The sequence below is a fragment of the Neofelis nebulosa genome, chromosome 2 (genome assembly GCF_028018385.1).
Source record: "Neofelis nebulosa isolate mNeoNeb1 chromosome 2, mNeoNeb1.pri, whole genome shotgun sequence".
Lineage (NCBI taxonomy): Eukaryota > Metazoa > Chordata > Mammalia > Carnivora > Felidae > Neofelis > Neofelis nebulosa.
In genome coordinates, this window is record NC_080783.1 from 104250667 (window position 1) to 104821004 (window position 570338).

Sequence of the window (570338 nt, forward strand, 5' to 3'; positions counted from 1 at the left end):
GCCTGGTGGAAGAAAGCCCTCAGTAAATGCTAGCTCTTATCATCGCTACTTTATATCAGGTTGAAGCCTATGAAAGTGCCATTTTTGCAATCAGAAGTCACTTATCAGCAATTTCATATGGTTTGACACAACTTTCCTCCAAATTGACTTACCTGGTGTATTACAACGTTTTTTCATGTTTATTTATTTTCGAGAGAGAGAGAGAGAGACAGAGACAGAGCGTAAGCAGGGGAGGGGCAGAGAGAGAGGGAGACACAGAATCCGAAGCAGGTTCCAGGCTCCGAGCTGTCCACAGGGCTTGACGCCGGGTTTGAACTCGTGACCTGAGCCGAAGTCGGACACTTTACTGACAGAGCCACCCAGGCGCCCCGCCCACTTCTTCCTTCAAGAAATCAGAGGAGTTCAAAGAGAACAGTGAGGGATGGTGTCTATTGGATGATCAATGCTCCCTGGGAGCATCTTGGCTCCTGGGATCTGTCACCTGAGGGAAACTTGGATGTGTGGAGGTATTCTGAAAGGCTACTCTGAAACATGGCCCCGGTGAGCCCAAACTTATCACTGCCCAGCTTCAGCCCCAGGCCCAAGGTGGAGAGCCCTTCTCCCTGCAGCATCTAAGGCTGGAAGGAAGTTTAAGGTCACCCAGGACCTTCTCTTCTTTTTCCAAGTGCAGGAACCAAGACCCAGAGGAAGTACTTACTTGTGGTCACTGAGCAAATCAGAGCAGGGGCCTCCTAAAACCTAGGACTCGGAACCCAGCCCACCCACTCTACCCTAACACCACCGCACAAGACCCCTTCACTTCTGCATGACCACCTGCTCCCCAGGCAAGACCGAGGATGCCAAGGCTTTCTGAGGGCATGATTCCCTAGGCTGCCATTGTTCTCGATGAATCTTCCTGCCCCCAAGACAAAAAGGGTCCGGTCTTATTTACCTCTATCCCTTGCATGGTGCCTGGTGCTAAAAAATACTTGCTGCACAAATAATTAAGCATTGATTGAGCACCGTTTGAGGTAGATGCCATTACCCCCTTTTTAAAAAAAGTTTATTTATTGAGAGAGACAGAGAGAGAGAGAGAGAGAGCACGAGCAGGGGGAGGGGCAGAGAGAGAGGGAGAGAGAATCCCAAGCAGAGTCTGAGCAGTCAGCACAGAGCCTGACGTGGGGCTTGATCTCACAAACCATGAGATCATGACCTGAGCCGAAACCAGAGTTGGCTGCTTAACTGATTGAGCTACGCAGGCACCTTGCTGTTAGCCCATTTAAATATTTTTTAATGTTTATTTATTTTTTGAGAGAGAGGGAGAGCATGAACAGAGGAGGGGCAGAGAGAGGGGGACAGAGGACCCCAAGTAGGCTCTGCTGACAGCAGAAAGCCCGATGTGGGGCTTGAACCCACACACCATGAGATCATGACCTGAACCTAAGGCAAACGCTTAACCGACTGAGCCACCCAAGCACCCCTGGTTAGCCTATTTAAAAAAAATTTTTTTACATTTATTTATTTTTGAGAGACAGAGAGAGACAGAGCACAAGTCGGGGAGGAGCAGAGAGAGAAGGAGACACAGAATCCAAGCAGGCTCCAGGCTCCGAGCCATCAGAAAGAGCCCGACGCGGGGCTCAAACTCACAAACTGTGAGATCATGACCTGAGCCGAAGTCGGACACTTAACCGACTGAGCCACCCAGGTGCCCCCGGTTAGCCTATTTGAAAGAAGAGAAAAATTGAGACCCAGGGAGGTTGAATAGCTTGCCCAAGGTAGCACAGCTAATAAATGGTGCAGTCAGGCTTAGATCCCAGTTCGGCCAGGCTCCAAACCTGTGGTCCTCCTACCTCAAAGGGCTCCTGCCTCTCCTCCTAGTGTTCTGGAGGGTGGACAGGACAAAGAGGAGTGTGGCTGGCAGATCAGAAACTGAAGGCCTGACAGGGGATGTGCTCTTTAAACACCAAGCCTGGAGTTCAGCTCTGGGACCCACACTTTGGCCTCCTGACCCCAAGCCCCACCCAGGCTAGATTCCCCCTCAGGCCCACTTCTCCACCGACAGCTGCAGGTGGGGCCTTCTGGGGACAGGACAGAACTCCTCTCCCGGGGTCTCTTGATTGCTCGCTAACGCCAGGCCCCTGCATTCACTTGTCCACAAAGCAGCTACAGTGGAAATTAGACCAAGTCACCCCAAAATGGAAACTCTGCACTCGGTTTCCCATTTCCCTTAGATAAACTCTGAGATCCTGGCCATGGCCCCCCCAGACCCTGCAAGGGGGCTGTGTCTGAGACCTCCCTCCTACCTCCCGCTGGCCTCCTTGCTCCAGGCAGACAGAAAGACCCTGTGGCCTTCCTGCAACTCCTTAGAAATACAAGACACATTCCATCTTCGGGACTTTGTGTTTTGCCAGGCTGCCTCCTGAAATGCTCTTTCCCCAGATAACTGCATGCTGGACCCATTTCTGCATTGGTTTATGGCCTGTTCCCACTAGAATAAGAGCTCAGGGAGGAGGGACCTGACGTGTCCCCAGCCACACTTGCAGTCCCTGCCATGCGCTCGGCCTCTCATCCCGTCCCTTGTTGACACAGGGCTGAGCCTCAGAGCCAACTGTGCCCTCTTCACCCCACCTGGAGCCCCGCGAACAGGACAAATGACGGGCATGTCTTTTCGGGTCCGCGGACCGGCCCTGGAGTGTCCACATTGTTCCTGGAAATTAGCAGCGGTCGCTGCCCTCAGGGGAAGCACTCCACCCCACGGGCTACCACATTGAGGGGAGGAAGGAGAAAGAAAAACAAGATCCCCAGGCAGGCCAATGCCGGTGCCTTTTCCCTGCCTGAGACGCACACTTCATTTAATTTTCATAGTGGAGGGAGATGTGGGGTCTTTTGAGCGTCGATATCCTCATGGGCCAGTCTAAGTGGAGGAGCCAGCGCCGAGCGCCCGGGCCCCACTGTCAGTCTTGCCAGATTAACAACTTCATCCGAGCCTTTGTTGATATTGACACTCGGTTGCTAAGTAACATGTTTACCGCCCAGTGAATAGGGACTTGAGGGCCAGGGGGCACAGTCAACAGATTGGCAAATAAGGCGGACGTGCTGTGACTTGATGCGCCCGCCGTGGTGCCCAGGAGCAGGACAGGCACGCCAGTCTGCCCCTGCTCCCCAAACTCAGCGAACGACTCGGGGTCAGAGTGGCCTGGTGCCCAGGGGGGCAGATCCAGGAGAGCAGCTCTGTTGTCACCCAAGGTCCATCCTCATGGTTACGTCAATGTGCCCGCTCCCTTGGCGGGAGTGTTCCCGTTCAGCAGTACCGTATTACAGCCTCCCTGCAGTGCCCTCGGGCCCTGAAGAGGCCTGGTCAGTGCACCCTTGGGAGCTCCCACCCCTATGTTACCCCTGAAAAGAACCCATCGCTGGGAGCCTGGAGGCCATGTGTGTGCGCTTTAACCCCCGGGCCTGTAACCTGAGAATACAGCGCTGGCCTGCCTACATCATCAGGGTGTTCAAAGGAAGGGGAAGGACTGCCACCCAGGAAGTACCAGCTGTGGGCCAGGCACCATGCTAGGCACAGCTAGGCGTCCCCGTAATGCCTTACACCCGCCCCATGAGGTGGCTCCTGTTGGGATCTCCTTTTGCATAGAGACAGGGGCCGTGTCTGGGTTAAGCGACGGTCCTCAGTTAGGATTCTGTCTTCATGCATGCAATGCAACTTTGGGATCGCCCCCTTCCACTGCACTGCTAATGGGACACAGGGACCGGGGCCTCCACTCAGACCCCTATCAGGGAGTGACACCCCCACCCCCACCCGCGCTGGCCTCACTTTGAACTACCTATCATCTCAAGGGCTCTGCAATAAGAGCTCAATCTGTCGAGCAGACGGCCAAGCCACCACGGGTGCAGGGCTAAGCGGCAGGCATTGTACAAGTGAGCCGGGGAAGCAAAGTTACTCAAGAAAAACGGTTGATAAAAACCCAATGAAGGGGACACCTGGGTGGCTCAGTCGGTTGAGCATCTGACTTCGGTTCAGGTCATGATCTCACATGATCTCACAGATCCCACGTGGGGCTCTGTGCTGACAGCTCAGAGCCTGGAGGTTGCTTTGGATTCTGTGTCTCCCTCTCTCTCCACCCCTCCCCCGCTCATGCTCTGTCTTTTTCTCTCTGTCAAAAATAAACAAACATTAAAAAAAAAAAAAAAACCAACAAAGGGAAATGAGAGCGATCTCAGCGACAGGGACTCTGCAAGCGGTGATCTTGGCTCCAACACAAGGTGTGACCTTCCAGGCCACAAGGCGAAGGGAGAGCAGAAGCTGATCGGTGGACAAGGGAAGGCAATGAGGAAGGAAGTCTGGACCAGTACAGAGCCTGGAGGCTGAGGGTTCTCTCACTGTCCTCGAACGAGAAGAATCCGGGCACATCTACACCAGACTGATTTTTCACGGCAAGCAGCCAGGCTGGAGCCGGCTGTAGAGTTCAACCGCTCTCTCTCTCTCTCTCTCTCTCTCTCTCTGTGGGGGCTGCCTGAATATTGGGGCCAGAGCTGTGAAGGAGGTGAGCCTGGTCCCCACGTTCATGGAGACTTCAGTTCGGCAGAGGAGATGGGAGTTAGACACGTGATCACACAGTGCATGGCTGATCACGCTTGTGCTAAATGCTGTGAAGAAGCGGACCATGCAGGATGTGTATTCATGGGGGAGGGGCCCACTGGGACCAGTGGTCACAGCCTGCCTCCTTGGGGAAGCCACAGTGAAGCTGAGGCGTGGCGGGGGGCACTTGAACTGGAGACGTGCAGGTGATGGGGAAGTGTGGAGATGTCTCTGGAACGTGAGAGGGACTGGGAAAAACCTGGGTTGAGCGAGCTGAGATTGCCACAGCAATCGGATGGGAAATGAGACGGTAGGTAGGGGCTAGAGTCCTCAGACCTTGTTGGCTTGAATTTCATTCCAGTAATAAAGTAGTAGTAGAGATCTGTTGAAGGTCATTAGCAGGGGGAGTGACATGATCAGGTTCCAGGTGCTTTTACAGACGCGGAACTGATGATCCATTTCAGCCGGGATACCAGTACTGGCCTGGGCTGACCAGATGAGAAGCCCCCTGCCACAAGCCTATTTTGGGGAGCTCCTTCAGGTCAGAAAACCCCCACCCCAGCCTTGGTTATGTTTCTGTTTATTCCCAGTGTTGGGCCCAGAACCTGGAACAGGGGAGAAGTTCAATCCATGATTGTTGAGTTAAAGGGAAGTGTCTAGGGCATCCCTGCCCTTTAAAGATGTCTGGTGATACCCCCCCTTTTCTCCTGGCTGCTAACTCATGCTCCTGGCCACTGTCAAACCTCCTAGATACCCTACCCGTGGGCCCTTCCATGATGCTTCTAACTTCTCTGCTCATTGAGCTAAAACACCCCGATCTTCCAGTCTGCTTTGAGGAAGAAGCGTTCTGTGTAACTGACATTCGTGTACAATGAATGGATCACTTACCCTCTGAGGCCAGAGGTGTCCTTGTATCTTTTTGCATCAAATCCTTTCTAAAACACACAGTTTCCTGACCTAAAGATAGCTGCACCAGATCTATCAACCCATGCATCATTTTAGTATCATTTCTTGAACCCAACAAGACTTCATTGCTGACAGTCAGGAAGGCTGTTTGCTCTGAACTCAATAAACCCCTTATGGTTACAGGGTTCCTGTTCTAACTCAGCAAAAATATGGCATATACACCACCCTCCTCCATTGCCTCCCCGGGGGTGCATTGCTGCTCTGTGCCTGTGTACTTTCCTGCAGAGTCTGGGGTCAGCTTCAGGCTCTAGGCAGCTACAGCGGATGGGTTTAACTGGCTCATAGTTCGAGTTGCCCTTTTTGACGCTCTTCTTTGCAGAGGTCTCCCTCCTCCAAAATTACTGTCCCCTCTCTACTCGCCTCTGCTTCAGTTTGGTCTTTTTTTTTTTTTTTTTAATTTTTTTCCCAACGTTTTTTATTTATTTTTGGGACAGAGAGAGAGACAGAGCATGAACGGGGGAGGGGCAGAGAGAGAGGGAGACACAGAATCGGAAACAGGCTCCAGGCTCCGAGCCATCAGCCCAGAGCCCGACGCGGGGCTCGAACTCACGGACCGCGAGATCGTGACCTGGCTGAAGTCGGACGCTCAACCGACTGCACCACCCAGGCGCCCCTTCAGTTTGGTCTTAACACTGCTGCTAACCTCTGTTCTACTCTCCTCCACACCTCCTTCTTCCTCCGGCCCCCTTCCTTTGCACACTCTTCAATCTTGGCTTCTAGAACCATTGGCACCCCAGGGGCGATGGTGAATCTCCCCGTGTGTCCCTTAACCATCTAGGTTCAGAGCTTCAGGCTGGATCACGGCTTCTTGTAGGAGGGTATCAAGCAGCAGGGAGCTACATCAGAGGCTCACTTTCCCAGTGTGTCCTTTTGGTAATTCCCAGACACCTCCCGCCACTCCGTCACGGCAAAGAGGCTCAGCTCCAGTGGCCGCCGTTTGACTCTTGGGGATTTTCCAAAAAGCAGAGATTTTAAATTTTGGTGAAATCCAATTATCAGGTTTTTTTTTCCTTGTATGGATTGTGATTTGTGAGAGGTCTAAGAAATCTCTGCTGAACACAAAGGTCACAAAGATTTTCTCGAATGCTTTCCTCTACAAGTTTTATAGGTTTGGATTTTACATTTAGGTCTGTTATCTGTTTTAAGTTAGTTTTTGTATAAGATGAATAAGGGTCCAGATTTGTTTCTTTGAATATGGAGGTCCAATTGCTGAAAAGATTAAATCGTCTAGATCCTTGTCAAAAATCAATTGACCATATCTCTGTGTTCCTATTTCAGAACTATCTGTTCTCTTCCATTGATCTGTGTCTTTTTGTCAATAACACATTGTCTTGATTATTGTAGGTTTAGACTAATTCTTCAGATCCTTCAGCTTTGCTCTCCTTCACACCTGTTTTGGTTCTTCCAGGGCCTCGCTTCTCCATAAAAATTTTAGAACTAACTTTTCAATTTCCGTTTTTCAAGAAACCTGCAAGGGCTCTGATGGGGATTGTGTTGAATGTACGGGTCAGTTGGAGGAGAACTGATATCTTAAAGCCTTCGGGATTTCATTCAATGTTTCATTTCTGGCTCTTGCCCCCAGATCACAGCCCTTGGAAGGCTTGGTTAAAACACACACACACACACACACACACACACAATCATTAGAGCTGTAGTGGAGAAAGACAGGAAGAAGGCTAACCTTCACAAGTCCATTGCATGTGTTGTTGAGATACAGGTAGAGACAGAAATTGTGTTAACATCAGACGGTAATGGTGTGAAAAATCCCACCATCAAGCCCACTTTGAGGTGAGCTCTGAGGTCTCTGGCTAAATAAAATACCAATGTCAAAGGGAAAAAGCCACCCAGGAAATTCCTTCCTGGCCCTTAGCAACTCAGCTGACTCCATGCCTCTAAGCAGCCCCATTGGCAAGACTCAGAGTGGGTGCTGTTGGGTGCGGGAGCATGAGCCTTGGGTCCTACAGACTTGGGCTCAGATTCCAGCTCTGCCTCTCCCAGCTGTGTGACCCCAGGGAAGCCACTAGTATCTCTGAGCCTCAGTGTCTCTATTGTCAACTGAGCTGCAGGGTTGCTTCAGGAATATATAGCTGTATCCTTAATGCACAATAAGCAGAAAGTATTGCTCTGATGATGAGCCAGGGCTCGGACAACTAAAAGAAGAGAGGGGTGGACCATCTTAGGCTGGCCCTGCAGCACTGGGGTGTAGGAATGGGGTGTGGCCACAGAGCAGCAGGAAGGCCCTGATGAATCATAGCTCCTTGGACAAAGGTTTCAAATGATGGACTGAGAGGGAGGAAAGTGGGTTGGGGGTTAAGGGGATCCAGATGCTGGCTTTGACCTCTTAGCCTTCATTCAACTCACATCTACCAGCACCTACTACATGCCCAGCCCTGGGCTTATCCTAGGCCCCCAGTGTGATGGCAAAGCAGGCCCTGCCCCACAAGGCCCCTAATGCCCTGGTGGGCAGTGCTCTGATGGAGATGGGCCGGCGTGGTTGCAAGACCAAAGCAGAGGGATGCAGCCTGCCTTTTGGGGGACAGCTTGGAGCAGGCGTCATGTGGAGGGGAACGTTTGACAAGCAGAGGAGGCCCCGCAGGTGGCAGGAGTGACATGAGCAGAGCTTGGCATCCAGTAGGAGTGGTCGAGGGTCGGAGCTCCCACCTGGGCGATGCCGGAGCCTGGGCTGGGCATGGTTAGAGGGAAGCAATGGAAGAGGCTGCAGAGGAGGGGGACCGGGGTGCCAGCTGAGGTGATTGGTCATCCAGAAGATGGGAGGTCATGGAAGGGGCTGACGCAGGGATTGACAGGGTTAGATCCTTGTGATGAGGGCTTCATCATGACCACCATGGCAGTAAGGAGAGGTGGGAGTAGACAGCTCAGGGGAGAAATAGAAGGATCCAGAGGGTGGATGCCCCAGCTCCCAGCCCAGCAAGGCCTCCACCAGGCTACACTTCCTGGCCTAGGTTTCTTCATCTGCAGAAAGCCATCCCTGGTCTGAGATGCCCCTCCACGGCTTTGTCTTCCAGCCAGGCCTGCGGCAGCCGGAGGAAACAATACCGAGATGATGTTCTCAGAGGGTTTCAGAAGGAAGAGTTCCTTCACGTCCTTGCCAACCCCTGGCACGGCTGGAATGGCTAAAAGCGAGGTGCCGTAGAATCCGGGCTTCTGTGAGCTGCCCCATTAATATTCCCTCCAGAAAGCCTTGCCAGACAGGGAGGAGGCAGGGGGCAGATGGGGCACTGAGAGGCCAAGTAATCTGCTTAAGGTCACCCAGCAAAGCAGCAGCAAGCTGGACCAAGCCCCAAGCCTCCAGATGTCCAGTCTGATGCCCTGCCCACTGGACCATGAGGCCTTTAATGAGGCCACCTCCGCAGGGACTGTGGGCTGGCCCACCGCCCAGGGCTGGTGATTGCCAGGCATCCCAATCAGCCATTCCAAGAGGCTCTGCCCTCAGCAGCCAGGCACACAGAGGCTGGGAGTGAGCGTGTCAGCTGAGCCTGGTGGTTCTGAGGGGTGGCCCCGGGGTCTGAGCATGCCTAGCCCTTCTGGCCAGGATCCCCAAGGAAAAAGGCTCTGTGTTCAGAAAGGGGCTGGGCGTGTCTCAGGGGGGTGAGCTAGGCCTCAGCACCTGGCCTGGCCTCCCCAGCCTTCCTAGGCTACAGAATCTACAGTCAGTGTCAAAAGCATCTCTGGCCAGCACAGCCTGCCTCTCTTCTCTGTGCTGGAGCCCATAGCCGGGCGGGGGAGGGGGGAGGGCGCTGCATGGAAACCCTTGGGCCCAGTTTTTTATGTACAGAGGAGGGCACGGAGGTTCAGAGGGGGACAGGACTGGGCCTGGTTCAAACAAGGAGATGACAACAGAGGCAAGATTCTTCTTGGGGTCTGCTGACTCCCAGGCCAGCCCGCCGCCTTGTCCCAGTCGGTCTTAGCTTTGTCCCAACCCAGTGACCTCTGGAAGAGCCACCCTCTGCTGAGCCATAGCTAGAACCCATGATATCCAGGCAGAGCTCTTGGGGACAGGCTCCCTGTTTCCCTCTGGGCCTTGCTCTCTTTGTGAGAGAAGACCTGCCTGGGGCTCCTGAGGAGAGGCCTATGGCAAAAGCCCACAGAGTGGCCTCAACCCTCACCCTGGGGTTCCTGGGTGGGCTTTGGTGGGAAGAGAGAGAAGGCTGCCCCTGGTCCTGAGGGGGCAAGAGGCTGGGCCAACCACACCATCCGGGGCAAGGGTCTGAGTCTCAGCCTTGCAGCCTCTTCAGCCCTTGGAGTCTTAGGTTGCCATTTGCTTTTAGGAATAGAAGGTGACACATGGCAGGAGTGCCCTGCACACCTCTCCCTCTGGCGCTGAGTCTCCTGAGGTGTGAGGGCAGCCAGGAGCATGGCCGGCGGCATGGTGGGGCCGTGCCTCTCTCGGCCTGCCACCCGCCCCTGTGTAGCTGGCAGTTGGGCTCGGCCTGGGCCAAGGGGTGCCATTTTTTTCCCAGGGCTTAACCTCCCCCTCCCCTCCCCTTTCCTCTTTTTAGTTTCCACACCCTCCCCCAACACACACACCTCAAAGAGACTCAATTCATTTAATCCCCTCCCCCCACCTTATCCGAAGCCCTTCCAAGAACCTTCCCCGCTGCCCCCCACTTCCCCTTGCCCCAGCCTTTTGGGGGGCGGTGGAGGTGGGTCACAGAAAGAAGGAGCTGGGAGAAGTAAAGTAAAAAAGCCCGTGCCCAACAACAACAAAGCCCCCCAGCACCCCACATTATGTTCCATAAAGCTGGAAATACACAGCAAGCCGGCATCTGTGTGGAATAATAAAACCGGGTGTGGACGTGTAGTTCTCACAGGGCATTTGGCTAAGCCCGGGCAACGCGAAAGCATGCATAGTTAACGCTCCTGACTGTGTGAAACCCTTTGTCGCCGGCACCGGCTCTGCGAGGGACCCAGGGCCCGCGGCTTGGCAAGGGCCCGAGACATTTCTTGGAATGGTTTCTTGTTCATCACTGACACTCGTAATGAGAAATTTATACACCATCCTAAGCGGATAAATTAATTTCAAACACTTTAGACTTTGGAAGACAATGGATCCTGGCAGGACCCTTTATCACCCGTTTTATTAAAAAAAAAAAAAAAAAAAGAAAGAAAGAAAGAAAGAAAAGAAAGAAAGAAAAAAGAAAGGAAGAAAGAAAGAAAGGAAGGAAGAAAGGAGAAAAAAAAAAACCAGCCCTCGAGACGGTCCAAACACAACCTGTGTTCCTGGCTCTGGCGTCGGCTGTCCCCGGCTTGAGGGGGCGGGGGGGCGGGGGGGGGGAGAACACGCTTGGCCCCATGTGGGTCAGGGGCCCGTGGGTCACTTTTTAAACTTCATTAAAGTGTGTGGAGCTCCTCAGGGGCTCTCCCCTCGCCCCCGGGGGAGCACAACTTCCGCTCACCCCTGGCTGCATTCGAGGTTGGCATTGTGGTCAAGGAGTGGGGTTTCTCAGGCTGCATTTGTGAAAGGTAATTAAATTGTGATAATGTTTCCATTCAGACCCCGGCCCGGGTGAGGACCGGGAACTCGTCAGACAGGCATGTTCTCGGCGTCCACGGAACATGTAGGCCAGCCTGGCAAGAGGGCCTGCCAGGGGCCACGGGGTGTCCCCAGCCTTCCCAACCAGCCGGGGACGGCCTGCTCCAGGCCCCGTGCACAGAAGAGCCAGCAGCAGGAGCAGGCAGTGCCCTCGAGGTCCCTGGCATCGCCTCAGGATGACATTGTGTTTTCAGCGGGGGCTATGGCAGCCGGCTAGTGTGGGTACATAGAGGAAAAGGTGGGGTGCTGGCCTCCGTGCTGCCCCAGGTCCTCAGCTTCCTCCCTGCAAAGCTGGGAAGGAGACCAGAGTGCAAGGCGAATTCTTCCAGGGCAGAAAGGCCATTCTTTCCAAGCCATTCCTTTTTTGGCACCCTATCGGTCCAAATCATATCGAATAGCTCCTCTAACCTGCAGGCCACCTCCTGGCTGCAAATCTCTCTTCCCTGCAGCCCCTGACTACTCTGACCCTAGCTCAGCCCTCCCTTCCCCTTCTCACCATGACCCTGATGCCACCCACCTTTCACTTCCGGGGCCCCCACCCACCCAGCCTCTACAGGCTGCCCCACGGAACCCCTGTTGGGAGCCCCTCGTGACTGACTCCCTGGCGAACTCAGGGGTCTCACCTCCTGGACCCCGGACAACAGTATCCTCCTTCTCCATGTTGGAGCATACATAGAAAGTTAGCAATTCACAGGCACTTTGGAGACACTACAGATACCAGAGGACAAAAAAACAAAAACAAAAACAAAAACAAAAAAAACAAAAAAACAAAACACTAAAAGAAAACCTAAAAAAATAAATAACATTTTTTTCTACGTTTTATAAAAGTACTCTAGGAAAATAAAACGAATAAGAGAGCATACTATAAATAAATAGCAAATGTAAATAAGCTTCCAAAAGCATTCTTTCGAAAATTAATTAAATGAGAAAAACAGCTGCTTCCATAACAAAACTTGTTTTTACGTCAGGTTTAACACTTAATGTGTCTGTACGTGATTCCGGAGCAAGAGTTTGGTGGGGTTTTTTTTTTAATCTTTTATTTGAAAATAATTATAGACTTACCAAAAAATTGCAAAAATTGTAGAGAGAGGTCGTGTCTCCTCATCACCCGGCCTCACACCGCGGTGGCCTCACTTCTGCAACTGTAATGCTTTACCCAAACCAAACCCACCAGAAAAGCCTTTAATGACTCTAAAAGTCATAGCCCCCGGGGGCGAGCAACGTTATTCGCACAACTAGGCGCCGAAAATTTCAAACTGTCTTACAACAGTGGAAACGGCATTTTAAAAATCTAAAAACTGCTCTTTTCCTTTCCTTGACAAATGGGATGTTGAAATGGCTTATGAGAATACAAGGGGATTTCATACCCCCATTGACTTTGTTCACAGAAAGTGTTTTTCGAGAATGCTGAAGCAGCTCTGAGTTTGTGGTGGACTCAGTCACCTGCAGCTGCTGTGGACTCGCCAAAGACCCTGCCGCTAGATGCGTGGAGACCCAGGGCCACAGCGGGGCTGTGCCTCCAGGAGCCACTGCTCTGCCTGCCGCCACCTGGCCTGCATTCCTAGGGTCACACCTAGTGGGGGGAGGGCCCTAGTCTGGAGCAGAGGGAGCACGGGCCCCTCTGGCCAGGCCTTCTGCAGCAGCCAGGCAGCGCCCATGGCCGCTTGAGGGCTCACATTGTCAGCACTGCCTTCAGGAAACCCTGTCTGATTGGTCCCATCTTTTGCCTCCACAGATCAGGCTCCTGGCGGGTTTGCTTCCCTGGTCTATGTCTGCCAGAGAAGTGTAGCTTCCTGAGGGCTGGCCTGGCTCTGTCCGATTCTTTTGGCCCAAAGCCCGGCACACAGTAGGCGCTCAGTGTTTGTGGAACGCAGAAGCCTCCCTCCTGGGTTCTCTGTGATCTCTCGTTGTCTACCTGAACATCCTCCATGACACAAGCCAGCCCATTTCAATGCGTGCCAGATTGTTTGAACATTCTTCCTGTAAAGTACTGAAATAGCTCTCCTTCTGCCCTCTGGAGTTATTCCTGTACAGGCTTCCCTGCGGCAGATGTCCTGACCCCCAACCGCTCTCAGCTGCTGCTCCCATCCCAGTGCCCGCCCTCAGGAGCCCCGGGCCCCTGTGGAAGCTCCTCTGGGCAGAGATGCCCCACCAGTGCTGAGCCGCCCTGGCCGGAACTTACTTCCGTGGGACGTCCCCCCACCCCCCACAGGCTTCCCTCCTGCAACACCCACTTGTCTGTGCCCACCCTGTGTCTGCACTTCTCTAGGTCATGGCAGTGAAGGGGCCAGACAGCACCTGTTCTCCAGGAGCCCCTATCTAGTGGGGGACAAGTGGGAGCAAGTAAGCAGGAGCCTGGCCAAGCCACCGTGTCACCGCTCACTTGGTTCATTCTAAGGGTGCATTGCCCATCTAATTCCTGAGTTCCTTTCCTGCAGCTGCCTCTGTTGAACCAGCTCCCCTCCTGTCTGTTTCCCCTTCTTCCCTGGCCCCCCCTCCTCCCTGACTCTCCCTTTTTCTTGGTTCATCCTTCTCCTGGACTTTCCCTCCTCCCTGGCTCCCCCTCCTCCCCAACCCCCCACCGCCTCCTCCTTACCTGCCCCCTCCTGCCTCTCTGCTCTTCAACTCCTGTCCCTCCCTCTGTCTGCCCCCCTATCTTCCTCTTCCCTGGCTCTGTGACCTCCCTGGCTTGTCCTTCTCCCAGCTCACCACCTTCCTACTCTCCTCCTCCCTGGATCCCCACCTCCCCAGCTCACACTACCCCCCCACCCACCTCAACTCTTCTGATTGATCTTCTGAAACTGAGGGCAGGCCTCACACCTCTTGCAGCAAAGTCCCCTTTTGGTGGGTTCAGTTGCTGGTGCCAGTGGGTCAAGCAAGCCCCTGAGTGTGTAAGCTGGGACTTCCGTGTGTCCTCCAGCCCCTCACTCAGCATAGGGGCAATCCACAGGATAATTTTTATCTCCTACTGCGTAGTTTTTTTCTGTCACCTGAAGTTGATAAGCACATTTTCTTTTTTTTTTTTTTTAAGTTTATTTATTTAAGAGAGACTGAGACAGTGCCAGTGAGGGAGGGGCAGAGAGAGAGGAGACAGAGAATCCCAAGCAGGCTCCGTACTGACAGTGCAGAGCCCAATCGGGGTCTTGAACTCACGAAACCGTGAGATCATGACCTGAGCCAAAACCACCTGTCGGACGCTTAACCGACTGAGCCACCCAGGTGCCCTGATAAGCACATTTTCTAATTCTTTATTGAAGGTATTGATAATACTGTCCCAAGACAGGAGCAGATCACAGGGCTCTGTGTCACTCTGCTGGAGACCTCTGCCAGGCTGATCCGAGGCCAGCGGTCATTACCCTTTGAATACAACCATTTAACCAGTTGAAAGTCCAATGACCGGTTCCAACGTCCCCCACAGCACTTCCGACTCGCTCCAGGAGCCCAGGGGAGTCTATGAGCCATCCAGGTGGGTACTGTCCCTGATTCCAGGGCCTCTGACACAAGAGACTCTTGCAAATACTTGTTTAAAATGAACCTATTTTCTATTGGCCACTTCCTCTGACCTCGGAAGCTCTTATGTCCACAAGAGAGAAAGAGATGAATTTGATATGAAGTTCTCTCAGGAGAAGCACATTCCTTCCAGATTCTTTACAAACCCTTCTCCATGTTTCAGCAGAGAATGTAACCGGCTTATAGAGGAAGGAGAAGGAAAGTAACAGAGTGGACCCTTGAAGAACATGGGTGTGAATTACCCGGGTCCACTTACATGCAGATTTCTTTTTTATAAATACAGCACAGTACCGCCAATGTATTTTCTCTTCCTTAGGATTTTCTTTTTTTCTTTTTCTTTTTTTCATGTTTATTTATTTTTGAGAGAGAAAGAGTGGGGGGAGGGACAGAGAGAGAAGGGGACAGAGGATCCGAAGAAGGCTCCATGCTGTCAGAGCAGAGCCCGATGCGAGGCTCGAACTCACAAATGCGAGATCACGACCTGAGTGGAAACCAAGAGTCAGGGGCTCAACCGACTGGGCCACCCAGGCGCCCCACTTCCTTAGGACTTCCTTATAACATTTTCTTTTCTCTAGCTTACTTTCCTGTAGGAATTGAGTATATGATACATAGAACTTACAAAATACGTGTTGATAGACTGTTTACGTTATTGGTAAGCTTCTGGCCAACAGTAGGCTATTAGTAGTTAAGTTTTGGGGGAGTCAAGAGCTATATGCAGATTGGTAACTGTACAAGGGGTCAGTGCCCTGAACTCCCGCAGTGGTCAAGAGTCAGCTGTATTGTATCTGGGCCTCCTGGAAAGTCTCACGCATCATCTTATGCAACTCTCAATATCAGCCTGTAGGGTGTGTGTCATTATCCCCATTTCACAGGTAAAGAAAGCGAGGCCTAAGGACTTACTCAGGGTCACACAAACCAGGAGAGCTATCCCAGCTCTTTCTAGTTCCAAACCCTGCTCTCTTTCCCCAACACCACACTGCCTCCCACCAGCTGTACTTGCTAAAAATACACTCGCTTCCCATTTGGGAGATGACAAATTTGGTTATGCATCCTGCCTCCAGCTCTCCACGATTTCTCCAAGATTCCTGAAGGAGAGTCGGCGTTCACATCTGCAAATTCCCCGGGTATCCTGGGAGATCATTTGTCTGGGCCAAGAAGCTGGGGCTCCATTCGAGGCCACCAGGTGCTCTCTGACCATCCCCTCTCCTGTCTCATGGATACACTGCCCCGTCTGTGATGTGGGCCAGCCCCCTGCGGTGTGGCCCTTCTCCTGGCTGCCACAGGGAGCCTCAGCCCTCTCTGCTTCGTTCCCCAGCATACGAAAATTATTAAGCCGTCCACATGCTCTTACTCATAGCTGTGATGCCCAGTAAATGAGAAAGGCCTCCTTTCAAATAAATAATGACCACCGTTGACAATGGAAGTATAAACATGACCTTAATACATGAATCGCTAATCATCGTCCCTGTTAATAGACACTCCGTCTTTGCTGTGCACACATGTGGTTCAAGACTAATGCTCACAAGAGGACAATGAGCAGCATTAGCCTGGAGGGGCCAGCCAGCCTCTGGGTCAACTACAATGCAAATCAAAGGAGGGGGCCTGCATTCCCGCAGCCCACTCCCTGCCCTACACAGTAGCTGAGTTAACTTCTTGAGTGGCTCAGGAAGCTGCACTTAGGAAATCCGGATTGTACTCACACCCTGGGAGAGAGCTTTCTGTTTAGTTCAGAATATTTGGGCACTCGAGAGACCACCACCACACACATACACACACACACACACACACACACACACACACACACAGGTTGCATACCTGTGTGATGCCCATTTGGATTTTTCAAGGGACCCCATCCAGTTGTGTGAGGCAATTAGAGGGCTACAAGCCACTTGCATACAAGCAAGGCTCTGGGTGCCTCCCGTTTGCACACGTCATGTGCTTTATGTACAGATTATGCACGCTTTCGCCCGGTGATTTTTAAGTTTTGGCTGCAAGTAACAGAGACCAAAATAACGGTGCCTAAGCGAGATAAAATCTGACTTCTGTGCCATAAAAGAGTCCAGAGGGACACCATCCGGGCTGCCTTGGTGGCTTTCTCCATGAAGCCCTCAGAGGCCCAGGCTCCTTCCAGTCTGCTTCTTTGCTCTGTGTGGCCTCCATTTCCAAGGACCTCATGCCCAAATGGCCATTCCAATCATCTCCACGTTGGAGCCTTCTGGAAAAAGGAAGGGATGAAAGAGAAGGGGTAAGAGCACACAGCTGTCTCTTAAGATCAATTCCCAGAAGCTGCCACATGGCACTTCCGTTAGCCAGAAGTTAATGACACATCCCATTCTACTGCGAGCGAAGCTGGGACACGAAGTCTTCAATCCAGGTGACCTGCTGCAGTGGGAGGAGGAAGAATGGATGTGTTTGGACAAATAAGGGTCTCGTCCTGTGGCATAGGTCTCTTCAATGGCCTGGTGGAAGGCTGCGTGCCCCAGGACCCACAACCAGGGTTTACCTCAGGAACCAGCCAACTCCACCCGCTTCCTCTATTTCACAGGTGTTAAAACAAGGCCGATGAAGGGAGGGTGAGCCTCACAGGTGGCCAGGGGATGAGAACGTTGAACGGCCCGTCTTCAATCCCCACAGTCTCAGCTCTAGCCCCTCTTATGCCCTCAGGTGCAATTGCGTCCTGGCCCCCGAAGGCAGCCTGTTTGTGACAGAGAAGGGAGGTCAGCAGAAGAAGGAAAAGTGGTGGCAAGGAATGGGAGAAGAAATCCCTGAGAACCTGCTAGACGCCAGACACCAGGCCAGACATTTGATCTCCATTGTCTTATTCTAAAACTCCAGTGTCCCCCTAAGGGCGTAAGCGCCATTAATTCACCGAGGGGGAAACTGAGTCTTGGAGAGGCTAAGGTCTTTGCCCACGGTTATAGATGTCAAGTAACAGAAGTGGGTGAAGGGCGCACTTGAGTCTGTTTCAACTTTCTGCGGTCCCTGGAGGCCACTGTGTCACCCCAAAGCCCTCCTGGTTCTTGAGTCCAAGGGGCCCCCACGCTGCCCCTGGCACGGCACGCAGGAAGAAATAATCGTGTCTGGTGTCAGTCATGTGTCTTCTGGGCCCCGGGCTTCTCCTCTCTAAGTCCTTTCTGCCCCACCCCACACGTAGCCACGCTGACTCCTGCCCTTGTTCCTGGCCAGGCAGGAGCGTGTTCAAATCCCAGCTCCCCCTTCGTTTAGTTTGGCCAGCCGACAGACAGGTACTGAGCTTAGAAACATTTCAGGCGCTTTGGACGAGCAACCCCTCACTTACAAATTGGACACAGCTGCCTTGCAGGACATGGGGAAGAAGCCACGTCAGCTAAGTGGAGCTCTCCGCTAGAAACATCGGACCCTCTCCTGCCACGTCTGCCTAGGCCCATCTCTTTAGTTGGCCTTTGGGGCCTTGTTTCCATCCCCTGTCTCTAGAGACAGACCCAGGAGCATCCTCAAAACCCTGCCTTTCCTTCCCTGGCTTCCTCCCTGCATTCAGCACCCCCTTTTCCCGGTGCCTGACACAGGCCATTCTGAAGGGATCCATCCTGTCAAACCTCGAGAAGCTTCTGGGCTGGCAGAGGCTGCTTCGAGGTGTGGATTGTCTGGAAGGGTCAGCCGAGGGCCCAGTGACACCCCTCAAAGGCCTGACTCCAAATAGCGCTCCCCGGCTACATGGGAACCTGGTAAACAGTGTGTCTTGTGAAGACAGCCTGAAAGCCGTGATATCATATGAATGTTACCAGAGTGGGCTGGGACAGGAGGAGTCATGGCCACTGCCCCAGGCTGGAGGGGTGGGGGTATGTGTCAGAAGAGGGCCTGCTGCCTGCCAGGACCCTGCTGGGGACTCTCATGTGGGCTCAGGGACTCCCGGAGCACTGAGGTGCGCAGGCCCCGGGCAGATCACATAGGTACTCTTTCCGGCCTTGCTTTGGCCCACTCCTTTCCCTCTGCCTGGAGAGCCCCTGTGACTGCTCTCGTCCAGCTAAGCCCCACTTGTCCTCAAGGTTTAGAACAAGTGGCTCTTCGCTCAGGGAGTCCCTGGCTGCTGCAGGATTAGGCAGCCTCCATGGGGCTCTCCCAGCCCCATCAGAGGAGTGCTGGTCACCTGAGCAGTCACTGTCTGGGTCTCCCCCACCTCCGTGAGCCCCTTGCGAGCAGGAAGCAGGCTTACTTAACCGCTGGGGGCTCTGGAAATATCTGCCAAATGCGAGCATGGAGCTCTCGGGCGTGGAACAAGGTGAACCCTTAGCAAATGTTGCCTGGAAGGATGAACAACGAAGAGCATGAATGAGTCAAGTTTCCAGGAAATGGGAACAGGAAACATGCGGAAGAGGTAAAGACGCCGAGCTCACCTCAGTTCCAGTTATCCGGACCGTTTCATGGTCTACACCACATGATAATAACAATGGATGCTTGCATGTTGCCATTCTGTGCCAGAGCCTCTGCAAGTACTTTGTATGTAAGCCATTCAATCCTTACAACACCGCCGTGAGAAAGGTACTTGTCTTAGTCTGCACGGGTTGGTGTAGTAAACCATAGACTGGGTGGCTCAAACAGCACAGATCTGTTTTCTCCGCGATTAGGGTGCCAGCACGGCCAGGTTCTGATAAGAACTCTCCTCTGGGCATCAAGACTGCCGCCATCTTGCCGTGTGCCACATGACCACTTTGTGTCCACACAGAAGGAGAGGGAGAGCGAGCTCTCCTGTGTCTCTGCTTCTAAGGGCACCAGTCCCATCACGAGGCCCCACTCTTGGGGCCTCATCTGACCCCAATCACCTCCCCAAATCCTCACTCACCTCCAAATACGATCACACTGGGGGTTAGGGCTTCACCATATGAGTACGGAGGGGACGGAATTCAGTCCACCGTAGTGCTAGATGTACCTGTCCGTTTAGGCTGGGTTATGTCATGGCAACAAACAATCCCGCTATCTCAGTAGCTGAGAACAACAAAGGTTTATTTCTTGCCGATGCTACATGTCCAACTCAGTCGGCAGGGGCCCCTGTGTTTCATGATCATTTCGTGGTCACCATGGAAGTGGTGGTTCCGCAAATGTGGCAAATCACTCACGTTTTATTGGCTAAAGAAAGTCACAAAGCTATGCCTAAATTCAAAGTAGGGAGGGAAACAAAGTTACTTCTGTGAATATTCCAATTATGTTTAAAAGAATATGTTGTCTAAAAAATAAAAAAGTAGGGGCGCCTGGGTGGCGCAGTCGGTTAAGCGTCCGACTTCAGCCAGGTCACGATCTCGCGGTCCGGTCCGTGAGTTCGAGCCCCGCGTCAGGCTCTGGGCTGATGGCTCGGAGCCTGGAGCCTGTTTCCGATTCTGTGTCTCCCTCTCTCTCTGGCCCTCCCCCGTTCATGCTCTGTCTCTCTCTGTCCCAAAAATAAAAATAAAAAACGTTGAAAAAAAAAAATTAAAAAAATAAAAAAGTAGGTAAAGTACAATCCTCCCATGTGTCCCAAAGAAGGGACTAGACTATTTGTGAACAGCCCAAATGACCCAAATCTTCTTATCCTCATTTTTTTAGAATATTTTTCTTTCTCTCTTTTTTAAGTTTATTTATTTATTTTGGGAGGGGGGGGGCAGGGGAGGGGCAGAGAGGGAAGATGAGAAGGAGAATCCCAAGCAGGCTCCACACTGTCAGCCTAGAGCCCCACCCAGGGCTCAAACTCACAAAACCATGAGATCATGACCTGAGCTGAAATCGAGAGTTGGACGCTTAACACCAACAGAGTCACCCAGGCGCCCCATCCCCATTTTACAGATAGACAAACGGAGGCAAGAAAAGTTAAGAAAACGTGCCCAAGGTCACTCAGTAAGTGGTGGAGCCAGGATTTGCACCCGGAAGCCCAGCGGCAGAGTTTGTGACCCTAACCGCTATTCCACGGTGATACTGACAAGGCAGTCCTCCAACATTGCCTAATGCTATCATGGGGAACGCCAGGCCATTTTCCACGGTCCCTAAGGGAGCACCTGGAGAATGGCATTCAGATACCAGTTACTTCCCTCAGTCTCTTGCCCAGAGCAACACAGAAAGCGTGTGATTTATTGGATTCGATTAAACTGGATTGAAGGCAAGGCACTGACTTCATAGTTTTGCTGCAGGCAAATATACACACTGGATAGTCACTGATATATACAGCACTTATGCATCTGGAGTTTTCCCAGATGGTCTCAAATTCAAATGCAACCCCATCTGTTCCTAGCCATACCCCACAGTCCTCAGAGCCTGTGTCTCACTCCCTGACACAGAACACTCCGTGACTGTGCTCCGTGGTCCTTGAGATGCCTTACTGCAGCCTTTTACCCATCCGTACCATGAACGAACCACCTGGCAAATCCAAATGAGCACTGAAGGGCTGGGCCTGGGTGGCCGAGCATCTCTCACCCCTCCACCTGCCCCTTGCAGCTTGTCACAGCTGCCCTCCACATTCTGCTGGGCTTCTTGGTGGCTTCTTCTTTTGGATGGGTACCTCGTGGGCAAGGTCAACCTGGCCACTTCGTTCTGGCATCTTCAGGGGCCCAAGCTGTTTCTTGATGTGGGTGAATTTAATTAAAGCCTTGTGTGGCGTGTAAGTGAAAAGGACCAGAGGCACCTGGGTGGCTCAGTCAGTTGAGCGTCCGACTTCAGCTCAGGTCATGATCTCACGGTTTGTGAGTTCGAGCCCCGCATCGGGCTCTATGCTGCCGGCTAGGAGCCTAGAGCCTGCTTAGGATTCTGTGTCTCCTTCTCTCTCTGCCTGTCCCCTGCTTGTGCTCTGTCTCTCTCTCTCTCTCTCTCTCTCAAAAATAAATAAAAACATTAAAGAAAGCTGTAAGTAAAGAGGACTGAATGGAGAAGAGCTCCTGGTCAGGAGTCCCTTTCATCCCCAGTTAACGCTCAACAGAGTCTGTGTAGGACGTGGGCAAGGCTTGCTGTCTTTTCTGTTTACACTGGTGCCTGGGAGCCTAGGGTGAAAAGGATGGACAGACGGATGACGGACAGATGGATGGACAGCAGAGGTGTAATCCCTAAGCTGTTACGTACCAACTCTTTTCAGGACCAGGACCCCGTCTGATCCGTTCAGATTAGTAAAAGCTTGTTGAATGAATGAATGAATGAATGCGGCCAAAGACCAGCACAAGGCCTGGGTGACATCACCGAGTGCCCAAATGCCCTCAGGTTCCTGACCCGCCCCGGTCACAGCCCCACCAAGTGCATGAGACACGCTGACTAACGGCAATGTGCTGTACCTGTGACTGCAACCCTGCACGTGAGGCGCAGGGGAAATGCACGGGAGCCTCCGAGAGCGCCTTTTGGACAGCTTACGTCTTGGCAAGATTAAGCCGGCTCTCCACAGAGGGGCCCGTATTGCAGGCCTGCAGGGAGGGCCCAGCCCGCCAAGTTTGCGCCTTTTTACCCGGCATCTGTCCCTGGGATCAGGAGAGCCGGGAGGCTGGATTAGATGGGTCAGCGCCCTGATTGACAGTGACACTTCCTCCCGCGCCCCCGCCTGCCCCCCAGCCTCTCCCGCTGTTCCTCTCCTGCCTCACCCGGGCCCCATCCTGTTCCCGAAAGCGGGCGATGCCTTCTAATCTCCTTACCAGGAAATTATTTTCCTGGGTGTGAAATCCCTGTCCGAGGGGAGGGTAGCAGATCAGCCCTGCCCTGGCCTGGAAGCTGACCACAGGGCTGTCTCCCGAAGACATCTGGCATGGCAGTGGGGGCAGTCACAGCTAGACGTGGGCAAAGCTCGGGCAATTCTACCCCCGAATGTGGCCCTGACCTCCGGGGTGGGCTGTCCCCAAACCGCCTCCTCCTGTCTCCGTTCGACAGACTTCTCAAAAATGATGCATGTCTGCAGTTGGGGACTGTCCTCTCCAGAAGCAGGTAGCAGGGGTGGTGCAGAGAGTTGTACTGGGAAGAGCCTGCCCTGGGGGGAGTGAGACCTGGGACCAAGCCCTGGCCCTGGGCCGACTCACTCTGTGACTCTGGACACATCCCAACTCTGTGACCTCAGTTTCCCTCTGACTTAACCATAAACAGACTCTGAGGTCAGGCATGGGGTCTATGCCTCTCACCCCCACATCCACTGTATAAAATGTCAGAAGCACAGAAGACGGAGCAGGGTGACAGCAGCCCTCCCCACCAGGTACTTTCCTCAGAGGGGCTCAGGTCCACCTGACAGATCTTGAGGTGACACATCACTCTGATAGCGATTGAGACGATGAAGAAAAAACCCAGAGGAAGCAGGACAAACGCCAGAGCCAGCCTGTGTAATTCATAAAACCGGAAACCCGGAGGGGGTGCCTGGGGGGTTTGGTGGGTTAAGGGTCTGACTCTTGATTTCGGCTCAGGTCATGATCTCACGGTTCGTGGGTTCAAGCCCCACATCAGGCTCCCCGCTGACAGCATGGAGCCTGCTTGGGATTCTCTCTCCCTGTCTCTCCGCCCCTCCCCTCTTCTCAAAAATAAATAGATAAACTTAAACAAACAAACAAACAAACAAACAAAAACAACACCAAAAACTTATGGCCAGACCATAAGATGAACAGATGAGGGTAAAGGTTAGGCTGGTCCAACTACCCGACTTGGCTCTGTGACTCGGGGCCGTGGATCAATTTCCTGTGCCTCAGTTTCCCCAACTGTAAAGTGGAGAGAATAACAATACTCACTCGTAGGCTTGTTGTGAGGGTTTCGGCTAATTAACACTTGTAAAATTCTTAGAACGGCCCCTGGCACAAATATAAGGACCTTATAATGATTGTCATGTTGCTATTGTTGTCAACACTTGGTTTATTGTGGGTTCAGTTGTGCCCTCTGAAATGATATGCCCAAGATCTAACCCCTGGGACCTATGAATGGGACCCATTTGGGGGAAGTAGTCTCTTCGTAGATGTCGTGGAGATGACTGGAGTGGGGCCTTAATCCAGTGAGACTGGTGTATGAAAAGGGGAGAGGGACAAAGAGACGGGCCCCCAGGGAGAAGGCCACGTGAGGATTTGGCAGCCCTGAGTCAAGGAACGCCAGGGGTCACTGGCCACTCTAGAAGCTGGAAGAAGCAAGGAAGCGCTTTGCCCGGAGCCTCCCGGGGGAGCAGGGCCCCTTCCACACCTTGCTTTTGGACTTCTGGCCTCCAGCACTGCGAGAACACTTCCTTAGAGTCCTTTGTGAGAGCAGCCCCTGGAGGCTAACACAATGACACAATGAACGACTCTAGGCTAGGAGGGAAGCCTCCAGAAGCCTCCAGTAGAGGGAGGGGCCAGCCTATCCACGTGTGGGACACGTGAAGATGTGGAAGATCCAGGTCTCAGGACGGGCCAGCGATCTGGTCTCCTCTTCCAGGCTTGGCCGTGGGCTCGGATGTGGCTGACAGGGGAGCTCAGGGCCGGCTCACCTGGGGGAAGCAAGAAAGCAAGGCTTTTTGATGTGCATGTTTGACCTCCTGGCCACAGGTCAACCATCAAAGGTGAAGAGGGCGCAGAAGCGGGGTCTTGATGACAGAGTCAAGGGTCCCAGACTCACTGACACCTTTGAGGGCATGTAGCCACCTTTGAACCAGGCCCTCTGGATAGGCAGACAGGAACCAGGTCCCGGGGTCCCTTCTCTCCCTCCAGCCTCCCTCCTCCTCACTCAGGTTGACCTTCAGGAGACCCAGCACCCCATGACACCGACTTGGTCCAAACACCTCGCATCCTTTTTTTTTAAATTTTTTTTTTACATTTATTTATTTTTGAGAAACAGAGAGAGAGAGAGAGAGAGAGAGAGAGAGAGAGCACAAGTGGGGGAGGGGCAGAGAGAGAAGGAGACACAGAATCCTATTTAAAAAATTTTTTTTGTTAACGTTTATTTATTTCTGAGACAGAGAGAGACAGAGCATGAACGGGGGAGGGTCAGAGAGAGAGGGAGACACAGAATCGGAAACAGGCTCCAGGCTCTGAGCTGTCAGCACAAAGCCCGACGCGGGGCTTGAACTCACGAGCCGCGAGATCATGACCTGAGCCGAAGTCGGACACTTAACCGGCTGAGCCACCCAGGCGCCCCCTAGGAGACACAGAATCCTAAGCAGGCTCCAGGCTCTGAGCTGTCAGCACAGAGCCCAGTGTGGGGCTCGAACTCAGAAACCGCGAGATCATGGCCTGAGCGGAAGTCGGTCGCTCAACCGACTGAGCCACCCGGGCGCCCCTAAACACCTCGCATCTTTGCAAGCCACCAGGAGAACTGGCCACTGCACGCCCGTTCCAAAAACCCCACAAGGGAGGTGCTCAGATCCCAGGAGAGAAGGAGGATTTCCTGCATGCTCCCCAGGCTTGGAGTGGGGCATGATGTCTCTGTTGGCAAGGCACAGCTACACCTATGTTACAGATGTGGACACTGAGGCTCCCTAGATGAAGCAACTTGCCTGAAGGAGCACACTAAGGAAAGAGCAGTTAGGCTTTGACCCCTTCCCTCTGAGCCCACAGCCCGAGCCCTCTGCATGCTGTGTCCCTTTTTTAGGGGGAGAATTTCCCTCTGGCTCTTTTGAACCTTCCACCTACCTTATAAGCCCTCCCCCCTTTCCAGCATTCTGGAATACCGATATCAGTAACTATGCCTTACAGGTGCCATTCTGAGGCCCTTGCCAAACCCACACTGTCCTCCCGGGCGCGTGGAATTTCAAGCTGTACAGAATGACAGACGCAGGGACTAGGGAAGGCAAGAAGAATCCTGGGTGCTCAAGTCCTACGCTTGACTCAGCCACTAAGTTCTCTGTAACTCTGGGCAGAATACGGGAACATCTGTGCCTCAGATGCCCTGCGTATCTGTTGCTATTGCCAACCAACAAACTGCCCCAAACTTGGTGACTTTAAGAACACTAGTTTTCTCATGATTCTGCAGCTGGGGCAGGTCTCCCTGGGCTCATTCTTGCAGCTTCAGTCATCTGGAGCTGATGGCCCTCGATGGCCTCTCTCACCCGTCTGGCATCTGCCTAAAGCTGTGGGCTGGAGCGCCTGGTCCTGCTCTCCACGGCCCCTCCACCAGGAGAACCCCACTTTCGCACACAGCCAGGCTTTCTTTCCACGAGGGTGAGCCCCAACGTACGAGTGCTTAGCAGCTTGCTGCATCATGTTGGAGGATGTCTCGTTACCAGATGAGTCACATGGCCAAGTCCGGGGTTGAGTTTGGGGGGGGGGGGGGGGGGCGGGGCACAAAGCCTTGTATGCCATGAGGTGGGATTGATAGGGGCCATTTATATAATAATCTGCCATATCCTGTGTGTCCCCAAATACAATTTTTAGGAGGCAGGAAATTATATCTGGAAGGTTAGGTGGTTCTGGTCTCCTTATTTCTGCCATCACATAGCATTTATGGAGGAATTTACAGCACAGGAAGAAATCACTTTCAACATAACGATGCTGTTAATCTCTGCACCAACTCTCTGACACCAGTGTCATTAGGCAAGTAGGATTCAGAACAGGTCAAATGACACGCTAAGAAGTGGTGAAGGAGGCATGACCCAGGCCAGACAGCACCCTAAGCCCATTTGGCCATATCTGTCCCTCCGAGCTGTCATTCTTGGGTCCCTCCCAGTGAGCAGGGCTCAGCACTGGCTGAGGGTCTCTCGCTGGACAGTGCAGCTGGAGAAACTGCCTTCGGAAGAACTGAGGGCTGTGGTCAGTTTTTCCAACAGTCCTGAAATCTGGGCGAGAGGTGTGACGGCCATCCGTCTCCAGAGAAGCTGCCGTTGCCGCCTCAGGGGGCCATTCCCAGGCACGGGCACGCCAGTCCCACATTCCTGCTGTCTGATGAGTGTCTGTGGGGAACAAGTCATGTTGCTACTGAATGAAAGAGCCCTGGAGGTCAGGTCGGGAGCCATGGAGCGGGGAGTCCCCAGCTTCGGCAGCCAAGGCTTGTGGCCCCGTGACCTTGTTTCCCTGCTGGGTGTGATACTGGAGCACCCAAGCAAGCGGGAGCTGTGCCGTCACCAGCCTCAGAAAGTCCCTTTCTGGATCAAGTGCTGCTTCCTACTATAGACGTGGGCTTCCGTCTCCTCCAGGGTCCCATCTGGGACACATTGTTCCTTCTGGCCTTGACTCCATCACCTGCTTCTAGAAGGGGACCTGCATGCTCGTGCCAGCAGCTGCCGAAGAGGGAAGAGTCATTGTTTAGAAGAGTTCGCATAAATGACGCGTGCTCCTGGCGGGAGGAAGGGGAGAGGACCCTCCTGCGATACTTCTCAGGGAACAGGGTAGATTCCGGTTCATCTTCCTTCCTGGATTGATTTGACGTCACAGAGAAATGGCGACCCATATGGCACAGTGGAGTGGCTTCGCATACACACGCCTGATACGTACGGGTACTATTTGTGGGGTATACCTACAGCACAGAGTGACACTGTGTGATGTGTATGTCACGTGGGTACCTCACTGTGAAGTCCGCACACTCGTGTTGGGTGGGCGTGGCTACACACATACACGCTCACGGTGGCTATATGCCATGTACATGTCTGGACATGCATTCTTGAGATACGCGTGCTCAAACGTACTTCACACGCACTAATACATACATAGCATGTGTTCATAGGTTCATAAGTATTTATGAATTTGTCTATAAATATATATTTGAGAGCCACGTATGCGTGTACATGTGTTGTGTGTGTGTGTGTGTGTGTGTGTGTCCTCGTAAATAGGCAGTATGTCTACTCTAAGTTCTTCTATAAGCAAAGACCGTGCATGAGCGTGGGCATATAACGCTGTGGATATGTGGGGGTGTATGGGTGCCGACGTGCCCGTCTTTGTCTCTGTGATCAGCTGTCACCTCCCGGCAGCCCTCCTGGCACCCTGCTTCTGCGCCCTCCACCACCCCCCCCCCGCCACCCCACGGTGTCTGTGCACAGCCCGAGAGCCGTCCCTTTGTCCCAGCTTAGGGATGAGCCTTCAGCTTTTCTAGCCTGCCCATGATTCAATCCCCTAATCACGAAGCCTGATCTCTCTGGAATATCTGCTTGGAAAGGAGAAGGGATGTGACTGGTCCCGAGGGCAGGGAGGGGACTCATTCCCAAACATGGCTAGGCCTTCTCCCTCTGCAACCCCTGGACGCCTCAGGGACCCTCCGGGTGGTGACCAAGAATGGGACCAGGGTGCACTGAGCCTTGCTTTTGGCCCTGGGGGAGGGCCCAGGGTCAGAATCTGCGTCTCTGTGCCAAGGTCACATTGGCCACCTCTCCCCAGCTGTGCTGCTTTCCTCTGGATGCACCTGGTGCCTCCTCCAGGAAGTCCCCCTGGCGTCCCTCATGCTTCCCTGAATCAATCTACCTCTCCATTTGCTAATGTCTTCCTTTTGCTGGACTCAAGTCTCCTCTGTCTTCCTGTATTTTATCCAGCATCTATTTCTTTAAAAAAAATTTTTTTAATGTGTTATTTTTTTTTTTTTTTGAGAGAGAGAGAGAGAGAGACAGAAAGCATGAGCAGGGGAGGGGTGGAGAGAGAGGGAGACACAGAATCCGAAGCAGGCTCCAGGCTCTGAGCTGTCAACACAGAGCCTGCTGGGGCGCCTGGGTGGCGCAGTCAGTTAAGCGTCTGACTTCAGCCAGGTCACGATCTCACGGTCCTTGAGTTCGAGCCCCGCGTCAGGCTCTGGGCTGATGGCTCAGAGCCTGGAGCCTGTTTCCGATTCTGTGTCTCCCTCTCTCTCTGCCCCTCCCCCGTTCATGCTCTGTCTCTCTCTGTCCCAAAAATAAAAAACGTTGGAAAAAAAAAATTAAAAAAAAAAAAATAGGGGCGCCTGGGTGGCGCAGTCGGTTAAGCATCCGACTTTGGCTCAGGTCGTGATCTCGCAGTCCGTGAGTTCAAGCCCCGCGTCAGGCTCTGTGCTGACAGCTTGGAGCCTGGAGCCTGTTTCCGATTCTGTGTCTCCCTCTCTCTCTGCCCCTCCCCCGTTCATGCTCTGTCTCTCTCTGTCCCAAAAATAAATAAAAAACGTTGAAAAAAAAATTTAAAAAACAAAACAAAACAAAAAAAAATCACAGAGCCTGCTGCAGGGCTCAAACTCACAAACTGTGAGATTAAGTCCTGAGCCAAAGTCGGACGCTTAACCGACTGAGCCACCCAGGCGCCCCTCCAGCATCTGTGTCTTATGTATCTGGAAGGTAGAAGGCATCTTCCCCACTGCTCAGGGGCCATGAGGAGAGATTCCCCCCGAGCACTCTTGGCCTCTTGTCCTACCCCTTGTTTCTCGCCCCAGAGTAGGGGTGGGCCCTCTGCCTGGTGAGTTTGGCCCAGGAGGGAGGCGGCCCACAGGAAACACACACTCAGCCTGGAGCTGAGCTTTTCAGAGCTGCCCACGATGTGCAGGGTACAGCACAGTGATTCCAAGGTTCCACCCATCACCCGGCTCATCACGGTGAAGTGTAGCCGCCATCTGTCCCGTTAAAACGTTATCACAACATCATTCACAGCAGTCCCCAGGCTGCACTTTTCACCTCCTGACTTCCTGATTTTATAACTGGAAGTTAATCCCCATCACCTATTTCACCCATGCCCCCTCTCTCCTCCCCTCTGGCAGCCACCAGTTTGTTCTCTGGAGTTTTGAGTCTGTTTCCGTTGTTTTGTTCATTTGTTCATTCTTTTTCGTTTTTGTTTTTTTTTGAGATTCTACATATAAGTGAAACCATGTGGTACTTGTCTTTCTCTGACTTCCTTCACTGTGCGTGATACCCTCTAGATCCACCCACGTTGTTGCAAATGGCAAGATCTCATTCTTTTTTATGACTTAGTAATATTCCCTCGTACGTGTATCACTTCTTTATTCATCTATCGATGGACACCTGGGTTGCTTCCATATCCTGGCTGTTGTAAATAATGCTGCAATAAACATAGGGGTGCAGGTGTCTTTTCAAACTGATGTTTTCGTTTTCTTTGGGTAAATACCCAGTAGTAGAATTACCGGCTCATACGATATTGCGATCTTTAAGTTTTTGAGGAACGTCCATACTGGTTTCCACGGTGGCTACACCAGTTTGCATTCCCACAAACACTGCATGAGTATTCCTTTCTCTCCCCATCCTTGCCAACACTTGGTACTTTTTGTCTTTTTAAAAAATGTTTATTTATTTATTTTTGGGGCAGGGGACAGAGAGAGAGGAAGAACAAGCATCCCAAGAAGGCTCCATGCTGTCAGTGCAAAGCCCAATGCCGGGCTTGATCTCACAAACCATGAGATCATGACATGAGCCAAAGCCAAGAGTCGGATGCTTAGCCAGTCAACTGAGCCATCCAGGCAGCCCGTGTCCTTTTGATAATAGCCGTTCTGACAGGTGTGAGGCGATATCTCAGAATAGTTTATTTTTGCTTTTGTTTCTCTTGCCTGAGGAGACATATTCATAAATATGTTGGTAAGGCTGATGTCCAAGAGATTACTACCTGTGTTTTCTTTTAGAAGTTTTATGGCTTCGGGTCTCATACTTAGGTCTGTCATCCATTTTGAGTTTATTTTTGTGTTTGGTGTAGGAAGGTGGTCTAGGTTCATTCTTCTGCATGTCGCGGTCCAGTTTTCCCAACACCATTTGTTGAAAAGACTGTCTTCTCCCCGTTGTATACTCTTCTTTCCTTTGTCTTAGATTAATTGACCATATAAGCATGGGTTTATTCTGTGCCCTCTATTCTGTTCCATTGATCTATGTATCTATTTTTGTGCCAGGACCGTACTGTTTTGAGTACTATAGCTTTGTCGTATAACTTGACATCTGGGAGCATAATGCCTCCAGCTTTGTTCTTCTTTTTCAAGATTACTTTGGTTACTTGGTCTTTTGTGGTTCCGTACAAGTTTTTGGATTGTTTGTTCTTGTTCTGTGAAAATGTTATTGGCATTTTGATAGACATTGCATTCGATCTGTAGATTGATTTGAGTAGGGTGGACATTTTGACATTATTGATTCTTCCAATTCATGAGCATGGAATATCTTTCTGTTTATGTCCATCTTTAATTTCTCTCATCGAGATTTTGTAATCTTCCGAGTAGAGGTCTTTAGCCTCCTTGGTTATATTTATTCCTGGGCGTTTTATTCTTTTTGGTACATTGGTAAATGGGATGGTTTTCTTAACTTATCTTTCTGCTGCTTTGTTATTAGTGTATGAAAATGCACCCAATTTTTGTATAGTAATTTTTATTTTGCAGCTTTACTGAATTCATTTGAGAGCTCTGATTGGTTTTTGGTGATGTCGCTATGGTTTTCTGTACATGGTATCGTGCCATCTGCACATTGTGAGGGTTTTACTCACATTGTAAGGGTTTTACTTCTTCCTTTCCAATTCGGATACCTTTTGTTTCTTTTTCTTGGCTGATGGCTGTGGGTAGGACGTCAATACTACGTCAACTAAAAGCGGAGAGTAGACATCTTTGTCTTGTTCCTGCTCTTAGAGGAAAAGTTTTCAGTTTTTCACCTTGGAGGATGACGTTAAATTGGTTTCTCACCATCTGCCAGAAGTTTCAATCTCCCAATTATTTCCAGACTTGAACCGGCACAATATGTTGTTCTGTTTTTAATTCAGTCTCGTCTGACCTCAGGTTGTCGATTCCCATTTTGTGTCAGGAGCTGCATGAAGTGCTGGAGATACCTTGACCACACAGCAGATACGGTCTCTCCCCTGACAGAATGCACGGTCCCGTGGGGGAGAAGGACGGCAAGCCCACGAGCTGACAATGGATAGCGACACTGTGGCCAGGGCTTTACAGGAAAGGAACAGGCTACTGAGTCACGTAATACAGGCTGGATGGGGACGGGTTTAGACAGAGTGGTCAACGAAGACCTTTTCAGGGAGAAAGCAGGAAGATAAGGGTCAAGGGTGCAACAGTTGTGTTGAGAAACAGCGTGTGGCAAGGCCCTGAGGTTGAGCATGGCTGTTGTAAGGACAGAGAAGCAAGAGTTGGAGACAGAGGCCGCTTCATCCCTTGTAGGCCATGGGGAGTAGATTGGATTCTATTCAAAGTGGGTTGAGAAGCCTTTGAAGGTTTGGGGTGGGGAAAGGGCAGTGACATGATTCATGGGTTTCAACAGTGCTCTGGCAGCCAGGAGGTCCAAGAGAAGAGAACGGCAGGAAGGGGGCTAGCGTCCCGTGAGAAATGCCTGTGCCACCGCTGAGTGGATACAGTGCAACGTCGTCTCGGATCCTGGGCCCAGCCCCGCAGAGAGGTGGGGATGGCCGGCGCCCTCCCCCAGCTAGCAGCCAAACACAGTGCTGGAGATGAGGGCGGCCGTGCCGATGTTAACACAACAAGAACACCAACCAGGCAGCGTCTAGTTTCACACCAGTGTATTACAGGCCTTATCGCATTTAATCCTCACCCCCGGGAAGTGGGTACGACATTGCGTCTCCGTTTGTCAGTAACTCACCCAAGGTCACACGGGCATTCGAGCACCACGCACGAGGGGGCACCTGACTGCCACCCATGATGTCACAAAGGTTGCAGTGCCTGGCCACGCTCTTCTGGGAGGGACGCATTTCGTTCGCGGTGAAAATGCTCTCCTCTGATGTGTTACAAAGCTTGTTCTCAAGCACTTTGAAAAGACACAGTAACTTTGCTATATTGTTTGCTGAGTTCAGAAAAAAAATAAAAGTGGGAAGTTTTTTCTTTTGGGGGATGGCCCAGGGTGGGGGTCAAAGCACAAGTGGGGAGACAGGGAGCACAATGGCCACCTCTCCCTTCGCGGGCTCCCCGAGTCCCTTTTCCGTGGTTGTTAAATGATGAAGGAAACATGAAAAAGGAGAGGGCGGAGTACAGGGAAAGCAATCAGAGCCAGGAGCCACAGGGGTGCCTTTCTGATGTGTTCCCTTTTCGCTCAGCCAGCAGTGCCCCTGAGCCCAGGCTCCCTCCTCAGATGTGCAAACACGGGCAAGCCATCAACGGGGTCCCTGCCTGCCCCCAGTGTCCCAGGGTGGGGTCCTGACATCCCAGAAGGGGGGCAGTGTAATTGCTGGAGACTTGATAGAATTGTCAAAAATACAGGAAGTTGGTCACCTAAATCATAAAACGTGCTGAAAAACGTTCTACCAGAGAAGACATAATCTAAATGCGGGGACGTGACGGCCATGTCTGATCAGACCCCCACCACCACGCCTGTGTTATCTGTGCCCCCAGGCACACAGGCACACACACACACACACACACACACACACACACGTGCTCCTCCTCAACACGTGCAGAAACACACACTTACATGCCTACCTCCTCCCCCCAACACACACACTCAGACGCACACAAAGAGCCACATTTTTCTTGCTTAGCATGTAATTTAGAGACATACGGGTTCCCTGCATCCGATCAGGGTTCCGTGCAATAAAACGATTTCCACCTATGACACTTTTTTCCTTCCAGTTCGCCAATTTTTTCAGCCGTGGTCGTTTGACGGTTTTTCATTTCACTGGCTGTACGTTTCATCCGCAGAACTTTTGTGCATTTACCTTTTTAAATAGCGTCTAGGTGTTGATGAATTTTTCTTGTCCTTTTATCTGCAATTATTTGAAGCACGCTCCCTCTCTTATGCCGCTCTCTTGTCCCTCTTCTAGGGGTGCACGCTTTTCCCTTCGCAGCGTCTGCAGACTCACCTTTCCGGGGTTTGCCTCCCTGGAGGCTTACGCTTGTTTATTGCAAGCTCATCTTCTGCAGGGGCTGTTTCTTCCGAGGGAGCCTCGATGCTCCAGGTGGCACGATGGCTCTGCACAGGGGTTTGGCTTCCCATTCTAGGGCCCCAGGGGGTTCCCTGGTTCGGTTGATAGACTTTATGTTAATTTCTTATCTTGGGTTCCTGCTGAAGGCTGCCTACTGGTGTGCCTTTAAGCTCTACCCCTCCACCTGGCACAAACTTGAACGTCTGAATTCTCACAGAAGGCTTTTCTAATCTCACTCGGTGCCCTGAGCAGAGGGGACCCACTTCCTTTACTGAGCTAGCGGACGGAGCTCTCTAGTCCCATTTTCAGAGACTGGGGCTGCCTTTCAAGTGATACAGCTTTTTGCAAGGATTCCCCTTCCCACCTCCACGGGCCCCAGGCCATATCTCCTACCCCCACCCGGACATTCTCCAACTGGGCTGGAAATGGTTGTGGGCAGCTGTGACACCAGCCCCAGCTGACCAAAGTTCCTGGCTTGTGTCCTTTCTTTGTTACTGGCCCTGGGAGTTCCTGTCCCCTTAAGGTCCGCTCTGTATTTAAGGTATTTTTTTAAGATATTAGCTTGTATGCAACCTTTCTCCGTGTTTGTATTCGAAGGGGAGTTTCACGTTAATTCAGTCTGCCATGTTGCCAAAAATTCAAGTTCTCTACATGCCCTTACTAGATTTCCAAGAATTTATCAACGTGAATTTTTGTGGCTACTTCATGGTCTTAATTACAGTAAGAAGAATCACAAAGTTGGGGTGGGTTTGAGCCACAGCAAGTTAGGGGATATTGTAATCCCACTCTGCAGGTGCAGAAACAGAGAGTCAGCAAGCTGATGTGACTTGTCCAAGACTGTGGATCTGATAAGCAGTGGCACCACCCACCAGATGCCTCCTTTTCCTTGAGGTGAGAGGACTCACCTAATGGTGGGTGAAAAAACACATCCATGAACAGTGGGGGTGGGCCTCCATTCAGGAAGGCTTCCTGGAAGAAATGAACTTGGCAAAGTCCTTAAACAGCCAGAGGCCTGCTTTAGGGGGTCCTTCTCTTTCCGGTGACGGACTCCCAGCCTTCTCCCTGCCCTGCCCCAAAGGAAGACACATCCCTGTCAGCCGAGCGGATTGTGAAGCCTCCTCCAGAGTCTGCCCCTGACAGAACATTCTGTCCACCTGGGCTGAAGAAGTCCTGCCCAGGCAACCAGACGAGCGTCTGGTATTTGTAGGTACGTGAGTCTGGGCAGCCGCCCTGGACTGTGAACAGCTGAGACCACTCCTTGACCTTTTGTGTCTACAGGGGGCCCGCCTCTCCCTCAAAGCCCTGCAGACCAGAAAATCCCAGGGGAGGACCGATTGGGAAACTCGCTGCTGGCTGGGTCAGAGTTCCTGGAAGCAAGCGTGCAGCCACCCAGGGACAGATTGGTTCCCTGAGACAATGCGGACAGGGGAAGGCCACTGGCTTATAGGTAGGCAGATCTGAGTTCAAATTCCGGCTTTGCTTCAACCTCTCTGTGTATCAGTTCTTCGTCTGTGAGATGGGTTCACGGTGCCGGCCTCATAAAGATGTTTAGAGGATCACAAAATAATGTTTGTGAGGTGCGTGACCGTGTGTCAGATGCTTCACACCCTATGAGCACCCTATGACATCACAAAGTTCCCAGGGCGCAGGAGGAGACTCCGATAAGCCATTGTTGACTTCAGCCATGGGGCTGGGAAGGAAATAGATCGGGGACAGAGAGGGACAGGAAGCAGGGAGAAGAACAGGGTTCCTCAAACGCTAACGTGCTCAGAACTGCAATGGGGGGGGTGACTGGGTGTGGGGTACATAGGAACGCCGTGTACCCTGTTCACGGCCTCTCGGGAAATCTAAAGCCGCTCTGATATAACAAGTTTATTTAATGTGCACAGATCCTGCGAAATGCGGCTTCTGATTCAGCTGCTCTGGGTGGGGCCTGAACATGCACATTTCCCAGATGTTCCCAGGTGGTGCTCATACTGTGACTGGATCTCATTGGGCCTCACTCTGGGGAGCAAGGGAGTAGGGGTCCACGTGAGGGATAAGGGATGCCAATCCTTTGGAGTTCCCACTGGGCCCCACGGGAGCAGGGGGGCTTGGGGTGGATTCACAGAGGCTGTTGGCTCTGCAGCGTTTTCAGTAGCTGAGTTCATTCTCCAGCTGCTGCTGGTGATGAAGATCGTTACAAGATCAGGCCTCGTGGGGGCTGGGGGAGGGGCACGGCTCGTCCGTCCTAATGGGGCCCTGCAGAAATCATGTGGTAGCTGGCCATGCCTCCTGTCTGGCTCACAAGTCAGCCCCCCTCGCCCCCGCTTCTCGCAAGGAGGGCAGTGATGGGCATCTGGCTGTGTCATTGGCTGGAGGAATCATCCCGAAGCCCGAAGTGCCCCAAATGACCCTGGGATTTTCCAAAGTTGGAGACACTTCCCCATCATAGGGAAGGCTGGGGAGCTGTGCCTGATATCCTATAACCACCCCCCCCGCCCCCGGACCCAACTGCATGGTCCAAGGACGGGGGCTACGATATGGCTTCTGCCCTTAGAAGTTCAGGGTGACACCATAGGGCACCTGGATGGCTCAGTCAGTTAAGCATCTGAGTTTGGCCCGGGTCATGATCTTGCATAAGTTCAAGCCCCGCGTCGGGCTCTGTGCTGACAGCTCAGAGCTTGGAGCCTGCTTCAGATTCTGTGTCTCCCTCTCTCTGCCCCTACCCACCCCCCCCAACCCCCGTACTCTGTCTCTCTCTCTCAAAAATAAATAAACATTAAAAAAAAAAAACCTGCTCACAAGAGGGGCACCTTGGTGGCTCAGCCGGTGAAGCGTCTGACTCTTGATTTTGACTCAGGATCTGATCTCATGGTCGTGAGATCGAGCCCCGCAAAAGGCTCTGTGCTAGGCATGGAGCCTGCTTGAGATTTTCTCTTTCCCTCTCCCTCTGCTCCTTCCCTGCTCATGTGTGCACTCTCTCTCTTTTTCTCGAAAGAAAGAAAGAAAGAAAGAAAGAAAGAAAGAAAAGAAAGAAAAAGAAAGAAAGAAAGAAAGAAAAGAAAGAAAGAAACAAAGAAAGAAAAGAAAGAAAGAAAGAAAGAAAGAAAGAAAGAGAGAGAGAAAGAAAGAAAAAGAAAGAAAGAAAGAAAGAAAGAAAGAAAGAAAGAAAGAAAGAAAGAAAAGAAAGAAAAGAAAGAAAAAAAGAAAAAGAAAGAAAGAAAGAAAGGATTATAAGACCTGCTCACGGGTCTCCATTACAGTGTGGCCATTCTAAATCTGAGGCCCCTGAGCTGTGTGCTTCTATCCATGCCACAGAGACTGCACATAGTGAAAGCCTGGGACACACTGCTAGGAGTTATTTGTGCTGGACACGTCTCTTCCAGGCCCGATAGGTCATGAGTCTGGCCCTGAGGTACTATACTGACTGGGGATGAACTTGGCCATAGAGCTGTGAGCAGGACCCTACAGAAGGAAGACAAACATGGGGCATATACGTGGCCATTCCCCTTTCTATGCCCACAGCATCATCACTAATCATGAAGGGCTTTGCCGAGGACAGAGACATGGTGTCGGAATCTTTCTTTGCACAGGGCAGTCCTGTGGTCAGCGGGAGCTGGCAGAAAGACGCAGCTGTCTCCACCCCTGTCTCTGGCCTGGGACCCAGTGCGACCTTGGAGAAATGGGGGTGGGATAAAGGTGAGGAGCAGTGTGGATTCACATGGGAGAAGAAAGACAGCACAGAAGGAGAGAAAGGTGGGCCAGCCCTCACTTGGGGACCAGCATCTAATAGGAACCAAGATTCCTCCCTACCGGGTCTTCAAGAAACAACAATGACAGGAGGTAGCAAACCCAACAACAATCAAGAAGGGAAAAGACCAGGGCGTCTGGGTGGCTCATCGGTTAAGCGTCCGACTTCCACTCAGGTCATGATCTTGCAGTTTGTGGGTTCGAGCCCAGTGTCGGGCTCTATGCTGACGGCTCGGAGCCTGGAGCCTGCTTCGGATTCTGTTTCCCTCTCTCTCTAGCCCTCCCCCACTCATGCTCTGTCTCCCTCTCAAAAATAAGGAAACATTATAAAAAAAGGATTAAATGTTTTTTGCACAAAAATGGCACAGATAGCATGACCTTTCACTGACTTAACCTGGACTCCTCGGGAGCAGGGTGAAAGGTTGGCAGGTAGATGGTTTACTGGGGAGCTCTCGCCAGGGGCTACAGTGGGGGGTCCAGAGGGAGCCCCAGGGAAGGGGGGGAAGCCAATTCAAGAGCACTTCCTAAGCTGATCACTGCTGTGGGCTACTGTGCTCCACCCATCAGAACCTTATAAAATGTGTCTCAGAGCTGTCCACCCAGGGAGCACGACGGGACATTTGCCCACGGCTCTCCCATCCCTGCTGGTCAAGGATGGCCCGAGCGGGGAATACACTGCAGTTCTGGGCTGCACAGGTGCCAAGGCAGAGCCTGAGAAACAACGTGGTCGAACGCGAAGCTGCCGCGAGCCTGGTCAGGACTGTAGTCGGCTGTGGTGGCCACAGACACCTGACACGGTGCCCAGGAAATGACTGAAACTATGTGCAAAATAACAAACAAACAAACAAACAAACCACCCAGAGCTATGAGGGCACAGATTTCACCTTCACTCTTCAGCAGCCTCCTAGAGAAACTCTCGATAAATACGTGCTGAAAAACCAATGAAAGGTTTATACAGACGAAAGCACAAGCAGGTTGTTGGTTATACTTGGGCGGTAGGTAAGGGACGCCCCCCTTCACTATCTGTCTGTATTTCCTACATTTGCTCTAATAGGGGCCCACCATTTTCATGATGAAAACATCAGGATTTTACTGTTTTAAAGCCTCCAAAAATTTCAGAAGGAAGAGTGAGCCTGTCCCGCCCCCCCCCCCCCCAGAACAGATAAACGCTCTCTTCTCCGGAGAGACCTGGTGACAAAGTGATCCTTAAGAGACTGGCTTCTCTCATTGGTCATTTTGATCTTGGCCAGCCACTTATCATAAATAAAAGTGCCATCCTGGAGCGCCTGGGTGGCTCAGTCGGTTGAGCATAGGACTGTGGATTTTGGCTCAGGTCATGATCTCACGGTTCTCGACATCGAGCCCTGAGTCAGGCTCTGCGCTAACAGCATGGAGCCTGTTTAGGATTCTCTCTCTCCCTCTCTTTCTGCCTCTCTCTGTCTCTCTCTCTCTCTCTCTCAAAAGGAATAAACTTTAAAAATAAACAAATCTTAGGGCGCCTGGGTGGCGCAGTCGGTTAAGCGTCCGACTTCAGCCAGGTCACGATCTCGCGGTCCGTGAGTTCGAGCCCCGCGTCGGGCTCTGGGCTGATGGCTCGGAGCCTGGAGCCTGCTTCCGATTCTGTGTCTCCCTCTCTCTCTGCCCCTCCCCCGTTCATGCTCTGTCTCTCTCTGTCCCAAAAATAAATAAAAAAAAAAAAAAAAAAAAAAAAAAAACGTTGAAAAAAAAAATAAACAAATCTTAAAAAGTGCCATCCTTTGCAACCCAGAGGACAGGTCTTGTGTTGAATTCTTCTGTCCTTTTTCTGGGAGTGAGGGATGCGTTAGACTGAGCCACACATGTGGGCTGGAGAGGAGAGAATGCTGGCCTCAACGTCAGCCAGGCTTGCTTCCTGGCACCTACACCCGCCGGCAGGGTGAACAGGGGCAGGCACAGAGACACTCTGATTCATCCCCGGGTTCTTCTCCAAATCGGGACCCAGACAGAACTGGTGACTGGGGATGAGGGCCCTTCCTCAGCTGATGGGGCTCAGCAAAGATCAGCTCAAATGCAGCCGTCTATTTGCGACCAAACTGCCGGGGAGGCTGACCTGGAAGCTGCCTGAACCAGCTGTCAGAGCATGGCTGGTGGGTGGGGGTAGCAGGCACGGGGGTCAGGACCCCTGACGCCCGGGCCCTGGCTGGCCCCTGTCCTGCCTGATGCACAGGGCAAATGCCCCACAATGACCAGTGATGATGCAGCCGAAGCAAGCCAGAGATTCAGTGCTACTTTTCCACTGGGAGTTGGGAATAGTAACCCTCGCTAACTCAGCAAACTGAGTGGGAACATTGAGATGATGTGCGTGTGTGGCACCAGACCGAGGAACGATGGTGCTATCGGTGGAGTGTCCTCCCCACAGACCTGAGAGGCAGATGGGATCCCTACCCTCCTTTTGTACTGAGAAGTCTGAAGTGGACAGGAGAGGGAGTACGTTGCCCAAGTCCAGACAGGCAAGAAGCAGCCAGAATGTGAGTGGAGAGAAATGGAGGAAAAAGCCTAGGCCCTGATCCCCTAACCCATGCCCTGGTCCCTCCGTGTGGGGTTGCTGGCGGTTTCTTTCTGCTCTCACTAACACGCCTCTGCCCATGTAAGGCTAGGCCCACTCTCGTCGCATTCACTGGCCCAAGGACCTCCCCGGCTGGGACAGGGGAGTCCGTGAGCTGGCCCTTTAAGCCTCCCAGTATGGGGAGACTGCCCTATGGTGCAATCCTCTGGAGCAGGCAGCATTACTGTGCAGTAAGGAATGTCTTCTGGGGAGATTTAGTGCCTGGTGATAGACATGTGGGCTTGATTTACCCGCACTGCTCCATTAGGCCCAAGGCAGGCAATGCATGTGGGCAGAGCAGGTGAAAACTAGAGAAAACCAGAGGTGCACACAGGAAGCTGGGTGAGGGGGCAGGAAACTTATGTCCGAAGAGGACTGATCTGTGCCAGGCCCATGATCTCAGTGGATACCCAAAGCAACCCTAGCAGGTTGCATACCCATTGTACAGAAGAAGAAACTGAGGCTCAGGGAGGTTAGGTAAGTTAACCAAGGGACTAGTCAAAAGATACAAGGAAACCTTCGCTTACTGTAGGGAAAGGCCTCCTGGGACCATAGCAACTGCCTTGAGCCTCCAGGACCAAGCCTCGGGGGCTCCATGCCCTGCCTTTGGCCCTGCCAGCCAGCCTGTTATCAAAACCCAGACCCTCTTCAGGGCTACCAGCTCTGCAAGCCCCTGTCTCTGGTTAGGGAGAGACCCCCTTTATCAGCCTCACCGGCGCCTTCCACCTGCCAAACCAGCCCCCGGAGCCCCGCAGCGTCTCCCGCAGGAACGTCTTTCCTCCCTGGCACCTGCCCAAAGCACCCAGCATGGAAAGGTGACTGCAGGACCCTAGGTTCCCGATCCTCAACACGTGAAGGAAGTTTTTGGACGTGGGGACCCAGTGGCCTGGAGGGGAGCAGGGTTGCTGCCACCAAGGGTCTGTATCTTGTGCCTGGGGAGCCTCGGGCCCACCACTGCCTCGTATGCCCTAAGGTAAGATGAGTGGCCGACCTGGTCCTTTAAGCCTTAGGAGACTAAGGGCCATGCTCCCCACTGCACTGTGCCCACAGGGCAGGAACGAGAGAGCTGGTGGCGGCCAGCCATGCATGACCCGTCACCGGGAGTTCATGGAGTGCAGACTGTCCTGAGCTAACCACAGCACACTGCCACCTGTGTTCCCTCCCGGTGGCCTCGTGAAGTCTCAAGGTCCACTCCCAGTGGTGTTATTGTCCTCAGATGCTCTGCCTGGGTGAATGCGACCTGCTCTCACAATTCTAGGTGGGAATCAGTGCGGTACCACAGGGAAGACTCAGACCCGCCTGCTCCGGCCCTGACCGCCGGGGCATTACGGCAGGGTTACCGCAGTGGTTACTGGGTGGGGAGTCAGGGGCCTTGGGCTCTAGGCCTGTCTCTGTGTGTCTCTTAAATCATTCTCTTCACTTTTCTGTTGCTGGTACCATCTCTGTTGCAAAGGACAGAAATCCCCAATCAAACTGGCTTCAGTAATAACCCATTTGAAGACAGAAACTTGTTGGTTCATGTAAATGAAAACTCCCGTAGCCATGTAAGCTTCAGGTACAGGTTGATCCAGTGATTCGCAGTGGCTTCAAGCTCTGAGGCCTCTCTTTGTCATTCCCTTCACCCTTTCCTCCTACGGTGTATCAGCTTGCTCCCTAGGCTTGGGCTGGCAGAATATCTGAAATGGCTTGGGCAACCCATGCCACATTGCCTCACAGCCCCGATCCACAGGAAGCGAGGGTCTGCCTCCCCTCATTCCCAGTAAAATCCCAACATTCATACAGACTGCCTAGCTAGTTAGATCGCTTAACTAATGGAGACCAGAGCAAGAGCTACAGCTTACCTTGTGCTATCCACAGAGAAGGTGTTTCCTGAGCAAAATGCTGAAAGCAGATCTTTATCCAAAAGCAAACATTCAGCGTGTCTTGTTCTGTGCAAGCACTGTAAAAAAAAAAAAAAAATGCGGGGCTCCTGGGTGGCTCAGTCGGTTGGGCAACTGACTTCGGCTCAGGTCACTATCTCGCAGTTTGTGAGCTCGAGCCCCGCGTCAGGCTCTGTGCTGACAGCTCAGAGCCTGGAGCCTACTTCGGATTCTGTGTCTCCCCTCTCTCTCTAACCCTCCCCTGCTCATGCTCTGTGTCTCTCTGTCTCTCAATAATAAATAAACAGGGGCGCCTGGGTGGCTCAGTTGGTTGGGCGGCTGACTTCGGCTCACGTCGTGATCTCACAGTTCCGTGGGTTCGAGCCCTGCGTCGGGCTCTGTGCTGACAGCTCAGAGCCTGGAGCCTGTTTCAGATTCTGTGTCTCCCTCTCTCTGACCTTCCCCCATTCATGCTCTGTCTCTCTCTGTCTCAAAAATAAATAAACGTTAAAAAAAAATTAAAAAAATAAAATAAAATAAACATAAAATTTTTTTTTAAACGCTCAGAGGTGTAAGACCTGGTCCCCAGACTCAGGGACCTTACAGTTCAATCAATGGCCTGCCACAAGCATTTATTGAGTGCCTACTGTGTACAGTGCAAATTAAATACAACAAAGATCTTCCAGAGCTTTCCAGTCACAGAATCCCCTTGTGCCTTCTGACAGTCCTGTGAGGTAGAGCACTGTCATTAGAAAAAGACGAAGGAGGGGAGGTCAAGGACGTCTCACTGAATGAATGGGTGGCAGTGGCCATTGCAGGAAAGTTCTCAGTGTTTGGGGGCGGGGCAGTGGCTGCAGGCTGGAGAGGTTCCGGAGGGGATCACCTGGATGTGCTCTGAAGGCAAGCCGGGCTGCACAGGTACAGGGCCCAATGCAAAGTGAAAATGGGGGTCCCCTGCTTAAAAAGGCAGGAAATCGTGTCACTAAAAACCCCAAAATGCAAACTTTTTCCCTCCTGTGGTTTCTGTCTGTTTCAACTTGCCATAGTGATTGCTTGCTATTTAATGTCACTCTAAGTAAATAAAATAAAACTTTTAAATTATTTGCATACATTATGCTGTTTATCTTTATGCTGTGCAATGCCAGTTTTCATGTAAATATAAGAACATTAACTCATATAAAGAATCGCTGAATTACACAGATTGTATTTCATAGCCAGTATATGCATGTGTATTTCGTTCTTGCCAGGACAGCGGAAACTGTTTTTACTTCGCTTCTTGTTATGCACATATCCCATCAACATGCTCTACCTTCAGTTTCCTGCTGAGAAAAGCGAGCCCTGAAGGAAAAGAAACCGTGGGCTGCCTCATCTTTCCCTTTTCTTTGGGCCTCATTGCCAGCGTCAGTGGTTGGCTGGTACAGGACAGTAACATGTAAGACGGCATGTGGCAGGGAGGGCCCCTCACTTGTTCCTGGTTCCTACAGGAACCAGGGCCTTCTTTCTGCATTGGAAGCGAGTTCTGGTTCAAATGGAAAGCGTGACCTTTCAGGGCTGTCCGCGCCTGTAATACACTTATCTTGTGCTCGTGCTGAGAAACACTGAGCTCCCACGAATTGTGGGCCCACGGAATCCCGTGCTCATAGGGCATCGCAAACACATGCAGCCGGATTGTGCTTGTCTCCTCCGCTCACAACCATGCTCCATCATCCCATTGGACCTCACCTGCAATGCACAAGAGCAAAGATAAAATTATTAAGAATTTCAAGATGGCGGCACCAGAGCATCAAACCAAGAACGGGGCCCTTCTGGAAGGGGACATTCGTGTGACCACACCGCAGATACGCCTTGAGGCAGGACCTGCACGAAAGACAGGCAGTGTTTATGCAGGTGGGTAGATGGACAGAGGGCATCTTGGTAGCGGCAGGCAAGGGGTGGGGGAGAGGGGGGGCTTCACCAAGGATGCAAACTGGGAATTCTCCTGGCAGAGTTCGGAGAAAGCAGAGAAGGACTGATTGGGGATGGGGCTTCATGTTGGCTAGTGAGCAGTGAGAAACCAGCCGGACTGGTCAGGAGGGAGGCTGACATCTTGAAACCCTCAGTATCACCAGCACTGGGACTCTTGAACAGGAATGGCATTATTCACAAACCATTCCTCTGTCTCAGGTCTGGATCGGCTCCCCCAGTGTCTTCCTGCCCTTTTATCTCCTTGGGCTTTTCACGCTTGGATGTGATGATCTGTTAAACGGGGGCCAATCCCACTTGATCCCAAGTTCTTTAGGGGAGAGTTAAGTGTTATACTGTATTCTAGAAGCTACTTTTAGTGTCTGACATTAGAACTTAAGTAAAAAAAAAAATTGTGGAAGGAAGAAAGAAGATGTCACTTGCTGGGAATTATGTCTTTTAAAGTATTGAATCCAAGTAACTAATTCCTGAAGATATTAAAATTTCATCTTTACAATGGTCGAATCCTTCAGTTTTCCATTAATTTTGATTGGTTTTCCCTTTAGCAGACAAAAGGGAGTGGCAACTTGGCAGAAGAGTGACCGCCAACTAATTATGGAGTGGGTGGGTCTTTTTGCTTTATGGTTGACGTCATCTTGAAAAGCTTTAGGAGATTCACAAACTCATGGCCCTTATATGGTGGTGATCACATATGAAGAGACCGGAGAGGGCAAGGGCAGACAACCTTTATCAGATTACATCTTGGCTTAGGTCTATACACCGCCAAGCAGTTGGCTAAAGATGTGAAGTTTCCCTGATTTGGTTTTTGAAATTACAGTACAGAATAAACATTTAAATTCCTGGGTTTTCCCCGAGTTTCCCTCCAGATGTTTGGTGGGGTGTAGATACCGCACCAAATAAATGTGTTCAGAAGTCCAGCACAGCAAATTATAGGCAAGTGGGGGGGGGAGGGGGTGTGTGTGCCATTTTGCAAGGCCTCACTGGGACAAAGATGCAGCCACCACGAGGTTCCTCGCACCTTCAGCAGGAGAGATGGGGGTGGGGAGCTCTGCAGGAAGGCTCCGGAACAGCGAGGTGCTTTAGGCAGCGTGGTGTAGCGAGGAATGTACCAGTGAGGCCGACACCCGCCCGAGCTGTCAGAATTCACACTGCCGGAAACGCAGGCTGGAGCTCAGAGGGGGGCGAGGAGGGTGTGCGTACGTGGGAATGTGTAGAAAGACACTGTGTGTCCTTGTTGGCGGCAGCGGCCGTGCTGGGCTGGAGCGGGTGGGAGGCAGGGCTGGGCTCTGGAATCCACTTGTCAGTCTCTGCTCCAGATGTCCGCTCTGGGGGATCAGGGCTGCTGCGCTGGGGAGACTGACAAGTGGTGGTTACATCACTGTCCAAAGGCTTCATGGAAATTGACTCATGCGCTCTCCAAATGCCTTTGATGCTTTCCGGCCCTGGGGCCAAACGAATTTGCACGGTGCTGTTACCCGCCTAGCAGTCACAGGAGGAAAGAAACAGTTGCTTTTGGTGGTTTTAGCTCTGAGATTAAACCGTCTTCGGGACGGACAGCAGAAAAAACAGGCTGGAGATTAGATGAAACAAGCCAGGTATGCTGGGGGTGGGAGAAATCTTCCCTCCCTGTCCCCTCCTCGCAGAACACAGACCAGGTGGGGCCCAAGGCGTCCCCTCTTCGAAGATCCCTCGCTGTGAGGGTGGCAGAAGCTACTAAAAATGACATACGGCCATTCAAGGATACCCTCAAAGGCAAGTGGGATCTGGGGGATGTGCCCGCCCAGGAGATACTCTCATGCAAGTCCGCTGTCAGGAGCCGTTTCTAGGATCGTTTGCCGGCTTTGATATCCCAGAGGTAGTTATTCGGGTTATTCACCTGTGAGACCAGGAGCTTGAGAGCTGGTGGCTCATTTATGACTGCCAAGCCCCAAGATGAGACGCCCCCAGATCAGGGTCACTTCCTTGTTCACCAGGGGGCCTGAGGCTGAGCATAAATGTTTCAAACGGCTGCAGGGTACTCTCTGCCTGCAAACCTGGGCTGCCCAGCTCAAAGGAGGTGCAGACCCGCAGGCCTGGGCTTTGCTGCGTTCAGTCTGCCTGCTGAGAAGCGGGATCTGCTGCCTTGTAGGTTGGGAAACGGAGGCCCAGAGACAGTCGGGCCCTACTTTAAGGACCACCACAGAACGGAGTCAAAAGCGGGGACTTCGATCCTGGAACTCAAACCAGCGTCCCACGACTCACGAGCCGCACGACGGTTAACTAGTCCTTCTGAGTCCATTTCCCCATTTCTAAATGGGGGTGACTATGGTCAACATCACCTTTTCAGGGCATTGCTGGGAGCTTACATGAGGATTCCTATGCAATGGATGATTTTCTGAGAAATTTTGTTGCTGTCTTAGCATAGTCACCGTTAGGGAATTCATTGCTTTCTGGGGCAACCAGGCCCCGGACCTTCAGGTTCTGGCTTCTGTCGCCCTATGAGTTCAAGGGCTTTGGGAGTTTGGGACCCAACAAGGTGAATTAAATTATAGAGTCCTACAGAGAGAAGGAGTAGAAGTTTTGGTACACCAAGTGAGTGAGAGGGATTGGTCCAGGTCCAGATGGCCATTGAGGAAGGAGGAGAGGGACAAAGACAGAGCAGGCGAGAGGACCCGAGGCTCGAAAATGTGGAAACATGCAGGTGTTCCTGCCTGTTGAGAAAATGGCGGCCCTCACACCTGGGACTTCCAGGCACAAACATGGAAGCCCAACGGCCTTCATGAGGTCCCCCCGATCGGCTAGCTCAGAGGATGGCCACCAGAAGGAGCTGCTCTCCACTGGAGGGGCGATGCTGACCTGGACGGGAAGCCAGACCGGCAGACTTACCCCAAAGGTGCCTGCCACAGCCACCCAGCATGCAGCAAAGAGGCACCACCAACTGTGGCTTCTTGGGGGGCCTCCAAATCCCCCCGATAGGCCGATAGGGCATAGGGAGGGACTAATGACTGACTATCAAAACTCTCAGTTTTGAGTGGGGAGTCTTGAAACAGATTTAACTGTGCTTAGAGAAACGAACGTGGCATGTCTTGTGCCCAGCTGTCATGAAGGTTCACATCTGCCACCTACAAACAGAGTAAGCAGGGGCGGCTGGGTGGCTCAGTCAGCTAAGCATCTGACTCTTGATTTCGGCCCAGGTCATGATCCCAGGGTGGTGGGATCGAGCCCTGCGTCAGGCTCTGCGCTGAGCGTAAAGGAGCCTGCTTGAGATTCTCTCTCTCCCTCTCTCTCTCTCTCTCTCTCTCTCTTTCTGCCCCTCCCCTGCATGTTTGCACATGCAAGTTTTCTCTCTCTCTCTCAAATAAAAAACAAAACAAAAAGCAAAAAAATAAGCAGAGTCTACGCTAGGCTAGCCTACAGTAAATGCCCTGCAAATGATAGGTAAGAGAAGGCCCTGTTGAAAACGGACTGACCTATGACCCCGGTCACGCGCCATGCTTAGGCTGTTTGGGGGTAGATGAGGGTAGCCCTTGTGAAGTCGGGGTCAGTGCTGGCTAGCTCCCTCCCCACAGCCTCATGACCAGGCTGCCATGGAAGCAAGTCCCAGTCCCAATCCTGCCACACAGGCATTTAGAAAACCAGCTTTCGTTCCCAAGGAACCCCGGTGGTCCGTGCAGGCTCTTGAGTACCATCGAGAATCTCAGCTCTCTGCCTTTTGAGGGGCTCCCCCCACCACCTGCATGAGTTCACCTGCAATAATCACCAATTCCTGGGCAGGATCCCATTGTCCTCAGAATCCTTTGTCCTTGGGCCCCTGAAAATCCTCCCAACAGGTAGCAAACTGCCCCGAGCCAAGCCCCCAGACCTCCCCGGATCCTCATCCTGTTCATACTGCCTGGGTGGGACGAGTCTCTAAATGACGCAGCCGGTCTGCCAGTCTTGAACACCTTGACTTTAAACCAATGAAAGCTTATTTCTTATATCATCATGCTGGTGAATGGGTGACCATTTCCACCAAAAACCACACAACACATTATTTCTGATGTTCTCTACGCCTGTTGGCAAAGGGTGGGGCGTGGATCAAGATGACGAAGCACTCAGGGTTTCTGGGGTGGTGGAGTTTCCATGTCAGGCTCCCAGCGCCCTCCTGGCCTGGGTGTTGTGATGAACGGCTTAGAGGACCCGTATTCAGTGCAGGTCCTGTCCTTGTTCAGTGAAGGGACCTTAGAGCCCCCTTAACTGCAGGGGCATCCCCCAAATGTCACACTGGAGCAGGCCCTCGGAACGCTTAGGGCAGCATCAGGACCAGAACTTGGGATCCGCTCCGGTCCCTTGATTAACATGTAAAATAAATGGCTACTTCCTCTCTTTCTGCCCTCTTAAGTCTTGTTCCCAATTAGCTTATGAGCTTCTAGGGAACAGGGCCAAGAGTTCTAGCCACACGATGCTAGATTCATCGTATTCGCTCTTTCTTTAAATATTTATTAAGTGGTTTTCGGAGAACAGAAAAGTTGGCTGAAAAGGCATTTTGGGAAACGAGGGTCTCAGTGGCCAGGCTGAAGAATCTGGATTACAGTCAGGCAAGCCAGGAAGCCACTGACCACCTTTGAGGAGGGATGTGGTTTGACCAAAGCAACGCCCCACAACGACCAAGGGCACCTGGGTACACGCACCACGCCATCTTTCTCCTTGGCCATCCTTCAGATCAGCAGTGTCTCAAGAAGAGGGACCAGAGTGTCTATCATGTACCAGGCGCTGTTAGGAGGCACGAGCCCTGAGCCACCTGCATGAAGCCCTGACGCTCCCCATCTTCCAGAAGAGGAGGCCGAGGCTAAGAGTGGTTGAGCAGCTCGCTCAGAGGCACACAACAGGAAGGGGGGGGGGCGGATTTCTGCCTCCCCACATTCTCCCCTTACTTGCCCCCAAGCCAAGGCATTGGATTCTGAGTTGCTCTGGAGGTATTTGGAATAAGAGACAGATGCAAAGCAGGCTAGTTCCAGCACTTTCTTGGGAACGGTGGCACAGAAAACAAAATGCTCTCTGGCAACAAAACCCACTACCTGTGTATTGGCCTGTCTGTGCTAAGCAGAGTTCCACAGGGATTATTGTCCCTGAGAGACGGGAGGCGCCATCTGGAGAGCTGAGGAGTCAGGACAAGACCTTCACTGATTACAAGTCACATTAGACAATTACCTTCTCAGCTCCTGGGAGGAAGGCTTGCTGGGTTTGGTCTTTTTCTTTGTGTTGCAAAAAGATAATGCCTGCTGAGGACATTCCAGCCTCCTGCCCAATAAACCTGGGCACTGGATCGAGCTTACAATATTTACCACATTAAAAATTACTCTTCAGGGGCGCCTGGGTGGCTCAGTCGGTTGAGCGTCCGACTTCAACTCAGGTCATGATCTCACAGCTCGTGAGTTCAAGCCCCACGTCAGGCTCTGTGCTGACAACTCAGACCCTGGAGCCTGCTTCGGATTCTGTGCCTCCCTCTCTCTCTGCCCCAACCCATTTGCATTCTGTCTCTGTCTCTCTCAAAAAATAAATAAAACATTAAAAAAAAATTTTTTTAATTACTCTTCAGTTGAGATTAAGAAAGAAAAGCAGTCTCCTCCCCACACTCTTCTTCAACCCGGAGACCCTGACGTTTTCCTCTGTGGAGACAGATTATTCATCCCAATGTGGACGAGCTCTGGGGCGAGGAATTAGGATTTTAAATTTTGCTAATACCCACCACGTCATGAGGGGTATCTTATGGCTCAAGAGACCTACTTGTACTCCTTTTATCTTAGGCCCCGTGTAGCTCACACAGTACAAAGGGGCCAACACAGACCCTAGGACAGACAGACCTGGATTCTGGCCCAAACCCTGCCACTTCCTAGCTGTGTGGCCTTGGGCGGGTTACTCAACCCCTCTGAGAGTTGATTTTCTCCTACAGAGGACAATTAACTGAATTCTTGAGGGAGTAGATGAGGTAACAAATACAGAGGCACCCCACCCACTGGCTACTCTGGGAATGCTAACTGGTAGCTGGTAGCTGATCCTGCTTGGCTCTCCAGGAGTCCCCTGTCCCCAGCTGTGGAGACCAGATTCATAGTCCCCAGCTGTCGCAAGGAAGAGTGGAGTTGGGGGAAAACATGGGCTTTGGGGACACTCAGGCCTAACTCATGCCCTGCTAATCCCTAGCTTTGTGTCTTGGGCAGTGAGCGCTCAGGGCCTCTGTGTTCTCATCTGTGAAATGGGTTTATCTTACTACATGTTTGGCACGGTGTGGTAAGGAAGCTCACGCCCGAGGGGAGGTTTATATTAATACTTCATTTGTTTATATTAATTTATGTTTATGAATATTTATATTTATATTAATTTATATTAATCTTTTATATTAATAAAGGTTTATATTCATACTTCATTTGTTGAGACCCGACTGGTCCCCAGCCTGGAGGCACCCGGGTAGGGGTTCTGCCGGAGAATCCATCAGGGAACCATCCATTGTCAGCAGACTAAATAGATCTGTCTCACCCATACACGTCTGAATACTTTTCAAATGTCCACAGATGCCGATGTCATGAATGGAATATAGATTCTAAGGCGCTGCTGAAGTTGTTTGCTCTCAGACGGCGGAAGCTGAGAAAGCACAAAAGAGGAACATTTTGTTTAGCACGAAATAGGGTCTCTCTCCTTGCAGCCAAAAAGGTTAGAAATTCTGGTCCACAACCAGAGTCGTGTGTGATGCTGGATCTAGAGCCTGGTGGCGGCTTCCTACAGAGGAGGCAGTCCTTGGGCCAGCCCTCCGCCCCCCCCAGCTCCCTCCTTCCCTCCCCGGGATCCCAGGGAGAGAGGTGCCATCACCCCCTGAACCGAGAACTTTGGGGACTCCTCTATGGGACCTCTACCCTGTGCCCTTCGCAGGTCCTCTCTGATTTCATCTGCATCACGACCTTAAGAGCAAAATGTTACTACACGGGCCCATTTTACAGGTGGGGACACTGAGGCACGGAACGGATAACGAACTCATCCCAGGTAGCGCAGATAGGATTTGAACCTAGGCAGTCTAGCTGCCCGAGGCTGGCTCCTGTCCAAGGCTTGAAAGAAGGATTTATGGACGCAGCCGCACCAGCAAGAGCAGTGACATAAAAGCAAACCCCTGAGAGGCCGTGAGTCGGGCAGAGGCCAGTGTGGCCTGGCAGGTCCTTTCTAGCACACCCACCACTGCAAACTCCACAGGTACATCCAGGAAGCTCAAAGCGGCTGGGGGTGGAAAAACTCTGTGGCTGACCGCAGGTCTTTTTCCTTTTCTTTATCCTCAGGTCAGGAAAGCAGGAGAGTGGTATGAATTGCTCCTGCTATAAACATTGGCATAAAGACTCACAGACCCACACCGCTTGACCACCCCCACTGAAGCCGCTGGGTGACTGCGGAGGCCTACACCCCATAGCACAAGTGCTCTTGTGAACACAGAGCAGGGCGGCACAAAATTTCCCATGAAGGATGCACGCGGAAGGGATCCTTTGTTTTGTTTTGTTTTTTAATGTTTATTTTATTTTTGAGAGAGACAGAGACAGAGCATGAGTGGGGAGGGACAGAGAGAGCGAAGGAGACACAGAATCCGAAGCAGGCTCCAGGCTCCGAGCTGTCAGCACAGAGCCCGACGCAGGGCTCGAACTCATGCACCGTGAGATTGTGACCTGAACTGAAATCGGACGCCCAACCGACTGAGCCACCCAGGAGCCCGGGGGACCCTCTGTTTAGGGGCGATCTCGCTGAGTGTGGGATCAGGCCGTGAGGCCCAGATGGTGTCCAGAAGTTTCAGGCAGTGACCGTGGAGGGAGATGGCAGACCAGGCCATCATAGGACTCAGAGGAGGCTTTCTGGAAAAGTCCAGACAGGAGGCCTTGAGCTTTTGTGAGCATCTAGGGAGACGGCCTTGGGAAGGAAGGAAAGGGGGGGATGTTGGGAGCCCCCATGTGGTGGTGGGAAGGCGAGGCCATGTCTGCTGAGGCACCAGTCCTGGTTCGCATCAGTGCACGGGCATTCCCTGAGGCCATGTCATGGTCACCTGTGGCTTCTGTGTGCCAGGTCTGGGGAGCCACTGAGACATAGTACCTGTAAGTAGGGAGCTCACAGCCCAGATGCAGAGACAGGCCATCTGATGCCACTTGAGTGCATCAGAACTCCCTGGACGGCTTGTGATTTCTGGGCCCCACCCCCAGAGTTTCTGCTTTAATACGTCTGGGGTGGGACCCGAGAATCTGCGTTTCTAACAAGTACCCGGCTGCTGCCTCATGACCACACGTGGAGAACTGTGGGGTTCTAAGATGCAGAGGACAAGCCACTCGGCCGTGAAGCAACCAGACCAGAGAAGGTGTCGTGGATGAGGAGAGCACTGGGACGAGCAGAGGACAGGGAGGAACCCCCAGCAGAAAGAAGTACAGACGCAGAAGGGAGGAGAGGAACAAGGGGCAGAACCCCGCCGGACCAGAGCCAGCGGGAGGTACACGTGCGAGCTGGTCGCCAGCCGGCCGTCAGCCTGGACTCAGCCACGGAGGGGGACTTTTTCCTGGAAGCAGCGAGGACTTGTGAGCTGAGAGGGGTCAGCTTGAGGTACCACACTGCTGGAAGCCATCTAAGCTCCCATGGTACTTTCCAGCCTGCAAAACAACTTCCCCCCATAATTGTCCTCACTTTCCCCACCAGCAGCTCTGTGAGTTCCGATGCAGCATTTTTCACCACGCGCCGAAAAGGAAACTGAGGCTGCCCCCAGGCGTGAAGTGACTTGCTCCAACTGATGGCACGGGCAGGTAGTGCCAGCACTAGGATCCCAGCCCTCCCACCGGACTTAATTCCCTGCTCTACTGCCCTCCTCAAAGTCCAGAGTCAAGCAAACACCTTCCCTTGTTCCTGTTAAATAAATGGCTTCGTCACGTTCTTACCGTTAATAATGGCAGGAAGTCAATCTGGCCACGTAACGTGAGAAAGGTAATAGTCCCACGTCAGGAAATCCTGTTGCTTAGAGTGCCTTGGGAATGTTAACTTTCCCACTCTGACCCCGTCGGCATCCTGACCTTCTGCACAGTTGGCTTCCCCAGGCGAAACCGGGCCAGAAATGCTGGGCCCTTGGCCAGGGTCTGATCTGACCTTCGTCCTCCAGTAGCAAAGAGTCTTTTCCACATAGTACCTACTTGGGGGGGGGGGTACGGGACAAAAGGGGGGCCACCAGGAGGCTCCTCTGACTCCTGGGCCCTATGTGGTGGATGATGGGCTGGGGAAAAGAGGAAAGCACCTCGATGCTCAGACACACCCACCCTGGGACAGGTGACCCGTCCCCTCTGGGCTCCTGTTCCCCTGCCTGTAAGTCAAGAAAAGCAAAGCGAGGGTTAAATACACAAGTTGGCACATCGTTGATGCCAGTGGGTTTGCAAGGGAAGCTCTGCTCTCTTCTGCGAGGGTGGGGCTGGAAGAACAGGAAAGGACCTCACGAGCAGATCAGACCCTAAAGATGTAAACCCCTTGCAACTGCTCCCACGCAGGTGGCTGATGCCATTGACTTATCGCTTCACTCCCTGGCTTATTCTTCCATGCGGTGATCTTATTTTGTAACATACACACCACTCATTTATTTTCACACGTCATTACCTCCCTTCTTCCATTACCTCACCCTGCGTGTTAGGTTGTAACATTATTTATCCAATTATCCACTCCTTCAACAAATAGAAATAGCGCGCTCTGGAAGTGCCGGGCATGGTGAGGTCCTGGGGACACAGGCAGTCTTGCCCTTGAGAAATTCTCCCATCTGTCTGGGAGGCTGACTCTGCTACACAAATCATACAAGACATGTGCTAATTACAATAATAGTAAGCACTTCGAGGGAGAAGTGCTAGGAGCTAAGAGAGCCCCTAACAGGGTGACCGGCCTGATCCAGCCTGGGTCCACGAACACCTTCTTGAGGAAGGTGACCTTTGAGCTGGGAGCTGGCAGGGGCTCATCTCTCCTGTTTGTCATTGTCCCCACCTGCCCCCTCGCCTGACACCGGTAACTATGCTGTCCTGCTGGCCCCTCTGGGCGCTGACTTTGCAGCTCCTGCTTTATCACCCTGCTGTAGCTGTCCTTTCTTTCGTGGTGCCAAACTGACCCTGAAATCTGGGTGGCGTCCGTGGTGTCTGTCCTTGGAGGCAAATGTCTCCCTCCCAGACCATAATCTCTACCTCGGAAAAGTTCAGCGGCTGGTTCTGACTCCCCACCAGGCCTGGGAATCTCTACTGCAGAGGCCTCAACCACCTCTTGTCATGGTTCCCCAACAAGCACCCCCCGCCCCCTCGCTCACCGTCCTGTGGTCGGTATTGGATGAGAAGACACGGTTCCCACCTTCCCGGAACTTGCCATCACGCAGGACAGCAGCATCACGGAACCCTAACATAAGAAGATTGCATGGGGTGCTTGGGAGGCCCACAGAAGGATGCCCAAGTTAGCCAGGGGGTCAGAGAAGGCTCCCTGGAGGAGGTGACATCTGGTCTGTCTGAAAGAATAAACAAACAGGGGCAATATTCCAGCCATGGAGAGCAGAGAGTATGGAAATGGGGGCAGAGTAGGTGGGGGGAGACAAAGGCCTTTCTAAGACTGACGGAGATCACTGCAACTGGAGAGTAGAGTGTAAGGGGTGCTTAACCCAGCTGGAGGCATTCAGGAAGGCTTCTCGGAAGCGGCGACACAGGAAGTGAGACATTCTGAAGGACCAGTCAAGGCCAGCAGGGGAGAGGGAGAAGGATGCCATGGACACTGAGGTAGGGAACCGTACTAGTCAATAATGCTGTGTAACACCTCACTCCAAAACTTAACAGCTTAGAGCAACAATATCCATGTATTAGCTCTCAAGGTTTCTGTGGATCAGGAATTCGGTGGCAACTTGCTGATGGTTCCAGTGTGGCGTCTGTCATCAACGTGTTGGCGGGGCTTACCTGGGGCTGTTGGATCTGCGTCCAAGGTGGCCCCTCACAGGCCTGGTGCACCGGTGCCGGCTGTTGGCGGGAGGCCTCGGTCCCCACCTTGCCCATCCCTCCACAGGGCTGCTAGGGTCCTCGCTGAATGGCAGCTGGCTTCCGCCAGAATGAGTGACCCAAGAGACCAGGTGAAAGCCCAAATGTCTTTCATGACCTGGCTTCATGCTTCTGACTTATTCCACCCATCACATAAGTCGGCACTGTTGCAGCATGGGAGGGGCAGGGCCAAGGCCAGGGCCAGGCAAGTGAAGCACTCCCTTCATGAGCAAAGCGTGAGGGATGCCAGAACACTCGGCACTGCAGGTAAGTGTGATATTGTGTGAAAAGAAAATTAATATAAGACATCCATGGTGAACAAAAGATCAGCATGTAAAACAAAGACAGGACCCAGTGGGGCTGGGATCAGGATGAGGCAAGTGAAGTGAGTGGGCCAGGTGCAGGGGTGGGCCCTTGGCAAGGGTAGGACTCCCCAGAGGCCAAGTTCATTGAGGCCATTCTGGAGACTGGCTACCATAGGGCCGGCCCCACGAGGCCCAGACCGTTCCCCAAGCTTCTCGTTCAGGAACCCGGGAGTCTGAGAAGCAGGTGTGTAGCCCAGATCCAAGGACAGGGAGGGGAGAGTGGGAGAACCTGTTTCTCCATGAGAGTCACTGAACCAGAGAGAAAAATATCCACATGCAACTCAGATATAAAGAGCAGCCTCATTTCCAGGGAATCGGGGTTGGGGATTGTATCCGTTTCCCAGGGCTACCGTAACAAATTACTACAAACCGGGGGGTTTGGAACAACCGGGGGCTTCTTCTGGGGCCCAGGACGCCTCTCTCCTGGAGTCTGCTGGTTACTGACACTCGCTGACTGTCCTTGGCTTGTGGACACATCACTCCAACCTCTGTCTTCATCATCGCTGGTGTTCTCCACCTGTGTCTGCACCCCAAACTCCCCCTTCATAGGACACCAGTGATTGGATTAGGGCCCACACTAATCCAGTGTAACCTCATCTCAATTTGACTACATCTACAAAGATCTTGTTTCCAAATAAATCACACTCATCCATTGAGCGGCGGGGGGGAGGGGGGGCGGGGGAGGAGGAGGGGTTAGGACTTGACCAGATCTTCCAAGGGCACAATTCTACCAACAGCAGCACTGTAGGGTTATTCTAATGGTGGTTAGCTACATCATTAGAATTGGAAGGAAGACAAATATTTAAAAATTCACATTTTGTGCATCTGCTTTTTAAAGTACCAGCAGAAAGCATAAAGTGCTTTTGAATAAAAGTTAAAAAATACAATAAAACATCTACTTTCATGTTGTGTGTTCTAATCTGGTGGGGGAGGGGTAGTCACAGAGCACATGAATGAGATGAAGGGGGATGTGGGACACATGGAGACTGAGACAGGCAGACCATCTCAGAGGCACAGTAAGCAGGAAAGGAAGACAGTGACAAAAGCTCTGAGAGACAGGGTCACCCCCAGGGCCTGCCGGGAGCCTGCCACTGGAGACTTCCAAAGCCTTGTTGCATTTTCGCAACAAAGGGCATAAATGGGGAACTCCCGTTTTGTTGGTTTACCCTTGGGGTAACTAACATAGTAAGATCAGTATTTGGCCTAAAGTCTGAGAGTCCCCGCTTCTGCTCAGACACCGTAGCTCAGAATGTCTCAAGCATACGTTGGTTCTTGCCGAGAAGGTGTCAACATTGGGCAAATTGGAAGGGACTGAAACGAGTTTCAAGTTCAGGAATGGCAAACAGGTCTTCTCTCTCGTGCCACGCCTCCGCTTGTTTTCCGGAGCACCGTGTGACGGAGCGTCCAGGCTCAGAGAACCACAATTGATTAGTTATGTCTGCCTCCGGTGCAGGAAGGACAAGTAGCAACTTGACATGTTTGCTGTTCCAGACCTAGCAGAAAACACCACGCTTTGAGAGTGGGAAAACTGAGACCAAGTACGAGAAGATAATATGCCTGAGGTCTCATTGCTCGTTCACAGGAGAGCCCAGTTGTGCCCCGGTCCCCATGTCCACTATACATTGGACTCCTTTTCCTCCAGGTCAGTGAGCAGTAACATCCATCGCATTGCCTGGGAGTCATCCTCAGTACCCTCCTCTCTCATACCCTGCATGCTCAGTTGCCACATCCTAACTGTTCACCTGCACCTCAACTTGCCCTCAAGCCTTCCATTTCTCTCCATTTCTCCATCATCCCCCTAGTCCAAAGGTGTTGTTCCTTGAAGAATTTTGGCAAATTCTGGAGACCTTTTTTGTTGCCGTGACTTGTGGTGGGTGCTACAGGCATCTTGTGGGTAGAGGCCAGGGATGTGCTAACCATCCTACAATGTCCAGGACAGTCCCCACGATAGTGGGCTCCACACCCAAGCTGGAACGCCAATAGTGCCGAGGTCAAGATCCTTCCCTAGTCTGAGCCGCCATCATCTCTTGCCTAGACCAGCTCAAGAGCTGCTCAGCCAGCCTACCTGACTCCCCCTTATCCCTATAGTCCATTCTCTACCAGGATACCCAAGTCATCTTAAAATTTAAATCCTAATATCGTACTTCTGTACAGATTCAATCTCTTCACCGTACCCAGCAGACCCCGTGTGATCCGGCCCTACCTTTCTCCCCAACCACACCTCTTTCCACCCTCTGGCTCCACCTCTGTGCTATAATCTCACTGGCCTTCCTTCAGATCTGGGGGAGCCATGCTTCCTCCTCTCTCAGGGCCTTTGCAGAAATGTTTCCCTGTGTTGGAAACACCAACTCTCAATCCCAACTTGCCTAGTTAACTCCCCCTCATCCTGTTGGAGTTTTATGAGGAAGGCTTTCTTCACCTCCTGACGTCTTCATAGTAGTTATTGTTGACTGTAACTATGTATTTGTCCGTGAGATTGTGTTGTGACTGTCTTCCTCCTCCCAGTGCACTGGGAGTCCCCAGGAGACAAGGAGCAGTATCTGTTTTGATCACTCCCATGTTTTCAGTGTCCATATTTTGTCTATAACCTGGTCGGCTCTCAAGAAATATTTGTTGAGTGAACAAACGAATGAACGAACAACCTCAGGTCTCTGGACACCTTGGCTCTTCGTTAGCCCTATTGCAACCACGGTCTCTCTCTGTTCCTCTTTTCTATTTCTCTGCCCTTCATACTTTTCCTTCTACCCCCTCTCTCTCTCCATTAACTGTCATCTTACTCAGCCAACGGCTATATGTAAGGATTTATTGTGCTGATTAAATGTCATTCTTTGTGAAACAAATTCAGTTGATTTTCTTATTTGCATATCCTTCAACGGATGTTGCCAGGAATGGAAAATAGTCGAATATAATGAGCTGGATGGACGCCTGGCACTGCCTGAAGGCAGGCAGTGCACCAGGTGTCCTTGGGCTGGGAGTCAAAGTCAGTGACCAATAGTTCCCCAGCCCCAGCCGCAAGGGGGACATGGTTGCTGGCTTCAGGACAATGAAAGCTGGTCCTCCTTGAGCTCTGCCCGGGGCTGGCATCTTCTCAACCTGCAAGATTTGGTCAAGCGTCATCTCCTCGGAGAGGCCCTCCCAAGACCACCTATCTAAAGTAGCTCAATGAACAAAAGCCCAACTTGGGAGACAGAGTGTATACTTGGGAAGAGGCAGAGCTTTGAAACATTGTGGAATCATCTCCCTGACGCTTCCCTGCTGTATGAAATTTAAATCTCTCTATGGATTAAGCCAATCTCAGGTATCTTCTTCCTTGCAGCTGAAAACACTCCGATTGATGCATTTTTACCACGTGTATTCATCACCTCGGGCGGCCATAACAAAACACCACAGATTGGGTGGCTTACACAACAGAAAGGTATCATCCCACACCTCTGGAGGCTGGAAGTCTGAGATCAAGGTGTCAGGTGAGTTGATTCCTTTTGAGAGCCTCGTGAGGGAAGGATTTGTCCCAAGCCTCTCTCCTTGGCTTACAGATGTCGGCATTTCCCCTGAGCGAGCGATCACACCATCTTCTCTCTGTACGTGTCTGTGTCCAAATTTCCTCTTCTTGGAAGATACCAGTCATGTTGGGTTAGGGCCACCCTAATGACTTGTTTTAATTTAATTACCTTTTTAAAAAGATCCTCTCCCTAAAGACAGCTGTATTCTGAGGTAGTGGACGTTAGGAGGTCACCATAGGAATGGGGGGTGGGCGGGGGGTGGGGGGCGTGTCTCCTAACACCACAGATCTAGAGCCATTTTCCATCACACGAGGCTGACTCCCGAGGCCGGAGACAGAGACCAGGTGTGGAAACTGCTGCTTCCCTTACAGTAGGGATTGCTGACGGGAGCCCCGTTGGGTCCAGCCACTGGTCCAGAGTGAGAGAAGGCAGTAGTGAAAGCTTCTCTCCAGGACTGAGGTCTCAACAGTCTGGAGAGAAATCACAGCCAATCTAGATTAAAAAAACCAAAACCAAAACCCAAACCATGGCTATAACAGCAGTCACCACGACCCATCACCTCCACGTAGCAGGCACCGCACTGCCGTCTTGTAAACGGGGTCTCCATCAACGCTACCAGGGACTCACAGTTGGGCCACAAGAGGGCTGAGCTCAGAGGTGTTAAGCGCATGCCCAGGGTCTCGCGGCTGGTGCGACAGGCAGGGAGACGCTTCTTTCCTCTCCTTTCCAGAAGGAACCCGCCCTTCACTGGTGGGAGCGCAGGAGCCTCCAGCCTACCGGCAACGCCTTCTGGATTCCCCTCCACTTCCAGGTCAAGTCCGTGCACTTCCGGGACACCCGAACCAGGGACCGCATGGGGCCGGGGAGGGGCTAGGGCCTGGCTATTCCAGCCCGGCACAGGATACCTCTGGGGGCCGTCTTCACTCCGCATCTCCCTGTAGAGTCCCAACTGCGTGTGGGTCTGAGTCTGTGGCGCCCCATCTTGCTCCCCCGCCTTTTGTCTTTCACAGGCCTGACCCCTCATAAGCCCCTTGCATTGCTAACTCTGTCTCAGTGTCTGTTGCCCAGAGGACCCAAACTGGCTCTGCTGAGGAGGGCCCACCGGGAGTAGAACTATGATCGCCCTCTGGAGGGTCTCAGAATAAGAAACGGAGCTGGGCTGTATGAGCCCTGAATGCAAAGCTGGTGGTCATTTTCCCCTAGGCTGATGGGTGTGTAGCCAAGGAGCCCAGGGCCCCAGGGAGTGGTGAAGGCATTGCCCAAGGTCACCAGCTGCTTGGTGACAGAGCCGAGGCCAAATTCCAAGGTCCCCGAGCCCCATCTGAGCCTCTTGCATGGGTGTGGACTTCCTGCTCAGCCAAAGTGACTCAGATCTGCAGCCCTGAGGTATGTCCGAGGAGGGAGGAGGCTGGGGGTGGCTAGAGGAGCCAAAAGTCCATCACTGAGCTGCAGGACAGCAAGGACTCTTTGAGGTGCTCCCCAAGGACCTCCTGATGATGCAGAACCGTGTCTCCCAGCAGCAGAACACAGAGGCAGCAAGAGGAGGGGGAATGAGGCCCCTTAAGTCCCTCCGCCAGCTTTGCGTTACCTTTGCCAAGGGAGGCACCATTCCACACCTCAAGTGGGCAGAAAGCCCCCTTTTTCCCGGGGAATTAGGAGTAGTGGGGAAGGTGGTGTGCCAAGAGCCCCTGCCTGGAGCCTGGGACTCCTGCGGTAGCCCATTACGATCCTGTGGAACCAGGGCCTGAGTGCCGGCCTCGTCACGCACTGATTTATGGCTGGGATGACCGGAGACCTCTCCGAAGGGGCTCCTGCAGGCAGCTTGCAGCCCCCACCATCTCCAGGGCTGATATATTTTATGGTCAACAAGAGAGAAAGATGGTTTAGCAGCTTGACAAGTCTCTGCGGTTCAACAGGCACAAAGCACAGCTGTTTATTTTCTAAGGGGCTTCCCGGTGGAGGGCCTCCCTCTCTCCCTCCCTTCCTGAGGCTGCTTTAGTCTGGGTAACAGGGGAATGACAGGACACAACAGGGTCTCTCCAAGGCTGGCAGAGAGCAGGCAAGGGCAAGGGGAGCCTTCCCATCTGGCTCCTACGTGGGGCCGTTCTCTTGCCCAGGGTTCAGCGTTAGATTGGGGGTCCTCAAAGCAGAGGCCCAGCCTGTCCTGTGGGTAAAGGGACACAGTCTGCCCATTCTCATCGGGGAGCCTCTGAAGGCTGCTGCCCCAGGACCCTAGAGTCCGGCTGCCCGCCTACCCTTTTGGGCAGGTTGTCTGAGTTGAGCATTTACACTCAAGGCCAGTCCTTCAATGACCTCCCCAGCAAAAACTACACTCCAGATGTCTTCGCAGACCATAAAAGCAACCCGCTGGCACTGCGTTTGAGCTATTAAAATGTGCTGTGTGTGTGTGTGTGTGTGTGTGTGTGTGTGTGTTTCCCATCATTGTAGGCAGACAACACGGACTAACAAAAGGCAAAGACTTTAGAACCAGTCAGATCCGGTTCTGCCACTTCACATTACTACTCCTTGAGCCTTGGACTCCTCATCTGTAAAAGACAAGAATGATGCCTCCTCAAGTTGTCACGATTAGATGCGATAAGGCAGCGAAGCGGAGTCTCGTGTCTGGTCTTTGGCAGCCAGTATTTCTGAAACGTGATTGGACAGCTGTGGTTCCTCACCTGGCAACACTGAAGAATTTGTTTAAGCAGAACCTTGCACACATACCCTTGCATATATCCAGACGCACCAGCTTACGTATTTGGGCACCTGCCTGCATGCACACTGGAAATCAGTAGGGTCTTTGTGCCTGTGTACTTGCTGCCCATTGAGATACATGCATTTTGTGTCCTGGGACACCCGTGCACGTACACACACGCACACACTCCTGCATGTGGGCTGCATGCACATACACAGTCCTGCAGAAATACGCGCTCGAGGCGCACATACAGGTATGGAAGAACAGGCTGACAAATCCGAGAGCCAGACCGGTGAGCACGGTCAACTCAGAGATCAGGTCCCAAGACGAGGAGGGAGGAACAGACTGTCTTAGCTGCTGAAGGACATCTTGAAATAAAAATAGCCCAGCTCAGGCCTGCCAGAAGGGGTGCTGGGCAGCACAGTGGCCCTGATGCCCCGACACCCCCTCCCATCTCTTCTGCCTCAAGGTCCCCAGAGAACTGTCCTGTGCAGTCCAGATGCCACATGAAGGAGCCACAGTGAAAGGGCAGGACATGTCAGGCTTACCTCAGGGTAAGGGCACGATGGCTGGAGAGCTGGAGGTGGAGAGAGGTGCACCCCTGTTCCTGTAACCCATTGAGTCCCTGAGAGCCATCTCAGGACCACAGACAGGGTGTGGGTATAGCCATCTGCTCAGGCCTGGTGACCCACAGTCCTCACACTGTGCCTGGCCAGCTGCTGTGATCCTACCAGCATAGGGAGGAGGCAGCAAGCCAGGGTACCTATAAGACACATGGCTAGGAGAAGGAGAAGCCAGGATCACACCTGCTTCTGTGTTAAGAAGAGTGTTCAAACCTTGGCACACAGGAGCCTAGCTCCTGTGGCCCCCAGCTAGGACAATCAGGGTAGAAGGAAAAGGAAATTAGTACCAATACTATTAGACTAATAAAACCGCAGGTCATAAAATATGTTGCAATCGTTGAATCGTACATTTCAAACAGGTGAATTTTATCGGATGTGAATCACCCTTCAATAAAGATGTTTATATATCTCTCCTCCCTTACTCCTACACTGTGTTCTTGTGCGGGGCGTTCTGCAAGTTTTTTTTAAGTGGAGTATCTCATTAAACCTTCCCCCAAACCCATTCCATATGCGAAGGAAGATGTAGGCACTGGGTCAAGGTGGTCGAGTTGGCTCCAGAGGCCACTGAGGAAGCCTGTCAGTCTGGGTCATTCCTTCTTGCATTTATTTACATTCATCCACTGAACTGGATGTCCAATCGGAACTGGGCCAGCGGTTCCTGAACTCTGTTATCCAACAGAAACGTCATCAGGAGTGCTCCTTAAATCGCTAGTTTGTCAACCCACTCCTGCGGTTCTGCCTCAGCGGGCCAGGGGACCTGAGACCTGCTTGGACCTCCCTCCAGTACCCCCTTCCTCCCCACCCCCCACCCCTTGGGGACCCCTGGAGCCAGGTCCCGAGCTGCGGGAGGGAGGGAGCCGGCCCCTGGACACCGGGTCAGGACGAAGCTGAGTCACAATGCGTTTGTGCTCAGGTATTAATAGAAACATAAAACCCGGATCAGCCATTTCTTCCCCCACTGGACAAGCCCGGACAGCACGGGCTTCAGCGACTGTGACCTCTGCCGCATATTAAACAGAGGCGGGCGGGTCACATGGACACCTCATTAATTCACCCTCACCATGGGGGGAGGACGGGGGGGGGGGGCACAAAGGGCAGATACTCTGCTCCCAGCATTATCAAGGTTAACTAGAGGTACTGCCAGAGGACGCTGGGGAGGGGCAAGGGTCCGGGGGGGCGGGGCCTCGGTGAAAGGAGAAATTAGCGCATCCTTTGTTTGCCCGTCAATAGGTGCGGGAGCCCCCGGGGCTGGGGAACTTTGTTTGCCCAAAGCCCTTAAACAATCCTCCTGCACTCCTGTTTACATTCTTCATTTGCTCTGCAAACCTGCCCCTCAGAGACAGCTTTGGGGTGGACGCGGGGCCCGCTGCTATTGCCACACTTCCTGCCGGGGAGACCCAGCCCCGCAGGGCTGCTCTTGGCCGCCACAAGCTGGGGCAGGGGCTCCAAATGTACACAGTGTCCGACTGGAGGCACACACACACACACACACACACACACACACAAATAACACCCCACCTGACCTCATCTTGCTGGGCAAATGAGAGTTAAACTTCCTAGTTCAAGTGCATTTCATCCTTTAGCTAAGTACCTGACTTTTCAAAGGTCAGAGACGCTGCAGGGCTGTCTCTGCTCTCCAGAGGCCACTCCTCCTCCCTCTCCCTCTTTGCCAGGCTGCGGTGGTGGTGGGGCGGGGGAGGGGGGGGTGTTGGTGGCTGTACCTTCAAGGACTGCTGGTTCGAGGGGTGCAGGGGCTGGGCCATCTTGCCTGCAACAAGCCCTCTGGTCTTGTGGCTGGCAGTCCCATCTCCGTTCACTGCACCTAAGCCATGCAAGGCGGGGCCGCTCTGGGTCCTGCTGTTAGCTCTCACTTCCAGGCTGCTGCCTGGAGGTCTATCTGCCATGACCCCCACCCCCACCCCCCGCCACTGGCCCCCGGCATGGCTGGCTGTGGGGCTGCCCCTTGGCAAGTTCACCAGCCACCCTCAGCTCCCTTCTGGTTCCCTTCCACACAGCTGTGAGTCTAGGAGCCTGGGGTGCTAGTTCAGGCCCGTCTAGTGCTTCCTGAGCCTGTGTCACTGCCATTTCTACTCCGGGGGGGCAGCCAATGCTGAGGAGGCTGGTGCACAGGTGGCAGGGAAGGGGGCAGCATCAGTCAGCACCTCCTCTGACCCAAGGAGTTTCTTTCTTCTCCCACTCTTGGGGTCCAGCCTGGGCTGCCAATGGCACCAGGTCCTGTGGAACCCGACAGCACTCTCAGCCAGCCAGACCCCCACCCCCCCACCTCCATGACCCTCTTGTCTGGCTCAAGCTCACCTTCTTGTCACATTCTGTGTCCTCTCTACCCTACACCAGCTTAGAGTAAACCTCACAGCTGGGACCTCCAGGCTTTCTACTTGATACATAAAGAACAACGTGCGGAACTTAGAAAACCTTTTCTTCTGCAGTGAAGCCTGGCTTTCAAAACTCCTGTGCTGTAGGCTCAGGGATCCTAGTCCGGCTTCGTGCTCACTTTCCCTTTGTGCCTTGTTTCAACTCTAATCCTCCCCGAGGCACTGGGTGCCTCTGGCAGGCTACCGGGAAGGTCACGTATGAGGAAAAGAAGAAAAAACATGTACTGTCCCACTTTTCTAAATGTATTCTTTCGTTATACAGCCACCCCCCACCCCTTATTCGAGGGAGCTGTGTTCCAAGCCTTCAGGTGTCTGCCTGAAACCCCAGAGTACTGAACAGAGTACTGTAAATACTATGGTTTTTTCCCCTATGAATACATGCCTAGGATACAGTTTGATTTATACATTAGGCAAAGTCAAAGGTTGACAACCATAATTAATAATAAAAGAACAACGATAACAATATACTGCAATAAAAGTTACGTGACTGTGATCTCTCTCAAAACATCTTACTGTGCGGTACCGACCCTCCTTCGTGTGATGCTGTGAGATTGCCTACATGATGAGGTAAGTTGGTGAATAACGCAGGAAGAGTAGCGTTAGGCTACTATTGACCGTCGGATGTACCGTCAGAACGAGGATCATCAGGCCCTACGACGGTTGACCGTGGAAGACTGAAACCGTGGCTAAGGGGGGAGTACTGTGTATGGAAATCTGCTGGTGGGGAGGTCCTAGTAAGGGCATGGGCAAAACGCAGGAATGAATGGAGGTGTCCCCGCTGAGCCCAAGGATCTCCTGGCACCTGGAGGAGAGAGCAAAATAACCCTGCCTCCTGCCCTGCTCCTTCTTGGCAGGTCTTAATACCCAGCTAGACCATACGGGCCCTGAAAGCAGGAGCCTGTACTGCCTGCCTTTTCTTTCCCAGCTTCGGTGGGTGTGGCAATGCCAGGGCTGGTGGACACAGTCCTGGTGTGCAGAGCAGAAAGGAATCCTCTCCCGAGCAGAGGTTTTAACAGAAGACCACGAGAACCTGGATATGACAACGAGGAAAGGGCGGGGCTGCTGAGCTACCCCCACTCGCCCCAAGGGATGTTGAGGGAGGACAGCGGGAGTGAGAAAGTCATCTCCCACCCAGACCACTCTACAAAGACTTGCGCGGCCCCTCCTGCCTCAGTTTCCCCACTGTGCTGTGGCCATCAAGCTGGAGCCAAAGGATGTGGGAGCGGTGGGTCTGAAGTGCACCACAGTTAGGAAATCAAAAGCAATCTTTTCCTTGCTGCCAGAGAGGGTGGTGTGCGGGAAGGTCAAGATAAAACCCGCGGTGGGGCCGGGGGGGGGGCGGGGGGGGGGGGAGGTGAAGAGCAGCGGAGTGTTTTGTTTGGCGCAGCCGGCTGGCCGTTGCCTCGGTAGCTGAGAACGGCTCTGGTCACGCTTGCCTCCGCTCCAATCCTGTTACTCCGTGCGGTTGGGCTCCGAAAATAGCCCCTGTCAGCCCCATCAGCGCGGTTCAGCGTTTCCACCGTTGGCCACTTATTGTTCCGCGGACACAGGCGTCGTTAACCCCTCCCATGCCAGCCGGCCAGGGGCACCTGGGCTGCAAGCCCACCTTTGGGGAAATCGTGTTCTTTTTCGTCCCCTTGGCCACGGCAGGAAGAGCCCAAGGGCGCTGCGGGGACTCCGAACCAGGCCCTGCGAACCTTGTTCCATTTCACTGCCGCCACGAGCTGCCTGCAGGGTTGGCGCTTCTATCCGCCTTTGATGGAGGACGAAAGCGAGGCTGCGGGAGGGGAAGTGACTTGTCCAAGGTCATCCAGCCAGCGCACGGCTCAGGTTCAGACCAGGGCTGCGTGATTCCAAGGCTGGGCTTTGTCACTGCGCCCTCCAAACACTGCTCTCTCTAGATCCTCCAAAGCCCTCCCCAAAGCCTGGAGGCATAGGGGCCAGCTGGTGGCTTCGAGGTCACCAGAGGCGTTGAAACACAATGCAGGGCCCCACCCCAACCTGACTCCACACGTGAGTGTGATGACAAAGCAGGCTAGGGAACCGCAGCTGTCTGGAGATTCTGCGGGTCTCCCAGGGAACCAAAGACAATTGACCTCATGGTGCCCAGTGTGCTCTTTGCTATATGAAAATACACGAAGGTATTTCTTTTCATAGCAAGTAAAATTTTCAGATGAGAAAATGGAGAGTCCTTCCGCTGCACCAGATTGTCTCTCAAGAGAAAACAGCCAACAATTTTAGAGCAAAGACCAGCCTGGAAAATGGATGAATGTGTCACACAGCCCTGAGTGTGCAGTGGGCTCCCACGAAGAAGGTAGCTGGGACAGTGGCTTTGAGCACAGGCTTTGGAACCAGGAAGAGCTTAAGAAGTGGTGTGGGTCACAGGGTTAGTACGGGGCCTGTCGTTAATATCTGAAATAGAGTTAAGTCTCAATATGTACAAGACTGTCCTGAAGGCCGTCTACTCATTAGTTCATTTAGATGTGTAAGGCAGATTTTGCTATTAGCCCCGTTTTACAGGCAAGAAGACAGAGACACGGAAAAGAGGCATCTGGCTTCCAAACTTTTGTCCAGTTTTCATTAGATGTGGTCTCTGGATGACAGAGGGGGTCCCGGTGTGATTACTAGAAAGCCCTGGCCTGCCACTCAGTCACCCTCATGTCTCTGTCTCTGTCTGCACCTGCCAGGACCGGACCACGTGCTCCTGGTGCCCCTCTGGCCCTGACTCACTGGAGGAGGCACCTGGATGAGGCCTCCTTGTGGCAGTCGTGGGACCAACCACCCCTGGCTCCCGCAGGCCAAGGCCAAATCCAAGTCCGCGGTGCTCTGAGCTCCCAGGCCGTGTCAGCTTCAGTCTCCTTCGGCCAGGCTGAGCTGCTGTAGGCCCGTTCCTGAAAGCACCAGTGTAAGGGCCACGTGCCTTGGTCGGACCCCAGAAACTTTTTCAGGGGAATCTCTACTTTGTCTCTGAGTTTTCTGCTCACTCCACCCCATTTTTGGGTCTGTCCTGTCTTTCCCTTCTGCTAATGATCAGCGGGCTGGCCGAGGGCCCAGGAGGCCCTGCACTCCTTCTCTCTCTCACCCATGTGCAGATACAATAAAGCTCCCTACCCTGAAATTAACCCCCAATATCCCCTCAACTACTACTGATCCCTGCTGGAAATTTACCACAAACTACACGGCATGGCCTATGACTCTGATTGTCCTGGCCACTCCAGTGGGGTGTGTTGAAAATGAGTTCATCAGAGCTCTACCCGAGCAAAGATCTTGATAAAGTCACAGCTCTCAATTCAATCTTGCTTAAGTCTCGAAGGGCATTTATGAACTCACTGAGCCGAGAAGCCCCGGGCGACCTACTCTTAAGCATACAGCATCCTGGGAATCAGTCTCTCCATTTCTTGGTTCTGTTTTCCTCCCCGCTGTCTCCTGTCCCCAGGGGGTGAGAGGGATGACCACCCCTGGCTCCAGGCTTCCTTCCCACCTTCGGAGAAGCTACAGCCTTTTGCTGTAGCTCCTGCAGCCCCTGACTGTCGCTGGCCTGCTCGCCCACACCACCCGCTCTGTGGCCTCAGACGCAACTCTCCTTTTCCAATGAAATCAGCTTCCCCTCAAACAACAGGCACTGAGAGTGACGGTGGCACAGCCCCCCAAAGAGGATCAGGGTGGTGATGTCTGCCCAGGGAAGGGAGAGAGTAGGGAAGAGCGAGAGGAGACCTTTAGGAAGCAAGGGGGAGAAAGAGAGGCAAAATGCCTCTCCGTTCTCCCTCTGCCCGTGCCCCCTTCGCTGACCTTCCCTCCCTGTCTCCAGGCCCCTGCAGCCTCCTTGCCTCTCTGTTTCAGTACTCCTGCCCCGCACAGGAATGTTTATGGTCTGCTCCTCTGCCACTAGATGGAAAGCTCCCCCAGGCCAAAAGATGTATATTCGTTAAATAAATAACAAACACCCCCGGCTCATCTGAACTCGGTAAAAGTTGATTACTCGCGCCCATCGTTCAACGTAGCTATCTCTCGTTGGTGGGTAGCCTTGCGCACGATCATTCCCAGGATCACAGGACCCTGGGGGCTTGGACCAGCACCGTCCACCGGGGCCTTCTGAGATGTCTGTGCACATTTGGCTAGTGAGCCTTGGAAATGTGGCTGGTACAACTGAGAAACTGAATTTGTAATTGTACTTCATTTGCATCCATTTAAATCTAAATAGCCACAAGCCATGTCCTGGCTGCCATCTTGGCTGGCACAGCCTTGGGGCACTCGGGTGGATCTTCTGATTCCAACAGGAAGGCAGAGAAGAGACGGAGTGTGGGAGAGGACTTTGAGACAGGCCTGGGAGGCGGTGTTCATCTCTTCGGCTGACGTTCTGTCGGCCCAGATTCACCACCTGACCACATCTAACTGCAGTGGACACGGGGCGCTGTTGTCTTGCAAGGGGCCCCGGAGACAGAGGAGTGAGTTGTGGCAAGAGTTTGCCACACGCTGTGCTGACGCACCTCTAGGCTTTTCAGCCTAGAGGTGCCTTGCAGGAGGCTGGCAATCAGGAATGGTTTTTAATGAATAGATGTGACCATGAGTAAGAGCGTGTGTCTAAATATCAATATGGATGAAGTGGTGAAAAGAAGAACGGTAGGGAGAGTCCTAAGCCCTAGGCCACTCCGTGGTCCCAGTGGCTGCTGGGAGCGCCAGACTGCCTCTGTGACCCCAGATTCTCCCTTCCAGGGCCCCAGATATGGGGCAAAATGCAAAGCCTCGAACACAGTCAAATGACATTCATTTAAATAGCAAATATTGACCCTGCGAGGAGATAAGCAGAATACAAAGTACAGAAGCACCGTGGCAAACTCCCAGGCAGGCCGAGCGTGGGAGGCAGGTCTCAAAAGCTGGGACCCTGGGGTCAGGGACAGAGTGGGGGGTGACGCCTTTATCTGAACCCATGTACGAACCAGCCATCAGCAAGGGATTTGCAGGCTACATTCTAGGAACCAGGGTCTCTGTTGGAGGTAGGCATGCCCACTGAAGGGATCACATGGGGCAATGAAAGGGTAAGCAGGGAGCCCCTGGCTACAGGTCAGGGGTCCTGGAGCCATCTCTAAGTTGTTAGAGGTCTGCAGGCAAGTTTCCTCCCTACCCTGGGCTTCTGCGGCCAGGACACAGAGAGGTCTGGACATGGAATTTGCAAGCCTCCTTCAGCCCAGTAGACCTCAGATTGACTGTTGTCTCTGCCCCCCAACAAGCTGCACAGACTTCAGCAAGCCCTTTGACCTTCAGAAGCCTCAGTGGGCCCAACTATGAAGTGAGAGCTATGCTGTTGACCTGGGAATGTGTGAAAAGCAGTACGGATCCTGGACTTACATTAATGGTCAGAGCAGCAAGAGACAGACGGACCACCTTCTTGGTAAACCTGGTCCACGCCAGCCCCAGCGCTGAGGCCTGGGGATCTGTGCAGGTGATGGGGTCACACAGGTCTGTGTCCCTCAGGGAGACTGGGAGCTTCCTGAGGCAAGAGGCCATGCCAGTGGCGAACCAATTCTGGGCAGGGGCAGGGGTAAGGCTGACTTCACTGCCCGCTCACGTACGATGTGGAAACCCACACCATGGCTGATTTCAAGCAACCGGGACATCACCCAACACAGAGCTGAAAAGAGACGCCCACAGTTGCAGCAGGCTGGGGACTGTCTCGGAGGGATCTCCAAAGCACCCCCAGGTGGAGCCTCCCCTCACCTCAGGTCAGACCCTGTGTGAGTGCGTTAGAGCACCCAGAGCAGGCCGAGGGATCTCCTGCGCCTACCTAGCAGCCAACCTCAGCTGACCCCTTGCCAGGCTCGTTGCTGCAGAGACAGTAAGCCCCTCCTGGCTTAAAGGAGGCCGCTGGTGGGGAGTTGGGGCATGGACTATGGGTAAGCCAGTCTGGAGGGTGCAACACGACCTCACTAGCACCCTGGCAGGTTGGACACCTGCTCAGGGGCCTCCTCCAGGGTGAGCGGTGCCTGGACTTCTTCTGGGGCAACTGGTTTCCCCAGAGGAAGCATCCCAAGAGAAGCGGGGGAAGCTGTGTGGTCTTTCCTGCCAGAGGCTCAGAACTCCCAGGTGGTGTCACTTCTGGCTGCAGAGTCAGGGAGCAGGAGAAGCCAACTTTACCTCTTGGTGGGGGAATGCAAGGGCCCAGTGCAGGAGCATGTGGGGTGAAGTTTACTGCTGTGGCCACTGATGCCTATCAAAGGGGGCCCCTGCAGCCACACTTTGCCCCGGTTCCCTGCCTTTGGGGCAGCCTAGGGAAGGGTAGGGTTGGAGGGTCTGATTCAGAAAGCACTGCTAAGGGAACACTGGGCTATGGCTTTCCCACAATATGATAGTTCGTTTAATTTGAGCAATGACCGTGTGCCAGGCAGGGACTGTCCTCATTGTTCACACTGGCTCTCACTTCTTTCCCACGATAACCCTGCAAGGGAGGGACTGTTACTCTTTCTACTTTACAGATAAGGAAAACGAGGCATGTAGCAGGATTCAGGGCCATTGGCCTCTGGGTTTCCTTCCCAGGAAAACTGGAAGGAGTAGCGAGCTGGACTCCAGCATCACCAGGCTAACCATTGACTAGCTGCGTCACTGTATCCTGAGCCAGCCCCACGGAGCCTCAGTTTCCTTGCCCATGAAATGGGATCATAGTGCCCATGCCCTGGGCTTGCCAGGAGATGGTCTGGCCGTATGAGTGCCCTGTGCCAGGCAGGGGGTGTATTGAACACGCATTAAGTTCCTTTCCTTTCCTCCCTCAGGAAGGAAACTTGAAGACAATGCACAAAACAAAACACGATTGTTCCTTGAGAGGGTGGAGACATTGGAATTCTGGAGATGCCCGGATTAAAACCAATCGCGAAACTCTGGTACTTCTTACCAAGTACCTATGAGGGCCTACTGTGAGCCAGGCTACCTACTAGGTGTCTTTTACACCTTTAGCCCTCCCACAAAGCTGGAGGGCGCGATAAAGGAGTCTGCGATTCGAAGAGTTTAAGCTTCGGACCCAAGTCCCAAAGCAGTACCCACAGAATAGAGATGTGAACCCACTGCTCTCTCAGTTCCTGTGTTCCCTGCATCTTGCCGTAGCTCCTGAGAGGCTGCTGAAATACAGAAGCTCAGTACACCAGGTTAAGTTTGGGAGTCACCTCTGAAAAGGGAAATGACAGCCTGCTGTCAATTGCACTTAATGAGTTCTTGCCCTCCGGCCAGTTGGTATCAGATCCAAATTCCTCCTGGAGCCTACAAGCCCCTGCCTGCTCTGAGTCCCCGTGACCTCTCTGATCTCATCTCCTCCCACACTACCCACATCTGTCCCCTTCATGCTCTTGCCAGTCACATTCCTGCCTCAGGGCCTTTGCACTTGTTATGCCAAAATTCAGAACACCCTGCCCCCAGACCTGGGTGTGGCTTGCCCTTCCCCTCATTCAGGTCTCTGCTCAAAGGCACCTCATCCGGGAGGACTTCCCTCACCCCTCTATCTACCATTACACGCACTACACTTTCTATCCATTTTAACCTGACCTTTGTTGTTGTTTTACCAGATAGCCCTCAGCACTGTAGTATAGTGTGCGTTTGTGTACATCTGTGCCACTATTTATATTTATTGTCTGTTTTCTCCACTACAATGGTAGCTCTGGGAGAGCAGGAGTTTCGTGGACCTGGCCACTGCTACCCCCCTCAGGCCTAGAGCAGTGCCTGCACACATTGAGTGCTCAATAAATAACCTCAGAACAGAAGAAAGGCCTGATTAGCAGGACAATGGGCAGGGCAGGGGCCTGACCAAGCTCCGTGAGTCACCCTGAAAGAGAATCTCCTTAGGGTCTTGTTTTTGTTTTTAATCAGAGTTTCATCAGCCTGTCTGGAAGAATGGCCACATCCTCGCCCACTGATTTGAGGTTTTTCAGAAGCTCTTTCCTTACAAGGGAAATGTTGTACTTTGGCTGAGCGTGACCACATTACAGGCATCGCCCCAGAAAGGGGGCCGGGGTGGGGCGGTGGGAATATTTTAATAGGAGACACTCAAGGCATCTAACCTCCAAGACCCAGAGGAGGGTGTGGGACCTATGCACTAGCCGGGGCCCTGCGCTTAGAAGGTTTCTGTGCTTCGTTTAATGCTTTGTTGTGGCCATCTTGAAACTCTTAACTTTTTAACAAAGGGCCCACATTGTCATCTGCAGTGGGTTCTGCAAATGATGTAGCCAGTCCTGGCCAAAGAACTGACCAATGTTAGAACTTCAGGCTGTACGAATGTTGGTTATTTGTGCAAAGAGGTTCTTATGGGTGCTTCTCCCCCGTCCCATCCAGGCTGCCACTCCCACTGCCAGTTCAATTCACTGGGCATGGACTGTGTGCCGGGCACTTATGGTGGGTGCTGGAGAAGCAGAATGAAGGAGGCTTGGTATCTGCTCCAGGAGCTCAGAGAGAAGTGAGCTAGAGGTGGCAAGTTGGGGACAGCATGAATGACAACGTAAGCCTGCAAGGGGCCAGGTGCCATTGGGCCATCAAGTTCAGATCAGCTCCAAACAATCTGGCCTCTCAAGAACTCGCCCTCACCCCCTTCACTAAAACCCCTGGAGCTGGGAGGGTAGGTGGGTAAAACAACGTGGCTGGTCCCAGAACCACCACATCTGGACCTGGCTGGGGCGCAGGTGCCCAAAAGCTGAAGTCAAGGATGCTGATGTTTTTGTGGGTGAAGGCAACTCTGGAGGGGGGGTGGGCAGAGCATGCCATATGAAGCCCCCTTGTTGGGGACCCCTCCTGCAGCCTCTGCAGCCTGTGGAGGGAGGAACAAAGACAAATTCTGAGGCAAGACAAGGAGAAATTCCTTTTAAGACATCGTTTCAGCTCTCTACCCCTCAAATCTCTCATGTACTGAGTTCCCCGGATAGCCAGTAATATACAAGCATCACCTTCAGGAATGTTTGTTATTAACCCTCTTTTTCAGAGATGGAAGCACAGAAGCACTGAGAGGGGGAGGGATTTGCTCGAGGTCACATGCTCATAGGGACACGGGGACAGGGCGTTTGGGGGACCAGGGGCTGCGGACCCCGCGAAGAACAAGGATGCCCCAGCATGGGGGGAGGCCCAGGGGTATGTCTGCCACAGCGGGTCCCCGCCCTGAGGCCTCGGAGGGGGTGGCTTGCGCCCGGTCCCGAGAGGGCCGCGGGGCCGGGCAGGAAAAGAGCCTCCAGCCCGAGGCGGCTCAGCATCTGCGCCGCGGGGCGCTGGGCGACCCGACGGTGCAGCGGGCGCTTCCGCCTCCTCGGGCCTGTGCCGAGCGGATGCGCTGCCTGCGTGTGAACAGGGCTTGTTTTCCCTTCACGCCCTCGGGCTCCGTTCTTATGAAGAACTTCCTTCTGTTGGCGCTTTGGGAATATGCATTCCTGGCTTGCACAGCGCTGGTGACAGTTGGGCTGGGAAATGTCCCCGCAGCTTAATTAGGGCATCACCAGACCGCGCCAGGGACCCGCCCCCGCCCTTCCCTGCCGCCTGGACCCCAGGGACCCTGGAACCTGCACGCGCGCGCGCGCGCGCGCGCGCGCACACACACACACACACACACACACGCGCGCGCGCGCCATGGGAGGGAGCATAGCTGCTCCTGCTGCTGTAAGCACCATTATTCCTCCTGATGCCAGGCCAGGGACCCTGGTGTCCCCAGCCTACCCTCCGCCCTCTCATCCCTCATAGGAACCTGTCCTCCCGGGTCAAGGCCATCCTCTTGCACGCTTTTGTTCTTAGCATTGCCCCTGTCGGGAATGCCCTCCCCTCTCCTCCTGGCATGGCTGGCTCCTGCTCCAGACAACCCCCACCCCCCCACCCCCCCCCCACCCCCCACCCCCGCCAAATTCCTTCTACTCCCCTCCCCCAGCCTTCATTCACCCACCCAGCTGAAGAGTCCTTTGCCGCCAGTGGAATTCCTAAGGCCTCCTGCTGTTCTGCCTCCATGGACAGATGGACCCTGATGGGCCACCTGCTCTCCCCTTCCTGCACCCTACCAGGGCACTCTCAGGAGGAGCGGCGCACATGTACGGTACACCCCGGTTTTGAGGAAGCTGGAGGTAACTTTCACAGGAAGGTTGGCAAACCCCAGTGCGGACAATATCCATCCGCCTATGGGGCTGAGGGCAGGGGAAGGGGAACCTCCACATGCTAAAAGCCCAAAAGAATACTGCAGAAGGAGGCCTAGTTGATTGACAGTAAATGTCAACTCAAAAAACAAATATTGAAAATTCAACTGCAGAGTATATTGAAATCCCACTCCAAAAAAAAAAAAAAAACCTTGAAAAAAAAAAAAAAGATTTGCCAACACACATGGCAAAGGGTGAGTTTCCTTAAACGCTCCTGCAGTGAGAGAAAAATCAACCACCCAAGGGAAAACGGACCAACAACAGGCCTTTGCAGAAAGGAACCGCAAATGGCTTCTGAAGAAATGAGATGTGCAGCCTTCTTCATCGTGACAGAAATGTAGAGGAGAAAAATGACATCTTCGTTTAAACTGATTGAGAAACATCTTCAAGATGTGCGCCCCAGTGGGAGGAAAAGACTGCAGGGAGGTAGGTGTTGGCCTCCCGGTGGGGTGGAAGCCAGGGCCCACGTGATTTCCGGGAATGGTCAGACCTGGTGAGTTCATCTGGCTGCGCCAGGGGCAAATGCCTGGGGTGGGCCTCCAGCTAGTTTCGATGCAAGTCGGGTCCATCACTTCCCAGCCGCCTGACTGCAGGCACCTAATATTCTCTGAGCCTCAGTTTTCTCATCTGTAAACTGGGGTCATGATGCACTGCCAGGGAAGATTCAGACTTGGGAGGGGTGGGGAAGGCTCTGGGAGTGACATAGAGGCCGAGAGAGAGAAAGCAGAACTCAGGGGAAGGGGGGGAGGGGCCACTGTGGGGAAGGGGAGGGCCATGAGAGGGTGCCTGTCCCTGCAGAGTGGTTGAGACAGTTCAGTGGGAAGCAGACACAGCGGGGCCGGGCTGGGCTGCTGCGGGAGTGGGGTGATGATGGAGTTGCCCTTGGAGACCACACTCTCAGGGTTGTTTGGTGGTGAAGGGAAGGAGGGAGACGGTAAGGGTGGGAAGGTGGTGAGGATCCCACCTTCGGGAGACTACAGTGTCTCTAGGCTGTGAAAATGCCCTCAGGGCCCCAGGACACCGCTCTCCCAAGTGACATCTCGAAGCCAGGCCCACGCTAGCCAACTCACTCTCCTGAATAACATATATTCTCGGACCCAATCTCGCAGCAGTCGGTCGGGGTTATGTTTGTAAGGCGGGGACATACTCAAAGCTCAGCAGAAAGAAAGAAGGACAAAACCCAGCTTTACAGGAATTAGATGGAGATCGTGGCCTTTAAACCAGAGCTGCAAGGACAGCAAAGCCAGAGGAGGGTCCAAAGCTCAGGTCAAGAAGGAAGTGAAATTTCTGGTCTGAGAAGCCCCAGCTCGTGCCCAAGCAGCAAGGCTAACAGGAAAACACATCCCGGACTCAGAAAGTGAGAGTGAACCTAAAATGTGTGCTCGGGAAAGCATGCCTGACACACAACAGACCCTCCACACATATTTCTTAAAGGCATAACTGGGAAGGAAGTTTGTGAGACTTGTCCAAACGAGTAGTTCAAGGCCGGGCTTGTTGAGTACAAGCGAGAATACAAGCACGAGGTGGCTGCGAGGCCAGGTGATGGGCAGGCAGCACAAGTGTGGTAGAAATGCCAGCCCTCCACACACTGGGATGGGGCCCAGTGGTCCTGCCCTTGCAACTCCAGAGAGTGGGTGCAGTAGGCATGCACCTACTGTCCCCCAGAAAGGTGTCGTCCCAAAGGGAAGAAAATGCCTTGCTGGGGCGGGAGCAGCTGAACTCAGTCTTCCCGGATTCTGCAGGATGGTTTTCCCTGGTGCTTTGGGCGCCAGGACTTCTGGGGCGCAGGGAAATGGACTAACCTGGGGTAGAGATCGGGAAAGGTCATTTAGTGCACCAGGGATCACAGATTCCAAGGCAGGTGTGAAGGGGTGTGGAGGGGGCAGCCAGGGAGAAATGGGAGCGGCTTTGATGATCTCAGAAACAGGTACATGCAGACTTCAAGCTAACGTCCTCCAACGTAGGCCTCAGTCCCCCAGCTCCCTGGGCCTCCCTGGAATCTACAGAGGCATCTGATTGGCTGCTGGCCCGCCAATGGTTGGCTCCCTCTAACCCCACTCCTGGTCCAATCAGCTGCAGGCTGGGCTGGAGGGCGGGGGACGTGGGGGCAGGTCACTTCGCAACAAGAAGTGGGACAGGGCAAGCTGGTTAGCTAATATCTGGGTTGTCCTGAGCAACTGGTGAGAGAAAAAAGTGCCTGGAACGGGGTCAGCCTACCGGGGCTCCAACCTATGGATAAGAGCCCTGTGAATGCAGTATGTTCTTCCTCTGAGCCTCAGTTTCCTAAATTGCAAAATGGCACAAAATGTGTTTGTCACCGGGTGGTTGTGAGGAGAAAATGAGAAAATAAACAGGAGAGTGTTTTGTAAACCGTAAAGCCAGAGGCGGGTCGTTTTATTTCACACCCAAGGGAGTGAATGTTCTTGAGTTTTACTTTCCCTTGAACCTTGGTGGAGCCCCCAGCCGAAGCTGGACACGACACGGGTCAGATCTTACATCTACACCCACAGCCTATGAAAGAAGATGCATACAGGTCTTCCTGCAGAATGCATCTGGCCAGATGATCTTTTTTTTTTTTTTTAATTTTTTAACGTTTATTAATTTTTGAGAGACAGAGTGTGAGCAGGGGAGGGGCAGAGAGAGGCAGACACAGAATCCGAAGCAGGCTCCAGGCTCTGAGCTGTCAGCACAGAGCCGGATGTGGGGCTCGAACTCACCAATAGCGAGATCATGACCTGAGATGAAGTCCCACGCTTAACCGACTGAGCCACCCAGGCGCCCCCAAGCTGGATGATCTTAGCTCCAGTTTCAGCTCTGCCCCCAGAGGAGACTGATTAGCCCTCTAAGTCTCAGTTTCCCTACCTGCAAAATGGATCCATGCGACTGCCTTACCCTATTCACACACTGCTGGGGAATTAAATACTCCCCCTCCTTCCCGCGGCTTCCCTTCTCTGCTCCCTGTTTGCTTTTCCCTCTGCACTTCTCTGGGGCTTCCTGCGAGGGTAGTACCTGAGCAGGAAGGAGTCCTTCGGAACATTTCTGTGCCCTCGTCGACATGACCCTGGCCATCGCCCTCACCGCCCAACACCAGAGAAGAGTGCAGTTTGCGTTTCTCTTTAAATGTTTGAAGTGTGCCCGTGACATTTTCACGACCGGATTGTAATTCTTCGACCTTGTTTATCACCTCTGTTGTGAAAATCACAACTGCTCTCTGCATGACCAGAAAGGGCACCCAGCGAAAGGTTGTTGGAACAAAGGGGACTGAGCAGCCGTCTGCAGAGTGGGGCCTCGTGAGTCCAGGGACCCTTCCCTTCCTGCTGTCAGCCCCTTGACCTCCACAACGCTCCTCGCCATCCCACAGCTGCCGCTTCCCCCGCACCCTGCATGCCTGGGATAACGACTCTCCCCTGCAGTGGGCCCGCCAAGCTCTCTTCCTCCTGGACCCCTTCCCACCGGCCCCGGGATCCTGGGACCCAAGCGAGGAGGGGCTGCCGCTCCTGCGCTCTCACCCACCCCTGCAGGCCCCGGGTGTCATCTCTTGCAACAGCTGACGGTGACGCCTCCACCACTCTGGTGTCACTTTTAACACTGCGCGTTCACACCACCGGCTGACTGTCTGCGCAAGGAGGCCCCAGCGGAGCCGCGCGCAGCCGCACCCCACATGTGGAGTTGTTAATCCGGCAGTTGTTCAGCAAGTTCTCTTGGCCTCACCTCCAAACGTGTTACTTCTGGAGGGAACGACACCACGGAACTGCACCAGCTTTCCCAAGAAGGAATGCCAGGACCCGCCTGTCCTGCGTCGGCCAGGAGCGGAAGGGGGGGATCATTTCAGAGTGGTGGCTGCAAAGATCCGGGGTCTGGACCCCCGCCACCTACACATGGTTCCGCAAATCACAAGAGGTGGACGGGGAGAAAAAGGGTAAGGGAAATTGTGTCACCACACCACTTAAAATGTTTTATTAAGTCTGCACGTTTACTACGTTTTCAAGGAGGAGTTCACGACGTGACAGTAGGAGACAAAAGCAGCGGACACAACCTATGCACCACGTGATCTCAGTTCTGTAATGTGTGGGGCAGACATCACCGTGGTTCACCCGCATCCATTTCCAGGCACTGCTGAAGCTTTTCATTTCCGCACCCTTGGGAGCGAGCATGGCCATGTGACTTGCTTTGGCCAATGAAATGTGAGGGAAGTAATTCGTCACTTCCGGGTGAAATTGCGGTGTTGATTTGCTGGCGTTCCATTCCGCAGACGCGCTCCTGCTGGTTCCGCAGCCGGGGGACAGCATGGTTGATGTGGAAGGCCCGGGAGATCCCAGGGGCCACCACACCGGGGACAGCACCCCCACAAGTCACCCGGACCACTGTGCTCTGGGTAGGAGCAGAAATAAACTTTCATACTGTTAAACCGCTGAGGTTTTTCTATGGGTTTTCCTACAGCATGATCTATCCTGTGTTGAACAATGTGATAATATGAATAGATGCAAAAAATATCATCAGGAAACATTGCAGTTACTGGTGACGTTTGCTTTTAAACTTTTGTAAGTTTTCCGAACTTGGTAAAGTCCGCGTCTATTACTTTTGTGATTTTTCTCTTTTAGCTTTATTGAAATACAATGGACACACAACGCTGTAGAAGTCTGAGGTGTACTCGTTTTTATGATTTACAGAAGTTGCTCCTCTTAAGTTTAGCTAGCTTTTTAAATAAACTGTAGCTAGAGTCATTTCCTTTCTTTCTTACAAAATCCTAAAAGGATTTTCCCATTTTAAAAAGGGTAAATCTGGGGGTGCCTGGGTGGCTTAGTCGATTGAGTGTCCAACTTCGGCTCAGGTCATGATCTCACACTCCTGGGCTTGGGCCCCGTATCCTGCTCTGGGCTGATAGCTCAGAGCCTGGAGCCTGCTTCGGATTCTGTTTCCTTCTCTCTCTGTCCTTCACCCACTCATACTCTGTCTCTCTCTCAAAATAAATAAACATAATTAAAAAACTTTTTTAAAAAGGGTAAATCTGAGGCTTAGAGAGATAAGGTGCCAGGTAGTCCATCCTCATTATCCTATTTACCTCTTCAGAGGCTTGTATTTTATTCCCATTTTGAAGATGAGGCTCGGAGAAGTTATGCAAGCTGCCCACTGTTAATCATTTAAGAATTGAGGACGTAACACTTAAACAATAACCACAAAAGCAGGCACTTTTTATTGGATGATTCTGTATGCCAGGCCCAGAAATGGTCTCATTTTATCCTCTCAGTAACTGTATGATATAGGTACTAAATGATCTCAACTTTCTAGAAGAAAAAAAAATGGAGGCTCAGAGAGACTGAGCTATTTGCCCAGGGTCACACAGCTAGCAATCTGCAGAGATGGGACTGGCATCTTGGCCTGCCCAAATTTTGGACAGCTTATTTTACTGAGAGCAGAGGTGTTACCAAAGGTGCCCGTAGGTAATACACACATGAACGTTTGAAAGTTAAATTCCTATTTTTATCAAAATATTTACACAGAAAATTTTAAAAGTCAAATGGTACCATGCAGCTGATAATCAGAAGCAGCAGTCCTGCCCCTTCACTCACCAACTAGCCCCCTCCTCTGAGGCAACTACTTTCAGCATTTTAGGTATTCCTTCTGACATTTACTTTCATATTTCTAAATATCATTCCTGACCCTTTTATTAAAGTTTATTTATTTATTTTTTGAGAGAGAGTGCACATGGGGGAGCAACAGAGGTAGAGGGAGAATCCCAAGCAGGCTCTTCACTGGCGGCACAGAGCCCAGTGCGGGGCTTGAACCCATGAACCGTGAGATCATGACCTGAGCCGAAATCAAGAGTCAGATGCTTGACCAACTGAGCCCCCCAGGCACCCTGACCTTTATTTTTAAAGATATTACTTATTGGCTTCCTCCTGTGGAAGACTGCCTATGCTCCAACAGACATTACATACACACACACACACACACACACACACACACACACACACACCCCATTTTACCTTTCTAGATAGTTCTATCACAGTTGCTAAACCAATACTCAGTTTTTACAGTCATATCTACATATATGTTATCACAGCTAAACAACATACTATTTAATGGTTAAGTTGCTGCCTTCTACAGGTTTTTTGTTTTCCCTGGAGTTAGTAATTACCTCAGTTTTCATTCGTAACATCACTAACATCATTAAATTAGTAACATCACTAATTCTTCCCACAAACATGTCTAAATTTCTGGCAATACATGCAAACACATTTGGTAACCTATCAATTCTACTTTTCTATTGAAGCTCTCTGTCCTCCTGTTCCTACCTGGACCAGTAGCTCTTCTGGCAGTGTAGTAGTCCTGACATGTCATCATTATCCTGGAAATTCCCTTCACCTCCTGTGTGGTTCCTTGTTTCTTAGCTCTTAAGCCATCTTCTTTCTTGGTTTTCTCCCGTCATTTTGTTGTAATACGTTTGCCAATAGCTTCCTTGGAAACTGCATATGGAAGTTCAGTTTTTGGATAATTGATTGACAGTTTGGCTGGATGCATAAATCTGGGTTGGAAATAATCTTCTCCCAGAATTCTGAAGTTCTCTATTGGCATGTGGTGTTCTGGGTTGAAGATAACAAGTCTAGTGTCATTCTGGTTCTTGATCATCATTATGTGATGATCTAAAAATTTCTTTCATAAAATTCAATATTTATTTTAATTTTTAAAAAAGCTTTTAAGAAGTTAGACTCGGATAATAAGTTGACACTTTTATATTTTAACCTGAAGCCAAGGGGAGATAATTAGAAATACTGCCATATGGTTACCACCCTTCTGGAGACCAGTGAATAGAACAGGAAAGACGTATGAAATTGGAGAGGTGATTTGACCATTTGCCTGGAAAACCCATAAGAATCAACTGAAAAAATATCAACAATGAGCAAATAATGTGAGCAAAGTAGCAATTGAGTAAATTCATATTCTCTTACCAATAGCCTTCAAATAGAAAGACAACCCGTCCTAAAGCAGATTAACAGACTCAATTTGCAAAAGCAGCCTAGAGATGAGAGCTTTTTTTAAAACGTGCAAAATCTACGTGAAGGACACTTTTTGAATGCTCCCGAAGGGCACACATGTGAATTTATACCACATTCTTGGATAAAAAGATTCAACATTATAAGGACGTCGGTTCCCCATAAGGTAATTGACACATCAACACAATCACAGCAAAAACACCAACAGGGTTTCCCATGGAGCTAGACAAGTTGATTCTAAAGTTGAGGGGCGCCTGGGTGGCTCCGATGGTTCAGCATTGGACTTTGGCTCAGGTCATGATCTCGTGATTTGTGGGTCCAAGTCCCATGTCAGGCTGTGTGCTGACAGCTCAGAGCCTGGAGCCTGTTTCGGATTCTGTGTCTCCCTCTCTCTGCCCCTCCCTCACTCATAGTCTCTCTGTCTCTCTCAAAAATAAATAAACATTAAAAAAATTTTTTTTTAGTTGATATGGAAAAATATACAAGCGTGATTATCCAGGAAAAATCTGAAAAAGAAATGTAAACAGCAGAGATAACCCTACCAGACATTTTATATGTATTTTTTTATTAAAAAAAACCTTTTTACTGTTTATTTTTGAGACAGAGAGAGAGACAGAGCATGAAAGGGGGAGGGGAAGAGAGAGAGGGAGATGCAGAATCCGAAGCAGGCTCCAGGCTCCAAGCTGTCAGCACAGAGCCCAACGCGGGGCTCGAACTCACGAACCTCAAGATCATGACCTGAGCCTAAGTCGGACGCTCAACCGGCTGAGCCACCGAGGCACCCCCACATTTATATGTATTTTAAATCTATTCCACAGCTAAAATAATTAAACTATGGTACAAATCCATGAATAGACATGTAAGTCAGTAATTACAGGAAGTCACCTAATACATATAGTAAGTTACTATGTGATCAAGTTGGCATTTTAAAAACAGGATTTATCCACATTACAGAGACAATTGGCTACCCATCTGTAAAAGAAATTTAGGTCTTCACTTCATGTTACACCAAAACAAATTCCACATGAATCAAACAAAGATTTAAATGAATTCACGAAATCCTTGAAGTACCAGAAGAAAACAGGCGATCTGGGAACAATCCTCAAACTTCTCCTCTAGCTCAAAGCCAGGTGACAGGGAGCAGTCCCAACACTGCCATAGCAGCGGCTGCCAGTGGAAAGGCCTGGACGAGACCTGCTACCCATAATTTGTTTGGTTCTACCAGTGTTAAAACATTTTTAGTTGTGATCTATTATTTTTCAACTGGGAGACTTCACCAAAATATCTGGATTTCACACTTCCCCTAAAATGCCTAAGTGTCTGGCAGCCCTGGGCCCTCATTCCTACATGGAACGGTCAACTGAGCCACTGTCCTTTGCTCTGAGGATGGGGCACACGGGCTCCGATAGTACCAGTGACCAGAGCAAGTGCAAGGGAGTACTGGCTGGTGAGCCAGGACCCCAGGGGTGGGGGTGAGGGCATGAGGCTGCCGCAGGTGGCCTGGGGGCAGGGGGGTGGGGGATGGTGGCAGGGGCAGTTTCTAGGCTGTTGTGGTCCCTCAGGTAATAAGTCATGGCAGGGGCAACAGACAGGAGAGGCTTGCCCAGAAGGAATTTGGGGCTTGAATCCACAGGACTTGGGGACAAATTAGAGGTGTAGCTGTGTGTGTGTGTGTGTGTGTGTGTGTGTGTGTGTGTGTGTGTAAGAAAGAGAGAGAGACAGATATGGCAGGAACTATTGGAGGAGGAACCAAGAAAGTACCCGAAGCTTCTCACTTAAGTGGGCAAATGCTCATGAACGTGTAAACCAGACCAGGCCACACTCCTGCTGAAAATCCCAACTCTTTACCTGAGAGATTTGGCCAGTGCCCATCTCATTGTGCTGGCTTACACCCAGAGCCATAGAGGCCTTGGGCCATCCCTGAAGTGGCCAAGGCCTTCTTTGCCTCAGGGCCCCACACTTACTATTTCCTCTGCCTGAGACACTGTTCCCCTGGCTCTTTAGCTGTCAGATGAATCTCTATATAAATATTCTCTCTCAAAAGAGGTTTGGAATATGCTTGTAGAGGCTGGGGGACAGTAAGGAGGCTGATTCCCACACGGGAATGAAAAGGCATGTCGATTTCTGAGAGCAAAGGGAAGGCTTCCAAGGACTGCGGGTAGGGGATGGGAGAGGCGCAGTAACTCGGTCTGATTTACCTCTCGAAAGGCTGCCCCTAACACCCATGTGGGAAGGAGACCGTAGGGCCACAGTGGCAGCAAACAAGAAAGTTCCAGGTACCTGTCCGGATGGTGCACGGCGGGGGGAAGTGGGACTAGAGAGACGTCAGGGTGTTTTGTGAATGTGTGGGTAGGGATGAGGTGAGAGCCATCGTGTCGGGAAAGAGAGTCAAGGGGGACTACTCGGTTTCCACCCCAGCAGAGGGGTGAGCAGCACTGGGGAAGGTATGTGTTCTAAGGAACATGAGTTCTGAGGCTTGCCCACTTCCTCTGAGCTCCCTTCCACTACCGGCCTGGAGACGTCCGATGGCGCAGAGCTGCAAGGTGGCATGTCAGCACCATAAGTCCCAGCTCAATGGCTCAGACCAAGGGGTGTGGAAAGGTCTGGAAAAAGTAATGGTGGGGCTGCTGAGCCCCTGCCTGGGCTGCAGCACAACCAGGAAAAAGGGCATGGGCCAGTCACCCAGGCAGGAGGCAGATTCCACCTGTTAGCCCCTGAGTCGGCCAATCCCGTTGGAAAAGCGAGGGTCTTATGGATAACGCATTGGCAGGGGTAAGCATAAAGGCCCTACGTCTGTGAAGGCGCAGGTGCCGCGCCCGGGTCCTTCCACCTGGCTCTGGGCAGCCTCGGGGCGTCTTTACGGCACGGTGGGAGAGTAGGACGCGCAAGGGAGCTTTCTCGAACTGTCCGGCGCCCTCACGAAGGCCACTCTGTGCCGGAGCGCATCGTCGGTGCGGGCCCACGGCCCCCGCGCCCCATCCCGCCGCCCCCCGAACCCCCTCGTCTCGAGCTCCCCCAACCCCCGCCAAGGACCTCCTGCCCCGCCCGCTCCCCCGCCTGGTCCGCTGCCCCGCGGCTCCTGCGCCCCCTCCCCGGCCCCCGCGCCCCCCGCGGCCCCGAGGGGGCGCCCGCCACTTCGCCGCCGCTGCGGCCCCGGGCGCCAGAGGGCCTCTTTAATTGTTCCCAGAACGGGTGGCGTTTAGATCAATTAATATGCAAACTAGGAGTAAATCAGCTCATTCGCGGGCCCCACGCGGGGCGGGGAGCCGAGGCATTTGCTATGCAGCGAGGTCGCGGCCCCCGCCGCGTGTTTATCTGGGGAAATGGAAATCAGGCCGCGCACAAAGCCGCCCCGCGGGCCTGGTCTTGCCCTCGGCCGCCCTCGGGCGGGGTCGCCGGCGCCCGTCGCTTTGACCCGAGGCGGACCCGCGCGGGGGTGGCGGGGTGGGGGGGAGGGCTGGGGTAGGCCGGGCCCTGGAGCCCGGTGGCTGTGCACCTTCGGGCCACGCACCGCGCCACTCTGGCCGCCATCCTAGTTGGTAATATTAAGAGTTCACTGTTAACCTAAATCAGGTAATCGGAGAATAGTTAACTCTTTAAGCGCTTCGGCTTGGAGTTTACAAGCTCCTGGCCCGTAATTATGCTATTGAGCCTTGAATGGGGCCCAAAGTTTCATTTCTATTGCTGCCTTTACTCTTCAAAATCACTCTAAGAAGGAAGTCCAATTATTCTCACTGTACAGCTAAAGAAACTGAGGCAGCGAGATGAAGACTTTTCCACAGGGAAGCAGATAAGGTCCTGACCAAGCACTTAACCACTGCGGTTTAGGTACTAGCCCTTTGTTATTTAATTAGACAGCTCCTGGGCGCCTGGGTGGCTCAGCCCGTTAAGCGGGGAAGCAGAACCCTCTGACTCTTAGTTTTGGCTCAGGTCATGAGCTCTCGGTTGATGAGTTTGAGCCCCGCATCGGACTCCACTCTGATGCGTGGAGCCTGCTTGGGATTCTCTCTGTCTCTCTCTCTCTCTCTCTCTCTGTCTCTCTCTGCCCCTCCCCTGCTTGCTCTCTTTCTCTCTCTCAAAATAAATAAACATAAATATATATATATATATATATATATATATATATTTTTAATTTGACAGCTCCCTTCTTCTACTAGGGAAAATTGCCTCCATGGAAAATTCTGTTAGTCTGGGTAGAGTGACAATCCTCACTCATTCTTCCTGCCCTCAAGAAACCGAATTTAAGTGTCTACCAAGTGCCTGCACCCTGCTAGACTTCCGGCTCTGGAACAAAACAGGAGCCGCTCAGCCCTCTGTGGTGAGAGCACCTTTTGGGAAAAGGATCAGGATGAAAAAGGTGATGGGCTGGCCCCTGTGAGGGGGTAGTGTTTGCGCAGAGACCTGAGTGAAGGAAGTGAGGGAGCTGTCCAGGCAGAGGCAATGGCCTTGCGGCAGAGCGTAAAGAGGTGGGGAAGGCTGGTGTGTGGGAGCAAAGGGAAAATGGAAGACACAGAGTGGCAGAGGGGCCGGGGCGCAGGTGCTTGCTGGCTCCAGACTTGGCTGCACCCCGGAGTCACTGAGTCTGGTGGACAGCCTGGGCATCAGGAGTAGTAGGGCTCCCAGGTGATTCTAAAAGCAGCCAGGATGGAGAAGGGCCTCACAGGTCAGGGTTCAAAGTTTAAAGTTGGCTCTGCGGAGTTATTAAGCCTGCAGAGCATTTTGAGCAGACGAGTGACCCCTGATGTTAGGTTTTCTCAACAATTACTCTGATTGTGTGGGGAGACCAGGTTGTAGAGGGACAGAGATAGAATGTGGGAGCCCAGGTAGGGGACCATGGCCATCACCATGGCAGTAGATGCGTCTGATCCATCTATCTGATCCCATGGGAGAAGTGTCAGATGCTGGATTGACCCAGAAAGACAGGAGTGAAGGATGATGCTTAAGTTTCCAACCTCGGCAGTTTGGTGAATGAGAGGACCTTCCGCTGAGGAAGGGAACTCTCCAAGGGCCCTGTGTGCCCATCCCTCCCTCTAGGGCAGCGGGTCTCAAAGGGGGGAAAGAAGGAGGGTTCTCAGGCTACACGTGCTGCTCAATTCCACTACGCCCCATATACACATACTCCATGTTTCAGAGCCTCCTGCTCTGCTCGTTGGCAAGGAGCAGAGTAACCTTGGCCTCTCTGGCCTCACGCAAGACAAGCATAGGGTTACCCCATGTCTTCCACAGAAATCCCAGACAGCTTTGATTCCATGTGTAGCCCAGACATGAATCATACTCACACAATAGGGAGAGCTATTTGACGACATCACCGCTTTGGGTCTGCCCGGGATTATGCAACACTCATCAAACGTTTCCATTTTGAAAATCTCATCTTTTGCCTCCAAACATGTTCTGGAAACATCAAAAAATATAAAGCTCGGCTCTTTCAGCCTCTGCCATAAGGATTGATTCCCTGCAATGCTGTTGGCCCCCGGGGATCTGACCTGGGATTTGCCACTCTGATGAACTACCGGAAGCCCACATAGAGCGGCAGGTTCCTTGCTCTGTTAAGGCGCGTTTTCTTGCGGGGTGACATGCCACGTATCTGAGGTGTCTGCTTGCCCTTTGAGAGACTTTGGGGTGAGCTCTTTCTTCCATGGTGGCAGCCTCCACATCGAAACTGCTTCGTCACAAAACAAGCAGCTCACCACTGGACAAACTCAGGAGGACAAAATAGTGGCCTTTCGAAAATAAATCATTTCTCAGGGCTCCTGGGTGGCTCAGTCGGTTGAACATCCAACTTTGGCTCAGGTCATGATCTCACGGTCGTGGGTTCGAGCCCTGCATCGGGCTCTGTGCTGACAGCTCGGAGCCTGGGGCCTGCTTCCAATTCTGTCTCCCTCCCTCTCTGCCTCTCCCCCACTCATGTGCTCGCTCTCTCTCTCTCAAAAATAAACAAACATTAAAAAATTTAAAATAAAACAAAATAAATCATTTCTCCAAATGTCTGTGGGCTCGTGTCGCGTGTGTGAAGGTCCAGAGGCAAAGGCATGGACCATGAAAACCAGCAAACTGTCCTCCTGATATTCAAATATAGCTCTCTTGTTGGAAATCAAACCGACACAGAAACAGATCCATTTTTATTCTCAAGGGGTTTCCGCGATCATTTTAAACCCATTTAGTTAAGTAGTCAGCCTTTCTTTTTTTCCTTTTCTTTTAATAAAGGTGCCAGACTTTATGCTGCCTACTTAAGTGTGTGCTGCACAGGTCATGCCTGCTCAAGGACATCTGGCCTCGGGACAAGTGAGGGTGAAGCTAGTCCACACTCTGCTTGCCAAGCTGCACAGGCACCGGGCCCTTATGCCTAGAGGAAGGGCTGTCTTTTCCTAATTCACACAAAGGCACTGTATGGGCTGCTGGTTGACCTCTAATATCCATTCTCTCCTTTTATCTTACCATTAGAGGTGTTACCCAGATCCAAGGGTACTTGGAACAAAGACTACACTTCCCAACTTCCCTTGCAGCTGGATATGACCATGTGACTAAGTTCAGGCCAATAGGATAAAAGCAGACGTGTCATGTGGCAGCTTCTGGGAAGCTTCTTAAAGGACAGCGGGTATGTGACCTCTGCCACTTATGTTTTTTCCCAACATTGTATCATGAAAATGATCACGTGTACAGAAAAATTGGAAGAGTTATTCTGTGAACACCTGCATACCCACCTCCTACATTCTGTGTGATCCATCCACCCTTCTATTTAACCATTAACAATCCTATTTTTGAGTCATGTCCAGAGTAAATTGTAGACACTCGTATCCTTCCCTCCAGATACCTAAGTGTGTATTGGTTTATGATACATTGATGTGCAATTCACATATAACGAAATGAACAAACGTTAAGTGCAATCCTTGACCCTCTCCCCGTTGGTAGGCAGCGATCGTTCTGATATTTGTCTCTTAGCTTTTTCTGTTGTAGAATTTCATTTAAATGGGTCATACGGTATGTACTCTTTTGTGTCTGATGTGTTTGGGTGAGCATGTTTTTGAGGATCATCCTTGCTATTGCAACTATCAATAGTTTCTTTTTATTGGTGAGCAGTGGTCTACTCTGTGAATATATCCATTTCCCTGTTGGTTGACCCTGGGCTGTTTCCAGTTTGGGGCTATCATAAATAAATGCCATGTATTGGCAGACAATTTCCCCACGGGTTGTTCACATTTCCCACCTCTTGAGAATGAGGCTCCGACTGCTCTCTGTTTGGGACTATCTTTTCAAGTGTATTTACTGAGGATGGTCTTGAAAGGTGAAGTGTCTGCAGCAGAGCAAAGGGCGGGTGTGGGCTTACTGCCCGTTATAAAAGATCTGGGTTCCCTAAGCTCAGGGTTCCCTTCCTGAAATGCATCGCACATGCATGTGCTTATCCACATTGTCCCCCTGCGACCTGGGGACAAAAGGAGCTGATGCAAATATGCTGATGCTCATGCTGCTTGTTCTGCAGGGAGTAATAAAATCTTTTGTCTCTGATCCAGTGTTCCTGCATCTCCTGCCAGCCTGCATAAAACAGTGGCAGGCTCACTTGATAGCTTTCTAATTGGGTAAAATCTCAACCCTTCCTTGTTCTTAACAGTGAACATTCTTGTTACAAGCATTTTTGTGAACATATGTTGGCCTCCTTCTTCTTTGCCCTTCTGTCCTGCTGCCTGGAGTGCAGATGTGGTGGCTGGAGCTCTAGTCACCATCATGGCCTATGAGGACCAGGACATTTCTCTAGGGATAGTGATGCAGTGAGTGCAAGGAGGCTGAGCCCCCAAGATCTTTACAGATCAAAATCACCACACTAGCCAAGGAATTTTACAGGAGAGAGAGTGCCTTGTTTATGCTATTGTTACTGTGGGGTTTTCCGACCCTATCTAATGCAATCCACATGATGGCTTATCCCTTCTGAGTTATGGTCTCTGCCCCTCCCTTTTCCTGTGCACTCATGTACCTTGTACTAACCTCAGTGAATGGCTCTCTTCATGCTCCTAGACCTTTCCACATGACTGCTTCCTGTATCCCAGTACCTAGCACAGTGTCTGGCACTCAGCAGGGGCTTAGGAGGTGGTAGTTGATGAGGTGAACAAATCCGTGAAAGAGAGACTCAGATTAGTAATGATGGTGGAAAAGGAACATTCTCAGTGTGGTGGAACAGGAAAAACATTAGATTGACAGGGGAGTTAGAGCTCCAGCCTTGTGCTGTATGACCTTGGGCATAGCTCCTACTTCTCTGAACTCAGTTCTCTGACTATGCAATGTGAGCTTTGGCTCAGATGATGAATACCCATGAACCCCACTGATTCTCTCTTTTTTTTTTTTAATTTTTAATGTTTATTTTTGAGAGAGAAAGAGAGAGAGGAGAGAGAGAGCAGGGTAGGTGCAGAGAGAGAGGGAGACACAGAATCCGAAGCAGGCTCCAGGCTCTGAGCTGTCAGCACAGAGCCTGACACGGGGCTCAAACTCATGGACGGTGAGATCATGACCTAAGCTGAAGTCGGAGACTCAACTCACTGAGCCACCCAGGCGCCCCGAGCCCCACTGAGTCTTAAGTCCTTATGCTAACCTGAACTTGTGAGCATGGCCTTCTCCATGCTTCCTTGCTTCCCCTCCTGTGTCTTGTGTTGGGCCAGTCGCATCACTTGGTTGCTAAGTGAAGACTTAGCCCTTGCTGGGCCCAGGACTGTTCTATACCCCAAGGTTGGGGAAACACCCCAATGTGGGTGCCTAGGCAGTTTAGCAGCTTGGGGAGACTGACAGCATTAGTGAGCCCAGCTGGTGGCCTCAAGTTGCTGGGTGCCCGGACACCACGTGGGTCTGCTGTTGGTGCCACTCCTACCAATCGTGAGCAGACAGCCAGGATCAGACAGGCCAGCTGTCAGGCCACTGTGGGCAGCTCAGTGTGTGGTTTGATTTTATGGCTCAGGGCTGAATGAGAAATCAATTAGCACGTTTAAATTTCTGATGCTGCTTCAGACAGGTAGCTCCCAGGAGCTAGGTGACATCCGTTTGACCCAGTGACCCCAGCCCAACCAGCCTTCCCCGGTCCTGCACCACCTAGGACGTCAGAAGGAGTCAGTTCTGGCTCTAGCTTTGACACCCCCCTGCTGGGTGACCTGGCTGGGCCTCTTTCCCTCTCTGGGCTAGGCCTCCTTTGCCTGTCCCACAAAGAAGCTGGGCTAATGTTCTGTCCATTTTCTCAAATCCAACGTCTGTGGTTCTGATTTGGCACAAGATGCCTGGCACATAGTAGAGCCTGGCAACCCTCTCTGTCCACTCCCTCTCTCCACCGCCCCTGGGACGGACATCCCCCTGCACCCCTGTAACCTTTGCTGGGTTCCAAGATCCCCGTTTTCAGAGACACCAGGCGATCGAATAGAATGACCAGAAACTGCAGTGCAGGGGCTCACCCCTCCACCAAACATTCCAGAAGCTTCCCACCACCCTGGAAGAAAGTCGCCAAACACCCCACCTCAGTTATAAGGCCCTGCCTGTCCATACCACTCCTCTCACCCCCCACCCTGTCCCCACTGCTTACTGGGATCCAACCCCAGCGGCCTTCTTGCTAGTCCTCCTAAATGCCACCTCCCTGCCTGCCACGGGATTCCTGGCAGGCTCTCCTTACTGCTTCCCACCTTCTCCCTCTTTCCTCTAACCTGTCATCCTTCAGCTCTGTGCTCTGATGTCCCTTCCTGAGAGAAGCCTGCCCTGAGCCCCTGTTAGGGCTCCCTGTGCGTTCCTTAATACCCCTCTGCAGAGTGGGCACCGTTAACTCTTGGGATCGTTTGTCATTTAATATCCATTTGCGCGTCAAGTTATGAGTTCCCTTGGGGCAGAAGCATGTCTGTTTTATCACCCAGCTTTGTCAGAGCCTACTAGTTGTCCCCTGAGCTTTATTTTCTCCTTCTCTCTCCAAGTGACAGACGACCTGATGTTTGGCTGGCCTATGTTCCCAGCCTCCCTTGCAGCTGGGTGTGGCCCTGAGCCCAAGTTCTGGCAAACAGGTTGTGAGTGGCCATGATGTGCACAACTCCTGGCTGTGCCCTTACTCCTTCACCTCCTCCCCCCGCCCCTCTGCAATACAGTTGTAAGGTGGGCTGCCTTTTGGGACCATGCAAACAATGGTGTCACTCCAGAAATGCCCAGCGTCAAGGTGGAGGGTCCCAAGCAACGTAACACGTGGGCCTTTGGCAAGGGAGAATGTACGTGTCCGGGTCCTCCGGAGAAACAAAACCAATTGAATATAAAAATATAAGAGGAAATTGATTATAGGGATTGGCTCGCGTGATTCTGGAGGCCAAGAAGCACCACAATCGGCTGGCCGCAAGCTGGAGATCAAGGTCGTTGGTGGTGCAGTTCCTGTCCAAGCCCAAACGTTCATGTCCAAGGACAGGAGAAGACGGGTGTCCCAGTTCACAAGGAGGATCTTGTGAACTGCCCGCCTATTCTATCCTGGCCCTCAGTGGATTGGATGATGCCTGCTCACATTGGTGAGGGCAATCTTCTTTACTCAGTCTACTGAATCCAATACTAACCTCTTCTGGAAACACCCTCCCAGACGCTAATGTTTTATCCAGAACTAATTACCCAGAACTAGTTACCCAGAACTAATGTTTTACCAGCTCTCTGGGCATCCCTTAGCCCAGTCAAGTCGACACATACAATTAACAATGACAGAGAGCTAATCCTCTGTCTTGTTTGGGCCATTGTCACTCTGGGTCTGTGTCATACTAACGGTACCCCAAACCTAATTAGCATACGGCCATACATGGTAGGCATTTAGTAAGTATTGGGTTATGTGCGTGAGGGGGTGAAGGAGCCAAGTATTGGTGAGCTGATGCTTTGGAATTCAAAGAGCTCTTATGGTCTGACCTGGGACTCGTCAACATTGCACTCCTGAAACAAAATGTCAGACTCAAGGGGTAGCTAACTGCGCCCCACGAACTATGGGGCGTCCCTTTTACCCAGAGTTCTGCTGATCGGAAGCCCTATTAATCATGGTTAGGACACGCCACCTGCCCCAGTAATGAAAGCAAGACAGTTGAACTTCATCCGAAGTTGTTTTTAGGGTAGGTTATTTTGTAAATGGGTGATATCTGAAGAAGGATAATATTTTGAGAAGGGGGGGCTTCCAGGGCAGACACTACAAGAAAACTGGGGGTAGAGCTTGACAGTGTCCCAGGGGATCTCCAAAATTCTCAGTTGCTGATGGCTGAGACATCACCCTTTTGGGTAAAATGACCATAGCATTGTTTGCAATGCAGATGACTCTGGGAAGAGCAGCCTGTAAGCCATTCTCAGTGATTTGTACCTCAGTGGGTGTGAGTTAGGGGGATCCTGGCAGCTGATCCAGAGAGGTTTGAAAGGAGAAGGGGAGAGGGAAAGGGGGCTGGAGGAAGAGGTTAGGGAAGCCTAAACTGCAGAGGACCTTCTCCACAAGTTGGGACCCGGATGCCTCTTTACAAGAGGGGAAAGGCACATGGCAGTCCTTCCACCCCAGCAGGGACTTCAAGGTCGGTCCCTTTCTGGGGTGGCAGAGCAGTGACTCCGAGCCTTCCCAGTCACGATGGTCTCCATCGGGAAGGGTTACCTGAGGCCAGCGAGGCTAGCTCTCTGCTTCAAGACAGAGATCTTCCCCAGGCCACACTGGGCAGATGTGCACTGTCCTAAATTTAGGCTGCATGTGTCATTAGTCATCTGCAGAAGCCCTGAGCTCAGGGAGATTCCCGTGGTGTCCTTCACATCCTGCCAGAAGTGCAATGCAGGTGGGCCCGGCTTCGGAAACTGGGTGGACCAAAGTTCAGGCTTAGCAAGAAGGTAAGTTAGCAGGTGATTATGTGCTTCATGAAAGTCTCGCTGTACCGGGCAGTGGGGGGTGGGGGTGGGTGGGGGGATGAGGCCCTGCGGGGGGTGGGGGGGAGGGTCAAGCCTCCAACCGCAATCACGGTTGTGCAAGGAGCCCTGGGGGCTGAGCCGGCGAGAGCACCCAGTGAAAGGAAATGAACGTAGACAGCCTGGAGCCTGGTCCCCACCGCCGCCTCTCTCTTGGGCAACTTGAGGCAAATCACTGTCTTGCTCTGAGCTCCATTTCCCTCCCTGAAGAGGGGGTCTGGTCCCCATCACACTTAAGGCTCAGCACAGCCTCGCAGGGCTGCTTGTGAGCTGTGTGACCTTGCACAGTGACCACACCTCTCTGAGCACAGCCTTTTTGGATGTGGGAAGGGGTGTCACCACAGCCACCCCAGCGGCTTCTTGTGTGAGTTAGTGAAGAACGACGACAGGCATCTGGAACAGAGAAGCTGGCACATTCAGTACGGTGACTAGGCCTTTCGGTCACCAGTCAGGCTCCCGAATCTTCCAGTCACCGGGGTCAGAGCCTTCTGAATCCTGTCACTTGGTCCCTGGGTGTATCTCTATTGCAAAGGGTGCCAGGGTGGCCCCAGGACTCAATCTTGCCTGCAGCCAAGCTTCCTCAGCCTTCGGTCGGTGGCTAAGGACTCAACCTCTCTCTCCCCCTCTCTCTGTTTCTCTGCACACACACACACTCGCTCACATACATGCACACACACAGACACAGACACACGCCCTGCATTTCTGGCTTCTCTAGACAAATCAGAAGACTGGGCCACACTGGGTGCCAATTCCTGCCAGGTGCCAAGCAGCTGTTGCTAAGTGGCAGGTGGTCCCTTTAGATAGGAGTGTCGACTCTCCATCCCTCCACAGCACCCTGCCCCCCAGGCCCCCTAGGAGACCTCTCACCTGGGCCCCTGACCTCTCCTTTTGGACCTCTGTGATCCCAGCATCCTCCTTGCTGCTCTATGTCTGCTAGGCTCATATTTCTGGAATCTTCTCTCTGCACCAGACTCCCTGAGCCCCACCCAGCGTGGAGCCTGGAGTTGGACATTTATCCACTGTGATCCTTTGCGTTTTCCCCACAGCGCCCCCTGTGACCACCCCACAGGGCTGGCCCAGGCTTCGGGACACAGCAGGTGCTCCGTGTGGATGAAATCTTTGAGCCAAATGAAATCAGACCTGTGCCCATTTAAGGAAGATCAGAACAACATTTCTGTGCTTCTGGGGCCGGTGGGAAGGGGGGGGGTGCCGTTCAGCTAATGGAAGAGCTGACCTGGCAGGGGAGGGGCATGGGGCTGGCCAGCCTTGCTGACGTGGCAGGGGAGAGGCATGGGGCAGAGAGGCTGGAGCCCTGCCTATTTTCCCCACGGCAATGTATTTGGTGGAGGCCTGGGGCTTCCCCTACCTCACTCCCTCACCCTGGCCCCCCACCGCAGGGACAGGGGAATAGACCCTACGTCTCTGTACCCCTCCCCTGTATGCACCTGCCCTCCCCTTCATCACAAGGCTACCTACCAGGCTCTGTATCCCAGCCCCCTTGCAGTTAGATGTGGCCATGTGTCCGAGTTCTAGGCAAAGGAAGGCAAACAGACATGAGCTGCACCAGTTCCGGTCTCGGCCCCTGGACACTCCCTGGACACACCCCTCCATGCTCTTCCTTCCTCCCACTGACCAGAGTGGATGCCCAGGTTGGCCTTTGGGTACCCAGCTGAGGATCACAAAGCTGCAGTCAGCCAGGATCCCTGAAGGACCCCATGGAGCCAAGCCCCCACCAGCCTAGAACCTCCATCCTTGACCGTTTGATGGGAGAGTGATACATTTCTTTTGGGTTTAAGCTGTAACTTTCCGGGGTCTATGTGTTACAGCAGTTCAGCCTACCCTAACTCACACCATCGCCAAGAGTAGACTTTTAGTCCTGGGATGTACAGGTGCCCCGGGCAATCAGAATCTGGATGTGCGTGTAGGCAGGGCACATGGGGTGGGGTGCTGGCCAGTCACATGCTGTCATCAACCCAAGGTCCTCACCAGGCAGTGGGAGGCTTGGCGTGAGGTGTGGCTAAGCCATGGCCCCATGACAGGATCCTTCTCTCCAACCCCGTCACTCCCTGGCTCTGGTCCTGCCACCTCCCACCTCGTGGATGCCTGGGGCCTTGGCCTGTGGCCTGCTGCATCCTGGTCACTCTCCCTATCTTTCTCCCCCGCATAGAACCTGACAGCACCTTATCTGCTCTCTAGAGTGGGCACTTACTCACTCGGGTACCCCCAGATCTCCTGTCAATGACGGGTAGTGACACTGGGTTCCCAGGAATCCGAACGGCCAGAACCCCAGAATTCAGAAAGCTTTATGTTTCAAAGTCACTGGTGGCGTTGTAGTCTTCGACAGCTGAGCTTTCTCACTCCGTCTTTCCTGCCATGAAAGTCTTGCCCCGAAAGCTGTGCATATGGACAGTTGTGGCTGGAATCATGATTAAGGATATGCAGATGGGCCTAGGGATGAGACATGCCAGGGCCAGCTCCTTATGGCTGCAGGGCTTCCAAGTGACCCCCACACTTGCCGCTGGGGCTTTGCAATCACTTTTCATTTCCAGTTTTTATTCCTTTCCCCCAAATTAAGAAGACGAAAATTTTAAAGGATGCGGAGGCTGAGGGCCTGACTTGGAGGAGATGTATTGGGGGAACTGGCGAGTCCCTTTGGCCAGATGGTGCTTGAGCGGATTAGTCCACAGGGCCACTGGCTCCTCCTGAGCCAGGTGAGGGGGGTTCTTGGCCCCAGGTGTCCACTAGCCCCACCTCTGTGTCCTACCTGAGGCCATTTCCAGAACGGGGCTGAGGGCTGAGTGGAAAGAGCCTCCCCTTGGGCACCTGAGATGCCCGATCCAAATCTCTGCCTACACACTTACCCATGTCTAAGCTTCAGCAAGATTAGTGCTTCCTCTGGGCCTCAGTTTCCTCATTTGAAAGGGAGAATAGGAACCCTCTCCAAATGGGCTTGCTGAGAGAATTAGTAACTACAAATTTTTGAGCATCTACTACGGACCATACATGTGACTATTAAAAAATAGCAAAGCCTCGGGGCGCCTGGGTGGTTCAGTCAGTTAAGCGTCCGACTTCAGCTCAGGTCACGATCTCGCGGTCCGTGAGTTCGAGCCCCGCGTCGGGCTCTGGGCTGATGGCTCAGAGCCTGGAACCTGCTTCCGATTCTGTGTCTCCCTCTCTCTCTGCCCCTCCCCCGTTCATGCTGTGTCTCTCTCTGTCTCAAAAATAAAAAACGTTAAAAAAACTAAAAAAAAAAAAAAAAAGCAAAGCCTGCGTTTCTGATCTGTCCTGTCCCTGGCTGTTAGTTCCAGTGACTTCCTTTGTGGCGCCTGGGGCCAGCCCTCACCACTCCTCCTTACTTGAGACAGAGCAATGGCTTCTACTTTTGCAGGCAAGGCAAGTCTCCCGCCCACCCTGGAGTTGGCCCCTCCTGGGGTGCCCACCAAGCCCCTCCACCAGTGTCTGCAGGGCTCCTTCTCCGGCCCAGCCCCCCACACTTCATTCTGCCCCCGTCCAGGTCCCCGAAGATCAGCCTGCTCCCCTTGATGTCCCATCTCTGTCTTCTGCCCAAGAAACCTCATCTTCTCCATGCCGGGCCTCGTGCTGGCTGCTGGGGACGCGGAGATACGGGACTTAGCCTTGCTGGCCTCCTGGAGCTCACAGTCTCCAAGGGAGCTGGACGGGTGCACCGGAATGTGGAACAAAGCAGGGTGGGCAGAGAAGGCTGGGGCTGGGCTGGGCTGGGGGCTTGTGGCTTCTCTCCACCTCCCCTTTGCCTGAGGAAAGCAAGCCCCAGGGCTTTTTTTTTTTTTTTTTTTTTTTTTTTTTTACGACTGTTCTAGCTAATGGCCAAGGGGTAGATAGCACCAACCAAGTGAGAAAAGCTCCCCACCTTTCCAAGCGGGTCCAGCCTTGAGCCCTGGCCTGTGCATCTGGCTCTCTCTGAAATGCCAACAGACTCACCAGCTGGGCTCGGCCACCTGTCTCCTGTCCTAAGGCCAGGGCCAATGCCACTCCCCTGGTTCTGCCAAGGGCAAAGGTGTCTGTCCTAGGAGGCCACTAGGTCTGGTGTTCCCTGTCTGGGGGCACAGGTGGGGCTGCCTGCAGATACGACTCCATCATGGGGTATGCAGGTGAAGCCTCCAGGCCACCTGCCAATACATCCTGGCATCCTCAGCCACACTCCAGGACTCAAGCCCAGTGCCGCAGGGATTTAGGGATACCCAGAGCAGTCCCTGTCTTTGGATAGCTTGTGGCCAAGGTGGGAAATGGAACATGGAGGGGCTAGGCTCTAACAGGACTCTAGGAACCCTCAGGGACAAGTTCTGTGGGCTGAGGACTATGGGTGAAGAGGTAGTCAGGGAGGGCTTCCTGGAAGAGGTGGGGAATTGACTACAACTCTGGAAAAAAAAAAGAGCTATCCTTTGTGTACATGCCTGCTGCTCCCAAGTCCGGAAAACGTCCCCTGAAATGTATATGAATGTTACACCTGAGCAGGTATCACAGTGCATGCGGGGTCCAGCGTATCCCAGGACGTAGCTGTTCTCTGTAGAGTGCCATTTCTGGCCGCCTGGCAGCAGCTTGGAGGCCCGGCCGTGGTTCTGGATGTCCCCGGACCCTGGCCTCAGCGGCTGTGCCTCAGTTCTTGCTCCTTCTCACCTGCCATCTGCACCCCCTCCACTCCCTGTCCTCAGGCTCGCTGCTGACCCTCCGATGACTTGTGCTGCTTGGTGGCCTCTGCTTCACAGCCTCCACACACTGCCTGCTCTCCGCGCATCTCTCCCTGCTCTCTGGATCCTCCTCTGTGTGTTTTCACATCCAAAAGCCCCAAGTGAGAGCATCTGTTTGGCGGGACAGACACTGGGCTCTGGGCCAGGCTCTCAAGCCAGGCTACTGACAGCCGCCCTGGGTCAAGGTTCCAAGTCTGGTCTCCCCAGCTGTGGCCAGAGCCTGGGGCTGCGTGGAGGTGCCGGCCCCCAGCAGGGCAGCACTGGGGCAGCAAGAACCCTGCGCGCGTGGGGGGTGGGGCGGCGCATCACAGGCAGGGTCATCCCGGTGATGCCAGGCCCCCGGGGCGCCCTCAGGTAGTGTGACAGCTGGGCCGGAGCACAGGCTGGCCAGCGCTGCGAGATGTCTGTCTGGATGCTTTGCACGGTGGCCTCCCGGGGACCCAGGTGGCAACTTCGCCGCTCTCGACAAGCCGCGAGCCCAGTCCTCTGACTCAAGCCAGGAAGCCAGGCGCCGCGAGCAGCTTGGCGCTCCCCGACCTCGAGGGGTTTGGGGCAAAGGAGTTTGTTCTTTTCTGCCCCACCAAACACTTGTCCCCTTTGATTTTGCCATTGTTCTTTCCAGGGAAATCTAATTTTAAAACAAAAAACATGTTTTCTAACCAACGGGACACATGTGCCAACAAATATTTGATTTGAAAGCAATTCTTTGCTCTGTTTCAGCTTTGTTTTCAAGGGATGGGACAAAACATCATACCCAGCTGTCCAGAGTATGTGTTTGGCCCTGGTGCAGCTCTATGTTCCTTTCAGCTTGGAAATCTGGCCCGAGGTGTCCAACTGAAACCCCATCATGAGGGTCACATAGTTTCCTATCTGGAGAGCGAGGCAGAGCCGGGTGGCAGCAAGATCTTCCCTTTAAAGAAGGAAGAACCAAAACATCCTGGTCTGCAGCATTATCAACCCCGCATGTGTCTGCACACACAAAGCAGCTTGCAAAATAAAGCCACTCTTGAGCACTGGCCAAGGGTGATGTTGAAAACAATGGAGGTAATAAGTAACCGGTTGCTGGAAGAGATCAGACCGTTTTGTTTTGGGGGCTCCTCTGCTTTGGGAGCAGTCCTGCCACCCCTAAGGGAGACCCCATCGTCACCCCACTCTCCTCCTGCCCTCCAGAGACACTGTCCTCACAGGCCTGGGCTCGCAGGGTGAACCTCGGTGTCCCATCGCTGGACTTGGCCACCGTAGGTGGGCCAAATCACACCCCACCCCCAGCCCTGAAGAAGAAGAAGAAGAAGAAGAAGAAGAAGAAGAAGAAGAAGAGAAGGAGGAGGAAGAGGAGGAGGAGGAAGGGGAAGGGGAAGGAGAAATGCCATCCAGTGGCAAGAAACTTGAAGGTAGACAGTGACTGGGCATCCGGCCCTCTCTGAGATCAGTTCCGTGTTAAGAGAGCTGGGACAGCCAAGCACAGAGGCACGAAGCAGCGGGACGCGCGGGCTCCAAGTGGGAACTGGATGCTTGGCCACTCACAGGCTGAGGCCTGGCCCACGTACGTGGAACCTCTGTGCGCTAGGGTTTCCCCTCTGAGCCAATATTCATGCCACATGAGGCATAGATGAACTAAGCGCGTAAGATCCCGTGGTAGAGGCTTCTGGCAGCCCACCCGTTCTCCTGCCTGTCTTGGTAACACAAACCTGGTGTTCGGCCGGACACGGGGCCAGCCAGCGTAAGTGCTGTGTGGAGTTTCCGGAAATTTCCTTAGAAGACAGGAAGCACAGAATTTACCCACTTCTTTGTCTTCATGCTGCGTGCTCGGCATGTGGGAGAGCGTTCCTGGGGCCCCAGGGCCCATCTTGGACCACGAAGACCTGGGCTCATCCAGAGGATGGTAGACTTTTCCATGACTTTGAAGCGCCGGCCGTGGGCTGTCTCCCTCTGGACTTCTTCCCAGGAGAGAGAAGTTTCTGTCTCTGGCTAAGGGTTCTCTGCCCTAGCTGCTGACCTTCATCCTGGGACAGGGTCTGGCACAGCGTCCGTAGGAATGAGCCACGGCCACCATGAGCCGAACGTTTCTCCTCCAGGGATGCGTGTACCCAGCTAGGCCTCCGGGGACACCGTGTGGGGGCTCTCAGTGGCGTGGATGTCACCCCCTCTGTTTCTACACGGACAGGCAGGGCGAGTGAATGAGGGAAGCGGGCCTGGCAGGAAGTGGTAGGGAGCTGGTGAGCCAGAACTCATGGCCACCGCCCAGGGCCTGCCAAGCGTTATCTCAAAGAGTCAGATCAGCCTGGCCTGAGCTCTGATATTTCAGGGAAAACTGGAAAACGTGTCATTTTGGACACGCTGGTGGTTCACTTAGACCTGCTGGCAAGGACCCGTGTGGCTCCCATGGTGGTGCTTACCTGACGCACATCGGCTGTCCCTGGCCCCCTGTCCATGCCCTCTGTGTGCGTACGTGGGCTAGAACACGACCACGCAGGGCAGACCGCAGGCTGGCTGTCACCGCCTCTTTGTCCAACTCTTGTGCTTCTCGGAGGCTCTCGGGCTGTCTACTCTACCCCTAACAGGTCCCACACATTCCTCTGAACCCCTCAGCAGCATCCACCTCTGCCTCCCCTAAGACCGTCCTTGGCCAGATTCACACTCCAAGCCCCCTGCCCCACCACACATGACCGATGAACAGGCCGTTCTATCTTTTCAAAATGAGGCGGGGCAGAGCCAACGAAGTTTCCCCTCCTCTTCTTGTTTTAGTGAATGACCCTCCAGGTTTAAGCTCAGCAACGACCTCCCAGCTAAAGACCACCTCCCCAGCTTGTTCTGCAGCCAGGTTTGGCCCTGGGACTAAGTTCTGGCCGGTCAGATGTGAGAGGAGCAACTTCTGGGCCATGCCCTTAAAGGAAAATGAGTTCCTTCCACTTCCCCTTCCTACTCTCTGCTGGCAGAAATGTGGGTGTGATGGCAGGAGCTCGAGCAGCCGCTTGAGACCTCAAGATGAAAGCTGTTTCTTAGGATCAGCATAGCCTGGGGCCCTGACACCATGGGGATGCATAACAGCGCTTATGATCATAACATGCTTATAATCAGCCCATCACGCAAGGAGCAGTAAACACGGATCTTGTTACTTTGGCATCTTTCCTGCAAACCTGCGTTTTACAGCAATACCCAGTCTATATTTTAACTAGTGCTCATGGTTCACCACCATCGTCTTGTGTGGTATTTGTTCATACCGGGTACCCCCAGTCAGTTTCATTCTTTCATGCAATGACCGCTCCCTGGAGGAGCCCCTGTTGAGTGCCACAGACACACCTGCTGGTGCTGGTCGCTGAGGATGAGAACAGGGCAGATTCCGTCATGCCCAGGGCGAGGGAGAAGCCCCTGTGTCCAGCTGCAGGACAACGGTGGCACTTGTCCTTGCACTGAGGATGGGTCTACACTGAGCCATTCATGCTTTTCCCCCTATCTTGTTGTGATCAAGAGCTGGGATTTGGGCTCTACATGAGGCCAGTGCACAAAAAAAATCACGACAACCCAGTGTTACTCCTCAGAAGTATTCCCAGCCATTCCCATCAGTCAGTCCCTGGCCGTATGTCCATCTCATTCGTGTTCCCAGTAACTGTTATGGAGATGTCTTGTCCCCCTTTTATAGATGAGAAAACTCAGACCCTCGGTGAGGCTCAGAGAAGTCCAGATTCATGATTCAAACCTGTGTTGTCCAGACCCCAAAGCAGGTGCAGTTTTCATTCAGGCAGCAAACACCGATTGAATGCCTGCGGCATGCTGGGCTCTGGGCCGGGTCCCAGGAGCAGAGCAGTGAACCCCGGCCGTGGAGGGCTGTGGGTACCAGCTCAGCAGAGGTGCAGCATCCGGGCTCCCAGGCTTCGACCTCCTCTCTGCTTTGGCTCAGAGTCAAATAGTGCTGGTCATCAGCCCTACAGACTTTCAGACCCGCCATCCGACTCTCCCGCTTTGCGCCTGTGGGCACCCAGGTGGACGAGAGGGCATCTTTCCCCACCTCTTTCCGGAACCAAGAACACCTGGGGGGGGGGGCACGTTTGCACATTGGCCACGTGGCTTCCTGGGTCTCCTGTCATACAGGAGGACTGGGGGAGCTGTCAGCGCGCACAGCCCTCCGTGAGGTATAAATGGGGACGCTCTCCAACGGGGAGCCCCGGAACTGCTTGACGTTTGGAATCCAACTCTTCAGGGTCTCTTAGGGCTCCAGAGCTGTTGACATTGGGGTTTTCTGTCTGGTCTTGTCCTCTGCACCATCTAAAGCAGGGCAGTTCAGCACCCGTTCTTTTTTTTTTTAATTTTTTTTTAACGTTTATTTATTTTTGAGACAGAGAGAGACAGAGCACGAATGGGGGAGGGGCAGAGAGAGAGGGAGACACAGAATCGGAAACAGGCTCCAGGCTCTGAGCTGTCAGCACAGAGCCCGACGCGGGGCTGGAACTCACGGACCGTGAGATCATGACCCGAGCCGAAGTCGGACGCTCAACCGACCGAGCCACCCAGGGGCCCCAGCACCCGTCCTTAAGACTTCTCCACTACCGGCTCCAGGATTTTCTCCTGAACCCTCTGCATGTTTTGAGGTGCATGCCTGGAAAAGTCATAACAAAGTCACAGCAGCCACCTGGCCTGACAAAGATTATAAGATGGACCCAGAGTGCAAAGGTGCCAAAATGTTTTGTTGTTTTTTTTTTAATGTCATTGAAGAGCTCATCAAATATTGTAAAACAAGGAGAGAGGGTGGGTGCTATCTTAAGGGGACACCTGCCAGGCAATGCTTGGTTCCCATGCTCCTCCCCGGGGCCGGGGAGGCAGGGGGAGGGGTTGCTGGCGGGCTGTGCCAAGAGAGGCAGCAGTCTGAGTGAGGAGTGATGGGTCAGAGTGCAGGATCTGGACCCTACCATCCGGGTGACCTTAATTGATCTTCCTGGGCCTCTGTTTCCTTGTCCGTGAAATGGAGCCAATGAGGCCCAACTCATAGGGCGAGGCCTAAGTGAAAACGTGTAGAAAAATGTGAAGTGTAGACACTTTACCAGATATGGGAAGCTTCAAACTGCCTGGTGGTCATCCGGTGGAGACACGACATCAGACAGACCTGCCCCAAAGCCTGGCTCTCCTCTTCCTGGCGGTCTGTGCCCTTGATCCCTCCGCCACTAACGGGAGAGCTGTGGTGCCCACCTAGTGGGGCTCTGTGGGGTAAAATGAGGGAACTGACGCAGAGGAACAGAAACTTCTGGTTGCAAATGATGCGTCTGCAGCTCAGGGGCTCACACCCGCTTTCCCTGTACCAGGGCCTCCTCCTCGGCTGGGTGAGTGGGCACAGCCGCCCCGGGCTCCAATGCCCAACTCAGCACCCCTGCAGGCGTGGACCACCAAGCGTGTCTGCCGTGGTCCCCAGCTGGGCCTCCTCAGCCTCTGACTTCCCACAGTTGTTCCCCGGTCCTTCCAACCTTTCGCACCTCCAGCTGGCCAGCTCCATGAGCTCAAGGACCAAGGTCAGAGGCAGAAATAAAGACAAAACAGCTTAGCTATCTTAAATCACTGCGTTTGCTGTCACAGCGGAGGGCAGTCATACAAGGATGAGATATGAGGTCTGACAGAGAAACACTGGGTAGAGTGACCAGCGGGGAGGTGGCAGTCTTTGAGCCAGGCAGACCTGGGTGCTATCTGGTCGCCTGGGGTCTGGAGAGCTCCTGGAGTCCTGCCGCCACGGGCTCAGCGTGGCAGTGACCTGTGATGATCGCTGTTAGTACTCTTGCAGTCCCTTATGTGTAGGAGCCCGGAGCTCCAACCCGGGCCCGCTGTGCTGCTCTATACCCACCTCCGTGCCTTCACCAGCTCACGGCTCTACGTCCCATGGGGAGGTCTGCCTGCAGCTGGGTTTCTCCCCTCAACTGCAGACATACATCTCCACCTGTTGGCTGGACATCTGTCATGAGGTCTCGTACCCATCTCTATGGGTCATATGCATAGGGGTCAGGTGTGGGGAGGCTTCCGTCAGAAGAAGGGTGCCTGGCCTCGCAGGAAGAGGAGCCTGAAGTCACTGGGGAAAGGAGGAGCCCGCACAGGAACTGCTCGCCTCGCCCCGTTAACGCTGAGCTGAAGCGGAGGTTCTGCCACGTCACTGACACGGGGACCCCCCCCCAGCTCCTAATTGGGCCTAGAGAGGAGTCACTGCTTTGCTGGTGGGGTCAGCCTGGTTCTGTGCCTCCTATCAGACTCTGGATGTCATCTCTCTGCACAACAGAAGAGCGGGAGAGACGGAACGTGTCACCCAGCGTTCTGGGAGAGGCCGGCCCCCGTGGCCCTCCCTGGCTTCTGCTGCTGGGCCCGGAGTCTCCCAAGGGCTCCAGCTGGCCGCGGTCCTCGGCCTCCCCATCTCGAACCCCCCCAGCTGCACCCCTCTTTAATGATGTGATTTGTTCTTTATCTAAAAATGGATTTAGTTGCCCAAAGTCTACAATAAAGAGGGGCGCCTGGGGGGCTCAGTCAGTTAAGCGTCCGACTCTTGATTTCAGCTCAGATTGTGATCTCACAGTTTGTGAGATTGAGCCCCGCATTGGGGTCCACACGGATGGTGCAGAGGCCGCTTAGGATTCTCTCTCTCTGCCTCTCCCCTGCTTATGTGTGCACACGCTGTCTCTCAAAATAAGTAAATAAACTTTTAAAAAATATGTAAGTCTACAATATCGAAACAAACAAGAAAAATGGAAAGTCACTCCTCAAGTGCCGGCCCCCTCCCCAGAGCTACTTTCTGGTGACAGCTGTATGCTGCACTCACAGTTCTCCATGCAGGGGTGCGTCCACATCTGTGAGAACACACATAAAGACCCTTAAAGACACACTCAAAGGGGACCCGCCACCCCCATGGGTCTGCATCTTGCTTTTGTTTTCACTTAACAAGCTGAGAACACTTCTCAATGCCAAAGCAGAGTCTTTTGCTTTTGGCTGAGTAGTTCCCCACCCATCACCACCTCCCTGCCATGGGACACTCCGGTGGCTCCCTACTTCCACAGGCCATGATGGCATCGGACAGCTTTGGCATTCTGCAAGGAGAGGTTCCTAAATGCAGGATTTCTGGCTCACAAGGAGCGTGCATTTGGAATGTCGCTAAGTCTGCCCAGATGCCCTCCCACTGCCTTCAGAAACCACATCCGTCCCACGCATGAGGCGCCGGGAGCCATGTACCCTCACATGGCGTTGCCCCCACCTTTCAGTTGTGTCCCCAGTGGGTTCTTATTGGTGACTGGCGAGCCTAAGCATTTATTCAGCTGATCACTGGCCACGAGTATCTCCTCTTCTGTGAATACCCGTTTCTCTCCTCTGCCCATTTATTTATTCGTTTATTTTATGCTGGGCTGTATGGGTCTGTATGTGTCTTACTTGTTGGCTCACGGAATCTCATTATATGTTATGATAGTAATTTTAAATATTTTAGATATTTTCTCCCCATCAAATATCTCTTAACTCTGTTTATTGTGTATTTTTTAAACTTTTTAAAAAATGTTTATTTATTATTGAGAGACAAAGCATGAGCATGGGAGGGGCAGAGAGAGGGGGGACACAGAATCCAAAGCAGGCTCAAGGCTCTGAGCTGTCAGCACAGAGCCCGATGCGGGGCTCAAACCCACAAACCACGAGATCATGACCTGAGCCTAAGTCGGACATTTAACCGACTGAGCCACCCAGGCACCCCAAGTTTATTGTATATTTTGACGTGCATAACCTTTTTATTTTTATGGAGTCAAATCCATCAGGCTTTTCTTTTATAGCTCCTGGAGTTTGTGCCTTGCTTGGGAAGCCCTTCCCTCCTCCCAGATCATGAAAATATCCTCCTCTCCTTTTCATCCAGCAGTTTTAGAGTTTTGTTTTTCCCTTTTATAGCCCTGATGCCTCTGAAATGGATTTCACAGTGTGATACTCCTTCTCTTGTGGTCCTGCCTTGGTGTCCACGAGGGGTCCAACTGGTCCTGTCTTCCCATTCACTCCTTCCTTTGTTCGCTCCGCAAATATGCTTTGAGCCTTACTACGTGCCAAATGCTGGTGAGACAGCAGAGAAGACCACAAGCCTGTCCTCAGAGAGATGACGTCTGGCGGGGAAGACAGACCCCAAAGGAAAAATGCGCAGCTAGGTGGTGAGATTTCAGCTCATACGGTGGGGGGAAATGGGATAAGGGGATGGAGGTTAATGCAGGGGTGATATTTTAAATAATGTGGTCAGGAGGGTCCTCTCTCAGAAGACAACCAGGGCCAGAGATGTTAATGAAATGAGCGACCCAGCCCTTGGCTGCCTGTTGCAGACTGCTCCAGACGGAGGAAACAGCTAGTGCAAAGCCCCGGGGGTGGAGAGCGCTTTACCAGATCAAAGGAACAGCGAGAGGGCCACGTGGCTCTATGAGGGGGCTGGCGGAGCAGTGGGTGGGCCGGATCGTGGGGGCCTCCGGGAAGACACAGCTTTCATCCTGTGTGTGATTGGAAGTCTTTGATGATGATGACCTTGGTGCATGGGGAGGAGGCGGGTGGGTGGGTGTGGGTGTGTGTCCTTCCTTGTCTGCTGGTCTTTCCGTGCGGGTGGAGCGGGGCACGTGCTGAGCCTTGCTTCTCACCCTTCATTTTCATTCCTGCGCTCTTGGTCACCACCAGTGTGCAGTGTGAACCCTGCTCTGGGCCTGGCACGTGCTGGGCCCTCCATGAACGTCTGAGAGCCACCCATGTTAATTCTAGCCCAAGCCCCGTCCTGGTCTCCAGCCCTGCGCCTTCAAGGACCCCTGACCTCTCTTTTCCAGGTCCCCCAATGGAACCTCACTCCCAACATGCCCCAATGTGAACTCAGTCCCTCCCTTCCCGGCCCCTAGAAAAGGCAGTAGAAATGGATTCTGGTCGCTGGCCGGCCCTGTAGGCCACGCAGAGGGACAGCAAGATGTCATTGCCTGCGCCAGGGGACACTGAGCCATTGCAAGCAGATTCCTTCCGTGTTTCAACATTGTTCTTCCTCAAAGTTAGCTTTGTCTTCAGACTAGCTCCCCTCATGGTCTTAAGATTGCTACCAACGGTCCAGGCATCACACACTGACATGACATCAGCGAGAGAGACAGAAGCCACCTCTTCTCAGGTGTCTCTTTTATTTAAAAAAAATTTTTTTTATAACGTTTATTTATTTTTGAGACAGAGACAGAGCATGAATGGGGGAGGGGCAGAGAGAGAGGGAGACACAGAACCAGAAGCAGGCTCCAGGCTCTGAGCCATCAGCCCAGAGCCCGACGCGGGGCTCGAACCCACGGACCGCGAGATCGTGACCTGAGCCGAAGTCGGACGCTTAACCGACTGAACCACCCAGGCGCCCCTCAGGTGTCTCTTTTAGTCAGTGGGAAACCTTTTCCAGAATCTCCTCCCTCAGCTTATTTTCCTTTACATCTTATTGGCCAGAACTGTGCCACATACCTCGAAACCAGTCACTGCCAAGGAGCATGGAGTGACCACGTTTGGCTCGGAACAGTTAGGATTTACCCTTGAACCACGGTTGGAAGGGGCATGAATGCGAGCAAATCCAAGTCTTACCAGTGAGGAACAGGGCTGTTGGGGAAGGGACTGACCCCCACGGCGAAAGGCACGATGAGGGGCCTTCTGAACCACGGTGTCCCAGGGCCTGCAGGCCCCAAGCACATTGAGTTCAAGGACGACTAGAAATGCAGCTCTTGTCTGGCTAGGCCCTTGGGTTCCATGGCAACACACACCTGTGACAATACGAGGCTACTGAATGCTGCTGAGCGGGGACACCTGCCGGGGCCAGTGCTGTAAAAAGATGGCCAAAGGAACTTGTGAGTCTGGAGCCAGACAGACTGGATGCCTCATCCTCCAGGCTGATGCTGACTGACGTGGAGCACAAGGCCCCCTCTCAGTTCGGGCGCCATAATCATTTGTCAAAGGAGCGCCCGCAGGAAGGAATAAAAATCAGTTGGCTTCGGCTCAGAAGCCAGGGCCTCTGCCTCTCTAGAAGGGCCCAGCCCCGGCAGCTGTGGGCCTCTCCCATCCCTGTAAAGACAGGAACTTTTCTGGAGAGTCAGTGAGGGGAAAGCCCCACCCTCTGGGATGGCATCCATTTCCCGCCAAGGAATCATCTCGGTGTTTTACAGGCCAGCAGCCTCCCTGAGACTCCTGAGACCCTCACCCTTGCCTTGAGGAATGGCTGCATGGGAAGAGGCAGGAATGGGTTCCCCTCAGGGTCGTATCTCCCCACGTCATTAGCCACTATCGATGGAAAGTCACATGCCCCTTAAGTGGGAGGAGGAGCTTATATGTTTTTCAGAGCCAGTTTTCCCCATCTTGTCTGCTCCTGGCTCAGGACTGAAGTAGGGCTGGTCTTTCTGATGCCTGGCTACAAAGTCCTTTGATTTTTAAGAGCAGCCCAGGAAGTCAGTAGAACAGCGCACTAGACGGGCAGTGAATGTCCCAGTCTTCCGAGATTGCAGGGCCAACTCAGGCTGAAGAGTTGAAGGAAGCTGGGGGAAGCCGAAACTTGCTTCAGTTTTCACATCAGTGTTTCATCTATGAGCTCACTTGATCCACCGTAAGATAGCCGACCCAGGGATTTGCAAGCCCATTTGACAGAGGAGATGAGAAAACCGGGTGACTTGCCCCAGGTCCCCCTCTGGGGTGAGGGGTAGAGCAGCTCAGAATCCTCCAAGGACTGGGCTGTTCAACTGCACCATTCACGATGCTTCTGTGAGCGAGCCGACCCTGTGCTGGGAGCGGCCCGAGGTTGCCTCCGTTACTCAGGCTCCCCAAACAAATGCTCCACCATAATGAGACTGTCCCAAGACACCAAGCCATCCCCTCTGTTGGCTGAAGCTGGCTGATGCGTTGTTGGATGTGATGCAACCCTGTGAATTTTGCTGCCAATGCCATGCTTGAAATATAAGATCGTGCCTGGTTTTTAGCAATCTAGGTATAGAGAAGCAGTGGACGCGGGAGAGTCATTTGTGCCTGGCGGAGGTGCCCAAACCATCTCTTGTCAAAAGTGAGGCTGGACAGGGGCGCCTGCGTGGCTCAGTTGGTTAAGCGTTCGACTCTTGATTTCGGCTCAGGCCGTGATCTCACGGTCATGAGATCGAGCCCTGAGTCAGGCTCTGCACTGGGCATGAAGCCTGCTTATGATTCTCTCTCTCCCCCTGCCCCTGCCCCACTACTTTGCTCGTGCCCACTCTGTCTCTCTCTCAAGTGAATAAACATTTAAAAAAGAAAGTGAAGCAGGACGAGGCCCAGTTAGCTACAAAGTCTCTCTCTCTGGGGCTCCCCGAGCCCACAGAACACCCAGCCTGCCCGTGTGGCACATGTTGGGGTGCTGAGGCCCCCAAAGGACACGTGTTTCCCGTGGCCAGGTAAGGCAAGACCCAGTTCCAGGCATCCTCGGTTCCTGATTCTAGCAGCCGCCCCAGTTCTTACTGGGGCCTGAGCCAGCAGAATACCCCCGGCCTCGGTATCTGCCATTGGCCCACCTGTCTGGACCAGTGAGGAGGACTGGTCCCTGGCTCCTCTCTTTTCCAGGAGCCCGTGCCTTCCCCACCCAGGCCAAGGGCTGCGGTCCGCAGGGCTGGGGAGCGGTCCTAAAGCCAACTGGAGTTTTTCTCCCTTCCTTAAGCCCTCGACTCTGGGCAAACGCTCCCCATTCCCAAGGGGAATGTTCCCGCTCCGAACTAGAAATTGAGTCTTCAGTTGGCTGTAATGGTGCCAGCCGCTGGGTGTCTCTCTGTCTCACCTCCCTCGTTCCCCAAGACATCAGGCAGCCCGGAAGGTACTCAGCAAATACAGGGTGTGGCTGCCAGGCCTGGAGACCTCCAGACAACCTGCCAGGGAGAGCGATGCAGGATACAGCTCGCCTTACCGGGAAGGACCGATGTGCCGGGAGTTAGTCTCCCCATCTCCCTCTCTCCCTGTCCCTCCCCCTCTCTTAGTTTCAGGAGATGTTCACTCCACTGTTCAGGTGTCATGGGAAGCCTTTCCTGGCCTGGGCCATAAGACCATGACCCTGGGTGCCTCCCCAACCAGTTTCTCCGTCTGGGAGTCATCCAGACCCTCACCCTCCATCCCCACCCATACCCACCACATCCTGTGTCTTCTCTGTCCCCACTGCCACCCTCACCTCTGGTCGGGGGCCAAGAGTGTTATTCCAGCAGCCTCCTCACTGGCCTCCCACCTCGGCCTTTCCCCCTCCCCGTCTGCTTTTCCCCAGGAGGAAAGACTGTTCTAGATGCAAACCTTGCCATGTTGAAACAAGTCTGCTTTGTCTCCAAGACAAAGTCCAGACCTAGCAGACAGGAGGCTCCCCTTCCCCGGGAAGAAGGTATCCTGTCTCCCCAGCTTCCTGGTTCACTCCTCCTGCCCTTGTACTTCACCTTTATTGCACCAACCTGCTCATACCTGCAATCTCCCATGCGGTGCTCTTTCCACCTCCCGCCTCAGCTCTGCTGTTTCCTCTGTCTCCTCTCTCCGTTGTTCCCTTCAGCCCAGCGGCTCCTCCTGCAGGAAGCATTCCCAGACTACCCTCCTCCATGCTTTCTGCCCAGCCTGGGTTCAGAGCCCCTGCAGTGTGCTCACCTCTCCCTGTGCACCCCTGTGCACCTGTTATCTGTGTCTGTTCCCGGGTCTGTCCACAGGAGCCATCGGACTCATCATCATATTGCTGAGTGTCCTGCTGAGTGCCTGTGCTCTGTGTGCGGATTTGCCCCCACGGAGCAGCCCTGAAACAGAGCCAACCCTCACCCTGGGGAGATAACGAGGAGGCCCATCCAGGAGCCCTGGCACAGGCGGTTTGGTTTGAGCCCCAATTCTGCCTCTAGCTCACCGTGTGACCTTCAGCAAGTCACATGATGTCTCTGAACCTCCATTTCTTTTTTCTTTTTAATGTTTATTTTTGAGAGAGAGAAACAGAGCACGAGCAGGGGAAGGACAGAGAGAGAGGGAGACACAGCATCCGAAGCAGGCACCCGGCCCTGAGCCGTCAGCACTGAGCCCGACGCGGGGCCTGAACTTGTGGACCGTGAGATCATGACCTGAGCCGAAGTCAAGACGCTTAACCGACTGAGCCACCCAGGCGCCCCTGAACCTCTCTTTCTTTATCTCTCATATAAGACAAATGATGAGCAGCACTTCCAGCCCCCTGTCCCTATCTCCAGGCAAGTTTGTGATAACATGAAATGGCGGGGACATGTGCAGTCCCAGGACTGCTAACATTCCCAAGCGTTCTGAACCAGATGTATCCACAAGACACAGAGCAAGGTGTCTTTGCCACTGGAAAATGCAAACCAGGTGGGAATGAGGTTAGCCACTTCAAACCTCCCTCTTCTCCTGCATGACAGGTGTAATCTCCCACAGTGTCACCAGGGGCACAGTTAGCAGAAGCAAAGGACACTTTCTCTACCACAAAAGCACCCCCCCCCCCCAGTACCCATTGCTCATCTCTGGTCTTCTCTCCCCGCTTCCTTGTCCTTCACCCTCGTATCCCAAGAGAATCCTTATGCCTCCTCCGTGTTTTGAACCCAATCTCTCCCTTCTCTGGGAAAACTGCTCCCCGTTCAAGCTTGACCTCCGCCCTCCTGGTCCATCGGGTTCCTGCGTTTAATATCTACCCCTCCCCAGGGTCAAAGGGCCAGGCAGCTACGAAAAGCAACTTCAGCCCATGCCCACAGCTCAGGAAACTGCCCTGTGCCCCCAACTCACGTGCACGCGCATGTGCTCGCACGCACGCATGATCTTGGAGACTTGCTTTTTCTTCTGAACACGGTCCCTCTAGTTTGGAGTCTCCATCTGCCTGCTGCCTGAGTCAGCCGGCACCCCCGCTGTGCTCCGCAAATCCCATCCAGACCCCTAGGGAAGGAGAGCAAGCCCGGAGTCCCCGGGAGCTGGCTTTTAGTCTCTGGCACTCTCTTACCCACCTGGGACTCCTCTCCTGGCATGAGGGCATGCCATCCTGTGTCCCACTGCCTGAGAGAGCCTCCCAGCTGAAAAGTGACCTCCCAGTAGTGTGCTGATGACTGCTCAGATCATGAATACTCGTAATGCTGCTAGATTTGGAGAGAAAATGCCTTAGCCCAATGGAACGAGCAAATGGGTGATGTGGCTTCTGGCGGAGGCCCTGGGGTGGAGGAGGAGGCCAGGCCGGTCCTCCTGTCACCCCCCACACTCTCTGCCTCTGCCCAGAGACAGCCTCTGACCTGGGCATCGGGAGCAAGGACTACAGCCCTGCCTTCCTGGTGCACCCAGTTCTGACCCACCCCGGCCTGGGATCCGGACCTGCAAACCAGGCTTCCTGAATTGTGCTGCAAGGGCCCCAGCTGGAGGTGAAGAGGTTGCCAAGCCTGGAGCCCAAGGGAACCCCGCGAGCTTAGAATTTAGAACTTAAACCTTTCAAAGTCTGAGTGCATTTAGACTCCAAAAAACACAACTTCCGTTCCTTCGACATAAACGGGGAGTAGTGGGTGGGGAGAGAGCATAAAACATCTCATAAAAAGGCTCCCAGTCCTGCTGGACATCAAAGGGCTCTTAGGAGCCGTCTGCAGATGAGTTCAGGGTAAAGGAATCATCAGCATATGGATTAAATTCCCCATTCATTATGCATCCGCCAGAGCTCAGGAGAAAACCTCACACAGCAGGGCCCCCGTTCAGCGAGCTGGAAAATGCTCTGAGTCACGGAGGGACCCCAAAGGCAGTCAGGCGCTCTCCACCATCCCCGAATCTTCTTTCCACTGTTGAAAAACCTGCGCTAGAGGAAACCGGCAGCGCTCATTCAGACGACTGGCCCCAAATCACCGAGGCCGTCGCTGGGTCTGCTCCCTCCCTGGCGCCCTCCCTCTGCCATCCTCTCGGATCCCTGCAGGGGCACAGCGGGTCCTCCCTCAGGGGACATTGAAGCTGGAGGCGTCCCGACCCTGCTTCCAGCAGGATGTGGCTTCCTGGTTCCCAGACACTCCTCTTGAACCAGGCCTGTCCTGTACCTGTCCCTCCCTCCCCAGGCAGGGGTCCCCACTATGGAAGGACCCCATGAGCCCCCTCACTGAGTCTCTGCCCATCCCCCCCCCCCCGCCCCCGTCATGTCTGAGGTCCTCAGCAGAGATGTACAAAGAAGCACAATAGCAAGGTGGACTTATTCCGTAGTCTCTGGGATGGTTCCTTAGTCAGCTCTCCCTGTTCCGCCCCTCCCCACACAGCCAAGGGCACCCCCCTCTTCCTCAGGGCCGCCTGTCAATGACTGATGGATGACACAGGATACAAAGACTGGGCCACATCTTCAGAGTTGCCTTCAGGGTGAGCGGAGGCCCCTACTACCTGGCAGCTGGACCCTTCCTCTGCCCACTCTGTGTCTTTTCCTTCCCTTCAATAGGCGTGTCTCCCCAGAGCACCCCTATTAAGATCCCCACGGGCAGATGTCGATCTCTGTCTGCTTCCCCGGGACCCCCACCCGCAGCACAGGCCAAACAGGAAACTAAGAAAGAACCACTTTGTTAAAAACTGGTCTCAGGGCACCTGGGTGGTTCAGTGGGTTAAGCATCTGACTTCGGCTCAGGTCATGATCTCGTAGTTTGTGAGTTTGAGCCCCGCATCGGACTCACTGCCGTCAGCCCACTTCGGATCCTCTGTCGCCGCCTCTCTCTGGCCCTCTCGAGGAGGGCTGGCTACAGAGCCAGCCTGGACACAGGTATTCGCCAAACTGGCCAGATAAGTGAATTAAGGATCGCCAGAATCAGGGAGCACCCTTCCCATTTCTCCCAAAAGCCCAAAGGCACACAGACGGGAGGGTCAGCGTGACACAGAGGTCAGCCCCGCTGCTAGGAGATTTTGCGTGGCATCCCTCTCTCTGATCACTTCATCCCTTTTGTCCTCACCCCCACATCTTGCAAGCTGGTTTTCTGTGCTGTTTGTGGCCGGGCTGAGACTCGAGAAGGAGAAGGCAGCTGCACACGGGGGCTCTGTGGACCTCGCTTCACTGCTGGTGGCCAGCACCTAGGGCCACCTCAACACGCAGACTGTGCCCTTCACCAAAGCCTCTAGCTTAGGCCGGGGCGGGGGGGTGGGGGCGCTCAGGTCCAGCCTGCAGCCCACTCACCAAGCCCTGTGCCCAGACAGCTCTTTTTTTCTCATTCATACAAAGACGCTTTCTGGGTTGGCAGGGTCCAGATGTTTCGCCCCTCTGAGGGATGGTGCCACTTCACAGAGGGAGAAACTGAGGCTCAGAGGGGTTAAGTAACTTGCTCAAGGTCACACAATTTCAGGTCTGTCTGACCGAGCCCCTTTCCAAGTGCTGGTGGCACCGACAGGCTGTTATGAGACCGCAACTGTGTCCTCAGAAAATAGTCTGGAGAGAGGCTTTCTCCACAGGCTGGTTTATGCCTGACCCAGCCTTATAATTTGGGCATGCAGATAATCCCTTACATGATGTGGTAGTTAGGGTTCTCTTCATTTCAAGTAACAGAAAACAGACCAGCCAAAGGGGAAAAAAAAAGTCATTAAAAGGGTACTGAGAGGCCTGGTGGAATCTGAGGAAAGAACTGGAAATCCCAGCAGGAAGACGAGGACAGCGTTGTCAGGCACAAATCTAAAGACCCCAGAGGTTGGAGACCCAAGCGAGGCCGCCATACTTCAGAGGGACCCACATCTTATAAACTCACACACACACACACACACACACTCCCAGACTTACTAATTAGACAACACACAGAATCCAGAGCTAAGTGCTGGCGTATCACCGCCCATCACCCTAAACACCCATCCCCATGGGCAACATCGCTCAGGCCCCGGGGAAATATCTCTCTACATCTCGTCCCACATCCTCCGAAATGAAAGGGATCTGAATGTGTGAGGAGTTGCCTCTGCACACGTCAGAGACAGACACCGCTTCCAAACGTGAGGAAGGTCTGAGCAGTGGAAACTCGTATCTAAGAGAAAATAAAGTTATTGAACTTGTTGGATGCTCTCAGCATGAATGCAATTTATTTCAGTAGGCATATTCATTCTCAGTAATTGAATATTGTTCCCTACTATTGTTGAGCACCCATTTTCTTTCTTCTCTTCCTGTTTCTTCCTTTTTTTTTTTTTCTAATTTTTATTTTAATTCCAGTTACTTAACATGCAGTGCATCAGCTTCTGGCATATTCTACTCTTCCCGTCTCAAATCATGATTCGGAAGGTACGTGACAATGAGCATGTTTCTCACAACAGCAGAGCTGATATTTTGCATGAGTGACTGAGAAATATTTTACCATATTAAACAATTCATTTTGAGGGACGCCTGGGTGATTCAGTTGGTTAAGCGCCCGATTTCAGCTCAGGTCATGATCTCGCGGTTCGTGAGTTCAAGCCCTGCATCGGGGCTTAAAGATTTTTTTAAACAATTCATTTGCCCTTCAATTTTGTATATATGTACATCTATATTAGAAATTACATGATGAATTATAACACCAATTTTTAAATGTTTATTTATTTTTTAGAGAGAGAGAGCAAATAGGGGAGGGGCACAGAGAGAGGGAGACACAGAATCCAAAGCAGGCTCTAGGCTCTGAGCTATCAGCACAGACCCCAACGCAGGGCTGGAACCCACAAACTGTGAGATCATGACCTGAGCAGAAGTCGGAGGCTTAACCAGCTGAACCACCCAAGTGCCCCAACATTAATTCTTTATATTGACAACAAGATAATTATAGAATGCCAGAATTGTGGCTAATTTTCATTTTATAAAACCACTTAATATGACTGACTTGAATTTTCCAAAAACTAAACTAAATTAAAAATTTCATCTTTACTTGAATAATTTTGATTTGTGATTTTAAGAGTCATTGATTATCATTTACCTTGACCCTCATGCAAGCAAGGGGGTCTGCCACAACTCAACTGTGCTGTTGCATCATGAAAGTAGCTATAAACAAATTGTAAATAAATATGTGTGGCTATGTTCCAACAAAACTTTATTTACAAAAACGATTTGTTTGTTGCTTCACGTGTAAGACATTTTTTCGAACAATGATTAACAAAACATGGTCTTTGATTGGCCCTCAGCAACGATCGATTGTCAAATCGGACTATCCTCTCCCCTGAATATTAATATTCGAAGAAGATCAATTCTGATGAAGTCATCAACAAACTGCAGAAGGATCAGAATTAGAGACTCATGTTTTTCGTCGCTGTGCTAGAACAACGGATAAAAGACGGATAAAAGCATTTTCCCTTTTTCATAAAAAAAAACCCAGTAAATTAAAAGTATTAATTTATTACTTTTCTTCTTTTTACCATCCTCCTCTTTTCCATTATCCTGCTTTAAGGATAATGGGTTCTTTTCATGGGTTCTAGGTCTATGAATTGAATCAGGTCTCAGAAGTGGTTAAGAAGCTACAATTCTCGATCATGATAACTCAAGCCAGATCTGAGAGGATCTTGGTAGACTACCTCTGATAAAATCCTAGAAGTTTCCGCTCTGTTGAAAGTGTCTCCTGAGAGCAGGTCTTGTTAAGAAGAACAAAACCTTCTAGCCTCTTTTTTTTTTTTTTTTTTTTTAGTGTTTTATTTATTTTTGAGAGAGAGAGAGAGAGAGAGAGAGGCAAGGGGAGGGGCAGAGAGAGAGGAGAACAGAGGATCTGAAGTGGGTTTTTGCTGACAGCAGCAAGCTGGATGTGGGGCTCGAGCTCACAAACCGTGAGATCATGACCTGAGCCAAAGTCGGACGCTCAACCGACTGAGCCACCCAGGCGCCCCTGTTCTGGCCTCATTTTCCCTTCTCCTTGTTGGAAGCACCAGGGGATTTTTCTCTCAGATTCATTCTGAGGACCTGGTAGAACTCCTGAAGGTAAACACCCATGACTGGGTCTTCCTGGAGTTTTTATCTCCACACTGAGCTTCCAGAAATTCTCCAGTTACTTTGGTTGCCCTGTGCTGACCCTGGTTCGCACAGAGATTTCAGCTCATGGTTTCTTCGCAGATGAGATGTGATGCCCTGGGTCTGCCTGTCAGTCTTTCCCGTTCTGGGGCTAGCAATTGGTCCTGTGATCTCACTTCTCTGACAAATTTAAGAAGAGTTGTTGATTTTTCAGTTGGTCTAGCTTTTTACTAGTGAAGATAAAGTGGGGCTTCTAATCTCCTTAAACGCCTGCCCAGAAACCATATGTCCGGTCCCTTTCTCCTTTTCTTTTGCCGTATATTAATTTTATTTTTTATTGAAAAAACCTTGACCGGCCTGATTACAATCAAAGAAAATTTTCACTGTCTGTGCTTCTTTGCTGGCTTTTATTATTCCTTTCATTTCATGAAGATTTCCTGAAAATAATCTTATCGCATAGAGGAAGGGGATTTGAAACACAAAATTATCCACTCTGGGCAGTGGTGTCCCGGAGCCAGCTTGCGCTGGCTCATAAAAGGCCGTGGTGAAGTTTCTTTCCACTTCTGTGTTCAGTGACGTCATGTGGATAGCTCGGAATCAGCCGCAGTGGTTGTGTTTACAACATGGAAACCTGCAAGCATGACATATCAGGGCTCCCCCATCCCCTGCCTGAGAGGGTTGGTTGTTAAATATTTACCAGGACACCTCTGACTCTGGGTGTCAAATATGCTAGGTACACCCCTGATCTTCAGGACATGCGTAGGCCCAGGGGTCTCGATACCCCTTTTACGTCGTGATGGAATGTTGCAAGCCATGCTCAATTTCATGGTCTGGTGAAGCAGAGAACACCCAGCTAATAGAAGGAAACACGGGATGTGTGATCATCTGGCATCTTCTGGTCGGGGATACCATTTCTCTACCAGCACCCCCCCCCCACCCCCTACAAAAAAAGAATACTTGTTTGCTGAACAAATCATAACTTTATTTCCAAATCTTAGGGCTTCTGCTGATTCTCTAATCAATGGTCTACTAAAGAAACTTAGCACCATGGGATCTACTGGATTATAAAACCCAAAGAGCACAGCTGCTTACATCATAGCCTGGACCAGCTTAAGAGCCTTCTCTTGCTCTGAGCCCCGCTCCAAAGTGGAAGTCTTCTGGTTTACTCAGTAAATGAATCAGAAAAGCTCCACCAACCATCGTGTTCGGTTATTTCATGCTCCTTCCAAAGCCCAAATGAGTTCACAGAGTGTCATACCTCCTTCTTTGCAGAGGGGATAGAGTGAGTCAGTTTCTCTTTCACTTTGAAGCAAATACCCCAATATGTCCCAGACACCAGAGCCCCAGAAACTTCAGCAAGGGCCAAGTCCTTGCATTTTTATGGGATATATTGCCTGTCTTGTAGCACACATGTATCTTCCAAAAGCACGTCAACACCTGTTACTTTCTACCTTTCCACTTTCCATGACCCGCTAGCCGCTAGCTTGACATCAGCAATGTCGCAGGCTAGCATTACACCGTGTGGGGTGATGAGACAATCAGAGCAATTGTGCCACAGAGACAGAAGACAGATATAATCCAGAGAGCAGATCATGAAGATATATTGCTGTCCTTTTCAGGTGGATCCTAACTACGTCCTTTCTTCAATGCAGAATTACCTGCTAAGGGGCCCAGGTCACTGGCATAAGCTAGAAGGAAGATCCACATTACTGTAAGGTCCTGCTTTAAGGTAAATGGGTTCTTTTCAAGGGTTGTGGGTCTGCCCATGGGGCAGAAGTGATTAAGGAAGTTAAGTGCCTCACTTAAGATCACACAGCTACTAAGTGACAGAGGGGGTCCTGAGTCCATGCGGCCTGATTCCAGAGCCCATGCTCTACCACCTTGCCTCCCTTCCTGCTCTCCTGCTCCTTTCTTCCTCCACCTATTCAGGTCTGTCTGGCCCTGGGTGGGGTGGGTGGTGCCTCCACGGTGAGTTTGGAAGATTCCGTGCTGAGCGCTTTGCCTACCTTTTAAAAGTTAATTCTCTCAACACTCCTGTGAGGCAGCTTCCATTATCCCTGATGTTCCAGATGGGGGCTCTGAAGCTCCGACAAGCTAATTAGCTGCGTGTGCATGGCATAAGCCTACAGAAGGACCCACTATAGTGCTTACACTCGATCTCGCCAGCCGGTTAAGAAGATCAAAAAGGAAAGTGTCTGTGGTAGTTCTTTGAAAAGCTAGCCTCCCCTGGTATTTAGGAAAAACCCACTCCCGGGGGGCACCTGGGAGGCACAGTCAGTTGAGCGCTCTTGATTTCAGCTCAGCTCATGATCCCAGGGTTGTGGGATCGAGCCCCGCATCGAGCTCCACGCCGAGTGTGACGTTTGCTTGAGATTCTCTTTCTCTCCCTCTGCTCCTCCCCAACTCCCATGCACACGATCTAATTGAAACAAATAAGTTAAATACATACATACATGCATACATAAAATGCATACGTAAGTATTAAAAAAAAAAAGTTTTGTTCTTCCTGTGTAGGGAGAAACTCAGCTCTTCCCTACTATGTCTCTCTTCCCTGCCTCTGCTTCAGCACTCACACAGCACGCTTCACTTGACGTTTCTGGTCACCCAATGTGAGGGGGTTATTCCCACAACGAGCAATTCTTTGAGACACCTGCTGGGTGTCTTACGATTGACCCACCAGCTGTAGATTGGGGGTCCCAATGACCCCTCCTCGGGTTTGAATAATGGGCGAGGGGGGCTCACAGAACTCAGAAACGCTGACTTACTTTTACCGCTTTATTGTAAAAGGATATGAGAAGGGACACAGATGAACATCCAGATGGGACATCCAGACCCAAGAGGGCAGGGTAGGTGGGAAGGGGCGCGGAGCTTCTCTGCCCCCTTTGGCCCCACCACCTTCCCAGCAACTCCACGAATTCGCCAGCCGGGAAGCTCTCCGAACCTTCTACTTTGGGGATTTTATAGAGGCTTCATCATGTGTCTGCATGATCAGTCGTGAGCTCCATTTTCTGCCCTTCTCCCTCATCAACAGAATGCAGGGGAAGGGGAAGTTTCAACTGCTAAGCTCCTAACCAGGGCTTCTTCTTTCTGGTGACCAGCCCTGATCTAAGAGCCCACACCAAGTCTCCTTATTAGAACACAGACACTTGCTAACACCCAGGAAATTGCAAGGATCTCAGGAGCTCGGCACCAGGCACCGGGGGCAGAGGCCCATCCATGTTTTCTATGATCTCGTACTGTTGCAGGATTTTTTTTACCTCAAAACCCGAGCTCCTTTGTCTCACCACTTCGAAGAACGAAGAGGTGGACACCAAACGGTAGCAGGCCAAAGTTCATTAGAGTAGAAGATCAGAAAGGGAGAATGGTAGGAAAGCTCTCTTTACAGAGAGGGGACATTCGAAAGGGAACGCCCCTGACTATAGGCAAGCGTCCTTGTTTTCTGAGGTTCTGGTCAGCCCTCCCTCCCTTCGCCTGTTCCTTCTTGGGTTCTACACTTATTGGCTGGATCGCTCTACGTGCTGGGTTGTCCGTTCCTGATCGGCTGGTTTCCATCGTATGAGGGGTGATCTCTGGCCATACCATTCCTTGTGGTTCGGACATTTTATGGGCTACTACTTATTTTTAGCTAGGCCTTTCGTCAAATTTCTGAGGGAAACCTGAGGACAAGTTGGGGGGGAGGTATCTGTTACATTCTGCAGAGGAACCTTATGCCTGAGGGGTTTGCTGTGGTCAGAAGCTCTCAGCATTGTTCCAAAATATGTGTTTTGCCCCACCCAGGGCCCTCAGGTCCTAACCTTTCCCTCTCAGCCTACTGAATCTTATCATAATACAATATAAAATTAACTGTCTATGGTATTGTCCATTGCAGCTTTTGGCTTGGTGGTTTAGCAAACCTTGGTGAATACTCTGTCGGAGGGGTCTTTCCCTATCACTCGGGAATGGGTGACCAGACTCCCCATATGGTAGGTGCCTCACAACTTAAAGAGAGCAGCCAAAAACTGAGGCCAGAGTCTTGCTGTCAAGGTTGACCCACTAACGGAAGCTCTGGGCCTACGACCCTCACACGCCACCCTCTGCTCACCCCAGTCATATGAGGAGAAGGCCAGGCAAGGGGGGAGGGGACAGGATCCAGGGCTGTGGAGTTGGTGGGAGGAAGGGTTTGTGGTAGAATGTTTTTCCTTCCCCTCCCCATAGAGAAGGAGGTTGCCCCTTGTGAGGGTTGATTTTACACGGGTTGCCCAGAGAGCTGTTAAAACATTATTTCTGGGTGTGTCTGCGAGGGCGTTTCCAGAAAAGATTAACATTTGAATCGGTGGACTGAGTAAAAAGATCACCCTCCCCAACAAGTGTGCATCATCCAGTGTGCTGAGGGCCTGAATAGGACAAAATGGCGGGTTCAGAACAAAATGTGCTCTTTCTTTTTAAAAAAAATTTTTTTTTTAATTTTTGACACAGAGAGAGAGACAGAGCATGAGCAGGGGAGGGGCAGAGAGAGAGGAAGACAACAGAATCCAAAGCAGGCTCCAGGCTCAGCGCTGTCAGCACAGAGCCCGATGTGGGGCTCGAACTCACGGACCGTGAGATCATGACCTGAGCTGAAGCCGGACGCTCAACCGACTGAGCCACCCAGGTGCCCCCAAAATGTGCTCTTTCTGAGTGAGCTGAGACCTCGGAGCTCCTGGCTCTCGGGCCTTCGGACTGGAACTGACTACACCACCAGCTTTCCCAGGTCTCCAGCTTACAGCTGGCAGATCATGGGGCATCTTGGCTTCCATAATCATGGGACCCAATTCCTGTAGTAAGGGAGGGATGTGAGGGAAAAGGAATTGTCCTCTGGAAAACACCATGCATTGGGCTGACGGCCACCACCTCAGCTTACTGCCAGGACAGACCGAACTGGGGAGGCCTCCAGAACCTAGGTTCAGGTTCTTGGGGCAACTCCTCCCCTCTGTCCTTCTCTTCTGTCCCATCCTTAGGGTAGCCATGTCCTAGAGCCAGGGTGGGTGAGGCAGGAGGGAGAATGTGTCTCTCCCAACTTAAGATCCTCCCAGCTCCAAGGTCAAATCTCAGATGCATGGAAGGTTTAAATGATTTTTTAAATGTTTATTTATTTCTGAGAGAGAGAAAGAGGGAGAAAGAGAGGGAGAGTGTGAGTGGAGGAGGGGCAGAGAGAGAAAGGGAGACACAGAATGTGAAGCAGGATCCAGGCTCTGAGCTGTCAGGACAGAGCCCGACGCAGGGCTTAAACTCACGAACCTCGAGATCCCAACCTGAGTCAAAGTTGGACACTTAACCGACTGAGCCACCCGGATGCCCCTTAAATATCTTTCAACAACCAACAGTAATTTGATCTGCTTGCCGTGTTGTTCAGGATTCAACAAAACTGGCTTGCACTCAGCAGTGGATTACAGAGGCTAATGTCTCCGAATGCACGTACCCTCCTCCACTAAACTCCCCCTCAGATAATCTAGAAGGCAACCATCCCAGGTGGACACTGCTTCCCATGGTCCTTGAGGGGACCCAACAAGGAGGGAGTACCAGGGTCCCGGCTCCCCACCCCACTGCACCACTGCCTGTGATCCGGGTCCTGCAGTCAGTGCTGAGAGGAAATGAGCGATGCTGACTCACAGCCCGATGACAGCTCTCCCCCTCCCCGGTGACAGCGACCAGATGGTGAAGCCCTGTCCTGAGACCACCAGGCGCTCGCAGCCTGAACGTGCCTGTCCATCACAGACAAGCAAATTAGCCGTGCGACGCTGCTGTTTTCGGGGCCGGTTAGTTAAGTCAGGGCTCTGGTCCTCCTTGCCGGCTATCAGTCCCTCAGAGACAGGTTTGGAAAACAGAACGAACCACCTTCCCCAGGAAGCACAGGCCCGGGTCAGAGGTTGGCGGGTTGGGAGGAATCTGCAGGCTCCTGCTGGTGTTTGCTGAGGCCGCGTGGCCCAATGCCCCGGACGTCACTGCCAGCACTGTGGCCAAAGCCACCTGTGGTCCGTGGCTGAGGATGGAAACAAGGCCTCCCGCATTTAAACCCAGTGACGTCAGTCGGCCTGTTGATCTGCCGGGCAAGTCAGACGTGGTCCTCAGCAGTTTCTATCACTTCTGTCTCTAAGCTCTGTGCAGGGTGGGATGCAGGGGAGTACCCAGACAGGCTTTTCCCCAGCTCTGCCTCATTCCCAGATCCAGCCCTCCACTCCCTGCGGGACGCACACAAGGAGGGGCTCCAGGCCAGCCTAGGCCAAGCCCAGGATCGGAGTGGGTGTAGTGCAGGAGGTCAGAGACGGCCTGGAGCTGTCTTGGGAAGCTTCATACAAGGGACCGCGGAGTCCCAAAGAATGCTAAGACTCAGGGCTACTCGAGTCAGCAGGCCACGGCAGGCACGGGGAGGAACTTGCCAGCACCAAGAGTGAGAGTCACTGATTTGGTTGACAGAACTTCATGGAGTCTCCTGCGGAAAGGTTCTGTGCTGCAGCTGAGGACCAGACCATGGAGGGTCAGCAAGGTTGTGCCCTCTGGAGCTTTCGGTCTAAGAAAGCACAGGGAACAGAACAGCTCAGACCATCGGGGTGGTTCCAAACGAGCACCAGTGCGGGGTGAAGGTGGCCAGACGGCTACAGGCTGGACCTGCGTGTCTGGAAGTTTCCAGATGTGGCCCCACCTTCTTCTCTAGCATTTTCTGCTCTCCTTCCAGCCAGGGATGAATTCTTCCCGCTCCAAAGCGCAATTCTTTGGTGCCTTGGCCAGTAACCCGTCCTCTGGGCCAGAATGCTCTTCCTTATCTCCGCCTGGCAAAGTCCTGCTTATCCTCAGCCTCTCTGTGAACCATCACCTTCCCTGGGCTCCTTGCCAGACTGCATGGAGGGCCCCTCCTCTGGTTTCTCCAGGACGGCCTGAGTGTAGCCAGGACATCAGACATTAATTCATGTTATCGTCACAATAACTCTATTAGGACACATTATCATCTTTGTCTTACAGAGGAGGACATTGAGGCACAGAGAGGTTAAGTCAGTGGCCCAAAGTCACACAGCTCCTTGCTCTATGGCAGAAAACTACCATAACTGTTTACAAGTCTGACTCCCTTCCTGCCCAGAAGGGTCTCCAGACGCAGGCAGGCCTTCCCTGCCTTCACGGTGCTTTTCTGGGCCACAGTCCAAGGGATGTTTGTCCACCAAAAGAGTGTGCACTGGCCCATGAAACAAACAGCCATCCCAGAACCCCCTGCCCCCCAGGTCGGTGACCATGCCGGTCATGCAGGTCACGTGACATTGCTTCTCCGTCCCTGGCTGCTACCCTCCCTTCCTAGAGAGAGGGGGAGGTGACAGCAGGGCATAGCCTCCAGCAGCACGAAAACAAACAGCATCAATCTCACCACCTCCCACAGTTCTCGGAACTGGATGCCCTTCTGGCTATCAAGCGTGAAGGAATTCTTTCAAGGCGGACCAGGGAGAGGCAAGAGATGTAGGCACCACGGAGTGACAATGGAAACATTCAGCAGTCCTCATAAACCATGCTCTGGATCTTTGCCCGGCTGTCAGCCACCTTCACCCAGATGTCACCATGCATGGTCCGGACAGGCAGGTGGCCAGCCCCGTACCCAGGAACAAGGGAGGTGTGGACACCAGCGCCCTCAGCCCACATGGCTTCCATTCTCAGAATAAGCCAGCTTCTCCTTCTCTTTCTTAGGTCCCAAGGTCTGTTTCTCACTATGGCACCTTCCCAGATGCCTGACTTCACAGAATTCTTGCAATTAGGCACATATCTCAGAGCCAATGTGATTTTAATCATATTTCTCCATAGGCTGGATGCCTCCCACTCCTGTCTTCCTCTGTTTTCCTTACAAATGCATCAACAACTGGTGAATGGACACACTCCACTGGCTCCTCAGTCTCTCTGCAAACACATGCAGGCACACACGGCTCACACACAAGTACACACACACGTATGCACAGATATGCACACACAGGCTTAAGAGTTCTGACTCTCCCAGCACTTTTTTTTTTTAGAGAGAGAGAGAGAGAGAGAGAGAGAGAGAGAGAGAGAGAGAAAGTGCATGCAAGCGGGGGTGGGGGTGGGGGGGGAAGGGCAGAGAGAGAGAGAGAATCCTAAGTAGGCTCCATGCTTAGCTTGGAGCCTGACTTGGGGCTCCCTCTCACCACCCTGGGACCATGACCCAAGCTGAAATCAAGAGTCAGACACTCACCCGACAAACCACCCAGGCGCCCCCTTCCTAATACTTTTGGTGGGTCCATTCTTGACACAGAGCTCTTCACAGGAAGACGGGCATGAGGACATTTTGGAGAACGGCTCTCCATTGGTCATGGATGTCTTCCCCAGAAGCCATTGCTTCCCTATTCTGCAAACGAGGAGTTCAAGTTGCCAGCAACAGGAAGGCCATCACGGCTATGACTGATCAGAATTAGGTTCAGCCAATAAATGCAGCTTCAACCGGTGTTTCTCAAACTTTCACAGGCACACAAATCACGTGGGGATCTTCTTAAGCTGAGGTTGTTGATTCAGTAGGTCTGGGTGGGACACACATTTTCTTTTTCTTTTTTTTTTTTAAGATTTTATTTTTAAGTCATCTCCAACCCAACCCCAAGGTCAAGAGTTGCATGCTCCACCAACAGACCCCAGGCTGATGCCCCCAGAATATACATTTCTTTTTTTTTTTTTTTTTTAATTTTTTTTTTTTCAATGTTTTTTTATTTATTTTTGGGACAGACAGAGACAGAGCATGAACGGGGGAGGGGCAGAGAGAGAGGGAGACACAGAATCGGAAACAGGCTCCAGGCTCCGAGCCATCAGCCCAGAGCCTGACGCGGGGCTCGAACTCACGGACCGCGAGATCGTGACCTGGCTGAAGTCGGACGCTTAACCGACTGCGCCACCCAGGCGCCCCCAGAATATACATTTCTAACAAGGTCGTAGGAGATACCAATGATTACTGGAGCTCCAGCTATGATACTGCGTTTCATCCAGCTTCTTTCTCAGAGGCAAGAACTGACAGAAAAAGCTTGGCCCCTCCCTATAAGAATGCATCGGATTTTCTGTTAACTTCCCACCAGCCACAAGGGAGCCACATGGCCTCACCTTTGCCCATCTGTAAAGGAGGCTGGAAAATGATCTTGTGTGTCAGTTACCATGTGCCCTGCTGAACATTGGGAGTTCTGTTACTGAGGAATTAGGTAAGGGGCACTGAGAGTCAGCAATCTCCGACAGACAGCAAGCTGAGGCGGAAACATAGACATTTCTGAGCCCTTGTCGGCAGGGAGCAGACGTCTGGCCTCTTGGGCTTCTGCCCACAACCTCTGAGTCCCCCTTAAGACAAGTCTGATGATATGCCAAGCACTGCCTGGGCAATCTCAGACACCGGTCAAGCCTCAGGCACTGGAGGCAAGTAACCAGGTTCAAATCTTGGTTCTGCTACTTACTGGCCAAATAATCTTGGGCAAGTGACTTCAACGTTCTGTGCCTCAGTTTCCCCATACATAAAACGCGCATAATGCTAATCTCTCTCTCCAAGTGTTGGTGTGCAGAAAATGAGCAGAGCTTGTATAGAGTGAGCATTCAACAAACACCAGCTTCAGTGAGGAAAGGAGGCCATGCTACCTCTCTGTGTCAGCCCGTCTGGGATCACGCCCTGTGCGGTGCTGCATGCCCAGAAGAGAAGGGGGGGAGACTCGAGGCCATCCTGGAGGAGCTGACAACCCTTAAGCTGAATTAATGACCGTGAAGCGATGCATTGGAAGACCAGGCATGTATTTGCAGATGATCTCAGTTTCCTAAGAAAGCCTCCGGACGATTTTCTTCCAAATTGTCTTTTAATGGGTTTTTGACTGAATCACTGAATTCTAATCATACCACGGTAGCTGTGTAATGGATCACCTCAGCCGGGTTGAACTCCATACCCCAGGGGTCCTTTTCTTGTGTGTTTCTGCTGGAGGTGGCCACAGGGGGGTTGTCCCAGGAGAGCGCAGGTGGGGAAAGGAAGGAGGCGGAGGTCATTCCATGGCAGACGCAGTAAAAGTATGCAGTGCTGATCTGCTGACTTCCCTCCCCCGCAGCTGGGGCCTGAGGGCCACTTTGGAGGAGGGCTCCCGGCTCCTGCTGGATTCCCTTGTCTCCCAAGGTCAGAGGCAGCGAGAACCGGGCTCGGGTTTTGGTCTCATCCTGAGGGGATTCCAGTGCCTACGCCCTTGGGGTCCCAGCCTGCTCTCACTGCTGCCCCGTAGGCTCCAAGCTCCAACATCAGACCTGGAGATGGTTACCCAGCTCCGAGCGTTGGTGCAAGCCAATTTTCCTGAATAAATTATCTATCTGTGTATCTATCATTTGTCTAACATCTCACACTCTTCCACTAGTTTCGCTGCAGTGGTTCTGTGGTCGAACCCCCGACTGACACGCATACGGTCAGAAATGCAGAGGAACTTTCCTGTCGCTCAGTCCCCTATTTCACAGCTGGGAGAAGTGAGGCCCAGAAAAGTGAAATGCTTTACGTGAGGCCACCCTTCAAGCCAGCGACCAAGGAAGGGCCAGAACCTGCTCTCCTGACCCCCGCTCCTGTGCCCTTTGCGCAGACGTCTCCAACCACGTTCACGTGGTCACACGGCAGAACATTCTGGGCCCCTCCTGCCTTCCAGCTGCCAGGCCTGGGGGTGGTGTAGGACCAATTCCTATGTGGGGCTGCTCTCAAGCTGCCCACAGTCGGGTGGGAGGCAGGGAAGCCTGCAGACAACGCTGACAGGGGGTGACAAGTGCCCCAGGGCGGGCTGATCTTCTCTGAGGACACTCTGGGAAGAGCTCTCCACTATCTTGGCCCAAGAATGAAGCTGCACACTGACAGCTCCTGGCAAGTGCCAGCCCTGAACTGTCCTGGGGGGTGGGGGACACTCCTCTCTGCCTCTCCCTGCTGCCCTCCCCTCCTCTGCGGGGCCTGGCGTCCTCCGGCCCTCCCTGTCCTGTGCTACCTGCTCCCCCCCTCCCCCCACCAGACCCCTGCCTCCTGAACATCCCTTTGGTGCTAAAGGCTCTGTGTCCTACCAAGTGAGTAGAGTGAGGAGCCAGGGAGGGGTTTCTGGAGCCCCCCACCCTCTCCTCTTCTGCCAGAGGCAGTGCTTAGCAGGAGGCATACTTCAAGGTACTTTCTTCAACAAACCCTTCTGGAGGCTGCCTTGGGCTCGCCAGTGTCCTCCTCCCTGGGGATCCAGAAGCTCACTAAGCCCCAGGCCTGGCCTGCCCCCACCCACTGTGGCCCGCAGAGCCTGGCCTCAAGTGTGAGAAACACCATGACTGGCATTTCTGAATACGGAGGTGCTTCCTGGCCTGAGGACTCCCGGAAACACAGCGACCCCAGGAAGCCGGCCTGGCTGCCCTCACCAAACCTCAGGTCACACCAAAGCACTCTGGAGAACAAACAATGTGCTGGTTCTGTGACTGATGTGGGGAAGGCAGAAGGGGGTGGCCGTGGGGAGGAACAGGACCGAAGTTACTTGTCCCTGTTTACTCCCTGCCGAGCCAGAAACTCTCTGAACTTACTGGAAAGCTCCTGTGACTTTGTTTTCCTGCAACGATACAAAAACAGGTTGGACTTCTCCAGTATTTACTCGAAGACTTAATTACCTAATTATGAGCTGGGTTGCCTGGCAGGCTCGCAAGGGTAAAGGTGGGGCAAATGCATCCGCTTCTCACCTGGGCCCCTGAGAAGTCCTGGGATGGGGGCTCCTCCACCCAAGACAGGAGCAACCCGGGGGAGAGGGCCGAGTTGAAACCGGCAGAGTCCTGGCTACGGAATAGGACAGAGTTGGCAGAATGCTGTGTGGCCTTGAGCAGCTTGCCTAACCTCTCTGAACCACTGTCTTCATCTGTTAAGTAGAAATAGCAATGCTTCTCTTGTTGAGTATTGGAGGGGTAATAGTGGTTTCCTGGAACCCAGTACGTAAAGGGGCTACTGTCAGTAACAAAGTCCTCATTGTGTCAGGCTGCTGGGGACTCAGATGTTCTGACCCAGCTTCCACCCTCAGTCCCCTTCAGAAACTGATTCTACCCAAGCACGTGTCCCCCCTGCCCACCCAGTGTCCCCTCCCAGCCTCACTGCTCCCAGACACGGATAGCACTACCTCAAGACAGCAGATGCAGATAATGAGTTGGCAGATACGAAGTTGCCACTGACGATGTTAGACACCCTCCTAGCTGCTGGGAGGAGGTTCTGTCCTCCCAGTTCAGCTCTGTCATGTCAGTTTCCCTCTGTTCTGGTCTCCTGAACCTCTGAGGAGCCATGTTCATGCCCTGTGCCCTGATAAGCATCTGGCTGCCTCTTCCGTCCATCTCCGGTGACCATCAAAATTTTGCTGCTTGGATCCCCTGCACCATGGATTTAAAAAAATATATACACCCGAGTTGAAATTCCCAATGGGAAGGGGCAGCTATGCAGACACATCTAGATGTGTTTTTAGATTAACATCAAAATGAAATAAAAAAAAAAAATTCTCAAGGAGCTGCTGACCCCAGTGTGAGAAAGCCTGGATTGGGGTCAGCAGAACCTGGGGCAATCCCACCTGACCCTCTTCCTCTAACACTTCCTTTTTCCCACCTCCAGGGCACGCAGGAGGAACAGTGGGTGTTGGCCCAGAGCCCTCCGTGGTGTCCGAGGTAGATTGCAAACAGCAGCAGAAACATTTACTCCTCCCCCTCCAAGCCCTTGCAGTGACTTTGCAGCTCCTTCCTCAAGGGGGGGGGGGGGGGGGGGAGGGGGCGGGGGGGGGTCAGTTCCCCTGTCCTTGAATCCAGGCTCTCCTGTTGCTTGCTCCAGAGAACAGAGCAGAAGTGAAGGTGATACTGAGCCAGACCCCTAAGGCGGTGGGTTCCCTCTTTAAGTCACCCCTGGTAAGGTAACTCGGAAATCAGAGCTCCCTCCTTTGTGGGGGACAACACCTTGGTACCACTTCTAGTGGAGAGAGGGTGCAGCGTGGGTAGGAAGTAATGCAGAAAGTTTTCAGGTCTCCCATTCAGACCTGGGGAAAAGGGAAACACAGTAGCTCGCTGTTCCTCCTTCTTCATTGGAAAGGAAGCTCTGGCAACCTAGAAGGTGAGTACTAACCTCTTGGCTGCAGTAAAGCCCAAGACAAGGACAGGGTGCCTTGTCCCCCTGCATTACGGCCATGTGGGGAAGGGAACTGATCCTCCACCCCCGGCTCAGGAGCCCAAGCTTTCCTGGTGGCAGCTGCTATTAAACTGTGTCATTCTGCAGAAGAGGCATGCCAAGCCCAGAGATGCTGTGTCCTTTTCCCAAACCACAGAGCAAGCAAAGGGTAGGCCGAGATGGTCTCCTGGCGTACGTGTTCTCAGCCTCTCCCTGGGAAATGCAGGACCCTGCTGCTGGCCTTGCCTCCTTGCTCCTTCCCACAAACCCAGCTGACATCAGAGATTCTCTCTTAAAGATGAGCGTTCCTTGAGGGCTCGAGGCCCGGCTGCTTCTTTTCTCCAGTCTTCCTGGTTGTGAGGGCTAAATCTGGCCAGAGGGGGAGCCAGGACAGGGTTGCTGAAGGAGCTTTTCTGACTCCCCATCAGTGGGTGCAAGTTCAAAGTCTGGTGGCACAGCACACACACCTCTCTCCAGCAGTATCTGAAGCATGCTTATAAGTGGTTATTTACGTATGTATATTCACATTCGTGTGTGTGCGCGCGCACGCGCGTGCATACCTATCTTTGTCCACTGGATTGTGAGCTCTGATGACATGGGCTCTGAGGTAGATAGATAGATAGATATATAGACAGATAGATACTGGGCAGGTGGATGGATAGGTGGGTGAGTGGGTGGATAGATGGATAGATTTGCTCGTAATGGAGTCATAATACAGAAGGAAGGCAGAATTCAGGGCAGGGTTTGATCCTAGAAAAACAGAACAGCCAATATGTAGACACTGCAGCAACCAAGCCTCTGGGTTTGAAACTAGAGGGCCCAAATGCAGTCTTAGTCATTCAATTTCGCTAGTCTTTAGTTTCTTCTGTAAAAAGGGAATGGTAACAACGGGGTCTCCGGCTCAGAAACAAATGAGAAGACAAGCCTTAAAAGAACGTGCTTCCGAGGTTCACAGGGCAGACGGGCTCCGGGCCGCGAACTCAGGCGGGTACGGGGTCCAGTTCCGGCTCTACCACATATGGACTGCTGGACGGGGGGGGGGGAGATCGCTTGACGCCCCCCCACCCCCCGCCCCGCCACCACCGCCAAGCCTCAGCTGCAAAACCAGAAGAGGAAGTTGCTCCTTGGCAGGGGTTTGTGAATATGAAACAAGGTTTTGTGTTGGAAGCAGGTGCTCAGCGATGATCACGTGGTGGCTGCTGTCAATTTCTCTTCTCAGGAGGCCTGGCTCCGCCCCCTCGCAGTTTGGAAGATCAGAGAGACGCAGGTGGAGGCAGGGCCACAGCCAGGCGGGGACTGCTGCACTGCGGGAGGGGGGTGGGGGCGCGGGCTGCAGAGCAGGGCAAAGGGTGACGGTTCCCACAGCGCATGGGGGGCAAGGAGAGCCGCTTGGAGGTGGTGGGCAGGATTTATAAGGAAAACCCTTTGCTCCTCAGCTGATTCCCAGGGAAGGGGGGAGGGCGTGGGAGGGGAGATGCTGGCAAGGTGAGGACAAGAGAAATATTTTAGAAACAAAATAATGACAGTTCTTGGGGAGATGCCAACATTAGCTTATCTGCGGACATGCTCCCTCAGGAAGGGCCAGGGGCCTGGCCGCTGGAGACAGCTGCCAACACAAACAAGGAGAGGGACCTGGCTTCCTCTGCGGAGGAGGCCGGGAATAGGAGCCAGCTCTACATGATGGCAGGGAAAAGACAGGGTCTGGGGACCCCGAAGCAGCCCAAAGCAGCCGCGTACAGCCAGGGGCAGCTGGCATCCTGGGTTCTTCTGGTCCAGTTCTGGGTGCTTCTCATTCCTACTGGGGCCTGAGATAATTAATTCACTTCCCGCTGCCACCTCTCCCTCCATCTGTGAGCCCCGCCCCACACCATCCTCTCCTTGCGTTGGAGGGACTGCCCTGTCCCCTCCCTGAGAAACAAGCCCCCCTCAGCCACTCCACCAAAGCCACCAGGGCTTGAGCAGAGATTGCCCTTCCTCACCCGCTTCTCCCCAGCCGGTCCTCAGCTGGAACACAGCAGTGGTCAATGGGATGCTCTTTTCCTTGGATCTGAATTTAGAGAGCATTTTCTAGCTCTTGGAAGGGATGAAAGGCTGGGAGCAGAGGACTTGCCCATGCTAAGCAAAGGGGTAAGGATGGGGGCTTTTTGTGGTAGAGAAAGGAAAGTACAAGAGGGAGAGGTACTGAAGGAGGGAGGAAGGAGGGGGACAAGGAGGAGAAAGAGAGAAAGTCCAACTCCCCTAAATACCCTCCATAGGACCTCAGACTTAGTCCCCACAAACCCTAACATTAAGTCCTATCCTGGGTGGCTCAGTTGGTTAAGCATCTGACTTTGGTTCAGGTCGTGATCTCACAGTTCGTGAGTTCGAGCCGCGCGTCAGGCTCACTGTGGTCAGCGCACGGCCCGCTTTGGATCCTCTGTCCCCCTCTCTCTCTGCCCCTCTCCCACTTGCACTCTCGCTCTCAAAAATAAATAAATAAATAAATAAATAAATAAATAAATAAATAAATCCTATCCTGGTTTTCAATTTATGGACTTAATTTTTTTGGCCATTTTATTTTATTTTATTTTACTTGATATTCTAATTTATTTCTGATAAGTTTTGATTTAAATTTCAGTTAGCCAACATACTGTGTAAAATTAGTTTCATGCATACCATGTAGTGATCAGCCTTTTGTATTTTAAAATATGATACCTAGAGAAATAGGTGTTACAAAATAACCATACAGCTTAACAAACTATTAGTGACTAAATCGTAGGCCAGTTCGAGACTCGGGATCGCGGGTCCCCGAAGCCCTTCCCACTCACGACCTCCCTTCCCCTCAGAGTTGGCCAGTATGAGAACTTGTGTCTTTTCTTTATAATTTTACACAGCCAACTAAGCGTGTGACCTGAAACACGATAGTTCAATTTTGCCAGCTTTTAAGCTTTATGTAAAAGGAATCCTATCTCTGTGTTCTTTTGAGTTCAGCTTCTTTCATTTACTGTAACGGTTTTTGAGAGTAAATCACACTTTGCCTATTATTTGGGTCATTGGTTCTGGGTGCTGTGGATTACTCCACTGCGTGACCAAACTTCAATGTATGCATCCCTTCTACGGTCATGGACATGAGGGTTGGTTCCAGCTGGACGCTATTACACAAAACCCTTCCCGTCCTAATTTTCTTTAGGTGTCCACCCAATTTTCTTTAGGTGTCCTAAGATTTTTACCAATGAGCGACCTGAACGTGGGGACACAGCACCCAACCTGAAAATGGGAAAATCCGGAGAAATTTGAGCCCTTATTAGGGCTGCATCCTGGACCTCTCAGAGAATGCAGGTTCAGAGTCATTTCACTTTCCAGGTCGATAAACGAACAAAGATTTTTTTGAGCGTGTGGAGTCTAAAAGGAAGGGAGGACAGGCCCCAATGCATGCGCGGGAGACCACAAAAAGATACCACCGCAGGCTTGAGGTCGAGGCCAGCTTCCATGAGGAATCAGTCTTGGAGAGGCCGGGAGGAAGGATTCAGGTAGCGTAACCTGGACATTATTTAGTTCAACCCTTTGTACAGACGTGACTCCAAATGTCTGAGACTCCTGGCTTCCTTGTCTCCCCAGACCAAGTGGGAACAGGGACCTTCTCCATCGCAGTCCAAAGGAGCGCCTGGATCACGCTTGTCTGGACGTTGAAGCCCGCTGGAGCACTAGGAGAGCCATGGTGAGCCAGCAGGAGGGGACTGTGCAAGGTAGGAGCTCGTCACAGAGCAGCCTCTCGGGGAAGGTGGTGGACAAAACAAACAAGCTGACTTCGTAGAACAACGCTTTCCAACGTGAGCCCTTGTAAACGAGCATTTGGGTTCCAGAGATGGGAATCAGACTGTGTTCCCAGCCTGTAAGGCTGGACTCTGCTGCTGTTGTGTGTGAATGAATGGATGCGGTCTGTATCTCTGTAGGACAACGACCTAGAAAACTTACATTCCAAGGGCAGCATTCCAGCAGGGCCAGAGGAACGAATTCAAGAGATTCCCTGGATTTGGATCCCACCACTGCCACTGGCTTGCTGAATGATCATTCTTTCTCTGGGCCTCAGCTCCTCTATCTGTAAAATGCGGGGCCAGACAAGGAGACCTTTAGAAAGGCCACTCATCCCCCAACATCCTACAGTTCTACACATGTCCAGGGGAGGACAGAGCCTCATAAATGAGATGTACCACATTAAAAGACTGTTATGACCAGGGACAGGTGTTATAAACCAGAGCCTTCAAGGGAGATCCACTGGTAGCAAGGGTTTGGTTAGGAGAACCCAAATCGACTCAAGGCTCGCCTCTGTGGCCTGTGCACAGATTGCATTCAAGCATCGCAGAGGCTTTTGCTGCCTTGAGAAGACACACACACACACACACACACACACACACACACAGGGGCACCTGGGTGGCTCAGTCCGTTAAGCGTCCGACTTCGGCTCAGGTCACGATCTCACGGTTCGTGGGTTCAAGCCCCGCGTCGGGCTCTGCACTGACAGCTCAGAGCCTGGAGCCTGCTTCGGATTCTGTGTCTCTTTCTCTCTCTGCCCCTCTCCCGCGCACACTCTGTCTCCTTCTCTCTCAAAAATACATAAAAATTAAAAAAAAAAAAAAAAAAAGAAACCTGTTTTAAAAAAAGGAGACACACACACCCATACTGGGACGCCTGCTTGGCTCAGTCACAAGAGCATGTGACTCTTGATCTCAGGGTTGGGAGTTCAAGCTCCATGGTGGGTGTAGAGATTACTGAAAAAAAAAATTAAATTAAAACCAAACTTAAAGAAGACACACAGAGATATTAGACACCTTGCTTTTTTACTTCGTATATCAAGAACATCTTTGCAGGTGGATATGGATAGCTCGAACTCCGAAGCCACAGAATGAACATAGCATAGGTCATTCACCCAGTCCCCTGAATACACAGGGAATTTCCAGTGTTTTGGGAACAGTCGTGTGATACACACCCTCGTACATACATCACATGCCGCAGTCTTTGACAAACAGCTCAGATTGTGTCACTCTCCTCCTCCAAGACAAAATGCAGACTCCTTTCCCTGAGCTTCAAGGTCTATACCATCTGGCCCTGCGCCTTCTCTGAGCTCCCCCCGGAACACCCTCCGTGCCCACTAGTGCCTGCTCTGCTGACCTGATTGCAGGGCCTTGAACTGGCCAAGCCCGATCCTGCCTCGAGGCCGTTGGGCCAGCCGTTTCCTCCCCTAGAACATTCTTCCTTGATCTTCATTGACTTCTTCCTTGCCACTCAGAGCTCAGGTTCAATGCCCCCTCCTCTGAGAAGCCTTCCTGCTCATCCAAGTTCAAGCAGCCACCCTCACTCTCTCATTATTGTCTTCTGTCAATTCTCTGGAGAGCCTGTCGAGGCTTGACTTGTGTCCGCTAAAAAGATGTATTGAAGTAACTCCTAGTAGCTGTGAATGTGCCCTTATTTGGGAGTCATCTTCGCAGGTGCAGTCAAGTTGAGATGAGGTCATCCTAGGAAAGGATGAACCCTAACCCAATGACTCGTGTCCACATAAAAAGAGGGAGATTTGGGCAAAAAGACAAACAGAGAGAAGAGAACGCCATGGGATGCAGACTGCAGTGATGTGCCTATGAGCCAAGGGACACGGGGGTTTGCTGAGAGCCACCAGAAGCCAGGAGAGAAGCAAGGAACAGATTCTCCAAGCTCAGAGCCTCCAGAAGGAACCACGCCTGCCAACACCTTGATTTTGAACTTCTGGCTTCCAGGACTATGGGGGAATATTTGATTCTGTTACTTTAAGCCACTAAGTTTGTGGCCATTTGTTACGGCAGCCCTGGGAAAGGAATACACGGCCCTCGTCCCAACCCAGTACGTGTCTGGCTTCTCTCTTTCTTGGTTTCTTTGTGGTCTGCCTTTCCCATAAGAACATCAGCCCCATGAGAGCAGGGGCCTGGGCTACACCCCCAGTGTCTGACACATGGGCATTTTTTAATTCAGGGGCAAGGTGTTATTTCTAAAGGGAATGAATTCCTGTACATGGGCTTGCAACATTTGAATGTCAGTGTATTCTGAGTTTGATGGACCGTCAGATTATGTTCCCCCAAATGTGGTAGCTACAGTCCTCCCCCAGCAGGCCACAGAAATGCCCATCTCCCATGTTCTATTCAGCCCTAGAGGGTGTTAACCTTTTCCGCACTTGCCATCTGGAGGCTGAGCACGGGATCTCCTTGCTGGGCTAACTTTTACTTTCTTGGCTTTTGGGAAAAGTGACTGTCTTTTCATAGATTCAGGTGCTGTTTGCACTTCTCTTATGAATTGCTTTCTTTTCTGTTGGTATGTGTGTTGGGAGAATAATGGCCCCCCCTAAATTTTCCGTGTCCTAATCCCCACATCTGTGAATATATTAGGTCACATGGCAAAGGGGAATTACGGTTGTGGGTGGAATTAAGTTGTCAGTCAGCTGACCTTGAGAATGGAAAATCACCCCAGATTATCTGGGGGACCCCAATATAATCACAAGGGTCCTCTGAAATGGAAAAGGGAGGCAGGCGAGAGTCAGAGAGGGGCAGCATGGGAAGGACTCGGCCTGATACTGCTGGCTTTGAAGGTAGAGGAAGGGACCAAAAGCCAAGGCATACAGGCAGCCTCTAGAAGCTGGAAGAGTCTGGGAAATGGATTTTCCCAAGAGCCTCTAGAAGGAATGAAGACCTACCAACACTTTGATTTGAGTCCAGTGAGACTCATTTTGGACTCCTGACCTTCAGAACTAAAGGAGTTGTTTTCAAGCCACCAGTTTGGTGGTAATTTGTTAGAGCAAGCAGCAATATGAAATTAGTACTCTATGTTTGAATTTTCTTATCAATTCTGAGACGTCTGTTGTATGTTAGGGCTATGAACCCTTTAATTTTTTTTTTTTTTTTTTTTTTACATCCATGCTACCCTCATGTTCTGGGACTGGAATTACTGGTTAATCAGCTACCTCCTTCCTCCCTGAGCCCTCAAGGACAGGATCCATATTTTATCCCAGTGTTTCTAGCAAGCCTGGAAGGTGCACCAAAAATGCAGAATGAATGAAAGAACAGCTGAACTCCAGGAATATCTTTACATTCTATTATCCCTGCATCCCCACATCCCTGTGCCCTAGAAACACCAAGGTTTCAGATAATGGGGAGACCCAAGTATTTGTTTCTTGGTCCTGTCCCTCCCTAAATGATTGGGTCCCTGTGCCTCACTTCCGAGTGGGGTCCAGGTAGAGAGCAGGACTGGAAGGAGCCTCGGCATGCAGCGAAACGCAGAGGCTGCAGGGCTTTGGGAGGTGGCCACGATTAAAATGAAGAGGCTTCCGGAATCCTCGAGTACTCCAGCACGTCACAGGCTGCAGCAGGACACTCTCCCACGAGGACCAGAATGTGACTCTACTGTGTGGCTTGGCAGAACTGGAGCGTTCTGAAGTCTGGGACACGGCAGAAGTGAGGGAGCATCACTCCCCGGATAAAAGTTGATGACACACTGTCTCGGGGTCTCCAGATCTGTTGGATCACTCACTGGGGCAGGGCGCACAGAGCGGTCTCTGCAGCAGGGACCTGCAGCCTTGTGCCAACAACCACATGTATGAGCCTAGAAACAAATTCCTTTGCTCCAGCTGAACCTTCATCCAACTGCAATGCCATTACCCAGCCGGTCGCAGCCTTAAGAGACACCCTGAGCCAGAGGCACCCAGCGAAGCCGCTCCTGACTTCCTGACCCTCAGAAACTGTGAAATAATAATGTGCATTGTTCTAAGCCAGCAAGTTTTGTTATGTAGCGACAGTAACAAATGCTGTTGGAAATCCTGGTCCTTCACAGTTTTGAGAGCTACGCTCTAAGGCTAAGGCTCTAGCTTTCCAGCGTCCCCATGGGGAGATCCCAAACAGCTCTGATTCCTGATTCTGTGCACCTGACCCGCTTCCCCTGGACACCGTGACGACTTCTCCTTATCCCACCGGTTCTGAAATCGCACAGCCGTTTGCCTTGCTGGGTCCGCAGGTGTCTGGCAGGCCGTGTGGCTCTGCAGATTCCTTCCTTTCATTGCAGGGGAATTCTCTTGAATCCTTCGATTGACAATTTTCTCTATTCTCAATTGCTGAAATTCCTTTGGTTCATATTTTGGGCCTCCGGGGACTAGTCTTTATTTTCTTCTTCACTCTCCTCTCTTCCTCTGTGATCCATTTCTGTGTTTTTCCCATGCTTTCTGGGTGATTTCACAGTTTCATACTCTCCTCTTTTAGTGATGTTTTTTATTTTATTTTTTCTTACGCATTCTCTTTTTTTGTAAGTGTTTTTACTGTGTGCTCCTTTTTGATTTATTTTTATGTTTATTTATTTATTTTGAGAGAGAGAAAGAGATCATTTGTGCATGCACGTGGGTGGGGAAGAGGCAGGGAGAGAGGGAGAGAGGGAGAGAGAGAATCCCAAGCAGGCTCTACACTGTCAGTGCAGAGCCTGATACGGGGCTCGATCTCACTAACTGTGAAGTCATGACCTGAGTTGAAGTCAAGAGTCAGACGCTTAACTGACTGAGCCACCCAGGTGCACCAAGTGCTCCCTTTTTCTTTTCTTTTTTTATTTAAAATTTTTTTTTTAATGTTTATTTATTTTTTTTGAGAGAGAGACAGAGAGAGAGAGCACACAAGCAGGGAAGAGGCGAGAGAGGGAGACACAGAATCTGAAGCAGGCTCCAGGCTCTGAGCTGTCAGCACAGAGCCTGACGTGGGGCTTGAACTCACGAAACCGTGAGTTCACGACCTCAGCTGAAGTTGGACGCTTAACCGACTAAGCCCCCCAGGCACCCCCCAAGTGCTCCCTTTTTAGAGCATCTTGTTCTTATATCATGGATGCAAATATCTTCTCTAATCACTGGAAAAGTATGCACACTAGAGCTTTGGGAGAATTTTTGTATTTGTTTCTTTAAAAGTTTTCTTCCCTGTGCACAGGCTTTCTCTGTTCTTCCAGGTTGCTCTATTCTATTCTATTCTATTCTATTCTATTCTATTCTATTCTATTCATCTCTTCCCTTCAGGGTTGAGTGTTCTTCAGATGTCTGGCAATCCTAATTTTCCTGTTGCTATTTGGAAGTAGCCACTGAAGAACTGACTGGAAGGTCTAAACCTTTGGTGTGTTGGAATTTGTTCCCTGAGCCTCACCTAGGGAGATAGGATCAAAGTCAAGTCCCACCTGTATTTTAAGTTCACCTCCACACAGGCACTTGTCGTGATGAACACCAGGTGTCATACGTAAGTGATGAATCACTAAATTCTATACCCCAAACTAATATTACACTATATGTTAACTAGTGGGAATTTAAATAAAAACTTGGAAAGAAAAAATAAAAATAAAAATAAATTCACTTCCGTGAATGGGCTCCTGGTGGACAGGTAGAGCGGTGACAGTATAAGGGGACCCGATGGAGGGCAGCAGGACAGGTGAGAGCCTCTCAGGAGGGGCCTCCCAGCTGGCCCCCATCATGTAATCTCTCTTGTCTATGATGAGAAGTTTCGAACTACAGAAAAGTGTAGAGAGCAAAATAGCATACATCCATTTACCATCTAATCAGTAGTGATAAGTTGAAAAAAAAATTTACTTCCCATTTTATTTATTTACGTATTTATTTATCGCTTTCAGAGGGAGAGAGAGAGAGAGAGCGAGAGAAAGCTTGAGCAGGGGAGAGGGGCGGAGGGAGAGGGAGAGAAAATCTTGAGCAAGCTCCGTGCTCAGTGCGGAGCCGAACGCGGGGCTCGATCCCACAACTGTGAGATCACGACCTGAGCTGAAATCAAGAGGTGGCCACTTAACCGACTGAGCCACCCAGGCGCCCCATTTCCCGTTATCTTTTAAAGACATAAAACACTCCAGGTATAACTGAACTTCCATGTGTATCCCCTTCCAGTCTCTTTTGTCTTTCTAGGCTTAACGCTTCTACCCCTGGAGGAAACCGGTATCTCAACTTCGGGATGTCCAAGCTATTCCTTCCACTTATGCGTGCATCCATAAATAATAGATAATACTATTCTGTGTCAAAGATTACACACATGAGCCAAAGCTATTTATAAATTCACTGCAATCCCTATCAAAATATCGGCAGTCTTTTTCATAAAAAAACGGAAAAGCCGAACCTCAGATTCATATCCATATGAATTCCAAGGGACCTCAGACAGTCAAAATACCGTTGAAAAAGAAGGTTAGATGTCTCACACTTCTGGGTTTCAAAACTTGCTACAAAGCTATAGTAACTGAAGCAGTACGGTACTGGTTTAAGTACAATTATATCCACCAACAGAATAGAACAGAGATCCCAGACATAAACCCTCCCATACATGGTCAATTGATTTAAAAAAATTTTTTTTTAACGTTAATTTATTTTTGAGAAAGAGAGAGACAGAGCACAAGCAGGGCAAGGGCAGAGAAAGAGGGAGACACAGAATCAGAAGCAGGCTCCAGGCTCCGAGCTGTCAGCACAGAGCCCGACGCGGGGCTCAAACCCACGGACCACAAGATCATGACCTGAGCTGAAGTCAGATGCCCAACCGACTGAGCCACCCAGGTGCCCCTTGGTCAACTGATTTTTGACAAGGTTGACCAGATCATGCGATGGAGAAAAAAGTCCTTTCAACAACTGGTGCTAGAAAACTGGATATCTTCATGTAAAAGAAATCAGACCCTTAACTAACATCAGGCTCAAAAATTAACTAAATATAGATCAAAGCCTACATTTAAGAGCTAAAACTTTTTTTTTTAATTTTTTTTTAATGTTTATTTATTTTTGAGACAGAGAGAGACACAGCATGAACGGGGGAGGGGCAGAGGGAGAGGGAGACACAGAATCGGAAGCAAGCTCCAGGCTCTGAGCCATCAGCCCAGAGCCCGACGCAGGGCTCCAGCTCGTGGACCGCGAGATTGTGACCTGAGCTGAAGTCGGACGCTTAACCGACTGAGCCACCCAGGCGCCCCTAAGAGCTAAAACTTTAAATCGTCTAAGAAAACAGAGGGGGCAACAATTTCATAGACTGGCAACAATTTCATAGATTTGACATCAAAAATGCAGACAACAAAAGAAAAACACAGATGAATTGGACTTCATCAAAATTTAGTCTAAGTTTTTAAACTTGCTGTCATAAAGGTTTTTATAATAAACCTTTTCTTATCTTTTAATATCTGTAGGATCTTTTTCCTTGCTGATATTGACAACTTTTGTTATCTCTCTTTTTATCTTGGTGTTTATCATATTCATTACCTTTGAAAAAAATCTCTACTTGTTTTTAAGTTTATTTATTTATTTATATATAGACAGAGAATAGGAGCCGACGAGAGGGAGAGTGAGGGAGAGACAGAATCCCAAGGAGGCTCCTCGACACCAGTGCAGAACCTGACATGGGGCTTGAACTCACCAACTGTGAGATCATGACCTGAGCCAAAATCAAGAGTCGGTGGCCTAAGTGACTGAGACTCCCAGGAGCCCCAGATTCATTACCTTTTTAATAACCCAGCTTTTTGTTTTGCTAACCTTCTCTTTTGTACATCTGCTTTATGTATTTTTAAGTAATCTCTGCCCTCACTGTGGGGCTCAAACTCACAACCCCAAGATCAAGAGTCCTGTGGTCCACCGACAGAGCCACCCAGGCACGCCATATCTGCTTTATTTTTAAATTGACTTTGGTTTGTATTTTGATTTTCCCTTCTGTCTTCTTTCTTTGGATTTAAAGTTACTGTTCTTTTTCTAACTTGAGATGGAAATTTAGGTAAGTAGTTTTAAACTATTTTCTCTTATCATACATGCATTTAAATCTTAAAATTTCTTGGGGGGGCCTCAGTGGCTTAGTCAGTTAAGCGTCTGACTCTTGATTTCAGCTCAGGTCATGATCTCACGGTTCGTGGGTTCCAGCCCCGTGTCAGGCTCCACACCACCACGGAGACAGCTTGGAATTCTCTCTCTCCCTCTCTCTACTCCTCCCTCATTGTCTCTCTCTCTCTCTCTCTCTCTCTCTCTCTCTCTCTCTCTCAAAATAAATAAATAAACAAAACAAAATAAAATGAAACCTAAAATTTCTTTCTAATCACTGCATTGGCTTTTATCTCAGTGTTTGTATGCAATATTTTGATTTTCATTCAGTTCAAAATATTTTGACCCTCAGGTTATTTAAAAGTTCTGCTTAACATGCAAACATTTGAGGTCTAACAATCTTTCTTTTGTTCATTTCCAGTTTCATTCCACTTTGGTCGGAGATCATACCCAGCATTAGTTCATCTTTTGAAATTTGTTATAACTTGCTTTACGGTTCAATACACGTTCTATTTTGGTACAAATGCACTTGGAGAGAAGAACATGTATTCTCCAGCTGTTGGGTGTAGCGTTCTATAGCTGTCTATTAAAGTCAAGGTGATTAACTCTGTCATTCATATTTTCTATATACTTATTGATTTTTTTATCTGCTTTTTCTATCAGTTGCTGAAAGAGATTCGTTAAAACCTCCACCATGGTTACAAATTTGCCCACTTGTCTCTTTTGTTCTGTCAACTTTCTGCTTCATGCAGCCCTGTTATTAGGTGAGTACAAATTTATGATTGTTACGTCTTCCTGTTGAATTAGTCCTTTTATCATTATGAAACATCGCTCTTTACCACCATTCCTACTTCTGACTCTAAAGTCTACTTTGTCTGATATTAATCAAGCCACACCTTTCATTTGGTAAGTGCTTGCATGACATAATTTTTACCATCAGTTTACTGAGTGGAGCTTCGATCTACAATCTTGTTTCTTTTTAAAAATTTATGACACCGCTCCTTTAAACCTTCATTTCTCCTTTTGTGCATGTTTATTGTATTTTGCCTCTTCTGTTAAACTTTTAGTTTTATTTCTATTAATTTTTAGCGGTTAACTCAGAGGCATCATCGACTTTTGGAGTCTACCTTATAAATTGGAAGCTTTCCCATTTCACAAATAATAGAGGAAACCTACACTCATGTGTACCCACCCTACCTTTTGTAATACTGTTGTTAAATGTTCTACTTTTAGGGGGATATGGGTGGCTCAGTCGGTTAAACGTCTGACTCTAGACCTCATCTCAAGTCTTGATCTCAGGGTTGTGAGTTCAAGCCCTGCATCGGGCTGAGTGTGAAACCTACTTAAAAAAAAAAAAAAGTTTCACCTCTACATACGCTATAAATCCCACAAGCCATAGTTATTCTTGTGGCTTCAAACAGTCAACCCTCTTATATCTTGGCACATATTTGCTTCTTGGAATTCTCTGTTCCACTCTGCAGTTCTGTTTCCACTCGGAATTGTCATTCTTGTATTTCTTGTAGCAGGAGTCTGCTGGTGGTGAGTCCTCTGACTTCATTAGCGTGAAAATGTCTTTGCCTTCATTTTTAAAATTAAATTAAATTAATTTTAGAGAGTTCACAAGCAAGGGAAAGGGGCAGAGAGAGAAACAGAGAGAGAGAGAGAGAGAGAGACAGAGAGGAGAGAGAAGAGAGAGAGACAGAGACAGAGAGACAGAGAGAAGCTTAAACAGGCTCCACACTCAATGCAGAGCCTGACACAGGGCTCAATCCTACAACCCTAGGATCACAACCCGCGCCGAAATCAAGAGCGGAACGCTCAACTGACTGAATCACCCAGGCGCCCCGCCTTCTTCTTTTAATCGTTACCTTTGAAAGCTTTGAAACTGTCACACAGTTATGGAAAAGTACAATGTCCAATACAGAGAAATGTTTGTTCGTGACCCATTTGAGAGTATTTTGCCAACCCAGTACCCCTGAATACTGTAGTATATGTTTCCTATAGTGTTTTCTGGCATAACCACAGTACGGACTTCAAAATCAGGCAGTTATTAATGATGCGTTCCCATCCTATCCAAGCCCCCAGTTAAGATTTGTCAATTGTCCCGATAACTCCTTTAGAAAAGGAATCATGCGTTATATCAGAAATTTCAGTTGTCATGGGTTATCATGCCTTCTTAGTCTCCTTCAGTCTGGACCAGCGTCTCAACCTTTCCTCACCTTGATGCATTTATGGATTACAGGCTAGCCATTTTACAGAATGCTCCCCCCCCAACCCCCGCCCCACTGCCATGTGTATTTGTCTGATAGTCTGATTTGCAAGCATTATAGTCAGATTCTTCACGTTTGGCAGGCATGTCACAGAAATGGTGCTAAATTCTCATTGCATCCCATCAGGTGCTGTATATCAATTTGGGCCATCGCTGATGATGCATACTTTGGTTGTTTGATTATGGTGGGGTCTGACAGCTTTCCGAACACTGCACGTTATTCTTTTCTCCTTTGTAACTAACAAGCATTTCGTGGGCAAGGACCTTAAAACTATACAAACAGTCCTGGTCCCCATTGTGCTTTACTATTTAACTATTTATATACACTTGTGGCTCCTTATTTTATTCAAAGGATTATAATCCAATTTACTATTTATTTTGATTTTCAGATGTCCCCGATTCGATCGGTGGAAGCCACTTCAGGACAGCTTCTGACATGTCCCCATTATTCTTTGAGCGCTTCCGTGCGTTTTGGCCCAGGATGCTCCAGACTTGCCTTGTACTTTCCCTGCCCAGTCCTGGAATCAGTCATTCCCTGGGGATCTCTGCCTTCTTTCTCTGAAACCATTGTTTAGAAAACAAAATCTAGGTCTTGCTAATGAGATGTATCCACTCCTGGCTCTGTGTGAACACAGCTTGAGAATATGTATGCATATGTATACATACATATAGTATCTATTATCATCTGTTATATATGCATATATTATTATAATGTATTAATATATGTGTATATATAGATGAATCCACTCAGATATATTCTTTTCCAAATAAATATCACAGGGTTCATTCCAGTTTTCTCCTTTTCTATATTTATAACTCCCTCTCTCACTAAACCCAAACCTCCTCCCCCCTCCTCACCCTGCTCAGGATCTGACATCCCACATCTGGCGTCCCTCCCATGGGAATGCCCTTCTCATCCTGTCTGGGCTCTGACATCCTGCTCTGGGCCACCATGGCTTCCTCCGCTCTCCACACCGTGCTCACAAACGCATCCACACCACGCCTTGCTCTGCCCCACCTGATGGCTTTAAATTGCTCACACATGGAAGAGAAGAAAAGGGAAAGGAAAGAGGACCATGAATTGCCTTTATTTTTGAAAAAAAAATTCACAGGATATAGAACTTTTTTTTGTACAGTTAAAAATGCCTTTCCATTGTCGTCTAGATTTCATAGTTGCGATCAACATGTCAGCCATAACTCATTGTTGCTCCTTGGAATATGATGTGTTTTCATTTTTCTTGGCTGCTTTTAGCATTTTCTCATTGTCTTTGGTTTGCACCTCTGTGTAGTTTTCTTTGTTTTTCTTTAACTTGGGATTCACTGAGTTTTGTGCATCTATGAGTTGATGTCTTTCTCTGATTCTGACAACTCTTGCCCTTTATCTCTTCGAATATGCTTTTCTTATTCTCTCTCCCTCCCTTTTTCTGAGAATCCAATTAGATGCATGATCGATACTATGACTGTGTCCCAATATGTGTCTTATACTCTGATCTATTATCTTCATTATTTTCTGTCTGTACTTCAGTTTGAGTACATCTATACACATGTCTTTGAGCTCACTAATCCTGTCATCTGCAGCTAAATCCATTCAATGAAGCCTTAATTTCAAATACTAGGGTTTTTTAGTTCTTGAATGCCTATTTGAATTTTTATACATTCCAATTCTCTGCATCAGTCCTGCATCATTCAAATGCCCATCTTTTTTTTTCTAAATATTCTCTTTATATTCCATTTATCATAGTTATTTTTAAATTCTTGTCTCATAACTCCAAGAGAAAAATTATCCTAGTTGTGATGGTGGAATGAATACCTCCAACCAAAATTTGGTTCAAATGTCAAGACTGATGACATAAAGCACATACCAAGAAGATATGAGATTTATTATACACATATGAGGATTTCTAGAGACAGCCTGGAAACTTCCCAAGCAGGTCTAAAAATGGCTTAAGAGAGCAGAAAAAGGGGACTGGCTGGGATATCATTGGAGAGTGGGACTAGGGATAAGTGTTCCCATGCATGGACCAAGGCTTGCATGGTTTGAACTTCGTGCTGAGACGAATGGATGGGGCACTTAGGCCTTCTTATGAGCTGGCCCAAGTCTAAAGTAAGGAAAGAGGGAGGGTGGGGCTTAAAAGCTGTCAGCATTCAGGGACACCTGGGTGGCTCAGTGGTTAAGCATTCCATCTCTTGATTTTAGCTCGGATCATGATCTCACTATTCATGAGAGGAGCCCCATGTCGGGCTCTGTACTGGCAGTGCAGAGCCTGCTTGGGATTCTCTCTCTCTCTGCCTCTCCCCTGCTCATGCTCTCTCTCTCTCTCTCTCTCTCTCTCTCTCTCTCTCAAAATAAATATATAACCTTCTTTTTAAAAAGCTGTCAGCATTCAAAAGTTAAAAAAGGAGTCAGACTCTTTACTGTGCTATAGACCTAATGTTTGTGCCCCCCACACCAATTACATGCTGCAGCCTTAACCCTCGTTGTCATGGTATTTGGAAGCGGGGTCTTTGGGAGGCGATTCGGTTCAGATGAAGTCCTGAGGATGTAGCCCTCATGATGGGATTAATAAGCTTATAAAGAAGAAGAAATACCAGAGCTCCCTCTCTCCACCATGCGAGGACACAGCAAGAAGGTGGCCATGTGCAAGCTAAAGAGACTTTCAACTAGGAACTGAATCGCCAGTGCCTTGATCTTGGATTTCCCAGTCTCTGGAAGCATGAGAAATAAATGTCTGTTGTTTAATCCACCCAGTCTGCAGTATTTTGTTATGGCAGCCTGAGCTGACTAAACCACCCTATAAGTGTGCTTCTATTAGAGTTTTTTCTCATGCTTATTGGTCATGATTTCTTATTTATTCACATGTCTTGTAATTTTTTAAATTGATTCCAGATAGTATATATAGAGGAATCCCAGGCCTTAAAAATCATTTTTGTTCCTCTCCAGAAAGGATTGTCCTATCTTCTCTTTGACAGATACCAGGGGCAAATCACCTCAATCCAGTCAGAAATTGAGTTGGGCTGGAACTGGATTCCAGGGTTAGTCTACCTCCGGTCTCAAATATCTCAAGGTTGAGAGGCACCTGGGTGGCTCAGTCAGTTGAGTATCCGACTTCAGCTCAGGTCATGATCTCACGGTTCATGGGTTTGAGCCCCGCATTGGGCTCTGTGCTGACAGCTCGGAGCCTGGAGCCTGCTTCGGATTCTGTGTCTCCCTCTCTCTCTGCCCCTCCCCTGCTCGCACTCTGTCTCTCTTTCTCAAAAATAAGTAAACATTAAAAAAAAAAGAAATTCAGATATCTCAAGAGTGAGACATGGCAGGTGTTTCTTGCAGCTTCCTCTTTTTAGCAGCTTTCTCCTTCTAGAAGCTTCCTTCTCATGCATGGTCCTCCTGAGTTTCTCATACTATGAGACTGACAGGTCTTTGTCTCCTTGGCCTTGAAAGTTCTGCTCTTCTGACGTGTTAAGCTTAACTCTTACCTCCCTTCACATGCAAACAAAATGTGTAGCAAATGTCTTGAGGAGGATACTTACCATGTGTTTCCTGAAAGCTTTTTTCTCTAGCTGTATTTTCCTTTTCACGAACTAAAAAATTGTGCCTTGATAGCCCAGACCACCGACCTCCTATACTACCCCAGCAATCAGTATCCCACAGGGAAACTTCAGAGCTTTACTATTCTCTAGTCACTCAGGCTAGTCTACATGGCTGTCAAAATCCCGGCCGGTTTCTTCTTCCCCTAGTAGCCCTTTTTGCCCAGTGCTCAGTCTGGACACTGACTCAGCAAATGGACTCATAGAAGAAAAAGCCTAGTAATTCCAACTCACCTAGGGAGCCTTTGTCCTTCCTAATAGGTTCAGTGCTACCTACTACACGTTACCCAAAAGGAGAACCTCTCTGGATGCTTCATTTTCATTGCTACCTATCACAAAACTATCCTCATGAAGAAGGTGGAGACATGTGAAAAGGTGATCACGACAATAATACACTCACGTAGATAGTTTAACCTATTGAATAGCTCCAGTGGAATATCCAAATGTTTCTCTTTCTCAGTCATGCTAAGGAATTAACGCCTTCCTTCCATACAGGGAGATTTGAATTTGAAGAGTATCATGGCTCATGCCACCTTTCAAATCTTTCTTGCTCAGCAACTACTGCTTCCATCTGTTTTTCAAGTTGGCTCAGGATCTGAAGGAACAGTAGAGTAACTGGAAAAGAGTGAGTTTGTTTTTTTTTTTAATTTAATGTTTATTTATTTTTGAGAGAGAGCGAGCGAGAGAGAGAGAGCAGGAGAGGGGCAGAGAGAGAGGGAGACACAGAATCCAAAGCAGGCTCCAGGGTCTGAGCTGTCAGCACAGAGCCCGACGCGGGGCTCGAACCCACGGACCGCGAGATCATGACCTGAGCCGAAGTCGGACACTTAACCGACTGAGCCACCCAGGTGCCCCGAGACTGAGTTTGGATCAGGGAGAGCCTTCCTCTTAAATTTCTGTGTTACTTTCGGGGAAGTTACTTAACCTCTCGTAAGTTCTGGTTTCCTCTTTTGTAAAATAAAACAACCAATGCCTACCTCCTAGGGCTGTTGTAAGAATTATGTTAGATATCAAGTACCCCAAACACAAGAAACAGTCTACACGTTGTCCTCATTGGTCATCACTGGTCCTCAGTTTACCCTGATGCACGATTAGGACGGTGGCAACCTTACAGAGTTGTTTTCATTCTGCAGTTACATGAGACCATGGAGGAGAAGGGATTTGTGAAAGCACAATGCTATGCAAGAAGATCTGGTGCCCGTGTTAGAGGTGACTCTTTTGGTTTCTGAGTCACCAAGTGACTGGTCTCATAGCAAAGTCCAAGGGTCGTTCTGGTTAACTTTTGTTTCTAGGGCCTCTGCACTGTGGGTGTATCCTCAATGCCACCCGTCTTCAAAGGATGGCAGGGTGCCATCTGCAGGGGGAAGCCTGCTGGGAGCTGACCAAGCTAGGGCTTAGTGTATCTCAGCACACCCTCAAGGACCCAGGGAGCCGCCACCATCCTCCTCATCGCTAGGATACGCCCACCCAGCCCCATTAGGTTGCCGCTTGGTGCCGTACTTGGGATTGTACAAGGCATCGACCAAATCCCACCTCTGCATGACTAGCTGTGTACTTTCGGCCATCAGTTTCCTCATCCGTGAACCCGGGATACAATAATACCTACGGCAGGACTGTTGTAAGGAATGAGTGAAAATAACAACAGGAAAGCCGGTGTACGTGGGGGATGCCTATACATGGAAACTGTCACTCTGACCGGGTCCCTGACACCTCCTGAACCCGTGGTGTCGGGCTCTGTGCTGGGTCAGCACCAACATTCCACCCTCCCGGCGGCCCAATCCTTAAAGATGGCGCCTTCCCGCTTCCCCATTTCCCAGGCAACAGAGGGCGCCGCTCGCAGGGGCCCTGGAAGGGACCAGGGGAGCCAATGGGAATGCGGGAAGGCCACGGAGGAGCCAATGGGCGCAGCGGCGGGGCCGGGGGCGGGCCCAGCGGGCCTCTCTGAATGCCTGGAGCATCAGGGCTCCTGGCCCAGCCTGCACTTTCCCGGCCTGGCTTGGGCAGGGCGCCAGGCCCCCCATCGGCCTCCACCCCACTTCCCAGCCCGGAGACCGTGCATAAATTAGGCTATTCTTAGTAGGGCCTGAAAAGGAGCCCTTTCTGTCTAATAAGAAAGACAAAGTTTTGTCAGTATCTATTTCTCAAACCCAAACAGTACAGTTCTATGGGTCTCCGAGTTCTGGTGTGGAGGAGCCCGAGCAGCCGGGGGTGCTGGGTGGTGCCCCAAGTTGCTGCTCGGGCAGGAGCCAGGTGGCCCAGGTCTGCTCGGCTTCGGCGAAGAGAACAGATCATCTACGGGGTGAGGGCAAACTGGTGTGCTGGCATCGGGAGTCTGCTTACGGAGGCCGGGCTCAGGCCACCAGGGGCCCCCGCGGACTTCGAGACCTCTGCCCTCACCCTGCCTGGGGCCCCAGCAGGCCACCTCTGTGGACCACCTCTGTGTCCTCCTAGCCCACCTCCTCCGGTTCTGGCCTCCTCTCTGCTCCTCACACACACCAGCCCCCACTTGCCATGCTTCCTGCCCCACCCCCCTCCCCGGCTGCTCTTTCTCTTCCTTCAGGCCTCGGCTTCCCTGAGCATCCATCTGCGGAAGAGCTCTCCCTCCCCATCACTCTCCATCACATCGTCCTGCATTTCCTTTACAGTGCTTATCCCAACATGGAACCATTAATTCATCTGGTCATTGTCTTCTCCCCAACTAGAGTGTCAGCTCCACCAGGGCAGGGACCGTGCTGTCTCGTTCACTTGTGTACCCGTAGCACAGAGTAGACACTCAACAAATTAATGGTGAATGAATGAATCCAAAAGATGGTATTTAAATGCCCAAGACCCTTCTGGAACCATTCTTATTGCAGATTGATGAGTCCAACCGCTAGCCTTGTTCTCCATGGCCACCTGAAGAAATGCCCGTCGTTGGTGGCGGAGGTGTGGGGGGATCCTCTACTAAACACCAGCTTGAGAGAAGCTGGGGCCCAAACATGTCTGTATGGCTCTCTCTGGTAGAACTAAAACAAGGGGGAGCTCTGGCCAACATCTCAGAACTTGGGGATTTTCTACAGCTGTTGTGAGCTAGATGCTCTGAAATCCCTGAATATCTCATTGACATTTTGTTGAGTTGAGAGTGTCTCCACTTGTCAAAATAATAACGAAAATGACCATGATATACCGAATTCCTGCCGCAAGCACGTTCCCTGTCTTAGCTCAGGCTGCCGAAATGAAATACCACGGGCTGGCTGGCTTAAATAAGACACATTTGTTTCTCACAGTTCTGGAGACAGGGAAGTCCAAGATCAAGGTGCTAGGGGATTCAGTTCCTGGTGAGACCCACTTCTTGGCTGGCAAATGGCCACTTTCTCTCTGTGTCCTCACATGGCAGAGGGCAGGGAGAAGAAAGGTCTCTGGCATCTTCTCTTTTCTTTTTTTTAATGTTTATTTATTTTTGAGAGAGAGAGAGAGAGAGAGAGCACAAGGTGGGGAGGGGTGGAGAGAGGAGACACAGAATCCCAAGCAGGATCTAGGCTCCAAGCTGTCAGCATGGAGCCCGACATGGAACTCGAACCCACGAACTATGAGATCATGACCTGAACCTCAGTCAGATGCTCAACTGACTGAGCCACCCAGGCACCCCACTGGTGTCTTTTCTTATAAAGGCACTAATTCCATCGTGGTGGCCCCACCCTCATGACTTCATTTAAACCTAATTATGTCCCACAGGCCCCACCTCCAAGTACCATCACATAGAGGGTTAGGGATTCAACGTACGAATTTGAGGGGGTGGGGAGACACAAACATGTTGCCCATAACACTCCCTACATCAACTAATCTCTATAAATATACCACGAAGTGAGTGGTTAATCTCATTTAGTAAGACTCTGAGGGGCAGGGAGGCTATGGAGGAGACTTAAGGTCACACAGAGAAACCAAAGGTCAACATCCTCCTTCCCTAGTAAGCTCCCCCTCAAATCTGTTAGCTAGCCCCTATCACACAGAGATCATACGACAGGCCCTGGGGTCTGGTCAGCCTGGCCACTAAATAACAGAGTTTGTTGCTGAAAAAACTCAGAAAAATGATATCCCGGATCAAATGGAACCCTTTGCCCTAACCATCACATTATGGATTTGCTCACTTAGTTTTCTTGGTCCCACAAAGATTTGTTGAGTATGTACTCTGTGCCCCAGAATACGGCAGTGAACGAGACAGCATGGCCGCCCCCCCCGGGGGGGCTGACACCCAGTAGGGGGTAGACAATGAAACACCAAGAAAAGAGTCCCATATGGGACTCCGTATCATAACGGAAATACACAGAGTAAGGGGTGTAGAGCAAGGAGGAATGGGGGCTCCCCTCCATGTGGGTGGTCAGGAGGCCCCCTCAGAACAGGTGACAGGACAGAGGCTCCTAGAGGGACAGAGCTTGGTGACACTCAACATGACCACTCCTGAATTTCGGAATCACACCTGTGGAGCCCAAGACTCTGCTCAGAAGGGAACTCCGGTTGGGCCCCACAGCACAAGGCCCAACGGGACCCCAGTGTGTGCCCTTTCTGTGCCCACAACACCCCTATTTCCACCTTTCCTGCATCTGCCCCCGCAGCCCCACACCTCCCCTTTGTTTCTTTATTTATTTTACCACTTCCGAGGAGTTTTTAGTGGGAGAAAAGGCCTAGAATGGGGTTGTTTGAGGACAAGGAAACGAGCCACTTGCTGTGATGAATGTTCTTGAAAAGCAATTTCTTTTTTCACAGGTAGCTCACTGGGCTTGGGAACAAAAGCGCTTTGGCTCCCTATCAAGTACTAACAGAGGCTAACTGTTTTCTGGGCACTTCTCTTTCCCCGCACACGCTCACTTGTGCCTCTCCCTATGCATGACAGAAATGACATCCAGTTCAAGGGCTCCCGGGGGTCTCCTCCCAGGATAAAGTGGCAGCTGTTTTCATGGCGCTGGAGGACCCTCTCCCTGCCCCCCACCCTCTCCCCCTCCTCCGCTCATTTGTGCCCAAGCATCGACCTTGCACTGCCAGGACGTTTTCTCTGGCCTGGTGGGAGGGGAAGGAGGGGGTCCCCAGGAAATCAGAGACCAGGTGGAAATCCTGGAAAGGCCCATGCCGCCCACGGCAACCAGGAGCTCACCTGTGCTCTTCCCACCGTGTAGCAAGAGGGGAAATAACCCTGCACATTTGCTCCTTGGCTCTAACCACACCCCCCCACCAAAGTGCCATATTCACACTGGGAGGTGGCCTTTCTCGGGTGTTCTCAGTTTACCCATGCAGCATCTTTGCCCCCTGAGGATGGACTCTCAGGCACTGTCGTACATCTGCAGGGAGCACTACGCTCAGATGATGGTGACAGAGAGGCCACTGATACTCCTAACGCACGGGAACCCTGCTCTTGCCACATGAGGGCTGATCCTGGCTCTCTGGGAGAGCACAGCACGTTAAATCGCTGGGAAGTGTGACAGCTAACGCAAAACAGGGGATTAGGTTTCCAGCTGGGCCCGCGCAGCACGGGTGAAAAATTACAGTCTGAAACGTACTGTTACGAGAGTCTGCGTTTTAGCAATAATTCCAGGAAACCAGAAGTCTCCCGTTAGTGTATATCCTGAAAGGAAGTCCGGACCAAACCCTGCCTCTCTCTCCTGCTCCTCTTGGAGCTGGCTCCTGCTTTTAGGTTTGCCAAAGGGACAGTTGTCAGAAACAAGAGGCCGGCTGGGGGTGACTCAGCCCGGACAGGCAAGTGGACGTCACCATCTGATCATATTACAGATGTGTCCGGGAACATGACTTCACTTCCACAGCAGAATGCTGGAATTAGGGATTTGGGTTTGTTCTCCTAAAGCGGATGTGACTTTTCTCATGTCCATCATTAAGGAAGAGAGGCCTTTGTCCCTTGTAAAAAGAACTTGAGACAAGTAGAAGGGGGTAGGCTTCCTTTTGCCCACTTTGCCAGCCCTGATTCTGGAGCTTAGACAGGACTGTAGACTGAGGCCCCCAACTCCAGCTTCTGACAGTGGCTGCAGAGGCAGGGCATGGAAGGGTCAGGCCTGTGTAGTCCTCCTTCCTTTTGGGACTGTGGTAGCCAGCCTCCAAAGATGGCCTCCAAATGGTTCCGCCTCCTGGTGTTTACTGACTTGCAGAGTCCTTCCCTATCAAGGTGGGCTGGCCTTGTGACTAGCTTTTGACGAGTCGAATATGACAGAAGTGATACTTGTATTTCTGAGGCCAAGTCACAAAAAGCCTTGCAATTCTGCCAGGGTCTCTTGGGTCATGCATCTGGAAGGAGCCAGGCTCCATGCAAGAAGTCGGACTATCCCAAGACCACCATACTGGGGAAGAAGTCTACAGAGCAAGACCATGTGGAAAGACAGCTGCCCAGCTGGGGCACAGACGTGCCATGTTGGACCCTCTGCCCAACTGAGCCTCTGCCTTCCAGCTCTGGCCACTACCTTACTGCAACCACAAGAGACATCCCAATCAAAAATCGCCTACCTGAGCCCAGTCAACTCATGAAAGAAAACCAAAAATTGCTATTGTGAGCCACTAAGTTTTGGAGTGCTTTGAAACATAGCGAGAGAAAGCCGGAACAGAGATCCCGGCTTGGAGAAGGAAGAGGTTAGCAAAGAATTCCCCAGTCTAGCTGACCAGTGGTTTCAGGCACTGGTTTTTCACCCCGCTCAGCTAAGGAATCTTTTGTCGGTTGTAAATCATAATCAGAACTGTGATATGTTGCAGAAAGAAAAGCACAGGGGCTCTCTTTTTGAAAAGGTGGGAGGCCCTGTCCAAGCTCTCCTTTCTTCCACATGCCCCTGCACCTGCTCCTGGGAAATGAATGAGATCTCCATTTAGTCCCCCAGGACTCTCTCTCTTGTTCTCCCTTCTCTCTTTCCTAAAAAGCAAAGAAAAAAAAAATCAAAAACAAAGAACAAAAACCAACCCACCAAGGACTTTCTTCATCCACACCCCCCTGGTCCAGAGGGCATCCTGGCCACCCCCTGGGTTCATACCCACAGCGCAGAGGCCCTGATGGGCGTCCTGTACATCTGAAGGTTACACACTCTGAAGGCCTTCCCTTCTTCAGTTGGTGGGAGATGCCCCAGGTGGCTCGAGCACCCGTGTCCTCGTGTACCACCCTGCCTTCCTTCACCAAAAAGACGCCGGGGTGGCGGTCCGGCTGGTCCTGCTGAGATACTGGATCACCTCTTCTGCCAAAAGACATTGTTCTCAAGAGACATTGTCCTCAACCTCTGCTTCCAGCCCGCCATTTTGAGAGAAAAGAAGCAAGCTTGTAGAACCTCTGTTGTCCTCCTGGAGACACTGAGGCCCAAAGAGGCTCAGGCTCTGAGTAAAGCAAGAGTAGAGATCCCTCCAGCCCGAGTCCAAGCTTCTCTTCCCAGCAGCCCTAGCTGCTCTGTCACCATTATGTGCCTGAAGGCGGTGGCCAGAGGCCTGAGGGGAAGGGAAACTTCTCTTCCAAAGCCAAGCCAAGCTGCACCCCTGCTCTCCCTGCAGACCTCGCCCGGCACAGTGACCAGCATGGCCTCCTCCCCCACCTGGGTCATCCTGGCTGACGCTAGAGCCTGTGAGTCCCTCAAGAACCAGGCAATCACCCCATAGCCACGGCCCTCCCTAAGGAGACAGTACGTACTGCATAGATCTTGCTCCCTTTCCATCCTTGTTGCCAAATCCCCCCAGACTCTGTCTGCTCCTCTTCTTCTCCAGGAGAGCGAGGACTTGCCTAATAAGCACTTGACTAGTCTCCAAAGCCAAGGTTCGTTCCAATGGCTTTGACTTTCAACCTCCCCACGTCTCCCTGAAAAGATGAACCGCGCTTTTGTGCCACAGCGCATGCCAGGAATAGCTCACATAGACTGCTTGCGGGAGGGGGTTTCATGAGGAAGAGGCCACAGATAAGCCAGACGTCTGAGAAGGGCCATTAAGATGATGGACGCCTTTTCCCATGGTGCCTTGGGCAAGCCTTGAGCCTTATTACTCATCTCTTCGGCGGGGAGGTCACGATGTGAGCGTGTCCTGTGCTCCTCTGGCCAGGACGCGTGCCCTGGGACCACACTCACATCCTTGGAAATGAAGACTGTGGAGCGGGACCTTGGAATGTTCTGTCTCTGGAGGGCTCAGTGCGTCCCTGCCTGAAAGCAAGGCTTGGGCAAAACGGACAGGGGTTCCTTCCAGGCCACTGCGGCCACGCCACAGCCACCATCCCCGCCTCGCCACCGTCACATTTCCCCCCAAACCAGCCAGAATCTCGTGCTCGCTTCGGCATCCGTGTATGCTAAAATTGGAACGATACAGAGAAGATTAGCACGGCCCCTGCACAGGGATGATGTGCAAACCCGCAGATGGTCCCAACAGCCTGCAACCTCCCATCAGCGGAAACATCCCAACAGCAAAGCCGGATTTCTGACCAACTCAGAACTGTCTGAACACACTACACAAACAACAGTAACTGCCACGTACCCAGTGGCTGTAATGACCGAGGGCTGTGTCAGGTGCTCGACATCACCGGCAAAGCAGCGTTGGAGCCCAGGGGCTCAGAGAAGTTAGGAGACTTGCTCCTTTGTAAGTGATGGCAGAGCTGGGATTGAAAACCGTGTCTGTCTGGTTCCAAAGCTCACCACGGTCTCTCACCGCCCGTGTGATTGAGAGGGTGAGACTTTGCCGTGACAGAAACAAGAGACTGGATTCAAGGTCTGGGAGGACCTGGGTCAGTCTGAACCAAATAATAGGGGGCGGCAACCTCTGAATGCCCAACCGGCATTCTCCGGCCTGCCTTCAGGCTAGGGCAGGGCCCAGGCGGATGTGCAGGACGCCGAGCCTGGACGGTCCTCAGGGAGCCTCCAGCGGCCCCTTCAGGGACCAGTGCGGCAGAGGGAATTAGGAGCTCAGGCCCTACTAGGTCATAGGACCGTCACCACAGAACTTGGCCATCCTTAGAGAAAGCGCACGAGATGGGTATTGTCTCACCCATTTCACAGATGGGGAAATACGGGCTCAGCAAGGTCCAAGAACCCAAGAGACATGCAGATTCCATGCCAGAACTGTTAACTCCAAGGACATTGTGTCCCCACTGCTACCCCATGCTGCCTCTGCGTGCAAAGAGGCTGACTTTGACCCCAGAGTGACCCCACTTGCTGTTCACCATTGCTGAGTATCAACCTCTCGAGGCGCTGACCAAACGAAACCATGTGATCTCTGCCTTGTACCTGAATCACCTTCAGGATAGTATGGGATCCCGTGGGTGCAATTAGATTATTCAAAAGAACAATTTTTAATTTTTCCCCGTGTCCAGAAATGGGTTCTGCTGCTGTGCTGAAATATTCTTTTTTTCCCTCTTTTGGTGCGTTAAGCCTCTCCTGATATATGATAATTATCCATGTTTACACTATCGACTAGCTTTTTAAGGTCTTTCTGTGTAAATACAGGAAAGATAAATTTCAGTTGAACTCCCGTCTGAATTATTCCAAGCCTGAAATGCTGCGGGGTCCATGTGAATGGGCTTTGACTGTGCCTTGAGTCTCAAGAGGAGGAATACATTACCCTTGACCTTTCCAAGAGGAGCTCAGCGGCAAGCCCTGTCCACTGGGAAACTGCCTGATTAGACGAAGTTTTCCACATCCCCCACTGGGCTCTGTGACCCGAGGTTCGCGCCCAGAGCCTGGAGGTAAGCTCGTGCCCCGTAAAGGGCAGGCGTTTGAATCTATGCTGGATGTCTTACGTCTGCAGCCTGGGGCCACCCTTCGCCCACCCTGCTCTCTTCCCGGGAACACAGCCCTGTTTGGTTGGGACCCACGGGCTCCCTGGCCCCCTGCCTTCCTGTTGGATTTGGCCATGGGAAGCCCCAGGAGGAGATGGGAGGGAGGACACTGAGATGAGGGTGTTTCTTTCTCCGGGTCCCCCAGGCCAGCAATGCTCTCCGCACAGTCTCGTTGACTCCCTTCCCTCCTCCCCGGCGTCTGGGTGGTCAAGGCCCCTCCGACCAGCCTCAGGCTACAGCGCTAATCCTTGCGGTTTCCCTACTCCTTGCCCGGGCCTCTCTGGTGGCTCTGTTAGACTCTCCTTACCTTGCATTGGCCATCTGTTTCCTGACCCAGGCCAGTTGTTTGCCAAGGAGCACTGGTAACAGTAACAGCGACCGCCCCTGTTGTCAACCGTCCTTGTCCCAGCCCTAAAGTGACACTCCTCCAAGCACTCCTACTTCAACTCAAGACCCCTGACCACCTGGGTCTTCCCCCAAGACCAGGGCCACCTTTGTCCCCCATCAGGGCCACAGCTGGGGCTCATCACTTGACCAAAGGTCTTGCCATCCAACTGGGAAGCATCACATTTTGAGCCCAACCATCTCAGCCTCTTCCTCACCGGTGCTTCTGGGCCTCCCTCTCATTTGACCTTCTCAACTTTTCCTTCCTCACGAACCTCATACTTCTCTCTCTTCCCCCTATTTCTCCATTTCACAAAATTGTTCACGAATTTCTGATAGAAGAGCAAAGAAAGAAATAGAACTACCTACTTTTTAGAGAATTAATAAAGAATATCAACAGAAATAAAAATAATCCGCCCAGGGGCACCTAGGTGGTTCAGTCAAGTGTCTGACTTCAGCTCAGGTCATGATCTCATGGGCTCGTGAGAATTCAAGCCCTGTGTCGGGTTCTGTGCTGACACCTTGGAGCCTGCTTCGGATTCTGTGTCTCCCCTGCCTCCCGTCCCTCCCCCACTCACACTCTGTCTCTCTCTCTCTCTCAAAAATAAATAAACTTTAAAAAAAAATTTAAAAAAGAGTGCCTGGGTGGCTCAGTCAGTTGGACGTCCGACTTCAGCTCAGGTCATGATCTCATAGCTCGTGAGTTTGAACCCCGCATCAGGCTCTGTGCTGACAACTCAGAGCCTGGAGCCTGCTTCGGATTCGCTGTCTCCCTCTCTCTCTGACCCTCCTTGTGCATGCTCTGTCTCTCTTTCTCTCAAAAATAAATAAATTTAAAAAATATTTTTTAATTAAAAAAATAATCCGCACAAAGTATATCAACATAATCAGCACTTAAGGAAAAAAGTATGTAATTGACGAACAACCAATGAAACAATTAAATGTTCCGTATGATGTTTGGGTCTGCATCATTTCCAAAAGAAATCAGATCTGGTAGAAATAATGGCTAAACACACACACACACACACACACACACACACACACCAGCAGAAGTAAAATTATAAACGGACAAAAAACTGATCTATGAATTAGTTGTAAAATTTTGTTATAAAAACCAAACAGAAAATAACTTATTTGATGAATATAATCTCGGGGCTCCTGGGTGGCTCAGTCAGTTAACTGTCCAACTCTTGATTTCAGTTCAGGTCATGATCCCAGGGCTGTGGAATCAAGCCCCATGTTGGGCTCTGTGCTGAGAATGGAAACTGCTCAAGATTCTCTCTCTCTCCCTCTGCCCTCCCCACCACTCTCTCTCTCTCTCTCTCTCTCTCTCTCTCCAAAAATAAATAAATAACAATAAAAATAATCTCAATAAAATAACAAAGAAAAAATAACAGAAATGGAAATTACACTATATGAAAACTTAGAATTCAATTGACTTGCTATTTGGGCTGAAAAATACTTTCACAATGAGCTTTCATCCGTGTTTTGCATAATCCTATTAAAATGTAAATAGTAAAACGGTTTATGGGTCAAAATAGCCTCAGTTTTGAAGGGGCAGAGTCAAAACATCAGAGCCAAAAGGCTGAGGACATAACACCGATGTCTCCCCCAAAAAGGCCCATGCACCCTGTCCCACCTCAACTTCTGCATGAATCTACCCCACCCCATTTCTGCATCCCAGCCTGTTCCCCACCCACACCCCACCCAGTGTTTGATCTCCAGACTCATTTCCCCTTCACAGCCTCCTCTCACCCTCTGGCTCCCCATATCTCACTCGTCCTCTCTGATCATGACTGGAGCACTCTCTCAGCCTCTTACTACCACCTGCCCAGGTCCAGGCATCCCCCAGTGACCTCTAAGAGATGTTAGTCCAGAAAGCACAGTTCCTGCCAACTTTACCCCAGCCTGGCCATGTGTCACTGCCCCCAGAAGCCTCCTGGATGTCATGCAAACAAAATTCCCGGAGACCCATCCCGGGTACTGGAGCTGCGATGAGAGGGCCACGAAGACTCTTTGAGAACATCAACAAAAACAAAGCTCTTTGTCTTGAGTACCTACCATAGGTTACGTTAGACATTCTTTTTTTTTTTTTAATTTTTTTTTTTAACGTTTATTTATTTTCAAGACAGAGAGAGACAGAGCGTGAACAGGGGAGGGGCAGAGAGAGAGGGAGACACAGAATCTGAAACAGGCTCCAGGCTCTGAGCTGTCAGCACAGAGCCCGACGCGGGGCTCAAACTCACAGACCGTGAGATCATGACCTGAGCCGAAGTCGGACGCTTAACCGACTGAGCCACCCAGGCGCCCCTAGACATTCTTAAATACATTACGTGTTATTTCATTTTTTAAAAATTTCTTAACATTTATTTTTTGAGACAGAGAGACAGAGCAAGGGAGGAGCAGAGAGAGAGGGAGACACCGAATCCGAAGCGGGCTCCAGGCTCCGAGCTGTCAGCACAGAACCCAACACGAGGCTCGATTCCACAACCCTGGGATCATGACCTGAGCTGCAGTCGGACGCTCAACCGACTGAGCCACCCAGGCGCCCCACATGTGTTACTTCTAAGCCTCAAATAAATCCTGCAGGGCAGGTATTAACCCCTTTTTTCAGAGAGATGTTTGGGGCTCAGAAAGATTGGGCAGCTTGCCTGAGACCACCCAGTTACGAAAAGGTAGAGGTGAAATTTGAACCCTTACCTAGCTGGCTTCTGAAGTCTATCACGATCTCCAGTATGGTGATGGCAGACTCCTGCCGGGAACAACGAGCAATGTGGAGAGACAGAAAGGAAACATCTGTCAGAAGTCTTCAGAGAGTTTCCAGGCAGTGAGGGGCTGTGTGCTAAGACTGAGAGCCCAGAGTGGCGACCCCACTGTGGGTTCACTCTCCTCTAGGAGCTCCTGAAGACACTAAGATCATGTGTGAGAGGCAGGGCTGGCTTCGCAGGGGTCTGGGACAAATATCGGAATTCCGGGCCCACTAAGGATGTCCTGGTAAACATCCCAGGCTGTCATTTGGGACCCAATGAGCTACACCATAAGGGTAAGAGTAACCAGATGTATTTCCTACTCTCACTGAGTCTGAAGCTCAGCCTTTGATTGGATCAAGGTGATCTGGGATCGAGGGCCCCTAGCCCCCAGCTTCCACACCAAATATAAATCTTTTCCAAAATATTATAACATCATCCAAGATGAATAAGCTCTAAAGATCTGCTCTACAACACTGTACTTGTAGTCAACAATGATGTATTGTACACCTAAAAATTTGTTAAAAGGGTAGATCTGATGTTGTATGTTCTAATCTCAATATAATAATTTTTTTTTTATTGTAACATCATCCAGAGTCTCAAATTAACTCTATTTAAAATACGATGCCTGCCATGGGGCGCCTGGGTGGCGCAGTCGGTTGAGCGTCCGACTTCAGCCAGGTCACGATCTCGCGGTCCGTGAGTTCGAGCCCTGCGTCAGGCTCTGGGCTGATGGCTCGGAGCCTGGAGCCTGTTTCTGATTCTGTGTCTCCCTCTCTCTCTGCCCCTCCCCCGTTCATGCTCTGTCTCTCTCTGTCCCAAAAATAAATAAAAATAAAAAAAAATTAAAAAAAAATAAAATAAAATACGATGCCTGGCATGGAATAAAAAATGAAAAAATCGGATGACATGATCAAAGACGAGGAGAAAAAATAAAGACAACAGACCGACAGTAGATTCAGATTCAGATGGTGTGCTTAGGCATAAACCTTAAGTTTCTGTTTCATGCACTCAAGGAAATGAGAGATAAGATTCAGTTTCCGTCACAGAATACAAGCTGTTAAAATTGACATCCTAAAACTGAAAGAAAGGAGATTAAGAGCAAGCTGGATGGATTGCAGAGATAATTAGGCATAGCTGCAGAGGGAATTCGTGAACTGGAAAACACAACAGAAGAAAATATCCAGAGGAGGTGCGCCTGGGTGGCTCAGTCGGTTAAGCGTCTGACTTTGGCTCAGGTCATGATCTCACGGTTCATGGGTTCGAGCCCCGCGTCGGGCTCTGTGCTGACAGCTCAGGTTCTACATCTCCCTCTCTCTCTGCCCTTCTCCTGCTTGCACTCCGTCTCTGTCTTTCTCTCTCAAAAATAAATAAACATTAAAAAAAGTTTTTTAGTAGAAAAAGAAAATATTCAGAGGAAAGCTCAATGAAACAAAAAGATGGAAATGAGAAAATGGAAAAGAGCGTAAGAGATGGGTTGGATATGGTAACGAAATGAAGCCTATAGCTGGAATCTAAGGAGAGAAGAGGGAGAATGGAGAAGAGACCTAGCTGAAGACAGAAGATCTGACAGTTTTCCCAGGTGTGTACTCTTCCCATTTAATCCATTCGGAATAATTCAAGTTTCAGTTTTCTTTTATCTTTGCTCTCCCCATGTTACTTCTCTTACGCTCCCAATTGGTACTTGTTCCATTGGGTATTTGTTCAGTCATGGTTCAGAGATTGGCCATAGGCAACATTAATAAATCAGGAGGCAACATTTTCTGGGAGCTTCTGGGAACTACCAGAATGAATGATCTCTTTTCTTGGACAGCAGAGTGTGAGAGCCAGAGCAACGGCAGCTATTTTATAAACATAAAAGAGTAGTCTTGGCAGAAAGGTGACACCACAGACACAGAGGAAGATCACACAATTAAGGTATGCCTAAGACCAGCACGCACACACACACAGACAACACACACCTCCCATCTGATTATTTGGGACAATAAATTCCCTTTTAAACCAGTTAAATCAGTTTGTAAGCACTTGCAACTAAAGCACCTTTGATTGATAAGATTTTGGAAGTAAAAATACTTTCCAGAAAGTGTGAAACCATATCTAGCCTGATGTATATGCAAGGGCCTCTGTGCCTACCCCAACATTTGCTGCTGTCATTTTGACATCCGCTTCTGATAAGGCAAAACACTCAAACTTTATCGTTAGTTTTCATTCACCTGTCTCTGATGTCCAGGACAGTTGAATATGTTTCTTAGCATTTTAATTTCTCCTCTTATGTATTGTTTCTTTATGGCTATGACTTATTAAGACCTTAGATTTCCATTTTCTCCCTTACTTCCATTGGTCAATTGGATTCAAATAAACAAATGCTTTTTACAAACCTTACCAGATGGAGGGCCAAATATTGGGCTGTGTTGGGCAGGAGCCATGGAATCAAGTGGGACAGGCTTCCATCCTGGGGAGCTGATCCTCTATAGTAGTGGTGGGAAGACATAGATGCAAACATCTGGACCAATGGCTGATGGCAGGCATGCAGGAAGATGTACAAGGTTGCATTCATTGGAACTCTCCTATGTTTGGGGCACCTGGGTGGCTCAGTCGGTTAAGCGTCCAACTTCGGCTCGGGTCACGATCTTGCGGTCTGTGAGTTTGAGCCCCGTGTCGGGCTCTGAGCTGACATCTCAGAGCCTGGAACATGCTTCTGATTCTGTGTCTCCCTCTCTCTCTGGCCCTCCCCCGTTCATGCTCTGTCTCTCTCTGTCTCAAAATTAAATAAACGTTAAAAAAATTTTTTTTTAAAAAAGAACTCTCTTATGTTTTATTTCAACTGAGTTACTTGCAATTATTTCCATGGGGGTGCGGGGGATTTGGGGCTTTCTCCTCCCCCTCCTTCTCCTCCTCCTTCTTCTTCCTCTTCTTCTTCTTCTTCTCTTTCTCCTCTTCCTCTTCTTTCTTCTTCTCCTTCTCCTCCTCCTCCTCCTTCTCTTTCTCCTCTTTCTTCTTCTCCTCCTCCTCTTCTTCCTTCTTCTTCTTCTTCTTCTTCTTCTTCTTCTTCTTCTTCTTCTTCTTCTACTTCTTCTTCTTCTCCTTCTTCTTCTCCTCCCTCTTCTTCTCTTTCTCCTCTTTCTCCTCCTCCTCCTCCTCCTTGTCCTCCTCCTCCTTCTTCTTTCTTCTTCTTTCTTCCTCTTCTCCCTCCTCTTCTCCCCCCACTTCTCTCCTTCTTCTCCCCTGCCTTATACTACCTCTTCTCCTCCTCCTTCTCCTTCTTTCCTTATTTTTTCTCTCTTTCCCTATACTCATTGCATTGATTGAGTTCTCTTTGTTCCTCTCTGTTCTCCCATTTCACTGGTTTGAAAGCTATACATTCTACTTCTCATCTTTCCATGACAACCCACTCTGGTTAACATGGTATCTGAGGCTGGTCAGGGCCTCTATCTTTCAGCCAAATGATGCATGGAATTCACTACCAACTAACTTCAATCAACCATTTAACATGTATCACCATAATGCTGTATAGTATTTCACTTCTACCTGATTTTTAAACCCTTCCCACCAATTAGTGTCTTTTTAATTATACATGCTTTTTTTTTTTTTTGACTTATCAACACGCTTCCTAATTTCTTTGCTTACTTTGTTACTCCTTATTCTGGATTCCATTTCCTTGTTACTCAAAACAATCCTTTATTAATTCTCAAATTAGAGGCTGTGAATAATAAACTCATTCAATTTTTATTTGAAAACTGTCTCTCCCTTCTTTATTCATGAATGATTGTTTAGCTGGACATTAATGATCGGGTTGACAGAATTTATTTTTCTCCAGTTCTGTGAGGATTTTATCCCATCGTCTCCTGGCATCAGTTGTGGTTGCTGAGAAGTCTGCTGTCAGCCTAATTATCATTCTGTTTTCGTTACTCTGTCTCTTTACTCTGTTGTCTTTGCTATTTTACAATGACGTACCTAGGTGTTAATTTGTTTCTATTTCACCTGTTTGGAACTTAATGTGGTTCTTCAACCTTTCATAACCACCCCCTCTTTCCAAAGAGAATATGTATATGGACCCCTTCATTCTGTCCATCAGCCTCTTAACATCACTATCACATTTTCCTTCTACTTATCTCTTTTGTTGAAATGTTCTCAAGCCTACCTACCAATTCCCCACTTTTTTCTATTTAAATATTCCATTGAGTTGTTAATGCTAATGACTACATTTATTATTTCTTTTTAAGACAATTTTTTAAATGTTTATTTTTGAGCGAGAGAGACAGACAGACAGAGTGCAAGCAGGCGAGGGACAGAGAGAGGGAGACACAGAATTGGAAGCAGGCTCCAGGCTCTGGGCTTCCAGCATCGATACTAATGTGAGGCTCAAACTCACAAACCGTGAGATCATGACCTGAGTTGAAGTCAGATGCTTAACCAACTGAGCCACCCAGGTGCCCCTACATTTATTATTTCTAGAGATGTATTTGGTTATTGTTCAAATCTGTTATGACTGTTTTCCTCATTTTATCATTGTAAATGTTTTAATCATATTTATTTTATAGTCTCTTGTTCAATTCTAGATTATTTTATTGTTTCTAATTCTTGGAATGGATATCTTCTCTTCATTGATTCTGTTCAAGACTATTTAAATTGTAAGGACAGAAAATCCCACATAAAACAAACCAAAGCCAAAGTAAGTTCATTGGCTCACACAACTGAAAATCTAAGGTTGCATTGGCTTCAGTCACAATTTGGTTCAGGTCTAAAACCCAGGGCCTAATCTCTCTCTCTCTCTCTCTCTCTCTTTTTTCTATACTTTGGATCCACTTCACCCATGTTGGTTCTTTTCTCAGACATATGACTCCTCGTGGTGTCAAGAGAATTTAAGAAACAGAAGCTCTGCTATCTGAATTTGCCATTTGGATTTGCCATGATTCAAACTGAGCCATCAAGAGAGAACCTTTCTTGCCCCAGTTTCTACAAAAATCCTGAGGTTGCCTCTGGTTGGTCTAGCTTAGATCATGTGCCCACCTCTGCACCAATGACTGTGGCTGGTTGGCTTGGCCTGGGGTGAGGCCCCAGCAGCTGACCTCCTATGGAGGAAGTGAGATCACCAAATGGGCCATGGAAGGAAGAAAGGACCATGACGGGAGGCATAGTGTGTGGATGATAGTAAGTTTCATTAAATGTTGAGGGACCAGATGAATGTAATCTGACTTTTATCTAACTCATGATCCCCCTTTTACATGTGCCCCCCCACATACACCATGAACACACAAGCACCAAAATGACGCCCCCCCCCCACGCACACACAGCTCCATCTTGTCTGCTAGATGAGCAAGCCCTGCTCAGAAAGATCCTTTCCCAAGGCCCCCCCCCCGCCCCCACAGTGCAGGGAAGGAGTCTTTGGCTGAATTAAATGCCTTTCCTTGGACTCAACATGGACATTCTGCCGGGCCACACCTGAGTCATGTCCCTCCCCTACAGCCAGAGTGGGGGCAACCCCACAGAGCCACGCAGTCTGAGAGTGCAGGAGGGGATGGTCCCTACGGAAGGTGGGGTGCTTACACCAGAAAAGGGGGACAGATATGTCGGGCAGAAATAGCAGCTGCACTCTTCAAAGAACATACCGGTTCCCCAGGCCTGTGGGTTCCCATGGGACAGCTCAGGCTGCCAAGCCCAGATCAATTTCCCTGTGCTTCCCGCCCACAGTATCACCATGCCGGGGGCACTCATGGCTTCTCTGGTATCTCCTACCCATAAATTTATTTTAAAACTTTTCTCCGGGCGCCTGGGTGGGTCAGTTGGTTAAGCGTCCAACTCTTGGTTTCGGCTCAGGTCAGGATCTCACGGTTTTGTGGGTTTGAGCCTCACATCGGGCTCCGTGCTGATAGTGCAGAGCCTGCTTGGGATTCTCTCTCTCCCTCTCTTGGTGCCCTTCCTCCACTCATGCTGTCTCTTTCTCAAAATAAATGCACTTAAGAAATGAAAGAAAAAAAACCTTTCTCTAATTTTGGCCTATAACATCTTTTTTTTTTAATGTTTATTTAGTTTTGAGAGAGAGGGAGACAAAGCACGAGTTGGGGAGGGGTTGAGAGAAAGAGGAAGACACAGAATCCAAAGCAGGCTCCAGGCTCTCAGCTGTCAGCACAGAGCCCGATGAGGGACTCAAGCCCACAAACCGTGAGATGGTGACCTGAGCCGAACACCTGTAACATCTTTTAATGTGAGCAAACATGCGACCAAAATGTGTCACCCACTCTGTAAAGTAAGACTTTGTTAGTTACTGGTGTCATTATTTCTCATCGGGGCCTCTTTGGAAATCCCTGATCTAAAATATGGTGGATTCCGTATTCCTCTGAGCTAACGCCTTAGTGAATCTGGACCTCAGACATGACCCTCCTTTCCCGGGGTGAGCCATCAGTGTTTGAGTGCGTCCTCAGAATACAGACCACCCTTTCTTCTGTGACCTGGCCCTTCACTGTGCTGTCAGTGCCACTTCTGATGCCAACCCTGCCTCTCCGGAGCGGTGAGACTTGTGGTGATTTACTCAACTTCTCTGGGCCTCAGTTCCTCACCTGCAAGATCAATGTAACGTTGCTCACCTCCCAAGGTGAGGGGACGACCCACCGGGCAGGGCGGCCCAGGCACTCGGCCTTACTCTGCGTTAGCCCCCTGGAGGGGAGTTCTGCCTTCGTTCTTCTGGCCATGGCTCCTTTCTCAAGGCCTTTACTGTTCCTCCACCACTGGCCTGCCCCAGACGTATGCTAACCGGCCGGTCCTTGACCTCTAGATATTAACAGCCACACGTCTTTGCCTTGAGATAACTGCCCATCTGACCTTTGATCCCTGACCCATGACACCTGCTCCCCCCGCCAAGAGGTCACCATTGGCCCATCTCTTCCTGTGACCCGTGACCCATGGACCCCAGGTGTGGGTGCGGCCCCATGGGAATGGGGTGGCGGGGGTGGCAGGTGACGTGGAGGAGATGCTAGAGGTCACAACAAGAGATGTCCTTGGGAGTTCTTCTCTTTCAGCTCGAGAGAACATCTGTGGCTTCCACATTGTCACAAAACAAACAGAAGTGAGTCTTATGTTTCACAATCCATGCAGCTAGTTTCATGGATCTTTGACAGTTCTTTCATGTCCCTGACAGTGGCAAAGCTTTTTCCCCTGGGAAGTTAGGGGGCATGTACCACAACCCCCCCGCCGGCCCCCCTCGCCCCGATGACGTTATGCTGGCACGCCCAGGCTGCCGACACTCTGCAGCCACCTTTCATGTGCGAGCAGATGTCACTGCATGGGCTTCCAGGTGGCCATGTGGCGTCCCTGCCGCCTCCCCTTCTGCCTCTGGAGGACCCTTCTGACTCACGGGGCCTCCGCCCATGCCCACGGAGGGCTTCCCGCTCTGCCTCTCTTGGGCAATCTTCCCAGTTTTGAACTAAGGCCTTTCCGCTCACAGCCCTCCCTGGGGCCATGGTGGAAGCAGAGCTGCAGGCGGTGGGACTGTCCCCCTCTTGCTCTGGTCTGAACCGCAGCTCACACGTTCCCAGGTCCACCGGCGACGTCCTCGGACTGCCCCCTGACTTGGGGTTTGTTTGCGTGTCCGATGCCCGCTTCGGGCTCCCCCCCCCCGCCCCATCCCTTCCCACGCACCCTCCCCTTCAAGGGACTGCTTCTGGTGACAGTCCCTCTGACAAAGCCGTGATCAGCGACACGAAGCGGGGAGCTGTGATGGGGGCTGGGCTCACACCCGCCTCCGCTGTCCCCTCACCTGCTTCAGATGCCCTTCCGGCCCTCCTGCCCGCAAAGTGCAGCCGAAGCAGTGATACCTGGAAGCCAGAAAGAGCCCTTGCTACGAGGGCTGCAGATGTGAGCTGTGAAGCCCTGGGCAGTTATGCCCTTCTCTGAGCCTCAGTTTCCTCACCCGGAGAGTGAGGACGCTGAGACCCTCCGCACAGAGCGGCAGTGAGGGAGGGTTAAATGAGAAAAGCGGTACGAAGCGATGGTTTATCATACACCCTTACTGTGCTGCAAGATAATGCCGCTCACGTTTATGATGCGCCCGCGATGTGCCAGGTGCGTGATACGCAACGAACATAATCTTCACTGCGAGCCGCAAGGAAGGTGCCATGATATGCCCATCCTGCACGTGAGGAAATCGCTGCACAGAGAGATCGAGTACCTTTCTCAAGGTCACCCAGCTGGGAAGCGGTAGAGGAGGCTGCGGACCCAAGCACTACCCACCCCCCCCTTTCCCTCCAGGAAGAGTCATCCTCATTTCTCTGAGAATGTTCCTTTTCCATCTTGAGGGAACGCGAGGGTGTCCCGGTCTCCAGAGGCTCATTGTCTGCTCACGGCCAGTCTCCCCGGTCCCCTTCACCTTCCTGGTTCTGATGGTCATGCTGAGTGAGAGTTGGCCTGGGACGGGCCCTCACCCCCCATTGGCAAGGTGGGTGGCTCAGGTCCTGAGGACTCCGCTGAACAGATAAGGGACTGAGTCTCGGAGGAGGAGGTGTCCCAGTCAGAACTGGGACAGGAGCCAAACAGTGGCTCTTGGCCTCTGCCTCCCCCAGACAGGTGGCTTTGGGCTTGGGCACTGCCCGGGAGCCAGTGGGAGGATGCTGTGACGGCCCCTGGGCTGGCCCCCGGCCCACAGGTGCTCTTGGGGGACACGTGGGAAGGAGGGGCAGGGAGCCGCGAGAGGGGCGCCCGCAGGCAGGGCCCGCAAAGAAGGTGTCTGTTGTTTCCTCCTTCGTCTCGGGGAACAATTCCCCTTTGAGCTTCTTGGCTGAGACAGTTGAGAGATTCTTTCTCCAAGGCTTCTTCTTGACAGATTGATTTATCTGTTTCGGTAACTTGGCCTTCCTGCGAAAGGGAGGCTCCGTGCCAGGGCTGGCGTGGGGACCAACCTGGGGGTGAATGAGGGGCCCCACTTCCCCCATCCCTGCAGACAGCTGAAGTGCAGATCCTGGGGCCATGTTCCTCCCCGCCCCCGACCCCCGTTGCTGACCACAGGCGTGAGGACTGCTCTCAGGGAGGACACGAAACCCACTGACGGACCATTTGTCCTGCTACCCTCCCAGCCTTGGCTCCCCATCATAGGTCTTCTTGGACCCATTTTATGGCTGGACAGATAGAGTAACTTGTACCCAACTGCCCAAGTGTGCAGTGAGCAAGGGACCAAGACCAGACGTGAGGCCAGAACTTTGCCTCCTCCATACCGGCCTCTTGCACCTGAAGAAAGGGCCCTGAGCCTTGAACCACTGGGGTGCTGGGGGCTTGAATGGATGCGGCCTCCCCAGACTCAGCGAAGCATCAGGTTGATAGCCCTTCCAGGTGCACCCTCGCTGGTTCCTGCTTCTGCTGGGCTGTCCTCCGTTGGGGCGCACAGTCCCCCACTTTGAGCTCTGCCCTACCACAAACCCCCCTTTCACTTGCTTGTCTCCCCATCAGACTGCCCCTTCCTCCAGGCAGAGACCCCTGGGCCGGGCACTGAGGGCGGGCTCCATAAATGTTTGAAGAAGCAAGGCAGGGAGGAAGGAGGGAGGGCAGGAAAGATGTTAGGATGGGAGGGAGGGAAGAAGGACCTCCCCGTGGTGATGCTCAGGGGCCCTCGGGCCATCGTGAAATCCATACAGCAGGCCGTGCCTTAAGAACCCAATGGAAATACAGTGCAAAATCAGGCCCCACTAAGTTTCTTCCCTGGGCAAGGACACTGGAGCCAGGAAGCTGATCCTCAGCCAAATGGCACAAGACTGGTCCCAGACCTATAGGCGGAGGGAGGACAGGCCCACGAGGCCGAGGCCACCAGCTGGAGACCCACAGCCTGAGCCACCCAGACTCCGCCCAGCTGTGTGTCCTTGGGCACGTCACTTCTCCCCACCGAGCCCCGTTTCCCATCTGTGTGGCGGGGGTCAGAGTGATACGGGGGCAACCAAAGCATTGCCTGGGATTACACCTTTGTTAATCATTGCAAATCACTTAAGGTCCTTTGGGGAGAAAGTCAGGAATTCATGGGGAGAAATAAAATACTGTTGGACCCGTGGCACCTTCTGGTCCCCATCGGGGTTTCCTTTAGTTACTTTACAGTTGCTACCTCAGGAACCCACGGCTTTCTTTCCTGAAGAGGCTTTCAGCATCCCTCACGGGTGAGGATGCTCCACCAGCAACTGGTGATTCCAGGGTTCCGAGCTGCTGTGTCCCTGGGAGAAGGGTCTCCCGGGCCTCTCGCGGTCCACCTCGGGGACAGTCCTCACTTGGGCCACTGCATGGTCTGACAGCCTTACAGCAGCCTCATGAGGGAGGCTTGCGGGTTGTGTGGAGCCATTTCACAGAGGGGAAGGCGGACGTCCACAGAGGTGGAGGACGTGGCCATGGCCACAGACCTAGAACCAGCCCCTCCGGGGCCCCGCGGATCTTTCCACTTGGCCCCTTGCCCTCTGCCTTTGGGACTTTCTGTCTACACCTCTGTGGGTTCCTTCCACCCTCCACGTTTTGTTTTGTTGTTGTTGTTGTTGTTCAAGCATATTTTCAACTTCTTTTTTAAATCGTGGTAAAACACACTACACAAAATTTACCACTTAGCCAGGTCTCAGGGTATCGTGGCATTGAGCCCATTCGCACGGTTATGCAGCCATCGCCACCGTCCACCTCCAGAACTTTCCGCAGCTTCCCAAACTGAAAGCCTGGCCCCGCTCAACAGTAGCTCACAAGTTCTCCCTTCTCCGGCCGCTGGCAACCACCACCCTCTGCTTGTGTGAATTTGACTGCTTACGAGTGGAATCCCACAGTATTGGTCTTTGTGTGACTGGCCCGTTTCACTTAAAATAATGTCCTCAAGCTTCACCCATGTTTAGCATATGTCTGAATTCAATTTCTTCTTCTTTTTTAGAAAAAAAAATTTTTTTTTTTTAAGTTTACTTACATATTTTGAGAGAGAGAGAGCAAGCAGAGAAGGGGCAGAGAGAGACAATCCCAAGCAGGCTCCGCACTGTCAGCACAGAGCCCGATGGGCTCGAACTTAGGAACTTAGGAACCGTGAGATCACCTGAGCCGAAATCCAGAGACAGACGCTCAACCGACCGAGCCACCCAGGCGCCCTTCAATTCCTTTTTAAGAATGAACGATATTGCATCTTATGGATAGACCACATTATGTTTTATCCACTCATCCCTCGGCGACCGTCTGGGCTTTAGCGCCAGGTTGCGAGCTGGACCCTGCCCCCTGAGCTGAGCCCTCCCAGGGGCCAGCCTGCCCAGCCCTGCCCTCCTGTCACTCTCCACCTGCCAGGCCACCTGCCACTCTTCTACCCTTGACGTTCCCAGCAATGGGAGACTGCTAGGGCGAGACCCCTCCTGGGCCGTTGGCCGTCGGGACATTGCTTCTGGGGGCTATCGACAAGCCTTCCTCTGCCTGTTTCCTCTTCCCCATGAGGCCCCAGCCCAACCGGGTTCCTCCGGCTACTTTCTCCTCCAAGAACCCCGAGTAGGACGTTCGTGCTCTGACAATTTGTCTTCTTAGTGAAACACGTGTGGAAGAGGTCACAAGGAAAGGGCCACGCAACCCCCGAGGAATTCTAGAAGCGGACAGGGTAGCCGGCAGGGCCCCACACCCCGGAGGCCTGGACCAGCGTGGCGGCCTCCCATTGAGCCTTCCCCCAGTGCCGCCCCAGTGGCTAGAGGCCCAGGGCAGTGTGCTGGGACACCCTGACCTTGAGTCCAGCAGAGTCCCGGCCTTCCACGCACCGACTGCCGGGCCTTGGTCAGCTCCCCCTCTCAGAACCTCACTTTCTCATCCGTTGCTCACGGAGTGGATGTGCAATGAGCCAGCGGGGGGCCAGGCCTGGCCAGTGCTCAGCAAACATGTATCTACTGTAGCCACGGCCCTGGGCTGATCCAGGACGAGCCAAGGTGGCCGGGTCTTTGGGCCTCAGCAGAAAAGAGTGAGAAGGAAGAGCGGAACCTGCACACCCCACCCCTGCGGAAGCTCCCAAAAGCCAGGAACGGAGACCAGTAGGGTGGTCCAACCACCTACCCACTCAGCCGAAGAGGGTTGTGTGCCCGCAGGGATCCCTGGCCACGTGTGCAGAGGGTCAACCCCACTGGTGGTGTGCCGAGAAACGTCCAACAGCCAGCTTACCGGGGGAAAGGCCCTGATTTGTGGCGTCTGTCATTTCAAGCCACTTCCGTGGCTTCACTGAACGCACAGACGCGGTTGCAAGGCCTCATACGGTATTTCCGGAACAGTAAATCGCCGCTAGAACGTAGATGATAGCAGCGTATAGTACAGCGACCAGGAAGCCCTGAGCCTTGAGTATTTATTGCCTTTGTTTTTAATATTTATTCAATCTGTTTGGACAATTTAATTTGTAAGGACGACTCCCAGCACTCCTGAATATTTAGCAACCCTTCGGCACTAGCCACGCCCAGCACGCCACTGCCCACCCCCAGGCTTCCGGCCTGGCCTGGCCTCACCTGTGGGCGCAGGGGGACGCTGCTGTCCCGAGCGGTCCCCAACTCCTGAGGTGGGTGGTGAGCCTGGCGGGGGACCTCGATCGTTTCGGACTTGCTCTCACTTCAGCCTCAGGCAGCCACTCTCCCCGTTGCCCAGACGGGACCCTGAGAATAATCACTCGGCTTCATACACACATTCATTGTGCTCTGGGAGGACAATGGTCATGGTCCCCGGATTTGGGTGGTGTCCAAGGCAGGTCCTGCTGAAGTCCCCCCCTTAAGAGGGATCGAGGGGCAGGCAGTGAGGTCAGTCTGAGGCAGCGCCCAGCCCAGCTTTGGTTGACAGAGGGCAGCCCAGGCCCCAGAGCCTCACACCCGTGGGATGGGGGTGTGGGGACCGTGAACTTTGACCCTTCCACCTGCAGAGGCCTGGCTCACCAAAGAGCCTTGGAGTGTCACTTTCTCACATCGATTTCCTTACAGGGAGAGCCTGGGCCAGTCCCGTTGGAACCCAGGGGCTTTGCAGAAGCCGTTACTAAGTTACTAAGGTGGTAACTTACTAAGTTACTAAGGTGGTAAGTTGCTAAGGTGGTGTGGGGTGGGGAGGTCAAACCAGCAGGTCACAGTGGCCTCCAGCTCCCCCTTCTAGAAACCCAGCGGGGGAAATGAGCGCCCCCCTCTGGGGTGCCCTGGACACTCTCACTTTGGCTGGTATGTTCCACTTGGGACCTTTCTTGACCATATGGAGCTTCCACTCCGAAGGGGAAAAAAAGATAAGGCTAGAAATGGGGTCCGGAGGCTGGGGACCTGCTTGTTGGATGGTATGTGATCAAAGAAAACACACGTATCCACTTCAAAGGGGACGCTGACTCTCATGAAACTTAAGGCCATTGAGAAAGTTTCGTTCTTGTTTCATAAACACGTTCGGCCTTTTCTATAAAAACCATTGTCTCACAGAGGCGTCCGCAAAATAAACAATTCTGTTCGGGTTTTTCAAATGCAAGACAACCCACTCATTCTTTGTTAGAAGCAGTTAAGTTTATGTTCAGGACATACAGCCAATGCCTTCACGGGCCACCCTCGGTCTGCATCAGCCCAGACACATGGAAAACAGGAGAGCACATGGGGGTGAAAAGAAACATTGGCCCAGGAGAACCAGGGTCAGGCTGGCCACCTGCATCATTGTCCTCTCCCTCCCCGGGCCTGTGTGTGCACCACCAGCCATGGGTGAGATGCAGGCCCCGCTGACGTGGGTGCAGGCATGTCCTTGGAGAGCAAGGAGGAAACCCGGTTGCCAGGCCCAGATAAACAGACAAGCACGGGCAGAGGGGAGGGTGGCGGGCGGCCAGGCCAAGAGCGAGTTTCCTTGATGTAACATCCCCCTCTACTGGTCGTCTGTGATATCGCAGGCAGGAATTGCTAAACTCGTTGCGTTTTCACAACAATAACTGATTGGTAAAAACCCTGTGCCCGCCTTAGCCCTACAGGTTGGGAAGGATAAAAACGAGCAATCAAACTTGCATCTGACCAAATCAGTGGACATACTTATCAATCGAAGAAAAGACAGGGACAGAGGAGCTTGCTTAAAGGACACCATGGGGATGCAACCAGCAACATCCAGACTGGGTAACGACAGGACAAACAGCCAGCTTCTCCAACACATAAGTTGTGTTGGAAAAATAAAATGGTGCAGAGGACACTGGATTAAAAAGGGCTTGGGAAAGAAGCACTTTCCAGGTGATAGTGTTGTGTGAAAAGAGCAGAGTGTGAGGGTCTGTAGCTCACCTTCCATGTACAAGAAAATAAACATATACCTGCTCATTTGTGCGAAGGAAACGCAGGAAGGATAAACGTGACCCTGATGAGATTGGTTATGGAGGGGAGGGGGGAGGACCAGGGTGAAAAGGATGGGGGATGGGGACAGGGTAGAGAGAGAGAGGGCGTGGTGCCTGAGTGTACCTATTTGAATAATTCTGACTTTCAGAATCACGTTAGCATTGGGTGCAGTCAAAGCATTTTTGAAATCAGCAAGGCTGGGAGAAAACCCGAAATGAAATGCAACCAGAAATAAGTGAAACTAATCGTTTTACAAATGAACTACACCCCTACCCTGAATGGGAGCGAGAAGGAAGCTAATCCATGAAGATCGGGGAACGGTATTCTTACCATATCCTGTGAGGCTAAAGGCAGAAAGACACGTACACATCTAGTACACCCTAGTGGGTAGATGCATCGTTCACAGGGACGTGGGCGGGCAATTCTGAAACTATTTTACGTGCAAACGAGAACTGAACAGATGAGTAAATGAGCACCACCAGCACCCGGAGCCTGATTTCTACAAACTGTTCTCAGTAAGAGAAACCAGGGTCCTTAGAGACACAGCTCTCTCCAAGGCTGGGTCAGCACAAGTACAAGATGAGCTTGGAGTGTGGTGTGATGGCACAGAGCAAGGAAATGCTCAAAAGTTAATAAGGACATGTCAAAAGGACATTGAGGCCGACTGATTATTTGAATAACAAAATAATGATAGTAATGGTCCATAAGCCATAGATCAATAAGAATCGATGAGTTACACAGACATAGATAAATGAATAAATATATAAGTGGGGGAGAAAGGAAAGCCCATCCTCACAAAAGAAATTTCCAGTGTTAAATGTTGAAGGAATAACAGGGGGAAAAAATCACGATTTAAATTTATTTTTAATTTTTTTAATTAAAAAAAATTTTTTAATGTTTATTTATTTTAGAGAGAGAGACCGTGAGCAGGGAAGGGGCAGAGAGAGAGAGGGAGGGAAACACAGAATCTGAAGCAGGCTCCAGGCTCCGAGCTGTCAGCACAGAGCCCAACACGGGGCTCGAACCCACAAACCGTGAGATCATGACCTGAGCCGAAGTCGGACGCTTAACCGACTGAGCCACCCAGGTGCCCCATTTTTTAAATGTTATTCTTTTATTTTTGTTAATGTTTATTTCATTTGAGAGAGAGAGAGAGAGCGTGAGCAAGGAAGGGGCAGATAGAGAGAGGGAGAGAGAGGGTATTTAGTAAATACCTCAGTAATAATTGTTTCAAACAAAAACCAACAATGAATGCTAAAACCAGGAGGCAAAAAATATGATGAAAATAAGACATTTACATAGTCTCAGATTATCTCCCCACGGGCACTTAATTACAAAGGGGACAAAATTGTAACTTCATAGTAGAGACATCAGACATCGTGAGCCCCCAAAACGATGCGCTCAAAGGATACGTCATCCCTCTGTGGTCCCCCTGCCAAAAAAATGCCTAACACAGATTTAGTCATGAGGGAACATCCCACAAACCCAAATTCTGCAAAATAACTAGCCGATAATCTTCCAAAAGAAGATAAAGCAAGACTGAGGAATGCTTCCAGATTAAAGGAGACAACTGAATTGGCAAAATTTTGTAGATTAGATAATAGCGTTGTAAGCCGTTAATTTCCTGATTTTGATCATTGGTCTGTGGTTACGTAACTCGCTCGGTGACTCTTGAGAATGGGAATTCTTTGTAGCATTTTTGCAACTTTCTGGAAGTCTGAAATTCTTTCAGAATGAAAAGTTAAAAAAGAAAAAAGGGAGAGGCCCCGAAGCTCCTCACTCGGGTCCCCGCACCCCATCCCAGGGGGACCTTGTCTGGGTCCGGAAAGGACATTCTGCCCCCTCTCAGGTAACCGGAGGGCTGAAGCTGGGCTTTTGCGGGAGCTGGTGTGGCCCTGCCATCTGTCAGGCATGTGCACTGAAATACTTTCGGATGACAGGATATGATGCCTGAGATGTGCTTCAAGAGGGAGGCGGGGAGTGGGTGCCTTGTGGCTGGGGCAGGCTGGCTAGGGGGCAACGGTCAATGAGGCTGCAGGATGGCTCCTGGGGGTTCATTATACTCCTCGGGCCACTTGGTGTATGTTTGAAATTCTCCAAAATAAAATGCGTTTTAAAACACTGCCCAGAGACAGTTCTCAGCCAGGACAGGGGAAAGGAGGGAACATGTTGGGGTCTCTGGCATTTCTCCCTGCTGAGCTGTGTGGGGAAGGCCAGGCCATACGGGGACTGTTCAGACACCAGGCTGACCCCGCTGAGGTCTGCCCAGCTTCCCGCAACCTGATTTCAGAGGCTTTCAGTGGGAAGTCCCTGCTCCCAGCAGCCTGACCACACCCTGCATGAGAGCCAAGTTCAGACCTGGGACCACCTGCCACATCTCCCCAAAGCAGCCCCTTACCCACCCTCTGATCCCCTCCCCCCACTTGTCATTTGGAAGCACAGCACATTTTAATGATAGTTCACCTTCGTCCTTTCTTTTTGTCCTTCCTTTTACTCGAGCTGGGCTGGGATACTGCAGAGTGGAGAGCAAGTGTCCTGTGGTCCAGCGGTCCCCCAGTGGGGGGCACTATGGCCCATCTCCCTGTGTATGGGACCATTGTCTGTACTGGGGGATCCACACTCGAAAAGCCACTCGCACCCCCAAATCTGGGGCAACCACAGTATGCCCACGCCACTGAGAGCCATTATGCTAGTCCTTCAGGTCTCTGTCTGCCAAAAGTCTCCTCTTATGGGAGAGTACATTTGTCGTCGGTAAGATGCTGGAGAAAAGAGGAGAATATTATCCCTCTGTCTCTCACCAAGAGCAGGAAATGGTTGCCCAGGCTGAGGAGAGGATGAAGACAGACAGAAGGGCAGACGTGAGGTCCTCATTTGGGAAGCCCAAGGTAGCCATTCAGGACTCAGGGACACAGGGGCCCTGAGCCCGCCCCTCGGAGAGCTGTTGGGAGGGACTGGCTGCATCCCGCGTGTCTGCAATCCCTGTGCCCCCCAAAAAGCTGCCTTGTGATTTCCCTGTCTACCCCCAAGGGTGCCATAGAGCCCACAGGGAGGGCTTGGGACCCTAACAGGTCTGGGCACAGCGTCAGGGGGACATCACTTAGTGGGGCACATACGGTATCCAAGACCAGATCCTCACACACACACACACACACACACACACACCCCGCACTCATACATTCACCCTCACACCTTATCTAAACTTAGAGTCAATGCAGAGACCAGTGGTGAATCAGGACACGGTCAGGTCGAGCACAGATGCATGAACTAGAAGCCAAGCTGAATTACGGGAAATAAAGCCGGTGACCCATTCTGCATATCTGTATTTGTACTTTATAAACGATTAAAAAGTGGGAGAAGGTGGCATGTCGTGAAATGCCTGCCACGCAGGGAGCGCTACCTGTGGGGTCAGCGCAGAGCCTGGAAAACCGGACAAGCAGTCAGCAGGGAAATAGGGGCCGCCCACGGGGTCCCCGTCCCGCTCTCTGGCACACGTCATGCTATAAGCCATGGGACCGTGCAGGTGGTTTTTGTGACTTGATGTGCATCTACTTTGAGAGAAGGTAAAAGTGTGCAATTACGTTGCTTACTATTTTCTCGTGGATCATATTGAGTGTCGTTTAATGTGTTTGGGGCAGTGAGGAGGGATAAGAAGTGTTGAATGGTGGGGTCTGGGAATATACTGAACTTTTAAAATTAATTATCACTAAAACAATCCCCCCATTTTAAAGCCTCCCTGCTGCAGACTTCCTGGCAGGTAACTGGGACACAGACCGCTGCAGGTGGGCCCTCTGTACTGAATATCTGGTGCTGTTCTGGACTCATCCTGGCCCAAGTGTCAAACACACGTAAGTCTTTGGACAAGGGATAGAGTTAGGTCGTCTTCCCTGGGCCTCCTTTCTCCGTGCCTTCCAGGCGGTTCTTGGTTTTCTTCCGAACTGAGGAGCTTCCATGGTGTCCCAACTGTGGCATCCTGGCGCCACCTGGTGGTCAGTACACATACTACTATTTCCCCCAAACCATCTGCTCTGAGTGTGTGTGTGTGTGTGTGTGTGAGAGAGAGAGAGAGAGAGAGAAAGAGAGAGAGAGACAGAGACAGAGACAGAGAGACAGAGAGAGAGACAGAGAGACCGAGACACCACAAGGGGTGGATGGTGGTCAAGAGCAGCTTGAGAAGGGGCAGCCTTTATTGTCTGTAAAACCTAGTTTCCGGGGCGACTGGGTGGCTCAGTCAGTTGAGCGTCTGACTTCAGCTCAAGTCATGATCTCACAGTTTGTGAGTTCAAGGCCCTCATCAGGCTCACTGCTGTCAATGCAGAGCCCGCTTTGGGTCTTCTGTCTCTCTCTCTCTCTCTCTCTGCCCCTCCCCTGCTCATGCTCCTTGGCTCTCAAAACTAAGAGAAAGAAGGAAGGAAGGAAAGAAGGAAGGAAGGAAGGGAGGGAGGAAGTCAGCACTGATGCTTTCTCATGAGATCAGCACTTCCACTTGCTGCCCAGCCAAGCGGGCTGCCTTCCCACACCCTACTCCACCACCCACAGCAGTGCACAGCAGGGGTTCAATGAATGTGTCTGTGGGTGCCTGTCTTCAGCCCAGCGCCAGTTATGGCTCTTGAGCAAGGCCTAATGATTTATTTATTTATACTTTAACTGAGGGCTGCTGTCTCCACTTGGAGCTGGTTCCATGTCAAACAGCATCAAAGGAGACTCACCAAGATTGAGGGCAGAGTCAGCCCAGAGTGAGCACGCCCTGAAGGGTTGTCTGAATCTTGTCCATGCACAGGGCTAGGAGAGAAATAGGAAAGAAGCAAGCAGGAGGAAAACCTAGAGGAGCCAGTGGGGCTGGCCAGATGAGTCACCTGCATTTACTGGGGGCTGGACTGGGGGTTACTGCAAAGGGATAATCAGTAAAAGTGGGCCCTGACTGCAAGCTGGGGGTGGAGTGTCCTTTCCTGGTAAGCCCCACGGCCCCTTTTCTCCTCCACAATTAAGTCTCATTAAAACTGGAGAAGAGGGGCGCCTGGGACTCCGTCAGTTAAGTGTACAACTTCAGCTCAGGTCGCGATCTCACAGTTCATGGGTTCGAGCCCCGCGTCGGGCTCTGTGCTGACAGCTCAGAGCCTGGAGCCCACTTTGGATTCTGTGTCTCCTGCTCTCTCTGCCCCTCCCTCACTCTCTCTTTCTCTGTCTCAAAAATAGATAAATATTTTTTTAAAAAAATTTTTTAATAAAATAAAATAGTGGCACCTGGGCATCTCAGCTGGTTAAGAGTCCGACTTTGGTTCAAGTCATGATCTCGTGGTTCGCAAGTTTGAGCCCTGCATCGGGCTCTCTGCGGACAGCTCAGAGCCTGGAACCTGCCTCGGATTCTCTGTCTCCTTCTCTGTCTCTGCCCCTCCTCCACTTGTGCACTCTCTCTCTCAAAAATAAATAAATAAAAACTTGAAAAAAAAAAGAAAAGCATAAGGCAGAGAAAATATATTTACAGCATGTACTGTATGTATTGGAATGTGGACCCACACAGTTAAAAGCCATGTTGTTCAACGGTCAACTGTACTTCTCACCTCTTTCCAAATTATTGCATTGTAGAACATTCTAATTTCTAGTTACGTATTTATACAACTTTTCTCAAGTTTTTGGTCACTGTCAGTTAGACCATGTTTCTTTAGGTTAAAGCTTTGAGGTCAGTCTTTGGCCTAAAACAGCTCAGAAGGGTCCTCCCTTTCTGTCTCCTTGACCAACCCAGGCTGGACCATCGGCTCATCATGGCAAAAGGACCCCGGCCACTTCCCAGCATCCTCTCTGCCCTCCCCCAGGAGCCCCAGCCTGTCCTGTGTCCTGGGTCTTCTGGTCCTCTCTGTGGGCCTATAGAGCCCTCCCTCCCCAGGTCAAGGTTCTTAGATATTGAAATGATAAGGCTTCAAGGAAAATCAATGATACACAAAAACAGTTGTCAAAATCTGTAAAAACCGTGGGATAGGACTGTATGTGCAAAGTGGTGGCAACTGCAAATGGTGTGTGAGGTGTTCATAACAAGATGGAGACATTTGTGATTGAGGACAGAGCCACCGGTTCTGCTAATGAGACTTCCTCCCCCTCCCCGTCTTCCTCCCCCCCTTCCTTTTTCTTCTTCTTCTTCTTCTTCTTCTTCTTCTTCTTCTTCTTCTTCTTCTTCTCCTTCTCCTTCTCCTCCTCCTTCTCCTCCTCTTCCTCTCCCTCACCCTCCTCCTCCTTTTTCTTCTTCTCCTCCTCCTCCTTCTCCTCCCCCTCCTCTCCCTCCCCCTCCTCCTCCCCCTCCTCCTCCTTCTCCTTCCTCCTCTCCCTCTCCCTCTTCCTTCTTCTCCTCCTCCCCCTCCTCCTCTCCTCCCCCTCCTCCTCCTTCTCCTCCTCCCTCTTCTCCCTCCCCCCTCCTCCTCTTCCCCCTCCTCCTCCTTCTCCTCCGCCTCCTCTCCCTCCCCCTCCTCCTCATCTTCCCCCTCTTCCTCCTTCTCCTCCCTCCTCTCCCTCCCCCTCCTCCTCCTCCCCCTCCTCCTCCTTTTTCTTCTTCTCTTCCTCCACCTTCTCTTCCTCTTTCTCCTCCTCCCTCCTCTCCCTCCCCCTCCTCCTCTCCTCCCTCTCCTCCTCCTCCTCTCCCTCCTCCTCCTTCTCCTCTTCCCTCCTCTCCCTCCCCCTCCTCCCTCTCCCCCTCCTCCTCTTTTTTCTTCTTCTTCTCCTCCTCCTTCTCTTCCCCCTCCTCTCCCTCCCCCCCTTCCTCCCCCTCCTCCTCCTTTTTCTTCTTCTCCTCCTCCTCCTTCTCCTCCCCCTCCTCTTCTTCCCCCTCTTCCTCCTCCCCCTCCTCCTCCTCTCCCTCTTTCTCCTTCTCCTTCTCCCTCTACTCCCTCATCTCCTCCCCCTCCCCCTCCCCTCTTCTTCTTCCTCTTCATCTTAGGCCCCCTCCTCCCCTTCCTACTCTTCCTCATCTTTTTCTCCATCCTCTCTTTCCCTCTCCTCCTTCTTCTTCCTCTTCCTCTACCCCTTCCCCCTTCCCTCCTTCTCTTACTTCTTCTTCCCCACATACTGAAAGGAACTGTTACATCTCAGTTACAGGTTGATGCAAATAAAGGTATAAAAGTATAGTTCTTTCCCATCCAAGCGGCAACCCCCTGGATTCTCTCCGCAGACCCTCGAGGTCCAAGGGCCCAGATAAAGACCCCCCCGCTGCTGAGCCTGTGGTTGCTGTGCCTGTGGGGGAGATCCTTGCAAACAGGTCTCTGCTGAGCACCTGCAAGGCCCTCAGAGCTGCTGCCACGTGCAGCCCGGGGGCCTGGTGTGGAGGGACCTCCAGTGCTCTCATGGGGCTGAGGGGAGACCCATGCCCTGGACAGACTCCCAAGGGCCTTCTGGATCCCTCTGGTGCTGCTCCCTGGTCTGAGTGCAGCAATCTTGGTGTACTATAAAAACTTTACTTGGAGAAGACAGGGAAGGGGACGGACGCTGACCAGCAGTGTCACACATAGCCAGGGAGGCCGGCACCTAAGGCCGAAGCCAAGCACTGGTGCCAACCACTCAGGACTTTGGGGAGGCGGTGGGGACAGAGGGGACACTGCCCAGGGCTGGAGGGGGAGAGAGAAGCAGCAATTCTCTCCCAACAAGCTCAGCGGCCGAGGGGAAAGCAGAGAGGATGGGAGCCAGAAGGGGACCCACAGCTGAGCAAGGTCTCTGGGGGAGAGATGAGTCCTGAGCATGATGTCCAAGGAGAAAGGGGCATGTCTGGAGGTGCCTTTAGAGGAGACGACAGGGGGAGCTCCCTGGGGATGGACTGCAGGGGAGGGAGTGACCAGGGCAGGTAGGGCAACAGCAGAGAGCCCAAGATGTGGAGACAAGAGCTGTGTCCCACCCTGGGCGGGACAGGCAAGCAGGGAGGCAGGACCTGCCAGCTCTGAGCTGGGTAGAGGGGCCCGGCCCCGTGTTTGCTTTGTTCCCACTCTGCACCACGTGCTGCGGCAGGGGTTGGGGTACAACGTGACCAAGGCAGACACAGTCGGCGCCCTTCGGGGGCCACCGGGCCCAGTCAGGAGAGCCAAGTGAGCACGCAGGGCTCTGACTCAGCCTGGGGGCTCACGGAGGAGGACACAAGGCTGAGACCCAGGGATAAAACAGGAGTGGCCAAGAAGACAGCTGTCTGGGGGGCTCGGCCAGTTAAGCGAGAGACTCTCGATTTCGGCTCAGGTCACGATCTCACGGTTCGTGAGTTTGAGCCCCGCGTCAGGCTCCGTGCTGACTCTTGCTGGAGATTCTCTCTCTCTCCCTCTCTCTGTGCCCTTCCCCTACTCACCCTCTCTCAATATAAATAAATAAACTTAGTGAAAAGAAGTGGCCAAGGAAAGAGACAAGCGTGGCCAAGGCCGTCTGGTAGGAAGGCTGAGCAATCCTTGGACATCACTTCACGTTACAGGTTAGCGACTGTACTTTACCTTGGATTCGCTTATATGACCAAGTGCTGTTTCCCATCTCGGGCAGTCTGCACATCAGAATGGTAATGGCTAAGCCAAAAAGGGCCATAATTTTACCGCAGAAGGCAGTAACCAGAACGTCACCGAATTCTGTTGATGTCACATCCCTTAACACTTTCCCACACGGTCAGCTCCCCACCTCATCCAGGCCTCGCTGTTGACCAAGTCAGCCGGAATCAGCATCTTTCTGTTACCTGGAGAGCAGTGTGTTTTACTGCACACCGGTTGACAGAGAGAGAGAGAGAGAGAGAGAGACAGAGCGTGAGTGGGGGAGGGGCAGAGAGCGAGGGAGACACAGAATCCGAAGCGGGCTCCAGGCTCCGAGCTGTCAGCACAGAGCCCGACGCGGGGCTCGAACCCACGGACCGCGAGATCGTGACCTGAGCTGAAATCGGATGCTCAACTGACTGAGCCACCCAGGCACCCCTATATGACTTTCTGGAAAAACAGAAGCATGACATAAAGGAACTGGGCTGAATTAGCCAGCATTACCAGGGCTGTGAGCCCTTGCACAAAGCAGCAAGAGGGAAAGAACATTCACTTTGTACAAATTATTTCTCTACCTTAATATTTACGGCTAAGGAACCAAACACGGCCCCACCATACATTTATTTGGCTTCCTATTTCTTCCACACTCGATGTGTTTCAGTCACGTTGAGCTATAAGTAAAGTGTCATCCTTCCAGAAAAAAAGAAAATCACTTTATAAATGTTTTGTTGAATGGAAAACAGGCAACATTCTTAGAGTGAAAATGTTTACTTTAAATTTTTTTACGTACTTATTTATTTTTGGAGAGAGAGAGAGAGAGTGAGCACAAGAAGGGGCAGAGAGGAAGGGAGACACAGAATTCGAAGCAGGCTCCAGGCCCTGAGCTGTCGGCACAGAGCCCAGCGCGGGGCTCAAACTCATGAACTGTGAGATCGTGACCTGAGCTGAAGTCAGATGCTTAACCGACTGAGCCACCCAGGCGCCCTGAAAATGTTTACTTTATAAATGGTGATTTATGACTCCTTGGGTTGTTAGCTCGTGAGAAGTTCCAGAACTTTCCCCCTGAAAGAAGTCACCTTTCCACACACGGACTGACCTGGCAGCAGCATGTGGGGAGGACTTTCTGGGCTTTGTGTCAGGAGAGCAGAGCAGAAGCCAGGCCACATCGGGATCTATGCCCGGGCAGAGACAAGGCTGTGTGAGCCCCGGCACGGCCGCACACCTTCCTCGTCCCCTCCCCACTCGAGGCCCTGGCACTAAGACGACACACAGACTCACGGCTGGGGAGAGGCTCCAGGGGCTTGGGACTGAATTCACGTCACCGCCCACGACCAAGATGGGCACCAGTCTAGCTGTCGGCTTTGAAGGTCCCAGGCCAGCACATTTTATAAGGGGGGGGAAGGGAGGGCTGGGTGATAGTGGAGGTGACAGCAGGGGTCCCACCTGAGGGCCAGAGAAAGGCCCAGGCCCCAGCACACAGAAGCGTTGCACATCCGCTCACCAGCCGAACGAATAAACAAATACCATTCGCTCCGTTGTCCCTTTCATCCAAGTTGATGGCAGCGTCCAGGGAGGGCCTGTCGCGGGGGAGCGCCCAACAGGCATTGTCAAGTGGATGCGTGCCATGGCCGGACCTTGGTGGCTCCTCCCCACTGAGGAGACACCAGCGGAACCCCAGCGGGGAGGGGAGAAGGCAGAGCTGAGAGCCCCCCCCCCCCCACCCCTCCTCTGATGAACTTCAGCTCCTGCAGCCTCTGCTTCTCAGACCTCAACTCAAATCCACTCAACAGAGAGTAAGGTAATGTCCTGGCTTGTTTAGCAGTATGGCTGGTGACGCCCCCGCGGTCCCTTCTCTGCCCGTGCAGAGGCGGGTGGCAGGGTGTGAGCTTAGAGCAAGAGCTCCTGACCTGGGCTTAGTCTCCGACCCCACTGTGTGACTCCGAGGGAACCCCTCACCTCCCAGGTGGGCCACCCTAGCTGCCGGTGATGGCGACGTCTAGAATCATCTATGGAGCCTGGAGCACAGGACCAGCCGGAGGTCGGTGGGCCAGTGGGGGGTGGCAGTGGACAGCATGGAGTCCTCACCGGTGACTCCCTTGGCTCCCGTGCACCCAGAAAGCAGCCCCCCCTCCATCATATCGTCGTATCATCTCTGTCCCTTCAAGCCCATCTCAGTGTCCCCAGGTCCAAGGTGGGCTTCAACCCCATGCTTTGCCCGGCTCTCAGCTGCTGACACACCTTGTCAGCCCCACCACAGCCCCACGAGGTGACACTGTTATGCCTCCCAGCTCACATCTGAGGGCACTGAGGCACAGAGCGGTTCCTGCCCCCCCGCCCAGAGCTTGTCAGTTCAGAGCAGGATTCGCACACACAAGGTAGTCCTACCTTGACCGCACTGCTCCGGGCAGGCTCCTCAAGGCCTGTCCCCCCCACAACGTAGCACTGCTTGATGACCAGCTCCTTGGATTCTCCACCTCGTCTCCCAACTACCCATTGTCGCTGCTTGAAAAGAACCATGACTTCGAGGTGCCGGGGTGGTTCAGTGGGTTGAGCGACTTTGGCTCAGGTCACCGTCTCACAGTCCGTGAGCTCGTGCCCCGCGTCGGGCTCTGCGCTGATGGCTCAGAGCCTGGAGCCTGCTTCGGATTCGGTGTCCCACTGTCTCTCTGTTCCTCCCCCCACTCACGCTCTGTCTCTCTCTGTCTCAAATAAATAAACATTTTAAAAAATTTAAAAGAAAAGAAAAGAACCATTATATTTGCCCTTTTTTTTTCCTGACAACAAAAGCAATATGGGATCCTCTTGGGAAAATGTCACACAATACGTAAAAAGCGAAGAAGAAAACAAAATTCACCCACCATTCCATTCCACGTCTCGTTCCATGCTTTGCCAGATGCTCCAGACAGGGGGTGGAGGAGGCTGCCAAAGGTTTGCCCTCCGGGAAGATGGCAGCGTTGCCCAGACAGACGTGCCGCCTTCCTGCCAGAGCAGCAGGGCTGGGGAGCCCAGCCAAAGCAAGGAGATCCCCTCACCCCACTTGCCAACCCCACGCCCTTCCTCCCCCTTCCAAAGCACTCTTGATCTTCTGATTCCTCTCAGCTTGAAACAGACCCAGATCCCCCCAGATCCCCCCATTTGGGGGCTGTCTTTCTTTCTTTCTTTTTTTTTTTTTTAAACGTTTATTTATTTTTGAGACAGAGAGAGAGCATGAACGGGGGAGGGGCAGAGAGAGAGGGAGACACAGAATCGGAAGCAGGCTCCAGGCTCTGAGCCATCAGCCCAGAGCCCGACACGGGGCTCGAACCCGCGGACAGTGAGATCGTGACCTGAGCTGAAGTCGGACGCTTAACCGACTGAGCCACCCAGGCGCCCCTGGGGGCTGTCTTTCTTAACAACACCTGTAATCCCCATTTGTTTCTCCCCTCCTCCTGCTGCCAACCCCGAACCACTGTAACAACTCTGTGTCGGTCTGTTTAGATCTGTGCGTAAATGGAATGTTGTGAGGATGACCCCATCCCTCACACCCCCTTCTCCCCTTTTCTCCTGGCCACAGGCTGCTCAGGGAAGCAGAACCAGTAAGGGACCGTCGATACAAAACATACACAACGACCACTTTTTTCAAAAGGCTGGCTCAGAGAGGGAGATTTTACAAGATTTTGTCAGTCTTTCGTGGCAGGCAGCCCCTCCCCCACGCCACCCCCCACACAGGGTGAGAAGGTGACACTCCTGAGGTCGGTCCCACCCTCAGCGTCGTCTTAGCCGGACCCAGTCTACACAACCACCAAAATGTCCCCTTGACAGCAAATTCGGAGTTTGTGGTTGAAGGATCCCAGAATATCTCAACTGTACGTCATCAATCGGCACAGGCTGCCATGTGAATACCCAGTTTTGCAAGATTATAGCAGGAATAATTTGGGCCCCATGAAATTGCTGTGTTTATGGATCAAAACGCTTCAGTGCTGGCAGTTCCGTGCGGCTCACCTAATAGCTGCTAAACAAACAGCTGGCCATCCAAGCCCTTCTGCCCTCTGGGGACGTCCAGCCCAGAGAGGGTGGGCAAGGGGCTCGCGCATGGCTTCTCTTGTTACATCACTTCAATTCTGTATCATTCCCTTCACACCTCTCCAGCTGGACCTCCAATTCAGCGCTCACGTTTAAATTGTGTGGTGTTTGCATTGTCCCGGGACAATGCTTCATTGTTTACATAGCTGATTTCACGAGCTTTCCACAGTTCAGTCACATGAGCTGACGCTAGGCGCATCACTGTGGGAGTGTTGGTCTATGGCCGGTAGGAGACTGGTTTTTCTCATCGCCAGACCTCAGCCAGCCAGTGACCCCCCTCTGTTGTCCTTTCCTCCATCTTTTCCCCAGCCTGGGGTGGGGGTACGAAGGGACAATACAACAAAGAGTGAAATCAATTTGAAAGCAGAGTGGAGGAATCTTTGCAGGAATTACACAGGCTCTAAGTCCACTGTTTAAAAAAAATTTTTTTTAATGTTTATTTATTTTTGAGACAGAGAGAGACAGAGCATGAACGGGGGAGGGTCAGAGAGAGAGGGAGACACAGAATCCGAAACAGGCTCCAGGCCCTGAGCTGTCAGCACAGAGCCTGATGCGGGGCTCGAACCCACGAACCGTGAGATCATGACCTGAGCCGAAGTCGGACGCCCAACCGACTGAGCCACCCAGGCGCCCCTAAGTCCACTGTTTTAAATTGAGCATTTAGGGACACCTGGCTGGCTCAGGCAGTAAAACATGCAACTCTGAACCTCAGAGTTGTGAGTTCAAGCCCCATATTTAAATAAACAAACAACAAACAAACAAATAAATAAATAAAACTGAGCATGTAGAATCCGGGTAGAATCAGGGAGAAAACCTGCTACTAATCAGATTTGGAGCTCCCTGTGGGCACGAACCATGACTGATTCATTGTGGAGCCTGGTGTCCAGTGTAAGGGCTGACATAGAACAGTCCAGGTTGGTCAACATCTACTTCACAAATATCGAATGTCTCCGCCAACGCTAAATTCTATGATTGTATCAAGAAAGAGAGGTAAAAGGACAAGTCTGAACTTTCAGGGCTCTTTGGGTTTGTACTGCGACTCTCATCAATGAAAAGTTCTGGGTAGAGCCATCAGCCTCAGGCATAGCTTGATCCAGGTACGTTAATGGTGCCAGATTCGATTCACTCCATCTCTCGCCTCTGCTCTTCCCTGAGTTGCCTTTGGTCTCAGATACCCTTCTCATGAGAAGATGAAAATGTCCCACAGCACCTTTGGGGTGACATCCCAGCACCTTACCAACCCCAGTGGAAAGAAAGTTGCTTTCCCCTCTAGTTCCAAAGGCAGAAGGTGTGCCAGGAAGTTGAAAATAATTAAGGTCCAAGTGGCACATTAAAGAAAGCAGAAACACAGGTCAACTTCTGTGTGAAGCTGGACGTGTAGACAGTCAAGAAAATCTGTCAACAGGGGGCTCCTGGATGGCTCAGTCAGTTGAGCGTCCGACTTCCGCTCAGGTCACGATCCCGCGGTTTCGGAGTTCAAGCCCCACATGGGCTCTGTGCTGACAGCTCAGAGCTGCCTTTGGATTCTCCCTATCCCCCTCCCTCTCTGCCCCTCCCCTGCTCTCTCTCTCTCTCTCTCTCTCTCTCTTTCTCTCAAAAATAAATAAAACATTTTAAAAGATGTTAGAAAAGAAAATCTGTCAACAAATGCATCTTGCATTTATTTTCTGGTCTTTTTCAGATGACTTTGCATCCCAAGAGTTTGGGAGCCACAGCACTGGCTGCCAACAAGAACTGCTCACTTAGCTGCTCTTGCTGCACAGTACCATGACAGGAGTGACACCAAAGAACTTGTTTTCTCGTCATTTAAAATTCTATTCCCCTTCAGAAATCGCAAACCATTGTGGGTCTGCCACATGGTGCAAAATACATCCAGAGCCCACACGTAAGGGGGATGGTGTGTCTGCTCGTGCTGGACTCGGAGGGAATTCCAAGCTGGTATCATGGGGATCAGGAAGTGAGGCTTCCTTCCCCATTGCCAACACCCCCACCCCCACCCCGGGGGGAGCCACGCCACCCCCCTCCTTCCCCTTACCCCCTTCTCCCCTGTCGGCCCAGGCAGCTCCAGAGAAGGCACTTGGTTCAGGCTTGGCCAAGGAGAGCCCTACACATCCGATTGGTTCAGTGAAGGACACGTGAAACGACACCAGCCAATCAGAGGCCTCCAGACCAAGAAGTCAGGCACAGTGTTTGGGGAAAGACAAGCAGGCTGCTCAGAGGGCGGCAGGGGTGCTGGTGGCACCGGACGGCCACAGGGCTCCGGGGCTTTCCCGAGAACACAGCTTCCCCCATCCCTTCTCTCCTGGCCCAGGTCCCTTCTCCACCTGCCACAGTTTATGCGGCCTTCATTTCCCTCCACAGGAAGGGCTTCACAGCTGCCTCCACAGGCTGGCGCGGACAGAACGGCCTCCAGCCCGCACAGGAGGAGGGCAAAACCCGGCCTGAAGCAGCGAGAAGGTTGTTGAAGAGGAACCACCTTGGGGGCGCCTGTGTGGCTCAGTCGGTTTAGCGTCCGACTTTGGTTCAGGGCATGATCTCACAGTTCATGAGTTCGAGCCCCACATCAGGCTCTCTACCGTCAGCACAAAGCCCCCTTTGGATCCTCTGTCTCCCTCTCTCTCTGCCCCTTCCCCCAAATAAATAAACATTAAAAAAAAGAATCGGGGCGCCTGGGTGACTCAGTCGGTTAAGCGTCCAACTTCAGGTCAGATCATGATCTTACCATTCGTGAGTTCCAGTCCCATATCGGGCTCTGTGCTGATGGCTCAGAGCCTGGAACCCACTTCAGATTCTGCGTCTCCCTCTCTCTCTGCCTCTCCCCTGCTTATACTCTGTGTGTGTGTGTGTGTGTGTGTGTGTGTGTGTCTCAAAAATAAAAGTAAACGTAAAAAAAAGAATTTTTAAAATGGAAATGATGGTAATGGATTAGAACACATTGATCTGGCAGTCACCGTCCTAACCGAGTGATTATACTCAAGGCACTAGCCCTGAGCATCCCAGACCCCAAGATGCACCAGATGGGCTGTTTGCCTGCTGGTCCCTCTCAGAGTCTGTCTGTCTCTATCAAGGGGGAAGAGATTCCCACGTCTCTACAAGGTATCCGAACCCCTCAACTTCTCTTCTGGGGCTGAAAGAGCTCAGGGTACCATTGGGAGGGTGAACAGAACTTCTGTGCCACGAAGGAGAAGGCCCCCACCAGCTGGTCCCCTCCCAAAGGCGGGACAAGATGGCTCCCTCTCAGGAAGGAATCAGCCCCCAGGTCAAGCTTGTCCCTCCTCCTCCAGACCTACGGGCCCCTTCCCTTCTCCCCTTCTCTCTCTCTTCCCTCTTCCTCCTAGGCTCTGAAAGCCCACTGAGGAAGCACCGTCCCATGTGTTTTGGTATAGCCACAGTCTCACAGTGCTGTGTATTCTGCTGGAGCACATTCTTAGGACTTGAGGGGAGGGAAAAGGCGTTGGAGGAACAATTGAAATAATAATTAAGTGGGTGGTGAGGGCCTGGAGGCAAAGAGGGATGCTTTGAATCCCACTTTATGTATGTATGCATGTAATCTCTACACCCAAAGCGGGGCTTGAACTCATGACCCGGAGATCAAGAGTTTCATGCTTCTCCGACTGAGCCAGCCCCAAGCCCCTAACTCCCACTTTTCAACTGTTCCTAGAGGACCTTGAACTTGGGGTCCACCTCCCAGAATGCAGCTCAAAAATGCACCAGGAGGTGGCAGGGCAGAATCAAGAATGGATTGGTTCCACAGGACCTCCCAGGCGGGATCCCACCCCAGGGGGAGCAGTGCGATCCCTCCCAGCTTTGCTTCCCGCTAAGCACCTGGGACTTCAGACCACGCTGCCCTTCCGTGTACAGGGGAAATAAACCGGCACTTACAGGACGTCTTCAGTGTTCAGACGCTGTGCCCACCCTGGGCAAGTGTGAGGCGTTAACATGCAGCAGCCCCGTGAAATGACATTTTGAACCCCGTTTTGTAGCCAAGAAAACTGAGGGTTCATGGAGGCAGTGTCACGGCTGTTCAGCTGCACAGCCAGAATGGAATGCCAGCTGTGGGCATACAAAGTACACAGTCTTTCTATATATATTGTGCTGTGTCCAAAAAGCACAGAATGACAGAGGCCAGTGCTCTCCCCTTCCTAAGCCACAGGGGACGGAGCTGGAGCCCAGCGACAGAAACCTGCCGGAAGTGCAGGGGAGATCAGAAGCCCTTATGAGGAACGCACCCCCAAAGCAGCAACCAAGACTAACAATACCATAAGGTTTATGGTGTGTCTTACTTGGACACTTCATTTTATCTCCTCCTGATCTCACTTTGTATCCTCCCATTTTATGGAAGAGCAAACTGAGTCCCTGGGTTGAGGCCCTGGGCAAATGCACAAAGCCTCCGACCACCAGCCCTGATTCATAGCCTTGGTGCTTTTGTACTACACATTATATTGCTTCCCTTGGTTGGTAAAGTTGGGGTGGGCATCACTGGGTCTGATTAGTACCTCAGTTCCGTGTCCTCAGCCAGTGAGTTCAGACTGCAGGATTGGTGCCAGGTGCCGGGAGATGGGAAGAGAGACAAGGAAGGAGAGGGGGGTTCCCAGGAGAACTGAAGAACTTTGAGGGACTCTAAACTGCAACCAGTCCCACTGAAGGGGACTGGGGATTGGCAGGCCTGGATTTGTATTCTGGCACCCCACCTCCCAGCTTCTCTACTCCTTAGCTTTCTTTTTTGTAAGACTGAGGATGAGAACCATAGTTTGTATCTCAGGAGGTTTTCTCAGGATTAAATATAAATAAAATGTATTACATCACTCATGCCCATTGAGGTGGCTTCTATCAAAAAAACAGAAAATAACAATGTTGGCAAGGATGTGACGAAACTGGCATGAATCTAAACTGGTGTAGGGTTTATGGAAAAGAGTATGGAGATTTCTCAAAAAATTGAAAATAGGATTTCTATATGATCCACCAATTCCACTTCTGGGTATATGCCCCCCACATTAAAAGCAGGTGCTCAAAGAGGTATTTGTGTACCCATATTCATAGCAGTATTGTTCACAGAAGCCAAAACATGGAAGCAACCCAGCTGTTCACCAACAAATGAATGCATAAACAATATACAACGTATACTTACAATAAAATGTTATTCAGCCTTCAAAAGGAAGGAAATTCTGGCGCATAAAATGTTATTCAGCCTTCGAAAGGAAGGAAATTCTGGCGAACGTGGGTGGCTCAGTCGGTTAAGCGTCCGACTCTTGATTTTGGCTCAGGTCATGATCTCACGGTGGTAAAATCGAGACCCTTGTCGGGTTCCAAGCTGAGTGTGGACCCTGCTTAAGATTCATTCTCTCCCTCTCCCTCTGCCCCTCCCGCACTCCCACACACACATGCTTGCACGCACACTCTCTCTCTCTCTAAAAATAATAAATAAATATATAAACAAATAAATTTCAAATCGACATTATGAATAAACAATAAAAGAATAAAGACAATTAATCTAAAATATATATCTATTTAATCAGCCCGTTGGTGACTTGATTCAGAACTCTTTGTTCTCTTTCGTGGCTACAGATTCTTTGACAGTTGGGGTCTATAGCCCTGCCCTTGAGCTTGACCCTGAGTGGACTTGTAACTAGCCTGTCACCAAAACAACGTGACAGAAGTGACCCAAAGTAACTTCCAAACCTAGGTCAGGAAAGTCCATTTGGCTTCCGCCTTGTTTGCTGGGCCACCTGTGTTTGGATGGCTGAGCTTCTGAGTAAGAAGTCTGAGCAGCCCCCGTGGCCGCCATGATGTGAGGAAGCTTCTGGGTCACAGACGATCCCTGTGCAGAAGCTCTGGTCTGCAGCACCTGCTCAAGTCCTGGCCATGAGTGAGGCCCAGATAGCATGGGGCAGAGACAGGCCATCCTCTGCAGAGCCCTGTCTGAATTCCTGACCCACAGTGTCCATGAGCGTGATAAACCAGTTGTCTCAAGCTGCTAAGTTCCCACGTTTCTGTGGTTCTATAGCAATAGTTCACTGGGACAGTTGTGCTTAGAACACATTGGGAATGGACGTTTCTTTGAAATAGCTGAGCAGATAGCATACTCTTCCCTCTTCCCACCCATTTCTGCTGGACTCCCCCTCCCACCTCCCTTTCTGCAGAAATACATAAGAAGCAAATTTTTCTGAGGGTGACACCAGATTGGATTATCGAACAACATTCTAGAATTCTTTTCTGGAAATGCTGTCAGAGTTAGTGTTTGAAAACAAAGTTAGACTCAACCCAACTTCACAGAAAAAGATTTCTCGGGGAGGCTATTAGTAAATTCAGAGTTCTGTAATCAGAATCTTTTTTTCCCCTTGATGCCTGTTCTTGTTGCAGAGGTGTGATCTGTTCATTTGGCTCTTTCAGGATAAGTTCCACTGGGCAATGGCTTCCAGAAGTTTAGCTTTAAGCATCTCTCATCTTGGCCTCTCTGCCAAGTTAGGGAAGGGAGCTCAGGCCTTCCCAGGAGGTTTGAAATCAATCTCTCCTGGAAGGCATGGGGCTGCCAGAACCACAGTGCAGCCATGGGTCATAGTGACAGTTCTGTCCCCATAGGGTGCAGCTGGGAAGTAGTATGGTGGGGGGGCAGACATAGGGATTTCACTCCCTGCCCTGCCACAGACTAACCTGCTCATCCCTGGCAGGTCACTGAAGCCCTGGGCCTCCCTCCCTTTGCTCATCCTCCTGCTGTGACAAAAGTAATGGGGTGATGAACATCAGCCCACTTATAGTGCCTGACAGTGCCTGACCGTGTCATCCACTGGACAGATAGGACTGTTTATCGCTTGGGCTGCTGAAGGAGACAAAATAGGCCCGTACGCTGCCCTCTTGAAGCCTCCATGCTCAGGCTATGTTAAAAACAAACAAACAAACAAAACCCACATTACTATTATGAACAGTAATAGAAACAGACTGAGTTGACCCCCTATCTCTTCTGTCAGAATCCAACTTCTGCCCAGGGATTTAACCCTCACCCCGTGATCAGCATTAATATTGTATGGCAAAGCTCATATATTATGGTAAGAATAAAGCCATCTCTAAATGAAATAAATCTAGAAATCTACGCTGTGGATGGAGCCTGAGAGGGCCTCTCACCACCATCAACGTGTCTGTGCTTTTGGTCTGCCTTCCTCCGCTCAGTGAGGCCGGAAGTTCACCTCTGGGCCCTTCCGGGCTTGGGGGAGTTGTGCTGCCCTCTCCCGGCGGGGGGGGGGGTGTGTGTGTGACAGAAACAGTGGAGCCTGCATGAGCCTCCTGACAGGGCTCCAGTTTGGGGAACCTTGTAGACTTCAGCTCTTTCTGCATCTGGCCAGACATGACCCCTCCTCTGCCCCAGTAGGTTACTCTTCCGTGCCCGGCCCAGGAGTGAGGTCTCCTAAAAGCTCGTGAGGCCTCCTGGGGACAGAGTCAAGTGCAAACTCTGCACACAGAGCTGTTGGCTTCCAGGTTTGCGTGGGCTCGGGCTGCCTCCCTCGGTGTGGCCCAGTGGCGCCTCTCCACACAGATACAAGGGCACAGGGCCACATCCCTGCTGCAAGGGCAGTAGTCCTCGGTTTGAGCCCCGTCACTCAGGAGGACTGGGCTTCTCCCCCTGTGCCACTAACACCTCATTATCAAGGTGGCATCCCCCCAGCGGGCGTGACACCCAGAGAGCATTTTCGAGGGCTTTAACACTGCACTTTTCGTTAGGGTAGATGCTAGCCACCTGTGGACTATTTAATTGTAATTGAAAATAGATAAAATAAAAAATTCAGCCCTCATAGGCACATTTCAAGCACCCAACAGCTGCATGTGGCTAGCGGCTATCGGACCACAAGTGTGGAACATTCCCATCACCACAGAAAGTTCTTTGGGGCAGCACTGCTCCCAAAGGAGTCCCTGATCATCCTGCAAACCAAGAACGGGATGGAAGGATGCAAAGTTCTTCTTCTCCTGCCCCGCCTTCCAGGTCCTTCTCCCGAGCTCACCCCTCTCTGAAGGGACAGAAGGCAGCTTTTTTTTTTTTTTTTTAGCCAGGCTGGAATCCATCTTTTTCTAACTCGGGATTTCTGAACCTGGGTACAGTTGGCATTTGGGACCATATGATTCTTTGCTGGGGGAGGCCTGTGCATTACAAGATGTGTGGCATCGCCCCCGGCTTCTACCCTCTAGATGCCAATGAACCCCCTCCACACTCTTGTGACAATCAAAAATGTCTCCAGGGGCGCCTGGGTGGCTCAGTCTGTTGAGCGTCCGACTTCGGCTCAGGTCATGGTCTGGTGGCTTGTGAGCTCGAGCCCCGCGTTGGGCTCTGTGCTGACGGCTCGGAGCCTGGAGCCCGCTTGGGATTCTGTCTCCCTCTCTCTCTGCCCCTCCCCTGCTCACGCTCCATCTCTCTCTTCTCTCAAAAATAAATAAACGTAAAAAAAAAATTTTTTTTAAATGTCTCCAGTCGTTGCCAAATGCGCTTGGGAGGTGGGGGTGGCGGGACCAAAATGGCTCTGATTGAGAACCACTGGTTTAACTACGCAGACCTGTGCTAATCCTCAAGATGGACACATCCTTGGTAGGAAAAGGCACAAGTATGTGTGTTTCAGGCATCGGCATCTCTCTGGAATTAAGCATCGTGCCCGCTGTCCCTCATCAGGCCTTGAGGCAAGAGGACCTTGGTCAGGGGAGCTCCGATGGGGAAGAGTGTCCACCGGGGAGGGGCTGCTCAGGGAGGGGGAGGAAATGACCCCATCAGAAATAACCCAAGTTTGCTGACCTGCTTTGGGGGGGGTCTATGTCCAGCCTTGACACTGACCCGTCCCGGTGGCTTGAGACCCCGCTGCCTATGTCAGAAGAGGAAAGAATGCAAAAACAGCACCAGGTCCCCATTTATTTCCCCCTCCAGGGGTCGTGGGCAGAGACACTCAAAGTTTCTGATACACTCTGAACGGCCACCTCCTTCTGTTTCCTTTCCTCTGCTGGCTGGCTCGGTTGGCAGGGGAGAAATGGTTAAATGTGCACCCACAGATAATTCCCGAGTGTCCACTTTCTGCCATCATTGGCTGCCACCGCAACAGATGGCCATCACAGGAGTGCCTGCAACGACCCGGCTGCCGAGCCACCGGTGCTGAGTGGCGGATGAGTGAGGAATGGTTCCTTTACGGCCTAACAATTCACAGAGTAATGACCTAACATTGCTCCTCTGGGAACTGGGCCCAAGAAATATATTTTTGCAGGTAACGGCAAATAAAAGCCAAAGGCAGCAAAGACTGAATAAATCTCTCTGCCCCCGGGGGAATTCGCACATTTTGACAAAAGCAATCTATAAGCACTCTGCTGAATCTGAAGTGCCTGAGGTTAGGACTCAGTGGTGTCCGTGGCCAGCCTTGTAAAGTCCAGTGGAGCCCAAGGGAGCCAGAAACCTGTCCCTCCCCACAGACAACTGGAAAAGGCAGAAGCGGTACCATTTTTCTGCTCCAAGTGGGTGGGGGCCTAGTCCTGCTGGAATTCGGGGGTCTCTCAGAGGCCAGCGTGAATTTCCCAGGTGGTGGGTGATGGGTGGAAAGCAGGGCGAGCCGTACGAATAGCTCCGCTCACCTGCTTCCCTGTTGAACTCCTCTTCATCCTTCAAAACTCTGCTTACGAGTCCCCTCCTCGGTGCAGCCCTCCCTGAGCCCTGACCTTCCTCACTCCGCAGCCGAGTCACTCCTGATTCCACAGGTTCTCCAGCCCGAAAGGTCACCCCTCCCTTTGGTGCTCAAGGAACAGTGAGCTGAGGCCTCAGGAAGGCCAGCTAGGCCCGATTTGTCTCCCTGGAGTGATTCTGAGGCGGTCTTTGTCTTCAGGTTCCACACATCCAGTCAGCTGCTGTCGTCACTGCAGCTGGCTGCAGCACACATTCCTGGGGCCACCTCTCACTGCTTCGTTGTTCCATTGCCACCAGCCTCAGGCACAGGATCCTCCGTGATTCCTCCAAATATGGCTGGGACGAGAAAAACAAGCTTTTCCAGAAAGGTTTGGGAATGGCAGGCAGGAATTACATTACAGAAGAGAAAATCTTTGTACTGGCCAGGAGTCCCCCTGCTCTGTGGACTGCCCACTGGACCCCCTGCCAGCCCACGGGGCACTCTCTGGTCTGGTCTGTTGCCCTCCTCCTTGGACCAGCCAACCATCTTGTGCCCATCTCCTTGTGACCAGGACTCTCCACAAGGACCCAGCCCCAGCCTTCTGTGGGCCCCAGGAGGGCAATAAACTGTCTCTCCCTCCTGCTGATTATTGGGTCTCTTCCCTTATCACCAGAATCACCTTCTCAGAGGCAACTCTGCTCCCAGGAAGGACAGCCATTTGTGGTTATGAATAGGACGATTAGGCTCACAGACAAAAACTCAGCTCAGAAATGAATTGCGGACGGGGAGGGGGTGGTGGCGGAGACGGGGGGGGGGGGGGGGGGGGGGGGGGGGGGGGGGGGAGGGGTTGTTGCCTGGGTGGCTCAGTCAGTTAAGCATCCAACTCTTGATTTCAGCTCAGGTCACGATCTCGCAGTTGGTGGGATCAAGGCCCAGGGTGAGCTCTGTGCTGAGAGTGTAGAACCTGCTTGGGATTCTCTCCACCCCCCCACCCCCCGCCCCTTTCTGCCCCTCCCCTGCTTGTGCTGGCTCTCTCTCTCTCTCTCTCTCTCTTTCTCAAAATAAATAAATGAATATTAAAAAAAAAAAAGAAAGGAATTTCTGGTTTTAACTTTGAAGTGGATTTCCCCCAATAGAGAGCAGTCCTTTCCCAAGAATCAGAAAGTGTCAGAAGCTTAAAATGGGAACATCCCTGGAGCGTCCACAGCTTCACAAAAGTGGGGTCCAAGTCTGTGCAGAGTAGTTGGTCCCCTCTTTGGGAGTGTATTCTATGCTATTACAATTGCACATCAGTCCCTCTGCCAAACTCTGAGTCTCTGAAGGGCAAAGCAAGAAAAACAAATGTTTCTGTTGTTACAAAACAAGGCCCTGGGGTGCCTGGCTGGCTCAGCCCATACAGCATGCACTCTTGATCCTGGCCTTTGGAGTTCAAGCCCATGTTGGGTGTACAGATTACCTAAAAAAAAAAAAAAAAAAAAAAAAAAAAATTAAATTGAATCTTAAAAAAACAAAAACAACCACAAACAAACAAAAACAAGGGCCAAAATGGAGTCACTTATGCTAAGATGCACCAAACCAAGACTAAACTTAATTACAGTGTTGGCTCTCCCAGAAACGGCATCTTCAGCCAGTCAGTCAGGAATCCCTTGAGCAGCGCTAGTGACGTAATCTGTCCAACAGACTCCTGCCTTCCCCTCAGGGAGAGTGACTTTGCAATAACCAACTTGGGTTTTTGTTTTTTTGTTTTTTGTTGAGCATAACTCCCTTGTTCCTCCCCTCTTCTGCCTATAAAAGTCTTCTGCACAACTCCTCAGAGCTTTTTCTATCTGCTACGTTGGAGGCTGCCTGCTTCCAATCCATTTTTGCTCAAATAAACTCATAAAACTTTCGCTATGCCTCAGTTTATCTTTCAACAACGTATTTGTCAGCCATTATTCTCAGCGTGCTATACATGTAAACTCATCTCATCTTTACCATGACACTATAAGATAGGTGCTAACACATCTCCAGTTACTGATGGGGAAACTGAGGCAAAGAGAAGGTGAGCTGGGGTGCCTGCAGAGCTCAGCCAGTTGAGCGCCAAGCTCTTGATTTCAGTTGGGGCCATGATCTGCCCGTTTGTGAGTTTGAGCCCCACATCGGGCTCCACGCTTGTAGTATCGAGGCTGCTTGGGGTTCTCTCTCTCCCTCTCTCCCTGCCCCTTCCCTGTTCATGCTCTCTCTCAAAATAAATACATAAACATTAAAGAGAGAGAGAGAGAGAGAGAAGGTGAGCAATTTGTCCAAGTTCTCAGAGTTAGCTTGTAGCCAAGATGTGGGCCCAGACAGAGGCCATGCATTGAACTACTATATCCTCTGCCCTCCAGGTAAGCTCGTTCCTGCCTGTATCTCTGCACTCCTAGAATATAGGACAGCCTGGCTGTGGTGCAGAAATGGACAGCTCACTTATCACTGGGTCACTCTGAAAAACACCAGGTCACCAGAGTCCCTGCCAAGGGTCTCTCCACGAGCCCTGCAAATGTTACAGTGTCCCCTGTATGGCAGGCCAATCTCCAGGGTGGTGGGGGAGCCAGGACAGGGGAATCAGAGCAGAGGGTGGCCTTCCAGCAGCGTGTGGTCCAGTGAGGGGACCGGTGACCTCGCGTCCTGCAGGGTGACAAGGCACCGGCTTCTCCTGCGTTCTGAGGGGTCTAGTGTGCTGACCACCAGGGCAGTGAGTACGGGTGGCCCGGCCGAGGAGGAGGTGAAGGGCTTGGGGGACCCACAGGTATTCCCAGGTCAGACATCTGCAAAGGTTTTTAATGCCAAGCCTCTGAGAGGCCAGAGAAGGGGGAAGAGATCCCCGGTGAGACCCTGGCCCCACCCTCACAGGTACAGGGCTTGGGCAACTCAGCTGCTCAGAGAGGCAGCTTCCTCTGCTGTATGACGAGCGCATCCCCCTCTGGCAAGGCCCCTTTGAGCATTGAGGGAGGTAATGTTCTTGGGGAAGGAGCTCAGGTCGTGGTATCCGATGGGTTCTGCAATCGGGTTCTGGAAAGCTTCAGCCTAGAGAATTTAGAAAGCCTTGCCGTCGTCTTTCTCTGTGGGAGGGTGGGCAGCGAGGAGCGGTGTGGAGGGAGCCCCGGTGCCTCAGGCCTGTTCTCCTGCCTGTCTCGTAGCTCCGGGCTCTTTTCCTTCTGCAAGGACTACCAGAGCGCCCATCCTTGGCCCTGCATCCCTGGGGGCCGGCTGCCGGAACCGGGACCTCCTGCCCCCACTCTTCCCCAGCCCTTGCCCGGTTTCAAGGCCACAGTCATTTCATCCTAGCCCCAACCTAGGAGGAATTCAGACTATCCAGAGGAACAGAAACCCAGGGATTCTGTGTCCCCAGGGTTGATGCCAGACTCCTTCCTCCAAGCTGGAGGTCAACTGGGTCCTCACATCCCAGTGCAAATGGAAGGAACCTTTAATATCACAAATCAAACTCTGTGACTCTCTCCACCGCTGCTTAAAATTCTTCAGTCATTTTCCAATGCCCTTGGAGTACATTTCAAAGCCTAGAGGATCCAGCCCCCGCCTACCCTTGAACATCCTCTCTCCACGCTCTGTGTTCCTTCCTACTTTGGGGTCTTTGCTAGGACACCCCTCTCTGTGCTGCCCTCCCAAACCTGGATCTGTGTCATGACTCTGGATCCCAAAGCCGAGTACGGCGCCCAACCTATGGAAAGCACTCAGTAATTATCTTATGAATGAATGGCTTGATTAATGGATGGATATGTGAATGTAGGGAAAGGAGACTTTGGGCTAAAGCCATTGTTACTGCCAGCCACCGGCAGGGGCCTCACCTGCTACATTCTTTTACCACCAGCAGATTCACAAGCTCATTCTCTGGGCACCTGCCACTTCCAAAGCCACAGAAATGACACAACAAAACAAAAAGCATGTCAAAACCCCAGCGGGTCAATCAGCAAAACAAAGGGGTCTTTCACTAACTACTAAAGGCCTCCGGTTCCTGTTCCCCTCCGCATCTCAGATGTAGCCCCTCCCCCCACCCAAGCCATTCTGGCTCCCGGGAGACCTGAGCCTCTGACCGGAGGGGGAAAGTGCCGGCCCCCAAGCTGCTGGGAGACACTGCACAACAGGTCCCTAAAACAACGTGCCGGGGCTCCAATCCACCAGCCTTAAGCACCAGTGAGGGCCCTTTCACAGTTGGTAGAAGCGTAAACAGGTACTTAGGTTCTGGAAAGCACTTTGGGATGTCTTTTCAAGGTGTAAACTGTGTATGTACCATGTGACCCAGCAAATCTACCTTGGGATTTCTATCCTAGACTAGTCTTCCCCATCTGTGGGGCGATGTGTGCACAAGAACGTTCTTTGCAACACTCTGTCATGGTGAAAGTGGGAACGACCTAGTGTCTATCAACAGGGGACCCACCCCATCCCTCACGGTACACCCTGACCTTGGGATAGGAGGGAGCTCTCAGGACATTGGGCAAGATAAATGTTGAAGGGGAAAAAGCAAGTTTCAGAAGAATACTTATAATTTCACCCGGTTTGTGTCTAAACATATTACGAAAGGATGGGCGATTCTAGAAAGTGAGGGACAAGTTGATGGGCTGGGGAGCCACATAGGAGGCTCCCAGGAGTGACAGGCATCTCAGCTGACACAGAAGGAGGGAACAGGGAGAATGGACAAGAGGTACCAGAGAACAGAGGTGTGAGGGCTCAGAGGTGGGAGCCTTGCGGGGTGTGGGGGGGCGGGGGGGCAGGGAGCCAAGGCCAGAGAGGAGGCTGGGCAGGCACACTGGGGTCACATGGGACCTGTGTCTCCTGAGAGCATGAGCGAGCCCTCGCAGACATTGTCAATAGAGGGAGAACAGGGTAAAAATTGCAGAAGGGCGTTCCCTCCGGCTGGCTGGACAGGTGAGCACCAGTTGTCGGGTCACAGGGCAACTCCCAGTGAGTTCCAACAGCCTCGCTCCGCAATGGGCACCTGTTCCTGTTGCCAGGACAAGGTCTGGGACCTGTGGGCCAGCGGTCAGGGGCTGCACTGCAGGCATCTGTGAGTGAAGAGGTGCGGGAATTGAGACGTGCAAGTCAAGGGCTCCAGAGAAGGTTTGTCACTGAAATGAATCAGATGGTTCTTTTCTGCCAGGAGGCATTTTGCTAGAGAAGTCCTCTCCTCAGGGGGCCCAGACTACACTTCCCCCATCACCTCTGGCCAGAACCGGCAGGAATAGAAGAGACTTCTCCAGGCCAGCTCAGTATCAGGACATCCCATTCTCAGGGCAAGGGTGAGGAGAGCTTTCATTGTCGCAAAAGTCACCCAGACCAGTTCATGTCCCTTAGACTACCTCTCCAAGGACCAAAGCAGGAAGTCTTGGATCAGTTCTGAAGCTGAACTTATTCCTAGGCAGTGGAGAAGGACATGGGACACGCTGTTTGCCACTGGTTGCCGACAGCCATCCAGGACGGAGAGGCCTTTAACGTATTGGGTTTTTTTTTTACAAGGAGCACGAATTACTTTTACAAGCCAAACTATAGTAAAATTTGACCTGAGCAACTGTTTCGGCACCACTTTTTAAATTCTTTGTCCGTCTCTGGGCCCCCAGGCCACGGGCCACGCGGGTGTGGCTGAGGGCATGTAGACCCAACCCCACTGGGCTAAAAACAGCTGTCTCCCCACTCCTGGGCTCAGCACAGAACGCAGTTCATTCCTCAGCTTTCCTGTAAGTCTTCATGATCTGGGATTCACAGGACGACTTATGGCACCAATTTCCTGGTCCGACACAAATATGAGACCATAATCATAATAGGTAATTTCCAGAAAGGATGGAACAGTGTGCCAGGTGCTGGGCTAGGTGTTTTTGGTAGATTCCCTCATAACAATTGGGGGGGCGGCTGGGGGGTAAGTATCATGATCTGCCCATTTTACAGATGAGGAAGCTAAGGGACAATGAGATATTGCCACTAAGAGCTTCTGGACTTAAAAAAAAAACCAAATATATATATATATATTTTATATATATTTATTTTATATAAAATATATATATTTATATAATTTTTATATAATATATAAATATATTATATATATTTATATATTTATATATTATATATATTTATATTTATATATTTATATTATTTATATATATTATATATAATTATATATATAATTATTTAATATTTATTTAACATTTATATAATATTTATTTAATATTTATATAACATATATTTATATAATTATTTTATATAATATATAAAAAATATATATATATATTTTAAGCCCTCAAAGAGTAGGCTCTCAACCAATATGATCCTGACCTAAATGCTGAACACACAGTGTCTGCTGTGCTGATATCCATCAGTCAGGCAAGCATTTATGTTGGAAACTTCTCAGGGCAATGGTTCTCAAAATGTGGGTCCCCAACAAGCATTACATGGTTATCATCACTAGGAACCTTGTTGGAATCGCAGATTCTCAGGCCCCACTCCAGACTCACTGAATTAGAGACTCTGGGGTGGAGCCCAGCCAGCTGTGTTTGAAAGAAACCCTCCAGAAGAGTCCAGGGCAGCTAAACCTGAGAACCGCTGGTTTCGGCTTGAATTAAAAAGAAAGTAAGCCATGAGTTGTCCCTGTCTGAATTCACATGGAATCTCCCAGAACTAGCTGATTCCTCTGAATGCTGAGAGCTACAAGTTAGTTCAGTGCTTGTCAAACGTGAAGACGCACAGAACTACCTGCAGGGTTTGTTGAAACAGACTGCAGGCCTGGGCCAGATGCTCTGAGTCAGCAGGTCTGGGGCGGGGCCTGAGAATTTGCATTTCTCACAAGTTCCCAGGCACAGCAGATGCTGCTGGTCCCCGCTGGTCCCCGCTGGTCCAGGGAGCACACTTGGAGAATGGGCGAAATAGTACATGCCCAGGGGAACCTAGTCAGATTCAGAATGCCTCTTTCACACAAATCTGTTTTATTTTTTATTATTATTAAAGTTATTTTTAATGTTTATGTATTTTTGAGAGAGAGAGAGAGAGAGAGACAGAGTGTGAGTGGGGGAGGTGCAGAGAGCGAGGGAGACAGAATCCGAAGCAGGTTCCAGGCTCTGAGCTGTCAGCACAGAACCTGATGTGGGGTTCGAACCCATGAACTGCAAGATCATGACCTGAGTTGAAGTCAGATGCTTAACCACTTAACCGACTGAGCCCCCCAGGCAGCCCTGTTTTATGTTTTTAAGAAACTGAAGGGCACCTGGGCGGCTCAATCAAGCAACCTGCTCTTGGCTTCAGCTCAGGTCACGATCTCACAGTTCATGAGCTCGAGCCCCACACTGGCCTCTATGCTGATAGTGCGGAGCCTGATTGGGATTCTCCTTCTCTCCCTCTCTCTCTGCCCCTCCTCACACTCTCTGTCTCTCACAATAAATAAACTTAAAATAAAAAGAACGAAACCGTAGGGGCACCTGGCTGGCTCAGTTGGTAGAGCACTCAGCTCTTGATCTTGGGGTTGTGAGTTCAAGCCCCACGCTGGGTGCAGAGACTACTCAAAAATAAGATCTTTTGGGGCGCCTGGGTGGCTCAGTCAGTTAAGCGTCTCGTCTGACTTGAGCTCAAGATCACGATCTCAAGGTCTGTGATTTCGAGCCCAGCTAGCATGAGGCTCTGAGCTGTCAGCACAGAGCCTGGAACCTGCTTCGGATTCTGTTTCCCTCTCTCCACCCGTTCCTTGCGCTCTCTCTCTCTCAAAAATAAACAAACAAACAAACAAACAAACAAACTGAAACTGGGAGGCAATTGCAAAATAGGGTTTGATATACACATGCCCAGTAAGAGGAAATACATTGGGGGCCCAAAGTGAAGGGTGGGGAGAAACTCTCTGCAGGCTCCTTTGTCTCTTTGAGGTTCTATTCCCTGCCCACCTGAGGCTCCCTCTGGGGGAAGGCACAGCATACCTGAGAGGCTGGTCTCCTGTACAAAGGACCAGGGGAAGATGGCTTAGGGGAGTACTACAGGCACCCGCAAACAGCCTGGAAATGATGGGTCCGCCCTGGCTATTCTCATCACTCCCGCACACAGATGGCAGCAGTAAAATGGATAAAAAGTGCCTCTAATGTGTCAGCCCCAGAAGGGCCACTCGCCAGCGTGATTCATGAGCATGCCAAGGACAGAGCCTAAGTGACTTACTAAAATCACAGGCCCTGTGCTGAGTAGGCCTACAAGTTAAGAGAAGAGCCACAGGAAAGAGACCAAACATGGGCTGAAGACCTACTAGGTATTAGGTGCGAGGGCCTTGGTCCTGTGTTGGAGAATCCAACCGTACAGCCTGGATCCCTACAGCAGGGGACTGGCAGGCGGGGCTCTGGGGGACAATACAACAGATTCTTGAGCTGAGCCCCCGGTGAGGCGAAGAGGGCAGGCAAGGGGATTGTAAATGGGGCCGGTGCCCTCTAAGGAGCCCTGGTCCGGTCCTTCGAGAGGGCCGTGAACATTTCCCAAGGCAGGAAAGGAGTGTGATTACGGAGTAACCAACTTTTGCACTGATGCCATGGGCCAGGGGCTGCACGGGGCGGGGGACCCTGAGGGGGCTGACGCGGGAGCCGAGCTTGGGAGGAAAAGGCTGAAGGACTTGGGAATCAATTACATGTAGTGCAAGAAGAAAAGAAAAACACACGATTGCAAGGACATGGCTGGAGCTAGAGTGCACAGTGCTAAGTGAAATGAGTCAGTCAGAGAAAGACAAATACCATATGATTTCACTCATATGTGGAATTTAAGAAACAAACGGAAAAAAAAAAAAAACAATGAAAGGAAAAAAATGGAGAGAGAAACAAACCAAGAAACAAATTGTTAGCTATAAAGAACAGATTGATGGGGCTCCCGGGTGGCTCAGTCGGTTAAGCGTCTGACTCTTGCTTTTGTCTCGTGGTTCCTGAGATCAAGAGCCCCCTGTCAGGCTCCCAGCTGGCAGTGCAGAGCCTGTTTGGGATTCTCTCTCTCTGCCCCTCCCCCGCTTGCACACATTTTCTCTCTCTCCTCTCTCTCTTTCTCAAAATAAATAAATGAACTTAAGGGGCGCCTGGGTGGCTCAGTGGATTGAGCGTCCGACTTCAGCTCAGGTCATGATCTCATGGTTCGTGGGTTCGAGCCCCACGTAGGGCTCTGGGCTGACGGCTCAGAGCCTGGAGCCTGCTTCGGATTCTGTGTCTCCCTCTCTCTCTGCCCCTCCCTCGCTTGTGCTCACCCTCGCTCTCAAAAACAGATACACGTTAAGCAAGGTTTCAAATAAATTATCTGTTTATTTGGGGCGGGAGGGAGTGTGCATGATGGAGATAACAGAGATCTAGACTCTCACAGACTATAGCAAGCAGGTCCTACATTCCGTCTTGGGGTTTCTACGAGGATTAAGATGTCCCTGCCCTCAAGGGCCTCACCATTTAGTGAGAGAGATACACCAAGAGATGAGTAAAACATTAAGTATGTCAAAGAGACACGCACATGACGGCATGGAAATCTGTTGGAGGGATATCTAACCCACAAGGAGATGAAAGTGATCAAAGAAGACTTCCTGGAGGAAGTGACACTCGAATTCAGTTTACAGCTTTCTGCCTTAGGCATCCAGGTGTGGGGTTTGGCTGGTGGCGAGCCACTCACTGAGGTTGGAGAATGCTGACGGAGGAGAAGGGTGGGGAAGAAAGGTGTCGAGTTCAGTTTTCGGCAGCGTGGATCTGAGATTCGTCTACATCCCCAAGGAGTGACGTCTAGTAGATATTGGATACGTGGGTCGGCACTGGTATCGTTCCCATTTTATAGATGGGAAAGTTGAACTCAGACTGTCAAGCACAGTGACACAGGTGGTTAATAGCAGGGCAGGGCTTCAAATCCAAGCCGAGTGGTGCCCCAGGCTGAGCAGCTGTTCTGTGGCCCCTGCAGGGACAGCGCTTGACGTGTACTTACTGGCCTAATTAGCTCTGTGCCATTCAGCCCAGAAAGGCCTTTCAGAGAGTCTCTGAAGGTGATCAACAGAAAAGAGGATTTAATTGATAGGAACCAGAGGGCAAAAAATTACTTCTATTAGAATGAGCTCACACTCTCTCGTCTGATTTCCTTCTGATGATGAGATAAGATGGAAAATGGCAGAATTTCAAGTTACACCCAAACTACCAGGAATCCTTCCTAGTCTGCAGCACCCACAGCCTGCCCATTTAGCCCCAAGCCTGCCCTGGCCCCCCACAGCGCCCCTGCACCCCGCCCTCCCACGAGCACTCCACCCTCAGGGACCTCCCCAGCCTCACCTTCCAAGACTCAAGCCAGCAGGATCGCAGAGAAAAGTCCCTCCCAACAGCTGCACCCAGAGCTTTGCAATGTCCTGTCCCTACCAGTGACATGCCCGTTTGGAGGAGATGGAAACTGAGGCCTGCATTAAGGGGACGTAGGTTTGGCACAGATAAGCCTCCACGCCCCAACACCGACCTTGTTCTTTCTCGGGTCATCAGCCCTCGATACCCAACCTGGACAGTCACACCACATATGCCAATAAACGGAGCCACAGGATCCGGCCAGGAGAAGGGAGGAGGGTCCAGGATGCAGGGAGCAGGATGAGCTAGGACCATGGCCAAGTCAGGAGGATGAACTCTTGTCAACTTAATTATTCCCCTCTTGATGAACACTTAGTGCCCCCAAATTAACACTGAATTTTTAACAAAACACACGGGGCCTCGGTGGCACCGTCGGTTAATCGTCCAACTTCAGCTCAGGTCGTGATTTCACGACTGGTGGGTTTGAGCCCTGCATGGGGCTCTGTACTGGCAGAGCCTGTTTGGGATTCTCTCTCTCTCTCTCTCTCTCTCTCTCTCTCTCTCTCTCCTTGCCCTTCCCCAACTTGGGCTATCTCTCTCTCTCTCAAAACAAATAAAATTAACAAAAAGCATTTTTTTTCCTCATGAATCTACATAAGATTTTTCTCTCCATTTTTGTCAAGAGTCTTGGGCTTTTGGGGCGCCTGGGTGGCTCAGTCGGTTGAGCATCCGACTTCGGCTCAGGTCATCATCTTGCACTTGGTGAGTTCGAGCCCCTTGTCAGGCTCTGTGCTGACAGCTTGTGGAGCCTGGAGCCTGCTTCAGATTCTGTGTCTCCCTCTCTCTGCCCCTTCCCCGCTCATCCTCTGTCTCTCTCTGTCTCTCAAAAATGAATGAACATTAAAAAAAAAAATTAAAGAGTCACGGGCTTTATTAAACAGTAATACTTCTAGGGATGCTGTTTGGGGCTGGCATGCTGTCCACTCACCCCTTCTCTTGAGCAAGAAGGGAGCTCTCTTTGCAGGAAGTTTGTGTGAGCTCCTGCGTCACACGTGCAAACCACCAGAACCTACTCCCTCCCCCGTGAGGGTGTGGGGGCCACCCAGCGCTCTCACCATCAGCCAGGGGCAGAGAGTAGGTAAAGGAGGGTTTCCAAGGGACAATGGCTTTGCCGGCTACGGCCGATTTCCCATCCTGATGTCCCGTATCTGACAACACACAGAATCTGCCTGTGCATTCCGAGATCCTGGTTTGGAGAGTGGGCTGGGGCCTTCAATCTGCCCCTGCCCCCCAAGTTCCTGCGGTCGTTTTATTTAAAAAAAAAATTTTTTTTAACGTTTATTTATTTTTGAGACAGAGAGAGACAGAGCATGAACGGGGGAGGGTCAGAGAGAGAGGGAGACACAGAATCTGAAACAGGCTCCAGGCTCTGAGCCGTCAGCACAGAGCCCGACGCGGGGCTCGAACTCATGGACTGTGAGATCACGACTTGAGCTGAAGTCAGAAGCCCAACCGACCAAGCCACCCAGGCGCCCCTCCTGCGGTCGTTTGAATGTGCTCTGTCTTGAGACCAGCCTGCCCTCCTCTCCCCTGTCAGGCTTGGGTCCCTGACGTTGGACAAAGACTGAAGCACAAATACTTCATTTGGCAATTCTAGAAAATACCACCCTGGGGAAGAATCTGTTGTCAGGGGTGCCATAAGAGTAGCACAGACTGGGGGGCTTAACCAATGGAAATGTCTCATGGTTCTGGAGGCCAGAAGTCCAAGATGAAAGTGTGGGCAAGGCTGGTTCCTTCTGAGGGCCAGCTTCTGGCACTTTGCTGGCCATATGCGGCATTCTTGGGCTTGCAGAAGCATCACTTTGATCTCTGCCTTCATCTTCAACCAGGGTCCTCCTTGTGTGCTTGTGTCTGTGTCCAAATTCCCCCCTTTTTATAAAGTCACAGTCATCCTGGAGTAGAGCCCACCCTACTGGCCTTGCCTTAACAAATTACATCTGCAGCGACCCTATTTCCGAATAAGGTCCCATTCTGACGTACTAGGGGTTAAGACTTCAATATCTGACATTTGGGGGGACACAGTTCAGCTCATAACAGAGGCGGAGAAGTGAGACAGGGCGGAAAGGAAGCCAGTACAGGGTGTAATGTCTAGGCAGGCCTCCATGGTGGACCATTGGAATCCCACGGGGAGCTTGGAGAGGAACCCAAGGGGTGTGGGCATTGGGGAACTTGTGCACCATAATTCCCTGGGAGTCCCAGTGTCCAGACAGACCCTGAGGCCAAGAGACAGAGGCGCTGGCAGCTGGCAGTCAGGCTCAGGCTGCAGTGCACAAACAGAAAGGGTGCAGGCAAAGCCTTCCTGGTCACTTACGTCTGTGAACACGAGTTGGCAGTCTGGGCCATCACACTGGACTTCAGTGATGATGGGTCTTCTTGGTCCTCGCCAGCCCCGTCCAGATCTGATAAGAACTCACTCTACTACGGTCAGAACTGGTGCTCAAGTTTCTTGAGGGGTCCTACATGCCCAGGGCACCCCGTGGTACAGGACAGGGTGGTGGAGTCCAGCTGCTGGAGTGTTGGAACTTTGCAGAAGATGAACGCAGCTGCATCAGGCCCCGATCTGCACGTTAGCATGACCATGGCTCCCCTGACTTCCCCATTCCTCCCATCCTGGCCAAGCCTGCAGGGTGCCTTGAGCAGACAGGCGGGGGCAGGCATGGGAGGGGCTAAAATTCTGCCAGTCCCAACTTCCAGACAAGGCCCCCCAGGCGGCAGGCAGTGGACCAGGTCCCCTGGGTGCTGCCTCCTCAGCAAGGCTCTGTCTCGGCATCAGCCTGTGCTTGACATATGCCCCCCAGGCTAGGCAGAGGTGGGGAAACTGAGGCAACTCAAGGTCTCAGAGAAGGCAGCACTCCAGACATCGTCCAGTCCAACCTATCCGTCCCAGATGTGGAACAGGGGCCCTGGGAGAGAAGTGAATTGCTCTAGTCCTTACAATGATCTCATAATGATTTTATTAATGCGGTAATTAAAAACAAACAGTTAAGACTTATCGAACACTCGCTTATGACATGCCAGGCACTGACAGACATCAAGGGCTCATTAGAAAAGTTCTGATTTTATCATCATAACCACCCTCTGACATAAGTACTGTTTACTCTCTCTGTTTGACAGATGGGGAAACTGAGGCTCAGAGAGGCGCTTTCCCAAGTAGGGCTCTGAGCTTTTGAGGGGACTCTGCTCCGGGGAAGGGGCTCAAGCTCCCTCACGAGCCACCCCAGGATGAGCTGCTCGGCTTGGGCAGGGTGGGGAGCCCCAAACGCACAGGCCTCCCACATTCCACCTTGGCCCAGACCCAGCGACAGGAACAGACAGGGAGCACCCCAGGGCCTGTCTGCGCTCCATCAAAGCGCCGGGGTGGGAGGCCGCCAGCCTTGGTGCTGCAGAAGAGAACAGTGCAGAGCAGCAGCGGCCTGGCCAGGGAGGCCCTGAAGGTGCCCCCCGCAGGAAGCCACTGCGCCTCCCCAGACCCACTCCAGGCCCACCCTTGCACTGGGTCTCCCGGCAGAGAGACTGAGAAGAGGGCACGATGGGGGCAGGAGGGATTCAGGATTTCTCTTTGCTCTTCCCAAGCTTCTACTTGTCCCTCCCCTTCCCCCCTCCACGTTCAAGGCTGCCAGCAAATTGTGGGGCAGTCTGGGAGCATCTGGGAGCAAAGGCTGACCTCTAGGGCAGGTGCAGCAAACTTAAAGCTCCGACAGGCAGCTGTGTGACAGCAAGACCTTGGGCTCATCCCCCTGAATACGCCCTGGCCCTCACCTCCACCTCCACCTCCAGCAGCCCCTCTGGTGAGGGAGGAGAGGGGCCCTGTGCTCCTTAATTATTTATTTAGCATAGTTTTATTTTTCCAGTTTTATGGAGGTATATTAGGTATATTTGATATATAGCATCGTATTAGTTTAAGGAACACAACACAGTGATAATTGTACACATGTGAAATGATCCCCACAGTGAGTGTAGTTAACATGCATCACCTCACTTAGTTACAGTGATCAGAGCTTTTCGGACTCACTCTTTTACCAACTTTCAAATCCCTAATGCAGAATTGTTAACTCCCATCACCATGCTGTAGTTACATCCTCGGGACCCAGAACTGCCAAGTTTTATCTTTGGACCACCGTCACCCACGTCACCCAGCCCCCAACCCCTCACCTCTGAAAGCCACCAACCTGCTCTCTTTCTATGAGTTTGATTTTTATTTAAAAAAAAAAAATTTTTTTTTTAACATTTATTTTATTTTTGAGACAGAGAGAGACAGAGCATGAACGGGGGAGGGCCAGAGAGAGAGGGAGACACAGAATCGGAAACAGGCTCTGGGCTCTGAGCCATCAGCCCAGAGCCCGACGCGGGGCTCGAACTCACGGACCGCGAGATCGTGACCCGAGCTGAAGTCGGACGCTTAACCGACTGAGCCACCCAGGCGCCCCGAGTTTGATTTTTAGATTCCACACTTAGGTTGAGCTCTTAGAGTATTTGTCTTTTTATGTCTGACTTCTTTCACTTAGTATAATACCTTCAAGGTCCAACCGTGTTGTTGCTAATGTCAGGATTTCCTTCTTTTTTAAGGCTGAATGATATTCCATTATTTATCTGTCTATATCTATATATCTATGGCTATATATTATCTATATCTATATCTACCTATCTCTCTCTTTATATATATGTATCTCACATGGGCTTACTCCATCATCCATCAATGTATACTTAGGCTGTTTCTGTGTTTTGGCTATCATAAATAATGCTGCTGTGAACACAGGAGGGAAGGTATTTTTTTCCAGGTAGTGATTTTCTTTCCTTCAGACATATACCCAGAAGTGGGATTGTTGGATCACGTGGCAGCTCTGGTTTCAATCTTTTGAGGAATTTCCATGGGATCCTGTACTTTGCAGTGGGGGAGAAAGCCCTTCCCTCTCCAAAATTCAGGGCCGGTAAAGTACACACGCTGAGCAGAGGTTCAGAGCTGGAAGGGGTTAGAGATCGCCACTGTCCCCTATGGAAGAAGGAACCCAAGAACCAAGCGCTCACCAAGGACACAGGGACACCTCACTGGAGGGCTGGGCCTGGCCACCATGTCCCCACCGCAGCCAACGCTCTGCTCTTGCCTGAGTGTGTTTTCTACTGCTGCCATAACAAATCATCACAACTTTAAAGACTTAAAAATGACACAAATGTACTATCTTACCACTGTGTAGGTCAGAAGTCTAGCGCGGGTGTCGCCAGGCTAAAATCAAGATGTCAACAAGGCTGTGTCCTGTTCCGGAGGCTCTGGGAGAGGATCTGCTCTCTCCTCACTTAGGCTCTTGGAAGAATTGAGTTCCATGTGATTTCAGGACCAAAGTGCCCGTTTTCCTGCTGGCTGCAGACTGAGAGCAGTTTCTAGCTTCTAGAGGCCATCACCCTCCTCACGGCCCCTTCCTCTGTCTTCATAGCCACCAGTGGCCCGCGGCATCCTCCCCAGGCACATCTCTTTGACCCACTCAGCTTCGTCTTCCACTTTTAAGGACTCATGTGATTAGGTTGGGCCCGCTCGGATAATCCAGGATAATCTCCCCATCTCAAGGTCCTTGACTTAATCACATCTGCAAAGTCTCTTTTGCCGTGTGAGGTGACATAATCACAGGTTCAAAGGATTAAGGCGGGGCCATCGTTGGGGGCCATTATTCGGCCTATTGCTCCGCCCTGCTCAGTTTCTTTCTTTTTTCTTTTTCTTTGTGTAGTTTTTTAAATTTCAGTATAGGTGGTGCACGATGTGACATTCGTTTCAGGTATACGGCATGCGACTCGACTTCTCTATACATTCGGCTGCGTTCACCGTAGGGCAGCCGCCATCTGTCCCCATACAACCTTACTACAGTATCATGGGCTGTATTCCCTATGCTGTGCCTTTTATTCGTGACTTCTTCGTTCCGTAGCTGGAAGCCTGTATCTGCCCCTCTCCTTCGTGCCCTGCTCGCTTTCAAGAGGACCAGAACAGAGACGATCGCCAGCTTTGCCAAGCAGCTCCGTGCGGCCACAGGGGAGACATCACAGAACTCAGCACAGGACAGCCTCCACTCTGCTGCACCCAGGCTCTGCCCACAGGAGGCTCCCTGCCCTTGGCCAGACTGCCTGTTGCAATCCAGCAAATGGTTATTTTCCCATTAGGAAAGAGCTACATGAACATTTAAGAAAGTTTTGGAAAATACAAGAAAGATACAAGAAGAAAAAGCCGCAGCCACCCCCCCCCACCCCCAAAAAGTCACTGGTAACATGTTTTTTTTTTTGTTTTTTGTTTTTTAAAGGTTTATTTATTTTTGAGACAGAGAAGGAGAGAAAGAGACAGAGCATGAGTGAGGGAGGGGCAGAGAGAGAGAGGGAGACACAGAATCCGAAGCAGGTTCCAGGCTCCGAGCTGTCAGCACAGAGCCCGACACCGGGCTCAAACTCACGGACCGTGAGATCACGACCTGAGCTGAAGCTGGATGCTTAACCGACTGAGCCACTGAGCCACCCAGGCGCCCCTGCATCGGTTGAGTTTAAAGACTAGCATTATAATCATACTACACAAATAAAGTTACATTTTGCTTTTTTCTTACAGCATTATATTAGATATATCTTTGCCACATTGAAATAAATTATTTGAATTGAATTGAAATAAATAAACCCATCTTGATGGACATCTTTTGCATAAAGCATTCCCCAGATTCCAGTTACATTCCCTAGAGGTACTGTTGCATCTAAGAGCATGAACGCACTCTGAACTTCTTATGCCCCACATGGAGGGCGACAGCATGTCTCAGTTCTTCTGTGACAGTTCCTATTCCCACCCGTTGTCCTGCCGTCATTACAGAAAGTGCTCCCTTTCACTCCGGTCCCCGTTTGGGGGACAAATCGTATGATCACCCCATCCACAGGCTGTCAGGGCAGTGACAGGGGCAGCTGGGGACGGTGGCCTCTTCTAAAGGGTGCATGCCTCTTTGTGTCAGTTCAGTGTCATGTGAAAGAGGCAGGCGTAGAGTTGCTAAAACTTCTAGATTTTTCAGGGGAATGCAGGAATCTCCTTACACATATTGCACAATATATCATATCATATCATATCATATCATATCATATCATATCATATCATATTGAATACCCTCATTTTTAAGTGTTGCCCAGACATTAAAAGTAGAAAACACCTGTTTAAAGTGTCCAGGCCAAGCAAACCCCATCTGTGGCCCAGGTTCAGCCAGTGACCTGTGAACCAGCCCAATCCATTCATGGTGTTACAGATGACAAAACTGAGGCCTGGAAGAGTGGGGGCTTCTCTGATCACGGAGGGAATTGGCAGCAGAATTCAGTTGACCCCCCACCCAGTGTTCTCCCCTCAACACCACCTCGTCTCTCTATCAAAGCCACCCAGAGGAGGAGAGGTGGAGAGCTGGAGCCTGAATGTGCCCACAAAGAGGTACAGGGGCAGGGAGAACAGGTTGCCCATTTAGCTCTGCACAAGGGCAGTCCAATTTCCCCGGTTCTCCTAATGAAGAGTGTTAGCTCTGGAAGGGTGAAGGGACTGACTTCTGTTAGCCAAATGATCTGCTCGAGAGCACAGACCTACCTGGAAGGTGGCTGAGAGCCTCCCCAATGGAGGGAAAGCTCACCCCCACACGCTCACCGTCAGCCCTGCCCTCTGGGACCACACTGAACGTGTGACAGCAGCCCATCAGATACTTAGACGCATTCTTGATGTCCCATGAGTCTTTCTATTCCAGGCCAAACGTCTCTAGTTCCTTCAACTATTGGCCACGGGTCAGGGGTTGGGGCCTTTCGCTTCCAGGTCAGTCTTGGGACACTTTCTAGTTTGTTGCTTTATTCTTGGGATGCAGCCCCTTGCTGAGTGCAAGGCCCCTGGTGACTTGGGGGATGAGGCAGAGATGTGCACAGGCAGAGATGTTTTATAGTCGGCGGTTCCGCATTTATGTTTGCATGCCCTGTGTTTATTACAAGCATACTGGGCTTATTTACGCAGACTTTCCGTTGTGAGGAATTGAGTTGACCTAAGGGTGACCAAGAGCATAGGTGATCTGCAATCATGGCGAACACCATGGTGGGGCCATGGTAACAAAGGTTCGGGGCCACAGCTCTGGACCCCCGCCATCAACTTTTGCAGCATTCAAAAGTCCGGGCTGAGGGGCACCTGGGTGGCTCAGCCGGTCAAGCATCCGACTTCAGCTCAGGTCATGATCTCGCATTCGTGGGTTCAAGCCCCGCGTCGGGCTCTGTGCTGACAGCTCAGAGCCTGGAGCCCTCTTCGGATTCTGTGTCTCCCTCTCTGTGCCCCACCCCCCCGCCCCCACTCATACTCTGTCTCTCTCTCAAAAATAAATAAATATTTAAAAAAATTTTTTTTAATTAAAAAAAAAATAAAAGTCCGGGCTGAATTGAGCACCCTCAGACTTTTCTTTTGTTTCGCCCTCTTCCACAAACATTGCTGCTAAGCTAGAGATTACCAAGACCAATAAATAAACTTTAGAAAAAATAAACTTAACAAAATAGATGGGTTTCGGAAGCTCAAGATCTTAGATATATTTTGCCAATTTTTCTCTCATTCTTCGGGGCGATCTCTTCTCTTTCCAGCTCTTGATTCTGTGTCTCCAGTATTAGGTGCCTCTGTGTCACTCCCAGGTGTGAGGTGTGATCACCAGGCTTGCTCTGTCTTTGTGTCACTAGACACGCTTTGTGCCTAGTTACTAGAAACTTTGTGCGGCTAACAACGCTGCAGAGTCAGGCAGGGCTGAGGACAGTGGGCGGCACTCCCCCGGGCTCCTGGGGTGGCGACTCCTGCCCAGCTCTCCCCACCTACCGTCGTTGAAGCACTCCCAGCCCCAAACCCACCAGCCGTCTCTCTGTTCCTGTCCTCCACCAGGCACGAGAACTCTGTCACCATCTCTCCATCCTGTCCGTGCGCCAGACTTTCCACCAGGTCGGTTAGCGTCAGCATCCACCCTTTCCTTGCTTGCAGAAGCTGACAGCATTGCCCCAGATGTGTGTTCTGTCTTCTGGTCCCATCTCCCCAGCTTTGCCCCTCCTAGAGAGTTGTAGGGTGCAATTCTGCATATGCATTCCTGCAGGTTCTTACAATACTCTGTGCTGTAACTTTTTTTTTTTAATGTTTTTATTTATTTTGAAAGAGACAGAGAGAGAGCAGGTGAGGACCAGAGAGAGAGAGAGAATTCCAAGCAGGCTCCACACTTATCACGGAGCCTGATTGGGGGGGGGGGGGGGGGGGCTCGATCTCACAACCGCGAGATCATGACCTGAGCCGAAATCAAGAGCCAGACGCTTAACTGACTGAGCCACCCAGGCACCCCTGTGCTGTAACTTTTTAAAATGTTTGTTTACTTATTTTGAGAGAAGGTGTTACATTTTCATCCACAATGCTTGACCTGGGATTGGATTTTACAACATTTATAGTGGAAAGTGTCGACTCACATACCTAAGTTGTTCCAAACACACTTAAAAAAGTTTTCCTAGGGGCGCCCGGGTGGCTCAGTCGGTTGAGCGTCCGACTTCGGCCCAGGTCATGATCTCACAGTTCGTGAATTCCAGCCCCGCGTCGGGCTCTGTGCTGACAGCTCAGACCCTGGAGCCTGCTTCAGATTCTGTGTCTCCCTCTCTCTCTGCCCCATCCCCACTCATGCTCTGTCTCTCTCTGTCTTAAAAACAACAACAAAAAAAAACATTAAAAAAAATTAAAAAAAAAAGTTTTCCTATAGCTGAATTGAGTATCAGATTTTAAACTTAAAACTAAATAAAGCTTAGACGTTAGTTCCTCGGTTGGACTGACCACATTTGAAGTGTTCAGTGCCCTGGACGGCTAGTGGCCACTATCATGGACAGCACAGGTTCAAGGAAACCAAAGAGGTGGGCTTTCTTTCAAGTGTATTTACATGTGCACGGATTTAGACTTATTTGATGTGTTTTAACCCATTGTTGTTGTTGTTCTTTTTTCAAGTTTATGTTTATTTATTTTGAGGGAGAGAGAGAGAGAGTAAACGGGGGAAGGGCTGAGAGAGAGAAGGAGACAGAATCCCAAGCAGGCTTTGAGCTATCAGCTGTCAGCACAGAGCCCGATGGGGGGGCTCCAACTCACAAACCGTGCGATCATGACCTGAGCCAACATTAAGAGTCAGAAGCTTGGGGCGCCTGGGTGGCTCCGTCGGTTAAGCGTCTGACTTCGGCTCAGGTCATGACCTCACGGTTTGTGAGTTCAAGCCCCACGTCGGGCTCTGCGCTGACAGCTTGGAGCCTGCTTGTGATTCTCTCTCTCCCTCTGCTGCCCCTCCCCGACTTGCACTTTCTCTTGCTTTCAAAATAAATAAATAAACTTAAAAAAAAGAAGAGGAAGAAGAAGAGTCAGACACTTAACCTACTGAGCCACCCAGGTGTCCCATGTTGTTATTGTTATTGAAACTTGAAGGTCACCTATTTGGACAGGAAGCTTCTTTATTTGGTTCTGAGTGCTTTGACACAACCTTAAGCGGCTTCGACAGCTGCCTTGCTTTCTGGTATAACAATATGTTTCCTCTTATTATGGTGCCTCACAGACACTTTCTTCCCAACACCTGGAATCCACCGTTCCTCCGTTTCTCTGGTTCTTTTATGGTGGGAAATGGTATTTAGAAATCGAATTCTGGTCCTTTGGGCTGCTCATTGCTATTGGATCGGTCACTGCTTTTAGGACTTTCCAATGGACATAGCTAGAACACATGATTTAAAAAAAAAGAAGAAAGAATTTACATTATAAACCAAATTCTCATATGAACTCATAACGATAGTTCATGAATTCATAATATTTCCAACTCATATTCACAACCACAGATTTTACTTAACCATTTTATTTTATTTTATTTTATTATTTTATTTTATTTTTTAAGTAGGCTTCACGGTCAGCACTGAACCCAGCGTGGGGCTTGAACTCACGATCTTGAGTTCAAGACCTGAGCTGAGATCAAGAGTCAGATGCTTAACTGAATGAACCACCCAGGTGCCCCAGATTTTACTTAACCTTATTAATATTACATCTGTATCTCCTCTCTCCCATACTGAACATTGTCACTTGTCAACAACGCTAACAGGATTACTCATTTGCATTATTTCTTGCTATATATGCAGTATCTCAGACCAATATCAACACTCTACCCACAATATAATTACTGAAAACTATGTGTTTTTCCCCCTCAGCTCTTTTTGTCCTATACGTATCCCTAAAGGTATATCCCGGGTTGTGCAAATTATTGCTTTCAGGTTATGTGGAATATTCCGTCTCTTTGTATCTACTAATTGGACACACATTTATCTTCGTTTGTTTCATCTTTTAGTTATGGGGATTACTTTTTGAAAAGGAATTCTTGTTCTGTTATAATGTAATATATTTTCATGGCTCCAATGTCAAGTCTAAAAACCCAAGGCGTGTTAAAGGAAGTCTAGCTTTCATCTTTCTCCCCTCTGTCTTATTCCCTCTTTCTCCTGCTCGGTAATTTTAAAACATTGTTATGGTTTAACAACTTAACAATATAAACAATTCTTATGTATGTATCTGGCCACACATACAGTGTCTCACTCTTTTTAAGATCAATAATATTAGACCATATACAGTTTGTCTCACAAAATTTCCTTCCCGTAAAAATGTATAGAATAGCTTAAGAAATATGCCTCATTCCTTCATTTTATGTATGTATGTGTGTGAGAGAGTGAGTGGGGAGGGGCAGAGAGAGAGGTGGGCACAGGATCCGAAGTGGGTTCTACACTGGCAGTAGTGAGCCTAATTCGCCTAATTCAAGGCTGGAACTCCTGGAGCCGTGAGATCATGACCTGAGCCAAATTTGGACGCTCCACCGATGGAACCACCAGGCACCCCTGCCTCATTCCTTCTGTTTTAAATGTTTACTTATTTATTTCGAGAGGGAGATAGAAAATATGCGCCTGCACACAAGTGGGGGAAAGGCAGAGAGAGGGATAGAGAATCCCAAGCAGGTTCTGCACTGTCAGTGCAAAACTCCATGCGGGTTTTGATCTCACCAACCGTGAGATCATGACCTGAGCCAAAATCAAGAGTCGGACGCTTAACTGACTGAGCCACCCAGGCGCCCTTCCCTGTTCCTTCTTATAGTTTCTATTTTTTTAGGACTATGTGCTTTAGTTCGTTCAATCTCACCTGACATGAAGATATTTGGGTAGTTTCCGGTCTTTTTTTTTTTTTTTTTTTAATAAATAGTGCTGTTGTTATTAGTCTCCTGCACAAGCCTTTTTTTTTTTAAATTTTTTTTTTCAACATTTTTAATTTATTTTGGGACAGAGAGAGACAGAGCATGAACGGGGGAGGGGCAGAGAGAGAGGGAGACACAGAATCGGAAACAGGCTCCAGGCTCCGAGCCATCGGCCCAGAGCCTGACGCGGGGCTCGAACTCACGGACCGCGAGATCGTGACCTGGCTGAAGTCGGACGCTTAACCGACTGCGCCACCCAGGCGCCCCTGCACAAGCCTTTCTGACTTGTGTCTGGGATAGATACCCGGAAGTGAGATGGGCAGGTCAAAGGGGTCAATGTATATGCGATTTTGCTAGGTATTCCAAATCTCCCTCCACTGGGGCTGTCCATTTTGCGCTCCCGCCAGGAATGTATGAGAGTGACTGCTTTCCATACAGTCAGAGCGTGCTGTCCAGTTTTGGGGTCCTGCACCTGTGAGTGCGGCAGGTGAAAACTGGTACCTTGCTCCAGTGTTAATTTCTAGTTAGCCCACTGCAACTTATTACCAAGTGTATCTCTCCCCCCTCACTCACCATGTCACCTTTTATCAAAATTGAAATTTCCATGCCCAGCGAGATCTAGTTCTGGATTTTGTATTCCATTCCACTGGTCCATCTTTTTATTCATTCATCAATACCAAATCGTCTTAGAGAGGCTTTATGTTTTAATATCTGATGGGGCAGATATTAAAGCAATATTTTGCTTTTCTTTTTCGGGGCTTTCCCCTGGCCCTTCTTTGTTCTTTCTCCATCCAAATGAACTCTATAATTGCTAACTTTGCTAGCCCGGTTTTTTCCCTCTGCCCCAAGAAAAGACAGTACTTTTATGTGGATTGCAATATTTTATACATTCACTTCGGAAGAAGTATCTTCTTCAAGGGTTGAATCTTCCTAACCAAGAACACACATCTCTCTATATGTTCACATCTAATTGTCTGCTGGTAGTGTTTTATGCTTTTTTTCCCCCCTCATACAGGTTTAGGGCATTTCTTGTAATATTTAAACTTCATAGCTTGTACTTTCTTCTTCTTCGCTATCATAACTGGGGGGCTTCTGTTCCGTTTTATTTTCCAACTGATTTTGCTGGTTTCTATGAAAATCTTGGACTCGTATGTTAATTTGAGCGGGAAAGTCTTGTTGTCCAAAACACCCATGCGGACTATCTTCAGTTACTGACCAACTCCAGCCTTCGTGAAGCTGTTTCCTGCAACCACTATGGTGACACCTATACCATACAGCCTAACAAGGGACGGTCCCCAAGCCATCTCTTGCCACCTTCACTTTATTCAAAGGCAGTGGGAACTTGCCTCCCCAAATGACTTCTAGCCAGATGAGGCTCATCAAGTAACCTAGTGTCAAACTTCTGACACTGAACCTGTAGAAAGACAAGTTGAGGGACGCCTGGCTGGCTCAGTGGGTAGAGCATAAAACTCTTGATCATGGGATTGTAAGTTTGAGCCCCGTGTTGGGTGTAGAGATTACTTGAAAATAAAGATATTAAGAAAAAAAGAAAGACACGTTGAAACATGAATAAAATAATGGATAACAGAGGAGGTGTCGAAAGAGAGAAATGATCGATACGCATGTGGGTAAGATCCAAGTTTTTTTTTTTTTAATTTTTAAAAAATTATTTATTTATTTTGAGAGAGAGAGGGAGTGCGAACAAGTGAGGGTCAGAGAGAGATGGAGAGAGAGAGAGAGAACCCCAGTGCAGGGCTCGATCCCATGGGCCATGAGATCAGGACCTGAGCCAAAATCCAGAGTGGGATGTTTAACCAACCGAGCCACCTGGAGGCCCCAAGATCCAAGTCTGAATGCTTCTTTAATGAAGTCCACAAGTGGCTTCCACATTATCTTCTTTCTGGTGGAGACAATCAATGGAATGGGGGGAGCCCGAGGAAGTGGATGAAGTAGAAGGTGGTCATCTCCCCCATGGTCTCTGCACTGTTTCCCAGTGACTCCCGAGAGAGGAGACAGAGTCAACTACGATACATTATGGGCACGGAGAGGCTCTCCTTGAGATCATTATGTAAGTCAGTCCGATATCTTACAATAATTTCATCACATTTCAGTTATGTGTCTTCGAGAATTTTGAGAAATTGTCTTGAAATAATGGCTTTCATTATTACGTGAATAGTTGGACTAATCAGAGGACTGTTGATATCTTAAGAGTCGCTAGTGGCTGGAAGACAAAGCCGTCTTTATCAGTTTGGCCAAGACACCCATAAGCACCTTGAGAAAAGTTCTTGAGAGGGCTGGCCCTAAGGGAGAAAAAACTCCTGACAAACGTCCCCTGGATCTCTAGGCCCTGCTGATTTTGCGGCCTCCTCTCCCCTTGTCAGGATGGCCTCACCATCCTTCCTTCTCCAATCTACCCTGCACATGGCAATCTCCTTCGTAGCCCTCACCACTCTGAGCGGCCACAGGGGCTGGTGGGAGTACCACCCAGCCAGGAACTAGCCGGTGGAAGAAGGCTCTGAAGTATGTGGTAGTAGTAGGAGTTCAACAAGGAGGCATGAATGAACATGTGTATGAATGAACGAATCAATGAATGACTGTATGAATGAGTGAATGAATGAATGCATACTTTCATATGTGCATGCATGAAGGAATCCATTAGTTAGAGAGTTTTGGGGGACGCCCCGCTGGCTCAGTCGGTCAAGCGTCCGACTTCGGCTCTGGTCATGATCTCGTGGTTCGTGAGTTCGAGCCCCGCGTCGGGCTCTGTGCTGACTGCCCAGAGCCTGGAGCCTGCTTTGGATTCCGCGTCTCCTTCCCTCTCTGTCCCTCCCCCACTTGCACTCTGCCTCTCTCTCAAAAATAAATAAACATTAAAGAAATGTTTTTTTTTCTAGTTTTGGTCCATCTGCACTTGAATCTCTCCCAGCTGTGTCCTCCAGGGCTGCTCTGAAAGAGAAAAGGGTTTTCACCGGTTGCTTCTGTGGGGAGGGGTTGCTAACATCTCCCAACCTTGCACAAATCCCCACTATGTCGTTTCCCCCACAATGTTGTCTGGGAGAGGGTTGAAGATTTGCACTGAAAGTTAGAAATATGTGTTCATCTTTGGCTTGCCCGGCCCCTCCCTCTGTGCACCTGCTCCTTCTATATGAGCGTGTTCTGTGGAAGACCTCTGATAAACTCACTCACAGTGGTAGGAGTGTCCCGTAGAAACGTGTTAAGCCTCCCAAGCGTATTTGCACTGTAACCTTAAGTAATAGAAGTCACTGACTCTAGACTTCCCGGTGTTACTGATCCCAGAGCCTGCGTGAGGGATGCTGGGATAGAGGGACAGGGGGACCGAGGGCCAAGTCGGGACCCCTGAAAGAAGAAAACATTATCAGCCCACTTTGGGGATTGGCCCTTATTGCTGATCTGACACCCTCCCTGCCTCTCCTGTTTGGCCACCGACTGGCTCTTTGTTCTACCACCTGGCCTCCTCTCTCTCAGCCAGAGCTCCACCGCTCGCTCCCCACCTCGTACCCTGTTTTGCATCCTTCCTTTCTTAATTTTTAGAAGATTTTATTTGTAAGTAATCTCCACACCCAGCGTGGGGCTCGAACTTACAACCCTGAGATCAAGGATCGCACACTCCACCCACTGAGCCAGCCAAGCGCCCCACATTTTGCATCCTTCCGTTGTGGCCAGATTTGTGTCTGTCTTGATGAGAGTGGAGACTCCTCGGGGGGTAGGGATCGGGTCTGTCACTTCTTTCTAGTGTACCAGAGTGCTTGCTCCTGGGCTTGGTAGCCAAGTCACCAAATAATACACCTGGTGGGCCACCTCAGGGCCTTTTTCCAGTCTTCCTTGTCTCCACTTGAGTGTTGTGTGGGGAGACTTTATCCCCCAAAATAGCCACAGCGCCATTTCTGACCGCTCATGCTCTTCAGAGTCCTGCCATCCCCCCATCACGAAGTACAGTCTATTTTCCCTTCCCTTGAATCTCGGCAGGTGGCTTCCAAAGTTTTGTAAAAGGTTCCTGTTTGGCCTGCTTGACATCCTTCCTTTGTGTGCCTGTCGCCCAGTATTGCCCCCTCAGGTGCCATCGTTCCGTTTCTTACTTCTTCTATAGACGTGTGTTTTTTGGAAGGCTTTCACCTGGCTATCTCCTCTTACGCTCAGTCCGGAACCTAGTTACCGCCATGCTGTGAGGAGGCCCAAGCTGGTCTGAGAGACCACATGGAGAGGTCAGACAGAAAGGAGCCAAGGTCCCCCCGAGCCCATAGCCAGCACTGAGTGCCAGGCGTGTGAGTGGGCCAGTCTATCGATGGTGCCAGTGCCAGGCTTGAGGTCTTCTAGCTGAGGCCCCAGCACTGCGGAGTAGAGACGCGTTGTCGAAATTCCTGACCCACAGCATCTTTGTGCGTAGTCTATGGTTGTTTTATCCCACTGAGTTTGGGTTGGGAGTTGGGAGTTTGGGTTGATTTGTTTCACACCCCTAGTAACAACCACACTGTGCAACGATCGACTCTGGAACTTATTCTTCCTGTATAACTGGAACTTCATACTCACTGGACAACTTCCGTTTCCCCATCTTCATTGGCCGGTGAGCCGCCATTTTTTTGTCTACTTCTATACCTTTGACAATTTTAGCCTCTTGGTAGAGGAATCATGCAGTATTTGTCCTTCTCTGGCTGACTTACTTTACTTTACATAATTGCCTCCAGGTAGGTCTACGGTCACGAATGACAGGATTTCCTTCTTTTTAAAAAAATTTTTAAAAATGTTTTTATTTATTTTTGAGAGAGATAGAATCCAAAGCAGGTGCTGCGCTGTTAGGGCAAACCCACAATCGGTGAGATCATGACCTAAGCCTAAATCAGACGCTCAACCAACTGAGCCACCCAAGCACCCCAAGATGTCCTTCTTTTTTAAGGCTAATATTTCATTGCATGTATATGCCACATTTTCTTTTTCCCTTCATCTGATAATGTACTTTTGGGTTGTTTCTAGATCTTAGTTACCATGAATAATGCTGCAATGAACGTGAGAATGCAGATATCTTTTCGAGATCACAATTCCAGTATTTTTGGATATATATGCAGAAGTGGGATTGGGGATCGTGTCCTAATCTGGAATTTTTTTGAGGAACCTCCATACTGTTTTCCATAACAGTTACACCATTTCGCATTCCCATATACACCAACAATGCACAAGGGTTCTAATTTCACTGCAACCTCACTGACACTTGTTACCGCCTGTCATCTTGACCCTAATCACTCTAACAGGTGCGAGGTGATAGCTCATCGTGGCTTTGATTTCCATTTCCCTGGTGATGAGTGAAATTGAGCACCTTTTCAGGTACCTGTTGGCCATCTGGATATCTTCTTTGAAGAAATGTCTGTTTAGGTCCTCTGCCCATGTTGACTTGGGTCATTTGTGGTTTTGCTATTGGGTTTCAGGAGTTCCTTATATATTTTGGAAATTAACTCCTTGTCAGATATATCATTGGCAAATATTTTTCTCCCATTCCACAGGATGCCTTTTTCACTCTGTTGTTTCCATCGCTGTGCAGAAGCTTTTCAGTGTAACGTGGTTCCACTTCTTATTTTTGCCTTGGTTGTCCATTCCCTCTTCATGCCAGTGCAACCTCATTTTCTCAGGAATGTCTTCCCTGAGCCCTGCACCGCCCCCCATGCTGGCTCAGGTCACCAGGCACAAGCATGGAGCACGTTGCATTTTTTTTCTTTACCCAGTTTCCGATTATATATTTGTTTGTGGTTATTTTTTTAATGTCTATCTATCTTAGAGAGTGCGAGTGGGGGAAAGGGCAGAGAGAGAGGGACTCAGAGGATCCAAAGCAGGCTCCCACGCCGTCAGTGCAAAGGTTGATGCGGGGTCCCAACCCACGATCCGATCCGTGGGGATCATGACCTGAGCTGCAGTCAGATGCTCCACTGACCAAGCCACCCAGGCGCCGCTATTTGTGGTTATTAATGAAACGTTAGGTTCACGCAGGAAAGGTGCTCACCAGTCTTGCTCACTGTGATGTGGGGTCACTTGGCATATCACCTGGCTCACAGAAAGTTGCCGACTGAATGAACCAGGACTTACCCAAGGCCATACGTTTAGTATTAGATCTGAAACCAGAACTCAGTGTCCCAACGCTCAGATGAAGGCTTTCTCTGCTGTGAACCTTGTTGCTTTTTCCAGCATCCAAACTTCTGTCTACAGATTAAGGCATGGTGTCTAGAGCCTCTCCTCAAACCGAAAACATTCCACCCTCATCTTTACAGCCACCTCCTTGCCGAAATAAGCCAGGAAAGGTTATGGGAGTGCCTGGATTCCAGCAGGAGTTGAGCTGGTTTGAGAGGAAAAAACAGAGAAAAAGGAAATCTCTCAAAATGTTGACTTGTTTAAACTCCTTCACAAACCTAACAACACAGGGAAACCAACAGAGACAAACTTATAATGAAGTAATCAGCCGACGAAGCTAATATTCCAGTAACATGAAATGATTCCCCGCATTTCATGGGGGTAGATATGAAAAGGATCATTAAAATACGGCCAAGGCAGGGAGGGAGAGTTTACTTTTTCTGTCTCCTTGGAGTCTGTGTTCCAAAAGCCCAGCAGGAATTTAAACAAATAGCACAGAGGAATGGTGAATCCGATCATATTTAAAGAAAAAGCCCCTTTCAAACTTTGCTTCCCTTTAATAAATACATTGGCTTCTACAAGTTTTGCTTTTTAAAAACTCTGTGGATTTTCTTTCCCATCGGGGAGCCCATTTGCGGAAAAACAAAATCAGAATCGTTCTGCATATTTTCTCCTCTAGGTCAAGAAGAAAGATAAGGGGGAGAGAAGGAAGGTAGGTGGTAGGGAACGGGGACCATACTGTTCCTTCCCTCTTTGATTAAAAGGTGAAAAATAAAGTCAGGGAATGGTCAATGGTATATGGAGAGAGCTACTGATCCAAAGGGAGTGTATCAGTAAAATGGGCTTGTGAAGGTCACACCCCCACAGGGGGTGTGGAATTGCCCCTGCGAGCCTTTGTTTCCCCCTGCATTCCAGACAAGAAGCAACTGCAGGGAAGGAGGCTGAGGGAGAGAGATGCTTCCACCCGTCTCAATTGGGCCAATTTAGTTGAACTAATGGTACAACCCACTGAAATTCACAGATGGTGGCTCTGTGCTCTGACCTCAGACAGGTTACCTAACTCCTCTGTAAGCTCAGTCTTCTCAGCTGTAAAATGGGGAAGTGAACCAATCTCCCACTTCTGCAGGTTAAATAATATAAAGGAGTTGTTACTGGTCAGGAACGATTAATCGTCACCTAGCACATGGTGTTTCACAAACGTTGGGAAGAAACATTAAAAAAAAAAACAAACAGTCCCCCAGTGAGGCACTCTTTGGGGGAGAACCGTCAGCAAAGACAGGTTGGTGGCCCCAGAGGACTTAGGGGACGCTTTAGCCAGCGGCTCCCAAGCTCCTCCAAGCGAGGCCGCTCAGTTCTGGGCGATGGTGTGGCTTGAGGGCCTGAGCGAGTCACCCAGTTTGCTTAAGCGAGTTCTTTCACACACACCCCCATATACACTTTGGCCCAAAATTCAGTGAGGTTTTTTTTTCTTCCTTCTTCCTCTGTTGTTGTTGGGTTCTGATTACTTCCATCTGGCTGTGGCAGCTAGAGTGGAGTCTCTAAAAAAAAAAAAAAAAAAAAAACCAAAAACAAACAAAACAAACAAAACCCTCCCTGCAAAACACACATGTACCAAACCTAGAAGGCTTCTCGCCTCTCGCCTGCAGGCGCTCGGAAGGCGACTCGTGCGAGCCGCAGCGGGGGGCGCGGGCAGGACCCCAGGCACCTGCACGCCCTGCCGGCTGGAAGAGGGTCCGCTCGGAGCCGGCCGCCCTCCCCCCTTTGCCTCCAGTCCCCGGCTTCCGCCCCGGCGCCCGGAGGAGCGGGCGCACTGGGAACTGCGACCCGGGCATCTCCCGGCGGAGGGGAAGAGGGCGGTGGGGAGGGCGGGTGATTTCAGAGATTGAAAACAGAGCAGTCCTTGCGCCTCAGCCCCGGAGCTCATCTGACTTGAGTTAGCGACCCCCACCCCCCCCCCCCCAACCCTGGCGCCTTAAAAAAAGAAAAAAAAAGTGTTGGAAACTGGCGCGTTCTTTCGTTCCCTGCTCGAACTTTGTTCGTAGGTGTGCTTTCTCTCGAGACTCGGTGCTGGGGAAGAGGATCCTCGGCCGCCCCTCCCCCCACCCCCAGGTTCCCCTGGCCCCGGGTCCCCCGGGTGCCCCCGGAGGCGGGGGCGCGCGGCGCGGGCGGGGGCGCGGCGCCCGGGTGTGCTGCAGCCGTGCGCGCGGGGGCGCTGCGCCGTCCGGGCGGCGCTGATGGATTGCAGGAGTGCCGGAGCTCGCCAGCCGAGGCAGCACGGCTCCGCGGACTTTTTTTCAAACTCCCATCAATGAGACTTCGAGGAGGAGCGGGAGGCGGCGGCGGCGGCGGCGGACGCGCAGGAAGGCGAGGAGGCGCCGGGGGAGCCAGAGGAGCCGGAGGAGCTGAAGCAAGGAACGTGGGCCGCGCGGCGCGCGGGAGCCTAGGGGAGCTCCCGGCTCGCGGGCGGTAGGGGCTGCTGGGCCCCTGCCCGCCTCTCGGTCCCCTCCCCTGCCTGGCCCGCCCCGCTCCGCCCCGGCCGGACTGAGCCCCGGTACACGGCAGCCCGCGGCGGGTCGCCGCGCCAGCCAAGTTGGGATGGGGGCCCGAAGCCACCGCCCGGCGCCCCAGAGGCCACCTGCGTGCTAGAGGCAAACTTTTGTCTCCCTCGGTAAAGTTGCATTGGCCTTCTTTTGCTTGCTTTTCGTTGCGAAGTGCCCCCTACGCCGTCCGAGCCCGGGGCGACTGGGATGCTGCGCCGTCTCGGAAGGTCCCTCGGCCGTGTATCCTCGCCACGGCATAGGGATCGGGGCACTGGGCTTGGGGGGCCGGGGGCTGGCGAGGCGGCGCCGTTTCGGGCTCTGGCCAAGCCGGGCGGGGACGAAAAGGGGGCGGGGGGTCCAGGGCAAGGAACTTGTGGCCGGTGGGCGATTTTGCATCCCCTTTTCTACCTGGGGGAAGAGCCCGTCCTCTCCCGTTGCACAGCCTGGCCGGCCCGCAACCCGTCTTCACCGCGTCTAAGACGCGGGCTGTTTGTGCGGGAGGTGGTGGGTAGCACCGGAGGCTGGGATGCTGCGAAGCTCCCGGAGGTGGACGGTGGGAGCGTGACTTAAGGGAGTGTGCGGTGTGTGGAGGGGCTGCGGCCAGCCACTTGGGAACTTCCGACTGCACTTCTCCGCGCTACCCGTCGCGGAGCCCTGCCTTTCTTTCTTCCTCGCTCTTTCCTCCCGGTCTTCGGGCCCTGTCGCCCCCCTCCCCCTCGGTCAGGCTCTCCTCTCCGGCCTCCCTCCTTGCTTCTCTCCGCCAACTCCTCCTCCTCCCCTGCCCTCCGCCCCTAGAGCCGCTTGACTTCTCGAAGGGATCCGCACGTAATCCCTGGCCCGGTCCTCGGGTCCCCCCACCCCTCACTTTCATCCCCGCCCCCACTCATCGTCTTCCCCCCCCACCCCCGAAGGGCCAATCTCTCAACAAGTATATTTGCTGAGGAATTTGAAAAATCCACTACTGCAACTTGATCTGTGTGTGATGGATGGGGAGAGGCGCGTAGAGAGTTGGGCGCCAATCCTATTAAGGGTTTAGCGAGGGGAGCGTTTTTCCCGGACGGGGGCGGAGGGTGGGTAGGGAGGGGAGGAGGAAGGGAGCGTGTGCGTGTGCGAGTGTGAGCGCGCCCGCCGCGTCGGGGAGCTGAAAGTCCACCCTACTCGGCGCCTTTTCAGCCCGGCAGTAATTGCTGTCATTTCCTAGGAAACCCGACTTTTACAGCGCGAGGAGCTCTGGATGGAGCCCGCGCGCTTCACCCTGGGTGACCGACTGCGGACTCGCTTGCGGGCCTCGCTCCCCTCTCCCCCGCCCCCCAAACCCCGCCTGGGTGCCTCCCTTAACTCCCCTCCCTTTTGTATAATTTTCATGTGGCTCTCTGGGTAGATCCCTGCTGGAAAAGCGCACCCTTCCCAAGTCCAGTGCCGGGCCCTGGGGGGGGGGGGGAGTGTTTCCTGCGCCGCTCTGCCCTCCCACCCGGGCATCCCGCTGGGTGCACGGCCTCTGGCGCGGGCTTTGCAGCCCGGTGGCCGCGGCGGAGTCCTGGGCCCCCGCCCCGCCGCCCTCGCCGGGCGTGTGAAGGTTTAATCCCGACAGCTTCAGATAAAGGGAGCAGTTGTAAAACGCTCATATGCTGTTTGCAGACGAGGCTCTGGGGGATGTTGGAGAATTTGAAAGTAAACGTTTCCCTCGCAAGCGGCATAAAATAGTGTTTAAACAAATATTGTATTGGCATGCTCAGGGGGCCCAGTGCCAAAAAGTAAAGTAAATAAACTGTGAAATCCAAAATATACAGCGGTGGAAAGCGGAGGAGTGAGCAGGCTAGTCGCAAGTCCCCCTGATGAGATCTGTTCTGGCCACTTCACCTCCGGGCCCCCTCCCCGCCCATTTCCTTACCTTGGCTGGGAGTTTCCTTCCCTCCACTTCCTAGTGTCTGAGGGCAGGCCTCCCTGGGCTTGGGAGCGACTTTGCAGTTGCACCCACCCGAGGGAATTCTTTGTGTGGCTACTTGGGCTGGTCTTCCCCAGGGGAGGGGAGGGCACCCTGGCCACGCTTGGCTGCTTTTAATTTTGACTTTCTTCGTTTGGGCTTTTCCCAGCTTCTGGTCTGCCCTGGGGCTGTTCTAGAATGTGGACTCTAGAACTTGCAGATGTGTGCCCTGCAGGCTTCCCTCCCGTGGGCCTCTGGCCACACTTTTCCTCTCCTTCCTTCATCTTTCTTGCTTCCGTTTTCCTAGACTTGCCTGCTTCTCCCTCCCATGGCTGAGGGTTACTGGAAATTGTGGAAATGTTCTCTCCCCGATTTAGATTCCATTTGAACCCAGACACAAGGAAAGTTGTCACTTGTCTAAGAGTTTCAAAGTTAGTTACTGTTTCGTATTACTGAAGTTTGGTTTTGTATTTTCCTTCTGCTCTGAGAAACCCGCCGACTTTGGGAGGTGATTTAGTGGTTCTAGGGGGATCTACCCTGATGCAGGAAGAGTCCCAGGTAGGTGAGGAGCCCACCTGCCCACGAGATCGCCCTCGGGTGAACTGTCTGGCCCTTGCTCTGGCATCTGAGAGACCAGTGAGAGCAGTCTGTTTTCCAAGTCAGCGAGCGGGTGAGGCTGAGAGGGAGAACCCCCCCCCCCCCGCCCCCAAAGCCCGGCCAGGCTCCCGAGGAACAGGGTGGGACCGTTAGAGATGTTTTTATCCTCCGTGGGAATTGTTTCGAGGGGGAGTTTGCGGGGTCCAGACTCCTTCAGCAGAACCTCCCAAGGCTGTGGGGGGAACCTCTACAGCTTGCACTGACCCTGGCCGTGGCCTTGGAGGGAACTCTGGACTGGGCCCCACCTTGAAGTGTGTGTGGAATTAGGCGAGGCCCTTCTGGAGTGCCACTCCACTTTCTCGGGGGTGCTCCAGGCCTTGTGGGGAGAGCATCGGACAGAGGAGATCCTTTGAGTTGCCTGGACGGAAGAGGGGGCCACAGGGCTGCCGGTCAGCGGCTCACTGCCTGGCCGTGGGGGTCTTGGAGGCTGTGTACTGTAGCTGGCTTGTTTGCACTGCCGACTGAAAAATACACAAATACTTCATGCTTTTTGTACTCCCACAAGTGCCCTGTACACAGTGCGGCCCATAGGGCTGGATTAGCAAGCCAGGAGATTCAGCAGGCAGGCAGACAAAATTGGATATTTGTCTAATAAACACCCTTCTCCCATCAGGGCCTCCCTCGGCCACCCCGGTGGGGGGGGGGAACTTCACCCCACAGATGCCAGCAATTCCCTTTAAATGAGACCAGGAGGTTGTCGTGTGCATTCTGAAAGCCTGTGTGACCCCTACACACCCTGCAGGCTTGTTAACGCTCAGAAAGGAGCCCTACATCCTTGTGAACACTACGGGTAGGGCTGCTTGCTTTTTCTTGGGAAAGTGTGTGTTCATCAGGGCTTGTGTTCATCTGAAGGACGCTCACTCATGACGCTGGCTTGAGAGAGGTAGAGCAAACCAGTCTTCCTTCTTCAGGCCCCGGTGTTGGGGGGTGGGGGTGGGGTTTCTACCTGTGCCAGAGCCCGGTCCTTGGTGCAGGAGCAATGGCCAGGCCAGGTGGACCCTGTCGCTGTGGACAGCCACAGCTGTTCCCGCTGGGCCAGGGTCCTTTGAAAGGGAACCCCAGGGAAGCCGTCCCCCCCCCCCCCCCACTGCCCCTTTCTTCTTTTCAGTAAGTGTCAGAGGCAGGGACGAATGAAACACGTGAAGAATGCCAAAGAGAGAAACTATTCTCAGATTCCAGAAAATTCAGAGGCGGAATAGGTGACTATACGCACTACCAGAATATGCAGCAGTCTAAAGACCTCGGGGAGGAAAACGACCCTGTAATTGTTTCCTGAGGCTTGTTTCAAAGACCCAAAGGGAAGGGGACACCGGTGTTTGGTAGTGTCCTTTGGTAAAGAGTAACAGCTTTGTGGTTTTTGAATAAACACACGACACCAGACTCAATATTACTTTTTCTCCAAAATTAATTTGGGTGTTTGCTGTGGAATATAAAAGATTTTTAAAAACAAATCATAGGTCATTGTTTTTAGATTCTGAGGGTGACAGAAGCACCTTTCACCTACAAAACGATGGTTAAAACCCTGAGAAAATGCACCAATGAGAACAGCATGCTTTCTTCGCTTTTAATGTCTTATTTTTCCCAATTTCTTCACCAACAAAAGCATCCTCAGTAATCCTGGTTGTGTTCTGATCCTGGTTTCTTAAAAAACATGCAAACGGGGGAAAATAAGTCATTGAAGGTGTGACCAAAGAGTACATATTAAACCATTTTTGAGATTTTCATTTAAATTGAATAAGGTAATGTGGTTTTGTGTGTTTGCATGTGTGTTGCTAAAAAAAACAAAACAAAACAGGTTGCTGGGAAGTGTGTTTTAACTGTGAGTGCCCGGTTTCATGCATTAGCATAAGAAAAAAGTTTTAGTGCATTTACTATTGTCTTGAATGAAGAGTTTCAGCAAAGGGAAGGAAAGCCGCGAAAGGGTGATGGTCCATTGAGATTCTCCAGCAGCCCCCAGCTCGTCATCTGCTGCTGAAATCTGTGATCGGATATCACTTTTATCTCGCTTTTCCATTCTCTGGCCTTTTTCACACGTTCACTTTTGTCAGGGTTTATTGATTATGTTTTCTTCTCTGCAAATCTGTGGAAAATTTAATGAACCAAAAACAGCAGTGAAATAAAGGGGACTTTTTATTCATTAGCACGGGATTGATTTCCCCCCTTGGGCCGAGGGCCCCTGGCCTCCCGCAAGTGGGGGGTGGGGGGGGGCGGGTAGGAGGGCGGACAGCGCTGCTGCAGGCCGAGGCGGGGCCTCTCCAGGCCTGTGGCCTCACCGATGACCGGCACTGGTGAGCCTGGGACTCCGGTCGCAACTGAGCGTTCAAAGCCCGCACAGGATGGCTCTTTCCGGTCAGCCCGAGTCTATCACGCCGTAGACCCCAGCCTCCCCTCCAGGATCCTGGCTCAGGGGGCTTTGGGCAGGGAGCGGGTGGAGATGGGTATTTGTACTCCCCAACCTTACAAACCAGTTGAGAGCCCGCCTAGGCCTTCCCGGGGACACAGTTAAGTATCTCTCTTCCTCCAGCCCGGCTCGGAAACCTGTAATTAAGCAAAGCCCCTGGTGTGATTACACTTTGCTGACTCCGCTGGGTTTGGAACCGCTTCTCTCTACGAAATAGGGTGAACTCTTGCTCTTTGCAGAGGCTTCCCGGGTAGCCTGTGGTACACTTCTATGGCACGTCTGTCTGTCTGTCTCTCCCTCCCCTCCTCTCCTTTCTCCCGTCCTCCCTCTCCTCTTTGTCTCCTTTCTGTCTTCCTCTCCCCCCCTCCTTTTTACTCCCTCCTCCGCCCCCTCTGTCTCTCCTTTAATGTCTCTCTTACCCCATTTCCTCTTTCACGGCTTTATTTTTCCCTCTCCTTTCTCCCTCTCCCAACTCTCTTTGTTTCTCTCTCCCTCTCTTTTCTCTCCTGTCTCCCTTCCCATCTTTTCCCTTCTCTCTCTGCTTTCCCCTCCCATCTCCCCCTCCCCCCACCCCGTCCCCGCCCCTCCACTTGCCGCCCCGAGGCGGGCTGGCCCGGGAGGCGGCGTGCCCAGCCCGTGAGGACCGTGCCTGCGGCCGGGGGACGTTCGGTGCCCCGAGTGCCCGCGCGCCGGCCGCGCCGCCTTCCTCCCACCTGCCCGCCGGCCTGGTTTGCGGCGCCCGAACAATGGCCACATTGTCCAGCCGGCGCACCGGCCGCCTCCGGCGAGTGGCGGCAGGCCGGACCGTGCTCGTGGCGAGTCGGGAAGAAAGCCAGCGGGCCAGGTCCCACTGGGCCCGCGCCGCCACCGCCGCCTTTGTCGCCGGGCGAGCTCCCCGGAGCGCGCGGGCCCGCTGTCCCCGCACCTGGGAAGGGCGCCTTTTCCCAAAGCTGGGGCCCAGGCTGAATCTCCCTCCCGCTCCTGATGGACTCGCCCCCCCATCCCCCCTTCCTGGGGAAGGGAGCTCGAGGTCAGCTCAGTTTGCAGAGTGGGTTGAGAGCATTTCACCAGAGCCAGCAGACATGTTCCCAAACTTTTGGTGGCGTCAGAAACTTTTTCTGCAAGGCATCTGCGAGACTGACTACACCCAGGGAGGCCTCCTGTTGCCCGGTCCCCACCCCAAAGGCTGGAAAAGAGTGGTGGTCTCTCGGCATCGTCCGCACCCCTCCCCCACCCCCACCCCCATTCATCTTGACCTGTAGGGATTCAAGACCTCTTAGCTCAGAAAAAGAAAGATCTTTGAATGCTGAGGATGTTAAAAGAGCATCGGTCCCCGGGTCCAAGCAGATGCTTAGCAATGCTTCTTTGTGCGGTGGACAATGCAATAAGTCAGCCCGACTTTTGAGCCACATTTATAAGGAACTGTAAGGGCCGCTCAAGTACACTTGTGCTAAGTTGAATTGATTGAAATTTAATGGCGGTTAGTGGCGATGAATGGTAATGATTTTCCAGCGTATCTTTGGCATACTTGACATTAATAACCGGAGACTGTGTGTGTATGCGCACCAAGCGCCTGCCACACACGTGAGGCGGTAGCATTATTCATTTTCTGAGATGCCAGTCCTTCGCCTCCTTCCTCTGCTCAGATCCTTTTCCTCCTCACCATAATTCAGTTGTTCAGATGATTTAAAAAAAAAAAAAAAAAAAAAAAAAGGAAAAGATGGAAAGAGAAAAATCTTTCTCCGTTGAGCATGTACATCATGTCAACGTAATTTTGAGCTCATGATTTTTTTCAATTCCTACATAAATCAGCTTCTAATATACAGAATGTGATGAATTTGTTTTAGCTGCCATCATGAATTAATGTTATGCAAATAGAAGCTTTGCAGGTGAAATGATTTACTAAATAATTTCAACTTCTAATATTTAAGCTCATTCATTATGTTGGGAGTTAAAAACAAAACAAAAAAAAAAACCAAGTCCATATTTTTAAACCTGAGATGGGGAGATTAGTATTTGAGTATTTGCAGTATAGGCAGACCTTGATGGCCGGAAAATAGCTCTTAATTTGTTGAGTCTTTCTTTGAGAGTCTACAATTCACCAAGCAGGTGCTTAAAAAGAAGGGGATGGAAGTCTTACCAAGTTTCAGCTGAGGGAGGACACGAATGCGTTTAAATAATTCCAACGTGACTATCAAGGTAACATACCCCCGGGGATTGAACTAGTTTTGCTTTGGGACCGAAGAGCTTCCGTTTTGAACTGCTCTTGAAGGAAGAATATGACTGAGCCCGGTGGAGAGGGGTGAGGGCCTTTGATGTCCCCTGCCCCGTCTTTGTCATTTGCTAGTTAAGACCGTTTTTTTAAAAAAATTATTATTGAAATCTACATGAACATACAATGTTATACTGGTTTCAGGTGCACACAGTACAGTGATCTGACAATTCTATACTGGTTAAGACCATTGTAAGACCAAGTCGTTGACACCTGCCTACAAAGGTGGCAGCCGTATAGAAAGTTGGACAGAGGAAGAGAACTGCTGATGGCACCCCCTTCCCCCCATAACTGCTAGGAACCCTTTCTTATATACCTGTCTTTCAGTCTGTTTTCCTCTGGAAAGAGGTGAGGAAGGGAGTTAGCGTGATGGATGAGCGCATATGAAGAAAAATAGCTGGAACCCTTGAGGTTACCCTCGGGGAGAGGGAGACCAGTCATTCAAGAGCTGGCTGACCCTGTGCGGGTTGCTTTTTGCCTCTCTGTGTGGAAGGCAGGCCTTGGCAAAGGTGAGCTCAGATCCTTTGGCTTCAGAACCTTGGGAGCCGCCGCACCTCGTCTCTCGCCACCCACCCCTAAGAATCAGAGAGCAGGCAGGGTGGGAGGACCCGAATTTGGAGAAAGCGTGGGGTCTCCCGCCACTGCTTGGGCTTCCGGGGAGCAGGTTATGCAATGCTGCTCAAGGAATACGCCCCACCTTCCCACCAGTCACTCTCCCTAGCCCACTGTAGTGCTCGGGCACCTCTGGGATGTGGTCATGTCATGACCATGGATGGGGGTGGACTTGGGACATTGGTGGGTGTTGGGGGCAGGGGCAGCACAGGGCCTGTGGTGGCCTTTTCAAGTTTTCTTGAAGGCTATGGACAAGTTGAAGGAAGGCTGACACATAAATATGTCTTGGATCTCTGGAGATAAAGGTAGACTTTTGACTTTACTTCTCCAAAAATTGAGGTCATTGTGGTCCGATGACAGGTTGAAGGCACATCACTCAGACATTTCCGCAGACAGCTGTGGGTTGTACTGTGGTGATACATTATGTGTCCGGGCTGTGACAGCGTATTTAGGGCCGGCCCTCACTGTCTGCTGAGATCAAGGTGAGGGGACGTCTGTGATGTCCCCGGACTGAGTGTGTGCATGTGTTACCTTGCTTGTGTAGGGAAAGGAGAAATCAGACTCCAGGGTTGCACAGCTGGGAATTTTCCAGTTTGAATGTAATTCAGATGTTTTCATCCATAGAAAGTGCATATAATATAGTTCGTTTACTCACTTACCTGATATAGTGTGTTAAGTTACTCTTCCTGTTACGTGTGAATGTGGGGTGTGTGACATGTATGTGTATATGTATTTATTCTGAAATACATATATATCAGTAAGTCTCTTAACTATCAGATCCCTATAAGAATTAGATTTTTTTTTCTTCTTCTAAGATGCACTTAACACAAAAAAGAGAAATAGCGTAAGAGAACGATGTCAGAACAGGAGATGAGTTATAAAGGCAAATCTGAGAATAAGGCCTCAGGCATCTCGAAGTGGAGTTCTTGGGACTCCTGAATCAGGTTCAGGTGGGCAGTTTGTTAAATATGCAGATTTTCAGGCCCCAGGAAGTACATACTGAATGAGACAGAATTCCTGTGGAGTGACGTTCTGAGATCTGCATTTTATCAAGGATCTTTAGGGTGGGGTGATGCAGATTAGTGTTTTCTTCCTGTGATGTTCCCCAGTTCCTTTGTGACTTTTGCAATAAGAAAGGGGTAAGCATTCGCATCTGTAAGGCTTGATGGACAACCCAGGATGGGTCCCAGCAGATGGTAAGACTTAGCTGCCTGGCCCAGCTATTGCTGGACTGGAGGTTGGGGCAAGCTGGCCAAGAATTGAGCTGTTCTGAGAAGTGGACTTTAGGGCAGAGGCTCTCTTTCATGGGACTGTGAAAGGTTTTTTCACTGTGAAAGGCAGCTTTCAGGCCCCACGAGAAACCAGAGTGTAGTGAGCTTATCAAGTGTGTAGTTATGGCCTGAGGGTCCCTAGGATGGCTCCGGTTGTGTTTTGTTTTTGTTTTTGTTTTTTATCCTGTGTAGGTAACCTCGTGTGCATCATGACAGCTGTCTCAGTGCTCATGACTGAAGTGGCCAGAGGTTGGACCCACTTTGGGGCCGGTTCAGTTTCACGGCTTGAGCAGGCATTTTGCAATTTCCATTCACACTGAGGTTCGGCTGAAGGGCCTACCTTGTGGGTGTTCTTATGGTTTCCGAAGAAGGGGAGGAAAGAGATAGCCTGGCAGGAGCGTGGGTGCAGAGAGGAGCCAGTGTCAGCTGCCCTGCCCATGCTGTGACGGCCTGAGGCCTGGGAGCCAGTGGAAGGGGCCTGCCCCGAGGGGAGGATGGGCCATGGAATGGTCCTCCACCCGTGAGGTCAGCCTGCGGCCCTAGTGCGCAACGCTGCCTGGCATCCTACTCCCCGTCACAGTGCCCCCTGCCCGTACCCTGGCCCTGGCGTCAGCCTATTTCAAGAACGTCCTGTCTCACTGTGCCTTCAGTCTTCTTCAGAGTAAGAAGGCAAAACGAGCCTGGAAGGAGTCTGAGTGTGGGCCAGCTGAACATCAGGACAGGCGCGGTGTCTCTCTGGCCCTTGCTTCTCAACTCAGAGTGGGAGTCCTGACCTGCCTTGCTGGTGTGTATTAGTAGTAAATGAGGCTCTGAGTGGGAGCCCAGCATGGCCCTCGCTCAAGGTCAAGGTCCCGAGAATGTTGGCCTTTCCTGTCACTAAATCCCTGCTGGCCTGGGACACTTGGGCTCTTACATACATGCCTCTGACTCTGACGGCCTGCACCAGCTTTCGGGGGTTTTGTGATTTGTAGTGTCCTGCAGTGTAGACCGTGTTAGCTTTATGTTGATTCTTCAAGTGCACCTGGGCAAAGGACTTCGAGAGAACAGGAAACAAGAAAACTTTCACACGTGTCAACTTGGGACTTGTGGACTCCTGCTCGTCTGTTTGTGCACTTGGTTTGGATGGAGGCCTTTTGGAGGCATTCGGCGGGTCTGAAGGTGTGGTATTATTTTCTGTCCACATTTGCTCAGCTCCTCTGCGTGGTCTACACTCCTGGGGGCAGACTGTGAGGCAGAGCGAGGGCACACCGCTTCATGGCTCCCCTGGCCCTGGGAGCCCTGTGGGAAGTGGGGCGTGGGCTGCTGGTGTCCCCATCTCCTCCGGGTCTCTGCGGCGCGCCACCCGGGTGCCGAATCCTTCTCCAGATCCAGCCCTCAGGCCCAGGCCCCTCGGGCCCCCGGCGCTCTCTGGCCAGCTGCTTTACCAGGAAAGGCTGCGACCCCACCCTCTAGTGTGGTGCTTCTTCGTTGCCATCCTCTTCCATCTTCAAGGAGCCCACCTTGGATGGGTAGTCGGTGGCAGGCAGAAAAGCCAGAGGCAGCACAAGGCTGATGGCTTGGAACCCTTGATTTGCCGAGCTTGAGGGTCCTGACAGCCTCCCCACCCTGTACCCCTACTACCCACCTGTGGTATGAGTCCTGCTCCTGCTTTCGCTGATTTCAGCTGTGAGAGCCAAGCTTCTAGACCAGTGTCCGGTCATAGGCATCTACTAGCCAAGCCTCACGGAGCTGGCTGCCTGAGTGAGCACCCAAGCGGCCCAGCCAGTAGTCCAGACAGGCAGACAGACAGACAGAGCAGCGCACAGGACAGGCCTGGGTCTCACCCACTGCCCAGCCCAGCCCAGCCCGCCCTGTGGAGACCTCAGGTTTCCCCAGTGGCCTAGGCCCTGTGGGTCCCTTTTCTGTTTCTGTTTCCTTGAGTTTCCCTTTATTTAGGTTTAAGATCCTTTTTGCATGGCTAGGGGCTCTCTGTATTCAAGGCGTGGGCTTTGATTTAACACTTGAGGTTTCAAGCGGAGACTTCTCTTCTGATAGAACACTATTAGAAACAACAACAACAAAGTAGTTTCCCCACAAGATCTTAAAACTAAGGCATACTTTTTAAAAAGTTGTGAAATAAGGAACATCATAAAGAGGAAATTTTGTTAAATATCCTTCCAGTCTCTTTCTATTGTTTTTTATTATTTTTTTTAAGTTTATTTATTTACTTTGGGAGAGAGAGAGAGAGGAGAGGGGGATGGGCAGAGAGAGGGAGAGAGACAGAATCCCAAGCAGGTTCTGCACTGTAAGCGCAGAGCCCTGTGTGGGGCTCGATCTCACGAACCTATGAGATCATGACCTGAACTGAAATCAAGAGTCGGATGCTTAACTGACTGAGCCCCCCCAGTGTGAAATATTTTTGCTCTGTATTTTCTGACAAAATTGAAATTACATTATATATAGTTATGTGACTCTTGATTCACTCAGCATTTTATCATGGACATTTTCCCATGCTTATTAATGAATAACTTCTAGTTATGTGGGGTTTGTTGGCCACAGGATGTTCTTTTGTCTGACTCTGTCATATTTTCACTTTGCTCTCTTTACGTGGTTGGACATATAGATTGTTTCTAGTTTTAGTTATGATAGAAAATGCTGGAATAGATGTCCTCGTATGTACGTGTTTACCTGAAATTCTGAACGTTACATTAGAATGGATCCTGCAAAGTGGTCTAACTTGGCCAAAGTGTTTGGACAGCTATGAAGCCCTCATTAGGTCTTACTGGGTTTCCAGTGGTATCTCCCTAGCTTTTGGGGAGAGATCGAAGATTCTGGCTTGAGGTTTTCAGGAGAACTGTGTACAAATCAATGTAAAGCCATCATTGGGTGCCTTCTGTATGGCTAGAAGCATGCAAGTCACTTGCAGACTATGATCTCATTTTGTACTTAGGTAAACTGAGTCTGGCCACTGGGAGGCAGAGTCCTGAGCAGAGGGAGAGTTACTCTCCTGGAATTGGCTTCTGAGCGCTGCCCTGGGAACAGCTGGGCCACAGCACTGTTTCTCAGCTAGGACGCTTTGTTCCCCAGGAGTCATTTGTCAATATCCGGAGACATTTTTGGTTGTCACAGACTGGGGGGTGGTGGTGGTGTGTGTGTTAGTGGCATCTAGCGAGTAGATGCTTAACATCTTGTAAGGCACAGGGCAGCCCTGGCAACAAATTATCCAACCCCAAATGTTACCAGTGCGAAACCCTGGATAGACGTCACCTGCTAAAGCATAAAGCAGGCAGCGGTGCCTTTTCACATCTCATTCTCACACCAGGCTGGAAATCTTCAACCTTCTTTTCTGCGCCTTGGATTTCAAAACGGTGTGGCGGTCGCCATCAAGAGGAATTCCTTGAGCAATCCATCAGTCAATCAGCCAGCACTTGCTGGAACATCTGTTCTGTGCCTTACGCTTATTAAGCTCGCGGCCGTAAGCGCACACCTTGCTAACTTGGTTAAGAGCCACTGGCCTCTGAAATCCCAGCAGGTTTCTCAAATGTGCATCTTCTCCTGCTTCTTTCCATGCCTAGCAGGGGGGCTACTTTAGGAAAGTCATGAATTGGCCAGTGTGACCTCCAAAGACAGCTACAGAGGAAGGTTGCCAGGAGCAGGGACTGCCGTCACCTGCTGTCTGGAAGAAACTGGATGTGTCTGTTTTCCCGGCCCCAGGCTGGGAAGTTTCCCACTTCACAATGTATTCTGTACCAGGCTCTTCCTGGCAGCTACTAGTCAGGGATGCAGAGTCCTGGGTCAGAATAGTGGAAAAGCCTGGGGGTGGGGTGGGGGGAGGGGCTTTTGGCAGTGGTTCATTTGTTTAACCAAACACTTGTGCCTAAGCAGTCCAGGAAGGCCTTCTTCCAGGAGAGGGCCCAAGCTGGGTCTCCGGGATGGGGACTTTACCATGGAGAGGCAGGGGAAGGAACAGCAGTCCAGGCAGAATGACTCGGGCATATGATGTGTGGCGTTTCTGGAACCTGCAGGGGGTCACTGTTACTTGGAGGATGAAGTGGGGAGGGGCTCTGGCAGTCTGCAGAGGGGCTCTTTAGGAGAGCCTGGGGATGCTTTGAAGGGGTGGCTTGGTGATGATAAGTAAGGATGGCCCTTGTTGTTAACTTCAGGTCATGAGACATAAGCACACAGGAACCCAGGTTCTTTGGGGGGCTAGAATATTTGGGTGGCAGAGTGATTCTCCACCTCTTAGGTTTGGGCTGATTCAGTTCTCCAGGTTTTTGTTTGTTTGTTTGTTTGTTTGTTTGTTTGTTTGTTTTTTTGCCCAGGTAAGCTAGGCACAGCAGTGGAAAAGAGGGAACTCCCAGCAAATATGCACGTACCTCTTCTCATGCTGGTAACCTTTGCCCATTTGGAGGCAAGAGCTTTGCCTTTTCCTGACCTACTCCCTGAAGATAATTCCCCTTACAGGGTCACCTCTTGCTGATCCTCATGGCTGGTGGAAAAAAAAAGAGAAGATGAATCTGGTTCTTAGAACACTCTTCACCATGATCCTCAGGACCACTTTCAGTGATTTAAGGGTAGCAATGGTTATCCATCCATCCATCCATCTCTCCATCCTCCCTCCATCATCCACCCATCCATCCGTTCATCTATCCATCCATCCATCCATCCATCCATCCATCCATCCGTCTGTCCATCCTCCTTCCATCCTCCCTCCATCCATCTATCCATCCATCCATCTCTCCATCCTCCCTCTATCATCCATCCATCCATCCGTCCATCCTCCCTTACTCATCCATCCATCCATCCATCCATCTTCAATTCATCCTCTGTCTTTCCTTCATCCATTGTTATCCATCATTCATCATACCCATTAGTCAATGGATTTTAAAGGTCTTTGCTGTTGGCCCTTGGTGTATTTCTCCTCTCCTATCCATGAAGCCAATAACTCAAGGGTCACCTCCTTCATGGAGTCTTTCCTGCCTCAGACCTAGACTCCCACTTGTCCCTGGAGTTTCCCTTGCTTGTAACACTCATTAATATTGTCTTGCAATTTTCTGTTTATTTGTGCTTAGGAAATGTTTGTTGATAAATGAATTCTGAGAAATTTTTTCAGTGGGAGAAAATGGCATTTGTCCAGTGTCCTCTGACACCTCTCCTAAGAAATAAAAGTCAACTGAGCAGTCTCGAGATTGGTGGCCTTGCTTTGAGAGAGTAAGAGCAATAGTTATAAAATGATTAGTTTGTAATATAGCAGAGTTGTATTTTTATATAATTTAAACATGTATTACAGTTCTTTTGGGCTCCATACATAATTTCTGTGTCGTTCAGTGCCTGCAATCACAGTTTCTCTATTCCAGTGATTAGAGAGGGTTGCATTTGGGATTTGTAGACTCACTGATGGTCACTTCACTGATTTACTTGAGTAAGGAAGCAGCCCTTGACCTTAGCGCTGCCGTGGGAGATGCTCTTGTCTTTAAACGCTCTTACACACTCTCAGGATGGAAGGGCCTTAGAGACCACGCATTGCTTGAGCCCTGCCACCACTAGGTGTGGGACAGGCACTCGAGCCATGCCAGGAAGGACATCTGTGTGGGAGGAATTATTTGCATTTTACAGATGCTATGAAGGCTTTCCGGTTTCATTGGAGCTGCCTAAGTTCCTAAAGGTAGAACAGTCAGGGTCACGGCTGTCCTCTCCATCCCAGGGTTGGTTTCTTGTCCACGGTGGGGCTCTGCCATATCCTCGAGGAGGAGAGCAGGGCACAGCCTTTGTCTCGCCAGAGACTCCCTCTGCCTGGGAGGCAGGCTGGACAGCTGGGAGTGTGGCCCTGCTGTCAGTCCCAGCCTGTTTGGTCCATCTCCCACTTCTACAGGAGCTCTGTCCACTTGCTGTCCCTTCTGTGGCCCCTAGCTCTCTGAGGGAGGACTGTTGAGTGTTTTCCCCAGGCTAGTTCTTTCCCAGGCTGGCCCCACCCCCTTGTAAGGGGCAAATTTGGACCCTCCGTGTTTCACATGATTCAGCTTGGCATCTGTTTGGCACCCTGGCTCCTGAAGGGACTGTCCAGGTAGCTGTGGCATGGCCATTGGGAAGGGACAGGCATATTAGCCCTTTGTTTGGAAGGTTCAGTGGAGCTGGGGGTTCAGATCAGGCACAGGAGACAGACTGTTCATCCCATCTCTTAGCCTCTGTTTTCTCAAATGTAAAGTAAAGACAACTGTGGACCCATCTCCATGGGGTATCCTGAGGATAAAGGCGTTCCTATGTGGCACGTCCCTGGTACATAGTAATAAGTCTTGATTATTATTAACAAGGCACCATATATTTGACAGCTACATCATGTAGCGACTCATTTAGGCTCCAGTCAACCCCACTCCTGATTCCCTCTTAGCACGTGCTGCTGGTTTCAGCCATAGCTTCCATGCTTCTGGGTCTTACTGAAAGACATCTTGGTGGGGGCAGACCCTGTGCTTACCAGAACCTGGTCACTGGGCAGGCAAGAGATCAGTTTGTTAGCAGGTAGAATTTCTAAGAAGTGCCTGGTTTTGTCCAGTCTCAGACCAATGAGGCACCTACCGGACCTTACCTTTAGGCTGCCAGTGGCTACCCTGGGCCTGAGGGTGGCTGTGAAGTCCCCTCTGCCCTGCCGTGCTCTGGAGAGGCCTTTGCAAAGTGCGTCTCCCAGCAGATTCCTCCAGAAGTCAGGACGGTGACCGTGCCCTCCAACCTGTGGACCTGTTCGGGTGTAGATGGTTGCCAGGCAGAGAAGAGACACGAGCTTCACAGGGTGGGTGGCTGCAAGGCTCCCACGGAGTAGCTCCCTATGGTTGCTCAGGGTCTTATGCTGTGGACAGGGCAGCTGTGAGGCTCCCGTGCCTAAAATTGTCTTGTCCCTATTCTCACCTCGACCTAGGGATCATGATGGCCCAAATATTGAAACAACAAATTTGCTTTCTTGGATTAAAAGGAAATTTTTTTTTTTGTCTACTTAAGTCTAGTCTTCGTTTCTCTGTTAATATTTATTACTCCCTCCCCAACTCCCAATATTTTACAGATTCGAGATTGCATCCTGTAATTTTCACTTAATGTTTTTTGGTAAGAATTTGCTGTAAGCTTTGTCAAAATGTGTTTGTTGTTGATTTTTCTATTTTGGACATAAAGCTTATTTTTTTTCATGATCGTAACTAATTCTTCTAAAAACACCTTTATATATAAGTGCTCTAAGATTATTAGTATAGATAACTTTCTCTTTTTAAAAAACAAGAACGTATAATTTGTAAACTAGTTGAGAAAGAAGATGTAAAAAGAAGAAAGTACAAGCCATCATGACCTGAGGCTTCCATTCTTCATGCTCTTTGTGGGGACCTCCCCTTAACCCACAGTCCCTTCTAGGCCTTTCTATGTATGTTTACTAGTATTTTCTACACTCATTGGATCACATCGCACATATTGTTTTGTAATTTACTTTTGTGGATTACCACCACATTTGCGTGTATGTTTTCCTGCAGATGTAAATCTTTGACTGTAACTGATCACGTTCTTTGGATCAATTTCCAGAGGTAGAATTCCCAATCAAAGGTGAGGTCATGTTTAGACTTTGCTCATATTTCTAGGCAAGTGGTTAACAAAAAAAGTAACTGCCCCAGGGGAGGGCAGCTCCTGAAGCTTGTTTTTCTGTTTTTTTGTTTTTGTTTTTGTTTTTTTGCATCTGATACAAACTTAATACAAATAAAGAAGGTTAATGGGGCGCCTGGGTGGCTCAGTCAGTTAAGCATCTGACTTCCCCTCAGATTATGATCTCACGGTTCATGAGTTCGAGACCCACATCGGGCTATGTGCTGACAGCTCAGAGCCTGGAGCCTGCTTCATTCAGATCTTGTGTTTCCGTCTCTCTCTGCCCCTCCCTCGCTTGCATTCTCTCTCTCTCTCTCTCTCTCTCTCAAAAATAAATAAACGTTAAAAAAAATTAAAAAAAAAGCAAATAAAGAAAGTAAATACTCAGAAATGGATACTGTAGAGTGAGAGGTTCCCCCTCGAGATAACTACCAGTTGTGGGTATGCGTGTGTTTTTTAGCATTTCTCAACTGACAGACCAACATTCAATTGTCATTATTTAATTTTACACAAACGGGACCATGTTACCAATAGTGTTCAGCAAATTGATTTCTTCGTGCTCACTTTGCAATATGTCTTGGTGTTCTTTCCACATCTGTCCGTATAGATCAACCTCACTTATTTTATTTTTCACTTAACTTGTAACTTTTATTTACACCTATTTATTTATTGAACACATACATGCTTAATAATTTCAAAAGGCATAAAGGGTTATATATATTTATATAATATAGAAAGTCTTGTTGGCCCTGCTGTAGCCCACCCACATAGTCCTCCCAGGGCCAATCGCTGATGCTAGTTTTTGTGTGTTTCCTTCCAGATAAGTTTCAAGCAAGTAGCATTAAAATGAATACGTAATCTTTTCCCCCTTTTATGCCCCGATGGAAACATAGTATGCCAACTGTATTGTAACCTGCCTTTTTCACTCAACCATTCTATGTGAGCCCATTAAAAGCTGCTTCATTCATTTTGCCTGGCAGGTATACCATGCATGGTTCTCCCAGAGCTGTGGGTTGTTGTTGTTTTTTTAAAATTTAGTCCCTATTGATGGACACTTGCCATAGTAAGCAGAATTGCATTGAACAACCTTATGTCATTTCACGTACACGAGCGTATCTTTGTAGATAACCTCCTAGAAATGAAATTTCTGGGCATAAGCGTGGAATTTTTTTGTGATATGGATAGATATTGCCAGATCACTTTCCACGGAGGTTTAGACTCCCACCAGAAACCTACCAGAGTGCCTGTTTCCCCATATCCATGCCAACAGTGTTATTATCAAACCTTTTGGTCTTTCTCAATCTGATAGTTGGAAGACAAACCTCATCTCGCTGGAGCTTTTTTTTAAATGTGAAATTTGATAAATTTTGACTTCTGTATGCCAGCTATCACCATGATCAAGATAGGGAACATATCCGTCATCCCCAGGAGTTTCCTCCTGCCCCTCGGTAATCTGTCCTTCCTGCCTCCTCGCCTTCCTTAGGCAACCACTGCTCTGCTTTCTGTCACTACAGATTAGTTTGCATTTTCTGGAGTTGAATGGAACCAAACAAGATGTACTTTTTTTCTGGTCTGGCTTCTTTCACTCAGCGCTGTTGCCATGAGATTCATCCATGGCATGCCTCTCCATAGTCCATACCTTTATTATTATTTTTAAAATGTTTTTAAATGTTTTTATTTATTTCTGAAGGAGAGAGAGAGAGAGACAGAGCATGAGCAGGGGAGGAACAGAGAGAGAGGGAGACGCAGAATCCGAAGCAGGCTTCAGGCTCTGAGCTGTCAGCACAGAGCCCGACGTGGGGCTCGAACTTGTGAACCACAAGATCATGACCTGAGCCGAAGTCGGATGCTTCACTGACTGAGTCACCCAGGCACCCCATTGTCCATTCCTTTTTATTGCTGAGTGGTATTCCATCGTAGGGATATACCATGCTTTTTTTGTCCAGGCACCTGTTGATGGACATTTGGGTTGTTTCCAGTCTAGGGTTATTACAAATAAGGCTGCTGTGAACATTTCCTAGGGTCATTGTAAGGGCACGGGCGTCCTTGTCTCGGGTATGGAATGTTCAGCTCATGTGTCTATCTGGGTTATGAGGGTGGTTATGTTTTGACTTTTTAAGAAGCCATAAAACTGTTTCCCCAAGAGGATTGTGCCCTTTTTATATTCCCACCAGCAGTGAATGAGGGTCCCATCTCTACCGCATCCTCGCCAGCACTTGGAATGGTTAATCTTTTGAATGTTAGCTATTTTGGTTTTAATTTAATCATTAATGTAGTCATTGTAGTTTTAATTTGCATTTTCCTAATGAATGATGTTGTACTTCCTCTGGCGTGCTTTATTGCCATCTGTGTATATTCTTTGGCATATAGTGTCTGAGTAACTCTTGTTCTGCCCCTGATTTGTTTTTTCTTTTTACCTTGGTTTGTTTGCTTTTTAATTCTTCAGCTTTGAGAGTTCTTTATACATTCTGGATGCAAGTCTTATCAATTATGTGCTTCGCAAATATGTTCTCCCAGTCTGCGGCTTATCTTTTCATTCTCTTAACAGTGTCTATTGTCCTATAAAAAAATTTACTTTTGATGGACCCCATTTCATCAGTTTTCTTTCTGTAGCTCATGCTTTTGACATTGTAGCTGGGACATCTTTGCCTACAGTGAGGTCACAAAGATGTTTCTCTTGCGCATTCTTTTTAGGAGTGCTAACGTTTCAGGTTTTACATTTAGGTGTATGATAACATTGAGCTAATATGGTTATATCAGTACATGGCACAAAGTACGGATCAAAGTTGTTTATTTGCTTATTTGCATGTAGCTATCTAATTAGTCCAGGGCTGTTTGTTAAAAGATTATTCTTTCTGCACCAAGTCTCCTTTGAAACTTTATTTAAAAAAATTGTTTCCCATATATGTGTCGGCCTATTTCTGGACTTTCTTTTTCTAAACATTTTTCAAGTTGATTTTTTTTTTTTTTATAAGAGAGACAGAGACCACGTGAGTGGAGAAGGGGCGGGGGTGAGGGGTGGGGGAGGGGGAGAATCCCAAGCAGGCTCCGTGCTGCCAGCACAGAGCCCGACTCCCAGCTTGAAGTCATGAAACCATGAGATCATGACAATCTCTGGACTTTCTATTTCGCTCTTTTGATCTATTTGTCTATGGTAACACCAACTACATACTTCCTTGGTTACTGAGTTTAATAAGTCGTGAGGTGAGGTAGTGCGAGCCCTCCAAATTTGTTCTTCTTTCACAGTTACTCTGGCTATTTTAGATCCTTTGCCTTTTTATGTAAATAAAAGCTGATTCTAAAATCAGCTTGGGGATGTCTCCAAAAACCCTACTTTTAAGATTTTGTTTATTTATTTATTTTGAGAGAGGGAGAGAGAGAGAGAGCATGCTAGCAGGGGAGGGGCACAGAGAGACGGAGAGCAAGAATCTCCAGCAGGCTCTCTCCTCTGTCAGCGTGGAGCCCAGTGCAAAGCCCAGTGCAGGGCTCGAATCCACAAACCGGGACATGATGACCGGAGATGAAACCAAGAGTCGGAGGCTTAACCGACTGAGCCACCCAGGTGCCCCTACTTTTTAGATTTCGATTGAGATTGTGATGAATGTAGATACATTTGAAGAGAATTGACATCTTAATAATGTTGAGTAATCTGTCCCTCCCTTTATTTATTTATTTATTTATTAAAAAAATTTTTTTTTTAACGTTTATTTATTTTTGAGACAGAGAGAGACAGAGCATGAACGGGGGAGGGTCAGAGAGAGGGAGACACAGAATCTGAAACAGGCTCCAGGCTCTGAGCGGTCAGCACAGAGCCCGACGCGGGGCTCGAACTCACAGACCGCGAGATCGTGACCTGAGCCAAAGTCGGCCGCTTAACCGACTGAGCCACCCAGGCGCCCCTCCTCCCTTTATTTAGATCTACTTTAAATTCTGGCAACAGCACCTTATCATTTTCAGTGTACCGGCGTTGTACATCTTTTTCGGATATATCCTGAGCTATTTTATGCTTTCTGAAGCTATTAAGTAGTATTTTAAAATCCCAATCTGCTAGCACTTCGAAGTTTAAACTGATTTTCACGTATTGTTCTTATATCCTGTTTTGTAGATTTTATCAGATTTTGTACCTAAAGGATCACATCTGAGAATAAAGACAGTTTTGTTCCTTTTCTTTGCAATCTGGATGCCTTTTATTTACTTCTTCTGCCTTATTTTACTGACTGCGGAGCCCTCCAGTACAGTGTAGGCAAGATGCGGTGACGCTAGGCGTCCTTGTCCTGTTTTTCATGTGGATGGGACAGTATGGTGAATCACAGCAATTGGGCTTTCAGATGTTAAACCCGAGTTTTCTGTTTTTACTTCATGTATTTTATTTTATTTTTTTTTTTAATAAGTAGGCTCCATGCCCAACATGGGGCTTGAACTCCCAACCCTGAGATTAAGAGTTGCGTGCTGTGGCGACCAAACCAGCCAGGTGCCCTTCATGTATTTTGAACCTGTAGCATTAAGTGCATAAACCTTCAGGATTGTTCTGTCTGCCTGATAAACTCACTCCTTTGTCATTATGAAACAACTTCATCTCAGGTAATCATTCTGGCCGCCTTTAAGATTTTCTTTGCTTTTGTAGTTTTCATTAAATTTTGAACATTCTTAGCCATTATTTCTTCAAATACTTTTTCCCCCCCATCTCTCCTTTGGGGACTCTAATCACACATGTGTTAGGCAGTTTGAAATTGGCCCCCCGCTCACATGCCCTTTTATTTTTATTTAAGATTTTGTTTTATTTTTTTTTAATGTTTATTTATTTTTAAGAGACAGAGAGAGCACAGGCAGAGGAGGAACAGAGAGAGAGGGAGACACGGAATCCGAAGCAGGCTCCAGGCTCTGAGCTGTCAGCACAGAGCCTGATGTGGGGCGTGAACTCATGAACCGCGAGATCATGAGCTGAGCTGAAGTCAGATGCTTAACTGACTGAGCCACCCAGGCGCCCTGTTAAGAATTTATTTTATTTTTTTAAAGTTTATTTATTTGAGAGAGAGAGGAGGGCTGGGGCAGAAAGACAGAGACAGAGACAGAGAGAATCCCAAGCAGGCTCCTGAAGGTCAGTGTAGAGTCCAGTGCAGGGCTTGATCTTATGAACTGTGTGATCATGACCTGAGCCAAAATCAGAGTTGGATGCTTAACTGATTGAGCCACTAAGGAGCCCCTAAGATTTCATTTTTAAGTAATCTCTACACCCAACATGGGGCTTGAACTCACAATCCCAATATCAAGAGTCACACGCTCCACTGACTGAGCCAGGCAATGACCCTCACACGCTCTTTTCTTTTGTAATTCTTTTTCCCCCTCTGGTTTTCATATTGGATAGTTTCTATTGCCATTTCTTCAAGTTCGTGAATCTTTTTTCCCAAGTGCCTAATCTACCAGTCGCCCCATCCAGTGTATTTTACGTCTCTGGAAGTTAGATTAGGTTTTTTTTAACATCTTTGTTGTCTCCAAGTGACTTTTTGAACATGTGGCATATGGTCATAATCACTGTTTTAAGGCTCTTGTCTGCAAATTCTAAATCCCTGTTTGCTCTGGCTCAGTTTTGATTAATTGATTATTTTCCTCATTATGGGTTATCTTTTCCTGCTTTGTGTAGCATGCCTAGTAATCTTTGATGGATGTTAGATATTGTGAATTTTTTAAAAAAAGTTCATTTTTGAGATACAGAGGGTGCACACGCATGTGCAGAGGAGGGGCAGAGAGAGAGGGAGACAGGGAATCCCAAGCCGGTTCCTCACTGACAGTCTGGCGCCCAGTGTGGGGCTCAAACTCACAAACTGAGAGATCATGAGCTGAGCCGAAATCAGGAGTCAGACACTTACCGGATTGAGCCACCCAGACTCCCCTAGATATTGCAAATTTCATCTTGTTGCATGTGGAAGAATTTTGTTTTTGTGTAAATATCCTTGAGCTTCCTCTGGGGCGAGGCTCATTTACTTGGAAGGTTTAATCTTGCTTTTAAGATTAGTTAGATGGGACAAGGGCCCAGGGTAAGTGTTCCTTACTCTCAAGGCAACAACCTCAGTTCTCTCTACCCGGTGCCCTTGACTTTTGAGGTTCTGCAGTCTGGCTGCTGGGAACAGGCGCTGGCCCTGTGGGTGCTGGGCACCGTTCTCTCTCATCCTTCCGGATGGTTCTTTCCTTGGCTCTGGGGAAAGAACGGCATGTGCTGCCTGCCTTGTGCAGTTCCCCTGGGGGGACCCCCTGCAGACCTCTGGTGTTCTCTCTCTGTTTGGCTCCCTCATCTTGGCATTCTGGCATGCCGACTCTACCTGTCCTGGCGCCCATGGACGTCAGCCCCATCTCCGCAGCCCACGGCATCTGCCAGGTTCTGCTCGGGTTCACCTCCCTGCCCTGCCTTGCACCCTCACCACCCTGTTTGTTTCTGCCCCTCAGGCACCACTGTCGCTTTGTCGTCTCTCTTCAGTGTCTCGAAAATCACCATTTCAAAAGTTTTGTCTGGTTATGTGGTGGTTTTAGGGGGGGAACCTCCATCTAGTCCCTGTTGTTCCGTCTTGAGTGGGAGCAGAGAGCTTAGTCTGTATTTTTCTCTCTAGAAAGACCTTCCTGTGGTGTGGAGAGTTCCGCAGCACAGATACGCCTTACCCTGAACGTGCTCACGACCTGCCCGGAGAGTCTGGCTCATCCAGAGGGAGGCTGGTGTCGCACCCGGTGCTGGGGCAGGGGCACCTCACCGGTTCCCCTGGCCCGGCTGCCCTGAGGGAGCGTGGCCTCCGAGAACATTTGTGGGGGCCGGAGGTTCGTGTGTTCCTCCTAGCACCACACACAGTCTCGGCAGCCTGTCCAAGGGCTGTGTGTACAGCTGAGCGTGGGAGCCGCGTCAGGGCAGAAAACCCCAGAGTGCTTGGGCTTGCCAGCAAAGGCACTCGTTCAAGATGTTGTCATGGGGAGAAAGGGGAAAACGGAAGTGGGAAGGGCCTGGTGTGAATCACTCTGGCTGGGAGGCCTGGCTCCCGCTGGACCGGGCCTCTCAGGCCTGGATGCAGGGCCCCGGGCTTTGTCTCACCCTTCACTGTGATGGAGTGCTGGGTCCTAGGCACAGATGTTCGGCCTGGGCCTCCGGCCTGACTGTGTGTTCAGGAGATGGGAAGGCAGCGTGAGGCCCAAGGCTCAGGCCCGGGGCTTCCTTTCACGCCTGCACTCAGCTGCGGCAGTGGAAAATCTCTGCTGGGTCTCCAGCCTCCGGAAGGGCGGCTGGATGAGGCCGTAAATCGTCCAGCCATGCCAGAGAGCCGCCTCTGCCCTACTTGGGGAGAAGGCCGTGGGCAGGCCCTGGGGAGCCCACCGTTAAAAGGCTGGGCCAGGCTGGCCGTGGCTTCCCAGTGGCTCCAGAAACCCAGAGGGAGAGAGAGGCCGAGTGAGGGTAGTAGGACTTTGAAGCCAGTCCTCCTGTTGTGTAGAAGGGGAAGCCCGGGCAGTAACAGTGGCTTGTCTAGGCACACACAGCCTGATCCGGGGCTAGGGCACCACCGGCCTTCCCTCCTCACAGGAGAAAGGGGGAAGAAAAGGTCACAGAGACTGGGGACGGGCCCTTTCTGTGCCCTATTTCACGTGATTCTCCCTGTACCCCACCCCATCAGCAGGTTTCCTTCTTTGCTCATAGATGTGCCATCGGCTGTGGGAGGCCACTTGGCCAGCAAGTGCAGTGACACAACTGGACAGTCCAGCCCGTGTGCCCTTAGGTGAGAGACCCTGATGGGGCCCTTGGATGAGTGAGGGGACTCAGCCATTGGGCTGCCCCTCATGGTCTTAGACGTTCTGCTGTGACATTCCTTTCTGGGCGAAGATGGGTTAGTCTCTGAAGAGCCAGATGAGATACACTTTCTGTGTGACTTTGGGTAAGGTCCTTGCCTCTCTGGACCTGAAGGGGATGTGCTAGATCCTCCCAGGGCCAATACCAACTCTAGAAATTCTTGGAGGCTCCCTTTGCCCTGGGGTTTGGACCCTCCTTGGGATGCTAGCTGAGGAGTGGTCCTGCGTGGGGGCCCTGAGGAGCATCTGGGGCCTCCCAGAGGGCATCACCGTGCCTTTGAGGGGATGTCTGGGAGTGTGAACATTCCAGAACATTCCAAGGACCAGAAGGGATGAAGCTTTTCCAGGACTAGGAGATGAAGTGTCTCCCATTCACCAGGACCTGGAGTGACCTCTGGAGGTTGTGTTAGGAGATTTTGGGGACTTTTTCCTTTTGGCACTTGTGTGGGAAGGCTTGTCTTCGAGTTATTCTGGGGAGGTGTCCGCATTTTAATCATCACCTGAACTCCTTGGTGACTTGTCCCTGTGAGCCGCCACAGCCCCCGCCTGCCTCCCTGCTGGCTGAGCCAGGGATGACCCTCGGCCTCCTGCCTGGGTCAGCCCTTGGACCACAGCAGTCAGTCTTTCCCTCTGGGCAGTTCTCAGACTTCGCCCAGGCTCTTTTTGTTCTGTTCTCATGCCCTGAAGTTCTGTTTGCCTCCTTGCAAAAAAAACCCAAACAAAACTGCCATAATGTTTTCAGGTCCTTCTGGAACCATGCCCTTCAGTTCCTCTCCATTAGACATACTTCTCTCTAAATCCTGTCCCGGGAAGTTCTGACCCGGAATGCCCTGTTGTGCAATCCTGACAGGCGCTGGGAAGTCTGTTGAGACGGGCCTTGTCCTGCTCAGGGAGAGCGGGGTGGAAGGGGGCGGGGGTGGTCCAGACTGGGCCACACCTCAGCTTTGCTGCAGCCAATGCTGTTGCCAGACGGTTTTTTCCCACCCCATTGCTGGTTTGGATCTTGGTACAATTCCACTGGTTTTCAATAAAGGAGAATGGGGTGGCAGGAGAAAGGCAGGTCGCCAAGGAGAAAGCTTACCTGCGTCGCAGATTTCACCAGCTTCTTGGCAGGCTGGAGTCTGGGCCAGATGAGAAAGCCTTGGGAACTGACGTGGGGAAGGAGAATGTCAGCGGGGCTGGGGCTCCCGTGAGTGGAGGCAAGAACTAGGGAGGCAGCCTTGGGTTTTGCCGGCAGGGGGGGGGGGGAGGGGGGGAGAGTCCTGGATTCCAGAAGTGGGGCATGGGGATCAGAGTGTCCTCAGCACTAAGGACTTTGTCCCTGGCCACACTGTCCCAGTCCAGGCGCTGCTCCCCTCCCCTGTCTCTCTCCTTCCTCAGGCGGGCTCTAGGCTGGACCAGAGGAAGTTACAGCCAGACCCCAGTGGAAGGGTGGGGACAGTAGGGGCAGAGGCAGAGGGGTACGGCCTCCTCTCCTTCCGTCAAGCCCCGCCCCCCCCCCCCCACCCCGCCGGGCCCACTACTTCCTTTGTTCTCCTGGTTTCCCACCTGTGCCCCTTTCCCCAGTAGGGTCTCTGGAGGATTCAGGACAGTCTGTGTAACACATTCAGCCCAATGTCTGGCCCTTGGGGGCATCTGTCCTGCTCCAGTCCCATCAAATGTGACTTGTATATGTTGGGCCTGCCTGCTCACAGCTCCATCATGGTCATGATGGCCTGGGTCTCCACCGCTAGTCACTGGTGCCAGAGAGCTCCCACTGTCACCCAGGGCCCATTCCTAAATCCTGGTGCTCTGCCCCCAGGTCTGGGCAAGGGTCCTCATCACTGACCAGACCCCTGCTCCCTCTGGCTTTGGAGCTTGAGTTGACGCTGAATGTTTTGTTTTTTTTTTCTTCTAAAACTTGGAGCTTTTAGAGACCAAAGTCCCTGCTTCTTTGTCTTCGGGGCACAGAAGGGAGCCTTAGAGAAAGCGCTGGTCTTCTGGCCATGTCTGAGGACTTCACTGTCACCTCCTTGGTCCAGTACCCTCTCGCTGGCATACCTGACCTCCGTGTATCACTGTCACCACGGAGCACTGCAGGTGAGGGGGACAGAGGAGCCTGCCCGGGGCCATCAGTGAAAGGTCACACAGGTGGGCAGGGGGGATCAGCTCTCAGAAATTCCCTTCCCTCGCCAGGCCTCATGCCCAGGGCAGTCCTCCTGTGTGTGGCTTGGCATAGACAGTTGAAGGCGTGATGGCAGGGAGCACCCCTCCTGGCCAGGAGAGTCTCCACCTGGGCCTGGACTGTGGTACCCCCACTCAACCGGAGAGCATGGCCTCCAGAAAAGGTTTGTTTCCCTTCTCCCGAAGGGGCAAATTAGAAAATTAGGCCCCAGTGCTGTTTATCTGCGGTGCAGTTGATGGCAGAGATTCAGGTAATTAGAGGTGTGCACAGCGGCCCCTCGGTTGCTGGGTCGCTCTGGTGCCACACGTTGCTGAAGGCAGTTGTCACCGGTACCTGGGACCCTCTTGAGAGTGTGTGGCCCAGGCCGGTGGCAGTCGTGGCCTCTGAGGAGGGTTCTGTGGGTTGAGTTGCTGCATGTGGAGGGGTCCAGCCCTGGGGGGCGGACGGCCCTGAGGCTGGCCGGGCTAAGAGGTACAGAGGCTGCCTGAGTCTTCACCTATGCTTCTCAAGGGAGTGATCGCAGTGGCTCCCAACGGGGTGGCTGCTATCAATGATGGGAATGTTCTAGAGATGGAGAGATGGAGGTGCTGTGTCTGCGAGGAGCCTGCCTGAGGTCATATAGCTACAAAAGCATTAGCTGGGATTTGAACCCAGGCCTGCTGGTGCCAGTGGGCTTGCTCTTTCCCCTCCCCCAGCATGGGCTCCAGCTGAGTAACCCTGGAGGGAATGAGGAGAACCGCAGGGAGGGAGGAGGTGAAGAATCACGTGAGGGTCTCAGGAATGCAGCCGTCCCAGCACGTTACCCTCTGTGACAGTGTGTTCTCATCTGTGAGTCTGTGAGTTACTCGGCCACAGAGGAGTGAGTCTTCTTACCTTTTTTTCTTTTTAATGTTTATTTATTTCTGAGAGAGAGCATGAGCAAGGGAGGGGCAGAGAGAAAATTCCAAGTAGGCTCCGTGCTGTCAGCGCAGAGCCCAATGCAGGGCTCGAACTCACAAACCATGAGATCATGACCTGAGCCGGAATCAAGCGTCGGACATTCAACTGACTGAGCCACCCAGGTGCCCCCCATCTTCCAACTTTTCTGTCCACCCTTCTCTTTTTCTCCTTTCTCTCTCTCCATCTGTCTGTCCATTCGTGCCATGAACATCGATTGAGCACCACTGCAAGCCAGCACTGTGCTGGGGACATGACAGCAAATAAGACCTGATTCTTGCCCCCACAGAACCCCCAGTGGTGGGGAAAGATGGACAAATGAATAGACCCTCAAGATGTCAAGGGACGGAGGCTGTCCCGGAAGTGGCACAGGGATAGGGGAAGGCCTTGCCCTAGGAGGACACAGAGGTTTCCCTGTGAGAGGCTGTGGAGGGCCCGTGGCTTGTCAGACCGACCCCGCACCAGACCCCGGCCTCCCAGCTCCCATCTTTGCCCTGTCTCTCCACAAAAGGGGAAGGCCTGCTGAGGGGCAGAGCCCAGCTCCTCTTTGGACCGTAGTACCTCTGTCTGAGACACGAAGGTGTGGGGCTAAAGAGATCCCGAAGGCCCCGGCTCTGATGTGAAGTCCTAAGCTAAGTGTTGTGGGGCTGGAGGGCTCCCAGGAGGAAAGGCTTCCTTGCTTGGGAATTAGGGAGAGCTTTGAGGCCAAGGTTAGGGTTTAATTGGATGGAAAGAAAGGCAGGGCATTCCAAATGGCAGACTGCATAGGTGAAGCTTTGGAAGGTTCTGGAACCTGGCATTGAAGATCTCAGGCCCTGGCCCTGCCCCTTCTCTGGCTTCGTTAGCCACTGGCAGCAGCCTATTGCTACAATTGGACTGACCTTGGATTCCATGGATGTACCCCCAAACCCCTACCCTGTCATAGGCCCAGTTGGCCACATTTTCTCTGTGCCCCCTGCCCCCCAGGACAGAGCCGTGTCTGGCCATTGTCGCTATTTTGATTGACTGACTTGGTCTCAGACATCTCTGTCTACTTCACCTGGCAGAACATCTGGCATCCATTGGCCATCATCAATGTTCATGGAAGGAAGGGAGGGAGGGAAACCATGTTTGGGAAGGAAGAGAGGGAGGAAGGGAGGGAGAAGGAAAGAAGGACGGCCATGTTTGTTGGGTTGAGGGAACTTGAAGGCCTGGCAAGACTCCCTGTGCCTGGGCTGCTGGTAAAGTCTGAGGGGAGTAACAGAAACCATATCTTGGTGAGGATCTAGTTTATGAAGGCCCATGGGCGGCTTGTCCTGAGCAGGGTCTCTGTGCAGCAAGGCCGGGCGCCCAGTGGGCGCTCGGGGTGGGGGGGGTGTCTCGCCATCATCTGGCCCCTGGGGAGAGCTCTCCAGGAAAGCACAGAGAGGGGCCAGCGTGTGGAATCCCCACAGATGGAGGGGACCGCCTTCTAATTACAGCCTTCTGGGCAGAATGACAAGGAGCCACACTCTGTGGGCCGGGCCGGCATGTGCCATCTTGTCCCCCGGAGGAAGCTCTCATGGACTTTCGGGACCGCCTTTGCTAAAGGAGCAGAGCATGAGTTTGGCACGTCAGCAACGTGTCTGTGCAGTGGGGCCGTGGAGAGCAAGTTGGGGCCAAAATCCAAAATCATTTTAAAAGGTTTGGGGGCAGGCTCTACCACAGGAGTGGGTTTTGTCAACAAGAGGGCCTTTTATGTTTTTCCAAGCCGGCCGTCTGGCCAGGGCTTTGCAAGCCAATGTCCTGTGTCCCGGCAGATAATCTCGCAGTGCCGTGAGGACATCTGGCTCTACGAACTTTCCTACCGGATCTCAGGAAAAGCCACACTCGTGATGTGGACCCTCGGTGTTCCCCGGACCTTTTGTGCCAGGCAGAAGGCCCCTGGGTTCTCCTGTGTCGTCACCTGGGTGTGTCCACCATCATCGGGGCTTCCGGAAGGACAGCCCCTTCCCGTGGCACTGGCACAGAAAAGGTGCAGACAAGGTGCTAGAGCTGATGTGTGGCTTTGGTGTCGATCAGGCAGGGCAGAGCCTTTGGCTGAGGGCTGCCTTCCACGAAGCCACCTAAGGACATGCTGGGGACGGGGTGTCCCAGGCACGGGACCAGGCACGGGGTGTCCCAGAGGAGAGCCAGGGTGTTCCTCCCAGGTTGTCAAGAGCAGGCTTCTTACCTCCAGGACACCCTTCTTGTCAAGGCCGCTAGACGTGTCTCCTGCGATTGGCTAATAGCACCAGATGCCATGTGCTGTAGGTGTTTATGCGAATGTGGGATTTTTTTTTTTTTTACGAACCGATGCTTCTAGGTTAGCCTTTTCACACCGTCACCCTCCCTCACGTGTACCCCCCACCCCGAGTGGGAGTGAGAGGCTAGATCGCCGCGGGCCATCAGGCTGCAGGCCGCCATCGGGGTGAGCCCGGCTCTCCATCCTCGTGCCTGGTGTGGTCAGAGGGAGAAAGGCAGGCAGGTTCCCCAGCGTTTGCTTCCTGCAGCCCCCCTTTGTACAAGCTGCTGTAGGCCAAAAGCGCCAGTGCCCAAGCGAGCGTGAGAGAAGTCACTTTGTGGATTTCTGGGTTCTTCAAAGGGGGGGATGTTATTCTGAAGGTGCCAGTAAGTCCCGCACCAAAGACACTTGGTTAACGTGGACCCAGCATTTCTAAAACTCACCGAGTGCGGAGCCATTGTTTCCCTAAGAGCGTTTAGCTGTTTTTTCCAGTAAAAGGCTTCAAAGTTAGCTCGAGTTTGTTTGCTTTCGTGTCTCTTGAGGAAATTGAGAGCCGCGACATCTATTCATTTGTTTGTGCAGCGAATGGCCGGTGGTAGTAGCTGAGCACCCGTCAGCTGGTATGCAGCGAGCACCCCCTTGCTTCCAGGTACTCGGCTCCTGCCTGCCGCGAAGCCCGTGTCTTTCCTTGAACCTCCCTCCTGCCCTTGGGACGGAGGGCTCCTGTCTGCCAGTCCCACTCTCTCTCCCGACATCCCAGCCTGGGACCCCTGGGCCCCTCCCAGGTGTCCTCAGGCCCAAGTCCCCATTCATACCCCAAACCCAGTCCTGGAGGCCACCGGAGTAGGTGGAAGGTGACCTCAGGGTGACCTGGGCCTTTTTCCTTGCCCCTTTGCTGCATGGCCCATTGCTGACTTTGGTGGTGGCTCCTTCATGTAAAGTGTTGACCGGCCATTTCCCATGGCCTTTGGCCTTTGAGAGGCCAGCCTCAATGGCTGGCTTGAGCTTTTGGGGTGAGTAGGGGGGTATGTACATTGTACCTCTAGAAAGCATCAGAAAATGGGGCGCCTGGGCGGCTCAGTCGGTTAAGCGTCCGACTCCCAGTTTTGGCTCAGGTCACGCGTGGTCTCAAGCTTTGTGGGATCGAGCTCCGCGTGGGACTCCATGCTGGCAGCATGGAACCTGCCTGGGATTCTCTCTCTCCTGCACACACGTGCGTGTGCGCACTTTCTTTCTCTCGAAATAAATAGACTTAAAAAAAAAAAAGCTTCAGAATTTGCAGGTTCCATGTCCTGTAGCAGGGCTTGGGAATTCAGTAGCAGGGGTCCTCTTGTGATAAAAATGGGTTTCCTCTAGTGTGCCGATAACATTGTGCACTTCACTGTGCTTATAATAGTCCTGGTCCCTCTCTGTCAAAGCTCCTCATGCTTGAAGACCCAGTGTCGATGCTGCCTCCTCCAGGAAGCCTTCCCTGACAGCCCAGGGGGGCTTCTGTAGTGCCTGCCCACCTCTGTCTCTCCCAGTCACAGGTTATCCATGAGGCCACTTGCTCGTGCCAGGGCCTGCACCCCAGGGTGGGCTAGGCTTCCTTACTGCCTGCGGTCTGTGTGGGGACACACATCTTGGACCCAGCGTGACCACGGGGCGAGTGAAGGGAGGACATGAGGGTGGGTGGCCCCTCATCTCTCCCTGTCTCAGTCACTTGCCAGCCTTTCCCTCCTCCCTGTCCATACAGGGAGTCTATCCTGAAGCATCTGTGACAGTCTCAGCCTGTCCGTGCCTCCCTTTGGGCTCCGTGCCAGGAGGGTCATCGTTTGGGTCTAGTCTTTTTTTTTTTTTTTTTAATGTTTTTCTTTTTTAACATTTCTTTATTTTCGAGAGACAGCGAGACAGAGAGTGAGTGGGGGAGGGGCAGAGAGAGAGGGGGAGACCCAGAATCTGAAGCAGGCTCTGGGCTCCGAGCTATCAGCACAGAGCCCGACATGGGGCTCGAACCCATGAGACGTGAAATCATGACCTGAGCCAAAGTCGGACGCTTAACTGGCTGAGCCACCCAGGCTCAGGGTCTGGTCTTCCAACAGCCTGGGGGCTTCCTGAGGCGAGGGGTAGCATCACATGTCCTGGATCTGGTGGCAGGCAGTGGTCCTGGGAGCTGGGGCTGGGAGGCAGAGGGTGGGCCAGGCAGCAGGAAGCAGAGGAGAGAGGACGGGGAAGGATTAAAGCCCCTGCCTCCTGAGGCAGTTCAGTGCTTGTCCATCTCAGGCTTTGCCTCCTCCAGGAAGTCTTTCCTGCTGTCGCTCTCCAAGCCCAGCTTGGTGCCCCAGGCTCCCAGAGCGCCCCGTGCAGCTTCCTTTGCTATATTCCCCCACTGTCCTTGTTGCTTTTCCGCCTCTCTCCGTGTGCCATGAGCCTCTGGAGGCTGGGTCAGCATGGCATATCCACTGGGTCCCGAGTATTGGTGCCAGGCATACAGTCGGTGCTCGGTAAATGTGAACAAAGCCACGACTAGGTAAGGGGCGTGTTGGCCACAGGAGCCGAAAGTGGCAGTCGTGGGAACCAGAGGTAGGAAAGAAGCAAATGTCGGATGAAGGGAACAGAGAGGCATTGAGGGAGGGGGGCTGGGGTGGCCTTGGGGCCTCCTGGGGTGTGTGGGGCAGTCCCGTTAAGGCGGGGAGGGGTGGGCCTGAGGCTTTCCTCTTGCCCATGCTGCCTGTGACAACTCCCAGCTGTCTTCCCTCCATTAGGACCCATTAGGGCTGGTCTGGGTGACAGGCTCGGGGGAAACAGGAGACTGCGCGGGAAGACACGGGTCCTGCTAGGCCAGCAAAGCTCCGGCCCCGTTTAAGTCAGCGTGGAGGTGAGACCAAGTTCATTAGGTGTCTTCGGGACCTCTGTCTCCTTTGTTTTTGAAGGTCGCTGCCTGGTTTCCTTTTGGCGTGTGCCAGCGTGGGCCCAAGGAGGCACGGGACTGAGATAGGAGATAGCAACGTGGAGAGAGAATTTGGAATTTAAAAAGCAGTAGGGAAAAGTACTTCTGGAATCCAGACAGCATTTGTCACAGTGATAATGCCTGTTTTCCAAACAAAAGTCCCTCTGTGGACAAGGTCTCGGGGACGTCTGGGTCTCCGGTCCAGCCCCTCTCTCGCGTGGCTGGACGGTGTTTCCTTACATCACAGCACCGAGGGTCAGAGGTTCATGCTGGCGAGGCTGGGGCCGGGATGAGTTATTCCTGCTGTTCCCCAGCGCGTCTGGAGCCGGGTGACCCTTCCTGACCCTGCAGCCTTCAGTCCAGCTGTGGCGCCTCAGTCTGGACACAGCAGTCTCTTCAGAGAACGCAGCGGCAGACGTCACTTCCCGCCCCCCCTCACCCCCGACATGTTCTTGCAGGCCTCGGCACACACATGCCCACATGTGAGGGCCTCACGCCCTTCAACCTTGGACCTCAGGCCCCTCACCTGGGGAGGAATGAGGTTCCTGGGCTGTCTCCCAGCCAGTCTAGAGAGGATTTAGGGAGGAGTCCTGGGGTAGGAGGCCGGGGAAGCTGCCCTCAGCAAAGAAGAAAAGACAGTGGCCAGGAGGGACCACACCTCAGTAATGGGAAAGTTCCAAGCCCTGTAAGTGTGAGAGTTTCTGTGTTCATCCTAAGTGTGAGAAAGCCACGAAGGTCATGAGGTAGGGGAGGAGTGTCTTTTTTCTCACACTGGCCTGGTGGGATCAAAGTCTCCTTAAGAGCTTTGTTCCTCAGTTTCCACACCTGTAAAATGGGGACGTTATAGTGCCCACCTGCAGGGTGATTCTTATGAGTCACTTAGATAACAGGACAGGACAGAATTGGCATCTAAAGAACCCACTGGCCATCATTATATTATTATGTGGATAGTTTCTAAAAAGTTCCAGTGAAATTTCTGGAGCTGGTTCTAGGAAAGGCTCTGCTCACAGGAACTCGCCGTGTTGGGGCCTGTTTCCAGGTCTGTGGTGTCACTGGGCGGGGGCCCCGACTGAAGGCAGGTTTTGTGGTCACCCAGCCATGAGAAGATAGTGGCGATGGAGGGAGGCCACGGGGGAAAGAACGTGGCCTCCAGATTCAGACCAGGGCCTCACTGCTAGGAATGTGGGCACCTGGCATTTGCTTCTCCTCCCCTGTCCAGGGGGCGTACGCGTGCCCTCTGTGGGAGGTTTTGTGAGAAGGAGATGCTGACCGGCTGAAGGCCTGGTAAACACACAGCGAGCTCTAGCTAAGGGCTGAGCGTCTTTTCCTTTCCTCCGCAGCGTGTGCCGGGCTTGCCCATTTCCAGACAGTGGCCCAGGGCTCAGGGCTGCTTCCCAGGCCTGGCTGCTTTGGAGCGGACTTCCTCCCTCCTGGGGGCGAGACTGGGCCCCTGAGGAGGTGGCCAAGGCGTGTGGGTCAGAGTTTACCCAAGTTCGAGCAGAGTGTGAGGCCAGGTCTGTGGGTGCATGGAGCACGGCGTGGGGCGCAGGGGGCCCGGTGTCAGCCTGTACCCCACTGCTGTCTGCTGTGGGGGCCCTGCACGTTCAGTAGGGATGTTTTTATCCTCTGTCGTCCTCCGTGGAGCCAACCCCCCTCTCCCCGTCTGCTGCTGGTGAGGGGGTCAAACAATTATGGGTCTCTTCATTTCCAAACCAACTGGGAAATTAAGTCTCATCTCCATCAGAGTGCTATTAGTAATTGTCAAGAAAGAAGTAATTGAAAAGAAACTCTTTAATACCCTCACCAAATTGGCATGGGGGCGCGGGAGCCCCGAGGGCTTCTCTCTCCCTTTCCCCGTGGCCCCCTGCCCCTCCCCCTGCCGGCCTTCTCTCCAGTACCCCCAGTTGGCTCCCGCCTCTGGCCCCAGTCATCCCTAGCTGACGCCCACTCCTGGCCTGGCCCCTGCCCCTGACCTGGGTCACCCCACCCCGCCTTGGGCTTCACCACCTGGCCTCAGCCCTGATTCCCGCTCAGCGAGGGCTTTTCTGCTCGGTGCCTCTGGTTCTCCATCCGGAGGAGGAGGTTGTCACGTGGGCCTAGGGAGGTGTGAAGGAGGCAACATCTGGGAAGTGCTGGGCCCAGGTTGGGCATCCGTCCAAGGGCTCGATGCTTGGTGACTGTGATCCTTCCAGTGACTCAGGCACCGCTGCCCAGACGCCTCCCACGTGCGTGTGCCGGGCCCAGCAGGGTTGCAGCTTCCCTCTGCCCACAGGAGGGCGGGCCTGGCTGTGGCAGGAGGCGGGGGCTCTCTGGAAAGGTGGCCAGCACATTTGACACACAGGCGATGCACTTGGGGGTCGACACGGGTGTCTCCGTTCTTTCGCTGTTCGTTCGCTCGGTCGGGAAACCGGAGGGCTTCTTCTAGGCTGGCGAGCCTTATTCCTGTGGCTTCTCAGTGATGAGGAGATATCAGGAAGTCCCTCACTGGGAAGTGATCCAACAGCACGAGCTTGGTGACAGGAAGTAGCTCTTTCCTCCTGAGAGGCCACGGCCCTCCCCCCGACCCCAGGATCCACTCTGACTTTGGAGACTCCCAGTGGCACTCGGGTTGCAGTCTGGTGCTGGCACCCACAGCCAGTGTTGACTGGATGAATGGACGGATCCGTAAATGGAGGAATGAAGGACAGTTGGGGGAGACTCTCGGGCCTTTGGACATCCCCTCGGCACTGCGGTCTTCCTCAGTAGCAGGGGTAAAAGCAAACACGCCCCTCATTTGTTGGCAAACCCAAGGCCAGCGCTGGGCAACCAGTGCTGCCTGAGTCCAGTGGGTTCTTTCTGCTGCGGAGCGGAAGATTCTGGGGTTTCCTGGCTGCCCAGGGCCTGGGGGTATATCCCCTTCTCTGGGAAGCTGTCTCTGCACGCAGCTCCCTCCAGGCCTTTGAGGCCTGGCTTAGGTTTAACACCAGGTCCCCCTGCCCCTGAGGCAAATGTAAACTGCTTGGATTCTGAGCTCTAGAGCGCACCTTCTAGAAAACCATTTCCCCGAATTACAGAAGGCCAGGCTCCGAGACTTGTTGGCCCGTGTCAAGTATGTGCAAGGTGTGCTACTGAGGGAGAGAGAGAGAGAGAGAGAGCGTGTGTGTGTTTGGTGTGCGCGTTGTGAGTTGTGTGTATTTGTGAATGTAGGGGTACGTGTGTTCTTGTGTGTGTTTGTACATACGTGCGTTTGCGTGGGGGTGCATCTCTGGTGGTGCATGTGTTTTGAGTGTGGGCCTCTGCCTGTTTGGGAGCGCGTGTCTGTGCATGGGTTTGAAGGATGTGAGTGTGTGGAAGTTGGCACAAACACTGTGTGTGTGTGTGTGTGTGTGTGCGTGTGCACGTGCAAATGCACAGCCTCTAGAAGCGCACGTGCCTGGACAGATAGGTCCTGGCTGACAAGTGGGTATCGGCACTTCCTGCCCCTTCACCTTGGCTCTGCAGAGGGAGGGGGCTGCCTGGAACACTGATTCCAAACCAGCATGGTCAGGGTGCCTGCTGGTGGTGGGTCTTGGAGGCCTAGGAGGGCGGGGTGCTCAGGACTTGGCTGGAAGCCTTGAGAGCTTGGCCTTTGATATTTGATCCTTCTCGGGGCCTGACTGTCAGAGGGAGCATTGCTGGGGTCCATGAATCACTGGGGCCCTGTAACCCTGAGGTGGAGGGCAGAGGCATTTCAGAAGCCTTTCCCACTCACTCCCCCAGCTCCGCCCCCCCCCCCCCCCCAAGGCTGCATGCAGCCCCTGGTGGTTGGACACCGGGCACCATTCGTTGTGTATTCTGGTTGGGGCCAAATCCACGTGGAATAGTTCGGCGCCCTGTGGAGTTGTGCAACTTTATGGCCCCCTATGAGGCTCTCCACCCTCAGTTTCCATGTTCCCACCAGACTCCCGACATTCACATCCCCTTCTCACTGATCAGGTTCCTGCTGTTCCCAGCCTCCTCTCCAGGCCTTTGCCTGGCTGGCTTCTCCCGCTGGAATGCCTGCCTGCCTGCCCATCACCACCCTGCCGTCACCCCACCACTCCCCACTTTGGGTCCCCCTGGGCACAGTTCCAGTATTGGCGATGGTTTTCCTGCCTGTCTCCCTTGTGTGGGCCCGGCTCGGGGTCTGGTGCAGATATAAAAGCACTCAGGAGTGACTGGGTGACACTGGGGAAGGCGGTCTGCGTTGGGGATGTCAGTGCAGGAGGATGGTCACGTGCTGCCTGCTTCCTGGGGGGCAGGTGATTGGAGACAGGAAGGATAAGAAGTGACGCTCGGGTGTAAATTCTGGTCTGCCCCTCTCCTGCTGTGGTTTGGGGCAACGTAGTGAGGCTCTGGGGTCCTCGGCTTCCCTATCTTGGAAACGGGGCTGGGAGCCCTCAGAGGGTTGTGCGGCTCGGTGAAGGCCACCCATGGGATGCACTCGGCAGTGTGTGGGGCACCTGGCAGGCGTTCTCTTACATTCCTGCTAGTAGTAATTGAGGTGCTGATCATCAGCCGCAGGCGCTGGCTAGCTCCACCTGCCTGGTGGGCTGCCGGCACTAGATGGAAAGACTTCTCTGGAGGCTCACCACACACGTCCACACCCCCTTAGACTCCCACCTGCTGAGTCTGAGTTAATCTTTGGAGCCCAGACCCTGGGTATGACATCCATCCCTGTGCCCTGCTCGCCCAGGCACAGAGCCCGCTAGGGATCCCCATTTTGCCTGGCCACATGTGGCTCCATGGCAGCAAATCAGAGTCTTTGGAAAACCACGGCTGAGTGAACACAAAAAAGCAGCCGTCTGATCCTGATCAGGGCACTGCTGCTGGGCTCTGCGTGAGTCCTGGCTCCATAAGGCCTTACGCCTGTCCCTGTGAACTGTGAGGGGGAAGGCAGGCTGGTCTGGGGGATGGTGGCTGGCAGGCTTGGGTCCAAAGCTCAGTCAGGGTGTCGGGCCCTGCACCGCCCTTCTCTGCGTCCCTCGGCCAATCGGCGACTACGTAGCGGGTGCCTCCCGTGCTGGGCACTCTGCTGGACTCAGGAGCTGGAGCCATGCTGTGGGAAGGCACTGCCCTGGGGGCAGGCTCTTGCATCGTCTCTCACCAGCTCTGTGACTTCGGGCAGATGGCTCCGTATTTCCGAGGCTGGGCATCCCGCTTTGTAAGATGACCAGGTGAGGCTGTGTGGTTGCCAAGGGCCCTTTCTCTTTCTCGAAGATGGTTGCAAGCATCCTTGAGACGGTGAGACATGTGCTGTCCGAAGCCACGTGCTCTGGAGGAGCAGGTCGAGTGAGTGTGGCTCAGCCCACCCCTCTGGCTGGGAGGCCGGGAGCCTTTGGCCACGTGCCCGGGGCTGTCCTCGGAGGCCTTCTGCCCACCCTGGCGGTAAGCTGCCTGGTGCGGACCTTCTGTGTGCTCAGCTGCTCAGCCAAGTGCTGGATCTTCTTCCTTCCAGACGGGCTGCAGGGTTGGTTGGGCCAAGCCTCCCCAAAGATAGGAGGGAGGCATAGAAGGTTAGAAGGAAGCTGGCATAGAAGTGTGCCTGCTCCCCTCTGGCTCTCCCCAAGGAGAGCCTCCACCTTGCTTGTGGGCTGTGCACTCATGATGTATGCTTCCAGTGCTTGGATTTGCACACCTGTCTGCTGCCTGGCCTCCCTGCTGCCCAGCCACCCTCGTTTCCAGAATGATCCATGTCACATGTGGCCATGCCACTCCCCTTCTTAGACTCTGCATCGCCCGCACGCACAGGTGGAGGGCGGGTTTGTGTTTGTGCCAAGCCAGTTGGATTGGGAGAGGCTGTCTGCCGTCCTGCACAAGAAGGACCCCAAGGGCTGCTGGGAAAAGTGCTATGATTGGTTGGCAGTGTCTGTCACGTATCAGGAGGGGGGGTGGCGATGTTGGTCTTATGCAAACCTTAGTGCAGGATAATGTCCAAATTCTTCCATAACACCCAAGGCCTCCTTCCTCTGAGAGCCCCTGCTTCTCCCCATTTCTTCCCCAACTCCCAGACTCAGGTCCTGTTCTACAATTAATTACTGGTCTCCTTGATTTTTGCTCCCACTAAACAAAGTCCTCTGGGGGTACAGACCACATTAATTTTGTTATCTGCAGGGGCTGATGTGGCGCTTAGCAGCTAGGGTGCACTCAGTAAACGGCAGAGTGAATATTTTATTGGAAACAGCTCATTCTGGGTTCCCAAGAACACCCAGAGTGTCCAGTTCAAGGCTGAGCTGGAGGAGGGAGCCGTGCTGAGTGCCCCAAGGCCCGGCCTCAGGCTCAGAGGCTCCCAGCTCTGGATACCTGGCACCTGGCACTGGTGGGGAGGGGAGAGGAATATCTCATGCTGTGGACAAATGGTGGAGAGCATATTTTGAATAATTATAAACCAACAAATATTATGTATTATTAACAAAACAATGATACACAAATGGTCAAAGTGGTCATGTGGAATGTTCAGGAAAGTGTAAATGAAGAAAAAAAAAACAAAACCGGTCGATGGTGCCACTATTCGGCAACAACCAGGTCCATTTCCTTCTAGGACCTCTCCTCCAGATTGCCACCCCGGTTAAGACTTCTTGTTACATTTGCCGGTTTGCATCCTGGATTTTATCACTCGGTATTTTAACATAAGCCCTTCCCATGCTATTAAATACGTCTGTAAATATTATTTTCAATGACGAGTGTTCCGTCATTCGGACGTGCTGTGATTACTTAGCCAGCACTCCTTCGGGGCCATTTGGAGCTGTTTTCACTGTGTTGGTGTTCTGCATCTTCCAGTGACAAACAACTCTGTAGGTAACAGCTGTTGAGGCCCCTCTGTGGGTAGATTACTCGAAGGGGAACAAGTGGGTCAGTGTGGAAGTGTTACGGCCTGGACGAAGTTCTTTTCATAAGAATTTTATTTTATTTATTTTTATTTATTTACTTTTGTAGATGTTACAGCCTGAACGAAGTTTTTTTAATAAGAATTTTACTTATTTATTTATTTTTGTAAATGTTCATTTGTTTTTGAGAGAGAGAGAGAGAGAGAGAGAGAGAGCGAGCACAAGTGGGGGAGGGGCAGAGGGAGAGGGAGACGCAGAATCGGAAGCAGGCTCCAGGCTCCGAGCTGTCTGCACAGAGCCCGACGCGGGGCTCGGACCCATGAACCGTGAGATCATGACCTGAGCTGAAGTCGGATGCTCAACTGACAGAGCCATCCAGGTGCCCCAAGAGTTTTATTTTTAAGTAATCTCTACACCCAGCATGGGGCTCGAACTCACAACCCGAGATCCAGAGTCACACGCTCCACCAACTGACCCCCCTGCATAAAGTCTCTTAGGATCGTTTTGGGGAAAAGGCGAGAGATGGTCTTCGAGTGTAGACCCGTACAGGTTACAGGGTTAGAATATCAGTGTGCCCGTAGGTGGGCGACGTTCTGAGACTGGTTCCTTGAAAAGGAAAGGCAAGGCCTGCAGCCTGGGTAGGGAAGAGCCCCGTGCGTGTTGTGTGGCGTCCCATCGCCCGTCCTGACAGCTTGGGCCGGGTGCTGCTTGTCAGATAGGCAAGTTGGCGTGTCTCATCCAGGCCGCGTGCAGCCTGACACGCTGGCGCGTTTTCTGTCCTGCTTCCGGGTGCCACGCCAGCCCCCCAGCTGCTGCCTGCCACCCCACTTACCCTCTGTGCCAGGCGGTGGGTTGGTTGGCACTAAAGAGAGGCGATAAACACCACTCGTCGGTTGTGCCTCCTCTGGGGGCCTCTGCCACACGGCACCTGCCTTTAGGTAGCGCCCCTTTGGCCTGGGGCTGGAGGTGGGGGGGGGGGTGGGGGGTGGCGGTGGCCACATCAGCAGAACCGCACATGCAGGGCTGTAAACACTGGGATGCAGGTGGGGCTTCGGGGCTTAAAGTGGGGCTTCTGTCTCCGTGGAGCGAGCGATAAGTTGGAACACCACTGGGGGCTTGCTGGGGCTGGGCTCCTGACCGGAGGTGCCTCAAAGCGTCCTAAATTTCAGATGAGGTGGCAGCCTCCCTGATGACAATCTGGTGATTGAGAAGAGTGTCATAAGCCTTGCTGGGGCTGGGTGGTGGGGGGGACCGGGGGCTCCCCTGTTGTCTGCCCAGCTCCTAACCCCGAGCCAGCCTGCATGGGTCCTTCAGGACGTGTTCGATGTGCGTGAAAGATCTCTGCTGGGAAAACTGGCAGCCACGGGGTGGCTTTGAGATAAAGACCCTAACTTCCTTATGTTTTGATAACTGCTTGATGGAGACTTACCTCACGAACCGTAAGATGCACCCTTTCAAAATGTACAATTCCGTGGCTTTCGGAACATTCACCAAGTTGTACCCCCGTCACCACAATCTAAGTTGAGAACATTTTCGTCACCCCCAAAATGGAATCCCATCCCCAGTTAGAAGTTATTCCCCACCCCCTGGAAGCCACTAATTTTCTAAAACGATAACTTTTGTGATGTTTTATATTTACAGAAATTCCTGGACAAACAGTCAAATATTGATAACTCTTAGGTTAGGCCCCCACTGTGTTTTAAAACTCAGGACATAGGAAATTATAAACCCCATCCTTGTGGGGGCGCCTGGGTGGCTCAGTCAGTTAGGTGTCCGACTCTTGATTTCGGCTCAGGTCACGATCTCATGGTTTGTGAGATCGAGCCCCACACGGGGCTCTGTGCTGACAGCACGGAGCCTGCTTGGGATTCTCTCTCTCTTCCTCTCTCTCTGCCCCTCTCCCCCTCAAAATAAAAGAATCCTTGGCTTTGTTGGGAGTCGGGCACGCTGGCCTTGCTTGGCAAGAGCTAGCCAGTGGGGGAGCAGTGGCTGCCCTGCTTTCCACGGTGGGCCTGTTGCTCCGGTTTGCCCCAGTCTTCACCTTTCTCTATTGCCTCCAGGGTGGCCTGCCTCTCTGCATGACCCTGGAGGGATAGGATTTGGCCGTGCTTGCCTTGAACCTTTGCTTCCTCCAGCGGATGGCATGTTGCCAGCTAGCTTTTGACCTTTCCACCCCAGACCCTGTTCTGTTACACGGCCCACTGCCCGAAGGCAGGGCTCCCTTGAGAGTCTGTGCCAGGCTTAACGTCCCCTTTCCCAACGGTGGGTCTGTGTGGGGGTTCGAGGAGCCATCCTCCGTGCCAGCCGTCCGTCTGAAACGCTGCTGCTGGCCAGGCCTGGTGGGCACCAGCACGTGGCACCTAGCTGTCCTGCCTGCTTCCTTGTCCGCCGCCTCCCCTCCCCTTCCGTGACAGGTCATCCGCTCCACACTAATTCAAGCTTTACGTAGACACGAGCCCGCTCACCATCTCAAGGCGTTTAACCTGCTGCGATTGAAACTGTGGCAATTAAATTTTAATTGAGATGCACGCTGCTTAAGCAGACACGAGACAGCTACAGCCATTGCTAATTAATTTCCTTCCGAAATGACAACATTTAATAATTACGCTCCGTGACGCTCATGTTATTTATATACTTTACCTCTCCCGGAACCGTCGGGCGGTTTGCACCCAGAGGTAGCTGGTGGTGTTCTCATGCGTGCCCGCTGTGACGGCTTCACATGTGCGCAGACGGCTGTGCTCTGCAGGTGGGCAGGAACGCAGCCCCTGGTGCTCGGGGGGGGGGGGGGCACACTGGGGTCTGCCTGGGGGAGTGGAGGCACCTTGCTCCCCCGTACCCTCACCTGCCTCTCCAGTGAACAGATCTGATCCTCAGAGGCAGGAGAGCACAGTGATTGAGAGCTTGGGATCTGGGCCGCCCCGTAGACTTGAATTTCAAGTGTAAACTTGAGCAAGGTGCCTCGGGTCTCCTTTTCTGTAAAATGGGAATCATAGCACCTCCCCCTGGGGAGACTGTGAGACCGAACGGCTCACGTATGTTGGCCCAGAGCGTGGGCCCGTTGAGCACGGGCTGTGGCTGTGGCTGTGGCTGTGGCTGTGGCTGTGGCTGAGACATGCCAGCCCGTGGAATAGCAGACCTCACCCTTTCCCTGGGCTCATGTCACTTTGTATTCCATGGCCCCTGGCCCCTGGGCCTTCTCTCAGTCTCTCGCCCAGGCAGGTACTAATTCCTGCTCAGCTCTGCCCGGGACTGGGACTGTCCTGTCAGCAAGACACAGTTCCAGCAGGCCCCCCGAGAGGGGTGGGGGCTCAGCTGGGTGCCGGTTTTCTATCACCTGCAGCTCCTGAGCCCAGGCCACCTCCATGAGATGCCTGGGAAGGTAGGGGATGGGCGGAAGCAGGGGCACTGAGTACCTGCTGGGCACTAGTCCTGACACGGATTGACACATTTAATCTTCCCTGCGCAGGTTATGCTATGCTCAATTTCCAGATGAGGGAAACTGAGAAAGGTTGGGTTACACAGCTCGTAAGATGCCCCATCTAGCTTCGGAATCCAGTTCTGACTGCTAGACTGACGCCTTGCAGTCTGTCACCTTTTAAAGGGAGGCCTGCTGGGGACTGGGAAGGTCTGTAGCCTCAGGCTCTGGGGGGCTCTGGGTGAGTTCAGGGTCCCCTGCTGTTGACAAGGTCACACAGGAGCACAGGAGTGAGAGTCAAGGTTTCTAGAACCCGGGACTTCGGTCCAGGGCAGTTTCTGTAGCAGTAGGTCATGGAGATGCTGGTGAAAGCTGAGCCCTCCTCCCCAGGAAACACCCCATGGGCCGTGGGGACGCATTATGGCCTAATCGTGGGCTCCCCCATCTGCCTCCGAAGCACCTGCTGCGCTGGGGTGTTGGTCGTGTCCTTGCCTCCTTTCTGGGTGGGAGAGGCCTGCCAGTGCCTGTCCCGGGCGATCACCTGACACAGGCTGGACAGTGATGAGGCCTGAGGGTCTTGGGGTTGGGTGGCCGAGTACTGCTCTAGCCTCCAACCCACCTTTCACTTCCTTGCCTCCCCAACTATCCCAAGCCTTGGGTGTACTATGAAGGGAGGGCTGGGGCTAGGAGTAAGTGGCGAGTTCTGGTCTGGCCCTGCTGTGCAGCATTGGGAGAGTGTCTCCCCCTGTCTGGGCTTCAGGTCGTCTTCTGTAAGATGAGGGGCTTGGTGACAGGCTCCACGGGTTCCCTTCAGTTGGAAAATACTAGGCAGTGATCTGGGAGTGTGATGCTGAATGAAGGCAGAGGGAGTCCCGGGGCCTGATGAAGGAGTTGTGAGCTGAGGTGTGTTCTAGACTGGGCGAGAGACCCATGCATTTGCTGCTTCAGAAAAGCTGAAGGAGGCCTCCTCTGCGAAGGGCCTGTGCTGGGGGCTCAGAAGTGACCAGGACATAGTCCCAGCCCCAGGATGCCGCAGTGGGGAGGTCGGCCCCCGGTTGGGCTCCCGCCTGCTCACTTCCCAGGGAAGGCTCACGGGGGTGGGGACGGCCCTGGCCTGCCCGCTTGCCCCAGCGTGTGTGGTGGCTGGAACGGGCAGGTATTTTTAACTTGCGTTTCCCAGCAGACTCCTGGCCCTCCTTAGGCCCTGGGCCTGTTCCCCTGCCCTCGACACGCTTGCAAGGGGATGGGTGGGGGGAAGGAGTCTGACCCGTGTTGCAAGCACCTGATGAGTCTGGGGTGGAAGCTGGGTCCCGAGGATGGAGGGTGGGATGCAGGGGGCCTGGCCAACTCTGGGCTTAACACTGGTCTCCGGTCCCCTGGGTCCAGCCCACCTCTGTGTGAGCAGGAAGCTGTGAGGTCCAAAGGCAAGGGTGGGGTGTAGGGGCTCCACAGGTGTGGGTCCAAGCAGGGGGTGGGGGCATCTTGGCAGGTGTTCTCCCTAAAGGCGCCAGAGGAGATAGTGGGGGCTGAAGGAAGGGTCCAGCCAGTTGGGGCCTTTGGACCCAGCCTGTGTGGCAGGGGCTGGTGGCCTAGGGGACCTCATCGGGAGCCCCGAGCAAGGGGTTCTCTGCCCCCAAGCCAATGCCTCTCCCACCCGGATGGCCCATCCTGTCACAGCCAGGGAGCCTCCCTTTCCAGAAGGACCTCGCCCTGCCACCTCCCCCACAGTGAGCAAAGGCAGTGTTGGCGGGGAGGGCCCAGGGTGTCCAACACTGGGGGCGGCACTCTCAGTGGTTCCTGTGAGTGTGCGTGTACGTGTGAATGTTTGTGAACGAGCGTTGTGAGTGTAAGCGTGAACCAGGGTGAGCATGAGTGTGTGACTGTGTATAAGTGATAGTGTGAGTATACACGTGTGTGTGTGTGAGTCGAGTCGGAGTTTATGTGAGTGAGCGTGAGTCTGTGTGCGAGTAGGCGTGTGTGTGTGTGTGTGTGTGTGAGAGCACTGGAATGAGGCAGGGAAGGGGAGGTGGTGACAGGTCCCCGTGGTCAGCGCTCTCTGCCCAAGCCCCTGCCATGGGTGTGGGGCTGCTGGTGCATCTCCCGGAGTGTGGCTTAGAGAGGGGCTGGGGGCTGGGAGGCAGCCAGGGGTCTGGTGTGCGGTGCCCCCCGTGGATCAGCAGACTGCACCCGGCACAGCCTGGGGGGCAGAAATGCGGGGAGTACAGCAGCAGCTGGAGATACGCTTGGGGTCCTGGGCAGACATTTCCTCCAAGTAGATGTCCTGTTTGGGGGAGCAGTGAGGAGTGCATCTGGGCTGTAGGTTGGGGCATCTGAGCCCCGCATGGACAGGGTGGAGAGCTTAGAGACTCTCAGGGGTGCAGAAGCCGCTGGGGGTCGTGGGGGGGGTGGCGGGCGCAGGCAGCTCTCACTGGCTGGGCGGCACGGCTTGGCCAGGGACGAGCCAGTGGCATGGAACATCAGGCTGGCCGCACGCAGCGGCTGGCGCGGTTCCGATGGTGCAGGACCTGACGGGTTGGGAGGAGGGAAGTTCTCGAAGTGCCCAGTGCAAACAGAGCCGCGTGGCCACCTAATTGATGGGTTCTCCTCCTGAAACCTCGAGGCCTCCCGGGCCAGACTTTCCTCACTGAGTGAAAGATCCTTGTGATGGTCATCAAAGCCCAGGGTGGGGAGGGGTGCCCTGGCCTCCCTGCCCCCAGCCTCCTCCTCGGGTCACGAGGCGCCCATTTCTTTGGCAGCCCTGGGCTCCCTGGCCCTCCCCACAGTCTCTGGGAACCCATGGTCACCTCCTCACCCTGTCCCACCTCTCCTGTGACTCAGGTTGCTCCCCTTGTCGGTCCTGATTCAATCTCTTTAGCTCATGCCACGCCCACGCAGCCAAAGAAAATAATTAGGGGTGAAAAGTGGGCCGTCTGCCAGGTTCCCAGGGCAGGTGACGTCGGCGCTGGGCCGAGCCCTGGTCTCAGGTCCGTGAGTGGCATTGGCCGGGAGCCTTGCCCAGGTTCTGGGACATCTGAGGTACAGGCAGATAAGAGACTCCCGATTCTGTGCGTGGCTGGGGGTGAAGTTGCCTCAGGACCCGTCTGCCTGTGTTCAGTGTGTGTGTGGGAGGCGTGTCCAGGGGCTTCCAGGCAGGTAGGCTCAGTGAGACGCTGGTGAGACGCTGGAGGACCCGGCCCCCTTTGCCACACAAACCTGGGGCCTCTGGACTGCTTGTCCAGCTCTCGAGAGCTGTGACAGGACAGCTACCAGGTAGGATTGGAAACATCGGAGGCTTTGTGACACACACCTGCCCTGGGTCGTGCCTGGAAGTGTTGGGTAGAAGGAGGGAGCATGGCCCTGGGTCCAGCCCAAGCTTGCCTTGGGCACCTGGGCCACCGCCCTTGCCTGGAGGATAGGAGGGGGGTGGAGGGGGGGATGCTTCAGAGGAAATAGAAGCTAGAGGATCCGGGTTAAGAGGCCCCAGAGGGGTTGTCCCAGGGGCCAGGCTGTCAGGGCAGCGCAAGGCACAGGCAAGAGCAGAAACTCCTCTCCGCATACACCCACGCCCTTCCCCGCGTGAAATAAAAATCAAGGCGGCATCAGGCCAGTGCTGTGCTGAGTGCTTATGTGCCCTGGCTGTGTAAGGCACTGACAGACAGACGGACATGCCTCCCCTCCATCCTATGACGTCAGTATGATTATCCCTCCATTTTACAAATCTGAGAACTGTGGCTCAGGTTGGTGGAGCAGTTTTCTCTAGGTCCCCTCTGGAAAGGCTGCCGGCCCCATTGCCTCCCAGCACAAGCTGTGGCCTGTGAAATCCTACCGGCAATGGGTCTCACACAGGGGAGTGTGGGAGCTCCTGGGGCCAGGCCCCCCTCAGCCGGTCCCTGTCCTGTCAGGTCCCCAAGGGCGGCCTTGGGCACTGCAGGTGTGGAGCAGGGCGGCGCCTGGTAGAAAGTGCCAGAAAGTCCAAACACCAGACTCGGAGTAGGAGTTGGGATGTGGACCAGCCTGGAACAAGGCCTGAGAGATCCAGAGCCATTTTCTGGAGGGTCTGGTCCTTCCTGCCAGCAATAGGATTTAGCCTCTTCTGGTTCAGTACTGGTCACAGTCGACATTTGCCCAGGCCTTTCTCTGTTCGGCATAGCAAGTCTGCAGTTGAGCTCCCCTTTCCGAGGGGAAGCTGGCCCAAGGGCACACAGCAAACGGGCAGGGCAGGGGTTAGGCTCCAAGGCGGCCCATCCCTGAGCCTTGCTCCTGACCCCTGTGCCGTCCTGCCTTCCGGGGCCTCATGCTCCGCTTCCTTTCCAAACCCAGGCGAGTGCAGGTCTGAGCTGTCTGGGGGCAGAGAGTGTACATATGTGTGCACATATGTGTGTGTGCGCGAGTGTGCATGTGCGTGTGTGTGTGGGATGTTTGTGCCTAGGCAAATGGGGGAAGAAAACAACACCCATCTTTTTTTTTCAGCTCAGTAGATATCACTGCATGGTGAAGGAATGTGGATTCCGCAGAACATTTTTTTTCTTCCTAGTATGTAAATACCTTTGGGTTTCTTGGGTCTCGGAAGGGCATCTATCACTCAGGTCTTACTTAGAAGTTACCATAAAAAGGGAATCCTGTTGTGAACACACACACACACACACACACACACACACACACACACACACTTTAGCAGCTTGAAAGCGGACTCTCCTTGAGTTTGGTGTGGCAGACGTGTTCAGACCAAGGTCTAATTGCTGCGCTCTGGCTAGGGGGTTGGAGGCCGTGGCCAGCTGTGTGCCGTCTAACATTCTTTGGTTCTGATAAGCAGAGACCACTGTCCCTACTGACTTGAAGGGCCCCGGCTGGCTGTCCCGCTGCTGGATGCGAAAGAAGGAGGCGAGGGAAGGTGGAGGAGGAGAGAAAAACAGGAATGAAAGAGAGTGAGATAAGGGAGAGGGAGACAGACCCACGACAGCTCAGGGCAGACACTGGGAGGTCTTTGCAGGGACCCCGGGGGTGGCTACCATTTGCTCCCCTTTCCCAACAGGAACGGGGTGATTCCAGCAGGCAGCTGGTGTGGGATCTGAGGGGATGCGGGCCTGGGAGCCTCATTGGCTTGACCCCAGCCAAGCTGTCCCCTCTCAGGAGGAGGACGCTGTCCCCTTGGTCCATATCGCCATCGTCCTCTCTGAAGGTCCCTTTCAGGTGAGCCTCTTCTACGTGGCCCTGGAGGGAGGAGTGAGCCTCTAGCAACCTCAGTGTAGATGACCCTGTCCTTCCTTCAACAGGAATCACAGTGACACTGACATTTGCTGCTGGGCCTGCCCTCCAGCCCACCCTGACTTCTGACCTCCTGCAAGGCTCAGAAACTGCAGGGTCAGGGGCTTGGCCCAGGAGGTAAAGTGTGGGCATCCAAGGGCCATCAAGAACGTGCTATAGGTTTGCCCAACAGCAAGGAGCATTTGTACCGTGATGCCAAACCTCACTGTATAAATTCACGTTGACCATGTCACTCCTTTGCTATCCTTAGATAGCTCCCCAGTTCCTTCGGAAGAAGACCCAGACTCCAGCCCAGCGTGTGCTCTCCCTGCCTGCAGCCCGGACACTGGCAGGGCTCTGTGTGCTCTGCTCCCTGCTCTGCCGCTGTCCCTTGCCACCTGCACTTGTCAGGGCTCCGTCTCCCCTTTCCTGCCGGCGACCTGCCGGCCTTGCTTTGAGTGCTGCTGCGGGGGCAGGCTCTGGAGTCTGGGCTCCTGGGTCCTCTTTCTGTCTCCATGGCTTGTCCCTCAGACGTGGTGATGTGTGGGGCACAGACCTGGCAGCCGGGCCTCTGCTTCCCTGGTTCTTCCCCGGCTCCCACAGGCTTAGGGGGCTGGTCTCTCAGCCCTCTGATTTCCATGGGCTTTCATCAGCACCAGCCCGTCCCTGGCCTGCTCTGTGGCTCTGTCCTTGCACTCCGGACCTTGGAGCCCATGCAAACCCTAGCTCCTGGGGGCCTGGATGTCAAGCTCTCTGGAGGGTTTCTGGCCTTTTCTCAGGAGATTAGTGCAGTGACCCATCAATCCACCTCTACCCATGGCTGTCTGGCTGCTGGCCAACCACGGCCCCGGCACCCCCAGCTGTCCCGGGGCCTGGAGCTGGCTCACCCTCTGCCCTGATGCTCCTGAGTCCCGAGTGGCTTCAGTGTTTCCCTCACCTGCCCTGCACTCCTCCTCGGCCCTTGCCATGAACCCTTTTTTGTCACGATGGGCTGTGCCCTTTTCTGGGCCTGTCGGGAGATGAGATGAAAACAGGAGTCAAGTGCCCACTGCTGCTGCCGCTCAGCCTGGCCCTCCCCAGCCTCCTTGACATCTCCCCACTCAGTCTCTTGAGTGGGGACGAACGTGGGCAAACGGCCTCTGACAAGGTGGGCGTGACGCTCCTGAGGAGAACAGGGCTGGAGCCCAACCTGACCGCACCTGCCCCGGTTCTGTGGCTCTGGGCAGTTTGCTGTTGGTGTCTCTGGGCCTCAGTTTACTGGTCTCTACGATGGGATCATTAAAGAACCATCCTCATGGGAGGTCAAAATGCAGGAAGGTGGAAGTGAGGTGACATGTGAGGGACTCCCGTATGGGAAGGCACTCCACGGGTGTTGGTATCTCCACCTCAGTTTTCCTGGATCTCTCCATTTTTTTAAGTTTATTTATTTATTTTGAGAGAGAGCGAGCGCATGCATGATGCATGAAAGCGGGGGAGGGGCAGAGAGAGAGAGAGAGAGAGAGAGCGAGAGAGAGAGAGAGAGCGAGAGAGAGAGAGAGAGAGAGAGGATCCCAACCAGGCTCTGTGCCCGACTAGGGACTCGAACCCACGAGCCGTGAGATCATGACCTGCGCTGAAATCAAGAGTCAAATGCTTTACCACTTGAACCACCAGGCGCCCCTCGAAAACATCCCCATTTTTTTTTTCAACTTTTTTTTTTTTTTTTTTTTTTTTTTTTTTTTGGGACAGAGAGAGACAGAGCATGAACGGGGGAGGGGCAGAGAGAGAGGGAGACACAGAATCGGAAACAGGCTCCAGGCTCCGAGCCATCGGCCCAGAGCCTGACGCGGGGCTCGAACTCACGGACCGCGAGATCGTGACCTGGCTGAAGTCGGACGCTTAACCGACTGCGCCACCCAGGCGCCCCAACATTCCCATTTTTAACCAAGCTTCTTAGAACCAGGAAAACGGAACTCAGACACTGGGGAGGGGGAGATACAGGAAAGGCAGGGCCTACTGGCAGGAGCACCCTTTTTTGTGCCAGGAGGCAGGGGGATCGAGGGAGGATGTCACCCTGGGCATGCTGCTGGATCCTCCTGAGCATAATTTCTTACCTATGAGGTGGGCTGATGGCATCTGCCTTGCAGGTATCCAGCGGCAGCAGGTGGATGGGCCCCAGGGTGCGCTGTAAAACAGCACTGTGGCTTTTAACGTTGGGGGCTCTCCTTTTACGCTCCGTGATTCTGTCCTCCCATCGGGAGTACAAACGCAGTCCCTGAACTCATTATTCTTCCTGAGGTCCCCTCCTCGGGTCTTGGAGAGGTGATAAGGTGCGTCCAGTCCCCTTCGAGGGAGGAAGCAGGTGTTTTCTTTATAATATCAGCTCCTGCCTCCTCTTCCCCAAAGCATCCCCACTTTGCCTTATCTCGCCCTTTTGCTTTCTCTCTGGGCCCTTCCATGTCCAGCACTCCGCGGCCCTTGTCTCTCCCAGAAGCAAGGACGAGGTGCCGGAGGGAGAGGTGGGCAGGGTCCACGCGTACTTCAGGGGGTCTCAGCACAGGCCCCACCTCTCCTGGTGCACCCCAGCCCTCATGGGGCCTCAGCCGCAAAGCACAAGGGGAAATGAAGCAGCTAACACAATTCTCGGCTTTTACATATTTGCTTTGAGGACAGCTGGAGTGAACCCTTGGTGAGAGGGCAGATATAGAGGGAGTAGCTGTCTTTTCGTGTTGTGGGGAGACAGAGATTCTGAGGGTTTTTTCCAAATATATATATTTTTGCAGGGTCGTGTTTTTTTTTTTTTTAATAATCTCTACACCCAACTGGGGCTCGAACTCATGACCCCAAGATCAGGAGTCACATGCTCCATCTACTGAGCCAATCAGGCACCCCTCAAAACATTTTTGATAAATTAATTGGGTGCTCCCCAGCGTTTGGGTCCAGCCTGGGGCCTGCCCTCCGAGTTGCAGCCTCATCAGGAGAGAATCTTTCAGCCCAGTTCCTGGCCTCCAAGGGAAGAGGCCTCACTTAGGATGGGAACCCAGGCGCCCTGGTGGTGGATGCTGGACCCCATGGGGGCTGTGGAGAGAGGCCAGGCCCCACTTTGAATTTCTCCTCTAGGGACAGGGGTGCTGACGAATCAGAGCTGAGCTGGGAGTGCAACTTGTTCTGGTGGATGCTGAACGGGAGTCACCCTGCAGGCAGAGGAGTTGGGCGGGCAGACCTGCTCCCTCTGCCCTCTGGAGTCAGAGCACTGGAGGCAACACCCCCATTCTGAAGCCCGGAAGCTCCCCAAGGAACTGGCCCAGGATGTCACCTAAAGTTTCTCCTCCACGGTCAGAAATAAGGCTCTATTTCAGGGGCACCTGGGTGGCTCAGTCGGTAAAGGGTCTGACTCTTGATTTCCAGCTCAGGTCACGATCTCATGGTTCGTGAGTTCGAGCCCCGCGTTGGGCTCCATACTGATGGTGCAGAGCCTGCTTGCAATTCTCTCTCTCCTTCTCTCTCTGCCCCTCCCCCGTTTGTGCTCGCTCACTGTCAAAATAAATAAATACACATTTAAAGAAAAAAAGAAGTAAGGCTACATTTGTAGTTTCTCTTACTGTTTTCTCTATAGATTTTAATAAGAGCATTTTATTATATAATAAGGAATATTATAAGGAATATAATTATAAGGAACAAGGAATATAATGTATTATATAATAATATATAATGAGGAAAAGCAATGTTATGTTAAAGAACGTTGCCAAAAGCCCAACGTGACCCAAATCCCATCATCCTAACACAACATTTTTTTTCTGTCTGTTGTCCCTCCCTGTACATATGGTTTATTCTCCTAGTTGCGTTGAGTATGCATTCACCTTGGTTTTATTTTCATCCACCGTATGATCTTAAACGTTTCTGTCTTTTCATGCCTTTATAACAACGACCTAAAACCGAATAGCTGCGGTCCTTTTCCATTGTTTTGCTGTAATACCAGTGGATTCAGAACGATTTCTTTCCCGTTAGCGTGGAGGCTGCTGCCCAGGGTTTTGCAAGTCTAGCTGACCCTGCAGTGGACACCTTGCATATCCCTTATTCATGACAGTGAGGCAGGCCGGGGACTTAGCAGATGTTTTCTGGCAGGCGGTGGCCTTTCGGCAGTCACTGGGATAGCTGGTGTTTACTGCCTGGCATATTCTAAAATCAGACACCACGGAGCAGGTCTCCTTTGGTGGAGGTGCCTTCTGTGTGTGAGGCACTGTACTAGATATTTTGTAGTCGTGCAGTCATTCATAACGATTGTGGAACATTGAATTCCTGGCTCCATTTTCCATCAAGAGATGCTGAGGTGAGAGGAAGCTGGGTCATTTGCCCATAGCTTCCAGCAAGATGCTGAACCAGGCTTCAGATACAGGTCTTCCCTGCACCGCTTCTCCGTATAGCATAAGGTAGTGAGCTCCTCATCCATGGGAGTATTCAAGCAGAGGTTGGATGACGAAGTGTCTGGAATATTCTAGTTCGAGTTTCTCAATCGCAGCATCATAGACATTTTGACGGGATAATTCTCTGTTGTGGGGAGCTGTCTTGACCACTGTAGGACGTCTAGAATCATCGCTGGCCTCTACCCATTAGCTGCTGGCAGCGCAATTTGGGAACAGTAACAGAGATCTGTAGACATTGCTACATGTCGCTGAGGAGCACATTCGCCCCCAGTTGCTAACTGCTGCTGTAGGGGATCCCTGAGTGGGATGGGAGGCTGTCTGCTGGACGCCTTGGGCCCCCAAGAGGCTCCCTGCCTGGCAGGATCCCTTGGCCAACTGTGTCCATGGAGGGATGGGGCATGATGCCATCATGGAAGAAGTCCTGGGGTCCAGGCTAACGGGAAGGCTTGGACTGCCCCTTCCACGTGCAGACCCCAAGATAGGGTGTGAAGCCCCGCAGTCACCAGACGTGACCTGGGGTGGGGAACCGTGCTCCCAGAAATGACTGTGGGTGACAGGCCCGTGACCAAGGGCCGCCTAAACCTGTGGCCCTCTTTGTAGCTTCTTGCCAGTTTGGAAGGCTCCCCTCACTGGAGGAAATCCATCGTGTCACCGTGGCGTCTCACGTGAGCTGGGGACCTCCTTGAGCGTCTTCCCAGGGACAGTCCTGGTCAGGGAGCCCACCCATGTCTCCCCGACTTGCACATCAGGCCCAGGGGGGCAGGGCTGGCAGGGAGACTGATTTTGCAGGGCTGCGTGTCGACTTGGGCTTTAAAGAGCGCTCTCATTTCCTCTCCGGAAGCCTTCAAAAGGCCTGGGGAACAAAAGGGGCTTGATTGAGTGTGCCTTGGAGAGCTTCATCCAAAGGAGGGAAAAGAACAAGCAGCCCACACTACAAAGCCACTTAATTTTGCATATGGTGTCATGCCAAGAAACGCTGAAGTGCAGGAACAAGCAAAGAGACGTTCCTTTTATCAGGAGGGTGTGGACCGGCAGTGAGAGCCAAGGACAGCCGTCAGCAAAACGGTGCTGTGTTTTTGGCGCCCCATCCCGTCCCCACATAGTCTCCCCTTACTCCCCTCCCGCTGCCTCCCTCCAGCCCTCTCTGCTCGGTCCCCCTCTCCTTCAAGAAATGAACTTTTCATATGACAGGCACTGAAGGCCTGACCTTATTTCCGGGACAGTTTGCATTTTAATAGGCTGTTCTTGGAAACGGAAAAGCTTCCAAGAGGTGACTCTCTAATGGTATGGTTTTAGGTAGTGGAGGGGGGGCGGGTTGTATTTTGTTTTGTTTTTCTGTTTTCGTTCTTGTTGTCGGAAGCCAGCGAGTTCCGTCTGGCACCTTCTAAGGTACAAGCAACCAGCTGGGCTTCGTCTTTCAGTCAGGCTCTCTGGGGTCAGTTAAATGACCATGACCAGCTGCCTACTGTGTGGCAGCCGCTAGTGGACACGGTGTGGGGGATGGTTTAGGAGGCAGCTGACTTCAGAACACTGGGTTCACTATGACAGCTCTCGCTGCACATTTACGGGACGCTGACTGTGTGCCCGGTGATGTGTCTGGGGCTGGGGGGGAAAGTTCAAGAGCCAAACCACCCAGGAATCGGATGGTGAAGCAGAGGGTTGAAATGTCTCCCGGAGTGCAGTGCTGTGGGACCAGGCTGACGTGGGGACCTGAGGGAGCACTGTGCCAGTCCGGGGGAAGTGACACCAGCCTTACGCTTAACGGTATAAGCAGGAAGGGGGCACCTGGGTGGCTCGGTTCGTTAAGCGCACCTCTGACTTCGGCTCAGGTCACGATCTCACGGTTCATGAGTTCGAGCCCTGCGTCGGGCTCTGTGCCGACAGCTCAGAGCCTGGAGCCTGCTTCCGATTCTGTGTCTCCCTCTCTCTCTGCCCCTGCCCTGCTCGCACTCTGTCTCTCTCCCTCTCAAAAATAAATAAACATTTAAAAAAAAAAAAAAAGCTATAAGCAGGAGTTAATCAGGCAGAGGAGGCGGGGATGTGTGTTTTGGGGGAAGAGCATGAGCGCAGAGGCCTGACAAGCAGGGTCTGGGGGTCACAGATTTCCGGGGTCGTGTAAGGGGTGAGGTCTGCGTTGGTGGAAATGAGGCCGAGGAGGCAGGGAGGGCCGAGGTTTTGCGTGCCGTGATGTGCCCTGATGGGAAGTTTGGGCCTTCTCCCGTAGGCAGTGGGAGCCACCAAGGGTCAGTGCTCACCCTGCCTGCTGCTCAACACCCAGACCACTGTCCTCTATCTGCTGCAGTCCCCTCTGCTTTAGTAGACCATTCCAGACCTGCCTTGCCCTCCCTTCGAAAATGTGGATTCACTCCTTCCTCCAGGAAGACTTCCCTGACTTCCCTCGGGCTAGCCAACGCTCCCTAGGGCCCCTTGAGTTTCTCTCTCTACCAGGAAGCTTATTCTGTATTATCACTATCCAGTTCCCTTGATGACTGTCTCCCTGCTTGGGCTGGGGACTGTGGGAGAATAGCACTGTGTTTAATTCACCTCTGTAGTCAAGGACACAGCCCGATGTGTCGCATACGGTAGGCCCCCGGGAACATTCACCACCCGCATGAAGAACCTCACGCCCGTGCCGAGTCATGGAGCCCTTGGAATTTCCCCCGCCTCCCTAAGTGGACAGGCACTCAGGCTGCGGCTGGCCCACATGGGGCTGGAGTGGATGTTAGGTCACCGATCCCGGGGGCCCAGACACCTGATTTAGGCTGGGATGTGTGACCGCCAGGAGATGAGAAGGGTGTGCGAGAGCTGATGGGCTCCCGGGAGTGAAAGTGGGAGAGCAAAGCCTGGGAGAGGCTGGGGCCCGGCAGGGCTGAAGGGGCAGCTTGGCAGGTGGGCCTGGGATGCCCTCCTTCCACCTCTGGCACGAAGATGCCAGCCAAAGGCAGGCTGTTCCTGTTGGCTTCACTCGCCAGGGTGGTGCTGGCCGTCGGTTCCTGGCAAAGCCCGGGAAAGCCACTGGCTGAGCCTGGAAGAGGTACAGAAGAGCTGAGTGAGGACATTGCCTGGGAGGTGTGGGGAGGGCCGTGGCCGGGCAAGTCAGAGCGGTGTGCTGCACAGCCCGAACCAGGGATGCCAGGCCACCCACCCGCCTGGTTCTCGCCGGAGCCTTGAGAGGCACAGTAGCTACCCTGAATCTGCAGCCAGCCTTCCTACCCACCACCCTGCTCCCCGCCTCCTGGCCCGGCACCATCTGTGGACAGGTGACCTCCAGCCTCAGAGATTGTTGGCGTTCCGCCGTAGGGTTGCTGGTTCATGGATGCAGGTGGCTTGGGCCCATTCTCGTGGATCCTGTCTGTGCTCCCCACCTGCCAGGATTCCTTTTTCCACCCAGTTGGGCTGTGACACGCACTCCCTGGGGGTCCAGCCTGCCCCTCTCATAGGTGGCGTACTGAGCCCAGAGATGGGGGGGATACTAATCCAGGGTCGCACAGCGGGTCGGGGTAGGGGTGGTGGTTGGGGCTGGGAGGGTGATACGGTAGCTGAGACCAGCTGGCTGAGGAATAAACTGGTTAGGAGCTCGGGGACAACTCGTTTCCATCATTGGCAGGGCGCTGCTCTGCATCTGAGCTGCCTGGGCAGGGGGCTGGATGGGGTGAAATCTGGAGGCCATTCTTGGTGCCAGAGGGAGAAGGCTGATGGGGTTCGAAAGAGGTGGTTTTGGCCCTGGTGTGGGTCCCTGCCAGGCGGCCTCATAATCTCACTGGTCTTTGGTAGGGCTGAAGCACAGAAATCAGATGGGGGTTCTTTGTTTCTTTGTTTCTTTTCTTTTTAAAAAAAATTTTTTTAATGCTTTTATTTATTTTTGAGACAGAGAGAGACAGAGCATGAGCAGGGGAGGGGCAGAGAGAGAGGGAGACACAGAATCTGAAGGAGGCTCCAGGCTCTGAGCTGTCAGCACACAGCCCGATGCGTGGCTCGAACTCAGACTGTGAGATCATGACCTGAGCTGAAGTCGGATGGTCAACCGACTGGGCCACCCAGGCGCCCCTGTTTCTTTCTTTTTAATGTTTATTTATTTATTTTGAGAGAGGGAGAGAGAGAATCCCAAACAGGCCCCATGCTTAGCACAGAGCCCGACACAGGGCTCCACGACCCTGGGATCATGACCTGAGCTGAAATCAAGAGTCGGACGCTCAACTGACTGAGCCACCAGGGACCCCAGATGTAGGTTCTTTTCACTCTGAACCAACTCAGCAAACCCCAGAGCCCATCCCTAAGCTCCAAGGGGCAGCAGTGGACAAACAGAGCTTCCTTTCCCCAAAGCCAGCCCAGAACCGCCGGTGGGGGTCCATCACTGCCCAGTCCTCTCCTCAGGACAGCCTTGTGACTTGGGTCACTTATGTCAAGGTGTTTGAAGAAGTGAGATTCGCCACCCCCGATCTGGGTGAAGGCCTGAGTCCCCCGATCCTCTAGAGGCTGTGATCTGGGTGATGACTGGAAGGATGTGGAAAAGCCACCCACACCACGTCTCTGACCCCAAAACGCCACTCCCTGGCCTACAATTCCACTTGGAGAAAATAGCGCCTCTGAGTGCGTGATGACTCACGTAGCACCCTTTAAGCAGAAAACACTTGATTTTGTACTTGCCTTGAGAATGGTGTGTGCCCACACACAGTAGGTGCGCAGTAATTTATCGACTTGGGGGCTACACACTACGTGGAACAAAGTCTTTGTGCTCAAGGAGCTTAGTGTATTTCGTTTGTTTGTTTCCATTGGTTGCCAAATGATCCTTTATTGCGATATTTTCAGTTGTTGTTATTGTTCACTAGCTGGGCATTCACCGCATCACTATTGATGTCATCTATGATGTCATGAGGGTGGCGGCCATCAGCATGGCAGCCCACGGACTGGGCAGTCCCCAGGATCTCTTTAATGGTTCCAGAGAGTTCTCCAGCTAAAGATCGGCGCCGCATCTGTTGGGCAATGTTGACGCTCTCATCAAAAGTGATAATTCCACCGTGCTTACTGTTTTTCTGCTCCTTTCTGTCTCTTGGTGGTTCCTTGAGGGCTTTGATAATCAGGGCAGAGGCAGGAAGGTGCCACTTCAATCTGGGGCTGTCTGTTCTGAGTGGTCAGTTTCACCGTAATCCGTAGACCCTTCCAGTCACCAGTTGCCTTGGCGATGGCATCACCAACCCTTTTTTTGGAGACAGACCCAGGGGGCCGATCTTTGGGACCAGGGCAGACCCGGCACTGACTTCTCCACCAGTGCGCCTCAGGTATACAAATTGGATCTCGTTGTGGTTGAAGGGAGACAGCCTGGTGGAAGTGGCTAGTGGTGAATGGACTCAGATTCAGGACGACCGAAGACAGTTGCACCTTCGCCCCCTCCAAACCGAAAGCCAAAAAGCTCAAGGAGTTTATACTTTAAGGAAAGGAGTGCATTCACATGCCCGAAGCGGTTTTGCCCTGAAGACTTTCCCGTCAGTGCTGGCGTCCGCAGACATTACAAGTTGATTCCAGCACCTGCCCCTGACCTGAGCCAGCCTCTGCTCATCTTCCACCTGGCTCTCAGCCCGTCACCCCCAGAGGGCTGATGGGTCTCCGGCGCAGCCCTGACCTTGTGGGGATCGAGGCCTGGGGGGAAGCCAAGAGAGGGGAGGGGAGGGGAGTCCCGCAGGCCTCCGTGCCAGGGAGCATTTGTGCGTTGAGTCAGGATCAAACGTTGATGCGTCTGCATCTGGGGTGAGCGTAAAGGGGAAACAGACGTGGAAACAGGTACTTAAAACACAGCACTATGGGAACTGGACCTCAGAGGGCGTGAGTTAGGACTGACCCCTAACCTAGGTGGTGGTGGTGGGGGGGCTCAGCAGGAGAGGCTCTGGGGAAATAGCATTGCAGGTGGGTAAATCCCAAGGTGGGGCCTTGGTGGGGATTTGTACCTTATCCTGTAGGCACCCCCCCTCCTGCCTTTCCGGTTCTCTTTTCCCTTCTCAGAGCTTCCTTTGGGGGATTTACTCCACTTGCTGGGCCTCTGTCCCTGCCTTCCCTCCCCAAGTCTTGGGCGAAGGGGGTCCACACGGGGGGCCTTGCTGCCCGCAGCTGCTGTGTGTCAAGCCTGTTCCCGGTCATGCCCTCTGCAGCCCTGGGCCCCCGCGGAGCCCTTCTCCCCTGCCTGCAGCCTGCCCGGGGCAGTCTGTTTTCCCTCCTTGGGGCAGAGGCGAAGCTTGTTTTTCTTCCCCGCTCAGGAATTGCGCCTCAGAAACACACAATGCAGCTGTTAAAATATCTGGGTCTGGCGGGTTGGCCGCACAGCGGGCCCCTTGTCCGCCTCGCAGACGGCGGCCTCCTCATGGGAGCCAAGTTGGGAGCTTGCCTCTGCTGGCGCTGTGCTGGTTGGGGGCGGGGGGGGCGGGGGTGAGAGAGAGACCCCGGTCCTCCGGAGCTTCTGCTGCTCTCCATGGAGGTGGACTTCGACACGGAGGAAGGGGACGGACCATAGGCCTTTGCAGTCAAGCAGGATGGCACATTACACAAAGGTGCCAACCTGAGAGCTTGCACGTGAGACCCCAGAGGCACAGGCACTTGGGTGTGTAGAGGGAGAGAGAGGAAGGGGCTGTGACGGGGCCGCCTCGTCCAGTCCCTGACAGCCCCTCCTGTGGGTGGGTTGGCCCCCCAGCCCTGCCCGGGACAGGTCTTCCTGCCGCAGGCGGGCAGGCTTGCCTGGGCTGACACGATACTGCAGCGAACGTTCGTTTGAGCTGGGGCACGCATGTGCTTCTGATCCTTACCTTGAGGGAGGTGCTGTGTCACCCCCATTACACAGATGGGAAAACTGAGGCTCAGTAAGAAGTATGTTCTTGTCCGTAGCTCAACGTGGAGCTGGGATTCTAATGTGGTCAGTTTTCTCCGGAGTCCTCGCTCAGCGTGCTCCCTCTGCACGTGCCTGCAGCGGATATGAGTGGGGAGTGTCGTGAAAGTTTCAGAAGCAGCACGGGAGGTTGGTCGGGTCCGAGCAGGACCCTGGGTGGGAGTCCATTAGGGCAGGCTTCCTGGGTTTTACAGCACGGCTTCCTTGTGTAGAGCAGAGAGGAAAGAATGTTCTGGGCAGGACAGCATGGGGATGATGCAAGGCCAGGGGGCATGGACATGACCTGGTACTTTGAGGGAAAAAACCCAAATGCAAGCGAAAGGCCATTTCGATGCCATCTGAAGTGTCAATCACGAAGTAGCTCTTACCCGTATCTTCCCAGGGGAAAAAAAAAAAAAAGCCTCTTGCCCAGCTCCAGTCCTGATACCCATCTCTCCTTATCTGAGGCTGGCTGCCTCGGCAGGGGCCCGCATTTCCCATCAGGGCCCTCCCTGGCTGCCGTTCCGGCCCAGCAAGTCAGTGAATTAGGGTTAATTATCTGTTTTCCTGAAAGCCAGCGAGCCCAGGGGCTGGGCAAATCAGGGAGCTTTCGTACTTGGAAAAATCCATTCGAGGAGTGATAAAGAAGCAGGTGCACCCGCTAGGAGAGTGATGTTTGCCTGGTCCCCCACCCTGGCCATGATGGGAGGGTAAGGGTTTTGCCCCCATCTCCCAGCTTTTCAGGCCTCTAGTCTGAAGCCTCTGGAAGCAGCTGGGATGGTTGGTGGGACCCGGGCTGGCCCTGTTGCATGGCCGAAGTGGGTTCGAGACCCAGGAAGCAAGGAAGTGCATTCTTCCTAAACCTGTCTCCCTCTGGCCTGCCCTTCTCAGAGACCCTGTCAGGGCCTGCAGCTCCCCCTCGACCTGGTCTGTCCCTGGGAGGGAGACCTCCTCTCTCCCTGTGAGAATGCTCCTCTTTCTTTTTCCTCTCTGCCCACAGTGTGCCCAGAGCACATGCCCAGGCCATTCATTCCATGCCCCTGGAGTGCCCTTCCCTCTCCCCTTTGCAGGCCAAGGTCAAGACCTTTCATTCCCTGTCTTGAAGCCACAAGGCAGATCTGTGGTCACCTGTAAGCCCCCTCTGATGTCCCCAGTCAGTAGCCCTGAGCTTCTCTGGCCCGAAAGTCTCTGCTACTTACTTAGCATTTGGCACAGACCGGCTTAGCCTTTGGTGAACTCTATAAACTGCTTTGTGCCTTTTGACCCCTCTGTGATATTCCTTGCACGTGGCGGGCTTCGACACACTCAGCAGATTTGGTTGGAGTAAAAAAACATGTGGCCTTCAGAATCTAACGGGCCTGCATTGGAACAGCAGTGCTGCTACGTGTTAACTCTGTGACTTTGGGCAGGTTGCTCACCCTCTCTGGGCCTGGGTTTCATTGTAAAGCAAGAATCATATCGGCCCCTCAAGGGTTACGGTGGCTGGCACTGTGATCACACGACGAGAGGAGCTCTCCTCGTGTGGGCACCTACAGGTGCTGGAAGCTTCTGATCTTTCCTTTCTCTGGTAATGTGGCTCCTAGTAGGTGGGACGCTGCTGGGCAGAGCAGGGGACCAAGGAATGATGGAGCAGTTTGAGGGACTCTTCTTCCTCTGTGCCACATAGTAAGTAGCGAGAGCCCCACATGGTGTATCCGTGGGGAGGGCGGGGGTTCTAGAAGAATGCTTTTTTTTTTTTCCAGTTGTGTCCTCTTTTGCTGTCCCCACAGTGCACCCAGCAGCAGGCTGGACAGTATGTGCCACACGCACGTGGAGACAGGTGTCTGTGCCTGGTAAGGACCAGCTACCTCGTGCCGGCACCCTGTGCGCATTGATACGTGTGAGGTTCCCGATCACCTTGGGTGGGACTGTACGACCTCTCACTGTCCACGGGCTCAGGGAGCTGGGACCCCATGGTCTGGCCTCTTATCCCATATCTGACCAGGCCAGGGTCCCAGGGATCTCCTGCAGGCTCTGATTTCCCCTTCCAAGATTGTTCTCCCCCAGGGGCCTGTGGGCACCGCCGGCCAGGATGGTACCAGGGGGCCAGCCCAGGCAGGAGTGTGTGGTCCTCCCCAAGTCACCGGAAGAGGGAGGAGCCAGGGGACAGGGCAGGGGCATGGCTGTGTCTTCCCCCACCCGCTCTGGTGGTGGGAAGTCAGTCACATCTCCAGCCCTGCCTGGACCCAGGCCTGGAGCCCCTCGTCTGGGTTTTGTTAGAGATGGTTTGCTGCTTGCTGGGTCCCAGTGGAGCTGTGTCGCAGAGGCTCTGAGCCCACATGCAGAGACAAGGCAGGTGGACAGAGAAGTCAGAAGCAGATGCAGCTTAGGCCTGAGGTCCTACAGGCAGGTGCAAGTACGCAGAAGCCCCAGCTGCCACCCTGGGCCACTGCAGGCAGGTGATGTCTTCTTGGAGACGAGTGCCTGCCTGCAGAGGTTCCCCTGCCTGGCCAGCCCCCACTGGGGACCCAGTGTTTGTGGGGCTGCTGCCGTGACTTGTGTTAACAACCATCCTGGGAAGGTTGACTGTCCTCTCAACCACCCTGGGAGGTAGGAAGGAGACTCCGTGTTCCAGGGGAGGAAACGGAGGCTCAGAGAGGGGAAGTAACACCGCCAAAGACACACAGCTGATGTGGACCTTGGGGCCACAACTGGGGGGGGGGGGGGGGGAGTCTGCCGGTCTCTTTTGAGTCATAACGAGCTTGTAATTATCGTTATCTTTAATCTTTGTTGCACTGACAGTGCATCTTTCACTTCGGGAAATTTCACCTGTTTTATCTCATTTGATCTTAAAAATAAGTCCGATCAAGGCAGGGCAGGTACTTATTATCTCCGGTGTATTTGTGTGTGTGGGTCTGTGTGTCTCTGCATGTAACTGTGTGTGCTGCGTGTGGCTGTGTGTGTGTGAATGCGTGTGTGTGTGGTATGGGATCATCTGTGCACATGTGACCGGGTGTTTGTGCACCCGTGTGGCTGTGCATGTGGTCGTGGTTGCTGCGTGTGCCCTTGCGTGTCCCCGCGTGTGGGGTCTGGGTGCACACGTGGCACGGCCGAGATCAGAGGAGGTGAGAACCCCACGGCCCCGAGGTGGCTGCGAGGGCTGGGAGGCGAGGTTTCATCTCTCTCCTGGAGATTGATTTCGCCCGGGGAAGACGCTGTAATTCCTGTGACTCACTCGTTAGAGGAGTTCAAAGCAGCCAGGTGGCGGGAGGGTGTCTGGGATTGCAGGTTTCGGAGTGATTCGCTCATTCTGCTCTGATTATTAATTTATTCTTCAAGCTAGTCCTTTCCCTGAGAGTTCTTAACCTCTTCTGTGCCGCGGACCCCTCCTCGGAATGAGGATGCATAGAGTAAAAACATAGAACGCAGAGAATAAAATGCAGAGAATAAAAACACATGGGGTGGGTTACGGGAGAAACCGATGCTATTGAAAGCAATAACCAAATGTTGAAGGCGCCACGTCTGTGCTATAGTCATGCGTGGGCTCCCTTGCCGGCTCAGGCTGCAAGGTCACTGGGGTCTAATGGTGACCTTAAGCTGTGGTGAGCACAGGTGATGCTCTGTGCCATGGCATGAACACATCTGTGACGTGTGCCGGTGGCAGGCTCAGAGGCACTGTGGCTCGTCCATGCCCGTGCCTGAGGGACACCAACTTCCACTTCCAAGTTAGCAGAGCTAAAAATGTATTTTTTCCCTCGGGGTCATGCAGCCTTGCATTAACTGGAACTTGTAAATTATTTGGAATAATTTGTAAATGATCTGGAAGCCACCTTCTAAGTGGCACCCCCGTGAAGGTTTCTCTAAACCTGTCTGTGCATCACAAATACCCATGGAACTTTTTACAGAATGTCATATTTTGTCCCTGACCTTCTGCCGGGACCTGTGGAATCAGAGCCTCGTGGAGAAGGTCCAGGGATGCCTGCAGGGCTTCTCGGGGCTGCCAGGACCCCCGGGAGGTGCCGAGGCCCTCGAGGGCAGGTGACTAGTGCAAAGGGGCTCCTCCTGGCCTCGGGTCCAGCACGTCCCCTTCCCTTAGCAGAACCTGGGCAGTGTGGTTACATGTCCTCTGGGGAGTTGTTCGAACACGCTAGAGCAGTGTGACTTCCCCAGGTGTAGTGGGGGTGTTGCCTCTCCTCCTCCCCCTGGCGAGTGCTGTGCTCCCAGCCCCTTCTGTTGTGGAGCCTTTGGTGGGGCCCGTGGGATTTCGGCACAGACCGTGGCACCCCCCCCCCCCCAGCTGAGGTGTGGGACGCTCCCCTTCCCGGCCCCCCGCTGCTGTCCCCAGATGGCCTCTGGGGGCCCAGGTGAGCTTGTTGACAAGGCTCGGAGGAGCTTCAGGGAGTGAAAGTGGCTGCCTGGGACCCTGGGCGCCTGGTGTTTACCCAGAAATTGTGCTAATCCCGCTAATTCCCGTGATTTACGCAGCCTCTTGGCTCTGTCTACGGCCTTCCTCTCCTGGGAGGGGAGGGAAGCGGAGGGCAGCGGCTGATGTGCTGAAGACCATGCCCGTGGCACGGGGGGGACTGTCTGCACTCCCCCTGGCTGGGTCGGTCCCCCGTGGGCATCCGTGGAACCCCAGGGCTTCTGTGTGCACATCTGTTCCTGGGCCACAGAAGGCAGTCTGGAGAGTGGGAATCTCAATAAATACCCTTTCCTCCTGCGCGCTGTTCACCCTGGTCCTGTGCTGCCCACACCCTGAGGCTTCATGTGGCAATACTGTCCGGGGCCCTGGCCCTCTTCCCTCCGTGGAAAGTGGCCCCGGGGGCTCACTTCCTCCTCTGTAAGCACTGGGTTGGTGACACCCACTCTGCCAGCGGAACAGGGCAGGAGGCTGGCGTCAGGGAGCTACAGCTGCTGGTCTCCAAGAAAACCCGCAGTCTTCTGCTCCTCTTCTAGTCTCCTCGTGTCCCTTAGCAAATTGACACAGTCCCTTCTTGAGCCTCCTTCTTTTCTTGAGATCTCTGACGCTAAAGTCCGAAGGTTCTGACTTGTTGGCCTCAGTCTCCCCATCTGCATTCGGATAGGGTTGGATCCATGCCTCGGGGGTCTGCCAGCCCGGCACTGGGGCTGGGGCTGGGGTTTGGTCTCATGCGCTGACGCTGTGGGCACCCGGAGTCCTCCGCTGGTTTCTGGTCCACTGAGCCCCATGCCCTCCAGACGCAGGCCTGGCTCCCTGTGCCCACCTTACCCATCGGCAAGGGTTCTGAGTATCTGCTCAGCGGGGACCTAGGGATGCAAGGCCCAGCCGTGCCCTGGATGAGGTCATAGTCAAGCAGGAAGCCAGGTGGGGGTGTAGCAGGTCGTGACCGTGACACGTTGGGGGAGTATCCAATCCCTGGGCAAGGACACCTAATTCATTTAGGGGTCGTGCAGGGCCTCGCCAGCTCCCAGCCTAGTGCAGGTGAGGCATGAAGCTGGTCATCAGTGAAGAAGTGTTGAGTAAAGGGTTAGCGAATGAATGTACGACCGCCTACCCTGGACGGCTCCAGCAGACAGGCACACAGCCCAGTCACGGTGTTTGCACACAGCCCCAAAAGAGCCTCAGCTTTGGCCCACCCTTGACTGGTGGTCTCTATCCACCGGTGTCACTACCTTGGATACATGACTAGGGCGGGAGCCACGCCAAAACTTGCTTCTTGGGTCCCCTGGGCTCCTGGCACAGTGCTCCCCATACCCGAAGGGCTCAACGGTTACCTTATGCCTTCCAGGGGATTCCGGGGTAAATCCCTTAGCACTGTTGCATCCTTATGCAAGGGACAGCTCACTGTGGTGCTTGAGAGTACGGCTTTGGTGCGTCTTAGAGCCAGTTACTCAACTTCTCTGAGCGTTGGTTTCTTCCTATATAAAATGTGAGGATTAAATGAGATCCCTCCCGTAAGGTGTTTGGCACACGGTAAATGCTTATTAAAGTTTTGTTGTTCCAGCTGTTATTGTTATTTTTGTCCTTACTTCCAAATTCAAGGTGTGTTTCAACGTTGGGCCTAAATATTCCTTTACCTGAGCTTCTGGGGAGGAAAACCCAGGCTGTTCACAAAACCACTTGCATTTCAAAGAGCTGTGGTTTCCTGCCACAAAGGTCCATTTTCTCTGCCAGGCGTTTTCTGAGCGTTTGCTCTGTGTCAGCTTGACCTGGAGGTGATGATTACAACCTAAGGGTGCTGGGTTGGTGCAGAAATCCCAAAGCAGAAGTGACTGGAACTGGGGAGGAGTTGGGGGGCTTTCCCAGAGGAGCTGATATCCGAGTGGCATCTTGAAGGAAGAGTAGGGGTCCGCAGAGAAAGGGCGAAGGACTGCGGGTGGGTGGCATGGCTTGAGCGGGGGCCTGGTGACAGACAGGATTAGACTAGTCACACCTGTCTGGGTGGGAAGGAGATGTGGGCAGGGGAGTCTACAGGAAGACTTTACCTAAAAGCCACGGGGGTTCAGCGCGGCCTTGGCCAGAGGAAGAATGCAGTGAGATGTGGGTTTGGTGCAGCCGGGTGGCCAGGCTGAGGGGGCCGAGAAGGCGGAGCGGGTGCGGGCCGGGCTGTGTCGCCGGTGAGCGGTTCCCATAGCCAGATGACACAAATAGACTCGGGGCCAAAGGAAACCCCGTAACTCACCAGAATCTGCAGGGAGATTTCTCTGTCCCCCATCGGCCTTGGGTTTTCTTGACAGGGAGTTTTGAAAGTTTGAGGAAGCGGGACAGGCCGGTGTGTGCAGACAAAACCAGGCGGTCCAGGACGCAGGCTGTTTCCCCTGGCAGGCCCGCAGGACCGTGGACCGTCTCTGATACATCACATCCGTCGTTCTGGACTTTTCCCATTTTCCACCTAGACACGAGAGTTTTGTGCGGATCTAACAGGATGAAATTCTGGACCTGAAGATGTGGATTTAACCTCGAGGCCCCCGGGGATGGAGCTGACCACTGCCTTTGGTCTCTGCCCTGCTGTGACCCACGGGCTCCCTACCAGAACATTCCCTTCCCACCGGCCTGCGAACCAGCCCCGCCTCCTTTCTGCCGCAGCAGCCGCGGACCTCCGGACTCTCCAGTTGTTGCCTTATGTTTGGCTTTTACGGCAAAGCTTCCTGATGAAATCGTTTGTGCCTCTGTTTTTCCTACCTCCACTCAGGGACCCTGGTCACCACGTGCGACCGAAACGGGTCAGCCCTCAGGCTTCACTGTCTCCCATCTCTCAGTAGCTTAGGAGGGAGCTGATTGTTCCCCCTCTTCAGGCTGTTTCACTCCTGCCTTGGCTTCCGGCCCCCCCTCCCCCCGCCACGCTCCCCTGGTGGTCGTTTCCTCCTTTCTCCCACTGGCAGTTCCTGCTTAGTCTCCTTGGCGGGTTTCTTCTCCTTTTCCTGGAAATGTTGGAATGTCCATGTTTCAGCTCTGGAACTTTCTTCCGGAACTTTTCTTCTTGGCTTCCACCCTCTGTCTCGGAGATCTTGCGCGGTGGCTGTCATATTCCTCCCTCCAGCTTCTACCTCTCCCCCGAGCTGTGAACTTGTGTTTCCAACAGCCTCTGCGTGATTTAATAGGCACTCCAACTTAACATGGCCCAGACTGAGCTCCTGATCTCTGCCCCAAACCAGCTTCTCACCCAGTGGGACCCCATCCCAGCCAATGGCACGGCCATTCATTCATCCAGGTCGTCAGCCAAAAATCTGATCCACCTGTGACACTACTACTCTTCTTCTAAGAAGATTGGCTCATGTCTCTATTCTGTAACTTGAAACAAATGCTCGATTAGCAGTTTCTGCCAGCGATGAGGCATATTAGTGAAAGGCTTGCTTGTGACCCAGGACTCAGCCACAGAGGGAGCGTTACCTGTGCCCTGCATCCCGGTCCAAGCCCTGGAAAGTCTGTGATCCCCGCCATTCACCATCTCAGACCACCATCACGTCTTCCCGGCCTCTCTGGTAGTTCCCCTTCCCCCAGATCTGCTCTCACACGACAGCAGAGTGACCCCGATACCCCCGTGAGACCTGTCATACACCCCATCTGCTCAAGACCTTCCAGAGCCTGCACTCTCCTTGCTGTTCCTCAGACGGGCCAGCCTCTGCCCATCCAGCTTTGTGGCTCCTGCCTCTGCCCTCTGACTGCCGTGGGCTTCCATGGCAGATTCACATGGCACCCCGTTCCAACCTCAGAGACGAAGGCGGTGGGCCCTCTGCCCCTCTGCCCTGCTCTGTCCTTCCACTTTGCTTGCTTTATTGACACTACCTCTCACTAACTGAAGCTAAATATACGTTTATTCCACCTCTCCCCGCCCCCCCGGCCCATATACCATGTCTCTGCCAGGTAGAATGTAAACTCCGTGGACTGTACCTTCAGCACCAGACAGAATGCCTGATACATAATAGGGGCTGAAAACTATGTTGACCGAATATGTGCTAGTGCATAAATGGTGAAAAAAATGTTTGAATGAATGAATGAATGAATGAATACACATATACACAAGTACACGAGAGATGGATCCTGGTGAGCAGGGAAGGAACAGGAAAAACGAAGGCTTTTCTGGGGCGCTTGGGTGGCTCAGTCGGTTATGCATCCGGCTTCGGCTCAGGTCATGATCTCGTGGTTGGTGAGTTCGAGCCCCCACATCGGGCTCTGTGCTGACAACTCAGAGCCTCGAGCCTGCTTCGGATTCTGTGTCTCCCCCTCTCTCTCCCCCTCCCCTGCTTGCACTCTCTCTCTCTCTCTCTCTCTCAAGAATAAATAAACTTAAAAAAAATTTTTTTTTAAAAGAGGGCTTTTCTTTGAGGACCACTCAGGAATTGTTACTCTGTTTTCATTTTCCTGTGATGCCCAGTTGGCGGTCATTGCCCCTGACTTCATTTCTCAAAGTAGAACTTGCTGCCCAGATTTTTAAAAATCTGGGGTCGAAGGCAACGCAGACGCTCGGCTGTTGTCCACGAGGTCGTTCAAAAGACCAGATGAGTCTCAGAACTAATAATTCTCGAAATTAATTAAACCCTCCTTCCCAATTATGAGAGAATTAAGCTTTCATAGCGTGCGGCGGCCGTGAATCTGGGTCGGCGTTTCCCGGCTGGGTCTGGGGGCAGTCAGTGGTGCTGAGCGTCTTTGTCTTTTTCTTCAAGGGCTGTCACCCAGGACCATGAGCGGCTAAGATGGAGACGTCCGCCTCAGTCACGGCCACGGAGAAGAAAGACGCCAAAAGTGGGAGCCTGGAGGGTGTCGCTTTCCCCAACCCGGGCAGGAAGGCCTCTGCTCTCGCGGTGGCCACGGCGGCCGCGGCAGCGGTGGCTGCCCAAGGAGGTAATATGTGTTCTTCACACTCGGCGGGCAGCAGGGGTGTTTTTCATTAGCCCGTTAGGATTTAATTAGGCCGGTGGCCGATGTCACCAGGCAGGCATGCTGGGTTTATGGGGGGCGAAGAGGAGGGCGCCCCTGCTCCCGGGGATCCGGGGCCCCTTGACGTTCGCCTGCAGGTTTCTCGGGGATCCGGCCGCCCTCAGTCTGCTGAGCGGCGCTGGGAGCGTTCGGTTGGCACGTTTGAGATGTGCCAGAGACACGGCCTCGGGCCTCTGGCCTGCCAAGGACTATTTTGGAAAGTAATTGTCTCCTGATCCCTCTGGCTGTAATTAGAGGGTCAGGTACAGAATTTAGTATCCTTAGGTGAATTTCTGGCCAACTTAATTATAACAGAAGAACTCCACAAGCCTCAGCCTCTCATTTACTGCCCCGGAGAGAAATGCTCTCTGGTTTCCACTGGTCCGTGCCAGCATCCCGTCGGGAAAGTTTGGCGGGAAGGCGAGACCTCCCCTTGTGTGCGCGCAGTCCATCTGGAGGCCACAAAACTATTTCTGTCTCAGAGGAGTGGAGAGTCTTAGATTTCTTCTCTTTCCCTTTTTTATTCAAGTGCATTTAGTCATGGCCTATTGCTTGCCGCTCAGGCACAGATTTGCCTCAGCGGGGTGGTCGTGCAGGCATGGGCAGTGCCTCTCACACTTTGATGCGAACACGCATGGCGGGGGTGGGGGTGGGGGGCGGCTTGCTGAAGTGCAGAGCCCAGTTTAGCAAGTCGGGCAGGGCTGAGTTTCTGCGTTTCTCTCCAGAACTCAGGTGATGCTGGTGCTCCTGGTCCGTGACCCGCGCTGGGCGTAGCTGGGGGCTGGAGCCCAGGGACTTGGGGAGACCCTCAGACGTGGAGGAAGGAGTTGGTGGTTCCAAGAGTGAACTAGAGGACCTCTGGGGTGTGGTTACTACATTTAGTTTTATTTTTGTTCATGATTCTAAGTTGGAGGTCGTTATTAGGATGTGTGGCCCAAGTCAGGAAGGAGGGGGAGACCCGAGGCCAGCCTTTGGCCTCCCTACCTGGGTGATGCCCCTCGCCTCCTGTCCCTCTTGGAGACTGGCTGTCCAGGCCCTTCTTGTGCGACCAGCTGGGGTGGAGGTAGGAGCCAAAGCCCCAGGTGGACACCCTGCCCTCCAACAGGGTGGTGTCAGCAGAGGAGGGGAGGCTGAGGGTAGGAGTCTGGCTGGCTGGGAGGCCAGGCTGCCTGGTCACAGGGCTGGCTTGTCCTGGGCCTGGCCGTGTCTGCATGTGATCTGTTCCTTCCCTGGGGTCAGGCTTCCCCTACCCCTTGGTGACTGCTCAAGCTGTCCCTCTGCCTAAGGGACAGATCCATGGGTCTCCGAGGCCTCAGTGAGCCCTGGCAAGCCTGGGCCTCCGTGCATCTCTGGCCTGCCTCGGGGCCTCTGTTCTCCCCACGGTCTGGGTCTACTTCTCCTGAGCTGTGAGTGGGTCATGAACTACCACATGGCAAGATTTACGGCCATGCCATAGTAGCAGAGAACAGACTTAAGCAGTAATTACACAGTGATTGAGATGTAATTGGGGGGAAGCCCCTCTAGCGTCAGACCTCATTGTCACCAATGTGCAATAATGGCAGATGCCTGAGGGGATCTCGATGCTGGGGGGACGGGCAACGGGCAGATAGCTTGGGGTGCAGTGGTTCCTCGGAGGCATCCAACCCTGCTCTACCCCACCTGCACCGGCCCCCTAGGATGCTGGCCCTACCCACTCCTGCAGGCCCCCATCCCCTCATTCCCTGAGCCTGGAGCAGCTACTGGCTGATGCGGTTCCAGCGGAGCTGGCTGCGACCTGTCATTGCAACGGGTCTCCGGTCAGGTGCAGCTGACCCTGGGGAGCCTCTTCACTGCTCCTGCTCCCCGTGGCCCTGTGTGCACAGTTTGTGGGGGAGGGCCCTCCAAGAGTCAGGCAGGAGCCTGCATGGGGCAAGGCCAGGGGTATCATGGAATGGGTGCCCTGGACTTTGAGGCTGTGTTCCAAGGACAGGGTGAGGGAGGCCCAGTGGTGCAGCCCAGAAGGGGCTGGCCTGGGTCCTAATTGCCACATCCCTGGGGGCCATGTCATTTTCCTCTCTGGGCCCTGTTTTCCCAGTCTGTGTCGTGAGGTGGACGTTCGGATAACATTTGGCAGATGTCACCCAAAGTCTTCATGATCTCGTGACGATCTCCTGCCTTTGAACACTTAGGCTGTTTCCAGCTTTTCACCATGGAAAAATGATGTGGAAATGAAATCTTTCTACCTACAGGTGTGTTCCCTCTTAGAGCCAAAGCCATACAATTCCAGTGGTGGGGGTGAAGGCCCTGGAATTGGTGGTGGGACGAGGGGATGGGATCGAGGGTCAGGAGCTGGCCTGGACTACAGGCTGCCCGCCCCAGCTGGACACCTTGCAGCCCTGCCAGTTTGTAGGCTGTCCCTGTGTTGCTCACCACAGGGCTCCTGACATCCTCAGACAAGACTCAGCCATCCTCTGGACCACCGTGTAATAAGCCACGAAACAGTAAGCTTGTGTGTTCGATGATAGGAGATTGATTAATCAAACTATGGAACGTTTATTGAATAAAACATTATGTGGCCACTGAAAACGTGCATCAGGAGACTTTACAGTAACGTGGGGAGGTGTGACTGCGTTCCAACAGCGAGAAAAAGCAGGATGCAAATTCTGTCTTACGTCTCTCACAACTTTAGACTCCCCGGAAGGACCGTTAGCAACGGCCGTCCAGATGTTGGGACTCAGGGTGATGGACGATGCATAGGGGAAGCTCATCACTGTGGTTCTTAGGGACCGTCAGCCTTTTAGAACCTTCTATTCGAATGTAACTACCTCTGAAAGCCGGGGTGTGCTGGAGCCAGCCGCTGCTGACTTGTGGGAGTGGAGTGTAGACATCTTCCAATCCTGCCGTCCTCGACCTTCAGTTCGTAACTAAAAGTTGGCCGTAGTGGGAAGAGTTGCGGGAGGAAAATGGGCAAACGCTACACATCAGGGCCGCCTGCCCCCGCTGTCTTCTACCACAGCCTCTTGTTGACCCTCTCCCAGCACACGGAGCTGCTGGGTACCAGGCTAGAGTGGCAGGCACGTCTGTTTCCTGAGCGCTTGAAGGCTCTATTTTATAAAAGAGACAGCGATGAGGCAGGGAAGGGACTTGCCCAAGGCCACCAGCTGCTGTAACAGAGGGCGGGATCAGAGGCTCCGGCTCTTTCCCTGTCACGTGGTGAGAGGCCTTTTTTTGGTATTTGCTTTCAGACTGTGATTTTAGACTCTTTGTGGGTGATGTGGGCCTTAAAGCCCAGCCCACTGATACCGTGTGGTAATCGTCCAGCCTCCGCCCCAGCTGCGGAAAGTCACACATCTGTCCAAGAGGCTAACGGCACCTGCTCTTTGTGACTTTGAGATTCGAGGCTGTGACTTATTTGCGGAGGGACCCGAAAAGTCACGTGGCTTGACTGGCCTCTATGGCTTGACCTCCTGGAGTGTCACGAGGCTGGACGTGCTGGGGGCTGGGCGTTTCCACTCAGAGTTGCAACCTCTCTGAGCCCGCGGAACAGGGCAGTAGCAGAGAGGAAGCAGCACTGTGGTCAGACTGGGGGAAGGTTCAGTGAATCACCTGTCTGGCGGGAGCAGCTCCGGAGAGCAGACGGCAGAAGCCGAGGCTGGCGGGTCCTCTCCTGGCGACTTTAGCTGTGGTGCTAACACTTTGGAGGCCATAAATCTTTAAAAAACACATTTTGGCCCAGAGCTTTTTTCCCCCTTTAATTTTTAAAATGGCGTAATTTTAAAGGCAATTTGATTCAGATGTTTTTCATTGCTTTACGCCGAAACTGCCCAAATGCTGTCGCATTTTCCTCCTCGGCAGTGGATTTTCTTTCCAAAAATATTTCTGGACCTGTCTGTGTGCCTCAGCTGAGCTCCAGGGACCCAGCCACTTCAGGCCTCCGGGCTGGGATGATCGGAAAGTCTGGAGCCATAAACCTTGGAGCCGGGTCTCGGTCCGAGAGCTTTGCTAAGTCCCTGAGGTCAAACAGCCAGACGGGCTTTAGAAATTCTGCGAGGCGCCTACAGTGGCTAACACCTAACTGTTGCAGAGTGCCCACTGTGTGCTGGGCCAGGGTCCCCCCCACTGAGGTCCCCCACGAGCGGCATCAGCACCCCTGGGAGTTGGACCCCACCCTAGGCCTCCTGGAGCAGTGTTCCGGAAGTGGGGCCCAGTGAGCTGTGGGGATTCTGATGCACTTGTAGGGCCCTCTGTGTTCTAGCTGCGTGAGGCATAGTGTGACTTTCCATATGTAAAGTGGGAGTCACACAGCGGAGCTGCTGAACAAACATTGTGGGAGACACGATGTGCTCACACCTGCCTGGCACGGGGTACCTCACAGGTGGCGCGGCGTAGCCTTAAGAAACAGCTCAGACTCTGCAGCCATACCACTTGGGTAAGGAAGGCCCAGCTCTGCTCACCTTGGGCAGGTCTGTGTCTCAGTTTGCTCGTCTGTAAAATGGACACAATAATGGCACCCACATCACGGTGTTGTGAGAATTACTTGCGTTAGCAACATAAAATGCCAGGCGCTAAGTTAGCTCTTTGTGGAGATCCCGGTTCAGTCTCTGCCTTGTTAACTATCACCGGTTTTCCTTTTCTAGGCCTGCAGGCTCCTTCTGACTTAGAAAGTCTCCCCTTCACTGGCGACTCTTGCTAGTTGACTTGTTGAGGCCGGACAGGTTGTAGGAAGACCAGATTTCTGTTGTCTTCCTGCTTGAGAGTGGTGGAGGGAGCCCTGGGCTGGAAATCAGGCCTGAGTTTCTGTCCTGCTTTGCTTCACTATCACAGGCTGTCCTGGGTAGACGACCTTAGTGGGTCCCTGGCCTTGCTAACTCAGCCTTCTCCCCTGTACGCTGGAGGGTGGCATCAGACCAGAGGTTGCCCAAACTGGCCATGCCTCAGAATCCTGCGATATACCTGTCATAAATGCAGATTCCCGGGACACTCCAGACCTGCTGAAACGGAACCTCCCAGGCTGGGGCCCCGGGCATGTGTATGTGTAGCAGGCTTCCCAAGCCTTTGGATGCGGTGGGTCCCAAGGCATGGAGTGTATCCCTGGAGGTGGGGCACTAACCGGGTGCCGCCGGTCAGTGCGGGCAGCGTTGTGCCCTGCATGTTACGGTGCGGCTCCCAGCACATCGCTCCTTGCTGCGGGGGGGGCCTCTGTGCCTCCGACTGCACTGGCCACCCCTTCATCTTGTACACCGGCCCTGTTGGCTTCTTTGAAAGTTGCTTCCAGGCACGTTTTTGCTCAGCGGTGACACATCCCCGCCAGTCCCGGAATGCTGCGCCAATACCATAGTCTGCAAGGGAATCAGGTGGCGAGCATTCTGGCTGAGGCGCCCAGGGTGAGGAAATGTACCCAAGTCACCTGGAGCCCTGTCCTTGATAAGTACCTCCGAGACCCTGGTGTCTCTGCCCTCTCTCTGCCTCTTGCCCTCCCGCTAGGATGCCCTACGGGCAGGGCGTTGGTTGGTCACCATTGCGGCCCCGGCCCAGCAAGGCAGACGGCCGACAAACGGTTGCTGAGTGAGCGGCGTCTGACGACGTTACGCCAAGTGTGTGCCGGTCGGCTGTTGTGGCCTCCTCCCTCTCAGGTCGCCAAGGCCCTTGGGAGACCAGGGTCAGTTGGGCTGGCCTGCTCCTTGGCCCCAGCTCCCCCACCTGAGGCCCTCTGGAACTTGCCGAGCGGGCCCAGGCTTCCCGGCCTACCCGAACTGCTCTGCGGGGGCCACACACTTTCGCCTTGGGCTGGAGGATGCACTCAGGTGTGACTAAATGGGCAATTATTCTTATTTAAGTGATTTTCAGGATGGCCGTTGGTGCTGCGGCTGAGCTTGTTTTAATGGCCCAGTCACATGGAACAGCCAGTTCCCATCAGACTTTTTCCTAGAGCAGAGCTCGGTCCTCGCTGACAGCTCTGTCCACCCAGGGAGCGGGACGCAGTCCGACCGCCCGGGCTTTTACCGGGGAGCTCTGAGGGACTCACGATGCCCTGGCCAGTGAGGTCTCGTGTGCCAGGGCTGTGCCGGAGGGCCGGGGCCCCTGGGGCAGAGGGGAGGGTTGGAGGCTTCTTCTGGCCCTCAGTGGAGTGTGGTAGGAAGGACCTGGGCTATTTCCTGCTCCCCACTGCCAGATGTGTGTCTGGAGCAAGCCGGCTAGCTTTTCCCAAGGCCATCAGTTGGGGGTAATACTGGTAACCACATCTGGCTCCAACAAGGAGAAATGGGAGAGCGTTTGCAGAGCGGCTATCAGAGGGCCCGGGCACTGACAAAGTAAACATTAGTGACATGAGTCTGAATGCCCATTCCTTTGGCATATCCCGGACGCCGTCCTCTAAAGGCCGCTCTAAACGTCACTCAAAACAGCTGCCGTCCAGCATCAGAGCAGATGCCCCCATTAGCCCCAACATGGCCGCCCCCGCCATATCTCACGTCAGCGTTCGAGGCCCAGCCCAGGGCCTGTGCTCTGGAAGCCTTCTGGACGGACCTCCTGGCCTCTCCCCCTGGGTTGTAGAGGCTGGCGCACACGCATTTCCGCTTCAGACCCGCCCTGTGTGTTTCTGGCTGGCGCGTGTGAGTTGGTGACCTCTGCTCACAGAGAAGGAAAGTGCCTGAGGCTCCTGTTTCCCCCCTGGGCCCTTGGCAAACGTGGCCTCATCTCTTGTGGTTCACTGTGCGTGTTTTAACTATTGCAGCGTTGGGGAAAGCTTCAAAGTCCTTTCCGATTATAGAACTTGGAGAAGCTTGAGAGATCATATAGTTCAAATCTGTTCCTTTTAGACATGTGGAAGCCAAGGTCCAGAGACACGAAGCACAAACTCGTCTAGTGACACCGCTGGGACCGGAAATCGATTCACCGGGTATCACCGATGGGATGGGACACAGCTGCTCCCTGCCCTGCCCCCCGGTCCTGTCCCAAACCCCGGCTTCCCGAATTGATGGTGTTTATGTTGGAGACATTTTTCTGACGTTTGGTTCTGTCAAAACTAATTTTAGCATTTCTAAAGCTTGGTAAAAATACAGCCTCATTACTTTGATGTCAGTGCATAGTTTACTATTAGTATATTCTGGGGTTTATCATTTTAGTCATGTTTAACACGGCTGCACCAGGCATGCACTATTAAATCTGGCTTATTTTACATTCCTGTCCGGAATTATTTATTTGTAACAATTTCCTCTCTATCAAAAGACACAGCTAATGCTGTGTTTTAATGTGTTATTTACACACAAAATAACCTATTTACAACTCAGTATGCGCCAGAGGGAGAATGGATGGGCCCCGGTTTCCTGCGTTCTGTTATATCGGAGTTTAACAATCTGGTTTGCTAATAGGACCATTTATCATTGGTGTGGGGGGATAATTTATTTTATGTTTGTGGCCAGGTCTCCCTGCCTCTGATCTTGGGAACATTTTGAAGATAATGAAGTCAGGCCTGGTGTTTGGGGCGGAAGCGGGATACCCGAAAGAGAAGGGGGACCCGTGGCCTTCTGGAAGCGGCCCGGGTGCCTCTGGGTTCCCTGAGCGCGTGTGTGCGTCCCGCAGATGGTTCCGGAACACCCGTCAGAGACGTGGTGATGCAGAGACTCTGCCTCTGCCCTCCAGGAGCACCCAACTGAAGGCATCAGGGGACAGAGAACAGAGCGCTATGGGGACACTGGGCAGATGTGACCCATCCCGCCCAGGAAGCTTCTTGGGGAGGCAGCATCAGAGCTGGGCCTGTAAGGATGTGTAGGTCTCACCAGGCGAAAAGAGGAAAGGGTGGGTGGCAGGGCAGCTGAGCGGCCCCTTGGGAGTGCAGGGGCTTGGGAATCAGCGTCTGACCCATGTGGCTGTAAGCTGGGGTACTCAGGGGGTGGCCTGAGAGGGGCTCCTGCTTCAGTGACAGGCGGGGTGCCTAGACTCTCCCCTCACCCCCAGGCCTCAGGGAACCAGTCCCAGAGGTTTAAGGCAGACCCCTGCCACATCAGATTGTCAGTGTCTGCTCAAAAGCGCTACCTGCAGCCGGAGGCTGGAGACAGGGGTCCAGGAAGAGGTCTCTGGGTCCGGCAGCCAGGCATGGCGGGGACGGACAGTGGGATGAGGGAAGGACTGCTCAGAAGGGAGGCCCAGCAGCGTCTGGGGCTCCCAGTGGTTATGTGGCCACTCGACCTTGCGAGCCGAGGTCCTGTGGCCGTGTTGGAGCCTCTGAATGCGCACTAACGGGCAAAGGAGGGCAAAGCAATGCATCTGTGTTCTAGAAGCCTTCTTGACGGACCGCCTGGCCTCTCCCCCTGGGTTGTAGAGGCTGGCGCACACGCATTTCCACTTCAGACCCTCACTGTGTGTTTCTGGCTGGCGCGTGTGAGTTGGTGACCTCTGCTCACAGAGAAGGAAATGGACTGCTGCCCTTTCTGAAGCCTGTGCCAACACCAGAGGGGGCAGGGACGGGTGAGGTGGGGGGAGGCATCCAAGAAGGAGGGGCCATCGTCCCTTTCCCCAGGGGCTGTGGCCCTATGGAGAAACCAGACACCCCCACTTGTAACACTGATGTGGCCCCTTACCTGATGTATGGAGTGATCAGAGTATTTCAGAAGGAGGACCTGGAAAGTCTCTAATGTCTGAGTAGGGCCCTGCTAAGTCCGCTGCCTGCAGCCACGTGCCCTCTCTGCCCCGAGGCCCTAGGGGGGTCAGCTGCACTCTCAGATCAGATGGTTGGGGAGAGGTTACCAAAGTGGTGTTACAAAGTGTGGCGGGATTCAGGGCAAGCCACAAGGAATGGTGCATGGGACCACCAGCTCGGGTGGCCGGCATGGTCTGGGGGCCGAGGCTCAGGCTTGGACAGACGAGGTTTGAATCCTTGCTCCGTTGCTTCCCGGTTGTGTATCCTTTGCTGATCTGAACCCCAGTGGCTTCACCTTAGAAGTGGACAGCACACTTATCTTTTGAGGGCCAGGATTACAGATAACCAGCATAAATTGCTTGGATAGTACCTGGCATATAGTAGGCATTCTGTATATAGTAACTGTTGCTTTCAGTATTATTGTTTTTGCTGTTATTATGATTATTCTAGAACTATTTCTGAGAGTAGCACATATGCATCTGATAAACATTTGAGAGTGAATGAACACACAGGTATGTGAACAGAATCTTCACAAGGAGTAGCAGCTTGCCCGTGATGTACGAGGGGGATATCGGCCTTCTAGCCCAAGGAGCGGCACGTGCAAAGGTCCTGGGATCTGAGAGTGGGTCTGTCAGCCCCTTGGGCAAAGACTGCCTGCACACCTCAGCCCCAGCATAAGCTGCTGTCTTGGGACTGGGGAGCCCTGGGATATCATGTTCAGGAGCCCCCAGTCTGTCCTCTGGCTGCTGCATAACCACGTGTGGATGCTGGAGGCCCATTCCAGCCCGGCTCTGGGTGCACATGGCTTGTTTGGACCCCACTGCAGGCTCAGCTGGTCTTTCCTCTTGGACAGGCAGGGAAGAGGAGGCTGGAGGGGCTCTGTCTTGAGAAACTGCCCTTGGCTCTTTCCCTGAGACTGTCCTGGCTGGCCCTGCTCCCCAGTGCGCATGGATTATCAGCTTGTATTTGTGGGGACTGGGAAGTGTGAAACCCTCACACCGGGCAGCAAGGCCTCTGGTCTGAGGAGGGTCATTTCTGGGTCTGGTTTCTATCCCAGTGTGAGTAGTGACATTTGAGAGGAGGGTTTGGGTTTTGGGTGGTGCTGGGCAGAGGACATCAGGCACAGACTTTACACCTTCCTCAATTCCCGCCATTCTGGAAATGAAGGAACATTCAGGGGGAAGCCTCATGCATGGCAGAGCCAGGGGTCCTGCATGGTGTGATGGTGGTGAAGGCAGGAGACCACGTCCCAGCCGAGTGCCTGAAATTGACCCTTCAGCTGTCACCTTGCCTGCAAGTTTGTGCAGAGGCCCATGTTGTCCTAGATCCCCCTGTGTGACCTGGGTTACCAGGTGCCAGGCCTCTGCCCAGTGACAGCCTGAGGGTATTGGGGTACCTAGGGCTGAGAGAGCTGACTCACAAGACAAAGGTCAGAAAGGGAGGTACAGACTGACGAACATGCACTTTGCTACCTCTGCAAGTTCTGAGGCTGGACACAGGTAGGACCCCTGAGTCTACACACCGGTCACATCTCTCCTGGCTGTGTTGGGGACAAGGAAAGCAACGGGGACCTTCAGTTAGAGACAGGCAGGCGTGGGTTCACACCCACGTATGAACATGGGCTGTCCTTGCCTCATCTGCGAAATGGGGGTGATGACGCTCATCTGGCAGTCTGTGTGGGGCATGAGGGTCTGGCTTGTGGGCGACGGGATAGTGGCATCACCTGCCTGAGCGGGCCGGGGGCAGCTCCTGGCTGTATCATTAGCGGCCAGAGCAGTGCGGAACTTTCCAGCCGCCCGCAGCAGCGCTGACCTTCCAGGCCCCAGCTTTCCCAGCTCTGAGCCTAGGATGGGATGGAGAGGAGGGCTGGAGGAGACAGTGATCTGTTCTTAGGTAGACAGACCCCGGAGAACTGGAAACAGCGCACCGAAACCTGTATACTGATGTTCACAGTGACATGATTCAGAAAAGCCCCCCAAATGGAAATAACCCAGAAGTCCGTTAGCTAATGGATGAACAAAGTGTAGTATATTCTCGTGCGTATGGAATATTATTCAGCCGTAAAAAGGAAGGAAATACTGACTCGTGCTTCAGCATGTACGAACCTTGATGACCCATATTGTATGACTCCATTTGTGTCACTGTCTGAGTGGGCAAATCTCTAGAGGCGGAAAGTAGAAGGGAGGAGGGAACGGGGAGAGATTGCTAATGGATATGGAGTTCCTTTTTGGGTGATGATGTGTTCTGGAATTAGATTGTGGTGATGGTTGCACAACCGTGTGGATATAGTTAAAACCACTGAATTGTATCCTTCCAAAGGGTGAATTTTATGGTATGTGAATTATATCTCCGTTTTAAAAAGGAAGGGAGGGAGGGAGCAAGGAAGGAGGAGGGAAGGGAGGGAGGGAAGAAGAGAGGGGGGGAGTTAGGGATGACCAGGTGCAGGCCTGGGTGAGGCCTGCAACCCCAGTGTGAGTCCCCAGGAGTCCCCAGGCTGCGTGAGCGATGCTGCCCCTCAGGGAGGACCCAGCTTCCCTGGCCAATGAGCAGCCTCCCCAGCCAATTCTATAGGCTCCAGAAGCTCTAAAAATAATTGGAGTGGAAGGAGGGTGTTTAATGACAAAGTAAATAATTACATTAAGGGTGTGAGTTTGGAGGGAGCTGAGTAAATCACTTTAGAAAGAGCACCAGCCTCCAGCTAACTTCCAGTCCTTTATCACCAGATCCCGTCCTCCCTCGGACTCTGAATAATTGATTGTGGCAGGCATTGTGGGCCCTGCAGCGGCAGGCGCTGCCGGGGTCAGGCAGGGCTGGGAGAGATGGCCAGCCTGCGAGCCAGGGTGCCCCGCCAGGCCCACCTGCTTCTCCAGGTAGATGAGCCCCAGGGGGCGGCGGGGAGGTGCCCGGCCCTGTCCTGCTTGAAATCAAATGCTTTGCTGGGAAGGGCCGGGGCTCAGGGCTCGGTGATGCCCTCGGCTGGAGAGGGCCAGATTCTTCTGTGCTTCTGAGAGGGAGGAGCCTCAGGGGCCATGAGGCCCACTGAGGCCCAGAGAGGGGAATGTTTTGCCAAGGCCGCACAGTGAGCGTGCGACAGGTCTGGTAAGAAGCAGATCTGGGGCACCCAAGCCAGCGCCAGGGGTGCGGTGCCCAGGGTGGGTGGGCCTTAGCGAATCAGTGGTGTTCCCAGCTCACGCTTGGGGTCCCCAACCTGTGAGCGCTGTCCCAGGCCCCCTTCGGAACAGCATCTGCACAGGGTGGGTGTCAGGCAGGTTGCAGCTCCTGGGGCGGGGCGGGGGGGGGCATACCCAGCTGTGTGGCAGGAGTGGCAGTCATCGGGTGCACCCTCCCACCTTCGCTGTCCTGGCCCAGAGTCCCCGGTTTCCTCCTTCCCTGCACTGTCTTCCCTCCCTCGACCCCATGGCTTCACCCTGTCCTCAGTGAGTCCCAGCCTGTGGCTCCAGAGTCCCAGGAACCCTTCTCCCCAACCCTGTGCTCCCCCTCAGGCCCGTGGAGGACGGGCAGCCAGCTTAAACAGAACCCCAAGAGGGACATTTGCGATATACGAGGATCTAGGAAGACCTAGGCCTGAAAGGATGGCTCTTCTCTGATGGAAACCAAGTCACTCAATTGCAAGTGACAGAAACCCACTCAGACCCTCCAAAGCTACATGGAGTTCCCGGCTTCCATAACTGGGAAGCCACAGCCAGCTGAACTTGAGGTTCCAGGGATGTCTTTGGGACAAAGTCTGAACGCTCTTGGTTGGCTTTCCCCTCGGTCGCCATGCAGGCATCTTCTAATCACTGGCTGCCAGGAGCTGCTGCGGGTGTACGTGGGCCCAACAGCCTGCTTTCACGGAGAAGTGTCTCCTTCCAGGTGACTCTAGGAAAAGTCCAGGCCGTCTTCTCCTCGTCCTGCCTTGGACGCCCTGCGCCCTGTGCGCCAGTCACCGTGACCAGACCATGTGCTGTTATGGACACCTGGCGGTCTGGGGAGGGTCAGCCTCCCTGACCGTAAGGACTGTGCATGGGAGAATGGGGCCCAGGTGGTGCTGGGCAGGCCAAATAAAAATGTCCACCTCTCTTCAGCCAGTTGACAGGAGGGGGACACCTTAGGGGCTCTGGGAACCTGTAGATACTCACCAGTGGATGGGGTCGGAGCTCTGGCTCTTCAGAAACAGGGAGCACTCCTCCGGTCATCCCTTCCTGGGGCCTCCTCCTCTGGGCTGCATCTGGAGTCACCTGGTCACTCATTGTCCTTTTGAGCTGCCCATGGGAGAACAGGAAGTGTTTCGAGAAGTGCCAAGTGAAAGCCTTAGGGAAGTGACGGAAAGTTCCAGGGGTAGGTGCCACTCAGGAGGGTTTCTCGAAGGCGGGACACGTGGGGGAGGGTCCTGAGAAGGGAATGTGAGCAGAGGTCTGGGCGCGAGGATGCGAGGGTGCACGTGCAGGGTAGGGACCAGAGCATCTGCTGGAGGGGAGGCTTCACACAAAAGGGTAGGAGGGAAGCTGCAGTTGGAAAGGGAGTTTTGAACGGCTGTAGGGAACCTTGAATGCCCTGCAGAGGAATTTGGACCATGCGTAGTAGGGAGCCATGGAAGGGCTTTGAGCGGGGGAGGGACATCCAGAATAAACTTGCACTTTTGCTAGATTGACTGGCATCCTGTGACTTGAGGCATCCCATCCCCACAAACAAAATGCAGGTGATTCCTGCTGGATTTCTCTGCTTGTCAGACCCCCCTCCCTCCTTCCCTCTCTGTCTGCCACCCTGCCTCTCTTCCATCTTTCCGCATATGGCATTCATTGAGGGCCTCGTGTGTGCTGAGCAGTGTTCTAGACACCACTAGATGCCCTGGACATTTGCTTGAGTCGCCTGGAAGGACACACTTCTCCCTGAGAGCAGGGTGTCAGGCCCCTGTTCAAATGCAGCAGCCCTGAGCAGGGTCCCGTTCTTCCAGAACTGACGGCCTGGGCGGGCGAGACCGGAAATACCCGAAGACATGACCACACTTCGGAGAATGGTGCCCGGGTCCTCCAGCTGGGGAGACTGGGCTCGCCTGCGTTTCCCAAGGATGTGGAAGCCACTGCCTCTCTTAGATGTGCTGGTGAGGCAGAGTGGAAACCGCTTCCGCTGCTGGGGGAGGAAAGGGTGGTGAGCTGGCCCCCGGGTCACCCCTGCACTACGGGGCGGGGCGCTCACCTGCACCACGGCCCGGCTGGCCACCCCTGTGTGGAGAAGCCAGGATCCAGCCCGAGCGGCGGCAGTGGGGCCTGTGGGGCCAGACGCCCTGGGCCCTGAGCGCCGAGGACACGGGGGCAGTTCCTCGGTCTGGCATGCCCTCCCTGGTGGGGCTGAGCTCAGGACTGAGGCGGAGGCCCCACAACTGGGCTGTTCTCGTGGGGGCCCTGGAAGAGCCAACTGCAGTGCCAGCACGGGGGACCTCAGGCCCTTTCTGTGTTTCTGAGCCATCACCCCAGAGTGGGCCTCTGGGGCATTTCCAGCTCTGGGGGAGACACTGGGGGAGCCCGTGGCCTCTGCCTGGGGAATGTCACCCTAGGCCTTCAGGCTGCTGGGATCCCCTTTCCCCCAGCCGCATCCTTGACATGGAGGCTCTGTCCTCTCTCCTTGTTTCTGGAACATTCCTCCTGAGCCATCATGCTCAGAGCTGGCCCAGGGGAGCTCTCCCCTCACCTCGGCCGGTCTGTGCACCCCGTCCTCCACTCTGGTGTGGCAGTGAAGGCGAGAGCCGTCTGAAAGCAGGGAGGCTTTGTTTTTTTTGTTTTGTTTTGTTTTTTTTTTTGCTTTGCTTTTTTTTCTGGAGGCTGAAAGCAGGAGTCATTGTTCTGGTAGTGGATTGCCAGGCCCGACCTGGCTCCCACCTGTGGGAGCCCATGGCCTTGTTCTGTGGGGGTGGGGGAGGGCGCTGAACACGGACACACAAGCCCTCTGTTCCTTGGTGGCCACCGCCCATCCCCGTGTGACATCTGTGGGAGCGTGCGGAAGGATTCTCAGTGTGCCACGGGACGTAAGGCGTTGGAACTCCCCTGCTGGTGCCTGCACGTCACTAACGCTGACCAAATGTCCTGGCAGGGCTGTGGGTGGTCAGACGTGGTTTCTGTGCATGTGTCCCCAGGGAGGAATCAGAAGCTTCTGGGATCTTAAAAAAACGGAATCAAAGAAAAAACAGAGTCAGTGTTTCCCTGTGCCCGTGTGGTGATTCTAGGAACTCCGTTGCTTTGGGGCTGTGGGGAGGGCAAGAGTGGCCTTTGAAAGTTTTTCCCAGAGGAGGTGGGGGTGGCGTGGGTACCGGGTGGAGATGTGGCAGGCGGCCCGCCTGGCCTTGAGCTTCCCCCATCCTAGAACCGGCCCGGCTGCACACAGGGAACAGCCCGATCCCCTCAGCTGGGCTGTGCCTTGGGAGTGAGAGAATCAAGCCCAGGGTCAGACTGAGACTCTTGGCCCTGCTTGTGCAAGAGTTTCCCAGCTTGGGGGGGGTGGCGCCTGGGGGGCTCAGCCCGTTAAGCATCCGGCTCTTGATATCGGGGTCGTGAGTTTGAGCCCCGTGTTGGGCTCCACACTGGGCATGAAGCCTGCTGAAGAAAAAAGGACTTCTCAGCTGCGTGGCTGCCCCAAGCCACTTCACAAGCCTGCTGGCTCGTTCTCTCGCCCAGGGTCTTGTGTGCACAGACGCATCTGGTCCTTCATCCTTTGGTGCCCCCTTCCCTCCCCGGCCCCCACTGCGTCCTGCCTTTCTTGGGTACAGGCTTCTCCCTACCGGATCACCGGGCTGTGCCAGCCCCCTGGGCCACCTCGTCCTGAGAAGGAAGTCACCCCCAGCCTCCCCGGCCCTCAGACTGTGCCCCGGATTTGAGATTCCTTGCACACATGGCGTCCCAGTTGCAATGCTTAGAGCCTCTGCAATGAGGATTCCGGCACACGTGATCTGTTTGGAGGGGCAGGGAGGGGACAGGGGAGCGGAGGCAGGAGAAGGAGGGCACCTTAGCAAGCCAGTTACCTTTCATCCTGGGGGAGGCTCTGGGACCCCGCGAGATCTATCCCACCCAAGGGGCAAGAGAGCCAAGTCTAAATGCCAACCCCTGTCAGTCTTCGCTTGAAGGCCCCTCTGGCACTTCCGGCCTATCCTGTTGTCAGGCAAAGGGGGCTTGGGAGGCAGAGAAATCCCCCAGTTAACGACAGGTGCTGGTGCCTGGAAGTTGGGTGACGGCGTCAGAGCCGTAAGGGCATGGGGGATATGAGTGGGAAGCATCTGCTACCTGGAGATAGAGGTGGTGGGCGCTTGCAGAGGGCAATTCCGGGGGGGTTGGGAATCCTTTGCTGTGTCCCTCTCTGCGATTTCGTCATTAGAGAGGAATTCGGATTCATCTCCAGCAAACGTGCGCGTGGTACAATGGATGCTTCTCCAAACGGAGGCGAGGAATTTGGCTGTTGTCAGACCTCAGTGCCTTAGTTGGAATGAGTTCGTCAGAGGCTGTGTTGAGCGAGTAGGTGTGATGCGAAGGAGCACAGGACGACGGGAAAGAGACTGCTGCTCAAAGAAGGGCCCAGAAACACGTCTGAGGGACCCGAAGATCCCCTCGGTGCGTCATCAGACACAAGGGCCTGTGTCCTGCCTTCTTGAGGCCTGTGCCACAGTCCTGAGAACCAGGGACGGGGGAGCAGGGATGGTTCTCCTAGACTGGCCTTCTGGAATGGAGGAGACCCCAGACCCTGAGCCCCAGGGATGCACCTGATTTATAACCAGTCACTAAAAATATATACAGTGAAATGAAAGCTCCTGTTCTTGAGCGGACTCCTTTTAGCCGTTGTAAAGATAAGTAACGGCAGTTATAAGGCCACTTAAACCCTTACCTTTGGGGTATAAAGGGGTCTCTGCAGACAGTAAGTCTTTATCGAGAAGTGTTTACTCATAAAAAACCACAATGAAGCCTGGGAGAGAAGGCGGCTCGGCCATGGGGCCTCTCTGCCTTTATGGAGCCGCGGCCTCCGTGACAGTGGCTGCAAATCACCGCATCCCAAAGTTGAGGGTGGGACTGAGTTAAACCTGCCTGCCGCCTTCTAGACCGCCACTATCCGCTCCCGGCTCCCCTCCCCCATCAGTGGAGGGCACCTCAGTGGGCGGTGGCTCCCCTGGTGCCTGTGCCATTGTGCCACTCTCCCTCTCCCTGGGACGCCCTCCTCTGCTCTCCTCCCCGCTGCTTGTCCCTGCAGGGCCATTTCCACATGTTCCCCTAGACACCCACCCCTGTACCAGTTACAGTCCGGTCAGGGGAGCAGAGCCACGGTGAGTGACACGGGACAGGGGTTGTGATGGCACCAGCCGCACCCAGCTGGGACGATTAGCTGGGGGAGCCTTGAAATCTCTGGAGGGCTGTGGCCAGAGTCACCGTAAGGTCAGTGAGAGGGAAGGCCGGGTGGGACACAGGCGAGAGTGTGGACAAACTGGAACCCGTGGGGACAGTTAGAGCTTATATTTGTCCCGCTCTAGGAGCTCCGTGGGAGCTGGAGGGGCTGGCTGCCCACCTTGCAGGGAGCCGCAGACAGGGCAGTGCGGAGGCTGAGTGGGGGCATACCTGCTGTCCTGCATAGAGGCTTCCCGAACTGGTTAATCCCTTAAAAATTCCCCAGGAGAATTTCCCCAAAAAAATTCCCCCAGGAGAGGACCCCAGAGAACAGCTCTTTATGTGGGTCGTATCTATCAATATTTGTCTTGCTAGAGGGGCACCCTGGGTGGCTTAGTCGGTTGAGCACCCAACTTTGACTCAGGTCATGATCTCGAGGTTCCTGAGTTTGAGACCCACGTCGGGTTCGTTGCTGTCAGCTCGGAGCCTGCTTCAGATCCTGTCTCCCCCTCTCTCTGCCCTTCCCTCACTTGTGCTCTCTCTCAAAAACACACAAACCTTTAAATATATATGTATATATATGTATGTATATACATATATATTTAAATTTAAATATATATATATTTATATTATATTGTATATATATACATATATATTTATATTTAAATATATATGTATATATATATTTACCTTTGTAGAAATTTAAAAAGAATTTTTTTCAATGTTTATTTATTTTTGAGAGACAGCAAGAGAGCACAAGCCAGGGAGGGGCAGAGAGAGGGGGAGACACAGAATCCGAAGCAGGTTCCAGGCTCTGAGCTGTTGGCACAGAGCCTGACGCGGGGCTCGAACTCACGAACCGTGAGATCATGATGACCTGAGCGGAAGTCGGATGCTTAAACCGACTGAGCCACCCAGGCGCCCCTACCTTCCTAGAAATTTTAAGGCCAGAAAACTTTTAAATGTTTTAATTTTTAATCCATTTAAAATTGACAACAGTAAACCCATTATTTTTATCAAAAATAACTATTTTCCAAAATAAGAAAGCGAGAAGGGTGGGATCACGCTTTTGTAAACCTCTGTCCTGTCTGGCTTAACGGGAGGCAGCTGGAGGGCTGCATACATGCTTCTGCGTAGACACGTCTACAGCAATGTGTTCTTTTGCTTGAAATATGTGGAGGAGATCTGGCCTCACACAAAGCAGTTAGAAAAGGGAGGGCGGTTCGAAAAGTCTGTTCCGCTGATTGTAGATACTCTCCTTTGATATTACACAGAAACTTGACACATGGTTGTTTCTTAAGGTTACTTGCGACGTGAAATCCGAAACCAGATCAAAGACCTTTCCCTTTTTTGTTCGTTAAAATCCACTGGTCTCTCTTGTACTGTGAACGGGTATTTTTTTACCCACGCCTTATTTTGTGCCATCGTTTCGAAATACTGGCTTTTGTCATGGGGAAATATAGTGGCTCACGGAATGGACAGCACCGTGAAGGAATGATTGTGATGAAGAACACTGTGACTTTGCCCCCGCCGTGAAAGAGGACCGTGCTGTACCCCCATCCTTCCTCCAGACCTCGTGGATCTCAGCTGTGGCCAGCCCTAACCTGGAACCCACTGACAAGGGAGTTCTTAGAAATGAAGTGTGGGCTTAGCCTCATTGCCATGGTACAAAGCCACCCTAACACCTCCATGGGGGTGTCTCCTTGAAGCCCCCTCACCCCTTAGTCCCATCTGCCTTCTGGCTGCATTTTCTCTCTTCCCCTTCCTTGACAGCGCTGTCTCTGTTCCCTCTCTATAAGCCACACCCCTCAGGACCGTGTCCCATCCCTTCACCCAGATGGCTCCATGAGGTTCCCATGCTGCTCAGTCCACGGGGGTGGTCTTCATGCCTGCTCTATGGACTCACCAGAGCTTGGTCTCATGCCCCCGGCCCTCCCTTCCCTGCCTTCTGGACACCACGTGCCCCGGCATGGTCACCTATCCTCTCCCTTCTCCCTTGGCCCAGGGTCCCAGGGGCTTGTCCCCCACCACAGTCCACCTTGGTCTCACCTGGGGGTCCTACCTTCTCAGCTGTCTTGCCCCATGACTCTTACACTCAGACCCACTTACCCCAAGGGCTGCCTGCCCTCAGACTTCTGGATGCAAAATGGCCGTCTCTGCACCCACTTCTACACCCCCCCGATGCCCCCAGGGCGTCCTCCCAGGAGATAGCATCACCAACCTTCACTTGTATATGATGGAAACTTAAAGGGATTTGTGCCACCTGTTGTACACGAGGCCAGGAGGAGTCCCCCGGTCTGCCCACAGGCTCACCATGAGGAGCAAAGAGTGAACTAGAATCTGACAGCGTTCTGGGTTCAAAGCCCACTCTCCTCCCCTGCCCCCTGCCTCTCTAGGCATTCTGCCCTTGATTCAAGGGCTACACTTTCAGGTAGAGGTGAGGGCTGCTTGAACCTTAGGGTCCATCCCCTTGCAGACAGGAGGTAGTGAGAGCCAGAAAACTCCAAAGAGCCCAGCGCCTGTCCCTGTGGGGGGTGGCAGTGCCTCTCTTGGCCTGGGACGGTGGTGAAGGGTGACAGCACCCACCCTGGGATGCACAGGCCTGAGTCTGATACCAGGGCTGCCCTTGGGTGCATCCGGGAGTTGTTTTTGGGTTTTTGCCTTTGGGTTTTTTCCCCCTTCCATCCCAGAAGAAATCTCTAAGAAGAAAAGAGATCTGCCTCCATAAGCAGTCCCCTGGAAGGAGTGTGTAGGTACCACAGGCCCAAAGCAGAGAGAAGAGCGTCTGCTGCCCTTTTCAGCCGGCTGGGGCCTCAGCTGGTGCTGAATGTCTCCGGCATTTAGTGCAGAGCCAAGAGGCAGGCCCTGCTAACTCCTTACAGAGTGGGGGTTCTGCAGGTGGGAACAGGAGTGTCCCCTGGGCAGGATCTGCTAATGTGCTGTGTGTGTCTCTCCCTGCCCCCGCCCCTGCTCCCTCCCCACACCCCCACCCAAGCACATAGCACTTCTGAGCCTTTGGAGTTTGTCTGGCTCCCAGCAAGTCTCTGCAGGAGGCCTCTCCCACCCCACCCCCATATTTTCCTCTAGGCCCTCTGCCTCTCAATCCCAAGGCTCCTTCTGGGCCAAATTCAATTAGTCAATTCTGTTTAATTCAAAAAGCATTTGGATGTTTATGGAAGGCCTACTGGTTAGCATGTTGCCAAGGCCACCCGGATATCAAGTGGTGCAGCCAGGACTTGAACTTGAGTCTGTCTGAGCCCTGAGTGCAGGCGCCTCTTCCTTCATAGCACGGCCTCCTCCTCTACCTTCTGCTGATAAAATGCTTGTCTGGAGTAGCCCCAACTCCCTGCCTTCTTTAACTTTTGCCCGCTCCCGGTTTATGTGCTGGGAAAACATAGAAATCTGTTAGAATTGTTTTTTTTTTTTTTTAATGTTTATTTATTTTTGAAAGAGAGACACAGTGTGAGTGGGGAGGGGCAGAGAGAGGGAGACACAGAATCCGAAGCAGGCTCCAGGCTCCGAGCCGTCAGCACAGAGCCCAACGCGGGGCTCAAACTCTCGGACCACGAGATCATGACCGGAGCGAAAGTCAGACACTCAACCTACTGAGCCACCCCGGCGCCCCAGAATTGTTTCTGCCCAAGAATCCAGGGGCACCGAGTAAGGGCTTAAGAGTCTCTTCTGTGGATGATTTACACATTGCTGGGTGCAAGGCCTCTGAGGTGTAGGTTTGGGGCTCAGCGGCTTCTTGTCTCTTTCTGGGTCACAGTTGGTATAGATTGCCTAAGTGGTGAGTGACCTCCGGGTGGGTGAGATTCGTGCTACATTTTAAAAGTGCTGGTATTAGACAATTCAGAGTGACAGAATGCTGGTAATGGAGAATGCTTTTATATTCCCTATCCACCCCTTCTTTTTTTTAACCCCTCGTAAATCTTAGGGACTCTGAGACCAGAAGTTTCTTCATCTATTTGCAAGTATGCATCATGGTGCCAGACACCGTGCAAATACCCCACCATCCAAGCCCCTGAGGAACTCCCCAGGTGGGAAGAGGGATGGACTAGCACATCGTTAGGGGCTCGGTATGGTTAAAGGCTTTGAGAGAGCCCAGGTCTGGGCACTTTTTCCTCCCCTGAGGGAGGAAAGACGGGGAAGGCTTCCTGGAGGAGGTGTGCTCGAGCTGGGTCTTGAGGGATGAAGAGGGGTTCACCAGGCAGAATAATGGAGCATAGAGAACAGAACATGAGCATGGGCAGAGGGAAGGGTGGCAGCTGAGACGATGTGAATCTGAGCTCTGCTGACCGTTTTGCTGGAGGAAACCTCCCCAGCTTCTCCTGAAGCATCACACGCTAGAAAGACTAGGGTTGTGAAGAAAGATCTAGGCCGGTCCCTCTCGCCTGCTGTCTGGTTTTCTCAGCTGAGTTTACGTTCCCTCTCGCTCCCTGAGAGGACAGTGGAACGCAGGTGGGTTTTAGAAGTTTCTCTTTCTCTCACTCACTGAGCGCCCATTCCCTCATCTCGTACGAGCTCTCGGCCGTTGTCCTCGAATTTGCTGAAGTCACGGCGACTCGGCTCGGGGGCCCCAGTTGGGGTGACTGAGAGCTTTCCTCCCGGTCGGACATCCTGGAAGCCACAGAGGGTTAAACACCAGGCAGCTGGTGAGCATTAGTCCCCTCTCCAGGCGATAACGTCAGAGGCTGAGCTCGAGAAAGAGGAGCTGGTGGCAGGGGAGGCAGAGGGGCTGCCTTGAGGCTCTCCCGGGTGGGCTCTTGGCCCCACCACCCCCAGGTAGGCCGGCTGTGGACGTGGGGGCTCCAGGAGGACGTGCGGACACGGCCACCGGGCTGGTAGGCATGCACGTGTGGTGCCAGTGTCCGTGTCTCTCGGTGCGAATTCTCCTTTCACAGAGGCAGAAACTTCAGTGGGTGTGGGTGTGGGTTCTGGGGGGGGGGGGTGGGTGATAGATCACTTTCTGCGGCCAGGGTGGGGGTGGGGGACTGGCTTTCTTAAACAGACGCTCCAATGTCCCGTTGGAGTGGAGCGGGCAGGCAGGATGGGCTGCCCAGCAGCTCCAGGGGTCCTAGCCGGCTGTGCAGCCCTGAGTGGCCAGGGGCGCGACTGGCCACGGTGGCTTCAGTACGTGTTTCCTGGGTCTGCCTGGGACCAGGAGGCCTCTCGAAGGGGTTGCCGTGTGCCGACTCAGTGACTAGCGTGCGGCCTCCCTGTGGTTCCAGACGCCTGGCCAAGACCCGGGAGCACACCGCCTCTTCCCCCCAACCCCGGGGAAATGGGAACAGTGTGTGTGCTCCTTCCTGACCAGCAGCCTGTCTTGATGTGGCCTGCTGAGTGCTACTGCCCAGGCTCAACAGCGATGTGTTTCCTGGGGGCGTCTGTGCGCGGCAAGGTGTGCGGGTTGCAAGGATTGCAAAGGGGTGGCCGGCCGGGTGGTTCGCTGGCTCCTGGACTTCGGGGATCGCGTTTACTAGGCCTGGTATGTGATGTGTTTTCCTATTTTGACTGCATGTCGGGAGAAAAATATCCATATTTGGGGTGGGCCTGTGGCTCAGCCAAGCAGCGTAATGAGTGAACTTCTACCGTGGAAGAAACTGGTAAATCCGGCATTTAAGACGACCGAGTGGGACCCTCACTCTAGCCTCGGCTGTCAAACCCACAGAGGGGCTGGTCAATCCGTGCCCCCTGGGGCGTCCAGTGGCTCACACCTCCCACCGCCAGGCCCGGCCTCCCCGCTGTGTGGTGGGGTCTGCCTGGATGCCAGCTGAGGGCCGGACATGAGGAGGAGGAGAGGGTCCGGGTAGGTCCAGGAAGACACCAGCACTCTCAGTGGGCAGCCTGACCCCAGGCGATCTGCCCCACCCCCCACCTTTTCCTCCTTGTTAAGTGGAGGGAAGGCTGACTTAGACTATTAACAGCTATTTGGAAAAGACCCTTTTCCTGCTTTAGCCCAATTGGCCCTTTGCAAGGTGACTTTAAGTCTGTGCCATGATCCCCAGAGGCAGGTGTGATTCCATTTTACAGGTGGGGAAGCCACGGCTCCTTCCTGGTGGGTGACCTGTCCAAGACTGCCCAGCTGGACAGCAGAGGGGCTGGGTCACGTGCAGCCTCCTCTAGGCCGGGCCACCACCCATGGTGCCTGGCGGGTGTTCTCAGGCTTCGACTCCGTGGGGCAGGGGAGAGAGTGGCCTCAGGGAATCTGGCTGCTGGTCCACCAGGCTTTGCTGTGTCCCACGCCTTCAGCTTGGTGATGAGGCTGCTATGGCTAAGGCCCAGCTTAGTTCATGTGCCTGCTTTGCCCCTGACCAGCGGAACAGGACTTGGGGCCAGTGGTGTGGCCTCTCGGGGCCTCGGTGTCCCATCTGTAAAGCACCCAGCTGGCATGTGAATGAATTATTGCAAGGGTTCAGTGATCATCAGCGAAGCATTTGGAACAGTGCCCAGCGGGGGTTACTCTCACACAAGTATGAGGGGCGAGAGCAGCCTTCCAGAAGGCCGCTGGTCCCCGCACCATGCCATGGGTGCCGCGCCCCGCATACAGTAGGTGCTTGAGACAACAGGGATATGGGCTGCGGTTCAAGGCACATGGGCACAATGGCCTTTTGGAAGCACCTTAGCAAGCCGCCGCTGGGTCGGCCTCAGGACTCCCGAATCTTTACGTCCCCCCAACTCCCGAACCTCGCCTCCATCATAAGGACCCCTGTGTACAATTATGGTCACATAATTGGCACAGTTATGATCAAGAGAGACAGTGTCACCCCCTACCCCAGGACGCAGCTGAAGGTCATAAGGACTGCTAATAGGAATGCTTTTGTGAATTTCATGTTTATATTTTTTCTGATTGTTAAAGCCATCTGCACATTGGATGGAAGAACACGGTCACGTTCTCCTCTGCTTCCGCTTCACATCATTCCCGTGTTAGCTTGTCTTTCCGGGGCTTGCATTCTATGCAGTCATTTCTCTTTCAGTGTCAGGTTCAAGTGAGGAAACAAAAGAGCGAAAACAAAACAAAACAACAAAAGAAGCAACTCCCTGGGCTTTGGGAATTCAAAGCTTCAGAGGAAATGATATTAATGCAACCAAGATGGTTAATTTCCCGTTCGACTTTATTTTAAACACGCTTCAATCGCATTTTGTTCTGCCTCTTACCCTGGCTCTTCTGCAGGTACCCCCAAATGTTCATCTCCACAGAGTGGTCCAGGGCTGGCAGGTCAAAAGGATGTTGTGGGAGATACCCGGACAGGTGTATACAGTCTGCAGTGAGGGCCAGGTGAAGGGCGGGCAGGCGGGGCATCCCAGGAGGGACCTACTCCTGCCCCCGCCCATGGCCTTGTGTTTCCAAGGTGAGGCGGCATTTGACAGGGAGCAGGCTGCACGCTGTCTTTGGTATGCCGTTTGGTCCCTGGACTTAATGAGTTCTGCAGGGACGCTCCGCTGTAGCTAAAGATCATTTACCTGAATTGCTTTTTAATTTCTGCCGTGGGAAGCTGCCCCTGGCGCGGTATAATTACATTATAATTTACAGCAATCCCAAATCTATAAATTTAGCCATCCTGTGGGGGGAAGGGACAGGAGCTACGTGGGGGCTGGAGGAGAGAGGATCCCCCCGCCCCGCCATCATTCCATCAGCCTCCACTTCTGGGTGCAGTTTCCAATCACGGGGCAAGCATGGGAGAAGCAGAGAGGGACACCTCTTGGCCAGTAGATGCCGAAGTTTGCTTTAACACCAAGGAGTGTTTGGTCGTGAGCTGGCCGGCAGGGGAGGACTCGTGCATAACTTCACATCCCTTCTGATCTGCCCGCTTGTGGCAGTTCTGCCATGGGACGTGGGTGCACACAAAAGTGGGTGGCCTGGGGACGACAGTGCAACACTTGGAAGAAGACCGCTTCCCCGGTTTCTTCCCAGAAGTCCTTGCTTTGCCCCCCAGGGCTGTGGGCTCTGGAGAGGAGACGCAGGCCCCAGGGCAGGGTCTGGGGAATGTTGGTGGGTAAGTGGCTGGCAAGGAGCTTAGCCAGTGCATGGAAGCTGAGCCCAGTGGGATTCTTGCAGGCATGGAGGGAAAGGGCCATGCCAGCGGTGCAGGCTAAGACAGGGCTTTCCTCCCTGTACCCACCATCTGCGCCCACGTGAGGATTTACACATGTACTGGCCCTTTGCTGTCCGTGTTGCTATATAATTCGCCCCATTCCTGTAAGAACCATACACAGATCAGAACATCCATATTTTCTGTACACAAAGGCAGTTAGTTAACTGATGGAGTTCTATGGTGAATTAACTTTAAATTAAAAAACATTTTTTTAAATGTTTATTTTTGAGAGAGAGAGAGAGAGAGAGAGAGAGAGAGAGAGAGAGAGACCGTGCGAGTGGGAGAGGGACAGAAAGAGAGGGAGACACAGAATCCGAAGCAGGCTCCAGGCTCCGAGCTGGCAGCACAGAGGCGGACGAGGGGCTTGAACTCATGAACCGCGAGATCATGACCCGAGTCGAAGTTGGACGCTTAACCGGCCCAGGCACCCAGGCGCCCTGAATTAACTTTATCATAATAAAGAAAAAAATAGACTTTTCTGATTTATAGACTCCAGAAACCTAAAGGTTCATACCTTGGGTGATTAACATTGGAGTGACCTTTTCTTTAACATATTACAGTGGGAGGCCATAGCGTAGCCAAACCAGTAGTGGAACTTGGGTTCAGAGAGGTTAACTCACTTACCCCAAGTCACACAGCTGGTGGGAGGAGATAAGGCATGCAAATAAGGACAATGAGAATGTGAACACCCGAGTATACTGTTAGGCAGGCTGTCTCGTGGGAGACGTGAATAGGGCGAGAGGGAGGCAGGAGTAGGGGAGTGAACAATAATTTGTGTTTTTCTGGAGCCCAGAGGCAGGGCGATGGGGACAGTGGGCGGATGTGAATCTTGACTGCTCTTGGCTCTCTCAAAGGTAGCTTTCTGGGGTGGTGTCTCTGGCAGCACCCCATCCCCAAGGCCATAGAGCCCCTTTCCTCACACGAACGGCTGTCCCCCAAGGAAGCTGGTGGTCCCCAGGCTGCCCTGTGAGCGTTGGCTCTTACACCCCTGAGCGCTGTGGCTCACAGATGACGAAACTGTGGCTCCAGAGTGATGTTCCAAATACTCTCCTCTGGCCAGCACGCCCCTGACTCACTCTCTCTCTCTCTCTCTCTCTCTCTCTCTCTCTCTCTCTGCCTGGAAACCCTTTCCCTCCTCCCTCAGGCCTACAGCAGCCCCTCCCAAACTAGCTTCCGGGAGACGTTCTAGGTGGTCTTTGTGAGTGTGAGCCCACCCTGGGGGTCCTTGCTGTGAACTAAGGTGTTCCCGCAGCCTGCCGTCCAAGCCACAGTGACACCACAGGGCTCGCGCTCCCTTGTGCGCTACACCCCCCTGGGGGGCCGTCTGCATAGCCCTTCCCGTGGTGGAGTCCACAGGCCTCTGGCACCACGTGTGTGTGTGTGATTTGGGGCTTTGGGAAAAACTTAAGCCACTGCTCAGGGTCTGAAAGAACTTGTTCCCTTTAGAAGGAATCTGTTCCTCGCTCAGGAACAGATCTCGCTCAGGGCGAGATAAAGCCCGAGGCCTGGGCCTGTCCACTTCTGCAGCCACTCAACTGCCCTCACAGTTAAGACGCCTCTGACCTGAGAAGAGCCATGTGGTTACTTCAGCCCTCATGCACGTGTGTCCTCATCTGTTGCCTGCCCCCTCCGGGAAGCCTTCCTTGATCGTAGCCCCCCTACCCATGCCCGTCCCTGGCGCGTCCTGCCGTCCTCAGGGCCTCACCTCCATTAACCAGGCAGAGCTTGGGCTGTGTTCTGTCCACCGGGCCTGGCCCTGGCCGGCCAGGAGATGTTTGGATGACCAGGCGGCGGCTCACGGGGACGCCTCCTTCCTGTGTCTGCTGGTTCGCAGACGTCCCCACACGAGCCGCAACGGTTCAGAGTTGCACTCCAGCTGTGGCCCAGCAGTGTCCGGCGAGGGACAGGATGCCGGGGGTGAGAACCCCACAGGCCTTTGCTGCCGGGCACGATGGGAGGTGGCCGCCTTTGTTATGACAGAGCAGAGCCTTGGGCTGGGGCCAGGCTCCGTCCAGAGACAGCTGTGGCTCTTAACTGCCGGCCCAGCGGGGCGGGGCGGGGGGGCGGGGGGAGGGACAACCGTGGCTGGCGTGCACCTGCCCACACCCAAGTAAGCACACTCAGCTTGGATGGGGGAGGGGGACAGACCGGGACAGGGGGAGACTGTGCGTGTGGTTGAAGCAGTGCCCTCGTCTGGGAGTCCTCTGCTTGGGAGTGCCAAGGCTGGCTTGAAGTGGAGGGCGGGTGAACACCTGCTGGTCTCAGGTCACGTTCCCTTTGCCTCCTGTGTCATGAGTTCCTGCACCGGAGCTTTTATTCCCAGCTGCTGCTGGTTCCGCACCCGAAGTTTTCATGCACAGGCTTCTGAACGCAGCCAGCTCCCTCTGTTGCTTCTTGGCTGAGTGCGGGTGGGGGGGGGGGGGCGCCGGGAAAACAGCATGCATCTTTACACAGAGGAGCCTGTGAACTGGGCTCGTGAGGAAGCAGGTCTCCCTCCCCGTGGGGCTTCCCTTGAGGTGGGCAAGGGTGGAATTGGGCTATTGGAGTGTTTTTAATGTCACATACAGACTTTAGCCTCTAACCCCCGGCAAAAGGTGGGGATCTCCTATATTCCGATCTTACAGGTTAAGGACCTGAGACCCAGAGAGACCAGGAGCCCCGGCTCACACAGGTGAGAGAGGGGCATCTGGACCCACTTCTGTCGGATTTCAAAGCCTGTGTAACCTCTCCATCGCATGTCCCCCAGCAGAGTGATTTGAGAATCAGGCAGTTATGTCTTTTTGTAATTGTCGTCCCCAGTGATAACCTTTGGAACCCATTTCAGATCAACCCAGGCAGCCTTTCCCAGTTTCCTCTGCCCTCCCTTCAGCTGCTGGGCACATTCTTCACTAAGACTTCCCTTCAGGTTGCATCTCCCCACTCTTCAGTCTCATGGACCACGGGATCCCAGGACAAGTGGAGCTCCTACCGTCTTGCTTTCTCATCTTGAGTCCATGAGGGACCGTTGTGTGTCCCTAGTTCCCAGAACAGCACCTGTCTCTGTGCATAACACATGGTTGTTGAGTGAGTCGGTGATCAGTTGAGTGCTTCAGGGACTCACCTGGAGCCAGCCCAGCAACGCAAACCTGTGGCAGAGGTGTCCTGGCCCCCTTGCCGTCTTCTTTCAGGGTGGAGTGGCCCAATGCAAGCTTCTGCCAACACTTCCTGCGACATAGTGAACCCAGCCCACCTGAGAGAGGTCCTCTGCTTGCGTCCAAGCTGGTGATGAAGAGTCAGTGGGGACTCACAGCCACCGGGATGTCCATTCTCAAAGAAACACAAGTTGTAACAAGTGTTGGTAAGGATGTGGAGACACTGGAAACCTTGTACACAGCTGGTGGGAATGCAAGGTGGTGCAGCCACCACGGGAAACAGTATGGCGGTTCCTCAAAAAGTGAAGCATCGAATTGCCATATGATCCAGCAATCCCATGTCTGGTGTTCCCCAAGGAATGGAAAACGGGGTCTTGAAGAGATGCTGGCACACCCATGTTCCCAGCAGCATCATTCACAGCGGCCAAAATACGGAAGCAATCTGAGTGTCCACCGACCTACGAACGGAGAAGCAAAATGTTGTATATACATACAACGGTGTATACTTCATCCTTAAAAAGCAAGGAAATTCTAACACATGCTACCACACGAATGGACCTTGTGGACACTATCACCTAGTGATAAGCTGAGTGAAGTGAGCCAGTCACAAAAAGACAAATACTGTGTGATTGCACAGTGACGAGGTACCCAGAGTAGTCAAACTCAGAGACAGAAAGTAGAATGGTGGTTGCCAGGGCCCGGGGGAGAGGGAACTGGCGAGCTGTTGCTGAATGGGGAGAAGCTTTCAGTTTGGGAAGCTGCGGAAAGTTCTGGAGGTGGATGCATAACGGTGTGAGTGGGATTAATGCCACAGAACTACACGCCTAAACGTGGTTAAAATGGTAAATTCTGTATTATGTAAATTTTACCACAACTTTCAAAATTAAATGATTTTTTTAAAAGTCAGTGGGGGTGCACCTGGGTGGCTCAGTGGGTGAAGCGTCCGACTTCAGCTTAGGTCATGATCTCACGGTTCGTGGGTTCGAGCCCCGCGTCGGGCTCTGAGCTCAGAGCCCGGAGCCTGCGTCGGATTCTGCGTCTCCCTCTCTCTCTGCTCCGCCCACCTCACCCCCTCTCCCCCCAAAATAAATAAAAATAAACATTTTAAAAAATGCTTAAAAAAAATAAGTCAGTGGGGATCAGGTCCAAAGACCTCTGGAACTTTCAAAGCTCCAAAGGACCTTGGGGGTCTGGTCCGACCACCCCTTTGTCTTACAGAAGTGGCAGCAGGCTGGGACGTGGCCCCGGGCTTCTCTGAGGAAGGATTCACTTGGCCCTGAGATAGCCAGGTGAGGCCAGCCTCTCGTCTGAACCCCCGGCCCCCCGGGCTCCACGATGTGGGGCTCTCAACCCCAGACAGACGCTGAGGGCGGGACCCTGCAGAAAATATGTTGGCTTGAGAAATTCAAATCTGACTTTTTCCCCTTCTCTGTGAAAAGAATTAAAATCCAGCAGAAGCCTGTTACGGGCGGGCTGAGGATATTTTGGGAAGCAGCAATTAAAGGTTTTATCCTTTTGCCCTTGTAGCTCGTACAGGTCTGTGAAGCTATTAAACCTTCACCCAGCCCGCAGCCCAGAGGAGCCTGCCCTGCCCCGTTTCTCCTCCAGTTCCATGCCTTGGGAAAGAAAAGAAAGTTAAATTCATATTAATTACGGCCAAATCCGCTCAGTAAGCACTTGCTGAATGTGCCCAGGGATGAGGTTTAAAGCTCTCCTCCAAACAAAATGGCAAAATGAAAGGAATAATTTATTTGGTCAGACACTATAATTTGCCACGTTATTCCCCTTCTCTTGTTACTAAAATGGATTCTCTGCCGAGGCCGTGGCTTCCAGCTCCTGAAAAATCATTGTCCATGGTCACTATTCCTCCCAGCATCCCTCGAATGTCTGCCTCGCCCCCTGCAAGGCTGAGGCGGGGCCCAGGGCTCGCAGGGGACGCACACAGCACACACAGCTTCAGGCTCACACACACACACACACACACACACACACACACACACACACACACTCACTCATGGGCACACACGGTCACACACGTGTCTGTCTGTGGAGAACAGAATGCCTCAAAGCAGGTTAGTAGTTCAGTAAATTATCTCTTTCTGTGTGTTTGACAGGGTGGCCATGTTGTGGGAATCTCTGAATGTGTTTTGGACCCGGTTTGTATCTTTACGAGGCCAGTTTACTCAATGGTAGTTTAGCGATTAAGACCACCACCCCGGGAGTGGACAGAGGTAGGATTGGGCCTCAGTCCAGCCGCTTACCAGCTCTGTGGCGCGCAGCAGGTAGAATGAGCCCCGGCCTAAACGGGGGTGACGATGTTGGCCCCATAGGTGCGTATGAGGAATAAACCAGACGGACACAGTGATCGTTCTTCAGGAGGCTCTTGTCCGTGTTGGCCAGTATCACCAAATCATCACATTGCCAAAATGCCGGATGTCCTATCCCTTGGCCAAGCGCGTCCTTGGCTGGGGCGGTGAGCCAGGGCCAGGACGGTTGCATGAGGGGCTGTGCGGGTTGGGGATCCTGCGTGCTTGCCAGGATCCTTTCCTTTGGGGGTCTCCACCCTGGGGGCTCGAGGCATGGGGCCAAGTTCCGGTGAGCCCCTTTGAGTCAGCTCTGTGCCGGGCGCCCGGATGGAAGGGGGCTTGGCCGGCAGTGGGGCGCGTGTCTCAGGGGAGTTGCGTGAAGTGTGTGTGTGTGCCTTTGGGTACACGTGCTCGCTTACGAGGGGGAGCTTTTGAGCGGAAGTGCTTTGGGTGACAATGGAAGCAGGTTTGGAGGTCGCTGTTTGCTGTCACCTGCTTGGGAGTCTGCTGGTGGTGAGCGGTGCCCTTTCTAACCAGCCCCAAGGCCCCGGGCAGGTCACAAGCCCGTCTCCGTTCTCAGTCCGAGTACCTGCCATCCTGGAGGGCAAGCTTTGGGTGACACTTCGGGACAGCCACGTGGGCCATGCAGTGCCACCGTCAGGGATTGTCTTGGGTCCCTTCTGGTTGCCGTGTTTCAGTGGCTCAGCTCCCTCTGCCTCCAAAAGGCCCTTAGCCCTTGCGTGTTGGTTCGGCAGGGAGAAGGCTGAACTCACGCATGTGAGTTTGGGTCCACGCACCCATGCATACAAAGACGTGCATGGACATGCGGGGCACCTGCCGGGCCCCACCCCCATCCGTAGGAGGGCCTGGCGGGTGGTGCACGGGTCCCCACGTGGTGGCACCTAGAAGCCCGTGCCAACCAGCCAAGTTCAACAGACAGTGACTGGGACAGTGGGCTTGTCTCCAGGGGCTCCCAAGGGACAGGCTGGCGCCAGGCACCTCAGACGGCGTGACGTGCGGGAGTGGGTGAGCTCCCCTTCCGGAACCATCCTGGCCAGGCCCTCGTATCTCTGTCTCTGTCGCGCTGCCTGTGTGTCTCTGGTGGCCGTCTCTACTTCCTTTCTCTCATTCCCACTGCCCTTCCCTGTCACTCTGCTTGTCTGTCACCCTGCTTCTCTCTGTCCGTTCTTGTCCCTGTATTTCCCTCTGTCTGTCTGTGTCGCTCACTCTGTGCCTCTGTATCTGTCTGTCTGTCTGTCTCTCCTTTCTTCTGTCCAGTCTCTTCGTTTCTCTGTGATCCTTTTTCTTTCTACCTCTGTCTTTCTCCCCCATTCTCTGTCTCTGCACACTGAGGGCCGTCCTGGCTAGAGCTGGGCCCCGTCGCCATGCCTGGCCCACCCTCTGCCGGGCCTCTGGAGGGGACTTGAAGTTCCCCCAAGGGCTTTCAATCTGGGCCCTGATTATTGATTCAATTGGGCAGTTGGCTGGTGGTCCTCCAAGGTAACCCCTCAAGGGGTAATGACCCCTGCGGCGTGGGGACAGGTGCCCAGGGCGGCCATAGTGCCTGCCAGGAGCCCCCCCCCCCCCCCCCCGGCCAGGGGAGCACCAGGGTTTTCCTGGCAGAAAGGCTCTTTCCGTCACAAGCAGACAGGCTAATACCCAGGAAGGAAAGGCTTGGCTCGGAGTCCTTTATATTCCTTTTTTTTTTCGGTTGGGGGATGTTGAGCAGAATATTAGTTTCTGTTCTGAGGTCATTTTCAGTGTGCACCTATGAGCATCAAACCTGTGAAAAGAGCTTACATATATGTGATTTTCACAGCCCCTGATGGTACATTGTCCCATTTTATTTTATTAAAATTTTTTTTAATGTTTATTTATTTTTGAGAGAGAGAGAGAGACAGAGAGACAGAGTGTGAGTGGGTAAGGGGCAGAGAGAGGGAGACACAGAATCCGAAGCAGGCTCCAGGCTCCGAGCTGTCAGCACAAAGCCCGACGCGGGGCTCGAACTCACGAATCGTGAGATCATGACCTGAGCCAAAATCATGCACTTCACGGGCCGAGCCACCCAGGCGCCCCCACTGTCCCATTTTGGAGTGATGACAAGAGGGTTGGAAAGGGAGGCAGTGCGTGTTCTCGGGGCTGGGAGCCCAGACCTGAACCCTGCTCAGACACTTGCCACATCCCTGAACTTCTCCGGACCAGTGTCTGCGTTTGTCTATGGGGTTCACTGTGATGGCTGCCTCACAGGGCTGCTGTGCGGTCAGACGAGGCCACGCTCATCAAGGGCCTGCTCATGGCAAAAGGAACGACCACGCTGCTAGTGTCAAGAAGTCGTGAGTATTATTGCCCAACGTGAGCCCATGACGTGGCCCGCGGGGTGGGCCTGCCCTGGGCTGCACCTGCCGTGGCACCTGGGAGAGGACGGTTACCGCATACAGGCACCACAGGGAGTTCTCGCTTGCTTCTCTCCACCCGCAGGAAACACAGTGTGCTGTTTGCTTGGCGATGGGGAGCCAGTGTGGGCCGGCGGGGCCCCAGCCCATGCCCATCTAGCTCAGGGTGGGGTGCTCGTGGCTCCAAGGCATGCTCTCCTCCAAATGGCTGATGGAGCCCGCGTGCCGGGGGTGGTGAGTGCTGTGAGCGCTGCGAAGGCAAGCCTCCGGTGCCTTCTCCACCAGGGCACTCGGGGACAGACAGAGCACTCGGGGCACTCTGTGTCCACGCAGAAACTTGGTTCTGTGGGGATGGCTTTCGTGTCTGCCCTGGGAGGGGCACCTTCTGGTTCTAGCCCCTTCTGAGCAGCTCTCAGGCCTCTCCTCGGCCTTGGGGCGCACCTGGCTGTGACCGCTGGAGTACATTCAGGCAGTTGGAAAGTAAACAACTTTCTAAAGGGAGCAGGAGCCAGACTGGAGGGCAGTTCTGTCCCTCCTGGACGTATGACCTGGGCTGGTCACTTCAGTCTCCGAACCCCAGACTGCCGTGCCCTTGGGAGGACACGCGGGCTGTGTTAGGTAGCGGAAGGCCAGGAGGAGGGGTCCTCCACGGGGTGGTGGGAGGCAGGTTAGGGGGTCCTGAAGCTCCACGTCCTAACTCTCTGGAAAGATGAGGACAGCTGGAAAAGACTGGCTGTGATGTGGCGGTGTGGATTCAGGAACCAGGTCACATGAGAGGCTCTGCTGTATCCTAGCAGTGTGACCTTGGGTAAGTCACTGTACCTCCATGAGACCCACGTCCCCATCTGCAGAACCAGACGGTCAGGCTGCCTCGGCAGGGCTGTCTTGGGGATTGATTGCAAGCCTTGTCTCCGCCACCTTGTCCCCCACCTTATCCCCCACCTTGACGTCTTTTGTTGGAGTCTTGTGTTCAGTGTCCAGCAGCTGCCTCCCATCGCAGGAGTCACCTCCCTCCACCCCGCTTGCTGGTCACCAAATGGGGAACTCAGGACCACCAAGGCCCCTGGGCTGGGAGGATCCTTCCATTCCCCGAACCTCCTCACTGGCAGCTGGGAAAAATGCAGGCCATTTCGGGACACTCGGCATTTGAATTTGAGATTCGCTTTCAGCAGCATCCACAAACCAAGGTTTAAAATTCAGCTGGAAATCAATCCCCCAGCCTTCCAAAGTCATCTCGGTGCCGTTCTTAAAAGTCAGAAGTAGCACATAGGGAGTCTGTAGTTGGCTCATCTGGCTTGGCTGAAGTCAACTGTGTGTTGGCTGGTTTCGAAGTGACCCAAGAATGCCGCTGCACAGCCTGGGGATGTTGGCCGCCCCCCTGCCCCCCCATCATGCCCAGATCCTCTGCATAATGCCCAATCGTGTTTAAAAATGTGGATTTTATTATTATTCGGGTATGATGAGCCTAACAGACGGGAAACAACGGTCACAAGAGAGATAGTTTGAGACAAACTGGAAGAGGAACGGGAGGCGTGCCACACCATATGGGGGTGCAGTTTGGCCGGCAGGCAGGAGCCAGGGGAGAACGTGGGCACGAGCCTTGATTGTGGTTTTCGTGGGGAGGAACGGGCAAGGCAAGGTGAGCTAAGCAGGGTTAGGATTGGCTGGTTCAAAGAATTTCAGCGGGCTCTGGGGTGTAGCGCGATCCCTCCCCTGCCTCCCAGCCTGGCACCTGCCCTTCCGGGGTGGGGGTGGGGGATCAGCGCAGAGAGGTGGTGGGGTCTGGGCTCTGGATTGGTTGGTTTGCACAGGAAAAGCGCTGCCCTGCGAGCCTTTGGCTCTCTTTAAGAGCTGCCTGACTAGCCCTAGAAGGAGAAATCTGCAGTGAGGCCCCGAATGCCAGAGCGCCCAGAAGACAGAAAATAAGAAAATAGTTAATATAGATAACGAGGGGCCACGGGGCAGGGTCCAGATCTCTGCAGACGCTTCTGCTCACAGACTTTTTTCTGGCCCCCTTGGCACACCGTTCCAGTGACTCTGTCCCTTGCCCTGCAGCCTTTGCTACCGGGTGTATAAGTTACCGTCAGTTTTCTATAGGGGATCCTATGCGAGGCACTGTGCCGACGTTGTCCTGCTGTCCAGCGCTGGGAGATCATGTGTCAGGAAGCACCTTGCCGTGCAGTCCTCTTAGGGTCATTTCAGTGACTCTGTGTCCCAGGTTTCCTTTAATCCCACGCTGGCGTTCAGCTTGTTTTCCACTCGTGTTATGTGTGCTTGGGTGCCGTTGTGACCAGGCAGACATTTTGGAACAAATGTTACGATTCTGATGGAGTGATGGTGGTTTTTTAATTTAATTTAATTTAATTTTTTTCAAGGCTATTTGTTTATTTCAGGAGAGACAGAGAGAGCAAGGGGAGGGGCAGAGAGAGAGAATCCCAAGCAGGCTCCGTGCTGTGCAGAGCCTGACACGGGCCTCGAACTCACAAACTGAGATTATGACCTGAGCTAAAACCAAGGCTCCAAAGCTTAAGCGGCTGAGCCACCCGGGAGCCCCTGATGGTGGTTTTTGATAAACGTGCCGTGCGAATGAGAAACAAACCTCTTTGAAGAGGGGAAGGCGGGAGCCAGGATTTGGGGGGTGGCACAAGTGAGTTGACGGTGGCTTTGGCCGAGTGAAAGGGTCCTGGCCCAGAGTCAGAACTGGAAGGCCAGGTTCAAGTAGTAGCTGTGGCATGTGTTGCCTGAGAAAATGACTTCCAGCATCCGGTTTCCCCATCAGTAATGGAGATAATGCTCCCAGCCATGCAGGCTTGGGGTGAAAGGGAATCAAGAAACGTGCCTGGTGTGTGGTGTATCCAGTGTCTCTCCTCAGCGACAGTTGGCAGGTCCCGGGTCTGGCCACACCCCCTCCTCTGGGCCGGCCTGAGGCCTCTCCGGCCAGCAGCAGCCAAACTCAGGCGCTCCATGAGAGCACATTCTCCCTTTCCCGTGCATTGTCCGTTTGATCCGCTCTCCGCCTCTGAGATAGGGGAGCCAGCACTGTACCCGTTTATCAGACAAAGGAGAGGAGGCCGGAAAGGCAGAATCTCACAGAGCTGCCCAGCAGCACCTAACTGCCCCCAGCAACATGAGGCTTCAGCAGGAGCAGGTCCCATGTCATCTTTGAGTACTGCTGTCTTAGGAATTTGTTGCAACATTCAGATGGCTGTTCTGGGCAGGCCTGCCTGCTGGGCTTCCCCATAAAGTGTCAGCCAAGGCCTCCCAGGCCCTAGCTAGGCAGGCTCCAGGCTGTCTTGACTTTCTTGACTTTCCGTGTACTGGGGGTCTGCAAGCACCTTATCCTGTCTTTGGAAAATGTATAGTATATGTATGTATAAAATGTATGTATATGTTTTAAGCACACAAAAAAGGTGTAACCAATATGCATACAGCTTAACATTTTTTGGCCTTAGTTTCTGATCAGCTGCTCATCAGGGTGGGAGCCGGTCTGCCCCCGGGTACAGAGAATAGGGAATGCACGTTGCAGAGAATTCAAAAAGGAACATCAGATGGTCTAAAAGTCAGAACACTTTGTATTATTCCCGTGTCCTGGCAGCTGTAAACAATGTCTGAGATAAAGCAGTCCCCGTTGTGTGTGTGGGAGGGACCCAGAACCCATAGCAGGCTTCCCACCAACTTCAGGATCATTTTAGATCCCCTTCCTGACCCCCCCACTTCCCCCAGAGAATGTCATGTCGATCATTGTCAGGCATGTTTTCACATTTTCACTATATATGTGCCTGTCTACATACATACAGTGGTTTAAAACTTAAGATTTTTCCTTACTGTGTGTATAGATATATTTTTTTCTTGCACATAAAATCACGTTTTTGAGATGTATCCACGTCACTGCCAGAAGCTGTCATTTGCCCCTCAAAAGCCCTGTGTACCCCACAATGAATGAATATTCCACAACCCACTTGTCTACTTCCCTATGGAGATTATTTAGGCTGTTTACAGTTTTTTTATTAGCGCAAACATTGTTGCAATGGATGGCAAATGTCTCTTTGTGTACATGTACAAGGAGTTCTTCAGGGGGGCAGGGGGCGGGAAGAGAGGATGGGGGAGGCTTATGCAATCCATTTTGTGGGTAACAAACAGCATTTGGCAAGATGAAGTAGAAAATAGCACAGTGCATTGCAGGAAGTCGACGTAAAATTGTGTGTGCGCCTGTGTACGTGTGTGTGCGTGTGTGTGTGTACATGCTCCTGCACCTGTGGACAGCATTGCAGTGTAAAATGTCTCTGCCTATAGGAAGAGTTTGAAAGCGACAGGAGTGGAATTGTGGTTTGTGGGGCATGTATGTTTCCAGCTTTATTAGATACTGCCAAGCTGATCTCCACAGCGGCTGGACAAATTTACCCCCACTTTTCAAACAGTGATTTGTATTATTAGACTTAAATTTTGCGGGGCGGTCTAATAAGTAGGAATGACCTTATTTTAATCTGTGCCCTCTCATTTGTGTATGGGACGTTTTGGTTTCTTGTCTCTTGGTTGGCCTCTTCTTTGCCTTTGCTCAACTTTCTGCTGAGTGCTTTCTTCCTAAAAATTTTTCAAGTATACTAATCATGTATTGTTTAGATATGTTAATAAATAATTTCTCCCAGTCTTTGGTTAACCATTATCTTTGTTTACCTTACGGTATGGTTTACTGGGCAGAAGTTGTGCATTGTAACATAATCGATGTATCGTTCCTTTCCTTTATGGAATACATTTGTATATTGTTGAAGAGTTTCTTGGGGCGCCTGGGTGGCTCGGTTTGTCAAGTGTCCAAGACTCTTGATTTTGGCTCAGGTCATGATCTCCCAGTTCGTGAGATCGAGCCCCACATCAGGCCCTGCATTCACAGCACAGAGTCTGCTTGGGATTCTGTCTTTCCCTTTCTCTCCGCCCTTCCTGTGTGCATTCTCTCTGTCTCTCTCCCTTTCTCTCAAGATAAATAAATAAATAAACATTTTTTAAAAAAGAGGTTTTTTCCCTATCGTAAGGCTGTAAAGATACTCTCCTATGTTTTCTTCTACAAATTCAAAGACTGCACGTTGACGAAGTTTTTTAATCCGGCTGGAATTGTCTTGTCTTTGACATGATGTTAAAATCGCATTTTGTTTTATTGGTCTGTGTGGATAAGCACTGTCCTGGCAGCAGTTACTTGCATTTCTTAATTTTTTTAAAAAATTTTTTTTTTTTCAACGTTTTTTATTTATTTTTGGGACAGAGAGAGACAGAGCATGAACGGGGGAGGGGCAGAGAGAGAGGGAGACACAGAAGCGGAAACAGGCTCCAGGCTCTGAGCCATCAGCCCAGAGCCTGACGCGGGGCTCGAACTCACGGACCGCGAGATCGTGACCTGGCTGAAGTCGGACGCTCAACCGACTGCGCCACCCAGGCGCCCCGCATTTCTTAATTTTTAAATGATTTTTTAAGTGCGAAGACGGTCGCACGTCAGTTTCCCTGGTACACGCAGGCCCGTTCCTGGCCTCAGCTCAGTTCCACTGGCCCGTGACTTTCCCCGTATGCTCTCCACTATAATAGTTACTATAGCTTTATGTTAAGGGTACTGCCTCATAGGGTAAGTCCTCTCTTTTGTTCCTTTCTCAAAATGCCTTGTTTCTTCTCTGGCCTTTGCTTTCCCATAAGAATTTTAGGATAAACTTTATCCAAAATTCCTGTTGGAATTTTGATTAGAGTTGAATTGATTAATTTGGGGAAGATTGCCATCATACTGAATTTTCCCCACCTATGATCGTGGTCTTTTCTTCATGCTTCTTTTTATATCTTTTAATTGAGTGTTCTAATTTATATCATAATCTGTTAAATTCTGTATATCTAAAAACGGCAGTTTCTAATTCGTTAGTGCTGGCTTCATCGGTCTTGCTGTTATCTTATTAAGCGTATCCATCCAGATTTTATAGCTGTTTTATGTAGTTACGTCACTTACGAATTATAAACGTTTTTTCTCTTTCCAAATCTTGTAGCTTTTATTTCCCGTTAGTGTTTTGCTGTGCTGTCTGGAACAGTATTGTCCAGCAGAAATAGGATGTGAGCCTCATGTGTGATTTAAACATCTCTGGTGGCCACGCTTTTTTTTTTTTAATTTTTAAATTTTCTTAATGTTTATTTTTGAGATACGGGGGTGGGGGGGGGCATGAGCGGAGGAAGGGCAGAGAGAGAGAGAGGGAGACACAGAATCGGAAGCAGGCTCCAGGCTCTGAGCTGTCAGCACAGAGCCTTGATGTGGGGCTTGAACCCACTAACTGTGAGATCATGACCTAGGCCGAAGTCGGACGCTCAACCGACTAAGCCACCCAGGCGTCCCGACTGGTGGCCGCGTTTTAAAAAGCAAAACGAAATAGGTGGAATTAATTTTAATAATATATTTTAGTTAGCCCAGTATATCTAAATATTATCGCATCAACATGCAATCAATATAAAAGATGATTGAGGTAGTTTATTCCTTTTTGATCTAGTGTTTCAAACTCAGTGTGTATTTTACACATAGAGCACATCTCAGTTTGGACCAGCCACATTTAGAGTGATGAGTAGTTATTGTACTGGACAGCACAGAGTTAGAGTCTTCAATTCATTTTCGAACAGAAGTTTGGTGAGTGGGGCATCCTTTTCATGTTCCTTACTTGAAAGGGAATAATTCTGAAGTCTTGCCGTAAGAGTCATATTTAATGGTTTTTGGTAGATTTCCTGCAGTAGGTTTAAAATTCCTTTTTATTCCTATTTTGTGAAGGGTCCCTCATTGTGAATGGTTGTTGAATTTTATCAGTGCTTTTTTTTGTAAATAATGAGATAATCATAAAATTTCTTCTTTATCCTCTGATCGGGATGGTTTTTATATTAGCACACTTCTCTTATTTTAATATCATTGATTCTGGGGGTGAACCTCCCTGAGTTTACATTAAGACATTTGAAACTATGTTCAGCAGTGAGGTCAGCCTATAAATACACTTTCCTTCTGTCTCTGTTTAGTGGAAGTAAGTATTCACCAGAGTAGCTTCATAACGCGTAGGAAGGGATCCTCATCTCAAATATTCAGATGTTTGTGTATGTTATGGATTATCTTGAAATATTTGTATCCATCAACATATCTGTACGTTACATATACTTACAAACGTATACGTGCAAATATGTACATATCTGTGTATCACATTCGTATATGTCAAATATACGTTAAGGATTGTCTTGAGATCCCTGCATATATGTTAAGAATTATCTATCCCTTGAAGGTTTGGAAAAATCCAAACTATAAAACTGTCTCAGCCTGGTTTTGTTTTGTTTGTTTGTTAGAGGTTTTTTTTTTTTTTTTCCTTTTTCAACTACTAATTCAGTTCGTTTAACAGTTGGGGTATGTCTAATTTCCTGTTTCTTTCTGAGTTGTCTTTCATGAAGTCAATCAATTTCTCCCTCCTTCGGAATGTATCTGTTTCTCCTGGTATAGAATGTATTGGCAGTGTTTGTACTTAGGTCCTCTATTCCTGTCCATGTCTGTTTCTGCCTTCTCCATGTTTCGATTGGTCTTTACAGAGGTTAGATGGCTTTCTTAGTCTTTGGGATTCCTTCATGGCTTCTTGTTACTTTGTTTCTTTCCTCACAGATTTCTAGCCTGTCTCCTTACTCTTCTTTTAGGTTTGGGTGGCTGTTCTTGTCCCAGTTCCTGTCCCAGTTCTGGGAGTTGGGCACCTGGGTGATTGATTTTCTTCCTTCCACTTTCTACTGTCCCTGGCATCAGCATACGTCCATGTCTGCTTCAAGTGTATGCCAACAGTCCTGATATGTGGCAATTTTATTGTAATTATTTTTTTACTATAATTATTTTTTATTATAATTATTTTTTAAAGATTTCTTTTTGAGAGAGAGGGAGAGCAAGCAGGGGAGGGGCAGAGAGAGAGAGAAGGGGAGAGAATCCCAAGCAGACTCTGCACTGTCCGCGTGGAGCCCCACGCAGGGCTTGAACCCACAAAACCTGAGCCGAAATCAAGAGTCAGATGCTCAACCGAGCGAGCCACCCAGGTGTCCCGCAATTTTATTATTTTTAAGATCTTAATCTGTCTTCAGTTTTGGAAAATCTGGCATTCACCATCTTTTCAAGCTGTGCCTTTCCCTCTCGTGTCTGGTCTCTCCTGGAACTATCTTCATGCAACTTTCTCGACTATCTTCCAGGTCTCTTCAACTTTTTCATGCTATCCATCTTTCTTGTCTGTCTGTTACCTGTTCACTCATCTTCTCTTAAGCTGACTTTGATGTTCTTTGTGGTATCTGTGGACTCTTGCTCACGGGTGTGTGTGTGTGAGTGTGTGTGTGTGTGTGTGTGTGTGTGTGTGTGTGTGCATGCGTGTGTACGTTTTGGACTGTGGATAGAGATATATCTGTAGGAAACCAGTGTGGCCAGAATCGAGGCTGTCTCCCTCCATGGTGGTTTTCTTTATGACTCTGCAGGGTTCCTCAGCCATAGCACAGGTGTGGGAACGAGTTTGTATTCTTTCCACAGCGCAGGGGTTCCTGGACCCTGTGGGGACTGTAACCTTGAACCCTCCCCCAATGAGAAGGCAGGCAGGTTGTTACAAACACTCGGAGGGGACGTCTAGAAATCCTTCACCCACTTCCCAGGCAGAAGTGTAAGCACCCAGGTGTTCTTGTCGGGTCCCTGTGCCAGTGGGAACAGAAGAGGGTCCATCCTTTTACCAAACTGTAGCCCCCCAGTGGTCTTGACTGCACACGGGGGTCTCAGTTCCCACTTCTCATCCTTTACGGGCTCCAGGTCCTGCACCGTCTCCATGCATGGGTCACTAGAACGGGACCACCAGGGGACAGCAATGCCGCCGATCCCCTGGGTACCTGCCTCCTCCTGCTTTGGTCTCAGTTTCCCTCTTGGCTTTCTGCCTGCCCCTCCCCCTCCCCCCCACGGTCTTTCTCTTCTTGCCAGCTCAAGTGCGAACCTAAATAAATATTGTATTTATTGAGCAGGACAACTTTACATTCACCTTGTCAAGTCCCTGTACTGCTGTTTTTCATACACAAAATTAAAGGTAGAAGACGAGGTCGATGGGGAAAGAAACCCATATTCTGGGAAAGAGCTGTAGTTATTATCCACTCCAGGCAAAAGACCCATGAAGTGGTCGGTTTTCAAGAGAGGAAATCCTTGGCGTCTGCCTTATTCCCAAACCCACCAGCGAAGTCGCTGACTGACTAAGCCTTCTTGGATGGGGACCAAGGCTCCTACACACCACACCAGGGCCCAGGGTTTGGGGTTTTGATGGGGCCTGGTGGAGAGATGGGAGGGTTCGTTTCATCTCCTTGCCACCTCGTGCTGGGCCGCCAGTCCCGCTGCCGTGCTGAGACAGGCTCACGGATCACCTGACCATCCTGAGAGTGCATCCTTATCTACAAACTAATATCTTGGTGACAGTGATCCCCCAACAGCAAAGCCAGGGGCTTAAGGTGAACTTAAGTCAGGAATGCTGATTTCTTGATGAGCCCTTCCTGAATTTCCTCTTCGTCTTCATTCATCCAGACAGTATTCACAGAGCATGTGCTGTGCGCCCTGTTGAACACGTTTCTTCATGACCTTTGGTGTACCAGGCGCTAGAAAGCCAGGGAAGGACTGGACTTGCCTCCTGGCCTGTCCACGATGTGGTGGTGATAGGGGGGTGCTGGGCATCGCCATCGTCCTCTGCGGAGAGACATGCTTGAAGTGCCAACCAAGGGGCCAGTGGGGTCTCCGGATCCTGGGCGGGGAGGAGGTTCGTGACAAATCAAGTCAGCGGGGAGAGGGTGCCGGTCCAGCCTGGGAAAAATAAATATAGTCGCTTCTTCCCTGCTCCATTTCACCCTTTTATGGGGGACAGTTGGAGATATTTTGCTTTTTGTTATTTATTTGATTATTATATAAACAGTGTGACTTTTCACGATTCAAATTTCAATAGTTACCAAAGTAAAAAATCTCCCTCCCGGACCTGTCTTCCAGCCAGCCAACTGGTTTCCCTCCCTGGAGGCAACCAATGTCACCAGTTTCCTACATATCCTTTGCAGGAGATTCCAGATGTATACACGTAAATAATATATATACATTTGTGAATATTTATATACGTGTGCGTATCTATAAATTTATACACATGCATACATATATATGTTTTTTAATGCAATTGTCGTCATCTTGCTACTTTGGCTTGACAATGTATCTTGGAAATTGGTCCATATCAGACCTGGAGCGCTTCTTTATTTGTTTTTATGGCTGTTTGGTATTCCGTTCTATGGACGGATCATAATTTATTTAACAAGTCCCTCTCTGATAGATATTTAGATTTCCAATCTTTTGCTATTTCCAAACAATGCTGCAAGAAATCGCCTTGCACTTGACTTACTTGACGCCTTGAGAACATATCTGCAAGGTACAGAACTCAGCTCACGGGGAGCTTCTGGTATTGGAAGGGGTATGGGAAGGGGGTCTAGGTTGACACTACCTGGCATGGGGTGGGCTGGCTTCTGGAATAGGTGCTGACCCGATAGAGGGATTTTCCTGAGACCCTCATCCACAGATGTCTAGTTTCTGAATGAGCAAAAGGAAATACTTATGCTTCAGAGAGATTACAGGCAGTAGAAGGCATAGAGGAAGTAGTTTTATCGGCTTCATAGATTATCTGCAAATGAATTCAAAGAAGGGTTTTCTAATTGTTTTCTAAACGAACACATCCCAGGAGAGCTGTTTCGTTAGACTTTCAGTGGTTGAGACAGAAATCTGGCTGAGGAATCATTCACCACATTGTAAAAGTTGGCTCACCAGGTTACAGATGGGATGTAGGAGACTAAGGTACCATGAGTCGCAAATTTGGTAGAAACTTCATTTTCTTTTTTTCTTTTTTTTTTTTTAATAGCAAAGGAGCTTTTTTAAGTTTTAATTGTTTTTTTTAACGTTTTATTTATTTTTGAGACAGGGAGAGACAGAGCATGAACAGGGGAGGGTCAGAGAGAGGGAGACATAGAATCCGAAACAGGCTCCAGGCTCTGAGCTGTCAGCACAGAGCCCAACGCGGGGCTCGAACTCACAGACCGCGAGATCATGACCTGAGCCGAAGTCGGCTGCTCAACCGACTGAGCCGCCCAGCGCCCCAGAAACTTCATTTTTGACCTGAGACCAGGCTTTTTCATGATGAGCTGCTGCATGTACCTTTAAAGGCCCGGTGGTTGTCCTTATATTTCAGTACGCAGTGACAGTAGATGATGGCATGTTCTGAGCTAGGGTTATGGGCCAGGCTGATCCTCCCTCCCCCAGCTCTTTGCTGGGACTCTGTCATTCCGTCTCCCCGTAGCCCAGTCATCATCTCCATTTTACAGACACACACCTATGGCTCTGGGGTTATGTAACTTGCACAGGGTCCCACAGGCACGATTCACGCCCAGGCCCATGAGGCTGCACTGTCGAGAGCTGAACCCCTCACCGTGACTCCCCAGGCACACTCGGAGCCTAGGCATCAAGACCAACCCGAGGTGCCAGGTCCTGAGTGGGATCTGTCTATACTTATTCCCAGTTCATACTGTGTGGTCAATAGACATAACTCCAAACACGGCTCATCAGAAGCACTGTTTAAGGACGTTGGGTCCCCTATCTCATTCTGAAAAGGAAGATGAAGGCCGCCTGGGTGGCTTAGTCGCTTGAGTGGCTGAGTCTTGATTTCGGCTCAGGTCAGGATCCCAGAGTCACAGGATTGAGCATAGAGGGCTCTGTGCTGAGTGTGGAGCCTGCTTAAGATTCTCTCCCTCTCTCTCTCTCTCTCCTGCCTCTCACCCCCCCCCCAACTCCGTGCCCCTAAAAATTTTAAGAATTAAAAAAAGAAAAGGACGATGACTACCCCCTCCCCAATTAGAGCCCGCGTGGTGAAATGCTAGGAGAGCCGTGGTTCTGCGGGTTCCTTGCTCGTGGTACGAGGGCTTCAGAGAGCTTTGGAGCCAGGAGCATCCTGGCTCTACGAAAGCCCACGGTGTGATCTCAGGCTGGGTCTGTCTCCGTCTGTGATGTCGTGGTGCCATCCTATCTGATGTCACAGAAGAGCCCCAAGTAAATATTTTGGTCTTTGCAGGCCATCCGTATGGTCTCACGATTGTTCACCTCTGCTGGTGAAGTGTGAACGCACGTGGACGGCACGTGCCTGATCACGAGGGGCTGTGTTCCAATAAAACCAGGGGAGGGGGATTTGGCCCTCGGGCTGGAGTTTGCTAACCCCTGCTCTAGTCGACAAACGACAGTTACACTGACTCTCCCTAAACTAGTGAATCCAGCCCTTCTTGGGTACAAACCCCATTTCCTATGTCTTTGTGGTGGGTGTGGGGGAGGTGTGGAGGGTCTCCACCTCCGCCCCTGAACAGCACTATCGGGTGCAGTGGGAGAATGCTGGCTGGGGAATCAGATGGCCTGCCTTTGATTGTGTCGCCCGGAGCAGCCTTTGTGGCTCTGAGCCTCACTCTCCCCGTCTGTAAAATGGGAAGGCTGACTGTGCTTTCTCAGTGGTTCCTCCCTGCTCCCAAATGTTCTGACTTTAGTTTAAAAGGACATGAATATTCTCTGCCCTGGAGGTGGGCTTCCAGCGTGTCTTTGGTCACCAAGATAAAGTAGGTAAGGTAATTTCGTGTTATGATCTGTACCCAAAGAGGCATTTACCCTCTGGGGCTCCCCATCCCAGCAGACCGTTATGCCTTCAGGAGCCCACTGGGTAGGGGACAGTCCTTGGTGCCTCCTTGGCCCACACAGTGTCATAAAAGGTTACCTTCACCTATGAGCTTCTGGGTGATCCCAGGTGCGGAACATGCTTAGCCCCTCTCCCGTTCCCCACCCAGAATTGCCTCCTGCACAGACAGGCGGGAGGAACAAGAGAGAAAAAATGAGGAAATACAAAGCACGCAAGGCCTTATGGTCTGTCTTGCCTGTCTTTTGGTTGTTCCAAGGGAAGCAGTACCGCACTGGGGGGGAGCACGCTCGCTTTCACTCAGGCAGCTGGAAAACTCAGTGCCGCTGCATTTGCTGCTCAGCCCAGGCCCCGGGACGCCCACGCTGGCCCCGACCTTCTGCCGGTGCTCACGCACGGCAGCTGCCAGCTGGCCGGTGAGGCTGTCTCCGTTCTCAGGCACCCCACCCAGCCCTGGGTGGCCCGGGACGGGAGGAGTGCTCCCTGGGAGAGCTGGAAAGGAAACTGCACGGCAGATGGGGGCTCCAGTCGGCTTCTTGTGCTGACTTGGCCCATTCCACCAGTAATGAACTCGGGTCCTTCAGCTTCCTGATCTGAATCATGAGATGAGTGATACCTGCATGGACCCCTAGGTTTCCATGGCCAATCATCCGCTTAGGACATACTCATCCTTTGTTAGGTTCCGGGTGCTGCATCAGGATTTATATGACAGTATGTTAGATTTTATTGCTAAGGTTTTCCTAATGGCTAGGCACCAGGCTAGATATTACACAGATTGGCTCATTTCACCTTCACAACAAACCCGCTCCGTTTTACAGATGGGAAGACTGAGGCTTAGTGATACTATCTGAGATCACACAGCTGGTTGAAGACAGAGCCAGGATCTGGGCCTGGCTGACTCCAGAGCGGGTATCATTGGGAGACCCTGCCTTTTTCCCACATTGGCTGGCGAATGGCATCGGCACAGCCCCGAGTGTGGACTGGACCTGCCTGTGCTTTGTCATTTCAGGGATGGGCACGTTGGAGATTCTCCGCAGTCAGCGGTTTGCTTTCTTGCTGTGGGTTCACCTCCCTTCTGCCTTCCTGAAAGCCCTTCATTTGGGTCATTCCTCCGGGTCTCTGGATCGAGCTAGTTACACTGTAGTCCTGGGCTGTGGACCCTCCGTGCCACAGCCATCAGCAGAGAGAAAGGTTGGGTTCTGGCTGCTGGGCAGAGCGGCTCTGAAGAGGTTTTGTAAAAACCCGACTGGCAGGGTCTGGGGGAGCCCTGGCATCTGCTGGGCTGCCGGCTCTTTGTGGGTGCCGGGCCTCCGGCCTCCAGATGCCTTGGGTTCTGGGTTCTAGGTGCCAGCACTGTTCTCGTTCTTCTGCAGGGGGCGGTGAGAGGCCAGCGCCTCCCCTGGGCTGTCCCCCACCACCCCTGGTCATGCCAAGGTACCCGTTCCAGGCCACCCTACCTGCAAGATCAAGAGGCAGGAATAGCAGGATATTTTTTTTTTTTTTTCTTGCAAGCAAAACCATCGCCAGGCTTGGAACCAGAGGGGCAAGGCTTGATCATTGGCCCATCTCCTTTCAAAACTAGTGAGCTTGTGAGAGTTTACCTCTCTGGAATGCCTTTCCTTGCCTGTATCTCAAAGTTGCCATGCAGATGCAGGGGACTGACAGTGGACCAGGCCTCCAGTCCAGGCCTCGGACAGAGCTGGCGCTCCAGAAGTGTTGGTTCTGGCCCTGACCCACCAGCCTCTGCCTTGGAGCACACGTGGGTTTGGGCTGTATCTCCCCAGCTCCTCACTGAGTCCCGATCGGTGGCAAGGGCCCAGCCCACTTCTGCTCAGTTGTGGTTGTTACTATGTCCTGGCTGTCCATGCTTCTGGGGAGCTCTGGGCCTGACACAAGAAGGGCGGGGAGGATCCCCACCCTCCTGGTGTGCCCGAGACGGAGGGGATTCCTGGGACAGTCCTGGGCAAACCGGCATGAATTGGCCACCCTGGGACAGGCTGGCTCTGGGGCCAGGCAAGAACAGGGTTGGCATCTCTTAGCCCCAGCCGGCATGGGGCCAAGGGCCTATAGTACAGTTAGGGGCCCACCAATAATGTTCCAGCTCTTTCAAAAGAGAAGAAAATAAATGAATACAATCCAGCCCAGAAGCCTGGATTATATTCATCTTTAAACCAAGACGTGTATAAAATAGAAATTTTAATATGTTTTATGGAGGAAGGAGCCCACCGAGGCAAAACTACTTAGAGCCAGGACAGGCCCGGTGTGGCTATGGGGTATGTACCCCACCCCCCAGGGCCCCCTGCCCTCCAGGTCTGAGGATCAGGAGGAAGCGGAAATGGCCAAGGAGAGGAGAGCACAAGGACACCAGGCTCGCCGAGGTAGCGGGGTCCCCCTGAGGTTCCCGGTGATGTAAAGGAAGTGACGGCCGTGTTTCTGGGTGTGCCAAGCTCCAGACCTTTGATGGGAGGCTGATGGTGGGGTGGCACGTCAGTGTTGAAAACTGCCACTCGCCCTCCCGGACTGAGCCCGGAGACTCTGGTCCTCAGATGTTCCTGCCTCAGCCGCGTGGGGGGCAGGGGTGGGGGTTCCTGTTTGCAGCCAGGGAGTTGATTCAATCCAGCTGAGGCCAGGACCCAGCGCGGAGGCTCAGAATGCAGCTGGGTCCCCGCCAACTGCCCTTCCCCCACCACATGCATCTCTAAAGCCCAGAAAGGGGAAGACCCACACTGTGGGGGAGGAGGGGGATAGCAGATGTCACGGTCCCTGCACGGCCCTCCTTATTTATCTTTTATTAATGGCAGGTGCTTAGGGGGGGGCAGTGCTTAGAGCAGGCCACAGGAGCGGAGTGGGTGGAGGCTTCCCTCAGAAGCCAGGGGCAGGAGGGAGAAGGCATGAATAATACAGGCTGCATCTTGATGGAGCCTGTCGGGCAGCACCGCAGTGAACACCTGAGCAAGGCTTTGACGCTCCTGGCCTCTGAACTTGGGAGAACAGCTTTTCTTGGCTCTAGGACGGGACTCACTGAACCACCTGAGGGAACAGTCCTGGAAGGGGAGGCCCTGGTCCCGGCCTCCGGCTTGCACCAGCTGGGACTTGAGGCTCCTCCAGTAAGAATTCTGTGATGTCTGGAGTTATGAAGCCCCGCCCCTTATCAGACAGGGGACTGGCGTCCAGGACTGGAAGGGTCACACAGAGCGTTAGCAGCAGGGTGGTACCCGGCCCCCTGACTCTGGTCTCCGAAACCTTTCATTTTAGTTTGGGTGGAGGCAGGGTATTCAGGACAGAGGAGCGAACTTAGGTCTGTTTTTCATTTTTCACCCTATTCTTGGCAAATTTGCGGAGGGACCTGGCAGGAAGGGGACATTGGAGAGGAAGGAGTTGAAGGAGAAAGAAGTCTCCTTGGCTCCTTTGCCTTTTCTGCTAAAAATGGTGGCAGTTCTGCATTTCCACTAAAAATAGCTAGTCCTCTGTCAAGGCCACCCACGCTGATGATCTGGGGACTGGGGAAAACGAGATGCGGGCCTAGGGTCACACCTTCTGGGGAGAGGTCTAGAAGTTCACTGATGGGTGTTCATTGAGAGAGAGGGAGAGAGGGAGGGGGAGGGGCTGGGTGCTGCGTCTGAAGACCTGAGCCTCATGCCTGCCTTTATGTGCCGAGGACAGGGCTGTATTCTCCATCAGACATTACTCGAAGTCGCTTTAAGAGTAAATGGGTGACAGTTGAATGGATAAACAAAATAAGGTAAACACACACAATGTAATATTATTCAGCCTTAAAAAAAAAGGAGGAAATTCTGACACCCGCTCCAGCATGGATGAACCTTGAGGACATTATGCTAAGTGAAATGAGCCAGTCACGGAAAGAGAGCCCTCCTCTGAGTCTACTTATATGAGTTACCAAAAATAGTCATTCCTGGAGACGGAAAGTGGCGTGGTGGTTGCCAAGGATGAAGAGGAAGGGGTAATGGGGAGTTAGTGTTTAATGGGTATGGCGTTTCAGTTCAGGAAGATGGATGGGAGAGATGGTTGTATAAGAAAGTGAATGTGCTTAACATTATGGAACTGTATGCTTAAAAGTAGTTAAACGGTCAATGTTATGTATATTTTATAACCATTAAAAAATTTAGGAATTAACCCCTCTCTTCCTCTGGATTCCCCTCTATAGAATGACTAGTAAAGGGTGTTTATCTTTTAAGCCAGTGGTGATAATGATAATAATTGGGATCTTCTGCAGAGACATGAACTAGACTCTCTTGGGTAACCAGGGCAGGCCACGTGGATATTGGGCCAGACCCAAGCCTCATGCATTTTGGCATGCAGGGATATCCCACTGGAATAGCTAAAGCTTCCACTGGACAAGCCCCACTCAGGTATGCAGAACTCCCAGACAGGTTTTTTTTGGTCTCTCATCTTTAAATATGAATGGACATCCAAGGTTTCACTGACATTTAAAAGGAAGTCTGCTTGTTACATGGAAGAGCAAGGTCAACATGAACAATGGGGAAAAGTATAGTCCCAGAAGAAACCAGATTCACAAAGATATGAAAGTGTGAGTGAAAAAATAGCCTTCCCGGGGCGCCTGGGTGGCGCAGTCGGTTAAGTGTCCGACTTCAGCCAGGTCACGATCTCACGGTCCGTGAGTTCGAGCCCCGCGTCAGGCTCTGGGCTGATGGCTCGGAGCCTGGAGCCTGTTTCCGATTCTGTGTCTCCCTCTCTCTCTGCCCCTCCCCCGTTCATGCTCTGTCTCTCTCTGTCCCAAAATAAATTAAAAATGTTGAAAAAAAAAAAAAATAGCCTTCCCATTGGTATCTTCAGAAAAACCTAAGGAAGCATTACATTCGTAAAACAAGAATAGGGTGCTATGAAATAAGAACCAAAAAAAAAAAATAGATTAAAAATATGATGGCAGAAATAAGAAGTTTATCAAAAGATAAAAGGTGACTCAAAAGGCAAAGGCAGAGAAATATGAGAGGAAAGTGGAGAAACCTAGAATACTAAAGCAGGTGATGGAGCATGTAACTAATGGAAGTCCCAGAAACTGAAAGAGAAAATAGGTGAGAGAAAAATGACAAAAGAATTAATACAAGAAAATTGCCCATGTCGGAAGGACAAAAATCTTCACATGGAAATAATCCTCAGTGTGCCTCGCCCTTGAGAAAATTCCCATTTGGACATGTTTTTGTGAAGTTTCCGATAACCAAGGATAAAGAAATGTTCCTAAAATTTTTGAGAGAATGGAAAGACAAACAAAACCCAGGCCATCCATCCGGCAGGAGGATTACCCTAAACGCCCCTCTTCATCAGCAGCATCCTGTGTGGGAAGACCGTGAAAGCCCTGGCTGGTATGAGGGACCCTATCAAACTGTCAGCCTCACTGTCACTCAGGGTTGAGGGATGTTTTCAGTTGAGCAGGAAGGACTCTGAACTGTTTCCTTCCACACATCCTTCTTAGACATTTACTTAAGCGTCCTCTGATGCAAAGTAGGGGAAGAGGGAAAGGAGATCTAGGACCCCTGAAGGGAGTCACCCAGAGGGGTTGTGAATCAGTGCAGATGACCTTGGGGATGGGAGGGCCCGGGGGGCCCAGGGGAAAGGCGTCAGAATAACTGAAGTGTGGGTCATCACTACACTGGGAGGAAGGGGTGCCCTTACCCACAACGCTTTGCGTGGCAAGGGAGGCTCAAGTGAACGCAGTTGTCCTCAGTATAAATAACTAAGAAATCAGAAACATTGCGCTCATAGGATTAAAGCATCAAAACACGCCGTTTTAATAGATTCCCTGTATAGATCAGATAGGCACCAGAGGAGCCAAAAGTAGAAAAAGTTTTAAAATATTAAACGTGGCTGTCCCCAGAGCATGGGGAGGGGACTGTTGCTTTTTAGCAGAAACCCTTCTGCGCTGTTTGACTTTTTAAAAAACCATATGCAGAACTGCTTAGTTGTTTTTTTTTTTTTTAAGCCACAAAAGAAATCGTGAAAATTAAAATGAAACAATGTGCATGAACCTTGGTTTGCAGTGGGAACTTGCTGACTCGGGGAAGTCCAGGATGGGCTGTGGAAATCGCTGGTTTGAGCACCGTCAGGGAATCCAAGTCCCGGCGAGGCTCTGGCTGGAGTGGCCCCCCAAGTGAGGAACTTTCAGTTGTTACTTGCTCTGGTTGGGTTTATTTTGGGGGGAAACAAATAGGCAAAAGCACAGCCGGCAGGTCCAAGGGGCATTCAGAGCTGGCGGAATGAGAGTGGCCCTTGCTTTTGGACAGGCCCGATGGGCACTGTCTCCTGCGGTGTGTACCTGGCTTCTCCAGAATGCAGCCTGGCCCAGGAGGCCTTGCCTGGGGTTCTTTAAGATCCTGGGAGGACCCACAGATGGGTCAAGCCTGCTCCCTGCCTGCCCTTGGGGCCCATCTTGCACCAAGTCGCCTGCGAGTCAAGGCGGATTGAGAGGCCCCACTATGGGCATCTTTACCCAGTCCCTGAGCAAAAGGAGGAGGGCCACGAGTGCTCCCCCAGCAGTGGACAGTGTGGCCAAACCGCTGTCGTCCCTGCGTCCAGGGAGCTCCTATGTCTACAAGCGAACACGCCTGAGACAATTTCAGCAAGAGGAGCCAGCAGGGAAATAAACAGAGTAAAGGTGTGGGCGAGTGGCACCCACCTCTGAGGAGGTGACCTCCGAGAGCAGAAAGCCGTGATGGAGCGAGCCTTACAAAGAGGGTTTGCAGAGTCCCGCTGGGGACGGGCGATGCCAAGCAGAGGCCCGCGGGATGTGCGGCAGGAGGGGCAGGCTGGCCGGGGTCGGGGGAGCGTCGTCCCCGCACTGGTCCGTTCCAGGGTGAGCTAAGACTGGGAAGGCAGGTCAGAGGGGGCCTGCGGAGGCATTTTGTGCCACGAGTGAGAAGCCCCAGGCCCAGAGCGAGTGGGTAGGGCCCCACAGGGAGTCCTGGCCACTCTGGGGCTAGACATTGTTCTCTCTGAAGCCTTGATGCCATTCACCTGCATGGAAGGGACTTGATGGCAAATACTGAGCTTGGACTCCCGCAGGGAATCCTGACGGGACAGGCTGGGGTGTGTGAGGTCACCCCTGCTCTGCCTAGGCCAATGGACAGCAGAGACAGATCCATGGGAGCCTCTTCCAAGGGCCTGGCTGGGGCCGCTTCAGGCCAGGGGAGGTACTGACACCCTGCCTTGCCTCTGGGCTGGCAAGCGCTGCCCTACAGGAGCCTGGCATCCCGGCCTCAGATGAAATGCCACGTGGGCGCCAAAGAAGTCAAGGCAGCGCTGAGGGACAAGTGCATTTCTGAGGGATGGCACCAGGGGCTGGTGCCAGCATTCCAGAGGCAGGGCCACCCATAAACACAGACAGGGGAAGCAGCTTCTCTTTGGTTGGTTTGAGGAAAGTTTCTCTGCCCACAGACACCTCTCCTGCCTCCCCAGCCAACTTGGGGCTGAATTCCACCATTACAGGTTCATTCCTTTGGCTTGGGATACAAATGTCCCAGTGAAGAGAGGACCTTTGAGCCGTCTCTGGTACTGAGGACCTTGTATGCCTTGGCAGGCCTTTGCCATTCAGCGGAACAGCCGGCCAGCACTGCCTGTGCCCTCGTGTGCCATGCATTGTGCCCCCTCCGAGCGTGGAAAGATGGCTCAGGCTCTGTCCACCCGCTTTCTGGGGGCAGACGGACACAGGCCTGCAGGGCCTGAGGCCTGGAGAGGGAGGAGGGAAGGCAGGAGAGCGGCCCGGTGGGGAGGGGTCCTGCAAGGAGAGGTGGGCCCGTGGAGGAGGAACTTGTAACTCGGTTGCGTCGTTGGGTCTGGGTAGCAAAGTCCCCTGTGGCCTGGCAGAGGTCCTGAGCAGGCGAGGCTCTCCCGGGCCTGGTTTAGTGGGAGCTCTGGGGCCCAGTGCTGTGCTGGCTGGCTGTCACACGCTGTCTCTTCTTAGTCTGTCGAGTAGCTAGGCCTTTGCCCATCAAGGGGAAGAAAAGAGAAAAAACCCTGTAAGGTGGCATTGTCGTGTTTTTTTCTACATTTCCCAATAGAAATTTTGCTTTTCCACGTGGTTGAAATTGGGAGGGAGAGGCACCTGTTTTCTGCACGTGTGTGCCAAGCCCCTCTCCGCACGGCCCCGGGGGTCAGGATCCCCCTCCTGGGCCCCGTGCGGTGATTCTGCCCTCCTGGCACCTGTGAGGGATACTGGGTGGCATGGTCCCAGGCAAAGCTGGCTCAGGGTGGGGTGCGGGGAGCTGCAGGTGCTTGATGCCGGAGGTAGCGGTGATGGGGATGTGTGGCCCCCACAAGGTGGGTCAGCTTGGCCATGACAGCAGAGACACTTGGGCACTTGCCACCTATGCTGGCCTGTGGGTTTCCCTGAGCCTATTTCTGTCTACTTCATTCAAGCAGTATTTATTGAGTGCCTACCGTGTACAGAAACTACAACGGGGAGTAAGACAGATGCTTGCCCTCAGATTGCTCACATTCTGGTAGAAAAAAAGCCTAACCAAGTGCGTAGACGGTTACAGTGTAGGGGTTAAGAGCAAAGGCAGAGCTGGAGTCGAGTTTCAGAGGATGAAAAGGAGTTTGCCAAAGCATGGAAGTATGCTAGGCAAAGAGGACAGGAGGTTCAAAGGCCCGGGAACAGCAAGCATCCCTGACAGGTCTGTGCAAATCCTCATTTTCCAGATCCCGCTTGGGTCCTACCTCCAGGAAGGGCTGCCCGGCACCTCCTGCGGGCCAGGAGGACAGGTCATATTTGCCTAACAGTCCCGCTTCTGGGGAGTTCCCAGGGGTGCTGTGTGTATGGTTGTCTCCTCCCCCACAGGTGGTGGCACCCAGATGAAACCAGGGTCCCTGAGCAGCCTCGGGAATCCTGCCAGGCTACAGCCACACTAGGGATCATTTCTCACGTCACCCCATTAGCTGCGTCTCCGCTGTGTATGTTCTGGGTTGTTCCATTTTTAATGTTGAGACACATCCGAGGACGAGAAGAAACCAGAAGGAAGGCATATCTACCAGAACTGGCTTTTGAATGCCTGCTGTTTGCTTAGCCGCGGGGGTTCTCAGACTTTCATGTGTGCCTCAGAATCACCCAGAAGGCTTGTTAAAACCCAGGTTTCTTGGCTCCACCCTGAGTTTCTGATTCAGTAGGCCTGGAATGGGGCTTGAAATGTTCCTGTCTGAGAAGTCCCAGACGATGCTGGTGCCGTGGGCCGAGGACCACACTTGGAGACCCCCCCTGGCTTCACCCCATGCTGGGCCGTCCGGGGCCTGCCAGGGCCAAGCCCCCATCATTGGCTGGGAGAAGCAATGCTCACAGTCCATCCTGGAGCCTTCAGAGCATGACCCTGACTTTCTCGTGTGAGAGGAGGTTTATTGATGTCAGAATTGAAAAAAACACAGCAGATCAGCAGAGGAAAACATAGAATCCGCCAGGCAGGCAAACTCACATAGAGAAACAGTTGGCAGCCCATCAAGGAAGGTCCTACAGGAGGGAGTTTGTGCAGACCCTCTGAGAGCGGCTGGAGGGGCTGGTGGCACCAGGCTGCCGCTGGAGGCATCTCCCGGCCTGCTCTGTCGTGGCTGTTCTCACCCTTGGAGTTCTCCAAGCCACGGAGTGAGCCACTCAAGGAAACTGGTCACAGCCACCCTTTGCTTTTTATCCAAATCGTCCATCCAGCCAGGTCATCGTCCGCAAAGGTTCCAGGCGAGGGCCATGGTCCAGTGCTCGCAGGTTTATAGAATGGGTAAGAGGGGGAGCGAAAGGCACCCCCAGAGTGCCATTCTTTTCCCACCCGGGCAGCATCCAGAGAAGGCCTGGAGCCTCCCAGGCAGATGCAGATAGTAAAAACGCTGCGAGCTAACATTTCTTAAGGCTCCAGGCACGGCTGTGTTTTACATGCATTTGCTTATTGCATCCGCGCCCCCCCCCCCCCCCCCCCATTCCTAGAAAATAGTCTCATGATCCCTGCTGGGCAATTGAAGAAAGCGAGATCAGAGGGGTGGTGTGACTGGACTGGGGTCCAGTAGTAAGTGGCAACGCCGGGCCTCCAGACCTGGCTGTCTGACCCCAGCCTCCTGCTCTTACCCTCTGGGCTGGACCACCTCCCTTCTCATTAAGGCATGCGTCCGTCCTATTAAGTTCATTAAGGAAAGTCAATTATGTTATTTACAGCAATAACAGCTGCCACTTGTGCACCACCTACTTTGATCTGCCTTATCGCAGGCGCTCGTGATAACAGCAAAGTCACTGTGCTTGTCCCCATTTTCCAGAAAGGGAAATCCAGGCTCAAGGAGGTGCGTTACTTACCCAGGATCGTGTCATTCGAACTCAACCCTGGGCTGCTGACTCCAGAGCCTGAGCTCTCCCTGCTCACCATCCAGACTTCTTTTCTGCCCGTTCTGGACAAGAAGTCTTCCTTCCACTCTTTGCTCCCTTTGCTTCCTCAGAGCGCCCAGCGTGATGGCGGCCAGGAGTGTGCAGGGAGGAAGGGTGCCTGCCTCTGACAGGATACCTATCTCACATGGAGTCCAGGGTGAGCTCTGGTGGCTGCCTCCCGGAGTCGGAACCATGATTGCACCTTTCCAGCTCTTTCCCACCAGGCCCCAGGTTGGGATTTGGGCCACCCGTGTATGTCAGGGTTTGGAAAGCTGCTCCTCGGTCAGGAAGCATGATAGTCCGTGGGCAGTTGAGGGGGCCAGGGAGAGAGTTGGACAGTCGGGGACCTCATTCTAAAGTGGACCTGCCCCCTCCCTGGATCTCTGCTGCCCTTAGGCTATGCAGTGCCTGAGCCCAGCTGCAGTGTAAAGGAACTGGCCCATAAGACACCCCCACAGCACCAAGAATCCCAGGAGCCTTTGAGCTCCAGGGTACTGAGATCCTGAGCCCTGTGCCATTATACCTCCCTGTCCCCCATGCTCCCATTAATCTGCCCGCCAGCATCTTTCTGGGCTGCTTCTGTTGGCTGTCTCAGTGCATTCCTCAGGGGCATCTGAAGCAGCCTCGTGTGACTGGAAGGGGGATAAAACCCCAGCCAGAGAGGCCTCTGATGGGTAACTTGGACCGTTGGTGGACCCGGATCGTTTTCAGGCCCGGAGGGAATAGGCTCTCTTTGAGTTGAACTGGGCCCGGGGGCACTTTGATTTTTATCAAGGTGGGAGCTGCCTGGGCAGGCAGAGGTAATAAAGGTGTGGGCTGAGGGCTTGTGGAAGATGGGGTAGGGGAAGTCTGAGAGGAAAAGCTCATCCCTTCATGCCTTTTGGCAGCGCTAGTCAGAAGACCAGTGGAAGACTTTGTGATGCATTCCAAGACATGCAGGGTGGTGAGTCTTAGTCTTTGAAGCCACTGTCCATCCTCTGTGGGCACCTGCCTGTGCAGGATCAAGAAGACTTGAGCTGAGATAACCGTGGAAGAGAGGAAAGAGGAGTGAGGTGAAGAGGAATGCTGAAGATAGAAAGATGAGGAAATGCCCAGATACAGAGTTCCCACCCACCCACCTATCCATCCCTCTACTCAAACATCCATCTGTCTACCCAAATATCCATCCATCTATTCACCGTTCATACACCCACCTACCCATCTACCCATCCTTCCATCTACCCACCCATCCATCCATCTATTCAGCCACCCACTCATCCACTTATCACCCATCCATCCACCCACTGACCCATCCACCCACTGACACATCCACCCACCTATCCATCCATCTACTCAAACATCCATCTATGCATCCAAATATCCATTTTCCTACCCACCCACCCATCACCCATCCATCCATCCACCGCCCATCCATCCACATCCACCCATATACTCTCCTATCCATCCATCTACTCAAACATGCATCTATCCAACCAAACACCCATCCGTCTACCCACTCATCCATCCATCCATCCATCCATCCATCCATCCATCCATCCACCCATCTATTCAAACATCCATCTATCCATCTAAATACCCATCTTTCCACCTACCCATCACCCATTCATCCATCCACCTAGCCACCCATCTATCCAACATTTTTTTTATCAGTTCCCTACTATGTTCCAGCCATTTCAATCCAGACCATACCTTGTCAATGTAGCCCCTGAGGACAACTACCCCCATACTGTTCTTTAATCTCTTTTTTGCACTCCCAGCCTGATCATGACTCATGGCCCTTGCAAACCCTCCTTACCATTTTCTTATGATTGGACCTCTTTTCATGACTCACTCTCAGCCTGGAAGCCCCTCCACTCAGAGTCATGGTTGCTTCTAGTTCTGTTGTGCCTCTCTTAGAGCTCTCCTTGGAGGAGGGCTGAGGGAAGGCTTACCAGAGACGCTTGAAGTCTTTGAGATTGGGATTGCCTGTGTCTGTCTGCAGTGGTTGAGGTAGGAAGGGAATTCACATTCAGTGAGCACCTGCCGAATGTTCAGGGTCGGGGAGGAGGGGTGCAGAGCATTGTTGCTGTGGCAAGAGCGCAAATTTTGAGGCCAGGCAAGAGTGGGATTGGTTCCTGACAAGCCACGTAGCCTCCCTGAGACTCAGTGTCATTATTCATCAAGAAACAAGATACAAACATCCTGTGCGGTTAAATGTACATGTAGGCGCTCCACATGGTCCCTGGCATGTGGTTGTTCCTTCCTCTCCCGTGTCTATAGATTTGCCTCCATTGACACCCCCACCTCCACTTTGTTGAGTTGAAATAAGCAGGGCTAGATGAAGCTTTCTGAGGAGACAAGACTTTGGGGCCAGGGCCACACTGTAAACAGCAATGGGCGGTCTCTGAGTTTTGTGACTATTGCCCTCTCCTGGCTCCATCTTTGTCTTGTTGAATCCTGCTGTCTTCCCAATTGGAGCCTGTAGTCCCTAGGGCAGGACGGGGAAGAGACGAGCTGTTGAGTTGTCGGAGGACAGGGCAGCTTGGATTCAGCCTGGCACTTTGCTGTGGGCCCTCTGTGCAGCCCAGTGGCCAATGGATTTGGTTCTCAGTACCCGGCAAGGGGTGGAGGTGAGCTTGGCTGAAAAGGCATTAGGAGGGGAGGGTAAGAGGCTCAGCTCCGGGGAAGGCATGCAGTGCCAGGGACTGAATTCCCTCTGCCCCCTCCCTGACTCCATTTATTACCTATTAAATAATTATCTCATTTGGAAAGTGTTTCTTAATGTAGTGCAGACTCCACCTCCTGAGGCCCAGGTTTTGCAATGGGCTGTCTCCTGGCGTGTTCCAGGCTCAGGCAGGACTGGAGCATTCCTGCCCTGGCTCTGCCTCCGCACGAGGCTTGGGCTTGTGCCAGGTTCTGCCAAGGCACAGCAGAGTGGGGCGTGGCCTCTCTGTGCCCCAAGATACCCTGGCTAATAGCTTCATTACAAGGGCGTTCTTCATCAGTCTTCCAAAGTAGGGTGCCTGGGGCTAGGCCTCCCGGGTTACTTGCTATTTTCTGGGACTCTCCCCCTGGGTCCTCCCAAATATCTGGCAACATCAGAGATGGAAGGAACCTTTGTCCTTTTTAAAGGTGAGGCCATTCAGGCCCCGGGGGGGGGGGGGGTGGGGAGGGAGGGGGCACACCCTGAGGTCATACTCTGAGTTGCTTGCAAAAGCCGAAGCCAGGGGATCCAGAGCCCTCTCTGCTCTATCCCTCCTTCATCTTGCATGTCATTGGCACCAGAACCCTCTGGTGCCCCTTCCCCTCTCGTAGAAACGGGCTGTTTCCTGAAACAAGAGCCGGAAGCCGTGTTGGATGAATGAATGAGTGATGAGTAAGGCAGCTAAGCCTCACAACAACCCTGCAGATTATTCCCCTTTTTGTTATTGAAAACTTGTACATACTTCCTAGGACACGTGCTAACAGTCTCAGAGCACAAACAGCAATGTGAGCCTCGCCCCGCCCTGTCTGCTCATCATGGTGGCCAAGGGTGGTGCAGAGAATAAACTGGTGAGCACGAGAGGGCGGGGTGGGGGTGGGGGGTGTTGTTAAAGTCCTCCAGGGGGGAGGCAATGGCAGAGGGCCAGGGCGGCGTCCAGATTTACCTCCGGATTCACAGGTGAGCGTGAGGCTGGCCCGGTCAACCATTGGCGGGAATTTCTATCTCCTTCAATGCCACAAGATGCTCCAAGGCATGGTTTTGCTCCCAGGGCCACCAAAGAGCTGCCTGAATGTTGGCACTTCACATCCCGTCTTGCTCAGCCTGCACCGTGGGGCTCATCCTCCCTGCCCTGCCTTCATCATGGGTCCTGAGATTCACAAAAGCCCCCGGCCCAGGCCCTGGAGCTGCCTCTGTTCCGGCAGCTGTCACTGTTATTTATAGAAGCTCGGAGGGCTCCCCTGGGACTCAGCCCACTGTCAGGATTCTGGGAGTGGACCTCAGCAATAGTCACCTTGACCGGGAAGGGTCACGGGGCACTTTGGACGGGTGGCCGGTTTTGAAGGAAGAGTGGCCAAGGATGGATGTGGAAGGCCCCGGGGTGGGCATTTCAGGCAGCTAGTGCGTCAAAGATGTGCGAGGGGCCCGGGCGTAACCCGTTGGTCTTGGAAGAAGGTCTTGCGAGAAAGGTATGTGCAAGCAGGGCTCATCCTGGAGCCTGGGCCCGGCTGCATTGTTACTAGGGAGTCATGGAGGGCTCCAGAGTAGTGGAAGGACAGCGGTAGTGTGAGACACGTGGCAGTAAGGACGGAGTCAGGCTCCATGACCCAGCTCCCTGAGGCCCTGGGCGAATTACCCCACTTCTAGTCCTGGAGGGGTAACCGTACCTGCCTCCCAGGATGGTCGTGACAGTTGGAGCTGATTCATTATTATGGCCCCAGATGCAACCCCCACGTGCGGGAGGCACACAGCAGCGGTGATCCTGGTGTAATTGACTCGAGCAAGGCCAAGGACCACTCGGCCCTTACGGTCCAGGAGCCTCAAGACCTGTGCCTACAGCAATGACAGCTGTCATTCGTGGTACAATAATGGGGTGATGGCTTCAGGCTCTGAATACGTGGCCTCATTTCATCTTCTCTACACAAGAGGCTTCATCACCCATTGTACAAATGAGACAACTCAGGTCCCTGATATCCCTGAGGCCACATAGCCTGTGAGGGGCAGAGCCCGAATGCCATCCCAGGGCTGTCTGCGGTCAAGGCTACCAGCCTCCAACATTGTAAAACAGCACAGTGGACATAGGGCCCCATATGTAGTAAATGCTAAAGTAAGCATAAAACAACGAATGCACTGGCAGGCCTGTGGGAGCATCCTGGGAGGCTTCCTGGAGGTGGTGTTTCCCTTGACCAGGGCCTGGCTTCCCTGTGATTCAGCTCCTGGTGAAAGGAGCTGAGGAGGGCGTCTTGGTGCCAGACCTAGGGCTGGGGACCAGCCACCCTGTACCATCCAGTCTCCTGTCAAGTGCTTTTGCTCACTCCCTTGCTTTTTAAGACAAAAAAGCATCCAAATGGCTTAGTCTACAAGTCTGGCTGGGTCTCAGGCCCCCTTGGGTACATGATGCAGTGGATTTTGGATGCAAGGGCAGGATTAGCTTTCGGCAGCCTGGTGACACCTCTACCTTACTGACTTGGGGGGAACTGGGGCCCCGCCGAGCTGAGCTCCTTTGTTAATGCAGATGAAAAGGCACTAAGCTGCGGGCCCTGGGCCGCCCACCGCAGAAAGGTGGCTTGCCTGCCTGCACGGTAAGCGCCACTCGCTGGCCCGTGCACCCCACAGACTCATTACTGCCGGCCCACAGAGGAATCGGAGAGCGAGGCAGGGATTGTGTCTGCAGGCTCTGGCAGCTCGATGGATTTCAATGAGATGATCGCTTGTCATTTTTTATTAATGAGCGACTGCCTGATTCATTATACATCTAAGGGACGAGCCACCCCAGATGGGGAGGAGGAACATGGAGATGCGCAGCCGCCACGGAAGGGGTGACGTGGCCCCGTGTGCAAGTTTTTTTCTGCCTCTTTCTCCCCAAAGGGAACAAGTCACACAAGGTGCCCGCCTTGGGCAGGCAAGCCTGCAGCGACTTGCTTGTGATGGCAAAGGGAAGCCGTCCCGTCCCCATGGCCGGATGGTCCCTTAGCTTAGGGGCCGCGGCACTTGGGGAGTTTCCTATGGTCACTTTTCCTGATTCTCTCCAACACCTCCGCCCTTTTCTTTGGCTCTTCAAAGCCTCTTGCTTACCTGTGCCTTGCAGCGTGAGCCCGGGGAAACCAGGTCCCCCGAGTCCACGACTCTACATGAGAGGGGAGCCACAGAGGGAGCAGGAGACCTGGAATGAGCTCTGGCCCCAAAGGCATCTACTAAATGTTCGTGGAATGAGCAAATGCCCACACAGGAGATGCCTCCTCACAGAGGGACGCGATTCACCTGCCACTCTGCCAGTGAGCCACGTGCTACACACACGGCAGTCCTCGCTCTCTACGACCTCCTGGCAGTCCAGGCTCGTGTCTGTCTTGCCACCAAGCTGGCCGTGTGATTTCAACACTCTTGTTTCCTTGTTTGTAAGCGTCCTGAGCAGCGTCTGCCCGGCTGCCTCTGTCTCTGTCTCTCCCCGGGGACTCGACTGGCCGGAGGTGCGAGCGCTGGAAAGCGCTGGAATCCCTTTGCAGCTGGGGTGGGTCTGCTGTGAGCACTTAGCATGCAGGTGGGCAGGTGGGCCAAGGCCCTGTTCTCAGGTCTTTGAGGAGATGCAGGCTGTCTGGCTCATCATTGCTTTACGGGTGTCTGTGCTGACTGTGATGAATGAGGGGGTTTTAACAATCCGGATCAAGTGTTGAGGGCCCTGGCTCAGAGAGGGCAGCAGGCTCAGGCCGTCTTAGAGCTGAGAAGGTAAATTGTGTTTGTGCTGTCTGGTGGCAGCCCCGGTCTCCCATCCATCCCTACCCAATGGAAAGAGGGGCCTTCCGGGCCCCCTCAGCTGCCTGTGGGTACGATGCGAGAGAGGGCTTCCGGAAGCAGCCATGGGGCTGGCTGTCAGCTCCCGGCGTGAGCTTTGGTTTTCATCGGTGCTAACAGTTACCTGCTTCTTCAGGCTGCAAAGTGATTGGAGCCCTACGTGCAGCCTTTGCTGTGGCTGGGCTGTTGGAGCAAGACTTGGCTTAGACCGCTCACAACATGGCCTTATTATTGGTGAGGGGTCTTCGTGCATGAGGTCAGCAGGCCAGTGAGAAGACAGTATGCCCATTGGTGTGTTGAGAGGGGCCACTGGACGACCCGGGAAGTCCCAGGTTTGCTTTGAGTCCCCGTGAGAAGAGCTATCACAGATACTTCTCTGGCAGGCACCTGCTCCCCCGCTGTACCCCCAACCCACTTAGGCTCCGGCCAGGACCATCTGCCCATCCGTGCCCTCCCCTCCCCCAACCCCAAGAGTACACACAAGCCAGCCCTGCTTTTAGGATGACTTTCTGCTTTGCTCCAACCACCGGGACTCAACATGAGTAACACACCAGTCTTCGTTCTGTTTTAATCGAACGCTTGCTGGCTTTCAGTCTGCTTAACTCCTAAGCGCTGTAGTTTCAAAATAGAGGTTTTAACTGCAAACATGCCGTATTCTAGCCACATGATGGGTCACCTCGGCGGCTGCACGTTAACCTGGAAACCTACCCACGATACATTATTTAGTACATTATTTAGAAGAAACACTTGAGTTTCAAATCTTCGGCTTACAAAATGCGGAACGTTGAGAACACAGCTCATTTATAAGCGGGAACTGCCTGTATTCAGAATAAAATGAAGGCTCTGATATGCCATGTTCTTCTAAGGCACAGATAAGCCACAGGAGAGTGAGGCCAGGGTGGCCCAGCCAGGAAGGCCCGAAGAGGGGCCAAGGGCAAGAGGGAGGGTGTGGGCCTGCAGGCATCTTAGGGTGAATGTAGAGGCCAGTCGGGCAACAAAATGACCTGTATGTAGGGGGTGACGGAAGAAACGGGTAGATATTCGTGGCTAGTAACTGGATTTGGACATCATGTACTAGATTTTGGTGAGCCCAGGTTCTAGGGTGTGGAGATCTGGTGTCGGGGTAAGAACCTGTCAGAGGAGGCTCTCTGAGGGTAGAGTGGAGACAGGAGGTTTGTCGAGGACCCTCGAGGCCGCTGCGGGGCCTGCACACACAGGAGGGAGGTGGGGAGGCTACTTCCGGGGAATGTGACTCTGGGAGGTTGCACCCACCTGGAGAGAGCACAGAGGTAGGCTGGTTTCGCTGCCTGGCTATGCCTCCCACTTTTGCTATTTCTGTTATGGGCTCCCTCGGGCAGTTTGAAATGACCCTCTGGGCCTGTGAGTCCTGCTCTGTGCAGACCGCTGAGTGTCTGCATATCTGAGACAGAGGTGACAGGTAGGTTGCCTGGGGGTGTCTCCACGTTCCCTTCCTTGTGGCAGGCATTAACACAGCATGGCTTTTGCTCCCTCTGGGGCACTCGTAAGTCACAGATGGGATTTGTTTAAACTCCCCCAAACCTGGCCAAGGAGAACGAGCTCAGCGTCATGGCTGCGTGAGGAAGGCCTGCATGGAAGGAGCACACACCGTGGGAAGGAGTGTCTCTGGAGATGGTTGTGGGGCCCTGAAAGCAGCCTCCTCCGTGTCAGTGATACCCCCCACTCTGGGCCCTGAACGGAAGCCCGGAGGGGAAGGCTGATGATGTCGGGGATTCTGCCCCTTCAGGCCACCCTCACTTGCCTCCGTGAGTCATATCAGGAGTGGGTGCTGGGAGATGGGGAGGGCTGGATAAATGCAGCCTGAGCTTCTAGAATGCCTGAAGGTGTAATGGTACTACTTTTGGAGGCTCCAGAATGGCCACATGCCCTAACCCGAGAGGAATCTCACTGGATGCGCATGCAAAGAGCTGCTAGGCCGGTTCCTAACTGTCTCCATATGACCCCCTGCCCCCACCCACACAATTGCCGCCTGACTCCTTTTGGAAGGGTCACGATTCCACGGTGTCCTCAACACCAAGAGGGAAGTGTGCACTCTGGGCACGGGTTCCCTCAGGACAGGGACAGAGGCGCTGTTCCGTCAGCTTCCAGCCTCCCGGGGCCCTTCGCTCCCCTGAGACTGAGGCAAAGTTTGGGTCACTTCCCTTGTTTTCCTTTTGTGGGCTTTGTGGTGCCATTTGAGGCGGTACCACCCAAGAAGGGGTCTGCTTTTTAGTTTTGCTGACTTAGGAGGTTTGGGGATGAGCTCTTTGTGTAATCGACTGAAACAAACCTCTGACCCCTTTGCAACTCCCCAAGTAGCGTCTGGTTTGGCCATCTCCTCCCCAGCTTGCCCTCCGCAGGAAGCAGCCTTGACTCAGCTCAGAGGAAGTGCATTGGGGCTCACACGCTGGGATCCAAGGAACCCAGCTCCGGCTAGGCAGGGGGCCTGGCCCTGTGCTCTGTGCCAGATGCTCTCGGTGTGCGCGCAGGCAGGTCGGACCCTCTCCCTAGACCCAGCACCCCTCTTCAAAGGAAGGGGAGAGCTGAGGGGCAGGGGTGCTGAGTCCAGCCTGACACCCTGTGCCCGAGGGCAGAACTGCCTGGACTTTGATGACTCCTTGTTCCTTATGCCGAGGGAGGGAGGCACCAGTGCATTCGAAAACGGAGGGAAGCCATGGAGGCCTGGGCTGCTTCCTGGCTTAGGAGTGGGTCCCCTAGGCTCCACCCCCTCTGTAAGAGACCAGTCTTGCTTTCAGGGCCTCAGAATGTGCTCCTGAAGGTGTGTGTGGGAGGGCTTGGAGCGCCAGGGGCCAGGGTGGGTCAGGGCATGGGAACGGGGTGGCTGGTTCCTCCTCCAGGTCAGGCCTTCCCCCCTCCCTTTCTGTGCCCGGTTAGAGCTCAAGCATCTTATACTTATGTTAATTCCATGACTTAAGGCAGAACCTCCCTTTTGGGGACCTAATGAATGTCTGCTTTCGTATTCTATTCTCCACGCCTTGAGACCAAATGGGAAAAAGGGTACAGAATGTCACTGGGGGTGGAGAGTGGTAAAGGTGACAATGATATTGACCCCTCCCCACCTCAGTATTCCTCTTGCTCCTTTGGCGGAAAATACACTATCCTCCTGGCTCAGCACCTGGCAAGTGGGGGTGGAGGCGGGAGGGTGGAGACTGAGCAGGATGAGGGCTCCTGGTGGACCTCACCTGGTGAACCCCCACCCTGCAAAGCGAGCAGCCAAGGCTCCAACCTTCTGTGTGATGGCAACTCCTGCGCAAGGTGCTTGCCATGTCCCCCCTTCCTGTGAAAGGGAAAGGAAGGGTGGGAAGTGGTTTTCCGCAGCCCGAAAAGGATTCCACATTCAGAAGACTGAAACTCAATTAGTGTCATTTCAGCTTGTTGGGGATGGAGTCAGGTCCTCTTGTGACCCCTGCGTGTGAGGGGCCACCCTGCTTGCGGGGACTCTGCTCCTTCGCTTTGTGGCTCTCAGTGTCTGCAAGGAGCTGCAGAGGGAACCAGGTAATCTTCCAGAAGAGGCAGGAGATAGTGGGGAGGGGCTGTGAAGGGGGGGGGCAGTTATGTCTTTTTCACAACCTCACTGTGTACCTTGTACAGGTCACCCTCCCCCCTGTGGGCCTCAATTTCCCCATCTTACCCAGCAGGCCCTCAGGTCCAGATGTCCCTAAGGTCCCACCCTGGCCCTCTTTTGGGGCTGCAGAGCTGGGAGCATGGGGCACCACGGTTACCCAGGCTTTGGACCCTCTCCCCGGGACAGCCCCTACCCTGGAGGACAAGCAGGTAGGCCACTTCTCCCAGCAAGAAGGTTTACTGCCCAGCAGCCGCAGCCAGATCCCCAGCCTTTACATTAGTGAGCGAGGGAGAGAGCATTTCCTAAACCCTCCGCCGCCCGGTCATAAATGATTCATGCGGCCCCACCTCCCGCCCGCCCCCTCCCTCCCGGCGGCCACTTGATGTTCCCTCCCGCCGCTCCATCCCACGGCTCTCGGCGGCCTCCAGACCGGTGCCCTCCCAGCACTGCCGCCCCATCAGGCGGGGTCCCTCCTCCCTCCCGGCCACGCAGGGTAAGTTTAAGGAGAAAGGTAGCTTTCCTGCCACGCTTCAAGTGGAAATGAGGAGGCAGCCGCGCTTGTCTGCACAGGCCTGGCCTGCGCTTTCTGCTCCCTGCGCCTTCCCCTAGTCCGAGTCCGCTGCGCTCCAAGTTTGCAGCTCCAGAGGCAGGGGCTCGGCTGGGAGGGAGGGAGGGAGGGGCGGTGCGTGGTGGGGAAGGGAGCTGGTGGTCACAGCAGGGAGGGCAGGGGAGGAGGGAGGGGAGGACCCTGGACCCTAAGGACAGAACTGGAGGAAAGTTAAGTGACTCAGGCTGCCGGATGGGGACTGATGGGGTTTGGGGGGGGGGGGGTGCGGGCGGTGAGAGAATTCACATCCTTGGCCACAAGCGTTGTCTTCCCCTGCTCCCCGCTCCCGACAGACGCACTACTCCTGGCCCCTCAAACTCTTGGGGTGCCAGCCAGAACTTTGAACTGCGAGTTTCTTCTGAAACATGGCAAAGCCCAGCTTCTGAGAGCTCAGTCTACACCGCCTCAATTCCCGGTGGTCTTAGCAGCCAGGAGGACTCGAAGACAAGAATCTTTATTGTCTGCGGAGCCTCAGCTCTGAGGAACACGTGTGTGTTAAATCTGAGCTTCCCTGGGGAAGGTGCTGTTTTCACATGAGGAATGAATTGGGGGAACGTTGCTTTCAGGAGAGAAGGAAACAAAGTCATACTCAAAAAGAATGTTCTAGAGGCTTGGCAAAATCTGGAAGACACTTTTCTTCATCATCCCTCCTCTTTCCTCCTGCCCTTTTTGTAAAACCTCTTTTAGATTCTTCCTTCTTTGGGCTTCCCAGAAGCCCTTGCTTGGCCTGGCCTTCAGGGGATCCCTGGGGCTCTAAAAGCGAGGGGACTTGTCCCAGTGGGGTGGTGCTGCCCCTAAGGCCTTGTAAACTGCTACCTGGCTAGACAAACAGTCTCAGGAGAAGGACAGGCAGGGAGGGAGGCCCCCCTCAACCCCCTGCCTTGCAGGGACTGGTTCCTCAGACATTGGTATTTTCCTTTCACCAGTTGGAAACAAAGTTAGGTCAGGAGGTAAGGCCTTCCTGGTGGCTGCCTTGGGGAAACGGGGACAGCGACCACAAATCAAATCAGAGTGACCGTGCTAAAGGAGAAATGGCTGGAAACCCTCAAGTAGTAGATCATAGGGCAACAGCAGCTGTCAGCTGGGAGGGCCCTCCCCTGGATTCTGGAGGGGAAGCCATCAGGGTGTGGGCATCCTCTGGAGGTGGGGGGCGTGGGGGAGAGAAGTCACAACCCCAGGACTGGTGAGGGACAAGGAGACGGGCCACCTGATGTCGTAGGCATCCTCAGAGCAGCAGGAAGGACACGACCAGGTGGTAGTGTAGGAAAACCCCTCTAGCCGCCATGTTGAGATAGGACTGGAGGCCATGGAGGGGACCACGACCGGGCCTAGAAGAGATGACCCTGGCCTGGACTGGAGTGGGGGCAGAGAGGGAGCAGCACTTCCTGCTCTGTCAGGCTGTTGGTGAGACTTGGGATGGCTGTGGTCAGGGGGCTGGGCCCTGGGACTGACGGTGCCTCAGCATTTGAGTACGAAGTGCCATTTGGGTATAATGGACACAGCTCAGTCTTGGACATTTGTGGTTTTTAAACAAATCATGATCCCCACCTTCCAAACAATTTAGTTTTTTTTTTTCTAGCCAGCCCCATCACAAACTTTTGAAGCATGAAATGAATTTTGCTGGACCCTGCCAATAGGATCCTTTCCCTAGATAATGGATTTTATGAAATAGCTATAATCCTCCCAGGTAATGAGTGAAAGCTACACTCTCTATTTGGACCCAGCATCCCTCTTCCTGATTTATGATATATTGGTTAAAATAGTAAACTGATAGCACTCACAAAATAGTCATCAATCATCAGGCAATGTTGCTGAAACTATAGAAAGGTTTCCAGAAGTGAGATGCTGGAAGCCAGCGGAGGAACACTTTGGCAATCCCAGAAGCATAAAGCGCCTTGAAATCAAATCTGTATTTGTATTTTGAAATCAGAGGAACGGAGCAGCTAAGGAAGGAAGGAAATGTAAGCGAGCCTATTTTCAGAGGTGAAAGGACATCCCCTCCTGTGCTCCAGACTGCACCGCAACCCCCCCGCCCCCGCCCCCGGCTTTCTCCGCTTGGTTTAGTAGTTTGTTTCTCTTTCTAAGTTTTTGGGGGAAATCTCCAAATCCTAAAACGTGTAAGTATGTTGGGCTAAGACTACGTAATACGGAGTTTTAAGCAAAGTCTATCACAACAGTGCGAGTGGCGCCTGTGCGTGTCGGCAAAGGTGGGTTTGCAGAACCCGCACATGCTCGTTGGTGCCTGGAGAGGTTCACGTTCTGAAGGAAAGCACAAGGTTTGCAACACTGTTTTCGTGGACTCGCCTCTGTCTCTATGGGGTATTTCAGGGCTGTAGATTACTCGTATTCGTTGACTGAGTGAGCAAACCCAGTGGTGAGAACTGTAGGGATGATGCGTAGTGTCTGAGCTACTCCCCCATTCTGCAGGTGAGGAAACTGAGTTCTGTGGTTGGGAGCAACTTGGCTCGGGTCTCACAGGATCAGAGCGGCCCCCGGCCCCCGGGCGGTTTGTAGGGAGATTCGTTTTGTACCAGAACTGAACTTCACAGGTGACTTTGACTCACCCCACTGTCAGCTGAGTGCCAGCTTGTCGTTGGGGGGCAGGGTGTGGGTCGGCGGCCCTGGACGCCTGTGGTGAGATTGTGCCTCTGCCCCTCCAAGTACTGCTGAGGTGACTCTGCCGTGATTCCTCCAAGTGGCTATGCCATGTGCCGGCTCTAGACCCCGCTCCTGCCCGAGGGCCATCCCCAGCTCCCGGAGCCCCAGAGCCTGGGCATTTTCCGCAAGTCCTACAACCTACTTGATGGTCACCTTCCTCCTCTGTCACACCAGAGACTCATACAGAGAACGGCAGACAGCGGGAAGGGACTGCTCGGGGGTTTGAGACACAGTTGTCAACCCCGTCCTTAAGACTAGGATTCCCAAATTGAGGAAGGCAAATCATGGAACTTGGAGAAATAGACTGGAAAGAATGACTCATGGCCATACCAGTCCCGAACTAACGGGAGAACCAGGCAATTTTTTCCTCAGCTCTGTCCTTCAGGCCCGGGCCACTGGGCTTTAACACTAGCTCAGCTCCTGCAGGAAGCGTTCCCTGCCTAGCATCCACAGCCAAGGCTGACTGGTGCTCCCAGGGCTTGCCCATCAGAGCCTTGCCCCAAGGTCAAGGCTCTCTTCCCAGAGATAGCATCCTCCTTGCATATCCCACGTCTGCACTAAGCTGGGCCTTATGGGTGCTCCCTGAGATTTTGCTTCCTGGATGCATAGAATGGGCTGGCTTCTTCTCTGAAGGAAATGGAGGTGAGGCTTTCCCTCTAGGGATCCTGGCAGAGCTGGAGATCCCTGCTCCTGGAGCCCGCACACACCCAGGCGTCCCCCACGCTCCTTCTGCCCAGTGCCTCTGTGCTGACACCCAGCCAGCCACACCCACCCAGGACAGAAACTTTTCTTTCCTTCTCTGCACCTGGGCTGTCAGAAGGTGAGTGCTAATCAGAGGCTGATCTGTGCTCTTATAGGTGCAGGTTTGCAAAGGACGTCTTTTGTTCTTGTTAGAGTAGCTAACCTCTAAATCTATTTAATACCCCTTCCCTGGTTGTCCATCATTATGACACATGATTTTCCAAAGGATTTACTATTAGTTAGCAGCACAGGGCTTTCTCCCTGGGGTAGCAGCTACTTGCGGTGAAGAAAATGCATGTTCAATGTAGCAATTTGTCTTTTTTTATATATTTATTATAAGAGTAAATGAGTTATTGTTGGAGACTTCAATATTATTGCAAATTAGGTGCTGCACACGGGGCTGGGCCCATTTATTATGTTTCTCAACTCCCACTGCAAGCACACCGGTTCAGGAAGCAACGGAGGGTTCCGGGCCTTCCAGGGTGAGCACAGGCAGACAGCATCGCCCGGTGCCAGAGGCAGAGGAGGTAGGGAGGGGAGCACAAAGTTTGTCAGTGTGCCAGGTGGTCATCGGCGGGCAGACCGACCGCTGGAGGAGGCCGTGCATGACCTGAGTCCATCATTCCAACCCCCTCGACCTCCTCTATGCCCACATCTGTGGTCAGGGAGGTGAGGGTAGAGACCTGTGCTCAGAGTCAACCCTTCAGCTATGACCACGGAGGCCCGGTCTGGGTTCTGATCTGGGGTGAGCGCCCCGAAGAGAGAGTGGTGGCTGGAGTAAGCCAGCCTACAGCAGACGCAGCTCCCCCCAGGGGCCGGGCACAACGACAGACCCCTGCTGGGGTGCTGTGGCTGCCTGGTCCTGTCCATTAGTCACCTGCTCAGTCCAGGGGTAGACACAGGGGCTGCAGGGTGCATGTAAGAGAGTTGGGTCCTTGCCCACCGGAGGTGAAGTCCACATGGCAGGCTCAGCCATGACAGACTGTTGATGCCAAGGGACCCCAGGTGCAGGCTGTGGCACATTGCCATTCCCGGAGCCCCAGGACCTGCAGGGAAAGCCACCTAGCCCAGTGGTCAGGAGCCCAGGCTTCTGGTGACCGACTGGCCCAGACTGGAGTTCTGGTTCTGTGTCACCTGCTGTCTGCATGACCGTGGACAAGATGCTAAGCCTTGCCCTGACCTTCAGTTTCTCATCTGTAAAGCAAGGCTGATCATCCACAGCTATCGTTGGGATTAAATAAACCTACGTCCCTGAAACATTCAGCACAGCGCCTGGCCCATAGTAAGGGCTCAGAAGTGGTACTTGTTCAAAGACTACTCAGTGGGCTTTTCAGAACATGATAGACTAAACTTTAAACATCAATTATGCACTTCATTTGATTGCAGTAGTAGTCTACGTGAATGACAGACAAGAAACATCACCCAGAAAAAGCTAGCGGTAACGTTCTGGAACAGGTGCTGGCAAGTCTTCTGTGCCCATATATTACACACAAAGGCCCACGTCCCTTTTTACAAAATGAGATTGTATTGTATTTGTTACTTCATTCACCCACCAATGCATCCTGCCTCCTTAAAACCCCTTGCCATTCAAGTTCTTGTAAAGTTGCAATCCTCAAACCTCTTGGTCTCAAGACCCCTTTCCATTCTTAAAAATTATTGAAACCTCCGAGGCACCTGGGTGGCTCAGTCGGTTAAGCGTCCGACTTCGGTTCAGGTCATGATCTCACGGTTCGTGAGTTTGAGCCCTACACCGGGCTCTGTGCTGACAGCGTAGAGCCTGCTTGGGATTCACTGTCTCCCCCCGCCCCCTCTCTCTCTGTCCCAGTCTCTCTCTGTCACTCAAAAATAAATAAATAAACTTAAAAATATATGTATTGGAAACTCCAAAGAGTTTTTCAGGAGGGCGGGGAGTTTATATCCGTTGATACGGATTTATTGATATTTAGAAATTAAAACTGAGAAATTTAAATATTTTAAATTTATTTGAAAATAACAGTAATAAGCCCATTTCATGTTACTGAAAATAACCCATAACATGTTGTGAAAAATATTTTCCCAAACAACAAAAACATTAAAGAGTGGCATTGGTCTCCAATTTTACACATCTCTTTACTGTCTTGCCTAATGAAGGTAGCAATCTCTTATCTTTCCAGCATTTGATCTGTTCCATGGTAGCCTCTGGGAAACCGGCACTGTCCAAATAACATCTTAGCATAAAGATAGTTTTGGCTTTGTGGATCTCCTGAAAGGGTCTCAGGGATCTTCAGGGGTCGCCAGACTACATTGACTACATTTTGGCCCCCTTTTTAATGGCCTGCAGGGTGGTTTTTTTTGATATGCCTGCGGCTGGCTGGGCTGTGAGCAGCCCTCCAGTGTCAAGGCTCACGGGCCCCTCATCTGACCACACCCCTGCCCAGGGGGACTGTACCCTTGCACCTCCCTCCCCATCACTGGAAAATGGGATGTAAAATCTCGGTTGTTTGCAGAGCATGTGACCACTGCGAACACCTTCGTGTCTCCTCACAGTCACCTTCCGGTAGACCGCCTGGGGTCCTCAGCTGCCCCAGCACCTTGCCTGGGTCCCGTAGACCTCTCTGTCTGGAGGCTGCTCCAACCGAAGAAGCACTAAGCCATCCTGCAGCCCACCGCCTGCAGACCCTGAAGCTCCTGCCTGTCTGTCCCCACTCCAGAGGGCTCCGGGCCACCGGCCACCATCCCAGCCGGCCTCCAGAGGGCCAGAGTGACCGCATTCAACCCTCGGTGCCTCCTTTCCAGAACCGCCCCTCAGGTCAACAGAGCCCAGTCTGTGAGGCTCAGTAGCTCTGTGCGACAGCCCGTTTGCCTTGGCTTTGGCCTGATTTCTCCACTGGCCGGCCAGCTCTTTTCAGAAATTGGCTGGCGTGTTTTGAAACTTTATTTTTTCAAAGAGAAAAATTCCTGGACCTGTAGCAAGCGGTGGGGGGAAAAAAGTTATGATAATAAACGAAAGAACCAGTAGCCAGAGTAGAATAGCGAGAGGCTGGAGATACTGAACGTCGTCAGAGAAGAGTATAGCTCACCCGTCAGGAGAGAAGGCTAATGGTGGGGGGCAGGGAGCCGGGGCCCCCGTGTGCATGTGGAGCACAGACTGTGCTTGGCTTCTTCCTGCGTCAGCGTTTGGGGAAAGACAGATGTGCCCGGAAGCGGGCCTCACTCCCGTCTGTGTAAGCAGGGCCCACGTAGAACGTCTGCGGGCGGCATCTATCATCCATGACCTGTAGCATTTGTACTTGTTGTTTATGGTCTCTTGGCATGCATTGTTTTCTCGAGGCTGAAATATAGCACGCTAATGAGGTATCTCTCTGCTCAGGAGGATGCAGGCAGCTTGGAAAGACGCCTCGGCAGCGTGCTGACTAGTTTGTCAACAGCTGCACGCTGTGGCAGCTGCTGTCCTTGCGAAGAAAAAGGAATGGGAGGGGTGCTCGGAGACACCCCAGCTAGGGCCTGAGGCCCCTGTGCCGGTCTGTCCCGGCCGGGGAGGGGGGGGGGTGTCTTTCTTAAGGATATTTGTTGGTCCCAGGGCCAGTCCTCCCTAGGAGGAATGGGGCTGAGGGATGTCAGGCAGACCTGGCTTTGGGTCCTAGCTTCCCCACTTTTGTCCTGACGCCCTCTCCTCTCGGAGCCTGTCTCCTCATCCAGGTGACGCCCACCACTGCGGGTCCTATGAGACTTGGTGGGGGCCTGGGGTCCACGCTGGGTAAAGGGCAGCTGGTGCCCGTGCCTGGCATGGGGGCTGACTTTGTGCACGCGAGCTCCCTCCCAAGCTGGGACCTGGGCACAGGGATGGGCCGCGCCTTGTCAGCAGACGGTGTGTGAGCAGGGTAGAGGCTGAGTCAGAATCTCCAAGCTGGTCCTGGGCCCTGGCAGGCCCCGTGTGGACTCGGGAGCCTGGAGAAGTGGACCACATCTAGAGGGAAAGCTTGAGGAAGGACTTTTGGGCTGGACGTCTTGGCCTGGGTGTGAGAAGGGCTGCTCGCTTGGAGGGAGGGTACATGGGGAAGGACCTAAAAGAACCGAAGTTCTTTTCGTGGGGCCATGGCCCGTGCAGAAAAGGGGATGGGCTCGGAAGCAATCTAAGGACAGTTTTCGAGAGGGAATGTTTCCTGGGGCCAGAAGAGACGGGGTGGGTGCAGCGTGTCCCCAGCAACCCTCTCCCCGCTTATAGCAACAACTACAGTAATAATAGCCGCTCCTGTTTATTGACCGCTTGTCGTGGCTCAGGCCCTCTGCAGACACCATCCCCTTTCCTCACGATCGTATGAGTGTTATTACCTATCAGTTCTGTGCCATCAGTCACGCTCCACATCCCAGGAGGATTCTAATGGAATTCTCCATGCTGATTGTAAAATTCACGTGGAAGAGAAAATAATGCCAAAGGGCCAAGACCGCTTTGCAAAAGACGACGGTGATGCGGGGTCGGGGGGGGGGGGGGGGGGGAGGGGGGTGGTGAGGGTGGGAGGCCTGCCCTACCAAACGTTAAAGCATGTTATAGAGCGATTACAGCCAGGCATTGGATCAGAATGGTAAGTCCCGAAATTGGTAAAAGTACAACTGGGAATTTAGTTTGTTTTTTCACTGTCCTATAGGTAGTATTAAAGTAATAGGTTATAGGGAGCAGAAATTTAAATCCATACTTCATAGGCTTTAAGTAAATTGAAAATGCTTCTAGAACGGATTAAGAAAAAATCCAACTTAGGAGAGTGAACTCCTTCATTCACCCCCGCCCTCCGGCTGCCACGGGAATCCCTAAGCAAGACACAGAATGGGAAAGCCATAGATGGACACGCTCGACTGTATCGGGATTGCATACTTTTCTTCTGACCTTTTTGTTACAGAACTCTTCAGACATTGAACAGAGCTGAAGAAATTTTACATGGAAATTCCCAGCCCCTGATTTTGCCGTTAACATCACCCACCCCCCGCCCCGATCCAACTGTGTCTCTCTCAGTCTCTGTTCCCGCTGATTTTTGCTACATCCCAAAGTAGACTGCAGCCATCAGTAAAACTGTAACCTTTCGTATGGAAAAGATGCCATGAACAACGTTCAGACAAGTAACAGACTGGGAGTGGCGTCATGTCTCACATATGTGACACAACGGAAGGACAGAAACCTTGACAAAACAAAGGAAGAGAGTGCCCAGTTTTTTAAAAAATAAGTAACAAATAGGTTAATTAGTAGAAGATAAACATAAGGAAATGTAAGTTAAGCATAAGGAAGAAGCCCCTCAACCTTCTTAGTATCTAGGGAGTAGTCATCAAATTGGCAAAGACTTAGAAGTTTAAAGAAGGGCAGGATGGGCAGAAGTGGACCCTCTCCTCGGTTGCCGGGGGAGTGTCAGCCGTGCGTTCCTTCTAGAGGGCACTTGACAGCGTGTGAGACAAATTTAGAACCCCCTGAGACCCAGCAGTTTCCCTTCTCGGGATCAGTCCTGGAGGAGCAGTTGTGCACGTGTCCAGTGAGGCATGGGTGGAAAGGTCCCTTGTAGCATTGTTCAGAACAACAAAGAATTGGAAACAACCCAAACAATCCAGAAATGGTTAAGCAAACTTTGGCATTTCCATCTTGAGGAATAACACGCAGCAGGTAAAAGTGAATTCGATCTATTCGTTCTGACGCAGGATGATCGCTAAGAGACGTTGGTAAGTGAAGCATGAACAGAACACAGCTATTAGCATATAGCTGTTGCTTGTGCAGTGAAACGTACAGAAGCTTATAAAAATAACAGCCAACTTTTATTGGGTCCTTGCTGTATCAGGCTCTTTGTGTCTGTTATCTCTTCCTCAAAATAAGACTAGGTGGTACTGTTATTCCCATTCTACAGATGGGAAAGTGAGGGGGAGCTTTGCCAGGGTCCATCCGAGCTCCACCTAGCTCCAAAGCTGTTAACTCTTTTTTTTTTTTAATTTTTTTTAAATGTTTATTTATTTTTGAGAGAGAGAGTGAGACAGAGTGTGAGCGGAGGAGGGCCAGAGAGAGGGAGACACAGCATCGGAAGCAGGCTCCAGGCTCTGAGCTGTCAGCACAGAGCCCGACGCGGGGCTCGAACTCACGGACCGTGAGATCATGACCTGAGCTGAAGTCGGACGCCCAACCGACTGAGCCACCCAGGCGCCCCAAAAGCTGTTAACTCTTTACAACACGTTGCCTTTGCCCAGACATGGAAAAAAAAAATGGTACCTGCACACAGTAATTGCTCAAACTTAATTCCCTCCCCACTCCCTGTTTTCAGATTGTTGCGATTCATTCAAATTAGATATTCAAAAGAAGGAGCACGCGCAGATCAAACAGACTGCTTAGTGGCAAGCTGGGAGGAGAAGGCAGGGAAACCTTCAGAGGCAGTAATGCTTTGTGAAGGGGCAGGTGAGGATTCAGGGCTGTGCTTCCTTCTGGAAGTTACCCAGGATGTCCCTAGTGTCTTGCTGGGCGTGCTCTGACCTGAGGGGCTCACAGAACAAAGCCTTGATCAAACAGCCACGCCTCCCCCTGAAGCTCCCTGGTACATTCCTGCTACAGCGACCCGACCCGTGAGATCACATCTAGTCAGAAGTGTGAGAAGGAACGTCCCTTCCTGTGGTTTGAAGTGTTCAGCAGAGCAATGAGTGGGGGTGACAGGTGAACGGGCAGGGCTTGTCTTCTGAGGCTTTGTAGCTGGCTGGGGAGAGCGAGGTGGAGGAGGGATGCAGGCAGGTCAGACGGCAGAGCGGGTACCGTCTCGGGAATGGCCTTTCTCTGTGGGGCCCGTGGGTGACCGGTCTGGCTGGCCCGTAGGGAATGACACTGATGGCCCCAGCTGAAGCAGGCTCTGGAAAGCCCCTGAGGTCATTCTGGGGTGGGCCAGTGTCGGGGACAGGCAGCTGGCGTCCTGGCCAGTGTAGACCCCCTCAGCAGAGGGTGTGCTTCAGGGCCCTGTGGGCATAGCCCCTTCCACGGCCTTCTGCTTAATTGTGGATCCATTAAAGAGCCCCCGCCCAAATCGCACAGGCTTCAGGCCCCACGGAACCTGGACCTGTCGCTCACACAGTGGGCAGTGGTGTGTCAGGAGCAAGAGGTCTGAGGAGGCCTGGCGAGGCCTGGGCATGTGGCCTGGGACGGGCTGGGCCTTGGCCCTGGCTGTACATCTGCCCAAGGCATGACCCAGCCCCGACAGTGTGACCATCAGAGAGGGAGGCTCTGCTCCCGAACCCCGCCAGCCCTGAGAGCGGCCGGCTGACCTCTCGCCTGTCCCATGTCAGTCTGAACTTCCTGAGGTCACGCTGCAGACCGGGTGGACAGATCCCGCATCACTCGTGGATTCCTCCAGGGGCCTACACGCGGACACTTGAGACATCCTTTAAGGACACTCTTTTTGATGAAGTTTAAAAATGACTGCATCCTTCCAACAGCTATTAGAATATAGCGTGCACACAGTAAAGTACACGCATCGGAAGTGTGCAGCTTGGTGAACACGCTCGTGTAAACCAGCACCCAAATCAAGGAACAGACAACAGCCAGCATCCCAGAGCCCCTCGTGTCCGCTCCCCGACTCTACCCCTGCGGCAGCCGTGGTCCTGACCTCCGACAGCCAGTCCTTAGAGAAATGGAATCACGCAACATGTGTCCTTTTTGTGCCTGGCTTCTTTCTTATGTTTGGGAGATTCGTTCGTGGTGTCACATCATGTTGTAGTTTGTTTATTCTTTGTTGAATATTCCTTTTCTGTGAACATAGCACAACATATGAGCTGTTTTAGTGGCGATGAACATTTGGGCCGTTCCCCATTTGGGGGCTGTTCTGTGCTGCTTGTGAACATCCTCGTACAGTCTTGGTGAGTGTACGTGCTCATTTCTGCTCATTTCTGCGGAGGCCCCACCCAGGAGTAAAACCGCGGGATCCTAGGTACGCGTGTGGTCAGCTTCCGTAAATACTGCCAGTTGTCCAAAGACGTTGTACCAGTGGCCTCAGTTTTGATACTGGAATTTGCTCGTGAAAGGGTATTTGTGTTTTTTAAACCCTTCTGTATCAACATCTAGGGAGGCTGTTGAGGATGCGGTGATATGCTGGCCGAGCCTGGGTCTCTGATGGGGAATTAACGAATTGTAACTTCAGTCAAATAGACTGGGGGAGTGGTCACTTACACACTGGCTCACTCGCTCGCTCGTTCGCTCACCTATTTGTTCTTCCTTCAACCACAAACAGTCACTGTGGCCTCCTCCTGCCAGGGGCTGGATGAGAAGGAAAGAGAGAATCCTTTCCCCTTATGATATTACAGTCAAGCGTATTAGTTACTTTTTGTGGCCAATAATGGCTCTAATGGAGGAAGACCGTCTCTTTATACAAATAATTAAGACTAAGGAATGCTGCATAAACAGAATCATGGGTGTAGTAAAGTCACTTTATAGTGTTTAAAGACTTGGCTGAATAAAGGGGAGAGTTTAAATAAATTAATCTCCCTGGGATGAGACAGCGTGAGTGCCCTAAAATGATATTTATGAAGAAACTTCATGACATAGTGCAATGCCAAAAAAACTAAAAGCAGAATATGGAATCATATACACGGTATGAAACTTATTTTTAAAATGCATATCCTATAGCAAAAAGAAAAGAGCAGACCTGGTTAATTTTTCTGGTTTCAGAATCTCTTCTGCTTGAAGCCCTCTGAGCTCCCTGCTTCCACTGTCTTGTGCCGTTCGGCACCTTCCTCCCCACACCCAGGTGCCGGCATGGAGGGGCGTAGGGTGTGTGTTTGGCACTGCACCGGGGCCTTGCCAGAGGTCACCTCCCGGACCCCTGTGGTAGATCTGGTTCCTCAGCCATCAAAGGCAGGGACTTCCTTTTTTATGGCTTCTGTGTGTCCCTGTGCCTTCCCGTGGCCAGCTTTGGCTTAGGCAAGAGGCTTTTAGCTGGACACTGCCCTGCCTGGAGGAACTCACAGAGAAAGGAGGGAATTGGCAGAGGATCTGGGATTAGGGCGAGCCTGGGAAGGGCTGGAGCGTCACCTGCAGCCGAGACCGGAGGGGCTGTGTACCCATCCTGGGAGCATGACCTTGGCCGTGAATGGGTGTGGTCAAGTTTGCATAGTAGAATTCTTGAGCTGGTGGGGAGGGAGAGAGAAGCCCGTTAAGACCCTGTTGCAGGCTCTGTCCAGGTGGGAGATCCCCGGGGATCCTGGGAGAGCATGGTTCCCAGTGGTGTGGGGGTGGGTGGGGGGAGCTGGCATCAGTAGGCTGGCAGGAGGAGGGCTGTGTAGACCAGGGACGGCACCCCAGGCAGGCCGCTCTCTTAGGACGCACACATCCACTAGCTGGCCTCTTGCTGCCGTCCTGCTGCTGGCTAGACCTCTGAAAGATTATCAGGCTGCAGTCTCTTAACAGCCCGGGGCTGTCACCCTACAGTAACCCATAATTACTATTTAGGAGTTTGTGGACGAAAACCAGTAGATTCCGATTCAGTGTGTTAAACTCTGTTTGCACGCGCCCGCGCTAATGAGGAGCTTTTAACCCACCAGAGCCACCCGGCCACGGGAGGGGGACCCTTCAGCCAGCAGAGCAAAGCAATCATTTTGTTCAGCATCTAGCTGAGCTTCCACAGCCTGCTGTATTTCAGCATTTAGGATCTTAAAAACCGGCTAAAATGCCCATATGGAGAAATGTGTGTGCATTTTCATATGTCGGCAGATCGTGCTGGAGATGGGGGATAGGAATAAATTAGCACATCCAGAGATCCTGCTCCAGCTCCCAGCACCCCCCTCTGCGTGCACAGTATTGCGCAGGCTGAACAGGCGGGATGAGCCTGACTTTTCGACCTTCATGCCGACCTTCACGTCTTGGGGGCTCTTGAGGGGAAGGGGAAGGGGTTTGCTTTAAGGATGCTGAGTGGGAGGGATGAGAAAGCAGAATATGTTTCTGTCTGCGAACAGGCAGCGCTGAGTGGACACCACTTCTGAGTCCACTGCCCGCACACTTACTACCATCACTGTGTTTTACGTGAATCTCCAAGAGCCCGGCCGTGGGGGCTTTGCTAGTTGGGAATTTTAGTTAGAGACTTGGCCAAACTTAATTACTTTCCATGCAGATTTAAAGCAAGAGGCCTCTTTCTTGGAGCACCTGGGTGGCTCAGTCGGTGAAGCATCCGACTTCGGCTCAGGTCGTGATCTCATGGTTTGTGAGTTTGAGCTCCGCATCAGGCTCTGTGCTGTTAGCACAGAACTCCTTCGGATTCTGTGTCTCCCTCTCTCTCTCTGCCCCTCCCTTGCTCACCCTCTGTCTCTCTCTCTCTCTCTCTCTCTGTCTCTCTCTCTCTCTCAAAAATAAATAAGCATTAAAAAAAATTAAAGGGGCTCCTGGATGGCTCAGTCAGTTAAGTATCCAACTTCAGCTTGGGTCATGATCTCACGGTCTGTGAGTTCAAGCCCCGCGTCGGGCTCTGTGCTGACAGCTCAGAGCCTAGAGCCTGCTTTGGATTCTGTGTCTCCATCTGTCTCTGCCCTTCCCCCACTCATGCTCGCTCTCTCTCTCTCGCTCTCATAAATAAATAAACTTAAAAAAAAAAAAAAAGCAAAGGGTCTCTTAATTTTCTCCCATCTTTTCCAGCCTGTGACCAGCCTCACATCCCTCCTTACCACCTGGCATCCTCTGCCCCTCCTTCCTGCCCCTCCTACACTCAAGCCCTCTTTTCTCCTCTGCCCTGGACCCCCCAGTTCTGCCCTCAGGAGGGGAAACCAGGTCATATATGTGGTTAGTCACAAACAAACACAAACCTTGTTTTGCCCCACTACAAGGCAAAGCCTTTGGTTTTTCTCTCCATGCCGTGGAACACCTCAGACAGCAGGAATAAGCCAGGAAAAAAGCAGGTAGGAGCTAGGTTGGGACAACTAAGATATCTGCAGATGAGCGAAATTGTAAATGGCTAAGTTATGTCTTTCTCAAGCTGAAATTGATTTGTACTGATTTCGAAAAGTAAAATTTTGGTACTTGAAGTGAAGTTGAACCTAATTTGGTGTTAAATCTCTGTTTTTAGCTGTCACGGTTGCACAAAACGCTTCCAGTTGGCTATATGGACTGAAATATAGATATTTCTTACTCCAAGAAGCAAAATATGAGATTGGCCTTTTTTTTTTTTTTTTAGCCATCCTTAAAAGGCAACACCTGATAATGGAAAAAACTACTTGTGTTACCACAATAACACGACCTCTCTGAGCCTCAGTTTCTGCATCTGTAACGTGGGGCTGAGGCACTGACTGTGCAGGATATTTAGTAGGATTATCTGAGCAAGTGCACGCATTGGGTGTCCTGGTATGGTCACTTCCTCACTCAGAAGACCTTGAATGTGGTGCTCTCAGGGAAGGGAGCCCAGATTCAGAGCTTCTGGGCCCTACTACCTAGTGCCCTGTCAGAGTTACCCAGGCCTCACCCAGAAGGCTGGGACTGTGTCTCGCTTGGGGAAGTCCCACCCCACCCTGGGTGTGAGAGGGCAGGGGGGAGGAGGGGAGAGGGTGGAGAGAGGGCAGATGTAGCTGGCGGCAGGGCAATGTGTAGTCTCCAGGGAGAGCACGGAGCTCCCAATGACCTAGCATCCAAAGACAGTTTGCTCAAATGCTCTGTTTCTTCCTGCTTCAGTTCTGGGAGATTATATGTTTCTAGGATCTTATCCATTTCTTTTTTTTTTTTTTTTTTCACGTTTATTTATTTTTTTGAGACAGAGAGAGACAGAGCATGAACAGGGGAGGGTCAGAGAGAAAGGGAGACACAGAACCCGAAACAGGCTCCAGGCTCTGAGCTGTCAGCACAGAGCCCGACGCGGGGCTCGAACTCACAGACCGCGAGATCGTGACCTGAGCCGAAGTCGGCCGCTTAACCGACTGAGCCACCCAGGCGCCCCTGGTCTTATCCATTTCTTCTAGGTTGTCCGATTTGTTGGCATGGAGTTTATCATAATGTTCTTACAACTGCTTATATTTCTGTAGTGTTGGTCATTTCTCCTCTTTCATTAGTGATTTTGTTTGAGACCTTTCTCCTTTTATTTATTTTATTTTATTTTATTTTATTTTATTTTATTTATTTATTTATTTGAGTTTGGCTAGAGGTTTATCAACACTGTTGATATTTTCAGAGAACCAGCTCCTGGTTTCATTGATCTGTTCTATTGGTTTTTTTAGTTTCTATGTCTTTCATTTCTGTTCTAATGTTGATTATTTCCTTTTTTCTGTTGGTACGGGATTTTGTTCTTTCTTTTTATTTATTTATTTTGAGACAGAGACAGAGTGCAAGCAGGGGAGGGGCAGGGAGAGAGGGAGACAGAGAATCCCAAGCAGGCTTCATACTGTCAGCACACACCCCGACTCAGGGCTCGAACTCACGAACCATGAGATCATGACCTAAGCTGAAATCAGAAGTCAGATGCTTCACCGACTGAGCCACCCAGGCACCCCTGTTCTTCTTCTAGCTCCTTTAGATATATGGTTAGATAGTTTATTTAAGATTTTTCTTGCTTCTTGAGATAGGCCTGTATTGCTTAGAATCACTTTTGCTGCCTCCCAAAGGTTTTTGGTCTGTTGTGTTTTCATTTTTGTTTGCTTCCATGTACTTTTTTTTTTTTTTTTAAGTAGGCACCATACCCGACATAGGGCTTGAACTCATGACCCTGAGATTAAGAGTTTCATGCTCTACAAACTGAACCAGCCAGGTACCCCTATTTCCGTGTACTTTTTGATTTCTTCTTTGATTTCTTGGTTGACCCATTCATTGTTTATTATTATGTTACTTAACCTCCATTTATTTGACTCTTTCCAGATTTTCTCTTGTGGTTGACTTCTAGAAGCCCAAGTGTCTAGATGAATGGATAAAGAAGGTGTGACACACACACACACACACACACACACACACACACACACGAATATTATTCAGCTATAAAAGAGAATGAAATGTTGCCCTTTGCAACAATGTGGCTGGAGCTAGAGAATATTATGCTAAGTAAAATAAGTCAGAAAACCACAAATACCGTATAATTTCACATATGTGGAATTTAAGAAACAAAGCAAAGGAAAAAAGAGAGAGAGAGAGAGCGCGTGCCAAACCAAGAAACAGACTCTTACCTATAGAAAACAAACTGATAGTTACCAGAAGGGAGGTCAGTGGAGGGATTGGCGAAAGAGGTGTTGAAGATTAAGGAGGCCACTTGTTGTGATAAGCAGTGGGTGACGTAGGGAAGCGCTGAATCACTGTATCGTCCCCCTGAAACTAAGATAACACTTATGTTAGCTATACTGGAACCACAATGAAATGAAACAAAAAATAAAAAAGCTTGCAGGGGGTCAGGTCCTTGGGGATAGAAGGTAATAAGGGACCAGGAGAGCCCTACAGGTTGATTCCAGAATACACTACTGTTCATATACAGAGTGGGGGAGATATAGCTTGGAAATAAAATAATTCAGCTTATTTCAGGGGTTCCACTGGACCGTGAGTTTAGAGCCAGTCTCTGGCTGGATGTGGCTGCCCACAGTGAGTTTGACCCTGGGGACCACTCACCTCTGGAAGAAGGAAGGTGGGGCAGCCCCAGATTTCATTTCAGGAGTCACACCCTTCGAGCCCAGGGCTGGGGTGCAGGGAGGGTGAGCAGGGCCAGGCATAAAAGGATGGGAGCCCCCAGTAGGCCTCAAGACACCTCCCCCACAGAGAAGGGGTGCAGGCAGCAAAGGAGGAAGCAAGGAGAAGGGTGTTCAGGTGGAAGGCACCTGGCTGGGGATGGGGTGGGGCCCGGGTTCCCCTCCAGTCTCACCTGTGAATGACAGGTGTCTCTGAAAGTCCCTTGGGTGCTCTGTGAACCTGTGACATGCAGCTGGAGGGAAGAAAAGAAAAGAAAGCCCCAGAGAGGGGCCAGGGGCTTCAGTCACAGTGCAGAGCCCACTCCCTCTAGGAGAGGCCTAGCCCCTCCTGCCTGTCTGTCACCTCCTTTGGGCTTCCAGTCCCTTTGGGAAGATCGGGATCTTACCACCTTTTGAGACATTCCTTTGTGGGTCCTACCGACACGGTCTGCTTCACCCTAGACCCTCTTGCTCACCTCCTGGACCGAGACACCTGGTCTGGCCTCACACCTGGGCTCACATCTGGCCCTAACTGCCTCTTTATTCCTTCTACCTTTTTAAAAGTCAAGGTTATTAAGGTATAATTTATGTATATGAAATTCACCCTTTTGAGGTATACAGTTCCATACATGTACTCAGTTGTGTGGCCACCACTATCAGTATCTAAAACAGTTACCTTTCCCCAAAATGTTTGAAGTTTTTTTTTAATGTTTATTTATTTTTGAGACAGAGAGAGACAGAGCATGAACGGGGGAGGGTCAGAGAGAGGGAGACACAGAATCTGAAGCAGGCTCCAGGCTCCGAGCTCTCAGCACAGAGCCTGACGCGGGGCTCGAACTCACGGACCGCGAGATCATGACCCGAGCCGAAGTCGGACGCGTAACCGACTGAACCCCCCAGGGACCCCTTCCCCAAATGTTTATCCCCTACCTTTGCATTCCGTCTCCCACCTCTTACCCACAGCCCCCCACAACCTCTGTTGTGTCTTCTGTCCCTGAAATTGTGCCTTTTCTAGGATATTATGCCTACAAAGTTTGTTGCTTCATAAAGTTTGTTGAACCGGGGCTTCTGAGGGAGAAAGAACAGGGTCGCTTCAATCCCTGCGAGGGTTTATTTAGCCTTCTGCTGTCTGCACCTGCTGTCATGACAGGGGTCACAATCTTGAACTAGAAGAAGATAAGCTTGAACGTCAGCCTGTAAAGGAAGTCGTGACGTTTGCAGATAACTGTTGAGCATTTGCTACATTTACTCCTGAAATCCCCACAATGGTGATAAGAGGATAGGTATCATTATGATCCCATGTAACAGATCTGGGACACAGCGGCCCAGCGAGGTTCAGTAACTCACTAAGGTTGCACAGCTGAGATCTGAGCCCCGATCTGTCACCTTCACTGTTTGTGTGGTTCTTGAGCCGTGTCTTGGACAGATGTTACTTACTAGTGACAGGTCAGGCTCTGGCACCTGGTGGATGGTGGGGGTAGAAGGAGGCTCTCCAGTCCCTTTCTCTCGGCGATAGTGGGTTGGGGGTGGGGGGGGCGGTGTTGCTTCCAGGTAAAATAGTCAGTGCCTCAGGCCCTCCGTAGGAGATGGACGTGCTTCTGTAGGCCACCCTGTGTTCCGTGTTGCACATTTGCAAGGCCCGCCACCTGAAGTCTGGAGTTGGGGGCACTCCAGGGAACATGGGTAGCTCACAGCAGGCAGCCAGCACTGGCTCACAGCCACACAGCATGGGTTTTTCTGACTTGGACCACACTCCCCCTCTGTCCCCAGCCCAGGCCCAGCCAAGTCCCACTGCTCCAAGGAAAGAGGCAGGGGCCGGGGCTTTGGGAGGAGCGAGGCCGTCCACACAGATGGTGGAGCGGACAGAGAGGCCAGCAGGGCGGAATGCCACACATCCTGGCCAAGGGGAAGGCTCAGGTAAAGGACAATATCGCAGTCCTGGGCCCAAGTGCCACTAAACCTTATGGGTAATGGTCTTTTCATCCCCTGGGTAATAGGAGACACCAAAAAATGAGGACATTACTTAGTGAGTCCCTCACCTCCCTGGCCCCATTCAGCAGACTCGGAGGAAGGACATTGCCCAGCATCGAGCCGTGTGTGGATTTAATGGGGTTTCCAGCTAAACCTTCCATCAAATTTACGGCTGTGCCTGTCTCCTGACCTTCCCCCTCTCGCACATTCTTTTCGGAAATGAAGCTGTGTGCAGGCTGTGAGGTGTCACTTCCCCCACGTTGGAGATATACAGCTATGGGCCAGGTTGAGGTGGTGGATTTAATCAGGCCGGGTCCCTGCCGTTCACCTGCCCCGAAGCCGAGTGACATGAGAATAGCCATCCGGGTCCATCTGGAGTGCACAGCACAGAGTCAGTGGGTCCGTATCCCTCCAGCCCCACGCCTGTGACCTCCCTTGTCCCACCACCCTGTTGGGGCGAGGCCCAACGTCTGCTCACCCCGCCAGGCCAGAAAGAGGAGTTACTGACCCCCTTCTTTCCATCTTCCTCCGCTGCCCTGTTGCTGCCGACAGCCCAGGCTCACTTCGCTTTTCTCAGGCTTCCCTGTTGCTCCTCGCTCCCTCTCTGCCCATTTCTGGCTCTCCTCCTTGGAGGAAAACCTCTTTGCCTAAATGCCCCTTCCCAACTCTGCGCATCCACATCCAACTGCCCTTCAAGGTGCAGCTTAAACACCACCGCCTCCAGGGAGCCTTCCTGGATTCCCCTCCCCCTAGCAGGAAAGATCTCCTTCCTGGGTACGGCGAGGGTACCAGAGGTAAAAGCCACAGGTGCTGCCCCCGTGGAGCCTGTTGCCTGTTAGAGTCTGTGGCCCCGAGCGGACCGTGGGCCTCAAGGGCAAGCCTGTGTCTGCTTATCCAGTTGCAGCTGGGCCTGGTCCACAGAAGGCACCCGTTATTGTGGACCATGCCGTTGTTGTTGCCATAGTGCCGTGTTGTCAGATCCCTGCCCCAAACGCTGCCTGTCCCACTGGGCTTTGCGAATGCCCCCCATTGCAAAGGGGGCGGGCTCGAGCCTCACGGACAGCCCCTCCTCACAGCCGGTAAGCCAGTGCCCGCCTCGGCATGTCTGGGTTCTGGAATAAGTGCCCAGCAGGTAACACCCCCTACGCTGGCCGCTCCGGCCTCGGAACCCCGCCCAGACCTTCCGACCGCTCCTCTCGGCTCTCTCCGGTGTAGCATGTGTTTTCCTGGCCCCCGCCCCTGTTCTGACCTCGTGTTTGTCTGACTGGCTGCTCAGAGGGCTGCGGTGAAGGCCGTAGCGACAGGCAGCATATGCAGTGCCCGCCTGAACAAACAGAGCACGCGAGGTGGGTGCTGGCACAGGAAGGCGTCTAGCAGGTGGGCAGAGTGACTCAGGCTTGAGGCCTCGGGGGAAGATTAAAAATAACATCGTCTCCGCTCCCTGGAAGCCAAGGGCCTCTGCTTTCCACTGGAGGAGGAGCCTGGTGGCACCGAACTCCATTGGTCATGTCAGGGAGGGAGGGGGGCTTCGAACGAGGGCCACTGTCATTAGCGTTCAGGTCGTCGCTATTGTCACATAGGACTTTGAGTTGAAACTGTACTGTTCTCACTCTGTGACTCTAAGACGATGAAAATGGGAACCGCTTCTGTTTATGGAGCACCTGTTCTACGACAGATCTTTTCTTTTCTTTTTTTTTTAAATTTTCTTTTTAATGTTTATTTATTTCTGAGACAGAGAGAGACAGAGCATGAGTGGGGGAGGGACAGAGAGAGAGGGAGACACGGAATCAGAAGCAGGCTCCAGGCTCCGAGCTGTCGGCACAGAGCCCGACGCGGGGCTCGAACTCACGAACCGTGAGATCATGACCTGAGCTAAAGTCGGCCGCTCCACCGACCAAGCCACCCAGGCGCCCCACGACAGATCTTTTCAATACCCATCAGTATGTCCTCCTCAAACCGACCCCGTGAGGCAAGAATTCCTCATCCCATCTTGTCAGAGTTTATGAAGGGGAGGGACGCGGTCACAGCTGAAGTTCAGAACGCTCCCGGCCTTCCTGAGGGGACCGGAAGGGCGGGGACGGACGCGGCGGGGCAAAGACACTGCTCAGGAGGCAGCTGGGTCTTAGACAAGAGATTCGGAGGCCAGAGCCTCGTCTGCTATGTGTACTTGAGGCCGGGGAGGAATCCGGTAGGACCCCGGCTGAGTGGACGGTGGTGCCTTCCCCAACGTGGGGGGTCTTGCAAAAGAAGGGGTGTGAGGAGGAAATGCCGAGCTGTGTCTGTTGGACGTGTCTCCTCCCAGAGGCTTGGGCCTTGAACGGCGCTCAGAAGAGAGGGCGGGGCCAAAACACAGCTCCAGAAACCTAGAGAAATATGTGCGCCGACACACCCGTGTTTTTTTGTCTGTAGGCACCAGTGACACTCTAGGAAGAGGTCTGGCTCCCCAAACAAACCTCAGAAGCTGGCCCTAATGGATTCCTGCGGTCACTGAAAACAGGTGGCTGGATCCCGTCTGAAAACTCCCGCGTCGCGAACGGTAGACAGTGCGAGCCACAGAGACCTGACGCTCCCTGAGCGTGAGGGGACATTCCGTTCTGTGACTGTACAGCTCCAGGGCGACCCAGGACCGCTCCCCAACAGTGACCCTGAACTGGTGCTCACCAGATTCCAGCCGGAGCATTTAGCCTGTGATCATCACCCTCTCGGAGTGCTCTTTTCCCCGCCGGGCTGGGCGTGGGATTTCCAAAAGGCTTGTAATCAGCAGCAGCGGGAGCCGTGCGTAGCCAGCTCTCCACGCTGACGAAACCCGGGAAGGCCGCTGTTTGAGGTTAGCCTTGAGTCAACTTGTGCCATGTACTTGGGAGCCTTTCAAAGGAGGCGGGTGCACACACAAATCATTACGAGCCTAATCAGAAGTTTGGGTATTTAGCGGGCTGTGTACACAGCCATCATTGTTGCAAGGGCCCTTCTCCCACAGAGGCCATTATTCCGGAGCGGGGTGCTGTTTGCCTGGTTTTGTCTGGGCCACAATTTGCATTCACTTGATGGATTGTCAGGGTCGGGGGTCTCCTCCTTGGGAAGCAGTGGAGTGGCTGCTGAGCAGACCCTTCAGAGGAAGAAGAGTGCTAATACCAGCGTTTGCCCAGGTCCTTGAGAGGGCCGGGATCTTAGCGCGGTGCTAGATCAGTATGACAGGCGGCTAAGAAGCTTTGGATATGCATTCACAGACCCCTTTTATTGCTCACTCAGACGGGGACCCGGGAGGTCCGCTCCAAGGCAGGGAGAAGCCCGGTGGCGGCGGCAGCTTAGACACCGTTAGGAGGACCTGGCCCGCGGGCTCTTGGTTTTTTGCCAGCTACCGTGGCCTGCCCTCCGTTCAAGTTTGCCAAAGTGATTTGGAGTGGCCTTCCTCCGGTCCTGCCCCGCACAGGCTCCCTTAAGCCCCTGCCCTGGCACCTGCCTTCGTTCTGGCTGGCTGGATGCTGAGGAGAACGTCCAAAGGAAGAGAGTAGAGCGAGGGGGGCAGGGAAGAGGGTGTCCATTCACTGCAGGGAAAGGCCCCCCCACCCGTCGCCGGGGTAAACACTTGGAGCTGCCAGAGTGCCCTGCGATCCAGTGCTGTTGCTGTCTTTTTTGGCAAGGCTGGAGATGTTTTTGGTTTTATCTTTGGTGTTTTTCTGGGACATCGGTAGTGCCTGGTGACTGCATTTGCTCTCTTAATGGGATGTCATTACCGAGCCCTCAGAACTAGACCCAAGGCTCTGAATTCTCTGTTTGGAACAGCATTGCCATCACTTTTCTCTTCGTATTTTCCATTGCTTTTTTCCTCTTCGGACACAGACGACCCTGTGCTGTTTCAGGGGAGGGTGGGGTGGCAGTTAGAGACACACAGACCACGGAGCCGTGCTCCCCTAAGAAGCCCACCGGTCAGTGTAGACGTGAGCCTGCGGTTGGGTTTTGGTTTGGGTGCAGAGGGGGGTGCGATTTTTTTAAATTAAAGTCTGTGTTCCAAACCCTCAGGGATTTCCTTCTGTTACCGTCAGAACCATGGCGTACGGGTTGACGACCATCAGTGATATCCGTTTTTCGCAGGTGGACTTCCGTTCAGAATTGCCACATGGAGGGGTCTAGTTCAGGGCCAGGTGTCCCACGTGGTCTCCACTGAGACGTGCTCCAGGTGACCCAGACCAGCCAGCGTTGGCTGAGACCGCAGCAGCAAATCCTTTTCTTGACGAGAACCCAACAGTTCACAGGCTTGTCAGTTAGCAAGTGACTTAACATTCCTCCTTCTCTCTATTCACAGTTAAAATGAATGTAAAGGATGCCAGCCCGGCACCAGACAGGTACCAAGGCTCCCTTCTCCCCGGGTTGGGGAAGGTACAGTGAAGAGGGCCCATGCTAGGTGCCTGGGAAGACTTGGTCCCGAAAGGGGACGCTTCCTGGATGAAGTCGGTAGGTCAGCTGCCGTGGGACCTCAGGGGAACAGAACCTCCATTTCATACCTGGTCCTCAGGGAGCAGGAAAGCAGAGGCCATGGAGAAAACGTATATTTTCCTTTAGTGATTTTCTAGTCCTGTTCATCAAAAAAGGCTGCTGAGGAAAGGTCGGAAGACCTGTGAGGCTAGTTTAGCATATTCATATGTTCTAAGGAAGCTTAAATAGCTGTCTTTTCATTGTAAGCCACCTGGAACCAGTCTTTGGGAGGGGGAGGCCGTCTGGAGTTGCACACCTGGGCAGGCAAAGCTGGAGAAGGAATGCCTCTCCCTCAGAGAGCGCAAGCTCCTTCACCATAGGAAGGAAGGAGAAATCACAACACGATGTGACATAAAACATAAAAGGACAAAACTTTTAGAAAGTAAACAGTCTCCGCGATCCAGGGCCAGGCACAGGATCCTGACACCAAAGAAAAAAGAAAAAGGAAAAATAGACCCTTGTTATTAAGAGGCTGAAGCGAGAAACGACAGGCTGGGAGAAAACGTTTGCAAATCGCATATCTGACAAAGGACGAGCACCTAGAATACAGAGAGCTCTCGACACGTAACAGTAAAAAAACAGAATCAGTCCAGTTAGAAAGTGAGCAACAGACAAGGAAAGAATGTCATCCAAGAGAAGGTGTCCAGATGGCAGACAAGCACGTGAAAAGATGTCCAACTTCCCGGCCATTCCGGGAACGCAGGCCAAGACCTCGGAGAGATGCCGCTACACGGTTCAAATACAACGTTAGCAACAACACCAAATGCTGGGGCGGATGGGGGGCCGCTGGGTTACTCACACATGGCTGGCGGGAGCAGAAAATGGTGTGGCCACTTTAGAACAGTCTGGCCGTTCCTTATCAAATGAAACATGCACATACCATATATATGATCCAATAGGTGTTCTCCTGGGCATTGGTCCCAGAGAAGTGAAAAATTTAGGTTCACGCAGAAACCTGTATGGGGAGGTGTATATTTGTAATAACCGCAAACCAGAAACAATGCAAATGTCCTTCAGTGGGTGAATGGTTAAGCAGACTGTGGCCCGTCCTCACCATGGAATACTAGTCGGCAATAAAAAGGAACAGACGCTTCGTATGTGCCCCCTTGGTTGAATCTCTAGGAAGTTAGGCTGAGTTAAAAAGCCAGTCCCGAAGGTTACAAACTGCCGGATTCCACTTGGGTACAATTTTTGAAATGACAGACTTTTAGAAACAGAGAACAAATGATTGGTTGGCAAAGGCAAAGGCAGTGAGGGGAGGGGCAGGAGGGAGACAAATATGGTTACCAAAGGACACACCAAGGATCCTTGTCCTCGGTGCCCTCACTGAGGTAGAGCGGAAAAATCAGACCAAGGTGGAGGGGTTGTAGCAATGTCAGTATCTTGGTTTGATGTTGCATTATAGTTTTGCAAGACCCCACTGGGGAAATCTGGCAGAAGGGTACCCAAATCGTTATAATTTCTTGGAGCTGCATTTGAATCTAAAATTATCTCCAGGGGCGTCCATGTGGCTCAGTCGGCTGAGCGTCCCAACTCCTGATTGCGGCTCAGGTCATGATCCCAGGGTTGTGGGACCAAGCCCTGCATCGGACTCTGAGCTGAGTGTGGAGCCTGCTTGGGATTCTTTCTCTCTTCATTCTCTCTCTCTCCTTCTGCCCCTCTCCTGTTTGCACTCTCTCTCTCAAGAAAATAAACACAATTTTTTAATTAAAAAATAAAATGAGACTGTCTCCAAATAGCAAATTTAGTTCACGTGCAGTGTGGATTAAGTCGTGTGTCTTCAGTAGCTCCTCCCCAAGTCAGCAGCTAGCGGTGCGTTTCATGACGGGTCAGGCCTCCCTTGGGTCATCTTGCACATCTGGGAGTCCGGTGAGCTGTTGGAGCCAGAAGTCCCCAGAGACTTGGTTGCCTCAAGCTGGCGGCCAGGGAGTGGGTGAAGCAAGGTCTGGCCACTTTCACCCCGTGGTGTTTGCTCGTTGACGGGTGGCTTTCTTCTACTCTTTTCTCAGGATTGTGTCCATTTGTTCATTCACTGAGTAATCCATTTGTCAGCAGAGATTTCTGGAAGGCCCACTGGACATCAGGCAGCTGATGGGGTGGCGGAGGAGTGGGTGGGAGGTGCTCTGAGATGAACAGGTGGCCCCAAGCGGGAGCCGGTGCGGGAGCGAGGTCCAGATGAGAAGGAGGAAACAAGGAAAGGTCCTTCTAGAGGGGGCGACGCTTGAACTGCCGTTGGAAGAACGCGTGGGCCGCAGGCAGAGAAGAGCTCCCGGAGAGGTGTAACCTCATGCTTCCGGAGTTGGCTCTCTGGGTTCGAATTGGGACTCCTTTAACTGCTCTTCTTCTGGTTATTTTTCTCTGGAACAAGGACGTATGGGGATGGTTCTGAGGATCGCGTGAATTGCCTTTTGTAAATGCCTGGTCTCCAGCAAGGGCTGTGTAAGTGTTTGATAAGTAACGGAGAGCAGGAGGTGAAGAGACCTGTGGCATGCCCTTGAAGCCCATGTCAGGGGGCGGGGCAAATCAGGACTGCCCGGGAGAGAGCAGGTCCCTCCCGATGGCATGGCTTTGCGGCGAGGGGCGGAGCTCAGCTGCCGCCCAATGGGGAGCTGGCTCGCATCCCTGGAGTTCAGGGCCACACCTGCTGTCCTGACCAGGAGAGCACTGCTCCTTTCTCTCTCCTTGTGACCAGCCCCTCCCCCGTGCACCCCGACTCCACTTGGAAGGTAGCAGAAAGCAGCTTTCCCCATGAGGCTGTCCGCACGTGCTGAGGATGGAGACCTGGGGCATTTGGGGGAAACTGGACTGTCAAGTGTCCTGGAATAGAGAACCCTCTTTCCACCGCACCCCCCCCCCATGTGTGACCAGCAGCAGCCCCTACGGAAGCATGGTGGGTGAAGCCCCCTCCCCTCCTGACCCTGCATTAGTGTTTGCTGTGTCACCTCCTTGGGCTACTTAACAGAACACTGAATCAATGTTCACTTAAAGTCGTGTCCTGTTGGGGCGCCTGGGTGGCTCAGTCAGTGAAGCGTCTGATTTGGCTCAGGTCGTGATCTCACAGTGCTTGCGCTCAAGCCCAGCATCAGGCTCTCTGCTGTCAGCGCAGAGCCCCCTTTGGATCCTCTGTCTCCTTCTCTTTCTGTGCCTCCCCTGCTCACTCGCTCTCTCTCTCTCTCTCTCTCTCTCTGTCTCAAAAAAAAAAAAAAATAGATAAAAGTATTGTCCTGTTGTCCCCTTCCCACCCCCACCCCCATGTGAGAGTTAAAAGAAAGGGAGGGAAGGGAAGATTTGGTCTCTTTGCTCAAGTCACAAGGGTGCCTTTTCCTTGTTTTGACCTTCTTCCTGGGTCACCAGGGAGAAGTTTATTTCAGGAGACGTTTCTGAAGATGGTGGGCTAGAGCCACCACCCACCCACCCCCTCCCCGGGTCTGGAAGGGCTGAGGTCTGGGCTGTGGAACCACATGGTCCATTCAGCATTGGTTTTGCTGGGCAGGGGAATCTGGAAAGCCTTGGGGGACTGTAGGCAGAGTACAGGCCTCTATTTGCCCCTCAGGAACGTGGGTGCATAAAGCTTGGTCTATGCCACACAATTAGAAAGGGGCCCTAGCAAGGGGAGAGTTCTGGTGCTGGTCTGCCAGCTAGGTGCCATCAGTGTTTGCTGCAGAAGACCATGTGCCCTGTGCCCACTGCCACCTTCTGACCACCTCAGTGGGTCCTGGCACCCTCATGTCTGTGCATGAGGCCTTTCTTTTGCTGTTGCCCCGGCGGCAGGCCAGGGTCCCAGGAAGTTAACACCCCAAATTGACAACCCTGCTTAACAAATGGCTATTGCAGAATTGGTGTATTAATATCCCAGCTCCCTCACCCCTCGGTTGGGTGTGCAGTGGCTCCCAGAGTGTCCCTGCAGTGTTAAGCCCACTTGCCCAAAGTGGTAGGGAGTGTGCTGATGGCCCTGGCTAGCCTCCTTCCCTTGCTTGTCCCTGGTGCCCTACAGGTGGCCTGTCACCTCCAAAATAACCCCCTTGCACTCACATCCTTGTCTCCCAGTCTGCTTCTGGAACACCCGGACCAGTGGGGGTTGATGCCACTTCCCTGGCAGAAACCATGAACTTGAAGTCAGATGAGATAGACCACCACTGACAGTGGAGCAGACCTACCTCCCGTGCCTCAGTCTCCTCATGTGCAAAGTGAGGACGATGACCCCCTGCCTAGCCAAGACGCTGCCCCCCGACACACGTAGTCACTAGTTTTCTAACAAAGATGTCTTGGAGTGGTAATTTGAGAGATTTCGGTAGCCCAGGCTCTCCCTGAGTTGTTTGGAGGAAGGCTGAGTGGCTCTAGCTGGTGGGGGCTTCTATTTCCTGGTTCTTTTCTAGTTTCTGTTCTTGCTAATGGACAGGAAGAGGGGGGCAAGGGTGGGCTCCAGGTGAGTAACCAAACCCAGCTCCCCAAGAGAGGGGGAGTTGTTTTCAAAATCCAGGAGACCCTGCCCCTTGGCTCCCCTCCCCCACCTGGGGCATGTGTGTGGCGCTGGGACAATTAGGATTCTTGCTGGACGCCCACAGCCCACCCCACCCCCGCCTCCGAGCCTGTCTTGAAGGATCTTCTGAGAACTGGTTCCTTTCTGGGAGCGTTTATAAGAGATTTCTCATGGCTCAGTTCCCCTATAGAAAAGTGGGAATTGTAAGTCTTACGTAGCTTAAGAAAGTAAAGGGAGTGAGTCAGAGCCAGACAAGAATAAGTTAACAGTATTCATGGCAGTGTCTTGGGAGGAATTGCCAAAACAGAAAGAAAAGCTAAACACAAAACCAACCAAACAGAAAAAAAGGAAAGCTTGAAGCAGACTAAGAAAAGACGGACAGGAGACAGCCAAACTCCCTGGCCGGGCCGTTGAACAAGGAGGCAGACGGTTTTCTGGGTCTGTGGGTGCATTCTGCCTCCTTAGCCCGGGCCTTTGTGGGACCCGTCTGGGGGAATATTTAGCAAAGCTGTTTATTTTGCATAAACCCGAGTAATGGCCGAGCCTGAGGGAAGAGGAATTGTGTGGGCTGACAGCAGTGTGATTTAACGATGAGCCACCTGACCCCCTGCACCTCTCAGCCTCCCCTGCCGAATACATTCACATTCCTCCGCAGCCCGCTGCATGTTAATCACCCTGGAAGGCTGAGGCCCGAAGGAGGCCCATTGTGGGGACAGAAGTCTTGAAAGCCATGGCTGGGGTCCTCCCCGGGCTTTGTGGTGTCTTGCGTTGAGTTTGGGGTACTCATTCGTGTTTCCTTTCTTTTTATACCACTCATCTGAAAACCCAACTTGCTGGAAAAGGCGTGAGTTTTATGCTCGAGCCTTCCTGATTTTTCCCAAGCATTTGCCTGTCTCCCAAATCTGGGCCCCTTTCGAATGCAAAATTCACTGGTTTTATTTTTTACTGCAGTATTGGTGGCAGGTGCCGGCCCCCTTTCGAAAGGAGAGTTTCCAGGGGCCCTCATGACTGCCGCATTGACACAGAGGCTGGGTTTTAACTGTGCCCTGCAGGACTCCAACCTCTAGCTCTCAGCAGCTCCTACTCTGTTCCCTCTCGTGCATTCTGATCCCTTCTGGTGCCTCACCGGGCACCGCCCTGAGGACGTGGCCCTGAGGACGTGGCCGACAGTGAGGGAAGGGGCTCCCTAGCTTCAGCTTTGGCCATAAGCCCATGAACTCCCACCCCCACCCCATGCTGGCCCAAGCTCCCTCTGCTGTGATGCTCACAGTTCTTACCCCCTGGGAAACAAGGAAAAAAAAAACAACAAAGACCAAAAACAACAACAACAACAACAACAACAAAACAAACAAACAAAAAACAGAAAAAAAAATTGCAAACTTGGTTGTAAATGTGGAGCAGAGAAGTTTTTGCTTGGACTGGGCTCTGAATGAATATATGCAAGGAACAGTGCAGTGTTAGGAGGGATGATGGGGAGGTTAAGCATTTTCTTTTCAGAATTGGGGTGAGCACATGACCAATAAGAATACGAAGCCCCGCAAGTTCCACGAGAGAGGACGGGCCTCATGGAAGCAGGTGGGTCTGGGAGATGGGGACCTGCTTCTACCAGGAATCTTCCCCAGTCACCCCTTCCTTTCCTCTTTTTAAAGGGAGAGTCAGGGGGCGGCACCTGACTGGCTCAGTTGGAAGAGCATGTGACTCGGTCTCAGGGTTCAAGCCCCGTGTTGGATGTACAGATTTCTTAAAAATAAAATCTTTTCATAAATAGATAAAATGAGAGATTTGCTCCCCCGCTGGCTGCTTACGTTTTCTGACTCTGACTCTCAATATTGGCAAAGGGCTCTGAAATCCTTATCACTCATTCTCTCTTGTCACCTCCCCGTGGGACAGATGCCACTCTTCTGTCCCTCTGTACAGATGAGGAGGCAGCGATCAGGGAATGCACACAAGCGAATGCCAGGAGGGTGAACTGTGTGCAGCTTTCAGGGGTGTGGTTCCTAGCAAGCTAAGAGTGACGGTGTTTAATTTTTCCTGTCCCCATCTCTCCTTCCCCAAGTCTAGATGAAGTGGTTCTTGCCTGCCTCATTGGTCAGTGCACCTCTCAGCACTGGGTGTGGCTAAGATTTCTCCCTCCCTGGCTGCCTTCCTCCTCCCCACCCTCCCTTTCTGTCCCCTCCTGAGGACTGCCTGGAGGCAGCCTCCACCGCCATGCCAGACGCAGTCCCAGACCTCAGGGAGCTGAGGTTCATGGGGAGAGTCTATAGGAAGCCACAGGGCCATGGCGTCAGAGGCTGTCGGGGTCCAGAGGGAACCCAGAGGGGGCATGCCTTCCCTACCCGAGATGGGTTAGGTCCGGCAGGGCACAGGGAGAGGAGGAGAGTCTTGACACGTAAACGTTAGCCACGCAAACGGTAGCCAGGGCAACCACAATGGAGTGGGGTGTATATTTAGAGAGACACAAGGGCGGTGGCCTTTCTTCCAAAGACCAAGAGTAAAACTCTAAAGGCAGGTGATGCCAGTGCCGTGGTTTCAGCAGTCCAAGTTTGCAGGGAAAAACTGTACCACCAACAATTGGCATTCTGTTGTACAGATGGCAGTGTTAACGGGTTTCTGCTTCCTTTGAAATTCATAACGGCACACCTCCTTTGAAGCCTCGTTCCTCTTTCTCTCTTTCTTAAGGAGTCTCCAGCTTGGGTATCAATGACTCAAGAGTCACCAAGAATGAACCCTTGGTGAGGTTTCTTTATTCATTTTTATCCTATGTGGTTCTAGAGGCAGGCTTCAAAAATGCATGCAGTTTAATAGGAGATCAGAGTAAAATAAAAGGGGATCATAACATAAAAATTAAAAAGTCAAAGTGGGGGGCAGTGTTTGTAGGGGGCAGGGGCTGGGGAGGAAGGTGCACGGCCTTCTGTCCCAGGAACCTGTGTCAGTGATTGAGGGGAGGGGGGACAGGAGGTGGGAGAGAGCTTCCTATGGGCAGAGGCCCCAGAAATGCTCTGGGAGAATAGGACTCTCCCCTTTAGGTTACCCCAAATATGGGTGCTCTCCCCACGAACCCCTCTCCCATTGATATACCCCACTCTGTGTCAATACAATGCAAATACCTCCAGACTTCCTGACCTTGTCTATGCCAGCCTCAGAGGGGGGAAACTCCCTGAGTTTATTCCCTGGGAATAACTGGGAGGGGAAATAGGGCTTCACCTTTTGGGTCCAGAATCTGTCTCTCTGTCCAGAAGTGGTGTGGGCTCTGCGCCTTTGAAGATTCTGTCCAGGGTCCTCATGGGTTTAGGGGACCACGTCTTCTCTCAGCTTTGCCTTCTCCATGCTGAGAAACCCGAATGCTTCCATGTTTCCTCATAAGAGGTAACAGTACCGTTTAAAAATATAATAAGGTTGGGGCACCTGGGTGGCTCAGTCGGTTACGCATCTGACTTCGGCTCAGGTCATGATCTCGAGGTTTGTGAGTTTGAGCCCCGCGTCGGGCTCTGTGCTGACAGCTCAGAGCCTGGAGCCCGTTTCAGATTCTGTGTCTCCCTCTCTCTCTGCCCCTCCCTTGCTCACGCTCTGTCTTTCTGTCTCTCTCAAAAGTAAATAAACACTAAACATTTTTAAAATAAAAATAAAAGTATAATAAGGCCAGTCAAAATACTGTTTTTGTTAGGAGGCATCCAAACTGTGGGCACAGGATTTCAGGAGGGAGAGTTTCTGTTGGGTTTCCAGTCTTCTTGTAGAAGACACCCGCTTGGGATTTTGTGAGCCTTTCTTGATCAAAAGGTGCTGGCTTCCCTTGTCTGCGGAAAGTCTTCCCTGGCCTAAAATCCTAAGGACTCTGTATATCACCTGTTCAGACACTCACACGTTGCATAACTCTCTCCATGTGGGAAAAAACAAACAAAACAAAGAACAAGGGGGAATTTGCTATCTTAGGCTTTGCCATTAACAGCTGTGATCTCAGTTAGGCAGATGGCATCTGGGAGCCTCAGTACTCAGCCCCCGTGCTGACAGGGGTCAGTACCATGAGTGGGTTTGACTGATAATCTTTTGGGTTGAACTGTTAATATCTTTGTTCCTATACATATATAACTCGGTCATCTCTTTAGGGTCTAAAATTGAGACTTTTTTCACTTTTTTCATTTCACGAAATCATCCAACAATTTCCACCCCAATTTCAGCTGGCGGTAGGGGCGGCATTTTGTTTTGCGATTGGCATCATGGTCATGTCCAGTGGGACTGGTTTCGGTCCTAGGCTTTGGGAAATTCCCCTTTGCAGCTTCCACCATTCAGAGGAGTAAATGCAGTATTGTTTTCCCAGGGAGGATCCCTTTACCTGCTGTCTTGTCTTACTGTTGTTGTGTGATGTGGTTCCCGTCCACGCTCCCCCCTTTCCAAATTACAGTAAAATGCAGTGCCATTATGCACCGCTGTGGTAGATTTAAACAAACAAAATGGGGGCGCCTGAGTGGCTCGGTTGGTTAAGCGTCCGACTTCGGCTCAGGTCATGATCTCACGGTCCGTGAGTTGGAGCCCCGCGTCGGGCTCTGTGCTGACAGCTCAGAGCCTGGAGCCTGTTTCAGATTCTGTGTCTCCCTCTCTCTCTGCTCCTCCCCTGTGCATGCTCTGTCTCTCTCTGTCTCAAAAATAAATAAACGTTAAAAAAAAAAAATTTAAACAAACAAAATGATTGTCATAAAAAAAAAATCATTCCAGCCCTGTGAGTTTGGGATTCTGTTTTCCCCAGACATTTGCTGTGTGTGCAGAGAAAAATAAATATCTCTGTAAACATATGTTGCATTTACAGTGAAAAATAAATATCTAAATAAATATCAAGCTTTGAAAATTGGAGCACTCGCAGAAGTCAATGCAAATGGTGTGAGCGAGGGCTGCCCTAACTCGGGGGCGTACATTCGCCTATTTGCTCTTAACTGTGCTGTGTTTGTCTTTCTCTCCCCAGCGTGGAGCCCAGAGCCCGGCTTTAGGGAAGGGAAATGAACATTTATGGGGCATCCACTATGGGCTCCACACTTTACATAGAGAGCTTCGTTTTATCACCACCCACCCCTGGCCTGGGTGATAGGAATTGTTCCTACCAGTTTTAGGTGAGGAAACTGAGGCTCAGAGAGGTAAAGTCATTTGGGTCAGACGACACAGCTACCGGTTCCCATAGCTGGGTCTTTCCCTAGCCCGCGATGAAGGAGGAAGCCAGCGGGCCAATGCACGCAGGTATGCCCGTGCGGCGTTTTTTTAAACCCAGAGCCAGACCGTCGTCAGCTCCTGGCACCTCCAGACACAGGATGAACTGAAGGGTCTGCGTGAGAAGGTCCAGGGCTGCTCTCTTCCCTCCCGCAGGCACAGGATGCCTGGCCGCTCTCACATTTACACCTCTCCGCCAAACCCAGGGGCCTTAGCTGGGACCCCTTCCAGACGGCAGGCCTCCTGCACCCTGCCAGGACAGCTCCCTCCTTGGGCTCACGGGGAGCGGGACTGCAGCTGGGCCTCATTTGTGCATTGGAGTTTTACAAGCCGGCGTCTCGGTGGGAGATGGGTTTTGCAGATCCCTGTAATATAGAAGCAAACCCCGTAGGAGAGGAGGGAGAACACGCTTCTCACTTTAGGCCTTTGCTCCTGAGGGTTTCCTTTTTTGGACATGTGTTCTGTGTCTGTGTGTGTGTGTGTCTCACACACACACACACACACACACACACACATCTCACCAGGCTGCAGCTGTGGAAGGACAGCCCCCCGAGCGTGCCTCTGGCTGGGCCAGCGCGGGATCATCTCCCCTGCCCGGGGCCTGGAAGGCCTGGAAGTCCTCACTGGCTGTGAGAACCTCTTGCTGTTGAACTGAGAGCGATTGTGTGAGCCGGGCGGCTGGGTGCTTGCAGCCCGAGGACTCGCTTAATGCTCAGGCCGGGCCTAGACCCATCAGGCCTCCCATCTGGCCTCTCTCTTGTGGCTGCCGGGAGGGTTACATGAGGTACTGGATGAAAATATGCTTTAGAGACGAGGTCTGCACAGTGAGTACAAATGAAGGCTGTTTTTCTTACTGGTGTCCAGCCCAGGTGTGGGCCTGCAGTAAATTGTAAGTGGCTCTGTGAGGGGACAGTGGCCCTTTGTGGGAGCGTGTGCCATGGCTCTCCAGCACCTTAGCGTCCGTCACTGGGAAGCCTGTTCTCATTCCTTCTTTAACAGAATATATCCCTTCAACCAGGGCTTCTCAAACTAATCGCCCCAGGATCTGGCTTAAATCCAGCTTCTGAATCTATAAGTTGGAGCGGGCCCAGGACGCTTCGTTCTAAACACGCACCAGGTGATGCCAAGGCCGCTGGTGCTTGGGCAGCCCTTTGAGTAGCAAAACCCAGGACAGGCAATCTCCAGATCTGAAAGTCACTTCTGTTTGGTGAACCTAGTTGTCATGTTCTCATGAACTCTAAAAGCAACTTACCAACTACCTGGGTGACCTTGGGCTCAGGAACTGAGCACTCGCTGCCTCAGTTTCCCCTCTGTGCAGTCGGGACAATAAACCTGGCCCCATGAGGGTTGCGTGGCTGAAACAAGATGGGGGACAAAGCCTGTTTCCTTCGAGGCTCTGGATAAACATTATTTGCTGTCCTTCCTCCGACTGCCTTTTACTCTCACAGCCCCCCAGGGGCGAAATAGCCAAGGGACATGTGTGACAACAGTTGCTGTTTCAAAAACGTGGAAGTCGGCCCCATGGGGCGGTTTGCTCAGGCTGGTGGAGGAGGTCCCCACGTCTCCTGCTCCCCAGTTCAGGTTCAGCATCGTGCCTTCCCTCAGCGGGATGAGGAAAGACCCAGCAGCCTTTGGACTTTTCACAAATTCAAAATTATTTGTATTTTTTTTTTTTTTTTAGGCTAAAAGGGAACACATAGCCTTTTCGCCTGATGGGTACAAACCTTAGCTTTGGGGCTTTGTACCAGCACGATTTCTTTCTCACACACCCACACACTTTTTACCCTCACCCCCCACTCAAATCTGTAAACATTTTTTAAATGTGTATTTTCTTTCAAAATAAAGCCACTTGACGCTTTACCAAAATGAGCTGCTGACATGAAATTCGCATTTGGCAAAGCTCTGTCATCCGTGTTTTACTGAGTGTGGACTATTGTAAATTAAGTGAAGTCAGTGGTTTTTTTTTTTTCTTTCCCCCAAATGGTTATAGAAGGAGAGCTGCTGCTAAGTAAAAGATAAATTACGGCCGGATGTAAAGAGGCATCATTTAAAAAGTGTCAGGATACAATTGGGTTCTTAAAAACCATGCAGAGCTGCTAAATTCACATGAAAATTGAATGGTGCGGGATTGCCCAGGGTGACAGCGTCCTTGGCATTGATTTATCCCATCTGTTTGGCCAACCCATTATTTCAGGCCTCTGGTGGAGAGGCCGCGTCCACTGGGGAGGGTCCCCACGTCCTCAGTGCCCAGCGAGACCCCAGGTGAGCACGAGGAGAGCAGAGCCTGCACGTAGAAAGACAGTGCGTGTGGGACCCGACCTCAGAAAGGCGGCATCCATAGCGAGCAAGCCCTTTTCTTATCAGTTCTGATAAAATCCTTGCAGTATCCTCTTGAAGGTTGACCTTAGACTTAACATAACCACTTCTCCCTTGTTGAACTTTTAGATTGCCTCTCGTCATTTCTGCCTACAAGTTCTGTTGTGATTACACCTCAGCACCAGTGTTCTTTACCAGTAGGTGTTTACCCTGGAATAGATCAAAAAGTTAGATCACAGAGTCCAAGGGGGATTCGTGAGGTGCATAACCAAATTACCTCTAACAGTTATTTCCAACAGGGTGCCTCGCAATGCCCCTTCTGGCAATGTGTGTTCTCTTGCTAATTTTTTTAGATGGAAAATGGTATAATTTAACTTTCAGAAAATCAAGACTTTTTGTCCTTCCCCCCCTCCGCCCCAAAAAAAGAATCCCCATGCTTAAGGAAGCACCGGGGATTGTAGAGGCCTAATCTGGCAGTTTCTGGCCAGAATCTGCTCACTCCAGCTCTTGGGAGCCATTCTCCACATCTCCCAGAGCCAGGTTCAGTGATCGCTCATTGGTAGCTTGAAATCAGCTGGAGTGAGAGCATTTACACCATGGAAATTGGCAAATGCTATAAGCCAGGACTCCGGCCTCCGCCCAGGACTTGGTGGCCAACATTTATCAGCATACCCTTGCAGCCTTTTAAACTTGGTTATGGAGCGCTTGCTGAGAAAACACGTGATGTATAAGAAAAGCCCACGGTCTGGTTAGGAGTAGCAGTGGTTAATCACAGTTGTCACTCTGTGATCGAGGGCTGTATCTCTGCAGGACTGCCGAGTCCCTAAGTGGGAGAGGACACGGTTCCATCAGGCTTGAGTATTCGAGGAAGGCTTTGAGGAAGAATTAGAGCTTAAGCCGGCCTTCAGAGGGTATGCAAAATCAGGAAGGAGTGACGGCTAGAAGGCACGATGTGTTTCTTGGGCTGTCAGGAGGCCCTCATTTCTTGTCCCAGGCAATGGCTAGAATGGAAATTCGAGCCGGTGCCATGAACCCGGGCTATGACATTAGCCCGAGCCCCCCACCCCCACGCCCTAGGGTCTGTGCCACCCACCCCCCGTCTCTCTTGGCGAAGGGCAGGGGCGGTGGGATGCTGTGCACTTCCAGTTCCTGGCGTCTGGTTCCCTACCTCATCGGAGGTTGGAGTTCACCCTCAGCAATCTATGGCACGCATGCATTTCAGAGGAAATGCCTCATTGGTCCCCAGTGCTGGGTGGGCCTTGTTTGTGTTTGTGCTTTGTCTTTTTGCCTCTCTCAGGGAGAAATGTGTCTTGTTGTCTGGATGGATGGGGGAAGACAGGTGGAGCTTGTTGAGTATATTTGGAAGCGGCTGAAGTGGTTCATTTCTTTCCTTTTTTTAAAGTCTATTTATTTATTTTGAGAAAGACAGAGAGAGTGAGCAGGGGAGGGGCAGAGAGAGAGGGGGATAGGGAGAATCCAAAGGCAGCTCTGAACTGTCAGCGCAGAGCCCCATGTGGGGCTCGAACTCGGAAACCGCGGGATCATGACCTGAGCGGAAGTCAGATGCACAACCGACTGAGCCACCCAGGCGCCCCAGAGGTTGTTCATTTTGAGACTCTGTGTAATGAATGGTTCAAGCTGAGGCATGGGAGGCAATGGCATTCAAAAAAAAATGGGTACAGAGGAAGGATTTATTGAAGCCCGTTCTTCATGGCAGAATCTGAGGCCAGACAGCCACAGGGGAACTATTCAGGGTTGGGTTGGATTTAAAAAGGCAATCCAGATAGTTTGTTTCAACTGTTCACCGGGCTCTTGGTAGTGGGTGCTGAGTGCTGGTGACCTGCTCCCTCCGGGCCTCCCTGAGACAGCTGGGACCTCGCTTCTGACACACTGTCCCCAGAGCCTTCCGCCTTAGAACCCGTGACTTTGGCACAACCCAAAAAGACAGGTTGGCTGAGGATATGTGAGAAGAGAAGAATGAAGCCAGCCTCAGGGTCGGACTTGGCCCTTGGTGGTCCTTTGTTTCGTGCCTGGTCTCCTTGACTGCAGCAGGCACTGTAAGGGGTATGACAGAGTCTCTGTCCACACTCGAGGTGCACAGAAACCTGCCCCCCACACTCGGACAGAGCTGGCAGTAATGGCCAAATGAAAATGAGCCTTCCAGGACCCCACGACCCTCAGCACTCCCTGCCTCTGGCTGCTCTGCCCATCGATCCCACGCTTCCTTGTCCCAAAGGACCCAGAGGGCTTATGACAAAAGACTCTGTGAGAGAGGCCTCCTGGGGGATGCTCCTGGGGAAACAGAAGTCTGACTGGGGACTCTCCCGGGGGCCAGGGAAGTCAGGGACCCCCGAGGCAGGTGCGTGTGCAGGGCTGCTGGAAGGTGAGGTTGGGGAGAGCACTGGTGGGGGAAAGCCGCCCTCCTCAGCTCCCCTCGGTCCTAGAGGCAAGTTCATCCTGTGAGGACAGCCACGGACAGTGGGCTCAGCTCTGCTAGTGGTGCCACAAGTGACCAGGAGGATGGATGGAGGCCCCGCTTGCCTTGAGCTCTGGAATGTACTAGGATCTTCTGGAAAGTGAGCGTTTCAGGGACACCAAACAGCATCCTTGCCTGTAGGACACTGAGGTGGTGGGACGCGTTTCCTGTAGATAGAAGCCATTTGTTCCTTCGTTCATTTACTCATTCTTCTTCATCCCTCGAACACTAACCTCTGCCTGCTGCGTGCCAGCCCCGGACCATTCTTCCGTCCAGATGGCCATTCAAACAGGACTCACTCAGATTAAAGGGCGGGACCTGGGCTCCGAGGGCATGTGGATTCCTGGCCCTGTGTGGGTCCTCATGACTTCTGGGTTGGGTTCTTTGACCATCCAGTAGACGCACGTCTGCCTGGGTCCTCCTGGGTGCAGGACCTGGTGTCTGTGGGAGCGTGCGTGAGCAGTGGGGTGGCTGCCGAGGGAAGATTGGGCTGTGACCCAGGACCCGTCTTCCCGGAGGAAGTGCAGCTGTTATCCACACCCCCTTCCCAGTGGAACCCCCGGGAGGGGGGGCTTTTAAAAACGCTAATGTCCTGGAGCCCACCTCAGAGATTCTGTCTCCGATGGTCAGAGCTGGGCTGGGCATTGGCCTTTTAATTCCCTGCCGTTTCTAATATGCTTCCGAGGCCTGTGATCCTCTGAGGTTAAGGAACAGGGGGTTTGGGGAGTGAGGGTCATGCACCCCCTGCATCTGGCTTCTGCCTGGACCTCTGGCCCCATGGGGAGAGGAGAGAGGTCAGCTGGCGGCCCGGGGCAGGGAGGTAGAAGGACGGGAGCGTCTGGGCTGCAGACTTTCCCTCAGCCATTAAAGTTTATCGTTGCCATGGACAGTGATTGAAAAAGGCTTTTTGCAGGACAGAAATGTGAGTAATGAAACTTGCCAGCTGATACCGACACAGGGCACTTATCTCATAAAAATATCCCCCGTGTCAAAAGGTTTCAGTAAATGTGCCTGGAAGTATTAGCAGTCGTTTCTGCCAGCCTCGGGCTCCCCCGGGGCCTGCATGAGGGGCTGTAAAAGGGGGCTCTTAGTTCCTGCAGAGGAGGAGGGAGGAGGGAAGGAAAGAAGAAGGGGAGGGGAATCTCAAACCCGGCCTGCTGCCGGTGGGAAAGTGCGGGTTCTCCCGGCGGCACCCCACCCCCAGTTTAAGCAGTGGGGGCCTGTCCCTTGTGCATCCTCTAGCCGCCAACTTGGAGGGTGGGAGTGCAGCTTACGTGAAGGCAGGGGTGCTGACAGTGAGCCAGGGCACGAGTTTGTGTGATCTCACTGGCTGCTCCCAGTGACCCTATGAGGGAAGGAGGTTACATAGAAGGAAACTGAGGCTCAGAGAGGTTGTCTGACTTCCCCAGGGTCACACGGCTAGTAAGGGGCAGAATCAGGATTAGGAGCCCAGAACTGTCCTCTTTCAGGACACCCAGAGTCTGGAATGAGTTCTCACTCCGGGAGCCCGATCGCTGCCCGAGGTCGAGGCTAATCTGGGCAGGCCTCTGTCTTTCGCACTGTGGCTGCTCGTACACCTGGGCTTGGGTTCAGGCCACAGAAAAGGTTTCCTGCCTGCTTCTGGAAGGCTCTATGGTAGGAACACAGGTTTTCAGGTTAGGCCCAGGCTTCTGTGGCCCCTCTTATTCCACTTGAGACCCAACAGAGAGCTGAACACACTGGATGCTTGTGAATTAGGTGCTGGATGCCTCACTGAGGTCCCCAGGGACTGATGAGGGAGGGGGTGGCACCCCTGTACTGGTCCAAGTTTCTACCCAAGTGGTGAGTACCCAGCTCCTCCTGCCCGCTGCCCTCTCCTGGGCTCTGGTCACCTACCGAGCTCACCGTCGGCCTGGACGGGGCCGTGTCCAGAGGAGGGCTGCTGCTTCTCTCTGAGAAGGCACCCTGTGCTCACCGCGGGCAGAGCCGCCTGCCTGCTCAGCCCCCCGCAGCGGGAGCTAGGTCAGGGCTTTGGGGCTCCCACTGTTTCTCTTTTTTAACTGAAGTACAGTTGACATACAATATTACATTAGTTTCAGGCATACAACATGGAGTTGGACCATTACATACATCGTGACTCACCATAGTTAAGTGTCGTGTCGCCATACATTGTGACCGTATTATTGACTGTGTCCCCTAGGCTGTACTTTTCGTCCCTGTGACTTATTTATTTTATAACCTTTTGATCCCCTTCACTTAGTTGGCCAATCACCCCATCCTGGTCCCGTCCGGAAACCTTCTATGCCTTCCTGGTCCTCCCCTGTTGACCTGTGCGTCTCCTGGTGGCTGGGAGATCCTTGAGACCAGGAACAGGGTATTATCCTTCCCGCATCTCCAGAGCAGAACCTGGGCCCAGTCCCTGAAGGCATGGGCTCTCCGCTGGAGAAGACAGAACTGGGAGCCTGGTGACCCCTAACACCTCCGAGCAGAAGTGGCCTCTCTTGGGTGGGAGTGCAGCTTACGTAGAACCACGGGGAATGTGTTTTCTGCGGCCAGGGACTTCTGGGTCTCCACTTTTCCAGCCAGCTACACTGTAATAAGAAAGCAGTCGTCACGGATAGGCAGGCCGGGAAGGCGGTTAAGCCTCAGACTCTAGAATCACAGGCAAGGGTTCAAAGCCTTCCTTGCCAGGTACTCGCTGTGGGATCTTGAACGAGTTGCATACACTTCGAGTCCCAGTTTTCTCATCTGTAGAGTGGTGTAGGGATGGTGTCCCCCACCCCCGACACACACACACACACATACACATATGGTTGATATGAAGAATAAATAAACATGAATATCAAGTGCACAGAGTTAGGCCTGACATAAGCACTCAAAAAATGCCTGTCATCTTATGTCAGTCCATAGTTACTCTTGGGGCACCTAGGTGGCTCAGTCCGACTCAGTTTTGGCTCAGGTCATGATCCCAGGGTCGTGGGATCGAGGTCCATGTCAGGCTTGCACCGAGCATGGAGCCTGCATAGGGTTCATTCTCTCTCTCTCTCTCTCTCTCTCTCTCTCTCTCTCTCTCTGCAGTTCTCCCCCCAGCCCCCTACCTCTAAAATTAAAAAAAAAAAAAAAAAAAAAGATACTGTTCGAGTTTTTATCACTGGAATGTTGAGCACAGTATTATTACTATGGGAACAATACAGATGTAGAGGTTGGCGCCCTCGTGGGCATTTATTGTTCTTCCTTTGTGCTCTCGGGTTGGGGGCAGCTAGACGGCTGGCTTGGACAGCAAGCTCGTATTCCCATGGGACCCCACACAGGTCATTACATCCGCCCCAACGGCACTGTGAGGTGAGCAGAGGCTGATCATACCGGGACATCAGTCAGCGATGAGGGTGGCCCTTCAGGCTCTGGTCTCGTGGCCTGTTCTCTCAGTTTCTGCTTGGCTTCAGCCTGAGCGGGGCTGGGCATGGGAGCAGGGGTGCCCAGGACCAGCCTGAACACGGAGCACGGACGTGGGTTTCGGGGCGACTCATCCATGCGCACTTGGGTAGAACAAGGAAGTGATGTTCCAACGTCCTTCCAGTTGGCAGTGCTGTGGGAACACCTTCCAGAGTCCCTGCGTGTCAGGGCCCTTATCTTTGAAGCATTTGGTCTGCTCCATCCTGCATGCGTGTGTTCCGTACGTTGTTCACTGAGGGTCCCTCCCAGAACCTGGAAAAGGGAAAATAAGCCAGGGCCCTGGGTTCAGACTCCACATGTTCCAGAACTGTGGGGCAGGAGGGCCCTGTGGCCCATCTAGAAGGCAAAAGAAGGCACCGTGTCTGCTTTCAGGGAGGGAAGGCTCCCCCACCCAGATCTGGCCCCATACCCCTCCCCACTCACAGGCCATGCTTGGCATCTGCCCTGAAGCCGTGGTTTGGGGGAAACCAATGTTATGGGAACAGCTCCTGGCTCTGGCTAGTGCCGCTCCAGCCCGGAGGCAGATTCAGGGTGGGTGGCTTGGTTTGGGAATCTTATTTTGCCCGGAAAGGAAGGGGAATCAGTTACTGGGTAGGGCACTGCGTGGCTTATGGCTGGTGGGACAGACTGTCTGCAAAAGCGAGACGCAGGCAGATGAAAGTTTCAGATGTGTGCCAAAGTTACCCTCCTCCTCTGCCCTTAAGGTGCGTCTCTGGCCCGTTGCAGGAAACGAGGGTGCACTGTTGTCCGTGGCTTGAGCTGAAGGTCTAACCCCCAACCGAGTTGCTGCGAGGGTCCCCCAGCTCTGGTCCCCTGAGTCACCAGAAGCCAGAGGATTGCGGCACGATCGATGTCGTTCTTTCTTGGGAATAAATGCACCCTCCACCTTTTGACGGGCTTGGTGATGAGGGTCCCACACGGAGATCCCCTGGGAGGCACCTCCCAGACTCAGGGAGCCCACCTGATGCTCCCAGACTGGCTGGGCCCTACTGGCCCCTTCCCAAATGTGGCCCTAGCAGCCCCTACTTTAAGTTCTGCTCTCCCTCCCCAGCGGCCCTTCCAGTGGTCACTACGCCGGCCAGCCCGCCTCTGTAGGCTCTGTCTGCACAAGGCTCTGTCCGTTTCTGTGAATTGTCTCTTTCAAAGTGCCGTGTGGAAGGAAAGAGTATGAAACATTCAAGAGCCCTGGAGAAGGCACATGGATTTCATGGCCCCAAATCTGGGGACCTGATGCTCAGGGGCACACAAATACATACATCCATATGTGGCGGGGCTGCTGTTAGCTTGTGCGCATGGGGATCCCAGCTCGTCCCAGGCCACCGGCTCGTCCCACACCCCCGTGAGCAGCAAAGCTTTATGCAATCGCTCGTGATTTAATGACAGCAACAGCTTCTCCACATGGGGTGTGCACAAGGACCAGTCTAGTCGTACATGGGTCTGTCCGTCCCGTTCCCTCAGGGGGGTCCTCGGGATGATCTCTGCAGCTTTCCTGCACTGGGGTTTTTGCATCCAGCTCCCCCGTCCCGACCTCAGCCCCCAAGGGGCATCTGGTCACCCTTGGCCAGGCCTCTCTGCCCCTCCCAGAAGTTTGTCATGCTAACACACAGTTTGGGGTCTCCCGGTGGCCAGAGGCCTGAGGCAGGGTGATTGTAGGACCCTCAGCCACCCCATCCCTTGGCAGGGTTTGCCGAGGTTTGCTGGGGCTCCTCGTCCTAATCAAGGGCTGCGTTTTAATTTATGCAAATGGGGGAGGGATGGTGGCAGGGAGTCACGGACATCCATCACCCCATTTCCCGGCACCAGTCATTCATCAGCGGGGCCTTAAAGATAATACACTTTTTGTTTAAGGCAATTACTTAATCTTGACAAACTCGTGTGTTAAGCAGGGCTATTAGTGGGGCCCGTCATTAATCAGTACAAAACCAGGTGGGTGCTTTTTCTGAACTGCAATCGCTCTTGGGGACCCAGGGTGGGCCCTTTGCCATCGTGACGGCCCTAATTACACCTGCAGCATGCTAACAATGAGCATCCAGCATGTGCTGTGGGGGCGCTGAGCCACGGGCAGGAAAGGGGCCCATTTTTAACGCCAGTCAGCACGTTTTCCAAGCCAGGCAGGATGATCCATGGGGGTTATTAGCAGGCACCAGGAACACAGCTGGGGAAAACAGATAACCCCCCCCCCCTCCCGCGGGGCCCTCCCCCACTTGCCTCCAACTTTACGGATCCCCGGGCGGCACTTAAAAGCTGCTGCGTGAAATACCCCTCCTGCCTTGGGGGTTGCATCCGTGTTTGGAAAGGTCGCCAACGAAGTGGAAATACGGCCCTGTGTCTCCCGGAGTTTGTCGGCTCTGGAACTTCTCCTTACCGGGTCCCACGTGCTCGTCCCTCGTCCGTCACACGCCTGTGGCTCTGATCTCTCTCTCCAGGCAGGGCGAGCGCCAGTAATGCTCTAGGGCTGCAAGGCCATCCGTCTGACCCAGGGGGGCAATGCGTGGGGCAGGATCAGGAGCGTGTTAGGGCTAGGCTGGGCTTTGCACTCCACTCTGCAGGCCGCGGCAGAGCCTGGGGGCTGCCTGTCAGGCAGTCACATCCCTCCTCTGGGTCCCCGTTGCTGGGACGGCACTGGACACACAGAGCAGGGCCATTGCCCCACAGCACCTTGCATGGGACGAATGAGCCCGCCTTGGGTTTGTGGAAGGGCAGCTCTGGTTTCGCCGGCCCGGAGACACATTGCGTGTGGGAGTTGGCCCCTAGATTTTAAACCCTGTTTATTTTAAAGGAAGTAGACTCCATCTGCTTTTAATTCACACACTTAGCTCATCAAAATATTGTTTTGTAAGAGGGTTTTTTTTTGATGTCCAGGAAGCCTTTAGAGTTTCCTCTCTCTCTCTCTCTCTCTCTCTCTCTCTCTCTCTCTCTCTCCCCCTTGTCTTACATAGTCTTACTCTAGGAAACAAGATTCTGGGTCCTGTCATGAGATCATGTTTTCTGCACCTCAGTTTCTCCACCAGCGAAATAAGGGGAAGCGGATTTTCCCAGGGTTTGTGTGCACTGGCCTCTAGTCCTGCCGGGTGGGTCTCCAGTGTCCCTAGTTCAGGGAACTACTGTTTCCAGCAGAGGCAGTGGGCAGCCATGGGCTGGAGTGTGAGGAGGGGTGGGGGAGGTGGCTTGTGCTGGAACCACTGTTGAGTCAGTTGGGTCCAGAACTGCATGGAGCCAGTGCTGCCCAGGGAGCCAGGCTTCTGGAAGTCTTCTACGGTTGGTCCTGCCCCGCCTGACACCCTGCATGGGCTTTGCTTTCTGGGGGACTCTCTTATTTGTTAGGTCTTGGGAGTCCATACACCCACTGGCTTGTTTGAGAATGCCTGCCCAAGCCTGCAGAGAAGGCATTGGGGTAGCGATCCAGGGCAGAATTCAGCGTGGGCCTGCTGCCCTGCTCTGTTCTGCCCTGATGGGTCAGGGGTGTGGAAGGACAACCCTGGGATCAGTTAAATGGATAGAAGGAAGGAGGGAAGGAGGGATGAAAGGAAGGAAAGGAAGGAAGGAGGGGAAGGAATGAGAAAGGGAAGGAAGGAAGAAAGGAAAAGAGGAAAGGAAGGAAGGAGGGGAAGGAATGAGAAAGGGAAGGAAGGAAGGAAGGAAGGAAGGAAGGAAGGAAGGAAGGAAGGAAGGAAGGAAAAGAGGAAAGGAAGGAAGGAGGGGAAGGAATAAGAAAGGGAAGGAAGGAAGGAAGGAAGGAAGGAAGGAAGGAAGGGAAAGAGGAAAGGAAGGAAGGGAAGGAACGAGAAAGGGAAGGAAGGAAGGAAGGAAGGAAGGAAGGAAGGAAGGAAGGAAGGAAGGAAAGAAAGGAAGGAAGGAGGGGAAGGAATGAGAAAGGGAAGGAAGCAAGGAAGGAAGGGAAGGAGGGAGGAAGGGAGGGAAGGAGGAAGGGAAAGAGGAAAGGAAGGAAGGGAAGGAATGAGAAAGGGAAGGAAGGAAGGAAGGAAGGAAGGAAGGAAGGAAGGAAGGAAGGAAGGAAGGAAGGAAGGAAAGGAGGGAGAATAACTGTTAATTGGTTGCTAAGATTCAGAAATGAGGAAGGACTTTTGGAAAGCCACTCTTCACCATATTTTATATATCAGTAAGACTTCTATTTAACCTAGAATTCTGTATAAACAGAGTTTAACAGTGATAAGGCAGCTGCTATCCACACATGTCAAATGTAGCTGGCTCGAACTGAGATTGCTGTAAATGTAAACCCCACAACCAATTTTGAGGAAGCAGTACAAAATAAAGGAATATCAAACATCCTGTTCATAATTTTCATATTGGTTATATATTGACACGATAACATTTTGGATATACTGAGGTCAATGACGTTGTATTATTAAACGTCATCAACTGTATCTTTTTAGAGTTTTTTTTTTCCACGTGGCTACTAAGAAAATTTAAAATAACATATGTGCCCTGCTGCCTATGTCTATTAACCTGAACTGCATTTGAAGGGCACTTAGAGAAGAAACCAGTGGTAAGGATTGTCTTAAAGGAAAGAATCCCTTTGAGTAACAAAGGGGCCATACTGACAGGGGGCTCCCGAGAAGTGGTCCTTAAGAGACCTGCTTCGGGAAGGAATGAAAGCATTTTGTAATTAGCTGTCAAATGCAACAGGAAGGAAGTGTAGAGCCCCAGTTCTCCGAGGTGATTGACCACTCTTCTCAATGCAAATTCTGCCGCATGGTTTTGAATCTCATTGACTGGCTTTAGCAGGCTCTGCCTGAGAGCACTCAGAAAGGAGTGCCTCAGCCAGCCCGGGAAAGCGCCATGCCAGTGCCCGGTGGAGACTGAGTTAGGGTCCCTTGAGAACCACAGCGGAGTGACCACAGGCTCTGTCGATGCTCCCGGGAGGACTAGAAGCAGCAGCGAAACACTGGGCTGGGGAAATCTTTTGCAAGAGCTCTGCACAAGAGGAACCAGATAGTGGGGAAGGAAGCAAGGTGGCAGGTGACACCTTGGGGACCCCTGGGGATCAGGCAGAGGAGTGGTGCAGACACCCTCCTGGAAGGCTAAATGCCACCCCCACCCCCACCCCCGCCATAACAAGTGGGCTTTTCAGGCAGCGACAGGACAACACAGAAGCTGCCAGCCCATGGTTGCTGGTGCTCGTTGGCAGGTGAGTCTGTGAAGGGTGACAAGACCCAGGGGGATGTCTGTGCAGGTGAACCTGAGAAGCAGCGTTGGGTCCACACTGAAGTGCTGACATCTGTCCTGGGGCACAGGCACCAGCTTGTGGGTCACTCTCTTCCCCAACCCCCGGGCTGGATCCGAGCTTTCTGGAGGGTCCCTCAGAGGTCTTCAGGGAAGACTTTCTGAGCCATGGTCTCCCGGGCCTCAAATCTAATGTAGATCTTAGGGGCTTGCATACTACTTGCTTTGGAACAGATTCTGTGGCCGGGACAGTTTTCAAACTTGATCAGGCTCAACCTTCTCTGAGGTCTCTTTTGGTTCTGAGAGTCTCTAATGTGGGACCCCACTCGTGTACCTCGACAGGTGGGCGATCCGTCCCAACCCCCGCGATGGCAGGGCTCTTCCCCAGGGACCTCTGGAGCACCCCAACCCCCCACCGCTTACTGAAGGCACAGGAGGTCTGTGGAGATGGCCACGCGGGCACTCCCGGGGACCTGCTGGGTGCCCAGCCCGGCACATACCCTGGACATGTGTTAGCCTGTTTCTGCTTCCCAGCCTTCCTCTGATGTGGGTCCTGTCACTGCCCTCGTTGTACAGATGGGGAAACCGAGGCACAAGGAGGTTAAGTGAATCAGAGGTGGGATCAGGCTTGGCCACAGTGTGGGCTGTGGCCTGTGGCTCAGGTTCTGTCTGCCTCATGTGGCCTGTTCTCTCATTTTGCCGCCACCCTCTGGGGTGTCTCCGTCAGTGCAAGCGGCTCTAACAAGAATGCCAGGGCCCCGGGGGCTTAAACAACATACCTTTCCTTCTCACAGTTCTGGAGACTTCCCGTGCCCCTTCCCCACTCCCCCACTCCCAAGCGCTCACACTCTCTCTCAAAAATAAGTCAACATTGAAAAAAAAATTAAGGGCACTAATCCCATTCCTGAGGGGTCCACCCTCACGACCTAATCACCTCCCCCAGGCCCCACCTCCAAACCATCAACCTCAGGCGTTAGGATTTCCACATATGAATTTGGGGGTGAGGGGGATAAACATTCAGTCTGTTGCAGGGGGGGCCAGATCCCATGACAGCCCGGGCTCCCGTGCCATGAGGGCCCCGTGGCATTTGGTCAAGCACACCGCCAGCCCTTGGAGTGCGCCTCTCCCCTAGCACCTGCCCACCCCGCCCTTGAGAGCGGCCTCCGGGCACTGCCCTGCGTGGGGTGGCCTGGCCTGGCCCTGGCCCAGCACTTTCCCTCTCTCTTTCCAGCAGCTATTTTGTCACATTCTGTCAAGCAACACCTTCTTGGAAAGGCCAGCCCGCGGCTCGGGGTGGGCGGTGTGCACCGGTGGGTCCGGCCCGGGCCCGGATCCTGTCAAGCTCTGTGTGGGGGCAGGTCTGACTGCGTGAGCAGTGGGGCCTCAGCCTGCCGGACCCCAGCCAGCTTGTGGTGTTGGAATTTCCTGTCTCATTTTAACTCTTCCCCCCCACCCCTTCCCCCTCAGTGAGACAGAACCGCTTTTTAATTGCATGCTGTGGACTGCCATTCAGGATATTATTATTCTTATTAAGTGCTTCCTGTAGGGTGGTGCCTGGGCATCAGGAGGGGCCCCTGCAAGTAGCCTGTCCCGGCTCTTATTATTGGGAATAACAGCGCCGTTTGCACACGTCCTGGAAGTGGACTTGCCCGGCCGCTGAGAATGAGGCTTCACCCTGGACTCGGCTACGGTTTCAGGCCCCCTACCTCCGCGGCTTTGGCCGCTACCTCGTTCCTGCTGGGAGAGGACTTGGCCATCTGAGTCCACACGTCTGAAGGGTTGGCCTTCGAAACTGTGCAAGTTTGCAAGTGACTTGAGGCCACCCCAAGCGAAGACCGGGACGTATGCGTGCCAGGTCCCGTGGCTCCTCCCAGCCCCCCGTGCACCTTCACTGTCTCAGCGTGGAAAAGCAGACGCCGGGCTGCCTCCCTCGTGATGCTCGGGCCCTTTGCAGCCGCTGCTGGTAAATGGGACGGCATGGGGGTCACCGGGGTTTGCCCATCACACGCAGGGCCGTCTCAGTCGTCGGTCATGCTAGGCCTCTGCACATGCGGACGTTCACCAGCTGGTACAATGCATAGCAGGCACGGATACAAGAAATAACTTCTTACTTGCCAGTGCAAGTGGGAACTCTGGAGGTGTAAAAGGTTAACATAGGCCAGTGGTTTTTCAAGCGCGGTCCCCGACGAGCTTTGTGAGCCGCACCTGGGCACTTGTTATAAATGCAGATTCTCAGGCCCTCCCAGCCCCTCTGAGGCCGGAGCTCTGGGGATGAAGCCCCCCCAATGGTATTTGAACAAACCCTACAGGTGATTCTTGGGTCTGAGAAGCACTCATGTTGGTACCTGGTAGCTCTATAGCGTGCCTCTTGTTCTGTGTAACGCATCATTTAGTCCCCGGGAGGACCTCAGAAAGAGGTGTTCCTAATCCTGTATACACAGGAGAGGTCGCATGGCTTGGCTAAGATTCACGTTTGGCACAGCTCTGTGCCCTGGTACGATTGAGTCCTCTGGACTCTGTCCACACTGCCTCCGAGCCTGGGAAACCCATCTTTCTCGCCCTTCCTCCCAGCTCCCCCAGTCTTGGCTGCTAGGGCCCAGCTCCAAAACCGCCTCCTCCAGGGAGGCGTCCTGGCTGCTCTGGGTGTCACAGAAATCTCCTGTCCCCGGCTCCGAGGACACACATGGAGCCTGCTGCACCACGTGGGGTCAAGCTCCCAGCTTTGCAGATGACCCCCACAGAGTACCTTGGGTGCATTCCCTATAGCAGGAATTGTGCTTGTTCTCTGGGGTCTCCGGAACACTCCTGCAGGGTCCTCCTACACTGCCTTTGTGGGGCGGACCTTAGGTGGGCTGGTGGGTCACCAGCGTAACTTTTGTCTCCATCCTCTGGGCTATGTAAGCTCGGGACTGAGAGCCTGCCCTGGGCGGTGGGCAGCTTCCCTAGGGATTCTGGAGAAGGCTGAAGAGCTGCACCCGCTGGGGCTCGAAACCTGTGCAGTTCAAGGCCATATCGGAGGGGTCTGAACAGAGGGGTCTGAACTGCAACCCTAGGCCAAACACACGCCGCTAAGAGAAGGAACATTCCATCTCTTCTCTGGAGTTGGTGCCATCATTTCTGATATCTTCTGGGAAGATTTTGGCTCCAGCATCCCTGAGAAGTGGGCCTGGGGTCTCCACAGGAACAGGAGAGAACACAGAGGCCTTGCGATGAGCCCAGCTTCACTGGCTAAAATGTAGATCATACCCGGACAGGCAGCAAGCTAGTGCCCAGCATCTGCTGAAGGGCTGGCCAGTCTTCCGGAGCCATCTGCACAGAAAATAAAGGTGCCGAACACCGTCCCTTCCCCACACAATTTATCTGTTTTCATTTGGTAGAACGTCTTTCCCATTCCTGTTCGCTGAAGGGTTAAACAATTCAACTGACCAAGTTTGGCCTTCAGAGTGGAATCACGAATAGCATCCTCCCTCTATTGCGATGCGAGGGACCTCCCCGAAGGCTCGCTTGTCCAGGCCATCAATGCCCCCCCACCCCGGCTTCCCAGAGGGGAGAGGTGGGTTTGGTTTCCGAAAGTTGCATCATCAAAGGGGTCCCGTCCTTGGAAACGCCGCCCTTCAGCACATGGGAGATGTCACCTGCCTGGGACGCGATCACACCGTCCTCTGCTTTGGGCTTCCCAGGAGCTGCGTTACGTTACCGCTGCCGCACAGGGTGATGCAGCCAAAGGCACATTTCCCAGTGATGTTCGCTGAACGTGTCAGCCCACGTGCAAGTCCCCTCACCTGTTGTTTTGGTTTGGGTTTGGGTTTTCGTTTTGCCAGCACAGGCACAGACACTAGGGACAGCATCGGTGGGGCACAGTGCGGTTTGGAGTAGCCACTGTGAGGCTCGTACAGATGGACCATGTGGGAATGGGGTGCAGTCAGCAGGGATCCACACGTGGGACGCCTTTCCCGCAGTGCTCCGAAGTCCATGACCCATCCTTTCTGCCCGGCCCCCCTGCATAACGCAGGGAGCACCAAGTTGCCTGAAGTGCACGTGGAGCAGTGGATGCCGCTTCTGAGTTCCTGCCTCGTGCATCTCAGTGTCCCTTACAGCAAGGATCGGGGCCCTTGCTCACATCTCCGCTGAGACTCACAGTGATGAGGGAGGGCACGGCCGCTTACCGAGTTTTGGCAGTGTGCCAGACTCCGCAGACGTGCTGTGCAACAGCCGGGGTGGGTGCCGTTCCCGCTTTACAGGTGAAGACACTGAGGCCCAGGGTGCCTGTCACTTGCTAGCAAATGACAAAACCGGGCCTCACACCCAAGAGCGTCTGGATCTATGGCTCATGTGCCTCTTGCCCTAGTATCCCAAGCTCCTTAGGCCACAGGGACATTTCACCCCCCTCCCCCGCCCCCCCTTGAGACTGTCATTTGACTGACGTGCAGCTCTGGAGCGATTCGGCTTTCAATCTGAGCGTAAAGTGCACTGTGCTGGACTTTAAGCCTGCTCGTCTGCCGATTTCGCTTTCCTCCACATGAGCACCTTCCTGCTCCAAAGACATGGGGTGTCTCTTCCTGCCTGGCTCCTTCTGTTAAGGGGAAAGTGACCTGGTAAATCATCTGCACATTAGTGTGAGTTTGTTTCCGTGACTTTCCCAAGGTCTGTGTGGTTTTAAGAAAAGTAGTGAAACCGTTCCAGTGGGTATTACTCAAGATGCGAGGAATTGTAAGGAGAAGGAACATGATCTGTTAGTCTTTCCCAGGGAATCCCAAGCAGAGTCCCCCATAGGGCAAGAGAAATTTGGAGGCCAGGAAGCCCTTTCTCGGCCCCCTAGAGCCATGCCAAATTGGAATGCTTCCATTTCGGCTTATTAGAGGCCACCTGGGACCCATCAAGTATCTGTGATGCAGCCACAGCCCTGGCCAGCACGGCGACCTTGGGGCATGGGCCAGCTGCCCAAGCAAGATATGGGGACTCACACCCTGCCTTGGCCCCTGGCCTCCCACTCAGGGCCCCAGGGACCGCACTGAGATGCATTTCTCCCTCATTGTAACTCAGACCTGCATTGTGCTAGGACCAGGCCTCCTTCCAGAGACACCTGCTGGCTCCTCCCCTCTGTCAGTGCCAGGGCAATGCAGCTCCTCTCACAGAAACCCTTTGCTTCCCTGGTTCCAGGCCCAGGGTAGCCCAGCCCACATTCTCCGAGCTAATTGCCTCCGTGGTCTTAATGGAAATGACCACAGTAAGTGAAGACCGTGCTAATCCCTAGGGAGTGGACAGTCCAGAGAGCTGGGGGCCCCTAACACATCCAATCTGTTCTGGAAGATGGCTGCTTTCTCCTCTCCAGCCCCTCCAGCTCTGGGCCAGCCTCTCTGGCCCTCTCTGAGCTCAGTCCTCAGGGCAGCACCTCCGTGATATAGCAACAGATGACTTCATCCGAGGAGAATTCCTCCAGCTGCTGGTGCAGCTGCCCGGTCATGTTTCGATGACCCAGTTTTCCTGATTCTGTGTCTGAACCCTCTGCTGACCTGCCCCGTCCTCGCTGGCAGAAATGCACCAGAGTCACAACTAATGGGGCTTCAACTAGAGCTGGGCTCGCAGAGGAGGGTCCTCTTTGCCCCCTTGCATTAGACCAAGGACACTGCCGATGCAAGACAACCTTCACCCCCAGGACCACCAGCCGAGCAGCACTTGGCTTTTAGACCTCAGCACAGAAAAATTCTGGGTTTCGGTATAAAAGCCCTCACACCACCGTCGCAGCTTCCCAGACTGGCCGTCTTTCCGTGTAGGATCAAAAACAAATGTGCGTTTTCTTCAGACGGGGTGGGGTGAGCCGTAGAAAATTCAATCTTAGAGTTTCTTCCCCAGAAACTTAAAAAGAGAGCCATGTCTTTGAAATGACATATGGTGTGGTGTGTGTGTGTGTGTGTGTGTGTGTGTGTGTGTGTGTGTCTCCCCATCGGAAGGACATGGTTTAGTTTGGATTTTTTTTTTTTTTAAGTTAAAAAAAGTGCCCACAATGAAAACAATGTGGAAGGATCTCGTTCAGTATGTCCCTCGGAGGCAGCTCTCACTCTCTGCGTGTGTCTTCGTGTTCCTTGGGTGCTGCTCACGGCCTCTGGCCCGAGTGATTTCTCCCGAGTCCAGAATGGAATTTCTCCTGCAGCCCGGGTGAGGGGCTCTGAGCAAAGCCTTCACTTCTGAATGAGGGGCGCATGGGGACAGTCCATGCCGGTCTGAAAGGGTCCTGAGACCTCAGATGGGCTGAATCAGCCTTCATCCCGTGGGTTGCCTCGTGTGCACAGCTGGCCCCAGAGACAGCTGGCTGGGGCAGTGGTCCTACCCGTGGGCTCAGGTGACTGGACCCGGGGCTGGTGGGCTGAGTGCCTCTCAAAGGGTTACTGGTCCCTAATAGTGAGTTGTATGGATAGGGCCACAGCAATGAAGCAGTGTCTGTACCCCGAGCTCCTTCTGTGTCCTGCTCAGGGATCCCTCCTCAAGCCTCAATGTGTCACTGGTTGGAACAAGCATGGCTCTTACTCCGGGTTCACAAACAGCAGGATTGTCCTGGTAGGAAGGAACTTAACCCATCTAATTCCTACTGTACAAATGGGAACCGTAATGCCCAGAGAGGAGACACGATTTCCCCAATGTCCCATGGCCTGGCCCGCAGTCCCGATTTAAGAGAAAGCCACATCCAGCCGTAAACCTCCACAGCCTGCACCCCAGTGATCGGGCAGAAAGAGAGCAGCCCCAGCTGCAGCAGAGCTCTGTGTCTTATGTCTCTTCCCAGAAGCCCCAGGGTCCTCCTTCCCATCACACACACACACACACACACACACACACACACACACACACAGCAGCTGGCTTCAGCCTTGGCCCCACCTCCATTTCATGTTCACCTGGTAAACTACTATGAGCACTTCATTTCTGCAGATTTTATAGCTCTTTAGACCCGGGTGAAGTTGCATTAACCCTGAGCAGAACACTCCTAGATGGTGAGGTGGAGGGGAAGGTCTGGGCTCTGAGAGCATTAGGGGACCGCCTTCCGCTTCTGCAGGTGGCAGGATGAGGGAGGAAAGGAGCACACCCGGGTTTTGCAGGGTGGGGGTGGAGGGGGTGGCCGGTGGGAGGACTGGAGATTCTGGGGTAAATACAGCCTGGGGTACAGTGAAGACCAGGAATTGGTATCTGCAAAGTACTGAGAGCAGGGCCCAGTGCTGCATGAGCATTTGTTAAATATAATATGTACTCAAGGTGGGACCAGGAGAAGCCCCGGGATCACCCTCCCACCCAGCAACTGCCTCTGGCCATTCATTGTGTCTGAGCAGAGGGAAAAGCCCTCGACCAGCTGTCCAGCTGCCTTGGATTCTTTTCCGGGTTCGGTTGTTTACTATCCTTGTGACTTTGAGCGGAAGTGACCCCTTGCCTCCCATTTCCACATCTGTGAAATGGGCATAGCAGCCTATCCTGGCTGCCTCAGGGGGCTTTTCTGTATGCAGGGAAACATTCAGAAACACACAGGAGCAAAGTACTTTTATTTTATTACCAATACTATACTCTGGTCTGCCTGGCCACATTTAAAATAAAGAAACTTACAAAAAGCAAAAGGCCCTTTCCTGAACATCCGGGGAAGCGAACATGGCTTCCGTGTTCCGGGTCCCTGGGGGTTCAGGGAAGGCTGTCTCATCTCCCAGTCTGTAAGCAGGCCGGCACTGACCCCTCCGCCCTCCCCAGGTTTGCGGGGAGCTCTGAGCAACTTGTCCGACACTGCACAGCTAGTAAAATAGTGTGTTCATAGTGGATCAGGGACTGTGGGGCTCCAAATGTTAGTGAGAATTGTCATCGGCAGTAGTATCATTTATGGAATGTTTCCTGTATGCACAGGCACAGGGCTAAGCACGGCCCCTGCAGGAACCTTTTATGTTCATAGCAACCATAAAGGAGGTTACTGTTACCCATTCTCAGAAGAACAAATGGTGACTCAGAGAAGGAGAGAAGCTCGCTTGATATCACGCAGCTGGTGAGCACCTGGTTTGCGCTCTGGATCTCTGACTCCCAGGGGCTCTGGCATCCTGTTACTGCCACCAGAGTCACACCCGGGGTCCAGCCTCACCTCTCAGGGGACGTGGACTGGCCTAAGGGAACAGCATGGTCGCTCCAGCAATCTCCAGCCCCGGAAGTGAGGGCCCGACCCAGAGGGATGGGACCCCACGTCTGGTGTCCTGTCTGATGGCCATGTCCCCTCTGAGGCCAAGATTTGTGGAGTCTGTGTTTGGCAAATTGATTTCATCAGGGTGAGAAGATTTGCTTTCTTTGTTCCCAGTCCCCATGAAAGGTGTCAGGATTGGGGGATGATGAGGATAAATTTGATTATGTAAAAATTCAGGTTAAAATTTCAGGAGAGAAGTTTTATTTTAGGAATCCATGGGGTTCGTGGGGTGCCTGGCTGGCTTAGGCAGTAGAGCACACGACTCTTGATCTCACGGTTGTGAGTTCGAGCCCCAACATTGGGTGTAGAGATTACTTAAAAATTAAAAGAAAATCTTAAAGAAAAGAATTCATGGTTTCAACCCAACATCCATCAACAAATGAATGACAACCACATGGGGTACATCCATGCGATGGAATAGCATTCAGCCCTGAAAAAGGAAATCCTGACACCTGCTACACCAGAGGAACCTTGAGGACATTATACTAAGTGACCTAAGCCAGACAGAAAAGGACACATGCTGTAGGATTCCTTCTACTCCTATGAGGCATGTGGAGTAGTCAGATCATAGAAGACGGGAAGGAGAAGATGGCTGCCAGGGGCTGGCGGGGAGGGAGAATGGTGAGTTAGTCTTTAATGGGAACAGGGTCTCCGCTGGGGAAGATGGAAATGTTCTGGAAATGGATGGTGGGCATCCAGCAATTTGAATGTATGAATGCCACTGAGCTGGACACGTAAAAATGGGTCAAAGGGTAAATATTATGTTACATATGCTTGACCACCACGAAAAGAGAACTCATAGTGCTTATAGTACAGTACCAGAATGCATTTGCACAGAAACTGTTAGCAGAGTTATGCATATATATTCATTACCGTGGGCTGGGCAGTCAGCTGGCTTGTACGCGTATAAAACAAACCCATCCCCATTTCTTGCATAGATTCGGCGATCCAGACTCAACACTCCCACTAGCCCATGGCCTTCAGCCTAAAAACTGACTGAGAAATCTCCCCTTCTTAGCCCTTTTCCCGGTCTACCTACTTTTTAAAGAGGCTTGTTTTCCTAAAGCCTATAATTATGTTTGCCTCCAGGGTACCCAGGAATTTTTTTTTTTTTTAAGTAAGCAAAGAGCATCCTACAATTATCATGATGATTTGTTGAGGGCAGGCCAAGTGCAGACACAACCCTGGAAGCGATGTTCACGTGTTGGTGTTTGCGTCTTGGAGGCACCCACCAGCTCACTTGGGGTCAGTAATTAATACGAAGAGCTGGAGAATTAACAGGCCCACGTAGGTGTCCACTCTTTGCCGCCAGCAGGACGGGGGAGGCGGCTCGGTGGGATTGCGCCTTCCTGAGGCTGGCCGCAGCCGGGAGCGGGGCCCCGGCTTCACAGATGGTTCTAGGTAAACATTTCCAGCCAGGGTGACTGCAGCATCCGGATGCCGTCACCCGGGGCTGCCGGAGCCACACGCAGCCGAGGCCGAGATGGGCAGCAGCCCGTCGGCTCTGTCAGCCCTGATTTGTGGCTGAGCCTTAATCTCCCCGAGTTCAAAGAGCGCTTAGCTGCTTGTCTTTGTCAAGAGCGCGGTTGGGGATCTTTTATGTGAAAGATGTAGGATTCTCGGGCTGACTTTGATTATTTATTCATCCCCCTCCGTGGGTGTGTGATAGCCAGGGCACCGCGGAGCCCCCTGTCCTGGCTACTCTTGCTCTGAAATTCATTGAGCTTTAAAGCCCTTTGAAAATTGCTGTTTGAGGGAGGGGAAAAGTTTTTGAAGGCCTGTTTCTCTCTCCCACTCCACAGTGCCACAACACCTTTTGCCACCGTTTCATGCTCCCTTACCGATTGACATGAGACACCAGGAGGGAAGGTACCATTATGAGCCCCACTCTGTCCACGGCGTGCACGGGTAAGTTCTGCCCTCCACCCTCCAACCCAGCATGTTGTCACCTGTCACCCTGGAGGCCAGCAGCCTCAGCCACCTGTCATGCCTCCGTCTGTCTTTCTGGATTTCCTGATCTGCACTGTCCTGAGCTGATGGTCACCTCTGCCACACGGGAGGGCGATGAGCCGGGACCCTGCGCACATGTGTTGGTGGGATCCCTCTGGGTCCCTGAGAAGGAAGCCCTGCTTGGCTCACATGTCACCACCTCCAAGGCTGCAGGCTGTCCCAGTGTACCCATAGCACCTTGAGGCTCTGTGTGCACCCACGCAGTGGGAACCCCCTCCAGGCCAGAGGTCCTTCATAAGTACCGGGACCTTAGTTATATGCTGTCATAGGATAATACTTCATAGCACCCTTTTTTACACGTCTCAGTTTAGAATATTATAGAGTCACCCTGATGATAAGGACAAGCTCCATGTTATACTTTGGGGCCTGTTCCCTCTCCCTGCTCTGAGATCCCCGGTAGAAGGGGCCTCACCCAGTGCTGTCTCGCTAAACCTAATCCTGCCCCTCTTTATTCCCACCTGAGTCTTCGAAGCCACCAAGTTTTCTTGGTCTTTGCGATTCAAAGACTCAGCCCGGTGCTGCCGCATCCATTCTGCTTTCAGAGGAGACGCTGGAACCTTCTCCCTACCCCCACATCTCTGCTGCTCCTCACACCTGTCTTGGAGGGAGCCTATTGCAAAGGGCCAACCGGCCCCGGGGCCCCTCTAGACCCAGCTACCTCACCCGTCCATGCCAAGTCGCTGTTCACAGTCCTAGGACACACAGCCCTGCCACAGTTCCCCATGCCCGGAATGCGCCCTCCTCCTGGGGCTCTGGGATCCCCCACACCGAGTGGGGGCCCTTCCCACGGGATCATCTGTTTTCACACCTACCCCCGCCCCCAGCAGGCTCTGAGCTTCCGTCTCATTGCCCCATTGCCAGTGGCCTATACGTAACAGGTGCTTGATCAATGTTTGCTGAGTGAGAGCACTCCCCACCCACCCACCCACCCACTGAAGACAAACCCTACTTCCTGCCTCTCCCAGCTCCTGTCTGAGTGAAGTCAGTGAATTCTTGCTGAGCCCGCCCCATCTTCAAAGCAAGCACTGTACCTGATCAGGAGGCCGGAGACTAAGAAGGTCCCAGCCCTCAGGCGGCTCCTGTTTCTGGGCACCTATTGTTGCCTCCCCAAGGCAGAGCCAATCTGGGACTTTTCTTTTCTTTAACATATCTTTTACTTTGAAATAATTTCAGACATGTGAAAATAGTTGCAAAAATAGTACAAAGATTTCCATTATCCCCTCCACTGTTCACATCTTACGTGACCAAAAAGACTGATATAGTGTCATTGACTAACTTGTAAATCTTACCCACATTTCCTCAGTTTCCCTACTAATTTCTTTTTTTTTTCCTGCTCAGGATCCAGCCTTTGCATTTAGCAGTCAAACCTCCTTCAATCTGAGATAGTGGCTTAGTTTCTCTTGTCTTTCATGACCTTGACCCTCTCGAAGAGGACAGGCCAGTACAAAATGCGCAGATGTCCTCGATTTGGGACACTTGCGTGAAAGTTGCCTCATGATTAAATTCAGAATAGGGGCACTTGGGTGGCTCAGTCGGTTAAGCATCCGACTCTTGGTTTCAGCTCAGGTCATGATCTCACGGTTCCGTGAGTTCGAGCTGGGCATCAGGCTTTGTGCTGACATTGTAGAGTCTGCTTGGGATTCTCTCTCTCCCTCTCTCTCTCTGCCCCTCCTGAGCTCATGCTTTCTTTGTCTCTCTCAAAAATGAATAAATAAACTTAAAAAAAATCCAGAATAAGCATTTTGGGGTATAATACCTTAAAAGTGGTTCGGTGCTCCTTCCTAGTACATCATGCCATGCACATGATGGCAATACTTCTCGTCACGGGAGATGTTAATTTTTCTCATCACTGGAGATCACTTAGTTAACGTGAGGTCTGCTGGGTTTCTCTACTTTAAAGCTGGTCCTTTTGTAAGTAATAAGTATCTTGGGCGGGTGATGCTTGGATAATATGTAAATATCCTGTGTCTCATCATATCTTCACCCACTAACTTTAACATCCATGGACAGTTCTCAACAGAAACTAATTACTAGTGTTTGCCAAATGGTGATTTTCTATTTCCATCATTCCTTCCACGTTTATCACCTGGAATTCTCCTGTAAGAAATAGTCCCTTCTCCCCTGTGTCTTTCTTTCTTTGGCTATTTACTTACACCAAATAAATGCCTAGATAGTCGTGTTACTCTGAGGTATATTCTGTTGTGGTCATTATTTTTGTGTGGTTGCAGCGACCACAGATTTGGACTTTGGGAGTCCCCTAGAGTCGTCTCCCGGGTCTTTCAAATACTGGAAATTTCTCATTTCGTGGCAGCGCGTGTCGCCGGTTCTCACTTGACTAGGGCCTGTTGCTGGTCCAGCTGGTAGGTGATGGGGCCCTTGCAGCCCTCTGCCCACCTCCCAGCCCCTCCAGCCGCAGGGGCTGAGACTACAGCTCTGGCGGCTAGCTTATGGGGGATGCACACATTTGGAGCTAGTGAATCAACCGAAAATTGCTCAGTCGATAGCATCTGAGAAGGAGAATCAAGGAAGCTGAGTCCCTATTTGGGAGGGGATTGGAGTTGCTGACTTTCTGCTCTTGAGAAATACTGGGGCTCGTTCAGTGACACAGATCCTCGGAAAGCAGACCCACAGGGAAGTGTCCCCTGCAAGGGACCCGGTGCTGGTCAGAGACATGGGTGGTGCCGGTGGCTCCTTGGAGGCACAGCCCACGCAGGATTGCAGCACCGTGAGGTGACTATCTTGGCTCACATGTCCGCACAAACCTGGCGACCACAGCAGAGCTATAATAAGACCCCACCATTGACGACTGGCATTTCTCATAATAATTCCGACCTACTAAACAGGCTCTGTTATAAATATTTCATGTTCTCATCCCTCTTAATCCTCTCAACAGCCCTGTAAGACAGGCATTTCATACCATCCCATTTTACAGAAGAAACTGAGGCAGCACAGAGAGGTTAAATAACTAACCACCAGGGTCACCCGCTTAGGGAGTGGGAGAGTTAGAAATCTAATTACCACCTCCTGACCCCAGGCCCTCAGCTGCACGCTGGGCTCTCTCCTGGGAGCACATAGATAAGCCCTGGTCTCCTGGACAGGCCCAGCTGATTCCTTCTTGAAAGCACATAGAGCCCTTTGTTAGGGCACCACCCCCTCAGTCAGTGGTTCCCCAAACCTCTGGACCCACAGTATCAGCATCCTCTGTTAGGAATACGGATTCTCAGGCCCTAGGCCAGACTGCTGAGTCAGAGACTGGGGTAGGGCTCATGTTTGGGTTTAACATGCCCCCAAGCGATGCTTCTATGGGCCTCCCATCACTGAATGGGGGAGCCCTGAGGGAGCCCTCAGTGCTGTCCCCCTGGGGCTGATGGAGATCTAAGAGATGGTCCCTGAGTCTTCTCCAGGCTTTGTCATTCACCAGCCTTGGGTTGGACACCAGTCATGTCCCCTCTCTGGGCCTGCTTCCTTCCCGGCCAGTGAAGGGCGCGGCATGGGCAGAACACCGGTAGAAGCAGAAAGCCTTAGTGGCAGGCAGCTGGGGAGGTCTGGCCAGGTCAGTGGGCCTGTGGAAATGGCCTTGTCACTCACTGGCCCAGATGACTCTTTCACCAGACTTGATACCTGAGAGGCAGTGAATTAGTCTCCTGTTGCTGCTATAACAGCTTACCCAGTGGCACAACACGATACTAACTTATTCTCAGATAGTTCTGGAGGCCAGAAGTCTAAAGTAAATCAAGGTATTGGTAGGGCTGGTTCCTTCTGGAGACTCCAGAGGAGAATCTAGCTTCTTGACTTTCATAGTTTCTGAAGGCTCCCCGTGATCCTTAGCCGGTGACCCTTGCCTCTTGTCACATTGCCTTTTCTCCCCTGCTTCTGTCCTCACATTCTCTTCCTCTTCTATAATACTCTTCTCTCTCTGCCTCTCTTATAAAGATGCCAGTGAGGGCTTTTAGGGTCCCCCCCCCCCAGGTAATCCAAGATAACCTTCCTGTCTCAAGATCCTTAATTCTATAACATCTGCAAAGTCCTTTTTTCCCCTAGAAGGTCACAGTCACAGATGCCAGGGATTAGGGCCTGAATGTCTCTTGGGCTTATTTGGATCCCCAAACCCCCGTGGCCAGTATGGCATCACCCAGGAGAATATAACAAAAGGCGTCAGCCGTGTGTGCAGGGCCTCCGGGAGGCCAGGGTCTGCCAGGGAGGGAGTCAGGTATGCTATATCGGTTTCACCTTCCCCACTGCCCTGTGAGATGCAGCTGGTGAGCTTCAGAGGGGGGCATCGACTTCTTGCCAGTCGGCCCTGCGAGGTGGGCATGCTGTCCCCCTTCCCCAGCTAGGGAGGGGCTCTCCTGGTTACGACCCCAGTGACGGGCAGAAGCGCTGTGTTCCCAAAGCCCCGTGCCCTGCCAGGATGCGCTTTCGAGGGCTCCACATAATCCTCGGGACGGTCGGTCCCCACCCGGCCACACGGGGACACTGGCCAGTACTTTAGGGCTGGCCTGGGGCCCTGGGAAGTCCACCCCTTCCCTCTCCCCCACCGCTGCCTCAGGTGGGAAACAGGACGACGCCTACACGAAAAAAACGGCCCCGGTGGCTCTGGCTTCTGTGATTAATGCGGTTGGAGCCTGGGGGAGCGCCCGATCCATCAAGCCCCTGCGGTAGCCCACGCCGCCTCTGCGGCGCTAAATGTGTCTAATTACACAAACGTTGCGCAGCAAATGAGGTGCGGTGTCGTCTCTTGTCTGCGGGTGGGGGCCTCCGCCTACGGCTCCGCGCCGGGGCCGCTGCCCATTGGCTGTCCTGGGCCCCACAGTCCGGTGATTGGGCGCCTCGGGCGCACGCGCCCCGGGGACAGTGCTCCACCGCGCGTGCGCCGAACGTCCTCCCGCTAGACCAGGGAAGTGCTCTGCCACCGACCCTGCCAGCCCACCTGGCCTTGAACCCCAGCGCTGAACTCAGCCGACCAATCCGAATGGATTAACCTGAGTTTCTCCTTCCCTAATAGGCCATAATAATAGCACTTGCCCCACCTGAGGAGTTGTTTTGAGAATGAAATGGGGTCATATAAGTAAAACAGGCATTCAGTGGATGTTAACGGTGAATAGTCTCACAGTTGCTATGTCCGTTTGCTTATTGGAGGGTGGGGGGTGTCATTGCAGGCCGAGGGACCTTGTGGCGGAGGTAGGCCATGACATGACCTTCAAAGAGGATTCTGTTTGGTGGCCGTGACATAAGAAGGTGGAAAATAGGACTGAAGAAGTACCACTGGGGATGGAGAGGCATGGGGCCTTTTTTTCTCCCAGTTGAAAGTCTTTGGACTTTATCCCCTTGGCAACCAGGAGTGAGAGGGAAGGGTCAGATTTATTTCCAGGGTGCCTGTAGGAGCAGCTAGGGGATGGAGAGGAGAAGTGGGGGAACCCGGCAAAGGGACCTGCCAGAGCCTGTCATCGTGTCCCAGGCAGATGAGGAGCAGGGTCCAGGCTGACTGTCCTCCACTCCAACAGGCGGCTACAGAGGGAAGAGTGGGGTATAGGGTTCAGTGTGTGGAAACCCAGCCTGCACAGCCCAGCTGGACGGCCTCCTCCTCGATGCCTGCCCCCCACCCTGACACAGCCAACGTTCCCTGTCCCCTGGAGGTGCAAACCCACAGCAGGACTTGCACAGCTCCCTAATGCTCAAGTGGTTCTAGAAGAGTACCTGGCACTGTCAGTGGACTCTGTGGGCAGCATTTCTTTTCTTTTCTTCTTTTTAATGTTTATTTACTCTTGAGACAGAGAGAGACAGAGCATGAGTGGGGGAGGGGCAAAGAGAGAGGGAGACACAGCATCTGAAGCAGGCTCCAGGCTCTGAGCTGTCAGCACAGAGCCCAAAGCAGGGCTCAAATTCACAAACTGTGAGATCAGGACTTGAGCCTAAGTTGAAAGCTTAACGGACTGAGCCACCCAGGTGCCCCTTGGGGCAACATGTCTTATCTGTATAAACCACAAGTGGTGCGGAGATAAATGGGCAGGGGGGTTGTTTCTGCTGGTCAGGTGGGGTTCTCTTGTGACCTCCCCCTGACTTCCCCTTGGGAATATGATCCTGAGTGCCTGAGAGTCCATTCTTGAGAGCAAGAAGAAAAGGCCGGCCAATCAGTGGGGGCAAACATTGCCTGTAGACTTTCCATAGCCTTGTGACTGCTGGTGGGAAACGGGGGGGGGGGGGCTCTTTGGATCCCCTCCTGGCCCTTGCCCTTGGAAACAGGCTTGCTAGGTGTAGTGGGGACAGAGGCTGAGGCATGGCATGCAGGGCCCCCAGCTGGAGCTCCCCATTTGCCCCGTGTAAGCAGTCACACAAGCAGGAGTGTGGGAATCAGTGGGCCAGGATCAACCCGTGCCCTGTCATGGAAGGGGTCAACCTTCCACTCCCCGTGTGGCTTACGGGGTCCTTCTCATCCCAGCCCAGCCATGGGGCGTCAGAGAGGACCGATTCCAGCTGCTTCCAGCCCAGGAGGGTACGCAGAGACCATCTCATCCTGCAGTTCTCAAACCTGGCTGCGAATCTGAACTCGGGTCTGTCTTAAAGATGCACATTATTAGGCCCAAGCCTAGAAGTTCTGGTTCTTTTGGGCTAAAATGGGGACCGGGAATCTGTTTACAGACACCCACAGGCCAGCACTTGGGGACCGCCGCGAGCCACTCTGCTTATTTTATACCCAAGAAAACAGGCCCAGGGCTGTGTGTTGGCTTTCCAGAGTCCTAGAATCAGCAGGCTGTAGGCCTTTCCCTCTCAGTGATAACGGGTCCAAAGTACGAGGTGTTAAAAATCCCCCGGTTCCTTTTTATCACCCATTCACAGATGCAGTCCCCATAAGTTGACCTAAATCTGTGCACGTTCTTGGCTTGCAGAAGGGGGTGAGCTTCTGGAACGAGGGCCGCTACATCTTCCCAACCATGAGAAGGACGGTCCCTTTCTCTCTCCTCGTGCCTGATTCCATACCTGACCTTTGACATCCGTGGTGATGGCTGAACCTGCAGCACCGGCCTAGGTTCTAGAGCTGACCACCACTAGTCACTGCCATCAGGGCCACTTGATCCTGAGCTGTAGTTGGTGAGCAGGGTTCCAGCGGTCACAGCCCAAGGCCACCCGTATAGACAAGGAGAGAGGAGGGGGGCGGTCTTGCTAGGGACAGATGGCTCTGGGGCTTTAGCTATCAATTCATGTGAAGTCAGCATGAGGGCCCAGGTAGTTTGAGAAAAGAGGAAACGCCAGCTGGTGGGTGCAAGGGCCTGTGCCTTCCACCATCATCTGCACACTTTGTCACACGTGCAAATTATCCAGAGACCCCTTGAGAGAGCTGTTAAGGATGTCTGAACCCACCTCGTCCTGGTGCCTGCATATTAATGGGCATGTTTAAGCCCCTCTGTTGGTGTACTTCACAACGTAGTTGCTTTGCTGTTGCTGGCCAAGCTCCTGAACTTTCTATTCTGGAGGGATTTGAAGATGGCTTTTTCCAAGGTCAGTGTTCCATAAAGACTGCACCAGCTCGTCGTGAGATTAATAAACATGCAAACCTGCTTTGTTTGGGGCCCCTGACAGCCCTGTCCTCAGCCCGCCTCGAGGCAGTAATATTTTCTGGTTGGTTCACGGTTCACCAGGTTCACCAGGTTCACGGTTCACAGAGGACTGGCTTTGTGTTTCGCAAAGAACGTTCTCTTCCCTCAGCAAATGTGCGCACTTCTTTTCAGAGATTCGTGGAAGCAAGGAAGAGACTTTGGGAGGGCATATCTGCCTGGCTTCCGGGCTGAGATGCTGGGTGCGTCCACAGTTGCCCACCAGAGGCCTCGTCCTCCTCTTCACTGGGGTCCAAGTTGTCCTTTTATCTCTAGGGAGCGCTCCTTAAAACCCGCTGTAACCGACCACTTCCTCCTCAGAGCAATGGGATGGCAGGTAGACGCAGAGCCCAGACAACTGTGGAGCTGGCCTCCCCTCATGGCTATCTGAGGGCCGAGTGGCTAATAAATGTGAAGCCTTGGCTCAAGGTGATGTGAGTGACCCTTAGAGACCCCTCTGGGCAGCAGGTCACTGGGGGCAGGCTGAGTGAGGTGCAGGGTCCAGCCCTCTGGATTTAACTGTCACCTGCTCCCTACAAGGAAAGCAACATTGTCACATTTGCTTGCTAAGTGGAGAAACTGAGGCACAGTGAGGTTGACCACTTTCTCTAGTGACATCCTCCTAGTAAGTAGCAAAGCTAGGACTGGAACCCGGGCAGTTTGACCCTAGAGGCCCCCTCTCTGCATGGACCTTTCTGCTAAAGACTCTCCCGGCTCTGAGAGCTTCAGATTCCCAGCTCCAGGAACGGGCTCTGTGGTGTGGGACAGACAGCTCATTTATAATGGAATCTGGCCTGTAAAAGTTTAATGAGGAGCGTGTCTGATAAGCCAGCCTGCTCTTTGATCTTTGCTGAACGCTGGCCCCTCGCAGAAGAGGAGCTGCCTGGCTCTGGGCTTTGGAGAGAGCCTGTGCCGTCAGCCCAGGGCAGGAGGGGCCCGGGAGTGAAAGGCATCTTGATGTGCAGAAAGGAGGCGGGTCTGCACTGGGGGAGGGCATATGCAAAGCAGGCATAGGGAAGGGCTTCCTGGTGGGAAAGTCCTGCAGGGTTGAGAGGTGGTCTTTCTGGTTCTCCTGTCCCACTGGGCCACCATCCTCTTGAGCATTGCACACCCTACAGCCCCAGGATTTGCGCAGGATAGGGTGGGGCCAGGGTTCAAATCCTGCCTATGCCACTTATACCCTTTATGTCTTTGGTCTGGCTGTTTAACTCTGTGAGCCTTGGTTTCCCCATCTCTAAAGTGGGGATCCAGGGACCCCTGGATGGCTCAGTCTGTTAAGCCTCCGACTTCGGCTTAAGTCATGATCTCACAGCTCGTGAGAGCCCCACATCGGGCCCTGTGCTAACAGCCTAGAGCTTGCTTCGGTTTCCGTCTCCTTCTGTCTCTGCCCCTCCCCCACGCTCACTCTGTCTAGATAAATAAATAAATAAATAAATAAATAAATAAATAAATAAAATGGGGATACAACAGCATCCCATGGGGTGGGCTTGAGGATTAGGTGGGTGGGTGTACGTAAAGCACATAGAACAGCCCCTGGTACATCGTGAGCTCCGGACAATGATTTGCCCTTTTCACCCTCGTGCTGATGCCGGAAGTAAAGCCACATTTCATCCCAGGTATTCTACTGGGTGCTGGGCAGATGTTATCATATCCAGTACCCCCAACACCTTGTAAGGTGAGTGATAGTCTCCCCATTTTGTGGAGCAGAAAAACAGATCCCAGAATGTAAGAGCTCCCCAAGATCATTCAGCTGGTATGTGAGATCTGACTCTCCATCTTGAGCCTTTCTCTATCCCAGGATTGTCCTTGGAGAGGAAGTAACATCTTGTTGCAGGTCTTAGGGCTACGGTGGGTTATCCCTGCTGGCAAAGATGGGAACAGAACAATAGTCAACCCAAAGGAATTAATCAGTAGGAATAAAAAATTTTTTTAATTTTTTTAATTTTTTTTTTTTTTTGAGAGGGAGAGCACGTGCTCACAGGGAAGAGGCAGAGAGAGAGGGAGACACAGAATCTGAAGCAGCCTCCAAGCTCCAGGCTCTGAGCTGTCAGCACAGAGCCCGACTCAGGGCTTGAAACCACGAATTGTGAGATCACCACCTGAGCCGAAGTCGGACACTTAACTGATTGAGCCACCCGGGTGCCCCACTAGGAGTAAAATTTCAGTTTGTGGGATAGATTGGCCTTTGAGGTGGGATCCTCTCCCAGGGCACATGGTCGGGTTGCCCACTCTGGGTGGAAACTGATGCCAGTGCCCAGAATGCATTCATTCAGCCTAGCTCATTGCTGCTGGCTTTCCTGGAGGTCACTCCTGCTGGCCTTGGTCAACCACAATTGGGGGGACTCGTGAGCAGTGCCCTGCCCCTGAGTCCCACTGCTCTCTGAGCGTCCAGCACTGTGGCCAGCATTGCTGTGTCACTTACTCGTCCTGGTGCCCATGGAGAAGAAGAGGTACACTGGGCACGGTGGGAGCCTTTTCTCCCATTCTCTCCTGCCGGGAGCTGCATTTCTGAGATGTGAACTTGACCCGCCCTGCCCAAGCAAGTAGAGTTTAGCTGTTGCCTAACTCAGGGGGGCGGGAAGGTCTGAGCGCTCATTCATCTGACGTCACCCACCCAAGGCTAGGATGTGCCAGCCTTGTGCCAGGTGTTGGGGATACAGGCCCAAGGAGACCTACTCTTGCTGCCCATATGCATCTCATGGTCTTGGAGGGGAAGGAGGAGAAATGGGGCAGTTACAGAGTCATGTACTAGAAAGGGGGTGGGAGCCCAGAACACCAAGAAACCAGGAATGGAAAGCATTTACCAGAAGGAAGGCATGGGCAGCCTGTCTGTCCCCAGCTCAGCCCTAGCCCCAGCCTGCCATGGGGCTCCAGGGCCTTCTTGGGGTTGCCCCTGTACCAATGAGGGCCTCCACTCCCAGGCAGACACAGATCCCAGTATGAAAGAGGTGGCCTTTTCAATACACACACTAATGGACTCAAAATTGGGTAAAAATCGGCAGCACACCCACCTCTAAGAAGACTTTTTATCTAAACTATTTGGAATTATCCATCTAGTTTTGACAGGCATCCAGGAAAGGAAATTCCACACACCACTTTGGCAGGCCAGGCCAGAGTTGAAGAATTCTCACTGTGGAGGAGGTTCCCTGCGTGTAAGCCACCCGCCATCAGGGACTTTTCTCGTGGCCTAAACCTAGACCCCTAGGGCAGTGTGATGAAACCCTCTTGCCCTCCACCCACGGCTCCCCTTCTAGCCCCCTGGCATTTGCCCTGTGGTATGACAGTCCCCATAAAGCCGTGACGTTCTGGAAGATTCGTCTCAGACTGCGCTCAGTCTGGCTGTTCTTACAGAAAAAGGCCTCACATACGCAGAGGTTAACCCCAGCACAGGTCACCTGGAGAGGACCTAATCCGGGCCTCTTCCCGGGGGCCAGCTGTGTTCCTGCCCCACCCCCATCCCCCACACATGGCTCAAATCCAAGGCCTCTCCCGCCACCCCCTCCCCAGCTCTGTCTAAGTCATCACTTGGCTACGAAAAGTCTCCTTGATACTTGCCTCTTGTCTTTTATCTTTTTGGTGTTTAAGTTTGAAAAAGCTGATAACCTTCCTATCCTTCTGTTCCAAGGGAGCGGGGCGGGGGGGGGGGGGAATGTGATAAAGGGTGGGCAATCGAATTAACCCCTGTTGCCTGCGTGGCTAGATCTTAACCAAGTCCATGTGTATGGCCTCCTTTGTCGGTGCAGTTTTATAACCTAATTTCCCTACCAAAACATTAGTGTTTACTTAGTAAGAAATCTGCTCTTTGTCAGCTGAAAACAGTGATTTCTTTATTACAGCTCTGTGTAGGGAGTGACAGCTGAAAGCCGGCGGCTTGGCTAGGTCTGGTGGAGTGTGCGGGTCTGGGAATGGGGTGAGTGGAGGGTCGAATGGATCGCATGCATATGAAGACGTACGTCGGCCGCAGAGCAGGCCTGTCGGATGGGCTGGGGCGGGCCAGGAGGGAGCCTGGGCAGCAGACAGACAGAGCAGCCAAGATGAGCCCACTGGGTGACAGGGAGACAACCACCGGGCCCCCAGAGGCTTCCCAGCAGCCCACACAAGTTCACGACAAGCCCTGCGGTCTCTCAGCTCCCCACCACAGAGCCCCCGTCCACTCAGCCAACTTCTAACCAGAAGCCAACCATCCTCTTTAAGATTTAAGCTTATTAAATATTGAAGACATACAAAAGGACAAACAAAAGCATGGTTAAGATATAAAAGAGTAGGGGTGCCTGGGTGGTTCAGTCGGTCGAGTGTCCGACTCTTGATTTCAGCTCAGGTCATGATCCCAGGGTCGTGGGAGGGAGCCTTGTGTCGGGCTCCACACTGAGCATGGAGCCTGCTTAAGATTCTCTCTCTCTCTCTCTCTCTCTCTCTCTCTCTCTCTCTCTCTTTCTGTCTCTTTCTGTCTCTCTCTCTCCCTCTGCCCTTCTGGCGCCCAGCTCTCTCTGTGGGAAAAAAAAAAAGATACAAAGAGTAGGAATATCATACGTGTCGTTCCCTGCCCAGGCGAGGGACTGGGGACACGCCAGCACCTTTAGGGTCCTTATGTGCCCCTCCGCTGCCCTGACCCAGGCACCCTCACTTCCACCACTCAGATTTATCATCCCCTTGCATCCATGATGGTTCCACTCTATGTCTGATTCCCCTAACAACACATCGTTTAGTTTTGCTTTGCGTGCTTGATGTAAACAGAATCATTGCAAGTGTATTCGCTGGGAACCTACTTTCACGGGTCAAATTATGTTCCAGAGATTCACCCATTAATGCACGGGGCTCTTGGGTGGTGAATTCTCATGACTCTGAAGCAGTCTGGATTGACAGGCATCCGGGACGTGTCTTTGTTTTTGCAACTTCAAACATCATCGCGGTGAACGCGCCTGTACCATCCTCTGGGCCCCACGTATGGCTGGCTGTTCTTTAGAATAAATGTGTGTCTGGGAATGAAATTGCTGAGTCATGGGGTGTTCATGTGTTAACGCTGGATGTTGCCAGACTTTTTCTGGGAGGTTTCACCTCCAACAGGGTTTGAGAGCTCGGCTTGCTCCACATCCTTGTTAGCAGGGTAATGTCAGCAACATTTAATTTTTTGCCACAATTTTGGTGTCTCCTATGATTTGGATTTTCTATTTTCCTTATTACTGATGAAGCTGAGCATCCTTTCGTCTGTTTATCGGCCAATAACGTTTCCTTCTTGTGAAGTGCCTGTTGAGCTGTTTTGCTCATTTCTGTATGGAGGTGCCTTTTTTCATATTGATGTGAATAAGCATTGTATATAGTAAGGCCACTCATTGCATAATTAGTTATCGGTGTTGCAAATATCCTCTCTCAGTTTGTGCTTGTTCTTTTCAATCCCATGATGAGGTGTCTGCATGAAGGGAAGTTCCTTTTAGAACCCAAGTCAGGTGATTGACTTGGGAACCCAACTCAGGTTCCCAACGACCACACTTCCTGGTTCCCCACACATTCTCCTCCCACCCAGCTGTGTGGTCTGACTTTCAGCTCCGGGACTCTGGTAGCTATTTCCCGATACGACCTGCTCTTTGTTCAGTTATTCTCCTGCCTCGGAACCCCAGGTCTGCGCCACTCACTGCCTCCTTTCCGTTTCTCTGTAAGAATTGAGGCCCAGTTTCAGGTGCCACCTCCTGCAGGAAGCCATCTCACATGGCCTCAGCAGAATGAGTAAATTCTTTCCCTCCCACCCTCTTTCTGTTCCAGTACTTTGTATACTGTTGGTAGGCTACAGTTAGTGTCCACTCTCCTCTGCGACCCCAGAGGTCCCAGCGTGGTGATTCTGTCAAGGCACTGAAGTAGACTGCAGGCTTAGGGGGCTGTAATTTCCCAAACTCATGGCTGGATCCCCAGGTTCATCGCCCTAACGGCTGGTCATCAACATAGCCTCATGGGGACTCACACTTCTCTGCTGAGATCTGTGCAAGTATGGGTTCAAGGTGAACCTTGGGAATGTCAGAGTTGACCAGACACCCCTGGTGCAGCACTTGTCAGGCAAGTTTCTTGTTTCCTCGGTATGGGATGCTGGCCGAGTCTTCCTCGGTTCCCCCAGCTCCCCACCCAGTGCCCTCAGAGGCCCACACTCAGCGAACATCGGCCGACAGAGGGACTAACGCATGAACCCACGAACAAATCATTGAATGGCTGGATGCTGTGGTCCCAGGCCCTGTTTACAGTTATCCTTTCTGCTGATTTATAGAGCTTCCCCACATGGGCAGAGGGCAGCCCAGGTGCAGGAGAACATGCAGATTTTCACAGAAAATGAACTGGGCTCTGATTTGGAGAGGGGCAGTTCCCCAGGGCTTTCCCAAAGAATGTCAGTTTGCATCTCTTTACCCTTGCAAACCCCCTGGGTATATATTCTGAATGGGACCTGATTTCTGGAACTTTTAAAATTCCTATACGGAAAGCGCCAGAAGCAAGCTTGCCAGTGTGCACTCTCACATACCCCGAATGAACCAAACAAACAGAAGACCAAGAAACAACAAAAACCCTTGCAGGAGAGATTGAAGTCCACCCAGAGGAGCTCATCGGCCATCTATCTGCTATCAGGCATAGGGCCGCGAGCCTTGACACATGCCTGCCCTCCTCACCCAGTCCTGGTGCTAAGGAGCCCTGGCTCGAGGAGGCTCAGAGCAGGAAGACCAGCTTTGGGGTATTCGTTGGCCTTCTAGCAGATCAGTGGGCCCAAGGCCAGCTGCCTAGTGTTTCCCAGAAAGTGGGTGCCTGGCCCTGAGCGGCTCGGCAACGGCAGAGGGGTCACAGCCTCCCTACCCTGAGCCCTCTGACTCCACCCATGGCTCTGTGATCCTGGTGGGTGGCGGCCTCTCAGCCCAAAGGCAGGATGAGTACATGCGAGCCAGCGGTCTCCGGGGCGGGAGGGGCTGGCATGTCAGGGCTACGTGCAGGGCGCGTTCAGCTATGGGGAGCCAGTGACCGTGTAATCCGGGTGGCAGGCAGGAAGGCACGCTGCGGAGCCCTGTGAGCGTGCTCAGATGCCCTCCCAGCGTGGAGGGGAGTTTCCCCTTCCTCCCCAGCTTGCTACCAACGGAGCGCCCACGGGAGGCCAGGCCACTCCAGGAAATAACACAGAGGCCCTGCTCTCTGAGAGCTGAACAGTCTCGGAAGACAGGTGACGGTAATAGTGACGGTGATGTCAGGACCTCCCACGGGCCTACTCCACACCAGCACAATATGCTTTACATACTGTCTTGGCTCCCAGCAAGCTGCCGCAAACTCAGTGGCTTAAAACAACAGAAATGGATTCCCTCGCGGTTTTGGAGATCAAGAGTCCAAAGTCATTATCACTGGGCTGAAATCAAGGCGTTGGCAGGGCCGTGCTGCCTCCGTAGGCTCTAGGGGAGGATTTATCCTTGCCTCCTCCAGCCTCTGCAAGGCCACCAGTGTTCCTTGGCTTGTGGCCGAATCCCTCCAGCCTGTGCCCCCGTGATTACACTGCCTCCTTCTCTTCTGCGTCCCTCTGCCTCTCTCTATTCTAAGGACACTTGCTCTGGCATTTAGGACCCCCCTGATAATCCATAATGTCCCCTTACCTTAATCACACCTACCAAGCCTTTTTTTGTAGCCAATACAGTGATATTAGCAAGGGATGAGGAAGGACATAGATGCATCTTTGAGAGACAAGGTCAGCCCCCCATGCTCACCTGCCCTCTGCTTCCCACCACATATTTGTAAGAGTGCCATTGCGGTCGCTGTTTATAGATGAGCACACAGGTTCAGAGAGGTGCCTGAACTGCTCCAAGCCACACAGCTAGGAGTGAGCTGAGCTGGAATCCGGGCCTTCTGCCTCAATGCCTATGCCATTCACTGGACACACTCACTCTCTGCTTCATTCATTCATTCATTCATTCACACAGCAGCCACATGTTAAGCATGCTGTCCGAACCCCGGTGGGCACGGGAAGGGGTGCTGGGGAAGCAAGTGAGCAGGAGTGGACCTGAGCTTGCTCCCTGGCTGCCCATCCAAGGCAGGGGACAGGCCCTGAGGGGCTCACTGCAGGTGCCCAGTGCTCGGCCAGGATGGACGTGCTCAGGGTCCGGGGAAGGAGCTGTCCTCCACAGGAGTGTCTCATGAGGGCCCTGACCTCCATGTGGAGCTAGGAGGCTTCTTGAACGAGGGGGCCCTGAGCTGGACCCTTGGAGGGAGAGGTTGGAGGTTAGCTGGGGACAGAGGCAGGGCACGACTGGAGTAGCAGGTGTGACACGGGCCCAGAACCAGAGCAGAAGCACAGGGAGGGTGGACAGAAGAGGCAGGTGCGTGACCACACAGGATCTCTCCTGCTGCTACCACAGCTTTCGGTCACCCTGAGAAGCAGGCCAGAGCTGAGGTTCGTAGGCCTGCAGCCCCAAGTGACCAGACCTCTCCTTCCTCAACCTCAGCAAAGGCCCCTAGAGCGGGCTGTGGCTGTGACCCCTAACACCGGGTCCCGGGGTTCCAGTCCAGCTGTGCCGCCGACCTCACCATAGCTGTGCCACTGCTGCTTTGGGTCTCAGTAGCGCTTTCGGTGAAATGGGACACAAAGCGTCCATCCCTGCCTGTTTCTGGCCCGACTGACCTGCCACAGGGAAAGGTCCATCAGGAGCCTCTCTGGGTTGCCAAGGGTCCTTCCTGCTGGCTCCTGGCCCCCACATGAGAGAGTTTGCCCCAGTGGCTCCTGCTGAGTCTGAGTGAGTCAGCATCCCTCAGCTCTGCATTGTTCTGCTTCTCCAAACAGCACCGTGGGTGGGGTACGGGTGCCCCATCCCTGCATTTCTGCCCCTCCTCCCACCGCAGTAAGGAGCGCGTTGGTACCTGCCCCTGCACCCTGGCTCAGGCTGTGCTGTGGGTCAGATGCCCTCCCTATCCCTGCCATCAAACACAGTCCTACTCACCCCTGCGGCCCCATGGGAGCCATACACCCTTCGGGGGCACATCCCCATCCTACCAGCTCCCAGGGATGGTGCCCATACCCAAGCATGCAGGCATGCTGACTCGGGCCCAGCCACTTTGGTGCTGAGCCGTGTGTGGCTGTGTGGGGGTCTCATCGCCTTGGCCTTGCCTTCTCTCTCCCTCCAAAACTCTTGAGCCAGCACATGGGGAGGGGCCCAGGACTTGTTGGAAGATGGCACTGGGTCCACTCCGTTCTCTGAGCGTCTTCCCTTTGCTCATCTGTTAAATCTGTAAAAACATGTGGTGAGCACGGGGTGGGCATCTCCGAGGCACGCGGGGATGCACTGCACACTTCGCTTATGGAGCTCATTCCACGCCACAGCCGCCCTCGGGCAGGCCCCAGTGCCCCATTCCCTACAGGCAAGGTTGTGGAGGCTCAGGGCAGAGGGCACAGCCAAGGTCCGCAGTAAGCAGCAGGGCTATAATTCAGACCCAGAAAGCCCAGGTCCCACCTACAAGTGTGGGCCACTCCCCTCAGCCTGCACCCCACCCCAGCTGGGGTCGGCTCGAGGACCAGCTGAGGCAATGTCTGCAAAGAGACACCAAGCTGAACTTGTCGAGGGCGGACGGCTGAGGCGGAAGCTTGCCTTTGGGTGGACCTCTGGGCAACGCGCCAAGCCTGACCTCGCAGAGTCAGAAAGGCCTAGTTTCCACTCCGCTCGGCCACTTAGAGCTCTGCAGCCTTGGACAAGTCTGGTTAACCCCCCTTGACCCTTGGTTGCCTTCTGTTTAAAATGGAGGTAATACAAGCTGCCTTGCAGAGCTGCCGGATGTGTTGCGTGCAGCCGGTGTTCCGCCAAGGCTGACCCCCCGTCTGCCGCGACTTCCCCACTGCAGCCGCAGGTTAGGGCCACGACGGCAGCCATCCAGCTAGGTCTCCGCTTCCTTTCCCCGTTCTGACTCCTCTTCGCGCCCGGCCACCACTCTGGTCTTCGGACCTGACCCAGAAGCCTTGTCCAGCGGCATCACCAGGCCCCCTCCTGGTAGAGGGGGAAGGGAAGAGGGTGGAGGAGAGACCCTGCTCAGGAGACGCCCTGTCCCGGTCCTCTCTGCAGCTTCCAGGAGGAGCCAGGCTGGCCGTCCTGACCAGCGCCGACACCGGGAGGGCAGGAGTCAACTGCCATAGGATAGGCCCCCCCAGAGGCTGGGCCCCACTGCAGGCCACTGCCACCCGTCGCCAACAGGTGCCCACACACCCACATACACGCACACGCATGCACATGGAGGCAGGGAGGCAGTTACTGTTCCTCTTACCCAGAGTCCCCTGTTTGTGCCTCATGCCCACACGTCAGCGCCCCCCATGCTCACCTGCCCTCTGCTTCCCACCACGTATTTGTAAGAGCGCCATTGCGATCGCTGTTTATAGATGAGCACACAGGTTCAGAGAGGTGCCTGAACTGCTCCAAGCCACACAGCTAGGAGTGAGCCTCAGCAGCCCTGGGCGGGACACCTACCACCCTGTCCTTCAGTCCTGCAGGCGGGAGGGTGGACAGGCCCGAGGAATTAAGGCTCCGATCTGCGTTGCAGGATGCTGGGCCCAGGATCACTCTGGGCCAAGAGAGGCAGTGTTAGTCAAAGCTGGCCTTGGCTGTTGCCTGTGATAGAAAAACTTAGCTCAAACTGGCTTAAACGAACAAACAAGCGCATAGGGTGAGGTAACTGAAAAGGCCAACGCTACTAACTTCTGGCGAGGCTGGATCTGCACCAGGAGCTCCGTTCAAGAACCTGGTACCACATCTTCCAGCTCTGACACTCGGTGTATCGTCTTCATGTTTGGCCTCTCCCCTCATGGTCCCTGGCAGTTCTGTGCTTGCACCCTACCTGCAGAGCCACGCTTGTGGACAGAGAACCCTTATCCCCAAAGATTCCAGCCACCACTTCTAGCTTAAGCTTCTGCCCGTCTCTGAAACGATCACCGTACATGGGAACGTGGAATGCTCTGATCAGCTGAGCTCAGGTCACATGGCCCCCACCCCCAGGAGAAAAAACAGAGTGGGTCCAGTGGGTCCAGTACAGATCCAGCCCAAAGTGCTCTGTTCCTCCATCAAGGCGTAGCCTTCACTCACACAGATCCTTATACTCTAGCCTTTCTTTGCACATGCTGCTTCCTTTATTTGTAATGCACTTCCTCACGAATTCCTACTGACCCTTCAGAACCCCTCGCAAATGTCACCTCCTCTGAGAAGCCTTCCCTTACGCTTACGTGCAGAGTTAGATAATGTTTTCATCTGCTGGAGCCTTTATCAGATTGCCTGATGCTTACCCGATTTGGGGGTCTGCCTCTTCCATTTGGGTTCCTGGCTCCCTATAGGTCCTGGGCACAGAGCAAGTGCCCAGGTCCATTTTGTCGGGGATGTGAGCAAATGCACAAAGGAACAAATGGTAGAATCAGGCTCAGGTGAGCTCAGAGTTGGACTGCAGGGGAGAAGGCAATGCTTAAGAGCAGTGTCCAAGCTGAGCAACTTACAGTCCAGTTGATGTCAGCCTGCAAGGCCACCTCCTTGAGTCTCTGCCCAGTTGCCAGAATTCAAGGCCTGGACAGGCCATCACTGAGACCTGGGTTGGGCCCCCATGGCCAATGGCATAGAAATGGAAGAAGAAAGGGAAGTTGTGGCTGGGGGTCAGCCTTAAGTGCTGGGTCAGATTTCATCAACAGACGTCTGTCCTGGTGTCAGCTCACAAATGCTGGTAAGCACCCAGCAGGCATGGAACCTTCAGTTGGGCCCCGGGACGGGACCAAGAGACCCCGGCTCCCTGAAGGACCTGCCTAGAAAGTTGGCGGTATTGATGTGATTTCAGAAGCTCCCTGCTCCCCCACACGCATTAATAATGTTTGGAATTCTGCCATTTGAGATTCATTCCCTTGGCTTTATTTGGTCTGTCAAAATGGCAATCTTTTGGAACCTTTGTATCCCTGGATCCTTATCGGTCATTCACAACACAGTGCAAGGGAGAGGTTCTGGCTCCTTCCTGAGAGCTGGATTGGATTGTGCATGGTGATGGAGTGGAAACAAAGACAGAAAAAGAAGCTGACGCAGAGTGGGGAGGAAGATGTCCTGCTCTCGTGTTGCCCCTCTCTGATCCTGCACCCACCTGAGCCCTGCTCACAAGAAACCACAGTCATCAAGAGCACCCGTTTCTCTCCCGAGGGGATGGGCACAGCACAAGCGTGGGCCCAGCCCACCTCGGTTGGTTGTGGTTCTACTATCTGCAATCTGAGTGACCTTGGGCAAGAGACCTTGCCTTCCTGGGTGTTTCTCATCTGTAAAATGGGCATGAAGTGCCTTCTTGGTGAATTTTTTACTGGGATTAAAAAAGGAACTACGTGCACAATGTCCTTTGACAGCTGGCATGCAGTCACCCCTATCTTGAGGAGCTGTCAGGTGAGGGCACAGCAAAGTGTACAGAGGGGACATCTGGGGAGCCTTCCCAGAGGAGGCATCTGGACAGTCATCCACAGCTGTGTTGGCTGATGGGCCTCTTGTTCTGGATTCTGGGTGCCCAGGTCAGTAGTTGCTCCCTACCCCAAGAGGACTTGTTGCAGAGAAGGGAAGGGTAGAGAGTTAATGCCTGCTAACCCCCTGCCATGCACCTAGCACTGGTCTTTGTGTGCCGTTCTGGGAGGCACCAGGGAGGGGCAGCATGCTGGCTGAGGCCCCCCAGCTAGGTGGGAAAGGTCAAGGTTAGCAAGAGAAAACCAGTGCTTTGGAAGGCCCAAGCAGTGCCCAGGTGCCGGTCCTGCCCCACTGCTTCCTGGCCCCTCAGTCCCCTCAAACAGCTTCCAGAATCCAGCCCTGCTCCTCATGTAAAGGAAGAACGTTTGGTTGTGCCTGTGCTAGAGCTCTGCTGGCCTAGATCCCACGGCCTCCAGGCCAAGAGTGACAGCACTCCCGGCACTGGGAAGAGCACAGGGTTGTTCTGTGTGCCCTTGAATCAGCCCTCTGAGCTGACCTGTCTCACCAGCACACCCTGTGAAAACTGCATTGTGGTGGGGCGGGGGGGGGGGGGGGGGCAGGGAGCGGGGAGGAGGGTGTGCAGTGGCCTCTCTCAGCTCCACTCCCCGTCACGCCAGAAAAATGGGTCCTTGACAGAGTTCTCTGTGGGCGTGGGCGGCCCCTGGGATGAGGGGAGCACTATCCTGGGAGCGAGGAGGACTTGGTAGAGTCTTAGCCTGCATCTCTCTGGCCACACAGCATGGAGGGTGACTTCCCCTCTGGGCCCAGAGTCCTCATGAGCTCCCTGTTCCCTTGAGGGCCGCAGAGGTCACTGTCCCCTGAGGGGTGGTACGGAGGTGTGAAGACATGTCCCTGTTCCAGGGGGGGACTCAGGCCCCACCCACCACCTCCAAGCCCAACTGCTAGGTTGGGTTGGATTCCAGCCCCTGCCAGGGCAGGGTAGCCCCCCAGGGGTACCTTTGTTACCATGACAACACCTCTCTCCAGCCTCTTGCTTGGGAGACACTCATCTGGTCAGTGGAATGGGGTCACCTCGGACAGACTGGGGCTGCCGTGTGCCCTAAACGTGTTCCTTTAAATCCCCATGTAGTCACTGGTTTGTCTCTTGAGGCCTCAGCTGTTGTCACTATGCCCTACAAGGAGACCCTGGTGCCAGGGAGGCTTGGACAGGCCACTAAGGCCACCGGCTTCCATGACCATAGGCTGCTGTGACCTCAACCCTGGCCAGCGTCCTGCAGACCCTGGGAAACTCGTGTGTTTCAGGGGTGGGGGGCGGGAAGGAAGGACAAAGGGGTCTGAGGACAAGAGGTGCCTCACACCGTTCTCCAGAACACCCTGCATTGACTGAAGTGGGCTTAGCCTTCCAGAATGTTTACCCTTCAATCCCAGATCTGTGTGCAGGAGTCAGAGGTCTCCTCCCTGCCCCACAGGCCCGGCCCACAGGTGTTATTCTCCGAGTATGGTCTTCATAGAACACCTGTCCTGTCTCGGGAGTGTGAGTGTCCATCCTACCCCGGTCACCATGCCCGAGGCAGCGAGACTGGCCCTTAGCAAGAGGACGAATTAGTCTGGTTCTCTTTCCTCCCCACCCTTGGACACATAGCACCCCTGCCTAGAGCAAAGACGTCTCTTAAGCTCCTTGTTCTTAATGCAGTTCACTCACAGGTGGACTGGGCTGGGCAGGCAGCCTGTGAGGGAGAGCGGCTTGAGGCCGTGACTCATGACTTATCCCGGAGACTCCCTTCTGCCGAGCTCAGGGCCTGGCAGTCATACTTGTAGCCGTCACTGAAATGCCTCTGGGATGCTAGTTCCCTGCCCGGTGCTAGTGTATAGAGGGACCTCAGATGGAACCCCGTTACCTGGGAGATGGGCCCGTTAACCCAAGACCAGCAGCAGGCACCCCAGGGGTAGCAGGGAGGAAGGAGCAGAGAGCTCACGCCTGGGCGAGGGGCTTCAGGGAAGGTGTCCCCGAGGCAGTTCCCCCCCCCCCCCCCCGGGCTTACAAGGTAGAGAAGAGATTTGCCTTATAAGGTGCAGGAAGGCATCGGAGGCCAAGAATCGGTGTGGGCAGAAGCATGCCAGTGTGAACGTGGCCTGGCAGGTTTGTTGGGTCTGCGCGTCCATTGCAATCACATCTGCAAAAGCTAGAAAACGATGTAGCAGAATGCTTAGGCCCTCCCAGCGGGGAGTTTGTGAAACCCAGATGTTAAGACATCTGGATGTCACCTGCTTGGGTCCCGGTGTGCACGGTGTCGCAGGCACGGTTTTCGGGCACTGTTAAACACAAGCAGTAATTATCTGTGGTTCGCTGCAGCCAGTGGACAGACCATCCCCGCTCTGAAGTAACCAATCCTAACAATGCCCTTGCCCACATCCAAGGCCAATCCCATGGGGGAGGTTTTGACAGCCTCCGGGGCACACCTGGGTTTTGCCCTCCAAGTGTGGCACTGATGCTGTGATAACAGCTCTCGTTTACCAGCTGATGGCTGTGTCTCAGGGACCGTTTGGGGGACTTTCATCCTTAGGGCAGCCTCATGAAAAAGGCATTATTATCTCCGTATTCCAGTGGAGGAAATTGAGGCTTGCAGAGGTTAAATCGCTTGCTCGTGTGACTGAGCTGATAATGGCTGAGATCCTAATGCGGGTTCGTCTGCTGCTAACACATATTCTTTTCTTTGCGCTGTGTCGGATCACAGGGAGACCCCACGTTCTGAAAAAGTGGAAATTGTATCTTGGTAAATTTGGTCACCCGTGACTCAGCTGTGGTTTCATAGCTACTTCTCTTCTAAAGCCTGATTTTTCTTTAATGGGCAAGTCTTGGGGTAGATGACCTCAGATCACCCCTGCAGCCAGCATGCGAACAACCGCCTAGAAGCTCCAAGTGAGCAGCAGGCCTAGTGGAAAGACCCCGTTCTTGTGTCGAGTGGAGTCAGTGCCCCCTGGAGGACTGAGCAGGGGACATGGAGGTGGCCTCGGCCATGCCAGCCGGGCCACAGGGACCAGGCCAAGTGCATGCCTCACCTTTGGTGGGCACCCAAGAAGTGAGGCTGTGTTAGCATTAAAAGGAATTCCAAAAGGGGCGCCTGGGTGGCTCAGTCGGCTAAACATCCAGCTCTTGATTTCAGCTCAGGTCACCATCTCACAGTTCATGGGTTCAAGCCCCACGTCGGGTTGCATGCTGAGAGCGCAAAGCCTGTTTGGATCTTCTCTCTCTCCCTCTCTTCCTGTCCCTCTACCCCCTCCCAAAATAAATAAATAAACGTTAAAAAAAATCCGTGTAAGGAGAACTAAAAGGATATTGCAGAATTTTAGTTGCAGCTCAACATTCCAGAACCCTTCTTGAACCCTGCTCTGCTCCTTCGCAATTAATCCTGTGGCTGGGTGCTCCACAGCAGCAACTACCCCTCAAAACCAAAGTTCTCTACTTCCAGGGCATCTCCCGATTCCTCCCTTTCTCTCAATTCTGTTAGGAACGTGAGCTCTTTGGGGCGCCTGGCTGGCTCTTGATCGTGCAACTCTTGATCTTGGGGTTGTGAGTGTGAACCCCACGTTGGATGTAGAGATTCCTTAAAACTAAAATCTTTAGGGGTGCCTGGGTGGCTCAGTGGGTTAAGCATCCCTTGACTTCGGCTCCGATCATGATCTCATGGTTTGTGGGATTGAGTCCTGAGTCAGGCTCTGCACAGTGCAGAGCCTGCTTGGGATTCTTTCTCCTTCTCTCTCTGCCCCGCCCCCTGCTTGCATGCACGCTCTAAACAAACAAACAAACAAACAAACTTTTGAAAAATAAAAAATATATATATTTAAAAACAAAAAGGGAATGAGCTCTTTGCATCTTGCCCCTGGTATTAGAGTTCTCATGTTCTGTTTTTCATTCACGTAGAACGCATGCATACAGTCATTTAATAAAGAGTTGTGTTATTTCTGTTTGTCCAGCTTTGAGCAGGTACTGGGCCCACTGAGCCTGTGGTCCCGCAAATCCAAATGTATGACGAATTTCATCGCCAACACCAGATCGGCCGGTGGGCGGCCGCACCAGCACACAGGAGTTTTCAGCCCGCATGTGCCAGCCAATGTGTGCGACTTCAGACTACTACGCGGACCCAGCCCGTGACTCAGCCGGGTCCCCCACACGTCCTTCTACGACTGGCCATGCCTTCTTACACTGCTCCTTTGTCTTTGCAGGCCTCCTGCCCTGAGTGGCAGCCCCATTATCTCCGACATCTCGTTGATCCGGCTTTCCCCACACCCCGCCGGCCCCGGGGAGTCCCCCTTCAACGCCCCCCACCCCTACGTGAGCCCCCACATGGAGCATTACCTCCGTGCCATGCACAGCAGCCCCACACTCCCCACGATCTCTGCGGCCCGGGGCCTTAGCCCCGCTGATGGTGAGTAGGGCCTGGGGGACTGGGGGACAGGGCCACTAACCCTAACAGTGTTGATTCCCCAGCCCCAGTCCTCTGGGACAACAGTGAGCAGGCTGACATTCCTCCCCACCACCCTGAACAACGGGTGTTCAGTAAGTGGCGAGAGCCAACAGGGTCTGGGGACCATTGTTCTTGAGAGCTGTTCCGTAAACACCTTTTTGCATGCAAATTATGTACAACAATGGCCGGGTGTGTTTGTTCTTGTAGATCTTACCAGAGGTGAGAACTGTTTGGTTGCAATAAACCAAACTCTGCTTCTGGTTAAGTAGAGGGGGGGTTGGATCCCGTCTCATGGGCCTCCAGAGCAGAAGGAGGACAGCGCCGGGCTGGCTTCTGCCCCTTGCAGGTCAACACGTGGCCTCCAAACGACACCCCAAGCTTCCACATGTGAGCACTGATGGCCTGGTGTGTCTCAGGTCAGATGCTTGAGAGAGAATTGCCTGGTCCAGCTGGGAGATCAGATGCCCCTCCCCACCCCCCCAATCCAGTTAATTTGAGACACGTCACGGGACGCGAATACGGTTTTCAGATCTAAAATGTAGTACTTCCAAAAACAACGTGCTACTTCCAGCCCCATCGCCACCTCATCGATGCACCCGTACAAACACACACACACACACACGCACACGCATGCACCTACACACGCTGGACGCTAGTAAGCACATTTGGGAGCTAGCCCCGCCCATCCTGTCATCCCGGAAGTGCTCCCACCCCACCCCTAGCTTGGAGGGCTGTCCCCATGGTACCCAGTGGCCACTTATTGCTGCCATTTTTGTCAAAAAACAACCGGGTTGCATCTTCTCAGAATCTGCCCACTGAAACTATCGGGCTGAGGGACGTTCCAGAGGACAGACATTTCTAAGGACTTTGCACTCAGGAGCCCATGGGCAGAGGCTCCGGGAAACACGATCCCAGTGGGTCCCTCCTAACCACATCCCGTCCTCACCAGGGGGGATGTGCCCTCTCCCACTTTGTGGATATGACTGGAAGCTGGAGCTGAGTCCCGGACCTGAGAGGCTCAGGTTGGAGTTTCACAAGGAAAAGGACTCCAGCCTCCAAACACACAGAAAGGCTCCCTGGACTACCTGGCTCGTCGCTCTAGCCATGTGTTTTGCACTTCGCCTGGTCTTTACCACCAAGAAACCAGACGAGGCAACTGCCAGCAACTACGGGATGTGAAAGTGGCTGGCCGCAGTGTGGCCACTGAGTCTGAAGTGACTCCCAAGGGGTCGGACCCCAGTCCTGAAATCTCCGCGGCGAAGCGTTTCGCTGCCTCCACATTGAGCCGCCGACTCCGGAACGTGGGCCTGTGTTTCTCCACGCCTCTGCTGATGACCCAGCCATCGATGCGCTGGCGCGGAGCGTGAGGATGCTGCCCTGGCCTTGAACCTCGCACGCGGTGCAGTGCGCTGAACCGTGCCTGCCCCCGGGAAGATGCGTCCACACCCCACTCCGCGAACCTGAGAGTGTTGCCTCATTTGGAAAAAAGGCCTTTGCAGATGTGATTTAGTTGGGGATTTTGAATGAGGAGATCATCCTGGAATGTCCGCGTGGGCCTTAAATACAACGATAAGTGTCCTCACAAGAGACATGTGAGAGAACAACGCATAGATGGGAAAGATGTGGCCACCGGCCAAGGAAACTGGGAACCCCCAGAAGCTGGAGGAAGAAGCACAGAACAGATTATCCCTCGAGCCTCTCCAGAGGGAGTGTGACCCTGCTGACACCTTCACATCGGACTTCTGGCCTCCAGGACTGTGAGAGAAGGAAACGGTGTTGTTCGAACAGCTGTTAGCGCTGAGTCTGTACTTACGAACCTGTTACGGCAGCTGTAGGAGATTAAGACACGTGGCTTGTGGGTCAGAGGCCCTGAGAGATGTCTCTAGAAGAGACAAGGACACAGGAGTTTCAGTGGATAACGGTGTAGCCCATCCCTTGAAGGAGGGACTTAGAGTTGTGGAGCACTGATTCGATGCCTGATTTCCATATAACCGTCGCTGTGGCTCCTGTCACGCCCACTTATCCTCCGCCCCAGTCCCTTGAGAAAGCAGGCATGGGGCCAGCTCCAGAGGGCACTTGGCTAATTTGCAGACTGAAACCCTGAGACCTCGCTGGCCCTGAACCAAGCTCCCAAGTGAGTAGAGACAGCACGACAGGCTCACACCGCCGGTGTGTCAGCCCCAGCACTTGCCCACATGAGGCCCGGAAAGTTCATCAGCTATGAGAGGCAGCGTCTGCCAGACCGCGTGTGCTCTGAGGACAAACGGGCCCTCCAGGGAAGGCTTCAGGGAGGAGGCGGACATCCAGAAGGAAGGGGGACGGGAGGGTGTTTCAGGCATGGACAGGGTAGGCAGAGGCCGTGGGGCATCATCCTGGCTGCAGGCTAGGGCTCTCGCTAGTGGATACGGCAGAAGTTGAGGAAGAGGAAGAGGGTGACTGTTTCCATTGACTGGCTTCTCTCTGCCCAGGGCATACGGATGAGATCTTTGCTTTTTGCCAAGCCAAAGAGCAGAGACTGCCAGAGTCCCCATCTGCCAGTGGGGGGTGGTAATGGTGGCCCTGAGGTCATAGCACATGGGGATGGTGACACTGAGAATGAACGTGAGTCCCTCAGCACTGCCCGCACAGGCCCAGCAAGCACTCAGCACGATGCCGGCCATCACTGACATTTTGAATAGTAACTTGAGTCGTGAGTATTAGTGCCCCCGTGTTACGGATGGAAAACTGAGGCAGCTGAGAAAGGAGGCCCCTTCCCAGTTTTGCACACCTGGTGAAAGGCAGGACTCTCAATGGGTATGTGTGGCTCCAAGCTCCGCGCAGGAGTGCCAGGCCCCCTCGAAGATGCTCCGAAGTTCATCCTCCCTGCCTCTTGGCTGAGCCCCCGGAGGGGCTGAGTGCAGGGCTGGAGGCAGACAGCTCGGGGTCCCGCGGTCGCAGGCCAGGCCGGGAGCTTGATCTGGCCGGGTCCGGGTGATCTCACCGTGACTATTCAGGCCAGGCCGACCCCACAGCGTCTTCGTTTCCGTCTTCGTTTCCCCGGGGCGCCTGGGTGGCTCAGTCGGTCAAGCGTCCAACTTTGGCTCGGGTCATGATCTCACAGCTCGTGAGTTCGAGCCCTGCATCGGGCTCTGTGCTGACAGCTCTGTCTCCCTCTCTCTCTGCCCCTCTCCCACACGCGCTCTGTCTCTCCCTGCCTCTCAAAAATAAAGAAAACTAATAAAAAAAGTTTACATCTTCGTTTCCCTTTGAAGGCTCTGCTGGACGGTGGACAGGGTGAAGGCTCTGCTGGACGGTGGACAGGCCGTCATCCTGTCAGCCTGGGGCTCTTGTCTCCTGTGGGGCCTGCACGGGAAGGAAGGGGCGGTTGTTTACGGCTCTGTGGACACGGAGGCATGCGGGATCTGGGTCCCCATCGGCAGGAACATGCCCCACCCACCTCATCTGCTCAGTTGGGGGAGGGGACCCAGGGGCAGAGGAAGGACCAGCGGGCACTAGGGGGAGCTCACCAAGCCGTATGTGTGTTTCTCTATTTGGTGCCATGTCCTGATGGCTTCTTTCTCTCTCCCTCCCTCCTGCCCACAGTGGCCCACGAGCACCTCAAGGAGAGGGGACTGTTTGGCCTCCCCCCTCCGGGCACCAACCCCTCAGACTATTACCACCAGATGACTCTCATGGCGGGCCACCCTGCACCATACGGGGACCTGCTGGTGCAGAGTGGGGGTGCCGCCAGTGCACCCCACCTCCACGACTACCTCAATCCGGTGGATGGTGAGTGCTGGGCGGGGGCGGGGAGCGGGAGAGGGGACGCCGCTCCTTCTGTGGGTGAGGAGCCCTAAGGAGTGGTCTGGGATCCTTGCCATGACTGCTGTCCGCAGGGGACCGAGTCTGAGCAACTCCCACAAACACTTAGTGAGTCGCCGCAAGCCAGGACATGTTTTAGCAATTGCAGACTGGGGAACAAAACACACTCGTTTCTGCTTTCATGGAACTTACAATGTGATAGGGAGAGACAAAGCCAAGAATGGAATAGGAAGCACGGGGGTGAAGTGGGGGGCGGGGTATAGTCTTGAATGAGGAAATTGAGAAATCCTCCCTGGGAAAATGATATTCAAGCAAGAATTAAAGGAGGTGAGCAGTACACAAATATGTGGAAAGAATGATCCAGGCAGGGAAACAGCAAGTGCAAAGGGCCTGAGGCAGCAGCATGCCCTCTGAGTTCAAGAAAAAGCCAGGCCAGCATGCCTGGCACCCAGTGAGTGGGCAGGGCAGGAGTAGGGTGAGGCCAGATTTCTGGGGCTGGCTGGTCAGGGCTTGGTAAGACTTTGTCTGGCTTAAGCATCATGGGACCCTTGGAGAGGGATTGGACAGAGGACTAATGAGACCTGACTTTTTTTTTTTTTAATATTTTATTTATTTTTGAAAGAGAGAGAGAGAGAGAGCATGACCAGGAAAGGGGCAGAGAGAGAGGGAGACACAGAATCTGAAGCAGGCTCCAGGCTCTGAGCTGTCAGCACAGAGCCCGACACGGGGCTTGAACTCAAGAACCACAAGATCATGACCTGAGCCAAAGTCGGACTCAACTGACTGAGCCAGCCAGGTGCCCTGAGATCAGACTTATTCTTAAAAGGAGTTCCATTGCGGCTGCTGATCTGAGAAGGCTTAAGGGCAAGGTGGAAGCAGAAGGTCCAGTTAGTGGAGGTGTGGAGAAGCGACCACAATTTAGATAGAGTCACAAGATTTGTCCCCAGACCAGATGAGGAGTTAGGAAGAAAGAAGGGCATCAAGGACAACAGCAGGGTCTTGGGCCTGAGCAATTGGACAGTTAGTGAGTGAGCTGGAGGCTGCAGGCAGGGCACGTCTGGCAGGCAGGATATCCAGTGTTCTGGGTAGGTAATGCTCTGGGTGTCCCTAAAATACCAAGTCTTTCCTTCCCACCAAATGCTATCCTGATTTCACAGAGGAGCCTGTGGCCTGACCCCCCGACCACGAGCCCCTGGGATCAGCATGGAGCCCCCGCCTCTTGGAGGAGAGAGGAAGGGGGAAAGGCTAAGTGCCCGCCTCCCCCAGTTAATGCCACTCTACCTGCTGCTCTTGGAGCCTAGCCCAGAGATACCCAGGGATCCAGGCCAGGCAGTGGAGCTAGAAACCTCAGCGGCAGGGGGCAGGGGGGGCAGGCGGCTTCTGCAGATTTATCCTCCTCCAGCTCTGCCTGGGACGGCTTTTGCAGTCCCCCATGGCAGGGAGCACACAGGCCCACGGGGAGACCTGCCAGAGAGGGATAGCCTGGTACCTACCGGGCCGCGTGACTCAGGGTGGGTCCCTGCACCCCTCAGCCCCCTCCTGTCCCCCAGTACTTCCTGTCCGCACCAGCCACTGCAGCTCCCCCTTATTGCCTGGGGCAAAGCTGAGCCCCTCACTTCCTAAGACCTGGCTGAGCTCTTGCCTCCTCCAGGACACACGCCTTCTCCCTCCTCTCCCCTCTTCAGGATCCTTGTCTCTCTCTGCCCTTCTCGCCTCACACTTACAAGAGCGACCTCGTGTGGCTCCTGAACCCCCCGGGGCACTACCTGTTTCCCCACAAGAGTGTTGCTGGGGAAGAGCCCTGGAGCCTCTCCCAACACTGGCTCTCACGGCCCCATCACCCTTGACATGGCCTGAGGGATGCCATCAGAATGTGATCCCTGGGTCTGTCCCGCCCCTGTGCCTCTCCATAGCCCTCTGGTGCTCCCCACAGGGAGGCGGGCGGCGTGTCAGCAGGTGGCGAGGGTGAGACTCAAGTAAAGCTGTGTGTACAGGCCACTTGTCAAAATTAGAAACCAGACAACAGGTACAATGCAACTAGTCCTCAAATAGCCACGTCGGAACGTCACATCCCCCCACGCAGGGCCTCCCAAAGCCTCAGGGTGGCCGGCACCAGGCCAGCTGGACAGCGGGCAGACGCAGACAAACCATGGCAGAGGGTCTGATGAGGCAGGTGTCCCCAGAGGGCAGGAGAGGCCGAGTCAGCCAACATGAGCACCTGCCATGTGCCTGTGTGACCGCCACCTCCATCCTGTGCCTTTCCATACACTCTCCCCTGTGACTGCCCTCAGCCGTCTTCTGAGGCTGGAATTGTCATCTCTACTTCAAGATGAGCACACTGGGGTCGTGTGACTTGCCTAGGCTGTGAGTTGGGGTTTCAAGCCCCGCTGTTTATCACCAACACATTGGCTCTTCCCTTGGGCACACTGCCTCCAGGCAGCACCACGCATCTGTCACCCCAAGAGCCATGGCCTCAGGGAGGGCCTGCTGGGCCAGACGTGTTCCAGCTTGGCCTAGAGCAGCCGGGCCAGAGTGGGTGCTGCCCTTCGGGGTGGCCTTGGGAAGGGAGTTGGGGCAGTGAGCTGCAGACACATCTAAGCCAGCACTGCCTGTGCGCGTCCCCACCGTGGGAGATGACCCAAGGGAGCCGGGGGCACCGGATGGGGTCCGGACAGTGATTCCTAGCCCCACATGCCAGTTGGACTAAACACACTACTGAGTAAGGTCGTGCATGTGAACTTGGCCAGCGACTCCATCAATACTACTTCCTGTGTCTTTCTAGCCTTTTCCCTCGTTCACATCTTCCCCTCCTGTGGGAGTTTTGTCTATCGATTGCCTGTGTCGCTGTCCACCGCGTGCTTAGCCTAGTGCCACAACTCCTCGTGGCCACCGCCCCATGCCTCCCATCCGTCCCAGCCCCAGGCCTGCCACGTCTGAGTCGTCAACCCCCCGCAGCCGTCCTGTTATTCGCCACCTTCCCAGCACTGCCGTTCAGCTCGGGCTCCCTCGGCCTCACGGCTGCCTCGCAGTAATTTCTCATCCCCTCCGTCATTCTGCACCCCTGTGGCTTTCGTCACCCTCAGGGCAAGATTCAGGCTTTATAACCCGGCTTGAGTGGCCTTCCCCTGCAGCCTAGTCTTCCCCGCCCCTCCCCCGCCTTGCACACTGCCTCCCACCGCCCGGCTCCAAATGAAGCCTCCCAGACAATTGCTCTGCTCCCTCTGCCTGCAATGCCCTTCCCTACGGGCTTGCCCAGCTCGCTTCTGCTCCGTGTGTTCGGACCCCAGTCAGCCGCCACTTCTGAGACACCACCTGGATCCAGCCCCAGCTCAACCGTGTCAGCTCGGCTCGCGCTCCCTCCCTCCCACCTGCGGGGCTGTAACTGGCTGCTGCTTCTCCGTTGACAAACTGGGGGGTTCCCCAGGTCCGGGAGCATGGTGGCCAAGGAGCAGGCCTCTGTGTTTGCAGAGTGACTGAGTGAGTGGTGGTCACCAAAAAACCTAGGATAGAAAGATGCAAACTAATTGGGGAACTACCCGGGGTCAAGCAGCTGTCGGTTCTTTGCAGGGACCTGGGGAGGTGGCTGGGAACGCGGCAGCTTTGTTCTCAGGGGCTCTCAGCGTTTGGCAGCATCTGGGGCTGAGCAGGAGCAAGGGAGGTGAGCTCATCAGTGGGCGTGAGAGCGCTGCGCTCGCGTTGGACTCATCACACCCACCCACCATCCTTTCTCCACCTCTCCTCTCGGGAACGTGATTGTCTTCAGGGTATAGAGGGAAGTTTCCATCCCGGACCTGGGCAGGCATATCAGTTTCTCACCAGATCTGCTGAGGCTGGGGGTGAGGCTTGGCAGGGGGTGGGGGGGTGGGGGGGCGTGGTTCTGAACCCTAAAGGATTTCAGGAACAGATGACTCTTTTCCTTTGGTCCCAACCCCTTACAATCCAAGGAAATTAAGAGTAGGCCGACACAATATCCTGTATCTGTCATTACTTAATACGGTTCTTTTTTTTTTTTTTCAAGCCAGTTTGAACTACAACCAGAACATTTGCTTCTGCTTCTAAAAATGTTTTAGGCATTTCTGGGGCGCCTGGGTGGCTCAGTCGGTTAAGTGTCCGACTTCGGCTCAGGTCATGATCTCACGGCCTGTGAGTTCGAGCCTGCTTCAGATTCTGTGTCTCCCGCTCTCTGACCTTCTCCCGCTCACGCTCTGTCTCTCTTTCTCAAAAATAAATAAACATCAAAAATTTTTTTTAATGTTTTAGCCATTTCTGTTCAGCTCTGATGCCCAAGTGGATGTGTTGTTCACATGCATCTATTAGACCCCAGTGCGCACAGCTCAGGTCAGCCTCTGGAGTATCCCCAGCCTCTCCTTTCCTATAAACTGGGGAGCAGGGAAAACCCACCAGCTCCTGCTGGTCCCAGCTGCATGGGTGTGGGGAGAGACCCTCCCAGGAAGCTTTAGTCCACCCAGTGAAGTGTAGACCTTCTTTTTGTTCAGACTGTCACAGAATTGTGCAGGCTCAGAGGCCACCTGTGGAAGGGTCCTGAGACTCTCCGAGAATACGTGTGTTCATGTTAGAAAGCCTCCTATAAACATGACCATGGCAGGTAAGCTCTGTTCAGGTGCAGGGGGCCTCATGACTTAATGGGAAGTTCAGGAAACTGAGCCTTCTCTCTCTCTCTCTCTCTCTCTCTCTCTCTCTCTCTCTCTCATTCATTCATTCTGGGGGTATTTCTTAAGCACCTCCTATGTGCCAGGCATACACAATGGTGCATAGCATGCCAAGTCGTGCCCTCGTGGTGCTTGATAAGTTCCACAGGTGGCTCTGTGTCATAATCCTTGCATTTTTCATACATTCACCTTTTGGGGTTAAATAAATAGACCTTAAAATAGAAACTTGTATTTTTTCTCATATGGGAAACCAGATATGCTCTGAGGAAGACGTCCGTGTCCTTGCCTCCGTCAAGCCCAAAATAACCTCATCTGGGTTGAGCGTGCGTCGAGGAGATCCCCACGGTGGTGTGGGGCAGGCAGGAAGGCAGAGGGGACCTCTGCCGGGGCTCTCGCTGCAGCAAAAACCCAAGCCCTGCCCTGCTCCCGGGTCCCAGGACCAGGCTGCAGGCTGGACAAAGGGCATCTCCCGCGTCCCTCCCTGGCCAGGGGCCTCTCAGCCTCCTGGTGGTCGATGGAGGCCCGTTGCCTCTTGTTCTTAAAGGAGGCTGATTTATAGCAGGAAGAGTGGAAAGTGATACTGTGCTGGGAGGTAATAGATCAGCGGTCAGGGAGTCCAAGGCTATCGCTCTGCCTACTGGTTCTCCGGAGGGCGGGGAATTCACCGGTTGTCACCGGGGCCTTAAAATGGAATGTTCTTGTTTTATGCTGTTGAATATTGGTGATTGCACAGCAGTGTGGGAGCCGCCACAACCCACCCCCTCCTCCCACCACACTGAGAAGATTGAAATGTTCCCGATTGAAATGTTGTCTGTTTACAGCCCATATTTCCTCCGAGCTGTATATTTTATTGTCATATTGACACTAATTTGACTTGGATGTCACCTCCGTTCTGACGCCCGTTCTTTATGCTGCCTGCGGGTCCAAGGGGGTTTTCAGAGACCAATTACATTGATCACACCACAGAGAGGCAGGAGGAGCCGCTGGAGGGACTGCCAGAGGCCCCAGTCGAGCCGGGAGTCCGTGCCCAGCCTGCAGACGGGAGGGAGACTGAGGCAGAGGAGAGCAGGCCACGAGTTCCCCGAGGGGCAGGACTGCTGTGTGCAGACCCGGGCTAGGTGGCGTATGTGGGTCACCCGGTGAACCGGCACAGACACGAAGTCACTTTGCAGGCGAGGAAGCCGAGGCCCTGAGCCCGAGCCCTAAATTTGTCTACATCACAGAACTAGGAAATGGTGCCGGCCAGTCTCAACCCCAAGCCTCTGGGCTCCAAAGCCGAGGTGTTTTCAATCCCCCCATAAGAGGGGGTGAAGGGACTGCGGACGGCTAAGTGTGGGGCAGGTTGAGGTCCTCCAGTTGGGTTTCCTTAGAGCATTTCCTCAGTGAGTCCAGAAGGTATGTGGGCGGGGCTGGGCTGTGCAGGGATGCTCCCTAACCGGTGAGGACCCAGGGCCCACGAGCCAGGCCACGAGGCTGTGTCCTGCCACCGCCAGGGGAGGCGTGTCCCAGTCCCACGCTCAGGACAGCATCTGGCACAGAAAAGCCTCCTGGGAGGTGGTGCTGGGACACAGCTCTCTCCACTGCTGGTGCCCCGCCTGCCCCGCCCATGTCCTAGGGAGCCAGCCCCTGCTTCCTCCTGCCGCCCTCATTCCAGGTTCCTGGGTCCTCGGGACACACCACCCCCCCCCCCCCCGCCCCAGAGCTCGGGTGACATGCTGGTCACAAGCCCATAGCAACCCAGAGGTGGATACTGTTGGCCCATCTTCCAGGTGAGGAAGCAGCTCAGGGAGGTTCAGAGCCTCGCCCAAAGTCACCCTGATCAGAGCAGTCAAGCAGGGTCAGAACTGGTCTGCCTGCACCGGGGGCCCGTTCTCAACCCTCCTGCCCTTCCCGGCTGCCCCCAGGGAAAGCAGCGATGTCCCCAAGCACTCTGGAGTTACCTAGTAATCCCAGGAGCCCTGCCCAGTGCTCTGGGCACCATTTTCTTCTCTCACCTGGACAGTGAGCTTCACAGGAGGGCAGGGCCGAGGGTCCCCCCCTTGCTTGCAATCCCCAAAAGCGTCCAGCCCGATGCCATCACCACAAGGCTCTGATGGGTGAATGAACTAACACATGAATGAGCAAAAGAAAGACATAGTGGCTGAAACAGGATCCAGATGCAAGCGGCAGCAGGAGTGGGTAGCATGGGGCGTCTGCCCAGGTGAGGGCAGGCTGGTGCCCGGTCCCCCCCCGGCGGCTGACGGAAATCGGCGCAGGCTCATCCACAGATGAATGGACGCAACAGCTCTGCCAGTCCCCGGTCATAAATCACAGGAGAAGCCACAGGAAATGAGTGCCAGGATTTTCTTTCTATTTAGTAATTTATCAAGGGAAGAGGCACATTAATAAACATATTTCCCTCGAGGGGTGGGAATAACAGAGATGAATATCACTGTCAGATTTGCCCTGTTTCCTCTTGTTAGGGGCACGTGAGAGGGTGGGAATCCAAATATTAGCAGCACAGTCTTTTTTTAGAACATGCATTAGAAGGATGAGTGTATTTCTTAGTCTACAGGATGTTGGATTGTCCCTCCCACCTCGTGTCTCTCCATTTGCCACTCGGTTCGTAAGCGACAGGACTCTTTGGGAGGATTCACGTTTGCATCTTTGATTTTCCTTGGAAGTGAGGACGGACGGGGAGTGAACTCAGTAAATAAGAACAAAGAAGCCTAGAGGAGCCCGGATGAATGGACAGATGAGTGAATGCTGTAGTGACAGACGTACTGCTGTGTGGCCCGACTGTGTTTTCTAGACTTGCTGTCCCTCACTCCAGTATTAGCTTTAGGCTCATCCTGCCCATCAAAGCCGTCCTCCTCGCCCCTGAAGAAGCGACGTTAATTCTCAGTTTCGTTTTAGAAGGTCCGCTGGGCTTTCAGCACTCCGGTGGTTTGCCGGTGTCCTCGAGATTACTCTGCAAGCCAAGCTGTACCGCCCCCATTGTACAGATGGGCAAAGAGAGGCTCAGGAGGCTGAGTGATGTGCTCCAAGACAAGCACTAAGTGTTGGGTTTGGAGTGGCCCAGCTGAGTGTTCCCACATGGTGTGTATGTGCGTCTGACCGCCCCAGCCCCCACCTCCAAGCACATCCTTCCCCGCAAGGTGCGTCTTCTGTCTACCCTGGGCGGAGGCGGTGTGCTGAGTGCTTTGGTGGCCATCTGCCCGACTTCCAAGTCTACTTCTGCACTTCCCCTGGCTGCATGGCCCTCTGTCATTCGTAAAACGACAGTAGTAATAGTTCCTTCCTTCTAGGGCAGTTGACGCTGTTGAATACTTTAAAGATTAAACAACTTAATACCTTGGAGTGCTCAGAACAGTACCCAGCACCTTCAGGGCAGTGCGTAAATATTGACTTACCCTGGCTGTGATTCTGTTGTCCCTCACCTGTGCCCACGGCTCAACATTTGCCATCTTCCACTCGGGCTCACCACCGAATGGATGCATATGTGTATGTGTATGCATATAACGGTGGGGGGAAAGGACCCAGGTCCCTGATGCATAAAGGTGGGAGGGGCAGAAGCAATCAGATAACCACACCGGTGCATGCGGACTTGACAACGTGACCCCCCCCCATTTGGGACGGGGGTAACTTCCCATTCGGAGGATGTCAGGGTGCTCTCCCTGGGAGAGTGATAACCCGTGGAGGTCTGAGCACAGAAAGGAAGGGAGAGCACTTCAGGCAGAGGAATGGGCATATGCAAAGGCCCTGTGCCGGAAGACAGGTGACAGGAGTAGGGAGCGGGGAGGCGGCTGGAGCAGAGCCTGGGAGGTGGGCAGGATGAAGCTGGAGAGGTGGGCAGGGGGCACCCACAGGGCCTCCAAGCAAAAGCCACCTTGAGCATTTGGGCTTTTTTCCTAATAGTACTGGGAGCTTTGGAAAGGTTAGGGCAGGGGGGCACAGGGACATGATTCAATTTACACATTAAAAAGCTCTCTTGGGCTGCAGTGAGGAATGTGGATGGGACAGCAATTAGCTAAGGGCCCTGGGATGACCCAGGCTAGCAGTGGGCTGGGGGAATAGGAGGAGGGGGAGAGGAAGGGAACCTGCAGGGGGCTTTGAGGGCAGACTCAGTCATGAAGGAGGTAACAATGGAAAGGCATCAGGCGAACTCCTGTCAGAGGCTGTTTATCCCAGTGGCCCAGGAGGAAAGGGGCTTCCCGGGTTTGCCAGTCAAGGGCGAGGGGTCAGAGGAGCGCCGGGCATGGGTGCCCCCAGGGCCCAGCAGGGGACCTGGGGGCATGAGGTGGTGGGCAGGGGCTCTGCTGAGGCTTCTGCTGTTGGTAGCTGGGGGGGGTCTATGCACTCACACAGGCCAAATAGGCCCGGAACCTTCTCAGGGGCTGGCCGGCACTGGGGATGGGGGCTCAGAGATCCCCAGGCCATCAGCTCTGCCCTTAGTGCCCCCACAGCTGTGGGAACAAGGCACCAACACACCAACCCTGCAGCCAGGGCAACCTGCCGCCTCCCTGGAGGAGGAGCACCTGTGGGGTCTAAGCAGCTCTGAGTGGACAGAAGGGAAGAAGGCAGGCATCACGAGCCCAGGAACGGCCGAGCACAGGCATGGAGGCAGGCTGCGTGTAGCAGAGGTATGCACCAATAGCCTCTGGAGCTGTCTACAGGCAACCCCTCCAGCCCAAAGGGAACCTGGAGGCCCCCGAAGGGGCACAGAAAGAGGTGTCGGTGCCGATATCCAGAAATGCAGGGGCATGGCAAAGCGTTTAGGTGCCCCTGCTGTGTAATGTACTCCTCACCACAGCCCCAGGGGTCAGATCCAGGAGACCCTTGCACAGAGAGGAACCCAGGGCTCAGGGAGGGTCTGGAAAGGGCAGACACAGAGCATGTGGGAGTTGCCCGGTGACACTGGCAGGTCGTTTATTCTAGACCATTGTTTGTCCAGAGGAGAGAGCCAGAACCCTGACTGGGGAGCGGGGGCGCAGTCTGGAGCCAGGCGGGAGAGTGTGACCCCAGGGTCAAGGAGCCCCCCCTCTGGTTCAGGCTGTCTTCCTTCCCGCAGTTGCTTACCGGTGAGGGGTGAGAGCTTATGCGAGGCGCCGTCAGAGAGAGCGGTGGGGTGGTGACTGGGGTGTGTGCCTGTGCATGAAGAGTGTTTAAGGTGACAGGTTCTCGAAGCCTCGGGCAACTCCAGAAGCCAGGATAGTGGCTGCCCTTGGGGTGGGTCTGGAAGGACGCTGGCCATGCCTGTTTCTCCACCTCGCGCTAGCTTCACAGGTGGGTTCAACTCGTGGCCACCAAGCTGTTCAACACTTAGCTGCTACGCCTTAAATGTTCAGCGAACATATTCTCTCCCCCAAGCATCTGACCTGTGTTTCTCACACCCCCACGTCATGCATGGATCCATCCCATTCTATAGATAAGCAAACTGAGTTGGAGAGAGGCCAGGACCCTTGCCCAAGAGCCCCCAGCTGTGGTTCTCATTACACCGTCCTCAAAGGCTCTTCCCGCTGTCCCCCCCCCCACCAGTCCCCCTTCCCCAATTCTACCCCCTATAAGCACAGTGATGCCTGGGGTTGGCTGTCCCCACAGTGTCGCGTTTCTCCAGCCCACGGGTGACGCCCCGCCTGAGCCGCAAGCGGGCGCTGTCCATCTCCCCGCTGTCAGACGCCAGCCTGGATCTGCAGCGGATGATCCGGACGTCACCCAACTCGCTGGTGGCCTACATCAACAACTCCCGCAGCAGCTCGGCGGCCAGCGGCTCCTACGGCCACCTGTCAGCAGGCACCCTCAGGTGAGCCCAGCCGGCATGTGGGCGGCCTAGCCCCAGAAGGTGGGCTGGGGGCCAGGTGGGGGAGGGCCCATGCTTTCGACCCGTGGAGAAAGACAGGACATGTTGCATTTGTGAGTCGGTGTGCTTGCAACTGCTCCCTGAATTCCACACCGACCACGATGACGCCGCAACGTGCCAACATTCGAGTACGTCTTCCTGTGTCTGCTCTTCCCCCAAACCCACTCTCTGATGTGAAAAGTATGTTTACTGGGCCTGGCACGAAAGAGTCAACCATAAAACCCTAGGTTTTATGGCAGCCACAGCCATTGGTGGCACACGTTGTGACACCGACTTGGGTCATGCCAGGTCTCCGAGCAGGCAACCAGCTTCCCGCTGTGGTCACAGCACGGCACACCCAGACCTCACTGACACCATTCGCCCTTGTCCCCACCCTGCCCCCACTCCACCGTGCAGCCCATGGCTCTTCTAAGGACTCAGACCCAACCACCTTGACTCAACTCATTTCCCTCCCCCCTTCCCCCCCGCCACCCTCCTCAGGGAGGCCAGGAGGTGTGAGGAATGTCAGGAGAGTCTGGCCCTGGGACGTGCAGAGATCGAAGTGGTAACAAGGATGTTGGCTGTCTTTTTTTACAAAACAAATTACTCTGAACCTTAGCTGTTTAAAGCAACAACGAGGATTTGCCATCTCGAACTGTTTCTTGGGGTCAAGAAAATGAGACTGGCTTGGCGCTGGGTCTCACGAGCCTGCGCTGAAGGTGTCAGCCAGGGCTGTAAGGCACCTGAAGACTTGCCTTTATTTCACGTTATGGGAGTCTCTCTATAAGGCTGCTTGAGCTTCCTCACGGCATGGCGGCTGGCTCCCCCACCCCCACCCCAAGTGACTGATGCAGGAGAGAGCAAGGAGGAAGCCACATGTCTTTTTTTTTTTTTTTTAAGCTATGTACTTATTTTGAGAGAGAGAGAAAGAGAGAGAATCTCAAGCCCCGATGAGGGGCTCCATACCATGAACCTTGAGATCATGACCTGAGCTGAGATCGAGAGTTGGACGTTCAACTGACCGAGCCACCCAAGCCACATGTCTTATATGGCTTAGCCTTGGAGGTCACCATTATTTCCGCAGTATCATGTTCTGGAGAGAGGGCTCATATGCAGATGGCATAAAAGAACCTAGAGGTGCAGCAGAAGTGAAAGAAGAGAGGGGGTGACGCGAGCTGCAGGGCCCAGGGCACATGTCCTGGACAAGCGGGCATCAGAAGCGGCCTCAGGGCCCAGTGGGGCTCAGATGGTCGGGGATGCCTCTCAGGCGTCAGAGAGGTGAAGGGCTGGGGTGTAGGCCTGAGATGGCGCCTGGCCCCTCCCTGGGGTGAAGGCTGGGTCATGGGGTGGGGCCTGTAGGCAAGCACAGCCCGGGAGGCCTGAGATGGCAAACAGTGGTGGCTCTTGAGCCAGGTAAAGCCATGCTGATGGCAAGATAAGCAACATGCCCCTCCCGATCCCTGGCAGGGTCCTCTCTGCGCAGGAAGTCTTGACCACACAGCCTCCTCCCCCCCCAACTCCTTTCCGTGACTTGCCTGCTCTCCTTTGCAGCCCAGCCTTCACCTTCCCCCACCCCATCAACCCGGTGGCCTACCAGCAGATCCTGAGCCAGCAGAGGGGCCTGGGCTCAGCCTTCGGACACACCCCGCCTTTGATCCAGCCCTCGCCCACCTTCCTGGCCCAGCAGCCCATGGCCCTTGCCTCCATCAATGCCACGCCCACCCAGCTCAGCGGCAGCGCCACCTGTCTGAGCGACGCCACCCAGGTAGGTGGGTCCCCGGGTTCCCGGGGCCCCACGAGAGCTGATCATTGCCGTCTCATGCCGGGAATTTGTAGAAGGACTCCCCGCTCGGGTCTGGCTGGTGGGATGCCTTTTGGCGATAGGCCACGGGATCAGAAGGGCCAGATGCTGGATCAGGAGACCTGGGCGGGGTCCTGACACCCTCACTTTCGCTGGCAAGTGCCTGGCCTATAAATTCTGTGGTCGCCTGTCCTATCAACGTAATGAGTAGACGGAGCAACCCTAGAATTCCGGCTCTGGCAGACAGAGTACAATGTACTCAGTACTTAGAGCCTAAGTTGACCAAAGGCCATCTTACTTGAGCTCTCCAGCAGGCCTTCGATGTGGCAGGGCGTGCTGGTACAGTGCCAGGCACACAGTAAGCGCCATTATTTTTTGCTGAATGAAGCCCCATTTTGCACACGAGGAAATGGTTTTAGAGGCAGTATTGGGGCGTGGAAGGACACAGTTGTGGACTCCGCCAGACTGCGTTTTGGACCCCAACTCGCTGGAAGCATCTTTCAGCCTGGGCTAACGCATGCACGGAGTGGGGCCTGCCGCCCAATCGGGTCATTGTGCGCATATCTGAGCTTGGGTGCACAGAGCCCCGTGGGGACCCGGATCGTGGCTAACGTTCACGATGACAGTTCTCGAGGTTGCGCCACTTCCCAGGCCAGCCACCTGGCAGGGCGGAGCCCAGAGGTGAGCATGTGCTGGGACGAAGGCAAGACCCCACCCTGTCTGGAGCAGCCCCTCTTCCAGGATGCCCTCCCTCTCCACCCCAGGGCTCCAGGTGTCCACCTGGCACCTCCCTCCAGACAGTAGCTATCAGCTCTTGTGACCAGGCTCTTCTTTCCTACTCCCCGGGCTGGCCCGGCCCTGTTCTCCTGCTCTCATGCTTCAAGACCCCCTGCTCCAGAGGGCTGAGAAGCTGAGGCTGTTGGAACAGGAGTGAAGGTGTCCTGCATTTCACAAAGAGAGGGTTTCTTTTCCATTCCCAGGGAGGGGGGGGGGGTTGGAAGGCCGAGCTCTGGGCTCTCTCGTGGCTGTGCCCCCCAGCCAGAGGACCACGTCGGGAGACTCAGCTTCTGAAACTTCAAACAGAAGTGCTGGCCCAACCTACGTGGGGAGGATCCCTGAGGTAAAGCCCAAACAGAACTTGGGATGTCCCCACCCTGCCTCTGCATGACAGACTCCTCTGCTCCCTCCCTCAGAACAAGCAGAACAGCGAATCGGCTGTGAGCAGCACCGTGAACCCCATCGTAATTCATAAGCGCAGCAAGGTCAAGACAGAGGCAGAGGGCCTGCGGCCAGCCTCCCCACTGACCCTGACGCAGGTAACCTACTGGCTGTCCTGGCCATCCTCCAGCTGGGTGAGCGGACCTGGGACCTTGGCCCTGGTGGTGAATGGACGAACAGACAGCTGCCTGCATGAATGAGTGAACCAGAGAGGGCGGGGACACCGTGAGCTCAGGGAGGACCAGAGCTGTGTCCCCAGCACCCTGCATGTTACATGCTCATCAAACACGTTCTGCATGAAAGAGTGGATGGGCAGATGGATGGATGGATGGATGGATGATGGAGGGAGGATGGAGAGATGGATGGATAGATGGATGGATAGATGGATGGATGGATGAGTAGATGGATGGATGGATGGATGGATGGATGAGTGGATAGATGGATGGATGAGTGGATGGGGCATCCATGAGTGGATGGATGGATGGATGGATGGATAGACAGACGGATGGATGGATGGATGGATGGATGAGTGGATAGATGGATGGATGAGTGGATGGATGGATGGATGGACAGACGGATGGATGGATGGATGGATGGATGGATGAATGAGTGGATGGATGGATGGATGAGTGGATAGATGGATGGATGAGTGGATGGATGGATGGATGGATAGACAGACGGATGGATGGATGGATGGATGGATGGATGGATGGATGGATGTCTGGGGCTGCAGCCATCCCCACCCCAGCCCCTCACACAAGCCCCAGTCACACTCAGTCACTCCTGTCCCCTGAATGGCTGTGGCCCCTGTCCAGTTGCTCCCCGTCCCTAGAACTCCACCCCCCACCTCACCCCTTTCACTGCCACTTCCACCTTTCCTAACTCTCCTGGCTAGTAGGACTCGCATGTGCCCAGACACCCATCCTAGCTCCTAGCTCATGTTGCCTGTAGCCTGCACTGCGCTGAAAGCTTTGGAGAGGCTGCACTTGGGAGACGAGGCTGATTCGGCCCCACGTCGGTAGGGTTTGCACAGGGCCTGATGCAAAGTCACTATGACGTAGGAATTTCTAATGACTCGATGCACATCTGAGGGAGCGAGAAGCACGGTACAGAGGGGAGGCAAGGAAGATGATTGTTGGCAGGAAGGTGAGGGAGGGAGCAAATCAGAGCCCAGGTCTGTTGCAGGACTGAAACCCCTGTGCCAGTCCCTTTGGAGATCCTGCCACTTATTCAGATGCTCCGAGACGGCAGGCTGATGGTCCCAGTTCTTGCAGCAAAGGCCTGTCATGGAAAGGAAGGGCTTGGTGTGAGTGCTGACCCCGTGGGCGAGCCTCCTGCCTCCCCACCTCAGGCCTCTGAGAATGGCATGGTCTCCATCTGTTACTACAGCATCACCAGCTTTGACACCGAGGATGCAGGGGACCTCCTGTCCCCCGTCTTCCCTACATCTGTCAGACGATCCTTTATCAAACCTGTAAACCATCGGGCATGCTCTGGGCACTTAATTTTTATGAAATATTGGGTCCTGTTATTGTCAGGCAAACAGAGGAGTTGGTGACAAATTCTTCTCCCCTCACTGACGCCAAAGCATCTCCGCATGATGCATGGTTTCCACGAGGTCGGCCATCATCGGGGGCCGTTGAAATTGATGAGGACGGCACATATCCAGGGGAGATAAACATGCTGGGGGGAGCCCCTGCCCCGCCCCTCCAACCCAGAAAGGCAGCCCAGGGCCCTCCTTCCCACCTGGCCTGGCTCCTCCAATGTGTCCGTGGAAGGAAAGCTGTTTATCACAAGAGGTTGTCACTATGTCACTCAGGGTCCTGATTCAGTGACCTGTCTCATTTGCAGGGTGGATGGGCGTGCTTTCCCTTGGCAGGCATGCGGCATAATGAATCCCCGCTCTGTTTAAGCCCTCAAAACCGTGGGCTAGGATGATGCCCAGCCCCATCTGGAGGCCCCGAGCGCACCCCCTGCCCCCGCGCCGTCTTCCGCTCACATGTCCACCTGGCAGCTCCTTCAGGTCTTCTTTCAAATAAGCGGGACGTACAGAAATAATAAGTCTGTTTGCAGTTTTTCTGACAGTGCAGAGCAGGGGTAGGGGGCCACAGCCCCACCGACCCCCCCATTGCTAAAGGTTCAGGGCAGGGGCGCACCTGCACTTCCTTTTAATGTGGACCCAGCGCTGCCCGTGGACTTAGGATACTGCACATCATCGTTTGCCTTTTCAGGGCAAGTGCGTTCACTGGAAAGTACTCTGAGAAGCAACCAGAAGCTTTGCAGCTCCAGTGGAAAGTCGGTCAGGGGCGTGAGTCTGCGGCCAGCCCGGGGAGCCACGAGGCAGATTTCCCCACTCGCAGAAATGCACTCGGCATCAGTAATGAGGCTCACGGGCGAGCTACAGCCTCCGCTTTGTGGTCTCTAGAGCCCGTAGGGGTTGGGGCTCCTGACTGTGGGGGAGGTCAGCCCCCTTAATCTGGCCTATAAATGTTTCCCCCGGAGGCTCTTGGGAAAAACAGAATAGTCCTGCTGTTTTGTAGATAGTGTGAAATGGAAAGCATTCCATCGTTCTAACATCTGCCGCTTTGCCTGGCTTTGCTCTGAGCCTGCCCCAGCCAGCCAGTGCGATATCGGGGAATCCTTGACATCCTGTGGCTTTTGTCCCAGCCTGGCACGTCTGTGCCTCCCCCTTCGCTCCCACTCCCAGCCTTTCCTTTGCCCCTGTGTCCCCTGCTTTTCTTTTGCCACCTTGAACAGGGCACACGTGGGCCCTGTCCTGATGAGGAGACGCCAGTGCAGATGGGGGCTGTCACTCACTGAGTGCCCTGCAGAGAGCAAGGTGGCCTCTCCCTGAACCCATTTTCCTGGCGGTGATGCAAGAACACAGATGCCCACGTCTTAGGACTGTGGCGGGGAGGACAGGATGGGCACTGGGAGACCATGCCAGTAACCCTGGGCACGAATCGGGGTATGCTCTGTGTCCTGGAGGGAGGGGACAGTGTGAGAGTGAGTCGTCTGAAGGGCCAGGCCAGATGCCTGTTGGCTGTTCTCTTGCCTCCAGGCGGGAGCAGACCCCGTGCAGACTATAATGAAAACGCCCCCACCACGATCGCACGCGGGTCCACCCTGGCTCTCCCGGAGGAAACCAAACCAAATAAGCGAAAGTCACTGCCCTCCTTTCTCCCGTTCTCCTCGCCAAGTCGGTTGACCCAGGATGTGGCGGGACACTTTGGTGATGACAAGCCAGCATTAGAGAGGAAGGAGGGGCCCCAGGACAGCTGTGCAACAGGAGAAGGATGGGTGGGAGCTAGCTGAGGAAAGTGGCTGAGCACATACATGTACGTATGCACGTGTGTGTGTACAAGTGTATGCATGTGTGCTCACGTGTGCGTGCATGTGCATCCATGTGTCTCCACACCCATACCAGCTCAGGGTCCTTGGCATAGACCGCCCGGGGCCACTAGTGACCTTCCGTCAGGGCCCGGTGGCTGAACGTGGCTCACGTGGGTTGCTCTGCTCCTCCCCCAGGAGCAGCTGGCTGACCTCAAGGAAGACCTGGACAGGGACGACTGTAAGCAGGAGGCCGAAGTGATCATCTACGAGACCAACTGCCACTGGGAAGACTGCACCAAGGAGTACGACACCCAGGAGCAGCTGGTGCACGTGAGCCTCTAAGCCCCAGCAGCCCGCCCAGCGGACAGAACTTCAGGCCCTCTGCGGGGGAGAAGGGGCTGGGGAAGGCGGCTGTAGGAGATGCCGGGGCCACATCCTCTGCAAGTGGGAGACCTAATTGTTTATCTGGGCCGTGCCTGCTTCTAAAAGGGGGCCTACCAACACATACATAGTATAAGAGATTAAAACAAAAATAAGTAAATGAGAAAATTAAGGAGAAAGGAACAATAAATGAAGCCAGGTGTGGAATGGATTTAAAAAAACAGCTGTGTGCTCTGAGCTATAATTCACATAAATATCTTTTTTTTCCCCCTGAGCTTCCTAGCAGCCAGTGCAAAGAGGGAAATAAGATTAGTTAAACCAGCGAGCATCTATAAACATGGACCCTGAAACCTGAAAGAAGGTCCTCCCATGGAGGAAGGAATTAGTAATTTCCTCTTGGAGACCATTCACAGAGACCCAATGTACACAAGAACAGATGGGGTGTTGATACCGTTATCAAGAGGGGGCTGCTTAGAAATACCTGGTACTGTCTGCTCAGGACACCAGAGAGGCCATGGGACCTGGGTGCCCCCTCATGTCATGGCCCTTGGTCCCCACTCTAAACTGTTCTACAGCAGCATCCATATGATGGCAGTCGAGAGGTAACCTGTGAGGTTTGGAGAGCAGAGGCTGGCTGCACCACACCTCGCCGAGTGGTTCCAAACAAGTGACTTAACCTCCATGAGCCCCAGTTTTTTTCCTCCCGTAATGGGGGTGAAGCCTACCCAACAAAGTTGTGAAGGTTAAATGTGATACCCACATAAGCACTTAGCAGATGGCATTTCATGCATGGTAGCTAGCCTCCTGCCCCCTCCTCCCTGTTCCCCACAGCAGCCCTGAGCGGGTGTCTCTCCTCTCCATCCAGAAGAGAGCTTGATTTCAAGAATCACCCTCCCAACACTGCTCCCCCGCGAACCCACACACTCCTTGGCGAATAAGAGTCTGTACTGATGAGCCCCACACCAGCCTGCCGGTTAGATTGCTGGATGGGGTCGATTCACACTGTTCACATCCTGAAGCCATCCCAAAGGGGTTTGCTTCTCCGCAGCTCTGTGGGCTCCGCATCTAGGACACTGCCTTCTCCCTCTGCTTCCTCCTGTCATGCCAGTTGCTTTCAAATACCCAGGGTTTCTTTTCTTTGGGGTGCCCTCCCCCCCCCAAAGTGTGAGGACACAGGAGATCAGAATTTCCCAGCAAACCTGTCGCGGCTGACATAGCACCTGTGAAATGGGGCTGCCCTAAGCCCTTCTGGAACTCGAACATAATTTTTCCACCTGTTCCACGTCTTTGGGTAAACCATTCCGAGATGGAGAAGGGGCCTCTGGGGCTGTGAGTTGTAGGACAGAGGAGATTAGATGAAAGAGAGAGAGGACTGCATGTGGGACCACGAGGGGCCGGGTGGGGCGGCGGGGGGGGTGGGCAGAGGGGGAACAGAGATGCAGACATAAGAGGTGTGCACAGTGGTGAGCAAGCCAGCCCCCAAGAGCAGAAAGGGAGTTCCTCAGATACAGGCAGTCGGGAGGAAGGAGGGCTTCAGCTGCAGCCTTCTGCCTGTCTGCCCAGGACTGTCCTTGTGGACAGAGGTGATCACCTCTGCCTGGCCCTGGAAAGAGAAGCCCCCTATGAAAAGAGAGCCAGCCCCTCTGCCGGCTGTGACTCTCTCTCCGCTCCCTGGGAAGATGGATGGTGGCAGGCACACGGGCGAGCTGGAGCCCCCAGTCGATTATTAACAATTTGTTGCTAAGTAAACCAATAAGAAAAAAATGAAAGGCATTGTCAGGAAGCATTTTTATCATTTGAGAGGCTTTAAAAATGGAAAGTGAGGCTAATATGATAAGATTTCCCTGGAAGTTCAAAGCGCTGTAGATTTTACTTGTTCCAACATGGGCATTTGTATGCATGATGGTCGGGCCTGTTTCTCGGGAGCGTGTGGGCCCGGCGCTTTTCTGTCTTCTCCGGGTCAGGTGCTGCCAGGGCCCACATGCTCAGTTCTCGAACAGCCCCAGAGGTTGCAAAGACCTGCAGCAGCACAGTCCGGCAGAAAGATGCTGCCAACCACAAGTGTCCACCACGCACATAATTTTATGTGAACCTGGGAGCACACTGTTTAAAAAAAGAGTAGAAGGAAACAGGTGAAATTCATTTGAATAATATATTTTACTTAACCCAATATATCTGAAAGATTATCATTTTGATGTGTCATCAATATAAACGAAAATTAGTGGGATATTTTATTTACATCCTTATTATTATTTTTTTATTCTTCATCTTTGAAACAGCCCATCCCCGGTGGGACCAGCCACATTTGAAGGGCTCAAGAGCCATAGGTGGCTAATGGCTGCTGCATTGGAGGTTGTGGTGTGTGGGAGGCAGTGACAGCTGGAAGACGAGCCAAGAAAAGAGAGGGGAAAGGCACTGGGGCTAGAGAGAACAGGCCCCGAGATCTGAGTGTCTCCCCCTCCCCGTCCCCCTTGGGGGAAGCAAGCCCAGCCATATCCGCACACAGACAGGACATGACCTTGATAGGGGGTGCAAGGAGGCTCCCCAGTGGCCTTTAGAGAAAAGCCCTAGAGCAAGAGGAAGCACGCAAGGTCCAGTACACTTTTTCAGACTACTGTGTGAGTGACTTATACCACCTTTTTTCACTCCCCAAGATAAATAAGCCACCTCAAAGATTAAGGACATAAAAGTCTGGAGGCCCCACACATATCCACACATCCTAAGCCGAGAGGCAGTAATACCCCTGCTTCAGTGAGTCCTGCAGCCTTCAGTTAAATAATCAAAGCAAACCACTAAAATCCAAAGGGTCAACTCAGGGCAGCTTGCTGGCTCCGCCTACCCTGGGATGCAGGGCTCCCCCTTGCCATACCTCCAGATCAGTCGTGCTGTCCGTGCATTTTGTCCCAGGGGCAGCATCACACAGTGCCCAGAGCCCACCGTCAGGGTCCCCATCAAGCTCCACCCACCCTTGCTGCCTGGGCCCTGCAGAGGCCACAGAACCATCTGGGCCTTGGCCAAAAGGGGCAGAGCCATCATCTCACAGGTTACTGTCAAAGGCAGAGGTGAGGATGCATTGATGTTTTCCATTGGAATAAAAAAGCGTATTTAAAGATTCCTGGGACAATAGGCGCAAGCTTGGGAGAAGCATCTCGTGCACCAATCACAGTGCATGACTGCCTCACTACAGTTATTTAGTGCCTACTGTTTGCAGCCCAGGAGCATCATCATAACCACCGGAGCCTAGAGCCCAGCCTGGGGTGAGCGGGATGACTTTGCCCGTCATAGGTGGTCACTTTGAGGACAGAGAATTGGGAAATGCAGCGAGACAAGGAGATCACCCAGTGGATCTTGGGTTAATGGCAGCTAATGAGAACTCCTGAGGAGGCGTGGCCTGGCGCCTAGGGGGTGGTCTTGCTGGGTGGGGCGTCTGCGCCTTGTAGGTGGGGTGCGCAGGGGTGGGTGGCTGGGCTCACCCCTCCCTATGGGCTTGCTCCCGCAGCACATCAACAACGAGCACATCCATGGGGAGAAGAAGGAGTTCGTGTGCCGCTGGCAGGCCTGCACGCGGGAGCAGAAGCCCTTCAAGGCCCAGTACATGCTGGTGGTGCACATGCGCCGGCACACGGGCGAGAAGCCCCACAAGTGCACGGTGAGTGGCCCCTCCTCGCTGCCGCGTCTCGCGCGTGATGGGGCTGCATTGGACGTGGCTGACCACAGGTGTACTTGGGTTGAACAGGCCACGGGCAGCATCATGGGGACCCAGCCTTCCAGCATGTTGTCTGTCCTGTGTGCTCCTGCCCTGCGCCTTCTGGGGTTCTTGAGGCCCCGCCCCTATGTGCCATCCCAGATCTCTGATTTACCCCCTGGGTGTGTGCCTGGCAGTGGGGGGGGTGGGTGTGCTGGTGTTCCCTACCTGTGTCCGTGTGCCCCTGGGCCCCGGGGTACGGCTGCACCCCCACAGTTCACGCGGCTGGCAGACCCCAGACATAGGAGCCCCCTTAGCAGCACCCTGGGGTCTGCCCCCCCACACCTACCCCCCACCCCCGCACAGAGAAAAGTTTCACTGGTGGTTTCACAGCTTGAGCAAAATCACTTTGGGTGAATTTCTTTTTTTTTTTTTAATTTCTTTTAAGTGAACAAAATGAACACAGAGATAAGACCTTTTAGACAGTTTCCCTTATGGAGTGAACAGAATTTGTGACTATGATTGGTGAGACCTTTTTTTACCACACACAGTTGCTCCCTCTTTAAAAGAGCCAGTGGGGGACGTCTGGGGGGCTCAGTTGGTTAAGCCTCTGACTTTGGCTCAGGTCATGATCTCCCGGTTCATGAGTTCGACCCCCTTGTGGGGCTCAGTGCTAACAGCTTAGAACCTGGAGCCTGCTTGGGATTCTGTGTCTCTCGCTCTCTCTGCCTCTCTCTCTCTCTCTCTCTCCCAAAGCTAAACATTAAAAAACATGTTTTAAATAAATAAAAAATAAAAGGGCCGTTGGTCCAGTGATGGATGTACTGATGTGGTTGCAACTGAAGCCTCTGGGAACTCCTCTCTGTGAATCACCGTATTTCATAATTCTGAGATAGACATTTAATATTATATTAATATAATATCATATATTTTAATATCCCTGAAATCAGGCTGTCTTAAAATAGGTGGTAGCCAGGATTCAATGAAATATGCTATCTTTGTTGCTAACTTCTTTTTTTAATTGGGATAAAAATTCACATGCCGTAAAGTTCACCCTTTTAAAAAAATAATACAATTCAGGGGCGCCCGGGTGGTTCACTTGGTTCAGTGTCCGACTTTGGCTCAGGTCATGATCTTGCACGGTCCATGGGTTCGAACCCCACATCGGGCTCTGTGCTGACAGCTCAGAGCCTGAAGCCTGCTTTGGATTCTGTGCCTCCCTCTCTTTGCTCTCTGCCCCGCCCCCACTCACACTCTGTCTCTGTCTCTCTATCTCTCAAAAATCAACATTAAAAACAATTTTTAAATAAAAAATATATATATAGATTTTTAGTATGTTCACAAAGTTGTACGGCCATCACCACTAGCTGATTTCAGAACGTCATCACCCCCAAAAAGAAACCCCATGCCTGTTTGCAGTCACTCCCCATTCTCTTCCCCACCCCTCCCCCCTTCCCTGACAACCACTAATCTACTTCCCCATCTCTGTGAATTGCCTGTTCCAGACAGTTCATAAAAATGGAATCATACAATGGGTAGTGTTTGTGTCTGGCTTTGCTCACTCAGCATGTTTTCAGGATTCATCCGTGTTGTAGCATGTTCAATACCTCATTCTTTTTTTTTTTTTTTAGCTTATTTATTTTGAGAGAGAGCGCGGGGGAGGGGCAGAGAGAGAGGGAAAGAGACAGAGTTCCAAGCAGGCTCCACACCAGCAGCGCGGAGCCCAACGTGGGGCTAGAACCCAAGAACCGTGAGATCGTGACCTGAGCCAAAACCAAGAGTTGAAAGCTTAACGGACTGAGCCACCCAGGCGCCCCAATACCTCATTCCTTTTATGGCTAAATGACTGTCCATTGTATGGATAGATCCTAGTATTTTGATCCATTCATCACTTGATGGATATTTGCAGTGTTTTCACTTTTCGGCTGTTAGCACAAGTACGAACGTTAGTGTACAGGTTTTTGTGCGGACCTGTGTTTTTAATTCTCCTGTGTATGTACCTAGAGTAGAATTGCTGGATTTGAGGACCAGCCAGACCCATTTCCAAAAAGGCTGCACTGTTTTACATCCCCACCAGCAATATGTGAAGGTGCTGATTTCTTCACATCGTTCCCAACACTTGCTAACCTGTCTTTTAATGACAGTCATCTTGGCGGATGTGAAAGGGCATCTCACTGTGGTTTTGATTAGCATTTCCTTAATGATTGATGATGTTGAGCATCTCTTCATGTGCTTAGTGATCATTTGCATATCACCTCTGGAGAAATGTCTACTCACATGTTTTGCCCATTTTCAAGCTGGGTTATTTGTCTCTACTGTTGAGTTGCAGTAGTTCTTTTTTTTTTTTTTTTTTTTTAACATTTTTTTTTTCAACGTTTTTTATTTATTTTTGGGTCAGAGAGAGACAGAGCATGAACGGGGGAGGGGCAGAGAGAGAGGGAGACACAGAATCGGAAACAGGCTCCAGGCTCCGAGCCATCAGCCCAGAGCCTGACGCGGGGCTCGAACTCACAGACCGCGAGATCGTGACCTGGCTGAAGTCGGACGCTTAACCGACTGCGCCACCCAGGCGCCCCGAGTTGCAGTAGTTCTAAACCCTCATCAGATATATGATTTGTCAGCATTTTCTCCCCCTGGGGGTTTTTCTTTTCATTTTCTTGATCGTTTCCTTTGAAGCACCAAAGTTTTTAATTTTGATGAAGTCCACTTTTTTAACTGCTTGAGCTTTTGGTGTCATATCAAAGAAACCATTGCCTAATCCAAGGTCACAAAGATTTACCCCTATGTTTTCTTCTGTGAGTTACTGTTTATAAATGCATAGTCTTATTTATATAAATCTGTATATAGTTTTATAGGGAACCTCTACCCTTTAGGTCTTTAATGTATTTTGAGTCTGGGTATATGGTATGAGGTAGGGGTTCAACTTCATTCTTTTTGCACGTGGCTGTCCAGTTGTCCTGATCCCGTTTGTTGAAGACACTCTTCTTTCCCCATTGAATGGCCCTTTGTCGAAAATCACCTGATGCTAATATATGAGTTTATTTCTAAACTCTCGTTTCTTCTATTACGTTGATCCTTCTGTCTGCCCTTATGATAGTAATGCAGTGAATTTTGACATTAGGAATTGTCAGTCCTCCAGATTTGTCCTCCTTTTGCAAAATTATTTTTGCTCTTTCCGGCCCTCTGCAGCAAGTTGTTTTCGTAACATGCTAAGTGGTAGCACGCCATAGCCCTGTGGTACGAGCTGTGAGTTGTAGAAACAGATCAAAGGCATTTGGAGCCCAATGGACTCAGTCAGACTGGTCAGGAATAAAGGCAAGGATGTGAAGCATGTGACAGTTCCTGCTGGGGTTTCCGTGTCATGCTGAGGGCAGTTTTCTTAGGCACAGTAGATGCTGTTGCAGTATCTTGGGAATAGGTGCAGAACCCCCCACGATGATCCGTCCCTCCTTCCTCCTTCCCTCCCTCCCTCTGTCTCAGTCACACTCTCGTGCTCCCTCCTTCCTTCCTTTTCAAAAATGTTTCTTGGGGCGCCTGGGTGGTTCAGTCGGTTGAGCGTCCAACTTCGGCTCGGGTCATGATCTCGCAGTTCGTGAGTTCAAGCCCCGCGTCGGGCTCTGTGCTGACACCTCAGAACCTGGAGCCTGCTTCCGATTCTGTGTGTCTCTTTCTCTGCCTCTTCCCTGCTCATGCTCTGTCGCTCTCTGTCTCTCAAAGATGAATAAACGAGTACAAAAAAATTTTTTTAATGTTTCTTGAGTGCCGAAAATGGATTTTTTCATAGACACTAAATACTAGGAACACAAAAATGAACAAGATCTAGATGATACCTGCTCTCTTCCAGCTTGCATCCTGGTGGGAAGGCCAGATAATAAAATGGTGAAGATCATTATAAATTGTGGTAGGCAGTATAAACGGAAAACGGTAGTGTTACAATTAAGAATATCAGAGAAATGCTCTCAGAGGAAATGACCTAAGAGATTGAGAGGGAGTGAGCCAGGCCAGGGCCGGGGTGAGGTTCCAGCCAGAGGGGGACAGTGTGTGCAAAGGCCCCGTGCTGGGAAGAACTTGGTGGGGTCAAGGAACTGAATGGGGACCAGCATGGCCATAGCAAGTGTGAGGGCGGCCAGCTCACTCAAGGACACGGAGAAAACTGGATTTCATTCTCAGCGCATTTTAATGCACACCAAAGTTCTGACCGGGGGTTAGAGCTTTGGTACCCCTGGAAACAGTTTAAAATAACATTTTCAAAGAGTTTTTAATGATATGGGATGATTCTCACCATGTGTCGTTGATTTTGACAAATGGAGTATGTAACTAAATACTTGATATGTTCCCAGTTTGGCTTTAAAACGTGGGGATGAGGGCTGCCTGGGTGGCTCAGTCAGTTAAGCATTCAACTCGATTTCGGCTCAGGTCATAATCTCATGGTTCATGAGACTGAGCCCTGCACTGGGCTTTGCACTGACATCATAGAACCTGCTTGGGATTCTCTCTCTCTGACCCTCTCCCATTCTCTCTCTCTCTCTCTCTCTCAAAATAAAAATAAAAATAATAATAATAAATAAATAAATAAATAAAACATGGGGATGGGGGCGCCTGGGTGGCTCAGTTGGTTAAACATCCAACTCTTGACTTCCGCTCAGGTCATGATCTCACAGTTAGTGAGTTGGAGCCCCTCGCTGGACTCTGTGCTGACAGTGTGGAGTCTGCTTCCGATTCTCTCTCTTTCTCCCTCCCCTCCCCCACTCTCTCACTCTCTCCACTCTCTCTCTCTCTCAAAATAAATAAATAAACTTAAAAACAAAAACCGGGGATGAGCCACAAAGTCCCCAGAAAGAGACTTATTTCCATGTTGGCAGTGGTTGTCCTCGGGCATGTCCTTTCCTTTCTCTTTTTGCACTTTTCCGTCTTTTCTGGGTTTTCTACAGTGGCCCGATGTCATTTTAGAATCTGAAAGCAAGGTGGACATTTCTGTTAAAATGCGTACTCCTGGGTGCCCCGGGGAGGGGGGGGGGGTACAGCAGATGAGGGGGCCTGGGGAGGAGGCAGTGGGCCAGCCCTACGATGGATCTGGGGCACCCCTCGCTGATCCAACCCACCTCTTCCCAGTTCGAGGGCTGCTCAAAGGCCTACTCCCGCCTGGAGAACCTGAAGACACACCTGCGGTCCCACACTGGGGAGAAACCATATGTGTGTGAGCACGAGGGTTGCAACAAGGCCTTCTCCAACGCCTCAGACCGCGCCAAGCACCAGAACCGCACCCACTCCAACGAGGTACACCGGCCAGGGTGTGCACGGCACGTGTGCGTGGGGCCCCGCTGACACTCAAGTAGATGCGTGCTTTCTAGACTTCTGTAGGCCATCAGGTGGCCAGGTGCCTGATGCCCCTCCCCTCCTCCCCGACCTGCGGTCTGAGCTCAGCACACGTCGGCAGGCCCTTGGGCAGCTGGCACCGATGTGCTGTCGCGGCTAATGCGTCTGACCTCTCAGCCCCCTACGGATGGGGCACAGGGCGGCCTTTGTCTCCCCAGCTAGCCAGAGCCCCTGGCAGGGCTGAGAGAGCCCAGGGAGAGCAGTCTGCCGTACTGCCTCCCAGTCCGAGCCCAGCCGCCCAACTGCTTTTGCTCAGGTAGACTCGGGAAGGAACATTTCTAAAAGCTTAGATACATTTTGGACCCCAAAGGGATTTCCTCCAACGCTTGCAAGAAATCAGAGGAATTCCCAAAGGAATCTAAACCCCGTAGGGCCTCTGCAGACAACAGCTCGCCTCGGCGAAGGGTGTGTGTGTGTGTGTGTGTGTGTGTGTGTGTGTGTATTATGTGGGTCTTTTGTGGACGTGGATTTGTAGGATGTGTGTGCATGTGGATGTTTATGTACATGTGCATATGTGTGTGCGTGTGTGTTTGAGTGTGTGTCTGCACGCACATGTGTGAGCACGTGTGAACGTGTGCGTGTGGGTATGGGGGAGTGTCTACACGCGGGTGTGGGGTATATAGGTGTGCGTGTGTGTGTGTGAGCTCAGGACTGAGGTTCAGAAACCCTGGGTTTTCGTCCTGTTCCTAAGTGACTTCGAGCCCGTTTCTTTGCCTCTGTGAACCTGACTTTCCTCACCAGAGAGACCGGGGTATTAAATGCTGTCTCACAGGTGTAACAGACCAACACGAAAACATCCCAGTGCCCTGATGACAGGGGAGGCAGCAGTCCCACCACGCTCTGTGTCCCCACTCCTTCTGTTGTCTCTGATCTGGGTCCCTAGCTAGTGATGAGGGCTTCCTCAACCATGTGCTTACCCGCATGAAAAGACGGCAGATGAGACCAGAGGGGCCAGGCTCCTGCAGGCCCGGGGCTGGCGTGGCTCCCTCCGGGCACACTGGCTGTAGATTAGCTTGAGCACCTTCCGACTGCCGGCCGGGCTCTGCCGAAGGACATGACATGGCTTCGGGAGACTGGGGAGCGCTCCCTCTCACAGTCTGTCTTTACGTCCCATGCATAACACAGGCCTCCTTCTCTTCCCAGAAACCCTACATCTGCAAGATCCCAGGCTGCACCAAGCGATACACGGACCCCAGCTCTCTCCGGAAGCATGTGAAGACAGTACACGGCCCAGATGCTCACGTCACCAAGAAGCAGCGTAACGACGTGCACCTCCGCGCCCCGCTGCTCAAGGAGAACGGGGACCACGAGGCCAGTGCCGAGCCCGGGGGCCGGGGCTCGGAGGAGAGTGCCGAGGCCAGCAGCACCAGCCAGGCCGTGGAAGACTGCCTGCACATCAAAGCCATCAAGACCGAGAGCTCCGGGGTAAGCAGAGCTGGGCAGTGGAGGCCCCAGTCCATGCCTCCCACCCACCCCCAGGAGGTCCGGCCCAGCAGCACGAGGGCTCAGAGCCCCAGCTGCCGCGTGGGGTCTGCGTCGGGGTCCCCCGCTCTAAGTGCACGATGACGTACATCCTCCTCTCTCCAGCTCAACTTTTCCTCCCTTCACTACCTTGGGCCTCTCGTAGAACCTGTCTTGTGCCACGTCCCATGCTGCTGGGCAGGGCCACGGGCAGCGGGGATGCCTGCCCCCAAGTGGTCAGTCTGCGGGCGGTTCCTGGGGTCTGCCTTGCCGACCGGCACCATCGCGCCACGGTCGGTCCCCTCCCTTCTGTCCTGTCTCTGCGTCCTTGCCCCCGTGGCCTCCACTCCTTTTGTTCTAACCACCTGTTCTTTGTCTCCACCTCTTTTTCTCGACTGTACCTCCCCTAAGGATAGACGGTACTGAGGTGAGCAGAGAAGCCCGGTGGGGGTGCGGGCGGGCTGGCGTGATGCGGGCGGGCTGGGGTGCTTGTCCAGGGCTGATGCCTAGGCATGGACTGACTTGTCGGTCCAGGCCCCTCAGGAGCCTGGCAAGGTGGGTTTGGACAGGTAGACACCAAACACTGCAGGTGGAACCCTGGGGACAGATAGGGGCTGGCAGCAGGGGTCAAGCTGGCAGGTATAGGAGCAAACCGTGGGGCCCACCCTCCAGGAGGGACAGGGCCGAGTGGAGGTGTGAGTTCAGGCCACAGAGGAGGGAGGGACCAGCTGACAATGGATCTTGAATGCCAACATGAAAAATGTGGGTCGTGCTGTGGGCAGAAGGGAGCACTCTAGCTTCCCAAGGAAAAATCTGGAATTTGGGGGCTGTTGGCCTAGGAATGAGCCCAGAGGTGCTACATCTGACGTGAGCCTCGGCCGGGCTCAGATCCCAAGTCCCAGTGAAGGTAGCTCAGGCTCTATGGAGTCCTGCATTGTACACGTGGGCTATGAGCTCTCTGCCCCACTCCGCATCGGCCCAGCGGGACGGCTAGTTTGGGGTGGCCGTTCGGGCAAGGGCCTGGATCCAGGAGGCCCACCTTCCCTGGTCTTCCTTGCCCTTTCCAACAACCTGCGTCTGGCCTGTTGAGAAAGCAGCAGGTCAGCAGGCCTCCGCCGTTCCTTGCTACATCATACGGCACCTCCCTGTCGTTGGGCACATTAAGTACCCCCCTTGAGGTCATCTTCATGCAGCCGTGGCAGCCTCTGTGGGGGACAGCTTCCAAGTGCCCATACGTTGAAAGCCCCACATGCAGAGGTCTGGCCCGGACGCTGGCTAGGAGAACAGAGGAGCACGAGGCAGGGGAATGTGGAGCTGTCCATTACTGGTGCCTTCTGCAAACCGGATGCTTGCCATCCAACCACTGACCCTGTCCCAGAGGCAGCACAGGTCCATCTTACAGCTGGGGAAGCTGAGGTTCAGAGAAGTGAGGTGGCCAAACAGAATGATGCTTGGAAGCTCCTCCATGTGGCAGCTTCCTTCCTGGGTGTGTAAGGGCCCAGCGGGCTCTCGCACCCTCTGAGCCTGTGCCCTCTCGCCACGCCCCTGTAGCTGTGTCAGTCCAGCCCCGGGGCCCAGTCGTCCTGCAGCAGCGAGCCCTCTCCCCTGGGCAGTGCCCCCAACAACGACAGCGGCGTGGAGATGCCGGGGACTGGGCCCGGGAGCCTGGGAGACCTGACAGCTCTGGATGACACGCCCCCGGGGGCCGACGCCTCAGCCCTGGCCGCTCCCTCTGCTGGTGGCCTGCAGCTGCGCAAACACATGACCGCCATGCACCGGTTCGAGCAGCTCAAGAAGGAGAAGCTCAAGTCACTGAAGGATTCCTGCTCCTGGGCCGGGCCGGCTCCACACACCCGGAACACCAAGCTGCCTCCCCTCCCGGGAAGTGGTGAGTGGAGGCCCCAGGTGCACGGGCAGGGGCGGGGGAGAGCCTGGGGTGAGCACCCACTAGGTTAACCTCCATCGAATGCCACCTGCCATGGCAGCGGATGCCCACAATAGGATGGCTCTTACCAGCCCATTGCACAGATGAGGAAGGTGAGGCTCAGAGAGGTGAAAGTGCTGCCCTAAACAGACCATCGGCAGAGCTGAGACAGCCCGGGCCATGCATCTGCCGAGAGTACCACGGCAAAGGCTCTAGGGAGGAGAGCAATACACCCCCAGTCCCTGTGGTCAGAAGGAGCCTATGGTCGGAGGGCCATGCCATGAGATGCACACTTGACGGGGAAGGAGCCAGGAAGCGACGACAGAGCTCAGGGTAGAGCTGTGCAGAGGAGGGAGACAGCAGGTCAGCTGAGGAAGCGCAGAGAGGACTTCATGGAGAAGACAGCCTCAGGAGGCATTGACGAAGACGTGCAAAACGTCTTCGGGGGCATTTCCTGAGCGCTGACTCTGTGCCAGGCAGTGTGCCCTCCCAGGGACCGACAGCCAGTGTGGTGGACACTGAGAGGTGCCAGCTTTTGCTTGCAAGGAGGATTTGTTGCCCCAGCTGTTGAGGGACCTGCTGGTGAAAGGCCTTCAACTGTCAGCCTCATACAGAAATCGCCTGGGTGGCAGACAGCTGCCTTACCCAAGGTCACCCCTTCCTGGGGTGGCCCCCATCCAGTGACTGATCCCTGCAGGAGTGTCAGGCCGTTCAAGGCTCAGAGCTCCCTGTGACATCAGCTGTCATTGGGCCTGCGTCACCACACACTTCTCCCTGCGTGCTCTGGGGCCTTTGCTGTCTTCCATGGGTGTGGATCTCAGGGGGCTGGCTAAGCAGCCTGCCCAGTAAACCCAGCCCCTGGGGAGCCCACCTGGCTACACCCAAACACAGAAGGTGAAGGGGCAGCCAGGCTGTGGCCAGGGCCTTCTGGGCTCCCCCCCCACACACACACACACACACACATACATACACACACACACACACACACACACACACACTCCTGTCAATAACCTCCTCCTATGGAGAGGCAGGTTCTGTCTATAGGTGGAGAAACTAAGGATCAGACATCAGAATCCAGGGCCAGCCAGCCAGTGGTAGCTAAGATCCCAATCCAGCCTCATTGGTTGAGCTCCTGCTGTGTGGCCGGGCACACTGTGATGGGGCAAAGCAGGAGAGGCCCCGCGCCCCCACCCCCACCCCGCCTCCCTGGGCACTGACCGATCTCCTTTCCCGCAGGCTCCATCCTGGAAAACCTCGGCGGCGGCGGGCCGAGCGGGCTGCTGCCCAACCCGCGGCTGTCCGAGCTGTCCGCGGGCGAGGTGACCATGCTGAGCCACCTGCAGGAGCGCCGCGACAGCTCCACCAGCACGGTCAGCTCCGCCTACACCGTGAGCCGCCGCTCCTCCGGCATCTCCCCCTACTTCTCCAGCCGCCGCTCCAGCGAGGCCTCGCCCCTGGGCGCCGGCCGCCCGCACAACGCCAGCTCGGCCGACTCCTACGACCCGATCTCCACCGACGCGTCGCGGCGCTCCAGCGAGGCCAGCCAGTGCAGCGGCGGCGGCTCGGGGCCGCTCAGCCTCACGCCCGCGCAGCAGTACAGCCTGCGCGCCAAGTACGCCGCGGCCACGGGCGGGCCGCCGCCCACCCCGCTGCCCGGCCTGGAGCGCGCGGGCCTCCGGACCAGGCTGGCGCCGCCCGGCCCCTGCGCGCGCCCGCTGGGGCCGCGGCGAGGCAGCGACGGGCCGGCGCACGGCCACGCGGGGCCCGCGCCTGCCTTCCCCCACGAGGCGCCGGGCGGCGGGGCACGGCGGGCCAGCGACCCGGTGAGGCGACCCGACGCCCTGGCTGCGCCGCGGGTGCAGCGCTTCCACAGCGCCCACGACGTGAACCCGGCCCCGCTGCCGCCCTGCGCCGACAGGCGAGGTCTCCGCCTGCCCGGCCACGCCAGCGCCGACGGCGGCCTGGCCCGAGGCGCCTACTCGCCGCGGCCGCCCAGCATCAGCGAGCACGTGGCCACGGAGGCCTTGGCGGTGGGGGCGGACAGTGCCGGGCCCGAGGTGGGCCTCATGCTGCCCGAGGACGACCTCGTGCTGCCGGACGACGTGGTACAGTACATCAAGGCGCACGCGGGCAGTGCCCTGGACGACAGCCCCTCACAGGCCTATCCCCCCGAAAGCACCTGCTTCTCTGAGAACCCCAAACTGCCCAGCCCCGGGCTGCACGGCCCCCGCAGGATGGTGGCTGCGGACTCCAACGTGGGCCCCTCCGCCCCTGTGCTGGGAGGCTGCCAGCTGGGCTACGGGCCCCCCTCCAGCCTGAACAAAAACAACATGCCTGTGCAGTGGAATGAGGTGAGCTCTGGCACCATGGACGCCCTGGCCAGCCAGGCGAAGACTTCGCCCTTCTCGCAGGGCAACCTGGCTGTGGTGCAGCAGAAGCCGGCCTTCGGCCAGTACCCAGGCTATAGTCCACAAGGCCTGCAGCTGAGCCCGGGAGCCCTGGACAGCGGGCAGGGACACTTTCAGCCCTGCGGGGGAGGCCCCTCGGTGCCTAGGATAAATTACGTGCAGCAGCTGCGGCAGCCAGGGACAGGTGGTCAGTGTTCCAATATGACCACCACCGTGAGCCCCCACACCAATTACGGCCAGGCCCACCCCCAGCTGAGTCCCAGTGCCATGGGTGGGACCTTGAACCAGTACCCCCCGTCCTGTAACAACATGGCAGCCAAGCCAGTCCACTTGGGGCTCCCCCAGCAAATGGAAATCGCTCCCGAAGCCGCCATGATGGGCAGCAGCCGCAGGGAACTCGGAATCACCAATTCAGCCCTGGCCGGGATGCCTCCGCTTCACTCAACCCAGAGCTACCCACAGCAGAGCCATCACCTGGCGAACCCCATAAGCCAGGAGAGCTACCGCCAGGGCCCCAACCTTCTACCTGCCCAGCAACCTGGCTTCATGGAGCCCCAGCAGGGCACCGCGGGGGTAGCCGGATCCAGCTTTGGCCTAGTTCAACCCCGGCCTCCCGCCGAGCCCAGCCCCGCCGGCTGCCACCGGGGGGTGCGTGCCGGGGTGCAGCTGGCCTACGCCAGAGCCACCGGCCACGCCATGGCTGCTGTGTCGACCCATCAGGAGATGGCAGATGTGCCCAAGGGAGCAATGGGCGGCGTGGTGTCCCGGCCTCCCCAGCACCCCCCGCAGGACACGGGTGGGGTCCCGGACCACAACATGCTGTACTACTATGGCCAGATCCACATGTATGAACAGAACGGAGGCCTGGAGAACCACGCAGGCTGCCAGGTCATGCGGCCCCAGCCACCGCCGCCACAGGCCTGCCCCGACAGCGTCCAGCCCCAGCCCTTGCCCTCTCCAGGGGTCAACCAGGTGTCCAGCACTGTGGACTCCCAGCTACTGGAGGCTCCCCAGATTGATTTTGATGCCATCATGGATGAGGGCGATCACTCGAGCTTGCTCTCAGGCACCCTGAGTCCCAGCCTCCTCCACAGCCTCTCCCAGAACTCCTCCTGCCTCACCACCCCCCGGAACTCCCTGACTCTGCCCTCCATCCCCACGGGCATCAGCAACATGGCGGTTGGGGACATGAGCTCCATGCTCACCAGCCTGGCAGAGGAGAGCAAGTTCCTGAACATGATGACCTAAGTTCCCAGCCCCCGGCGCTCCGTGGAGTCAGAGGAGCCTTCATTTCCCAGAGCACGGGAGTTCTAGTTTGTCTTTTTCCAAAAAAAAGTATTAAGTAGGTCTGAGGGAGTTTTGCCAATGGCCGGTCCGGACCACAAATGCTTTAAGGGCAGCTTCGTGTGCAACCTGTCTGTTCGTCTTCGGGATGGCTTTTCAGAACACTTTAAAAAGTCTCAACAAGAAAGGCAAGGCAGGAGCGAAAAACTCGTTTGCACAATGCTTCCCAGCCTTTGGTGTTTATAGGACCAAATTGTTCTGGCTTCTTCACCTCTGTCATTTGGCTAATGAGGGATTACACCGGCCAAAGGCTTTCCAAGTACATGAGGAAAGAGGGTAGAGGGAACCACATTTGGGTTTGAATCCGAAAGCCATACTGGATATTCTAATCCAGGAAGAGAAGTTTCTCGTTCCCGTACCTGCAAGGTAATGGAATTCCTGGCCCACTGGAATTCTTCTACGAAGCTTACTTCTTGAGGCCTCTCGCGTCCCTGTGCCACAGAGGAAGAAAACAGATTTTTACCTGGATGATTTGGAAGCACGTCCTGACTCCAGGTCTGGTAGAGCTGGCATCTCTACCCCGCGAAGCCAAGTTTGCGACGGGCAGGCTGTTCAAGTGTATATGAGTGACTAAAGAATGGAAGTATTGCCAGAAAAAAAGAAAAATTGTAGTGCTTGGGGCAAGCCCAGAAGCTGCCCTGGCCTCTCCAGACCGTGTTTACAGTGTTCATGCATGTAGAATGTAGCCCTTCCTGGAAAGAACACTTCTAAATACCTCGGGGTGGCTGGAGCTGCTGTGGGCTAGGGATGGACCCAGGTGAGCCGACGCCTGGCACGGGACCTCCAGAAAGTGAGAGAGCGCCAGGGACCCGGCCTCAGGCCACCCTGGAGATCTCCCATAGGAAGAGGAAGTCGTATGTTTACCCAATCCTGTTTCTCCGATGCACTGTCCGCCCACTTTGCCACGGAAAACCCCAGGACTTTGATGGCAGCCTCTGCCCAGTCTCCCCCAGGCTGTGTTGTCCGCTTACCTGCAGCCCAGTGGTCTGTGCCGAGGTACAACATGACGTCCCGGGGTCTTCTGGGTTCCCTCCCCTCTGTCCTGTTCATTCCGCAGAGCACGATGACCTGCATGGTGTTTTTGGTGGGGCTGAGTGGGTGAAGGGGTTGTTTCCTGGGACTCTGAGGGACCATCACTGAATTTTCCTGTTCGCTGTGAACAAGCCCCACCTGGAAGTGGAACTTGGGACTGGTATCAGAAGACATCGTTCCTGAACATAGTGTAGGGCGAATGGATGCCTCCCCCCTCCCCCCACCACACACACATACACCCCACACACACACACACACCTTTCCCACGCTGAATTCGTGGCAACCTGGCCAAAAGCAACCACACCACTGTGAGCCTGATGATAACCGTGACCCTGGCCTCGGCCACGGCAGGGCCAAGATTTTCCCCGGGCCCTCTGCATCCCAGAACATCAGACACTTTGTTAGGGTCCAGAGACAAAGCCAAGTCCAAATAACAGCCCTGGGACCCCTCCGAGGGCGTGGGCTCCGTGGCGGTGTTCGTTCACTCCCTGAGCTAGGATTTCACTAGCCATCCCCAGCCTGTGTATAACCTGTACAGAAGGCGTCGTCCCTGAAAATACTGTAGGTGAATCATCCAGCCAAATTTATATCTCCAAAATATTTAGCTTTTTCTACATGCTATGAATTGAGATGACACACTCAACTTGTAAATAAGTCTTTTTGTACATTAAAAAAGTAATTTTTTCATAATTTATTTTGTCTATCTGCTTTGCCTTGACAGTAGTTAATGAGAACCCGGGCAGTAAATTTGGTGCATTTGAACAGAAACTAGGCTGTATTTTTTTCACAACAGTGTCAAAATCGACTGTCCCGCCTTCACCAAGAAATGTTTAATGCTAAGGCATTTACTGGCTGTTTGTTGGTTGTCTCCGGGGGCGAGGGGTGGGCAGGGTTTGACGATTTACAGTGCCTCTCTGGCTTTTCTTCCAGCGAGCTGATCTGAACATCTAGGTTGGTTTGCTGAGAACCATGTTCCAGGCACATTTCCAAGCACTCGCCCCAAGCAGTCCTCACGTCAGGATTCCCTCCTTGACAGGCAATCTGATGAGCACATTTGAGTCAGGGTGGGGGTCGGGGGAAAAGATCAGCACCCCCCTGTGCTCTGGTGCAGGCACAAGGAGAAAGGACAGGCAGGTGGAGCCCCATACACCCAGCAACCAGCCTTGGGCGATGGGCCCTGTGGGCAGCAGTCATGAACAGGAACTCAGCCCAGGAAGTGACCCTGACAGGTGCACAGGGAGCACTCTGATTTAGCAAGCCAGCAGTCAACCATTAAGCGGTGGCCAGGCCACTACAGGGAACCTCAGGGGGCCAGTGAGTAAGGCATGCGGTCTGAGATGATTTCTGGGACAGAAGAATGGAGAGGAGGGCCTAAGGCTGGGTTGGAGAGAGTAAAAGGCACCTTCTGTAGGGCTGGGTGCTCTGGGCCTCTGAACTTCCTTCTCTCCATGAGAAAAACCTTGACACCCAGCTCAGAGAGTCCAGAGCCAAAGCCATGTGGAGGGCATTCAGCTCTGTGGCTTGGAACCGAGTGGACTAAAGAAAGGCTGTCTGGTAAAGAAGGTAGGAAGCCCCCAAGGAAAATAGAATTTAGCAGGCTGCCTTTCTACGGGGCACCCCAAAGTCTTCCCTGTGTGTCTGGCCAGAGTTTCCTGATGGAAAGACTACAGCCAGAGTCACACTCCTGGCCTCACTCCTCCCCAGGGAACACTCACTTAGCTGACTTCACCCTCGGGAAGAGGAGCCAAGCATGCCTGGCTGGGCCCTAACTCTGCCTCCTTCAGAGCTTATCTCGTACCTTCTCTGCTTCACTACGTGGGAAGTCTCTGGAAGCAGCTCTGCCCTGCTCTGGGGAGGGTGGGGGAGGGGTCCAAAGTTATTCAGTGCTGCCTGAGACTTGATGAGTCGCAGCACTAAGAAGTGCATCTTGGCCATTCAATGAGCCCCATGTCCCCATCAGTCCACTATGGCCGGAAGCATGCTGTATACCGATACCCGCAAAGCTTCTGCACAATAAGCCTCTGGGCCAGCTGAGCGTTGGCTGATCCAGGTTGGGCTGGGCCAGGCACTTCTGTGCATCAGCTGCGGGGAGCTAATCCAGTCAGCTTGGCTGGAGAAGCACGTATCTGCCTCACATGGCTCTAACTCTTCTTCTAGGGCCAGGATGTGGCCTGGCCATTGCCTTCTTGTAGCAACAGCAGGTGCACAAGAAAATAAGCAGGAAAGTGACAGTCTTCTTTCGGCCTCTGCTCACAGTACACCATGGACCACCTCATTCTTCTGGCCAAAGCAAGTCACGTGGCCAAACCCATCGTCAGTGACATTGGCAGGTGCTCTCCTTCTGCGGAAGGGAGAGAGAGAGCAAATATTTCTCAACAATACGTAATTCAGGGGCACCTGGGTGGCTCAGTCGGTTAAGCCCCAACGCTTGGTTTTGGCTCAGGTCATGATCTCATGGTTCGTGAGGTCGAGCCCCACATCAGGCTCCACATGGACAGTGTGGGATTCTCTTCCTCTCTCTCCATCCCTCCCCTGCTCTCTCTCTGTCACTCTCTCTCTCTCTCAAAATAAATAAATAAACTTAAAAAAAAAAAAACAACATATAATTCACTGCAGTCTACCCTCATCAAGACTGTGATCCATACCTCTTCCACATGTAGAATATACTCATCCCAGACCCCCCAAAGTCTATCCAATCAATCATCAGGCTCAAAGTCAGGGATCTTGTGATCTACACCTGTTTTGGATGTGGCTCTTGACCAGAGACTCAGGAACTAAGAAGAAGCTCTCAGGCCACACCACACATACACCCTCCCAGCATACGGCGGTGGCCCAGACCTAGATTCACTGCAGTTACCACTCAGTCATTGGTCCACAGTATCTGACACCTGCTGGGCAAGTGTTGCCGGTGCCCCCACCAGGTGAAATGTTCCCCGAATGGCTCCCCAGTCCATTGTGCACCACAGCTCTGGCTTCCACCATTGGGGTGTTCTTCTTTTTGCATCAACCCTTCAGCTTCTGAAGAGACCATTGGGAAGCAGGCCTTCTGGGAGAGCAGAGGGACCCTTCAACCTCTTCCTGTGTGGAGTAAGTTGAGGAGCCTGAGATCCTTTACATTTCCAACACCTTCTTTATTTATTCCTCACATTTGCCCATTCAGCTCTCTCTTCTGGGTTTTCTGCATACTTGATTCCAGGCCACTCTCTGCCAAAAGCCATGCCTGCATCCCTTTGGTGACGTGCCTCACCCTTCGTTTGATGACTGGTACCTCATGTCATGCTATGTGGGGCCATGCCCTGAAGGTTTCTAGGCACCCTGTTGTCACCCTAGAAAGGTATTCTAGAGCCATCTCGTTCCTTCCAAGGACCATAAGACAAAGGGCATTAAAATCAAAGGACACATCCCTGACTTCATCTTTATTCCAATGCCATATTTCACTTGGAACTGCCCTGGATTCGGTATTTGCCCCCATCCCAAACCAAATCTTAATTTGAAGATCTTAGGGGCTGAAGAGACTGGAGGTGAGAAGTAATTTCATTTTCTAAATTCCGTTTTTAATTGGCCGGGTCCTTTCTGAACTCCTCTCTTACTTGTAGTACCTTATCATTTACAGCTCAAAAAAGCTCATGTTTACAGCCTTCTGCCTGGAAACCAGCCTGCCAAATTCCACAAATTCCTAGGAAGGCTTTCTCCCTCCCAAATTACCATAGGCAATAATTTTACCAAATATTTCTTCACCACACTGCACACAGGTCACCATTTTTCTGGCCATTTTTCCAACCTCTTCTAAATTTCCTCACTGTCCAGTTCCAAACCTATGCTACATATTTTTGGACTTTGTTATAGCCATCTCCGATTTAGGTACCAATTTCTGAAGAGGATAACTATAGCCCCAAACTGCTGTCTAACAAAACCCACAAGATCCCCCAAGCATACAACAAGCATTTATTTCTCTCAGAAGTCCGCACATCAGCTGAGGGGGGCTTGCCTAGGCTGGGATCACTGACGCAGCTCAGCTCCCGCTCATATGCCTCATCCCCTGGAACAGGAGCATTGCTTGAACATCTACTGACAGAGGCACAATTACCCAAGGGCAAGCAAAGCCCCAGAAGGCTTCTTAAGGTCTAGGTTTGGAACAGGATGTACCAAAGCCAGCTCCTGAGCCTGTCAATGCCCATCTCTTCCCAACTCTGTATTCAGAGACTTCACACTGATGATTTGAAATTGGCTGTGTGGGGAAAATTTACACCATGGAAATCGTCTCCCCTAGAGAGTTGTCAGACATTTGCCAGTACTCATGCGTACTCAAGCACTGTGAGTTGCTAATAACCTGATATGCCCAGAGGCCCTTTCCAAGTATATATGGCCACACAACCCATTTTGTGGAGACTGCGTGAGTCCAGAGTGCCATGAGCATGGATGGCTACCTTGGTCATCTGGTTTAGTGGTTTTCAAACCTTAAAAGTCCTGCAAACATCGTTCAAATGAAATTGGCTATATAAGGCAAAAGCACAGTTAAAAGTGGTGCTCGTTTGGCCAAAGTTGGGAGCAGGAGTCCCTGAATTCTCACACGTTCTACATCCCCTCCCCTTGCCCATTTCCCCCTGCACTCAACCGGAAGCAGCAAGGGCATAGGTCCGCAGAGCGGAGCTTGAAAACCAAATCCTGTATCTAGTTCGGGACCAAACAACTGAGGCCCAGAAAAGTTGTGAGCAAGTTATAAAAGAATTAAAACTCCTGTTTCTAGAATCCCAGAAGCCAGCTGGGTCCCCCGGCACTCTGATAAACACAGGGCACAGCCCGGGTGTACTACTCAATCCTTCACCGCTCTCTGCCCTTGGCCGTCTATGAGCTCTTTGAGGGCAGGAGCTATGCCTGACCTACCCGGTCTCCCGTGTCCAGCACTTGCATTCTGCCGAGCTTGTTTCCAAATTGGATGGTTCTAGAAAGCTTCGTGGAGGAAGGGTAAGTGAGCAAAGGCTTTGAGAGGTGGGAGGAGTTGGGTCTTGAGTGGCCCTTTCAGACTGTATTTCAACATAAGGCCACGTCCACAGATGTCTACAAAGAATGCCAAACACAAAGATTAAACTGTGGAAAATGAGGCTGTCATTAAGAGGTTTTAGGTTTTGTTTTTTTATTTTCTGGGGTAGTGGTGGCGGGGAGAGAAAGGAAGAGACAGAAAAGGAAGAGGAAGGAGGCTGTGATCTGGCAGGCTGGAGGCTAAGCATACACCAAAGATTTGGGGGCAGTCTCATGGTGGAACCAATGGCTGCCCTGTCACTGTGAGCTGAGGGTCCCTGATCAGCCCTTCCAACTCCAAAATGTACTCCACTCCTCCACTCACCTTCCAGAAAATGTGTCCATCACTAAAGCATGTTTCCTTTGGGGGCAAGCCTTGAAGTCCACTGAAAAAGATGCAATGTTACGTGGGATTTTCAAACGTAATGAATGAAGGGATGAGCTCACAGAAGCATCCTAAGCCCTTACCAACTGTCTCCTGAACCACCTGGGAATTTCCTGCAACTGGGTGGCCACAGAGGACCCACCTATGTGGTTGCACACTGGCTTTCTTCCATACACACGACCCTCATTTCCTAGCTAGTCCAATTCCAGAAATATCTCTGATCTCAGAGATCATCTGATATCCTGAAAGGTGATTGTTCTTCTAAATCATCTCCTCATCCTCCTCTCTGCCTGCCTCCCCATCTTCCTCCTCCTTCTTCGTTCTCCCTTTCTTTCTCTCTGTCTGTCTCCCCTCTGTCTCTCTCTCCACCAGTGGACTTGACAAAGAACAAGCAGGTGAGCGAGCATGTGGTTGTATCACCAATGTGAACAGCGTGTGTGCAATGAGGTCATGCAGAGGAAGGAGTGACGAGCTTCTCCGGGGTGGGGGGGGGGGGTGGCATGGAAAGTCAGCATGGTTTGAATGGAAAATAAGACTTGATCCAGATGTTGAAGATGAATAGGAGGTTGTCTGAGGGGATTGGAGCTTTCTCATCAGAAACCATGGGTCAAAAGAAGTAAATGGAGTATTTCTTAAACACTGAAAGAAAAGAATTGTCAACCCAGAAAACTGTATCCATGAAAACAGCCTTCAGGATGAAGGTAGGAATAGACACTCTCAGATAAATGGACACTCTCAGATGAAGAAAAACAAAGAGAATTCATGGCCAGCGCTCTGTTCTAAAGGCAGACAGGAAACAATACCAGAAAAAAACTTGAAGCATCAGGAATGAAGAAAGAGCAACAGACATGGTAAGTATCTGGGCAAATATTGTAGACTACTCTTCCCCCTTGAGTTCTTTAAACCTGTTTAACAGGTGATGGGGCACCTGGGTGGCTCAGTAGGTTGAGCGTCCGTCTTAGGCTCAGGTCATGATCTCATGGGCTCAAGGCCACGGTGGGCTCTGTGCTGACAGCAGGGAACCTTCGGTCTGCTTTGGATTCTGTGTCTCCCTCTCCCTCTGCCCCTCCCCCACGCGTGCTGTGTCTCTCTTGCTCTCAAAAACAAATAAACGTGTATCTATATGTATATATAAAGCATTTAACAGTTGAAAGCGGAGAGTGTAACATTATCTGATGGGATTTTCAATGTATGTAGATGTCACAAGACAAATGTGTCACAAAGCAAGAGGCTGGTTAAGGGATCTGCGTGCAGTTAGGTAACATTCCCCTCCAAGTGCTAAAGTGCTGAGTCTAAGTACTGAGAAAAGTTCAGCACGTGCCTTGTAATTCTTCATGAGGTCAGCAAACAGACGAACTGTATACAAAGGGCGGTATGCAAAGCCATAATAGAGAAATTGAAATGGAATACTAGAAAGAAGGCTCAAGAAACTCAAGGGAATCGGGAAGGGGAAAACAAGAACAGTAACGACCCTGCGCGTGTGTGCGCAGACAGAGAAAACAGAATAAAATGGTAGAACTAAGTCCAAACGCATCAATAATTCCGTAAAATGAAAATGGCCTGAAGTCGTCGATTAAAAGCATACAGTTGGAGCACTCATGCCACCTGATTTTAAGACTGACTACAAAGCTACCACGATGAAGACAGTGTGGTATTTGCGACAAGGAAGACACTGATCAATGGAATGCGCCGACAGAGTAGGCGTCGGCAAAGTGGGGCCCGAAGACCAAATCTGGCCTGTGGTCTAGTTTTGTAAGACCCATAAGCTAAGAGTCGTTTTTACGTTTTGGAAGGGTTGTTTTTTAAAAAGGGATATGAAACAGAGAGTGTATGGCCCACAAATCCTAAGATATTTGCTATGTGGCCCTTTGCAGAAAACGCGTGCCAATCCCTGGCACAGAGAATCCAGAAGTAAACCCACATAAGTATGACCAGCTGATTTGTGACAAAGGTCAAAGGCAATTCAATGAAGAGAGTAGCCTTTTCAACCAATGGTGTTGGGACAACTGGATAGCCACAGACAAAAAGATCCTAAAAACGCCCCCACCTAAACCTCATGCTTCAGAGATTTGCATCAAAATAGACCGTATATCTAATATATCATACAAAACCATAAAATATTTAGGATAAAATCTTGTGACCTGAGCTTGGTCAAAGAGTACATATGCACATGAAAAGGATGACCCATAAAAGAAAAACCTGATAAACTGTATTCATCAGAATGAAAGCTGTGGCCTCTGCAAAAGAGCCTGGGTGGTTCAGTCGGTTGAGTCTCCAACTTCGGTTCAGGTCATGATCTCGTAGTTCACGAGTTCAAGCTCTGCATCAGGCTCTGTGCTGACAGCTCGGGGCCTGGAGCCTGCTTCGGATTCTGTGTCTCCCTCTCTCTCTGCCCCTCTCTTGCTTGCTCTCTCTCTCTCCCTCTCTCTCTCTCTCTCTCTCAAAAATAAATAAAAACTTTTTTGTTTTTTAATTTTAAAAAAGGAGATGACAAGGCTAACCTAACACACTGGGAGAATAAGTTTTCATCATGTATCAAAGGACTTGTAGCCAGAATATATAAAGCATGCCCAAAAGTCAACACTAAGAAAACAAACAACCCAATTTAAAAATGAGGCAAAGGCTTAAACAGGTGCTTCACTAAAAAGATACATGGATGGCAAATAGGCCTATGGAAACACGTTCAACATCATTATCCATTAGGGCAGTACAAATGTAAACACCAGTAGATACAACCATGCGACTATTAGAATGGCTACAGCCATTAGAATTAACACAGCCAAGTTCTGGCAAAGACACCGTGCACCCGGAACTCATGCGCTGCTGGTGTGAATGCAGAATGGTACAGCCTCTCTGAGAAACAGCCTGGCCGTCTATTATGAAGCTAAGCATACAGTTACCCAGCAAGCCTTCTGGATAATTACCCTCGAGAAGTGAAAACGGAGGTTCACCCAAAACCCTACACACAAATATTTACAGCAGCTCTACTCATAATTACCAAAAGCTGGAAGCAACCCAAATGCCCATGAGCAGATTAATGGATAAACAAACTGGGGTACATCCAGACAATAGAATCAGTCGGTAGTGCAAAGGTAAGAACGACGGGTACATGCACCAACTTGAGTGAATCTCAAGGGTATTCTGCTGAGACCCAGAAGGTTACATACGGAATAATCCCTCTTATATGACATTCCTGAAAGAACAAAGCTATCATGATGGAGAACGGACCAGGAGTTGCCGGTGGTGGGGGGGGGGAGGTAGCAGAAGGGTGTCATTACAAAGGGTAGCAAAGGGGGGTTTTTTCGAGTCAGGAAGCTATTTTGATTGTGGTGGTGATGACATAAGTATATACAGGTGTTAAATTTCACATAACTGTACACTGGAAGAAAATGAGGGAGGAGGAAGGGAGCAGACATAGGGAGGGAAGGAAGGAAGGAAGGAAGGAAGGAAGGAAGGAAGGGGAGGGAGGAGAGGAAGGAAGGAGGGAGAAAGTAGAAGGATGGAGGGAGGAAGGAGGGGTAGGAATGGAGACAGAGATAGAGAGGGAGAGAGGGAGGGAGGAAAGAGAGAAAGGAAGAAAGGGAAGGGGAGGGAGTGAGGAGAGGGAGGAAGGAAGGAAGGAAGCAAGCAAGGAAGGAAGGAAGAGGGAGGGAAGGAAGGAGGAAGTTAACTTCACTCTTCAAAAAGTTGGGAGCCCTTACTTTACATTTCATTCCCAAGACTAGATCAGAAGAGGTTGGTTAGACTGAAGCCAGAGGCCAACTGGGAGCCTATCATCTAGGAGACAGAACAGGGAAGGTGGGACAGAAGGTAGGAAACAGAGGTGTAAGAGAGAGGCCTTGCCCTCAAAACGCTGGTGACTCTGTGTGGAGATCCGTCCAGTTGGGAGAAGCAGTGCACGCATAAATAATGATCAAGACAACCATTCTGGCAGCCCATCCGGGTCCCAAACAGGAACCCCAGACGGTAAGTGCTATGAGACCCTCCAGGGCCAGGGGACGCACACGTCCATCCTTACAGGGATGGACAAAGGCCAGTCTCTTCCCCTGGTTCCTCCCCTGGAGGGCTTCGGGGCCTCCTTCCAGACGAAGACCCAGCCAGCCATCTGTTCTTCTCTATACAGTGAAGACGAATCTTCTCTTCCCTTCGGACCTCCAGCCTGCCTTGGGGAAGACATAAGAGGCCAGGAGCCCCAATGGCCTCATCTGTTAGACAGGCTTGATAAATTCCCCACCTTCAAAATTGTTTTGAGGGTTCGATGAGACAGGCGTGTAAAACACCCGACCCGTAGCGGGTGTTCGGCGAGCATCATCTCTTTCACCACACCCACGTGATGTCAGCATCACAGAAATAGTCCTTTGGCTAATCCCACCTTTGTGAGAACCCGTTTAATCAGTGACTTGTGTCCTAAGAATCAGCTTGAGGGAGGGCCCCTGGGTGGCTCAGACAGTTAAGCATCTGACTTCACTCAGGTCATGATCTCACCGTTTGTGTGTTCAAGTCCCACGTTGGGTGATCCCGTGCCCCGCTTAGGGTGAGCATGAGCCCCACTTCAGGTGAACCCCACTTCTTTCTCTCTCTCTCTCTCTCTCTCTCTCTCTCTCTCAAAAAGAGAGAAAGAAAAGAGTAAGTCTGAGGGGTACTTATGAGCTATAGTGGCTTTGATGTCCTGGCTAGGCTAGGCTTAACCATGCTTCCCAGGATTCCTTTTTCTGAGCGTTTCTGGTTAAGATGGGTCCCAAGAGAGATTGGGGTGGGAGGTCTGGCAGGTGGAAGGGTAGGGAAGCAGCAGGCTTTCCGTGGCACGTTCGTGTTGTTAGCCACCCGCCGGTGCAGTCAGGTGTTGTGGGACAACACTGGCTGCAACCACTCACCTACCGTGGACCTTCTTCAGCCTCCCCAACGCCAGGACCAGGCGGGTGAGTTCAGTCCCATGATGAGGGGCCCTGGCTTCCGAAAGCCACTTGTGCCATGGGGGCCAAGGCAACAGGAACTGACATAGATCTTGTCCTTGTGGGCTCCAGCTTGTCCTCGCCGTCCCCACTTTATATCCACCGTCCCTTCCTGCCCACGTGCCCCAGGGGCTTCCAGCCCCAGCATCAGACGTGAGACAAGGGCCTTACAGAGCTCGCTTGACCATCTCTTGACAGCTGTGTGAGGCCAGATCCCCACAACAGATCTGCCTGTCTATGTCTGTCTGTCTGTCTGTCTGTCTCTCTCTCTCTCTGCCAAAGCAGTTCTGCATCTCTGGCTGAGCCCTGGCTGTTACATGACACGTGAGGGGCAGATGGCTCTGAAGGCCTCGATGGCCTTCAAGAGCCAGCCTGGGGACATGCCCGTGTGGACAGGGAGCTATCATAAATGTCTCCTCTGTCACAGGCACTGTCCCAAGCTCGTTACACTTACCGGCCCAGATTATCCACTGCCACCAAATGCTGGGAACAAACCCTACCAAAAGTCATAAGCTTAGACCGATGGTCGCTTACTGTCACAGGCCAGCCAGGCGTCGGTGGGTCCAGGCAGGCTTTTGGCCAAGAGAGCCTGCTGCGTGGGGGGTCGGGAGGGTAGGCTGAGGGGACAGCAGGGACCCAAGGAGAGTCTTCCTGAGGCAACGGCAGAAGCGAGGAGGACAGATGGGCCTTTGCAAGGTCTCTGAAGGCCTAGACTCAGAACTGGCATGCTGTCCCTGGAGCCCCATCCCGGGGGCCTCAGCAGATCACGCGGCCAGACCCAAAGTGAAAAGGGCGAGGAGATTCACTTTGCCCACAAGGAGGCCGAGGCCAGGGCACAGATGCCAGGCAGGATGAAGACGGGCCTGCAGCAATGATTCTACCCACCCCACACGCGGCGTTTTCCTCCCTGGCAGGTGCCACGATAGGCACTTCCGGCTGGCTGAGCCCTGTAATTCTCACAGCGATCCTACAGGACAGGTTCACTACCGCCTCTAGTTAAGTGAAATCACTTATCCGGGAGTGCGCTGCCCCTGCGTGGCAGACGAGGATTCAGGTGCAGACAGTAGCTCTGGTGCCCTCGCTTCGTCGTGGCAAGACAGCGGTGGGCAACATCCAGGCAAGGGGGGGGAGGGGGAACCGGCACAATCAACGAACTGCTCAAACAGAGGAACAGCTGTAGCTATCCGTGTCGTGAAGGAGGGGAACGTGGTGCTGGGAGACAGCTCAGCAGGCAGATCTGACCAGAGACGTCTCCGAGAAGGCAGCGGCTGAGCCTCCTTAAAGCGCAAGGAAAAGTACTCCAGGCAAAGGGAAGAGCGTGTGTAAAGGCCCTGAGGTAGGAAGGAGGGAGCATGGGGCAGAGTGGAGGAAGGCTGGTGTGGCTGGTTGAGGGTGAGGGCACTGTGTGACAGGCCTGAAGAGGTCAGGAGGGAGGCCGATCGATGGTGCCAGGCCGCGAGACCAGGGCAAGACCTCACTTTTGTCCTGAGACCTGAGGCCGCATGAGAGAGACCTTTGCAAGGGCATGACTTGAGAGCCTTGCATGTGGGAAAGCTTACCCAGCAGCACGATGGGAAAAGGTCTAGCAGGGTGTCCAAGGGGACACCAGGAGCCCAGGCACCAGGATGGTGACAGAAATCACAGTGGTGAGTGGGTTCAAGAGTGACCTAGGGGGTGAAACCCGCAAGACTTGACAAAGGGTCCCAAGGGAGCAGCGGGGGGGGGGGGGGGGGGGGGGGAGGGGCAGGGGGGGAGGGGGGAGGTGTCAGGAAGCAGTCCCAGGTTTCTGATGGCCTGACCCCGACATAGGGAGATTCGGGCCAGAGCAGGTGTGACGGGGTGGGGACAGTGTGGGGCAGGGTGGGGTGGGGTCATTGTGAGCTCAGATTTGCAAAGGTTGATTTTGACATGTTTTTGAAGAGGCACCTCGGGAGCCCTGGGGGAAGCTGGGGCCATGACACTGGCTTGTAGGCCGGCTGCACGGAGGAGGTCGCGAGAGCCATGAGAGAGGTCACCTGGGGCACAGCAGGGCCTCAGAAAGGAGAGGGCCTGCAAAGGAGTCTCGAGAAATCCCAGGAATCAGAGGCCAGAGCCAGGAGGCTGCCAGGGACTCCAGAAGGAACAGCAAGAGACAGAGAAGGAGGAGAGTGGGGGAGTGCCCCGCGTCCCAGGAAAGCACGTTTCCAGGAGTGGTGGCCCCAGTCCCGAATGCTCCTGGTTGCCATTAGACTAGGCCATCCTCGCAGGCCCTCACCGTTCTCTCCAGATCCTCTTCCAGCCTGTCAGGAAGTCCTTTGACTGTAACCTCAGAGAATATCCAGAATCGGCTCACTTCCCCATGAACCCTCAGGGCCCCTGCGGCGTGCTGGGGGCCCCTAGCACCAGCTGGCAGGAAATTTGCCAGCTTGTCAGACCACTGGAGGTGCGACTCCGCCACGACAGGAGCCAGGAGCGTTTCTCAGTGAAATGATCTCACCCCGGGCTTTCTTTCCTTCCTGCAGAGAACTCGTTTCCCAGCTCTCTGTGCCCCTGTGATATTGCCGTCCATCCCAAGCCTTTCTGCTGGTCTACCGGCCCCCACCCCACCCTTGTCTCCGATAGCCTCTTCTCATTCCCCAGTTGGAGCAAACTTTCAGATCATGTCACTAGAGGTGCCTGGGTGGCTCAGTCCGTTAAGTTTCTCTGACTCTTGATTTTGGCTCGGGTCATGATCCCACAGTTCGTGAGATCGAGCCCCGGGTCAGGCTCTGTGCTGACAGGGTGGAGCCTGCTTAAGATTCTTTCTCTCTCTCTTTCTCTCTCTCTGTCTCTGTCTCTGCCCCTTCCTGGCTCTCTCTCTCTCTCTCTCTCTCTCTCTCTCAAAATAAATAAACATTAAAAAAAATCACGTCACTTCTCTGCATAGCACTGACCCCCATGCCTCTCCTAGCCAGCCCAAGACCTATGGCATCCAAGGCTGTCTCAGGCCTCATGGTCTTTCCTTCCCCACCACCTCATCTACCCTCCCTTGCTGTCCCATGTATACGCCTGGCACACTCTGCCTCGGGGCCTTTGCACTGGCTGTTCCCACTGCTGAAATGTTCTTCCCGATATATAAACACGACTCACGATTCACACCTTGCCTCCTCCAGCTCTTTGCTGTCCTAACTACCCTATTTAAAATGACACAGCCACCTCCCTACCTGCTTTGTTCTTTTCCTCTAGGGCACCTGTGAGCTTGAACTCACTGGGTGATTGACACTTGCAGAATGAGCTCATTGGTGACGGGAGCAGAAGCCGGGTGGGCTGGGCGGTGGGCAAAGGGAGTGGGAGGTGGGAAATGACGAAAGCAGTTAGAGACAACTCTTTGAAGAAGTTTGCCAGGGGAGGGAAAAGGAACGAGACAACAGTAGCTGGAGAGGGTTTGTTTGTGGTTTTTTTCTCAGCAGACGGAGCTAGGCTTGCGGGCTTGGGACTGGGGAGAATGAAGGCCCGTCCTCTCCGTCGCCCTAGGCGTTGGGCAGTCTTTTGGGAGAAGCGTGATCAGAGGCTCGAGAAAAGTGCGGAAGGTTTGGGATAACAGTCACCGGGGAGGGAGATGATCCTGAGGACCCCTGAAGGTTGGGGAACCGTCTGCCCCGGGGGAGTCTTGTCCCAGCAGGGGGCCGTGCTGCCCGCGGGTCTGGACAGAGAGAGCTGGGCAACGGTCATCCCCTGCGGCACCGGCTGAGAACGTCTGACGATGGGGCCAAGGGACAGGGGAGGAATTGTGTGTAACTGTAATGCTTTACAAGGCGGTGGGGGCGGGGGACCCACTAGGCCCGCTGCCGTGGTCCCTGCGGTGCGGCCAGCTGCCGGAGCGCGAGGTAATTCCCCCGTGCCCTTTATTGCCTCCGCTCGGTGGGAGTGACACCAGGCCCTGCTTTACGAGCTGGCAGCATGGCTTCTACGAGCAGACCCGCTGTCAATAAGGGCTGTGTTTTATATTACGGGTGGGACGATTTATGGGCCGCCCCAGCACTCGGCAGACAGCCATTTGGCCAGGGAGGAAAATGACCTAACACTTAAGAAATTTGGAAGCCAGAAAACGGGGGTGGGGGTGGGGGGTTTGCACACGTGTGTGTGTGTGTGTGTGTGTGTGTGTGGTGTGTATACAGGCACGTGTGGAGCTACGTCAGCCTCTGCTTAACTTCATCTGCCCGACTTGCCAGGTACTGGAACACAGAAACAACTCTGTTCCCTACGTTGGTTGTAAAAACGAACTGAAATAAAATGACTCATTTCCTTCCGGTTGTGCCCTCTGCATCACACGCTGACGGTGAAGTTTTGGGGGAGCGAGAGAGAGGCAGGGGAGCAGAGGGTGGTCAGTTCCTGCAAAGCAACCTTCCTCCCTCCCTAGGTAGGTCTGGCTCTCAGTAGAGCGTATGATAGAGTCTCCCAGGAAAGAATTGGCCGTATTTTAAAATGGGAGATATCGGGGCGCCTGGGTGGCTTGGTCGGTTGGGCATCTGACTTCGGCTCAGGTCATGATCTCACGGTCCGTGAGTTCGAGCCCCGCGTCGGGCTCTGTGCTGACAGCTCAGAGCCTGGAGCCTGTTTCGGATTCTGTGTCTCCCTCTCTCTGACCCTCCCCCGCTCATGCTCTGTCTCTCTCTGTCTCAAAAATAAATAAACGTTAAAAAAAAATTTTTTTTTAAATAAATAAATAAATAAATAAATAAATAAAATGTGAGATATCTGTTTGAGGTCCGTGTTCTCACTAGACTGTAAGATCCTAGAAAGCAGGCCATGCGTGTCTCCTCTGGTTTTGCATTCTTAGTTCTTTCAGTTGTACCTGACTCTACAGTAGGGGTTCGATCAATGGATTACTCCTTGAATAAGTGACAGTTACCTCCCTGGGCACTGACGCGTTCTGCCAACAGTCAATTTCCCCATTAGACAGTGAGCCTCTTGCTGGCAGGTGCCCTGTCTTTGTCACATAGGAGGCACTCAGCAATGTGTATTGGGCTGAGATGGACTTAGCAACCGGTTGCGGGGGGGGAGGTCAGCCAGAGAACTGGGGGCAGTGGGGGGTCAGATGCTTGTCTGGTTACATGGATTTGCAACTGATACACCCCCATGTCAGCCAGCGTTGAAAACAGAACAGGTGATGGCCGCAGGGCCATTCCTTCACCATCTTGCCACTGGTTCCTCAACCCACTGAGCTTTGAATGGTAGAGGACCCCAGGCTCATTGCCCAGCCCTTTCCTCTGCTTCTCTCCCTTGGTGCGCTCAACACCATCTCAAGGCTTTAAATTCCATCTATGCACCAATGGCTCTAAATGTATACCTTACTCGTGAACTCCGGATTCTTATAGTCAACTGCCTGCTTGACAGTCCCTTGGGGGTCTCACAGGCATCTCTAACATTCGTCTCCAAACTTCCCTCTCCTCCAGTCTTCCTCATCTCCACCATTTACCAGTTGTCTTTAGGCGAGAACCCAAGAACCAGCTAAGATGGTTAATTTTATCCATCAACTTGACTGAGCCACAAGATGCCCAGATATTTGATTAAACATTGGTTTAGTGCATCTGTGAGGGTGTTTCTGGATTAGATTAACTTTTGAATCAGTAGAGTGAGCATAACATTGTACTCCCTGATGCGGTGGGCCTCGTCTAATCAACTGAAGACTTCAGTGGAGTGAAAAGTTGGTGTAAGGGAGATTTTGACCTCTGCCTGCCTGTCTTTGAAATTTTTTTTTTTTTTCAACATTTTTAATTTATTTTTGGGACAGAGAGAGACAGAGCATGAACGGGGGAGGGGCAGAGAGAGAGGGAGACACAGAATCAGAAACAGGCTCCAGGCTCCGAGCCATCAGCCCAGAGCCTGACGCGGGGCTCGAACTCACAGACCGCGAGATCGTGACCTGGCTGAAGTCGGACGCTTAACCGACTGCGCCACCCAGGCGCCCCTGCCTGCCTGTCTTTGAACTGGAACATCGGTTGTCCCTGCCTTCCAGCTCAGACTCGGACCATTGTCTCTAATGCGTCTCCAGCTTGCTGACTGTAGATGTTGGGACTTCATATATACATGAAAATATATATTTCTCTCTTTTCTCCTACATTTATTAATAGAATTCAAATGTAATGAAGAGCTGCCTCTGTTTACCATTTATTCATTTATTTGATTACTTATATCAATATGGACATGTGGATTTTATTTTGTTCTTTGGGTTAAGATCGAATACCATAATTTAGTTTCTTGCTCAAATTGTTCTAGCTTTGGTCACTGTGGGCTCCTGAAGATTGGATCCTATCGATCTTTTTTTTCAGGTTTATTGAGACACAATTGACATATAATATTGTATCCGTTTTAGGTATAACACATAATGATTTGGTATATATACACATTATTAAATGATTACCACAATAAGTTCAGTTAACATCTGTCATTTCACAAAGTTGTAAGTTGTTTTCTTATGATGAGAATTTTATGATCTACTGTCTTAGCAACTTTTTTTCTTTTTTCTTTTTTTTTAAGTAGGTTCTGTGCCCATCATGGAGCCCAACCTGGGGTTTGAACTCACAACCCTGAGATCAAGACCTGAGCTGAGATCAAGAGTCAGATGCTTAACCGAGTGAGCCACCAGCACCCCTCTCTTGGCAACTTTTTTTTTTTAATTTTTTTTTTTAACGTTTATTTATTTTTGAGACAGAGAGAGACAGAGCATGAACGGGGGAGGGGCAGAGAGAGAGGGAGACACAGAATCAGAAGCAGGCTCCAAGCTCTGAGCCATCAGCCCAGAGCCCAACTCAGGGCTCAAACTCACGGACTGTGAGATCGTGACCTGAGCTGAAGTCGGATGCTTAACCGACTGAGCCACCCAGGCGCCCCTTGGCAACTTTCAAATATACAATACGGTATTGCTAATTATAGATACCATGCTGGTATACATCTCACAGTTTCTCTATTCCTTTATCCATTGATGGACACTTAGGATTTTTTCATGTCTTAGTTATTGTGAATAAAGCTGCAATGAAGATTTGGGTGCAAGAGATCTTTTTGAGACAGTGATTTCATTTCCTGTGAATACATATCCAGAAGTGAATTGCTGGGTCATGTGGTATTTCTATTTTTCTTTTCTTTTTTTTTTTTTTTTTTAATTTTTTGAAGATCTGCCATGATGTTTTCCACAGTGGCTGCACTAATTTATATTCCCACCAACAGTGCACAAGAGTTCCTTTTTCTCCATATCCTCACCAAACACTTGTTATGATTCTTCTCTTTTTAATTATAGTCATTTTTAGAAACGTGAGGTGCTCTCTCATTATCAGTTTGATTTGCATTTTATTAAGGCTTGTTTGTGGCCTAACGTATAATCTCTCTTAGAGAGCAATCCTTGTGCACTTGAGAAGACTGTGTATTCTATTGCTTCTGGATGGAATGTTCTGTGAGTGTTTGTTAAATCCTTCTGATCTAATGTGTGGTCTAAGTTCAATGTTTCCTTATGATTTTTCTGTCTAGATAATTGGTCCATTGTTGAAAGTGGGGTATTGAGGGCTCCTACTATTATTATACTATCTCTTCAGGTCTGCATATATGTGCTTATATATTTAGGCCCTTCTACGTTAGGTGTATTAATACTTACAAATGTTATATAGTCTTGTTGGAGTGACCCCATTTACCATTATATAATGACTGTTTTTATCTCTTATTACAGTCTTTATCCTAAAGTCCATTTTGGTTGGTATAAGTATAGCTACCCCTGCTTTCTTTTTGTTTCCATTTGCATAAATATCTTTTACCATTTCTTCACTTTCAATGTGTGTGTGTGTGTGTGTGTGTGTGTGTGTCCTTAAAGCTAAAGTGAGGCTCTTATAGTCAGCATATATTTGGGTCTTGTTTTTATTATCCACTCAAACTATTCTATGTTTTTTGATTGGAGAATTTCATCCATTTACATTTAAAGTAATTATCAATAGGTATGAACTTACTATTACAATTTTGTTAACTGTTTTCTGGTTGTCTTGTAATTCCTTTGTTTCTTTCTTCTGCTGTCTTCCTTTGTGACTTGATGATTTTCTGTAGTGGTATGCTTAAATTCCTTTCTCTATCATTTGTGTTATCTCTGATAGGTTTTTGCTTTGTGGTCACCATGAGGTTTATAAAAAACACCTTACATTTACAACAGTTTCTTTTAAGTTGGTAACAACTTATGCACATTAAAGCTCTACATTTTTACTCTCCCCTTCCCACATTTTATGTTTTTGATGTCACAATTTACATCTTTTGTCCTATATATCCATTAACAAACTACTGTAGTTATTTTTACTACTTTTGTCTTTTAACCTTTATACTAGATTTATAAGTGATTACCCATCACCATTACAGCATTAGAGTGTTCTGACATTAACCATATATTTACCATTACAAATGACATTTCTACTTTCATATCTTTCCCTGTTGCTAATTAGTGGTCTTTCATATTAGCTTAAAGCTTACCATTTTTTGTAAGATTGGCCAAATGGTGATAAACTCCTTCAGCTTTTGCTTGTCTGGAAAATTCTTTATCTCTCCTTCAATAGTGAAGGAGGACTTTGCCAAGTAGATTATTCTTGGTTGGCAGAATGCCAAGAAGATCACACGTATGACCAGGGCTGGATGTTGGCTCAGAAAAGATCTGAGGGACGCCTGGGTGGCTCAGTTGGTTAAGTGTCCAACTTCAGCTCAGGTCGTGATCTCACAGTTCATAGATTCGAGCCCCATGTCAGGCTCTATGCTGACAGCTCAGAGCCTGGAACCTGCTTCGGATTCTGTGTCTCCCTCTCTCTCCTTCTCTCTCTCTCTCTCTCTCTCTCTCTCTCAAAAATATATAAACATTAAAAAAAAAAAAAAAAGATCTGAGAAGACCCTAAGCTTTCACCTCTGGCTTACCTTCAGTCTCCATACAAGCAGGAAGTGGAGGCTAAGACAGAATGATAAATGGAAGACTAAGCATTGAAGAAATGTCCCTATACAGAGGCAATCTTCAAAGACTGGGAAAGCAGTTTTTTCTTCTTCTTTTTCTCTGTTTTTTTTTTTTAGTCCCAAGCATTAAAACAAAACTGACAAATAAAAACTCTTCAAAACACTAGTTGACCACTAAGTTAATGGAACACAGACTTCAGTGGTCACAGATGACAAACAATACAGACTTTACAAAAATAGGTTAGGAAAGTCACCAAACAAGCACACAACAACCTAACAAGCAACAGCAAACCCTGGGGAGGGAAGGAGAATCTGACTTCCAGAGTTGCCAACAAATCTTTAGTTTCTGACAAAGACTTATGAGGCATGCAAATAATAAGAAAATATGGTACATTCACAGGAGAAAAAAAATTATTAGAAACTGTCAATTAGGAGGCTCACGCATTGGATTCGTTAGACAAAGATTTCAAATAAATTGTTTTAAACATGTTGAAAGAACTAAAGGAAACCAGGGGAATCATATCTTACCAAACAGAGAATGTAGATAAGGAGAAACACATAACAGAAATCAAATAGAAATTTAATAGTGGAAAAGTACAAAACTGACATGAAAAATTCACTTCAACAGCAGATTTGAGCAGGCAAAAGAAAGAATCAATGAACTGAAAGATAGGTCAGTTGAGATTATCCCAGTGAAGAGCAGAATACGAGTGAAGAGAAATGAACAGAGCCTAGGAAACCTGTGGGGTACCATCAATTATACAAATATATGTACAATGGGAGTCCCAAAGGGAGAGAAAAGAAAGAATGGGGAAGAAAGCATATTTGAATGAATAAATAATGGCCCAAACCTTTTCAGATTTGATAAAAGCTATGAGTCTACACATCCAAAAAGCTCAACAAATTCTAAGCCGAGTAAATTCAAAAAGACCCACATTGAAAGACAGTGTAGTCAAATTGTTGAAAGACAAATACAAAGAAAGCATCTTGAAAGCAGTAAGAGATAACTAATCATCACCAACAAGGGATCCATTAAAAAATTAACAAGCTTCCTCATCAGAAACTTGCGTTGGTCAGAATATGACATAAAGTGCTGAAAGAGAGAAAACAAAGCAGCCAAGAATTCTATATCCAGGAAAACTGACTTTGAAGAATGACTACAATGGAGTGAAACTAGAAATAAATAAAGAAGAAAAATGGAAAGTTCATGAGAATGTGGAAATTAAACACACTCTTAAACAACCAATGAGTCAAAAAAAGAAATTACAAGTGAAATAAGAAAATACTTTGAGATGAAAATGAAAACAAAACAAAACAAAACAAAACAGGGGCACCTGGGTGGCTCAGTTGATTGAGCGTCCAACTTCGGCTCAGGTCATGATCTCACGATTCGTGGGTTCAAGCCCGGCATCAGGTTCTGTGCTGACAGCTCAGGGCCTGCAGCCTGCTTCAGATTCTGTGTCCCCCTCTCTCTCTGTCCCTCCACTGCTGGTGCTCTGTCTCTCAAAAACAAACAGTAAAAAATGAAAAAACAAACAAACACATACCAACCCATGTTAGATGCATGAAAGCAGTGAGGAGGCAGATTTATAACTATAAATTCATACATTTAAAAAGAAAAATTATCCCAAACCAATAAGCTAAATTCACACCTCAAGGGACTATAGAAAGAAGCAAGGCTAAATTTAAAACCACTGGAAAGAATCAAAGAATGAAGATTAAAGCATAGATAAATGAAATAGAGAAGAGTAAAACAATAGAGAAAATTAAGGAAACCAAAAGTTAGTTCATTAAAAAGATGTACAAAATTTAAAAACCTTTCCTTAGGCTGACTATGGAAAAAAGAAAGAAAACTCAAATTACTTAAATTTAGAGTGAAGGGGGGGGTGTGTGGAAAATCTGATCCTATAATTCATATGGAATTTCAAGTGTCTCTAAATAGGCAAAACAATCTTGAAAAAGAAAAGCAAAGTTGGAAAACTCACGTTTCCTGATACCGAAACTTATTACAAAGCTGAAGTCATCAAACCACTGCAAAACTAACGAAGGATCATATAGAAGACATATAGATCAATAGAAGAGAATTGCAAGTCCAGAAATAAACTCATATGTCTATGGTCAATTGATTTCTGATAAGGGTGCAAGACTATTCAATAAGGAAGGAAGAGTCTTTTCAACACAGGGCGGTGGGACACCTGGATAGCCACGTACAGAAGAATAAAATTGGACTCCTACCTCACAACACACACAAAACTTGATTCAAAACGAATCAGACCCAAATAGGAAAGCTAAAATGGTAGAATTCTTAGAAGAACATGTAGAGATGAATCTTCATGACCTTGAATTAGTCAATGGGTTCTTAGATATGGCACCGAAAACACACACAGCAACAACAAAAATAGATACATTGAACTTCATCAAAATTTAAAAATTTATGCTTCAAAAGACAGTATTAAGAAAGTTGAAAGACAACCCACAAAATGGGAGGAAATATTTGCATATATGAGAAGTCCGTTATGCATGAAGAACTCCTACAACTCAACAAAAGGACAAGAACCCATTTTTCCCCCCCATGGGCAAATAACTTGAAAAGACATTGTCCTAAAGAAGATCTACAAATGGCCAACAAGCACCTGAAAAGATATTCAGCGTCATGAAACAAGCCAAATGTCCATCTACTGGGGAATGTGTAAGAAAAATTGGTATAACCACACGAAAGAATTTTATTCAGCCATACAAAGGAAGGAAGAACGGATATAGGCCCCAACACGGATGAACTCTGGAATCGTGATGCTGTGTGAAAGAAACCAGGCATAAAAGGTCACATATTATACATTTCTATTTATATAAAGTGCTCAGAACAGGTAAGCCCAGGGACAGAAAGAGTATTAGTTGGTTGCCAGGTGTTAGCAGGAGGGAGGATAGAATGTGATTGCTTATATCGTTTCCTCTTCTGGGTGATGAAAATATTTGGAACTACAGCTGTGATTGCATGAAACTGTGGGCTCAGTAAATGACACCGAAGAGTATACTCGAAAATAGTGCAAAATGGGTGGCTCAGTCAGTTAAGTGTCTGACTTCAGCTCAGGTCGTGATCTCGCTGTTCCCAAGTTCCAGCCCTGCGTCGGACTCTGTGCTGACAGCTCAGAGCCTGGAGCCTGTTTCGAATTCTGTGCCTCCCCCTCTCTCTCTGCCCCTTCCCCGCTCGTTCTCTCTCTCTCTCTCCTTGCCTCTCAAAAATAAATAAACTTCAAACACTTTTTTAAATAGTTAATTTTATGTTCTGTGAATTTTACCTCAATTGAAAAAAGACTCATATTTCCCAACTCATACCTGTGGTATCTAAATCATTAGGGGTGGAGCCCAGGAGTCTGGATTATGTGACCGCCGCCAAGGTGATTCTGATGACAGCGGGTCTGGGCTGGTCTTCCCTGGAGGGTGCGGGTGCCTGGAGCCCCGTGGGAAGAACAGGAGGGAAATCTGGGAAGGCCAGTGCGGTCAGCATGTGGAGGGAGCTGGATTGCCCTCTTCCTGCCCTGGATCGGATCCTCCTCCTTCCTGGTACCCCTGCTGCCCTCCAGAGGCTCCCGTCACTCCTCAAGAGGCTACTTCTCCCCCCAGGTTGTGGTTATAGAAACCACTTTCTCTCGATGGCACACCTGCCATGAGCCCGGGGCCCGGCCAGGCTGCTGTGTGTGCTATTTCATGTATCTCCCCCACCCAGAGACTTCAAAGAGAACAGTTACCATCTCTTCTTACAGCTGAGAAACAGCTGCTCAGGAAGGGCTGGTGTTCACCGACAGTCACCCGGGTGGAGTGGAGAAGCCCAGTCTGCCTTCTGCCAAAACGCGAGCCTGCGGGCTCCCCCGTCAGGCCTTGACCCTCTGCTCCTCTCTCATACCTCAGCCAGCAGGGGTTTGGAGCCTGACTGCCTGGGGGCCCCCAGTAGCCATGTGAGAGTGGCTATCTCCATTCCCAGGCCGAGAAACTGAGGCACAAGAAGGTCCCCTGGCTTTCACCAGGCCGCACTGTGAGCACCGGCTGCCTGCCGGGTGTGGGGAGTGCAGAGTGCTGGCTTCTGAAAGCCTCCATGTGACTTGCCAAGCGGTTTGACACCCAGAAGCTCATCTATGACCCCCTCGCCCCCGTCTCTTACGATGAACCTACTTCCTGTATAATCATGTAATGGGAAAGTATTAATGACCAGAGGAGAACACCGATAGTGAAACTTCTCTCTTACTGAAAATCACATACGCACGTCCACACACACGCACACATGCACTCGACGACCATTCAGGTAAAGAAATTTTTTTTAATGCTTATTTATTTTTGAGAGAATGAGAGTGCAAGCAGGGAAGAGGCAGAGAGAGAAGGGGACTAGAGGATCCAACGCGGGCTCTGCGCTGTCAGCACAGAGCCAGATGCAGGGCTTGAACTCACGAACCCTGAGATCATGACCTGAGCTGAAGTCAGACGTTCAACCGACTGAGCCAGCCAGGTATCTCCAGGTGAAGAAAAATTTTAAAAACTTGAAAAGAAATGACACACAAAAAAGAAATAAAATATTACAATACTTCGCAGAAAAAAATCAACTGTTTATTTACCATTTTTTAGATCTACCTCACAGTTTGAACTTTGATCCTTTAGTTACAGGCTGAGGTAATAATATTTTATATAAATAATTGGCCTGTAACTCGTAGGTGGCTTTTAATAAAACTAAAACATCTGCCAAGGGTACGATTCAGATATTTACAGAATCATATGGTGACATAATGTTTTATTTTTCTGATTTATTATTTAGTTCTAGAATAACCATCGGTGGGGTTCAGTCGGTTGAGCACCTGACTTCGACTCAGGTCATGATCTCCCAGTTCGTGGGTTCGAGCCCCGCGTCGAGCTCTGTGATGACAGCTCGGAGCCTGGAGCCTGCTTCCGATTCTGTGTGTGTGTCTCTCTCTCTTTGCCACTCCCCCGCTCACGCTCTGTCTCTCTCTCTCTCTCAAAAATAAATAGACAGGGGCGCCTGGGTGGCTCGTCGGTTAAGCGTCCGATTTCAGCTCAGGTCATGATCTCACAGTCCACAAGTTCAAGTCCCGTGTCAGGCTCTGTGCTGACAGCTCAGAGCCTGGAGCCTGCTTCCGATTCTGTGTCTCCCTCTCTCTGACCCTCCCCCGTTCATGCTCTGTCTCTCTCTGTCTCAAAAATAAATAAACGTTAAAAAAAAAAAAATTTTTTTAATTAAAAAAATAAATAAATAAATAAATAAATAGACATTAAAAAATGTTTCCAAAAAGTGTGCTCCTTTAAGGCTTACCCATGTATTATGAAAACCTAAGCAGAACAATTATTTCGAGCTTAAACCAACAAAAGATTTTTTACAGAGGAAAATGTTGTCACTGACGTTTCGAATTGCTGCTGTGGGATGACAATCAGCAAGCATCAACCATTCGTCTGTTTCATTGGCGTTTGGACACTTTTTTTTTTTTCATAGACCACAAACCCCGGTGCCGCCTGCACCCGGAGGTGACCCCTCCCATTGCCTGCCCTTGGTCCTGAGGAAGCCTCACTTAACGTCTAACCACCTGCTGCCAAGGGCGTAAGATGGAGTCAGGGCCCTTTTCTGGCCTTCGAGAAACACCAGCAAGCCATTCTTGGGACCCCATGGCCCTTAGCCCATCCCTGTGCCTTCCTTATCTTTTAAAGCCACGTTCACTGCCCCCTTTCTCCAAGATACTGGCCTGACCCCATCCTTCTTTACAGTGTGGTTCATGCTGGGCTCTGCACCCGTGGCCAGGCTGGGCTCCACCAGGGCCCTTGCTTGTCCAGCATGGAGCCATCCTGAGGGGCACCTTGGGAGGTGCTCGGTTTCCGGTTCTGTGCCAGCTGTATCCAACACCAACCGTGTGCTCCTGTAGGGCCGCGATGAGAGCGATGTCTAGCCTTAGGGTGGCTAAGGGGGTTGGGATGGCCTGGGGGTGGCCTTCCAATCTTCTCAAGCCTGTAAACCCTGTGGCTCAGCACCCCTGCAGGCAGGCCGTGCGGGTGGGAGATAGGCAGGGATTAGCGCCCCGCCCTATTAACTTGCCTAACTACCCTGCTGGATGCGACCTAGCACTGCTTCATTTCAAACTCAACAACCCTCCAGGCAGTGGAGTGGCAGGCCAGCGCCCTTCAGTGTAGAGGTACTCACCTTCCCCCACCTGCCAGCTAACAAAGAGGCCCTTGTAAGGAATAGAGGGTTCTCCAAGGACAAGCGGACGCACCTCGAGGCCCCTGGAACCCACAGCGGCGGTGTTTCGGGAGCCTCTTGGCCTCCTGCCCCCTCTTCAGCCTGTCAGTTTCCTCTCCTGCTTCTCTCTGGGCCTCGTCCCCTGCCTGCGACCAGCCAGCTTGTGTCCCTGCATGGCGCCAACATGGCCTTCTCCATCTCAAGGGCCCCTGCTAATAGGCAACTTCTCTTACTTCAAAATCCCAGAGAAAGAATTCACCTGTCAGTTGCCTCTGCTCGGTCCACACCACTGTGGCCAGGCCATTGCCCTGGTAGGGGTTCAGAGGGCCAGGCTGGCACATAACAGTCCCGTCTAATGCAGGAGGTCCTGTTATTACAGAGATATGCAGAGAGGTTCAAAATAACTTGCACGTGGGCCCGCTAAAAGTGCCTCGTGAGCACCGCCCCTCCTGGCCAGCGCCCCTATGGCCCCCACCTTGGCCTGGAAATGAGGCCCCTGGAGGGTGGCAGCATGTGGCTTCCCTGTGCCCTATGCTGGCTCACGTTGGGTGAGATACTCCCTCATGGTGAGACTTAATAAGCTATTTGAGGCCGTCAAGGGAAACCACCAGGGTGTAAATATTAACTCTGTTTGCCAAAATACCTGGAGTGGGATTCTATCTCTTCTGGACATTATTATGGTATTGATTTGAGAATCTGGAAACTCAATAAAACAGATTAAACCTCCCAAAGCATGAGCGCGGACATCAACCTGTGTCACTGTGAGGCATGAAGGTGTGGTGGGTGGGAATAGACACCAGGGCGACAGGCCAGCAGCCGGAAGGTTTCTGGGGGGGCAGGGGCAAGAGTGGGGTCCACCCTGCCCCCACTCCACTGCCACCGCGGGGCTGCCTCCCAGCTCCTCGGCCCCTTTGCTGCCCAGTCCCACTCCTGCCCTGGGCACTGAGGACACACAGGTGAAGGTAACACCATCCTTCCCTCTCCAGGACTCCTGGCCTGGCTCCACGAGAAGCCAACATCATGGGAAAATGAAAGCTGGAGAGTTTGGGGTTTTAGATGAAAAGAGACCAGAAAGATCCAGCAACTAAAAGTCAACCTTGACTGAATACTGGTTTAGTAGGGGGGAAAAAACACACAGCTATAAAGGTCAGTCTTGGGACAGTCGGTGAAATTTGAATACAGACTGTTTTTGGAAGATATTAGAGGGGCCCCTGGGTGGCTCGGCCTGTTAAGCTTCCAACTTCGGCTCATGTCATGATCTCACAGTTCTTGAGTTCGAGCCCCACGTCAGGCTCTGTATTTATAGCTCCAAGCCTGAAGCCTGCTTCAGATTCTGTCTCTCTCTCTCTCTCTCTCTCTCTCTCTCTCTCAAATAAATAAACATTTTTTTAAAAAAGATGTTAGAGAATTATTCTGAACTCTTTAGGTGTGATAATGGTTTTGTCTCTCCCTCTCTCTCGAAAATAAATAAACATTTTTTTAAAAAAGAAGATATTAGAGAATTATTCTGAACTCTTTACGTATGATAATGGTTTTGTAGGAAAGTGTCCTCAATTCTTTGGAGACACATGCTAAGGGATGTAAGTAAGAAATGTCATGACGTCTGCAACTTCCTTTCAAACGGTCAGTTAAAAAAACAAACACTACTGATCTGTATGCATATGTTGACAAAGCAAATAGGGCAAATTATGAACTACATCTGGGCGGAGGGTTTACAGGTGTCCATCGTACTATTCTTTCCACTTTTTCTGTGGTTGTGATTTTTAATAATAAAATATAGAATCTCTGGCTTCAAGAGGCACACAGTCTAAGAGTTCGGTTAGGTATTTACCTACAGGAGCAACAAGTGAACTCAGGCCTGGGGACACTCTGATGAGCAACCTGGAGCCCCTCCCGTGATGATTCTTTATGACCTTTGACACAGTACCCGCCTTTGGAATACAGAACAGCGGCTTCCACGGGCTGGCTCTTCCCTGTCATGCAACAGGCCAGAAGGGAAGGGAGGAAATTACCGCACGGTACCGAGGCAGGTGCCACAGAACCAAGGAGTGTCTCCAGTATCAGCCTCTCCCCGTTTCCCAGCCGCCTTGGCCCCTGCCCCCAAGGAAACCAGAGGCCCATCAGACGGGCCAAACCGTCCTTGCAGGGCACTGGGGGCCTAGAGCCTGATGGCGTGGCTCCTTGCCCTTCAAACACCAACACCATGAACTCCCGCCAAGATGTCTCAACTGGGAGACCAGTGGCAGTGGAAGGGAGTAGAAAGGGCAGGGCAGGGGCAGGGGCAAACCAGGCGGAGGGATGAGATGAAGTCAGGCACAAGGGAGAGGCCAGGGGCACTTGAACTTCACTGGGTACAGTCTGCAATCCTCAAATTTACATTTAGATACGACTGTGAGAAGACAGCTGTGCCAGGCTCCTGGGAGGAACGGCTGATGCCAGGGTGGGGGCAGGGAACACACAGGCTGAGCCTGGAGCATCCTGTCAAGGCAGAAAGGGAGGAGGTGACTGGAAAGCCAGGAAGGACACAGGACCCATGCTGGAGGTTGCTCCTGGTGGCCGAATACGGGACAATCAAAGCATCAAAATCAGTATCAGCCACTAGGACAAACAGGAATCCGTGAATCTCTGTAACTGATTCTCAGCCGGGAGTGACTTTATCTCCCAGGACACGGGGCGATGTCCGTAGACGATTTTGGTGGTCACAAGTGGCGTACTACTGGCATCCATCGGGAAGAGGCCCGGGATGCTGCTGAACACCGTTCAACACAAGGGCTGTCCCCACCCCACAGAAAGAATGATCTGGTGCAAAATGTCAACAGCACCAAGGTTGAGAACCCTGGGTTTTACTGATAGTAAAGAGTAAACAGAGGAATAAGTAAATGAAGGAGCATGGGCCTCTTGCTTACAGTAGGCCACTGAGGGACAGACAACTGGTAGCCGTAGGGGGTGCATGTGTGGCAGAAAATCATCAGCGTGCAACCCTCTCAGTTATGAAGGGTTCACGTAAGAATCATGAATGGATGTAAATCCACGGGACGGGTGGGGAATTTACATGGTCTGAAGTGCCTCCCCCGGACTGCTTATTGGTTTGCAAGGGGAAAAACCGTATAAAGTAGAGACGTCCGGTCACATCTGGGGTTGATCACCATTGAGGTCACCATGAGGGGCAGATGCCCAACGTGGGCCTCCAGACGTGACCTCCAGAGAACACAACGTGGAGTCAGAGCTGCGTGATCTGAACCTGACCTCAGATGGGCAGTGTTCTACTTTTTTGTTAAGGCCTGTATATTTTGGAAAATGTCAACTCCATAAAAGACCAATAAAACCTGAGGACATCCTCCAGATTAAATAAGATAACAAGACACGACAACCAAATGTCATCCCAGACTAGGTCCCACACTGAAGGAAGAATAAAGACATTCTTGGGCCAATGAGCAAAATTTGAATATGCCTGCAGATTAAAGTATTGTGTCTATTGAAAACTTCCTGATGTTGCTAATTCTAAGATAGTTGTATAAGAAAAAGTCCTTCTTAGGAACCAGACCTGGAAGCATTTAAGGGTAAAGGGCAACGATGTATGCCATTTACTCTGAAACAGTTCAGAAGAAAAGCCTGTGTGTGTTTGTGTATGTGTGTGGACCTACCCACTGCACAAACATGCTGTGGCAGGCTGAAGAATGACCCCCCAAAATATCTATGTCCTGATCCCTGAAACATGTGGGTGTTAACTTCTATGGTAGAAAAAAGACTTTGCAAATGTGATTCAGTTACGGACCTTGAGATGGGAAGGTTGCCCCGGATTATCTGGGTGGGCCCTAATGTAATCACGGGTGTCCTTATGGGGGGTGTGTAGAGGTCAGAAGGAGCACTTGGAGATGTGACCATAGGCTCCCGGAAGCTGCCTTGAGGGAGGGGCCTCCAGAAGCCAGAGGAGGCCAGGAAATGCATTTTCCTCTGGAAACTCAAGGGGCCAGCATGGCTGACGCCTTGAATTTCACCCAGTGAAAACGATGTTGGACTTCTGGCCTTCAGAGCTATAAGAGAATAAATTTGTGTTGTTTTAAGCCACCAAGTTTGTGGCAATTTGTTATAGCAGCCATGGGAAAGTAACATATTAGATCTGTGTGTGTGTGTGTGTGTGTGTGTGTGTGTGTGTGTGTGTGTATAGTTGACCCTTGAATAACATGGGGATTGGGGCACCGACTCCCTGCACAGTTTGAAATCTGTGTTTAACTTTGTTTTTAATTTTTAAAGTTTATTCATTTATTTTGAGAGAGAGAAAGGGAGCGTGCATGAGCGAGCGGGGGAGGGGCAGAGAGAAGAGACAGAATCCCAAGCAGGCTTCACGCTGTCAGCTCAAGCCGAGATCAAGAGTCTAATGCTTAACTGACTGAGCCACCCAGGTGCCCCTGTGTTTAACTTTTGGCTCCCCCCCAAACTTAACTGATAGCTTGCTGTGGACTGGAAGCCATAGCAATCACGTACACAGTCGATTAACGCCTATTCTGCATGTTATTAAGTATTATAAACAGTATTCCTACAATGAAGTAAGCTAGAAGAAAGAAAATGTTAAGAAAATTGTAAGGAAAAGAAAAAATGCTTTTATAGTGGATGGGTGTATTTATTGAAAAAAATCTGCTTGTAAGTGGACCCATGCTGTTCAATCCCATGTCGTTCAAGGTCAACTGTGTAGACACGCACGGTGTCCCCACACAGTCGATCCTCCTTGGTCACAGATTCTGTATTTGCGAATTTGCCTACTCACTAAAATGTGTTTGTACCCCCAAAATCAACACTCACCCGGTTTTTGCCATTCTTTGCAGACATACAGAGAGGGACGGAAAATTTGAGTCGCCAGTGTGCACAGTGTGAGACCCTACTTTCTTGTTTCAACTCTTCTACAATAAACAAGTGACCTTTTCAGGATCTATTTAATGCCATGTTTTTCACATTTTTGTGCTTTTTGTTGGCGATTTTGCTGCTTACAATGGCCTTTAAATATGATGCTGCAGTGCTATCTGCAAGAAAGCTTAAAGGGAAAGGACGTGTGTTAGGTAAGCTGTATCCAGTCATGGGTGACAGGATAGTTGCCATGAGTTCAGTGTTCATGAATCAAGGATGTATATCAGGTAAGGTATTTTTAAACAGAAATACATACAAGACAAGGTTATGTGTTGATTAGTTGAAGGAAAATATAACCAGAGGCTGGAGGGAAACTAACCCGGTATTTCCCCAGGAGCAACGGTTCAGTATTCTCTAATTCAGTGTTCTTGACCACTTTAAAGAAGAATACAACTGTTGGGAATAATGAGAACTGACAATAGATAGATAGATAGATAGATAGATAGATAGATAGATAGAGGAAAGAAAGGAGGAAGGAAGGTGGGAGGAAGGAAGGAAGGAAGGAAGGAAGGAAGGAAGGAAGGAAGGAAAGAAGGAAGGAAGGGAGAGGAAAGGGAGGAAGGGAAGAAGGAAGGGAAGGAGGGAGGGAGGGAGGGAGGGAGGGAGGGAGGAACACAAGTGATAAAAAAAGGAACCAAATGTTATCCAAGGCTGAATCTGGTTCAATACTATATAGGTGCTCCTGTATTATTCTTGCAACTTTTCTGTAAGTTTGAAATTACTTCTGGATAAAATGTTGAAAGAGAGACTGATGGTCAAGCATTTGCATCCAAATGTCTCATGTGAAGTCAGAGGGTCAGCACTCCCTGCTTTGCAAGGTGTTGTGTTAGGGAAAGCCCCGTGGAGACACCAGGGCAGGCTCCACAGAGGACCCCACGAGTGGAAAAGGCAGAGTGGCCTCCGTGGCGGCCATATTGTGGGTGGGGCAGCAGCCACAGGTGAGATGTGAAGGTTCCCGATGGAGCAGGCCAGCTGGCCACCCAGAACCACGTCTGTGCTCATAGGAGCCACGAAAGCCAAGCCCTGAGGGGAGGAATAGCCCAGCAGGATCCTTGCCTATTCTTTCCCGGGCCAGGAGACGCCCGGGAGCAGATAGCTCAGCCAGCATCACCCTCCTTCTGAGGTCCCATCTAACCAAAGGGCCTCATCGGCCACCCAATCATCCAAGCAGGAAACCTAGCCCTGAGCCCTGGGCCCTCTTCTCCCTGCCTCTACACCCAAACACCAGCCCATGAGTCCCTCTCATTCTCCCATGTGCAGCTGCCTGGCTGACATCTTTGCCTAATGTTATCTCAAACACAACAGGTGCAGAAACAAATCCTTGGTTTCCTCCTGGATCTGGCTCTCTCCCTGTTTTCCTCATTGATATTAATGCCTAAAAAACGGGAATCATTCTCTGGGTTGTTTTTGTTGTTGTTGTTATATTGCTTTGTTCTATTTCTGATAAAATTTACTTACAATAAAATGCACAGATCATAAGTGTTAAATTTTATATATATTTTTAAGTGTATTTAAAATACACTTAAGAGGGAGAGCATGAGCAGGGAGGGGCAGAGAGAGAGGGAGAGAGAATCCCAAGCAGCTCAGAGCAGAGCCTAATGACACAGGGTTCCATCCCATGAACAACCTGAGCCAAAATCAAGAGTTAGATGCTATGGGGCGCCTGGGTGGCTCAGTCGGTTGAGCGTCCGACTTCAGCTCAGGTCATGATCTTGCGGTCTGTGAGTTCGAGCCCTGCGTTGGGCTCTGTGCTGACCGCTCAGAGCCTGGAGCCTGCTTCAGATTCTGTGTCTCCCTCTCTCTGACCCTCCCCCATTCATGCTCTGTCACTCTCTGTCTCAAAAATAAATAAACGTTAAAAAAAAATTTTTTTTAAAGAGTTAGATGCTTAACTGACTAAGCCACCCAAGTGCCCATATATATATATATATATATATATATATATAGTATTATATAGTATATAATATATAACATTTATTTAATTAATCTCTATACCCAACATGGGTTTCAACTCACAACCCCAAGATCGAGAGTCACTTGCTCTTCTGACTGAGCTAGCCGGGCACCCCAAATTTAATGCATTTTAATGCCTGCATACACCTGTATAAGCAACATCTCAGTCAAGGAATATTTCCAACACTCCATTAAGATCCCTCATCTTTCATTCCAGTACATCTTTGATTTTCAAATGTTAAACCAGCCTTGAATTCCTGTGGTAAATTATAGTTAATCATGATTACATCTTTTTTTATATGATGGGATTCGATTTGCTAATATTTTGTTAAGTATTGTGATAAGTTGAAGAATGGTCCCCAAAGAGGTCCATATTCTAATCCCTGGAACCTGCAAAAGGGACTTTGAAGATATGAGTAAAGTTAAAGATTCTGACCTGGAGAGATCATCCTGGATTGTCTGGGTGGGCTCTAAATGTAATCACAAGGGTCCTTATAAGAGGGAGGCAGAGGGAGATTTCACCCCCACAAGACAGGGAGATGTCACCACAAAGCAAGATGCTGCATGGCTGAGTGACTTTGAACATGGAAGTAAGGGGCAAGGAAGATAGTCTAGAAGCTGGAAAAGAAAAACACATAGATTCTCCCCTTGAGCTCAGGAGAGTTTGGCTCTGCTGATACCTCGATTTCAGCCCAGTGAAACTGATTTCCTACTTCTGACTTCCAAGACTGTAAGACAATATGTGTCTTGTTTTAAGCCATCAAGTCTGTGGTGATTTGTTACAGCATGAATAAGAAACAAATACGAGAATATTTCATTTTAAAAAATTTTTTAAAGTAATCTCTACACCCAAGGTGAGGCTCAGACTCATAACCCCAAGACCCAGAGTTGCACACTCTTCCAACTGAACCAGCCAGGACCCCACAAATATAAGAATTTTTATGCCTAAATTCATAAGGAATATTGGTCTATAATTTTCTTTTTCCCTCACACCTTTGTCAGATGTTGTATCCGGGTCATTCTGGTTTCAAGAAACAAGTTAGAAAGTAATTCCTGTTCCTCTGTTTTCTGAGTTTGTATCAAATTAGTTTTGTTTCCTTTCTTAATTGTGTTATGGAATTCACCAGTGAAACCTTCTTGACCCAGAGGGATTTTTTGTATGTGTGAAATAATGTTAAAATTATGAATATAATGTGTGACAGATACAGGGTTGATTTTCTATTTCTTAATGAGTCCATTTGGATAAGGCATATTTTCCAAGGAGTTTGTTCATTTCCTCTGAGTTGTCAAACTTATTGGCACAGCGTTGTTTATAATGTTTCCCTTTTTATTCTTTTAATGTCTGTAGGATACACAATGTTATGTCTTTTGTCCTTTCTCATAGTGATAATTTGCTCTCTTTTTCCCTTGATCATTTTTGTTAGGAGCTTATCAATTTTATTTATCTGGTCAAAGAATTTTTTTCTTTTTTTTTTTTTTTTTTTAAACGTTTTTTATTTATTTTGGGGACAGAGAGAGACAGAGCATGAACGGGGGAGGGGCAGAGAGAGAGGGAGACACAGAATCGGAAACAGGCTCCAGGCTCCGAGCCGTCAGCCCAGAGCCTGACGCGGGGCTCGAACTCACGGACCGCGAGATCGTGACCTGGTTGAAGTCGGACGCTTAACCGACTGCGCCACCCAGGCGCCCCAAAGAATTTTTTTCTTAAGAACTTAGCTTCTTCAGGTGAAAACTTAGGTCATTGATTTTAAAACTTTCTTTTTTCTAATATATGTTTCTAATTTTTTTAAGTTTTTACTTGCTTATTATTTTATTTATTTATTATTTCTCAGGCTCCATGCATGGAGCCTGATGCAGGGCTCAATCTCATGACCATGCGATCATGACCTGAGCCCAGATCAAGAGTTGGACGCTTAACGGACTGAGCCACCCAGGCGTCCCTGAGTTTCTAATGTTTTTAATAGAAATCTCCTTCTAAGTACTGGTTTAGCTTCATCCCACATTTTTTGATGCTTTTTTTCATTATTAAATCAAAAATGTTGTTGGGTTTCCCTCGTGTTTATTTTTCTTTGACCTATAGGTTATTGGTTATTTACAAGGATGCTATATATCCAACACTTGGGCAATTTTCTAGGGTTTTTCGTTTTGGGGTTTGGGGTTTTTTTTCTTTTCCCTCCTAATTAAATTCTGTTGTTATCAAAAAACATATTCTATAGGACTTCGATCTTTTGAAGTCAATTGAGACGTATCTCATGGTCTAGCAAACGCATCTATCTTTGCGAACGTTTCATATGCACTTAAGAAGAACGTATATTACGCACACTGCTCAGGCTGGAATCCAGGTCTGCTACTTACTAGCCGTGTGAGTGAAGCATTTAACTTCTCTGAGCCTCGGTTTCTCCAAAGACAAAAGGGGAATACATGATGATATTACCGATCTAAAAGGGCTGTGGAGAGAATGAGCTAGAAAGCTTTGAGCACACTGCTGTTCTCCAACCCCTCCCACCTCTCGCTACTGTTGCGACCATAATCTTTATTACTATTGTGATTACATTGTTGCAATCCTCTCGAATTGAGCTTCTGAGGTTGCTATGACCCTGTCCCCAGGAGAGGACTTTCCAGTGGATTATTTGACAGTCACAGCATTGTTCTCTCCAGGATGATTATTCTCACCCTTTTGACTAAATTGGGTGCTTTAAATCTCACCCAGAGGCTATTGTGGACGGAGGCACCAGCCCCACCAGATTCTTGGAACCACAGCGGCGCACCTGGTGCAGACAGGTGAGGTTTGCGGAGCTGACCAGCCTTCTAGGGACACTTGATGTCTCATAACACAACTTTCTCATTCCTGAGTTCTGTGATTTGCTACTCTGGGGTGGCCCAGAGGGCGTGGCTGTGGCTAATGATCTCTGGGGAGGGGCACACAGACTGGAGGTCTGAAGTGCTTGCATGTTAGAAGGAGGCTGTGAGTTCTCTTCACTTGTGCCAGATGATCTGTCTGTAACATCGTGGGCCGTGAACCTTCTCTTTCAAAATGGCTTATCCACGGCTCCATTGCCTTCTAGCATTTGAAGCATCAGAAGAGAAATCTGAGCCTACATCTCTTCTTGTTCCTTGAGATGTAACTCTTAATTTTCTTCCTAGTAGCTTAAGAAATTTTTTTTTTCAGGGCGCCTGGGTGGCTCAGTCAGTTAAGTGTCCGGCTTCGGCTCAGGTCATGATCTCACGGTCCGTGGGTTCGAGCCCCGCGTCGGGCTCTGTGCTGACAGCTCAGAGCCTGGAGCCGGCTTCAGATTCCATGTCTCCCTCTCTCTCTGCCCCTTCCCCACTCACGCTCTGTCTCTCTCTCTCTCTCAAAAATAAACATTAAAAAAATAATATTTAAAAAAAAAATTTTTTTTCATAATTTAATTCCAAAGGCTTTGCAATGTAGGAGTATCCTTCCTGATGGTTGGTTATCACTTCTGAATGATTTTTTTTTTTAATCGACACACACAGCTCTTTAGCTGGGAAACCTTTTTCTGAGACTGTATTTGATCACTACTTCTACACTTTCACTCATCCAGAAATTATTTCTTGATAACCTGTGTTCCAGGCACTGGGAATACAACAGTGAAGAGATTCTAAGAGAAACAGTCACTAAGCAAGTGAAAACAATGGACCAGGGCTCCGGGCAGCTGCGGGCAGTGCTATGGAGAATAATAGAGCAGCCTGAAGGGGGTGGGAGGAGGCAGTGGGCAGCGAAGGCCGGACATGGGGGGATTTCGGCAAAAGCTCCTTCCTTCCTTAGGAATATCTATTCCAGCTCATGATGAAATTCGCTCTGTTCTCTGCCCTCAACATGCAGTCTACTCATTTTTTATCATCTGCATCTATTTTCTCCCCTTTTTTCAGCATCCTGGGCAAACTTGCCAAGTTGGTCTTCACAGCTATCAGTCCCATTGCTGTCCCAGTCCCCTGTGCCCTTTACTGCCCCCGGGGGGAGGACTGTAATTCTCCAAGTGCCTTCCTCCCACCTTCACCTGCCTTCTTCTGCACCTCGACCTCAGGCACAGACCTTCCCTGCCTCCAGGTTTCCTGCTCTTGTCTTATGGAGGCCATGTCCCCCTGCATCATCATCTTGACCCTGCTAGGCAGTTTGCTGAGATTTTACTCTGACGATCGCCACGAACCATTTTCAGGAAGCTTCTTCCTCGGAGTCGTCAGAATGATTTTGACTTTCTCTCGCTCTGCAGTATTTTTCCACCGGCCCCTTCTAGAAGCCTGCCCTCCTCAGCTCACCCTTAGATGTGGGTTTTGAAATCCCTGTGTGTCACCTTCAGTGATGGTCACTGGATAGAGCACTCCCCTTGCCCTACTCTGTCTGGTGGACTGCAGGGCTGGCGAATCCCCCTGGGGCTGGCTGGCTGGTGCAGGTGAGGGACAAGGTGCCCCGTCCTTGCCCTAGATGCTCGGACAGCAGGGCAGTTCTGTCTGGAGGCTCTCCACACCTCAGGCCGTCACACCAAACAGATGGAGCCCATGGAAACTCTCAGGGGCCAGAAAGTGTTGCCGCCATGGTTCCTACCTCTGCCCTGAAACTAACGCTCTACTGGTGGGAGAGAATTTGGAGGGGCAGATAATTGCACAAAACCACAGACTGTTCTGCCTTGAAGTTTCTCTCCTCAGAGCCCCCAGAAGCCCCACAGCTGGAGAGGTTATTTATGTTAACCTCCTATTTAGAAATTAAGCTCCGATTTGGAAATTAAGGATTGTAATTTAGCATTAACCCAGATGTCAAGATATAATGAGACACTCTGTGGGGGAAATTGAATTCCATATTGCCAAAGACCCATTTTATTTATAATAACCAGCCACTCACATCATGCCAATATTGATGGATCATATGTTTAAAATTTTGATAGCTCATTCATTTCTATAATTACATTTATTTCAAATTAAATAAGTCTCGCACACCCTTGATATACAAAGAGACAAAATTAATTTGTGGATCAGAATTAATCTGCCATTCAACCCCCCAGAACTGTCCTTTCTGGAAGCCCTTGGAGAACTACATTCTGCCATTTCACAGCAGATGATTTGCATATGAACCACTTTTAACCTGGAAGGGCCTTCATCCTTGGGCTGGGAGGGAAGTGTCATTGGGTAGGGGTGGAGTTGCTCATCACTGGGCTCAGACACGAAGATGGGGACACTGGCCAACAGAGCTGATCTGCCCGGAAAACAGCAAAAGCAACCACAGGGCAGCTGACTGGTTTTGCAGGGCAAGGTGTGAACATCAACATTTGTCTCCAACCCACTAGTTATTGCTGAGTGACCTTGAACAGGACTCCTACAACTGCCCTTTCCCAAGCAGGGGGGTAGGGATGCCCACTACGTCCCGCCTGCCCACATCCCTTGCCCGGCCACCACTGGCTTAAACCAAGAATGGAGTCTGATCAAATGGGGCCGATCAGATGGGCATGGAGACCTTAAACAGCTGGGCCATGTGGGTGGTGTTGAGGGATTTAAACATACTTCTGGCCAGGTCAGCCAAAGTCAGTGTCATGGGGACTATAGGGAAGCAGGTCCACAGACAGAAAAGAGTCACCTTGCAGAGCCAGGCAGGAGCAGAGGCAGGCTGACTGAAGAGAGAAAAAGAGTGGAGTTTGTTCCTTCTTGATTCTCTGTCACTGGTTCCCGGGGACATCAGTTCTCCTTAATTTCCCAGCTTGCCTCTCTGCATTTGCTCAGTTCCCTCTCCTTGCAGCTAGGAGCCAGTGACACATTTCTACTCTGCGCTAAGCCCCAGATTCAGGGTAGCGGCCTCTGCCTCCGTGAACTCATCATCTAGTGCAAGACCCATAATGGCTGCTACACAGTATTCTCGGGCTACGGCCCACCGTGTCCTCCGCTTGTCCCCGTTGGGATTACAGAGGCTTTCTGAACTCCCCGGCTGTCATCTGCAACGTGGGCCTAACACTGTCCTGGCAGGAGCCATGTGACGATAAGGATAGTGGGTATGAAACAGCAACTTACTCCTGGTGCAGAACAGGTACTCTGTAAGTGAAAAAAAAAAAAAAAAAAAAAAAAAAAGGATGGATTTTCACCCTGTAAGTGAAAAAAAAAAAAGAGACATTTGGGGAGGGGTGACGTGAGACAGAGACCGCCCTGAATCTGGGGGAGCTAAGGGCGGGAAGGTAAAATGCTTCCTCTGTGCAGGCAGGCCTAAAAGAAGTGAGCTGCGGAGGGCCTGGCATGACAGTTGAGTGTGGGAAAGAGTGGCAGGGCCGCGGGGAACGTCCTGCCTGTGGAGCGGCATGCAAAGGCCCCAAGGTTTTCGCGGGCAGGTTAACTGTAAGGGCAGGCCCGGGGGACCCGCCAGGGGTCTCAGGTGCAAAAAGCACAGAGAGGTTCCCAGGAGACGCGGTGAGGGCTCAGCTCTATCCCAGGCCTGGAGTGGGGGGTCAGGTCGGAGTCCACAGACTGTGGCGAAGCGCTGGATAGGACGAGGCACATTTTGGTCCTGCTCAGGTTCAAGCCAGATGACCTCTGAGAAGTGGAAACATCTTTACTCAGGATATTGGCTTAACATCCTCTCCCTCCCAAAACTCATCCTGGTCCCAGGGGTGGGGACGCTCTGAATTGATGAAGTGTTAGACCCCCCAAGTGGCTAAGAAATCACTAATGGTGAGTCAGTAAGTAACTACGATCTGTCAAACAGAATGGGGGCTCAGCATCCGAAATTAAGTTAAGTGATGCAGACTGGGGATTTGCTTTTATGTACTTGAATCTGTAAGCATGAAATTTAGCCCTTGGAACCTGTATTTCAGGATAATGAGTGTCCCTAGACAGCACTGGGGAATGATGTTCAGCAGGGGAACCCTCCGCAGGGGCACAGGACTGTCTTCAAAGGGCTAGAGGTGGCACAGGGCAAAGGGAACCCATGCTGCCTTTTCAGAGGACCAAGGTGTTAGTAGTTATGGGAGCCAGTTTTAGCTCAGGCTGTGAAGAAAACGGTTCCTGGCCACTGGGCTGTCCGCCACTGGCTGGGTGGTCCCCCCATTGGGGGATGACCATGAGTTAGGGGCTGCAAAGAAGAAAGGCACCTGTTATGCAAAAGTTTGGGCAAAAGAATTTGTAACGTTCTCTTCTAATTTAGGGATGGACAGTGGCTTACACTGGGCTGCCGTTCTTGGTGGGGCTCTAGAATGAAAAGGGGTGAACAAAATCCAAGGCCAGACCCTGGGGACTTCCCATGACAAATATGAAAAAGTTCAAATCACCTCGGGACCCTGAGGCCCTGTAGGAATGGGGGCGCAGAGCAGCAGGCCGGTGGGAAGAGGAAGTAACCTTCCTTCATTAGCTCCTGCAATCTTCACAACAATCCAGTGATGGGCGGAGGGATCATCCTGATTTTACAGACAATGGAACCCATTCAATGGGAGTCTCGAACGCACCTAAGGTTACACAAGTAATGAACAGCAGAATCAAAATGAAATCCCATCCCTCCTGCCCTTCCGAAACATTCCAGACCTCTTTAAACAACCTGAGTTCCAAAAAAGAAAACGTCAGAAAACCAAACGTTTAAAATCTCTTGATTACATTCCGTGGACTTCAAAGAGAATTCTGTGTATGCATCAGAGCAGATAAAGCCTCAGCCGGCGACAGGCAAACGCCCAATTGTTTTTGGCAGGTTTCTGCAGCGCCCGGAACGGGGCTCTCTGCGTCTTTCCTCCCCAGGAGTCTCCTGCGCCAGGACTGGGACGCAGGGGATGGGGCGTTGGGGACCTCTCGCCTAGCATGCACTGTCTCGGCCGGCAGTTGATCTGGGGCCCCTGCTTGTGCCCCCGGGCGGCTCAGCCTGTGATGAGGTCGTCCATCTGGGCTGACCCAGTGGCTTACTTACCCACTAAGGCACTTGGTGCTGTTCCTTAGAGATGCCGCTTAAAAGTTGGTGTTCCCGGAACGCTCCATGCACTGTAGACCCCAGGTGAATATTGCCTATGAATTCCAGAGGGAAGAAAGCAGCAGAATCTAGGATGTATTGCCCACAGGGGTCAAGCAGAGGGCCCTGGGGGTGTCCAGGGGGACCACGTGCACGGTAGATCCAGGGTCTCTCAGGGTCACCCAGACACTCTGAATTGGCTTTGGCCAATTCTGCAGGGAAGCAGCCATAGCTTCAAACAATTAGATGACAAAAGTCCTCCTCCGTGTCACAGTATCTATCCACTATTAACGGTGATAAAAACCAGGCATCAAAAAGGTCCCTCCCTGGATGGACACACCACAACAGTTTTGTGAGCCCAGACTCTCACCACGGAGAGAAGGAAAAGTCCTGTCCTATATTACGGGCCCCGGGCAGGCGGAGGTCCTGGGAAATGATGTGACAACAGGGCTAACGTGGAACTTGTCACAAGCAACTTGGCACAGGTCTTATGTCCTTGGTTTCTAGCACCTTCCCCAAAGGCAGTACTTCTGAAAACAGGTGTCAGGTAGGGTACTTTTCAGCTATAAGAGAAACTCCAGCTCCATCTGAGTGAGACTTGTTGGAGCCCATATGGCACAGGCCCCAATACAGCCGAACCCGGATGTGCGTCGGTCCCCAGCACAGAAAAGCCCAGCTATTTCCTTGCGGGCACTTTTCCTTCTGCGGAGGCAGCTTCAGCCTTGTTGCTCTGTTACCTAGGGCTGCTGTAACAAATGATCACAAGTCGGGCGGCTTAAAATAACAGAGATTTAGTCTTTCATAGACTGGAGGCGAGAGCTGGGCAGCCAAGGCGTTGGAAGGGGCATGCTCCTCTGAGACCCTCCCTTCCTCGCCCCTTCCAGCTGCTGCTGGCGGCAGTCCTTGCAGCCCCGAGCTTGTAGCTGCACCTTCCCCACCTCCGCCTCCGTCATCCCTGTGTGATCTTTTCTTTTTTTAAGTTTTTTTTAACGTTCATTTATTTTTGAGAGAGAGAGACAGACAGAACACGAGCAGAAGAGGAGCAGAGAGAGAGGGAGACACAGAATCCGAAGCAGGCTCCAGGCTCCGAGCTGTCAGCACAGAGCCCGACGCGGGGCTGGAACCCACGAACCGCGAGATCATGACCTGAGCTGAAGTTGGTCGCTTAACCGACTGAGCCACCCAGGCACCGCCCCCTCCCCACCCCACCGTGTAATCTTTTCTTATGAGGACATCAGTGATACTGGATTCAGGGCCCACTCTAATCCAATATGATCTCATCTTAACTTATGTCATCTGTAAAAACCCTATTTTCCAACAACGTTCTGGGGTTCCAGGGGAACAAGAACTGGAGAGGGGACACCATTTGCCTGCCCCCCCTCCGGCTGCCTGCCCCTCTCCAGCCGCCCGCCCTTTGAGATACAAGACAGCTGTAATAGCAAATGGGAACATACGTCCCGGGTGACATCCGGGTCTCTCTGCTGACTGTGGAGCAAAAGCTCTAGGGTGGATATTCGGGGTGCGCTCCTCAAGCCCCCCTGGATCCTCTGCACTGATTGCCTACCTTTCCTCTTAACGGTCTACACCTAACGCTCTTTGTAGAGCTTTGCCCTCGGGTCACTGGAAAGGCTCTGGCAAGGACTGGAGACACTTGAGAGTTGACATTCCCAGGGGGCCTTTGCCAAATTCCTTTGCCAAAAATTGCCTCACGTGTTTTGGAAACCCGGCTCCCCTCGCTTCAGGTGCAACGTGACTTGTGTACTCGGACCTCCCCTGTAGAACCAGCTCCCTTCTGTGGGACCTTACCTGAAATCTCAGCCTGGTATGGCTTCCCCATTCCCTCACCATCTCCCCAGCAGGCACTTCCTTAATTCCGCGCTTGAACATGAATCCTTCTTTCACAGTCTGTGTCTGGGCAGAGTTGCCGGGTTCAGCAAACAAAGATACAGTTAATAATAGTAACAATAAAATAAATATTAATAATAAGTAAAATGAAAATATATAAAAGCTCAGGGAAATCTGAATTTCACCAAACAACAAATAATTTTTTTAGTATAAGTGTGTCCCATGAAATATTTGGGACATACTTACACTTATAAATTATCTGTTGTCCGCCTGAAACTTAAACTTATTTAGGGGTCTTACCTTTGGCAATCCTACTTCTGGGGAGTGTAATTTAAGACAAACTTTACTCTGATTGGACCAACCTAGGACATGATCTCGTTTTCGGAACCAAATCACTGTAACGGAAGGGATAGGACAGCAAGGATTTGCTTAGACCCGTCTGGGCCCAACCCTGTATCTGGGGGTGACATTAAGTCCACCCAAACTTTGAGGTTGATTGCTCCACACTGGGGGGTGGGGAGGGGTGGTGGATGTTGAGGAGACAACCACAGAAACTGTTACTAATGGTAACTAAGTAGTTTCCATTATTCGAGGTCGTCAAGGTCTGTAATAACATCATGGCGAACACGGAACTATTGAACACAGAACCGTTGCTTCTAGGGGCAAATACAGGACAGATTCCTTGTGAACCTCTTGTCCCAAAATGTTGTCAACCGATCAATGCATCACCTTGTTCTATGCGCGCTTCTCTTTAAACATTCTCTTATTTAATATCTACTGCCGATTCACGAACACCTCATAGGCCACAGCACCGTAGCTCACACCTGCATGAAGCTTACCTAACACATGAATTTTCCCTGCCCAGGAGCACCAGATAGCACTTCAGCACTACCCTTGGAGGCCGTTTGAAACTGTGAAATCACCACAAACCAAACCAAACAAACCAAGAACAAACCCACAAAGACGTGGGAAATGTGGCATTAACTAGATCACAGAAAGGACACTTGCTTACGGGATGAGAGCCCAAGCAAGAAGGCAGGGTCACCTTGTCCAGCTTCAGTTGGGAAGGTGCATATGGAGCCACTCAAATTTCTGCCAATCTGCACATGTCTCCCAATGAGCATGAAAGCACCGTGAGCATTGATTTGGGGGTTAGAAATAAATTTTAGTTGAGTTCACAGAGACAGAAGCCGCGAATAGCGGTGACCCTCTGTGCCTGCAAAGATCCATGAATGGCTGTGTTTGCAGAGCACTCCCGGTGCCGGCTTCAAACAGACTCGTATTACGTTTACCTTTCGGAGAATCCCCTACCACAAAAATAGAGGGGCTCGCTAGATAAATACAGAACTTGCAAAAACAGCGTCCTGCAAGGAATTCTGTTTGCCTAGCTATGAACACGCAACCTTTCCTTACTATGTAACCAGAGCAGCCAGTCACATGCTTACAGCGTGACTGCAAATAATTGGTACAAGCCATCATATTTGCCCGGCTATTTAGAACCTGTGTGATGTGAGATTCCTGAACTCGGCCCCGTGGCCACGTTAATCTGTAAATAGAGCTGCTTGCTTTTGAGAGCAAGGGGAAAGCTGTGCCCTAAGCCACTTTACATGGCGCTGTTCCTATTTACACAGCCATCTGCTATAAGCCCTTCTCACACATCCACGGTCCTCGCTAGACTATTTAACCAAGTGCCATTATTGTGAGTGTTGGGAAGGGATCATCCACCAAAGCCTTTACTTATCTCTTGAAAAGTTTTTTCTTTCAGATTGACCGTTTGCCCCCAAACAATCAAAACCTCAAAAAGTTCTCCCCGGCTAGAGCTGGCGGTCTCCTCCCCCAAAGGCTCCAGTCAGCTGTCCATCTTTTTTCCCAGGCACCAGAAGGGTAGGTTGGCAGATTTGGATGGCCAGGGGCGGCACGATCTGATATTTTCATGGCAGGCTTCCTGCAATATGGTATCCATAATTCTTCATTTTCCCCGATTTTTAATTTGAATTCCATTGTGTTAAAGTTATTTTAACTTTTACCAAAATTATACATGTGTACAGTTTCTGAATCAACTATTACTTAAAGGTTTCTTCAGTGGTCTTCTAAGCCTCCTCCCAACCCCTATAAGGCAACGGCGTTTGTTTCTTGACATTCTTAGTGTTTCTTCTGGCGTTGGCAGCCTTCGTGCTTATGATATGCCTCCACCGAATTTCTTTTTCTCTTTTTTCTTTTTTTTTTTTTCTTAACTTTTATTTCTTTTTGAGAGTCAGCGAGAGACAGAGCGTGAGCAGAGGAAGGGTAGAGAGAGAGGGAGACACAGAATCCACGTCAGGCTCCAGGCTCTGGGCTGTCAGCGCAGAGCCCGACGCGGGGCTTGAACTCACGGACTGTGAGATCGTGACCTGAGCCGAAGTCGGACGCTCAACTGACTGAGCCACACAGGCACCCCCCCACCTAATTTCTTGATTGATCCCTTTTAGTATTGGTTGTTGATTTCCTGTTAGGATAGCTAAGTTTTAGCTCTCTTCCACCCCACTGAGAATCCCTCCACATTTCCTCAATATAATTATATATTTTTCCTGGTTAGGTTAATGGTTGTTATTTATGTCATGACAACCCTGTAAATATTATTTGTTACTCAGCAATGATTTTGTTTCCTTTCTTGAACATCTTTTATTTTTCTTTAATTATTAACATATTTTTTCATTAGCTTAATTTTCTATGGGTTTATTCCTGTTTGGGTTTTTTTTTTTTTTTCATATACCCCACAGGCCTGTCATATGCCAGTCAATTTATTTATTTATTTATTTATTTATTTATTTATTTATTTATTTTGAGTTTATTTATTTATTTTGAGAGAGAGGGAGAGAGAGAGAGAGAGAGAGAGAATGCATGCAAGCAGGGAGGGGCAGAGAGAGGAGAGACAGAATCCCAAGTAGACTCTGTGCTTGTGCAGAACCTGACGTGGGGCTTGAACTCATGAACTGTGAGATCATGACCTCAGCTGAGATCAAAAGTCAGACGCTTAACCAACTGAACCACCCAGGCACCCTCAATATATTTCTTTTCAAACCTCAATCCCAGTTCTAACATTCCCTTTCTAGTTGGACCAGTCATCCTCCAGGCATCCCCTCAGCTGTCATCCTGAGACATCCCCTTCTCCACCCTCCTGTTTTGTAGAGCCCATCATTTCCTCATTCTCAGCCTAGACTCTTCTTTTGCCAAAGCACATCCTCTGGCAGTTTCCTTTGAAAGGGTGGCTGGGAACTGAATTTTATGATGTCTTCAGGGATGACAATAATTGTACCTTCACACTTAAATGGTCACTTAGTTGGGTATAGAATTCCAGGTTGAGAATATATTTCTTTCAGAATGTTGAAGCCACCATTCCATTTTCTTCAAGGATAAGGTGTTGCACTGAGTGGCCCAATGCAAGTCACATTCCTGGGTGTTTGACCTGGGGTTTTAATCTGGAAGTTCCAAGAATCTTCTCTCTTGTCCTTAAGGATCATGGATTCCCTCTTTTCATTGTCCAGGTGAGAAGCCAGGGGCCCAGAGAGGAAGACTTCCCATGCTATGCCCAGCCTGGATTAATGCAGACTTCCTCCCTACAGGTGTTCTGTGCCACCCTACCCTCCCTAGACATCTCCTGCCTCGGTCTCACCTGCTGGCATTTTGCAGCTGGGGTTCCAGCCTTGGGAACAATATCTTGCCACCTTGGAAGCTATTTTATAGAACATGAGGCCAGGTCAGTAGGCACATTCCAAAGAACAAGGAGTGTGAAAGCAATGTCAGGAGGAAGGTGAAGGTACTGGAAGCTGAGTCCCAGGCAGGGCCTGACCCGAGCCTCCCAAGGGCTGAGAAAATGCCCCACCATGGTATAGCCCCAGGCAGCATGTCCAGGCTGGATTATAGTCCCCAGAATGCCCTTTGTAGTGTACTTCTGGTTACATCGAGCCACCAAGGGAAATTGTATCAGAGGCTGGATGGGGACAATAGTCACATTGTAGCACTTACGCACCTTTTCCCAATTATTCAATCACACATCCATCCAAGTGCTGCTGTGAAAAGATTTTGCACTTGTGAGTAAAGTCCCAAGACAGTTGACTCTGATTGTTGACCTTAAATTAATCACAAGGGAGATTTTCCTGGGTGGGCCTGACTTAATCAGTTAAAGGCCCTTTGGAGGACTTAGGCCTTCCTTGAGCCAAGAGACTCTAAACAATAGCAGGGTCTACAGTTGCTTTCCATTCCCCTGGGTCCTCCCTTCTGACCTTTGCCTGGGACCACAAGCTTCAGCTGGTATCTGTGGGGTCCAGCCGCTTCTCATCAGCCCTTCCTGACTACCTGCCTCTGCACTTCAGACTTGCTCAGGCAGCCCCCACAATGGAGCATATATAATCTGCTTCAGTTCTGCTTCTTGAGCCCCAAGGATACTTCAGTGAAGGATCAGCGTTCAGTATTCCCCTGGCAACTGGGGTGCTGCTGTGCTCACGACTCCATTGTATGGTTTGGTCCTCAGGGGAACGTCAGGTGGGAGTGTCTCCCTGGGACTGGGCTCAGCAATGACCCAGGACAGTGGTTCTCAGACTGTGGTCCCAGCCCACCCACACCAGCATCATCTGGGAACTTGTAAGAAATGCACCCATTTCCAGACACTCAGGTTTGAAAACTATCACTCCCTGGGAAACCTGGATGTCCTGCCCTCTTTGATCTTGGTTCAGGTGCTCAGGGAAAAGAGGGGCACTAGGCCCACGTGGGTGATGCCAACTGGACTGGCCAGGCTGGATACACTCTCAGCCCCTCATTCCTATCCAGGACTGGGCCCAGGGATCTGCCCCCAGAGCCTTGTCCTTACAGGCACAAAATTGTAAATGGGGCTCCAGCTCTGGGGGTCAAACCTGACCCTGGCTCTTCCAGTGTGAGCAGGTGCACGCTATAGTTCTCAGAACCAGACCCAGCCAGTGGCGTCACCATCTGGCCAGCCTCTCCGGCTTCTCAGCCACACACCCTGTTCTAGTCACATTGTCCTGCTCAACCCTGAGCCCCTTCCGTCAGGGGGCTTTCTCACACGCTGCCTCCCTGCCTGGGGGCTCCCCTTTCCACTCCCTTCACCTGGGCACTCCCACTCACCTTCCCTCCCAGCCAAATCGCACTCTTCCAGGTGATGGGATCCATCCTCCGTGATGGATTCTCACGGCGTCCTGTGCGTTTTCACAGGGCACACCACAGCATGGAATTCTACATTTATTATATGGTCTCGAATGTCTTACTTCGGTTAGCAGCTATCTTCCCATTGAGTCCACCCATGAAGACGGAGGCAGTATTTGCCAGGTCATGAGAACTCCCCCCTGCCCACTGCAGGCCCTGGCACCCTGGGAAGCATTTCTTGAACTGTGAGATCACGACCTGAGCCGAAATCAAGAGTCGGACGCTTAACCCACTGAGCCACCCAGGCGCCCCCCTCGTGTTGTTGAGGAGGAAAGTGGGGCTGATGAAGTCCATCCTGCAGGGCTACTCTGAGGATTAAGTGAGAGCCAGTCCCCGGCCCTGCGTGTGGCCTCAGTGGGTACTTGAGAACAGCAGTAGGTGGTGCGGGTGGTGGACCCTCAGCTAATGTCCGCCCTGGGCCACCTTCCCCCGTGCCTGTCTCTCAGCTGCCCAAATTGCCTGCTTCTCCATTTGCCTCCACCACCCATGTGTGAGCTCCTCTGGCACAGGATCCTTCATTGCTCCCTCATCCCACGTCGGGGTACGGGGCGGGCACAGAGGGACCCTCCGTGTCCTAGGTGGGGGTCCCCAGAAGCAGGCCCTGGGACCAGGGCTCCGGAGCAGGGATTAATTGAGAACCGCTCCCAAGAGAAACCAGTGGGGATGCCAGACAAGGAGGGCAGGGAAGGAGGCGGAGTCAGGGTAGAGCTTCACCCTGGAATGTGAACTAAGCCACAGACTGTCCCAACCTGAAGCCACGGATCTGGGCTTTCCTTCCATCCATTGCCTAAGGGCAGGAGGGCCGGCTAGGGGGTCAGTTCCCAGGCACTTTGATTCTCTGCATTGGAGCCAAGGGACTCCAGGGGGCTGACAACAGGCCGTCTGCCCGGGAAGATTTGCAGGTGCAGGTTGTAAATACAAGAGTACATGGCAGGGGTGGGGGTGGGTCCTGAATGCTAAAAGGACTCCAAGGGGCCTGGTAGAGCGCAAGCCCTCCCGCCGCAGCGGAAATTCAGCAGAATTTCCTCACGCTTTCCCGAATGTTTGCCCTGAATGCAGAGGGGTCTCTTGAAGACAGCAAAGCGACAGCACTCTTTCCGATGCTTCTGCAGATGTGGACGTGGCCAACAGAAGGGCAAGTCCCGCGGGGGTGCCTGTGTGTCAGCCTGGAGCCCTGACAGCCTCCGGTGGGGACGTCTGCTCACCCTGAGGCCCAGCCCGACTTCTGGGGGCTTCTGGACCCCCCCCCCGGCAGGTGCGCGAGGCAAAGCGCTAGCTAAGCCCGACCTCCCCACCCCCGCACGGGCTGAGAACTGACCACTGCTGCTTAGGTGAGAGAAGGCTTGGCAGAACCTTCTCCAAGCGAGAGGGTGGAAAAAGCCAGATGGAAAGTCCTGACTTGGCCAATTAATACGAGCAGCAGGAAAATCCCTAAATTGGTTCCATAACAACCAACCTCTGTTCCCAGGTCCACAGGAAGGCAGAAAAAATGCATCCCACGTGAAGGAAAATTGAAGTGTGCCCAAAAGTTCATCAATACTTTTCTGTCTTCCCTCGCCAGGTTCCCGGCTAAAATTGTTAGAACATGCCTCTCTTTTTAAGCGAGGTAATTTGATGTGGGCAATAATAATCATAAATATTCATGGTTTTGCCTTAACATTAGGATAACATCTGTTTCCAAACATCTGCAATCTGTTTTCAATGCTTCAGTAAAATGTAAATTAGCTATAACTAATACAATAAAGCACTAATGGGGATAATGATAATGAAAGATGCCCATTAAGGCGGGAGTCCAGCTTCGTCTCCAATGGCCAGTTTTCTGGAGTTCTCCAGAACTTTGCTTAACACCGTCGGAAACTTCCTTCAAGTGAAAGGGGCTTTGAAAAGCCTCTGCTGGCCCCTCTGCTTTGCTCCCTAAACCAGGAAGCATTTGGTCGGCCGGGGTCCTTTCTGTGCCTCACCCCTCTTCGGCAGATGCACACAGATATTTCTAGAAGTCATGTCCACCTGGGCAGGTCCTGTGCACAGAACCCTCCACTTCCTGCAGAAGCAGGGGCAGCCTCTTGGCCTGCAAGCCAGACTTGTGCTCCTGCTGCCTCCCACCACCCTCAGTTCCTCCAAGTCCCCTGAATACCCCCCTCCCTCTTATTTGCCCCACTACTATTTGGTTCTTGGTGCTACACAGAGAGCACCCACAACACTGAGGGAGAAGGCCAACTGGCGAAATATAAAATGGACCCGGGAGATGAACGGGGCATTCACAGAAGAAATCCTAATAGCTGATAAATATCACTCTCACTAGTCATAATTAAAAAGCAAATGAAATTAATGACGAACAATAAATACTACTATGATTAGGCAAAACAACTAAGTTGCAAAAACAATTTGTGTAAGATGATCCTGCTCTTATTTAAAAATATATTTAGGGACGTCTGAGTGGCTCGGTCAGTTAAGCGTCCGATTTCAACTCAAGTCGTGATCTCATGGTTCTTGAGTTCGAGCCCCGCATCGGGCTCCCGGCTGTCAGCACAGAGCCTGCTGCGGATCCTCTGTCCCCCTCCATCTCTGCCCCCCCCCCCCCCGCTTGCTCTCTGTCTCCCTCAAAATAAATCAATAAACTTAAAAATATATATGTTTACATACTGGGGAAAAAACTCCGGGGAAAATATAGATGCAAATGCATCTCTTACGAGATTCAACTGTTAACCAAATTGTGGAGAGTGACCTTTGGAACACAAGATTGGACGAGGTGTCTTCATTTTGTTCTTTGAATTTGTTACGAGGAAGACACATTGTATTGTATTTTTTAATTAATTTTTTTTTTCAACGTTTTTTATTTATTTTTTGGGACAGAGAGAGACAGAGCATGAACAGGGGAGGGGCAGAGAGAGAGGGAGACACAGAATCAGAAACAGGCTCCAGGCTCCGAGCCATCAGCTCAGAGCCTGACGCGGGGCTCGAACTCACGGACTGCGAGATCGTGACCTGGCTGAAGTCGGACGCTTAACCAACTGCGCCACCCAGGCACCCCTGTATTGTATTTTTTAAAGCACACCCACTTACTCATTGCAAAAGGGGAAATAGTAACTTGACAGTGGACCAGTCTGGAGGGTATCATCCTAACCAAGTTATCAAAATGAACGTCGCCTTCAATGGGACACACTGACAGCACGTGCCTCCTGATACGATGCACTCAGAAGGACACAGCCTCCCTGCTGCGGGATTCCTGACAAAATGTTGAACTACAGGGAAACGTCAGACAAACTCAGGTTAAGGAAAATTCTACCAAATAACTAGCCTGTGCTTCTCAGAGATGATCATGTTATGAAGTGCATTACTGTCCCAGGTTAAACTAACGAGATGAGACACATGGTCCTGGATTTTCAATCGCTGTCCTGGACATTTCGGGAGGGGGGCATTGGTAAAATCTGAATAACTTTCGTAGATTATATGATAATATTTCATCCATGTTAATTTCCTGATTTTGATGACGGTTCTGTGATGATGCCAAAAAAAAAAAATCTTTGTGTTTAGGAATACACACGATGCATTTCTTTGGAGAGAGAGAACCTTAACCTTCATGCTATGGCAGGGAACAACTATAAACATGCAAGGCCACCCAACTGGCAAGGTTCACGCATGTGTAGACCCAGGGGAGCAGGCTTGATGATCATTCCTTCACCCAGTGAGAGTCTAAGGAAGAGGGGTGAGGAGGAGACCCCAGAAGGGAGGAGGCAGGACTGCAGGAAGTGAGGAGAGAGTGGGGAGGGCCAGGAGAGGGGGTTGCTGAGGGATGGCCCACCCCCAGCCCCCAAGGGTTCTGAAGACAAAACTCAGAGCTTGCAGCGTCTTTGGCTCAGTCACCAGACACACGCCGAACGTGTGCTTCAGGGAAAGACGCACACAGCACCCAGAACGGGCAGAGGACGGTTAGCCCTGGCCTGAGCAGACAAGGCAGCACCTGACCCTCTTCCCCATGGATGACTACCCAGCTCTTGCCTCACCTTCATCCCCTGCAGGTGGCTAGAGATACTACTCATAAGACCAGAAAAAAAGGGCTCCCCACGCCCTTATCCGCACCCCACCCCCTCAACACACAGGCCACAAACACCATGCCATGCAAGTGGCCGTAGAAGAGACATGTGGGCACAAGAACATCAACCCCAATGTGATGAAGGGTCCCCCAGTGTCTGGGAAACAACAGTGCCTGGGAAGATTAGTTGATTTTGCTGTTGGATGGCTTGGAAGGGTTTGTAGCACTGGAGCTAGAGTTTCCCAGGGTGAGAGGAAAAATACTCCTTTCTCTTCCTTCCCTGCTGGGAAAAAAGATTGTCACCCATCTAGCCTGCTCCCCCCAAGTGGGCTTCCTCCCTGCTCATGGGGATAAGCTCCCAGGAGATGCCCGAGCTGCAGGCCCCCGGCCCAGCCTGCGTGTACTGCTAAGGGCTTCTCCCCGGTGTCGATTACTGGGGACCCGTGCACAGGATGGGACAGGGCCAATAATGCCCCGTGGGCAAGGTGGAGCCCTTGCGGGTGTGGGGTCTCTCTCACAGCCTGGCTGCTGTCTGGGAAATGTTCCTGCCCCATAAATGCCGCTACACTTTACAGGGAGGCACTGGGGCCAACGGGAATCAGCAATCCCAGGCCCTGGACCCCATTCCACAGAGAGCTGTCTGTTGCATATATGCTGGCTTTCTCCGCCTCGATTTAACTTTAGAACAATGGGGGATTTACAAGTTAACAAATAACTGCTTAACTCACCTGACAGCTCCATGGTGGGGGTGGCAGAAGACCACAGCCTCCCAGGATGTTGGGATGGCTTCGAGTGCCCTCTTTGTACCCTTAGAAGGTCAAGTGTGTGGTTTATACTTGACTCACTTGATGCGGGATCGGAGATTCGTTCCCAAGTCGTGGGATTTTCCATGCAGTGGGTACCCGCTGGTCATTATTTCTTGGTCACCCGGGAGCCCCCAGGCTCCTGAATCAGACTCCCCAGTGGGACACTGCTGTCCCCATCTTCACCAAGCCTGACGTGGACAGGTGTTGTGGTGCAGGGCATGTTGGGCCATGGACCAGCCTCCCCTTTGGCAGGACAGCTGGGAATGTGAACCCCAGGGCCATTTTTAGGCGCAGGGCAGGGCTCACCTCTCAGCTTTCCATTTTAACTTCGAGGGGGGACTCAGACCCCCTTGGCACAGCGTTACCTGGGAACCTCATGTGTTGGAGTCACTGACCACTCTGCAAATGGTTAAACTTGGATCTAGCTTTTGTCTGCTGCAAAGGTCTGTTTCCCACTGTGGACATCCTTTCTCAGCCTCCCCTGGGGACACTGTAGTCACCACACGCAAGAAGGACTGAGCAAGCGGGAGGTGGAGGACGTTCAGACTCCCTTTCTCAGACTCTCCTCCCAGGGTCCCGTCCCTGACAGCTCTTTGAGGGGCTTCCACTCTGACCCCTGGCACTAGGGACCCTGGGGGCTGAGGGCCCTTGGCTAGCCAAGTCCTTCTAAGTGGCAGCTGGAGTGAAGGGTGGCCTTGGCTTTGGCCCAGCCGCTGAGCCCCTAGAGGCAAGTTCTTGACCCTCTGAGGCCTCACATTCTCCCCAGGCTCCCATGGGTTAAGGTGTCATGGTGCCCAGCAGTTTCTGACACATTCTGGAAGCTCAGCAACCCCTTTTCTACCCCTTATCTTACCGCCTGTTCTGGCCGAGATTCCCCAAAGCAGTAAAGATGATGTTAGGAGAGTCAACTCTTTCCCTCAGTTATAGTGGTTAGTAAGTGAAAATGTTTGCAATTGGTCCAGCATTGCATGTTTGAATTTTAATTTTTTTTTAATTTTTATTTACTTAGAGACAGAGTGCAAGCAGGGGAGGGGCAGAGAGAGAAGAAGACATAGAATCTGAAGCAGGCTCCGGGCTCTGAGCTGTCAGCACAGAGCCGATGTGGGGCTCGAACTCACAGACCGTGAGATCATGACCTGAGCCGAAGTCGGATGCTCAACCGACTGAGCCACCCAGGTGCCCCATCGAGGACAGTTTTTTAAATGGCAGAAAGAAGCGATTTAGTGAATGTTCCGCATAGGCATTACCAGCACGCCACGAGGTGTACATACTTATTAGTCACTTTACCTGCATGTGTCATAAAGTCGGCCTTTGGTTTCTGTTCAGCTGTGGCAGGTGTGAGCAAAATACCCCTGGCTCTCCTACATCTGTACTTAATCGCTGTTCGGAGCCCCTATTCCTCTGTTGGTGAACATGTAAGTTCAGTCCATTCGGGATCCCCTGTCCCTTTTCTGGGGCGCCGCCAGCCCACTCTGACCTCGGCAGCGACATCCTGATCCTGGCTCCTGCCCAGCCTCTTGGAAGGCCCATTCCACAGCAACTGCCTTGTCCTTCTCCCACAGCAGGAAACAACACTGCTCCCCCATTGCCTGGGCTCAGGAAAGCTCTGCGGGCTCGTGCCGAGCCCATCTGCCCACGCAGACATCCTGAGTAGCCTCTTCCCTGGGGCCTGGTCACCTCCCTGGAGCTCTGCCTGGAAAAGGAAACTCGGTGGTCATGAGCTCTGATCCGCAGAAGTTTCCAGTTCTTCTATCCACAAGGCAGGGTTGTACTTCTCTGCCCTCTTGAAACCAGGGGTGGCTTATGACTTGCTTCGGCCAGTGAAAAGTGACAAGTGACAAGTGTCAGATTGCAATTTGTTAAGCTTCTCTTTTCCTCTAGGGCTGTGCAGACTAGTGTGTTGGTGGCTGTTTGGACGGTGCTTCTCCATCCACCGGGGACCTGGGCAGGGTCTCCAGGCTAGGGCCCGGTGTGAGAAGACACAAGGAGAGCTCCCAGTCTGCCCACAATGGAAGTGGAGTGACAGTGAGGCCTTTACCTCATCTGGTCAAGCCAATGAGATTTGGAACTGCTCGTTACACTAGCAAAGCCTACCTATCCTGACTACTACAGGGTCACAAGTTTCCTCTGCTCTTAACCTTCCAGATCAACCTGGGGTCTACCAGCTCCATTGCTGAGCCAAAGGGAACAGGGCAAAGGGAGTCAGGGATTCCTGCCTCCTCTGGGACTCCTGCCCTCCCAACCCGGGGGTTTCCCTCTGAGGACACCCAGCTTCTTACTGGTCTCCACTGTCCTCTTATCCTTCTCTGAGCAGAGTAGGGGAAGAGAGGAAGAGGAAGGCCAGGGTAACAGTGGAATGGAGAGGAGGGGGAGGGGTTGGAATAGAGGAGGGGGAGGCTGGATAATGACTCCAAAGAGATGTCTATGTCCTAAACCCTGAACCTATGAATATGTTGCCTTAGGCAAAAGGGCCTTTGCGGGTGTGATTAAGTTAAGCTTTTTGAGACCCAGAGATCATCCTGGGTTACCTGGGTGGGCCAGATGCGGCCACTAGGGTTCCTGTAAGAGGGAAGCAGGAGGGCCAGTCAGAATAGGAGATAGGATGATTGAAGCAGAGGTCACCCTGGGGGACTTTGCGGGGGAAGAAGGGACCACAGACACAGGCAGCCATAAGAGGCTGGAAAAATCAAGGAAACCGAATCTCCCCTGAAGCCTCCAGAAGGAATGCAGCCCTGCCTACACTTTGATTTCAGCCCTGTGAGTTTGATGTCAGCCCCGTGAGATCCCAGCTGGATACCTCACCTACAGAAATGTAAATAACAAATGTGTGCTGTGCAAGGTGCCTGGTTTACGGTAATTTGCTACCGCAGCAATGGGAAACACTCTTGGTTGCCAGCTCAATATTGTCCTGTCTTCTATGTGGGCCGGATAGGGTCACTGGGGTTGGCTTCATACAAGCCCAGCTGTGGTTTGCCTGGATGGACTCTGCTCCCAGTAAGTCACACCACTCCCTCTTGTTTGGTTTCTTCTCCTGGCATTCCAGGCTTCTGGACCCCTGTATCTTCTTCAGACTGAGGATCTGCCTACTTGTTTGGAAAGCCCAGATGAACTACTTCCTTGGCTTCTGCTTCCCCTCCTGTCTCTTCCTTCTCTTTTAGTTCCAACACCCCAGCCACTCCAGAAGGAGAGACCCTTCCTGCGACCCGAGCCTCAAGAATGTCACCCCCTCTTCAGTGTTTTCTACCTTCTTTGCTGTTTTCTACCTCTGGGCCTATCCAGACCCAACTGGATCCAACCTCCAACAGAGCGAAAAAGTCAGGGTCCCGAGCTTGACCTTTCTGGGCCCTTCTAGGAGTGCACTGTCCAATATGGTAGCCACTCCCCCCATGGCCATGTACATTTCATTCTAAATGAATGAAAAGTCAAAACTCAGTTACCCAGTCACACTAACCACATGTCAAAGGCATGATAGCCACACTGGGCTAGTGGCCACTGCATTACACAGAACTGATAGGAGAATTTCCATCATTGCAAGAAGTTCCATTGGACAGGCTGCCCTAAGACATTCTTCTTTCCCTTGCGTGCAGTTACAGCCTTGCTCAGGTTAAGGAAAGGAGCACTGATTTCCATTTACATGTAAGTCTGAGGAAGTCTTAGTGTTACTTTCCTCCTCCTTGGAGTATGTGCATTTTCTGCTCCTCTCTGTTGAGCAAATGGATTTTTCTAGCCCATGAAAATGGGGTTCCAATGCATAGGGTGCAGCCATGGACCTCAGCATCTATGTCTTCCTCCTTGAAAGTGTCTTCTCTTACTGAACGGATTGAAAGCTTAAACTACATTTCTCAGATTCCCTTGCAGTTGGAGTCCTGGATTTGAAAATAGACTCTTTCAAGGGCCCCTGAGTGGCTCAGTGGGTTAAATGTCTGACTTTGGCTCAGGTCATGATGTCGCAGTCTGTGGGTTGGAGCCCCGTGTCGGGCTCTGTGCTGACAGCTCGGAGCCTGGAGCCTGCTTCGGATTCTGTGTCTCCCTCTTGCTCTGCCCCACCTGTTCCCCCACTCATGCTCTGTCTCTCTCTCTCTCTCTCAAAAATAAATAATAAACATTAAAAAAAACACACAAAAGGAAAGTGGAGGCCATCTTCCTAAAGCTTTGGGCTTTCTCTTCTGGCACAAGAAAGACCAGGGTCCAGCCTCCAGCTTCACTGTGTTGAGAGGCAACGGTAGCAGTGGCTGGATTCAGCATTCCAAAGCCCAGCCACCAGCTTCACGGGTCCCAGGGCAGCTGTCTCCATGACCAGTGCTTAGGCAGTAGGGGTAGTGCTACCCTCCCAACCCCAGCTTTCTGGTCCCCGGATCGCAGCCAGGACAGTGTGTTTCCTGTTCTGTGGTGTGGTAGGCATCCCTGGGGACCCAGGCTGGAACCTCCTCTACCCCTTCAAAGGACTTTGTGAATCTTTATTTCCCTGTATTAAATCCCTTTCTGCTTAAACCACCTAGCATGGTTTCTGTTCCCTGCACTAAACTCTAACTATTTCAGCAAGGAGCCACAGAGCAGCTGGAACAGGTCATTCTAAATCAGAATGACCGCCTGGGCATCTGTAAAATAGAAGTTGCCATGATCCCAGTGATTTGTCCTGGAAGTAGCAGTTCCTGCCCTCAATCGCCATTGCTCTGCACAGCTGGCCCAGCGGACACCTGCCTTCGTTTTATGCAATGGTTTTACATCCCAGCTCTTCAGAATTCTGGAACACCAGAATACAGGGGTCAAGGAGCCCAGACAACTTCAAACTGTCTGGCTAAAACAACAGGATTTTTTGTGTTTTGTTTGGTTTGGTTTGGTTTGGTTTGGTTTTTTTAAAGCTACATTCAACACAGTAGAGTTGCAAGGTCAAAGGTTATGTCTGAAACATGATGTCGAAAGTACATAAAATCAGGGGCACCCGAGTGGCTCAGTCAGTTAAGCGTCTGAGTCTTGGTTTCAGCTCAGGTCATGGTCTCACCGTTCGTGAGATCGAGCCCCACATCAAGCCCTGGCCTGAGAGCACAGAGCCTGCTTGGGATTCTCTCTCCCTCTTTCTCTGCCCCTCTTTCCCATTCACTCCCCTCTCTCTCACTAAATAAAGAAACTTAAAAAGTACATAAAATCAGCCACATAAAATTGTGAAACACGAGTCACAGTTAAATTGGATCTGCAGAAATGGAAAACATGACAATTTTTTTCATCAAGATGGAAAAACCGCAGAAAGGCTGGGCGCTGCCTTCTGCGGGTGTCCCGCCACCTGTGACCAAGGCGTCCTGCTGCTCTGTTGGCACCGTCTCGTTCTCTGCTGTCGATACTCTGTGGCTTTGGCTGCCTTGCCTGACATGCACCTGACCCTGCATCTGGGCTTCAGTGATTCCAGCACAGTGAATTGTCCTTTCTTCCCAAGGAGCAGCAGTTACTTGAAAATCACATCCCCACAGGTGCACTTGTATCCCCGTGGCAAACTCTTCGTAGTAAAGATTGCCAAGACCTATGCCCATTTGACTTTCACGCTTGCTTAGTGAATGATGAAGGCACATGAGGGCGGGGGGAGGGTGGGTCCATATCTAATACGACAAGCATCACATGAAAGTGACCATGTAAAGTTAGACATGCAGGGAGAGTGCCAAGGTAAAGTCAGAGATGGGAAGGATGAGACTCTAAGCCAAGGAACATCAAAGCTTACTGGCAACCACCAGAAGCTGGGAAGACACAAGACAGGTCTTTCAGAGGGAGCGTGGCCCTCTTGGCGTGGCTGGGGCAGGAAGGTCTGGCTGTAGGAGGAGAGCATGAGAGCCTGATTTGGGGGAGCTTGGGTAATGTCCCATGGGCAATGTGGAGCCCTCAGAGTGCTGTGATCACATTTCTGTTTACGGGCCACGCTGGCCACGATGTGGATGGCGGATGGGAAGACGAACAAAGTAGGAGATTAGTGCCACGGTAGGACATCTGGGTGGGAGGTCATGGATGCCAGCCCGAGTCCAGGAGAGAAGCCTGGGCTGGAGACCAATCTGGCCATCAACAGTGGTGGCCAGGGGCGGCCAGGACCTCAGCTTGGGCCCCAGAAAGGAAGCAAAGGAGCCTTCGGGGAATCCATGCAAAGGGGGTCATGACAGAGAGGGGCCTGGAGGACCAATCTCCCCAAACTGGAGGAAAGGAGCGAGAGAGCCTTGGTGGGGGGTCTCAGAGGAAGACACTCAAAGGCTGGGCGCTCCGCAGTGGCCAGTAGGCCCTGGTCAACCTGGCCCTGACGTCCCTGTGGGCAGCCCTTGCTTCTTGGGCAGGAGCCTCGGGACAAGGGCAGCCAAGGCAGTCTCCAGCGTCAGGGATGGGCTCGAGCCTGGAGGAAACAGACGCCCACCTTCCTGGGCCTGCTTTTCGTTCGGTGCCACCATAAATTGCCTGGAGCAGCCCCCACATCCCCCGCCCCGGCTGCTGTTTTGCAGTCGGGGTGTATCAGTCATGATAAGACATTACTTAAAGCAGTGGTGACGGGGCCTAATCAGTCTTGTGAAATATAGACTTCTCCCCACACGGCGGGCAGGGCCGACATTAATACACATTTATGCAAAGCAAGAGCTGTAGCTGTCGGGGGCTAATCTTTACAAGTATGATAAATGATGTTTATTTTCCATGATGGAACGAAACACCCCAGCCGACAGTAATTGTAATAAAAAGGACAGATCAACTTCTATAAAGTGATTGAATTACCCTTCGATTGCATTAATGTCCACACTCGGTTGTGTCACTGGCTTCCTCGAGGTTCCGAGGACAGCGAGCAGGACAATTTCCCCTTCAAATCAGTGCCTGCCCTTCACCCGGGCTGCTGGGGCAAAGGGGCTGCCTGTCGGGAGTGTGGGCTTGGTCTCCTCCAGCCCAGACCTTTATCTCCTCGTGTGTGAGGAAACTGAGCTAAGGGAGCGCAGCGCAGCGACAAGCGTCAGCCTGGGAAGCCTACGAGTGGTCAGGACGGAGTGACCTGCATGGCTGGGCTTTTGGCGCGATAACCAAGGTGTTACGTCCGATTCTCCCATGGCCCTGAAGGGGTTATGATTATTCCGTCTTTGCAGGTGAGGAGTAGGGACTCAGAAAGGTTAAGTGACTTGGCCAAGGTCACGCAGCTAGAATGTCTCCCAGATGGTGCTCACACAGTGTTGAAGGCACTGTTATGGAAGGATCTCAGGGGATCCCTGGCTCCAGATCTTCCTCTGATGTGTTTCCGGGTCCCTGCCCGGCTCCACCGTGACCCAGAGGACTGGAGTGTCAGGCTGGGAAGAGTCTAGACACTGGGAGGCTGGACCAGAGATACTGCCTACCTTCTTCCGACATCACGGCCTAGGGGAATGCATGGTGTTAACAAGCAGATGGATTGGAATCTGTCTCGGATCCCTTTCTTCTCATCTGTCTTATCTTCTACCCACTTCCCAGAGTTGGTGGCCAATTCAGTGAGAACAGGGTCCCATGAAGTCTCAGCTGGGTCATCCCCTGACTCATACATCTCTTGGGAGGTCCAAGGACCCTGTGGAGATGAGGGCTGTCAGTGACCCCCAAGGAAAGGAAAACGGCATCCCCGACCTATCATCCAAGGGATCTTTTCATAAAGTACATTGCTCTTCTCATTCACTCGCCTTAAGCCTCCAATGGCCTCTGTTGAATTCAGAATAAAATGCCAGATCCTTAACCCACACAGGTTTTCCCCCAGGTATATTCAATGTCATTCAAGATACACAAATGGCAATCTCACAGGGGCCCGTTGAATAAGACTTTGTCCTGACTGAGCCTGGTTCTGGGTGATCCCTACTCACCCCTCAACATACCCCTTTATGGGTGGGGAAACTGAGGCTTGGAGAGGGCAGAGCCCTTGCCAGTTCCCCTGGAGCTGGTTAGTGACAGAGTCAGGCTTCAAAGGCAGAGCAGTGGCACTATAGCCTGGAGTGGGGTCTGCAGTGTGCAGATCCAGGGGGCCTGGGGAAGCACGCTGGGGGGACAATGGGCCACCCCCCCAGGGGACTCGGTCCCCAGTACTGCTGGGTGGTTCTTCTCCAAAGTGAGCACACTTCAGAATCGCCTGGGGGCTGGTGAAAACACAGACCCGTGTGGTCTGTGCATTCCTCGGAATATTATTCAACCATATACCAAGGAATCTAGCTCTGATGCGTGTTGCAACATAGGCGAACCCTGGAAACCACGATGCCACGTGAAAGAAGCCAGACACACAAGGCCACGCACTGTATAATTCCATTTACATAAGATATCCAGAATGAGCAAATGTACGGAGATGGCAAGTATTGACTTGTGGCTGCAGGATTTGGGGCAGGGAGAGGGGATTGGGAAGTAACTGCTTGTAAGCGTGACTTTTCCTCTGTACATCCTTCCTTCCTTCTTCCTTCCGCTTAACCAGCTGAGCCACCCGGGCACCTCCAGAAGTACCATTTCTTTTTTCTTTAAAAAATTTTTTTTAATGTTTGTTTTTAAGAGAGACAGAGAGTGAACGGGGGAGGGAGAGAGGGAGACACAGAATCTGAAGCAGGCTCCAGGCTCCGAGCTGTCAGCACAGAGCCTGGACGTGGGCCTCGAACTCACGGATCGTGAGATCACGAGATCATGATCTGGATGCTTAACTGACTGAGCCACCCAGGCGCCTCCAGAAGTACCATTTCTAATACGCTCCCAGGTGCTGCTGGTGCCCGGACCACACTCTGAGGACTGCCCGGGAGGTAATGCATAAGCTCTGGGTGGCCCCGGGGCTTGGGGGAGCCTCAGACGGGGGCCATCTGCTCGCAGACTGCAGGACAGCCCGATGACATTACGTTCATGGAGGTTATCGTCCCCTTCACGCCAATCATTTGGGGTCTGGTGCTCATTCCCCTTTCAAGTTTCCAATTTGTGTCCATGTTCAGAGTTTGCTACTTGTTTGGAATATCCCTCATATTTCAGCTAAAAAACAATCGTCTTTCACAGGAGTGTTTTAAAAACAGGATTGCCTGTTCGTAGCTCTGATTTGGGATCTGCTCCTCTCCACCTGGAAGTCAGTGGGAGGCAGGAAGGTGCTGGAGAGAGAGGTGGAGTGAGGGCCTGGGGGCGTGTGTGTGGCAGAGCCCTGGACCCCCCCCACTCTCTCCACCTATCGGCCCCTCTGGCCTTGACTCAGCTCCCAGCTTCAAGCCCAGGGATGCTCTGAGTGATACCACAGCCCCCACCCCTCTGCCTGGAGATGATTCGGTCAACATCATCCTCAAACCTGGGCCGGTCTGGGCTTCGCCTCCACCCTTTCTTGTAAGTCAGTCAGTCAGAGGGCATCCTCGACTATCCCTTCTCTAGAACCTCCTAGCCAACCCACCGCCACTGCTGGCAAATTTCTTAATCCCCTCACCTCCTACCAGGACTGAGGTGAGAGAGCCTTCTCACGCCCTCTGAATCTGCCCTTGCCCTCCTGTGGTTCTCTACCCCGCCGCCAGCAAATCCCATCACGCTTCCCTTGTACGTATAGTAACGACCAACATCCTACAACATCCTGTCGGGCTCCGCTGCCTCCCTGCTTCCCACGAACCTGGCCTTCTTTCCATCAGGCTCCAGCTGGCCCCAGGGCCTTGGCCCAGACTGCTCCCTTTTCCTGGACCCTCACTTCCCACTCCCGCTGCCCCCCACTCGGGTAACCTTCCACATCTTCCAGACTGTCGCTTTGTTGGGAACTCCCTCCCTGACCCAGACAAGGCCAGACCCCTTCCAAACTGTCCCAGAACAGGGACATTCTCCTTCGTCGCACTTGTCCCAGTCTGCAATTATCCTCGGATGTGTGTGTCTGTTTAAAGTCCAGCTCGGGGCGCCTAGGTGGCTCAGTCGGTTAAGCGTCCGACTTCAGCTCAGGTCACGATCTCACGGTCCGTGAGTTCGAGCCCCGCGTCGGGCTCTGGGCTGATGGCTCAGAGCCTGGAGCCTGCTTCCGATTCTGTGTCTCCCTCTCTCTCTGCTCCTCCCCCGTTCATGTTCTGTCTCTCTCTGTCTCAAAAATAAATAAACGTTAAAAAAAAAAAATTAAAAAAAAAAAATAAAGTCCGGCTCGCTTTCCTCCCTGGAGGATCCAAAGGCCAAGACAGTGAGCAGTTCCCCTGCTGTTGCATCAGTGCCCCCCTCCACTCCGAAAATGCCCCCGGGAACAATGAATGATGGACTTCTTGTCGTCTTCTGAGAGGACAGGTGCTTTGCCATGGAATAATGTTGAGTATTTAAAAATATTTTTGGTGCCTGAGTTTTTGCCCCACGTGTGTGCGCGCTGTGGGCGTGTCCACGCACCCGCATGCCTCTCCTGACCCTTAGGCGGAGATGAGACAGCGTGAACAAGCATCCTAGGCATCCAGCCCTGGACGCATGAGCCTGTGGAGGACAGAGATGGTGAGGATTCTTCTCGTTCCTGCATTCCAAGGGGGAGGGCCCTCTGTTTACTTGGGACCAGCCTGGCCCCTGGCACCCATTGAGACCAACCACCCAGTCAGGCTTTCGAAGGCCCCTTCGCCCTCGTTCCTGGCTGCCTGCACGTGGACAGAGCACCCCCTCATCAGACTCTTCCCCACCTCCTCTCGGGCAGGAGGAAGGAAAACTCAACCTTCCCCTCTTCAACTGAGAAGGGGGAGCCCTCACCCTCACCGCGCCCCCCCCCCACCTCCTGTGGTCAGACAGGCCTGCAGATAACCTTCAAAGACCATGCAGACACAGAAAATCTACACAAAGCCCAGCTGGTCTGCCCTCACCCGTGCTGTGCCCCGGGAGTATCATCAGCCATCCACCCCGGCACTGCCCTCGGCGCTGTGGCCGGCAACATGGTGCCACTAAGCCTCGGGCCGTGTCTTTGCTGTAGGTAACGGCCACGTATAGCTCATGTCTTTAGGAAGGGGGGGCATCAGTGACCCCTGGGTGCTGAATTTAACATTTAGCCACATGGAAGATATGAAGATGCTAACGTTCTATTTCCGAAATTCTCCTCTGAGCATCTTATGCATCACATGGATTCATGCAACAGACTCATAAGGCAACATGGTACCCGGCACTGTGCCCTTGGCCTCAGAGAGAGACACACAAGAGGACAATGGGATGTCCATCCAGGAGGCTATCAGAGGGAGCCCAAGGTGGCGGCTTGTGACTGCCACCAGAGGTTATTAGGAAAGGCGCCTAGAGGAGGGCAGCCAGAGCTATGTTTGGGGGGTGGCTGAGAGGGCCTGGCAGAGGGAATGGGCGGGCGACAAGGAAAGGTATTCCTGGGCGAAGAACACGGACCCAAAGGCACAGAGCGGGGCTTGCCCGGGGCTTTCCGGAGCAGAGGTGGTAGCAAAGACTCCAAGCCACCCCACCAAAGCCCTTGAACTCCCAGGAACCACCAGCAGATGTTCGTCCGTGGGCGGGGAGCGAGAGGACCGGAGCCATTTGCCAGGGCGGCGTGTCCGGAATAAATCTCGGGCGACGCTGCAGGGGCCCAGTGCTCCTGGACCCGCGCCAGGATGGGGGGTAGGGGGTGGGGAGCGGGGAGAAAGGAGTCTAATAGGTTGTTGTTAATTATTATTATTACTTTTTATTAGGAGGCCCGGCTGCCCAGACCATAAGGACGTGTGCCCTTACCTCTGCTGGAGCATCATTAGGGGAACATATTCGGGTGAGACTAATGAGGTTGGCTTAGGTAAGGACCGGAAATAAGCCGGGGCGCCTCTGGCTGATGCAGAGAGGTTTCAGGCCACACTTTTATTTTGTGGCGGCGTATTGCTGCAAGCTGAGGTTCCTGTTAATGTGCCCCAGCCACCTCTGGGCTTTGGGCTCTGAAATGCTACAATTTATTATGATTATCAGGGCCGTGATGTGGGGAGGCTGTTTGGAATTTCCACCCTGATAATGAGGAAGGCCGGCCATGCCATTCTCGGGGGCCATTTTCCCTCAGCAGTGCAGGAAGAAGGTAGTCCTGGCCTCGTGCTACCCTCACACATCCCCCGGGGAGTGCATGTGGGAGCCACAGTGAGGTCTGCGAAATCCCTTCTCTCTTCTCCATGTGGCTGGACCTCTATCCAAACAAGGTGTCACCCAGCCCAGTCCAGCCCATCCAAAGAAAAGGAACTTCTGTCCTGAATGAAGACTTAAACAGCTATGGAACAAGACCACTACCTTCCTTTGAAAACCCTGCTCTACCCCCGCCTCCTACAAGAAGCCTTCCCTGATACGTGCACCCATTAACATCCATCCTCTCTGTTCTCAATACCTGTATGCAGGGTGGCCCTGGTCCTACTTTACTGTCATTTTCTTGTCACGTATCAGTTTTTCTGAACAAAAGCAGGGTAGTATGAGAATAAGCAGCACATTGAGGGTCTTTTCACAAGAACTTCTCTGTGGGGTTGAGCAGGGAACCCTCCAGGGGGCTAGAATGTTCCCATGTCTCCCTGATCCACCCTTAGCCTTGCTCTGTCCTATGGGGTCAACCTCAGTGGGCTCTCTCACCATCCAGCTTTATTTGGCTTTGGGCAATGGCGAGCCCAGGCATGTGATGCGAGAGAGGCAGAAGGAGGAGGCCAGGTGTTTATCCCCCGCTGGCTCCCTTCATTGGGGCTTGCTTCAGGCTACGATTCAGTGCAACTCTCCCTCTTTGGGGTTTTTTGCCTCTTTAGTCGGAGGGTGTAACAGCCCTCCTGTTGTGAGTCCTGGCGTATGCACTAGCCTTGGGTTACCTCTCAACTTCCCACACCTGTGTCGCCAGTCCCACCTTTACACCTTCTTTGATCATCCCAGTGTGGGCATGTCAATGCATCCATGCGGCTGGCAAGAGAATGGGGTGGCAGGAGAGAGATAAGCACGGACATTTGGGTGAGGATTGGACTGGAGATGGCCCACTTGGACCAGTTGTAGTTTGGAATTCTGGGACATCGTGTCCTGACGATTACTCCAAAGCTACCTCCTGGATTAGCAGAGGGAGAGTGCTGTGATCGATTAGTAATGCCTGCTGTGAGAGCAACGGCAGGGAGTAGTAACATGCAGGCTGTGTATCCTACTACCCCCAGCACTGATCCCAGAGAGCTTCGAGCTGCAGGAAAAGGGCCTCGGATTTTATCCTCTAAGCTTTGGTGGAAGGGAAGGGAAGTGTCACTGAAGTCATTTTGAATAGAGAAGCACAATCTCAGTATTTGTGTCTCCGGTGGCCTGACCTGAGCAGCGGACAGATGGGAAAACAGCAAGACGGCCACTGCAATGGACACAAGGGAGTGAGAAAAAGGGAAATGCATAGAATGGGGAGATGGGGAGATATATCGGAGGGGGAGAGAGATTTTGAAGGCAAATTCTTAGGGCTTGATGGCTTATAACTTTCAGGGTTGAAAAAGAAAAAGATTGGGATGAATCCTGTAACCAGGATACAGGGATACTGGATCTCACCCAGTATGATGCTCTTATTGTCTTAGAAGAAACCCTGAGCCCTAACCACACTTTGACAAATGGGGGCTGGGGTGGACTGGTGGGCACTAGCTGGCCAGTAATGAGGCACCTCTAATTGGGAACATGGTGGTGGCACCATCTGGCTTCTAGGAGTGAGTGACAGCAGGGGGAGGGGCGGCAGCTGGCCAGGAAGGGGTGAGGGGTGTGCACATGCCACACAGGTGTCTCGGGTCTCTCTCCCTCAGGGCCAGTGTGGAAGCTACTCCAGGAGCCCCGCGCCTCCCGTGACACCACTCTGTCCTTGTCCCCTTAAGCCTAGTCTCCCCAGGGCTGGTTTCCTGATTGCATTTTTTTTCTTCCTAATTTTAAAATTCACATCTGCTCATTGTAGAAAATTAGAAAACCGCAGCTCACTGTTAAGAGGAAAAGAAAAACCACTCTAACCCCACCTGCAGAGAGAGTGCTGGGTAGAGTTGGTATATTCCCTCCAGACTCTTTCCTTTATCCTTTCCTTTTCTGCTTTTCTTTTTTCAGTTTGTGCGATGGAGAGACCCCCTCCGGCCACCACCTTGAGTCTGCAGGAAACGGCTTGGCACTTTGGGCTGTCACTCAGCTCAGTGTGGGTTCCAAGCTTCCCCCAACCCCTGGATGGTGCCCTAGTTCTGGATCTCACCCAGCACTAGGGTGTGGTGAGTGGAGAGTGCTGTCGAAGGCCCCTGAGTCACCTGTCACTTATGTTTGTGCGCATAAGGAACCCTGGAGAGAGACCGGGGCTCTGCTTCTGCACGGACATCTCCTGGATATGGGGATCTTGCTGTGTTTGGAAACCGGCGCCTGTGGAACATTCCTTAGAGGCCCCCGGATGTGACCACTGGAGGGCCCTCCCTGATGTCTGGGGCCTTCCCTGGGGCCTCTGGGTCCCCCCCATCCAGCCCAGGTCCAGAATCTCCCCCTTGTTTGAGAGGAGCCCCTCCCAGCCACCTGCTTCTCCCTGCCCCATGCTCTACCCTGTCCCCTCCTGATGGACTTGGAGGGCCCTGAAATCCAGAGGCTAAATCACTCGTAATCAGAAACTAGTTCCTCCTATCCCAGGGACAGGGAGGCTAAGCCCAAAATCCTCCCAGGAGGTGAAGGAAGATATTCTGGCAAAGAAAGGGAAAATGAAAAAACAACACCATAAATAAGTCTTCATCATAAAGCAATCCAAGCAGTTGTGCCCCAACCAATGCAGACACGTGGAATTTTCTTACAAAATCAGGATGATAATGTACATGCTCGATGGCGTCTCAGTTTTTCACTCAGTGCTACACTACGGGCGTTTTCTCACATCACTTGAAAATGTGATTTTTGATGGCAGTTCCTAAGGTTAATTTAGTAAATGAACTGGAACCAGGGGGCTCTGTGGGTTAAAGATCCGTCACGGATGTGTGCAGACTTACATCAGTCACCGATCTCCTTCATCGCCCCGCCCCAATCTCCCTCCCCCCACCCTGCCACTCCCTCGCTCAAGAAGCTGCTATGGCTCCCTATTTTTATCACATCGAGTCTAAACTCTGGTTTCAAACCGTGCAAGCCCCTTTTCTTCTCTGCTACCCATCCCTCTCTCGGGGACATCAGTGCCCTGAAACATTCAACCCTGTTTCCTTCTCTTTCCAGCAACCTCCTCCACCTCACCCCCACCCATTCCAGATACGCCACCTCTCCTTCTGCTGAGGTGTCTGCTGAGGATGCAAATCGCTGCAGTCCTTGGGGGAAATGGTGGGTTCCTGGGGGGACGGGGCCCCCTCCTCTCACTGAGCCTTGAAGCCAGGCCCCTTCAGGGGTGGGTGGGCTTGGGTCTGATGACAAAGTCCGTGAAAGTAGCGTCTCTCACAGGAAGGGCTGTGTTCCCTGCTGGCCTCAGGCCTCCCGGGCCTGGTCAAGACTGTTTTGCTGTCCAGGGCCAGCCAGGAGCTGACCCCCAGCATCACCTGCCTGGGGGTCCTGGGTTGGCAGAATGGGAAACCCGGCCTCAGGTTCTGACTTCTCACCTCAAAGAAGAATCTGTCACCGTGTGGGAAATTCTGAGGGAAGGTTCTGCTGCAGACTTGAGGTGGGGGGGTGGGGGGTCCTGGCTCCACCCTTCCCCAAGATATGCCATCCTCCAGAGCAAGAAGGAAAGAGGGGTGAAGGTGCCCTCACCTCACGCCAAGCACCCCCAGTCCCGAGAGCAGCCGGATTTGTCCCTAAATCTTTCACCCAAAGTGCTCTTTCTGCTCTGGCTCTGCTCGGGTTCAAGGTTAGCCCTGGAACCTTCCTGAATTCCCAATGTGGTTCTGAAAGCCAAAGTCAAAGCCGCAGTGAACTCAAAGCGGTTTTTCCGAAGTCTGTTTGAAATTGGATCCTGAGAGAATGATTGTTAGTTGCAAGGGCAGGGTCCTACAGAACCAGGAGGGGTGGTGACAGGGGTCCAGCAACTAGCCCACCAGCGCCCCCTGGCGAGAGAGAGCAGGCAGGGCTGTCGTGCGGAGCAGGGATGGCCTGCAGCAGGGGCAGGGGCAGGCACGTCTCTGGGCTTCCCTGCCCTCACTCTGAATTGCATCCCAGAGGCTGCAAAACCCTCCACTCACTTCCAGTGGCTCACCCGTCCTCTGCACCTCATAGATGAGAAAAACGAGGCCTGGCAGGAAAGCTGCCTATCCCTGGTCACAGTGGACCCTTCCAGAGTGGACCCCGCTGCCGTGTCCCTTGACCCTCACCCCAGCCTGAAGGGGAAGAGCTCTGAGAAGGGCCTTGCTGGAGCCAGATGGCTGGAGAGTCAGGACACCAGCAGCCTAGACTGCAACTTCAGAAGTTCTGAGATTTAACTGGGCAGCCACGGGTGAAGCAGAGTCCTGAAGCCAAGGGAGGGAGAGGGGAGCACTCAGGGCGGGCTTCCTGGAGGAGGGTGGCTGATCTGCACTTGACAGGATGGGAAGCATCGGGAGTGGACAAGAGACCATGGGCAATATTCTGGTGGGGGGGTCAAGAAGCAGTGCCTGAAAAAATAAATTTCTGTCTTGGGCTTTAGAAAAGGCAATGGATGAGGCGCCTGGGTGGCTCAGTTGGTTGAGCGTCCAACTTCGGCTCAGGTCATGATCTCACAGTTCGTGGGTTCGAGCCCCACATCAGGCTCTGTGCTGACAGCTCGGAGCCTGGAGCCTGCTTCGGGTTCTGTGTCTCCCTCTCTCTCTGCCCTTCCCCTGCGTGCACTCTGTCTCTCTCTCTCTCTCTCTCAAAAATAAATAATAAACGTTAAAAAATGGGGTTTTTTTAAAAGAAAAAAAAGGCAATCCATGGCTGAAGAAAGTCAGTCCCAGGTCAAAGATTTTCTTTTTTAAATTATAATAGTATATTATTCTTAACCCATTTGTGCTGGGGTTCCCAAGACCACCCTCCTCAGGCTAGATGATTTAATAGTAGAACTTAGCATACTTATGGCTAAGATATTTTTTTTAACAGCAAGAGGGTACAGAGCAAATCAACGAAGGGAGAAGGTGCATGGAGTGAAGTCCAGAGGAAACCAGACAAGCTTCCTAGAGCCTCTCCCAGGGGAGCCACACAGGACATGCTTAACTCCCCTGCAATGAGTTATGACAACGTATTTGAAATCCTTTCCACCAGGGAAGCTCCTTAGAATCTCAGTGCCAGGGTTTCACTGGGGCAGTCGATGGAGGCACCTCCTCCTGGCACAACCTCAAATTCTGGCCTCCCTGGAGAGAGACAAGGGGGGGCTCTGCATAGACCACATTGTTGTACAAATAGTCCAGGCACAGTGAGCCTCTCGCATCATTTAGGAAGTGGTGGGAACCCCACCCCCCAGGTTTCTAAACAATTGCTACTTACTCTTTTTTTTTTTTTTTTTAGTGTTTACTTATTTTTGAGAGACAGAGAGAGAGCATGAGTGGGGGAGGAGCAGAGAGAGAGGGAGACACAGAATCCAAAGCAGGCTCCAGGCTCTGAGTTGTCAGCACAGAGTCCGATGCAGGGACTGAACTCACAAACCGTGAGATCACGAACTGAGCCGAAGTCGGTCGCTCAACCGATAGAGCCACCCAGGCGCCCCAATTGCTATTTACTCTTACATGATTCCAGAGTATTTGCCATTAGATAAATAGCAAACCTCTACACACTGGCTTTCTTGATTTCCCCCTGCCTTGCTGGCTATTCCCTTTGGATCTCCTTTGCTGGTTGCTCCCACCTCCTTGACCCCTAAATGTTGGGGACCCCCAAGGCTCAGCCTCCCGACTTCCTTCCATCCTGGGGGCTTTAAATACCATCCATCATATGAGCGGATGATGTCTTCCCTTCAGTCCTCCCGGCCCTGCAGGTGGATGTCAAATTGGCATCTGGACCCTAACATGACTTTGTTACTCCGCCCCCTCATCTCTCTCCCACCCCTTCAGATCCCCATCTCCGTCTGTGGAATCACCACCCACCCAGACACCAAGCCACACGCTGGAGCTGTCTGGGCATCGCCCTCCTTCCGTCACATCAGGGCCACTTGCAGTTCCTCTCAGCCCGTGTCCAAGTCCCAGCCACTGCCTCTGGCCCAGATGGCTGTGCTGACCTTTCTGGTCCCTCTGCCTGCTCTCCTGTCCCCTTCCAGACGACAGCTGCAGATGTGGACTGCCACCTTCTTGGGCAGCTGTGGAAGCAGGCTGGAGACTATGGCTGCTGTCCCTGGGGCTTGGATCTGGAAGCAGGACAGGCCCAGGGAAGGGAAAATAGGGAAGATGGCTTGAGCTGGGGGGGAGGGGGGGGGAGCAAGCACACACCGAACCGGACAGGCTGAGCCAGAACCACCCGAGGGGGAAGACCCGACCCCAAGCCCATGTGTCCCCGCCTCTGTGCCTGCATCTCTGAGGCTGAGCTAACCTGCCGGGGAAGCCGGTGCCTTCTTCGTGGAGCTAACCACACACTCTTACCCAGGAGTCAAGAAGGCTCGGGGAGGGTCTGGCTTGTCCCGGCACCGAGTCCATCCCCTGCAGATCAGCCACACCCACGAGTGCCAGAGCGGGCGCCTTGTGTCCCACGCTGCCTTCCGAGGGTCAGAAGGGTACGGCTGTTTCTCCCTGTTCACCTTCCCATCGCCTGCAAACTCCAATCAGAGCTCTGCAGGGAAGGGAATTCCGGAAACCCAAGTGCCAGCTGAGCTAAGGAGACCGGATACAAATCTGCCGTGTCACCGCAGAACCTGACACCGTGCCTCACCCCTGGGGCTGCACGGGGGGCGTGGGCACAGGTCCTGTCGTCTTGAGGGAACCTGTCATCCCTGGGAAGAAGGACAAGTCAAGAGACAAGTAAAACACCACTCAATACAACTTGGGGAAGTGTGGACAAGAGTGCATGTGGACCTGAGGAGAGCTTGTCTCTGGAAGGGCCCCCGGGGAGGGACATCTGAGCCGGATGTGGGAGCGTAGAGGGAGGCTGACCGGGCAGGGCCAGTGTCCTGGGGGAGCGGACACCGGAGGCAATGCCCAGGACCTACACTTCCGGACGAGGGACGGATGGGTTGGATCGGGCCCCTCCCCCACCCCTGCCTCGAAAGGGCAGAAGGGAGGTGGGTCGACCAGCTGGCTTTGGGGGTGAGACTGGCCTGGGACAGCACCACTAGGAGTGATCCTTGACCTCGCCGAGCCTCACATTCCTATCTGAAAAATGGGGTTGTTGGAGGAATCTGGGACAATCTATGTATAAATACTGCACTGCCCCCACCCCTCCTACCCCAATGTCAGGTATTCCTAAAATTGATGCTGTCATTATTATACCCCGAAAAATCCGAGGGGAAGAGATTTCCCGTTTTCCCAGCAGGCACAGCTTCCCTTGAACTTGGAAATGCTCCCTCGGGAGCACGGAGGGGCTGGGGCTCAAGGTCTGCAGGGACACAAACAGGGCCTTCTTTCCAGGGACTCCTCCGACCCCTATTCCAATCCTGTCCGCAGCACCTCATTCCCCACGAGGGCCTGCAGCCGGCTCCTGCCATCTGCCGTGATTTATAGAAAAGAGGCCGTGATTAATCAGCCAGTCAGCGCCCAGTGCAGCCATTTTCTTTCATTTACCTGCCCCCTGACCCCCAACACAGTCCCAGGCAGAGCTGGGCAAGTATATTAATCATGCACTTTAAAAATATTTAAAGGAGGAGCTAGGCCTGGAGCAGAGTCTCCTTTAATGGACTCGTTTTCAGCACAGGGTGAGTATGCTAATTAGGAGATAAAACAAACTGGCTGTTTGAAATGCAAATGAGCTGGTGGAAGCGCTTCTGGTCCCTTCCTTCCTTGCTGCCTGCTTGGAAGGCTAAATCTTACTTCTCCCAGCCACTTCCCGCCATCAATTTCTAACCAAAAAAGATAGCGGTGAATTCGAACGCTGAGAGGTGCTGGGTCTTGCTTCCTCCCCACCCTTCTTCCTCCGTTAGCAACAAGGAGGAGAGAAGTCTCCTACCCGCCTGTGTGTGGAGAAACCCAAGCCAGCAGAGACGAACAACCCCCCGCCCCAGCCCCCTCCCGCAGGTCCCCCTCTCCTTTCCATCTGTCTTTGCCTGGATCTGGGTTTCCCAACTTGTCTCCCGCCTGCCTGCCTTCCTGCCCAGTTAAACCCTCTTCGTTCTGCAAAAGCGGCCAGTGCCGACCTCCCAGACACAAATCTGAACATTTCCCGACTTCCAGCCTTTCCAGTGACCTCAGTGACCCCTCCTGCCCGCCACCAAGCCGAAACTCTGCCTCCAGTCTGGCCTCCCCGTGCCCACTCCAGCACCACCCTGGCATGCTGCGCCCCCCTCTAGTGTTCCTGCTTCCCCCACCCTTGCTCATCCTCAGGACTTAGGGCAAGCGTCACCTGCTCAGGGAAGCCCTCTCAGATCTCCTCCTTTTGCCTTTGCGGTCTCTGGATATGACACCTGTCTTGAGCTTGGCAAAGCACCTCTGTTCATGTATTTGTCGCCAACCCCCAGAACTGCGGGCTCCTTGGCACGGAAGCTCTTCCCTCCCACCATGCCCCACGCCTGCTGCCACCAACCTGGCATTTAGTAAAATCATATTGAATTGGGAGGTCCAGGGGCTCTCTCTATCCAGAGACAGGCCCTGGAGAAGCAGACAGGCACCTGCAGACACTTGGACAAGGGGCAAGTCTACCCCTGCCGATCGGGCAGGTCCCACTACAAGTGTCTGTTCTTCTAGAAGACAAGAAGAGCAACCCTGCGCCCCCAAGCACGGTCCAGACACAGTTTGTGCACATGCTCTGCTCTGCCTCCTGGTCAGCACAGGTGTGGAGCCTCCCTCTGTGGCCCTGCCTGGGCAGCCCTGCCCCTTGCCCTCCTCCCCCTCCCCACCCCAACTGCTCAGAATCTGGCCTCCGCTTCCCTGCGCACAGCTGAAGGATGCCCAGTAAGCATGTTAGGGTGTGTCGGGGCGCCTGGGTGACCCAGTCGGTTGAGCGCCCGACTCTTGATTTTAGCTCAGTCATTGCTGCAGTCACAGATCAAAAGCTGACAGAGCCAACAGCTGCAGACTGTTGGGTAAGCCCACTGCTCACACGTGGGCGGGGCTCTTTCTCGAAGGGGTCCCCGAGCAGCCCCTCCTCTGGGGTCTTAGCTTTGGTTCCCCTGAGAGCAGGTCCGGAGACAACAGCCGGTGCAGGGAGCTGGAAGGTAGGGAGAGCCAAGAGCAGAATTATCAATATTATCAATTATCAGCCAATGAATTATCAAGCTGGCCACCCCCCAGTGACCGGTGCTTGAGTCTGAGACGCCCAGAAGAGCATCTCAAGATGCATCTCAGAACCAGCGCCTGGGGATGAAGGAGGGACGATCCAGCCAGCTACTTCTGCCCCCACCAGACAAGGTGGCCCGATGGGTATTAACCTCCCCCACATTTCCAGGGGGTTCAGGCTTGGGTGCTGAGCCTTTTTGCCAGCCCCTTGCCCCATGTAGACCAGAGGCCAGGTGTTGTCCAATGGTACCTGTGTAAAGGTGGCCAAAGCAGGAAGGCACTGGTCACTGCGGCAGACAGGGGTGGGGGACAGCTGGTTGGCTAGGGCCAGGGGCAGCGAAAGTTTGTTTTGAAACCCTATTAAATTTGAGGGACTTATATGAACATCCAAGAGGAGGAATCACATAAAGATGGATATTTACTAATCTCTAGTTCAAGGAGATTCCAGCTCAGGAGACAAGTTTGGGAGCCTTCGGTTCATGGACCACATGAAAAGACACTGACTGGATGAGCAGACATGACAAGTGCACTTGAGGGGAGAAAAGCGATGCATCCAGACTGAGCCCTAAGAACTCCCTCAAGGCTGGGAGATAAGGAGGACAAGCAAAGGAGACAAGAAAGCCAGGAGAACAGCAGACCTGGTGGTAGGGGTCCAGAGGGAGGGTCTTAGATGGGGGTGCAGATAGTGCAGCCGCTTTAATAGTAGTCAAAGTGGAGGCTCTGCCCGGCCAGTTGACCTTTGGTGGTGGAGAGGTTGTCTCCCTCCAATTGCTCTCTTCTCAGTGTAATGAGAAGCAAAGCCATTAGCTGAGAATTTGGAGAAGGGAGAGTCTGGTGGGGGGTGGAAGAGACAGTGAAGAGGAAAACATCTGCAGAACAAGGTGGGTGGTGGACGCTTTGGGGTTTCTCTTTTAATCAGCCTGAGTGTGTGCATGTGCTTACATGTACGTGTGTCCATCCCAAGGTCTCTCAGCTGTTTGGGCACACTTGTGAGTTCCCACAGGGTGTATGTGTGTCTGGATGAGGAGGGCAGGGTTAGAAGGTTATTCCCAGGTTGGAGGGGGGCAGGGTGCAGGTAGGGTGGTATAATGAGGCTGAGGGATGCAGTTCCATTCAATAGAGAGAATCTAAGGAGGTATCTAATTGCGGCTGTGCTTCTCACTGACACAAGTCATTTTCACCTCTTTGTGCCTCAGTCTCTTCACCTGGAAAAGGCACGTGCTGGGCTGGTTGGGTCTGTTTCCATCTTTGCATGTCTAGGAGATCAAATGGTCAAATGCTGTCCTAGCTCTGACCATAAACAGTGCTGACTGTAACTGCCCTGGAGCTATTCACCCAGAGCTATTTTGGGGAAGGGGGGGGGGTAGCAGGGAGTGATTATGGCCGCAAAGCTCCAACTTGCACAAACCGACAAGAAGACACCACCAAGCACAAAGGTGGTGGCTTTCTTAACTCCTCACTGAAAGGCTCCCGCAGCTCCAGAAGGCAGCACACCCACCAGCTAACTGCTCATTCTCCCCAGAATGGGGGCACGGTGGGCCCTGGCCGGCGAGTCATTTGTCTGATTAAGGCCAATGTTGGAAAAGATGACTTCAGTCTGCACACTGCATTTTCCCCCAGCTGCTCACAAGTCCGGTGGGATGACCATCTGGGTGCTGTTCGTTGAGTGTCCACACAACCCAGTGCCGGGCACACAGCAGGTGTTCGGTGCCCGATCACTTAACCACCGAACAAGGACCAGGTGTCTGGGGGGTGACGCTGTGGAGCTCCCAGCTTTGCCTCTCTCCTTCTCTCTCTCTTCTCTCCTTCTCTGATCTTTGTAAGTACCTCCTGCCCTATCCCTCTGATAAATGGCCAGGCTCCTCTTGTGGAAGGAGGGGCATTTTCAGGGCACTGCAGCGAGCTGCATGGAGCCTTGTTCTGCCTGACACCTTTATTAATCGCTAGGCCAGGAAGATAAACAGCTTGTTAATTAAATTTGCAGATGTTGCTAAATTAGGAGGTGGTGTGCTTGTTCAGTCCTGGGAAGATAGAATGGTCCCACACTGGGCCTTGGAAAGGTCACTCCGGGCTGGAGCCGGGACAAGGGTGGTTAAGCTGAGTGGATAATAGTAATCACAATGGCCAGCATTTGCTGAACACTTACTCTGTGCCAGTCACTGCATGAGCCAGGAATTGGGGGTCTGGGTCCCATCTACATGCTGGGGACCTTGAGCAAGCGTCTTCCCTCCTTCCAGGCTCGATTTGTTCATCTCTGCAAGCTGGGATCCTTCCAGATGTGGCATTCATGCCTAGGTGCGCTGGTCCTCACCAAGTGCAGGGGGAGGCATCATGTTCCAGGGTAGGGGACGATCAGCACCCCCTGGCCCAGCAGAAAGCTCTCCCAGAGAGCCTCTGGTGGGATGTGGCAGTCAGGGTACCCGGCTCTTGGTGTGGGAACCCGGGGGATCTGATGGGCTTGGGGAGGGTTGAAGACTGGGGGTCTGTGGCTGTTTGTAGGAGTGTGGAGGTCTAGAGGTCTGTGAGTCTGGGAGATAAGGAGAGATCTGGGGCGTCTGATAGTTCTCAAGAAACTGGAGTCTGCAGAGTCCGGAAAGGTCTGAAGACAGCAGACAGTGTGTAGGGGTTTGCAGAGTCTAGGTTTCTGAGGATCTGGGAAGCGAGGAGGGTCTGGGAGGCACGGAAGGCGGTCTGAGGATTGGGGGTTGAGAATGCTGGAGGTGCTGGGGGTCTGGAAGATCTGGTCTGAGGATTTGTGTCTGGGGTGGGGTGTGGAAGTTATGGACTCATGGGCTGTCTGAGGGTGAGAGTCTTAAGGGTCTGGGCCCTGGGGTGGTTTGAAATTTGGGGATCTAGTGCCTGGGATGTCAGGGGGTCTAGGGTGTCCAGAATTTAGGGACGTGGGGTCCGGGGAGACATAGATGCTGGAATATCGGGGCCTGAAATCTCAGATACTCTTGGGGATCCTGGAAAGTCTGAGCTCTGGAAGAGCGAAGATCTGGGGGTCTGGCGTGAAGAGCCACTAGTGCTGAAAGCCTAATGTGGCCCAATACCGCCACCTAGTGCACCTGCCTCCACATTACAGTCAGAAAAAGCACACCAGGAGCCTCTCCGGTCCTCCTGGAATCCCTCCCCCCTTTCAAAGCCTGGAACCTCCCGGGAGTTCACAGCACGTCTGTGCAGGGAGGAGGGAAGCGAGCAGGTCTGTAGGTTTACAAACGCGTGGTGTCCTGCCCTGCTCAGCGGTGGGGAGTGCGTCTGTCTGGCTCACCGCTGTGACCCTAACACGTAGAACAGTGCCGGGCACACGGCATACGGGTCTGTTGAGCAGGGGGAAATGGCATTTTAAAGGTAGTTCACCTGACAAGGGCAAGGCTGACACACACCTGCATGTGTGCCCCCCCCCCCCACAACCCCAGAAGCTAACATCTGCGAAACTCTCTCCCATCACCCCTGTAAGCAGCCCTGTGACGTGGGTGCTATCATTAGCTTCTCTCACAGGGGAGGAAAGTGGGACTCTGGTGTTGTTAACCCAGGAGAACTGCACCGTTCAGTGCCGTGGCCGCTGGCCAGGTGTGGCCGGCCCACGCAGAGACGAGCTCAAGGTGCAGGAGACACATCCGATCCCAGGGACTTACTATCAAAACTGTAAAGTGTCTCGTTAACAACTGTTAATGGTGATTGTTGCACGTTGAAATGACCACGTTTTGGACACGCTCAGTTAAATCAAATATATTCCAGAAACTAATTTTACCAGTTCAGTTTTTTTCTTTTTAAACCATGAGCGCCAGACAGTATGAGACATGTGTAGCTGGCACCCTACTTGTTCTGGACAGCACCGGTCACCGATGGATCAGATTCAAGGTCCCCCGCAGGTGGGTGGATGGGCATGCAAATGGCCCCAGGGCACAGGTGTAAAGTGCCTTGTGAGGAACCTGGCACTGACAGGTGAGCAAAGAAGTCTACCTCTGCTTCATTTTCTCTCCCTCTCTCCTTACCTAGGCCTTGAGGACAGGTAGAGCGATGGGTAAGGGCAAGCCATTCCAGGCAAAGATGCTGAATGTGGGAACGTGTATGACCCTCCACGTTGAGGGGACACTTCCCTTAGGTGAAGAGTAATGCTGGGCGTCTGGGCGGGTGGGGCAGTAGGGGTGAAAGATGCCTTGAGACCTTGTCTGCTTTCAGGGCAAATGACAAGAGTGAGCTCGGGCTGCATCACAAGGGGGCCACCTGCTAGGTGCTTGGGGCCTCCATGCTTGACCCTGTTTGACCCTGGATGAGTGAGCCCCAGCTCCCACTGCTAGGTCCACAGTGTGAGCCGCTGGCCTTCAGGGAGGGGTCTAAATGTCTGCTTCGGATCTTACAGTTGTTGCCCTAACGTTCTGCCCTGATAAAGAACGGCCCTGGGGAGGGGCGCCGGGGTGGCTCAGTCGGTTAAGCGTCTGACTTCGGCTCAGGTCACGATCTCACGGTTTGTGGGTTGGAGCCCTGCATCGGGCTCTGTGCTGATGGCTCAGAGCCTGGAGCCTGCTTTGGATTCTGTGTCTTCCTCTCTGTCTCTGCTCCTTCCTTGCTTTCACCCTGTCTCTCTCTCCCTCTCAAAAATAAACAAACATTAAAAATTTTTTAATTAAAAAAAAAAACTGGAGATAATGCCTATTTCCATGTCCCCAGGGCGTTTGCATCCAGGTGAGTTCATGAGTTCAGAGCCTATGGCCCTGAGCTCAACTCATGTGAACACGACAAGTCTTAGTTCAAATCCTTCTCCCCTGTACAGGACCTAGGCCTCTGCCCTCCAAACACCGGGATGAAGGCAAACCTTGGTTCTGTCTTGGGATGACTAACGGGCCAGCCGGAGGAGACAGGACCTGTAAGCCAGGACCATCCCACAGTGTGATCTGGGCTGTGATAGGGTCACACTTAGGGTATGTGGAAGAGAGGGGGATGGGACTTGGGGCACTTGAGGGAGACGGTCCCTCTCAGGCGAGGTGATGCCAGAGCAAGAATATGCAATCAAGGAGAGGCTGGGAGAGGCAACAGTGTGAGCGAAGACTCACTTGGAGTCACACAGCAGAGCGCGGCTGGGAGTTTGCACCAGCTAATGGAACGGGGTGCAGTCACAGCCCTCATCCCCCTGTCTCCCGAAGTGAAGAGGGAGGGACACTTGGGGGGACAGCTGGGGCTGCCCTGTGGCCCTCTAGCACACGTGTCCCAGCCTTCCTTTCTCCTCATCCTGCCTGCCACCTCTAAGTTTCCTCCTATGGGAACAAATCCTCAGGCTTATACTCAGAAATGTATTTAGAAGGACCTGCTTTCTGCGGAGGCCCAAAGCCCCCCCACCGCCTCCCGGTCCCCCCGGATTGACAGGGAAGGCCGTATTTCAGAGGAGTGGGGCCAGCAGCCATCTCTCTGTCACGCAGGACAGACTGGGGATGGCGGATGATTAAATTTCTATGGGTGTAAAGTGTAAAATGCAAGTTAATTTCCTGCAGGAAAGGAAATCCTTGACACTTCAGCCAGATGATGAGTAGGGCTCTAAATCCCAGAGAGGAGGGAGGCGGGGAGTGTGAGCTATGGCTGGCTCGGCAGGCAGCGTGCCGGTGGAGAATTATTGCTCCCTCGGCCCTGGGTCGTGGCCCAACACAGACTTTTCAAAAGGTGGGACACGTGGGCCGAGCAGCAGGCAGGAGATGCTGGTGTCAGAGACCCACGCGTCACCCCCGCCCCCCCCCCCCTTATTTCAACCAACGGCAGCTGTCATTGGCATGGCCTCCACGAGATGAAGTGACTTATCCAAGATGCCGCGTTGGCTCCAAACGGTGGAAAAGGAAACGGCTGGATTTTCCCGGGGGGAAGGAGGCGTGAGGGGGATATAACAGCACACCGATCCTACATGAAAATATTTGGGAGGAAAAGAAACCTATTTTAAGAACTGGTGCGCGTGCATGTGCTGAAGACGTTTTAAAAATTGCTTTTCAGAGGAAAACACAGTATTTTCCTCACACAGAGATGGTGCACAGAATTCTCAGGTTGTGAAGGGGAGGGGAGGGACGGAGGGAGAGAGAGAACCTTATAAGCCCAGGAGGAAGGTACTCGGGGGCTCAGAGAAGTTAAATAGTTTGCCTAAAGTTGCTCAGCCAGTAAATGACAGAGCTGGGATTTGAACCCGTGTCTGTCTGACTCTGAGGCTGGAGCTCTTCATTACCAAGGGCACTCCGTCCCCAGAGTCAAGATCAGAGCAAAGATCTCTGGATGCATGGGCTTTCTGCAACGCAGTCGTTTACCAAAATGTAATGCAATTGTACGTGTCACCCCTCCTCTTGCCACCCGGGGCCCAGCCTGGCAATGTCAGCAGGATCTCTGAGGAAAATAAAAGCCAAAGCAAGTTGCAGAGAGCAAATGCAATTCCGTTTTTTCTCCTTTTAGCAAAGCAGCCAGAACTGTGCTGACAGCACCACTGGCCCTTGTGCAAGGCTCTCTTGGGCCACGCCGACCACTTGCCCTGCTTCAGCCACAACAAAAGGCCACGGCTGAGCACCTTGTTGGTGGGGTTGAGATGAGAGCAGGCCACAGTTCCCCCCCCGCCCCACCTCGAAATAAGGAAATGATGCCAGGATGGAGGGAATTATTTTCCAAGATCTCTTCTTAGAATTCTGCGGTGGGTCCCCAGTTTCTGTTAGAAGCAGCGTCCCCCCTCTGGCTGAGGGGCCTGGGGAGAGAAGCGGGGACAGTGGGGCTCGGGGTGGGGGTGGGGGGAGTGGGCGGAGCTGGGGGAGGGCCAGGAGGGAAGGTCTCCGAGTGAGACCCATTCTGCTCCCCTTGTTTGGAACAAGGCTGAAGCAGGGAAAGGGCATGCATGGAAGGGAGCAAAGGGGAGCCAGGAGGGAGGAGAAGCTTCGCACAGGAGAGGCAACAGCTACTCCTTAGGGACATACCTTCTGGCCAGCACTGTCCTGACCACCTCTCCCCAGAACGTGTGATGGGTTATCCCCATGTTACAGCTCAGAGTCCTGGGAGTCAGGAAGATGAGTGTCAAGGCCACGCAGCTGGCAGATGATCGAGGGGGGTGGGACGGGTCAGTCCCTGGTCTGAGCACCGTGCCCCCGCAGCCTCTGGCGTCCTCGCAGGCCCTGCCTGGGGCCGCCTGGAGCAGCCCAGCTCCCAAAGGCATGATTTGCTCTCCCTGATGCGGCCCACCCCTGGCTACTGCTGACAGCGCAGATCAGACCTGGTGAGATGGGGGAAACAACGAGCCAACTCTGGGGGGTGGGCTTGTACAGACGAGACAGCCAGGCAGCATTTCCCCCACATACGGGGGCACATGTCAAACACGCAGTCCCGTTCCTGGTCCCGGGGGTTGGGGGCCGGCGGCTGGGGTGGCCTGGGAACTGGAATTGTACCACGCGGGACAGCTGTCCTCCTGGCCAGAGCTGGGGCCACCCCTGGAGGGGACACCCTAACTTCCAAACACATTCATGTCTGCGGGGGCATCTCAATGGGTTACCGGCACCCACGGCCACGTGGGGGGTCATGCTCCAGGCCCCCAAGGCATGCGCAGGCGTGGGCAAGGCCCGAGGTCCACTGAGGTCCGCTGCGGCTGCCTGTGTCGGGGGCCACGGCTGAGCACTCTCTCAGGTGAGCGCCACACAAGAGGGGTTGACTCAGACACAAGCAGGGTGACAGAGAGCCACTGCATCCTGCCTCTTCTCTGCTACCTGCCAGGTTGCGGTCCTCAACCAAGCAAGGGTGTGAGGCTCTCTCTTCCCCTGCGGTCAGTTCTTTCCAGAAAATTCCTCAGGCCTTTATGTAAGTGGATCCTTGGTGAGCATTTTAAACACCTCAGAACATCTCCAAACCCGAAGAGGAAGGATACACAGAAAGCTGAAACTAGGTCTCCTGGTTCAAACCTCGCTCTCTCCTATCCCATCATCAGACAACCTGATGGGCGTCCTGCCAAGGTAGGAGCTGCCCGGGCCAAAGCTGGCCACCCAGAAAGCCCCAGGCTCTAACTATCCTGTTCTGAGGCTGTGGTCTGGGGTAGAGGGCTTGAGAAAGGAGCACTCCACAGTGGTGAGGGACCCCGTGAGGCTTGGGCATCAAGACCAGAGCTAAGGGGCACTTGGGTGGCTCAGTCGGTTAAGTGTCTGACTTTGGCTCAGGTCACAATCTCACAGTTACTGAGTCAAGACCTGCGTCGGGATCTGTGCTGATGGTTTGGAGCCTGGAGCTGCTTTGGATTCTGTGTCTCCCTCTCACTCTGCCCTCTCCACACCCTACCCACACCCCCGCACTCTGTCTCTCTACCTCTCTCAAAAAAAATTTTTTTAATAAGAAACACAGGGCAGAATTATGACTTCCAAAGGCCCCAGTCAACTTAAATAAGAAACGTGTTTTAAGACTGCACTGGCATAAATGTGAACAAAATCCAGGCTTGATTCATTAGTATATATTCATTATTATTGCACTTTTCCCTCTGATTTAAGATACATTAAACTTGGGGCCCCTGGGTGGCTCAGTCGGTTAAGCGTCAGACTTCAGCTCAGGTCACAATCTCGCGGTTTGTGAGTTCGAGCCCCACGTCGGGCTCTGGGCTGACAGCTCGGAGCCTGCTTCGGATTCTGTCTCCCTCTCTCTCTGCCCCTCCCCCGCTCATGTTCTGTCTGTCATTCTCTCTCTCTCAAAAATAAATAAACATTAATAAATAAATAATAAACAAATAAAATACATTAAACGTTAAACACTTTTAGGGACCCCTAGAAGTGCCCTGACCCTCAGCCAGCTAAGACCCCAAGTGATGAGGGGCAGGGACCCGAGGTGGCGGGACAAGTCTGTGCTGGCTCCTTGGGCACCTGGCTGGGGCCACAGCCCCGCCGTGTGGCAGGTGCGGCCTGGGTCCATTTCTTACCCTCTCTGAGCCTCTGACTTTGTGAAGCAGGACTCATTACGCCCACTGGACAGTTGAGGGTGGAGGTGACAGGAGGGGCTGGGGACACAGGTGGGCTCGAGAACTCCTAGGACCCTTCCCGGCACCCTGTAGAGGAAGAAAGTGAGCCGATGGCGAGAGCGTTCTTTCCCTACATGCTTTGGCAAGCCGGGGTGAGTAGGTGGCTGCTGACAGGGTGACAGGCACACCCCAGGGACCGTCAGCGCTCCCCCCTGCCTGGAGCTGTGGCAGCGGCAGTGCCCTCCGCAGATGTCTGTGTCACTGTTTGCTCCCCCTGGCCACCCCTCGGCAGCCCTGGGGGGCTCCCTGGGGTCTGCCCGGCTCTTAGCCAGATTGCAGGCCGTTGTAGCTTCATTCATCACGCTGCCCATGACATGGGCTCTCCGGGCCACTCAGGCAAGAGGCCCCAAGTCAGGTGCGTGTGGGAGGCTGAGTCAGACTTCTAACGCTGCCTCCACAGGGATGGCCTCTGGACCAACGAGGCCAGGCTCAGGGATCTGTTTACGCCCCGGACCTCCATGCCCAGGCCAGGAGCCTCTCTGCCCCTCTTCAGGAGCCTGGAGCCTGAGCAGGACCACGCTCACCGGAGGCAGGAACGATTAGGGGGTCCTGCCAGATGCTGCAGTGAGACTTGAGTGAGGAGGAGGGGCTGTTGCCGGGGCAACAGGAGCGTGCCCCCCCCCGCCTGGGCGGGGCTCCATCAATAAATGCGCAGGGAGGGCCTCCACAGGGGTGGGTGAGGCTGGGTGGTGCCCCTCAGCAGGCTTGCGTATGGGCAGAAACTGAGGACAGAAGAAACCAGCCAGTTGGAAAGCAGGGATCAAACAGAAGGGCTGAGACAGCCAATAAGCTGATAATAATAATGATGAGGATGATAGGATTAAGAGAAATAACAGTAATAGTCACTGTTTATGCATTCTGCAGCATTTGCCAGGTGTGTGTTAGGCACAAGGCACATTTTCTCTCGTTTAGTCCTGATACTAATAACTCGATAGGCAGGAGGCTCATTAACGTGTCTAATGTCAAACAACCTGCAAATGGCAGAATCGGGGCTCTAGGGAGGCTGCTTGCGCCCCTGTCCCTAACTGCTGCCCCCCACCCCCACCCCACCCCCATCCCATGGCCTCTGGATCTCTGGAGATAGAGGGAAGGAAGGCGGGAGAGAAGGGGCCAGGACAGCAGGGAGACGGGATGGTAGAGAAAAGAGAAAGGGAGAGAGAGAGTTGCAGTGGCTGCAGGGGGGGCAGGTGGTACATCACCAGATGCTGCAGGGGAACCGAGAAGGTGACAGAGAGGAGTGGCAGGGGGCCATGAGGGCACAGGTGCCCCCCCGTCTTAATCATCCCCAGATCGGCCTCCAGCTCAAAGTGGAGGGAGCCCGGTAGAGGCAGGAGGGCGATGCTCACACCAATGTCCTGCTCAGCTCCCAGGTGAGACAGCACGGAGGGGAGAAGGCAGAGGAGACCTGGCCCCGGACCCTCCCGACGCCCCCCCACCCCCATCTACAGTGCCACAGATGCCGGCATCCTGCCCACATGCGGGAAGGGGAATGAAGGTGGACTCTTACCGAACATCAGACGCAGAAATTAACCCAAAGACTTAAAACCAAAAACCTGTGAAGAAAACATACGGCAAAAGCTTCACAACATTGCTGTTGGCAATGACCTCTTAGATGTGACACCAAAGGCCCAGGCAACAAAAGGGGGGAAAAACAGACAAAAGGGACTTTGTGAAAATTTTAAAGTTTTATGCATCAAAAGACAATAGCAACAAGATGCAAAGCAACCCGCAGAATGAGAGAAAATATCTGCAAATCACGCGTCTGATAAGGGATTAACATCCTGAACACACAGAGAACTCCCAAACTCCAAACTGGGCAAAAGACTTGAACAGGCATTTCTCCAAAGAAGACATGCAAATGGCCAACAGAGACAGGAAGAGATGCTCACGGTCACTCATCCTCAGGGAAATGCAAATCCAAACCACAGTGAGATACCTCCTCGCACCCACGAGGATGGCTACCAGCAAGAAACAAAACAGAAACTAAGAAGTGTTGGAGAGAATGTGGAGAAACTGGACCCCTTGTGCGCCCACTGCTGGTGGGAATGCAAACTGGCGCAACCACTCTGGAAAATAGTATGGAGCCTCCTCAAAAGGTGAGAGATAGGACGACCCTACAAGCCAGCAGACCCACTTCTTGTATGTACCTGAAAGAACGGAAGGCAGGGTCTTGAAGAGATATTTGCACACCCATGTTCACAAGAGCCCTATTCACAGTAGGAAGCGAAGGAAGCAACCCAAGTGTCCACCGACAGATGAATGGATACACAAAACGTTGTATATACATATGATGGAATATTACTCAGCCACAAAGGAAGGAAGTTCTGACACACGCAACGGCATGGGTGAGCCTTGAGGATGTTATGCTGAGTGAAATGAGCCAGTCTTAATAAAACAACAACTGTATGATTCCACTTATATGAGGTACTTAGAGTACTCAAATTTGTAGAGACAGAAGGAAAATGGCAATTGCCAGGGGGCTGGGGGAGGGAGAATGGGGAGCTATTTACTTAATGGAGCAAAGTTTCACTTTCACAAGACGTAAGGAGTTCTGGAGAAGGGTGGTGGGGGTGGTGGCACAACATTCTGAATGTATTTAAAACCACTGAACTGTGCATTTAAAAACGGTGAAGATAGTCAATTTTATGTAATGTGCATTTTACCACAATAAAAACATTGGAGGGGAAAAATTGGGTCATGGGGTCTAACAGTTCTGAGGGCGAAAAAGGGCGGACCGCTTCCCCCTTAAAACCGAGCAGTCAGGGCACCTGGGTGGCTCAGTGGGTTCAGCACCTGACTCTTGATTTCTGCTCAGGTCATGATCTCGCAGTTCGTGAGTTCAAGCCCCATGTTGGGCTCTGTGCTGACAGCGCTGAGCCTGCTTGGGATTCTCTCTCTCTCTCTCTCTCTCTCTCTCAAAAATAAACATTAAAACAAAATAAAACAATAATTGAGCAGTAGCCACAAGGTAGGAGCAGAAACAGTGACAAGTAAATACATATCACAAGAGGAATCCCACCCAGAGGATCCCCAGGGAACAGAATAAAGGAGAAATCAGATAAATAGCCCTTCATATTTAAAAAATTAAAGACAGCATGGCTTTTTAGAAGGAAAAAAAAAATCTATCTTTCAAATAGATGGGAAAGAGATTGGAGCGGAGATACAAAGTTACATCAGCAGGAGGGAAAGCATGAGCTAGAATAGCTCAGGAAAGAAACAGAAGAGAAAAATAAAGTTATCAAAGAGATAAAAGCGGGGCGCCTGGGTGGTTCAGTCGGTTAAGCGACCCACTTTGGCTCAGGTCATGATCTCGCGGTTTGTAAGTTTGAGCCTCGTGTCAGCTCTGTGCTGACAGCTTAGAGCCTGGAGCCTGCTTCGGCTTCTGTGTCTCCCACTCTCTCTGCCCCTCCCCTGTGCACACTCTCTCTCTGTCTCTCAATAACAAATAAACGTTAAAAAAATTTTTTTAAGTAAAAAATAAAAAAGGGGTAAAAGCCAGACATACACAAAAAACCACATTAGAAGCTAAAAAGGGGATCGTGGTGTACAATAAAGCAGACAAGAACAGAGGAATAGGAGTGATTGTGGAGAGGGGCGCCTGGGTGGCTCAGTCGGTTAGGCGTCCAACTCCAGCTCGGGTCACGATCTCACGGTCCGTGAGTTCGAGCCCAGGTCGGGCTCTGGGCTGACAGCTCTGAGCCTGGAGCCTGCTTCCGATTCTGTGTCTCCCTCTCTCTCTGCCCCTCCCCCGTTCATGCTCTGTCTCTTTCTGTCTCAAAAATAAATAAATAAATGTTAAAAAAAAATTTTTTTTTAAAAAGAAGTGATTGTGGAGAAAGTTAATAAATAGAAAGGGATGATTCTTCTGAAAAAGAAAACAGTAAAGGAATTTAAAAACCCAGTAAAGGGGCGCCTGGGTGGCGCAGTCGGTTAAGTGTCCGACTTCAGCCAGGTCACGATCTCGCGGTCCGTGGGTTCGAGCCCCGCGTCGGGCTCTGGGCTGATGGCTCAGAGCCTGGAGCCTGTTTCCGATTCTGTGTCTCCCTCTCTCTCTGCCCCTCCCCTGTTCATGCTATGTCTCTCTCTGTCCCAAAAATAAATAAAAAACGTTGAAAAAAAAAATTTAAAAAAAAAAAAAAACCAGTAAAATGTTAACAGAAGAAAGCCTTCCTGAAACGCGGCAAGGTTGAAATTACATAGCAAAAACATGTTATATCACGTCCCAGTAAAAATTATAGCAATCAACCCAAAACACATCCCGATGAGTTTGTTGGGCATGAAGTGCTGACCCTAAGTCTGTTCAGGAGGGGACACCCGTCTCCTGTCCCCTCAGGCGGGGGCGGTGAGTGGGGACCCGGGCTTGCCGGCCTCACACTCCCCAGATCCTCGTTCAGGGCCTGACGTCCTGAAGGGTAAAATGTGACGAAGAACTTCGCACTCAGACCAGTTGTCCTCCGAGTATAAAGACACAGGGCAGACGTCTGCAGATATGCAAGAACTCAGAGTACGGTGCCCAGGAGGCTTCTTGTACCAGAAAGTTTACTTGATTGAAAATTCTGCCATCCAAGGGATGAATCACGATGAATTCTAGAACCGAGAGGCTTTGGTAGGAACACTTTGGTGTGTAGTAAGTAATTTAACTTTGCCCTGACAGAGGTGATCCGTAAGCTTCCGTAAGCTGGAGTATCGGGACGGATAGGAGTGTCCTTGTTTGCCCGGGAGTCTTGGGTCACGCTGGAGCGTCTAACAATGTGACCTCCAGTAGAGAATGGCCATACCTGACGGTCGTGGTGGGAGGGGAGCTGGCCATGCTGGGACACCAGCAGTGTGATGGGAAGGGGATGGTGTTGGGGGCACACCCGGGGGCTGGACAGGAGACTGAACAGGCCACAAAGGCGATCGGTCATTCCTATATAATGGAGCCACAAGCTGAACCCCGAGGCTGGGGAGATTCCCTGTTTGTCAGTACTCCTGTGCTTTGTCACGTGTTGCTGCTGGGGAAGCAAGGCGTCCTGACCCCACAGGGAGA

The 570338-nt window shown here is 52.4% G+C and overlaps 1 protein-coding gene, 2 long non-coding RNA genes and 1 other non-coding gene across 6 annotated transcripts; 3 read left to right on the plus strand and 1 right to left on the minus strand.

The window, feature by feature from the left end:
* Positions 1-129376: 129376 nt before the first annotated feature.
* LOC131503842 (uncharacterized) lies at positions 129377-146538 on the plus strand. Its single transcript, XR_009257645.1, has 4 exons — positions 129377-129674; positions 133326-133453; positions 142189-142289; positions 144184-146538. It is a non-coding gene; the product is annotated as an uncharacterized LOC131503842 (long non-coding RNA).
* Positions 146539-155633: 9095 nt separating this feature from the next.
* Positions 155634-155744, plus strand: LOC131505826 (U6 spliceosomal RNA). Its single transcript, XR_009258594.1, has one exon. It is a non-coding gene; the product is annotated as a U6 spliceosomal RNA (small nuclear RNA).
* A 71887-nt stretch (positions 155745-227631) lies between these two features.
* GLI2 (GLI family zinc finger 2) lies at positions 227632-483668 on the plus strand. 3 transcript variants are annotated; one of them, XM_058715539.1, is made up of 14 exons: positions 227632-228054; positions 296602-296779; positions 420045-420150; positions 444485-444687; positions 448309-448494; positions 458778-458979; positions 460567-460780; positions 462010-462132; positions 465563-465697; positions 469248-469397; positions 474546-474710; positions 475953-476234; positions 477822-478158; positions 479431-483668. In XM_058715539.1, the coding sequence occupies exons 2-14, from the start codon at positions 296632-296634 to the stop codon at positions 481848-481850; spliced, it is 4671 nt and encodes a 1556-aa protein (XP_058571522.1). In that variant the 5' UTR covers positions 227632-228054; positions 296602-296631; the 3' UTR covers positions 481851-483668. The 3 variants fall into 3 exon arrangements, with proteins under 3 accessions (XP_058571522.1, XP_058571524.1, XP_058571523.1); XM_058715541.1 differs by lacking the exons at positions 227632-228054; positions 296602-296779 and adding an exon at positions 363292-363411; XM_058715540.1 differs by lacking the exons at positions 227632-228054; positions 296602-296779 and adding an exon at positions 396973-397461.
* On the minus strand, positions 404606-407568 carry LOC131503844 (uncharacterized). Its single transcript, XR_009257646.1, has 2 exons — positions 407227-407568; positions 404606-405113 (listed from the first exon to the last, which is right to left on the minus strand). It is a non-coding gene; the product is annotated as an uncharacterized LOC131503844 (long non-coding RNA).
* Positions 483669-570338: the final 86670 nt, after the last annotated feature.

Bases quoted from the DNA above. Each gene is read 5' to 3' on its own strand.
- GLI2 (XM_058715539.1), top strand. From the start codon at position 296,632: ATGGAGACGTCCGCCTCAGTCACGGCCACGGAGAAGAAAGACGCCAAA. The intron at 474,711-475,952 runs GTACACCGGCCA...TTCTCTTCCCAG, and splicing joins ACCGCACCCACTCCAACGAG to AAACCCTACATCTGCAAGAT. The intron at 476,235-477,821 runs GTAAGCAGAGCT...ACGCCCCTGTAG, and splicing joins TCAAGACCGAGAGCTCCGGG to CTGTGTCAGTCCAGCCCCGG.